At 41.3% G+C, this 576,716-nt stretch overlaps 4 protein-coding genes and 1 long non-coding RNA gene across 12 annotated transcripts in view; 2 read left to right on the top strand and 3 right to left on the bottom strand.

The window, feature by feature from the left end:
• Positions 1 to 56,203, bottom strand: part of DNAJC13 (DnaJ heat shock protein family (Hsp40) member C13) — a 105,611-nt gene extending 49,408 nt beyond the window's left edge. For 2 of the 3 annotated variants that reach the window (XM_050937866.1, XM_050937869.1), the window contains exons 1-25: positions 55,979 to 56,203; positions 46,116 to 46,196; positions 31,218 to 31,293; positions 30,188 to 30,337; positions 28,857 to 28,898; positions 26,812 to 27,012; positions 25,547 to 25,753; positions 25,358 to 25,453; positions 24,874 to 24,965; positions 23,366 to 23,532; positions 23,174 to 23,253; positions 22,922 to 23,091; positions 20,095 to 20,194; positions 19,624 to 19,731; positions 18,489 to 18,644; positions 17,742 to 17,798; positions 16,105 to 16,226; positions 15,128 to 15,203; positions 7,210 to 7,305; positions 6,855 to 6,998; positions 5,104 to 5,118; positions 4,220 to 4,302; positions 3,069 to 3,222; positions 494 to 597; positions 247 to 406 (exon numbers count right to left, since the gene is read on the bottom strand). In XM_050937866.1, coding sequence (XP_050793823.1) covers positions 247 to 406; positions 494 to 597; positions 3,069 to 3,222; positions 4,220 to 4,302; positions 5,104 to 5,118; positions 6,855 to 6,998; positions 7,210 to 7,305; positions 15,128 to 15,203; positions 16,105 to 16,226; positions 17,742 to 17,798; positions 18,489 to 18,644; positions 19,624 to 19,731; positions 20,095 to 20,194; positions 22,922 to 23,091; positions 23,174 to 23,253; positions 23,366 to 23,532; positions 24,874 to 24,965; positions 25,358 to 25,453; positions 25,547 to 25,753; positions 26,812 to 27,012; positions 28,857 to 28,898; positions 30,188 to 30,337; positions 31,218 to 31,293; positions 46,116 to 46,183 — 2,724 coding nt within the window. In that variant the 5' untranslated portion in view covers positions 46,184 to 46,196; positions 55,979 to 56,203. The remainder of the gene's footprint in view (positions 1 to 246; positions 407 to 493; positions 598 to 3,068; positions 3,223 to 4,219; positions 4,303 to 5,103; positions 5,119 to 6,854; positions 6,999 to 7,209; positions 7,306 to 15,127; positions 15,204 to 16,104; positions 16,227 to 17,741; positions 17,799 to 18,488; positions 18,645 to 19,623; positions 19,732 to 20,094; positions 20,195 to 22,921; positions 23,092 to 23,173; positions 23,254 to 23,365; positions 23,533 to 24,873; positions 24,966 to 25,357; positions 25,454 to 25,546; positions 25,754 to 26,811; positions 27,013 to 28,856; positions 28,899 to 30,187; positions 30,338 to 31,217; positions 31,294 to 46,115; positions 46,197 to 55,978) is intronic. The other variant, XM_050937868.1, reaches the window with a different exon arrangement.
• A 35,527-nt stretch (positions 56,204 to 91,730) lies between these two features.
• LOC127044624 (prostatic acid phosphatase-like) lies at positions 91,731 to 116,157 on the bottom strand. Its single transcript, XM_050939715.1, has 10 exons — positions 116,044 to 116,157; positions 107,930 to 108,025; positions 106,696 to 106,782; positions 105,480 to 105,632; positions 101,867 to 101,965; positions 98,984 to 99,088; positions 98,017 to 98,149; positions 93,966 to 94,048; positions 92,539 to 92,645; positions 91,731 to 91,911 (listed from the first exon to the last, which is right to left on the bottom strand). Exons 1-10 carry the CDS (start codon positions 116,155 to 116,157, stop codon positions 91,731 to 91,733), a joined length of 1,158 nt encoding a protein of 385 aa, XP_050795672.1.
• Positions 116,158 to 131,306: 15,149 nt separating this feature from the next.
• On the bottom strand, positions 131,307 to 150,398 carry LOC127044066 (prostatic acid phosphatase-like). The gene is made up of 10 exons (XM_050938502.1): positions 150,285 to 150,398; positions 148,721 to 148,816; positions 146,440 to 146,526; positions 145,416 to 145,568; positions 140,436 to 140,534; positions 137,219 to 137,314; positions 134,594 to 134,726; positions 133,994 to 134,076; positions 132,737 to 132,843; positions 131,307 to 131,463 (listed from the first exon to the last, which is right to left on the bottom strand). Exons 1-10 carry the CDS (start codon positions 150,396 to 150,398, stop codon positions 131,307 to 131,309), a joined length of 1,125 nt encoding a protein of 374 aa, XP_050794459.1.
• Positions 140,482 to 574,394, top strand: CPNE4 (copine 4). 6 transcript variants are annotated; one of them, XM_050938442.1, is made up of 17 exons: positions 238,423 to 238,510; positions 238,957 to 239,515; positions 311,127 to 311,314; positions 417,806 to 417,985; positions 431,887 to 431,958; positions 434,580 to 434,654; positions 444,587 to 444,670; positions 448,923 to 449,012; positions 497,083 to 497,181; positions 507,145 to 507,231; positions 511,619 to 511,678; positions 517,960 to 518,093; positions 545,602 to 545,656; positions 558,429 to 558,480; positions 562,746 to 562,879; positions 566,314 to 566,550; positions 573,835 to 574,394. In XM_050938442.1, exons 3-17 carry the CDS (start codon positions 311,135 to 311,137, stop codon positions 573,964 to 573,966), a joined length of 1,671 nt encoding a protein of 556 aa, XP_050794399.1. In that variant the 5' UTR covers positions 238,423 to 238,510; positions 238,957 to 239,515; positions 311,127 to 311,134; the 3' UTR covers positions 573,967 to 574,394. The 6 variants fall into 6 exon arrangements, with proteins under 6 accessions (XP_050794403.1, XP_050794399.1, XP_050794398.1 ...); XM_050938443.1 differs by lacking the exon at positions 238,423 to 238,510 and adding an exon at positions 238,829 to 238,846; XM_050938446.1 differs by lacking the exons at positions 238,423 to 238,510; positions 238,957 to 239,515 and adding an exon at positions 140,482 to 140,521.
• Positions 411,782 to 412,250, top strand: LOC127044095 (uncharacterized). Its single transcript, XR_007772393.1, has 3 exons — positions 411,782 to 411,852; positions 411,903 to 411,951; positions 412,099 to 412,250. It is a non-coding gene; the product is annotated as an uncharacterized LOC127044095 (long non-coding RNA).
• Positions 574,395 to 576,716: the final 2,322 nt, after the last annotated feature.

The raw sequence follows: 576,716 nt of genomic DNA, 5'->3' as shown, positions 1-576,716 counted from the left end.
GTAATGGGACTAAAAATGCAACCATCATAGACTTCCATCAGCAGAACGTATTCATTAAGAATGAGTTAGAAGACAGAAACTGACTAAAAATGACTCAGTCCAGCAGTAACTTCCCAATGAAACTTCAAGCTAAGTCTGCAATACCAAAATCAAAACTGGACAGCAGCATATCAATGACTAAGCTATTCCTAGCCACCATATTAACATTTATTTTTATCTAAATAACACCATCCAAACAAAACTCACCCTTTCCAACATCCCAACAATATATTTAGTGTCACTAAATTGTCCTATTTCTTCATGACATCGTCCATAAACAATTGCCAGTGCTTGTAGACATAAACATTTCATGTTCACTTTAGGGGTGAGCAAGAACCGGTGATAAAGTTCATTGAAAAATTCATACCTGCAAAAACAGAAGAAAGTTCACAGTGGAGGAAATATGCATTAAACCTCGTAAAAAATAAGGAAGGCAAGCTGAACTGTGACTCACGATTTTTTGATTGCTCCACTCTCTTCAGTTTCATCTTCCTCCAACAATAATCTCAGGTAATAATCCCCTATTTTTATTTCCTCTGAAAGGCACTCATACTTAACCTATAAATGAAACATAGGTATGCAAACCATGTGTTATTTCAGATTATGCACGTAAAATTGAGCTTTTAGCAAGCTGCCACATGCAATCTATATTTTACTTGATTTCATAGTTTAACATGCTCAGTAAATATTTTTCTCTTTTCTTTTTGGAGGAGCCTCTCTCCTGCAATAAGCAGTAAGGTTTAATAAGCAATATTAATGAAACATGGATTTGTATTAATTGCTATTCTAAAGGAGAATTTAATTTTCATTTTACTAACCTAGACATTTGAAGCTGAAAAATTACTTTTTTTACACATGGATGAAGACTAGAAACTAACATTCTAAAGAACAGTTGATATCCAACTTGCTCCCAGACAGCCACAATACTCTAAGTGGCACAAAGCCTCTGGAAATCCATAGGGAATTTTAATATTCTAATACACTATGTATTTTAAGACAAAGTGTTTACCTAAAACTGAAGCATTGTATAACACACCTTTTAAGTCATAGTTTAAACAATCTAGCATAGGGATCTCTACAATAATGGATACAGTACACCATTGTAACAGATAACATTTAACAAGTCGAACAGGTGTTGCAAAGCCTAGAGGCAACAGTTCAATAGCAGGAGTACAAATAAAATCATAATTACATGAGTTAATAGGGTTCCAAGATGAAGTTAACTCTGTACCCTTCACCCATCCTCAATTAAAAACCACTAATATAAAGAATGCTTACATGTAAAGATACCCGCAAGAATACAAAAGTAAGTTTAAACATTTTAAAGTGTGGCATTATACACCAATGTCTGTTTCTTGCAGGTTATGAGAAGTTCACTGACAGAATGCCAACAGCCCTCAAACCAGTCTTGGACCAATCTGAAGCATAATACGTTGCCTCTGTTTAGTCTCACTGTGCCTGTAGATTTCCTCTTGTGACATATACTGCTGTGATACAGTCAAGCTTTGTAGATTTGGGAGGGGATCTCAGAATCTATGCTTTTTCTAAAGCTATATATGTTTGTTACAAGTTTTCTGTAAGCTTTTCGTATGTGACCAAAATATCAGTGAACAACTGCAGAAAGTGTTTAAGATGTACTGTCCAGAGTTTGAGGTTGTTTGATTGCATTTATTGGAGACTGATGTAAAAGCTGGATTTAGTTACTTCTAGTGACTTCCTATTGATGAGATGGTGATTTGCCATCTTCAACAGCACTCAAGTTCTGCTTCCTGTTTTTGTTTTCTATTCAATCCATTCTGTTGTGGAGACAATGTCAAAATTAGAAATCTACAATCTGCTATCTGAAGGCTTTATTATTGAATGATTTAAAAACAAAACAAAAAAACCCACCATACCTGAAATAGACCTAGGCAAGTCAGTTTATTCTGTTCCCACCTAGTTATGGCGTCTTTGCTTATGCGACACCTTAGAGAAATGCTACTTATTTCCAAAATAATAGTTTTGATATATGGAATTCCATTTTACCCTGGGTGTGCCACAGATAGTTGTTTCAATGATGTTTTGAAGGGCTTATTCATCCCAGAAGCATCAATGTTCTGCATGCTATTTGATATCCAATCTATTCAGGACTTTAGATCAGCTGCCTAATATTTAGTAAGCTTTCTGAAAGCCAGCCCCTCCAAGTGTTTTGGTACCATACTGATTTTTGCACTTGTTTATTATTCATTCACTTTTAATTGAACATGGGAACGTACAATAAATTATCAGAACAAGTATGTTGATACATACTGTAAAAAGAAAGTAGAATACTGCATGGACCTTACATTTTAATGGCTCTCACTCACTGTAAACCTTGCTAGAATTAATGCTTGAAATTAATAGAACAGTTTCTATTGGGAATTTATACATAGGTGCTTTTTTCTAGTGTGTCAGAAGCCCTCTTTGTTATGTTTATGGGACTGGCCCAGATAACCAATTCTGGTTGTCATAATGACAACTCCTCTAAGCTGAATTAATCTTTGAATCCATGTGTTAAATACACTTGTCTGCAGTGCTTCATGTGTATATTTTGTCATATCTAAATATCTCCGTCACTTTCACTGTTAAGACAAATGGCTATTTATATAGTTTGTGTTTTTAGTGAATATATTTAGACTCCCTCTTGGCTGACCAGAGATCTGTCTTGCCTGCATAAAAGTCATTTAATCTGGGTATATGAGGTAGTTCATAGAGTTTCCTTTGAAAAAGGACTATGCAGCCTGTCGGGAGGGGAAATAGTTTGCATAGCCTGCATACAGTCAGTCAGTCAGTCAGTCAGTCAGTCAATCTAAAAAAAAAAAAGTCAGTACTATACAGAGGAGGTGCCTGCTTTCTCCTTCATAGCTTTGAGTTTATATACTCTGCCCAATCATTTATTGACAAAGGTTGTGTACAACACTCATTTAGAATGTTACAGAAAAAAGCTGATGAGTAAGGACACTAGGACTACAATATTAGTGATTTAAGTAAAACATATTAGAAAAGTTTACCTCAAACTCATGATGATTCCATGAGATAACATTAGCACTGCCAAGTTCTCTGTCAATATTGAATGCCCGCATTTCAGATTCAAGGGTATCTCTCAACTCTTCCCGTGTTTTGAAGTTCCAAATCAAATTTGACCTAGCATGATCTTGAAGAAATCTAGGAGAAAGCACGGCTAGTAAAAAAAAAAGTTTTCTACTCTTTTAATGTTAATAAAGATAGTTTAAAATGCATATAAACCTGCCATGCACATCAGAGCATATTGTACTTCAGTGAATTAGTACAGAAGGGAATATGCTTTGCCATTTTATTCTTGATTTGTATAATACAAAGTCTCACTTGTGTTTAAATCATTTTGATATTACAGTAGTGACTTGCTCAATATGCCTACTTTGTTATTAGTCTAAGGATCTGTCTACACACAGCAAAGAAAAACCTGCAGCTGGATAGTGCCAGCTGACTCAGGTTCACAAGGCTCAGGCTGTGGGGCTGTTTCATTGCTGGGTAGGCTTCCAGGCTTGGGATAGAGACTGAGCTGTGGAACCCTCCCACTCTGCAGGGACCAGCCATGTTTTTTTATCTGCTGTGTAGCCATATCTTTAGTGTCTATGAGCATCAGACAAGACATCCACTCTACCTTAAAATAAAGCCAGAAGCCACTTTATCAACAAAAATAAGGTTCTTGAAATAGCAATACCCTACTTTTCAAAAGCATTAACGCTATTAGTTCTCTGAAATGCAATTTACCTCCTGGGACTTGGCTGTACAAGTGACAGCATAAATGGTAAAAGCGAAACACGTTACAGTTGTGTCTTACAAAAATTTCATATACAGCCTTGTTAAATGTATCTGAGCATGTAAGGTCAAAAGCAAGAGACTGAGGTTAGGGCTAGCCATGTGCATTTCAGAAGCAGACTAAACAATTTACCTAGTGCATTTGAGTATTTTTTGCTCCATACATTATATTTGTGGTTAAAGTTCATGCCAAATATTTCAGGTTGTACTTTCAGGTTAAACTATCTTTATAGCTGTAGCTTTGAGTTAGGGCTTCTGCATCTGTCAAGTGAACGGCCATGATTTATTAACTTCAATTCATCTGTTATAGTTAACACATGGCTATTTTATAAAGCCTAGTACATTTATTCTAGATATCTACCTGTAATAGAAAAGATCCCAGTTTGCTTCTATTTTTATTCTTTGCCTTCGTTTCCGTAGTATTACTGGCTTTTGATTAATGTTCTGCAAATAGAAAAAGATGCCAAATTCAGGGCTAGGACAATTAGCAGTAGCAGATACCTGGATAACTTCACTTCAGCGCATGTTCTTATAAAAGTGGGTTTCTAGTGTTACTTGAAACATGAAAATTAAGCTGTTTTCTCACTGGCTGTTCCTGAGAGATCTCTGCTTTCAAGAGAACACTTACTACTACTGATGCAGTTTTCTAATCAGTGATTTCAAAGGCAGTGACAACAGAACAGCACAACTGAAATCTTTAGCTAGTGACTTGCACCATATTAATACTAAATTACCAACAAAAGTCATCAAATCATGCCAGAGAAACTTGCAGCCATGTACTTTTATCATACGCATTTATCATTACCCCTTATCTTGTATAAAAAACACCCAAATCCCATCACCATATGTACACTAAAATAGAGAATCAGCAAAAACTGCTGGGTAATCCTGTATTTAAAATATACTGTGTTACATGCATATATTAACCATGCAGGAAAAAAAAATCTTTTCCACCAAGCCAAAAAGAGTGACTGGGGAGCAGAACCAGACCCATCTTTCAGGAGACAACACCCACAGTAAGACTGGAAGCCACAAAGCTGGAGAACACAAAAGGCTACTTTATTGTTCAGAAGTAAAGGATCTATGAGCAGCACAAGGGGGGTGGGGGGGTGGTCACAGACCCAGCTTGGAAACTGAAAGATTGTTTGATTAACAACAACATCTAAAATGCACTGCTAGACAAGACATCACATGCCAGGCAGAGTTTAATGAAACATAAGCCATGAAAGTAGTAAACAAACTCACCATATTGTTTCTGTCCTGAATGTGATTGGAAAGTAGAAAGAAAAAAGGAATATTTAAACAAAGTAAGATACAGCCACTAAAAATATTGTATATGGTAACATGGAGTTATAAAATGTTACCAAAAACAAATACTTTCAATGTAATTTGATTGATAAGAATCACAATCAAAAAAGTGAAGACAGTTCAGAATTTTGTTTTGCAGAACTATGTCTGTTACCCATTGTGCATTAATGGTTTATCCTTCCCAAGTAAACAAGACATCAAGGAAAAAGCGTAAGTGTTCATACTTGGAGAGTTTATAATATGCAGTTTGTGGAAACAGATTTTTACTGAGAAATTCAGCTAAAATAAAAACAGCAATACATCTGATTTATTTTGGACTGAATTTTCACTCTGTCCCACGAAGAACGTTTGGCCTATTTCTTCTGTGTAAAATTTGTTAAAGCTAAATAAGAGTAAACCTGCCTCAGGATCCAAATAATTTCTTACTTTTCTAAGTTGTGTCATTTGTGTTTTACTTTAAGACTTTATTTATATCAGAAAGGAGAAAGTGTTGAAAATCAGATGTGACATGTTGCATTTCCCTACTTTTCCATCTTTCCTATGTATGGGCAGCAAACCGAAAATGACAAACTTCTAAATGAAGAACTGAAACGTCAGAGATCAGGCAAATTTCACTCAGAGGAAGCTAATTGACTAGAATGCCAAGTTTAGTATTGAGAAAACCAAAAAGGTCAAAAAAGTTGGAATTATAACAGCAAGAAAAAAGGGGTAAGTCATATCAGCTGACCCGTACAATCACAAACAAACCACCACACAGAAGGGATAGGGGAAGAGGAGGAATAAGAGCATAAAATAAATGCATAGAAAAGTCAAGAGCAAGTCTCACAGCACCCTCCAGTTTCCTCAACAAGGAAAATAGGGTGACCTCTTGGCTATTAAGACAATATAGCTGCTGAACACACAGACCTACACCATCTTAAAATAATTTAAGTACTGAGGAGGAGGCACAGACTGAACAACAAGAGCCAGGTGACCTTAAGGTAAAAAGCTGACATTACTATCAAGAAATTCCAATACTGAAAGTTTAAGCCCAAGTCTATTCATTCAAGGCAATGTTCTATTCTTCCAAACACAAAGTCGGATGAAGTACAGTGATACTAATGAATAAATATACCAAATGAATGTACACCTCAAATACACATTGAAAATCCTTGAATATTTTCCTACCACATTGTTTAAAAGACTGTTTCTAGAGCAGCCTCTTAAAGGATTTCAGCTGCTCTAACTTCTGTAAGATGCTTATAACCACAAAGGTGCAAAAGAATCCAGTTGCAGTCTAGTTTCCTAGGTAATTAGTTTAAGCAAAAATAAGGTGGTTATGCAAGTTGGAAATGTGTGCATGACAAATGACATGTCTGCAAGTTACTAATATACTCTTCTCCTACCGCAACTGATTCACTACAATCACTCAAATTTCTAGCTAAAAATGAAAAAAGGGAAGAGGCAAAAATTTGTAAACTTAGAAACAAAGAACTAACGTTTTGTAACAGTATTTTAAATAGCAGATTCACAGTGAAAGCCAAGAATCAGTATTTTCACCACACTCCTTGAAAATCAACCATGGCTAAAACCTACCAGTTATACCGCATTAGTTGTGGAAAAAGCCCAGTGTTTACACAGCATGGTAACTATGAGTTAAGAGAAATTTGAGATGAAAAACAAAGGTATAAACTTCTCTGTATTTTTACCTCTTTTTGAGCAATGCCCATTCTGTCCCTCCAGTGCATCAAAACCAGATCTACTTTCTCTTTGGCAAATTTTTCTACTTCTTTAGCAGCTTTTCCAGCCAGTCTCTGCCACTCTGGCACTTTACTAAGCTTGCCATACTGGTCCTGTGGAATAAAAGCCTATCAGTAACTTAACAGAAGTTTAATCACAAGTGTATTTTGGAGACAATCAGCATCAACATTTTACAACAATTTCTTCCCTCCCTCTCCCATTTAGATACCAGGTATGGTATATGGAACAAGTTACACAGCTGAAAAGAGAATTAGTCATTAGTCACCATTCTTTTAGATAAATACATACAATTTTTCTACTTACTGTTGCAATTTTTAAATTATCTCTAATATGCATCCGGTCAGCATCCCTCTCAGGAACAGGGTCAGCACTGTCCAGGTATGCCAGCAAACCTGACGGCTAAAGCCACAAAATAAATTTGTATTCCATAACAGATCTCTGAATTCAAGAGTAAGTTATACTGGTTTAAGTGCCTAGTGTAGGTAAGTAGTCTATCATATACAAAAACCCTACATCAAAAGAATGGAAATATTGCCACATACTTGTCAAACACTTGCAAGTTAGGAAATATTACCATTAAGGTTGCACAGGCAACCTGGTCCCCCCTGTGCATATACATTCAGATAGTATGTAATTACACACTATTTCCCCCCCCCACACAGGACCCTGCTTCACTCAGTACACAGGACGGACTGTACTCAAGAGGTTAATCAGGGTTGCATAGTGGACAGAATGTTGTATGTAGGACCACTGCCCCATTTGTTGGGGAAGCTGGAAGTTGTGTACTGAATGAAGCAGGGGAATGCAGGAAGAGATAGGATGGTCTTATGTTTAATGCAGTTAATCCGAGGCACCTGGCATTGGCTTCTGTCTGAAGATAGGATACTGGGCTAGATGGATCTTTAGTCTGACCCAGTATGGCCATTCTGATGTAAAAGCCAATCTGGAGCACTGGATTCTCTCTCTACTCATACCACAGAGTTCCAATGAGATTTTTCCAGAGGTTTAACATGTGCCAATTTTCACTGACACAGCAAATTTGGCCAAGAGACTGGCCTGGTATCAGGGCAATCCCCATGCCCAATTTGAGCCCCTTTCCAAAAGCATAGAGATGCTAGAACTTGCCAGTGATGGTTGAAAGTATTTAACAGTTTTTGCCCATGTATATATTTGCCTTGTTTAACTGAATTTTGTTTTTTTTCCCTGTTTTTTTTTTTTTTTTTTTTTTTTTTTTAAAAAGTTCAGCCTGAAACAGAGACCCAGCATGGCAAATATCAGCCAGAAGGGTTGAAATTCAAAATTACAAGCAACTGAAAACCGAGTCCAATAATGGAAAAGGTAAGGCAACCTTAAACTATTTAATAGAAGTTCTTAGATACTACACTGCTAAGGGATTATAAGTACCTTCCAGCAGTTCTTTAATCTATGGGTAACAGCACAGCTACTAAATCCATCCAGAACCCAAGATTTTGGCAAGTTTCCCTTGGACTAGGATATTAGCCAAATGAACATTGAGTGCATCACAACTTTCCCTCAACCCAAAAGCCAAACTCTTCAACGTAAAGCAATAAAGTTGGCTGTTTGGCAATGCTTCCATCAAACTTACTTAATCTTTTAAAAAGAATCACTTACTCTATCTCCTGTGCCCTTGGTAGAGCTTGCCCCCTTACTGGCTTCACTCCATTCTCTTTCCTGTTCTAGTTCACTGTCTTTTTCCAACTTGTTTTGAGTGTTTTTATTCTCTCCATCTACTCCTTATCTCTACTTTGTTCCATTTTCTATCTCAATCTTTTAAAAAAAATAGTTTTATCCAGAGTCTTCGCCCCATACACACAACTACAGTCTCATTTCTGCCTCCCACACCCCGTAGTGAAGATAGTTACAATGACTAGGTTGCTCTGTTCTCTGATTTGTCCCCTTACCTCAAGAGAAGGAGCCAGCTGCTCCAGTTAGCTCATCTGTCAGTTCAAGTTACTTCTTCCCCCATGTGGCTGTGTTTCCCATTGCCCTATCCCCAGCAAAATCTTTACTTGTGTATTAATGACAATAGGTGTTACAGGCTTTAAATTGTATGTTCTATAAAGTTATCCCATCCCTTCCCACTCTTCAACCTAATCTCCTGCACTGCATGTCAAACTTAACATTGACACTAAACAAAAGGTGCCCAGATATTAAAAAACCCTAAGCTATTCAGTATATTTAGCTGAAAATTTGTACACCTAAAAGAACAACATTTGAGGACACATGAACTGACAAAATAATAAAAAAAAACTGTTACCTTTGTAACTGTTGCTCTTCGAGATGTGTTGCTCATATCCATTCCAATTGTGTGTGCGTGCGCCGCGTGCATGTTCGTCGGAAGATTTTTACCCTAGCAACACTCGGCGGGTCGGCTGGGTTGCCCCCTAGAGTGGTGCCAGATATATACCCCTGCCAACCCAACGGCCCTTCAGTTCCTTCTTGCCAGCTACTCTGACAGAGGGGAAGGAGGGTGGGTTTGGAATGGATATGAGCAACACATCTGTCAAAGAACAACAGTTACAAAAGGCGAGTAACCTTCTTTTCTTCTTCGAGTGCTTGCTCATATCGATTCCAATTAGGTGACTCCCAAGCCTTACCTAGGTGGTGGAGTCGAAGTGAGATGTCGCAGAATGTAGAACTGCTGATCCAAATGCCGTTTCATCTCTGGACTGTTGAACCAATGCGTAATGTGTCGCAAAGGTGTGGACCGAGGACCAGGTAGCTGCATGACATATTTCCTGGACGGGTACATGAGCCAGGAAAGCTGCAGATGAAGCCTGGGCCCTGCTAGAATGGGCGGTAAGGTGGCTCATCAGAACATGAGCCAAGTCATAACAGGTGCGGATGCACGATGTCACCCAGGATGAAATCCTCTGGGAGGAGACAGGTAGGCCCTTCATCCGGTCTGCCACCACGACGAAGAGTTGTGGTGTTTTACAGAAGGGCTTTGTTCTCTTGATATAAAATGCGAGCACCCTACAGACGTCTAGGGAGTGCAGTTGCTGCTCCTGGCGTGACGAGCGTGGCTTCGGGAAGAAGAACGGAAGGAAGATATCCTGGTTGAGATGAAAGGCCGATACCACTTTAGGGAGGAAGGCCGGATGTGGTCGCAACTGTACTTTGTCCTTATGAAACACCGTATATTGGGGGGGGGGGGGGCGGGGGAATCCACCGTGAGAGCCTGAAGCTCGGAAACTCGTCTTGCCGATGTAATGGCTACGAGGAAGACTGTCTTCCAGAACAGGTACAGCAGCGAGCAGGTTGCTAGCAGCTCAAAGGGAGCAGTCATAAGTTTGGCTAGAACTAGGTTGAGGCCCCAAGTTGGGGCAGGGTGACATACTTGTGGGTATAATCGCTCCAAGCCCTTGAGGAACCTCGAAACCATGGGGTGAGAGAACACTGAGTGGCTGCTCTCCCCTGGGTGGAAGGTAGAGATGGCCGCCAAGTGCACCTTCAATGAAGATACTGCTAAGCCACGCTGTTTTAGAGACCAGAGGTGGTCCAAGATGGTAGGGACTGGAATCTCAGTGGGAATAACATCATGTTGGTGGCAACAGCAAGAGAAGCGCTTCCACTTGGCCAGATATGTTAACCTAGTGGAAGGTTTCCTACTACCCAGGAGCACTTGTTGCACCAAGGCAGAGCAACATAACTCGGACTGGCTTAAACACGCAGTAACCATGCTGTGAGGTGAAGAGACTGCAGGTCTGGGTGAAGTCTGCCGTGGTCCTGAGTTATCAGGTCTGGGTAAAGAGGTAGAGGGATTGGGTTGGCTATTGAGAGGTCGAGCAACATGGTGTACCAGTGTTGCCTCGGCCAGGCTGGAGCGATCATGATGGAGGTGGGCTCTATCTCTGCGGAGCTTGACCAGGACCCTGTGAACCAGCGGGAATGGTGGGAAGGTGTAAAGCAGATGGCTCGTCCATAGTATCAGAACTGCATCTGAGATCGAGCCCCGGGAGAGACCTTGGAAGGAGTGGAACATCTGGCATTTCCTGTTCTCGCGGGAGGTGAAGAGGTCTATGCGGGGAAAGCCCCACTTCTGGAAAACAGAATGGATAACTTTCGGATGAATCAACCACCCGTGAGACAGGAAGGATCTGCTGAGTTGATCCGCCAGAGTGTTTCGAACCCCTGGGAGAAAAGACGCTATCAGGTCTATCGAGTGGGCTATGCAGAAGTCCCAGAGTTGAATAGCTTCCTGACAAAGGGAGGAGGAATGTGCTCCTCCCTGCTTGTTTATGTAAAACATGGACGTTGTGTTGTCTGTGAACACTGAGACACAACGGCCTTGTGGACTGCTCTCAGCTCCCGGACATCAATGTGCAAGGCCAGTTCCTGAGTTGACCAAAGGCCTCGAGTGCAGAGATGTTCGAGGTGGGCACCCTAGCCGAGAGATGATGCGTCCCTTGTCAGGGTCATTGAAGGCTGAGGCAGATGGAATGGCATCCTTGCACAGACCAGGGAGGGCATCAACCACCCGTCCAGGGAGCCTAGGATGTCCGAGGGGGATCGTGAGGATTGTGTCTATACTGTTTCTGCCCGGGTGGTATATTGAGGAGAGCCAAGTTTGAAGGGGACGGAGATATAGTCTGGAGTTGTTTGGTCACGAACACGCAGGCAGCCACGTGACCCAGGAGGCCGAGACAAGTGCGAGCCAAAATTGTCGGGAAGTCCTGTAGACCTTGTATAATTGATACCATCACCTGAAACCGAGGCTGTGGTAAGCAGGCCCTGGCGAGACTGGAGTCCAGAATGGCCCCAATGAATTCAATTCTGTGTGTGGGAACCAGAGTGGATTTCTCTATGTTTGTCAGCAGGCCTAGTCGCTTGAATAGGTCCTTGACGATGCCCATATGACAGGTGACATGAGTCTAGGAGGCCCCTGGAATGAGCCAATCATTGAGATACGGGAAGACATGTATCTGACGATGATGGAGGGAGGTGATGACTACAGCTATGCGTTTTGTGAATACCCGTGGGGCTGTAGAGAGGTCAAACAGAAGGACCGTAAATTGGAAATGCTGACGGTCGACCACAAATCGGAGGTACCGTCTGTGTGGAGGGTAAATGGTAATGTGAAAATACATGTCCTTCATATCGAGGGCGGCATACCAGTCTCCAGGATCCAAGGATGGGATGATGGCCCCCAGGGATACCATGCAGAACTTCAACTTTATTATGAACTTGTTGAGTCCTCGCAGGTCTAGGATAGGCCTGAGACCTCCCTTTGCCTTGGGGATTAGGAAATAGCGGGAATAGAACCCCTTGCCCCTGGAGTCCTTTGGTACCTCCTCTATAGCTCCCATGGCAAGGAGCGTCCGTACCTCTTGCAAGAGGAATTGCTCGTGAGAGGGGTCCCTGAAGAGGGACAAGGATGGAGGGGGGAGGGGGAAAAATAAACTGGAGATGGTATCTGAATTCTACCATGTGTAGGACCCAACAATCCGAAGGTAGTTGAGTCCACGCAGGGAGGAAAAGGGAGAGGCGGTTGTAAAAAGGAGGGGAAGGATCCTGGGAAACAACTGGTAAGACGTCCTCGGGCGTGCCTTCAAAAGTTAGGTTTGGATCCCGTGGGTGGTTTGGAGGGATCCTGATTCTGACCCCCTTGAGGTCCCAACTGCTGTCTGCAATTGCCTCAGCCACGCCTTCTGCCGAAGTCCTGTCATGGCCTAGGCAGGGGATAAGGGCGGTGAGGTTGGGGATGGAAGGATTTGCGCTGAGTCACCCGTGTGTGCATCCCGAGGGAGCGCATGATCGCCCTGTTGTCCTTTAGGCTTTGCAGCCTAGGGTCAGTCTTTTCAGAAAATAGGCATTGGCCATCGAAGGACAAGTCCTGTATTGTGTGTTGCAGTTCAGGTGGAAGGCCTGACACCTGAAGCCATGATATTCGCCTCATGGCAATACCTGAGGCCAGAGTTCTGGCTGCGGAGTCTGCTGCGTCCAGTGAGGCCTGGAGAGAAATTCTCGCCACCTTCTTTCCTTCCTCCAAAAGGGCAGCAAACTCTTGACAGGAGTCTTGAGGGACTAACTCTGAATTTTCCAACCGCCGTCCAGGTGTTGTTGTACTGGCTAAGTAGGGCTTGCTGGTTTGCCACCCTGAGTTGGAGGGCCCCCACAGAGTATACCTTGCAGCCCAACAAGTCCATGCATCTAGACTCCTTTGATTTTGGAGCTGGAGCTTGCTGGTCATGGCGCCCCTTTCGTTGACTGACTGCACGACAAGGGAGCAGGGTGCACGTACAGGGTCAACCGCCCACGGCCAGGGGAGAATAGAGGCTGGAGACTGCCAGATGATATCAGCATTTGCCTGGATCGTACGAATGAATGGCAAGGCCACTCTTGTGGGAGTGTCAGCTGACAAAATATCCACCACTGGGTCCTCTATCTCTGGGACCTCCTTCACCTGAAGATTCATATTCAGGGCCACGCGTCTCAGGAGGTCCTGATGTGCCCTCAGGTCAATTGTAGGAGGGCCCGAGGAGGATGTCCCCGCCTCTGCTTCATCAGGAGAGGAGGAAGAGGAAAGGCCAGGGACAAGATGGTCCTGCGCGGGCTACGTCAGGCTCAGGTGGAACCTGAGAGTCTGTTGACTGCACAGGAGCTTCCTTCGTACCCACAGGAGGGGGTGGCTGACCGTCACCTCTGGCACCCGGTGTTCCAATGGTACAGCGCGTGATGGCACTGGAGGCACACCTTGGGCTTGGTGATATGCCCAAGGTGTCCAAAATGACCACTGATGAGGTCCTGGTTCTTGGGCCTGGGTCTCCTGGAAGACTCAGCTGGGCACATCTGAATCACGATCCTGTGCATAGGAAGCACTGTCCACGCGAGATGACACCAATGTGTGTCGAGATGGCTACGGAGGAGCTGAAAAGCCCTGGGAAGGGTCCCCATCTCTAAAGGATCTCTCTCTCTCTCTCTCTCTGCGGCACTGGAGAGCAGTACCGGGCGGCATACCGGTACCAGGAATGAGACCGGGACCTGTGACCAGAGCGATGCCGGGAGGTCGACTGAGATTGAGATGCTTGACGTCTGGAGCAGCTGCAAGAGTCGCGGTGCTGGAAGCTGGATCGGTGCTGAGTCAGAGATGCTGAACGATGCCTCTCGGCGGTGCCGACCGAGGATGGTCTCAGCAGGGCAGGCTTGCCAAATCGATTGTATAACCCGCACCGGCGGCTGAGGCAGCGCAGACTCCGTCAGTGCGATCAGCTCCCTCGCCATGGAGAAAGTCTCCGGCATGGAGGGAATAGTGAACTCAACCACGGCGTGCGCCGCAGAGCTTTCAGGTATCAGACTCGACAGCCCTTGCAAGACCGGAATAGACGGTGCCGAAGCTGGCGATGCCACAGCAGGTGTCGATGCCAGATGGTCCGACTTAGGTGGGTGCTCCGACTCTGGTGCGGGCAGCACGGAAGCAGGAGGAGTCTTATGTTTCTTAACCCGCGGGGAGAGGGAACAGTGCCGAGCAGACATCTGTGCCGGCGACGGTTGGTGCCGAGGGGCCTTAGCGGTACAGTGCGATCCGGTGCCGAAGAAGCGCTTCTCCCTGGTGCGGACTGTCCGGCGCTTGGTGCTGAGGGCGGAGGAGTAAGAGCTGCCTCCATCAGGAACCATTTGAGACGAAAGTCCCGCTCCTCCTTCGTCCTCGGCTTAAAGACCTTACAGATCCGGCACTTATCTGAGAGATGGGATTCCTCGAGTCACTTAAGACAAGAGGAGTGGGAATCTCCCATTGGCATTGGCTTGTGGCAGGCCGAGCACGATTTGAAGCCTGGTAAACCGGACATGGGCCCCAGTACTGGGTGCAGGGAAGGGGCTAAACCCCAATCCCCCCCCCTAAACTATATACACTAATTACAGAACGAATAAAAACTAACTACAACTATAGAAATTATAACTATATACACAAGAATCAGTAATAGAACTACGAGTAGCTAGGGAAGTGGAGATCAGCTAAGCTGCATTCCACTGTTCCAACAACCGACATGGGCGGTAAGAAGGGACTGAAGGGCCGTTGGGTCAGCAGGGGTATATATCCGGCGCCACTCTAGGGGGCGACCCAGCCGACCCACCGAGTGTTGCTAGGGTAAAAATCTTCCGACGAACGTGCACACACCCCTAATTGGAATCTATATGAGCAAGCACTTGAAGAATCAATTTACAAGTGGTGTTTAAGAAGAGTAGATCACTCACTTACCAAAATACGTTTCAGCAAGCTCATAGCAGTTGCATTTTCAGCTGTCCAAAGGCCCACTAAATGTCTACTTAGCTGTCTGAAAAATGAAGATAGAGAAATTTTTTCATGTTGTGTTGGCCAGAACAGTAGTTTAATTATTGTGAATTCAGTACTACCTTACAAAAAAAAAGTTTTATGTTGTCAGCACATCCAACGCTCAGATGCCCTTTGTTCACAAGAGCAAGAATAAAAAAAAAAAAAAAGTTAATGCCAACTAGGTACCTTTTTGTAAAGCACTTCAGCATGCTGCTCTGTAACTTCCTCATGCAGACCCTGCTGGCACGTTCTAAAAAAAGGTACGTTAATATGAACTAGGTACCTTTTAGAGTGTGCTAGCAGTGTCTACACAGAGCAGTTAAAGACCACCACACTGGAAAGCTTTACAAATTGCACTTCTCTGGTGCATTTTGCCAGCGCCATGTAGATAAGCCTAAAGTTATACTTTGTGAAAATTATACTTTTATCATTCTCAAACAGATCATGGATCTAAACAAATAGAGAAAGGCACTTCAAAAAGCAGAGTACTAGGGAAATAGTAGCCTCTCTCCATACATTCCCATAAGAAAGTTTCAGCATCCAGCTTGCATAGTAAGCAAAGAAATGTATGCCATCTTGATCATTAAGGCCACATTAAAACTGGACTGTATGAGGAACTTAAGAGAAGAGAGTTGTGAAATCTTGTTTATGAAATTGTATATTTTGTACTGTCACATTTGAAGTGCTACTAGACAAAGCAGTTAAAATGCAAAGAAAATGTCTAAACTACACCCAGTCATAATAGAGTAATTCATCTGTAGTATTTAAATATGCAAATTAAGCTTAAAATGAAAAATGATTCTTCTAGAATAAGAATGGAAGCTTCCCACATTTCAGCTTTCCCACATATGAATAATGCAAATATTAACCATCACATTAATATCAAATAAAACTTGACATACCTATTTGTAAGCATCCTTTGATCTGCACTTATTGTAAACATCGCAGTACGTAAATGACGAGGTAAGGCACCTTCACTGAGGGCAAGATCTTGCATTTTGGTAGCAATCTCTTTATCTCCTTCCTTTGGAAACAGGACAAGTTTACTATGGAGAGAATCTTAACTAAGCTGTTCTATCTTTAGTTTACAATATTCATTACAAACTATTTTGACTATTTGACTCATTTAAGTATATGCATTTTGGGTAATTCTGAATGGTTAATTTCGCATTTCTATTCAGGGCACCCTCCTACTTAGCTTTAAAAAATGAAATCTCAGCAGCAAGGATCAGAGGTTCTAACTGAAGTGAAGTCACAAGAACAGAAGCTTTCCAATTGGCTTTAAGACATTAGTTCAAATAGCCATTACAACCTAAAAAAATGGCATGTTTATAGTAACATCAAATTTGATCATTTTAGAATTAGTGATGTTTTGCTCCCCAGCACCTAGCCCCACAAATTCAACCTGGGATCTGAAAGACAAGCTGGATTCTTTTACTTGTGTACTACCATCAGTTACAGAGTGTGCAACTTGAACTTAGTTAACAGTGCTGTGTTTCACAGTTCAGGACAATTGCACTTGTATTTTCCACAGTAGTCCAGAGGAGGGAACATACTCTCAGGCTTCCACCAACTCTCAGACTTACAGCTCCCCAGCAATTGCCTTTCTTGGGTGAAGACCTGCCTCTCACTCCTTTCTGACTAGGCTATTTCCAGACTACACAGGTCCCTGCCTTCACTGTGTTATTCCCAGCAGGGCAGGCTTCCCAAGCCCACCTGCTTACTTTCAGAGACTAACAGAGTGAGTGATTGTCAATGGATGTAAGTTATCAAAGGCCTCTTCTTAAGCAAGCCCATTTCATTCCTAATGGAAAAGCACCACAGAGGACATAAAAATAAAAAACCTACTTACATGCTAATAAACTTCCCAGAGATTACCCCAGCCCTAACATGGGCTCTGACTGGAGCAGTCCCTCAAACAGCTGACCCAAAGGGTTTCCTTTTAGTTTTAAATACATCACAGCTTCAACTCAGAACACCTGGTCTTATAGATCTCAGTAGGCCCAGTCCTTCCTTCCAACCCTCTTCTAAGGACTTTGGCAGGACCTCTGTCTCAGGGTCCATTTGGTGAATCAGGAAGAAGGCCTTGAGCCAGTTTAAAGCCAGTCTATTTATCCAAAAAATCCTTTGTCCAGGAGCCCATAGAGAATTCAGTTTGAACTAGTATATGCATACCTCTCCCTGGGGGCAGCTTCAATGGGCTGATAATGGAGAAAGTACATTAGCATCCTTCTCCTACTAGAGAAGGTATATCCAACCAGCTCAACACAATTGCATTTTTACTACAATGGACCTCAAAAGTTATTAAATATAGTTCAATTCAAGAAAATTCAGTCAGTCACATTATATATGTGCAAGCCAGAACAGACTGCCTCATTCTCCTATAGTCTGAGGATATCTACCACTGAAAAGTTGGAACTGGTTTTTACTACTGACAAGCTGCAGATTCCATTTTCCTATTCAGAAAAGAAATAAAGCCACATTCAACACTTCTCAGCATGCTATCCCAAAGTAATTGTTATTTAAAAAATAATCTCACCTCTATTATTGCCTTCATAACCAAACCAGCTCCTTTTACAATTGCCATTGAAGGATGCTGAAAAAAGTTAGCTACAATTTAGCAACAGAACAAACTTAAATTTTTATGGGAAAACAGACAGTTCAAGGGATAGGAAACTGAACTTCATCTAGGATGCAATCCTGAATTCAGTTCTGGTCAAAAATTACCAAATTTTTATAGTTCTTGGGGAGCATAGTCTCAGGATCCCTGAAATAAATTAAGAGTTCTGACTTGTTCCTATGAACAAGAGTCCGTATTACAGTCATGCAAATAGCACTACTGGAAGTTTTCTGGGTACTTTCAAAGACTGAAATGATCAAATGGACATGGAAACAATTCTTCTTGGCCTGATCCGCACTACAAAGTTTTACAGGCAAAACTTACCATTTGCTAAAACAGCCTTATATGCATACACGCTCAATTTTATATCTTGCTGACAAAACCCTGAGCTTCTGTTGGTCAAAATAAAAGCAGTTCCCAGAGCAGCACAAACCCATCTACCAGCACTCTTCTACTGGCAAAATGCCTGTGTGGATGCTGAATTACTTATACTGGTACAGACAGAGTCCTCCAGCAACAATCCCACAAGGCCATTGTCCCCACAGACTTTTTGAACTCTGCAATCAGAGGTCACAGCGACTGGAAGCCCATGCCCTTTTGAAATGCCTCTCTTCCTGCTAGCATATAGGTAGGGCTTGAGGTACTAAGAGAACAAAAAGGTCTCACCTGAAAGAGCTTAAAGAGGGTTCTCCCATTAGATGCTACCATCTCTAACAACATATCAAACTGCTGCCCTTCAGTTGTCTCACTATACGGAGCACAGAGGGCAAATGTAAGGAAGTCCAGAAGTGAACTAATAACAAGGGCACCTGTCCCATGATCCTGAAATTTAAATGAAGCATGTAAGAATTTTAATCATAGCAGCTGGTTTTAAAATCTTTACTTAAGATTTTTGATTATTGTCCTTGAGCTACAAAAGGAGCACAGGTCATTTCCCCCACCACTCTTACCTGCATCCCATTTGTAGCTAATAAATAGCAGTATTTCAAATACATAAAGATAAAAACCATTGCCATTATTTCAGTGTGGCAAAACAAAAAAGTTTACAGAGCATCCCACAAAGGATTCATTATATCATGCTTCACAGCAGCAGCGAGTCCTCTGAACAGAGTTGAAAGGAAGTTGTTTTTTTTTTGGGAAACCCAAAAGAGCTCAAATAAAATCAGAGTGCTACAGATCAGAGGATTTACAGTTTTTAAGTCATCCTTTTAGAGTCCTTGCACAAGGTTGTTCTGTTGGAAAGGACTGGTTTAACAGGAATGCTTTTCTGCCTATATTAGGCTGAACACATCAGGTTTTTTTAATGAGAGCCCTCTTATGGCATGTCTACACTGCCCTGCATTTTGCACAAGGGGGGGGTCTGGATAGCACCAAAGTGCTGCACTGTGACTCCTCTGCATGGATGCTGCAGGTACAAACTTAAAGGTTCTGAGTTATCAATAAATTTAGTCCTCTTTGGTAACTCAGGACCTTTAAATTCACACCTTCAGCATCCACACAGGGGAGTTACAGCATAGCACTTTGGTGCATACTGCTATTCATATGCCCTTAGGGCAGTGCAGACTTGCTCTCAGAGTCTGTGGAAAGAGCAGTTTCACTCTGATTTCCCCAGATAAAAACTGACTGAACACCAGTCTCAATTAGATATATTTTTGCATTTGAGCCATGAGTGCAAACTTCTCTTATGGCAAAGATGTGCACAAGCTTACTTTAAAGGACTTGCTATATATGACCTGTCAAACCCTCAACCTTTAATATTTCAGTACTTTTTCCATGAACTACGCCTTAATCTATGACTTACCACATGAGAATTAAATTTCTCTAATAAGTTTTCCAGAAACTTCTTTGAAGAAAGAAGGGAAGCTTTGTTCAGCTGCTCTTGCCTCAAGTCGTAATCATCATGCATAGGCTATGTGATAAAGAAAGCATTCACAAATGCAGTCATAGTTCAGCCTTCGAACTAAACTTAAAGATCTGCACAAGTCTTTTGATGTAGCTGAATGAAGCTACAGTCTACCAAAATTTAATACTAACAGTGGACTCGTGACAAAAGGAAAACAAGCTAGTTATGAGTGAATCCTGTTTTTACTTCTAAATAACCATGACAGAGTCTACTCATGTGATACTACTGGATATCCTATGTACACTGCAAGATAGGCATGCACTACACTTTCCACACAAACCCCCATTTTCAGCACCTTGCAATTCACATATTTAATCATTTCAAAATAGGAAATATCCTACTCTGTAACATAATGAGTTAAACACTTACACACATGAGAGCACACAGCATGTCAATAGAAGCATGTGTTACTCCATCATTGTTTCTTTTAAGAGCTTTCACCACCTTTACTCCTAGACGTTCCCGAAATCTGTCATGAGAAAAAAAGGTCATTTAAAATGGATATTGCAAGTGCACTTACCTAAAAAGTAAGTGTACAAAGATTTCTTTTTAAAAAGCCTTTGATATCAAGAACCTTTGAGCAGCTAACTCAGAATTTAGGGCTTGTCTATATGACCTGTTAGTATGTGGCAAGCTGGAGTATAAGTCTACCCAGGGCCGGTTCTAGGCACCAGCACTCCAAGCATGTGCTTGGGGCAGCACTTTCCAAGGGGCGGCACACTGGCTCCTTTGTTTTTTTTTTTGCGCACTTGGGGCACAAAAAGCCAGGAGCTGGCCCTGAGTGGAAGTGAGCTGCAGCAGTGGGGAGTACGGAGAGGGCCGCAGGAAGTAACCGGGGGGGGGGGGGTGGGTGGGAAACAGAGGAACAACCCCTGACCCAGCTCACCTCCGCTCCACTGCCACCTGCTCCCCCAAGCACGCTGCCGCTTTGTTTCTCTCCACTCCCTCCCAGGCTTGTGGCGCAAATCAGCTGTTATGGTGGGGTGGGGTGGGGGTGGGGGGTTAGGGAGGGCCGCAGGAAGTAACCAGGGGGAGGAGGGAGTGTGGAGGAACCGCTCCCCCCAGCTCACCTCTGCCTCCTCCCTCCCAGACAAGCCTGGGGAGGGAGGGAGGGATAATGCAGCACGCCCGGGGGAGGAGGCAGAGCTGGGGATTTGGTGAAGGGGTTGGAATGAGAAAGGGTGGAGTTGGGGTGGGGGGAATTTTTTTGCTTGGGGCAGCAAAAAAAACTTGGAGCTGGCCCCGAGTCTACCTCACACTAGCCCGCTGCATACTAATGGCTTGATTTTTCACTACCACGTGACATTGAAACCGTTGCACAGCATCAGGTGAAGACGCATTGCACCAATGGGAGAGCACTCTCCTGTCGACGTAATTATTCCAGCTCAATGAGAGACAGAAGCTATGTCAGCAGGACAGCATCTCCACCAATGAAGTGGTGTCTACACCACACTAAATTGATACAGCTTACATTGTTCAGAGTGTGGTTTTCACATCCCTGAACGACATCATTTACACTGACTTAAGCCATACTATATACAAGGCCTAAGCATCTGCATGGAACCTTCTGCTGCACACTAAAAAGATTATGCAGTACACTTTTATTTACTCTGATTTGAAATGGGAGTAGATCAAAGTGCACTACATAATCTTTAGCGTGCAACAGCAGGATCTACATAGACCGTTAGGATATGTCTACGCAGCAAAGAGATAACTGCAACTAGCCCATGCCAGCCAACTCTGGCTCATGTTGCAGGGCTGTTTCACAGCTGTGTAGACTTCTGGCTGGAGCCCAAGCTCTGGGACCCTCCTATGCTGCAGGGTCCTAGCGCCCAAGCTCCAACACAAGCCCAGAAGTCTACACAGCAGTGAAACAGCACTGAAGCCTGAGCCCCATGAGCCTGAGTCAGCTAACACCAGCCAGTCGTGGGTGACCAGCTGCTGTGCAAACATACTCTTAGAGCCCAGCAGGATGGTGTGGGGTAAATTTAGTGTGGAGCAGCCTGGGGTGTAACTCCTCATATATACACAAGTCTTTAGAGGACCTCTCCCTACATATTTTCATTTTTTCTCATTACAACTAAACAATGTACATTATGGCCAAAAGAAAGCTGAGTCCAAAAGCCCAAAGTCAGAGGTTAAAGTCTGACATAATGGTAGTTATAATAAGGACAGACTTACTAAACGCACAACAAAGGAAATAACTTTACATGACCAGTGAAAAGTTTACAACAGACTGATTTTTTTTGGGCATTAGAGAATCCAGTTCAAGAAAAAAAAAGTATAGCTAATTTAATTTGCCCAATTTTTTTTATTTATAAAATTTCTTCACAATAATCTTCTAAACGCCACACATACAATGAAGGCTGAACTGACTTCATTTTTACAAAAGTAGCCTAATTGTGAAAGTGAACAAGACATGCACAATTTCTTCAGAAAGTCAGTCAAAAGGTTTCCAGATTGCATCTTTAAGCCAATTATGAGTATGTACCGTGAGTTCTACAAATTGGCAATGAGCAACATCGCAAAACCTACTTCCTTCACATCTTACTTTTTGCTTCTCTAATGCATGTGATTTAAGGTGTAACTGACTGTACATTAAGCTTGGTGCCCACTGCACCTTTTATCCCCTGTGGAATGTATGGAATTTGTAGCTGATGTGTCACCAGAAAGATTAAACCAGAGGTAGTCTATTTTTTCGTCAAGGTCCAAATTTCTTGGTGAACATATAGTCAAGGTCCAGACTCCAGCGAAACAAACAAAACAATAATGAAAAATAGTAAATAAAGATTTTGGAGTTCGTTCAATAGCATCTGGCGTTCCATTGACTACCCCTAGATTAAACCACCGCATTTGTTCTTTCAATGAAAAAAGATCAATTCTGAGTGTTTTAACATATACTATAACACTATAACTTAAAAGCAGAACTAAATAGCTGGGAACGCTAAAGATAAAATCTTAGTGCTGAGAACCCCTAATTCAGAAACCGTCAGCAAGATGCAGTTTACACGATCAGGTGATCCAGTACCATCAACCTTATAGTCTTACATACATGAAACTGCTACTTTATAAAAGTTTTTCCCCGATGCCTCAACAATTATGGATGATCCCAACCTCAACTCAGACTCAACGTTTCAAGGAGACTGGTGAATACAAGTCTTTAGAACAGTTTCCCGCTATCAGCTTAAATACTTACTTCGGAAGCTGAGTAAAGGCAAGGAAGCCAGCTTTTGAAGCAACTAGTCGTCTCACAGCTTGGAACTGGCTTTCAAGTTCTGCATTAGATGCTACAATGTCCCCCTCTTGAGACAGTAATGCTGTTATGGCATTATTAATCAGTTTCTCCTTGTTTTCAGAGAACAGACCCTGGTTAAGGAGGAAGAACCATTAATACTTGTATAAAGTAACAAAAAAACTGTAAGAGGTTGGGCAGAGAATTAATTCTTACATCTTGTGTTACTGCATGCAGAACTCCACTGTATGAGATGTTAGCATTGAACCTGAACACAGCATCTGCAAAATTACCATCTGCAATGAGAAATAAAATGTAGTTGGAAGTTATAGATTTTAAATGGCTTAGAGATCTGTTGTGCTATATAAAAAAACATTTTCTTTGAACTGCAGTAGAAGCTGAACTTACTTGGAGGAGCAGCTAAAAACCGGAGGTGAAGGCTCTCTACTTCCTCATCTACAGGCATGCTCAGCAATCCCCAGCGCTGGCCTTTGTGTGTTGGGGTCATTTTCACACACACATCTCTATTGCCAGAGGCTCTTACTCCATCCAGCAAGCTAGCTAACAGGGAATCTCTGAGAAGACAGAAACATGTTTAGACACTTATTACCCTGTGAATTTATTTAGGCCCTTAACTGGAAAATTATGATTGTTATAAGAAAAAAGTTGAGCACACTAACTGAACCGTACATACGTGTGCCCAAGATTTCTACTTGAATTCACATAGATCAATGTTTTCCACATTTTTAAAGTTTGCAATGTTACCAAATATAAACTGCATGAACCCAATAACATGACAAACTATAGCGGAACTCTTCCACTAACAATAAGCAGATATGTAAAGTGATAGTGGATGAGTGTAGTATGATAGGGAAAGTAGTATTTCAGCTAAATTACATTTGTCTGGCCTTCCCCCCGCCCTTGCATGTGCTACTTTTGTTTTTATTTTCTGCATACAAGCACCTTGCTCTACAATCAGAGGACCATTCACAGCCCACCAGAGCATTTCATAAGGCCCACAGCCTGCTTCCACACAATATACTAGCAACTCACTCAGCATTCTGCTGTCATGCTTACATCATTTTAGTTTACACAAGAGTGAAAATAGGCTGTTTCTATGTACAAGTATTGTCTAACTTAAAATATAAAATCAATACACATTACTTTAAATCTTAATATGTAGAATCTCTTTGGCCCACGCAAGGATGTACTTAGGTTTATGACCCTCTTGTATAATAAGGTTGACACCACTACTCTACAGGATACCCTCAGCCACATTTAATCCATACAGGTATGATGGACAGACAAAGAGGAGAAAGGGGGAGGGGGGAGAGAAGAGGAAAATCAACTCAGTCCAGACACTAAAAACAGTTTAGCACATGGATACCAGCTAAACATCTAGATTTAATATATTAGCTTTCAATCAATACAAGTTTCTCAAGCTAGAGCCTGTTAATATGGTCTCTCTCCTCTAATCGACCTAGTTCCTAACACTCCAGTTTGTTTAATCAGCATGTCTAACTACAAAACTTTTCAAAAACCTGACACCGAGTGGACAAAAATGTATATTTCTAATTGACCCTCTATAACTATTCACCTGTATGGGATAATATAAGTGTAGTGTAATTTTTAGTTTCTTCCACGATCCCATTTACTGAAAGCAGGTAGATATGGAACACCAAGGAGTTCACAAATTTAAGTGAGAAGCAGATGACATATGGGAAGATGTCACGTGGTATCTGTCTGAGGTAGTACAGGCATCTTCAGGGGGCAAGCCACAGAGTTGAAGGCAGGCTTTGAATGAAGTGAGTCTGAATTTGGTCCTTGAAGGTGTTATTTTTAACTTCACACAGCTTACATAATATTTTTGTCATTCAACTGATTTCCCATTAATCAATAAAACTTTTAAAAAATACCTCTCTGTTGAAGAATATTTTCGGATTTGTCCCTTGATAAATTCAATAGTAAAAAGCTGTGGATTTTCACAATCACATACTAGTGCAAATACCTAAAAAGAAGAAGCCATGTAATAAGAGACCACCATACTTATAGGAAGCATTTAATGCAATTCTCATGTACTCAGGAGGTGAACTGTTGAGCCAAATGCTCAATCTTACAATATAAACTCAAGTTTAAAGGAAGTGACACACCCAACCCCTCTTCCCCCCCCCCCCCCAAAAAAGAAGAAGAAATGCAAGTGTAATCAGAACTTCCTAGAATTTGTTTTGTTGGCTTTTTGGTTTGTGTTTTTTCAAAATGAATCCCAAGAATGGTTTCTGTATCTTTAAAAAATGGGTCTGACAGAATGAACCTCAGTTTTAATTGTCATGTTGCAGTAGCACTATACAATACTGCATTTTAATAGTCAAATTTATTATTCTAAACAGGATTGTCACCTACCTCTCCTAGAGGTTTCAGTGTCACAATATTATAAGTAGCAGGATCCCGCTCTACTAAGCAAGTTTCTGTAAGGGCTAATACTCTTTTCACAGGTTCCTTAAAGAAAGAACATGTTAGAAAAGGGGACCTCTTTTTTAGCCACCTAATAAATCAAGCAAATAAGATGTAGTCTAAGTTTGTAGACCTTACCAAATGTCTAGGTGTTATTTTTTGAACAACAAATTCTGCTAAAGATGTGACAGACTCATCAGTGCTGTATTTCCCAAAGCGAAGGCTCAAGTATTGCTCAAATTCTAAAGGTTCTTTCCTTATTCGGAGGGAGATGCCTATGTAATTGCCAGCATGTTCTATTGCACTTCTGATAATTTCTTCCCTTTGTTCAGATGCAAACATGTGCTGCAAATTTTAGGAAGAGATATTTAGGTAAGTTTAACACAAAAAATTAGAAAAACTGATCAGGTGTAATCAGCTCACAGACTTAAAGTTTCTTAATAGTTTTAAAAAAGTTGACTTGTTTACATTGCATGGTAGTCTGATTTATTTTTTATTAGTATCATTTACTAGTAAATGTTGTTAACTTGACAAATGGCATACTTTCCCCCACTCCACACAACTGGAAATACTATGACAATAAAGAATTCACATTTCTCCACAGCAGTTTGTAACCTGACTTCACTAGTTAAAATGGTTATAAAAATATTTTAAGTGAAGGCATTTTCCTAAAATAATCAGAAATAAAGTATTATATAGAAGTTGCTAACAATAGCCATTGTAATTTTTTTGTAAACAAGAAATAAGACACTAAGTGTGTCTCGAATAGCTTAACTCATGTTTCTCTCTTTAATAAATAGAAAATTACAACATTTAATTGCGGCAGCACTGATGTAGAGGTATCTAAGTTTAAGAGAATTCCTACTGCAGAGCTATCTTGTTTTGCTGCAGACCATTCAGCTGCTTGCAGTGTAGTTCACAATGAGTGGCTTAGGATTTTTATTTTAATTGTGCATAGCTGCATGGGTTCTCTGCTCCCTCATTTTAACTTGTTCCACTCAAGTTTATACACAGGCAAACAACCACCAGTCTCCTGGTTAGTACTCAAGGAGACTTGGGCAGAATTCCATATTAAATGTTTTATTGAACCAACTTCTGTTGATGAAAGCAGCTTCCAAAGTCTGTGGAGATCAAAAGCTTGTCTCTTTCACCCACGGAAGTTGGCCCAATGTCACTCTCATATCCTAGGCCCAACATGACTACAACACTACCAATATTAAATGTTGTATAATTGGCCCTGTTGAACTTATCCAACTACTCAATCTACAAGCTATTTAGTATCTGCCATAGTAGTGATTTGAACTTCCAGGAAAGAGAATGAGACAGCCTCACATTTCTTATTCAGTTTATGTAAAACTTCTCACAACTTTATATGCATATGCATAAAATGTTATAATACTCACCAATCTACTAAATCCTCCATAAAGTATAGCGAAACCTCCCTGATAGTCAGAGAGATCAGCAAAGCCTTCAATATTTCTGTAGTCATAGGAACACAGGACTTTATTAGTTGCAGGATTAATCTGATCAAACCCTCCAGGAGTCACTTCCAGAATCACAGGTTTTCTCGTCTCACTCCAATGATGCTTATAGCAGTTGTATCTCTATGGAAGAAGAAACTGCTGTTAAGTCTGGAGACAACCAAAAAGACTTCTTCACCTTGTGAGGACTACATCTACACATGAACAATTCTTTAATTTGAGATGGTTTTATATGATCAAGCAAGTTTTCCCAAATAAATCTGAAAGCCATGACAGCACAGCATGGTTTGACCTATCTTTACCTCCTGACCTTCAAGTTTATTGATTACATTGTAATTGATATAAGCTTAACTCAGTTCTGACACACAGTTCACTTACCGGATATTCACACTACAAGACCTGAACCTGGGCTCATGTATCTGCCATCCCCTCCAGCCCCCATTTACACTGAAATAGTGCTAACCCAGTGTTCGGACCCAGGGTCCCGAGATCCTGCAGGGCAGAACCACCCATACTAGAGTCCAGATGGAACCTGGGGTCCAAGCACTATTGCCCTGCAGTGTCGCCACAGCCCTGCTTGACTCTGGTCCTGGGAGTCATCCAGAATTATGACAATTCCATGGAGACAACTATCCTAACAATCTGCAATCCACTTGGAGAACTGAAGTTACTCCCCTTGGTGAACAGGAGCAGCTCAGGTCAGTGTTATTTTGATCACTGCTCTGCAAGTACACTATCAGAGAGCCTCCTGGGTTGGGTGATCTGTTCAAGCTTCCTGTAAAGTGCAGGATAGGCAATAAAGTTTTCCCACAGTGCACCACGGTGGTAGGGCTAGAGAGGCCACATTCTGCATGGGACACTAGAGATTCTGGCATATGGTTACCTTGACTTGGGTCTGCACACTGCCAGATGCCAGAGCCCTAGGTTTTAGCATGGATTAGAAGTCTTAAATGTAGGGTTTAAATACTATGTAGACACAAGCCCAGGGTTCCCCATCATGGGTCAGTTGACTCAAGTCCCACGAACCCTGGGCTTACAATACAGCGTAGACAGCCTTAGATTGGGAATCCCCAACACATTTCAGTCATTAGAATCTTGACTGTTCTATAACAGTGCTATGGAATTCTTGTTTAATAAAGTATCACTTCAAAAAAGTCCTTCGTGGTATAGCCCTAGAATGGTAATAGACTTCTAGACACTCAAATGGATATAAATGAACAAAGCCATGAAGACAGAAGATATATTTAGATGCATTCCAGGGAGACCAGTGGATGTGAAACCAAGTGTCAAGGTGTGGGTGTTAAATGCATAAATCTCATAAAACTGACTTACTACAGAGATTCAGTAGTAGTTTCCAGGAAGCTCTTTCATGCTCTCTGCATAAGTGTCTGAGAAAATATGCCTGGAAGTCTTCCCCTACTCCCACTATACACCAAGAATTATATCTTTTTCCCCCCATTTCACAGTGACTAGCAGTGAAGTCCTCCCAAAAGTGCTACTACTCATTTACTTTCAAACACAAGACTTTGCTGAACAGTGTTCTGATAAGTTCACTTTAAATTCAACTATTTCTAATTAATAATATTCAATCTCCTTTTAAAGTGATTTTTGAAATAGATCCACACTTCTGTAGTCTGTCTATTATGGCTACGCCACATAAGTAACTTGGTAGCAACCCTTGAAGTGACATAAGTATATTTTTTCCAGTTTGTGCAGTTACCTATTACCTCTTTGCTCTATATGGAGAGAGTTCTCCCATATTGTTCATCTCACAACACTTAAAAAAAAGAAAAAAATTGCAAAGCCACAAAATTGGCAGGAAATTCAGATTTAGGTGTAGGAGGTAGCCATAACTATTTAAAATATAAAGGGACATGGTCAACTAGAAATTAAAGTCTGTTTTTACAGTGTTTGTAAATATGAAATGACTATATTTGTAATCCAATACAGACAGGCCAGATACTTGCCCTTCCTGTGATTTTTCCTTCTGAAAAGTCTGTTCTGAATCTCTGTAAAAAGGAGAATGAAAAACAAGTTGTTACTGTGATTTCAGTGAGAAAATAATTCATTGTTCTAATTATTCCAGAGTGACTCGAGTAAGTTTTAGACTATCCCAAAAGTAAAGATTTAAAGAGTTGTATATTTAAAGTGCACCATTTGTTTTATATAAAAACATATGTTCATTGGTAGTGAACAATGCAGCGAAATGCAGATGGAGGCTCACAAGCCACAAGTACCTCTTTAATGCTTCTCCTACAGCATGTGATATTAAAACACTATGCAATTTAATTATTAATCACTACAAATGCTCTTACTGTGTTATTAACAGAGGTGAAAGTAAGCTAGTACCGTGTACCTGTAAGAAAGCGGCCTCTGGTACAGGCTGCTACACAGCTGATGTTAAACTGCTGCTGCGGCAGGGGCAAAAGGGGCATCTGCCCTGGGGCCAGGTGATTTAAAAGGGCCCAGGCATCCTGGCCACTGTGACAATAGCTGGAGCCCCAGATAATGCAGGCTGGGCAATGCTGAAGGGCTGGCTGGGGGGAGGCTGGCCACCAGCCCCACCCATAGGTGTGGGAAGTATGGGTGCAGAGGATACTGCATCACCCCCTCAGGCTTTGCACCCAGTGTGGCCCCTCACCGAGGGTGCCAGCTCCTCACCCACCAACCCCTCTGCTGCCATCCAGGGTCCCAGCCCCCTTTCCTGACCCCGGCCTGGAGCTCCACAACCACCTCCAGCTGCAATCCCAGCCTGGGGCGATGAGGGGTGTGGACAGGGGAAGGAGCAGGCACAGCTCAGCACTCCCACCCTAAAAATTGTTCCAGCACCACTGGCCCCGCGCCCCTTCCACCTGAGGGCCGCCCCTTTGGGGACCCAGAACCAGGCCTCTCCCACCATGCCCATGGCCTTGGCAGCACTGCATACCAATAAGAGATTTAAGTTACTTTCACCCCTGGTTATTAACCAATTAAGTTATCAACTTGCATTAATATTTAGGACTATAGTAAATGAAACATGCACACTACTGTGGCCCTTTTGGGTAATACTGGTCACTAATTTGGCTCCTAAACCACTGAGGTCTGAGTATCACCGGTCTAACACATTCAGTAAATTGGAGTCTTACATACAAGTTATTTCAATGAACACTGTAGGCCAAGTATATGAATATATATTTTAATATATAAGCATAGCAGCTTTCCTTCTAATCACACAAAATACAAAGTGAAATCTAATAATAGTGTAACAATACAGTAATGTATCTTAAACTGGTTGAACAGCCAAACAACTAGTTCTTACCAGTGCTTCCGTAATGAGTTCTGTCCTATGGTCTGTAGAAAACTTAAGAGTTTCAGACTTCTTTCCACTCCCCTTACGAAAGGTGAGGCTGAATTCTGTTCCTTGTCCCTTTCCAACAGGGCCGATACTACAAATATCTCCATAAGGCCACTAAGGTAAACAAATTAATAGAAATTTATCAAATTACCTTAATGTAAGAAATAAAATCTTATATCCAAATGTAGTGAGACAGGTATTGAAGGGTATATTTGTACTTTAGGTCTCTTTATAAGAGGTCTTAAATTGTTAAACACAATTAAGGTTATAAAACCCACTCTAGTTTGTGACTAATATAAACGTACACTGTAACTAAATAGGGGCATTAACAAGCAGCATACACATTTGTTTTATGTGTAATTCAAATTTGATGAGGAAGCTCAATGCAGTCACTCTCTGCTGAAAGTGGTAGCTAGGAATTCAAAAGTTTAAAAAAAAAAAGCTAACAATTCAACTAACGAGAAAGCACAAGGATCCAAGCAAAGAAGGATGGAGGAATAGAGCAAAGTTTGGTAAAATTTGTGACCCTGCAGATCTCTGCTCTGCAGTGATTCTTTTCAGGGACACGAACTGTCCAATAGTCCTGAGATAGGAGACACACAAGAAAAAAAGGGAAGTTGAAAGAGATTGTTTTACTAAGTAACTATTTTCGTTCTGTTGTGTAACAGAACTAAGAGGACTATACAAGCTTCTAAAGCCACCAAATCACAGTTTAAACTATTAGCTATTGCATCAGCTACTTTTCTTTAGCATGTAAAAGGACAATTTGACTGAGCAAGCCTACGCACTGCAGTGCCCAATCATGAAATTAGTGTTACTGATACCCCTTTTGGTTATGTTTAGTGTTTACACAAGAGAGAACCCTCTGTAAAATATAGCAGACCACACTCAATATTAAGGAGAGGACAAGAAAAAGAAGAGTATTAACATGAACTCAGATTGCATTAGGATATCTTAAGGTATCCAAGAAGGCTATAACTACATTTATCATTACCTGATTTGTAACTTCTAGTGTGTTCGGATTATATGTAGTGATGGCATGGGTTCCAACTGAGAAGACTCTCTTATACCTAAAACATACCAAAAAAGTATTTAGTTTAAAAGTATTTTCCTGAAATCTCATAAAAAAATATGTGTATTTATAGTAGAATATCTGTACAATCTCCCATTAGGAAAGAACCAACATAGGCCTAATCATAGTCACTAACCATTACAATGAATATGGCCAGACTTAAGTGAGTATGCAATTTGCTCAATATAAAGGATTAAGTTTGCTAGAGTACTCTTTTATCCCTTCATGTTTGCCTCTTTTTTCAATGTGCCTGGTGAACAGAAGGAAAGGTTTAAAAATATTTAAATTGTTGCAGCAGTCTCTCCCTCCCTGCCAAACACAAGAAGAGCTAAGCCCAAAAACTTAAATAATGTGCATTGACATGTTAGGATAATGGGAAACTTGCAATGGATATTTTCACCAACATGACTATATGTAGAAAGACAAAAAACATTTAGGGAGAAAACTGATGTTTACAAATTCAAAATAGCTTAAGCTGAGACAATTCTGAATGGAGAACACAGCTTCCAAATAAAAGTCACTACGTGAATACTTTTCTCCAAGGAACTATATTGATCTAATTTAACAACAACAAAGTATACAAAAGCTGCATCAGAAGTTTGATGGTTTGTGTGGTTCAAAGAAAAGCCAACTGGTCCAAATCTACCAACTGCTAGTTTGCAGCAAGCACATGAGTATATAGCATCTATACAAATCTTATTTAAAAATAAACTTAAGACCTCTAACTTCAAGATCAATGTCTGTGTCTGTATTTTAACATTTAGGCAAATACAAGAGCTAGAAATCTGGAATTAGAGTTCTACAAATTTCTTTAAATCACACCCTGTTTCTCTGCCCATTTATAATTCACCAAAATTAGTAATTATTGTAACTAGGTCTATTTTACATATAGACTTCAGAAATATTAAAGACATTCACATTCCTCAGCATGTTTCAGCTATCAAGAGCCCTCTAATCAATGTGACTAAAAACGGTATGGCAGGAGTGCATTTCATGGCTGATCATTAACTATGGATAAAGGCAGACAGTGGGATTTTTCATCAGCAGAGGATGTATTAAGGAGACACTTTTCTATGGATCATGGTGAAAGGGTAAACAGTAAAGATTTCCTTTGAATCGCAGAGGCAAGCAGGCAGATACATTTTTCAGTGAATGGACAAGTGAACTGGAGGAGGATCTCAAAGTGAAGTTGTTCTTTACAGCTGTCAAACAGATAGTTAAGGGTTAATGTCTCTTTTACCTGTAAAGGGTTAACAAACAGTGACCTGCAACACCTGACCAGAGGACCAATCAGGAAACAAGATACTTTCAAATCTCGGTGGAGGGAAGCCTTTGTTTGTGTTTTTTGGGTTTTGCTTTGTTCTCTCTGGGCTCAGAGTGACCACACGTACCTACAGGCTCTCTAATCTTCTATTCCAATGTTGTAAGTATAAAGGCGGTATAGTCTTTTTATTTGTTTTCCTTTATGTGCAAGTGTGTATTTGGCTGGAAGTATTTTAAATTGTATTTCTATTGGAGGAGGCTTATTTCTCCAATTTCTTAAGCTGACAGACCCTGTAACTTTTTACCATCTAAATTGCAGAGATAGACCTTTTACTTTTTTCTTTCTTTTTATTAAAAGTTTTGCTTTTAAGACCTGTGTGATTTTTCCCCCTTGTTGAGGGAATTGAGTCTGTACTTAACAGGGAAGGAGAAGGGAGGGGAAAGGTGGGATCCCTTTGTTTTAGATTCACGGAGTGAATCTGTCTCTCTCCAGGAGACCTAATTTCTCTGTGTTGTGATTCAAAGGGTTTGGATCACAGTAATCTTCCAGGGTAACCCAGGGAGGGGAAGGCTGACAAAGGCAACGGTGAGGAAAGGGGTTTACTTTCCTTGTGTTAAGATCCAGGGGGTCTGGGTCTTGGGGGTCCCCAGGGAAGGCTTTGAGGGGACCAGAGTGTATCAGACACTGGAATTCCTGATTGGTGGCAGCTTATCAGATCTAAGCAGGTAATTAAGCTTAGGGGAATTCATGCTAGTACCCATATTTTGGACGCTAAGGTTCAAAATTGGGAAAGATACTATGACAACAGCATATGTATTCTGTGTGACACAACGATCTTCAGTCTCTATTCAAGTGATGAGGTGCCTGGAAGTAAGAGGCTTTGGGTGAACAGAAAGTTAAATGACAAGTGAAAGAGGTAGTTTCCAGAAGCACCTTCAATTAGTATTTCACACACAGGTCAGTTTAAGATTTCTAAAAGGTGACAAGTCAGTAAGTAGTTAAGGTCTGGCAGCACTCAGTTTTACTACTTGAAAGATATTCCTCAATTAGTTACGAGTATCTTCAGAAACAAGCAACCCTAGGAGGAGAAATTATAGACAGTTACCTTCATTCAAGGTTTCATTTCAATATTGCCTAATGTTTAGTCACCATGTTAGAAATAACTTTCCCTTCCCCCCACCCCGAGACTAGTTTTACAAGTTACTTTTAATTATATTTCCTTGCTTTTGTCAGTTACACCATTATATCCTTTTGAAATATTAGTATTTAATGCCTGAATGTAAATCAAATCCATTTAGTCTGAGGAAGGATTTACAGACTTCCCATTTGCTCACAGTCTTTTTTGCATGCTATGAATTTCGCACATTAAACTATATTTTCAAATGACAGTACTGAACATTTAGAAGCTATAATTTGAGGGATGATGGAAAGCAAGAAACTAGATGCGATTTTGAGCAAGTTAAACGAACTTCTACTATACTTGGTATACAATATAAATCATGGTTTAAAAATAAAATAAGGTGCAAATACAGAAAGTTGACAATTCAAATACTTGGAGTACCCAGAAAGAGCTTTTCAACAGAAACTGTTTATCCTATAAAAACTTGAGACCCATGAATGCAAATTCTCATGGCATCTATTCTATCTTTACAGGAAAATTGTCAAAACTACCATTCTGTTCTTCTCGCTGCTTAGTTCTGTTAGCAGTCAGGGATGTCGAAATACAAGAATTCTGCTTTATGTTCTAGAATTAGATAAAATATTTACTTTGTATAATCACAGGGAGGTGAACAAAATGGTAACTTACATTTACATCTTTCAAACATGAGTTAGGTGTATGGCTGTCAAGAATGCCATAGCATGGACATCATCCTATATATCCGAGGTCCCACATAACCCTACATTTTGTGGCTGCATGGACCCCCTTCTCCTCCTCTGCAATCAAATTTTCATACACCATGGAAGAACAATTTTCTTAGGATATAGATATTCAGACCTGTCTGCAAAGGCCTATACTTTAAGAATTTAGGTGTATTCTTATCACTTAGCTAGTTGTACAGGTATAAAAGAAAGAATCAAAAATCACTGTCTGTCTGTGTAATGGCCTTCTTTTACTGTGACAATCTGAGGCCTGGTTCTTTGGCTAAGCAGCAAAGGCAGCCATAAGCTGGGAAGTGTATGGTCACATCCTCACATTCCAAACTAGACACACTGAAATAAGGTGCTATTAGGAACACAATCCTGTCCTGATATACCTCTCACCTCCAGAGAAAAGGAAGAGCCTAGAAGACGTAAAAGGAAACTTAGTTTGATAGCATCCTGTCTGGCAAGAACTAACTTATCAATAGACACAGTTGGAAAACCCTTATGGCTGTATAGATGCAGTTGTGAAATCCTCACTTCTGTATTGTTTTATATGTTTATTTGCATGGTCTCTGTCTGGTTCTGTAATTGTTTGTCTGTTGTATAATTAATTTTGTTAGGTGTAACCCAATGAAGGTGGTGGAATATAATTGGTTAAATAACCATGTTACAATATGTTATGATTGGTTAGTTAAATTTCAGTACAATGATTGGTTAAGGAATAGCTAAGCAAAACTCAGGTTTTACTATATAGTCTGCATTCAATCAGGAAGTAAACAGGGACTGGGGATGGGGGAACTGGGATCATGTTTTGCTAAAGGGGGAAAATGGGAACAGGGGATGGGCACAGAAACAGGGACACAGACAAGGCTCTGTGGTGTCAGAGCTGGGAAGGGGGACACTAAGGCCTTGGCTACACTCACACTTTACAGAGCTGCAACTGGGGTGTGAAAAAACACCCCCCTGAGCACTGCAAGATACAGTGCTGTAAAAGCAACAAAGAATCCTGTGGCACCTTATAGACTAACAGACGTTTTGGAGCATGAGCTTTCGTGGGTGAATACCCACTTCCTCAGATGCATGTAATGGAAATATCCAGGGGCAGGTACATATATGTGTGCTAGCAAGCAAGCTAGAGATAACGAGGTCAGTTCAATCAGGGAGGATGAGGCCCTGTTCTAGCAGTTGAGGTGTGAAAACCAAGAGAGGAGAAACTGGTTCTGTAATTGGCAAGCCATTCACAGTCTTTGTTCAATCCTGAGCTGATGGTGTCAAATTTGCAAATTTGCTGTAAAGCGTCAGCGTAATCAGGGCAGCAGCGCAGGGAGCGCGGCTCCCAGCGCTGCACGCTACACCCGTAAGGGGTGTGGTTTACATGCAGCGCTGGGAGAGCTCTCTCCCAGCGCTGCCGCTCTGACTACACTCACACTTCAAAGCGCTGCCGGGGCAGCGCTTTGAAATTCCAAATGTAGCCATACCCTAAGGAGGGAAACTAAACCTCATGCTTGCTGGATGGAAGTTCACCCCAATAAACATTGAATTGTTTGCACCTTTGGACTCTGGGTATTGTTTCTCTCTGTTCATGCGAGAAGGACCAGGGAAGTAAGAGGGTAAAGGAATAAGCCCCCTAACAAATTTGAAGAGCTGTTTTGGTTTCAGGGGGTGAGGGGGAGGGATAGGGACTCCTGCCTGTAGTGTGATGTGTCTCTCACCCTCTTATGGAGTTGCACCTAAGCTGCTTCCTTTACAGTTTAGCTACTTTTACAAAACCTTCAATCCTCTGGTTTGCAATGATACATACAGACACAATCTGAATTTACAAAAACTTCTGAACAGACCATAGCAATATCACCAGAAGTAGCTAACTGTCAATTAAACTGAAGAGTAGGTTGCAACAAATAGTAAATAAAGTGAACTAGGTCTGGAAAAGCATTAATTGTTTTAGTAGTAGGAGAAAAAAAAACTAAACTAACTGGTGGTAGATCAGTACCTTAACTATATTTGGAAGAATTATAGTTAAGGCCCCTCTACACAAAGCAAGTTTTTTTGAGAAATGAAGAGCTCACTTATGTCACACAGGCTTAGTCTACACTTCAAAGTTTTGCCGGCATTGCTATGTTGGCTAGGAGCATGAAAACAAAACACACTCCCCCCCACAGCTATGCCAGCAAAAACCCTGCTGTAGACAGCTATGCTCACACAAAAGAGTGCGTCTGTCTGTTTAGCTAGCATTGCTGGTTGAAGAACTCTGTCAGCTTACACTGAATCTCTAAGCCGACAAAGACTATTGGCAGGCAAGCCCATCTCTACTTTTGCAGTGAAGATGAGGCCTAAAATCAGTGGATAGCCTGAAAGTTTCACAGTATGTGGCCACTCATTTGAGCTACCTATTGCAGTGAAGAAAAAAAAATATTACACAAGCCAAAAGTAAAAATGCATCTTTAATGGTGAAGATAAGGTCTTGCTTGCCAATAGAATGACTGGATTAGCAGCTGATGACTTGTGCTAACTTGAGCTGGGTATCTGAATCCCCACTACTGAACTGGATTGTCAGCAACACTGCAGATTTAACCCAGACTCCAACAGGCCAGCTAACTTGAATTTAAGGTCCCACCTAATTCCAGCTAGAGAATGTGGACATGAGCTGGAATAGGGCCAACACTCAAGTTATACCATGACTTAAACACAGCAGTGAAGACAATCCTGGAAAAGGAGAATCACAGGATTCCACTGCAGAACAGGCTATGGCACAAGGCCATTATCTATGAGAGTGTATTCAGAGACCAAAGAAGGGTCAGAGGTCATAGGGAGATGACTAGCAACTTGAATGAGGACTTTAAAAATTAAGTCACTTAACCTGATGACTACTCCCTTTCTGGACAAGATCCATAGCAAAGGCAATAAACTTAAATCAAAAATCTGGAAAAGGAATGAGACTACAGCTTATACCGAAATGTCCTTTCTGGGCTCAGATCCACTAATCCAGGCTCCTGAAAGTTCAGGAACAGAAAAATAAGATCTATTAATAGAAATGGGGAAGGAATGGTTCATGTTTGTAAGCCAGGAGCACAGTACCTTGCAATACCATTCTACATCAACAGCAGTGGGGACAGAAGTGCCAGACAGTGAACTATTAGTTATTTGCCATGTCTGAGGCTCCTAGATACTATGCAGAGGACCCCTATTGTACTAGGTGCTGTACAAAACAGAACAAAACCACTAAGCTGCTCCTTTATTTCCAGCTTTTACATGAAGATCTATGGCAACATCAGTATCAAGTTTTCTCAACATGGAAGCCTCTATGCATCCTCCTAATCAATTCCCTCTATTTATGCCAATGCAAGCAGCAAGATGGCTTAGTTGAACCATCTTACCAGCAACATTAATGCATGCTCTTTAAGAAATGCCTATGAATGTTCCTCCATATTCAACATCCATTAATGCTAAAAGCTGTCTAGTCCAAAAGGTCTCATGTTCATTATTAGCATAATAGTCACAGAATGGTACAACCACTCCAGTTAAGGCTCTAATACAGCAGAAGATCTGCCTTTCCTAAGGATAGCTAGTTAAGATCTCACTCAAAGCCTCCAGTAATTTTATGTTTTAAGTCAAAAACATTAACCCCTTTACAAAAATGTAACCAATTAGAAATTGATAACCTACCTCTTCATGAACCACAGATAAGGGATTATCTATTCACTTGGCTGATATACACATAATGTTATTAGCGTCATAAAAATCTACAGAATGCCAGTCAGCCAAATCAGAAATACCTATTTCTTATATAAGGCTCTTCATCAGTAGATCTCAAAACATGGCAATCTTCACAACATCCTGTGAGATAGGGGAGCATTAACCCCATTTTACAGATGGGGAACGGAGGTACTAAGAGGTTAAATGAGTTGCCCAAAGTTACATGGAAGTTAATGGCAGGGTAGGGAAACTGAATCCCTACCCTGGGAACTACAGTGGCTAGTGCTGTGGGAGGCTCTCTTTCCCGCTCTAACAGCTTCTCAACAACTTTAGTGGACTGAGTAATTATGTCTCCACTTTGATAACTGATTTGTCGCCTTTTTAAAAAGGCAAGCTGTAATTTCTTTTTAACATACAAGTTATTTGTGTAGTCCACGTACAGGTTTGGAAGTATTGCAAAGTACTGGAACATCCTTGTCTAACGAGGTTCCATAGAAAGCCACAAAAAGAATGTGTCTCCCCTATCCAAGGTGTGTTAATACCTAACAGCCCTGTGTGTTACAGTGTTTAAGAGGGACAATGAAACAGTAAAATATTATATTTAAAAAGTAGTTCTCAGAAGTCAGACCCATTTCTATTGATTTTTTAAAGGTGTAAATGGAAAGTTTGCCTAAGAACTAGAAAATAACTCAATTTAACTTATTTCTAAAAAGCCTTTTCATTTTTTAAAAATTCTATGTTACTCATTTACAAATATATTTGAAAGTTTGATTTGAGAAAATCTCCAAAAATCTGAAAGATTTACTTATTCTAACAAAGTGAGGGAATGGAGTTCAATATTTTTATGTTTTAGGAAATATTATATAATGTTCTAGAAAACTGAGAAGGAGAATGGGTGCAATTATTGGTCACTAGAGCAATATGGCTATTGGATGTAATCAAATGCATGCTGCAGAAAGGTGAATGGATGGAGTTGTGAATTACAGGGGACTTGCTCTGCTAAAGTCTAGAAGCTTCTGGACAGATGGGCAAAGCATTTGATAACATGGTTCTATCCGAGTCTGATTTAACTCGTTTTTATTGTTCAATGTGTTCATTCACTTGGTGGTTTCTTGTTCTAACAGTAAAAAAATAGGAAAAACTGAACCAATACTACTAACCAGTGAATAGTAAAGATTACCAAGAGTTAGTACGAAATTCTGACTCATTATGCCTTGGAATCAAGGTGGAATGATTTAAATTCAGCAAGCAGAACCCCGATTTAATTTTGTTTTGCATCTATACTTTATTCACTACTTAGAAGAATTACTCTCTCAAGATCAGGTGTCCCACTGAATTAAATGGCATATTGTATGTCACAACGCAGATGATCCTGCAGGCTGGACATTTTATATGCTGACCACAACAATGGAATAAGGTCCCTATTCTAGGCTTTTCAGCAGCATTTCAATATACACTTAATTCAGCAAGAGTCCACTAGTATTATATAGCAAAAGATGGTGTAGATGAACTTGATTATTCCACAAAACAAAAAAGCAGAATAAGGAAGTTTTAACTTTATAGGCTAGCATGACCTTTGTTGCAGCAGTTTGTTCATCTGCAGAACTGTAAAAAGGTGCTGGCTCCAATTTCAGAGTCTGTCATACATTTTACAGATTGTGAGCAAATGTTTTATGAATTACAGTTGGAGAACTACTACCTCATATAGCTTAGGGTCTAGTTACCAGAAAGACCATTTCTCACCAAGACGATCATGGCAGTCAAGGTTCAACACCAGTTAGCAATACTGGAACCTTGGTAGGATGGTGGGAGGGTATTTTCAACAGAGAGATCTTGATTCTGGATTTCACTTGCCCCATTGGTCAGAAAGAACCAGAGTCTGTTGGCATTTAGGGCATGGAACAAAACCCCTGTTCACTCAGACTTTTTAACCATATAAGGCTGGTGAAGAAGAGGATTTTGTATTTAAAGATAGCCTTTGTTTCCTTCTCCCCCCCTCCCCCCGCAACATTGCCACAGAATTTAAAATGGAATAGTTGTAAAGTTCAGGAGTGTCCTTTCATGCAGACAATAATTTGCAGTATGTTAATCAAGATTAACAAACTGTTTTAATTATTGAAGATGTGCCTATAGGCTTAGGAACAAGATGTGTGTTTTGTAATTTAACTATAAAAATGCAGACTACATCACAGAAAATCCAATTTTCTTCCTTGAGGCTGTTCAAACTTGAATCCCAACAGTGTTCTATTGTTAGGGATGCAAGACAGAATTTTGGCTATCCAAAAGTCTCTTCACTGCACTCCAGGAGAAAAGCCTGGAGCACAGTCTTTTCTAAAAACTGCCATGATCGTATCCCACCCTTTCATTTCAGGAAGCTGAAACCCTATTTATCACAGAAATTCGGGTGTCTAAGATCTTCAGATAGATTTCTACTGCTGTCACATCTGCACACACAGTATGAGAAGAGGCTGGTGTGTGCCAGTTTTAGATTCTGGTGATTTTATGAAGTTAGTTTTCATATTTATCATCTAGTATGTAACAGCACTGTAGGATAAACTCCAGTACCAGTTGAAGCCAGCACTTTGTTTCAGATACAGCCTGTACCATAAAACTGCCTACAAAAAAGTTTAAATAGACATGTAGCTAAATTGCTATATGAAAACAGCTTTTTATAGAAGATATTAACTCTGCTGCTCAAATCTTCACACTGACATAAAGCAAAAAATTAAAAACTATGTTTTTAAAAGCTACCACTTCATCAGAATGGCTTTAACTGACCCATTGCTAGTTAATGATATTCTAAGGCCTGGTCTACACTACGCTGTTAAACAGATTTTAACAGCGTTAAATCGATTTAACGCTGCACCCGTCCACACTACACTGCTCTTTATATCCATTTAAAGGGCTCTTTAAATCTATTTCTGTACTCCTACAAAACGAGAGGAGTAACGCTAAAATCGATATTACTATATCGGATTAGGGTGAGTGTGGACGCAAATCGACTTTATGGCCTCATTATTTTACAGTAGCTACCCAGAGTGCACCGCTCCAGAAATCGACACTAGCCTCGGACCATGGACGCACACCACCGAATTAATGTGCCTAGTGTGGACGCGCACAATTGACTTTATAATATCTGTTTTATAAAATCGGTTTAAGCTAATTCGAATTTATCCTGTAGTGCAGACGTAGCCTAAGTTTAAAATGCCTCTTCCGGGAAATCAAGAACTTTTAGTTTATTCATTCAAAATGTTGAATATTTGTTTTGCCGCTAAGAAAATTCACCTCTTTTTTTTCTGAGCACATTGAATCTGGGGAAAATTTTAGAACTAGAAGTCTGTATCAATGCACATCTGGCCCTGTGCAGCAAAATCTTTAGCCATCCAGACAGCTCCTGTTTCACATTATACATTCCATACATAATTTTTTTTTTAAAAAAAGGCCTCCAAACACAAGGTCAACCACGTTTAAGTAGGTACCATTTTCCCTTGAACTCCAATAGAACACACAATTTGGTGTGCATATATTTTAAGAATACAGTGTCTCACATTCATAAGTTGTCCTGCCTGTAAAGTTTGATAGGATATGCTCTAGACAGACATTATACACTTATTTGTAAGCAAAGATTCAAGTTAAGAACAGTTATCACAAAATCCTGACAGTTGCTAACAGTCAAAAATGTGTGCACTACAACAGTACCCTGAACAAGTCCAATTAATTGTAATAAGTGATGCTTTAGGGAAAAAATTGCTTTAGGAAAAGTTTAAACACAATTTGGGGCCTAGTATAGATTTGGTGACACATATGACTGGGTTTTAATTTAATTGAAGCATATATATTTCTCCTTTACACTTATACACACAGAAGAGCTTATATTAAAAGAGCATTAAAGTTGCAAACTCAAGAGTTAGAAAATGTCAGAACGAAGGGCTCCTGTGCAACCTTAATTCAGTCCTCATGTGCACATGCCATAAGATACAGTCTAATGACATTATCGCATGCTATTTTCCTAATATTTGAATGCTTGACTCTGTAACCCTATTATTTTTAATCACAGGTCTGGGGGGTTTTAAATGCAGCTTCCTGACTGGAAAAAAAAATTCTGTGCACCTGCAGCTTGGGTCAGCAGCAACAGGACCTTTAGCAAAGACCTGTACTGCTTGAGTTAGAGTAACATGCAGCAGTAGTAGGCTGTTTTTCTCTGTGACCAGTCACTAACAGAGTGAAACAAACTTCATCAGGGTGCTTCATAGCTATTAGCAGAGGACTTAGACTCAGGACTGCTGGGTTCAATTTCAGGTTCTATGGGGGAGAGAGTTCTACAGTGATTATAGACTCTTCTGTGCCATATCCCAGCTCCTGACCAACCACATGCCCACAATGCCCCAGCACCTTCCACTTTCCTACTAAATACACCTAGCCCCATACGCTCTGGCTCCTGCAACACCCCTGACTCTGCCCAAATTCCTCACTCTTCTGCATTCAAGTCAAGTGGCACTTCCTTTTCTGTATGGCCTGGAAGCCAGCAGTGGAGCACTGAATGCAAGGGAGATATTCCTTGATTTCAGTTCTGGTACACTGCACCACAGCAGCCACAGGAGCAGTTAGCAAAACACCTGCTCAATCCCTTCAGCCCTGAGATCAATGATGTTCAGCACAGACAGAAACTTTAGAGACTTCAGCTGCCAAATTCTTACAAGTGGGCCCATGTGTTCTGAGGCTCATGACTTGGCCAGATTTGGGTGATTTTTCAGAGGTACATCAAAAGGCACATCTCTGGCACTAGTGTGCTTTTCCCCCCTCCCACCGTTGCCAAACTTCAAATCCCTGTTTCAAAGCATAGTGGTACTAGGGTTTCCTCAATGAAGCAGCTAGAAGAATTTTTAACATGAACAAGACAATGTATTTGCACGTCCTGGTTCTTGGAGCCAGCTGAACCATTTTTGCTAGAACTTAAAAAGAAAAAAGAAGTCAGCCTGATGCACACACCCACCATGGAAAATTTTATCCCCAACTTAAAACTTTGGCAAAAAGGTATAAACAACTGAAAGCCGAGCATTATGGGAAATGTTAGGCAACCTTAGCTATAGGCAGCACTACCAGCTCTTTATATAAAAAGTGGCACAATTTGCAAAGGTATTGATCCCTGCAGTTCTCATTTGTGTCCTTGATGTCATTGACATCAACAGGAATGACAAAATGATCAGCACCATTGGAAAAAAAAATTTTTTTAAAAAATATTTGTCCATACAAGACATCACAGCAATCCAATACATATTTACATATAAATTTGTGGTTGCAGCAGCATGTATGTCCATTTGCCCATTTAATTACACAGATTTGTTTTAATAGTGTGTTTTTAATTAGGCTCAGCATTGTTTCTGTTCTTATTACCCTGAGGCAACATATGCACCTTTTAAAAGATGTCTGAGTAATTTTTCCATGATGATTTTAATTGAGAGTTTACCTGCTAGCAATAATCATGATTTCAGAGATAAGTCACCACTGTAAAGCGGCCTAAAGGCAGAGCTTTGTCCTTGCATCAAGGCAGTAATAATGTAGCCCAGAGCAGACTGAGTGGAACTGCCAGGCCTTAGAGTTTTGTTGTTGGACAGAGAACTGTCAGATATTGACAAGTTTTATTTCAAGATTTCTTGGCCATCAGTCCTTCCTTTGGCCTCTTCCAAGAATTCATGATGCTACTTCAGTCAAGCAGTGGTGGGTCACTTTTGTCCCAGTGCTCCTAGCCTTTGCTGAGGAATGAGCTGACACTGATCCTGAATTCTCGAGTACTACTAAAAGTGATCAGATTTCAACCTCAATTCATTGTTCAAGAACGTGTCTACAGGCTAACCCTGTATCTGTCCCCAACAAGGAGGAATGCATTGTACTCTTAAGAATTCAGAAAGCAGCAGTATGAAAGTGATGCTACCCTACAGTTTTACAGTGAATGCTACTAACAGTTGAGTGCTGGATCAATTCAAGGAGTCCCCACACAAACACACTAAAGAACTTCTATCGCACTATGAAACAGTCAAACTGTGCAGGAAGATTTGCTGCCAGTAAGAATGCTGTTTAGTTTCATTCCCATTCTAAGATCAGGTAGAGCAGAATTTCAGAAATTTTTATACTGCAAACATTGAATTGAAAAATATGCCAGCAATATTGCAGATAACGTCAGGAAATACGAAGGGAGGTAACTTCACTATACAGTCTACTTCACAGCACTGCCAAGTTGAAGGTCAGTCAGTCGTCATCATAGTAGGAGGGAACCCAGGATTTGAGTTTTATTTTTGTGTAGGCCTCCAAATTTAAGTTTATCATGCAAGGAGACAGATGGGGCAATGAATAAATAAAAGCTATTTTCATGTCCATCCGTCCGTCCCCCTCCCCCTTACACTTCAATTGTATGCTCTAAATGCATCATGTCACCTCAGTTCAGGTTTGGATTGAAAGTTGGGAAGAAGGAAAAACAAAAAACAAAAACAAAAAACCACATGCACTTGCCTGAGGCTTATGTCCCTCTCCATGTCACCACTGAAGTGATACTTCTGGATGCCACCCTCTCTCAGATAATATGTAACCATTGTATGTTCAACACAAGTGACAGCTTGGCCCCCTAGTCTTATGGAATTTTTAGAATGATAATCTTAAAAAGCTTTAGCTTAGTGTATGGTAGTTTGTTTTTAGGCTGAAGTACCAGAAAGCAAACACTTAAAGTCCCTCTGTAGCATTCTAAGAAGCACACTTAACTGGATAATTATTTGCTTTTAAAAATAGACAAGGCAATTTATATGCCAAAGACTGAGGTAAAGTTAGGTTTCATTTTAAAACTAGAATCAGTAAACAAAGTTAATGACTATTGTACTTTGAATTGTGACTTATATTTGCAAAAACCTCAAATACAACAACATAACATTTTGCTTTAGTATCCAAAACAGTCACAGCATAATGGCATGTGGAAATTATACACTGAAAATTTGCCATGTCTCTGCTTGGCTCATGAACAGTAAGCCTCATCTATACTACGGATTTTTTACAAAGATCTGCCACTACTACCAACACTACTTTAGCTGCATCGATGCCTAAAACACTGATATGCTGCTCTCGAGCTCCAGCAACAGTACCCAACTCAGACTTACTTATATTTAAACTTATGGTACTGAAGACAAATGCTGGAGCAACACGTATGGTAAGGCTCCCACCGTCACTAAGACCAGTTCAGATCCACTATTGTGTCAGCAGTAGTGGAAGGTTTTTTACATTACCTAGTGAAAAAGATTTAAAAATTGTCTACACTAAATTAGAATAGGTGTTCCCAAAATAATCTCCATTAGTAGTTCAGCAGTTAACCCATAACAATACAGTCCAAATAGAAGTACAGACTAGTGATCTCGTCCATTAAAATGGAAATGAGAAGGAAAAGACACTCATGAAAAAGCAGTTTCTAAATAATCAGGTACTAGTTTGAAAATGTATTACATCTCTGTTTATGTATATAATTTAAAATACTTTGACTAGTCACTTTAATTTCACCAGTGCAACAGAAACCAAGACAATCAGACAGCATAGCCCAGAGATGCTCTCTTAAAAACTAGGAAACCTACAGCAGAGAGAAGAGAACTGGAACAGAAGTGGATGAAGGCAGGCTGAGCAGATGGTTAAACAGTAGGAGTTCTGGCTTCTGAGGAGGCAGAGTAGGGTGACTAGATGTCCCATTTTTAAAGGGACAGTCCCATTTTGGGGGACTTCTTATATATATATATATATATATGTGTCTATTACCCTCCACCACCTGTCCCATTTTTTCCCCACAGTTGCTATCTGGTCACTCTAAGTCAGAGCACTTGACACCACACGAGCTTTCAGCTCCACAACATTTTAAAACACTTGAGAGTACACAATTGGAGATTAGAAACAGGATGAGATAGCTATTTTGACTATACATGACAGTATTTTGTATGGACATGAGACAAAGTAATAGATTTTAAACTACTTACTTTCCCCTCCACGAATGTTTTGTTGTGTAGAAACAAGCAAGATCTTTATTTTCCCTGATTATATTCATTTTGTGCCCAGACCTGAAACAAAATAGATCTCATGTTAATACTTATGATCTTAATTAAGACCAAATACAACCACTAATCACCAATATGCTCTAAAATACATGTGATACAAGGATTCAATTCATTTATCTTTCACTTGGGTCTGTTTGCAATATAAGATCTCCCGAGATACTTGACCACTGCCCAGATTTAGCTACTTGAAGGAATATGGTTTTCAGCTATTCACTGGATGCAGAACACTTAGTATTCATTTCTTCTCCTCCCTATTACCAGCATATAATGATCTAAGAGTAGCCAATATTGCGTTACTCCTATCTGCTTAAAAGACACTGGTATTACTGTACACACACTGACAGTGCACAGAAAACAACCCCTACTTTAATAACTTCCCAAAGAAGGAAGTCAATTTAGTTTTATTGTCTGATATGATTTTTGTGTACTCTGAATCAAGTATGTGTGTTTTCTTAACTGCATAAGGTAATTTCACTCCGGTTACCTTTATACACTATAGCTGTGGGAGTGTAAGCAGCTCCTCTTCATCAATACAATTTAGTCAAGTTCCAGATTATTATTAGTAAGGCTGTCAATTAATTGCAGTTAACTCACACAATTAACTCAAAAAATTAATGATTAATTGTTGTTTTAATCAAATGAAATTCATTAAATATTTTTGGATGGTCTATGTTTTCAGATATTAATTTTAATTACAACACAAAGTGTACATTATTCACTTTATATTTTGATAACAAATATTTGCACTGTAAAGATTAAATAAAATAGTATTTTTCAATTCACCACATACAAGTACAGCACTGCAATCTCTATTGTGAAAGTGCAACTTACAAATGTAGATTGTGTGTTATATAACTGTGCTCAAAACAATGCAAGGCTTTAGAGCTTACAAGTTCCCTCAGTCCTACTTCTTGCTCAGCCAGTCGCTAAGACAAACAAGTTTGTTTGCATTTACAGGAGATAAGTTTATTGCTTTTTATTTACAAGGTCACCAGGAAGTGAGAATAGACATTCACATGGGACTTCTGTAGCTGGCATTGCAAGGTATTTACATGCCAGATATGCTAAACATTCATATGCCCCGTCGTGCTTTGGCCACCATTCTAGAGGACATGCTTCCATCTGATGATGCTTGTTTCAGGAAAAAAAAAGTGTTAAGTAAATTAGTGACTCCTTGGGGGGAGAATTGTATGTCTCCAGCTCTGTTTTACCTGCAGTCTGCCATATATTTCATGTTATAGTAGTCTCGGACGACTACTCTGCACATGATGTTCTTTTTAAGAACACTTTCACTGCAGATTTGACAAAATGCAAACAAGATACCGATGTGAGATTTCTAAAGATATCGAACAGCACTCAACCCAAGGCTTAAGAATCTGAAGTGCCTTCCAAAATCTCAGTGGGACGAGGTGTTGAGAATGCTTTCGAAAGTCTTAAAAGAACACTTAGATGCAGAAACTATAGAACCTGAACCATCAAAAAAAGAAAAAAAATCAACCTTCTGCTGGTTGCATCTGACTCAGATGATGAAAATGAACATGTGTCGGTCCCCACTGCTTTGGAGGAGAACCCATAATCAGCATGGATGCATGTCCTCTGGAATGGTGGTTGAAGCATGAAGGGACATACGAATCTTTACCGCATCTGGCATGTAAATATCTTGTGACACCAGCTACAACAGTGCCATGAGGACACCTGTTCTCACTTTCAGCATTATCTCCTGCAAATGTAAACAAACTTGTTTGAGTGATTGGCTGAACAAGAAATAGGACTGAATGGACTGGTAGGCTTTAAAGTTTTACATTGTTTTATTCTTGAATGCAGGGTTTTTTTGGTACATTATTCTACATTTGTAAATTCAACTTTCATGATAAAGACTGCACTACAGTGCTCGTATTAGGTGAACTGGGAAAATATTATCTTTTGTTTTTTACAGTGCAAATATTTGTAATAAAAATATAAAGTGAGCACCATACTCTTTGCATTCTGTGTTGTAATTGAAATCAACACATTTGAAAAATTAGAACACACTCAGAACTATTTAAATGATATTCTATTATTTACATTGCAATTAATCGCATGATTAATCACATTTTTAATTGCTTGACAGCCCTAATTTAGTGATGACAGAACTACAAGGGAGGGAACAGCTTTATTTTCCAATTCTAGGATGAGTCTAGATCAAAGATGACAGCATTTTTACTTGTTAACTGAGCACATTTGATGGAAAAAACTGAGGAAGGAAGACTCTCTCAAGATCAGACAAACCTAATTATCAACTAATCCTATATAGTATCTAATTACGTAGCATTTACAACATTTAGTTTATATTGAGTATTTAAAAGTAAGCTCTAAAAGTAGGTTACCACAACTAACTAGACTTCTGGTTTCCTATGCCACCTATCATAGCAGTTAAACACTAGAAGATACTAGACACACTAAGGCCATGTCTTCACTGCTGAAAGAGGTGTATATTTTACCTGGAGGTTACCAACATGCATGAGCTATTTCAAGCTAAAAATACAATGAAGACAAAGCACTTTAGTTTTACTGCCATGTAAAGTAGGTGAAGTCAGCACAACAATCCCCCAATCATAGGTGGCATTAGAAGACAGCTAAAAAGTTTAATATCAGGAAGGAATTTTTTTTCTGTGGAAGCAATTATTACAAGGATGTTACACAATCACAAAAGGAAGGACAGGCCATCCTAAATTAAACAAGGTTCTCTCTCCATAAGCATGGTCCACACTGGGAAAGTTTTAGAACTCCTGAATGGAAAAAAGGCACAACATTACTAGATATGCAGAACCAAACCTGATGAGGAATTTGGGGCACTGTCCTTAAAAAAAAAAAAAAGCACTTAAGTGACTCAGATGCTTAAATCCCATTTTTAAAAGTGACTTCAGCACTTAATTCATTGAAAGTCAATGGGACTTAGGAGCCCAGGTCACTTTTGAAAGTGTTACACCTTACTTTTCATGACTCTAAATTCTTTTTGTAATACATGCCCTATTTATGGGTAAGCACAGAAAAATAAATGCACCTGAATTGAAGTGCCAGTATATGAGGTCTGATTTGCCAGTATTTTTTATGCATGTATATATTAGTATAAATTAGTGATAAGATTAAGTACTGCAGATTGTGAATGTCTTGCAAATTCTTAGGGCCACTTTTCAGAGAACAAGGTATTCTCTATTCTGTCCAAATGGATAGAATCAAGGTATTAGCCTTCACATTTCCCTTCCCACACCTTCACAAATTTTCTTGCCATCACTCAGTGTTATTGACCATTTAGGTTGTAAGAGCCTCAGGGCAGGGGCAAGGGAGACAAAATCCTATTCCTATAAGCCTACATGCATACCTATGAACACGTATCTATATACTTGCTTGTCTAAGGTAAATTAGAAATGTAAATAACATCAAGTACTTAAAATCAAGAGCAGAATCAAGACTAAACTGTGGGAAATATTTCACTAAATCTGAGATGCAACACCATGAAGTAGTCTAATATCAGCTCTATCAAACAGTATCCAAGGGCTGAACAGTATCTATGCTGGAATATTATTTTAGGGAACAATCTCAAATCTCTGGAGTTCTTCACGGCTCCCACTGATATTAAAGCAGTTCAGTGTCATTCATCAAACTGATATATTCCTAACCATGGATTAGCTCAAGAGAAGATGAATCATTTGTTTAATATCCCTCTGGCTACATACATCCATTCTTTCAATCTTACCAAACAGCACATTTTAAGAGAAATATTCAGGTTACATGGCCCCTGGGCAACTTACTCCAGAAATGTTTAGTTATTTATTCAAGCATCTATTAACACAAGCCAATAAAAGTTAGGATAATGAGAACTGAGTTAGTGAATGGAAGACTGAGTTATAAATCATTTTGATTTTCTTGGCTTTTGTCTTAGCATGTTACAACTTTGATGTTACTCTTTTTAATTATTTTAATGAAAATATCAAACACAGCCATAAATTGCTTTCACAAATGTTTGCTACTGGGATGCTTAGCAGTTTTACTAAGGTTTTCTGCACATAAATACTAGAACAGTCTTTTGGAGCCATCCAATAACCATCCACAGCAACTGTTTTCTGAATGTAAAAAGGTAAACGTACTTCAGGAAAAAACCTCCAACATAAGTTTGCTTGTCAGTAGTCTGCAGCAAGGAGATTTAGAAACAGTTAATTCTTCCTAATATCTAACCTACAGATAGTTAAGCACTTGAGCAGGTTTCCAAGGTGGTTATGGAATCCCCACCACTGGAGGTTTTGAACACATGCCAGGGATGGTCTAAATATACCTGTCACTGCCTCAGCAGAAGGATATGGATTAGATGACAGCTCAAGGTCCCTTCCAACTCTACTCTTCTATGATTCTTTGACAAAACCAGAATTAATTTCCCAGTTTTAAGCTTCCTACCAACTCGCAAGAATTGAGAGGGGAACTGTAACTCCTGTCACTAGACAAAGTTCTCTGGAAAGGAGACTCTCCGTGCCCCTCAGATCTCATCAAGTGAGAATATGGAATAATTGCAGCCATACCTTCCCTAACTGCAAGGCTAAGGCACTCTAAAGATTGTGAGTTGCTCAGATTCTATGGGCTAAATCTGAGAGGTGGAAGGTAAGTCAGCAGGAGAGTGCCTCCCCTTAACACAGCATGGTGTAGACTTCAGTTTTGTAAGTTACGTAACTGAAGTAGCATAACTTAGGTCAACTTACAGCTTTAGTGTAGACCAGTCCTATAATAATGGGGGCAATACAAGTGCATGACAGACTAATTTACCAAAGCATAGGTATGTCACACTGCATTATATACACCCATAATAGGACACTAGAACTAAATTAGCCTAACCAGGTGATAAGAGCTAAGTAGGGGTGCACTATATCGCATACACAGTCACTGCAAGATCATGCTCATCTTATTAACCCTCTCCTGCATCCAGCAGTTACATTCACCTGTTGCATCTTGTCAGTTACAAAAAAAAGGTTTTAATCTGACATGAGATTCTCTTTACCAGAAATGTTCAGCCTTTTTGTCTAAAAGCAAAGCTTCATTGTTGCCAGTCCTTAACACTTTCTTTCAGTGGGTTTCTACAGTGTCTAAGGTAGAACTGGGATCTGATCGGGACAGGTGCTTTTAGGGACCACTGTAATCCATACAATTCTCCACCACAGTTTGAGGCCAGAAAAAAGTACTGAAACCTAGCACTACTATTACATGCAGCTGAGCTATCACCTATACCATCTTCAACTTGGCATCTAGTTGTTTTATTTTTGTTAAAGTGAAGTATGGAATACTCCACTTGTTTCCACAGGCACTTTCTAATGCACTCTCCAGGTTTTATAAAACTACTGTATGGAAGTTAAACAAGCTTCCCACAAGACCAAGAAAATTTATTTAGCAATATTTTGCAGTTACAGTATTGTAAGAATTAATGAAATACTGGGAAAGTGAGCTTTGCATTTTCCTTGCACTGCATACAGTACTGAGTTAAAAAGATACTAGTGTCATGTACCTATTACAAAGGGTTCAATAGAGTTTAAAAGCTGTGTGTTCCCTGCCTTAAGATTTTTACATAAAACACTCACCAGAGGGGTTGCACCTATACAAGCCATCACTAATTTTAACCCTTCTGTTCCATTTTAATTTTGCAATACCGGACACCATCAGGTGTTGGCTAAGAGTGGAAAGGGATCTTTGTTGAGGTTTTTGTTTTAGACAGGGAAGTCTGCTGATAACTCATGGTTAGAAATTAGGGCCCTGATCCTCCAAACACTCAAATATAAGTACTTCACATCCGTGAGCAGTTCCACTGAATTCAATGGAAGAGTTCTCAAGCATAAGTTACTCATGCACTTGGACTGGAACCTAAATTTGAACCATGAGTGAAACTTTTTTTTTTTTTTTTAAAACTCCCCAAAAGCCTATATCTATGCTATTTCAATCTTTTGTATTTCAAAGTGACATATTTAGTATTTGCATTACAGTAGCAAGTAGGGGCCTACTAAGATTGTACAGTGCCTACCACTGCAGGACCCGAAAGAGTAAAATGGCGCTCTACAAAAAGAGTATACAATCTATACAAGCCAGACACAGGGTGGGGAAAGGGCAACATACAACCAAAGCCAACGCTGATGGTTTGCAGGTATCATACCTGTGTATGGATTTTTTATTATGTAATACTGGGGTGAAATTAATGAAGTGTACTGTAAGGCATCAGTTGGAGACAAGGGAAGATAGGAAGGGATTACCTAAAAGGAGTAACAAAAGAAGGGAGCAAGACTGAGCAGAGGATGGAGTAGACAATGGAGACCAGCTGGAAAGAAGCTTAACTGAAGAGACTGAGGGAGGGGATAGGAATAGGTTTTCTAAAACAGTCTGTATACTTAATCCTTGACTCAGTTTTAAATTAGGAGAGTCAAAATACAGATAGACCGACTTCATTCCAGATAAACAGATGTTTGTCAATTGACATGGGCTGGAACCTCCTAAGCCTATCCTCTACAAGGATTATTAAAGATCTAAAACCAAACAAACAGTTTACAGCACCTCTGAAAGATACTGCTTAAAGCTATCTCTAAGTCATAAACAAAGTGCTTTTTGTACAGCGCATTCTGCTTTTTAATGGTGTTGGTTCCCTCTATACAATTATAAGAGATAAGACTTTGAAAAGTAACAATTTCCTTTTCACAGAGTCTCTTAAAAAGTACCAGAAAATTTCAACCGTTTTGTCTAAAAGCAAGCTTCATTTCAGCCAAGTCTCTTAAGTATCATCCTAGCTAACACTCCCCTTTGTGCAACACTCCTTTCTCCCACTACTGTATTGACATATTTACTTTCAAAAGTAAAACAAACCAATACTCTCACGGCACCTCTCAGGCAAGACTTTACCACTTCATGTTTTTAAAACAGCAGCCTGTTTCATTCAGGAGTCGATGTTTAAAAAGAAATAAACCCAAATATTTGAAAATCCAATTGCTTGTTTCTTACTATGTACCAGGGGTCGGCAACCTTTTAGAAGTGGTGTGCTGAGTCTTCATTTATTCACTCTAATTTAATGTTTTGTGTGCCATTTTTACATTTTTAGAAGGTCTCTTTCTACAAGTCTGTAATATATAACTAACTTATTGTTGTATGTAAAGTAAATTAGGTTTTTCAAATGTTTAAGAAGCTTCATTTAAAATTGAATTAAAATGCAGAGCCCCCCCCGAACCAGTGGTCAGGACCCAGGTAGTTTGAGTGCCACTGAAAATCAGCTTGCATGCCACCTTCGGCATGCTTCCCATAGATTGCCTACCCCTGCTATATACGGTGGATTTTAAAAGTTACTGGTGCAGCCCAAAATTCTTTCACAAAAAATTCGTGAAACAAGATCAAAATATTTTGGGGTATAATTCATGTGTGGGAAAAAGGAAGACTACACATAAAATGGCAAGACTATCAAACAACCAAAATATGATCTTAAATAGATATTTTTCAATAATTAATATTACAGATTTACTTGCCTGGGGCAGGATGAAGACTACAGTTTGGATTTTTTTATTTTGATTTAAGAGGAGGTATAGAGTTGCAAACTTTCCATTATCAAATTAAGTTGTAGTGATACGTTCCAAAGTTTGTTTAAATGATGTTTCAGATCTTTTAACTAAGATCTATGTAGGCCACATAAATTAAACCTTTGTTACTATGAAGTTACCCCTTTACACATAGTTGAAGTTAAGGTTTATAGATGAGTATTGATTAAGATTTATGGATGAAGTTATTAAAAGTAAGATCTGAGTTTTTTTTTAAAAGTGATACTCATCAGATCTCCTTAGTTTGATACCATTTATGTCAAATCTGAAATTTTGACCATTAAGAAGAACTGTTCCTGAAATGCCAAGAGTTTGAACATTCAGAAAATATTCAATGATTCAATCCCTGAGACAAGTAAGCACATGGAAAGTATTATCCTAGACCATTCAAAGAAACAGTCAAACATACATACAGAATTTATTGTTTTTTAAAACTAAGCTGCTTTATGGAGATAAGGAGAATGAGAGCAGCAGCAAACAGAAGAAAATAATTTGGAAAAATGTTCATAGGTTATGTAGGGAAAATGTTTAGTTTATGAATCTTTAAGCATTATCCTTCCATTTGCAGCAAGTTGTTGAATATGGTTTATCGAAGAAGTTTAAATATTCACCCAAATGTATTACTGATATTATGGTTTAGAATTTGGCCCCGTACCACTAATACAGATCAGACCAAGCTTCAAGTTAATGAAATCATCTGGGCTAAAACCCAGTATAATTTAGCATTTAAATAGTTGTTTTTATTATTATTATTTTTAGAAATGAGCACTGGCAAAATGCTGCTACTAAATAAAGTAGTGGTTTAACAGATAGTGAGAAGAGTAGCTCCTCACATCCCCTCAACTTGAAAATTCATGGATGAAACCAGAATCACTCATGCTCCTACCCCCTAGACTTCATATTGAGCATAGATACCACCACCAACAGAAACAAATAATTCATTCCCAAAACTTAAATTTTTCCTAAAAATAAACTGAAGCAGAGGCTCACTATTTACAAGACTGAAGAAGGGAAACAGGAAGAGAGACTTCCTGAGATAATCATTAACACCAGAAATGAAACTAAATAACGGTAAAGAGAGAAACATTTACTCAATTTTATCTTCTCAGCCCTTCTGGCAAAAAAGTCTAACTTGTGTGCAAGGAAGAGGGGAGGGGCACAATGGAGATGTCTTTCAGATTAATCTTCAAGCAGTGTTTTCAGTTCCCCCAAACAGTGGAGAATTTAATTGTGTATGAAGATTTTATTAGTCTCAATTACCATCATTTCACATCCCCTAACTCAAATCTTTCCCTGAAGTTGAGAGCAACAGTTCCTAATAGCAAAAGCAGGTTCTCCCCCTCCAATATCATCTACAGTTCACAATGGAAAAGCTGAACAAACTTAAGTCACATTTGAAGGCAGATGACCTGGAACATTTGATGTAGGACGGGATGCAAACTCATCAGGATTGAATAGAGAATGCACTTTACTGGTTAGATCATATGGACTAAAATACATTTATCTAGCTTGTTCTCTTCAGAGCTACTGCTGAAGCCTGAAGTCCAATTTCCTGTTGAGGACAGAGAGCCACCTCACCAATAAGTGACCCACCCTCAAGTTATTTCTAGAGTGCACCATGGTGTCCAAAGACTTGGATCTTGCAGTGGTGGAAGGGGGAAAACAGGTGAAGGGTAAAAAAAAAAAACACTAATTGGGGTTACTAGTCTCCCCCGAAGATGATGCAGATTTTGCCAGACATCCACTAACTCCTCTCCTCGGGGGATAAAACTGATTCAGCCAACACAGGGAGGAGCAGATTCTGCTGTGTGTGTTACCGTCTCTCCTGATGTCGGGGAAAAGGAAAGTTGGGGAGGAGTTTTTGGCAAGTGTCACAGCCTCTTTCAGAAAGGGGGGGGGGGCTGAGGAAGAAAGAGGGGATTTCGCTGGATGTATGACAGCCTCCCCGGTGCCATCCTCCTCCAGGTGAGGCAAGAGGTGTATATGAGCCTCCTCTACCCCAGCCCCTAAAATGGGGCAGGAGGGGGTGAGGTGCTGAGGCGAGGAGGGGGTATGACAGCCTCCCCCGGGGCAGGAAGGGGTGGACGCCTGGTGAGTGTGTGACAAGCGGAAGTCACACACGCTCCGAGCGAGCCAGGCGCGGGCCGGACACCCCGGGATTCCGCTACTCACGCAGGCGCTGAGCCCCGAGGGATTTACCTGGCCGAAGAGCTGCGCTGCCCGGACTCCCCCAGCCTGGCTGCCCCCCGGCCGCAGCCGCCGCTGAAGATAAGGGCGGCGGACAGACCCAGACGCTGCTGCCGTCACCAAGCGCAGCGCCCACCCTGCAGCTGCTGCGCCCCGTTTCTCTGAACCGCTCAGACTCTGGCGCTGGAGGCCGCCATTTTCACTCCGGCAGCGAAACGCCTTCTATGCGCAAGCACAGTCGGTTCCCACACTGTCACGAGACCCTGTCAGCTGACTCTCCCCGTCCCGAAACCGCCCCTCCCTTACCGAGCAGCAGCCTACATGCGCATGCGCAAATCGGAGAGCAGCAGCGAGTTGGCACGGCACAGAGGGGCTGCGGGAGGGCTCAGTGAGTGGGCGGGGCACAGGAGGGTGGGTGGAGAGGGGTCAGTGAGAGGACGGGGCACAGGCGGAGAGACTGGGCAGGGCTTAGTGAGGGGGCGGGGCACCGAGGGGAGGGGCTTGAGAGGGCTCACTGAGTAGGCGGGGTACCGAGGGGAGGGGCTGGAGAGGGCTCAGTGAGGGGGCGGGGCATCGAGTGGGGGGCTGCAGAGGCTCAGTTGGGGCGGGGCACCGAAGAGAGGGGGCTGGAGAGGTCTCAGGGAGTGGGTGGGGCACTGAGGGGAGGAGCTGAAGAGGGCGGGACACAGGGGAGGGGTTGGAGAAGTGGGGAGGTTCTGTGGCAGGGAGCAGAGCTGGACAGGGTCAGAGAAGGAGGCTCCGAGGACTGGAAGGGGTCATGGTTATTAGGGTGACCAGTCAGCAAGCGTGAAAGATCAGGATGGGAGTGGAGGGTAATAGGAGCCTATAAAAGACAAAGACCCAAAAATTGGGACTGTCCCTATAAAATCGGGACATCTGGTCACCCTAATGGTTATGGGTGGACTCAGAAGGACCTTTGGGGGTAAGGATGGTGTGAGTGGGTGGAAGGTGGGTTGGGCCTGTAAGACATAGTTACACGGAAGCTGAATGGAGGATGTCCACATCCATTATTTCTTAGATCGTCATGTGTTTTAAGCCAACCTTATGATTTTTGGGAGTGTGATTGTTGAACTGTGACAACTTGCGGGGGCGAGGCCTCAAGCATTGACATGCCCACAATAATCATGGCTCCCTCCATTTTTCACACCATGTCTTCTACTACATTTCAGTCTATGGGCCTGACCTAGCAATCTGTATTTCTGTTGAGTTCAGTTTATGTTTTTCGTAAATAAGCGCTGCAGTGTTGTGTCATAGTTACGTACACCACCATCAAAATGCAGACACCTGAGAAGTGGTAAATTGCACCCAACCAGTGAAAGGCACGCTGCATAATCAACAATCTATCACACCGAAGCAACTTTTTAATGATGTCAGTTTTATTAGTAAGATGGAGTAGAAAGTAATAAAAATATGAACATAATTAACCTTAAAATGGTGGGGAGGCATAGCTCAGTGGTTTGAGCGTTAGGCTGCTTAAACCCAATGTTGTAAGTTCAATCTTCAAGGGGGCCATTTAGGGATCAGAGGCAAAAAATATGTCTGGGGATTGGGCCTGCTTTGAGTAGGGGGTTGGACTAGGTGACCTGCTGAGATCCCTTCTAACACTGATATTCTAGTCTAATGTTAATCAACCCTGAGGGCTCATTTAAATTATACAGGCTACCAGCTGACGTTGGAGGGCGGGTATAGCAGCCAAGGATGGTTGTAGTATAAGGCTGCAACAGACCTGCCTTCCTCCATCATCTGCTTTCTGCATGCTGTCCCTGGAATGCAGTGATGCTGGAACAGAGTGGGGGTGCTGAGCTGCACCAGCCCTTACCCTCTCCACATCCCTCAGTGGCCCCTAGAGCTGAGGCCAGGAGCATGGCCATGGCTTCGGGGGAATGACACATGGACAGGGGTAAGGGCCAAGGCTGGGGCCACAGCTAGGGGTAGGTGTGGGGCCAGAAGCAGAGCCCTGGGTATGGGGCCAACAACCAGGACCCTGCGTGTGGGCACAGAGCTGGCAGGCAAGTCCTGGAACTGGCAGGGGGGACCCTGACCACAGGGCCTACAGCTGGGACCCTGGACAGCAGGCAGGCACAGGGCTGGCAGCCAGCACCCTGTGCAAAACCTGGGGATGCTGCAGTATCCCCTTCACCCCTACTTCCCATGCCTATATTGGAATATGATGTAGGAGCTCTGTGGAGCCTGCTGTATGAATCAGACGATTCCTCTGTGATGAGATTATTTCCCCATAGTCATCTACAGTAGCTTTAGGGCAGCATTGCAGTAGTATCCCTAATATAACTGAGGACAGAGGTAAATGTTTTTGAAACAACTGTGAATTGGCATGTTTGTCCTTATATTGCATTCCTTAGTAACATTTTTTAAAGCAGCTGATGAAAAGTGTTATATAAGAGCTAGGTTTATTTATTGAATGTTCTCAAATAGGCTTTGGATGTATTAGTCTAGTTAACATTGATACCCCCCCCTAAAATAGTGGGATCTAGTTTCCATTTTCTACTATCCTTGTCCTATACAGTACTCAGCATGTCCCATAATTCATGGAATATCAGGGTTAGAAAGGACCTCAGGAGGTCATCTAGTCCAACCCCCTACTTGAAGCAGGACCAATCCCCAGACAGATTTTTGCCCCAGATCCCTAAATGGCCCCTTCAAGGATTGAACTCACAACCCTGGGTTTAGCAGGCCAATGTGCAAACCACGGAGTTATCCCTCCCCACTTCAGGTAAAACATTTTACATGACTGAATAGTCTTAGAGTAGTAGTCAGAAGAATGTGGACCACCATTATAAAATAGTGCTAATGGGAAGCTAGTATCACTGGTGAAATTGATGTATAACTTGTAGTCACAGAAGTTTGAAAAAGTTAAAATAAGACTCACTGTTCTGTTATTACATTAGGAATTCCAAGGGTCTAATTGCAGGAAGAAATAGTGAGGTCCGGAGAAGTTGTACATTCTAATACATATTACTCATGACACAACAGACTTTTGTTTTTGACCCCGTAGTATTTGCTGTTTATGTATAGAAAGTGAAAACACAGTAAATCAGGAGTTGTTTTGTAAAATATTTATTGCTAGACACCAAAGACTGACTAATAAGTAATACAATTACATTAATAAATTGTTGTAAACATTAAAACTAGGAGGTCATTCCAGAAACCAAGTTTTTGTTTCCTACAGGTTTTATCAAGCAGGATTGATAAACATATCTATTCAGATCAAACTAATATTTCAGTATTAAAAAGCTAGGTGACCTTCCAATATTAAAGTTTGTGGTTTAAGTAATTAAAAATATAAGCCAATAAAGAAAACATCAGGGTTAATTCCTGGTTCCACTGTAGTCAATGAGAGTTTTGCTCTTGACTTCAAGTGTGGCCAGATTTTCCTACAGTCAGAAACAGTATGAAACTATTTTTAATTTACGCGAAAATTAAAAGCAGTAAAATGTCTTTTGGGTCTTTTTCAATGCTAAAATTCTTGGTAACCTCAATCTGCTTAGGAGAAATACACCTGTCTTCATTACTTCCAGATCTTTCATCTGAAGAATTATTTCAAATGTCAATCTGACCTTGTCAGATCAAATACTATCATTTCCACAAGAGTCAGGCTACCTCTAGTCTAGTAAACAAGGTCTCTCCTTACCATCCAATTACTGGAATCCAGAAGGAATGAAGATCTCCAATCTACTACTAAATAGTTAACACTACAGTACATCAAACTATTTCTGTGATCAGCACCTCATCTAAAGTGTTGTGTGGGTTTTTTTTTTTTTTTGGTATGACAAAATTCTTCAGATATGTTACAGTACCTTGATACAATAGAGAACCAATGCACTGTATATATGCAACAAGAACAATAAGGTATCTTGACCATTCAAATACAATCCTTAATAGCAGGGTTCTGTATTTGTAAAGCACATTTACTGAGATTCACAGCAATCACAAAAGACCAGATTCTGCCTAGCATGGGTACAAGTGTTCAGGGTGAAGTGGGCAAAAAGAGCTTCTAGCCCTTGCACTATCTGTGAAGGCTGGGAAAAATTACACTCCAGTACTGTGGGGTGGCAGAGTCTCTCCAGCTTGTCTTGTGGGCTCAGTGTGCCTTGAATAAAGCTGAGAGGAGGTGGAGCCATGGTTTCACCTCCCTCTTCACTGCACAGCAAAGTCAACCAACAGGGTGGGGGATAGCTGCACCCTACAAAGACGTATAGTAGTGGGGAGCAGAAGCTACACACTGAGATAGAATGTCATTGTTCTGCATGTTCTGAGGGGTTCTGAGGCTCTGCATTAGCCCATAATATGGGTTGTGCCTAAATGGCACAATCTAGCCTAGTATTAGTAATGCTAAAATAACTATATAGGGCCTTGCTTTTAAAAATGGCCTCCATTTTTATCCCTGTATTTGAATATTTAGGCATCTAACTACAGTATCTGATTGATCCCACAATAAAATAGATGGTTAAGGGGAGATATTCAAAGGCACAAAGTGGAGGTAAGTGTAAAATGCCTAATGAGAGTCAACAGGAAGTTGCATGCCTAACTCCCCCCTTTGATAATCTCCCTCCTAAATCCTCTCAGTTGTGCCCACAGAATGCAGATACAGATCTGTAGATACAAAAATAGAGATTGGGTAGGGAACCCCTTAAATATCCATCTCATGAGGGAGTGGGGGAATTCTCTTGTAAAGAACAGAACCTACTGATTCTCTCCCTGTTAAAGGAGAATACAGCTAAGAGAGAATGGAGTGTATATTCTAGTCTTATTTAGCTTATTGATATATTGGTTGCCTTTGATCATGCTCAGAGTGGGAGTACTATGTGCCCTGCAAGGACTATTGCATGGAGCTAAAAAAAAAGAAAACTGCATGCAATATGAGGTTTTTACCTAAAATAAAATGTTTTAATGCATCACTCTTTCTGGCCTCCTCTGAAGTCATGATCCAGTCAATATAGTACTTCAGAATAAATTCAGTCTTACCAATCCTCATATTTATACCAAATTGTCTCAAATTACTTATATACCATCCCGGCTGAACTACATAAGAAATCTTTTTAGTATGGTTAGCTATCTAGCCATCATATTTTGAGGGTATATTCTAGAAGTACTCCATCCATATTACAGAACAAATGTTTTATTAGCCCTGTTACATTATATGTTTTCCTTCAGATTTTCCTAATTTTAGTAATATTCATATGCTCGTGTTCTCCTGATTTCTATATATAAATTTATCAGTTTAAAATGTTGCCCGCATTTCAGTTTAGTATTTGGTAGCAAGTTTGCTTTGATGCCGTGACTGAGAAGTTTTCACAGATTGTATCCAGTGCAAGTGCTGCTGCTAAACTTATTTCATTATGTGCTCTTTCCTTTTTGTTCTATATGAGCCATTCCATTAGCACGCAAAGTATGAGCTAGCAGCTTCTGACTAGAAATGGAGACTGACTTATGGTCTAAGCCTCAGAGGTAGTTCTTCCGACGAGGGTTGAGTCACCAGTGGGGGAAGCTAGAAAAGCATCCACTGTGGCTGTGTATACTAATCTCCTTCTGTGTATAAGCAGAGGACCCCTCACTAACAGTTACTGTCAGATGGGCACCTTCCCTGGCTGTTAAATTAACACACAACATTAACGTAAAATACTAAAAACAAATTAAATCCCTTTGCCTTAGGTTTTCATAATGGCATTTGCTGAACAGTAGCTGCTATGAGTGTCATTAGCTCTGATTCTACAAGTGGACCATTGGAGGTGCAATGGATGAAAGCCATAGGGCTCCATGCAGGGGTAAAAGTTCACTCACACTGATATTACTTTATAATTATAGCCTTAGTTTGGAATACTCAGAATCCACGTGCCAAATTCTTCCTTCATGTAAACCTAGTGTCTTAGACCCAAATTCAGCCTATCTGGATGGTAGAATTTGGTGGTACAATGGTCTGGGTTTTCTGGAAGGATCACAGAATGCTTTATGGCCAGCAAAGAAGCCATTAGCACTGTGTGATCAGGTAACCTGAATCAACAGGACAAAAGCCTGAAAGTTTGATTGGAAGTCATTAAACCGATAGCTAACTATAAGAGTTTTGAGAGAAGGAGAAAAAACACAAAGAGGAGGCTTAATGACCCTCAGAGGTTTTGAAAAATGCTTAAATCAACCCCAAAGGGTATGTCTACACTGCAGTAAAACACCCATGGGTGGCTCACAGGCCTCAGGGGTATAAAACTTTCGTGTAGACATTTGGGCTTGGGAATCCTCTCTCCTTGTGGGGTCCCAGGCTCCAGCCCAACCATCTACATTGCAAATGTATAGCCCCACAGCCTGAGCCCTGCGAATCTGAGTCAGCTGACATGGGCCTGGCACAAGTGTTTTATTGCAATGTAGGCATATCCAAACTGACCAGTAAGGTGGCCATATGAGTCACCCTGTGGACACAGGGGTCCATTGCTATGGATACTAGGGAAGCCATGAGACTTTCTACTGAGTGGGACCAAGCAGATTCAGTCCTGAAAATGAAACAGGGAGATTGCTAACCTCACGATGAAAGAGTCTTTGATTTTTACTTAATCTGTATTTTAAGAGCCTTACTGCTTACCATGTGATGTTTATTTTAATGTTAGATATTAAATTCTATGTTTTAATTTTATTTCCATCAATTCTCTGACTCTCTTCCCTATTTTTTAAGTTAAACCAGTATTGGTCTGTTCTGGAGTTATTGAGGTGATCTGGCCCATGGAGGGTGTGATGATATGTTCACCCCCCACACTAGCACTGAAGAAGTTAATGTAGGCTGAGAAGAGAGCTAATTAACCAGACAGGTCAGCTTAAATAATCACCTGACTGAATAATGAGGGAGCCCAGATGAGGAGGCACAGCTGAGCTGAGTTTATAAAGACAGGATTGGGTGCAGGGAAGTAGTCTGCTGTTACTTTCTGGGAGAAGGGAGGTCTGATTGGGGTTCTTGGGCCAAAGTAGCCTACAGTTATTCCCTGGGAGGAGAGTTTTGGGGCTAGCAAACCCAGAGAAGTGGGGGAGCTTGCTGCTCGGTAAGGCAGCTAAGGTTCAGAATGCAAAAGAGCTTGGCTGCTGATTTAGAGGGTCCCTGGGTAGAGGGTAGGCCAGGTTCCCTTACTAGCCAGTGGGGAAGTGGCACTAGCTGGGCAGTGAATAGGAAGAAGATACTTTGATACCCTGAAAGGGAAGGACACGTGTGACTTGGCAGGAGGGCTAAGACATGAACACAAAGCAGCTTGCCTTGCTCACAGCCAGGAAGAGGAAACAGGGCAGATGGTGAGAGGCGGAAAAGAGGTGCCTGACCTGGAATCAGCTAGTCTGCAGAGCGACCAGGAGAAAGCACACTAGAGGTGAGCAGACCCCATGACAGAAGGATTGTCTAAGCTTAGGTTCTTGATTAACAACATAAAGTAGGCTGTCAGCATTCTGCCTGTGGTACAGTGATTAGAGCAAGGGAAAAGACCAAGGAAGAGAGCTGAGTTCTGAGCAGCAAAGGTGATCAGTTATTTGGGTCAGTTTGGGCAACATACCCTCTGATCCCTGTATCTAAATGATCCATGTGCCAAATTGACAGAGACCTCAAATGACATGTGATGTCAATTTTATCCGGTTTCATACTTTATTAAACTTTCAGATGCAACTGAACAGGCTACATGTACATAGTTAAACCCTATATTCTGTTCACAATTGCATTGTATATCCCAGAGTAGAGCACTGAATGGCAAGAGTTTGCACAGAAAGTAGAACTGCTCTGTATAGCAGTGACGTTATTAGTTACAAAAACACCTTCCAATTAAAAGTACTGTACTTTACACAGTTGTAACCAGCCTACCTCTCTACTAGCAGATGGAACAAGTGTATAATGTTATACTGTACAACATTCACCCCCCCATCCGCTACTACAAGTTACTGGCACAAAGAAGAAAATAGCTTGGTTTTGCTGTCCAGGGGCATTTACAGAATGCAGAAGCAGACAGTACAAATTCTAAAATGAGCACCAGTGAGTATCATTTAGAGACTTTCCCCCTTTCAATAACCAGAGGATGTACAGCTACACACACTCCTATATTCTTGCAGTTTGGCATAGCAAAGATCCTTTCCTTGTTCTCTATAGTCTCACCTCCATTCTCCTCCCGCTGCATTTCTGCAGCCCACGCTCTAGGACCCTGTGAGGTAGGAGGGTCTACATCGCAATTAAACAGCCCCCTAGTCTGAGCCAGAGTCAGCTGGCACAGGCCAGCTGTGGGTGTCTAACTGCAGTGTAGACATGTCTGAATCTTATGTCTGAATCTTTGAGCTCCTCCTGGTCAATTTCACTGTGTTGCAGATATGCAAGCATATTAAACTCTTATGTATCCACTCTGTTGGAAAATGTCTTCATCTCAATTGTTTTTATCAAGTGACTGGCCCATGGACTCACATTTCACAGAAACAGTTTGCAATGCATGACTGTGAAAGAGCACAACTAGCAGTAATAATCATGTGAAATGCACTAAGTAAGTTAACCTTGCATCCATCATCCATTTCAGGCAGCGGATCTCCATGTGTATTCCCTCGCTCACTTTGCTTTGCAAAAAGTGAACGGAAAGGTTTAAGAATGCTTGCACTGAACCCCAGTGTAAGGGATGTTCCTGGCTTTTTTCCATATGTGGAAAGAAGCAATGTTTTTGACTGGCAAATAACAGGCACAACACTTTTATCTTTCAAAACTGAAATCTGTATTACATCTTAAGCCAGTAAAACCCAGCTGCAGCCATCCAGACATTTCCATTGCCTTTGTATTCAACAGGTACAGTAGGTTATGAATTCCATGAAAACAATGGAGGTAATGGAGATTTTCCCATAGCAAAAGTATATCTTTTCCACTGTAGCCTGGCAATTATTTTTTCTTTCTTCCATCAGCTCCTCAGGTCAGGAAAGTCTTTTAAAGTTAGCATCCCCTTTCTGATACAGCCCAGTCCCATCATCACTCTAGGTGTGTTCTTTATTATGCTCCCACAGATGGAGAGGTAAAAATCTAAGTTTTGCAGGCCCTGAATGCACTGAAGTCTGTGTCCTTTTCCTTGTCATTAAGTTGTTTGGTTGCTCTGCACAGGGGCGGCTCCAGGCACAGCACACCAAGTGCGGGGGGTGGCCTGCCGGTTGCTGTGAGGGCATCAGTCAGGCTGCCTTCGGCGGCATACCTGCGAGAGGTCCGCCGGTCCTACTGTTTTGGCGGCAATTTGGCTGAAGGTGTGGGACTGGCGGACCTCCTGCAGGCATGCCGCCGAATCTTCATTACCAGCGGATCTCCTGCAGGCATGCTGCTGAAAGCCGCCTGACTGCCGTGCTTAGGGCGGCAAAATAAATAGAGCCACCCCTGGCTCTGCAGACTAATTTATCCCTTTCTGCTACAGGATTACTAGTTCCCTGGATCAGCAGCAGACTACATAGAGATATGGCTGCTCAATTTAATATCATCTGATCTTCTATCTCCTTATCTTGTTTCTGCTTGTAGTCTAAATTCCAACAGGGCAACGTGTCACTAAGTAGTTTTCTTCCTTTTCAGGAGATTTGAGAGTATACACTGAGGAACTTTGAACTATTCACTCAGTTGCCCTGGCTTCTTGTTAGCATTTTTTCCAATACACCACAAGATTTCTACCTTGTTGTACTGAACATAGTCGAGCTGAATATTTTAGCATGAGAAGAGAGAGTGAGAGAACCACATTGGCCTTGCTGACTTAGCTACTTAGAGTGTAATCCTTATGACCTGAGGCCAGCTGATCCTTACCAGTAAAGCTTTATATGCATAAGCAGCAGGATTGGATTTACAGAAATGTACTCGCAAACTGTGATGACTGAATCTGAATTTCTTTGTAGATGTATAAAATTAGATATTTTCATACATCTTGTAAAGAAATTGCAGAGCCTTGTGCTTATTTTCCCTCTTCTCTTATATAGAGATTGACAGCTATTAGATTTCTGAATATACTTTATTTTTCCTGGGTCCAGCTCCAGCATATTTTTTTTTTCAAATGGCCATGTAGGCTAATGGATGTTACAGAAGCTTAAAGTGATGAATCAGCACCTGGCAGGAGAATAACAAATTGTTCAGTCATAGCTCTAAACTTCTTTCAGCTCAACCAGCAAAGAATGGCAAAATACAGACACTGCTGATGAACAGTAAAACTATAAAAACTGAAGCTGATGGTCCAGTTTCCAACCAGCTGATCACATGTAGTCCCATTTTCTCTTACAGTCAGCTTCTGGTGGCAGTCTGCCTCAGGCAGCCCAATGCAGAATATCGTCAATCTTTCTATTTCAGAAGAAATTATTGTCCTTTACTCTTCGCTCCACTGTGGCTGCGCATGTAGCATCTTAAGCATCAGGCTGCTGTTAGTAACATCCTATCTTTTAAATAACCAGAGGTAACAGCAAATATTCAACTTGGCCAAAATTAGGCTCATTACATACGTGTTATAGGTTGTCTTTGTTTCCCTGCTTATGCTGCTCTGCATCTTCACTAGCCAGAAAGACTGCAGCAAGGGCCTGACCCTGCAAACCTTTACTTATGCAAATACTCTTATTAAAGTCATCCAAGTCAATGAGAATATTTGCATAGGTGAGGATGACTCCTTAGTGAAGATTTGCTGGATAAGGCTTCAATTTTGTTCTGTAGCTATATGTCCCACAGGCTATTTTTATCTAATCTGCATTATAATGCTCTTCTCACTACAGTATCTGAATGCATGCTAAACAGCATTGTCCTGTGCCACAAAAAATTACTGGAAATCAGTAAACAATTCCTGAATATTAGCATCAGCTAGTTATCAGTTTCCCCAAGAAATGCCCCCTTTGCCACTGTAATTTGCTAAACAAAAAATAAATGTACTGTGGCAGTCTACTTGTTTGTATGTTGTTGTTCTTCTGCAACTCTGAACAATAATTTGATTGTACAACAGGATTAAGGGAACCATTAAGACACATCCTTCCCTGTTTACATCAATAGAGAAAAGGTCAAACTATTCTTGTTTACATTTTATATACATTCAAATACACAGACTGTCTTCTTTCCAAATTGTTACACTGGCACATTTTAATGGAAGAAGCTATTGTGTTACAAGCTGCTTTAGAGCTTATGCTTCGTTCCTAAGGTTTGTAGTAAAATTGATTTGGATCTAAAATCAAATAGTTAATAGTAAGGGACAATTCTAAAGAATAAAAACTAATTTTTGAACGATTGTTTGTGTTGGTTAAAATCAAAATTATTAGTTTGGTCTAACCTCATGATTGGGCTTCAGTAGGGGAAGAATTGGTGTCTCATGGGCGCATTTTCCAAGGTTACACTTAGGGTACGTCTTCACTACCGGCCGTATCGGCGGGTAGCAATCAATTTCTTGGGGATCGATATATTGGGTCTCATCTAGACGCAATATATCGATCCCTGAACGCGCACCTGTTGACTCCGGAACTCCACCAATGCGAACGGCGGTAGCGGAGTCAACAGGGGGAGCCACAGACATCGATCCCGCACCATGAGGACAGTAGATAACGCGATCTAAGATACTTCAACTTCAGCTACGTGATTCACGTAGCTGAAGTTGCGTATCTTAGATCGATCCCTTCCCCTAGTGTAGACCAGCCCTTACACTTACAGATCTCACTGGATGCAGCATGAGGGTATAAGCCCTTTGAGGGGAACCCTGGAGATGGGGCTGCTTTATCCCTGGAGACTCCTCCGCCACAGCCACATGCTTATTCATTAACAGCCTGACTTTTCGAAAAGGGAGATTCTCTTTTACATTTGTAGTCTACCCCCACCCACAAAATTGGAGGCTTTGGGAGCCTTTAGTGTCCAGCTTGGTTTGCAAGACACACACAATTTCCATCAACTTCAGGACAGAAAGTCAGGGCCATCAAGTGACAAAAGCATGTTACATCAACAGACAAAAAGGTCAGAGTACTTTCCAGATAAGCCCCACTTGAAAAGACCCATTGAAATGCCAATTGACAGAATCAGTAGCCAGGTGCCATGGCATGGATTTATGGCTATGAAAAGGAAAAAAGAAGTAAGCATATGCTGTGAGAGAGTCTGTGGAACAGCATGCACGCTGAATGTGTGTAATACATCTTTAGCCTGTGATCAACAGGCTCTGAGCAAGGAGATTTCTATTCATATTCTTCCATCTCTGGCTTTTGTTTTGTTTCATCAGTTTTCTGTCAGTAAAGAGTTGTGTAACTCAAGGCATTTAGTTTGTTTTGCTAGCACATAAATTAGCATGCAATGAACATGAAGCTCTTTACAATGCTGACTAGAAATCATCTTACAATTGCCCAAACGCTGGAACTGCCAGACATGCTCTCTAATTGTGTTTTAAAAATAACACAACGAGCCAATTGCTGGTGTCATTAGTTTCAGTGGAAACAACATTGGGCCTAATACTTGTCATGTTGTTGAACAGAACTATTATAAGATTTTAAGAGATGCAAGCACAAGGTGCACTATAGTGCAGCTGGTAGGGAGAAGGAGTCATAAGTAAGGTAGAAACGTGGGAACCAACACAGAAATACTGACAGACGACATTATTCCCTTCCCTCTGAGAGGGTCACACACAGACCAAATGAAGCTCAGAAGGCCTGGTCAACACAAAGCTCTAACCTTTGAATGTAATTGAGTAGTCGTTTCCATCTATCCCAAAGTGTACTGATTAATCCTGAATAAGTACAGCTTTTTTTCTTTTTTTTTAAACCTGAATGTGTGGTGATTTTTTCTGTAATGTGAAAGAAGAATTCCTTCATTTGGCAGTAATATCTCTCAAACCTCCTGGCACACTCTCTCAGAGGAAAAATATTGTGCTGTTAATAATCCATTCTCTTGAACACCAAAAAGAGAGGCTGCTGTGATAAGGGAAATCAGTGTTGTTACTCCCAAGATGAATTTTACCCAAAATCTTGCAACTTCTAAGATGACAGATGATGCATTTAAAACTAAGTTTCCAAACACAATGGGCAGAAATCTGAAAGCACAGGCAATATTTATTGTCAGTAGATGGCAGACGCCTCACACTAATCAGTAGGAAATGGAAGGAGAGGACACTATACACTGTGAGCCTGCAGGCAAAGGGGATGGAGGGAGAATGGGTCTGCTGCTTTCAGAACTTTGGCATATGGGCTACACTCATTGATGGAACATCAAAACAGTCTTATTGGAAGAGTCAGTCATGCTATGCCTGTGTCAAGACATGTGCCCAAACCATTGCAAATTGTGTAATGTAAAAAGCAATCCAAACCAGAGTGGCTGTGGCAAGAAAAATAGTTTGTCAAATGAAACATTTTGGTTGACCCAAAGTGAAAAGTCTCCTTTCGTTTGAGCTTTTTTAACCTTCAATTTTAACATAAAATTGAAGTAAATTTCTACACAAAATGTAATTTCAAATAAAAAAAATATTCAGTTTTGAAAATGTCAACATTTGATATTTTGTAATTTTTATTTCTTTTCCCTCTAGCAAAACCATTTGACGTGAATTTGCAAAAAATTTTGGTCAACTGAAAAAAGTTTTGTTTGAACAATTTTACCCATTTCTAGTAGTCAAACCTTTGCTGTATAACCTCTGTCTCTAATTGCCAATGCATCTCCTTCTTTGATAGACTCCTATTTAAAGGTATTACTGTGCCTTTACACTAATTTATCTAAAAACCCCTCTACTGTTTCTTTCTGCAATACTAACTTTGCAACTGCCTGGTGAATAAGTGAGGCTGAATTCATGTGAGTAGCTTCTGTTGCAAGTTCCATTTCCTAATGGCTCTCAGCTTTGCTAGGAGTTGATTCACACTGTACTGCTTCCCTTTTCCATAGCTCAATTTCCTTGCTTTCTGAAATAGAGAGACGAGTATTGAATAAACACACAGACTGTGATCTTCCTTCCGCTAGGAGAGGGCGATGACTTCTGGGCTATGTCATAACCTATTCCCAGATTTGGACCTTAGCGTCCAAAATATGGGGGTTAGCATAAAAACCTCCAAGCTTAGTTACCAGCTTGAACCTGGTAAAGCTGCCACCACCCAAAAAATTAGTGTTTTGGGGCACTCTGGTCCCCCCCAAAACCTTCCCTGGGGACCCCAAGACCCAAATTCCTTGAGTCTCACAACAAAGGGGAATAAACCATTTCCCTTCCGCCCTGCAGGTGTTCCCTCCCTATTTCCAGTCCTGGAAACAGAAGTACTTCCCTCTTCACCCAGAGGGAATGCAAAGTCAGGCTAGTAAATCTAACACACACAGATTTCCCCCTGACTTCTTCCTCCCACCAATTCCCTGGTGAGCACAGACTCAATTCCCTGGAGTTCCCCACTAAAGAAAAACTCCAACAAGTCTTAAAAGAAAGCTTTATATAAAAAAAGAGAAAAAGTACATAAAAATGGTCTCTCTGTATTAAAGTGACAAATACAGGGTCAATTGCTTAAAAGAAATATGAATAAACAGCCTTATTCAAAAAGAATACAATTCAAAACATTCCAGCAACTACACACATGTAAATACAAAAAACAAACTTATCTCTGTACTCACAACTTGGAAACAGAAGATTAGAAAGCAAGAGACAGAAATCCTCTCATAGCCGAGAGAGAGAGAGGCACAAGACAAAGAACTTAGACACAAACTTCCCTCCACCCAGATTTGAAAAAGTCTGGTTTCCTGATTGGTCCTCTGGTCAGGTGTTTCAGGTTACTTCTTTCCAGGTGTAAGAGACATTAACCCTTAGCTATCTGTTTATGACAGGATACCTCTACACTACAGCATAAAATCGAAATTACTAAAACCGGTTTTATAAAACTGATATTATAAAATCGATTTTATGCTTCCACACTAGGGCACATTAATTCGGTGGTGTGCTTCCATGGTCCTAGGCTACCATCAATTTCCGGAGCGGTGCACTCTGGGTAGCTACATTAAAGGAATGAGACCAATAACTTCGATTTCCGTCCACACTAACCCTAAATCGATATAGTAATATCGATTTTTAGGGTTACTTCTCTCGTTGGGGAGGAGTACAGAAATCGATTTTAAGAGCCCTTAAAATCGATTTAAAGTGCCTTGTAGTGTGGACGGGTACAGAGTTAAATCGATTTAATGCTGTTTAAATCGATTTAACTGTGTAGTGTGGACCAGGACCTGGTCAGTATTAGGGAAGCAGATTTGGAGCAGAGGAGCTCCAGCCCCAGAGTGAAAAGTCATGCAGGCTCAACTTCCCTATTCAGTTTAATCTTATCTAGCACTAACCTAATTGATGCTTCATCCTAATTTATCCAGATTTATTTCTATTAAAAAATCAAATCTCTTTTCCATTTGTATCTAGTTATATTAGTCTTTATCCTAAAGAATCTAAAATCTTAGATTTATTCAGAAATACTTGTTTTTGAGCAGGTATTAACATTGGTATTGAGATGCTAATCTAGATACTTGCCTCTCCATGTCCCGGCTAACATTTACCAGGGGATCAATGAGCGAAGAAATCCTATACTGGTAATTAATTTTGAGCACTTTAGCAGAAAGGAAGTCACTTCCATGCATCACAGCTGGATTTATTACTTTTGGAGGTATTTAATTTAGCCTATGCAAAAACTGATGCAATGCTTAGCACCTATGGTATGCTTTTCAATTTAGATTTGTTTTGTGCCCAATGACTTTCTATTTTCACAAATTAGGAGGCAAAGACAATGTTGTTTCAATTCTAATCTGTCCTGTATGACTCTTATCTCACTGATTTTGTACTTACCAAGTTGTATGGTCACATGTTTGCTTTTATTTGACTGTTTTCTGACTTGGACAGTCAAGGTCTGTCATCTCCAGGAATCAGTGTTTCCTCTGATAACAGGTATTTTTAGAATTACACTTTAAGACAGTGCTGTTTGCAGTAAGATAAACTGCCACACAGAATACATGCTCAAGGATAATCAGCCTTTGAATCCCTTAAGGCCAGGGCTGGCTTTAGGAAGCGCGGGGCCCAATTTGAAAATTTTCGGCGAAGCCCTGGCAGAGATGACTTAAAAAAAAAAAAGTGGGGAAAAAAAAAAAGCCTTTCATATCTTTGCAACCGGTTCTCTATAAAAAGTTCTGATTTAAGGGATGTGCCACAGTATGTATTTTTTGTACCAATAGGGTTACCATACGTCCGTATTTTCCGGATAGCAATTTAAGAACCAAAAAGCCTGACATGTCCGGGAAAATACGGATGTATGATAACTCTACCTAAAGTTCTTTTTTAAACAGATGGGCCTGAACTAGAAATGAGCTCTGTTTCACATGTGTGGGTCCCCGCCACTCCCTGGGGGTATGCTAGGGTGACCATATGTCCTGATTTTATAGGGACAGTCCCGATTTTTGGGTCTTTTTCTTATATAGGATCCTATTACCCCCCCACCCTCTGTCCTGATTATTCACACTTGCTGTCTGGTCACCCTAAGGTGTGCACATGTCTGGGTCCCAGCTGCTCCCTGTCCTCCTCATTGAAGCAGGTGTGCAAGGTTACTGCCCTGGGAACTGCAGGGCACCAGTGGACATGGGGCTGGCTGGAGGCAGGGCAGGGGCTGACTGGAGGTAGGGGCTGGCTGGAGGCAGAGCAAGGGGTGCAGGGGTTGGCTGGAGACAGGGGCTGGAGGCAGGGCAGGGGGTGCAGGGCTGGCTGGAGACAGGGACTGGTGTGGGCAGGGGCTGGCTGCGGGCAGGGGGTGCGGGTACAGCCCACTCTGTATGGTGAGTGCCCCTCCTCCTCCCCCGACTGGGGTAGCAACAGCAGCCCAGGGCTCGGGGGCTATTTAAAGGGCCCAGGGCTCCCCTGCTTCCACCGCCCCGGCCCTTTAAATAGCTGAGAGAGCCCTGAGGAAGTGGCGGGGCTCCTGCAGCTATTTAAATGACTGGGGCAGCAGAGAAGCTGAAGCCCTGGCCCTTTGAATAGCCCCCGGAGCCCCCCGCTACCCCAGGGCTCCCACGGCTATTTAAAGAGCCTGGGGCTCCCCTGCTTCTACTGCCCTGGCCTTTAAATAGCTGTGGGAGCCCTGGGGAAGGGCCGGGGCGGTAGAAGCAATGGAAGCCCCAGACTTTTTAAATAGCCCCCAGAGCCCCAAGGGCTCCAGCACTGGGGCTCTGGTGGCAATTTAAGGGGCCTGGGGCTCCAGCTGCCTCTGCCGCCCCGGTCATTTAAATAGCTGTAGGAGTCCCACCGCTTCCCCAGGGCTCCCTTGGGTATTTAAAGGGCCGGGGCGGTGGAAGGAGGGGAGCCCCAGGCCCTTTAAATTGCCCCCTGGGGAAGCCGGGCCACCCCAGTACAGCGCATCGGCTCTTGCTGGTACACCATACTGGGGCTTGGGCGCGGGGCCCGATTCAGGGGAATTGGTTGAATTGGCCTAAAGCCGGCCCTGTTTAAGGCAGCAATTACTTCATTCCAAGGTTAAAAAGATCTGTTTTGAATAACAAACACATTGCAGTTATGAATGTCTCATGGCATTTTTCGCTAACGATAGTTGTTAACTCCAGTGGCTTGAAGGGCTGAGAAATAACAGACCAAGTACTCTGCTGTTTTAGTTCTGCCTGCAGTAAGTGGGATTCTCCTTAAATTCTCATCCCAGACTGGGCATATGTTCTTGGTCATTCACAACTGCATTTTATGGTGGAAGTGAATCACTAATTAGGCATGTAAAGCCGTTGTCACACAAGCTACTGTAATTCAACCCACAGCTTGCTATAAGGCCAGAAGTACCGCTGGGCTCTGCCCTTGCAGGAAAATGGAGGCCTTAATTCACTTTTTCACAGATAAGAGCATGCTGAAGTGCACAGGCTTCATTAGAACTGCGGTTAGAAAAGGGAAACTGTTAGTCAGTAGTGCTGGGCTGATTTCTGGCTCTGAACTGGAGTGCAGCCTTATAGCTAGAATCAGGGCTTAAATTCTTATAGAATATTATCTGGAGCCTACCATGTGCCCCACTAGTATGCTATAAAAACTCCAGGGGGGGGTCAAAATATTTACTGGAGCTCAGCTCCAGCTGAATTTATGCTCTGGCTAGAATGAAGGGGTTAGAGCAGGGGTTCTCAAACTGGGGGCTGGGGCCCCTCAGGGAGTCACGAGGTTATTACATGGGGGTTGTGAGCTCTCAGCCTCCATCCCAAGCCCTGCTTTGCGTCCAGCATTTATAATGGTGTTAAATATATAAAAAAGTACTTTTAATGTGTAAGGGGGGGTTGCACTCAGAGGCTTGCTATGTGAAAAGTGTCACCAGTAAAAAAAGTTTGAGAGCCACTGGTTTAGAGCAGTGGTGGGCAACCTGTGGCCCATCAGGGTAATCCGCTGGCGGGCTGTGACACAGTTTGTTTACATTTGCACAGCCACTTCCTGCAGTCCCCAGTGGCTGTGGTTCACTGTTCCAGGCCAGTGGGAGCTGTGGGCGGCCGTGCAAATGTAAACAAACTGTCTGCTGGCCGGCCAGCGGATTACCCTGACGGGCTGCAGGTTGCCCACCACTGGTTTAGAGAAATAGGACTTCTGTTATATTTCGAGCTACAATGAAGTTAGTTTCAGTGATATGAGCAAGCAGGGTGGGAAGAAAAACAACTCAATAGCTGTGCTACAGATTGTGTGGTTTCAGGCCACTCGCTACAGCTTCATCCATTCTTTCTCCTCCATGAAGTGAGAATAAAGCTTGCCTATATGTCAGGGTGAGTGTGTTGCCATTTGGGGGAAAAAAAATCAGAAGAGCACTTATTTGGAGGGTATAAAGTTGCACAGCATCCTTAGTAAAAGGGTATTTTTTAGCTCACATCTTCCTTTAGTGAGAGAAAAGGTCCTCACTTTTGTTTACTGTACACAAACGGATTGCCACAGCAGTTTCTTACATGGATATTAGAGATGTCTCATATGATTCAGATGAAGGGCTGCTTGTGTGTTTGTGGCTAATGTTTTCTCTTCGTGCACTAGAATGCAGCATTGTGTGCTTGAGTTGTTCACTTGGCTGCTACCTTATACTCCAGAGGAGGTAGCTTTTCCAAAGGCGATATATTAATTCCACAAATGAAAAAATGACTGTAGTACATGTAGCTTTTCTTGGGCACTGGAATATGATGGTACAAAACTGCATTAGAAATTGAGGCGTTCCCAGAATTTAGGATTTATTTATGGGGAGAGATGGAAGTGTCTGAGGTTGTGATATTTTGACTCTCTTAATTTAAGTAAAGCCTTGCTCAAGAACAGCCCCAGTTGCAACCCTATTACTCTCCCAAGAACTACAGTACAAACCCCTTTCTGCTGATGGATAAATAACATTGGCCAGATTAACCCATCACTGGCCTGGAATAACAGGGTCAATACCAAGGTGCATTGGCAGCTCTGCGTTGTCTGTTCCAGGCAGTAACTGTTATTATTAATACTTCATTTTCATGAGAAACATGGGAATACAAATAAATAATTGCAAATATCAACCAGATATTGATGGAAGTGTACAAGGTGTGCTTTCCCACAGTAGTTTGTTGATGGATGTGAGGTCCTGCTGCATGAACTAACCATACTCACCTCTCCTGTGAGAGTACATAGTGTACACAGTGGCCTCTAGTGGCTGTTCTATTTCTCACAGTCATCTCATCAGACACTGTAACATTATACAGCTACCATTGTTAATGTTTCTGTCCACATAGTGTTGATAGTACAGCCAAGTGTAGAATTTTATTGCTGTCCATTTGCATGTAAAATCCCAACGAGTGGACCTTCCCTCTGTGCCTGATTTTGTGGCTTATTTTCATTTTCATGATTATTATTAACTGTGTTACTCACTCGCACAATTTATCACAGATTCATAGATTATCAGAGTTGGAAGGGACCTCAGGAGATCTAGTCCAACCCCCTGCTCAAAGCAGGACCAATCCCCAATGACACTTGTTTTCTTAAAGCCCCAGTTTTTGAAGCCAAGTGATCACGTTAGAATGTTTTCTATTTCTTTTCATCTTTCTTTTTGTTAAAGAAGTAAGGTGTTAGTTCTCTTGGTTATGGAGAAAAGCTTGAAAATGTGATTGTAGTGTACACGAAAAAGTCAGAAACCAGAAAACACAAAAAGGAACCAAAATGTGTATGTAAAAAATCTCATGGTTTTTAAACCAGTATCATGATTGTTGAGGCCTGATTCCTGTTTTTTTAATATTTGGGGTTGGCAATACTGTTTGCTTTATACTAGCACCTACAGGCCCCTACAAACATTGGGGCCCCACTGGGTTAGGTGTGGTACAAACCCATAGACAGTCTACCAAAAGCTTATAATATAAATAGATGAGACAGACAACAGGTATGAGGGGAAACTGAGGCACATACAGGAGAAGTGACTAGCTCAAGGTCACACAATAAATCAGCGACTGAACTTGGAATATAACCCAACTTGCCCGAGTCCCAGGGGTTCCATCCACTGCACTATATTGTTCCAGCAGATTTAATTGTCAATGTGCGCCAAGGTTTCTCCTGAAAACTACAGCTGTAAATCATATTTGCAGAGCCTTCCACTTGTGGTAATCAATATGTTCTTACCCAGTGCAGCTAGGTAGTAAATTATGCCTGTGTTGCGGCCTCTGTCTGAAATGAATTTGGGGTTTTCAGTCCATTCCTAATGAGACAAGTATTCACATCTCATCAAACTCTATCTTCTGTCTGTTATCTCTATCAAATAGTCTATCTAGACAGTTCAGATAAGAGAAGAAGACAGAGATTAGATACAAATAGATGAGAGAGGTTACATGATAAATAGATCGGCTCTTTTAGACCTACTGCAAATTATGCATGGTATAGATGCATCATACAACTCTGTTCTGTTCATAATAAATTGATGATTCAGTGTAGTGTTATAACAGAGACAAGGTAGGTGAGGCAACAGCTTTTATTGGGCCAACAGCTTTTATTGGGCTAACTTTTATGAATGGAAGGGACAAACATTGGAGCTTCACTGAGCTCTTTCAGGGCTGGCTCGGGAAGGTAACCAGAGCCTCTGAGCTAAATACAAATTGGGACAGATTGTTAAGCATATGAGTTTCACACATGCGGTAAGAAGCGGGTCTCAACCTTTCCAGACTACTGTACCCTTTTCAGGAGTCTGATTTGTCTTGCATACCCAAGTTTCACCTCACTTAAAAATGACTTGCCTACACAATCAGACATCAAAATGCAAAAGTGTCACAGCACATTACAGAAAAATTGCTATTTTCTCATTTTTACCATATAATTATAAAAAATCATTTGCAATATAAATATTGTATGTATATTTCAGTGTATAGCATATAGAGCAGTATAAAAAAGTCACTGTATGAAATTTTAGTTTGTACTGACTCTGCTAGTGCATTTTATGTAGCCTGTTGTAAAACTAGGCAAATATCTAGAAGAGTTGATGTACCCCCCTGAAAGACCTCTGTGTATCATCAGGGGTACAGATTGAGAACTACTGCTGTAAGAGACCACTTAAAATTAAGTGTGCAGTTAAGGGTTAGCAAGCAGTAAGGTGTGTTTATAATGAGCATAAAACCACTTTGTTTTTCAGTATTTAGCAGAGTTATGAATTTGAGTTCCTGGCTTGTCTTTTGAAGGTGTTGTGCAGGTTTCCTTTGAGGATGAGGGCTGAGAGATCAGATATGGAGTAATCGTTTTGTGAAGAGTTTTTGCCCACAGCTGATGGAGTGTTTGTTTTTTACCATTTTTCTGTGTGAGTTCTTTGGAGAACATAGTGTTTGTCTGGTTTCATCCACATAGTTGTTGTTGAGACATTAGATGCACTGAACGAGGTATACTGCATGTTGTGATAGGCATGTATAGGATCCATGTATCTTGAAAGGTGTGTTGTGGAGATTATTGATCATCATAAACAGTGGAGTTATGTCTTCAGGTTTTCCATCTGTTCTGATAAGGTCTGGTGTCGCTTTGAGTTGGTGTGTCGTAGTGTGTGGGGAGCTTGCTTCTTGGTTAGGTTGTGGGGTTGTTTGAAGGGCAGAATAGTGGAGGTTGGGAAAGATTTCTTTCAGAATGGGATCCCCATCAAATCTGGGATATAGTGGTTTGATATCCTTTAGGGGTTCCATTGTGGAGTGGTAGGTGACAACTAAGGGTGTGTGGTTAGTGAGGTTTTTTTCCTCTTATATCGAAGCAGGTTTTCCAGGGGTATTTCGGCGATCCTTTCCATGATGTGATCTGTTTCTCTGCTTGAGTGTCCATGCTTTTCAGTGTGCTTAGGTTTGTGTCCTGACTTTATCCTCAGAGCGTATTCTATAATATCTGAGTGCCTAGCTGTAGATAACTGATTTCTTGATGTGTCTGGGGTGGTTGCTGGATCTGTTGTCTGGTGATTTGTGGGTTTCTTGTCTATGGTTGTCTGCGAGTTCCATTGTTGGAAGCTCATCATAGTGTCCAGAAAATTGATGCTGTTGTGGGAGTGTTCTAGACAGAGTTTGGATGGGTGGTGGTGGTTGCTGAAGTTGTGGTGGAAATCTATGAGGGAGTTTAGGTTGTCTGTCCAGAGGATGAAAGTATCATTGATGTATCTCAATCTGTCCCAACTTGTATTTAGCTCAGACACTCTGGTTACCTTTCCTAGACATAAAGAAGACCTTTGTGAAGCTCAAAAACTTGTACCTTTCTATGACATTCCCCACGGTACAATCTGGAGTAGTTGAACAGTTGTGTCCTCTCTACCCTCCAGGCTTGGGGTGCCTTTCACACTACTTTGCTGTGAGAACAACTACTCCTGTCCTGTTCTCATACATCTTCAGGCATGCACAATCACTCCCAGATGAATTGTATGAGTGCGTCTGGACAGCCATTCCTGAATTACGTTGCAGAATGACACCAGCAAATTCTTAGTCCCAGACTTGTCCCCAGAAATGTGCATCTTCTACTGCTCAGGTCTTTCCTTCTGTGCAGTACAAGGTCAAAGAAAGCCTGTTATTTCATTAATAGAAAATGATGTGCACAAACCCTGTTATCTCAAATGGAGGTTTCAAACACTTCAATCCAAAAACACTGGTTTAGATAATAAAACACATTTATTAACTACAGAAAGATTTTAAGTGATTACAATGAAGCATAAAAGTCAGAATTGGTTTCAAAGAAATAAAAGCTAAAAACACAAACTAAAATCTAATTTAACAAGCTAAATGAATTCAAAGCAAAGGTTTTTCTTACCACATGTTACTGGCTGAACTCCTTCAATCAGGACCATCTCCTCCCCCCACCCCCCAGTTCACTGATGCTTCTTTTGTCTTTCAAGTGCTGTTGATGCCGTGAATAGGGAGGAAGGGAGAGATGATGTGTCCTCTGTTTTCCCTTCTTAAAGCATTTCCATTCTTTGAGAATCATTTCCAGCTCAGGTTCAGACAACAGCATATAATTGTAAACCCCTGTTGCAAAGGGGCATAGTATTTGCAGAGACTCAGAGTGCAGACTGGGAGAGGTGGTCTGCAATAAGATTGGGGAATCTGCACAGATCAGGCTGAGTCAAGTGCTAACGCTGTGTGATCATTACAGCAGATGCTTGTACCCGGGCTTGCAAGACACAAGAAATTTGAATCGAGTTGGTTGTTTTTACTCTTTATTAGAGATAACAATAATGCCACAGAACTCCATGCCAGAAACAGAACACAAAATACATCAGAATTAGAGGTGGTCCAGAACTAAATCCCTAGATCTGAACATTGCCCCAAGTTTTGTATGTTCTGAATATCACAACCTGGGTCCATTTGTGTTCAGACTCCTCCAGCACTGGAAATTAACTGTGAACGTATGTGTCTTGAATAGTAACATTTCAAGTTTTTCAAATGGAACCAGATCTACATATTATATACAGATCAAATTGTACTCTCAACGAGACCTGTGGAAGATCCTTTATAATTAAAGGGAATTTTGGGTATTTTTCTGAGAACAGGTTGCACCTGATAACTTGATACAAGAATAAAATTTAGACCTTTTGAGTAAGGAATGTTCCCACCCTGCCCTAAAACACAACTAACACTTGAGACTTTATTCCTCATTGCCTTGTATCTTTGTGACTTTACCCAGGATACAATCTGGACTGTTGAACAACTGTGTCCCCTTAATTCGCTAGTTTGGGGTGCCTTTTACATTGCTTTGTTATCAAAACAGTCACTTTTGGCCTGCTCACAGAGCCCTCAGCAGACAAATTCACTCCAAACTAAATACATGAGCACTTTGACCAGTCACTCATGAATTATAATAGAGGATGACACCTGCAAATTCTAGTCCCAGCCTTGTCCCCAGAAATGTGCATCTTGTACTGCTCAGCACCTTTCTGAATAGTACAGTCTCATAGGAAGTCTGTCATTTCATCAAAGGAAAATGATAACGCACCAGCCTTGTTATCCCAAATGGAGTTTCTCACACACTTTAATCCATACACAATGGTTAAGATAAAACAATAAAATAAGTTTATTAATTACAAAAAGATAGTTTTAAGTGATTACAGGTGATGATGCATAAAAAGCCAGGATTGGTTACAAAAAGAAAATAAGAGTAAAATGCAAACTAAGACCTAACTTAGCAAACCAAGTGAACTTAAAAGCAAAATGTTTTCTCTCACCATACGCTGCAGTAAATCTCACAGGCTGAGTCTCCTTTCAGTCTGGGATCCCTCCCCCTTATTTCAGTTCTTTGAAAGTCATTGATGTCATGAGCAGGAATGGAGGCCACTAACCCTCATTCTTATACCACCCTTCCCTCTTTGAGGATTGCCCCCAACTGGGGTGTAGGTGACAAGTAATCTCTTGTGAATGTGAGGTCTGACTAGGGTTGCCAACCCTCCTGGTTTGGCTGGGAGGATCCTGGAATTCAGCTCAATCTCCCAGAGGCTACTGAAGCCAATCTGGGAGAAACAGCCAGCAGAGGGGTCTCTGCATGCTGACCTCACCCTGAGTGCCAACTCCACAGCTTTCATTGGCCAGAAACAGGAAACCACGGCCAATGGGAGCTGCGGAGGTGGTGCTGTGGGCGGGGACAGCGTGCAGTGCTGCCATGCCATCTCTGAGCTAGAAGCTGCTGCTGGACATGCTGTAATTTTCAGGAGCCACCCGAGGTAAGAGTCCTGAGCCCTGTCTCGCACCCCAGCCCTCATCCCCCCTCCCAAATCCAAACTGCCTCCCAGAGCCTGCACCTAGCACCCCCTCCAATGCCCCTTCCCCAGATCAGCCTGGAGCCCCTTCCCACACTCTGAGCCCCTCGACCCCAGCCCCCAGAGCTTGTCCCCCAATGCATTGCCCCAGCCTGGTGAAAGTGAGTGAGGGTGGGGTCTGGAGTGAGCAGGCACATGGCCTCAGAGAAGGGGTGGGGTAGGGGCATAGCCATGGGGATGAGGAAGGGGTGGGGCCATAACAGTTGACAACCCTAGGTCGGACCCATCCTATGATGGAATATAAATTTCTTATTCACACTTTCCTGTTGCTGGAGAATGGCTGCTTAAGCAGGTGACAGCTGTTTAATACCTGGCAGGGGTGTCAATGTGGTGTTGTCTCTGAAAAACTAGTCTAAGCCTGCTTTTCTTAACCTTGGAGCATGTTATAACAGTGTTATACACCAGAATCTTTTAAATTCACACACAATGTTGATACACATATTTTACCAGGACAATAATGTTCAGTAGCTTATGAGTTTTCAAATGATATCTCACAAGGCATACTTATCCTAGTCTTATGAAAGTGGTGAGCATAATAATATAGACCACGGGCAGGCAAACTTTTTGGCCTGAGGGCCGCATTGGGTTCCAAAATTGTATGGAGGGACGGTTAGCGGAGGCTGTGCCTCCCCAAACAGCCAGGCATGGCCTAGCCCCGCCTCCCATCTGACTCCTCCTGCTTCTTGCCCCCTGATTTTCCCCCTGGGACTCCTGCCCCATCCAAACGCCCCATACCCTGACCACCCCCAGAACCTCTGCCCCTGACTGATCCCTGCCCCCATTCAGCCCCCCTGTTTCCTGCCCTCTGACCACCTCAATCCCATTCACACCCCCACCCCCTGACCACTACCCTAACTCCCCTGCCCCCTTACTGCGCTGCCTGGAGCACGAGTAGCTGGTGGCGCTACAGCCGTGCTGCCCAGAGCACCAGGACAGGCAGCCGTGCTGCCCAGCTGGAGCCAGCCATGCTATCGCACAGCACAGAACACTGGGTCAGGCCCCGGCTCTGCAACTGCACTGCCCCAAGAGCTTGCAGCCTCACTCCCCAGAGCATTGTGCTGACGGGGGAGTGAGCTGAGGTTGCGGGGGAGAGGGACAGCAGGGGAGGTGCCGAGGGCTAGCCTCTCGGGGCAGGAGCTCAGGTGCCGGGCAGGAGGGTCCCGCGGGCCATAGTTTGCCCACCTCTGATATAGACTATCACAATCTTACATTGTCATTTATGTTGGTGCAAAGTGGGTATAAAACTCTATTATTCCTGCCTGTTCCTTAGCTTTGCCTCCTCTTGCCCTTGTTATTATTCCTCTCATGAAATGCTGGCAGAGAGGAATCTGTGAGTTGTCAGGGAGCAAGCATGCAGAAAGGCTGCTGCTCCATATCTTTGACTCTCCTTGGCCCTTTTTTTTTTTTTTTTTTGCTTGCTTTTGCTTTCTCCTCCTGCATAGGTGAAGGAAGCATTGGCCCATACATTTAAAATATTGTACGCAACTAAAGTTATGGGCCAGATCTCTGGTTGGTGCAAATCAGTGCAGCTCCACTGATGTCAGTGAAGCTATGTCAATTAACACCAGTTACGGATTTGGCCCAAAATTTTAAAAAGTAACCTTGAAATGAAAGAAGGCTCAGTTTGGTTTTCTAACTCTGAGCACCTTTACATATGTAAAACAGAAATGGAAGACTCTAACAGATTATCTTTAATGCACGAAATGGTGATTTTGTTTCTCATAAATAATGAATACTGATCCAGTGCTTTATGTGAAGTAAGGTGAGAAGTTTTCTCTCTAGGGATGGAACGAATATGCAATTGAATTGGATTTATACATGAATCAAGTTCTAAACATAACGGATGGTCTTATGATATCATCATGATGATGTGTCACCTTATGTATCAAGACTGATGATTGCTCATTCATATTTACAGCAGCCAATCAGGTAGGCTGTGGTACTTGTTTCCACTTTGACTTTGGGACCTAACAAGTGATGTGATGTGCACTATGATCTGGGAGATTTTCTATTTGGTTCTTGTCCTGCAAAAGTTGACTGTAAAGTGTGCAAAGTCTCAGCCACTCCAACTCAGTGCAACACGTCAGGCTGTTCTCCATCATCTGTCTATAAACATGCAGATGTCGAGTTAGTATGACAGGAGCCAGGGTTCAGTCAGCTCTGGATGTTACAGCCATCAAATCTCAGCCATGTGGAGTTCAGAGAACTGCAGAAGAATGTGCACCTCAGAAGAGACTGTAGAAAATCAAATCTCTAGAGACAATTCACACTGTGGTGTTGTCAAGCAATAGTAGGATGGCATGTGACTAAAGTCATCCAACAGGAATGAAGACTTGGGATCTTTCAGGAAGTGAAAAGGCAAAGTCAAGAAAGCCACACAGGATAGCACATAGGTCTGTCTCATGTAATAGTTCCACCTTAAAAATACAGTAGAACAGCAGAAATCCTAACATACACACTGGGGCTCCAGCCACATTTATGCATGAGGATTAGTGAGCACTGGAGTGGAACCAATGTGTATGAGCATTCTTCTGGTGAGCCAGTGTGAGAATACCTTGCCACCTCTGCTGGCTCCTGGGTGCACTGGCAAACCCTGCAACAGAGCTGTATACCCAACTGCTGTCACTGCTTCCATGACTGTACTGTGGGCAGACCCACAGGGTTATGTGGAGCTCTTCCATTTGTCCTTGGGGACTAAGCTGCCATCAGCATCAGCCCTACCCTTGACAATACATTAGTGTTTTTCTGTTCCCTGGTTCAGAGAACAGAAAACTAGAAAATTCAATTTTGTTGTGGATTTACAGATCACTAAGTGCACATTAGTAGGGTTCTACTGTGTTCATTCAAATATAAATGCACACACCTTTTTCTTTAATATTTTTTTATTGCAGTTTCACAAAATTGTGGGCAGTATAGTATGTCTCAAATGATCTAATGAGTCACCAGTGAGAAAAAAGTTAACTTTTTTAAGGCTTTTGGTTTTTTCATTTCACTTTTAAAAGCCAACAAGCCTGATTCTTATTTACACTAAGGTCACTTTATATTGCTTTGGCATTGCAAAGAGACCTTAAAATGGTGTGACTTTAATTTAATCTGTCAGAGCAGTGTAAAGGGGCCTTGGTATAAATGAGAATCAGGTCCTACATCACAGTGAGAATTTTGAATGTGCAGATTTGGATCAATCCATTATATTCTATTATGTGTTTACTGTATCCTTATTAAGGGCACTTGGATTTTCTCAAGTATCATTTGTAATAATTTTTATGCCATTAACAGAAATGAATCTCAGAAATAAAACTCCTTCATGCCAGCAGTCAATATAGTTAGGATGGCCACCTGAAATTGTGAGTAATGGCGTCAACTTTAGAAATGTAATCCATACAAAGGTTTCCAAATGCCCTCAAAACCCCTGTATTTCCCTGTCTGAATATAATCTTTTGTAGTAAGCCATCTCCATGCTCCATTCCACCTCAGTTGGAATGCCACTGTCTTTCCAGTGCCGCAAAATGGCTGTCTTTGCTGCCACTTATTTACCAAGTTGTTTTCTTTGCAGGTAGCTACCCTATATCAGAAGTAACAAATCTATGAAGCTGGTGCAGCCAAAACATCTGATTTAAGGATACATTTATTCTTTTCAACAGCATTTCCCCAAAACATTGTGCAATACAGCACCCTCAACACCGATGAATTAAATCCATCATTTGATTGTGACATCCCCAACATAAATATGGCAGTCTTAATGTCAGAGATGTAAATGCGGTGTTATCGCCGATTGAAAAGCATCACTTCAAAAAGCTGGTCACCTGACTGGCTGAAGTTACTGTAGGCAAAAAAGAGAGGTACTTGGGAAACTTCTTATTCCCACAAGTCTGTGCTATCCCACTCTTCTGTTTATGCCATTCGGTATCTATCTAATCTGTGTCTCACGCTTCTAATGTGTCCATAGTTGTAGCATCTAGGTACTAGATCTATATCATTTTGTACTGTTAGGGACAGATTGTGTACAACTCATCTGTGGCTGTGGAGAGGTGTTGTATTATCCCTTTAGAAGGAATATATGGGTCCAAAGAGTTTTAAGTGTTAACTTGACCATGAAACTGTCCAACATTAAACAGTTTTAAGTCAGGTTCAGGGTTTGGTATTGTGATACAGGAGGGCCAGGGAGCAGTGGCAGAGTGGTCAAGGGAAAATATGTAAGCCCTAGGCCAACTAAGGTGTGGTTCCCTGTAGACTAGGGCAGGTGGCTACAGGTTAATTGGAGCACCTGCAGTCAATTAAGGCCCTGTCAGGAACCTAATAAAACCCCCTGATTCAGGCAGTCAGGGAAGAGGAGGAAGGAGAGAGGACTGGAGCTTTGAGGTATGTTGTGAGATTTGAAAGACCAGAGAACTGAAGTAAGGGAGAACCTGCCCCAGTGGGGGAGGGAGACTCCCTCCCCCAGGGTCTAAGGACTGAAGGTACTCCACCCAACGGGGAAGAGGGTAAGAACCCGCAGTGATTGAGAGGGGCTGGGGCTCAGAGTGAGGAACAAACCCAGACCCCTCCCACACTTCCCTTCTCTACCATCTTCCCGGGCCACTAGCAGGGCCCTTGGTGCCTCAAGAGCAGGGGCAAGGGGTGTCATTTTAGTCCCCGTCCCCCCGGGCCAAAAAAAGTACAGGACCCACCATACTAACATCAGCCATCTTGTCACACTATACAGAGACCTCAGCCTCCTTAGTACCATGGCACAAACACCATTAAAATCCTTTTAACCTATTATTAAAGATACATTTAAAACATAAAATTAAGACTTTTATTTTAACAAGATTTCATATTCATTTCACAAAAGGGGAAAGAAAAGAATAGCAAAGATTAAAAAATGGAGCATCTGTCTCTGGCATTGACTTTCACTTGTAACATCACTGCTGGAAAAACACAGGCAGAGCACACAGTCTTATCTATTACTCCAAGAACTGGCAACCTTGTACCAGTGTTGTGCTGGTTTGGATGTTGCATTTAGCTGCCTTTCTGGTCACAGCCTTACAGCAGTGTTGCAAAATATGCAGTGTTGTGCAGCTAAGCCAGACTCTTACTCAACAGAAGGAAAAGGAAAGAGAAGAAATAAGGTGGGGGAGGAAAAGGACACGTGGCAGAGACTTGTTTACTAGTCATGATCTTAACGCAATCCTTGAATTATAGCTGTAAGCCTCTTTGTTTGGACTAGTTCAGTCATTGTCTGGGTTTTTTGTACCTTTTCCCTTCAGCATTTGTTGTTTATAGGTAGGTGGTTATGACATTTTATAAACTTTCACTCGCATTTCATAGTTGAGTTCACAATTAGAGTAACTCTTTGGGTCCAGTTATTGCAACAGGGGACACCAAGAAATTTCTCCTCAGTGTGTCAGCACAAGGATGATAGAGGGAATGCTTGCTCACCGCTGGATAACAGGAGTCTGAAACTGAGGCACAGCCAAGGGCTGCCTCCTCTCCACAGCCAGGAAGTGGGGCTGTTGCATTGAGGGGAACAATTTCCTCCATTCTAATTGTTCATCTTCCCAGGGCAATGATGGCGATTGTGCATGGAGCAGCACTGAAAGAAATTGATTCATGATGTTTCTGCTGGGGCAATGTGGCCCACATCATCCCCTATACAGCTGTGGCAGAAAAGGTACAAACTAACCCTTAAATTACTATTAATAATCATATCTTATATGACACCATCATTGTGTATGACATGTTACAGACATGGAAGGAGGCAAGTTCTTTGCCCAAAGAATTTACAATCTAAATAGATTAAATGCAGTTCAGGAAAGAGATGCAACATAAAAAACAAAGCAACTGATTAGTTTCTTTCAATACATGTCATCTTAGTTCCAAGGATTTTTAGAGAGGCCAGGGAGCAGAGCTGGTGCTAGGCATAAGCAGACCAAGCAATTGCTTAGGGCTCCGAGCAGCTCAAGGGAGCCCCTTATTCACTTTTTATTATTATAATAAATGTGGACTTTTATTAGTATGAAGGGGAGGCAAAATATTCCTGCTTAGCAACCCCAGTGGGCAGGCACTGCTTCTGCAGGGAGTGAACATGCAATATGAATTCAAATAAAAGATAAGGTGAGGCCTGAGATCAGGTATATGGAGGGTTAGTGTTTAAAAGCTGACTGAAAGGAATGGTGTTTATGGAGGGACTTGAAGGAAGAGTGGGAGGTGGGTAGTGTACTGAAGGAGGTATGCTACTCTAGATATAGGAGTAGGACCAGGGGCAGAGAAAACAAAGGCGAGTGGAGAACCATGGCTTGGAGGAGGTCCAAGGGTGCAAAGAGTGGTGAGAGAGGGGAGTGAAGTAGTAGATGATAAACACAATATTGGCTTCTGGCCTGATTTTCAGAAGTGCTAGTGAGTGTCCACAGTTCCAGCTGAATTCAGTGACAGTGTGAGAATATAGCACCTTTGCAAGTCAGGTTGCAGGTGGAAGCTGAGGTCAGCACTTAGGCATGGTTTGCATGAATAAATGTGGTAATTGTGGACACAAATGCTGGTATAAACATTTTTCACACAGTAATTGCAGTTTCCATCTGCTGAATATATGTTCCTCTGTGTTGACAGAATAATCACACGTAAGAAGTAAGGAAAACAGTATAGACACTGATTTTCAACAAAGATTACTTTGAAGGAGGTGAGAGATGGTAATAACTTCTATCAAAGTTGAACAATATATCACTGCTTTCTCTGGTGGTTACATTAATAATTGGTGTAAATACCACAGATAAAGATTTGACTTTGAAAAGATCTGAGTGAACAGCATAAATGATGATCAGCTGTAAAAGCTGTCAGTCATATGTAGTAAAGAGATGGTTTAGATAATTTTAAGCGCTGTTTTCCTAAACAAAATTACAAAGGTAGATTCTAAACATGAGCTTATTTCAGTGATGTTCCAATGATTTATGAATTAGGTTGCAGAGTCTCATCATTCAATGTACTTTGTGGAAACATTTGATCAGAGATAATCGTAGATTGTAAAACATTGAGGGCAACTTAACAATAACAACAGATATCTAGCTGGTCTTGAAGTTTTGCAGTTTCTACCTATTCATTCTTTTACCTTTAAAAGTTTTGATAAGTGTTTTTACGCCTGCAACTTCCATATTCATAGAGGAGGTACAACAGCAGAGCATCAGAAATGAACAACAGGCCAACAGCAAAGTCAAACCTAGGAATGTATCTTTGGAAAAAATAGTAAAGGAAAAATATGCATGTTAGGAAGAGGTTTCAATATATGTCAGCTTAGAGTTCCAGACCATAGTCTGAACTTCTAATATTTTGCATTAAAGTATTTTGTAGCTGAATTTTGTTTATTTTTCTGGTAAGTTTATATATCTGTCAGTACATTAATACATATGCTACACCTATATAAATACATATACCCCAATCCTGGAAACACTGATGTACATAACATCATTCATGTGAGTAGTTCTTGTTCATGGCCATAAGTGTTCACAAGGTCAGAGCTATGTACCACATGCCAGTGGGAGGGGGTCAGCAAAACCCAATATGGGTGGGAAGAGGGTTTGGCCAGGAGTGTTGGAAGATGTTTTGATTCAGTTAATCTCCCTTAGGAGTCTCAATGGTCTTATATGGGCCTTATAGAGTTGTGGCTATGTACGAAAGCTGCTGCCCCACATCAGAAACACAGGAGAAAAGTGCTGGGAATAACACTGCCTTCACTCCTTTTGGGTGAATTTCCCCTTTGCATGCAAGAGAGCTCACTTGCACAAGGCAATGTAATTTATACCACCCTTCCCCATCAGTGATGAATATGGTCCATAGCCTTTAGCTGAAGGTCAGTCTACTACTTTAAAGAATCATGGGACATAGAAGGTTTGAAGCCATTCCTGCAGTTACTGCTTAAATGCTATGTGCAGACAAGATGCAATACTATTGCATTGCCTTTCATTTTGTTTCTCTTTAGTGGGCTTGGGGAAAGAGTCCCTTCCACATCCCCCAAAACCCATGACTCTGCACAAACCTGATTGGCTGGGGGTGGGGAGTGCCACTCCAAAACAAGGACACAGAATTAACTACAGACCACTTGGAAGGCTTTAAATCAATGGTGGTTAGGGAAGAGAATAAGATTTGGAGAGAGAACAAAGAAAGAGCAGAAGAAGCAGCAGCCCTGAGTTGGGGCAGAGACAGAGTCTGAACCAGGAAGCTTCTTGAAGAAGAGCCAGCTGCAGCACTGGTGCTTTCAAAAGGGAATTCTTACTGGAGCCAACAGGACAGCTAAGACCACCCAGCAAGGCCCAACAGTTTGTGCTCATAGTGCATGCCTGCACCTAATGAGCAGGTAGATTGGGTCTGCACCAGCAGAAGGAACCCTGGAATGGAGGACAGAGGCCATTATGCCCTTGACGTTGGTAGCACAGGACCATTTGAAAGTAGAGCCAAGCCAGAGTGGTGCATCCTACATCCTGACTAGGGTGAATCACTGTACCAAATTTCTGGTTGCCGCACCCCTCAGGGAGATCATAGCCAGAGCAATCACAGAAGCTTTCTGGTGTTACTTTGTCCAGCCCTCTGGCTACCCCACCAAGCTGTTCACAGAGCAAGGCTTGCACTTTGAATCACAGTTGTTCAAGAAATTGTGCTCCCTATGTGGCAGCCACAAGCTAAGGATAACAGCCTACCACCACCAAGGCTGTGGCCTCTGTGAGTGAGTCAACTAGATGCTCCTAGCAGGGATGTGGTGGAGACAGTGGACTTCTTGCCTGCCAGAGCTGACCTATCTGTATAACAATATGCTGCACACATCCATGGTGTACCCTCCCTACTTTGTGATGTTCGGCAGGAATGGGCAGCTGCCAATATACATGACCTTGGACATCCAACCAGGGGCCTCAGAATGAACATCACCAAAACCCCTGTGAGGCAGGTTGGCTTGTAGCCACTAACCTGGACCAAGCATGAAACGGGCAGAGATGGAGCTGTAACAAACATGTTGCTGGACCATTGGCAGGTCCTATTCACACAGCAGAGGCTCTCCAAACTGGATGCAGCCTGGTGCCCCAAACAGCATCTGTGGGATCCCATACTCCAAATGGCCCCAGTATAGAAGATCCAAGCAGTCTGCAGAGAGGCTGGAGAAGGTGGTCCACTGGAATATGGTCAGGCCTTGACACTTTTAGCCCAAGCCACCAAACAGAGTAGGGAGAGCAGATCTTAGTCCTAGTAGCCAAGAGGCAGGGATGGAAGGAGTCACTGTGTTCGCATTAGTAGGGTGGCTCACATGGGGGGATCCCCAGTGGAAGCACCCAACCCTTCTCCTGGCTCTGAGGCAGGGGTAAGTAGAATTGGATTGTGTGTCCCAGGGAAGAGCCTAGTAGTGCTGGAATAATTTTTACAGTGGGGGTGCTGAAGGCATCATGTATTTGAGTTATTACTATTCAAGCACCCCTAGTTCCAGCACCTGTGGAAGAGGCACACAAATCTGGCCCCATTGCAGGCGAGGAGCAGAACAGGGAGGTGGGAGAATTGCAACGCTTTGACATTATCAAAGATTGAATGCGGGGGGTTCAACGTCCTACCCTACTGATACAGTAATGCCAAGGGTGGCCAAGCCACGAGGCATGCCTGGTACCTGGGGACAGGTGTGTTTATGTGATGACTAGTGTCGGACTGGGTAAAGAGCCCTTTCCCTTTCCTTTATCCCCTCTTCCCCCCTCCCTACTACTCTGCACAAACCTGTATGGCTAGGGGGGCGGGCTGCCACTCCAAAATAAGGACACCACAGACAGGGGCGGCGCCAGGCACCAGCACGCCAAGCTCATGCCTGGGGCGGCAAGCCACGGGGGGCACTCTGCTGGTCGTTGCGAGGGCAGCAGGCAGGTTGCCTTCAGCGACATGCCTGCGGAGGGTCCGCTGGTTCCGTGGCTTCAGCGGACCTCCTACATGCAAGCCGCCGAAGGCAGCCTGCTGCCATGCTTGGGGCGGCAAAATACCTAGAGCTGCCCCTGACTACAGACCACCTGGAAGGACTTAAACTAATGAGTTGATGATGAGGGGATGGGGAGAAATAAGCTGGGGAAGATTTACAGAGAGAACAAAGAAAGAGCAGAAGCAGTAAGCCTGAGCTGGGGCAGAGACAGAGTCTGAACCAGAGAGCTGCTTGGAGGACAGTTAGTACTGCTGCATTGGTTCTTGCACAGGGGGACTCTTACAAACACAGCCTGGATCTGACAGATCAGCTGAGACCACACAGCAACACCCACCAGTCTGAGCTCACAACGCATACCAGCACCAGCATGGAGAGAGGTTGGACTGACCTGGGGGTAGGAGTGGGGTTGCATGGGCATGGGGCAGAGTCTGTGTGTGTTAGCCAGATATGGGAACAGGGGCTCTGTGCTGTATCCAGGTTGGAAGGTCTGTTTTCTCTAACCAGTCACCATGCCTTGTGTCTACTCCTGGCTTTGCCTGGGTTAGATAAATGTTGTTCTGTTGTTAAGCATGGTGCTTGATCCAGACATGAACTCTGACCCCCTTGGCAGCAGGGGATTGGTGTTTGTGCAGAAGTGTGTGTCTGGGATCTGCTTCATCAACCCAGGGAATCCCTCACCTGACACTTTCCACATTCTTTTGACCAGTCTTCCACTATGACAGAAGAGACCAACTTAGCAAACTTCTCAAGCGGACAAGGAGACGTGCAGCCTGGCAGCCTGAGTGGATAAGGATCCGTCAAGGAGTCATTCCGATAGTACATTTCAATGCTGTAGTGCCTGATTTCCAGCACCCGGAAGAAAAAGAAAGATTAGATCTTTATATCTGAGATTTCCTCTTCACAGAGACAGCCTTTTGCAAATTACAGCCTTTGTTAATGGAAGTTATTGTAGAACAAATTCTTCAAGAACAGAGACCTTGGCAAAGACATTCAAAGCTCAGTGCTCCTTAGAACAGTCATATCACTGCTAAAGTCACAGGTCATGTCAGCAGGCCCTTTTGAAATATTTAATTAAATGAAAACAGAACTAGACCCCACATAAGGATGTTTGATTGTGATAAGCTTTAAGGGGTAGCTTGAAAACTACCACTACCATTTAGGGAAGCAGTCACATTTATCCATTCACTTAAATCCCACCACTAAACTTAAGTGTGTTCTGTGTGTGTGTGTGTGGTGTGTGTGTGGTGTGTGTGTGTCTCTCTCTCTCTCTCTCATATATTTCAGTTAATTATTAATTTTGAATGCATTTAATGCAACATTGTGAATAGGACTGCTCAGTAAAATTCATTTAAACTATAATTATTTCATGAGGATGCTTTTCTCTCAAAAATAATCTAAGGCATCAATGAATTGGTATCTGAAAGCAAAACACATTTGCTTTCTGCAGATGTGTCAAGATACTTGCCCACTGTTTTCTTGGTAGAGTTCAAAAAACTGACAAGCACTGTACGGTGGCAGTTTTCCATTGAAAATATTGAGCGCCATCTGTAGGGCGCCAATTGTGGTGTCATGCTATAAAAAAGAAAAAGAATGCTCCCATGTAATACAGTAGTTGCTTTTAAGTGGGGTTTTGCTGCCCCTACTTCCAAAAACTTTTTTTTAGTTCTAGGAAGGGATATTAAAGTAAAACTCCAGTTGTGGTCTTTGTTTTTTATTTTTGAAAAACCCATTGCCCCTTTTGCAGGAAAACCCATGGTAGGGTGTTGAAGGAGGGAGGAAGGAATCCAAATCTTTCCCTAGAGCAGGGATAGGCAACCTATGGCACAGGTGCCAAAGTGGCACGTGAGCTGATTTTCAATGGCACTCACACTGCCTGGGTCCTGGCCACTGGTCTAGGGGGCTCTGCATTTTAATTTAGTTTTAAATGAAGCTTCTTAAACATTTTAAAAACTTTGTTTACTTTACATACAACAATAGTTTAGTTATATATTATAGACTTATAAAAAAAGACCTTCTAAAAATGTTAAAATGTATTACTGGCACGTGAAACCTTAAATCAGAGTGAATAAAGGAAGACTCGGCACACCACTTCTGAAAGGTTGCCAACCCCTGCCCTAGAGTAAGTCTCTTGTTTGTATGTTTACTGAGCTTGTTTATATACCACTCTAATTGTTGTATTTTAATCATTATACAGGGTCTAGAACTATAGATACTTTATAAATTGCAACAGATAGATAAATTGAGTTACACCAAGCATGAATTTGGTTACAATATGTTAAAATGAAAAATATAGATCTCATACAGCCCGTTTGCACCAAGCCAGCAGCACAAAGTGGCTGTAAAGATGGCTTAAGCTAGGGGAATCTCCAGGTGACATATAACTGGCATAGCCAGCTCAAGTATAGATTATGTGTGGGAGGTGTGGTTGAAGTGCTGCTATATTCCAGTGATCCCCTGCTAGTAGAACAGCACCTTGGTGGTTTGTTGCATCAGGATGCCTCTTAGAGAAGCCCTGAAGTTGCTCTATGTTGCACTGGGGGCCAAGTCTTAGAATTGGGGTTAGTGGGGAGTAAAGCTGCCTTTGCCGAGCACGGGTTGGCTGAAGATGAGTAGTAAATTCTATGTTTTTGTTTGTCGCACATGTTGCAAAAATACATAATTCCATTCAATGTGTTGAGTCCAATTGCATCATCTCATTGCTTTTCTTAGCTTGTAGCAGGAATGTAACCTTTTTCTTTTAACACTGGAAAGTTGTTGCATCAAAATACATTGGTAACATTGCTTATAATTTCCCCCCTGCATTTGCTCCTAGTACAAGTCAAATGAAGCCCATTCTGTTGAATTCCCACTAGTAAACATATCAATCCAATGTTAGGAAAAATAGTTACTCACTGCGGAAAAGATCTGAATTTTTCTCTTGTTTGATCGTTGAGTGGCTTTTTTGATGCTTTTTAGAATAGCATTCACCAGGACGCCTTAAAGAAGATGGAGAAGAGCAATGAGGATGTTGATGAATAAAGTGTATTCAGCTGGAAGCCCAAACTTAAATATCCCAGGTATTAAACAGGAAGATCTGTTCATGACTGTACAACAGTAATTCATTTTTAGTTCACATGGAATTTAGAGCTTGACAGTGGACATTACAGAAATGAAAAAAATATTTTTAACCCAGGGTAGTTTGAGAAACAGGAGCATTAGAACCAGACTAGAATGCAGCTGAAAATCAGGGTTACAATGCCTGCCCCTTAAGTTAGGCTGTGCTGCCGTCTCCTCGATGACATTTCCTTCCATTAATAGCTGCAGGTCACAGAAATATTTCAACCATTCACTTGCCATAACTTCTGACTGTTGCCTTTTCCCTCAAGGCTTGGTTCTTGAGTTTTTTTAGCCTAGAGAACTTTTGTGCTCTTCTCCCAGTACAAAAGTGTCCTAAAGCTGTCAGAACCAGCCAATGGAGGAATCCTTCTAGTGGCACCTCCACCATTCCCTTCCCTGCTCCCAGCATAGGCGCTTGGCCAGGAAGAAGGGATGTGATTGAGGTGTCCCTGCAGTTTGCCAATCCATGCCTGCTAAAATAGCTCTGGGGGCCAGCTGTCAGGCAGTAGAGTTTAGAGCTGACTTGAGGCTCTTCTAATTTACTCTATGGTGGGAACCAGTGTAGAACCAGACCCAAGATGAGAGGGCTACCAAGGACTCCGAATCTCCTATCATCAGCTGCCCAGAGCTGCTTGGGGGCAGGTTTATATCTGGGCCTCAGTGAGGTCACCATGAAGGTGTTTCCAAGGTTAACATTAAATGAGAGAAAATAAATCAAAGCTCAATAAACAATTAGATTTAATATTGGAGAAATAGAACCTAAATCTGGTTTAGGCTGCTGTCATTCATTTAAATACTAGTAAATAAATAAACACAGCTATGACATAATTGGCATCACAGAGACCTGGTGGGGTAATACACATGACTGGAATATTGGTATAAAAGGGCACAGCTTGCTCAGGAAGGACAGGCAGGGGAAAAAAGGGAGGAGGTGTTGCCTTATATATTAAAAAAGTATACGCTTGGACTGAGGTGGAGATGGAAATAAAAGAGAGGTTTGCTAAAAGTCTCTGGGTAAGCATAAAAGGGGTAAAAACTAAGGTGATGTCATGGTAGGGGTCTACTACAGACCACCTAAACAGGAAGAACAGGTGGATGAGGCTTTTTTTAAACAACTAACAAAATAATCCAAAGCACAGGACTTGGTGGTGATGGGATACTTCAATTACTCAGACATTTGTTGGGAAAATAACACAGCAGGGCACAGATTATTCAATACATTCTTGGAATGTGTTGGAGACAATTTTTTATTTCAGATGGTGGAGAAAGCTACTAGGGGAAAGGTTGTTCCAGATGTGATTTTGACAAATAGGGAGGAACTGTATGAGAATTTGAAAGTGGAAGGCAGCTTGGGTGAAAGTGATCATGAAATGATAGAGTTCATGATTCTAAGGAATGGTAGGAGGGAGAACAGCAAAATAAAGACAATGGATTTCAAGAAGGCAGACTTTAGCAAACTCAGAGAGTTGGTAGGTAAGATCCCATGGGAAGAAAGTTTAAGGGGAAAAACAATTGAAGATTTTCAAAGGGACACTATTGAGGGCACCAGAGCAAACTATCCCACTGGTAGGAAAGATAGGAAGTATGTCAAGAGACCACCCTGGCTTAACCAGGAGATCATCAATGATCTAAAAATCAAAACAAGAGTTCTACAAAAAATGAAAACTAGGTCAAATTACGGAGGATGAATACAAACAAATAACACAAGTATGTAGGGACAAAATTAGGCCAATGCACAAAACGAGATCAAACTAACTAGAGACGTAAAGGGAACAAGAAAACATTCTACAAATACATTAGAAGCAAAAGGAAGACCAAGGAGAGTGTTGGCCCATTGCTCAGAGAGAGGGGGAAAATAACAGAAAATGTGGAAATGAAAAAGGTGCTTAATAACTTCTTTGTTTCAGTTTTCACCGAGAAGGTTGGTGGTGATTGGACATCTAACATAGTGAATACCTGTGAAAAATGAGGTAGAATCATAAGAGGCTAAAATAAGGAAAGAACAAGTTAAAAATTAGATAAATTAGATGTCTTCAAGTCACCAGCGCCTGATGAAATGCATCCTAGAATACTCCAGGAGCTGACTGAGGAGATATTGGAGCCGTTAGCAATTATCTTTGAAAAACGATGGAAGATGGGAGAGATTCCAGGAGACTGGAAAAGGGCAAATGTAGTGCCAATCTATAAAAAGGGAAATAAGGAGAACCTGGGGAATTAAAGACCAGTCAGCTTCACTTCTGTACCCCAAAAGATAATGGAGCAAATAATTTAGCTATCAAATTGCAAACATCTAGAAGATAATAAGGTGATAAGTAACAATCAGCATGGATTTTTCAAGAACAAATGCTGTCAAACCAACCTGATAGCTTTCTTTGACAGAGTAACAAGCCTTGTGGATAGGGGGGAAGTGGTAGATGTGGTATATCTTGACTTTAGTAAAGCTTTTGATACTGTCTTGCATGACCTTCTCATAATCAAACTAGGGAAATGCAACCTCGATGGAGCTACTATAAGGTGGGTGAAAAAATGGCTGGAAAACCGTTCGCAGAGAGTAGTTATCAGTGATTCACAGTCATTCTGGAAGGGCATAACAAGTAGAGTCCCATAGGGATCAGTTCTGGATCTGGTTCTGTTCAATATCTTCATCAATGATTTAGATAATGGCATAGAGAGTACGCTTAAAACATTTGCAGATGATATCAAACTGGGAGGGTTTGCAAGCGCTTTGGAGGATAGGATTAAAATTCAAAATGAACTGGAGAAATGGTCTGAAGTAAAGAGGATGAAATTCAATAAGGACAAATGCAAAGTACTCCATTAGGAAGGAACAATCAGTTGCACACATACAAAATGGGAAATGACTGCCTAGGATGGAGTACTGTAGAAAAGGATCTGGGGGTTATAGTGGACCAGAAGCTAAATATGAGCCAACAATGTAACCCTGTTGCAAAAAAAGTGAACATCATTCTGGGATGTATTAGCAGGAGTGTTGTAAGCAAGACATGAGAAATAATTCTTCTGCTCTGCGCTGATTAGGTCTCAACTGGTGGATTGTGTTCAGTTCTGAGAGTCACATTTCAGCAAAGACGTGGACAAATTGGAGAAAGTCAAGAGAAGAGAGACAAAAATGATTAAAGGTCTAGAAAACATGACCTATGGGGGAAGACTGAAAAAATTGGGTTTGTTTAGTCTGGAAAAGAGAAGACTGAGAGGGGACATAATGATTTTCAAGTATGTAAAAGATGATTACAAGAAGGAGGGAGAAAATTATTTTTCTTAACCTCTGAGTATAGGAGAAGAAGCAATGGGCTTAAATTGCATCAAGGGAGGTTTAAGTTGGACATCAGAAAAAACTTCCTGTCAGGGTGATTAAGCACTGGAATAAATTGTCTAGGGAAGTTGTGGAATCTCCATCATTGGAGATTTTTAAGAGCAGGTTAGACAAACACCTGTCAGGGATGGTCTAGATAATACTTAGTTCTGCCATGAGTCAGAGGACTGGATTAGATGACCTTTCAAAGTTCCTTCCCGTCCTATGATTCTATGTCAGGCTCAAGTCAGAATGGCCTTGAATCTTCTCCTAGGATTTCTGCAACCATCTCTTAAATTTGGTCTAGGGTAACTAAAGGCATTTCTACATTTAGGAAAAGTACATTTAGGACATCCCAGGGATCATGAAAATACCAGTGTTCAAAATATGTTTTTAAACGTTTATTACTGTGTGCAGGTATATTTAGAAACACATTGTAGTGCCATTTTAACAAGGAGCTTTGCATGAGTAAAGAGACTTGATTTGTTATATAGTATCAGCTCCTCCCTTTTCATTGCTGTGTAATATTTTATTTACCTCCCTGTAGTCGTGCTTTGTCTTTTGTTTTGTATATCCCAAAGATTGACTGTAAGGACAATGCTGCCAGCTCCTTCATCTTCTTCATTACATCTCGGGAAGCCCATTCAGGGAGAGTATAATTGTGAATACTCTATAGTAAAAAAGGAAAATGAACATTATTTTTCTCCCATTAATTTTCTTTTCCCCCAGCCCACCCTTACACTGTTGCCTTTGGACTCCCTGAGGCTGTCTCCCAGTTCCTTCGTCATGTGGCTTCATTTCCTGGCATCTTCCCCAGAACACCCTTTTAGGGAGGTTCCATTGGGGCCCCAATGGAAATTTAATTCTTTCTCTTACTGCAGTTGCTTTCCAACTTGGTTTCTGCTAGTGTGCGGGTTTGGAGAGGAAGATGCAAGTCCCACATGGCCAACTCACTCTGCCCCTTCTCTAACACTGGATCTGCAAAGCATAATCTAGCTCACAGTGGGGAACTCTCATCTCCTGAGTCCCAGTTCCCTGTTCTAACCACTAGACAATGATACTACTGCTTATTTTCAACGTCCCGCTAAGTATTCTATAGTTATAAGGAGTTGTTCTAAAGAAAATACTTCACTTTTTCTATCAGCAAAAATCATGATGAGCTTCTCAGCATGCTTGAGTAACTACAGTAACACACTGGGTTGTACAGAAAGGGAAATAATATAAGGAGATGGATTTTAGTGTCCTGTTTTAGAGGGATGATAAATAACAGGGATGAATGAAGATTAGTTTTCTAAACTGTAAACTATGCTTTGAGAAGTCCTTTTCTAATACACTAAATTATGGTTCATTATCATTCACCATTCTTCAAATGGTGCTGAAAAGAAACCAAGCTCAGGACAGAACAGAAGATCAGTCATGACTGTGTTTAGTTGAAACAAATTGCTGAGTTCAGCTGAATCAGATCTTCTGGATTAGTCTCCCTCTCGCTTTCTCTTTTAAATACCTCACAAAGCAGAGTATCGTATGTATTCCAGGCTTTGAACTTATTCAGTTGTTTGAGAGTGTCCACGTCATATCCTGTGTTAGCTGCCATAATTTTTAGAACACCCTGAAAGACAAGAACAAAAGGAAACATACACAACGAATACCTCAGTACACTCAGATACATGTTCATGTGGACTTACAGGCCTTGATCTTGCAAACTCTTACAGGCGTGCTTAACTTTACACATGTGAATAGTCCCAATGAGGGTTTTTTGTTGTTGCAGTTCTCACTCGTGGCTCCTAGATGCTACAGCTTTTAGTTTCTGTGCCTGCCTTTTGCTCATCCTTGCTATTCTTCTTTGGAAGGCTCCACTTGCTGGCTTCTTCTCTCCCTGCCCTGAGTACTTCAACCCAAGGAGAGGGTGCAACCTCACTCACCTCTTCAAGTGAACCTTCCAAAATGAGAGCTCCCTTGGGGAAGTGGATAAAGAGAGAGAAGGCACTGGGGGGAAGGGGAAGAGGAAGAGAGGAACAAGGGAAAAAGGAACTGGAAACCCCAAGGCAGGAGGGAGGTGGAGAACCTACGGGATGGAATGGGAACAAAGCCCAGAGGAAGAATTAAGGAAAGAAGGAAGAGAGAAAAACAAATTATGTAGGGACAGGAAGAAGGAGACTGCCTGGATGACTGGAAAAGGGCAATGATGGGATGGGAGAAATGTCTCACAAAGATGCCAAAAAAGGAACCAGGATTGCCAACTGCCCCATGAAGATGGTGGTGAGGAGAGGAGACAAGACCTGCTATCTGTTCCCAGTCACTCTGGTGAGGATAGCAGACCACCAGCCTTCTCTCTCCCACAGAAAACAATAGTTTGCGGGGGCTGAGGCCTCTTAATGGGGGAGGGTTGGTTGTATATGAGCAGTTGAGCAGTTTGGTGAGGTTGCATAAGCATCCAAAGGTTAAGTTGCTTCTTGAAAACTCAGGATTCTCCCATCACTGTTTAATATGTGTATTTTACAATATTGGTTCATGCATTTGCAGCTTGTGTCCTTGTGACAAAACATCATTACATATTGCTGTAAGGGTGCAATGTATGGGGCAAAGAATGTAGCGAATGAGAGATTTTCAATCTAGGAGGAGGATCAGTTCTTTGAAACAGCCTGAAAAACTATATCAGCTTTGGGGTTCTGATAATTAAATGAATCATACGAGATGCCATCGAAATGTCACCAGGATGTGTACACTCTAGCTGGCAGCCAGGTGACCTCTACACCTCTAGGACTGACTTTGGAAAAATCTTTCAAAACTGAGCAATCCTGCCCCTTGCCTCTGGACTACCAGAATGGCAACTAGTTTGAGAACCACAGTCCTTGACTACCAGTCCTGTGAAAAGTAAGCAGAATTACCTTGGAGTAAAATGAACATGAAATATGGAAGCCCCACTATATCCCTTGCTTCTTGTGAATGATTTATATCAATTTGACTTTATTAAAAAAAATACCTGAAATGTAATGTTTGTAAGAGTTGTCTTTCCTTCTAACCCCAAGGGGCCTGAAACTGTCTGAGGTTATGCAGAGCTCTGCCTTTCTTATCTTTTTTGCAATAATCTATTTATGTATCATTTCCAGAGACCATTTGTGAAGCCCTGGCTCATGGTAGGCCTGGTCTATATATCTCTCAGGCATGTGAAAAATCCAATCCACCAGAGACCTAACTATACTGATCCTAACACTTGGTATAGCCAGCACTAGGTTGATGGAAGAATTCTTCTGTCAACCTAGCGCTGGTCTACACCAGTGGTTAGGTTGGTATAGCTGGGGTTATGTGTGTGGGGAGCAGGCTTTGTCTCATCCATGAGAGATGTAGCCATACAAAAGTAAATTCCTATTTTAGACCAGGCCTTACTGTGCACTTATTTGTGTGAGTAAGCGTTTCACAACTGGTTCCACAGGGACCGTCGCTCTGTCTCCTGCAGAGGGTGTAAGGGGACTCTAAGCCACTTTATGCCCATGTGTTCTCTACCTGAACCATGGGAGAGGGGTAGTGGTGTCAGCTATTACTTCCCCTCCCATGCAGCTGGCTGTGGGAATGGGTGAAGCTGGCCAGCACAGCAGTTGGTGCAGAGTGGGAAGTAAGCTGCACAAGGAAAAAGTCGGGCACAGCTTGCTTTCCCCCATAAAACAAGGAAGAAGCAGGAACTGACTAGTGACACTGAGGCAGCACAACTAGGCACTGCTTCAGCAGTCTACCTAATGTAGCAGTGGCTAATCCACAGACTGTGCAGTGTTGTTCAAGGCCTGTTCACCCTATCTACTTATTGCCTGCTACAGCCTCTGTAGCAGGAAAAGTTGTGGGGTATTTGGGTGAAGATGTGTGTCAAGGCCAAAGCAGAAACACTGCTCAACTTTGGGTGAGAGGATGCAAAAAAATAACGTTGTAATGAAACTTGCACAAGGAGAAATGCTTGAGTTGTTTTTACATTGGTTTTGCATTGCAGCAGTCACATCCTGAGGTCTTTATTTCTCCTCAGTTTCAGCAGGATAATCACATCTGTATGATTGGTTTTGTGCTATACTGTAGTGCAGGAAATTGCTGCCTCTGGAATATTTTCAGTCTCATTAGACTATTTAGCACAAATTAAATATAACTCAAAATAGCCTGAGCTAGTTAGTGATATATTCACATCTAAAAATTAAAATTAAAATAAAACTCAAGTTAAAATATATATTTGAGACTTGTTCAGTGTACAAGTATATTAATATTTTATAGTAATATTAGCCTGTCTTGTGGTAATTTTATTTTTAAGAGGCTGTTGTTCCTCGGGAGACAGTAACAGCATTTCAGTAAATGGAAACAATCCAATGTTACAATCCCTTAAGTTTATATTCTTTCCTTTTTGTTTTACCATATAGGGTTGCAACTTGTTTTGAAATTGCCATGATGCCTGGGTTTCATTCTGAAGTTCATCAAAACGTGGACAGTTAGGAGAAGGAAAGTGCAGCATCTAAATAAAAAAAGAAAGTTAAACTTGTCAAGTAGTCAGCGGGGGCAGCTCTAGGTATTTTGCCACCCCAAGCACGGCAGGCAGGTTGCCTTCGGTGGCTTGCCTGCGGGAGGTCCTGGATCCCATGGATTCGGCGGCACACCTGTGGAAGGTCCGCCGAAGCCGCGGGACCAGCGGACCCTCTGCAGGCATGCTGCCGAAGGCAACCTGCCTGCCGCCCTCGCGGCGACCGGCAGAGCGCGCCCTGCGGCTTGCCGCCCCAGGCACGCGCTTGGCGTGCTGGTGCCTGGAGCTGCCCCTGATGGTCAGGCACTTTGAATGGGATCCACACAGGAACTTAGGTGTTGCAAAGCCGAGCATCACAGCGCCTAACTTTTAGGTGCCTAGAAAATAACAGGAACAACACTGGGATGCACAAAGCCTAAGAAAGGGGTCTAAGCTCCCTATCCAATGAAGGGGAGAGGTAGGCTCCTTAGACTGTGATCCACAAAAGCCAGCATTACTAGGTGGGGAGCTGCCCAAGCTAACCAATGGCAGTTGCTAAGCACTGCCCATCTCTCTCAGAGTTAGGTACCTAAGTCCAGGCTGAAAGGAGGCGCGTATCTTTGCTTAGCAATCCATAAATGGGAATCAGCCACATGGAGTCAGGCAGCTGAAGTACCTAAGCTACTTCTTGAGACACTGAGTTAGGTGCCTGCCTTGCTCCATACACAACAGCCAGAGGAGAGGGTGGTGGGGGTGCCCACCTTATAGCTTTTTGCCCAGTGGTTAGAGCACTCACCTGGGATCTGTAAGACCCAGGTTCAACTCCCCCCTCTCTGCCAGAGAGGGAGAAAAAATATGATCTGGTGTCTCTACCTTCTCAGGCACATTGTCCAACCCCTGAGCTATGGGATATTCTGATTTAGGGCTTCTTCAGTCTCTCCTGTGGAAGCTGTTGCACTATGGCTAAATAATGAAAGAGTGATTGTAGCAGGGGGACTGGACCTGGAGTTTCCCACCTCCTACGTGGTGCCCTAACCACTGACTTACAGCATCTCTCTCTCTCTCTTTCGCCCAGTGAGTGTTCCATTGTGGATAAGTGCTTAAACAGTCTGGGGTTTAGGTACCTAAATACCTTGCTGGATCTGGACCATTGTGACTATCTGTTTAACCCACCTTAGCTTCATCTATCATTGTGGTGTCTAACTGTTGTGGATCAGATTCATGGACATGCTGCAACTGCTTTGTGCCAATCCATTGGTGCAAGTTGTTCATATACTTGGTGAATTTGGGCAGTGGAAGATTTTGCTGGCATGTCCAGGAAGCTGTTATTGTAGGTGACCCCTGGCTGTCAGAATGATCCTCTTAAGCAGCTGTGTATATCTTAGAACTGCTCTGAGAACTGGCCCAGTTCCCTGGATCCAATGTGTAAAGGTGGTTGAAACTACTTTCCCCCTACTTCTCAACTCCTAAGTCACATCAAATACAGCCCAGCACTGGAACCTGCATATTAGACTGCTGAAATTTTGATTTCTTTGTCCAAATCCTGCTCTTAGATTTGTGTGTAAAATATGGCATTGTTTCAGTGGAACCACAATAACATGGTACCTGTTTTGCCATTGAGTATTCTTGGGAATAAACAAGAAACAGAAGTGAATTGTGCTCCCAAATATTGAAAGGGTGCCTATGTAATAGCTTCATTACTGCTTAATACGCCATGTGTGAAATTCATCCTTATTCAGAGAATCTACCCAACCCATGCATCACTTAACTCCTACTTAAGCCCAACTTTGATAGCTTAAGAGGAACTTAAGTGTCGCATGTCTTGTATTGGCCTTCTCTGACCTAATGTGAATTTCACTCTGGGTAAATTGGGCAGAATGCACCTCCAGTGCATCCCCCTGTAATGGTCCTTCCTCACTGAAGTGTCAGTATAGAGGCTGGAGCAGATGTTAGCAGAGAGGAGTTAATATTTTAAATAGGAAATATTGCATGACCTCCAGAGTGTGTGTTCTTCTGCAATAGCCGCACACCTTGCAGGTTCAAGTCTACATTGGGAGGCTTTGGAATTGCAATAATAACAAATACTCCTTTTGCTTAATTACCACCCTTTGGGTGTTATTACTTAAGCCACTCCCTTTGGTTTCATTAAGTAGTACACAGTGCTGCTAACTGTCAGTTCTGAATGGGTCACATTCACAATAGGCTAAGAAAATAATCTGTGACCAGGTTTATTACTATATGATACTTTGCCTTGATTTCCCAGTCTGTGTTGTTTGGGGCTTGAAAATACCCACAGACATCTGGACCTGGAAGGTCCAGGAAGACAGAGTTCCTGGTTTATAGGTGGTTGGCCTATTCAGCAGAAACTTCAAGTTGTTCCAGGAAGTCATTGTAATTAAACTTTAATTCCCCAACCTGGGAAAGTTGCAGACCTGGCAGGGAAGAAGAGCACTCCTGCAAATGACCAGAGTCCCTTTCCCTTTAAAGTGGTGACTCAGAGAGTTTGGAGGTTTGGTTTGGATAAACATCTGATAGGTCTGATGCTTATCAAAACCTCTTTCAAGCCCTTCCCAACTGCAAACCTCCCTTCCTCTTGCTTCACTGGAGGACAGAGTGAAGATTCAAGCTGGATCACATTGTGTCTGATCTAGTTTGCTTGAAGCACATCTCACTTTCACACATGGCTTTAGAATGGAGTAATGCTCATGAACATCTCTGGAGTAGACAGGCATGATGGCCTAATGACCGTGGCCCATCCTCTGATGACCTTGATGATATAGTGTGTGGTGGTTTTATTGTTTCTTGTTTCTATTTCCTCCAAGTACTGTAGGTAGCACAAGGAATGAAGCCCTTTCTGTTCCTGCTCTCCGCAGCTTTTGTTCTTGTTAAATCTTTGGCCTGCACAGTGCCTCGTTGCAGCATCACCCCAGGCCGACAGATCTATACCTGCCCTGTCATTTCTTAGATACATTCACTTGGGCTGTATGCTTCTCAGGGTTGGGTCTGTCTTGCAATTATGTGTTTATACAGCACCTAGCACAATGGGGCTCCAATCTATGACTGAGGCCCCTGGGTGCTACTGCAATATAAATTAGTAATAACCACAGAGAGAGTGTTACAGTTTTGATGTAAACGTCTCTCCTTGCCTGACCTCAGGAGCCAACCTGTCAGGGAGCAAAGAATACAAAGCACATTTCAACTTGAAATCACCTTAGAGGTCTGTCTGTCTGAAAGAACCTGCCCCCATGAAAAGATTTTAGTGGAACTTCCTCAGCTTCATTCCTGACAGGATAACGTCAGAGCTTTCCTGTGGAGGAGATGGTGATGAGGAATGCATGTCAGCTGTTCAGCCCCTGTAAACTTTCATGCAACAGTTTTGGTTGGGCCTGCATGACTGCATGTATTTATAGACCAGCTATGGAAGGTGTTGGATTGAACATGTTGAAGGGAATGATATTTTTTCATCTCCTTATTTGTGTGCCTACTGAAAAATCTGATCAGAGGTGGAAAGTTCCCAATTGGTACTCACATGGTCTTCCGATACTGGCACAGTATGAACTGGGATGGGTTGCCAAAGGATCTGGGGATTCCAGATCTGGTTGCCCACTGGGGGAAAGAGTCCAGCGAGATATACCTGAGTGCTCATAATGGTTCGATCATAATCTGTGCTTTGAATGAAAATCTGAAAGCAAAATGACAAATATTTTTTCCTAATAATTAACAAGAGGGCAATTTTATCCAAATTCCCATTCCATGCTTCCTTCTTTTCCTTTCTCCTGTTTTCCATAAATCACAAAAGGTGAAATTCACGCTTGTGCAGAGGACTAGCAGTAGATTTGTGCACCACTTAAGTCACATTTAAGTCCTCTTTCTAGGAATCTACTTCATCAGTCTAAATGCAATTTCTCTAAGGCACCTTTCACCTTGGAATCTAAACACTGAAAAAATTATGAAGAAGCATTAAAATCTAGATTAAAAAAACCATGTATCCATTCCTCTGAGATTCAAGCATGTATCGTCATAGGAGCTGGAACTAGGGGTGCGGGGGGTACTGCAGCACCCCCTGGCTTGAAGTGGTTTCTATTATATATAGGGTGTTCAGTTTGGTTCAATGGCTCTCAGCGCCCCCACTATAAAAATTGTTCCAGCACCCCTGTGTATAGGTTTGTATGTTTAAGATGTGTTTTAAAGTACTTGTGTGTGCCACTTCTGGGGCAAAGTTGACAGTTTACACATGGTGTTTGCTGGTGCTGCCTTCATTCCCCTGCCAATCATAGTTCACAGTATACCATATTACTTCCATTATATACATTTTTTGCAATAAGAATTTTCTCAGATAACAGGACCCTGATTAGGATATCATCCGAGTAACAGCCTTTTCAGCCATGCTTAGAGCATTTCTCATTTCATCCATTAGCCCAGTGGGGCAGGGTTTTAGGGAAATGTGGGACTGTAATGCAGTTTCCCTCCCTCTCTTGTGACTTTCTGAAATTCTGTTAACCCTTTATATGATATGCTTTATGGCCAGAATTTTCAAATTTAGGTGCTTAACGTTAGGCTCCTTAATTTATATTTATGCATCTAATTAAGTGGCCTGATTTTCAAAAATGCTGAAATGTTGTTAACCTTATCTCTTGCTTTAATATGATGGGTTTGGGTTGTTTTTTTTTTTTTGACCCAGTAGTGCAAGTCTTGCAGTCCAATGGTGCAAGAGAAATTTCCTTCACACAAATTCTGATGCTTACCTCATGCCGGTTGTATGTGGCATTCAAGAAGTTTGAGTATCTTTTCCGCGTATACTGTCCAAGCTCATATTGCTGCTGCATTCCAATCTGTATGGACAGCAGTACAGGTGAGTGTCAGTTTTAGGTAGCTGTGAAACTTTATTACAGCTTTTCTTTCCACTCTTCCTTCTGTCTTCAGTGAATTTTTCAGGTGATCATTAACCATTTTAATGCCATAATGTATGCTTTGTGCATGTTTACATATTGTTTTTCAACAGGAAAGTTCACTTTTATCCATAAACTAGTATCACTATACTAGGACACTACATTTTCTAAGATATTGATGGTGTTAATAGTAAGTCATAGGTCATCTCCTGCTGGGAGAGATGTTGGGCCTGATTCTACTCTCCCTTAGAGCTTTCACACTGATGTAGCTCCACTGACTTCAGCAGAGTTATTCCTGATTTACACGGTGAGGTGTGTGTGAGGAGAATCATGCCCATTAAGTTATGTGGTCAGTTAGTGCCAAATGAGTGTGTCTGTTTACTTGATACAAATACTTATGAAGAAAATGACTGGCTTATTCATAGTAACTCATTGTGACTAAATTATTGGTCTGACTGCTGCGTTTGTAGCTTGAGTCTCATTCCTTTAATTACATTCTGCCAACTTGTTTTGGTGTAACAGCAGCTGTTAACATGTCTTGGAATGGTATTCTATCTGTTCTATTAGATCTCTCCGAGGCTGTGGGTAGGATTCCTTAACCTTTAGCAACCAAAAAAGCACTTTTATTGAACTGGAGTCTCAGAGATCCACAAAAGAATTTCACATACTTAGAATAAAAAATAATTAACGAAACATTGAAAAATTATTAATTAAAATAAATTAGAGCAGCTTTCTACAAGCTAAGACAAAGAAGTTTTTTCTTATCTTAAATGGATTGCCAACACAAATACAGGTCTAACCAGCATGATTATGTTTTTGTTTTGTTTTTTTTAAATTAAATTGCCTCTTATCTGAATACAATCACATCATCAGGAAGGTGTGCAATACCTTCCCCCAGGCTGAGTCACATCTCTACCTATAAAGAGCCAGATGGAATTTAACACTTACTGGTGAAATATCACTGCACTAAAGGTTTAATTTATGAATTACACCTCCCTGGTTAGTTGCTAATATTTTGTCAGTCACAGATCAGACACCTGCATAATTTTTATTGCATTAATGTTCTCATTTCTGTGAAAAGCCAACAAACCTTGGTAAGCTGTCCAAATCCTTGTGGCCATTCACTTTCTTTATGTAGACCAGTTGGAAAGTTTTCAACTGGGGTTCGGTCACCATGTCGAAAAACCTAGTGAGATGAATCAAAGACTGAATTAATTCCCTTTGGGTTTTCTTTTTACTTGTCTGGAAGACTAGCATATCATTTTAGTCCTAGCCCCTCTTGGGCAATCCAAAGAACTGGAGAGTCTGCAGAAACACAGGTCAACCCATCAAGTCTGACTGAAGTATATATTAAGGTATTGAGGTATCATTGTGATGCCCACTGAACTGTGAGTGGGAACAGTCTGATGATTTTTCCCACATAGAACATAAAAGTATATTGGCCAAAATGTTGAAACCCAAATGCAAGAGGTAGGCATCCAAAGCCATATTTAGGCACTTAAACAAGTGGCCTGATTGATTTGTGAATGTTCACCTCTGAAAACCAGACCACTGATTCAGGGGCCTAAATATGGATTTAGGTTCTTAGCTTTGACTAAGTAAATAGTAAATATCTACTGATATTAGTAAGTATCTACTGACTGCTATCCTCTCCACTCCACACACAAGGGCAAGGCACAATCTGGCTCCATTGGATGTAGATACTAATATATGTTATCTCTATGTTACCTCTTGTTTTGGTCACCTCAGATGATGGGACTATTTTTAAAAGTTTAAATTCAAGAATTTGTTTCCATTAACCCTGAAAACAGGGGGTATTAATTTTTTTGCCCTTACATATATCTGAAATGACTGGTATGGCATGTAAATCTGATTGATTTAAGAAGGTATCTACCTAGATTTTGGGTGGACTTGGAGTAAAATCCTGGCCCTTTGAAGTCGTTGGGAGTTTTGCTATTAACTTCAATGGGACCAGGATTTTACCTTGAGAGTTTGGTCCCTCAGATCAGCAGAACACCTGAGCTGCTGTGCATGTACATGCAAGGCAAGTGGAGACATGAGTCATGCGTCAGAGAGCATATATGGTTGCTTTTGTGATCTTTTTATTCCAGTGTACAAAGAAAGTTTCAGCCTTCCGTATTCTGTTTTGAATAACTCTGAATTTTCCTTGAAAACTCGCTCATATTGTCGGGTCACAAAAATGTCATCCCCCAAAAAACCCCAACCCACCCTGTACCCCATTTAAAATAATCTCAGATTCATTCCCTGACTTCCACAAAGCAATCTGATTTTGCAAACAGCTTCATTATAAATAATGCTTTGCACTGCCACTGCATCTTTCATCCCAGAAGCTCACAAAAATGAACAAATATTAAGTCCCCCAGTACCTGCTGTGAGGTGTATTATTATTATTTATATTCACTTTACAGGTGGTAACCTAAAGCATGCAGCTTTTAACCACTCCCCTAAAAGTGCCAGTTACCATGCCCACCCTTCCTGGTAGCCCTCAATACCAATATCCACAAACACCAGGTGGTAAGGTGAGTGTTAAAAGTAAAGAAAAGCTGCCAGTCCTTTAAGGTGAATGTAACTGTTTTTTTACCAATTCAGAGTTCATCTTGCTAGAGTAGATGTCCCAACTAACACCTAAAATAGCATAAGGAAGCTTTCTGTAAGGTGCTAATGTTGTGAATAAATGTTGTAGAAGAAAAACAGAGTCCTAAATTCCTGAACTCTGGTGTTGGGATGTAAGCAAAGGAAAATCTGATTTTCAATATAAAGTTTCATATTTATATGTAATTTTTAATTCCACACTTTTTTGTTACTTATTTAAACTCTTAAAACAGTGCTTTTAATCCCATCTCAGGGTACCTCTAATGAACAAGATAATTAAGTAAAGAGCTGTGTTCCCTGATGATTGAATCAAGTGGACAGGGTGGGAAGGAATGTGGGACACTTGCATCTCTGCTGGGGGGATGGGGAAGAAAAGTCGCTTGTTTCTTTGGCCAACTATTTGTCATGCTGACATACCACAGGTCTCTTGTGGGATTAATTTGCTCTTTTGGAGAAGCTGATGCCTTTTCTAAGAATGAAAATTAAATTCCCAGTTAAAAGGCAGCTATGTAATTTGCATGCAACTGAAAATATAACTTCATAGCAAGACATTTTTTTCTAATTTTAAGTACATGGAAGTTGCCCAGACCAACTCCCATTGAAGTCAGTAGAAAGACTTCTGTAGACTTGAACGACTGTTGGCTCGAGCCCTTGCTACAGAAGCGTGCCTTATTTATTAACTAGTAGAAAGTCACTAAAATCATGGTAAATTTGTAATAGTAGCACTCAGCATCCTGTACTCTGTATGCAACATAACTTCTTGCACACTCTTCAGTTCCAGTTCTCTCCTTCAAGAGCATTTATAGTGCTGAGTAAGACAGCATTGTAGCTCTGTCTGGGTGGGTAAAGAGTGGGAACGTGCATGGGAGTTTTTAAGATGAAAACATATAAACCAGTGTCCTTTCTGTTCGGTCTAGATTAAAGAAACCTTTTTCAGAAGGGGAGGGATTTGCCCTCTTCTGAAAAGTGCTGTGGCTTCTTTAAGTCCACAAAGAGCAGAAAAGACCTTGTTTTGTATGTCTTCATCTAAAGATCACTGCATAGCATAAACTTTATGTAACTCCATTTCTCTGTATAGGAAGGGTGAAGAGCTGAATAAAGACTACTGAGGCCTAAGCCCATGCTTCTTGGAAATATATGTGACTGAGCTTCCCAAGCATCTGAGGTCTGCTTAAGTTCAAGCCCCAGATGTGTTGTGCTACTTTTGAAACTTACCCTGGTCAGGCTGGGAGTGGAGATTGAAGTTGAGACCTTTCGTTCTAAAGGCATGAATTCCTATTGATGGATCTAAAGGACTAACTACCTTAAGTAGGCAGCTATAACCAACTCATAAACCTCATATGTGGTCCAACACCCTCAACTGTGGTCCAAGATCCAGGTGCTCCTTGTGCTATAAATGTGTATTTCAAAGTTTATACTTAGGCCTTTTACCTCTAGTTAAAATGGAGCTGTTACTTCCAGTTAAGTTTAAAACACACCCATGTTGTAGTGACTTGGAGCTTTCCTGGCCTCACTTGGCAATTCAGCAGAGAATGGCAGGATGAAAAGGGAAAAAAGAGAGAAGGGATTGTGTGAAGGCAAGGGTAGATTTTTATACTTGTGACATTGGGAAACAGAAAAAGGCAGGGCAGGAAGGAGATATGGAGATGGGACAAAATGAGAGCAGTTTCCTTTGATAAATGTGTTCATTTCAGCATCATTAATTCAAATATTTCACTCAACTCAATCCTCAGGGAGGGAGGGAGGGTTTTATAAAAACATACATTAGTGTTCTTTCATTTATGTCATATGCTATGTTCATTGGCTGCATAAAAGTATTAAACCAAATCTGAAGGAAACCAGAGACCATATCATCTCTTCTCCTCCTGTGAGTGGAGCAGACTGAGATCCCTGGATCTCTCCTGAAAACACAAAAGGGGGTTTAAGCCATGGCAAAGGTGATCATTGTGGTTTTGTTTTCATCCAGCTTCAGTTTAATGCCTTTATGCAACTCAGAATTTGGTTTGTGTATTTTGCTGCTTCTGAGCTTTGCAGGTATTGGGAGTGGGTGGTGGGTGGGAGAGAGATTTCTAAAGGCACAAATGGCAGTTAGACATCTAGCACCCATTGGAAGTCCATGGATGTTAAGTGCCTAACTGCCATTTAGGCCTTTGGACATCTCCCCCCATGATTTAGACTATAGACCCCAATGTCCTCTTCTGATCTTGGGTTCATAGTGAGTTACTCCAGTCATCTCTGAGTTACGTTTTCTTGAGTTTCAAACAGGTTGAACCTGAAATGTGTCTGTAACACCATCCAGAACATATTGCCAATCAGCAAGTTTCTGGCAATTAAGATAGCCCATGTCACAACAGAGGTGGAGGTTGAATTTATAGGTTTAACAAAAACAAATTGCCTCCCAAAATTGAAATGTTTGAACAATATTTATAAGTGGGCGTTCCTTCCCTTTTGTCCTTTTCCTATCTCTTCCTTGCCTGTTTTTTCCTTATCTTGTTTCCATCTCTCCAGAGATGGGCCCAAGCCAAAAAGCTGCATTCGAATGACTCCCCGCAAGTTTGTAGAAGTTTGAATCTGAACTTCACAGCTAGGATCCATCTCTCCTTGCATAACTCAGAGCAAAGAAGATGGCAAGTGTGGGCAGAACCATAATTCACAAAAAAAGATGGGAAGGGGAAATTGAGTGGGTGGGGAACATCTGGTATTGTCCACTGGAAAACATAGTAAATTATGCTGAAATATATGGCTCTGGGTAATTTTGAGCCCCTGACGCTCACTCTGTGCCATACTAACCCCAATAGAGAGATCATAGAGAGAGTGGGGAGGCAAAAGCAGTATGGCAATGAAACCAGCCATGCTACCAGTGCCAGGAAATCCACAGAGGCTGGGAAGCTGAGCAGGTTTTCTCAAAGTTCCAAAGTGTTTGAACTATCATTGTTCCTGGATTCTTTGCCTGTGTGCCACGCCCCTCTGCCTCTTCTCCAATGCTGCCTATCCTGTATTACAACAGGGAGGATGTGGCACAACTGCAGTTTCTGAGAAACGACTCACCTTTTGGGTGAGTGACGTCGTTCCTAGATCCGTGGGTGGGGACTATATGGCTCTATGAATCTGTGATTTATAGATGCAATGTCTTAGAACAGGAGTAGGCAACCTATGGCACGTGTGCCAAAGGCGGCACGCAAGCTGATTTTCAGTGTCACTCACACTGCCCAGGTCCTGACCGCTGGTCCAGGGAGCTCTGCATTTTAATTTAATTTTAAATGAAACTTCTTAAACATTTTTAAAACCTTATTTACTTTACATACAACAATAGTTTAATTATATATAATAGACTTGTAGAAAGAGACATTTTAACATTTTTAGAAGCTATTACTGCACTCAAAACTTTAAATTTGAGTGAATAAATGAAAACTCGGCACACCACTTCTGAAACGCTGCCGACCCCTGTCTTAGAAGTTCATTTCTACCTAATGGGATTCTGCTAGATATTTCCCATTTTTTCTATCAGATCGCATTTGACATTCAGCATCGGGGCCCTGCACAACAGCTTCAGTGGAGGTTTACACATCAGAAGGAAAGTCAAAATAGCATTTTGATAAAATGGCTTAAATTATTCCTGTTCAGTGAAAAGAACTAGTGGTCTGTAAAGCACAAAGTGCAGACTCAGCGCAAAGGTGAAAGTCAGCTGGAGAAAGCTTGGCAGCTTTTCAGAATGTGCCAAAGTCCTGAAAGTAAGAAAGGGAAACATTTGTCTTGTTTACTCCTGCAGTTGTGCTTTATGCTGTGAGTTGCTGCTAGGAGGGAAAAGTAATAAGAAAAAGAAAGAGGTGAAAATGGTTTCCATTTTGGCACATCATTTCAGTAATCATTCAAACTCAAATCAGTGAGCCCAGGAGACAACACTTACAAGATAAGAATTCAACCCAGTGACGTGCCAGGGAAAGGGAAATACACTCTGATGTTAAGACCAGTTCTATAGGAATTATATAGCTGATTGCTCAACCAGCTAAAGAGTAACTGGAATAGTAGAATAATTTAGACTTTATCTGAAAAGGAGGAGAATTTATATGAAAATTCTCTGGAACAGCAATTATTATAAATAAGGAAATAAATAAATAAAATGGTGTATGCTATCCTAGAAATAAATGAAATACTATGTTCTTTTTAGTGGGTGGGAGAAAGTGAATGGAATAGAGGTAAAGAGGTGGTTCTTAGATATTAAGGACTTGTTTCTCCAAACAAGTGAACACTTCCTATGAATGGCTCTGCAGAACTCTCAGTTAATAACTTGGGTCAGGACATCAATTTGTAGAACATACTTACACCTATTCAGCTCAAGCCTAAATTGCTTTAAAGTAGTGGTTCTCAAACTATGGGGCAGGCCTCCCAAGGTATGAGAAAGTGTCAAGGGAGGTGTGAGCTGTATCCTTTTTCTTGGGGGGATGTTAGGGGCAAGAGCGCTGGCTGTGAGTCACGATTAGTTGGGGCTTGTGCAGAAGGGCCATGCACATCCATGAGGTGGGGATAAAGGGGACAGCTGGAGTCCCAGCAGCCTGGGGCTGCCAGAGTCGGGGTAGCAGCAGCAGCACAAAAATAAGGGTGGCAACGGGACCCTAAGTCTGCTGTGAAAAGTGATATTGATGAATATCATTTTTCACATTGCCACCCAGTGGCTCTGGAACAGTTTTTAGAGTGGGGGCAGGGCCAATCAGAGGCGGGGGGCCAGGAGCGCCATTTGGCCTGGGCCTCAAGCTTAAAGGGTGCCTCAAAGGAATTGCTTCAAGAAATACTTAAACTTGGACTCTAGAGTGTTTCCTAATATCACAATTGCATTGCGAATTTTTGTCAGTTTGCCTGGATCAGTGGCTTCAGGTGAAAGCACCTTCAACGTGTTAAAGCAGGTAAAGAACTAGCACCATTCAACTATGTGGTAAGAGCATTTGAATGGGCTCGCCATGCTTAATATCAACTGTGACATTGCACAAAAGAGAGATTTTTCCTCAATCATTAGTGCATTTGCACAGACAAAGGCTAGAAAAGCATTTGTTAAATAAAAAATATTCATATTATGTCTCACTCTGTTTTTGGTGCCTTATTTTATTTTCACGTCATCATTTTTGGACATGGGGGCGGCAGCCAGGACCCTGCATACGCAAAACCTAGGGGTGCTGCAGCACCCCTACTTCCCACACCTATGTCGCCACCCTTCTGTGTTGCTGCTGTTGGTGGTGCAGTGCTGCCTTCAGACCTGGATGCCTGGCCAGCAGCCGCTGCTCTCCACTCTGCCTTCAGAGCTGGGTGGCACTATATGTACGGGGGAAGAGGGACATAAACAATTACAGACACAAAGAAGAGTGGCCCAATCAATACATTTGAGAACCACTGCTTTAGAGAGTTCCATTCTCCAGATGTGCCATCTGCCTGATGCCACCTATGCATTCAGTGCTCTTTCATCACTTTAATACGCTTAAGATATTCCTATATATATGCACTAATGAATGGGACAGATTTTGAACATGTTGCTGAAAACAGAACTTGGGTGTCTTCTTTGCCTGGTGCCTGATCCAACTCCTTTTGAGATTCCCACTGAAGTCAATGGGAGTAGGATAAGACATTCTGGCCCACGAGCCAAATGGTACTTCTACTAACGTCAGCCAATAGAGACATAAGAAATATCACAGGTTTTCTTTCTTTGGCACAGACAGTAGAGTATGCACACAATAAGTCATAGTGTTTTCTCTACATGGATCAGTAAGTGCTCATTGGGAACTGTTGAAGGTATGAGAATGTTTGGGTAACAGAGTTCTTTGTTACAAACAATAATTCCAGTGCCTAGGATTCTATATTGGAAACAACAATTTAAACCAAATCTTCTTTATCACTGCCACACGTATATATATCTAAAAAGAAAAATATAAAGGGCTAGCTTCAAAACATACTGTTGAAATTCCAGATCAATGGGGGAAAGCCTCTCCAAATCTGATGAGGGGAAATGGATGTTATATTGTCATTCTATAGACTTTAGAACTAGAAATGAGCCATGAAAAATTGTTGCAGCCAGTTTCCAAATTCATCCTAGTTAATGCAGCATGTACATCACAACACTATATAAATGAGGCTTCATATGCCTCTGCATGCTTCTAGGCCAATTCAGCTGTCATAAGAAATAAAACACATGCATTTCTAGCATGCCTTCCATTTAAATTTACCTTTGCAACACCTATGAGCTAGGTAAGTATCCTCAGTTCTACAGATGGGAACACTGAGGCACATAGAGATTGACATGGGCTCACAAAGGATGAGAGGGACAGACAAGGATAGACCCCCAATCTCTTGACTGCCATTTATGTGCTTTAACCACACATCTGGAGGATTCTTTTATCTTGTAAAAAATCTTTACAATTTGACTTATTTTATCTTCATTAAAATGAGCCTTTAAAGGCTTGATTATCCACTGTACATGGAAAAGCCTACATTTCTTTCCTTGTGGAATCTGTACAAAGAGAGGTTGAAATCTTACATTTTTATCAAATCAAGGAACACCACACTAAAATCATTACCAGCGACTAAATGAAGAGGCCATCTACTTACGACAATCACAAATTTCAGCTTGCTTTCTGCAGCAGTTTGGTGAAGCAGAATGAGGAAAAGACTAAAAGCGAAGCAAAAACTCCTGGACCTGCATGGAAGCCGTGTCCTTCCCATCCTGGCAGCAGCTGAATAAGCTTTGTAGCTACAGTAGCTCTTCAGGTTTATCAACCTGAAGTGAAGCTGTACTTTGAAAAGGACAAAGGGGGTGGATCTGCTTCCTGTGCATTTCAAATGCAGGAGAAACTTGGGGGTGATTATGTAACACATCTATCCTTTTAAATCATTTTCTTTCCAGGTTGCTGTTTACATTCTTTTCAACCTAATTCAGTGTTGCCAACTCTCATGATTTTTCTGATGAGTCTCACCATAATTATTTTCCTTCCAGCCCCAGCTCCTGAAGTCAAGTGGATATGTGATGATTCCAGCCTTCATTCTTAAAGAAAAAGTAAGTTCCTAGCCCTCGTGGCTGTGGAGAAAGCTTCAAAGTGTGACACCAGTGCACCCTAAAGGTTCCAAAAGCAGAAGGCAAGTAAAAAGAATGCCAAATCTATTATTTTCACTAACTCTCGTGATATTAAGACCAATCTCGTGATTTTTGGTGAGCCTGCCTCATAGATTTTTGGTCATTTGGGGTTGACAATAGTGCGGTTTTGTTTTTTCCCATGTGATTTGAAGGGGGAGGGGTTAAAATAAGGGGGTCATCATTCCATAAATAACCAGATTTTCAGATTTTTGCATCTCTGCTTTGTCTATATTTTTCAGTTCTTGGACACTTTACAGGAGGCAGTATGGCCTGAAGGAATAAGCATTGGACTAGGAGAAGGGCAATCCTCAGTTTCCCTTTGTTCCCTCCCAGTCACCTCTCCTTCCCCTTCACCATTATTTTAAGCCCTTCTTCCATTCCTCCATCATTCTCCTCCTACACTCTAACTCAACGTCCCATGACCATGTCAAGCTACTTTTAAAAAATAATATAAACAAAAACTAAAATATTAAAACTACCCTGTTCCAAACAACTGTAAAATAACTCCCCTAGATGCATGTACAGCTCTCTGAGCAACAGTACAGTAGAACCTCAGAGTTATGAACACCAGAGTTACGAACTGAACGGTCAACTACAAACCTCATTTTGAACTGGAAATACACAATCACTCAGCAGCAGAGACAAAAAACCAAACCAAAAAAACAAATACAACGTTAAATGTAAACTACTAAAAAAATAAAGGGAAAGCTTAAAAAAGATTTGACAAGGTAAGGAAACTCTTTCCGTGCTTATTTTATTTAAATCAAGATGGTTAAAAGCGACATTTTTCTTCTGCATAGTAAAGTTTCAAAGCTGTATAATGTCAATGTCCAGTTGGGAAATTTTGAAAGACCAAGCATAATATTTTGTTCAGAGTTACGAACGCTTCAGAGTTACGAACAATCTTCATTCCCGAGGTGTTCCTAACTCTGAGGTTCTACTGTCTGATTTTGTACTTGTACCTACTGGCCTCACTTTCTGTTGCAAGCCTATTTTACCCCTTTGGATCTGTTTGTGTTCCGTCTTATTTAGGCCCCAATCCTGCAATGAATGCTGTGTGCGTGGATCCCTGAGCTCACACTGAGCCCAATGCAGAATTGGCTATAGATTGTGATCGATTGGGTGCAGACTGTGCCTGTAAAGTGCCAAGTACGTTTTAGACACGATACAAACAGCAAACAATAATTATAGTTCTGGTTCTGAAATTGAATCACTGGCTGTGAGCAGGTTGCATAACCTTCCTGCCTCGGCTTTCCCCTCTATAAAATGGGGACAATGATGCTTTCACACTCACCTCCCGAGGGCTGTGTGCAGACTAATTAGTTAGTGCTGGCAAAGGGCTAAAAAAGCACTAAGTATTATTATCGGTAATGATTTCTTGGGAATTGTCCAAAGTGCCCCATTCCTATCACTCCTCAGTGTCCTCCACTGAGGTCCTGCAGTAGTGATCTCAGGATGGGGTACAAAGCACATCTTACCACTTTAATTTTAGCTTAAAATATATCAAGAGGCATCTGACATCCTGTAAATCACAAGGCCTTCAGAGCTCCATCTGATGATGGGGTGCGGGAGGGGTTTCAGGGTGCAGGCTCTGGGCAACGCTTACCTCCGGTGGCTCCTGGGAAGCAGCGACATCCCCTTCTGACTCCTAAGTGGAGGCCTGACCATTTGGCTCTGCGCACTGCCTGCGCCTATGGGCACCACCCCCTCAGTTCCAATTTGCCACAGTTCCTGGCCAATGGGAGCTGCTGGGCTGGTGCTGGGGGCAGCGTGCAGAGCCCTCGTTGCTATCCCTCTGCCTAGGAGGCAGAGGGAGATGCTGGCAGCTTCCTGGGAATCACGCAGAGCCGGGTAAGGTGCCTACCTGTGCAGCCAATCAGTGGTGATGACCGGAGCCACCAGGGTCCCTTTTCGACCAGGTGTTCCAGTCGAAAACTGGACACCTGGCAACCCTATGCAGGGCAGACCTAGTGTTATTCTCATGTTATATACTGACCTAGTCTTCTGTAAAATTCCTTCCAAATTTAACATAATCTGATCACCTTCCTCTAGTTTTTTAAATCAGCCTGTAGAATGTAATAGAGAATAATATTGTGGCTCTAGAATTCTGTTGGATAGTTCTAAAGTCAATAGAGAGGATACTATTCTCTATTAAAGCTACACATACACTATGAACTAGGGGTGTGATTCTCTTGCTCCTGTACATGTACTTGCACTACCCTCATCAAGCTAGTGTGAATATAAATAGCAGTGTAACCAGGGCAGCATGGATAGGGCAGCACAGCACGGCTTAGCCAGGCTGAGTACAAACTCACCTGAACGCTGCTGTTTTCTTAGCAGCTACCAACTCCAGTCACCATATTTGACAACCTAAGACCATATCCATATTAGGAATGTTGCTCCAGTGTAGTGAAATTAGTTTAAAATGAATCTAGTCACACCGCTGCAAACCCCATGGTATAGATGGACGTAAACCATTGTAAATCACCTTTAAACCCATTTAGTTTAATGAGATATGTTATGTTTAGTAAATTGCTGCATTAAGCTAAATTGTTGTAAACACAATTTAAGCCAGTTTAAATGCATCTGTCTATATCAGTGGGTTTGCACCAATGTAACTAGAGTAGTTTTAAATTGATCTAGTTACACAGTTCCTGTTCTCTAATGTACATAAGATGTACTTTAGATGGTGCAGGGGTATCCACGTAACATGGAAGGGGAGAGGTGAGGATGTCTATTGCAGCTGGCAGGGCCAGCTCCAGGCCCCAGCACGCCAAGCGCATGCTTGGGGCAGCATGCCGCTGGGGGCACTCTGCCGGTTGCCGGGAGGGCGGCAGGTAGCTCTGGTGGACCTCCCGCAGGCATGCCTGCAGAGGGTCTGCCGGTCCCGCGGCTCCGGTGGAGCATCCGCAGGCACGCCTGTGGGAGGTTCACCAGAGGCGCGGGACCAGCAGACCCTCCGCAGCCACGTCTGCGGGAGATCCACCAGAGCCGTGGGACTGGCGAGCAGCAAAGCGCCCCCCTGCGGCGTGCCGCCGTGCTTGGGGCGGTGAAATGGCTAGAGCCGGCCCTGGCACCTGGAAATGTAAGTGCTGATGTCTGTTTGCTCTGATGGAAACAGTCTGCTTGTGAGGGAATAACCCAAAAAGTGGTGCCTGTTCGATCTGCACATGTGCTCCAGACAACTTTGTGCCCCATCCTGAGGACATACAGAGCTGCATGAGTGAACCACCCTCAGTTCCTTCTCAACTGCCCTATAACCTGAGGCATAGCACCTTGTGCGCCTGCTTTCAGCTTATCTGTAGCCATTCTACTCTAGTTCTGGTATAGTTCACTTTACTTACTTAACCTCTATTTGGACAGAACAAAAGCCAAACTGTTTGGAAAGTCTCCCAAACTGATTGTTTTCATTTGCAGACAGAACCAAAGGACTCACAATTTCCACTCAAAGACTCGGCACTTGTGGGTATGTTCTCTTTTGTTATGACACCACCAGTGTTTAGCTACTGCAAGATGTTCCAAGTTGTTGAAAGTTGCAGAGCTGCAAACTGGGCCTCAATTTTCACACTTCCAGATCAGCTGTGGTTGGCAATGCAGTTCTGTCTTCAGTGTTAGATCGGACTTAGAAGCCCCTTTCTCCTTTTGGGGACACTGCTTGGGAGTCACCTGAAGTGGGGCACCCTGATGGACACTGCTTGAAGGAGGAGGAGAGATTACTTAATTGTGCAGTAGCTGTTTTTTTCAATATATGTGTCCCTATGGGTGTTGCACTACCCACCCTCCTTCGCCTCTGCTTCAGAGTTTTGTCTCACAGGACTCCATGGTAGAAAAGAAACTGAAGGTGGTTCACCTGCACAGTCCTGTATATCCTCACTATGGGGCATGAGGGTGTCTGGAGCGCATGCACGGGGAGAACAGGCACTGCTTCCAGAAATCTCTGATCAAAGGTGCCATGGAGCACCTGAAATGGAGCATCCATAGGGATACCACTCGAAGAACCATAGTTACTTCACATGGTGATTGATCTCTCCTGCTATAAATCTTCATTAAAATAGTTTTCTTGATGAAATCTGGGTTTAGATTTATTAGGAACTGGGGAAACTTTTGTGAAAGGGGGAGCCTATACAGGAAGGATGGGCTCCACCTAAACCAAAATGTAACCAGATTGCTGGCACTTAACATTAAAAAGGTTATACAGCAGTTTTTAAACTAAGGGCTGGGGGAAAGCCAACAGATGTGGAGGAGGACATGGTTCAGACATCCCTTAGGGGAGGATCTATTAATAGACAATCTCTATGTCCTAGTGAGGATGAGAGGATGGAAAATGATAAAATACAGACAGGGTCCGATCAGAAACAATCAAATAAAAAAAAGTCTCTTTCAATTACATTGTGTAATGGCAGACAGCTAAAAGGAGACAGGTTTTTAAAGTGCTTATATACCAATGCTAGAAGTCTAAATAATAAAATGGGTGAACTAGAGTGCCTCATATTAAATGAGGCTATTGATATAATAGGCATCACAGAAACTTGGTGGAATGAGGATAATCAATGGGATACAGTAATACCAGGCTACAAAATATATCGGAAGGACAGAGCAGGTTGTGCTGGTGGGGGAGTGGCACTGTATGTAATAGAAAGTGTAGAATCAAATGAAGTAGAATCTCTGTGGATAGAAATTCAATGCTCTAATCATAATATAGTGCTAGGTATATATTACCGACCACCTGACCAGGATGGTGATAGTAACTGTGAAATGCTCAGGGAGATTAGAGGGGCTATTAAAATAAAAACTCAATAATAATAATAATGAGAGATTTCAATTATCCCCATATTGATTGAGTACATGTCACCTCATGACAGGATGCGGAGATAAAGTTTCTTGACACCTTAAATTATTGCTTCTTGGAGCAGCTGGTCCTGGAAGCCACAAGAGGAGAGGCAATTCTTGATTTAGTCCAAAGTGGAGCATGGGATCTGGTCCCAGAGGTGAATATAGCTGGATCGCTTGGTAATAGTGACCATAATATAATTAAATTAATATCCCCGTGGCAGGAAAAACACCACAGTGGCCCAACACTGTAGCATTTAATTCCAGAAAGAGGAACTACATAAAAATAAGGAGGTTAGTTAAACAGAAATTAAAGGGTACAGTGCCAAAAGTGAAATCTCTGCAAGCGGCGTGGAAACTTTTTAAAGACACCATAATAGAGGCTCAACTTAAATGTATCCTCCAAATTTAAAAACATAATAAGAGAACCAAAAAAGAGCAACCGTGGCTAAACAATAAAGTAAAAGAAGCAGTGAGAGGCAAAAAGGCATCCTTTAAAAAGTGGAAGTTAAATCCTAATGAGGAAAATAGAAAGGAGCATAAACTCTGGCAAATGAAATATAAAAATACAATTAGGAAGGCCAAAAAAGAATTTGAGGAACAGTTAGCCAAAGGCTTAAAAAGTAATAGCAATTTTTTTTAAGTACATCAGGGAGGAGGGATAGCTCAGTGGTTTGAGCATTGGCCTGCTAAACCCAGGGTTGTAAGCTCAATCCATTCAGAAATGAGCTGCCAAAATCTTAGGAACCGGTTCCCTACCAGGTCTTCGGTGGCATGGCTCCAGTGGGTGAAGGACCCGCTGCCGAAGCCCCAGTAGGGAACCGCCCGGTGATTACACCTCCCACCTATGTCCTGCCCCCAACGGCCCCCGTCAGAAACCACAATCCATAACACCCCCCCCCCGCTCCTTGTTCCCTCACCACTCCTACCCGAGACCCCCCACCCTAACTGCCCCCCAGGACCCAACCCCCTGCCCAACTCACCCTGCTCCCTGTCCCTTGACTGCCCCGACCCCATCCACTAACACCTTGACAGACCCCCAGAACTCCCACGCAGTGCCTACCCAACCCCCCTTTCCCCATCCCCTGACCGCCCCGCCCAGAACCTCTGCCTGATCCAACCCCACCCCGCCCACTCCCTGTCCCCGCCTTATCCAACTCCCCCGGCCTCTTACCCCTGCCAGGGCTGACCCGGTCTGGAGCTACACGGCTGGAGTCGGGGTCAGGGCCGGGGCCCGGCCCGGAGCTGGAGTCGGGGCCTGGGCTGAGGCCCGGCCCAGAGCTGTGCTGCGCGGCCAGAGTCAGACTGGGCTGCATGGCGCCTGGAGCCCCCCTCACACCCTGTCCCTGCCCCAGCTCACCTGCAGGAAGCTCTGCTTCCCGCGAATCAGTTGATTCATGGGAAGCAGGGGATGGGGAGGAGAAGCCAAGGGGAGCATCAGGAGAGGAGGTGGAGCTAGGTGAGCTGGGCCAGGAGCAGGGCAGGGAGCTGCCACAGATTTTGTTAAATTTAAAAGCCCTTGAAACAACCTGTTCTAAATTTAACAACCGATTCCTGCAAACAGGTGGGAACCGGCTCCAGCTCACCACTGGGGCCATTTAGGGATTTGGGGATTGGTCCTCCTTTGAGCAGGGGGTTGGACTAGATGACCTCCTGAGGTCCCTTCCAACCCTGATATTCTACAGGAAGCCTGCTAAACAGCCAGTGGATAATTGAGATGCTAAAGGAGCACTCAAGAATGATAAGGCCATTGCAGAGAAACTACATGAATTCTTTGCATCAGTCTTCACGGCTGAGGATGTGAGGGAGATTCCCAACCTGAGCAATTCTTTTTAGGTGACTGATCTGAGGAATTGTCCCAAATTGTAGTAGCATTAGAGAAGGTTTTGGAACAAATTGATAAATTAAACAGCAGTAAGTCACCAGGACCAGATGGTATTTACCCAAGAGTTCAGAAGGAACTCAAATGTGAAATTACAGAATTACTAACTGTAGTCTGTAACCTATCTTTTAAATCAGCTTCTGTGCCAGATGACTGGAGGATAGCTAATGTGACACCAATTTTTGAAAAGGGCTCCAGAGGTGATCCTGGCAATTACAGGCCTATAAGCCTGACTTCAGTACTGGGCAAACTGATTGAAACTATAATAAAGAACAATATTGTCAGACTTATAGATGAACATAATTTGAGGAAGAGTCAACATGGTTTTAGTAAGGGGAAATCATGCCTCACCAATCTACTAGAATTCTTTGAGGGGGTCAACATGCATGTGGACCAAGGGGATCCAGTGGATATAGCAGGGGTTCTCAAACTGGGGGTTGGGATCCCGCAGAGGGTCACAAGGTTATTACATGGGGTGGGGGTCACAAGCTGTCAACCTCTACCCCAAACTCTGCTTTACCTCCAGCATTTATAATGGTGTTAAACATATAAAAAGTGTTTTTAATTTTTAAGGGGGGTTTGCACTCAGAGGATTGCTATGTGAAAGGGGTCATCAGTAAAAAATGTTTGAGAGCCACTGCGCTATAGTGCACTTAGATTTTCAGAAAGCCTTTGACAAGGTCCCTCACTAAAGGCTCTTAAGCAAAGTAATCTGCCACGGGATAAGAGGGAAGATGCTCTCATGAATCGGTAACTGGTTAAAAGACAGGAAACAAAGAGTAGGTATAAATGGCCAGTTTTCTGAATTGAGAGAGGTAAATAGTGGTGTCCCTCAGGGGTCTGTGCTGGGATCAGTCCTATGCAACATATTCTTAAATGATCTGGAAAAAGGGATAAACAGTGAGGTGGCAAAATTTGCAGATGATACATAATTACTAAAGATTGTTAAGACCCAGGCAGACTGCAAAGAGCTGCAAAAGGATCTCTCAAAACTGGGTGACTGGGCAACAAAATGGCAGATGAAATTTAATGTTGATAAATACAAAGTAATGCACATTGGAAAACATAATCCCAACTATACATATACAATGATGGGGATCTAAATTAGCTGTTACCACTCAAGAAAGAGATCTTGGAATCATTGTGGATAGTTCTCTGAAAACATTCACTCAATGTGCAGTGGCAGTCAAAAAAGCTAACAGAATGCTTGGAATAATTAAGAAGGGGATAGAAAATAGGACAGAAAATATCTTGTTGCCTCTATATAAATCCATGGTATGTCCACATCTTGAATACTGCGTGCAGATGTGGTCGCCCCATCTCAAAAAAGATATACTGGAACCGGAAAAGGTTCAGAAAAGGGCAACAAAAATGATTAGGGATATGGAACAGCTTCCATATGAGGAGTGATTAATAAGACTGGGACTTAAAAGAGATGGCTAAGGGGAGATATGATAGAGGTCTATAAAATCATGGCTGGTGTTGAGAAAGTAGATAAGGAGTGTTGTTTACTGTTTCTCATAACACAAGACCTAGGGGTCACCAAATGAAATTAATAGGCAGCAGGTTTAAAACAAATAAAAGGAAGTATTTCTTCATACAACACACAGTCTACCTGTGGAACTCCTTGCGGGAGGATGTTGTGAAGGCCAAGACCATAACTGGGTTCAAAAAAGAACTAGATAAATTCATGGAGGATAGAGCCGTCAATGACTATTAGCCAGGATGAGCAGAAATGGTGTCCCAAGACTGTGTTTGCCAGAAGCTGGGAATTAGCGACAGGAGATGGATCACTTGATGATTACCTGTTCTGTTCATTCCCTCTGGGGCACCTGGCCACTCTCAGAAGACAAGATACTGGGCTAGATGGACCTTTGGTCTGACCCAGTAGGGTCATTCATTCTTACGTTCTTAAACATGTTTTGTTTGTACGTTTTGTGAAAGATGAGGGTCCCTTGTGTCATTGTGATACAGGTATTATTACATGGTCCATTGTACCATTGTTTCTGTGCAGTTGTAAATACCTAAATAGCACTAAAGCTGAGCTGTATTTGTTTGAGGGTTTTTTTTAAAAGAAAAGACCAAATCCACATTCGTTTCCATTTTAAATGTCCAGTTATAAACAAGAGCTGAAGATCTGGATCCTGTGTTTCTACTTTCACAAAAGCTGATATTAATATTCTCTAAAACAGAGCAGGAAGTATGCAAAGTATTTCCTGCTGTGCTTCTGCAGTTTTGCTGGTAGAAGGGAAAAGTGCCTGATGGCTTGTGGTTAGACAGAGAAGAGATTAAAAGTAAGATTTGCTTTTTACTTGTTTTTTGATGCGCAAAAGATAAATTTCCTCTCAGGAAAAGGAGACATGATTGACTGACTTTGTGTTTTTGTGCTTGAACAGCTTCACTGGCTTACACTGTAAAGCAGGGGTGGGCAAACTATGGCTCATGGGCTGGATCCAGCTCACGGGATTGCCACCTCCATAAGTGGCTAGCACAATGTCCCTGCAGGGGCAGAGGGCTCCAAGTGCTGCCCTCACCTACAGGCACTGCCCCCTGCAGCTCCCATTGGCAGGAACAGGGAACTGCAGCCAATGGGAGCTTTAGGGGAGGTACCTGCAGGCAATGGCAGCACATAGCCCTCTGGTCCCCCCACCCCCAGGGGCCACAGTGCTGGCTGCTTCTGGGAATGACGCAGGGCCAGGGCAGGCAGGGAGCTTGTCTTAGTCCTGCTGCTACCCTGCAGATGTTCCAGGTAAGTGGTGCTGGGCCAGAGACTGTACCCCTCCTGCAACCCACAGCCACACTCCTCACCCCTCCTACTGCACCCCAACCCACTGCTCGGAGCCTTCTCATGCATCCCACACCCCTCCTGCACTCCAAACCCCTGAACCCCCATATGCCCTGCACCACTCCTCCACCTCAACCCCTTGCCCTGAGCCCCTTTCTGCACACCACACCCCCTCTCATACCCCACAGTCTCTCCTGCACCTCAACCCTAAATTCATAGAATATCAGGGTTGGAAGGGACCTCAGGAGGTCATCTAGTTCATCCCCTGCTCAAAGCAGGACCAATCCTGAGACAGATATTTACCCCAGTACCCTAAATGGCCCCCTCAAGGATTGAGTTCACAACCCTGGGTTTAGCAGGCCAATGCTCAACCCCTTGAGCTATCTCTCCCCCCAGTTCATGGCCCTGCATGCAATTTCCACACCCAGATGTGGCCCTCAGGCCAAAAGTTTGCCCACTCCTGCTGTAAAGTCTGCATGCACAGCTAGGCCTGGAAAGGCCTTTAGCTGTAGCTTATTAAAAGGATTGGGATTATACTGGAAATAAAGGCTTGTGGGAGGGAGAACCTGCTCTCTTGATCAGGAACGACCTGGAATTGGCTGCCCTTAAGCTAAGGAGAAAAGACATTTTTTATCTTTGTTTTGCTGCTATGCCAAAGCAGGAAGGTTTTTTGGCTATATATGCTTCCAAGAGGGAATCCTTTGTTTATTTTCTCACTCCTCTTTGCCACAAAGCAGACCCAGGGCTGTTCTTTCTTGAGCATGCCATTTGGGAGCTTCTTTGTAGCTCCCTACCACTACTGAAGAAAGATAAGTGGCTATTTGGCCCCAGCTGAGGAGAGAATGGGCCTGCCTGCTAAGAGGAGAATCCCGAACCCGTGTTACCTGCCTGAAGGAAGAAAAGAATTTGTATGTTCTAAACAGGTTTATTTTTGGTATTTTTTTCTTCTGTTGTGTAGGGAACCCTTATTCCAGGTGTGTGGTGGTGACCCAGTCACACTTTGGCTAATGGAGACAGGCAGATACATTAAAAGGCTCTATCTCCTGTGATGCGCTTCACTCTTCAAAACAGTGGAAAGGAAGCTGGAATGTCAAAAAGGCTCCCTTTCTCACATATAACCACAGTTTTTCTACTTAAGGACTTGATTCTGCACCCACTGAGGGCAATGGCAGCAGTATGAGGCCCCTTTTAAAAGAAGAGTCTATCTTGAGTGTCAAGAAACTCCCTCTGTTTCCAGAGGTTAGCAACCTCAGCCCGAGTCAACTTCCATGGGAGCTACAGAAATTACATGTGTAAAAGTGAGATTAGAAAAACCAAGTAGGTTTTTTTAATAAGAATTTGTTTGACATGCAAAAAAGCAATTTTCCTGATTTCTTTATTTTCTACTGGGGAAGAGGGGTGGGTATAGACTCAGCATGGGGCAGAATTTGCAAAGGCATGAAGGACCATTAGGTGCTCAGGTCCCATTTAAATTCAGGTTCACTTAAGCTACTTTGAAAATTCCAGCTAAAATTCTTTTCTTGGTTTAAAGCAAAATAGGACTATCAATACCCTGTATACGTGGAAATCAGACATGAGTGAAGTGGAGAGGATTATTATAAATATATAGATATACATAAACTCAGAAATTCCATCAGGTGGAATCTAGTGACACCTATATGGTTCATCAGCAGGGCTGGAACATTTAGGTCCACAATACAGATCTCTGCCACTTGAGCAATAGTATATTGTCATCCTTTGTGCAGCCCAGCCACTAGAGGAAGTTGATACACTTTGCCTGTTAGCATCACAGAGATTCGCTTTGGAAAGGGGAGACTCAGGAATCTTGGATTCCATTCCCAGTTCTGGAAGGGAGTGTTCTCTAATGGTCACTTTTCTGCCCCTGTTCCCCCACACCTGACTCCTCCTACTCCTGTTTCCTCTAGCCTAACCTGTCCCTTCCTAGTCTTAACCTTGTCTATAACTCCTCCTTCCCCCAGCTCCTCATACAGATCTCTTCACCTAGCCAGTCCCCACTTTTGGGTTCCCCATCTGAGTCTCAGCTTTCCCCCAAAGACTCTTAGTTCCAGTCTCTTTTTCTGGCTTCTTGCTCAGCCTCCTTGGTTCCCAATCCCAGATTCCCTTCTGGGGTTCCTCATCCCAGTCTCCCACAACCCAAAGTTCCTCTTCTGATCCCACTCTTCCCTCCCAACTCCCAGTGTCCATCCCCCATCTTCTTGCTCAGCCAATCCCAGTATAAAGGCTATACATCACTAACACTCAGGTCTGAAGAGGTGCTGAAGCCTTGTATGGGTTCTCTGTACAGGAGTGAATTCCTCTCATATATGCAAATTGGCATGTTGTAATTTCCTAGGTTAGGTTGCTGAAATGGTGGTAATTGCATGTGAAAATGACCAGATATATGTTTGATTTGCCAACTGCGTGCAATCATGCTAGTTGCTTCCACAAATTATACTCACAGTTGTGCACTTGCAGACTTGTCAAGTTCTAGCTCTGTAAGTCAACTAGCCTGTTTTCCAATTAATGGAGGATTGCTCCCTACAGCATATTCTGCTGTGTTTTATCTAGCACTTAAGAGCTTGTGGCTTTTTTCTCCACTTTTTGGAAGACCTTCATTTTTTGTTGTTAGACTCAGACTTTGCACTGACCCAGGGAGTTTTCTGAAGCAGGGACTTTACTGTGATCAGAGTTTTTACAATTATATCCAAAAGCAAGGTACATTTTCTATGTGAAAGGATGACATACAAAGCAACAAGTGATTTCTCTTTCACCCATGACAACCGAGACTTGCAGCCTCCTCAAAAAGAGGGGAATGGCTTGAGGCCCCTTTATCTTGTCACTCTAGCTCACTGTCTACACTGCTTTTACAGCAGATGTGCTGGCTGGGAATTTTTTTTTTCAGTTGCAGGCCAGCAGTCCATTTTGCCCCATCCCTCTTTCTTTTTCTCTGCTCATAAGTTGGTATTTTTGTGTCTCACCCCTTCACTTAGTAAACAACAATTTTCCTTGTTTCTTAGGATTTCTGGATCTTTGTACAAAATGTTTAACTGTTCCTGGAATAGATGGAAGTGGAAGCAGACTGGATTAACGCTTCTATTTGCATGCATCTTTCCTTCTGATTTTGCTTTCCATACCTGACCATTGACCTCAAGGAGCTTGTTGTTTCTTAAAGAGGCAGCAGCACTCAATGGGCAATATCATGTCTTTGCTGAAAGTTAAACTTATAACGCCCCCAAAAAATTAGCATCAAAAGTATATCCATAAAGTTTAAAGTAATGCCACTGAACTAAGGTCAATCAACTAAACAGTCATAAATCTTGGTAAATTACTATGGCTTTGTAAAGTCAATATTTCATTTAAGATACATGATTTGATTAAAGCAGAAGTAACTGTATTTTCTCTTGACAGGTACAATGCACGCTCTGGTCACACTGATGGAAGTTAATGCTGAAATATCGGAAAGGTTGATGTCACTTCACTTAGTCTCCTGAAGATCTTAGCGCATGCATCTGAAGGTAAATGAATTACAGCTTTTAGCAAGCGAGTTGTTCTCACAAAACATGATGAACATGAAGCAGAGGAGTAGGGGACCGTTTCAGCTACTAGCTCAATTGACAGTATCGGAATATGGGGACTGGTGTAACTCGACACAGAAGAGGCTGACACATGCCCCTGCTGTCCTCATCAGAATGAGAGAATGAAGATTACTTAGAAGAATGGGGGTGGGTGATTAAAAGCTTGTAGCAATGGTGACTCAGCCCATTTTGAAAGGCATAATGCTCCCTGAGCATCAAGGAGAGTGTGAGGAAGGGGTTCTCTTCCTACATGCATATAAAGTGAACTCTCTGTCCTAGGGTGACCAGATGCCCTGATTTTATAGGGACAGTCCCCATTTTTGGGTGTTTTTCTTATATAGGCTCCTATTACCCCTCACCCCCTTCCCGATTTTTCACATTTGCTGTCTGGTCACCCTACTCTGCCCCCCAGCATAGTTGTCCTAATGTTCAGGTGAAAAGACATGGCCCTTGCCTAGAAACACTCCTCTGGCTCTCTACAGTTGCCAGGAGTGTTAATGGTTTCCTAATGCTATACGTTCTCCTGTGTGGTGGACATGACTCATCCCCAATAAGCTTACGGTGATGAGGGGAAGGGCCCTCTGCACCTTCTCCCCATGTAGCATACTCATGCAGAGGGACACATAATTTGGTCCGAATGATATTTCTACACTTTACTCGAGATAAACATGTTATGGGTTTCTATTCAATGGATGCTCACTCATAAATACATCATTATTCAAAGCATCAACACAAAATGCATATGCAGCACTAGGGGACAATGTTAAAGATGATTTTGACAAAGTTGGAGGTGAAATTAAATAGAATTGCAACCATTTACACTAGGACTGAAGTTTGCCCAGAATCTGTGTGTGGTTCTTGTGAATTTGCCTTATGCTGAACCTCTTAACAGAGATGTACTTTAAGTCTGAATACTCAAATTGTTACCAAAAGCAAATTTCAATTACGTATTTGGTAGTAATTTGTCACTTGTTTCTTTGTTGGTTAGTTTACATAATTTATCCAATCAGGGAGCAGATTGGACATGACTTAGGTAGCTAAACAGCACAGTGCAGGTGTTGGATATTTACAACACACTCTTCTTGATCATGTTTGTCAAAAAAATACAGGAATCATATTCAATAGTGAATAATTTTGATGATTTCTTGATCTGCTTACTGACAGTCTGTGAAATTCCCCGAGTAAATTATTAATTGCTGATTATTCACTCACTCCAGCAAAAACATCTTCCTTCTGTTCATGGATTTGGAAGAGTTTAGTAAGAAAATACGTACAGCCAAGTGAATTGGCTCATTATGCTCATCTAATATCTGCAGGTCCAAATTCCTCTTGATACCAGTGATTCAGAAAGCCATATGGGATTTCCAAGCATGACATACAACAGCTGCAAGTTACACCCTTGGTTTCAAGGTAGATGTAACCTGAATTTTTCTTCCACCAGAAGAGCAGTTTAGATTTGGGGTTGGCTGGGCATATGCATCAATGGAGAGGTAGGAGGAAAATTATCTAAATGGATCTGGAATGCCATTCTTTTTCGATCAAACCTGTACAAAAATATTGCTGTTTCAAAGTTATGTCTAGTCAGGGTTGTATCTGCCCTTGCCACACATTTAGGATGACACATGCACACACAATATTTAACAGCACCATGTTTACCTTGTGTATGCCCTATATCCTGCATTCTTTTGTCCAGTGATGCACTAAAACTGATGAAAGTATCTGATTAAATTGCTCGAGTGGACAGCGAAATTTGCAGCCTGGCAGAGTGAGCGGGTGGGGATCTTTCAAAGAGTGATTCCGATAGTACATTTCAATGGTGTATTGCCTGAGTCACAGCACACAAATAAAAGTAAAATTAGGTACACCTTCTTTGAAGTTGCAGTGTTTGGACCCTATTAAATGCAGTTACACCAAGGACAAGTTTGACACACTTTTTCTAACTCTTTATAAAAAGTGCCAAATGGAATGAATTAAAATAAACAATGCTTTATTATCAGAGACAGGAACTTACAGTCCATGTGCCCTCCTGTTAGTAAGGGTGTCATGGGTAGACTAGAGAGATATTTTTCACCAATTTAACAAGGTCCAAATGAAATATTGATACATAAATGTCTGTAAAACATTATGGATCAACTTCACCTCTGCTGTAACACAGAATGAGTATAAGTTAACATTTAAATCTGCCTTTGTATGTAGATATTGAGAATCAAAAAGATTTACTGGCATTAGTTCATCTAAGCTGATCTTCCTGCGCTGACATGACTGGTTTTCCTGTACATTCTCAAAGTGTTTTGTTCAGTCTAATTTTAACAACTTATTTTGAAACATCACCATCTTTCCTTGGAAGACTTGTATGTTCTCTACTTGAACTTATTGTAAGGGCATTGTTCATGGGGGTGGGATTTTCAAAGGACCCAAGGGAGTTAGACGCCCAACTCCTGTTGACTTTCAGTAGGACTTGTCCTTCTAAATCCTGTTAGAATCCCACCTAGTATCCAGCCATTTTGTATGGCACCTAGTATCCCTGAACTAGCACTAGTCATGTGTCTGGAAAAAGCTGTTCCTCCAGCCATGATTCTAGAGGGCCCTGAGGCACCAGAATTGTGTGATTTCACAGTGGAAAGGGTTTTGTGAGTCAGGGGAGGGTGTTATGTTGCTCTGTTCCACGAGGGTTCCCTGTGTCCCCAGCATGGAGGGGGAATTTGGGAGCTGAAGGGACCTGGGGATCCTCAACTCTACAGATCCACTCTCAGTGGAGAGTTAGAGGACTGAGTAGCAGTGGGAGCTGAGTAAAACCTCTCACCACTGGAGGTGGTCCTAGAACAGGGCTGAAATTCACTGGTGGGGAAGCTTACACTGTAGGGAGAGACTTCAGGCTCCAGGGCTGTGAACCTGGTGCCTTTCACAAGCACTAAAGTCACTCAGATTATAATAAGTAAGCTAATACCATGATCCCTATTATTATTTAAGGCCCCATGTGTCCAGGCAGCTTAATATTGGCCATCAAAACCAGTTTTATTTATAAAATATTCTGGGGCTTCAGTAAATTGGTTTTTAAAAAGTACATTTTAGTAATATAGCTTTATCCAGATACTTACCCATCCTTTTCCTGGTAAAGTTCAAAAAAATGGCAGGCACTGTATGGAGGGAGTTTTCCATTGAAAACATTGAGTGCCATCTGTAAGGCAACAATGGTAGCAGCGTGCTGTAAACAGAAGGAACATTCCCATTAAAGAATTCCTGAGAATGATGTGGTCACTACTGAGCAAACATTCAATAATTTCTCTCCCAGTTAAACTGCATAGTTCACTTTACTTGCACAACTCCATGAATAAGTACTTGGTCTCTGATCTCTGTATCCTTGATTATTCTTATTTTAAGATAGCTTTGAAAAAAGTTTGCTTTTTTTCCTGGTGTGGAGATACCTATGTGATAAAATGCATTTATATCAGCCTTCCGGGACTACTACTCATATTCCAAATCTCAGAGTGGGTTCAAACAGTTGCCATTAAAAATAACAATAACAACCTGCCAGAGAAATGTTTCCTTCTTTTTCATCCCAAATATATATTAATTTACCCAGAATTATTCTGACCTCAGGCCCAGGACTGGCAATTATCAGTTCCAGTCCAATGGTAGACTTAGGCCTGAAGGTTAAAAGTGGCCTTCAGTTTTGAGTACGTCAGTTGTTAGGCCAAACCCTTTCAAATGTGACCTCCAATTCTGGATGCCCAGCCTGAGACAACTCACGTCTGATTTTCAGAAGACCTGAGCATTTGCAACTCTAGTGAAAGTGAACGGGAGTTGGGAGTATTCCGTTCATCTTACAGACAGGCCCAAGCTTTCTCCAGTTGGGCATCCAGAATTAGATGAGATTTGGAATTTGACCCTAAGGTCCAACATCTGACAACCTAACTGGGCTATAAATAGTTTTTGCCAAGTAATCCAGGACTCTCCCTGCCCACTGGGAGAAGGTGCATGTTCTGTGCAAAATTAGAAAACCTCAGTATCTAAGTCCAGCACCTTTTAAAATCACTACATTTAATTAAAAATAAAAAGTAGCAGTTGGCAGGTTTCTAGATCAAGGATGTCCTATTGGATCAGTGCAAGACCGTGGACCAAGCCTTTTGATTTCTTTACTAAACAATCAAAACAGCTTAAGAATGAAGTAAGCCACTAGGTTGGACTGGGAAATGTGATGCTGTATGTATCTGAGCTAAATTTTCCTAAGTAAATCATGATGAAATGGTTAAAGCTAGCCACAAAAGAAAAAAAACCCAGTGTAACTGTTGTTAGATGCAGGAAATGAAGTTGACAACTTCAAAAATCCAACATAAAAGATAAAGATGACTCACTCCAGAATAGATAATTATCCTTCTCCGGTTGGAAGGCTTTCTGGCAGTCGAGAGATGTTTGAGAATATCTTTTAAAAGAACACCTGGAAGAAAATTAGGAAAATAGTGACAATAATGGTATAGGGAGCTTGTATTAATGTTGATATTCTTAACATAAGGGAGTGCTTAAACACATAGTAGATTTGTTAACATGTGTTTATAGCTACTTTTTGAAGTTCACTGATGGATCTGACCCAATCTTTGTATAAATAATGGGCCTGATTTTGTTCACACATGCACCTATTTTAGGGACAGATTAATTGGTAGATCCCAGTGGCTGAAAGCAGCCAGAAACTGGTTTAACAGGCTGGTTCACAAGAGTAGTGCAAAGAAGCCAGAGTGTATTGGTGAGTCTGGCCCTCTCTTTAGTGTAACTCCATTGTAGCTTCCTGATTTCCATGGATTCAAGTAAGAATAGATGGTGATCACCTTGTAATATATGTATATAGCAGCTTCCATAGTTCTAAATACGATATGAATTACAGTGTTGACTATACACCCTTTCCACTCTGTTTTCCCATCACACTTTCACTCCACTTAGAATTATGTATTTTTGCCTACCTCCCTGGAGTCGGGACTTCTGTTTTTGTTTGTGGAGCCCAAATTCTGCCTGTAGCAGCAGTTCTGTGAGCTTTAGAAGCTTGGTCCTGACACCATGCGTGGCCCATGATGGTAAAGTGTAATTGTTGATCTCCTACAGCAGAGAGGGAAAACAATGATTTTCTCTCTGATTTCTACCAGGTTGTGTTGCTTCCTTTTGTATTGTTACAATGCTCTGGTACATTCAGGTACAAATCCTGAATATTTTGACCAAATTAAAGATTTCTCTTTATTTTATATTAAACTAAGGACCAGACACTGCACTTGAGTGGTGGTGGAACTCTCATTTGTATCAATATATTGCTCAATGACAGCAACTTTTAAAGGGTAAGAAGAGATGACAGTATTCATGAAGACCAGCAGGCGGCACCACACTAATTGGGAGGGATATGCAAGATGGCTGCATGTATAGTGGATGATCATCATCAAATTATTAAGGATGAATTTTGTGTCTTAGTGAAAATTTTCTGTTATCAGCGAGTTCCTGAGCCACATCCAGAAACCCTTATTCAAGCAAAACCTACATGGCACTCAAGACTGTTGGGCTTGGCAGCTCTGAGAAATCAGTGAGCTAGAGAACGGCTCAAAGTGCGACATTTATATCTGCATTTTGAACAACCTTACGTCTGGTGAGGGTTGGGGATCTGGAGATGAGTTCTGGCCCATTTTACACCACCTCTTACAGATGTTGCCTCAGTTCCCAAAACAAAGTGGAATGAGGCTATGGTTGCCTCTGGGGCTGGAGTCAGATATGTTAAAGGCTGCCACTGTGAAAAGGTAGGAAATGCGCACAATGCTCCAGATTTGTACTGAACTGAATTCCTGTGTAACAAACCCAGTCTATTTTGTCATAACATAGTGTACCCTTATCAAAGTGTGACAATTTAAGTGAGCTAAACAGTGGAAGTGTTCTTAGAACTACCTGCTTTCATTCTACCTGTTATGTCCTGACAAGGACTTGCTAATTAATGATAGGATTTGTTTAAACAGGGGAAACAATGGATCATGTCAGGTTAAATCAGCTTGGGTCACAATGTATTATTTATTTCTTTAACAAACATGATTTGTTTCGAAGGAAGAGGCCATGCTAAGTGAATCCTGTTTCATACCATTGCTGCAGGCAAACAAGTACCCTGTGCCTTTGGACAAAGAGTCCAATGTTTCTGTTAGTCTATAAGGTGCCACAGGACTCTTTGTCACTTTTTAGAGACCCAGACTAACATGGCTACCCCTCTGATACTTGTGCCTTTGGAGTTACCTAGAAGTCAAATGGCATGTGACCATAATAAATAATATGGTGAGGTGACTTCTACCGTGGCTGCATGAAAACAGCTAACAACAAGACTCTTTTTGCACAGCTGATAGAGTTGTTGCTTTTGTGGCAGGAGTCCCAACTAGAGTCCCAGTTGAGCAACGTGAAGGACCCATACTCAGAGTCCAACACTGGAGGAAGTACTCTACTAATTAGTTAAATTCTCTCTGGCATAAGGGCCCCTGATGACAGACAGGGATGGGCAATTTTGTAAGTTTACCTGGATGGAATAAACTCCTGCATCAGGACACCATGACTTTTGCAATACAGCATTGTGGCCTTGCATTGGTACATCTCTGTCTGGTATGTGGTGATGACTTGCTGCAACATGCTCAAGTTGCAGTTTCCCATTACGCTGACATTTCATGGGTCATTGAACTAATGTAGAGATCTGGGAAATGTCCCAGGTGGGATTGCCTTGGCAAAACTGGGACTATCGTGGAATATACAGGATAGATGGAAACTTATTGCAAAATGTGATACAATTGGGTAGTTTGCATCCACAATGTAATCTACTTTAAAACTGCTTAAGTCTTCTAGGTAATATGCCAAACAGTTATTTAAATAAAAGAAAACAAACAAGCAAAACAACAAACAGCAACTTGCGTTGCAAGACCTTGCAATTTTTGTTCTCTCCTGCACTGGAAGACATAGTCCCTCTGCTTAGAACAGTCTCCCAAACAATATTCACCAATAGCCTTCTGCCTTCTTCAAATTACTGCTATAATCCTGCTTGTTCAATGAATCTTACAGGTTTTTCCATTCACACGCTGCTCCATTTGCTACTACCTAATTATTACTGTACCTGCATGCACCATTTGACTCTAAAAATCTTTTGAGGAGGAAGATTGCATTTCCTGGTCCAATCCATGTATTTTTACTACTATAAACACTGTGAATCTTTATGGTGCTGTATAAATAATACAGCAAGCAGGGGGTCTAAAAGTTACCTCATCCTTTCCCTTCCAGAACTGTGGTGATAATATGATTGATAGACTTTCTCAGTGGTACTTAGGGCAACAAGGAATTTAACACACACACACAGAAAAGCTATGTTGGCATAGAACTGGATGAAGGATATGTATGCCAATTATTTGAGGCAACTGGTCTGGTAAGAATCCCTAGCTCTGGACATTCTCAAACACCTATTCCTTGCAAATGTACAGCTTTTTTCTAACCACTAAGGAGCAGAGGATGACGTTTGTAAATCAATCCTCCTTGTACTGTAGCATGTTTGAATTGTATCTTAGGGGAATTTTCTTATGTACTTTTACCTCACATAGTAAGGTGTCATATATTTTTATAATTCTTTCAGTGTTCAGCCTCTTCAGTGGATATCCTGTGTGAACGGCTAAAAATCTCAGAAATGGCTGGAAGACAAAAACAACAAACATGTAAATATGATGAAAGGCTTCTGTTTTGTCCATTTATGACATTCCTATATAACGCCTTAGTGGTATATGCCATTGTTACAGAAAGAATAAAGACAGTCCCTGTTGCAGTGAACCTACAGGTCAGGGAGAGATGACAACAGCAAGAGGAAAGGAAGTTTACACACAACATGGTTGATGGATATATACATCACTAATTCTCATTCTAAAAAAGTTAATTTTTTCTTCTTCTTAGACTGTTGTGGGAACATGGGACACTGTAAGAGAAAAAGGGATTTTGAGATGGGATCTGAAGGAGCAGAGGGAGACTGCATGACCTACTGTATCAGGGAGGAGATTGCAGACATCTGAAGAAACATGGGGAAAAGCACCAAGGCACTTTGTGGGAAAGGGGTAAACAGTACCATGTGGAGAAGCAGAACTAGTGCAAAGTATGTATCAAGCAGGAGAGTGGCAGGAGACAAAAGTGAACAGTAAGCAGAGGCAGAACTGTGTAAAATATGAGTAGACTGAATGTGGTGCTAAGTTGCAGAGCCAGTGAAGAGCCTGAGAAGCGATGATGTGGTCAAAGCAGTGGAAGATGATAGTTTGGCAGCAATGTTTTGGATAAACTTGAGGGTTAGAAAGTGGAAGTCAGATAGGCCAGAGAGCAGGAGATTGCAGTGGAGCTGACAGATTACCCCAGTCACAGTAAGGATTTTGATAGTTGAGATGTGGAGGAAGGGAGAGGCATTTGAGATGTTGTGGTGAAAGAAGTGAAACACTTGAGCAACAACCTGAATGTGAGATGTGAAGGGGAGAGGGAGGTGTTCAAGACTGTAGTGAAGTTGTGGGAATTTTCTAACATGAAAATGAGAAAAATTAGTGAGGAGATTTTTGTGGAGGAGAAGTCATCTGAACTAGCAGAGGAGCATTTGGGGAGAGATGTCAGAGGAGGTGTTGTGGATGTGAGACTGAGCAGAGAGAGGTGAGTTTGTAGCTGAGCTGAGTTTTGTTTTTAGATTTCCACTAATCTGGTGGCCAAGAGTTTATCTTCACTAAAATTGCACCTGTCAATTGGTGTGGACAGGCCAGCCTAGCAAGTTTTACAATTTCATAATCAGTTAATGGGTATAATCGCCTTCCAATATGTGGTAGTTAGGCCTGTTAATGTTAGTAGGAATGAAATACCTGCATTAAAAGGAGAATGTGATGTTCTGGAGACCTCGTGGGAACACACTACATGCCCATATTCATCCTTATAATATAATTGTGTGGTATCCAATACAAAGTTTGTCATATAGTGTGTCTTCGGAAGGCTCATGATGTATTGACAATTGTTGTTAGAGTAATGTTATAGGTTGTAATTTCATGTATATAGTTATGAGGCTGAAAATGTGACCTCATGGCTTAAAATAAGCCTAGGCAAAAACTCCCCAAGAGCAGAGGGGCAGTTCACACCTCATCAGGGCAGGTATGGGACAAACCCAGCCCAGTCTCACAGAAACAAAGGAAACTGGCCTGGGCAACAACAAAGGATCTCCTGGACTCTTGAGTGAGTCACCCCCCGTTCCTTTGGTCAGTTTGGGACTGCAATGAGGTAATGCTCACTTCACTCTGAAGCTGGAGAGGGGCAAAGCCAAGACAGAAGAAAGGACACGATAAAAGGGAGAGACATTTGCCATGCTCTTCCTCTCTTTTCCACCTATAACTACAGACACCACACCAAGCGAGTGAAGCGCTGATCTAAGGGAGAGCCTGGCTGAAGTGCAACCAGCCAGCCTGTGGTGAGAAGCATCTAAGTTTGTAAGGGCATTGAAAGTGTTAAGATCAGCTTAGAATGTGTTTTGCTTTTATTTCATTTGACCAAATATGATTTGTTATACTTTGACATATAATCACTTAAAATCTATCTTTGTAGTTAATAAATTTGTTAGTTCATTCTACCTGAAGCAGTGCATTTGGTTTAAAGTGAGTCAGAGGCTCCTTTTGGGATAACAAGCCTGATACATATCAATTTCTTTGTTAAACTGAGAAACTCCTATAAGCTTGCAGCATCCAGTAGGCATAAGTGGACACTGCAAGATGGAGGTTCCTAGGGTTGTGTCTGGGACTAGAGTGTCATTGGCTAGTGTCATTCAGCTGCACAATTCAAGGAGCAGCTTACATGCTAGAGGCTGTGCATGAACAGCCCAGAAGTGGGGGTTCTCACAGCAGAGCAGGGTCAGGCTGGCTCCCAGAGTCAAGGATTGGAGTGACCTAGAGGATCACCAGTCCAGATAACACCAGAGGAGAATGTCACAACGAGGTCTCTTGATTTCCATTCTGGTGACCTACCATTGGCTAATGCTGTCATGAGTGACAATGTGATGGAGTGTAGTCTGCAAACTGGCCCTGCAAGAGTTGAATTGGGACAGGTGAGGCCAATAAGTTAATTTGGCTGCAAATAGGGGAGTTTTAGGCTCGAGGCAGCTAATTAGAGAGAAGATCACCTGTGAGGGACATGTAGGGCTTCTACAAAAGACAGGAAATTGGAAGCAGAGGGGTCTACTGGGCAAGTATTTGCAGTTATTCCTGGGGAGAAGGGAGGTGTGTTTGAGGGGGCTGCAGCAATGAATTTGCCTAAAATTACTCCCTGGGATGAGGGAGTAAAGAGAGTGGCAAACCCAGAGAAGTGGGAAAGGCCAGGAGATATGGCAGCAGCACAGGGAAAGGTAGAAAGGGGCAGAGGATGGACCTTGGCTGCTCTGTAGAGGGTCCCTGAGTTGCAACCCAGAGTAGAGGGTGGGCCTGGATTCCCCTGCCTGCCATTGCAGAAGTGGCACCGTGAAGCGGAAGACTGCCTGAGACTGCTTGATATATTTCTCTCAGAAGGGAAAACCATGCTGGTGACCTAGCCAGACGGCTGAGTCATAAAGAGGATGCTGGGGTTTCTGGAGTGAGACAAGGTTTGCCTAGGAGAAACTGACTGGGTGTTACCATGGGAAGGGGCATCAGCCTGACTGAGCTAAAACCCAGAACCACCAAGAGGCCTCCCTGTCCAGTGGTGAGTTGAGCAACACCTTACTGACAGTTTTTAATTAGACTTTTTCCACAATTGAAAACATGTTGTGTTCTTTACCCTGTAGTGCTTGAAATGTCTTCGAAATGTCCTTGATGCAAAGGTTTCTTTCTGAAGTTCGTTGTATCGTGGGCAGTTTGGATAAGGTAAGTGTAGCAACTAAAACAAAACATTCAATGGATTAGTTAGGCAGGGTGTTTCCCATTTGGCTATTTAATGTTCTTTCATGAGATTCCATTTTTCGTGTATGTTAGCTGAGCCAATCTGTACCAGGGGTTTGGTTTGTTTTCCAGTGGCTTTTGTCCTAGGTAAAGTATAATAGCCCTATGGACTCACTTCTGTAGTAGAACTATTAAACCTTTATGGAAGTCCCTGCTTAAAGATGCTGTGGTTGAAAATTAGAACATAATCAGTCAAGGTGAAATGCACACCTGTGCAGAGGGCTATTGCAAGCTCATGTTCTGCTTAAGCCTTCAAAATAGGGCTTAAGTGTTGCATATGCCTTTTGCTGGCCTTCTACATGGGTGATTTCACCCATAATGTTCGCTCTTAGAGATTTTTGAAAACTTTGTTTACTTTCACCACAAGCTAAAGACTGTTTAAATTATATGGGCTAAGAATTTTTATTTGTGTAATCTGATAATTTTTATTTGAAAATATCTGCATTAAATGTAAATAGTAAGAAAAACAAAATTACAGCCAACCTGAAATGAAGTGGCATGTATCTTTCCTACTAATGTGTTTTGTTCTCTCTCACAATATAATTAATAAAGCTGTTTGTAGCCACACAATTAAAACAAGAGCTTTAAATAAAACCTTGGAGAATTGAAGAGATAATTAGCCTGAAAATATGCACACCTAAGTTTTTACAGCTTAAAAATCTACTTGTTTGAACCATGTCATCCTGAAATCTAACCACATGTTTATAAATAGGTATGGTTTTTCTTGATGTAATTGGACACTAGCTTTGATTAGAAAGACACTTCTGGAGTCAAGTCTGCTGTATATTCATAGTAATGTAAAATGTAAGAAATAATAGTGTGTGTGTGTGTGTGTGTCATAAACAGATAGCTAAGGGTTAATGTCTCTTTCACCTGAAGCACCTGACCAGAGGACCAATCAGGAAGCCCTTGCTAGAGAGAACCTAAAGGATGCTCAGGAAGAGCAAAAGGCCTGGTATGACAGACATGCCAGAGAACGTTCCTTCAAGGTAGGAGACCAGGTTATGGTTTTGAAGGCGCAACAGGCCCATAAGATGGAAGCATCATGGGAAGGGCCATTCACGGTCCAAGAGCGCCTGGGAACTGTAAACTACCTCATAGCATTTCCCAATTCCTCACTAAAGCCTAAAGTGTACCATGTTAATTCTCTCAAGCCTTTCTATTCCAGAGATTTACAGGTTTGTCAGTTTACAGTCCAGGGAGATGATGCTGAGTGGCCTGACGGTGTCTACTACGACGGGAAAAAAGACGGTGGCGTGGAAGAGGTGAACCTCTCAACCACCCTGGAATGTCTGCAGCGGCGACAAATCAAGGAGCTGTGCACTAGCTTCGCCCCATTGTTCTCAGCCACCCCAGGATGGACTGAACGGGCATACCACTCCATTGATACAGGTAATGCTCACCCAATCAGAACCCCACCCTACCGAGTGTCTCCTCATGCCCAAGCTGCTATAGAACGGGAGATCCAGAACATGCTACAGATGGGTATAATCCGCTCATCTACCAGTGCATGGGCATCTCCAGTGATTCTGGTACCCAAACCAGATGGGGAAATACGCTTTTGCATGGACTACCGTAAGCTAAATGCGGTAACTCGTCCGGACAACTATCCAATGCCACGCACCGATGAGCTATTGGAGAAGTTGGGACGTGCCCAGTTCATCTCTACAATAGACTTAACCAAGGGGTACTGGCAAGTACCGCTAGATGAACCTGCCAAGGAGAGGTCGGCATTCGTCACCTATGCGGGGGTGTATGAATTCAATGTCCTTCCTTTCGGCCTTCGAAATGCACCCGCCACCTTCCAGAGGCTGGTTGATGGTCTACTAGCTGGACTGGGAGAATTTGCAGTTGCCTACCCCGATGATGTGGCCATTTTTTCAGACTCCTGGCCCGAACACCTACTACACCTGGAAAAGGTCTTTAAGCGCATCAGGCAGGCCGGACTAACTGTTAAGGCCAAAAAGTGTCAAATAGGCCAAAACAGAGTGACTTACCTGGGGCACCAGGTGGGTCGAGGAACCATAAACCCCCTACAGGCCAAGGTGGATGCTATCCAAAAGTGGCCTGTCCCACGGTCCAAGAAGCAGGTCCAATCCTTCTTAGGCTTGGCCGGATACTACAGGCGATTTGTACCACACTACAGCCAAATCGCTGCCCCACTGACCGACCTGACCAAAAAGACCCAGCCAAATGCAGTTAAGTGGACTGATGAGTGTCAAAAGGCCTTTACCCAGCTTAAGGCGATGCTCATGTCTGACCCTGTGCTCAGGGCCCCGGACTTTGACAAGCCATTCCTAGTAACCACAGATGCATCTGAGCGTGGTATAGGAGCAGTGCTCATGCAGGAAGCAACAGATCACAACTTCCATCCTGTCGTGTTTCTCAGCAAGAAACTGTCTGAGAGGGAAAGTCACTGGTCAGTCAGTGAAAAGGAATGCTATGCCATTGTGTACGCCCTGGAAAAGCTACGCCCATATGTTTGGGGACGGCGGTTCCAACTACAAACTGACCATGCTGCACTAAAGTGGCTTAATACTGCCAAGGGGAACAACAAGAAACTTCTTCGTTGGAGTTTAGCTCTCCAAGATTTTGATTTTGAAATTCAGCACATCACAGGAGCTTCTAACAAAGTAGCTGATGCTCTCTCCTGTGAGAGTTTCCCAGAATTCAGTAGTTAAACAGTGTTCTTAAAATGTAAAAGTCTGTTAGTTATATACTTAGTGGTATATGTAAAGGTACATGTGTTGTAGTAATCTGTTTATTTTAAAGTTCTAGATGGAAATCGCCGCCAGTGAGCTTCCCCACTGTCTGCAATTTGGGGGGCGTGTCATAAACAGATAGCTAAGGGTTAATGTCTCTTGCACCTGACCAGAGGACCAATCAGGAAACTGGATTTTTTCAACTCTGGGTGGAGGGAAGTTTGTGTCTGGGTCTTTGTTTTCTGTCTGCCTGCTTTCTCTGAGCTTTGGAGAAGTAGTTTCTGCTTTCTAATCTTCTGTTTCTAAGTGTAAGGACAAAGAGATCAGATAGTAAGTTATATGGTTTCTTTTCTTTGGTATTTGCATGAATATAAGTGCTGGAGTGCTTTGATTTGTATTCTTTTTGAATAAGGCTGTTTATTCAATATTCTTTTAAGCAATTGACCCTGTATTTTGTCACCTTAATACAGAGAGACCATTTGTATGTATTTTTCTTTCTTTTTATATAAAGCTTTCTTTTAAGACCTGTTGGAGTTTTTCTTTACTTCAGGGAAATTGAGTCTGTACTCACCAGGGAATTGGTGGGAGGAAGAAATCAGGGGGAGATCTGTGTGTGTTGGATTTGCTAGCCTGATTTTGCATTCCCTCTGGGTGAAGAGGAAAGTGCTTTTGTTTCCAGGACTGGGAACGGAGAGGGGGAGTCACTCTGTTTGGATTCACAGAGCTTGTGTCTGTGTATCTCTCTAGGAGCACCTGGAGGGGGGAAGGGAAAAAGGATTATTTCCCTTTGTTGTGAGACTCAAGGGATTTGGGTCTTGGGGTCCCCAGGGAAGGTTTTTCAGGGGGACCAGAGTGCCCCAAAACACTCTAATTTTTTGGGTGGTGGCAGCAAGTACCAGGTCCAAGCTGGTAACTAAGCTTGGAGGTTTTCATGCTAACCCCCATATTTTGGACGCTAAGCTCCAAATCTGGGACTAGAGTTATGACCGTGTGAATCACATCTACATTTGTTTTCCTATTCATGAGAATTTTTTTATTAACTTAGTTTCTAGTAACTGCAGTACAGCACTTACAATGGGCATCAGACCAGGGCAGCATTCAGTGGTCAGGATAAATAAGGGCTACAGCAATGTTTTACAGTCATTTGATTCACTTGTGTATGTTATATGGCCCAGGGAATGGCTGTCTGATCACCTGGCTAAAAATGTGTGAGACATTTTGCTGAGTTTGATACCAGTGCTCTAGGCCACCTATTCTCAACCAGTGGGGCACACCTCCACTGAAAGCTGCAAAATTCTTAGGTGTGTAGGACTCAGTGGGAGCCTGAGAAAGGGAAGGAAGGAACAGCTCACTCTCTTCTCCCGACTCCTGCTGCCATTCCTGCCTTGCTCCCTTCCAGGCATATCTTCCCCTTCCCTGCCCAAGTCCCAGCTCTGGGGCAGGGGAAGCAGCACGTCAAGTGGATGTGTAGCTGGCTTGACACATCCCCTTGGAAAAGTGTTCCCCACTCCCCAGAGCGGAGTACTGTGTGGGTCCAGAGAAGAGAGTGAAAGGAGTGGTCGATTTACCTCACAAGCCTCAGCCCCACTAGCACGAACCCCAACTCTTTTTTAAAACTAGCAATTGACAAAATAACCAAAACGTTATTCCACAATCCAAATCTCACTGAGATATGGAGAGACATGGGACAATTTTTTTGTCTATTTTGTGGGTCATGGATCAGAAGAGATTGAAGACCACAGCCCTAAAGAGTTGGGAAGGGGGGAAGTACTTTCCTCTCAGCTCTCAAATGGAGCAAGCTATTTTTAGTGTCTATGTGAGCCAAGAGAGTGAGTTAATCTGTTACCAGCTCTGAGCTGTGTTCTCATACAGTGTGGGCAAACTCACTTCCTTAGATTTTAGACTTAGATCTTTCTATTTTCATTAAGCACAAGGCCATGTAGTGGAATCCTCCTCTTGAGGGATCTCAACATAACGATGCTGCCCACGCTATTAGTTCTTAGTGCACGATGCCTTAGCTTAGTGTCACTTTCATCCACTTCATTCACTCTTTGTCACATATTTTGGCTTTCTGATCAAGCCAAATGGGAAGCAGAGAGTCCCCAGTTTGTACTCACCTTGTCATGTGACACTGGCACAGTGTGAACAGGGATTGGCTGCCAAAGGATTTTGGGGTTCCAGACCTGATTCCCAGCCAGTGGATACAGTCCAGCAAGACTTGCCTGGGCACTCATAAGAGTTGGATCAGCATCTGTGCTTTGAACATAAATCTGGAGCAAAGATATAAAGAATTATTTCTTAGCATTCACTAACAGAACCCTACTCCTGTTAATTGTCTGACTTTTAGGGGGAAAGGAGGGAACTGGAAATGGGAAGGGAGGGTTGGCATCCAAAGGGACTGAGGCCTAAAAGGAAACTGGGATAGAAAGGAAGCAGTGAGCTGGAGCAGGAGCAAGCACTGGAGGGGATAGTGAGCTGGAATGTGATACCAACCCCATTAGAAATTCTAGTGGAAAAAATTCAACCGGCTCCAGTTGGCCAGCTAGCTTTTGGGATGAAGCAATGGATACGATGAGCTACTGGACCCCCAAATGAAATGCAGATATCAAATAATGAACAGCCAAGAGATTCTAATAGCGTCTTATGGAATTTCCGGTTGAGGTTCTCATGAGCACGAGAGAGGTGGACACGTATTGTTAGTGGCTGAGGTCCACGGTAAGGAAGATGTGGGGTCTACACAGGAGGGCTTATTGCATCACTGAAGTGAGGCTGCTATTAGTGAGGCCCTAATGCAATGATCTCAGTATTCACAGGATTCCAAATACAACACCAATATTTTTCAGGTGTTTTCAGGCTTACCCAAATTCCACAACTTTCTGTGTAATTTGATTTCTTGCCAAACCTGATATACCGCTGAAGTGAAGATCTTTCTGCACTAACTCTTCAGTTATCTTTCTATAATGAGTAAACTTGAACAAAATTTGGGCCACAACCTCAGGGAGTCTGAGAACCCTCAACTGTTTTTGACTTCAGTGCAAGTTAAAGGTGCTCAGCACCGGGCAGGATCAGACCCCTCATGTCTTAAGGAAGGCCCATTAGTATGTAGAAAAAGGTGTCCTTCATGCTAATTCGGATACTTGCCTCAAACTGGTTATATACGGTACTCAGGAAATGTTTATATCTCTTCCGCATGTATTGCCCAAGCTCATATTGCCGCTGTATTCCAAGCTGTGGAAGCAACAATATTGATTAGTGCCAATGTAAGGTAGTGTGGCTGAGTAATTCAGGTTTAGCTGATCTTTAAAAAGAGGAAGGAGCAGTAGATAAAATAAATCCTATAGGTTATTTTCTTTCTTTTTGATCTGGCCAAACAGGATGCCTTGGGATATTTTTTAAATAAAACCAAGAAAGCCCACCCTGAAACACTTTATCTCTGCTGTATGTACAAGAACCTTAGCTAGGCACTCATGCTTCCCCTGTCCACATCTCTTTCCATCTGATTTATTTTAAATCTTTATCCATTAGGTATCTCAACATTTATGCTGCATAGAATCCGAGCTATCCAAGAGAAGCAATAGCTCCTCCATATGTGGTAATGAAATACAGTACATCTATAGTCCTACAATTTGAAGATACATAGTCATAAGCACAAAAATCAGGAAATGCAACAGTTTTGAACCTCAGCATGGTATTATACATTTTAATAATATTGAAATTAGTGGATGAAAGCAGCTAAATAAATCCATTATCTTATTTATTATTACTACCTTGGGTCCTGCAACCAGGCAACTCACATGAGTAAGCACTATTCACGCCTAATTAAGAAAATTTCTTAAAATATTTGTATAAGGGGGGTAGGGATGGAGGAAGGGGGGAAATACTGCAAAGTTAACATTGATGTTACAACCTTAGCTTTTGCATTTCCTCACTTTGACTGTAATTGTGAAACATTAGTGTTGCACAAACATAGTCCTTTCAACATTTAATTTCTTTGCCATTTAAAAAAATGGCGGGGGGGGATTGTTTGGGATTAATCTACATTGCATACAAATACAATTTACATCATTGTAGCTAGCTTTTGAAATTTATATCTTATTAAACTGACCAGGATGAGGTAGGGATGAGTTCCCATATTTCTTGATATTTAGTTAGATGAGGGGTTCTCAAACTGGGGGTCGGGACCCCTCAGGGGGTCGCAAGGTTATTACATAGAGGGTCACAAGCTGTCAGCTTCCACTCTAAGCCCCGCTTTGCCTCCAGCATTTATAATGGTGTTAAATATATTAAGAAGTGTTTTTAATTGATAAGGGGGGTTGCCTTCAGAGGCTTGCTTTGTGAAAGGGGTCACCAGTACAAAAGCTTGAGAACCACTGAGTTAGATGCAGTTTTCTGTAAATTGTATTAAAAAGGCAGCAGTGCATCTGCTTGTATTGTGATGTTTGCATTGTCATAACAGACAAAGATAGAAATTTAAGACCTGATCCTGGAAGGTGCTGAGCACCTGAACACCTATTCAATGAATGGAGGCTGAGGATGCTCAGTACCCAGTTGGGTAGAGCGCTTCCTTTGTTTCAAATGAAATATTAGCACCTGTAGATTTCAGAGACCATCTGCACAAAAGACTGTACTGCAAATGTGACTCCAACTTTCACAGATTTTAAGGGCAGAAGGCACCATTATGATTCAGTCTGACTTATATAACAAAGGCCATAGAATTTCACCCCATGGTTCCTGAATTAAGTACATATCTTCTGGGTGAGCTAAAGCATCTGTTTTGAGAAGACATGCACTCCTGATTTAAGACTTTAGGTGAGGAAGAATTTGTCACATCTGTATGTAAGATATCCCAATGGTTTGTTTACCCTCCGTATAAACAGCTCACTCCTTATTTGTTGTCTGAATTTGTCTAGCATCAGTTTCCAACCACGGGGTCTTGTTATACTTTTGTCTCCTAGATTAAGGAGCCCCATGCCATCAGAAATGTTCTCCTTTGATCAAGACACTTAACCTCCTCTTTGTTAAGCTAACTAGCCTGAGCTTCTTTAGTTTGTCACTGTAAGGCATTTTTTTCAGACACTGAACTGTTCTTGTAGCTCTTCCTATCAAAATTATCAACAGTCTTTTAAAAATGGATGCCAGAACTGCACACAATATTCAAGAAATGGTCTCACTAATGCTATGTACCATGTTAATACCACGTCTTTATTTCTACTTAATATTCCCCTGCTCATATATTCAAGGATTGCATTTGCTCTCTTACCACTGAATCAAACTTGGAGCTCATGTTCAGTTAGTTATTCACCATGACCTCTAAGTCCTTTTCTGAGTCATTGCTTGCCAAAATACAGTTCCACCACCTTAAAACTTTAGCATGTGAAAGATAATTTCTGTTTCAATATGGACCCCTGTAAAGCCCACAAACCTTGGTAAGTTGTCCAGATCCCTGTGGCCATGCATTTTTCTTGTGTTTATCAGTTGGAAAAGATTCACATGGGGTATGGTCACCATGGCGAAACACCTGACAAAATAGATTGAATTCCATTCACATAATTCTCTTTTTATTAGAAGTAATTATTCTTCTTCATTAATAGTGTCTTCATTAATAGTTAGTTCTGTATATGCTATGTAATAATACATCTATCGTGTTTATTGTCTATAATATCTACTACTAATAAAGAATTATTTGTATTATGATTGTGCCTAGGAGCCCTAGTCTAAGACCTATAGTAACTTACTTTTTTAGATTGTGAACTTTACATAGAATCATAGAATATCAGGGTTGGAAGGGACCACAGGAGGTCATCTAGTCCATCCCCCTGCTCAAAGCAGGACCAACCCCAACTAAATCATCCCAGACAGGGCTTTGTCAAGCCTGATCTTAAAAACCTCTAAGGATGGACATTCCACCACCTCCCTAGGGAACCATGACATAGGGACGTTACTCTTCTGCATTTGAAAAGTAGCTAGCTCAGGGTTTCATTTGCAATCTGTATAAATGTGTATAATGGCCTTACGTATCATATGCCAGATCTATTCTGGAGAGGCTAGGATAACATAGGAGGTATAGGTCACACTACATTAAGCAGGCAGGACAATATATGAAAAAAAACTACCAGTCATATTTTTCTTGCTTAAAAAGTTACTAAGACAGTAGTGTGTAGGCAGGCAGATATCAAATATTGCAAGTTTCATCATCTAAAATCTAAACTCAGGGAAGATAGTTGTGAAAACTCTGAATCTATCCTTAAGTACCTTTTCATTCCATTCCATGTTATAATCCTATATAATTCACTTGACTCCACATACCTATTAGTCACATCACTTTAAAACTATATATTACACATTAATTCTTCCCCAAATCATCAAAGTAGAAATAAAATGTAAGATTGCATCTAAAAAAATATTTAGTGATTTAAATGCATATGCTATGTCTAGCATAGACCATATTCAGACCTCCTGTAACCAGGGCAACTTGCAAATCAATGCAAGTTGTGCCAACTTGCAACAGGCCTGCATCTGGGCTGTTTGAATGAATAAATACATAAACAAAGCAGCACACATCTATTTTTGATTACACATAAGGGAGACATTGCTTTCCCTTGAGCTAATAAATTAGTTCCAAGGCAAAGAAAAATTCTCCACTAAGTAAACATTAGTTATGGCATCTCATCTATTTCACAGCTTTAAATGATCATTACAGAATGCCTCTTTTGATGTCACCAATAAGGCACTCACTGCAAATCTTCAGTGTCTCCTGAGATTGCAAAAAGGAAGCAAAGTTACAAAATGTTCTTTAAAGTTTGGGACTTTGTTTATTTTTCTGTGGGAAGCAATAATACAGCTTGACTATTCAGGAAATATTGAAATGTCTACAAAACATTTCCCTCCTGGGGAACACTTTCTAACTCAAGAAGAACAATAAACAGCAGGTGCTGTAAGAAATTACTTCCATTCACATAGTGAAATTAACACTGCCATCTACTTACTACAGACACAAACTTCAGTTTTCTTTTTGCTGTTGTTTGATGAAGCAAAATGAAGAAAAGACTCAACAAGAAGCATAAACTCCAGACTCCACATAGCAGCCGTCTCACTCTCATCCTTGCAATAGCTTAAGAATGTTTTGTACACCAAGTGCTTGGGATGGACAGAGCCCTACTGAAGATTTGAGATACAGTTAGATGAATAAGAGGGGAGGAGTAAGTCTTATGCATTATGAATTCTAGAAATGGAACATAGCCCTGCCTCCTGCTCACCTTATTCCCCTTTTGGGTTACTTGCACCCCAGGGGACTTGTGAAGGGAGCAGGGCACTCTGCTGCTACCCAGGATGCATGTGATAGAGGGGCTTCTTTGGCCCCATGCACCCTGACAGTGCAGCTGGGCACAAGCTGACCATGAGTGCTTATGCTGTTTAAACTAAAGCCTAGTAACACCATCATAGATTTATTTATGAGTGTTGCATCTTTATAAATGAAAACATTGCAAGTATATACTGGTGTAGTTTTAATATGCCATATACAAAAGTCTCTCCCAAGATAACTCCCACCACCCCAACCACTGAGGAGCAAACTCATTTTGTCTCAGTACTTTGTATTGGAACGTATGCAGCAGCAACAGCAGCGCCAATAACCAGTTTTCCATTATTGGATCCCTTTGGGCATTTCTAGATTTGGCTGTGGGTGTTAGGAGAAATAAAATACCAGGTATTTTTTATTTATTAGCTCGAAATTAGCTGGCAAGAATAAAAATGTGTCCAACAACTTCCCACCTCACGCAATGGATTGATAATATCTCCAATGGCAATGGTTATGAATTTCCTCTAAAGGACTTTTCCCTCAAGTGCCATAAATCTTGGTAAATCTTTCTTTGCTTGTTAACTTTTCTTGGAGCAGATGTAATTAGTGCCTCAACATATGTAAGTCAGAAGATGTTTCTTTAATCATCCTGCTATTTGTTAAATTTAAAGAAAAAGGATCTGGTTTACAACCAGGGTCAGCTGCGACACCACAGATCTGATCAATTTATTGATCTTCCTCTGGTGCAATCACATCTTTGTCAGTGACTTTTGATCTTAGTAAATTTTAACACACAAGTCTTGAGATTTAATCAGTTGAAAGTTTGTCCTCTTTACATTATATAATACCTGTCTTCATAAGTAAGTTAAGACCCATTTAATACGTTAAAATTGGGAGCAATTTGTTGGTGATGGAAAATTGCCAGCAAATAGTAGTGTTAAGGGAAATAGCTGACAAAATGTCATAGATATCATGCTGCAGCCTAAAACAAGTGTATAAAATTCACAGGATATAATTTTAAGCAAGAATTAATAAAAACTGCCTTAATAATTGCTAGATCTGGAGTTTGCTCACTTCTGATTCCGGAAATAAAAAAATTCACATTGTGCACGTTCGTCAGAACTGAAGAGATGCCTCTCAGAAGCATTCAAATTCAAAGGGAAAAAATCCTGTTGTAAGATGGTTTTCCTACTGTTTCTGCTTTTATGAGCACTTGAGTCTAGTAATGGAACAACAGGAGCTGCCTCAGTCTGTTGGGAGGAAGACTTCTTTTTAAACGGTAGACACTGGCACAGCAAGGTCAACTGATGCACGGCATCGATGCTCTGTATAACTTGCCCTCTCCAGTGGCAGGCATGCTTATACATTGCTTTGAGGAAAATGTGTTATCTTCCATTTCCAAGGGACACAATAAATACATCATATACACATAAGAACAGCCATATCGGTTCAGATCAAAGGTCCATCCAGCCCAGCATCCTGTCCTCCGACAGTGGCCAATGCCAGGTGCCCCAGAGGGAATGAATAGAACAGGCAATCATCAAGTGTCCATTCCCAGTTGCTCATTCCCAGCCTCTGGCAAACCTACACCTACCCTGTGTAGATCTAGCTGGAAAAACATATCCATACCAAGAGTGCCAGCCCTCAAATGTCATTTAATTCCAAGCACTCTCGGTCTCCTGCTTTATTCTAGGAATCTAGCAATAGGGCTGAAAATATTCTGGCTTTGTAGGCCATCAAATGGCATTGTAAAAGCTAACATTATTTTCTGTTTTGTCTTATATACTTCTGTTGCTAGCTCTAACAAGAGAGAGGCTCTAAGGGAGGAATTTTCAAAATGTGTTCACTGAATGCTGCTCTGGTTGAAGGTAGCTGAATTAGGAGAACATGTAGTGCTTTTGAAAATCCCATCCTACCCATGTAGGTGCCTTCCTTCCCTTGTGGGGGCATTCTCCCTCATCAGTTACGTTCCACAGAAGCTATGAAGCCATCAACACGGAGGGTGACTCTCCTGAGAGCAGTGCTTTCTTGGCAGCCAGTCCAAATCTTGGAAACTCCCTTTTGACTTTAATGAGAATCATCAAAATTTAACCCCATGCAGAGAAAAATGTCAAATTTGCTTCTTTAATTCAGTTTGCACACAGCCTCAGCCAAAGCAACTGACAAGACGAGAAGACAACCAAAAAACTGCAAATAAATAAATGACATGACTCCCTTGGGAAAGTAGGAAGAAAATTAGATCATGTGATATCAGATTGTGCTAAACATGGTAGGATTCTTGTGAGCATGGTATAAATACTCAGATATAGGTATACCTCTACAGCATATACCATATGGTGGTATCTTAAAAAAACCTCACAGGATATATTTATCATTTGTATCTCTATAGTGCCTAGGAGCCCTTGTTATGGACCAGGATCCCATGCTCCTGGGCACTGCAGAGACACTGAATAAAAAGACAGTTCCTGCCCCAAAGAGCTTACAGTATAAGTATCAGAGAACAGATGGGTACAGACAGCCTGACAGGGGAGGAGAAGGAAACCATGAGACAACAGCAGTCAGCTGGATCTTTGCAGTAGCATCTAGGAAATTTAGGGTTTGTTTAGTATTCAGAGTGCACATGCCTAAAAGCGACACTATTGTGTCACTGCACATTTTTAAAATTCACCAGGCCAAACTGGATCAAATTGTGCTGTGAATGATGCCAGTTACAATACTCAAGGGCAGCCAACCTTCACACAGTCTTCGCTAACGCTTTCTAATGCACACTAAAAGACCAGCTTCACAGCTGGAGGTGTAACTTCTTTCTCTTTGTGAAGTTATACAACAGATGAATTTGATCTAGTCAAAGTTACACTGCTAATTCTCACACACACCTATGAAAGAATAGACTTCTTCATGAGCCTATATCCTCATCCAAGCTGCGTACCTGCCTCCCTTTTGCTTATGTATCATGGGGAGTGGGGAGAAGAAAAGAGAGATTGTCAGCTCAACGAACATTTCCAGCTGAAGTAATCAGCTAATTGCAGTAAAAACACTTCTGCAATATTTAAATAGTTGGGCATCACTGAATCTGATAAAGGCTGGTGCTTACACTAGGTTTCTTCATCTATTTTTGTCAGGAGAAAAACAATAGCATAGCTTGTCATAATGCCCATGTCACAGTGACACAGTGTCCCCCACCCAGGGGTGGCTCCAGGCACCAGCACGCCAAGCGCTTGCATGGGGCGGCAAGCCTCAGGGGGCACTCTGCCGGTCGCCGCGAGAGTGGCAGACAGGCTGCCTTCGGTGGCATGCCTGCGGAGGGTCTGATGGTCCCGCTGCTTCGACGGACCTCCTGCAGGCTGCCGCCGAATTCGCAGGACCGGGGACCTCCCACAGGCAAACTGCCGAAGGCAGCCTGCCTGCCGTGCTTGGGGCGGCAAAATGCTTAGAGCCGCCCCTGCCCCCATCTCCACAAAAATGGATTCTGCCAAGCCAATGTACTGTTTTTATTAAAGATTTTTACACTGGCATATAATATTTTTCAACCTTTTTCAGCACAGAGTTAAAGTATGTTTAAATAGTTTTAAACTTTTCCTTGTAACATAAATCTGAAACTATTAAAAGTGCTTTTGTATTCAGTGGGTTAGACTGTACTCTGTTAAACTGGTTTAAAGTTAGACACAGAAGTGAATGTACTTACTTCAGATTTATCTGTCATAAGGTTTGCATAGAATCCATCGCTGTATCTAATTGTTACACAGGTGAATTAGATCCATGATCTAAAGGCCATTGTGCAATTCCTAGAACTTTCTGCTCATATCCCTTTCCTGGATATAGGGAGCTGTGTGGGGGATATGTGTAAATATAGTGCCAGGTCCTCATTTTGATGTAGGATGGCAGAGCTCCATTAACTTTGATGGAGCTATGTCTATTTACAGCAGATGAGGATCACCTCTTACTCATGAGCACAGCTGACTTGGGTAAGGGGCAGGGGGCACGGACAGATGTAGTTGCTGATGTAGCTATTCCGTTACTGATTTATGACGGTAAAATCAGGACAAAGGTCTTGAATTGGTAATGGAAGCCAGGGCTGGCTCCAGGGTTTTTGCCACCCCAAGCGGCGAGGGGAAAAAAAAAAAAGTCGCGATCGGCGGCAGCTCCACTGCATCGCTTTCTTCTTCAGCAGCAATTCGGCAGCCGGTCTTTCCCTCCAAGAGGGAGTGAGGGACCTGCCACTAAATTGCCACCGAAGAGCCTGACGTGCCGCCTTTTCCCTTGGCCGCCCCAAGCACCTGCTTGCTGAACTGGCGCCTGGAGCCGGCCCTGATGGAAGCAGAATGGTAGCTAATAGAGGTATCACACACAACGGGGGGTAGTCGCTCTGGCTTTGGTTCATAGAGGAGGCAGACTGATGAATTCTGCACAATATGGCGCCCTTCCTCTGTTTGCACCTTCAGCCTCAAATACAGCAAGTTCCAGTAACCTTATCTGGAGTGTGGCTTACTGAGCCAGATTACCATCTGGGAGGAAGGAATTAGAGTCACAGAGTTTAAGGGCAGAGAGGACCCCCAGATCATCTAGTCTGAACTCCTATGTTTCATCAGCCACCCGCACTATGTAGCACCCCACCCTAAACCCAACATTTAAAATTAGACAGAAGTATTACAGCCCATGGGGGATGAACCTATTACATGCCACAGGCAGAGAATAGGAGGGACCAAGGTGCACCAGTGCCTGAGGCCCCTGCAATGGTAGGGAAATAATTAAGTGAGAAATAATCAGATGATCCTGGCAAATGACCATCACCGCAGGATGCAGAGGAAGGAGACACCCCTCCAAGATCACTACCAATCTGGCCTGAGGGAAAATTCCTTCCCCACCCCACCTATGGTGGTCAGTTAGATCCTGACATGTGAGCAAGAATCTAAACACATGAGGGAGTGAATGCTTAGTATCACCTCAGAGCCCGGGCCCACCCCATTCCATGGCCCACCTCCTTTAAAAGGAAAACAATGGCATAGTATGTCAAAATGCCCATGTCACAGTGACACATTGTCCTCCGCGCCAACCAAAATGATTATATGCTTTATATAGGTGCTATTTCCCTAGCAAACCTGATGTGGAAAAAGAGTATTTTCACTCCTTACTCTACCTGATCATTTAGACTTATTGATGAGTTGTGCAGGTCTCTGAGACTTCACATGATTTTGACAAAAAGGGTCAAATATCTTTGATGTTAGAGGAGAACAACATTTCTTCTATCCAACCATCATCACAGCAGTCTACCTTAGCTTTAAGCCAGCAGTTTTTCCTCCAGGTGCTGGCATACAGGAGCCACAAAACAATTTGTGTGTGTAATCAGGCATCCAACTATTGTTCTTGTGCACCTTAGAATAATTTCTTTTGCATTTTAATAATTGTACTTAACTTTGATGTGAACTACAATAACTGTGATTAACGCAATTGTTCTGTTCAGCTGGAATGCTTTCTGGTACTGTGCTAGCACAATGCAGCAATATTTAAAATGCAAACGCTATAGGGGGACGAATATTTGCTTTAAATAAAATTGTTTCCATTGGGATTAAAAAAACCAACAATTTTTACAAACATAAAATCTGGATGAAATTTGAGCCAGCAACTTTTCTTTAATAATGGACATGAATGATGATGAGTACAGTAAGAACACCAATATGGATAGATAGCTCTCCATCTCCAGTGTTTATATTCTGAACTGGATGTGAAGGATTAACAGATGCATAATATGTTTCTGAAATGCTATTTGTTCTCTATTACTATTTTCTTCCATTTTTCTTATATTTTCTTGCTCTCTTCTGACTTTTTTTTTTAAATCATACTATCATTTCATTCCGGGGCACACTTCTACCATAGTTACACAGTTGTATTTAGTAATATATTTTTGATTCATTTTGGAGTGGGATGATATCAATGCTTGTGTAGGCAGTTTCCATATTTTTTCTATATTTTGTATATTCCACAGTGACGCCATTTTCATTTATGTCCATTACAGGCTACATGCCATTCCTGCCTTTTAGTATCACAGAAACCACTCCAGCTCCACTGGTTGTGTAACGACACCATAATGCTTGCTTATGTTCCTTGCACAGTCCTGTGCAGCAGTGCTGTTCACAGTGTCCCCTGTGGTTTCAGCCCTTCCCCAGGGCCTGAGAGGAGAAGAGGTTTCCCTTCTCTGTGAGACTGAGCTCAGTTAGCCCTGTTTTTCTCTCTCACTATTGCCTTCCTGTGCCTCAGCTGATGAGCTAATTAGTCCTTTAGCTCATCCAGCCTGATTAGCTAATTCTATTCCATAGCCTAGTCAGATCTGTCTGGTGAAGCTAATCAATGCCAGAGTGATCAGAGTGCTGGCTCACCTGGTAGCTCCCAGCACTCCGTCACAATGTCACTGTAGGAATTGCTACCCCAGAAACTGTAATTTTCTGGGAGTCAATGCACTGTGTCTAACAATGCTGATTGGCTTATCTAGTGATTTCACTAAGAAGTACACATTGGAGTTTTCTAATGTTCCTTTTAGCTGAGGGATTCTCATTAAAATGTCTCTGTTGTTGCTAGGACTAAATTGTGGGTTATATATCTAGAATCCTTCACCTAAAGCCAAAGTCAGTCTAGAGTAAGCTGGGTACATCAAGGCCATGGAAATAGGTGTTTTGGAGACTGTAACAATTATCTAGTTTGGACTTTGGAAATAACTTTGGGTTTGATCCTGCAACCGCTTACATGTTTTGCTGAATCAGTTCCAGAGTGTTCAGCACCTTGCAGGACTGAACTAGTTGCGTTTGACTTGAAAGCCTTGTCTACACTTTAAATACACTCTGCTTTTTAAACTAGTTTGTGTCTTTCATCTGATCTGACTACAACAAGCACAGTTAATGGGTGCCAAGGCAGCAGCTTTACTCTTAACCCAATCCTGTGCATCCACACCTCCTATGCTCACTAACCATGTTTGTGTCTGTGCCTTCTCTGAAATTCTGGGCCGGCATCCCATAGTGCTTCAGTAATGGCTAAAGTGATGAGCTGAGTGGCACCAGAAGCTCATCTGCTGTTTCATTCAGGGATATCTTACCTCATGGAGTTGGGAGCAAAGATGATTGGCAGGGTTCTCAGTCATCATCAAGAAGTCCTTTCTTTGCTGCAAAAAAAGTGTGCCAGCAACAACCAGCCATGAAGCAGAACAGAGCACTGGCAAAGGCAAACTGCTGTGAACTGCCACAGTTACTTAGTATGCATCATGCCACTAACGAGTTACAAACTCAGTTTAAAGTTACAATGTGGACAAGACCTTGTACTGTTCTAGTGTGCTACATTGTGGTTTTGGGTGATATTGTACTTATTCCCAAGACTTTATAAAACACTACATAAAAAGAAAACAGGGCAAAATTTCTTTCTCCAGACTCTGCTATGATCTTTGTTGTCTATTCTGTACTTTACACGCAGACTTCAGTTGGTGTTCTGTGCAGCGCATGAGAGCAAAATAAAGAACTAAGATCAGTATTGCAACTAAGAGAGATCCAGTGCAGATCAGAGATGGGAATGTTACCCTCAAGACCCCAGTGGTACTCTAATTGAAGTCAATGGTGAAACTCCAAATGACGTCAGTAAGTGCAAGTTTGGGCTGCTAGAACCAGCTCTGTCTTCATGTACATTCCACTGACTTCAAATGAGTTCTTTATGAGGTGACAGTAGAATTCGGCCTTTACGGTTTTCCATGCACTACCACCAGTCTGTTCTTCCTAGAATGACCTTAAAAGGTAAGATACAAATCTACAAGAGGCATTATTTGCCCTTACCCAGGCAAATATAATGTAAACATCTTTAAAATCTAAAGCTTTAATAATTTGGCCCTGACTACACTAATACTGGAGCAGTTGCATCCCTCTAATGCTCATCAACTCAAAGACCACTCCTGGTATAAAAAGAATGGGATGGTGGCAGGACATTTTTAATAATGGGTGAGTCCTTGGTTCTGGAATGCACTTCCTTCCCTGATTCATCACATCCTAGATTTGATGACACCTGGGAAGAAAGACTTGGTTTCCCAGGCCTTATTTGGCAAGGGGATGGGGGCAGCTGAGAAGGAACCACGATGGGGACGGAAAGGAGGGTGAATGTACTGTGCCTAGAGTGGAGCAAGTTGACTTGCTCATTCTGTATGGATTATCTAACAAATGTAGCACTCGTGTTTTCTTCACAACCCCTTTACAAGCCAACCCTGATACAGACAAAAGTATTTGTCAAATAAAGTAATATGTGTACAAATTTCAGCCCACTCTATTGAATCTCAGTGTACAGTTCACTTTGATTAGCTGCTATTCATTGTTTGTATGAGTGGTCACCTAAGTCACATTGTGTTGTTCCTGATTGAATGACTTCAACTTTTAAAACAGGAAACTGACAAGTGATGAATAGTGTCTAACATACTTTGGATTAAAATTATAAATCACTTTTTCTATTTTGACCATCTCTAGACTAGAGCATGGTAAGGTGTAATTCTAAATTAAAAAGAAAGAAATGAAAAAAACTAAGTTTATTTTTTAAAGACCCAGGTCAACATATATCTGTATCTACAGCAGTAAATAGGTAGTATAATATTTAGCAAAATTAAATGTGTAAATATCTGTGTCCTAGAAGAATTCTTTTACAAAGGTACATTGCCATCTAGTGCTAGCTTCTGTCCTAAGTCATTCTCTGGTCTAACTGTAACATATTCTTGATTGTCAATTATTTCTCTTTCATAATTGTGTTTGGAGTTCTAGTTGTATGCTGGGAAGTTTTGACTAGTAACTTTTCAGCCAGAAATCGAGAATGCATGTCCAAAGCCATTTTACAAACTTACATAACTGATGGGGATTAGTTCAATATCTTTTACAAAGATAGGAGTTGTTCACAACATAAAATAAATTTTAATTACTCTCCAGAGAGGACCTTTGCAGAGGTCAAAACAGAAGTCTGTTTTGAAAAGCTGCAGTTGGCTGTGATACCCTTCTAGTCTGTAATCAATGCAACAATGAACTTTGTGTATTTCAGGTTCTGTTAGTGAAACTTCAGGTTCAGGGGAACCGGGACAAGGTCTTCTTAAGTAGTTTTTTCCCCCTCTCTGGCTTCTCTCTGGGGAATAGAGGTGGAAGGGAGGGTGTTAGATGTAGCACTTGAGTTTTACCTGTTTCATTGCCTCTCTTGAGAGGTTTCCTGTAAGGGTTGGAGAAAAATTACCAGTTCATTTTTATAGCAGTGTTGTACTGAGGCTGTGGTGGAAGTTAGGAAGATGACAACTATGGAAAACTCTTCCAGAAGCAGACTTACGGGTGTTACTCTAGGGGGGAAAATGGGTCCAGAAGGAGAGGAGGTATTTTGATTTAGTTGGAGATTGGCCCCATGCTGAGACAACATACTCCAATTTGCGATTAATTGGAAGAGTTTGTGTGGGAAGAATTTGGGCTTCCTGGGAAATGGAGCTCATAGAGGAGGATTTATGCAATTATAGGAGCTTTTTGAGTCTCATTTCCAATGGGAACAGGCCAGGGAAGAAACTGTTCAGGATTTAAACTGGGGAAAAAAAGTGGTGGCACATTTTCAGGATCTGCCCACAAAATAAGCTTCACCAAAATGAGATACAGCTCACAGTAGATTGTGCAGATAACCAAAATATGATCATGTGTATGCCTGGCTCTACTAGGCTTCTTGATCTTGGATTTCCCATGGAAGGGCTTGAATGTGCCAATGGACTCTATTAGAATCTTTGGGCTTGGCTTCTAGATTGGTTAAAAAAAAGTGTAGTATCTGCCATGCACTACCCATGTGTTGCACCAACATGAGATGTTACTGAGAATAAAATCTGTATATTTGTGCATTCCCCTCTTTTCTCAGTTGAAGAATGAAATAATTAACAATGTTGACATTTAAATCATCATCACTGGGGCATCTGAGTTCAAACCTCCCAAAGTTTTTGTTCTATGCTCTCTGGAGACCAGGGGCCGGCTCCAGGTTTTCTACAGTCCCAAGCAGCAAAAGGAAAAAAAAAAAAAAAAAAGGCAGCCACAGCAGTGTGATCATGCTCCTCCACTCTTAGGCAGCAATTCAGCAGCAGGTCCTTCGCTCCGAGAGGGACCTGCCACCGAATTGCCATCGAAGACCCAGATGTGCCACCCCTTCCCATTGGCCGCCCCAAGCACCTGCTTCCTTAGCTGGTGCCTGCAGCTGGCCCTGCTAGAGACTCATCTCTGCACTGGTTACACTTTGTTCACATGGTTGGGCTTTCTTCTCAACTATAACATTTATTTTTGTCCGTAATTGAGATGAAAGGTTGAAATATCAAAACTTTTCATGGAATGAAACGTTCTGAAAAATTTCAGTGCAGAAATATTGAAACATTCCATTTTGGACTGGTCCAAACTTAAATTGCATCTTTCTGGGCTACTGTGGTGTCTCCTGGGAGTTGTAGTTCAGCTGCTTGATGCCTCTATTCTTCCCTATGGGCTGAGCCATATTACATCTCTGATGATGCAGCATGGTCCTGGGACTCCCATAATGCATCATGCTGCCTCAGCTAAAGGGAAGATCATGGTGCAACATTGGAAGATATAGCCCAGCCTATAGAGTAGAATGTGTACATGAAGCACCTAAACTACAACTTCCATGAGGCACCACAATAGGTCAGATGAATGTAGCTTAATGTTGAAACTGAAATGAAAAAACTAAACTTTTCAGCAAAATTGACATTTACCTATAGAGAATTTTGTTTTTGCAGAAAACTCATTTTCTATAAACCCCCTTCCCACCACATTTTGAGGGAAAATTCCTTGAGACTTATTTTATGATGTTGATAATAATGATAGCTGAGATTCTGGAAAGACAGGTAATAGCTTCATAGAAGTGTCAGTATGGCATATGGGCATATACCAGCTGTTTCTGAGCCCTGAAACTCTTATTCCAGTAGCTTCTTTGTCAAACTTCTGGGAATTGGACACCAGATAGTAGAGAACAATCAGTGGAGGGCGAGGTGGGGTGAGGAGCAGAGAATCCTTTGAATGGAAAATAATCTTGTGTCCAGTAATTGTTTCCATAGCACTGGTGAAAAGTTTTATGCATTTTCTTATCATAACTCTTTAATTAGCTTTCTCCTTTGGACTCTTTCATTGTTGCTGGCATATGGATCCAGTATACTCACTGAGAAGACTAATATTTTGGATTCATTGTGCACAGTGTAGTCATTAAGATCAGTCTGGACTAACAACTTATTCTCTTCATCCTCTCACACGTTTTTCTTTGTCTTATTTCTACATGTCTTAAGCCTGACCTCCACACTCTCACTTGTTCTTACAAAATTTCTCTGTCATCTCACATTGTCTTTGGTAAAATATATATTTTCACTAAAGAAAATCAGCATTTCCATCTATTTTCATTTGTTCTGAAGGGAAAAATAATTGTTTCAGTGCACTGATACTGCAATGTACATTTGTTTACACTACAAGTTGCTTCCACGTGTAATGAGACTGTTTGAGCCATGTCATCCATGATCCAACACAATCACAGATTTATGCAGCATCAAAGAACAGGCATGCCCCAAATAAATTCAGGATTCTTTAATTGTCCTCCACACTTATCTTAGCTGCTGGGATGTGAGAAAGACCTATGAAAAACTGATATGGTCCTATAGATTTTGAAGATGTGTGACAACTCTTATTTGAAAAGTTCAGGGTTTAAGCCAAATGACCTGTACATTTCCAGCAAGGAACAAATGTACCTAAAATTCATCTCCACCTCCATACAAAAAAATAATCAAGGGACTAATAATTATCAACAAATTTATGAATAGCTCTCAATTAACAGTTGCATGAGACCAGTTTTTGCTGGTCTCATGCAATTAAAACATGAGTCTCATACCTCCCTCCTGTTAGAACATCTTCCTGCATTACGACCTAATTATGAATCAGATTGATCCAAATTTATGCTTTTTAAATGATAGAACATGGTACAATTTTTATATATTAGAGGCAGGGCTGGTTGCACCGCCTATTATGAAGGTTGCATGACACACTCATTATAAAACTCTGTTAAATTTTGACAGTTCAGGATATATTTCCCATGCCACATATCTGTCCCAGGCTGAATTATTGGAAAGATTCAGTCAAATGGTTCAAGCATTTACAAGAATGAGGTTCGGGAATAATATTTTGTTTTGCCTATGTTAAGCACTCTCAACTTCCCTAGTAAGCTTTCATGAAAGAGGGGAGGCAACAGTTTTTTACCTCTTAGCTCCAAAGAATTTCCAGAGAGCATTTTCTCAAACTTAGGGCAGCATCATTGTCTTTACATACATCAAAAGTTACACACACTTTCTAAACATGTATAAGAAAAGGTTGATCAAATGTTGCATATGTAGAGCAGAGAAGAGCAACAAGAATGATTAAAGGTCTTGAGAACATGACCTACGAAGGAAGGCTGAAGGAATTGGGTTTGTTTAGTTTGGAAAAGAGAAGACTGAGAGGGGACATGATAGCAGTTTTCAGGTATCTAAAAGGGTGTCATCAGGAGGAGGGAGAAAACTTGTTCACCTTAGCCTCCAATGATAGAACAAGAAGCAATGGGCTTAAACTGCAGCAAGGGAGATTTAGGTTGGACATTAGGAAAAAGTTCCTAACTGTCAGGGTAGTTAAACACTGGAATAGATTGCCCAGGGAAGTTGTGGAATCTCCATCTCTGGAGATATTTAAGAGTAGGTTAGATAAATGTCTATTAGGGATGGTCTAGACAGTATTTGGTCCTGCCATGAGGGCAGGGGACTGGACTCGATGACCTCTCGAGGTCCCTTCCAGTCCTAGAGTCTATGAGTCTATGAGTCTATGTATGGCAGGAGCACAGCTGGCTCCCAGCCTGGTTGTTAGGCTCAGCAAGCTCAGCTTGGGCCCAAAGAACCCTCTGTAAAGGATGATGCCTCCTGATGGGGCAAGGGAGCAAGTTGCCTTCTACTTCAGCCTTGTTTTGGCAGCAACATAGAAACTGCTCAACATGTACCATGCCTATACTTGCAGTTGCCATGGTCCTGCCTCCAGCCCCCTGCTTCAGCCTGGTTCCAGTCTTATTCTAGCCTTGACTCCTGTGAGTTCCAATCTAGTCTTGTCTACTTGCCTTACTCCTAATTCTGACTTTTGTTCTGACCTTTGGTTTGGCTCCTCAACCCTGGCTCCTACTTCACTCTTGGCTTGGACTTGACTCCTGGGTCTGAGCTCATTATTACTCTGAACTGCCACCATAACCACCATGCATAGTCCTGTTCCACCCCCTAGGTAAGTCATCCATGCCCTGGGAGTTTACACTGTACCAAATATGGCCCCCATCGTTGTGACAAGAGAAGATTGTGGGTTAAGGTTAGTGCATCTCCATCATTTACCATGGTTAGCTAAACTTTCTTTAGGAAGATGCTTTGGTGTCAGAACCTGTATAAAATTTTGTTTCAGAAAATTGTAGCTATAATAAATGGATACATTTCTGACACTCTTCCCATATTTCTTCCCAGACTACTTCTGTCACTGAGAAATGTAACTCAGCTTCCTGCTTCAAAAAAACAGTTTTTGCTGGTCTCTTGAATTGTCATTTCAGACAGATTGCATTGTATTTTCTTCACCCTCTGTCAGCATTACTTAAAATAATGAATTTCAAGACACTGGTTTTTTTGTTGTTGTTTTCATTATCCCCTGGTGAGGAAAAGGGTATCTGAACACATATAAGGGCACAGACATTTTAATTTCCTGCAAGCAATATTTCATATTGGTCTGGCAGGCTAAATGTTGTTTGCTCTCTTTTGAAACTTTTATTAATACACTGCTAGAATTTGATATCTAACTGCACTCATTCTATTAAGAAGCATATTGCTGTAATGACATATCTAGCCTGGGAGTTTCTGGAAATATTGCTTGTGTGGGTGAGTGTGGTTGGGGTGGGGGTGGGGGAGGAATAGAGGGACAGAGAAGAAGGAAAAGGAGAAAACTTGCTGACTACTATGTATATAAATATCAAAATGTTATTCTGAAATGGTTAGCTGAGGCTTGCCCTCCATCTCCAAAATCCTGAGGCAGACCCAACTTTTGTATGCCTGCTCTGTGTCCCACAGAAGTTCCAGATTTATTTTTGAGGTTGCAATACCATCAACACAGCATCACCCTGTGACATTGGCAGTGTTGTAATGTAGTGTCACAGCCTCATGACATGATTATTTTGTCATGCTGGATGGTTTTGCTTCTTCTGAACAGAATCATTGTCTTTTTCCACAGTCTGTAAAGATAAACAAAAAAAAATCTTTTGACCATCCTTGTCAGATAAAAGCTATTGGCTATCATCCACTCACTCCTTCCAAAGAGCAGGAAGATGTGATTCAAAGCATATCAATGCAAGAGATTGTGTGGTCAAGAGAGGCACTAGTCATAGCACAGCTGAGGTTCAGATAACTATTCAGAAAGAATTTTGGGAATGGACCAAAACCCATTATCCAGCTACTACTACCCCATCCCAGGGGAGACTCAGATGAAATGGAACCCAACCTAAATTCATCCTGGGTTTATTTTTTTGAAACTCCAGCTTCCATGGTCCATCTTTATAGGTTTCCTTTGCTCCTCTTCCATGTTGCATTTATATTATTCCTTAAATACTTTTCTTTAAGTCAATGTATTTAACAGAATACAGTATAAGAAGCATGTTACATATATTTATATTGCGGGTACCTTCACTTCTATCTTGTAGAGACATTAAATACCAAGAGATTCATGTTGTCTGATCTTATTTTAGGAGGTATGGAGGGTTCCCCACTGTCTTGATGATCTTAAGTCTGAATACCTAGAATATTGTTTAAGCCATACAGTGTACAGTAAGACTATTCTTATAGGCTGAGTTACATCCGTTTCATGCTCATCTTTATTAAAGCAAGAGGCCTCATGCAAAACCATCACGAACTGACGACTTCAGATCATGTTGCCTATCAACAGATGTTAACACAATCAGGGCCAATAGTATCCTGACTGAAGGACCCAGGCCACGAATATATATAAGTAGTAGAAGAGGAGTTACATAGGTCACAATGTGTATTTTTTTTGCACTTTAACACCTGATGGAGGAGGGAGAAGCAAAAGAAATGAAGGAAATGGGGAAATATATTGTAAAATAATGGGTCCAAATAACCAGAAAGCAAGAAAAGGCGTGTGAATGAACATGAAATTAAATAGGTTCCAGAGAAATAAAATCCTGTTTTGGGGGTATGTGTGTAAGACATTGTAATTCCTAACCAGGTCATCTTTAATGAGCTTCAGACATTATAGTCTCATATTAAAAAGGAATAAGGGACTCCTGCTGATTCATTTCCCCGCCGGGTCTAATTAAAAGAACAAGAAAATATTACCTAATTTTTTAGTCTCTTGAAATAACAATGATTGTAACAGGGAATCCTCTTGAAATAGTGTGGCGTCTGGCTTGCAGCCATGCCCAGACAATTATTTATTTTAGTATTTCCATTTTGTTACTAAAAATTAAGGGCTGTATTAAGCAAGCAGAGTTTCTGCCTCTTATCTGTACATATCAAATATAAAGTTTTATAGCAAATGTGCTAACAATGTGAAAAAATAAATGAAATGCTATTTGACAGACAATGAAAGTTCAAAACCTACGTACCATTTGCAGTGCTCTAGGAATCTGGGATAAAGGACATTGCTTAGTCGTTTAGGTGAACCACAACTCTATTGTGACATATCAGTTGCTGATATGTATTTTGGGCCACATTCAGTTTGCAGAATGTATGGTGCCTGTGATGCTGTGTATAAAATAACCATTTGTATCATTGCTATTACCACTGTTATACAATTGCAATAAATCTTGTACAAAGTATATAATGTAAGTAAGGCATCAATGGGAAAGTTATGATTTGCTATATATAATTATCCTGTTTATATGAATGTATTGTCTTTGTATATGAAGTTATGAATACTCGCTATGTACTTGTATCTTAAACCTTTGTCGTATTCCCGGATGACACCCATAGATAGACTTTACATTAGTGCTAGACAGCTATGCTGTTGACCTGTCAAGGACACTCCACTCTCACTATGGGCCATTGAAGAAACTCAGCCTGCCCAGATAACTCTTCCTGAGGATGCCTCAGACAGCAAGGAGCCAGTGGCCATCCCTTGTGATTCAGCAAAACATGTAGGGGCATGTAATATGCTCACATGACCCTGGACTCCATCTTGGCCAGTTAACTTTCCACAGACAGGGGCTGTGGGTTTTGTTTGGGACAGTAAATTTCCATGCATGTGTAGGATTGCCAATTCTCATTGGATGTATTCTGGAGGTTTCATCACATGACATAATATTTAATTGAATATTAATCTTGAATTCCTGGAGACTCCAGGACAATCCTGGAGGGTTGGCAACTCTAAGCACATGGCGGAGGACATAAAGAGATACCTGAGACATCCCCTGGTTGCCTCTTTTCCTGCTCTAATTCTCTGGATTGTGGATTTACAACTAAAAGGAGCATCTTGAACTATGGACTGAGAATCTTCCAGTTACCAGAGAGACTTTACAAGCCAGCAGTCTAATCCATCACTGCTGCAAACCTGATATAGGACTTTGCAATCATTTGCGTGTATAAGATCAATTAACCATTTATAACTCTCTTTTCTTCTATTATTAAATCTTTAGTTAGTTTACTAAGGGTTGGCTGACAGCACGATGTTTGTGGTAAGAGCTGAGATTCATATTCACCTGGGGATGTGTGTCTGGTCCTTTGAGTTTAGAAAGAACCTCATATATGGTGAAATAGGGTTTCAGTAACCTCTCACTATATTAGATTGGGTTGCCTGGATGGGAGCCAAGGGCTGGAATGCCTAAAGTGGACTGTGTTTGGCTTCTGGTTAACCATGTGGTATTGCAGAGGCTCTTTTATTACTAGTTTGGTGAATCTAATTATAGAATAAACCACAAGCTCTGGGAATTGTCTGCTCAATTTCTTGCGGTGTGCCCTGAGCAGGGCATTTTCAGTGTGGCCCACCCCAGGCACCTAGCCACAGTGACTTCTTTTGACAGAGGCCTGCAGCAGTGGAAAGTCCACTGTGCATGGCAGAAAGTGGTTGCAATCTCCCCTTCTTACAGAGGCTGCTCATGGCCTGTTGGTTAGTTTGAGTTTCTATATATTAAAAATAATTCCTGAATAATTTAGCTTTTAATTAATGAAGCTGATTGTAAAAAAAATCTAATTCATTTACATCTACTTAGATATTTACATCCATTCTGCAGCAGCTCTATTGAATATTTTAGTCTCTAATAATATTTAGCCAGGAAGACATGAATGTGACTAAATTCAAAATAAAAAAAAGTTTATTAAATGTGCCTAGAGCGTACAGGTAAGATAATATTCTGTATGGATGATTTCTTTTGAGTTTTATTAGTGAATCACATTGTAAGAAATACTGTTGAATTGTACTTCATCGTTAAACCCTCTACCAGTTTCCCTTTAATAGGATTTTGCCAAGCACTCTAAATGCTTTCCATAGCCAAGGCTTTTACAGTTAAATTGTAAAAGACAGCAGCATGATGGCAAGAAGTCAAAATAAATGAAGAGCAGCTGGCACATGAAATTGATGGGCATTAAATCTCTCAAATGCACAGAAGCATGACTGCTTTTGATGCCCACTTGTTGTTGACTTTGATACATTTGGGCTGCTGCTACATGAAAAGATGCTTAAGCTTCTGGGTCACATAAACAACAGAAGCTGAATATGGTGCTTACTGAGTAGGTCATAATATCCAGGAGAAAATATGCCTTGTAGTTAAGCAGTGAACTGTGTGATCTGTGCCTGCATGGCTTTGTTGCCTACTCATGAATTGGGTTTTAGGAAACCTAGGTTCAAATTCGAGTTCTGCCACACACTTCCTATGTGAACTTCAGAGAGTTGCTTATATCTCTGTGTGTCAACTTCCCACCTGTAAAAAGTTGTTTGCTTGCCTCACAGAAGGGCTGTGAGGAGGAGAGATCCATCAAATTTTGAAAGGCACTCAGGGCTAGGTGGACAATGGCAGCCATATAAGTTACCTACTGCTGTTGACTGGGATGTAGGCAATCAGGCCTTGTGGTCAGAACAGTGCTGGTCAGGCCTAGTGGTCAGAGCCAGGAGTCAAGCCAATGGTCAGAACTAAGTCAGTAGCCAGGGATGGGCATGATCACTGGAATGAGGCAGGAATAAGGCAGGGCTCAGGAGTCAGGCAAGAATGCAGGATCCCATGTAGCAGCCAACCAGGGATTCACTTAGTTGCTCAGTCAACTTCCTGTACCTCCTGCTGACTTAAATAGTGAGTCTGAGACAATCCGAGAGTTGTGGGCAGAGCCTATGGTGAGTTAGGGTTCACCAACCCACAATTCCGATGGTACCTGCTGAGTGGTGGCTGCTGTTTGGGGACTGCCTGGGGACCCATAGACCAGGGTTGAGACCCATGATTCCTTTTGTTGGTGCCCTCCAGCTATCAGTGGGCTGGGTTTTCCAGGATGGTTCTTGTGGAAGGCCTTTACCACTTTGGGGGCATGGGCATTTTCTGCAGGCTCCCGGGAGCATCCTTTGGGACTATAATCTTCCCAGTCAAATATCATAGTTTGCTCAATCTCATTCTGGTGTCAAGTATCCCCTGGATGACATATACATTTTGACCTTAAACACGGAATGGAAAGGAAATGCATCCTATGTATGGGGCTTTAGAAGTGATATACAAAACACTGGATGGATTGGGGCAGGAGGTTTGGGACAGGAGGAGTTCAAAGGTAACTTTGGTGGTGAATTTGGTATGGATCCAGAAACTGGTAATCCAGTTTTCAAGATGGCTTGTGTGTGCAGATGTTTCAGTAGAGCCATACCATCTGGCCTAAGGAAAAAATGGTCTCTTGTCATTGGTGAGCCACATATTGGTTGTAACTTCCCTTGTCTTCTTCTAGGTCGGTTTTCAGATCATCTTGGGTTTGATGGATTTGTTGCACTAGGTCTAAGGCTGCAGGAGTGGGGGAGGTTTTGGGGAGGTCTGAGTTAAAAAAAATCAAGGGTGGAACCCATATTTTGGTTTAAAAAGGAACTTTGTTTACAATGGAATGTTCCATGTTATTGTATGCAAACTCCAGGTGGGATACTAGCGAAGACTACTACTTTCTTTCTGCCGTTCATGCAGCCAATTGTAGTTCCTGCTGAGTGTCTCCAGATCCACTGGGGACTCAGCTTTAGCCATCTCATCCATGATTTCACCCCATGGGCCCCACCAGACCTGTAACAGGCTGGACTGCCTCATTCCACTTTGTGATGTGGTGGAAATGTGTGGCATAGGAGGCAGCTGTGCCTGACCCTTCTTGGAGTTTTCACATTGTGGCATCAGCAGAGCAAGCATGGTTGGCATCACCAAAGACTGTTTATATTGCCTACTAGAAGGTGTCGCAGATAGACAGCAGGGAGCAGGCCCAGTCCAACAGCAGGCCGACTAGCAGGCCTACCTTGGATGAGTATGTTTGAATGCAAAATAAGAACAAGAGATGGCACTGGTTCATTAAGCCTTGAAATTTGGAACAATCCCTGATGAAGCACTCCAAGACAGAGGATGACAGGTGTTGGCTCAGGTGGTGATGTGGGCAGTTGGGCCCAGAGCACAGAGTTGGTGGACATGTCCCTGCTGTGTGGGATTCTTGGTGACCAGCTGTGTGATCTGTGCCTGCATGGCTTGGTTGCCTACTCATGGAGTGCCAATGCTCCTGGGGGTAAGGGCAGCTCCCCTGGGTCTATATATGGCTGGACTCCACTTGGGAGTTAATGGTCCAAGCAAATGTCAGGCCCAGGACTCAGGTCAGACCTAGTAGTCAGAACAGTAGTGGTCAGGTTTAGTGGTCAGAGCAGGAGTCAGGAGCCAAGAACTGGAGGTCAGCGATAGAGACAGTCAGGAGTCAAGTCATGGACCAGTGTCAGAATCAGGAATCAAGCCATGGTTTGGAGCCAAAGCCAGTAGCCCGGATGGGGCAAAGAAGCAGGAACAAGACAAGGCTCTGGAGTCAGGCGAGAAGAGAGGGTCCAATGTAGCAGCCAGCCAGGGACTCATCTGTTCAGACAACTTCCTGTGCCACCTCCTGGCTTAAATAGTGACTCTAAGCCAACTGTAGAAGCTGATGTTGCCTGAACTGTTGGTCGTGTATTAATTTTATTGGTTAATTAAGAATCCCCAGTCAGCACCCTGTGGTTTGGCAGGGACTTCTCCCACAACCTGACCCAGAGTTATTAGTTACTATTAATTTGGAAACCCCCTAATGTGCACGGGAGCAACACTCACACATAGGGAAATCCTTTTGAATTTGCAGTTGTTTTAACACAATTAACAAAAGCAAAAATACTCCAACCCAAACAAGCAGCTAAAGATAATACAGAATTGTCCATATGTCCAGCATCAGAGAATCATATACTCCCACCATCCTTGTGTAGATCTAGACTTGGTCAGACAAGTGGTGGTGTATGAAGGATTCTATCCTCTCTCTGGAGTGACAGAAGTTCCCAATGGCTTAGGCCATGGTTAGTCTGTCATGGTGTTCAATGGCTGCCAGGAATATTCATAAGGATATCCAGCCGTGTCCGTGAATAACTAAACTTTCTCACCGTAATAATGTTGGGGTGTTCTCCTCTTATAGGTTAGTATAATCATTACCTCAAACTTAGTAGCATACACATCAATTGGTTACTATGGCAATTTTGTGGTTGAACTCTTGCTGATGTTCCTGTCCTAAAATACCCGAACTGGCATCAAATGAGACTCTGTGTTTACCTGTCAGCAGTTGAATCATACTTGTTTATCACAGCATTCTATCATATGCGATCTTGTTACTTAAGGTCACTTTTGTTTAGCTATTTTAGCTTTTTGAGGCCTTATGTCCTTTTGCTAAGCTTTTGTCTTACAGGCTACGGTCTGTAGATCTCTTGCTCTACTTCTTCCGACCTATTTTTTATCTTATATCTAAATCTCATCTAACAAATACCTATAGCTACACTGGATCTCTCCTCCAATTGGGAGCTTCATGGGAGGGGTTTATAGTGAGCAAAGGTCCATCAGTCCACAATCTCTACTGGTACTAGTTAGCTGCTGGGTAGTGGCTGCAGTCTGAGGACTCCAGGGGACCTCGCACCTAGACTGCGTAGATAAGGAAGATCTTCTTGCTGTACATAGTAAATAAATAAACTCTTCCACAACAGGGAAGTATAAGAAGATGAGAGAGTGGAAGGGAGACTCGTGTAAATAAGCGTTCCAGCACGCTCAGACCATGTAACCCAAGAGAATTATAACACTGGGTAAATACCCTGTGCAAGTGCCTACACTCACATCATAGTGAGGAAGGGAAACTTCAGACCCTGTTAGATTCCTGCAAGAATTTTGGGGCTTACCTCTAATTGAAGGAATATGACAGGGAACATTCCTGTTTCTCCAACACTTCCAGCCCCTTGAATCATGAACATATGGAAGAGTGTATTTAACCTCTTTGTGTTCTTAACTCATTTCTGTTCTAGAGCTGGCAGCTGTGAAGAGGTTACTTCAGGTAGCCACTGGACAAGTCTGTCCCCCTGCATGCTAAGCATGCTTGGCTGGTGAGTGGTGCGCTTTGGGATGGCAAAGATGGTAGACATCCTTCCTCAGGGTGGTGCTGACAACCTCAGTTAGCAAAGGTGGTAAATACTTTAAACTTTTTCACTAGCCGAGAAGGGAATTGCTCAGAGTCACAGGTGGTGCCTCAGTTTTCTTGTCCAGGAAAACATATCTGTTCCTCATAGTCGTCTATACACATGATCATATATGAAAATTTAAACCAATTCTAAATATAGTGGTTTCATAGTAAACCTATTGACACCCGTTCTCTCTCTAAAGATCTAAAGGGTTACTTTCCTGACTAGGATCTGTTTTAGTACTGATCAGTAAACTTTCTCTCTTTTAGCAATGAATTAGTCATCCAGACTTCAGAGCCTAAACTGATCACCAACTGAGATCAGAAAGGAATGGTTGTCAATGGTATAATATTGCATGATTAGATGCTGTTTTATGTCTTCCAATTTGTTTCAGTTGAGACCATTTTAATTTTGCTGTGCAATCTATTACCAGAAGGTACTGAATTTCCAGTTATGTCGTACTGTCTGGTGCTGCTTTTACTGCCAAAACCTCTCTTATCATGAGAATGATCACTACTAATCATGTGGGCAACATTCAGATCAAGGCTACAGGAAGTAGCAACATTGTAACAGCAACTGAATTGAACTCAGCGAACTGCTGTGTTTAAAGTCCCCAACGCATTTCTCAGGCAAACAAAAGTCGTGTTAAAAAGGAGTAGGTCAGACCCATAAAGATGTGATATCCATAAAAGCACATTAGGAAAGGTAAGTCATTATAATGGCAAAGTTTAAAAAAACTCACACAATTAGGGCTAACTTAACTTCCCAACAGTTCTAAGATGTCTTGTGTAGATTTATGGGACCTGATTTACAGAAAGTGCACTCTGTCTCCCCTTTTGTGCACATTCATTCACACACTTTTCAAGCAATAGTAAAGGTGATGGACCAGGCCTGTCACATATATATGTTGGAATCGATCATCCATGCACACGAGTGTCATGCTGGACCGGTACACACACACATCTTTGCATTCTCAAAAATGGACACTTGCTTGATGCCTCTTTGAATTTCAGGTCCATGAACTTGGTGATGGGAACCAAGTCACAATATAGAAGGTTTCTTTGCAATACACGTTCTAGAAATGCTTGTACTTCTATATTTATTATTCAGGTTTTCGTTTGGTTTGTTTCTTTTTATTTAGTAACCTTTGGTCATCTGCTTTCCTTTTTGCTAGTGAATATATGATCATGAAAATGTAGAGCTGGAAAGGACCTTGAGAGGTCATCTAGTCCAGCCCCTGTACTGGGTAAATCTAGAATATCCTTGACAGGGGTTTGTCTAACCTCCCTTGGAAGCCTATTCCAGTGCTTAACTATCTTTATAGTTAGAAACACTTTATAGTTAGAAAGCTTTTCCTACTATCAGAGGGGTAGCCACGTTAGTTTGGATCTGTAAAAAGCGACAAAGAATCCTGTGGCACCTTATAGACTAACAGACGTATTAGAGTATAAACTTTTGTGGGTGAATACCCACCAGGCGAAGTGGGTATTCACCTACGAAAGCTTATGCTCCAATATGTCTGTTAGTCTATAAGGTGCTACAGGACTGTCTGTCGCTTTTTACTTTTCCTACTATGTAACCTAAATGTCCCTTGCTGCAATTATTTCTTGTCTTACCTTCAGTGGATAAGGAGAACAATCGATCACTGTCCTCTTAATAACAGCCCTTAACATATTTGAAGGCTATCAGGTCCAGTCTCCCCTGCCACTTAGTCTTCTTTTCTCAAGATTAAACATGTCAATTTTTTTAACCTTTCCTCATAGGTCAAGTTTTCTAAAGCTTTTATCATTTTTGTTGCTCTCCTCGGGAATCTCTCTCTCTTTCCAAAAGATGAGCTAAGGCCTCACCAGTGCTGTGTACAGCTGGACAATATACTCCAGAATGTTTAGCCTATTTCACAACTGCATCACACTGATTCCTATTCAATTTGTGATCTACTATAACTCTCAGATATTCAGCAGTACCACTACCTAGCCAGTTACTCCCCATTTCGTAACTGTGCATTTGATTTATTCTCTTTAAGCATAGTACTTTGCACTTGTCCTTATTGAACTTCATCTTGTTGATATCAGGCCAGTTCTCCAATTTGTGAATTTGAATCCTGTTCTCCAAAGGCATAGCAGCCCCACACAGCTTGATGCCATCTGCAGTCTTTATAAGCATATTCTTCATTCCATTGTCCAAGACATTAATGAAAATATTGACTAGTACTAGGCCCAGAACAGCCCCCTGTGGGATGCCACTAGATATGTTCCTCCCCCCCTCCCCCCGATTGACAGTGAGCCATTGATAACTGCTCTGAGTATATAGTCTTTCAACCAGTTTTGCACCTACCTTATAGTATGCTGAGTTCCAAGGAGAAAGGGGGATTGGTACGATCCTTTGGCCAAGCAATTTTCCTTTGAGTGAATATGTTCCTTCTTCACTAAGGAATGACACTCATGGGAAGTGCAGAGTGAAAATAAATCCAGACTCACGAAACTGCCATTGAGCCCAAGTTTCCAGTTGAGGAGGGAATGTAGTTAAAATAAATGACTGTAATAATAGTCAAGGATTACAATGAAAGAACACTATTGTTTTTTAGACTGGCAGCAAATGAATGGTTAAGAAGGCATATTGTATGGATCAGCTTGGGAAAATGTAAGTAGTAATAGCACTTTAGTAAGGAACCAGGACCTTCCCACTTTCTTGGCAGGAGCCTCCCGCTAAAAGGTAGAAAAGGAGACACCATGGAAGATATCTGTCTATCCATCCAAACAGCCCCAGTGTGGAGGAGCTGGTCCAAAATGCTCATGGAAAATGTGTCTCCTGAGAAATTGCTAATTTTAAAAGCAATTTGTGAGGTTCCTGAAACTTGTCCTCTATGTGTCTCTCAAAGAATCATAAAGACCTGGCCTGGGGCAGTCACTAATGCTCCTGATCTAAGTGTTGAGTGAAATACTTACAGGATGCATGTCTTGAATCTATCAGGAAGCTAGTGAGATGATGTAAGTACTCAAGGGGTTGGAGTAATGGGTTAGGCAGTGATTAATACATGCATAGAAACAGGAAAGGAAGCCCCCCCCAATTTAAGTATTAGAAACAAGTTGGCTGCCCCCATGTGCCCTCTCTTGGCAGGGGTGTCTCTGTAGTGCCCGCCTTTTATTCTCCCTATTCCAGGCCCTTTTACAGAGACTCCACACACTTGCTCATCCAATCACCATGCTTACTGGGGTCTGGGTTTATTCAGACATAACTCATAAGTGAAACTCAAAGTCCCAAAGATTTGTCCAAAGGCCTGGCTCTTACCTCAGAGCTCGCATGAGCAAAAGTGTTTCTTCATAGAGTTCTTTCTGTATGAATTTTTAAGGGTGCAACCTGGATTGTGGGACCGCTGAGCCCTCTGTCCTACCAACCCAGGCTGCCTCTCACACTTTGATGCTGTTGGCAAGCTATAAACCTCTGGCAGGTGCTGCACTTGCACAGATGTCCACAGGCAGTGACACACCCAGCTGAGTTCCATAAATGCTTTCCCCAGTCATGAACCAATAATAGAGAGGCTCCAGCCAATTGCCCCAAGCTCCTGAGCCTTGTACCCCAGAGCTCTATTGTCCTGCCCTGGTCAGAAGCCTGACCAGTATAAATTCATTACCCAGTCTGTCCCTCCCTTGGTGTAGAGAGAACACACACTAGCCTATGTAAACTGAGCTGAGATTTCCCAAGCACCTCTGTTTTAGGTAAAACTTCAGTCACACACCATTTTAGGTAAAGTATAAACAGATTTATTAACTACAGAAAGATAGATTTTAAGTGTTTATAAGCAGTAAGCATAGAGCTCAAAGTTGGTTACCTAAGAAATAAAAGTAAATTCGCAGTCTGAGTTCTATAAACAAAACAGGATTTGAATCAAGCAGTGTCTCATATTGATAGATGGTACAAAGAGGTCACAGATCTTCAATACATAGGCTGGAACTGACTTCCAACCCGGCACCACCGTCCCCTAGTTCAGAGTCTTTGTGCTCCAGGCATGTTTCCATGTGTTGAGTTGTAAAGGGAGTGAGGCCAAGTCATGATGTCACTTCCCCCTTTTATAGTTTCTTGCAGCTTGCTGGAAAGATCTATGCTTGTGACATGGGAAGTCCACCCCCAGTAGTCAAGCAGCCTCCATTATCTGTGTGCTGTCCCAAGAAGTCTTCTGGGATGGTTGTTGGGAGTGTGGATTCCCTTTAATGGGCCATCAGTGCATCTGGCTACTCCATGGTTGTACCTGAAAGACTAGTTCCCAACCTCACAGCATGTTTCAGTAACACACACATATCACAACTTCACATACAATGATAGCACATGCAATCCAATGGGATATTAATGTTCAACAGATCAAGACTTTTAAAATGATACCTCACAAGGCATACTTTGTACAAAACATATAATTCTACAACAGTAGTGAATATGAACATTCCAAGGTGCTGCTTTGAGATAGTGACGCACTCTGGGGTTTGGCTTGCATCTGTCCTACTCGGTGCTGACTTCCCTGTAGACTTCCCAGAGTGATCCCTCTCATACACTCCTTTAGCTTTCTTACGAGGAACCAGCCGCTTGAGGTTCCCTTCTCACACCAGGTGTGTCTGGTTCACTCATTTAGCAAGTCTGCTCCTGACAGCAAGTCTCCTGCAGGCAGTTCCCTCACTCCCTCTCATTTCCTTTGCTCTCTCTCAGGCACCATAGTGGAAGAAAAGCCTTGATAGATTGATGTAATTAGTAAGACGACATGACGATAGTCTCTGCAGAGTCTGATTAAAGGAAGATGTCTTTGTAAATAAGAAAATAAGAGTGGCCAGACAAGGAGTTCAGCATTCACAGAAATGTGACTGGACAAAGGAGCTGAGAACAAAGGTAACAGAACGTCATTTGTTCACCATTAGCCATCCACTGGTCATCTTCTCAGGCATACATGGGTTCCAATTTCCTTGGGAATTCCTGAGGACAGGTCACACTGGGGATACTGGGAATGGATTTTCCTCTTTATCTGCAACACAGGTGTTTAAGCAGCATGAATATCGTCACGGCTAGGCTTACATTTAGGATGGTGGTCTCTGAGTGAAATCCATGCTTAAATGCTTTGCTGAATCAGAGCCTCAGTTTGTATTACTGGTGAGTATTGTATGGATGTGTCATGGAAGCATCATCCAGGAGAGTCCAGGTCCAATGAAGGGAGCTTAGGGTGTAGAAAACCCTACTCTGGATACTCATGAGGACACGGGTGCTAGAACTAGGGATGCTGCCATACCCCCTGGCTTGAAGTGGTTCCTATCCTATACAGGGTTTACAGTTTGGTTCAATGGTTTTCAGCACCCCCACTATACAAATTGTTCCAGTCCCCTTGCATGAACAACCCTGGGGAGATAAGGAGTGCTAGCAGATAAGGAATGCTGGCAGAAAAATGTTAACTGTAAATAAACAGTTGAGTTCCCCTATGCTTAGCAATTGTTTCTCGCAGAATCTGTGATTCAACGATAATCCTCCTCTCCCTCCAACACGCAAGGTATCAGTCAAGAAAAGTTTCTGAAAGTGCCAGGGCCCAGCATCTCAGGGAGTTATACGTGGTTTTGTTGCAATGTACAGAAAGCAGACTCACATCTAACACTTGCTTCTATTGCCTTATGAAATGTAAAACATGTCGCCTCCCATTGGGTTTGTCATTCTGGGAACAAGGGACTTCCTTTAACATTCCATTGCTGGATAAACAAAGCCAGCTGCTCAGATCCGTGCAAACCTTGAACCCCAAGTGCAAGGGAGACTTTTGAATATCAAACATGAATTCTCTGTTTCATAATAGTACCTTGTGTAGTCCAAAAATTAACATTCTCCTTATGCCTTTTGTGAGAAATACAAATTAATTACCAGATGTATAATTAAGCAAGCATTCTTGACTCCTTGCCCTCTGAGCCTAATTGTACCCTTGTTGGTTCTCAGATGTAATTTACCCTGAAAAGAAGGTTGAATCTAGCTTCAGACAAACAGAAGTCTAATGCAGGAACACTGTGTACTCATATAAAGGCACCTTCTTCTAATATTTTGGAATAATAGCTGAGAGAGAACCTCTTTTTTCCCAGCTTTTCTCTGCTGTCCCATTTGGCAAACATTGTTCCTATTCTGATCTCAGTTACAGCAGTGAAAATCCAGAGTAACTCTGTTGACTTCACTGAATATTGAAGCCATACTGTCAGGGAATGCCCTGCTCCCGGGAACACACTTTAAGGTGTTTTCCCCTACAGCACAGTTAAGGCCAAAGAAGACTTAATACAGCCTTAGAATGCATTAATGCTGCTGGCTTTTTACAGGCCACATTAGGGAAGAGGCTCTTTTCTCCAGGAATTGGAATGGAGGGTAGGATTCTGCAATGGAGGAAGCTGACTTCTCTCTCCCATGGGAAGAAAGGCTCTATACATAGGGAACTCTCTTCACAGCTAATATCAGTCAAACAATTTAGCACCCTGATTCATATGAATTACAAATTACCATGGCTTTTATATTTGTTTGTGCATTGTGGTAACTATGGCAGCTTTTAGTTATATCATGTGTAGTGCTCAACAATTTTATATCTGATACATCCTCTTGGTAGAGACGATATCATTCTGCACCTTTCATTATTAATTATTATTCATATAACATTGTACCCAAAGGTCCCAGTCAGAATCAGGGCCTTGTTGTCAGGGCCACCCAGAGGATTTGGGGGCCTGGGGTCCTCAGCGGCTGGGGGGGCCCCCACTTCGGTGGTAATTCGGCGGCGGGGCATCCTTCCGCTCTGGGGCCCGCCGCCGAAGTGCCTCGAAGACCCACGGCGGGGCCCCTCTCCTCTGAATTGCTGCTGGGTCTGCGATAGGGGGCCCCCGCCATGGGTCTTTGAGGCACTTTGGTGGCGGGGGGTCCTGGAGTGGAAGGACCTCCCGCCACTGAATTACTGCTAAAGACCTGGCTGCTCTTTGGTGGTGGGTCTCACTTCGGCGGTAATTTGGCGGTGGGGGGACCCCCAGACGCTGAAGACCTGGAGCGGAAGAAGCTCCGGGGGCCCGGGCCCCGTGAGAGTTTTCCGGGGCCCCTGGAGCAAGTGAAGGATCCCACTCCAGAGGCCCCGAAAAACTCTTGTGGGGGCCCCTGCAGGGCCTGGGGCCTGAGGCAAATTGCCCCTCTTGCCCCGCCCTGCTTGTTGTGTTAGGTACTGTACAAACAGAGGTAGATATGGTCCCTGCCCTGAGGAGTTTACAAGCTAGATTCCCTGTTAGGGCTTTTCAATTTGTCATTCTATTATTTTCATTAATTCAGTGTTAAGACAAGTATTAGTTAGCTAACTTCTTCTCTCTCTGCAACATGATAGCAAAAATGTACAAGCACATAAACTGCACCTGTTTTTCAGATGGTTTCTGAATAGAGTGGGGATTTAAAAATTAAAATCAAAACCAGTAATCCTTTTGGTATTTAAACTATAGCAAATATTCTGAACCAGATTATAAAATTTGGTTACATTTAAACCTCCTCTACTAGATAGTGTCCTTTAAAATTCATGCTGTTTTTACTAACAGTTGGTCCAAAGGAATAGTCCTTTAATGAATATTTAAGAAGATGTATATTAGGCCTGATTCCTATTTGTTCCAAAGATTTGTGCTGAATACAAATGGCAAGATATGCCATAAGTACCATTCTTCCTATGGGCTTTCCAGCACAAACCAGTAGTATTTCCAGCATAAGCATGTACGAGATACCACAAATTCTTGCAGTATTTTGTATTGTGAAACTGCAATGACCTGATTTTACAGCTTCATTTCTTGACTGGCGCTATGGAAGGCTGAAGACTCTGTGGCTGTGACTGAAGAAGAGGGAATCAGAAATGAGATAGATTTATATACTACACACCTAATAACCAAGTGAGACAAAGAAAGGAGGGTGAGAGGAGATAGAGAAGAAACACAGTTCCCAATATAGAATGCAGTGTTCATTTAAAATAATAAGACTTAGCTCTTGTATAGCACTTTTCATCAGTAGGTGTCCCTAGCCTCCGTTTGCCAGAAGCTGGGAATGAGCTACCGGATGGATCACTTGATGATTACTTGTTCTGTTCATTCCTTCTGGGGCATCTGGCACTGGCCACTGTCAGAAGGCAGGATAATGGGCTAGATGGACCCTTGGTCTGACCCAGTAGGGCCATTCTTATGTTCTAGGTTTCAATGTGCTTTACAAAGGAAAGAAATATAATTTTACAGATGGGGAAACTGAGACAAAGAGCAGGGACTTGACTTGCCCCAGGTCATCCGGCAGATCAGTAGCTGTAGATCTCCTGAGACCCATTCTGGTGTTCTAGCCATTAGATTACAGGGTATTATTAAGATGGCCTATTTTGTTGTTCAAAGGCCATGCACTGATGTTCCTTTACGTCTACAGCCTTTGTTTTTTAAAAAAACCCTAAACAAGTGCTTCCATGTTGATTTGTTTCATTTTTTTCAAAGGGAAATGTCCATTGTCATTATGTAATGATAGCCGCCCTCCAGTGAGAGGGCCCTCTCATTGCAGGATTTGCTAGGGTAGACTGCTTACAGTGACAACAGCCCTACACATGGTCATCACTGTAGCATTTCTTGGGTGAGCTCATCAAAATGGTGGCACCCCTCCACTCATGGACAAGCCCCATCAATACCTTGAGGAAGTACTGCTGGCTGAAAGAGACAGGTATTCTTTGTGTACAGGGTATCACTGTTACTGTGGCTGAAAAGACTGCAGCTATGTTGACTCTACACATTTCTTCCCCTGAGAGTTGCAAGCTCGTGAGAAAAAGTGGAGAGGGTGAGCAGGACCTAAGATCCTCTTTACTCCAGATGGCAAAGGGCACACTGTTATGTCACAATAAATCCCAGCAGGACTGACAAACTCACTACACTCAACCTACGGTAGCCAGAATACTTACCTTACAAGACACTGTTTGGATATCATATGAAAACTAGTGGCGTGCTGGTCATTAATATCATTGCATAATATATGTACAGGTTGTGTACACAGATTTATGTAGGTGTGCTGGAAATGTGTTCTGAAAAGGTTTTGGAGACAACTGAGAAATTAACTGGCGCTAGATAAAGGAATGTGGATTTATCTGTCTGCATAGACCAGGCCAATAGGCAGATGAAAAACGGCATGGCTTGATTACAAACAAAGGACAATTAAATTATATTTGCATCTAAGGTAAACAACATGATCAAACATAATGAAAAAGCAAATTCAGCACAGGATGAAGATGGTGATTGGTGCCTGCACCCCAAAGAACAAATAGCAGGAGAGAAGACCTTTGTTTGGGGTTACTTTTTAAAGAATACATTTCAAAGGTTTTCTGGATATAAAAGGGAAGAAAGGGGACTCCTTTGTTATCCATCTCTTAGGGAACAAAAGAGGCCAGCGCTTTTGAAATATGTGAAAGGTGGATCCCCACAACCTTGTGGGTTGTGTACTCTGAGAACTCACTGTGGGTGAAAAGTTGCCTCAGACTAGGATTGTAATATGTGTGAGGGGACTGTTATCTCCCTACTAACATTCAGTGCGGGTGTTTTGGTTGGCTAGCTCCCAGTACCAAAAGGGGAAGGGTTGATGGGAAATCAGGACCCTGAGACTGACAGTCCCCAGGGGCAATGGGGAAAGGCCAATGCTCCAGGTCAGCCTGATTGACAGAGTGGGCAGGCTAATCAAGGAGTCAGGAGGCCATGAGGGGGAGGTCCCATCCTCTATATGAGCTGGAATTGCCTGGGTCAGACAGAGTGGGGCTGAGTTAAGGAGAGAGTGGGGGTCCAAGCTAAACTGCTGGGAGGAGAGCTGCAGCCCCAAAGCCAGAGCACAGCCCAAGTAGAGCAGACCTGCCCCGGGAGCAGAGCTGCAGCAGCCAGAGCCAGAGGGGCCAGAAAAGCAGCCCAGGAAGCAGGTCAGATTCTGGGAGCAGGGTCACAGAAGCAGCCTTGTTGGGGTTACAAGGGGAGTCCTTGAGGGAAGGGAGGCCTCTGGGTAAAGGAAGTGGGAGTGAGGACTCAGATCCTTCCGCTAGCCCACTTCACTGGGGTAGTGCAGAAGCCAGGAAAGTTCCCCACAATAGCGGGACCATTCCCTTGCATACATACGTTAAATTTTAGAAATTCTAGAAAGCATGTTTCATTTTGGTTTTTGAAACCATCTTCTCTTCAATAGGGGCAATTAAACATACTAGCTCAACCCTCTTGTCTTTTCTAAGCTATGTTACCATATTCTAGATATCTCTGAAAATGCTTCCTCTTGTGCAGAAAATTGTATATAAATATCAAGTGGATGCCATTTGGATCCATGATATATTATTTGAGGTAATTAACTTTTTAGTTACTAAACTAATGTAACACTATGCAAATCACACATCTAAGATATCCTTTGTTCCTGCACCTCCCAGCTTTCCAAATCTACCAAACACCCTATGACAACCCCCTGCTCACTTCCCAGGTATTAAGCCTCCAGATCCTCATAACAAGCCCTGACATTCCCAGCTGCCCCTCAGAATACTCCATAGGGCCAAATCAACCCTAGGAGCATGTGAGGATCAGGAAGTTTTGTATAATTCTTTGGGGAGGGAAAGTAGGTCACAGATTTGTTGGTAGAGAATATGTCACAAGAACAGGCCTTCCCCCACTCCTGGCATGCTCTGCAGTAGAAAACTTGCTGCACTGGCAATTCTGATTCTTGGCTTGAGCAACACAGCTGATGCTCTCAGCAGGTTTCTCCAGCTTTTGAGTCAACCTTTATAATGAGCTGACACTGACCAATATAAAACATTGCAATGTAATTTCTTGCAAGGAAACTACAGATCAAGCTCTGTTTCTTCAGTCTCATTCTGTTTGAGAGTAAAAGGCATGGTATCATGATAACCAATTGATAGTTCATCAGCAATATACTCTCCATAAACGGGCCAGCCCATAGGGAATCAAAAGGGAGCTGAATGTTGTGCCATTTTAAATGAACATTTGTTGGAACACTAGGAAGTTGAAGATGATGTTTTATTGCTAGTCACTGAGTAGGTGAAGAAATGCTCAGGAAATCATGGATAAAATAGTGGACACTGTTTTTCTTCAGACTCCTAGCAAAAGGATCATGAATGTATCCAGGCAAGTAATGAACAATCTGAGCCAAAAGACAGGGCCATACCACTATGCATAATCTGGTCAAAAGGCAGAGCAGGGCAGCCAACATATCTTGTGTTTGAAGTGTCAAAACGTTAAACAGTTAGTAATTGTAAACTAAACAAGAGTGTACAGGTAATAACGCCTTTCATGGAAACTTGAAGAAAAAGAAAAGATGGTGATACAATTATTTATAAGTAGGGAATATGGGTAAGGTAAGGACTGAAGGGAGGATATACACAGATTGATAGGGTGTGGTAACATACTTTTTCCTACTGGCCATTTTGATGGATAGGTATGAGAGAGAATGAATGTAGAGGATATATCCCTCATTTATGAAAGGGAGAGTGAAGCTGACAGCTCTAGCGCTTAACTGTTGGTTGCTCTGTGCCTCAGTTTCCCCATCTGTAAAATGATATTTCTCGCCTTTGTAAAGGAGCAAAAAACATAGAACATATCTAAGATATTCTGTGCTTCTTCCCTACCCTCATGTTCTATGTTTTTTGCTCTGGTAAGTAGAAAGCTAATTATCTCACATGTACATATGCGGTTAGATAAGAACCACATGAAATGGACCCCTGGTTTTTGTCTTCTGAAGGGAGAGCATCCTGAGCTGTTTAGAAGATGGTAAAATAGCTAGCTATTTAGAAACCTAATACTGATTGACAATCTGATCTTGTTTTAGTGAAAGATACTCATTGTTTAAAAAAAATCTGAGTGGGATAAGAGCAGAATTTGCCTCACATTCTTTAACTAGATTTGAACTTTTATCCCTGTGTCCAGCTTTAAATTGTACCTTTTGGGCATTTTTGAGTATTCAGTGAAATGATTGCAATATTTATTAACTCTGATTTCTTTGGTACTTGGACATTTCTTTGCTTCACTGGTCTATTTTATCTGTATTCATCATTGTTTCAAAGTCTTTTTCTCTTTGTTTACTGTTCCTATTAGCATATTTTTACAGCTGAAAATCATCAGACAATTACTTTGTGTAGTACAGGGTATAATTACCATGCTTTAGAAATTCCTTACTTAGTGAATTTCAATAACTTTTTCATCCTGGGTTTTGAAACATTAGCCAATTTGTAGTTTGTGCTATACTTCTGATCCTGATAGTCTGAGTACAGTACACAGTTTTTGTGTTCCAATAATATGATGCTTCAGGTTTCTCAACTACCATTAAAACTATATTGTCTTATGCAGTTAAGGGAGTGATTTGAAAACAGAGAATGCTAAACCAGGTCCCCAGTAAACATCAGTGTTATTTCTATTAAAGTAATGAAGAGACAAGGTGGATGAGATAACATCTTTTATTAGACCAGTATCTGTTGAGCTTACCTAGAGGTCGTCCTCTTTTTCTTCAGGTCCTCTTTCGCCAATAGAAGTTGGTCCAATAAAAGATATTGCTTAGTTTGCCTTGTCTCTCTAATATCCTGGGACCAACACAGCTACAACAATTCTGGAAACGTAAATTAATAGTCAGTTATAGAAGACCTTTCCTCTCTCCACAAATACATGAATGAAAATCCAGGAATAGATTATAACAAAAAATAATTTGCGCTTCCATAACACTCTAACCTGAGAATTTCAATAGCTCTCCAAACCATAATTAATTTAGCCTCACAACACCACTACCATGCAGGCATTAGCCCTGAATTAATGACGGGGAAACAAAGACAGAGAGAAGATAAATGACTTGCCCAAGATAACAAGCCATCAGTGGAAGAGTGGGGAATATAACTAGGTCTGTTGATTCCTAGCTCTGGACCGTAACCACAAGGTCCATCTTTATCCCATGAAAACATATGCCTACACATTTTTTTTCCTTTTGAAGTTACCCCAGCTGGCAATTTATGTGAATTTAACCATCCTGTACTTTTTACATTGGTTGCCTATGAAGAGGCAGAATGGTGTTTCTGTTTAACATACTCTTGGTGGGTTTTATGGCCCTGTACAACAGAAGTGGTAGCTATATTTGATAATTCCCTCTTATTTGTTTGAGGCACTCTGTTACTATGGGTGCTAGAGCTATAAAAGTATCTAGATAGATGCACTCTAACACCATCTGCCATGTAGGGGAAACTCAGGAAACAGGACATTGTGTAGAGCTTGGGCTGATGGAAGGAGAAGCCATAAGGAGCAAGTATGGCTCCTGCAGAGCCCTCGTCAGATAAAACAAAGCCTGTGAGTGGGAGTTAGAAAGGGAGGATGAGCTGAAAAACTTTGTTTTGAACTTTTGAATTCACTCTGTTGCCAGCCTGAGAAGAACTGGTGAAGAGCAAATGAAAGGATTCAGCTTAGAAGGTCAGTGGAGACTTGAGTGAGTTCTTAAAGGGGGCCTGGATGAAATGGAAATAGAGGTAAGATGGCCACAGATACAAACCTGGGCACAAGGCGATGCTTGGGAGGCCGTCAGTGGCCATGGTACAAAAAGCACTACACATTAATAGTGACTATTAGAACATCCCCAGTTACAGGAAATACAATAAACATAAGTGATTAAAAATCCCTGGGAATCATAAACTAACCTCTATCTGATAGGGGTTAGGAAGAGGCTTTCTCTGGGGGCAGGCTGCCTCCTCCATAACTATCCACTGGTTTCTTGAACTTCTTTCCTGCCATTGTTGGAAACAGGATATGTCCACTAGTCTGCTTTGCCGTGGCAGTCCCTCTCTTTCTAGTAGAAAGGTAGGGTACATTGAGGTCTGTGTGTTGCAATCTTTATAGTTCAAACCAGCCATTTAATTTCTGAAGCAACTTTATATTTAGGGTTTCAAAGCTTCTCTCTTCTTACAGCTTTGGCTTTTGCTGTCTCTACTCTAATACCAGTCAGTGATAGCAAGAGCCACAGAGGTCGGTTGCCTGCTTAGCTTCAATAACATTCAGCAGTGGCAAGTGCTGCTCACCAGTCTTATGAAAACATCAAGAAGAGGATGCCTGAAGGAGGAGGAAAAAAATAAAAGGATTAGTGTTATTAAGGGCTGAAGTGGTATTAAGTATTTATGGATGACATTTTGTGCTCTCTTAATTAAGGGAGAACTTTGCTTGCCTTTGTCAGCGCTCATTCAGAAATACACTGTGCTTCATCAAACTGGATCATCTCAGGACAGACGAGACAGTACAAGCTGATCATCTGGACGCTGGCTGGAGCTGCTTCCTTTGTCACTGATCTCCTGAGCACTGCTATGGAAAACACTAACCAAGCTTGGCACAGTTCTGTCCCTCACCTCAGTAATAGTGTGGATGCTGTCAATTAAGTCTGCCTTTTTACCCACTTATATAGCCTGGTATGCAATTAGTCCATCCTTTCACTGGAAGTCCATCGATGGTGATATATTGATGTGGTCTCTCAAGAAGCTTGTATATGAACAGATAATTCCAGTATTCTTATGTTGCCAGCAAGGATTAATATACAGGGATGTATGGGGTAACACAGCTACACCTTTTCTGTTAAATGCAGAGAACTCCCCCTCTTCTCCTCCTCTTCTTCCTGATTTGGAGAAATTAATTTTTTTTGTCAAATCTTCTGCTCCTCCTTGGCTGCTATGGTGAGGACTCACCAAGTAGAGAAATCTGAGAGTGGAGCAGCTGGTGCCTAGCTGAGGAATCATGAGGCTACCAATGGTTCTGATAGTAGGTAGAGCAACAGCACCTGACAGAAGGAGGAGAAGGGTCTTAGTTTGAGCATCTTCTTTCTTGACAGCTCCTATCCCACTCCCGAGAGAGAAAGGAGAAGGGAGAACTCCCAGTGCTGACTTCTCCACTGCAGTGGCAAAAAAGGAGGAGGCCCCCTCCCACCACCAGCTATGTCTCCCCTTTTGGGGAGCGGTGGGGAAGCCATAAATATCACACTGGTTTTGGCATTAAATTTTTTGAAATGTCTTAATCTTAGGAAATGCAGAGAATTGCCCTAGATATGTAAACGTTTCCTCTGCCCCACCCAATTTAATTGGGTATTACATCAGTACAGATTCTCCGCCCTGGCCATGTCTAAGGATTGATTTGTATAGGACGGTGCTGCTGCCAATGAGAGTGTTGCTGAATCCGAGCTGGGCCCTTCTGCAGTATCCTGGTAAGATCTATCTGGAGCAGAGCAGGTCTCTGTAAACCATAGAACTGATCTGACATTTTCACATGTTGAAATTTTGAGGAGGGGATGGGAGGAATTTCAACACAATTTTCACCATTTTAATATAGATTCATAGAGTTTAAGGCCAGAAGGCCTTTAGATCATCTAGTCTGATCACCTGTACATCACAGAACATTAATTTGCACCTGGTTTCCCTTGTGTTGAGCCCAGTAACTTGTTTGTTTGTGTAGCTCCTTTCCCCTCACTCCCTACCCCCTCTAGTTTTGTGTCATTAATATCTGTCTTTTTCTTCTGGTGTTTTTGGCTTTAGTTTTTTCCCCTCTGTGTATTTTTTTTAAAATTTTAATTTAATTTTTCCCCTCTGTGTGTTTTTTTTTGTCACCAGTAAACTGGTAGTGTCAGGAACCAACTGTCTTTTTCTTTTTTTGTTCTTTACTAGAAGGGCTTATGGAATGGAAAAAGAGTGCAAAATGCCCAACCTGGCCATTTTGTAAAGAGCTAGACTGCAACAAATGTTTACCATAATCAATGTGTATCTTCTACAGGTTTAGAGGGTGGGTTTTCCAGATAGGCCCATGCAGGGTTGAGGGTCAGCCAGCACAATCCCTTTCCTGATGCTTGGTGCACAGGTGGAGTCTGTGTCCTAACATCCATTGGTTGGGCCAAATTCTGACTTGTCCTCAGTAGCGTTTCACCCACTTACACCAGGTCTGAATGTGGCCCATTGTGTGTTGCAGTTGTCTCTCCTCAAGAAGTAGCAGGAGGAAGACTCTATTTCTTTGTTCTTCTGCAACTGTTCTACATTTTGACACTAAAACACTAAGGCAAGATGTTTAATTTGAATATCTATGGTATAAATTACCAGTGTTGTTCTTCCCTAACATTTGCTTGACAAATTAATTACCAGTACAATTTTCTGCAGCATGTGCGTTTGCAGGCTGTATGAGACGGCGGCTGAGGGTTCAATTTGTGTAAATTAATTATAGGTACAATTGACTGTGTGTGAAAGTGGTTGTGGCACATATAAGATTAAGAGCCATTGTGTTAAGTTGGCATTATGGAGCATTAGCTCTCTGTACTGCTGAGCAGTAAATGTAATGAGCCAGATTGTGTGATTAGCAAACTGATTCTCACTGCGGGGGGAGGTGAGCATATAGATTCCACCCCAGAGGAGTCCTGGGATGGTTTGTACATTAGGACTCCACTGGCTGGTACAGAATTAGGGATGGAGCCATGGCTCTGCTTCCTCCCCATCCTGTTTAGGGTAGAGTGTGCCATGGAGGTGCTAGGAAGGAGTAGTTCTTGTTCTTCCCAGTGCTGATGCAGGGAAAGGATGCAATGTAGCTCAGTATTGGACTCAATTCAGCAAAGCACTAAAGCACCTGCTTGACTTTAACCCAGCAGGACTACTTACATGCTTAAAGTGAAGCAAGTGCTTTGCTTAATTGGGACCCTAGTTTGTTTAAAACCCCATCTACGAAGACAATTTCATCTTCTGTTTGAACAGTCTATCCCATAATTACCATATGCTGGAGTAAAAGGTATAGTACTCCTATTTAGGGTCAGATCATGAGCTCCTGACTCATTAAGGCACAGCCCTATATGTGGTATTATGCAAAACCAGCTCACTTCAGGGGCGCACACAAAGAGAGAGAACGCCTCTCTCACCTGGCATGATGCATGCTGTGCTCCCTGTGGTACACTAATCTCACTTTGGGAGCCAGGGGAATGGGGGCTGGGCCATGGCTCCAACACCCCCACGACTTTAGGGAACTGTGTGCCTTGCCATTTCCTGAGCACAGGGATTACAGTTCAGCCTGACCCTTATGTAGGCTATGCAAGAATGAAGGCTCCTTGTGCCCTCCCCACACAGCAGAGACCAATGTAAGGGCCAGACACCTAGTCAGTCCTCACTTGGAGGTAAATGGCAGTTGTACTGAGTATGGAGTAGGGACTTCAGGCATTGGCCCCCGGGGCATAGATCTCTATTCAGTTTTCTAGAACAATTAATGAAAATACAGAATCTCCAGAGCTAATGTAATGTCACCACGCTGATCTTGAGTGGGGGAAAAGCATGAGCGTCTCCAGCTCGAGCTGAAGATCTAAACCCTATAGCTGTAACAGACTCCTGTTCTCTGCAGACTAGAACAGACAGGGGCATTAATCAGTGCCCCTGCCTATTTATCTTCTCCTAGTATAACCACTGCTCCTGGTGTGTTATACTCTGCTAAATTCTGTATCTTTAGTGATCTATTTATCTCCTCCTGCTTTCAACTTTGGCACTTTTTTCATGCTGGCATATGTCCTTGACCATACCTGGCTGTGATATCAGAACAAACTGTAGTCACTAACTATAATATATTTTCCTTTTTAAAATTTAAGTGAATGTAAAGGGTAAAAGGCACTAGGTTGATGTGCCCAAATATTGAACTCTCTTCGCTCTGTCGACTGAATTGGTATAGTAGAAGTAGTGGGTGAACTTTCCCTAAGTCACCCTGCCCATTTACCAGAATGCTGATATGAAGGATTAAATCAAGTTCTCAGATGCTACTTCATTCTCCTGCTCATTCCATCTTTGACTTCTTTCTGATTTTACCAACAAAGGAGTCCATTAATATCTATCTTGTGCTTTGGGCTCATGTCTATTGGGAAGCAAACAGAGACCACAACCTCATTTCACATAGGTCAGCCAAAAAAAACTACCAGCCAAAAGGAGAAAGAATTCATCTGCTATTACCAATCCGTGTGGGTTGCCATATTAGGCACAATCCTGACTCGTTAAAAGTCAATGGGTTTTAAATTAGGACTATAGAAGGCAACAGGAGTTCTGCTGTTGATTTCAATTGGAAAAGAATTGGGCACTCGCATTTCACAAAACTGGCCTTAGTAGGAGAGTGACAATTTAAGAGTTAACCAGATCAAGGACAGTTTAATCTACCATGGGGCTGCAGAGAAGATCAAATGGCATTCAACAGGAAAAAAAAAAAAAAGCTCATGAAAAACAAAAGGAAAGGAAAAATGTTATAGGTCTCAGAAATTCAGTGCAAGATAAAAGAAAGAAAGAACCATGAAAAGATTCTGGAGTAGTTCAGGATTGTGTGAGCAGTACATTGTGCCTAGCTTTTCCTATAGGAGGTTTTTCATTAAACGTGTCCTTCAGAATTAATTTAAATTCTAGAAGGTCAAACATCCACATTTCAACTCCAGTTTAACTTAGCAACACCTCTATTATCTTTATTGCCCTTCAACTCCTGAATGGTTACATGCAAATGAAATATGAGAGAAGGAATAGCTTCATTTTTGTTGTACAAAATGTGGTTAAATACAGTTTGTTCAAGAACCTTAGTAAAATGTCTGCACATATTTTTATTCAGTGCATCATTTCTAGAGATAATAAGGGCAATAAATGTTTTCCACCAGGTACAAATAATTAAACGTACAGTACTTGAAGCAAATATTTTGCACATCCAATTTGGCATTTCCTGGCCATCTGCTGGCAGACGCTATATTGCTGAAGTGGGTTGTCATTAGCAACAATGGAGCCACCTTTAAAAATTTGCCCTCTGGGACAAACTCATTGGGTTATATTGTCATGTTTGCTTCTTGACTTTGCACTGGCCTTGAAGATATTGTGGGATGCATGCAATGTTTTTGCAAGCCTACATTGATGGATGTCTGACAGCCCTGTGAAAACCAGGCTTGTCCTGTGAAAATTGAGATGGGCAAAAGCTACCTGAATTGGAAGTTTTGGATTCCAGTGGCAGAGTCTGTTAAACAATTTCATTATGCTTCAATACTATTTTTTATAATAGGAAGAGCTCCACTGTTATATGTTTATTGCAAAAGATTACAGTTTAACCCAGAAGCCTGCACTGATGATGGCTCACAAATGCCACTTTTAATCATAAACTTAATTTCAAGTAGAATTGACAGTTTTAACTTGCAGACAGCTCTGCAAATCACAAGTGTCTGGCTCAGCAGGGCCACACTCATAGAGCTGTGCCATGATTCATGTCTCCTAGTATTGAGGTCAATATACCATAGATCAGTGGTTCTCAACCAGGTGTCCGGGGCCCACTGGGGGGCCGTGAACAGGTTTCAGAGGGTCTGCCAAGTAAGGCTGGCATTTTACTCGCTGGGGCCCAGGGCAGAAAGCTGAAGCCACACCGCATGGGGCTGAAGCCCAGAACTCCAAGCTCCGCCACCTGGAGCTGAAGCCAAAGCCTAAGAAACTTAGCTTCACAGGGCCCTCAGTGGCATGGGGCCTCAGGCCCTGGCTTTTATATGCAGAAGAACAATTATTGTGGCACAGGTGAGCCATGGAATTTTTATAGCATGCTGGGGGGAGGGGTCAACGGGAGGAGGGGCTCTCAAAAAGAAAAAGATTGAGAACCCCTGCCCTAGATGGACTCCTGACCCCAATGAAGTGAATGGCAAAACCCCTGTTGACTCCAGTGGGATCAGAATCTTATCCCCCACATTTAAGTATATGTAGTGTGGAATATGCAGCTAGTTGCTATGGTGATAAGTGCTTAAGATATTATTTTAGATAGAAAAATAAGATGCAGGTCAAGTGCTGTGATGCTGGAAGACTCAGCAACTGGTACTGTGGGGCAAGGAGGAAGTTACTGAGTGAGAGGAAGGATGGTCCAGTTGTTAGGGTACTAGTCTAGCACTTGGGAGACCTGGATCTGAGTCTTTGTTCTATCACAGGCTTCTTTGTATAAGTTTAGGAAATTCACTTAGTTCCTCACTGTCTCAGTTCCCCACCTATAAAACTGGTATAACTTTAATTCCCCACCTTGCAGGGGTGTTGTGAGGGTAACTATGTTAAGATTGTGAGGCACTCAGATACTATGGTGATGGCGAACCATATAAAAATCGAACATAGAAGTTCCAAGTGACACAGACCACTGTAAAGGTTCATGTCTTAATCAGAGCTGGACTGACTGTAGTGAATAATTTATTTACCAACTTTAGCCCCTTTGTTTCTGAACAGGAATTATCTGTGAACAGAATCTGATTTTTCTGAATGTATTTGTTAACAGTCATTGGGTGAGTACAGTATGTGAATACATTTCATTTCAGGATTATCTATGAACTATTCTCTTACACTGTCTTCTACTCCTTGCAATTGGCGGCATTTGCGTGGTCACCAAAATTATGTTGTTTCACTTTTGCTCCCTGATTAGAGGGCTGCAAGGGTTATGAATAAGAAGAACCAAGTCAGATCTCAAGCCCTCAATGAGAACACTTCTGGGTTGAACTTTAACCCAAACTCAGACACATAACTATTCCTGAGATTCTCTTTTTCTATTAACATTCTTATACACAGCAAATCACTTACACGTATATTCGCAGAAAACAAATGAATAAGATCGCAAATACCTCAAACAAAAACCACATCATGCATTACATCCTATGATATGAGACCAAAAGATTATTTTCAGTGACATATTTTATCAGAGTAACACCTGCAGTCTGCTGATTGAGGCATTAGCTGCAGTAAATTCTGCAGTAAATTTTGACCAGTATGGGGTGGATCAGAATGTAGATACTAAAGTCAGATTTTAAGGGGCTGGATGTTAGTTGTTTCCATTGAATTTGACTGGAGTTGAGGATGCTCAGCATTTCTGAAAATCAACTTATAATTTTATATTGATTATTCATTCGGGACCATGTGGCACACAGCGTTTTTGCAGTTCTAGCTCCTTTCTGATTGAGCTGTTAATTCAGGATTTGTGGCTTTCCAACATGTGGAAGGCCAGGGACAGGCCGGCTCCAGGCACCAGTGAAAAGGGGGAGCACGTCCAGATCTTCAGCGGCAATTCGGTGGCAGGTCCCTCTCTTCCTCTTTGAGCTGCCGCCGAAGTACTACTGAAGAGGAAGAGAGGGAGCGAAGGACCCACCGCCAAATTTCTCCTGAAGAATGAAATGGCACGATTGAGCTGTCACTAACATGCCACCAATCGGCTTTATCTTTTATTTTATTTTACTTTTTTTCCCGATTCGCCGCTTGGGGCGGCAAAAAAGCTGGAGACGGCCCTGGCCAGGGATATTTTCCCAACGTTGAGAACTCCAAAGTTTTTTAGTGAAATCTATCCATGGCCAAACAGCAGCTGTGCAGTGATATTTTACAGCATCTGTTTTGAGTGAAATTCCATCTAAACAAATGTATATATCATGAACAAAAAGTACAGGATTAAAATTTCCACAATGCCAGTAGGTGGCAGTGTGTTAATAACATTATCTGAGCAATGAAGACAAAGCTATCATTTTGGAAACGATTGGAGGTTAGATTTTGTGTGTGTGTGTGCATGCACATCTAGATTTTCTTATGAACTGAACATTAGATTTAAGAAATATGAAATACCTCTGATTCAGTCTTTCATGTGGAGGATCATTACTTCTGCCCCCAGTCCTGGCACCAGCAGCTTTTCAATAGCCATATATGTTCAATGTTGTGAATAACGATGACATGCAATGATTTCATAACTTATGTATTTGTATGTGGACTGTTCAAATTCCTGCTGTGTCTATGGGGAGACAAGGCATGAGGTGACTGATGTCCAGGTCATTTGGTTGACTGCCATTATCTGCCCCATTAATGTTGTGTGGGGTCTCTCATTTCAGGAACACAAAGCAATAGCTAGTAGTTATCCTAACGTGTGGAACACACTGTTCAGTGCAATGCTGGTGGCTAATAATCACTACACTTGTGCGTTCAATATTGATATGCCATCCTTGGCTTTGCTTGTAGTACCAAGACCTGGCTAGATGATTCAGCTGGCCTGTGTAGCTGGGTTTTTAAATTTGATTTTAAGTGGAATGTAGCCCTAAACTTTTTAATCTTAGTACTAAAGTTCATTTGTAATTGTCCATGTAACTATAACTCTGGGGAGATGAGATACCCAGGAAGCAGGTGAGGTTGGAGCGAAGGGACTGACTGCATGCTGAAGTGACTCGCAATGTTATCAGTAAACTAGCAGCTGAAAGCCTGTGATTCATAAAGTTGTATGTTTATGGTTTTAAAAAAACTGGAAATGTCAGAGAACTTTTGGACAGTAACAGACAGCAAATCCTAGCTATATTCTCAACAAAAACAGCACTCAGCCATGTTTCTAGCTGTTTCTATAATTTCACACTGACTCAACACACATTCTAAGCTTCAGAGTCATGGTTAGCATTATTGTGTGTGCTGACGGTGTTGTAGTGTGGGTGGTTGTCACATTCCGGGGTGCACTCCAGACCAATGAGGGGCTGTCTCACCACCTGCTCTGTAACACTGGGTATCTCACAATGCTTTCCTGTTGTATCTCCCAAGATGGGCCACTCACAAACAGCCTACCAGCATGCAGGGCACATCTCGAGTGTCTGTGTGTAGCTGCAGTCCTGGTCCAGCAACTCTGACCCCAGCAGCCTGCCAGCAACACACAAGCCACACTCTGACTTCCAGCAGCCTAGGTTAACACATGCCAGTGACCCCAACACACTCCCAGATGCGAATTTTCCCCATAATGTATGTTTTGCACTGTCTAATATCTCAACTGCCCAGGAGAGGGCTAAAGGTCTGTTGCCCCTGCAAAGAGTCTATATTCAACAGTTTGCTACTTTAACTGAAGTTACCAAACAGTTCTGTTTAAACACAGCTCTGGATTGATTTAGATTAAAAAATAAAACAAATGTATCAACAAACCAAGATAGGATTTTATGTGAATTCAAGTATTGGGTATTAAAGTCAGAAATGGTTACAATACAAATAAAGTTATAACACTTACTAGTAGCTAAAACTTAACAAGCAAAAATCCTTTCCACGTGTTCCCATCAGAAGGATGACCAAATACTCAGGTCAGGATCTCCCACCAAAATGAAAGGGTTGGTTCCTTTGTCATCTTTCTTTTCTAGTCCAGTTAACCTTTGAAGTGGATTCTTCTAAGAGTTACCCCTCAAAGCAGTTTATTCAAACAGTAAAGATAGTAACATGGAGTCTGCAACATGTTCTTTCTTCTCATCTGTGTTTGCTGAAATGCAAATTTGCTGTCTCCTGCCATCTCCTCTGCCTGCTGTCTTGACCCAATATAACACAAATTCGGATATAACGCGGTAAAGCAGTGCTCCGGTGGGGGAGGGGGGGGACGGACTGCGCACTCCGGTGGATCGAAGCAAGTTCAATATAACACAGTTTCACCTATAAAGCGGTAAGATTTTTTGGCTCCTGAGGACAGTTTTATATCGAGGTAGAGATGTATGTAAATTGAGATTAACACACAGTTCTTCATTCAGGATACATCTGCCAAGGCAGAGCTCTGTGTCTTTGAACTTGTGCTAAGAGCATCATATAGGGGAATTTCATAACTTTACATATGATGTTGCGACATACATTTCACCATGATATTATTGACCAATGAGTTATTAGTTTTCAAATGATACCCCAGAAGGCATATTTTCTACAAAGATTATTACAGTGGTGTGTAGGGTGTGACTGCTAGGTGCTGTTGATAATAGTGGTTGTGTTGAATTGTGTGTAGAGAGGATTGAGCTGGAAGATATGTTAATTTGTGTGGGTGGCAGTTGGGCACATAGGTGTAGCAACTGGACCAAGTTATCCACCACATGTGAAGTCTCCCTCATACAACTAATGAAATTGTTGTATACAAATTAGATGTACAGTAAGCATCATGATTGGTTGAGTTACCTCTGATATTACAATGGTCTAGGACTCTTGGCATGCCATCGATATGTATCTTCTTATATGTACAGAGGACAGATGTATTTTGTAAAATAAAAATGTCTGAACTAAAAAACTGAATGATAAAAGACCACAGAACCCGGTGATGATTCAACTGGGTAATATTCTGAACAAAAAGAGCCTTAACCATGCTTTGTTCCATCTCTTCACACTGACTCTACAGACATTATAGGCTTCAGAGTGACATTCAGAGTGATGTTCCTGGAATCTTCTTATATAGATACAAGACTTGGTTCAAAAATCCAGAAGTAACTTGGTGACAATTTTTAAACATTTTTTTCATTTTGAAGTGTACAAATGGAGCCTTTTTTCATTTTTTACAAGATTTTAAAATATTGTCTCAACTTATTTTATTGAAAATATCATTAAAATCTTATTAGGATGGTTATTGGCCATTTGCGCTCATCAAAATATCTGATTTTCAATAAACAAAAGATTGTAATAACCATTTTCATAAACATTGTTGAAATGTTATTAAAAAATTCCAAATAAAGAGTGAAACTTTTCACAAAACTGAAAAAAAACCTCATAATTTTTTGTAAATAATTTGATTTTTTTTAAAAGCTATTTGTTGGGAACTCCCCTCCCGCCCCACAACTTTTTGTTAAGAAAAATCTGACCTGTTCTGATAAACCCTTTAAAAGGCTTAAGGGTGGCTTTGCCCCAAATTGTTGCCCTGCCCCTAGAGCAACTTGTAGTCACAATCTGTCCCTTGCATCTCTTCTTTCTGTATAGGGGAAATAATCTGCTTCAGCCCTGTACCTGGTACAGACTGCTTCCCACTCTGTGTCCACTCAGCTGCCTCAAGCCCCCACTCTCCCCTGCCCAGGTGCATATTCAGGGACACAACTGTTCCTGGACAAAGTAAGCGAGTCTATACAACATTTACATAAAGTATGTTTTGACTCCCTGAACTTTCTCTGTCAGGATGTTCCTTTCTTCTTTTCCAGGTGATAATTATGTTAGTACTGATTGGCCAGGAGTATGGTACAACTGCAGTAACGTTAGCCCTTGCAGACAGGTTCTCTGTACTTGCTGAATATACCTGGACTCAGGGGTGCTTGAACAATTTTTATATTGGGGGTGCTGTTGATGGAAACCATGTATTCGGTGTTTGTTATTACCACTTCAAGCCAGCAGGTATGGCAGGACCCCCAACACCCCTTGTTCCAGCACCACTTCCTGGAGTATGAACTTGGTTTGACTCATAGCCCTCGTCCAGACTAACCCGCGGCATCGGCGGGTTAAAATCGATTGCTCGGGGATCGATATATCGCGTCTAGTCTGGACGCGGTGTATCGATCCCCGAGCGCGCTTACATCGATTCCGGAACTCCATCAATCCGAACGGAGTTCCGGAATCGACGCGGAGAGCCGCGGACATCGATGGCGCCCCGTCCAGACTGGTGAGTATCTCGATTTTAGAAATTCGACTTCAGCTACGTTATTCACGTAGCTGAAGTTGCGTATCTAAAATCGATTTTAATTTCTAGTCTGGACGTGGCCTATTTTGTGAAGGGTGAATAGAGATATTAGTCTTCTCTCTCTTAATTCAGTCATGGCCTTTATAGAAGGGAAGACTCCAAGCTGTGCGAAGCATATGATGCTTTCCTAATATGATCTATAATCCACTGAGAGCTATGTCAAAACTATCAAACTCAATTCTCTGAGGATCTCCTAGAGCCATCTCATCAGCAGGCTATATATTAATTATAATCAGGTGTGCACTGTGTGCTGAATTATCATATTTAAATTACTTACATTACCCGTGCATAAAAGAGGTTTTCTTGGTGGAGGGGAGAGAATGAAAACTCAAATTATACATCAAGATTCCTGAATATTTAAGTGTTCAAGCTACTGAACTGGCCTGTGTTCTAGGTGTACAACTGTCACTCTATCATAAGCAAGGCAAACAGCATTATTGTGATATCAGAGGACATCTATACAATTAAAAGAACATTTTTAAAAATAGCAAAATAGCATCCCTTTGAAAGATGATTGTATTTGTCCTTCCATTTTAATGCTATTAATCTAAAAACCCTTAATACAACTCTTATTCTCTTGCTCCTAATATTTCAGGATGAAATCCTGGCCCCACTGAAGTCAATGGCAAAAATGACATTGACTTCAATGAAGCCAGGATTTCACCGCCAGCCTTCAATTAATCCCATTTATTTAAATGAGGCTTTTCTTGGAGTAAGATATCACTCCACATGAAAAAGGATGACACTTTCTGATCATTAGTGAATAATCTATATGTGTAGTTTGGCAAATTATGCTCTTTTTCTGTTAGTTAATTTTTCACAAGCAACTTTTTGATTAGTCACTCTTCTGAATTATTCACCAGGTAGTTTTTGGCGAAAAATTGTTGGCTATAGTTTATTCAAAATAGTTTGTTCCATATTCAAACTTGAGCTGTGCAAGAAAGTTTTGATTGGATGCTTCGCACATTTGGTGATGTTTCTGTTCCTTGATTGGATGTGTGTAACTCTTAGAACCATCCCTCTGGTAAAAATATATTTTCAAATTCAAAATTTGCTTTCTGGGACTAACTCACTGTTATTGTGACTCTTCCTTCCAATAAATTTGTGTGCTGAAATACACATGGAAAGCCAACACAAAAGGGATATGAAAACAGTCAAGTTAACATAGTTTTGCAGCGAAGCAAATATTAGTGGAGAATTGTTGAAAGTATTTGTCCAACTTTGTCTTTGTACTGGCTGATCTCCAGGGAATAATCTCTTGTTGAAGCATGCCAAGTGAGCACGATGCTGAGTGTGCCTATCTGTTATTAGCCATTGTCCTCTATATTGTTATTAGAATGGGAACAGATTAAGTTCCAAGAAGAGCAGCTGCGCTAGGTTCTGACCTCCCACCACTGCATCTTTCATGAATATACCAGACAAGTAGTTGCCTGTTAGAACAACTCTTTTTGAGCCTGGCCATCAGTTTAGACTGTAAGGTCTGTGGGGCAGGGACAGCCATCTATGATATTGGTACGGTGCCTAGCACAATGGGGCCTTGACCTGGCTGAGGCCTCTTGATCAGGAGTTCTCAAACATCATTGCACCACAACCACCTTTTGACAACAAAAATTGCTACATGACCCCAGGAGGGGGGATGGAAGCCTGAGCCCGCGCAAGCCCCCATAGCCCTGGGAGGAAAAGCCGAAGCCCCAGAGCTTCAGCCCCAGGCAGGTGGTCTGCTGCTCAGGGCTGAAGCCCTGAGGCTTTGGCTTCAGCACTGGTCAATGAGGCTTGGGCTTCAGCTTTGGCCCCGGGCCCCTGCAAGTCTAAGCCAGCCTTGGCGATCCCATTAAAACAGGGTCATGACCCACTTTGGTGTCTCAACCCCCACAGTTTGAGAACCCCTGCTCTACATGGCACTGCAGTGTGAATGTATAACATCATTTAATAAATAATAGAATTAGGCTTAGCAGAGTTTGATTTTGTTTTAAATAATTTCAACAGATAACATCTGTTTATTTTAAGCATTTAAAAATTGATTTTTAAACTGTCACAGTTGCACAAAATTAAGGCTTTTTCCAATTTTTATCATTTAAATTTTCCACAGTTGTGGGAAATTATGGGGTTTGTGTCATACAATACAGGGACCAGACAATAATTTAATGACAGTAGATCAGCGTTTCTCAAATTGGGGTCACCGCTTGTGTAGGGAAAGCCCCTGGCGGGCTGGGCGAGTTTGTTTACCTGCCCCGTCTGCAGATCCGGCAGATCACAGCTCCTATTGGCTGCGGATCGCTGCTCCAGGCCAATGGGAGCTGCTGGAAGCAGCATGGGCCCAGGGACTTACTGGCTGCTGCTTCCAGCCGCTCCCATTGGCCTGCAGTGGTGAACCGCGGCCAGTGGGAGCTGTGATCGGCCAGACCTGCAGACGGGCCAGGTAAACAAACCGGCCCGGCCCGCCAATGGCTTTCTGTACACAAGCAGTGACTCCACTTTGAGAAACACTGCAGTAGATGTTGAGATTCAACATTAAAGCTTTATAACCAATAAAACACAAATTGTCAATATCACATGTTAAAATATACAAAATAACTATCCTTATATTCAACTCTAAATCCTCAAGCAGCATTTTTCTTACTTTGCCTATCAGTAAATTTTGACTATAATCAATGGAAATATTTTTTGTTTGTATGTGTATGGTGAAATCAATGTTTACTGATATTTACCCATTAAAAATCTAATCCTGCAAAGTGTAAATAGCACATCGTTTTTCTGTTAGATGTGAATTGAGAATCAGGAGGCAAAATCTCTTGCCAAGCTGCATTTTGTGACAGTTTCCTACACAAATTGTGCATTTGGTGCAGAACTAGTCTCCAGGGTTTTCTTTTTAAGCCTTATTGTATATATACTGTTGTGTATATTTGTTTTTATTTAAACCTTATATTTTTACTATTAGCTTTATCTGTGTGTTTTTTTAATATAATTGTATTACTTCCTATAATTTCTCATATGTGGCTTTTCTAAATTATATAATCTATGCAATTATATTTGCTTTTGAGGTTTTCTGGCCTTATCTACAAAATGTCTTTTTGAATTATTGAATTAAATGTTGGCTAGTGCTTAATTTTTTTTTCTGTTTCTGAATTCTCATTAGCAATTTTAAAACTGAAGTTTCTGGTGACATAATTGATGTAATTATATTTAGAGTGTCTTCCGCACAGAATTTTTCCTATTTTATACCTTTGTTATACAGAATATACCAGAGGTGAAAGTGGGCTGTTACAGGCTGGTACGGGGTACTGGTAAGAACTAGCCGCTGGTACCGGCCCATACACAGCTCATGTTAAATGCCATGGCAGCACTTTAACATCGCTGCCTTTTTTGCCTCCCCTAGGGCTGCCGATGGGGCGGGGGCAAAAGCGGCAGCTGCCCTAAGGCCCAGTGATTTAAAAGGGCCCAGGTCTCCCAGCCACCGCTGCTGCTACTGCAGCAGCGGCTGGAGAACCCGGGCCCTTAAATCCCCTCTGGAGCCCAGGATAGCGCAAGCCAGGCAGCATGGAAGGGCTGGCTGGGGGAGGCTGACTCCCCGCAGCCCCGCCCCTTCTGCCCGAGGCCCCACCCATTCTGGGGGCCCAGAGCCGGGCCCCTATATCAGTAAGTATTTTATCTTTCTTTCACCCCTGAATATACCTATATTGAATTGAAATATGGGACAGTTTGTCAGTGCGTATGCTTCCAGTTCTATATTGAACTAGAAGTACACAAAGTTATGGAAATCACAAATAAAGTTGAGGGCAGGGAAAGGAAATTAATAGAACTTATTTTGAATCTCCAAGTTACTTGGGAGAAAGTATGAGTTGGTTCTCATTTTATCCAAACTAGGAACTTCTTCCACCCCTTCAAAGAATGCTGCCAATTCCATTTTCTTCTTCCTTTAGGTTCACTTTCATTTTTAATTTTTCACTCAGGCATGCAGAAATCAATTAAATCTATTTTAAAGATAATTCTTGGAATTCTGATGTCATAACTTCCTCTTAGCATAGGAGAAGAATAGATAATAGTGAAGATATATTATAAGATTCAAAAGATGACCAGATTGGAGAGTTCAACATGTGCTTTCAAATATTTCCATAACCACAAACGATTGATTTTCTGCTCTTTAATATCATTCCCATAAATACTAACAGCAGAAGGCAGGGCTTGCTGTATGCATGTCACATTATATTGGTACCTACAAAGATGATGTTGAGAGAAGATGAAGTTTGCTGAGGATGTACCTGTGAGGAAGAGATGTGCTGGCAGGGATGATGGTGGAGACCATAAGGTTGCCATAAGTCTTAGCAGTAGAAGTGGTAGCAGTAGCAAACCGCTTTCTTTATTCTTGGGTTGTGGGGGTGTCTTAAACTCTATATGGCACCTGGGTATGTGCCATATCCCTAGTACATTGATAAGTTTATCACAAGTGACTTAAAAATGTCACAAAACCCTGCCATTTTAGTCAATAAAGCAACCTTGTTATGGCTTGTAGTTTAGGCTGATAACTTGTCGTGGTTCAGAGATTTGGTTCAAATATACATTTAGAACTTTGGATGCTTCTCTGAAACTTATTCAAACTTCACTGGTCTAAAAATCAGGCTGGAAATCTTAGAACAGGCACAGTGTCTAAAGGCAGCTGACACCTCCAGGCTGCTGCTTACCACCTACATAACCCAGTCACCATCTGTCCCTGGGCTACAGAGCGGGCAGGACCCAGAGCGGGGAAGGGATGGGTGAAGAGGGTGCTAAGTCCCAGCCTGGGGGACTGCTGTGGAGCCTGCAGGGTCAGGGTGCGAACAGGTTGGAAATCGCTTTCCCCCCACTCCAGCTCCAGAGCGTAGCTGAGGGGCAGAGAGGCTTCCCTGTGCCAGCACTGTGCGGGGCTTTAGTACATGCAGGGCTCAACTCCTGGCCAGCGCCCCAGGCCGGAGAGTCTTGGGCTTTCCTGGGGCACCGGCCCAGCCAGAGGCAGTGGAGGAAGGAAGGAGCCTGTCGGCCAGGCTGTTGGTGAGCTGGGTGCTGCGACCAGGGACTGGTTTTCTGCACAATGCTGAGAGCAGGATGCGCCCTGCTGAGGGGAGGATATGGAGGGCTGGGGGTGGTGGTTTGGCAAAGGGGCAAAGCAGGGAGAGGACGAGAGGGGGCTGATGGCAGCAGAGGCGACACGTAGCTGGCTGCTGCCTGGTGCCTGCCCACACGCACCAGCCTCTGCAGCTTGCTGTGTGCAGTCAGCACCCTCTGGAAACGGGATGGGGAATGGGGCCCTGTTGGCTGAGAGCCAACACTCAGTCGGGATGGCACTGACGGACCAGCCAGGGGAGCAGCTGGCCCCGCATGCTGCATCTTTGCTCCACCACCAGCCTTGTACACCCATCCCCATTGGCAGCCACTGGACCCCCACTCACACGTGGTGGGTGGGCGGCTAGTGAGCAGTGATCTGGCCAGCAGCAGGACCTGCCAGTACTAATGGAGGGAGCAGGGAGAGACAGAAAATATGGGACAATTTGCTCGCTTTTAAGAAAAAGTTGGGACACCTGCAGGATGGCTTAAATATGGGACTTTCCCTTTAAAAATGGGGCATCTGGTCACCCTATTAATCTAACATCCAAAAGTAGCAATCTTAACATACCTGGGTCCTGTAAAATGTGCACATCATTTAAGAAAAGCTTACTTCATACATTTTATTCATTTGCTGTCCTCCAAAAATATTTAGTGTATGGAGATAGCAACACAGAGAGAACTTCTGCCTACTGATGGAGAACTGAAATGCCTGCATCATAACACTGTCCTGTTTGGATACACTGGGTGAATAAGTATCAATAAAATAAGAACTCCCCTGTTGTAGCCAATGCTAACTGAACAGAACCACAGTGCAATAAATGCATCACACTTATGAAATACTTCTATTGGATAGTTCAGAAATCCTATATAGGGGATATAATTTTCTATTACGTTCAGTGGTTTTTTAGAGTAACTTCTTCAGAACTCCATTGGTTTAATCTCTGTCAATCTTATAGGACTTTCCACAAGAGCAGGGGCAGGTAGGAAAGAAATAGAAAAAAGAATGTGATAGAGCTTATGTTCCAGGATCCAATTTATCCCTGGTGTAATCAGATGTAACTCTACTTAAATCCACGGAGTTAAACCTGATTATGACAAGGCTGACTTTGGGTGTGTGTGCTGCCTTAATAAAGAAGCCTGTTGGAGTCTACTGACAGCTTGTTAACTTTGGTCAAAATAAAACACTCCCAAAGCATTCTTTAAACACAAAGTTTTTGCAGGTTGTAACATGCTGATTCTATTCATTTGATTTTATCCAGAATCTGAAGTGTGTCCATTACATGAGAATCACCAGAATGGTTGTGAACTAGAAATGCAAAAATAAATACTAGCAGGTCTGTTCTTGCAGTATTTCTGCTTGCGTCCAGCTTGAATGGGGAGAAGACTTGGCAGGAGGGGAAGGTCTGTAAGGACTCCTTCAAAGATTTGGCTAAGCATCTGAATTTCTGGTTGTTTTTTATCCAGCCCCAGCCTTGAACTTTTGGAGTCTACCCATCACTAATTATCACCTGAAAAGGACCAAGGAGACACCACATTTCTTTTCCTTGTCATCACTCAGCATAACCTCAACAGCTATGGAAAAAATGCTGCTCAAATTGTGAGGTGAAATTTCCTTCTGTCCAGAATGGGCTTTTCTACCCAACCCAGCATAAATCAAATACCATGTGATATGTCCTGTAGATGGCTTATCAGTGGTAAGCATACAGTACAGCTGTCCATATCAGGCATACAGATTCAGGCATACAACACCCAGTTTCAGATTCTGGATAGTCAGTTAACAGGGACATTCTTGGTTGTTTATGGCTGTACAGTTTTATGGAAAGAGAGTGACCAAGTCTATTGTCACTCAGAAAGAATAGTCCTCTCTCCAACAAAGTTTGATGCTGGATTCAGAACCCTAGTGGGGTGTGTGTGTATGTTTCATATGCTCATCTCCTAAGTGTGGTAAAACAGAAATCCCTCTTCTGAGGTGCAAATGGTAGGTGCTGAAAACTGTGTATGTGTAGAAGACTGTGGGCCAGATCCTCAGCCGGTGCAGATCAGCAGAGCACCATTGAAGTGATGGTATTAGCATCAGCAAGGAAGGAGTTGCCCTAGGGGAAATGTTGAATCCTAAACTTGTACAAATGGCTACAATTGCACTGGAGGATTAGAATTGTCTCTCTTACCTTCACGAACAAAGTTACTGAGTAATGAGACTGGAAACAGAACCCTTCCAATGTGAGACTGGACTGGGGCATGACTGCGTCAGAGAGAACGGGAACTGGGCTAAAAGGTGCTAAAACATACCTTACACATGAAGCAGGAAGAATATTCTTAATTATTATTCTGGCAGGTATTAAGTGTGTACAGTAGACTATTAATGTACAATTAGAATTATAGAGCTGGCCTTTCACCTCAATTAATGGGAAGCCAGTATGAACAATGCAATAAAGAAGAAAATGGTTCTCTTGTCTCCATTAATTTTACCAAGTACTGCTGCTTCTCTGTTATCACTGACTACTCTTGACAGTTTTCCTTTGGCTTTTCGTTGACATGTTCATTCCTTCTGCCTTTCCTTCCAGAAAATCTATGCTTAACAAGAGTGAGAAAAGAGGTAGAGTCAGAGCCCAGTGAAGAAACTTTAGAAAAAAGGAAAGTCTGAATTACATTTTCAGTTGGTATAAACTGGCATAGCTCCACTGACTTCAATGGAGCTCTGGCAACTCACACCGAACTAAGGATTAGTTGTCCCTTTTGACTGTGCTGAATGTGGTCATGATTCTGTTTTCTGTGCACGACTCCTTTGAAATTGCTGAGATCTACTGGCCTGTCTGTTAGGTCTTTGAGCTGGAAGATCATAGAGCATGAAAAACACACTCTGGAGATTTTATGGGCCTGATAATATATATTTTAGTCCAGCCTGAGGGCTGCTCTAAGTAACATTGGCAGTAAGGGTCCCCTAAGGACCAATCTGCTGGAGGACAAGTGCTCTGGCTATGCTCCCTAGGCTGGGATGCTGTGGTAGAATAAGGTTGTATAGAGATGGCTGTGTAGGCTTTATCCCCTCTCAAAAGTTCCCCTCTGCTAGGAGAATCCAGAGCTGTCCTTCCAGGGCAGGTCTTTGGCTTCTTTGTGCTGGAAACGTCTGGATGAGAGACTGAGGAACTGACCTATAGATCATAAGGCAGAAGCATTTTAAGGGATTTGTTGATTTTGAAGGAAGTAATAATAATTGGCACTTATAAAGTAACTGTCATCCAAGATCTTGGTGTGCTCACTGTCATATGATCAGTATTTCTATCCCTGATGGCAGGGGCGGCTCTAGACATTTCGCCGCCCCAAGCACGGCGGCATGCTGCGGGGGGTGCTCTACCGGTCACCAGGAAGGCTGCAGGCGGCTCCGGTGGACCTCCCGCAGGTGTGCCTGTGGCGGCTCCTCTGGTCCTGCTGTTCGCTGGTCCCTCAGCTTTGGTGGACCTGGTGCTTTGGTGGCACGCCTGTGGGAGGTCCACCAAAGCCACCTGCCGCCTTCCCAGCAACTGGCAGAGCGCCCCCCGTGGCATGTCGCCCCACGCATGTGCTTGGCGTGCTGGGGCCTGGAGCCGCCCCTTCCTGATGGGTAACTAAGGCACAAAGATTGTGATTTCTCAAAGCTTCATGGTGAGTCAGTGGCAGAATTAAAAACAGTACCCAGGTCTCTCAAACTAGCCTATGTTCTCCGCCATGCTCTTTGGTGTGTAACAACAATATATTCCCTCTTCAAGCTCCTGAAATCCTGCTCCTGTATTTCCCAGAAAAATCCTGTTTAAAGGGCAACTACAGACATAGGTAGGGATCCACACAGAGTTAATAAAAACACTTAAGATGTGTACAATTGCTTCCTCCCACCAATTCCCCTAGACATATGGAACTCTATTATTTGTGTAACGTGCTCTTATTATTCTGAATGCAGAGAACAAAGCCAGGTAGATCTTGTCAATTTATATGCCTACTCTAATATTATCAAACGACATTTCCTCTTAGTGAGTTCCTGACAGGAAGGGTGGAGGAAGGGCGGTTACTAGAAACACCATTGAACCAATGCTGAAAATTGAAGAGATGAAAGATTCTCAAGAATCCTTGCTCTATTAAGTTGAATGATTCAATTGACTTCTCATTTAGGAGTTGACTGGTATTTGACAGTGAAAGAGTGGTTTGCAATAGTGCTTTGAGTAAGCATGAATTAGTAGATGCCTCTGGCCGTGTATTGACACAACAAATGACATTTTGCCAATTACTGACTCTTGGAAGCCTTAGATAAATTAAATGTGGTTCCCAGAGGCACAGTAATTCCAGTTACTGCTACTCACGTATTAATTTATCATTTCATGTATCTGTAGATCTTGCACCTCATTTTTGTGCTGGGTTATTTCTTTTGTCTTCCTGTTGGATTTATCCATTGTTTATCCATTTAACAACTCTAATATAGGCATAAATATTGCATCTGGTGAGTCTGTGTCAGGACCACATTGTAGTCCAATCACTAGATCAGTAGTTCTCAAACTGTGGGATGGGAACCCAAAGTGGATCCCAACCCCATTTTAATGGAGTCACCAGGGCTGGCTTAGACTTGCTGGGGCCCAGGGCCAAAGCCCAACCCCAACCCCGAGGGCTTCAGTCCTGGGCAGGGTGGGGGCTAAGGTTACAGGCCCCCTGGCTTGGGGCAGTGGGGCTTTGGCTTTGCCCCCCATCCCTCCCGGGGTGTCAGGACTTGGGTGAGCTCAGGCTTCAGTCCCCTCTGCTGGGGTCCTGTAGCAATTTTTGTTGTCAGAAGGGGGTCACAGTGCAAAGACTTTTGAGAACCTCTGCACTAGATCTTTGTACAAGGCTGATTTAATCTTATTAGGAGAGAAGCTTTTTGTGTGCTATAATATGAACTATGATATACGATATATACAAGACCACAAACATTTCTGCTAATAGGCTTGTTTGCTTATTTCTAGCACACAGGCTGTGTAACTGGGTTGGATGCTGTGCATCTCTGATGGGCGGGAGGGAGGGAGGGCGAGGGAGCAGAAACCTCTGCTTTGGTCCCCATGAAGAAGTGGGTCTGTTCCGCCAGCTCCAAGGCTGGAGTAGGCTCCATGGCCCTATTGCCACTGGTCCTCAGGGCGTCATAGCTGGCGTAGCTACACAGTGCAGAGTGTCATCCCTAGCCTGTCCCCAAAGAAATGCTGCACACAGCGGCACTGAGGGTATGTCTAGACTGCAGTTAAACACCTGCAGCTGGCCCTGTCAGCTCACTTGGGCTTGTTGGGCTCAGGCTATGGCCTGGGGCTCTTTCATTGTGGTGTAGAAGTTCAGGCTCAAGCTGGAGCCCGGGCCCAGGCTGGAGCCAGGCTCTGGGGCTTTCCCTCCTGTGAGCCAAGACTGAACATCTATACTGTAGTTAAACAACCCCGTAGCCTGAGCCATTGGTGTTGGAACAATTTTTGTAGTGGGCGTGCTGAAGGCAGAAACCACATATTTAGGTTGTTATTACTGCTTCAGGAGGTATGACAGAACCCCTAGTTCCAGCACCTAGGGCCCAAGCCCTTCAAGCCTTGGTCAGCTGACAGATGCCAGCTGTGATGGGTGTTTAATTGCAATGTAGACATACTCCGAGAGCCTTCAGGGAGCTGCAGTCTGTAGTGTGCAGGGGGCCACCGTGCTGCAGACTCAGATATTCTGCTCCCTCCTTGCACAGCAAAACCATATCAGTTCAGCAGCATCTAGGAGCCTTCCTCTCCATGGAGGTAATGTAGCATTTTCCTATAACAAAAATTGATATTGCATATTTTGGCAAGTCAAAGTCAAGTCTGTGCTAGATTTTTATTTCAGTTACACCACTGTCAATCCATAGTTAAATCATAATGCTCTTGTTCTTTCAAATCCACTTATGTGGAAAACTTTTTTGCATCTTAAAATTTTGTGACCTTATTTGGAAACTAATCTATCCACTCTGGATACAAACCACATTGGCTAGATGTCTTTATTAACATGATCAGCTACCTCTCTGCAGACTCAGGAAGATATCACTGTTGATTTTTATTTGGATTATCAAGCAGACTAGAACTGGTAAATATTTTTTACTAAAATCTTAAATTCCACAGAAGGCATTTGACCATCATAAAATCTATGCTACAGAGACAAATTTCAGTTGCACATAATTCAATTGGCCATACTAATAATCTTTTTAATTAACAAATATAGGTCTTTTGTGATAGAGTGTCTAATGGAGAACTGCAAATGCGCACACATTTTGTCAGGGTGGATTAAAAAGATGAATTCCTCTGACAGGAACTTTTCTATGCATATGGATTTCAGATAAATTGATATTGTATCAAGTTGCTAATGAGTTATGCTATATACTTATTAAACATCCATGGTTGATAAGTAGTTGCATAGTATGTATTTTCGGTCTGAAGGATATAAGTTAAGGACTGTGAGAGAATTTCTTGACTCAGGATTTATGTTTTGACAACCGAGAGCTGTTTCAGTTTAAGGAAACTTGGAGGGGACCATTAAACAGACAAGTAATTTTATCAGGTAACAAAATAAATCCTGTTAGGATAAATCTCCTTACATTAAATCTTTGACTTTTACCTAGCTGTTCCTGCCAGGACAGACTGACTAAGTGTCCATACATAAACATAGATGTGACTTTTCAATCATGCTGGCAGACAGGAGATATATCTATGAGATGGAATCCTACATTTTGTTCTTTCACTGGAAAGATTTCAGATTGGGGTTTTCAGAAAAATCTAAGGGAGGTAGGTGCCTAATTCCCACTGCAGTCCAATAGGATTTGGGCATTTTAACTCCCTTAAGATCCCCTGAAAATCCCAATTTTTGTTTCTTTGGATGATAGGGAGGTACTGTTTTTTAGAGATCACTGAGTTTCCACCTTCAAGGACCTAGTTTGAATTCTTTTTGTGATGTTATTTGACCTGTTCAGCTGAGTTACAATGATTAGTAAGACCACATGCAAAATACTGTACTGCCTGACAAAAGTCGTCTTTCCACAGAGCAGATATGGCAAAAGGAAAATCAGTGGAGCTTTCCCATGCCCATAATGCAGTTCATCCTGGCTATATTGGAACACTTCCGGGGTAAAAGTAGTTTGGTCTCCATAGCACCTTCAGTCCTTAATATGTCTGTGGAAACTGCTAAGAAGATTCTGCTGATGTTTTCATATTGAGGTCCAAACTCTTCTTGCTAGCTTGAAACTCTGACTGAAACATTTCAGCAGTGGCTAGCTACATCTAATTTTTCTGATGGAGCTTTTTCACCACTTGTTTGCACTAAATGCATCCTTATAGAAATGTAATACAAGAACCTTTCTCCTTCAGGACTGAATCAAGAGCTGGTCTGGACTGCGATCGTCAGAAACTACTTATTTGTTTTCCAGACTTGTGGGAAACTGTATACAGGCCCTCATAAGTAGTTGGAATACCTAGACAAGACTCATCTTGACATAAATCAAGGGTGGTTATTTCCAGATGCAGATGGCACTGACTATAGCAATTGGATTCTTTTACTTTTTAATCAATTAGCACCAGACCCACAACTTTTGGAACAAAAACAGCTTGTTTTCTTTACCTCTGATCGTACATTCTTCCATTCCCTTGACACAATACTGCCTCTTCTAATGGAATATGTTGAGGAGATAGATGTCACTGTCGGAGTCCATCTTTTGGGTTTTTTTCAGGTCTGATTGGGATGGGATTAATTTTTCACACTAGGAATTATTACAGTATCATGGATTGTTCCATCTGCAAATGTACTATGTACTACTTCTCCTAAAGAATCCTTCTTTCAATGTACAAGCAAAAACTCTCTAGCTGATACACATAAGCCTGAATGTTGTGCGGTAAGTACATTGATGCCTCTAGCATGGCTATGCAATTAAATACCATAGTCCAGGCATTCCAATGAGGTATACTCTCTATTGCTTTGTAGTATATAAACAATAAATAAGTGCTAGGCTTGATTATAGGGTTCATATTTGGTTTGGCTCCTCAGTGGAGCACAAGAGGTGCAATTGTGGCTGGCCTATGTGTGTACATGTCTATTTAGGGATGTGGAGTCTTCTTGCACACTGTACAGACACTGACTACAATCAAGCCCGAAGAGAATTCCTGGCCTCTAGCAGAGCTGCTTGTGTTTTGATTAAAATGGCACATGGGTTTACTTTTAAACGATCACTTTTGCTGAGTGTCTTGTGAAAGATGCATCACAGAAAGAGGGCTGCTTATCTGAACTGACAGCACTCATATGCTGAATTTTCTTTTGTAACCAGTTTAGCCACTTTCATATTCCATTTCTCTGACTCTAGCATGCTATGGGGCAAAAAGCAGGGGAGAGCAGGACTTTGATAGCATTAACTATACTCCTTTGATGGTACAGTCTGGAAGCTGCCATTATTGCTGAGCTGGAGCTGGGCATGGGAATTACTCGTAGCACAGTACTCCACAATCCCTCTGTGCAGCCAGTGTAGCAGGCATCACCATGGCTTCTCTGTGTGTCACAGTGATCTCCAGCTGTCCCAACAACCCTTCAGACCATTAGTAGCTGCCATAATTTAGAACAGCCATCAAGCTGTTTTAACTTTTGGTGAGTGATGGGCTCACTACAAAGTTGGCTGAAGATCAAGAAAGAAGAGATGGTGCTATGGAGGTGGCTAATACCCAGAATTCTCATGGGTCAGTGTGTCTGAGTGGAGGTCTGCTTATATGGTTCCCTCCCATGGAGCAGATATTGGGGAATGTTTGCCCCCGCCCTCCCGAGAATTGCAATATTTGGTACACTGCAGCCAGTCACACAGCTATAATGACCCTCACGAGGCTTAAAACAAATTCAAGACTCTAAATTTAGTATGAGACAGCATGCAAAATGTTGTATCTCATCAGTTCAGGAATGGCTGGCAATGTTAGTTACATGGGTAGGGACAGGATCAGCCCTGTGTGTTTTGCCAGCAAGGACAAAAACATTTTTGGCCATCCCCTGAGTAGCAACCTCCCCCACCCACCCCAAAACCCCCCACAAAAAACAAAAAACAATCCTGGCACCCTCCGTGTTGATTTGGTGCCCCCAGAAATTGGTGCCCAGGGCAACCACCCTGATCACCTACCTCTAATGCCTGCCCTGGAAAGGGGAAATGTCACATCTGATGTAATTCAACTGACTTCAGTGAATTGTATTAGAGATGAATTGGGCCCAATATGTCAGGGTGGTTATCACTGCTTATCACATCAACTTTCTTGAAATTTTACACTTGTTGCCAAACAAAAGCAGATAATTTCATCTGCTCTATTCATGACCTGTTACAAATAAATTTGTTCTTTGGGCCCAGTCTTCTTACACTGAAACTGAAAAATGAATATGGAAATTCACCCACATTGAGTTCATAGAGAGTGAATTAGCTGTTTATACTATGCAATGATCCTGAAGTGTAAGAATTGCGTAGAGGATAGAAATGTGTTCAGTGAGCCAGAACTCCCTGAAATGCATTACATAATATTAATGTTCTGCAGAACACATCATAAAAGTTCGAGTCCAGTAAATACTGAAATGGATGTACAATTACAAACAAACTGAGTGCAGGGGGTATCACACTTTTCAGTAACAGAAAGGTTAAGTGTGGCTTTTCAAATGAGTGGTGCCAGATTACACAGACAAGGTAAACTTTTTGTGTCGTCTTAAATGGGAAGGGACTTGGAAATGAGAAGAATAAGTACAGTGGTCCTTATAATGATGCTGTGCTGATTATTCCCTGGCATAAAAAGAAGCAGTAAAGCACATCTGAGCTAGATGGTGGCTGTGGGTTTAGAACTTTGGGAAGAAGTAGTTGTTGGGGACCTCATTACTACTCAACACTCTGCTTTTGACTTCAATGAGAAATGAACTTAGTTTGCCTTCTGTTAGTGATTTGAACTATACACAAGAGTTCTAGGTAGGGTTGCCAACCCACCATGATTTCCCTGGAGTCTCCAGGAATTAAAAATTAATCTTTTATTAAAGATTGTTATGTGATGAAACCTCCAGGAATATGTCTAACCAAAATTGGCCACCCTAGCTCCAAATCCAATGCAGTATATCTTCCTGCTTGCTGCCTACTTACATAAATGTACAATAGTTTGAATGTATGGCTCATTTAGACATTGTAACTTCAATCACACATTCCTTCTTCTCTACTAATAAATGCCCATTGAAATTAATGGAAAAACTCAATATCTGAGATTAATACAGCAAAGCAGCTTAAATGGCATGTTGCCTATTGAAGAATCAGATGTGCTCACTTGGCTCTCCCATCCCTCTTCTTTCCAAGGGCTATCAGATCTTCTTTCTTATCCTCAAAATAATTTTATCTAGGGCAGATCTGAGGTAAGCAACATTCAAAAACAAGTTTGTTAAAAGGCATAGAGTATACACAGAAAGCAATTACAATCTCAACATTTGCAACTTGGCAGGGATTGATATATCATTTTATCTCCTGTTCTAAGTTCTGAAAGATACCATCGTTATAGGGTATACCTAGGGCAGTGAATGTTGAATTTTTAATGGTTCCCACTACACTATACGTGTTGAAATAAGCTGGAAGTCACATACAACTATAAAAGAATTATATATGTGCAGAACCATTTGAAATACAAGCACATTGTATATATACAGGACATACTTTATATTTATCAAAGGTATTGTGCAAACCAAAATACAGTATGAATTCAAAGGCAAAAGGATACTGAGGGTTAAAAAAAGAAGACAGTTTTTTAAAATTTGTCATGGCATCAGGGATTTGGTCAATGTTGGTGTTTATCATACACACATTTGAGTGCCCCCTTCTGTGGTGAGAAACTGCATATTGAAAACATGGAGGCCTTGGAACTCTGTGGATTTTTAGCTCTGCCATTTAGAGTTTTGATGACACGATCAAAGGTCTATGGCAATATGGTGGGGGATATTGATTCTCTGGAAACCTGGAGTTTTTATACAACTTCCTATACTTTTTGACCATTTCTGAGTAGAAGGGAGAGTGGGTAACTTTCTTCCATTTGTGAGCTGTGAGGTTAATAGTAGCCATTGTAGGCACTGAAGTGGGGGTGGTCAGACCTAACAGTTAGAATCAGGAGCCTGGAACTGGATCCAGGGTCAGAGTCAGATGCCAAGCTGATGGCCAGAGCCGGGGCCTTAGTCAGGTACCAAGTTAGTGGTCAAAGCCAGAGTTGGTATAGGAAGAAGGATCAAGACCTGGAGTGAGGCAGGAAAGCAGGAACTGGGAGCAGACAGGGGTCTAGGATAAGGAGGACAGGAACTAGGAGCAGGAGGGAAGGCAGGGCTCAAGCAAGAAGACAGGGTCAGTAGTGTATGTGTGCCTGCCTGCCAGGGATTCACCTAGTTGCTCAGACAACCGAACTTCCTGTGCCTCTTTCTGGTTTAAGTAGAGTGTCCTGGCCAATTGATGTCTCCCCCAATCAAAAACTTTATGGATGAGGCCCTTTGTGAGCTGGAGCTTCACTGGCCCCCTTCCTCACAGGTTCAGTGAGCTGCTTGGTGGCAGCCACAGTCTGAGCATGGCCTGTAGGCCTGGGATTGAGGCCTATAATCCCTCAACGTCATGGGTAAGTGTCAATAAAAGACTGCTAGTTTTCCCTCATACATCTAATTCTAGACTGTGTCTTAAGCTGGGGACACTGACAGGCTGACAAAGTTTTACACAGTGTTACTTAATTAATAATCATTAAGAGGAATCTGTCCAAATTCAAGCCATCCTTAACAGAGAAGCAGATTCTGATAGGGTGCAGAGGCATCAGCAATATCTTACTTTAGACTGTAAGGTCTACAGGGCAGGAACTGTTATCTATGCTGTATTTGTACATTACCCATGATCTTGACTGGGGTCTCTGGTCGTCACTGCAAAGCAAATAAGTACAATACTGAGTTAACATCCTGCTTAGATTTCGAACAGGGTATACTTGGTGGAGGAATTAAATAGGGCTGACTTAATAAGGTAGCCTGGGGAAGGTGGCATCATTCGATCAGGTCAGCTTCCTGGGTGTCAGACAGGAGGCCTGAGCCCCACAGATAGTTTCTAGAGGGACTCTGCTGTAGCATGAGTTTGTTTACATGAGATCCTGTGCAACATGAACTTCAAGAATAAATACTTGTGGGGGGGGGTGGAACTTGATTGGCTGAAAGACTTTTTTGCTGCTGCTGTTGGATGAAGTTAGTTGCTGTAGTACCTTGAGACTACATGCCTACCTGAAATTGCTCCCCATTAGGCACAGCTCCTTCCTAGTCCGGCATAACTGTGTTTTGGATTATATAAAATTCATTGTTACAGGACTCCATTCTCTATAGACTCTATCACCCCTTGGCGGTACATTGAATCAATAACCCTATATATTTTTACCTCTGAGGTTATGCACGGTCAGGTTCTTGGTTATCGTTCTGACTTATCATGCTGTGCATTGCCAGAAAATCTATGATATGGATGCCAGACATTTTCAAAGTGAGCAGGAATTCACAGGAACTGGGCACCAGCGTTATTTGTTTGTGTCCACGAGAACTCTGAGACAAAACTTCTTTTTTTGATTTAGTAAAATTAGAGTTTTATTCCTCCTTGTGCCTTGTTTACACCACTGCTTGTATAAAGTGTCATGAAATCTATGTGCTCTGGTCCTAATGCCCTGGGCCCTTGGACCTCAGGGCTGTTGTATGAGGGTGATGATATGTTTGAGTTTTAGCACTGTGTGTGACTGTTGATGTATGCTACATGAGCTCTTTCTGGATACTGATTCTTCACTTGCCACCAAGATAGACAGATTCTTCTCTGGCTACTGATTCATTTCTTGTTTCCTGATTGGGCCAAATTCATCCCCATTCTAAATCTGTTGAAGTCAGTGGCATTTCAGCAGGGGTGAATTTGGAGCAGTACTGAATTTCAACCATCAGAACAGGAACAGTTTGTTTTTGTACAATCAAAGATGTCAGGGCTTTTTCTTGAACTACCAAAGCTCCTTCACCATGCCAGTCTCTCTCAGACCTGACCTGCTGGGATCAGATGGTAATTTGGTCTCCATGGCCTAGTCACCCATTAACATCTTTGCTGAGACTTCCAACAGGTGTGTGATGTGAACACTTTCCCCTAGGAGTGGGACAGATAGCGCTTTCTCACTTTGCCCAGGCCACCAAACAGCCATTAACCTTGTACTTGCTGCAGCCTGCATTGCACTTTACTGATGCTCTTGGAACAGTTGTGTGGATGCTTCAGCATATGTCACTTATAGTGTATGTCTTGTGTTGGAGTTGTTTGGGGATTTCTTTGGGAATTTTTTCCATTTAATTTTTAAAAATTAAAATACTAACCTCTTGAACTCAGTTATATCTCTAAGAAGCATTCTGGCTTAAGTAGCAAAAGCAGAACATCTGCTAACACACTCTTCATGGCACGTTGCTTACTCTATTAGCTGATGTACTGATGGTATGAGTGGGTACCTAGGGGGAAAGAGCCCTAGCTCAGACTCTTTCCTGTCCTCTCTTTTGGGACAGTAGTGGGAGAGAGGAGGGTAGGGACTGGAATTGTGTCTGGCCCGTAGGCTGTCCATGCAAGAAGGAGGTTCCTTCTCCCACTGGCTACCCCTGTGGCCCCACATAAGGGACAGGCACACTCTATCCCTTAATAAATATTTTCCTTCTTAGTTTATATTGAGATCTTCAGTACATATGATAACATAGTCCTTGTGCTTGTATTATACTCCTACTCCATACACCTACAGCCATTTAATGACAATCTAGCTCTCACATTACCGCTTCTCTGTGCTACTTTACCACACTGATACTGATATTACAGAGACAACTTATGAGAACCCCATTCTCTCTCATCCTAAGAGCACATAAGCACTACCCAGGGGAATACTCTCACTCCGACTAAAAACATTGGGGATTTGCCATTCGTTTCGATGGGAGCAGGATTAGGATTCAGGTCAATGAAAAGTTAGTTGTCCTGATAATAAAAATCATGAAATATTTGGCTATTATTTTTCTTTTGATTAAAAGCAAAGCTTATATAAGGGACTGTTAAACTGTGTAATTCTATTGTGTATTCTCACTCCTCCTCCCATCCTCTGGGGTACGTCATGTTAACGCCAGCGTAACTCTCGTCCTAGTGTTGGGGGGAAAGGCATGTTGTATCACCAAAAAAATAACATTGCCTGACATCCTCTAAAAATATACATCACACATTGCTTGTTATTTTTAATTAGTCAGCTGAAAGGAGAAATATATTTAAACATCTCTCCAACATATTTCAATTATAAAGTATTGACATGCTAGCATTCTACAGGAAAACAACAGCCTCTCAACAGAAGGAAGGCATAAAAAGGAGGCAGCTTTTCTTAGCCATTTTAAACAATTGAATTGGGAGATACAATTAGGATGCTCAGATCTTATGAGAATGCAGGAGCTGGAAATGCCTAGAAATAACTTACATGAATAAATAAATTAGATATTGACTCCCTCTTCCAGGGGATTAAGCCTATGGGTACACTCTTTAACCTCAAATCTTCCATTAATACCCCATGATTAGAGCTGTATCAAGCAAAAATCATGGGGCAAATGAAAGGAAGACAGCTGGATGTCTAGCACCTAATTCTGCTGTCTGGTTTTATTCTGGTGTCTCTCCTGTAGTTTTTCCTCATGTAACTCCTTTCAATCCAACGGAACTAGTTGTAATTTACCCTGGTGTAAGTGATAGTAGAATCAGACCCACTAAGGGCTAGGTTGTGCTCTCCTAAGACTTACCTGCACCTTGGGTCCTGCTCTGAAGTGCAATCGCCCCAGGTCTTCCCATGGGCAAACAAGATGATGGGTATAGGTGAGGGTGTAGGTTGAGTCTTGGCTTTATTTACTCTACTTATTTGTCCCAGGAGCTGGCTATGTCTGAAGGGTGAAATAAAATACACCCTTTCCAAGAGCTGCACTAATTTACTCTTCCTACCTCACCCACCAACCCCAGAGATTCCTCCCCAGAGCAGAGAAGGAACTGTGGCTTAGAGATGCCTCCTGGGATGTTCATTTTACACCCCCCTTTGGTCAGGGATGTACCTATAGGCACAGTCTAGCCTTAAAATAAGCCCAAGGCAAAATATTTATACATTTGCTGAAATTCTTGCATTCGAAAATCTTCTCCTTAAATATATTGCACTCGCATTCGTGCAGATTACTAGTCTATTGGTATTGGCATTAGCATTTTGCTATGACTAATTTTGGGCAAGGGATTATATGCATCCAGCTATCATCCACAACCCACCTTCTACAGAACAGTTGTGGCAACATGTCAGGACGGTTATGAAACCAGTTTATTATCAGTTGCAGCAAACCCCTTGGTTAGAATATCCCTCAGCTAGGATCTGAATCAGTAAATATTTTGGAAGCTCTTCTCTGCTTTTCATTGTTCAAAAGATTGGAACAAGTTATTAGTGTGTGTCCCGGAGCAATCACTCCAGATCTCCATTTCTTAAAGCTTTGAAGTTTAGTCCTTAACAAAATCCCCAAATGCTGATTGACTTCTAAATCTGATACTAAATCTGAGGTTTTTCCAATTCCTCCTAAGATCCCTAAATCACAGTATGTGTTCACCTGCAGAGAGATAATGACCAAAATGATTAGGGCCTTCTTTTTCTTGTGCACAATAAGGCTTCCTTGAGAGGAATATCTCCCCTCATGCCATTTGTTCATAGCAACTAGCTCTTCTGCATTGGTGGCAATGTGGTCTAGTGGCTAGAGTACTGAACTGGGAACTAGGAAACCTGACATCTATTGCTGATTCTGACCTGCTGTGTGTCTTTGGCGAGTCACGTCACATCTTGGTGCCTCTATTTCCCTTCTCAGCTTCTATCTGTCCTCTGTTTAGTTTGCAAGCTCTTCAGGGCAGGGGCTATTTCTCAGTATGTGTTTATATAGTGCCTGGTAGAAGGCGGCCTCAATCTTAGGGCATCTAGACATAACTGTAATAATACTGCTACTACCATTAATAATCTAAGCCAACAGATAAAAAGTATGTGAGCTGCCAAATAATAATCCTGAAAATCCTGGAGCACTAACCAAACCCCTCATTCCCATTCCCCAGCATGTGCAATTTTCAGTCTTCTAGCCTATGCAGGTTGCACTATCTAATCTCGAGGCATTAAAAATTCATGTTCACGAGGAACCATAAAAAGTTTTTTTCCTGTTGGACCTGCCAACCCTAAATAGCTGAAGCAGAATTTGATCAAATTCTAATTAAATTTTATATGCAATATACTGAATAAGGAAGCCTTAAATATTCCAGATATCCATTCTATAATAGTAATTGGCAGACAGGACACAACTGCATCTTTGTTATAACTATTATCAGATTTTCCTGCTCTGGTATATGCATCTGAAACTGGATTAATTAAAATAATAAAATACTTAATAATTTACCTAAACATCATTAGCCTGTTTTACTAGGCAAATCAATACCTTACATTTCCTAGATAATGGGGAAAACAAAACAAAAAATGTGTTTTTAAAATATGCACTTCTGGAGTAATTAATAATTAATCAAAACTCGTTAAGTTGCTGAAATTAAACAGAGCATTGTTAATTGAGGGAAAACCCATCTCCTATAAATGCCCCTCTGGGACAAATGCTTCTTCAGGATTAGCAGAATTCTTCACTAGCTTCTTGTTATTATCCAGAGAGTGTACATGAAGGTCAAGGTCTCAGTATTTAAAGCTTACTAGTGAACAGCAAAGCAGACAAAAGCATAATTGTGCTTTAATACTGATCTTTTATGACTCAAAAAGTGTTGTTGTTTTGGGTTTTCTCTCCATCATAAAAGTGACTTTGTTTATGGACTGTACTGTGTCCTTACTCCCTGCCCCTTTTGGGAGGGAGGTGAGAAGAATTTTGGAGAACTGGATAGTGAAATCCAGAGGAGGCTCAACCCAGAAGAGACAGCTCTTCCAGCTCCTGTTAGAAAGGGAAAGGTTTGAATATGACTAGGACAAACACCAACCAAATGCAGCCCTCCTTTAACCAGTATAGACTCAAGGGAATGGCCCTTTACAACATTTAAGTTCTCCATCAAGAGTCTCTGACTCTGAAATGTTCTCCTCTTGAATATATGCCAGTCCATTTGTGTCGTCCTTCTGGGCAAGATTCTCATCATTTTGGTTTCCTTTTTAGATGTGTGTTGCATATGGAGTGGGAAGTATTTTGTTGTGCGTAGCTGGGGTGTGATGTGTGGTATGTATGTGAAAGGGTGAGATATTATTTATTGTATATTTGAGCACTTGTTTTGGTGTTGTCTTATGTTGGAGCTTGATTGTATCTTTTTGATTTTGTAGAGACTCTGTTAGACACTTTAAAGTTTTCGGGCATGGAGTGCCATAGAAGTAAACATACATTACTTAACTATTTGCTTGCAAATGAAATGGCTACCTACATGGGGGAAGGGAAACACCAATATTATCCGATAAAGTGTCAGACTGTAAAGAAAGAATGTAGCAAAAATGAGAGCGGTGTAGACTAGTGGTCTGAGCACAGGACTGGAAGTCAGGAGCTTCTAAAATCAAATCATGGCTTTGATACTAATTTCTTCCATGGCAGTGTTTATAGTGTCTTCCTTAGTTTCCCCATTTGTGCTGATAACCTCTTCCCTACCTCACAGGGCTGTTGTGGGGATCAATGTGTTAATATATGGAAAATACTTTAGAGATGGAAAGTGTTCTGTAAATGCTGCTATCATTGTTACTACAGTGACAACACTTGAGTCAAGGGAGTCTGTTGGACCTTGGAAATGCTGTGGGTAACAGAGATAATAAAATGCAAACTTGCCATGTCTCATATAATTGGAGTTAGGGTTACTCATCATCTTTGACCTTAATCTTCCACAGCAATTTTTGGGTGTCATGCTTCATATATGAAGGACTTCAGAATGCAGAATATTTGAATAGATTACTGAAAATAGACATGTGCAGGTGGCAGTGTATGTAGATTGTGAACTGTTCACGGATAATGAATTACACTTTCCCTTAATATTCAATTTGTGCAGTTTCCAGGAAAAAAATTAGATTGGATAGCTGCTAATTATTTTGTCATTCTCCAAAGAATGCTTTTGGCAAGGTATCAACAGGAATTAATCATTAATAAAACTTAAAAGTAGCAGCTAAAAATATTTGATTCAGAAGTGGTCTGTACCTGGCTTTCACTACTCTAATTGATGTAAGAACTCTAAGTGTAAGGGAAGATATACTGGTAGGAGAGCCCACCTGGACAGAAAACATTGGGAAACGGCATTCATTTTGAACATGAAAGGATCACCTTCCACAGTATACAGTGTAATACAAACTGGAAATAAATTCCCTTAGCAGAGCAGCAGAAAAGGGATCAGAAAGAAATTCAAAAGCTGAACCTGCAAATGGGCCTGTTTGGTAAATAGAGATTGTGAAGATTAAGATGATAAAATATAAGAAGCCCTGTAACTCCACTCTCTTGGGAAAAATCACCAGCTAAGAGGTAGAAGAGAAACAGACACCATGAAGAACTGAACTCCAGCTGAGGAAGGGAGAGATTATGCTTTTCTTTTCATAAGGTCCTAGACAGACACTTGGAAATCCAGGGAAATCTCTAGTTGTGATTGGTCAGTTGGATCCCAGTTTCTGCAGTCTTTTAGGAGTGCCTTCAACTCCAGTTGTAGTCAAAGGGACTGAGGGCACTTGGCACCTCACAGGAGGTGCTCAGCAGTGTCACGGTTTAGGGCTGTCCAGAAAGGATAGCAGCAGGTGCAATGCATCCGCAACCTCCGTTTCACCTGCTGCTATCCTTTTCTAGACAGACATCCTGTGCTTTCTGCCAGAGTAAATTCATGGTGAATCAAAACGGATAATCTATATCAGTGGCTCTCAAACTGTGGGTTACCAGGGCCAGCATTAGACTTGCTGGGATCCACGACTGAAGAAGCTGAAGTCAGAGCTTCAATCCCACCCAGGGTGGTGGGGCTCAGACTGCAATCCCATTTCTCCCGACCTGGGGCGGTGAGGCTCTGGCTCTAACCCCCTCCTGGGGTCCTGTAGTAACTTTGTTGTCAGAAGGGGGTCACTGTGCATTGAAGTTTGAGAACCCCTGACCTAGATTATGTAACGTATATAAAGATACAAGTGGGTGAGGTAATTTTTTTTTATTGGACCAACTTCTGTTGGTGAAAAAGATAAGTTTTGGGTAGAATTTCTGCACCACAAAACCTTGTTCTGTGCACTAAATGCCCCAACAACTATTATGTGGGTGAAACCACACAATCACTATGCTTTCAAATGAACTCACTCAGAAACATGATAAAAGACAAAAACAGCATATCATACGTGGGCAAACACTTTTCACAAAACAATCACTCTATATCTGACCTCTCAGTCCTTGTTCTCAAAGGAAATCTGTACAACACTCGAAGCTTACATTCATAACTTTGCTAAACACTGAAAATCATGGTCTTAATAAAGACACTGGATGTATGGATTATTACAACAATCTGTAACACACTAATCCCCCCCTTTTTTGGTCCCATAATTGTGGAAGTGTTAATGACCCACTTCATTTTGAATGCTTTCTTACAATATGTGTTAACTATTTATGCCAAAGAATCTGTTCCACCATGTATTTAGTTGTGACACTCTGAGTATCTTTCCTAGACTGAAGAAGATCTCGGAAACTTGTATCTCTCACCAACAGGAGCTGGTCCAATAACCGATATTACCTCACCCACTTGTCTCTCTAATAGCCTTGCACCAACACAGCTACAATGACACAGAAGACAAATATAAAGAGAGGCATTTAAATAACAAATTGTACAAACACTAAATTATGCACAGTTTGATTACTTTTGACCTGGAATGGCTCTTAAACAGAAATCATTGGGACTAGTCATGCTCCTGTCAAAGTTAATAAGGAATGGGAGAAGTATTTGAGCATGCCACCTTTGGACTGAATTGAGGAGGGAAATGGGGGCTCTGTGGCTAGAGTTGGTGGCTGTCGTTCCTTTAGGTGTGGGGTGATTCTATCATGTTTCCTCCTGTTTTTTCTTCCCAATAACCTATATTTATTTTTCACAAAAGCTGTGTTGGATAATTTGCTTACTCTCTCCATACAGGATGGAGAAGCCTTGTTTCCCACCTCTTAAAAATGACACTTCTGCTGGAACAGGATTGAGTAGCTAAAATATCATTTCTAGGGAGTGTTTTTAACTCCTGGAGTAGCCCTGGCGCACACAGATTTTTGGTGATGGTGGTTAGCTTAGAACTTGGGGAGGTCTGTGAAGATATTGTTCCAGCAGCTGAATAGTTTATGACTATATTATAGTATATACAAAATAGCTACTCCTTTTCTTTTGTTCATCTATAGCTATTGTTGACCCATTAGAGGAATTTATGGATAACAGATGATGTAGGACTCCATCCAATAACCATGTGCAAATCTTTCAGTGGGAACTGCTGGCTCCAGTGATTCATCAATGATAATATAATATTTGCTATGGAAAAAGAAAGCTGTTGCATACTAAGGGCTTGCTAAATAGGTAGATAGTATTCAGACTAGTGCATGGTGAACGCGAATATTTAGTGAGAACTCTTCCTGGGAACACCTGTCTTCTGGAGTCAAGCCAACTTGCTGTTCTCTCACAAAGAGGTAATTATTTTCATAATCGACTTCAACAGTGCAGCAGATGCATAATAAAAGGTTCCTAATAGAATGAGAGAATATGTGATTAGCAATATCTTTTGTAGGCCTGGATCTTTACTGGGCAAAACAAAAAAAAAATAGAACCAGGTTAGAGAGACAGGAAAGGAAAAGATGAGTTAGCTGAGCATATGGAAAGAAAAACAGTTGAAAGAGAAGGAGGGAAGGAGTACATGAGACATAATGTGCTAAAAGGGTCAGGATACATGCAGAGAAGACAAAAAGGGATCAAAAGAGATTAAACCACCTGGTTTCTGATTTCTCAGTTTCAGGCTTCCTATGTGGAACAACAGAACTGACTTAAGGCACAGAAGCAGACATCCTAGGATGTCATGCCAGTTATAAGTTAATAAGTTATCTTGAGTAATGTTTTATTTAGATAGGCTGTTTTCTAAATTGCTTTTAGCAAATGATTTAATGCCTTGTGCAGAAGTAACCAGGCATTTAATGTACAGCAGGGTAGCCTCTTCTAAATGTTTTGTTAACTTGCAAAAAAGTGGAAAAGGGCACACTGGGCGATAACCCTTTCTCATTAAAAATGGGTAGAAAATTACAGTGACCTTGAAGTTTGTCTCTCGTTACCTTCAGCAGCTATACAGAAAAATATGAGCTCAGCAGTGTTAGACATAGATGGTTAGGAGTACAAAGGAAAGGCCTTCCTGTGGGAAATTTAAGGGCTCCTTTGTCCTTTTATTTATGACACATAATGTCTGAAAAATGGAACCATCACAGATCCCATTTTTGGAAAGATGACTCCATTATGTGTTGGAAAAACTACATGAACAGTGATGCTTCTAAGAAAGACATTGTCATCTTTTTTTTTTTGCTCAACGAACAATTCTTTACTTTTTTCATTTCTTAGAACTACAGCTATATCGTGTAAAAGGCAGCACTGCTGGGCAAATCTTAAATAGGGGAACACGGCACTTGCCAAAGCAGATGAGATCAGTGTTCCATGTTATTCAATGATCTCGTCTAGGAGAGTGATTAGGATCAGATACTTCAGATGGTGGATGGTTGTGAAATAACATACCCAATGGCAAAGTTTCTTCCTACCTCCCATCATTTAGTGGTTGGCTTATACCCTGAAACATGAGAGTTTATATTCCTTCTAAAACCTTTGATTTTTAAAATTACATAGTCAAAAAAGTGTTGTCATAAACACATTATAATAGAACCTCAGAGTTATGAACACCAGAGTTAAGAACTGACCCGTCAACAAAGCACCTCATTTGGGACCAGAATTATGCAATCAGGCAGCAGCAGAGGGGAAAAAAGCAAATACTATACAGTACTGTGTTAAACGTAAACTACTAAAAAAAAAAAGGCAAAGTAGCATTTTTCTTCTGAATAGTAAAGTTTCAAATCTATATTAAGTATCAGAGGGGTAGCCGTGTTAGTCTGGATCTGTAAAAGCAGCAAAGAATCCTGTGGCACCTTATAGACTAACAGACGTTTTGGAGCATGAGCTTTCGTGGGTGACATGCATCTGAGGAAGTGGGTATTCACCCACGAAAACTCATGCTCCAAAATGTCTGTGAGTCTATAAGGTGCCACAGGATTCTTTGCTGCTTTTACAAATCTATATTAAGTCAATGTTCACTTAGAAACTTTTGAAAGAACAACTGTAACCTTTTGTTCAGAGTTACGAATATTTTAAATTTATGAACAACCTCCATTCCTGAGGTATTCGTAACTCTGAGTTGTACTGTACTTTCTTCAGGCCCTTGTCCTGCAATGGACATAAGGACATAAGACTGGAAATAAGGCGTACATTTATAATGATGAGAGTGAGTTACCACTGGAACAATTTACCAAAGGTCATGCTGGATTCTCCATCACAGACAATTTTAAAATCCAGATTGGATGTTTTTCTAAAAGATCTGCCTTAGGAATTCTTTTTGGGCAGATCTGTGCCTTGTGTTGTACAAGAAGTCGGTGGTCTCTGTGGGTTGACGCCCATCTGCCTGCATAACCCCATTAACATGACAGTGCAGGATGTCTGTCCACAAAGATCACGTTACAGAATCAGTCCTTTCTCGTCAGATTGCATCTGTTCCCTGGGTGTCTTTGAGTCATACCTGTTTACTGCTCAGAAAAAGTTTCAACCATTGATAAGACTGCAGAATCAATAGAAAAGCAAACTGGAAAATCTGCTGCTTTGTAAGTCACCAGCTAAATTCTCATTTCACAGGCTTGATTTCATGTCTTTTTTTTTTTCATACACAAGTGTGGGATTTTGCAAATCCAGCATGTGCACACACATTTTTATGGGTACTCCTGTTGCACCCACTTTTGAAAATTTGCATCTATTTCTGATCAGTTAATATGTAAATATGGTTACTTTAAAAAGAGGGTTATTATAGCCTTCATATTTTAAAACTTCTTATTGTTTGAATGAGAAGCAGGTGATTAGGGATAAACCTTCTGTCTACTTTACAGCCCTAGGCAAAATCTGAATGATTGAGTCTTTTGAGGAGGCAGTGTGATCTAGTGGGTGGGCACTGGACGAGGAGTCAAGAGATCTGGGCTCCCTTCTCTCAGCTCTGACACTGATCAGCTGTGTGATAAGCCACGTGGGCATGTCATGGCTATCTCTGTGCCTTTGTTTCCCCTCTCACCCTTTGTGTGTTTGGGACTGTCTCAGACCACCTGCCTGTACAGTGCCTAGCACAATGTGGCTCCAATCTCAGTGGGAATCTCTATGTACTATTGTAATGCCACTGTTACTAAGGGTATGTCTACACTACCGGATTATTCCGATTTTACATAAACCGGTTTTGTAAAACAGATTGTATAAAGTCTAGAGCACGCGACCACACTAAGCACATTAATTCGGTGGTGTGCGTCCATGTACCAAGGCTAGCATTGATTTCTGGGGCATTGCACTGTGGTTGGCTAGCCCGTAGCTATCCCATAGTTCCCGCAGTCTCCCCCGCCCATTGGAATTCTGGGTTGAGCTCCCAATGCATGATGGTGCAAAAACAGCTTCGTGGGTGATTCTGGGTAAATGTCATCACTCATTCCTTCCTCCATGAAAGCAGCGACAGACAATCATTTCGTGCCCTTTTTCCCTAGATTGCCCTGGCAGACGCCATAGCATGGCAGCCATGAAGACTGTTTTGCCTTTTGTCATTGTCACCGTATGTGTACTGGATGCCACTGACAGAGGCGGTACTGCAGTGCTACACAGCAGCATTCATTTGCCTTTGCAAGGTAGCAGAGACGGTTACCAGTCGTTCTGTACCGTCCTCTGTGCCATTGTAAATTGGCGATGAGATGATGGTTATCAGTCGTTCTGTACTGTCTGCTGCTGTCATGGGTGCTCCTGCCTGACCTTCGCTGAGGTCGGCTGGGGGTGCAAAGACAAAAATGGGAATGACTCCCCGAGTCAATCCCTCCTTTATGGTTTATCTAAAAATAGAGTCAATCCTGCTTAGAATATGGGGCAAGTGTACTAGAGAACCAGTGTACCAGAGAACCAGAGAGCACAGCTGCTCCATGTCAGATCCCGCAGAAATGATGTGCTGCATGCCATTTTAGGGGGTGCCCCTGCAACAACCCCACTCGTTGCTTCCCTTCTCCCCCAACCATCCTGGGCTACTGTGGCAGTGTCCCCCCATGTGTGTGATGAAGTAATAAAGAATGCAGGTATAAGAAACACTGAGTTTTTAGTGAGATAAAATGAGGGGGAGGCAGCCTCCAGCTGCTATGATAGTCCAGGTAGGACATTAAACGGTAGGGGGGAGAGGAGCCCAGCATCCCGCTGCTGTGATAGTCCAGGCAGTACAGAATCTTTTCTTTAGACATGAAAGCGGGGGGGCTGATGGAGCTCAGCCCCCAGTTGCTATGATGAGGACGGTTACCAGCCATTCTGTACCATCTGCTGGGAATAACCGGGAGTCATTCCTATTTTTACCCAGGGGCCCCGGCCGACCTCACCTGAGGCCAGCCAGGAGCACTCACGGGATGATGAAGAGGACGGCTATCAGTCCTTTTGCACTGTACTGTCTGCCACCTGGGAGGGGATAGGAGGGGAGAAGATGCTGCTGTTCAGTGCCGCAGCACCCCGTCTACCAGCAGCATGCAGTAGATATGTGGTGACACTGAAAAAAGTCAAGAAATGATTTTTTCCCCTTTTCTTTCATGGGGGGAAGTGGTGGTAAATTGACGAGATATACCCTGAACCACCCCGGACAATGTCTTTGACCCTACACTCACTGGGAGCTCAGCCAAGAATGCAAATACTTTTTGGAGACTGCGGGGACTGTGGGATAGCTGGAGTCCTCAGTCCCCCCTCCCTTCCTTCATGAGCGTCCATTTGGTTGTTTGGCTTTCTGTTACGCTTGTCACACAGCACTGTGCTGTGGACTCTGTATCATAGCCTGGAGATTTTTTTCAAATGCTTTGGCATTTTGTCTTCTGTAATGGAGCTCAGATAGAACAGATTTGTCTCCCCATACAGTGATCAGATCCAGTATCTCCCGTACGGTCCATGCTGGAGCTCTTTTTGGATTTGGGACTGCATCGCCACCCGTGCTGATCAGAGCTCCACGCTGGGCAAACAGGAAATGCAATTCAAAAGTTCGCGGGGCTTTTCCTGTCTACCTGGCCAGTGCGTCCGAGTTCAGATTGCTTTCCAGAGTGGTCACAGTGGTGCACTGTGGGATACCACCCAGAGGCCAATACCGTCGATTTGCAGCCACACTAATCCTAATCCGACATGGCAATACCGATTTCAGCGCTACTCCTCTTGTCGGGGAGGAGTACAGAAACCGATTTAAAGAGCCCTTTATATCGATATTAAGGGCCTCGTTGTGTGGACGCGTGCAGGGTTAAATCGGTTTAACGCTGCTAAATTTGGTTTAAACGTGTAGTGTAGACGAGGCCTAATAGTGAATCTAATAGCCTGCAGGGCACTTGCAACAGTAAGGATTTATTTTGCGTTTTAGCCTGATCCTATATTTTAAGAAATCAGAGGAATTCCCCTCCCATGAGTAATGAATTTCTCTTGTATTTGTTCCTCTTTATCTGAAAGCTTCTCAAGCTACCTAACAGCTCTTCCTATTCCCAGTCATCCTCTGGGAATCAGTCTCCTGTTATCTGCTCCAAGTCAACCTGTGGTGTCATTGAAGAGTGATGGGTAAGAAGCAGCAACAGTAATGTTCCAGGTGAATTTGTTGATACTACTGCAAAATACAGAAATTAAACCCAAACCATGCTTCTGTGTCAATTACTGAGGAAGTGAAATAAAGCAGCTGTCATGCTGCTAACTGCTCTGTGTACACACTATCTGACATAAGCAGGCCTAGTCCTGATTCTTTAATTGCTTCACAAGTGTAATTGACAGAATTAAGTTCTTCTTTCATGTCTCTCCCAGATGCATTGTAGAGAACCTCAGTGGTTTTCAAGTTTCACTCACGAAGAGGAGAAAATAGCCCAGGTTATTCTTCCCTCTCCCACACAAACTTAGAAACAGACCCATAGTAGTGGAGGAAGCAATCACCTGTTTAATATCTAACCTTCACAGTCTTCTGCCTACCAGGGCCATCACTACTAGTACTTAAAACAAAGATGAGGAGGAGGCCATGGTCTTCACAAGAATTACAGTCAGACACAGAGCATGACTTAATAGCACAATCGCTGGAATGTTACACCAGGGATGACTTTGGCCCACTGAAGAAGTAAAAAATAAGGTATCTAATGCTGGAACAAATCACAATCATGTATTTTCCAGTGGTACATGCACATCATACAAAAGAACCTCCCTCAGTCAGGATGGGTACATTAGCAAAATTGTGCTCAGAGAAAATCTCCTGTCCTTATTTAAAACATTGGCCTCAATAATGAAGCCTAAAACTATATTATTTCTACAACCCATAGCTGGGAGATGAGACTTCCTCCCAAGTGACAGTTAAGAGGTAACCTTACCTCCTCGATTTCTGGCTGTTACAGAAGATGCTTACATTAAACTAGGCATCTAAATGATGAAAGTTCAAGCTATTTAAGGACAATGGATACCTCGTTATTAGTCAATGCTCATTAGTTCCAGTACCTTCCTTTGTATGCATACACTCATGAAAAGACCAGAAGAAATTATGGTATAAACTATAGGATACAGGAAATGTGAGATATTAAATATCCTATGAGATCTCAAGTCTATAGCTGCATTCAGAAACTCTGACACCTTGCAAGGAAACAGCTCTGACCCATCAGCAGAGTCTCTTTATTACTGATACACAGAGATACTTCCTGCTGTGTGTGAAACTTCAACACAAAGGGTTTGGGAGATTTTAAGCAAACTTTTTTAAATAAAAGATGCTTTTTCTCCCTCTCAGCCAATTTTGTTGGGAAAAAAAAGCACTATATCACTACTGTTAAACGAGCTTTATAGTTTTTCCCTCTCTAAGGAAAATAGCATGAGACTGGCATAATCAGGTGCTATATGACAAAAGTGCTAGAAATGCAAGCAGTGTGGAGTAGCTAAAAACCACTGAGTGGAGGAAAAAAGAGAGCAAATGTCAGTGGCTGAAATAACATAAGTTGCACTAAATTTCCTCTTTATACAGTTTAACCCATGGCTGAACAAATGGTGATTGCATTGAACCTTTATATACGTTTGTCAAGGTTCCTTCCCCACTCTGAACTTTAGGGTACAAATGTGGGTACCTGCATGGACACTTCTAAGTTTAATTACTAGCTTAGATCTGGTAACTCTGCCACCATCCAGAAATTAGTGTCTGGAGCACTTCCTGTCCCCCCAAAACTCTCCCCTCCCTGGGTGGCCTTGAGGGACTTCACCAATTCCCTGGTGAACACAGATCCAAACGCCTTGGATCTTAAAACAAGGAGAAATTAACCATCCCCCCTCCTTTCCCCCACCGATCCCTGGTGAGTCCACATCCAATCCCCTAAAACAAGGAAAAATCAATCAGGTTCTTAAAAAGAAAGCTTTTAATTAAAGAAAGAAAGGTAAAAATCATCTCTGTAAAATCAGGATAGAAAGTACTTTACAGGGTAATCAAATTCGTATAGCCCAGAGGAACCCCCTCTAGCCTTAGGTTCAAAGTTACAGCAAACAGAGGTAAAATCCTCTCAGCAAAAAAGGACATTTACAAGTTGAGAAAACAAAAATAAAACTAATCCGCCTTGCCTGGCTGTTACTTACCATTTTGAAACATGAGAGACTGGTTTAGAAAGATTTGGAGAGCCTGGATTGATGTCTGGTCCCTCTTAGTTCCAAGTGCGAACCACACCCAAAACAAAGAGCACAAACAAAGACTTCCCTCCACCAAGATTTGAAAGTATCTTGTCCCCTTATTGGTCCTCTGATCAGGTGTCTGCCAGGTTTACTGAGCTTCTTAACCCTTTACAGGTAAAAGAGGCATTAACTCTTAACTATCTGTTTATGACAATGTTCAAAATGTACCGGTATGTCAGGAAACCAGGCATAAGCTAGAGCAGTGCTTCTCAACCTTTTCAGTATCACTGACCCAATTTTTTTGTATCAGGATCCTCCTGGATCTCCTTCCCTCTAGCTGGAATCTAATCAGGGCCCACCTTCCTGTTTAGCAATATGGGAAGGGCAAGGTGGTTGTGACACACTGATACCTCTTTGCAACCCCCTTGTGGGTGACGCCCCAGAGTTGGGAAACCATGTGTTCGAGAAGCTACACTAGAGTGGCCAATAATTGGCCATCTCTGGGTCTTATTGACAAATTGACCTGAGCCTGAGGGCTGCACCTAATGGATTGTATCATTTGTACCTGTCTTCCACTTCATTATGGACTTGGAACCTGCAGAGACTACAGGTCCCAACCCGTCATGCTCCGTCTTGATCCAAGGAGTGCTAAATTTGAAAGCAGCTCTGGGCTTTCCTGTAGAACTCCATGGGAGGCCCTTGGCCTGCTAGCTACAATGGTCAAAACTGAGATACGCAGTGTGTTTTAATAAACTGGCTAGTAAAGATTTAATTTTTTGCTCATCTGTGATGTTCTTGCTCTCCTCCCTCTTGTGCCCATACTAGTCTCAGCCTCTGAGCTGCAGCTCTATAAAAGCAGCAGCATGTTTTAGCATCAGTGAGCACGACTGTCACCAAATCCCATCACAGAACTTCTCTGGGATTTCTGGGGCACCGGGCTGTCATTTCCTAAGTTCCAGGCAGTGACAGATTCTTTTTTTCAGATGGAGGCTAATTTTTATTCTCGTCCCTGTGGATGGCATATCTCTTCTATGAGGGAGGCTTTCTCTGTAAGGGAACACAATAGGTTTTGAGATACTGAGGGAATTGTAATGGTAGCATTTGGGGCAAAAAATGTGTTCCATGATCAGGCTTGATAGGCTGTACTGGAGCTATTTTTGTAGCTCAGGATCGCCAACTCTTCCCACTTCACTTTTTCATTATCTTTTTCTCACTTTCTCCACAGCAGGATTTTTTCTTAGGGCGTTAAGGATGCAATGCATCTTCTTGCCCCCTTTTTTGGCCTGACATCTCTTTACAGCCAGAGCTAAATTAAGGTTAATAATGAAAGAACAAACAATCTTGCCAAATAGGTGATGTTAATTTCCAAGGGTGGTTGTTGCTGTGATTGTCTTGCATCAGTAGGTGTGTGAGGTCATGGGTATTAGCTAGATTTTTTACTGTTGCTGATGTTATATGTGCAAGATTTCCTTCTAATGGACAGGCCTTTATTGACTCTTGAATATGGCATTATATTGCACAATGGATGGTACAATGCTGACTTTTTGTGTAGTATATTGATTAGCAACAAAAATAACCAGATATTTTACAAATCAAAGTCCAGGGTTGCTGCACCATGTCACCCCCGCAACAACTCCTCAGCTATCTCAATTTTTCAGCCTCGCTCTTTTTTTATTTTTTTTTCCAAAACATCATCAAAATTGATATTTTCCTGAAAATATCTAATTTTGACAAAATGGCATTTTCTGACAGAAAAATATTCCACTGGAATATTTTCAACCAGCTCCTCTAGAGACAAGGCACCTATAACGTTTACTACAAGATGGCTAAATGAGGTCAGTGCTATATCCCCAGCCCTGGCTGACTTTGCCTAGTTTACTTCAGGGTGAAACTACAGTGCCTTGTCTTTACCACGATTTTACAATGGAATAGCTAATGCACATTTGTTATCCCACAGTAAAAACACACCTTTATGCTGGCAGTGAAGACAAAGCTTAGGAAGTGTAGTCCTTGTGGAACACTATTGGTTTCATTTTCTTTAGGTGGAACTCCGCTTTCAAAAGTTTGGTAAGCACTGATGGAAAGAATAAATAACAGGTAAGACTTGAGTTCTGGGGCTGTAATCCAAACCAAAGGGTCAGATGATGATACATAGCACAATAACAGAGGCTGGTTGATTTTTTATAATCACCAAGACCCCAAGATGTAATCACAGCTCCTTAATTCAAAAATCTCCTGTCTTTTTTATTTTCTATAATACATTCAGTTGATCCAAGGCAATGATGTTCTGACAGCAACTCTTGGGAGCTGCTCATTAAAATTCTATTGCCAAACTGAAGAGAGGGTTGGGATAATTTTCTGCATTGGGTGGAATTCAACTCCTCTCTGAATACTATTGTCTCTCTGCATGCATTTTTAACGTGCCTAACCCTGAAGTGTCTAGGCACCATATGCAAAACTGAGAGCAGCATCATATCTGTTAGAAAAAGCTCAGGTCTCCATGCCCTCCAGCAGGGATGACTTGTATCCATGGGGCTCATAATAATATGTCCGAGGCACAAATATTTTGTTTTTTGGAATGGACCACATTGCCCCATACAACAGGTTTCTGGGGTTGAGCTCCAGGACAGTCAATCGGGAAGCTTATACTTTCCTGCTGTAAATTGTAAATGTTGTGAATAAATAGGAATTGGGACCAAGATTTTTCAAAATAACTAATGCACTTGTGTGCCTCAACGTTGGGGTGCTCAGTTTGAGACACTATAAAAGAACCTGACTTTGAGAAGGTGAGTGCTCAGCACTTTCCAGATATCAGACCCCTTTAAGGTGTCTCACCTGGGCACCCAGAACCTGAGACTCCCCAAACCACTAGTCACTTTTGAAAAGCAGGATCTTGGTCTCTGTCCAGAAACTTTCACAAACTCTATGTTCACTTCCCAAAGTTTCAAACAGAAATATGCAAATATCTCCTGGGATAACAGGAGTAACAGACCAGTGGTCATGAAGACAATATCTACCACTTGCTTCTCTTCAAAATGCTTTTAAAGCAGTAAAAAGGGGGGAAAAAATCTGATCTGTTTTAGCATTTGCAGCTGGATGTGTCATTGAAATTAGGTCCTGTTATGACGGCTGGTTCAGGGAGGCTGCATAACCTGATATTATGGCTTAATGGTACAGGGCATTTCACTACAGAGAAAGAATTCTAAAAATAGGATAGAATCATGTTTTGTGTTAGCACCTTTCATATTCAAAGTATCCCAAGAAAGCTACAAATCAATGAGCTAAATAATGATGAGGCAGTGACTGTGTCAGTCATTGATCACTCAGCAGTAGCACACATGCAGCCTTGGACTCTGGAACTCTCTGCTGAAGAGAGAACACTGACTGAAAATCACTGTTTTTTTACAAGTGCCATGACATCTTCACATTTCACCTATATAGAATATCAGGGTTGGAAGGGGCCTCAGGAGGTCATCGAGCCCAACCCCCTGCTCAAAGCAGGACCAATCCCCAGACAGATTTTTGCCCCGATCCCTAAATGGTCCTCTCAAGGATTGGGCTCACAACCCTGGGTTTAGGAGGCTAATGCTCAAACCACTGAGCTATCCCTTATATAGAAAGCCACCTGAGTGTGTCATCTTCAGCACTCTCTGAGAGCACAGCATGCTCCTGCAGCATCAGCACTGAATATGCGCTGAAGCCCCGGCTTGCAGTCTGAACCTATGGCCTTTAAAGTACTGGCTTGTGTCAGATCTGCTCATGTTTATGGTTTTGTGACTGTCTCAGTCTCTAGTGGTTGGCCTGAACACAGGGATATAACCCTACTGCCAATGAAACTAATGGAGGGTCTCATTTGACTCAAGCTGAAGAGGCCTGTGATTTTTGGCCATGCATTCCCATCCTCATGTCTGATGTGTGGCTAGCTGATGATTGAGGTGCTTGCCCAAAATGTGGCCAAAGCTTCTTATACCCTGCTGGGTCAGAGATAGGAATGTTACCAAGTGAATGATACTAATACTAAATATTTTAAATAATTAATTTAATTTAAATAACTATTTGAAGTCATTAGCACAAACAGCTGTTTTCACCATAATTATATTAAACGGGACACAATCTTCTCTCTCTTTTAAAGAGATCGTTGTATACTGAAGATATATTGATGCCACCCACAAGAGGAAGCAGGTATATTTGGTATCCATGTCTTTCTCCTTTTCAACAATTAATTGTCCCATTTGTAAGCTTCAACAACTGAGGTTTCTTCAGCAACACTAGCTGGAGAGGTAGCAGTTAATGCCAGCAAGGAGACAAAATGGTGAGGAGCATACTTGTGAGGTGTAAATAATCACAGGGTGATATTCAAGTGCTTATTATATACATATCTGTGAGAGGGAAAAAAGAGGCTGCTTTGAACAGTGGAGTATAAGATGAAAACAAAAGAAAGCAAAAATCTAATTGAAAACTGTTCATCCTGAATCAACCAAATACGGATCCCAAACTCAGCATACAGTACATGAATTCTTTATGTGGTCCTGCCTGTCATTAACCCCTATGGTTTCTCTGGAATAACGTACCTTCCTTTAGTAAATCTTCATTTCTTTCTTTTTCATTCCTTGGCCATATGCCAGTGCTTTCCTCCTCTGTGATATGAGAGGCTCCATCGGTACTGGCATAGGACAATGTGATGCTACTGCCCCTTATGTTATTAAACTCAAGACTCGTGATCAAAATGAAACTAAGATGGGGATGTCTTGGTTTTCTTGAGAACTCGAGTAGTTACATGGCCATGCTGTTATGCATTAATGATCTAAATAAGGAATAAGGCAGACAACACAGTTTTACACTGACAGAAATAGTTACAGGGAAGACGTAAGTGGAAAAGACAAGGAAATCACTGATTATAACAACAGATTATGATTTGATGAATTTTATGTAAATCTGACTCTATGCTATAGAAGTAAATTAAGTTTATTTTTGTGAGTGCATAAATACAATGATTCATCTTTGATTTTTATATTGGGAATGAATTCCAGGTCACTGTATTTTACATAACGTGCACAGTAAAATGCTGCTTTTAATTTGCACTGTATCTGCACTGAGAAAAATCAAGGTTTACAGTGTATGTTTTAACGTCTTCTACAGACACTGACAATGTTATGTTAGTGCCTCTAATTAGAGAGCTGAGGCTTGTTGGCAGAGGAATTCATCTCCATTACAAGTTGTTGTTGTTTTTTTGTTTTTAACATGCAAGGCCTGTGCCGAGTGTTCTAGGTTTTGGCTACTGAATATGATTACATTGCTTGCTTTCTGTACTTCACACCTCATAGTGCTTAGGAGCAGCATGACTGGCTTTGTCAGCTCTGCAAACACTTGACGTGAGTAGGTTCAGGGCACAGAAATGACTGTCTCTGTTTCAGGTCCCCTTTCATTGGAGAATTGCATAACTGGAGAAATTTATTTTCAAATGGTCTTTGTAGATATCTTGATATTTACTCTTCATATTGGGGGAAAATCACTGCAGTGTCTGTCTCTGTATTTATAGGGTCTCCGTCAGTAGTAGTATCAAAGTACCCCACAAGAGGCTTATGAATTTATCTTCCCAGTACCTGTGATGTAAGGGGTATAACTTAGATTTTACAGATGAGGAACTGAGGCCTCAAATGCCCAGATTTGTAAAGATATTTAGGTGTTACTCTGCTCAGTGTTACAATACCTAACTGACTTGGAAGCCTGTCATGGTATAATTCCCCACTCTGAACCTTAGCGTCCAAAAGATTGGGTATCAGCATGAATTCCTCTAAGCTCAATTACCAGCTTTGTACTTGTAGTGCTGCCACCAACCAGGAATTCCAGTGCCTGGTACACTCCAGTCCCCCCCACAAACCTTGCCCGGGGACCCCCAAGACCCAGTCCCTCTGGATCTTAACACAAGGAACGTAAACCCTTTCCCTCACCATTGCCTCTCCCAGACTTCCCCTCCCTGGGTTACCCTGGAAGATCACTGTGATTCAAACTCCTTGAATCTTGAAACAGAGAGGAAAATCCACCTTCCTCCCTCCTTCTCTCTCCCCCTCCCAGACTCTCCCTGAGAGAGAAAGTAATCCTAACACAGAGAGAAATTAACCTTTCTCTCCCCCTTCCCTCCTTTCTCCCCATCAATTCCCTGGTGGATCCAGACCCAGTCCCCTGGGGTCTCACCAGAATAAAAAAACAATCAGGTTCTTAAACAAGAAAAGCTTTTAATTAAAGAAGGAAAAACAGTAAAAATTATCTTTGTAAATTTAAGATGGAATATGTTACAAGGTCTTTCAGCTATAGACACTGGGAATACCCTCCCAGCCTAAGTATACAAGTACAAATTAAAATCCTTTTAGCAAAATACAAATTTGAACTCCTTCCAGCCAAATACACATTTGCAAATAAAGAAAACAAACATAAGCCTAACTCGCCTTTCCTACCTAGTACTTACTATTCTGAGTATATAAGAGCCTGTATCAGAGAGATGGGAGAGAAACCTGGTTGCACGTCTGGTCATTCTCAGAACCCAGAGAGAACCACCACCATAAACTAACAGCACACACAAAAACTTCCCTCCCTCAAGATTTGAAAGTATCCTGTCCCCTGATTGGTCCTCTGGTCAGGTGACAGCCAGGCTCACTGAACTTAATCCTTTACAGGCAAAGAGATATGAAGTACTTCTGTTCTATTAACCCTTGACTATCTGTTTGTGACAAAGCCTCATTTTCAAAAGTGACTTTAGGCACTTGGGAACCAATGTTTCAAAGGAATCTAAGGTCCTAAATCAGCTAGGCCTAAAAACCTTTACATATCTGTGCCAGAGATACTAAGAGCCTGATCCTGCAAACACTTAAGCACATGCTTTACGGACAGATACAAATCTAGTTACATGTGTGCTTAAGTGTTTGCAGGATCAGGACCTAAGTGACTGGTCACCCAAGGACACACAGGCAGTCTGTGGCAGAGCCAGGAACCAAACCTCCATCGTGCAATGCCTCGTCTCTGACCTTGGCCATAAGACCATCCTTCCTTCATTTAGAGGTCTTCCTCCTACCCAATTTTAGGGCGATATATGGAAATTATAGCCCCAGATTAGCAAACTAATTAAGTATGTGCCTAATTTAAGCACGTGAATAGTTTCATTGAGACTACTCATATATGCTTTAAGTGAGGTATGTTCTTTAAGGACCTTGCCAAGTTGGGGCCTTTGCCACCCTAGGCTTTGCTTTCCTTTTTAGAGGTGTGAGTGGGATTTTTGTTTGGCCCAAATTTAAACCCAGATCTGAACACTCCAGTGCTTTGAAAAAGTTCAGCTGGAGATCCGAACACCATGCTTCAGATTCATCTGTAATTGTTCATACAGCGCAGCATGTGTACATAGAGCTGCAGAAAGTGGGTGGGGAAAAACATGTATAATAAAAGGTTGTTATTCCTCCCCGTCCTGTCCCCACCAAGTTATTGCAGGTTGAAAGTATCCACCCTTCCCTAACCCCTGGTGTTGCTAGTGCAGTGCCATCATTTTAAGTGAGCAGCGTCTTTTGTTCCCTCTGGCATTTAGACTGTCTCATCTGTGTCAGGATTCTCAGTCTGTGCATCTGGAGGCATTAACATACACAGACTCTGTCTTGAATTCCACTGCTTTTGATAGGCTACTGGGAGATTATGTACAGTGAGTTTTGTGTGTTTGCTTTTCAAACCGTTCTAGCTGAATTAGTCCTTTGGAAAGATGCGGGTAGGGTTAGGGTGGTTAATTTCTTCCTCCACTGAGCGTCAGGGAGAACGTGCTGAAGCTGCAGATACCTTAAAATTTCCAACACAGCTGTCAGTTTTAGGGGTGGAGGAGACCCTAACACCCTCACCGTATCTTTCTTTTAAGGGGGAAGGTTTGTTTTTTCTGAATTTGTCCAGCAGCAGCCGGCTAGTTTTGCACAACCTATTGAACTCTGGAAATAGAGGTTCTCTGTGTAGGTGCAAACTGTGCATCCGGATTCTAGTGCTGAAGGAGGTGGGAGTTTGTATCGTATGCAAAAGCTAACTAACTAAAGCTGTGACTGGCACTGATATTTGATCGATCTTTGTTAGGGACTTGAATGTTCACTCATTTTTTCTTTCCAGGTGTAACTGCACTTAGACTGTGGCGATTTAGAGGCTGCTCTTGGAAGAGCGTTAACTGAATGTACATATATTGCCAAATGCGCCGCTGGGAGCCGTGGGCTTTGTGGACTGAGAAGTTGCCGGAGGGAAAGGGAGAGCTTTAAATCGTGGGAAGGGAATTACCTTGCTTGGGGTGATGCTGTGCTAGCCAGAATCACCAGGGGGCGCTCGAGTAGGGTTCTCAGCCCAGCATCTTCCTCCGGAGCAAGACGCCCGGGCTGCTCAGAAGGTGGAAATCTCTCATTGTGTGAAGCTGCTGTTTCCCAGCGCCACACCTCCCACCTCGCCTCGCCGCGGCCATCGATGCTCCAGCCGCCAGCTTTCCCGATGCCCTGAGGATGGAGCCGGCTTTTCCGGAGGGATCAAGCTCCTGCCCTCAGAGCAGCACTTCCACAAGCTCCTCTCTCTAAACCAGCCAAGCCCAGGAGCCAGAATTTCAAGAACAAACAGGGGACACCCTCACCCCGCTCCACAAGAATCTGGGACCAGCCCTTTGCTCCCGTCCCGATCACTTGCACAGGTAGGTGATGCGCTGGCTGCTGAGAAAAGCGTCTGTTCCAGTGGCTGTGGGGCTCTAACTTTCTCCAAAATATGTAGTTACACTTAAGGAAAAGAAACTTTTTAGTTAATTTCTTCTCCCTTTCTCCCCAGCTGGGGATAACTGCTGAGTGGTGCTAACTAGCAATCCATGACCTGAGCTTGTAAATGACCTACGCGCTGGCTTTTCCAGGTGGGACCTCTTGGCACTCTGATTTCCCATGCAGTGTTACTGTTGTGGATCTCCTAGGCATCGCCTTTCCAGCATATATTCTATTTGCTAGCTTGATCTGAAGAGAAATGAACGTAATTTGATCCATCGTGCTGAAGTGCACGATGCTAACTTGGCTCTCACTGTTATTTTTACAGTTGAGTACAGATTAATATTTCAGCGAGTGTTCTCGTTTCTATGATGAACTGGATCGATATTCTCTGTGTGCTCGTGTGTGTTTATCCCCAACTCCTCCTTTGCAGCCGGCTGGATGGCAAGTGCCTAAAACGAAGCAGAAAGGGGGCTCCCCAGAGACCAACCCAGCAGCAGTTTGTTAAATAATATTGAAGAGTCACTCTACAAATGCTGGAAGTATTTGGAGAGCAATAATAATGTGTCTTGGGTTGGAAAATTAAACCAGATGATATTACAGGGCAAAACACACAAGGACTTTTGGGTCCTAAGGCAAAAGTTTATTGCTGTTCATGAAGAATGTCAATATTTGTTTGATTATCCTCTCAGTTCCCACCCACCTTTATTTAGCTAGGTACGTTTCATAGAGAAGCGGTGTCTGTTTCATTCTTTATTTCTGTTTGTGGGTCTTTGGTGCCTCTCTTACCTGCCTGAACTGATGCTAGAGTTCCTGATGAGGTACAGCTCAAATGTCTCAGCATGCAGAATGATGGCTCATAATAGAATAAAATAGTGCTACCAGAAATGGCTCATACATAGGTAATGAGTTGCATAGAATACATGGTGCGTGCTTAATAGCAGCAGCACTGGTACAGCAGGGTGATCAACACACAGGTACTATCCTCCATCTTTATATGAGCTTGGAAATCAGAATTATGAAAAGTGTCAGCTGAATTTTTCTTGCTGTTAGTACAAGCAACTCCACATCATTGCCTGTTAACTTGAAAATATTAATTTGAGTATTTTTGAATAACAAAATATTTAGTATCAGCTAATCAGAATTCTTTATTTCCTTAGTGCAAACTTTTCCTTCACTTTGGGCAATTTGATTAAACTTACCAAAGTAACTGAGGGGGGAGAACTTGGTCCTTCAATGTTTTTGTTCACTAGATTTGTTTCTTTATTCTTGTAGTTTTAGCTCATACAACTTCCTTTTGGATTAGTTTCTGTAATTGGAAGCTGGGTGCTGAGTTGCAGTGGTGTGAGTGCTGTTTTCAAAGTCAACTTCAAGAAAGAAAAGAGTTAAGGGAGTTTTCTCTTTAATCTTCTAAAAGCCCCTGCTAGATATACAAGTGTGAGATCAATTCAGTATATTTGAAGGGCCATACATCTTCCACTGTCAATTCCACATTTGCTTTAAAACTTTCAACTGGAGAACACACGTTATTTGTTAAATCTTTCCAGGCAAAATTTAATTATTTATTTGGTATTCTACATAAGGGAGAGCACTAATGTGATTAATTTTTGTGTATGGTAGATTAAGCATGAAGCAAAGTTCAGTTCTCATTACAGTGTGAGTTTTGGATTTACTTAGTTCATATAATCTGATGTTTTCAGAGCTCAAAATAAACCTTTTCATTAAAAGAGAAGGAAATGGGACATGATCTTGAAGCCCTTAATCAACCTTGTTGACTTCAATAGGGAGTTTTGGCTGATTAAGGACTGCAGAATAGTGCCTCTTTGTTACACAATTGGTTTTGTGTGTGCAATTGATTTAGATAACTTTGCATCTGGTCCTCTTTTCATGTTTCCAGCTGAGCTGCTGCAAAGTAGAATTCATTTAGGTGCTCACTTCTTAAAGAATCAGACAAATAAATCAGAGATGTAAATGTAGTAGCGACTGTCAGAGAGACCACAGAAGTTTGTTAGTTGAGTGAAGGAAGAGATGGTGTTGGTGGGGATATTGATTGAGAGAGACATGCTCAGCTAAAACAGCGAAGAGTAGCAGTATAAAAGCCAAAGAAAAAGGCACTGGTTCAGATATTGAAATGTATATTATTATTCTTGTCATTATTTGTATTGCAGTTGTGCCTAGGTGTCCCAGTTGTGAACCAGGATTTTACTTTGCTAGGCACCGTACAAACACAGGACCAAAAGATGGCCCATGTCCCAAAGAGCTTTGTGAATGTTTAGACAGACACCTTACAAAGGACCGATGTTACTTACATTGCTGTACTATTGCCAGAACGTTACTTCGTAGTGTAGAAAAGCCTTCACGCTAGCACATAGCCAAGAAACGCTCTGTCAGTTTACGACTTCATCTTTTCTGGTGCTATTGCTAGAATACCTGACAGTGAACATACACAGATGGAGTCCAACCAGCTTCACAGCCCATCAGAGCCACTTGCCCAGCTTCAAAGCCTGTGGCTGTAAAAATAGTTTGGTTTTGCTTTTAAAATTCTGAAAAAATAAAATAAATAACTAAAGCTTGCCCATGTTTAGCATAGTAGCTGCACAGCAGCAACCTTCGCTTGAAGAGATACTTTCAATGTAAGCCCCTTTACTATAGAACTCACTTTTGGGGGAAGGGGCACATCTTTTGGACTGACATTTCTCAATTTTGATATTGGCTCATGGGAATTTGGGGGGGAAAGTCTGGGTAAATTCAATTTAGCCTCTCCAAGTGTGAAAAGGCCCTTATACCCCACACCATGAAACCCAAAGCCCGTTTATTATAAAACAAAAAGACAATAATGTTGCCTGAAGGCTGGAGTCTTTGAAAAGTGAGAAGCAATTTCCATTAAGAAATAGTGGAGTAGATACTGCATCTGAGCTGGTACATGTTGGTGTAGCTCCATGAACTCCAATGGAGCAATCTGATTTACGCTAGCTGAGAATCTGGTCCAATAAAGGTATTCACATTTGAAAATTGCATCATGCACACACACATGTGGTTTGAGATCTTCAGAGCAATGGGGGGTGAGGGGGAGATTTGGATGCTGGAGTCCTTTTACTATTGTGCTGAATAGAGATGGCTCTATGGTAAGTGCTTTCCTGAATCGGGGCCGTAGAGGGCAATGTGTTTATTAACTAAATTCAAACTCAACTATCTAATTTATTTAGGAAAAGAGACATGCAAAATTCCAAAAAGAGATGATTAATATGAACATAAATAGCATTTGCAATTCAATTAGCTGGTATAAAATTACAAAGGCTATCAATCTGCATGATTGAGGGCAGAAATTGGTCTGAAGTAGGAGGTCAAATTTACCACATTGTATAATACACCTATTTTCAAGATTACTGCCATTAATGACAACCAGGCATCCAAATGCCTCTGAAAGAAAATCATAGCCTAGACATACAACTTTTAACAGTTTTCCAAGGTGTGGCACTCCAGATATATACAGGCAAATGTAAATCTCATTGATTGCATCACACATCTGTAACTACATCTTGGGTATCCCACAATAAAATAAACATGACCCTATGCATTTCCAGGTATAGTACATAATAGTTAGCACACAATGTTAAGGTTCCATTATATACCATTGTCTTGTATTTGACTGCTCTCTCTGACAGACATATACATTTGTGTCTGTATTTGAGTGTCTCATATCCAATAAAAATACGTGCAATTATTTGAATGGGCTGTCACAATTTTCCTTTATCTAGTTCTTTTTACACTTCAAGCAACAAGCAGATGCAGAAGAGAAAGTCCACTATATTAATGCAATGGTAGGGTTGAGAATTTGAATGCATAAAAATCAGAGTATTCCAAGTTATGGTTTCCAAGGCAACCATTACTCAGTAATACTTCACATAAATATGAAGGCATAGAATTTAACAGCGTATAATCTGATACACTGCCCCACCTAGGCAGCTCCAAGCAAATATGAAGTTTAAAAACACAAAGAAGAGGGATAACATATGTACAAAGAACTATGTTATGGTTGCTGTGGGAACCATAACTGTGATTTTCTTAATTTTGTGTCTTAACACTCTCAACTATATTGTTACTATATTTTTTGCACTGAAAAATGTAATGCACAGCTTTAAAATGTGAATTAAAATAAATATAATTCTTGACAGGCTTGTCTTCGCTATGAAACTTACCCATTGCTGACAACGGGTGCAGCTCTGAGAAGGTTTTAACTACTGTTACTCAAATGGTGCCGTGTGCAGTGCATCCTTGTCTACACTTACCGCTAAGATGTTCAGTATCAATTCAGCTGCATCCATTCCTGACACCAGTAGTCAACAATGGGTTATTTTTGCAGTATAGACTAGGCTTTAGGTGACCTGATACATTAACTACTAGCTCTCCCTCTAGTCTGTCACTCAAGAGTCACATGCCTATCACAAACTGGTAAAATAAATAGTGCTATTCTACAATTGTACAAACATTATTGAGCATAGTGCTTTCCTTTTTAGCCCTGATTCAGGAAAGTACCCCAGTTCAGGACAGCAGTTAAGCAGGTGCTCAAATCTGACTTTCAGTGGGAGGTAGGTGCCTTTGAAAATCTACAATGACTTTAGTGAGTGTTAAGCACATGCTTTAAATCAAGCACATGCTCAAGTGCTGTCCTGATGAGGGATGCGCTCCAGCCTAACTGCATGGTTGAATCAGAGTCATAGGCGCCCTTGCATTATATGTGTGTGTGTATAGACTAGACTTTATAAAAAATATATATGGCATTAAAGTCAACTGTACCATAAGGCTGGAAAGTATTTTATATGGGGATTTTGGTGACAAACTAAACCAGTAGCTTCCAACCTTTTCATACTACTGTACCCATTTCAGGGGTCTGATTTGCCTTGCGTAACTCAAGTTTCACTCCACTTAAAAACTACTTGTTTACAAAATCAGACATAAAAATACAAAACTGTCACAGAACATTACTGAAAAATTGCTTACTTTCTCATTTTTACTATATAATTATAAATTAAATCAATTGGAATATAAATATTGTACTTATTTTTCAATGTATAGTATATAGAGCAGTATAAACAAGTCACTGTCTTTATAAAATTTTAGTTTTATAAATTTTATAAATTTTACTTTGAACTGACTAAACTGCTTCTTATGTAGCCTGTTGTAAAACTAGGTATCTATCTAGATGAGTTGATGTATCCCCATGGGGTGTGTGTACCAAGGGTTGAGAACCACTGACCTAAACCACAAAAATGGAATGTGAATAGTGTATACGTATTACCAGAACACAGAAACACAATTCAGTCAGTGACCACATTCAAATTTTACAGCATAAAATCTAACCACAATTTCTCACTTTCTCTGCGTGAGGTAATCTATTGGGTGAAATCCTGGCCTGAGTGAAGTCAGTGACAAAACTCCCATTGACTTCAGTAGGGAAAAGATTTCATCCTATATATTTGAAAGTTCACACACAAGCAAGTGAACCTGATTTAGGGGGCTATAGTTTATTGCTTGTTGAAGGAATTGTTTCCGTTTAGTTGGAATTTATACTTTTTGTTACAATGCATGCTGTTGGTTTGGTTATAGACATCACCTTAAAATAATTATGATGAATCAGATAAAAAATTTATTGTATAATTGTGTGACCTGTCAACTTGTTGATTCATTCTATTCACATTTATATAATGGAACAGTGATTCTGCACATGCTATGAGCTTTGAAAGGTTAGCTACATCTACCTCTGACAGGGTTGTTTAAATAATGTGTGTGTATACATAAAAGTGCCCCAAAATAATAACCGGTCTTTTTTACAGTCTCACAAAGGAAGGTCAAGCAGGTAAAAATAAGTAAAAGACCCTGTAATTATCAAGCTGGAACTTAGATGAAGTTTCACCTAAAACTCCCCCCTTTGAACAGGCTGTTCTGCTGGAAGGGCTGAGTGCAGCCAGGAGCAAACTGCTGTAGCAGGACATAGAGGGGTAATGACATATGGAAGGGGCGTTGTCTGTCGGACTCGAGTACCAGGAAGAGGAGTAAGGCAGAGAGCAGAATCCAGGTGGGCACGCAGGCTGGGGGCATCAATAGACGCCGCTACCCAGGCTGGTCGCTAGAGGGCGTCGGAGCATCAGCTGACCTAGAGCCGGAGCGTGTCAGCAGCTGTGATGGGGATTCCCCCCGCGAGGCGATCGCCTCTGCCCGGGCAGGGAGGCTCCAGGGACGCCCCTTCTGCTGCGGTCTCGGCTGGACCTGGCCCCAGCTGCTGCAGCAGCTGCGAACCCCGCTGTGAGTTGCAGCCGGTCCCGAGGGATCCCTGGGACCGGCCCCACAGGGAGGAGGCTGCTGGGTGTGGTTGGCAGGGACGTTGCTCCCAGTTCTGCTGAGCTATAGCTGCACCTTCTGCACGCGTGTGTGTTGACTAGAGCTGGGGCCAAACCACACCTCTGGATCCAAACACCCCTGAGCTTTGAGGAGCGGGGGCGGGATGTACAAGCCCCCCTCGCCTATGAAGTTTGGAGAATCCCAGCACCCCCCAGTCCAGGCCACTATAGAAGGGTGTGAAAGCCAGCTCTGGCTCTGCGAGCCCATCTCTAGTGTTGCAGATGCTTAGCTAGTTCAGGTGTCAGGGGAGCAAAAGCACCGTTCCCTTGGATTGGGCCTTGTGACGGCTTTGCCAGTAGTGCCCAGGGAATATTAATGAAATACAGTCCAGCCCAGCGCCCATGCCTCTGCTCCTAGGTGTGAACGGGGGGCTGGGCCTCCTAGGAGGGGTCAAGTGTTGTGCAGCCCCAGTCAGTTGACTGACCTCCTCAGGGCTGGATGTGCTCTAAAGGCAGGATGCACTGTTACCTGGCCGGTACATATTGTTTGTTTTGTATGGGTCTCTGCAGACAGAGCTACTTTCCAGTTCATCTGGGGCAGCGGAACCCATGGATCTGGCTCTGCTCCTGCAGCCTGGCCAGACAAAACAGACTTTGGCCAGGAAATGAGACTATCTGCTACTTTCTCCCTCGACCTTCCTTCTTTTTTCCTCCCCAACTTTCTGTCCTGTCCCTTTACCTCTTACTTTGTCATCCTCCCTGTGTCCAGCACAGGTCCTCCAATGTAATGAAATGTTATGTCTGCCAAGCTCCTGCGATGACACTGTTGGATGTTATGGTAGATCACCAAGACATGGAAATCACAATGGTGCTCTGGCTGATGAGTCAGAAATGTATGCAATGCAGGGCCCTTTAAGAGGCTGCCTGGGGCTAAGGCAGCCACTGATGGCAGCAGCACCAAAGAAGAGGTCCAGGTGAGCGTAAAATAAAGTGCCCTTTACTTGAATACTGGATGGATAGAGACCTAGTATGTTCCATATGAGAAAGTTTCCTCGATGTTTAGCTCTGCTATGCCACTAGCTTCCCCACCTTACTGTGTACTGTGATTTCTTTTATGTGAATTATCTCTTAATAATTACTAAGACTGAAGTATTCAGCCAGCAAAGCAAAATGCCTTCCCTGCACCTCTAGAGAATACAAACATCTCTCTCCTGGATTGACCATTGTGACTCTGAGCTTATTGCCTTTATGATGCTTGAAATGTATTAGTTTATAGTGTATTTATCATATTTTAATTTGGTTCTGTGAGCTTCTCTCTCATTTTCTGCAAATTATCAAAATTGTAGTGGGAAGCTCATTTTCTTTTATACTGATTTTAGCTTTTGCTCATTTCCCTGTAAGGAAGAATGAGAGTTAATATGTCAGTCACAGTCCAGAGGGACTCTGTTGATGGACAACTGGGACATATTGCTGCAGAACTGCACAGTAATGTTAAAAGACTATTTTGCTTCTATGCACTTACACAGTGGCTGTAAATCGTTGGGGTTGCCTTACCTGGGATATTAACTACAGAGAATTTCCCTGGAAACTAAGAGACAAGAGAAATCGTAAAGATGCAAAATATTTTACAGCTTTATTCTAATATAAATAATTGTGCAAATCTGTAACTAACAAGCTTTTAAATAACCTAGGCAGCTGTTTCTGGTTTGGTCTTCTGTTAATTACTATGAAAAACTGCTGTTTATTGCTGTTGTGTTTGCTAGTTGATGGGGGCACGCATCATTTGCTGACTCCTGGTACAAATTTTCCTCGGTACATCATGTGTTATAATAAACATTTAGCAGATGCTTGGATGAGATTGTTTAATTTACAGTGGAAGCTTTATGGGATCATTAAGTTTCAGTGAAGAAGATAAAAGTAACAGAATTCTTGCCAAGCATATTGGCCAACAGGGTTTGGCTTTACATGATGATCAAAGACATGAAAAATACTTTGTTTTATAAGGTCTAGAATATAGTACAAATGAAGTATGGTTAAAAGAAGAGAGAGAAACAGGATTAGCGTAACTAGGATGCAGTTCACTATGGGGGAGCGTTATTAGGAAGAATAAGTGTCTGCAAAATCTGTCATGTTTTTAAGATTGGTATTGACATTCTGGGTTCAGTTTCACATCTATGGAAGCAGCTGTAGTCAGTTTGCGGCCGCTGTGCTACAACTTATTTTTATGCAATTTTTCACATGTACAAAATACATGTATAGTGTTTGGAAATAACTGTACACATGGGAATTGGCACCACAGAGCGCTGTTTGAATGAGCAGATACCTTGTAGAAGGTACTGTAGCTTCCCTTTTCTGCCTTTAGGAATAGATGGGGTACACTGGAGGGTGCCTCTGGCTTTTCTTTTAAGTTAATTGCCACTTACTTAGCTGCCATTAAATTTCAATTCCACTTGTGGGCATGCTGACTTTAATGGCCATCCTAACGTTCAGATCTTTTAAGAGGTTCAAAGGAAAATAATTTTCCATTGTAAATTTTGCTTTATTGTTATAAAGGCTCACGCACAATTTACCTGTTTTTTAAAACCTTGCTGTCTTCAAGACGAAAGAATTGAAACCCACAACTGTATTGTGAATTAGCATCCTGGTTTCCGAACAGTGGGGGCCGGTGTGATGGAAATCACTTCAGTCAAAGCCACCTTCTCTGGCAAAAATGAGGCACGTTGTGTTCCTCAGTTACAAGGATAATGTACGAAGCTGGTGTCTTTTTATTTGTGACTTTTGTCTTTGTTATAACTGCAATTTAAAATGTCCGGTGTAGCTTATAATTAGAAATGAGAGGCTAAAATCTCATCTCTTTGCTTTAAACAAACCATTCATTACAAATCCAAAGTGTCCATGTAAAGACAGGAGAGAGACATTTAAAATACAGTTTTTAGTGTGATTCATGCATTAAATATTGACCATTATGGGCCATTTCTGAAATGGTGTACAGTGCATCAAGTAAAGCCAAGTGCCCCTACAGGGAAACCACTTTGGGTGGGATTTATGAATACTATGTGTTAGTAGACCACATTCAGCTGTCTCTCTAAAAGAGATGACACACTGCTAGATGGGCCAGAGTTAGCTAAAACAATACCTTAATTTCTCACTCTAAATACTTCAGACACATATCAAATCTCAAAGCTAAAAATAAAGTGGAAACCCAAGTTGAAATCCAAATGCTTGGTAATGTTGACTGCAGTGGAAATTTTGCCCAAGAAAGGATTGCACCCTATGTGATCAGTCATTGAACATCCCCAACGGACGTGCCCTCACCCCGCTGCCCATATCTGATTCGTGCGTGAGATTAAATCATTGCACTGGCTAATGGCTTGTCGTGATCGAAGTCTTTGATTTATCTGTATTATGATTCTTGGTTTCTGTATTTGTAAAGGAGAATAGTTAAGGTTTCTTGTTGTTAAGGGCTAACACATTCGGTACTTCCTGATTTGGTAAAAAAATCATTCAACACTCAGAAGTGTAACGACTCAGCAGAATGCCATTTATGCTTCAAGATCCTGTTTTACCAACACGACTTAGTAACCAAGGGAAGCTAATGAGCTTTCTATGGCTTAGACGTTAAGGTCATGACTAAACTGGACTTTTACCCATGAGTATAGATCTGTTAGTGCATATCCCTAGCATAGGGGTAAGCTACAAACTGCCCTCCAGCAGTGTAAATTATGTCTACCTTTAGGGGGGTTTGCTGATTCAGTTAAACTAGTGGATAAAAGCCCACTGTAGAAAATGTAGCACCATAATCCAAAGCCATCAAGGTATGTGCTCAAGGTACTGGCAGGGAATGTAGGACAGAACTCAGTGGTATGGGGAAGGACATGAGTTATTTTGTTCAGTACTTCGTATGGGTTTGCTACAAAATATACAAATGGAGGGGGTTGGGAGGAGAAGGAGAGGTTCATACAATAATTGCACAGAGGCTTTGCGATAAGAGAGAGACAGAAACCAGTTTCAGAGCTACTGGAGCTTTGTAGGAAATGTCTGAACACCAAGTATGGGAGGGGAGAAAATAAATGTGTTTTAATGAAAAGTCAGAGGGTGAAATTCTGTCACCGTTGAAGTCAATGACAAAAATCCCATTGTCTTCACAGGGACTAGAATTTCTCCCAGAATGAATATAGAAAAAGAGAAGTCAACCCATTTTGTATTTACAAACCTTCCAAGAGAATTAACTGATCGTCTTAGACCCTCTGTATGCTGACATATTTGCCCTCATCAGGGTGTCACATGCAGTGCGAGAGAGCAGAGACGCTAATAATCTTTTTGGACAAGATCAGGAGAGATAACAGACAACCTTAGGAAAAGTCAGTTTAGTCTTTACTATTGAAGCTGAGATTTATGCTTGTGTGCAGCAGCTTTGCAATTGTACTTTTCAATATGCTTCTATTGTTGTAGTTTAGCTAATGGAAAGTAGTTTTTGACTATCAAAAGTGAGCCCCTGTAGATGATTCGTATGCGTGAGAATGCCATCTGACGTCCTCAGAGAGAGAGCTACCTCCTGTCATCTGCTGGAGATAGGTAAAATGTGATGTGAGTGGCATCCTCCTTACTTCTCAAGAATAAGGAGAGACACTGTGGGCTCGACTCCTAAGAGGTGTCACTGAAAAGGCAGTGGGCACATCTGCTGTAAAAACCATCAGATAACAGTAATCATCAAGGTGGATGAAACATCGGGCATCTTCTAATTATTTCTAGAATAAAATGTAAGTAATCTGATCAGAGACTGTACTATCTCGAGGCCTTAAACTATTTATTGAAAGTAACTCAAGTGTGGTGCATCTAGTGCTGTCTTTTTGTAGGACTATTATTTCCCATTTCATTCTTGGGAGCAATTTATTTACTGGAGACCCTGGCTGAATAATTTCCAAAATCTTTCAGTTCTGTCATAATGTGGTACAAGAGGCTTTATTTTCCCATCTATGATCTTTAGTTCATACTGCAGAAAAACAACATACTGTGCTTGTTCTTATGTCAAGTCACAATTTCTTATGGCAAGTTTCTTTGAAAATATTTTCCTGATCTCAATCAGATTTGCTGCCTACTTTTCAGATGTTATTTTTGTACAAAAATATTTACTCCTCTCTAGAGTGACAGAGACCTGTTGATAATACTATTTGAGTACCTTTTAAGAAATACAAATTAAAAAAAAGCTAAATGACTCGAGATGCATTTTTAAATTACAGATGAACGGTGAATGTGAGGAATGTAGATATAAAAATTTGTAAAGAGAGCTTTTGAGTTTGCAGTGGAAAACTCCTTGGCTTGAGTGCTCCAGCATTACTATTATTTGCCTGTGTTGCTTTTAGTGTTCTAGGTTATGCTGGGTTCGTAAAACAAACCTTTGTTTGTATGTGTTGCTACTGGCAGCGTTATCAATGTATCCACTCATTTTCCAGTTCCTCATCTTTATATTCTTTAACTTTCTAGTGACACGATATAGTCAGGTCTTGCCAGCCTTGTTCACTTCTGTTTATCTCAAGAAGAGTATTTGCAGAGCAAGGCACTACTCAACCTCTGTCAGACTGGCGAAGTCTGTGCCAAAGTCTGTTCAAAGAGAAAGCATGATTGATACAGGAGACAATGATGCCATTGCAATATGCGCACTGTAGCAAACAACTTTATAGGTTGCCTAAAATACTGGTTCGTATTGACTTGGTTTTTTATTACCTTCTTAGGTATAACACATATCATTGTACATAAACAGTTACTGGACAGTCTATTTAATAAGCCTCTGTTGGAATGAAATTACATTGCACTTTAATATGCCTTGGTAATGCTTTATTGTGGAGGTAGTTGTACTTAGTAACCCATTTAGCAGTTGAATAACTCTTTAATGCTGCTTTATACACTCCTAACTCCTGGCTATCACACTATCAGGCATGAGTATTAATTCTGTGAAAGGTACTAGTTCTGTTTCTGTGGTTGGATTGGAGTTTTGAGTGAAACGGCTAGGAGAGAATTTTCAGGATTTGATCCGCTGGAAATGCATTCACTGGTCTTGCAGGTAAAGCAAGACAGAAAGAAAATGGGTGCAGTGAAAGCTTCATATTAATTCCACCACAAAATATCTGAGCTACACTTTTAAAACACAGCGTGTCACAATGTGTGTTTACAGAATAACCAAAGGATTTGTTAAGTCTTCTGCAGGATCAGTGTCCAGTGGCTTTAGAAAGATGTGAGAACATTAAGGAGAGAGTTGCCCTAAAATTGTCCCAGAAGCTGTTGCCAGGAAAGTTGAGTATAAAAGAATCCTTTTATCGATCATGGTTTTCTTGGCTCAGGGATGGTATAAGTTAGACCAGAAATTAAATGGCTGTAAGCTGATTATTATGTGACCTGGTAATGAAGAACTATAATGGTTTTTAAAGCAGATATAATTACTGTAAGTGGGCAAATATATCTGTACTAATAACGATAACCAACTCAGATTTCAGTGAGAACAAATAAGATGGAAATTAGATCACATGCCTCTATTTGGAGGCACAGTTAGTGTACACCTAAAGGCTTTTTGCTAAGTTAAGGGTCAAGTCACACCCTTCTTAAGACCTTATGCTGCCATATATGGGTTAAAATATAGGAGCTGACCTCCGTGAAAAGTGATGTAGTAGGTATTGCTGTGATCTGCATGCAGGGCAGTTAGAGTTACACTCACTTTGTTTCTCACAACAAAATCCTTCACTGACAGCCACAAGCTGCAGGTATCTTGACGTGCCAGCTACATAGCTGCCTACACATAGTAAAGGCCCTCTAATGCAAAGGGGTGAAAGGGCATATGCAAGTTTACAGCAGAGGCAGCTGAGCCCCTTGCAGTGAGAGACAAGCACACACCCACTGGTAAGGGTTGGGCTCTGTGCTCCTCGGGGCACTTCCAGATGGAGGTGCTAAGCATCAGTTAGGGCTGTCTAAGGCAGCTCCAGCAGTACAGTCTGTGATGTATTACGATATGGTGTGTGGCTAGAGTGTCCTACTGTACGTTCCCCTATGCTCACTGTTCACATCATCTACTCCACACTTTATTGCTTGTTACTAAATAGCATGTAGATAATTTCCCTCCCCCTGGTTATATTTTGCAGGGAAGTCTTAGGCCCTGATCCAGCAAAACACAGTCACGTGCATGACTTTAAGCACCTGAACAGTCCCATTGACTTCAAAGTGCTTTATGTTTACTAATTAGTGAATTCCCTTCCCTTTCTTAATGGATACATGGCTGGGAAGTTCAGAACATTTTTCTGTTCTAATATGGGTTCATGGTATGAAAAAGATTGAAAGCCACTGGTATAAAGGAAAGATTAAGACTAGGGGTAAAATCCTGCCTTCATTTAAGTCAATGGTAAAACTTCCGTAGACTTTACTGGGATCCAGATTTCACTCTAGGAGCCTACAACTCCATAATCACAAACTCCTAAAATTGACATTGACTCTCTGAATGCCTTGGGCAAATCTCTTTGCCCCTGTTTCTTTATTTGTAAGAGGCTCCTGATAATTCATCTCACTTAAAAGGGTGAGGATCAAGTAGTTAAAGGAATGTATGTAGAGCACTTTGCCGATGGTAAGTGCTACAGAAATAATGCCATCTTATACTCTGCATATATCTCCCTAGTTTCATATGTAGACTGAGTTTAGTATGTACGTTTGTTACTGCTGTTTCCTATTTAGCACCAGATATCCAGTTGGTATAAACGGATTGCTCCACTGAAGTCACTGGAGTTAAACCAGTTTACACCTGCTGAACTATGCAGCACATAGAGGTTGAAACCAACACAGACATTCTCTGAAAGAGGTATTCGTTCCCAGGTGTCTGGCTGCAGGTCTCGCCCACATGCTCAGCATCTAGGTGATCTCCATATTTGGGGTTGAGAAGGAATTTTCTCCCAGCTCAGATTTGGCAGAGACCTTGGAGGTTTTTTTGGCTTCCTCTGCATCATGGGGAATGGGTTACTTGCAGGTTTGAACTAGAGTAAATGGTGAATTTTCTATAACTTGAAGTAGTTAAATCAAGAATTGAGGACTTTAGTTACTCAGCCAGAAGTTACGGGTCTATTACAGGAGTGGGTGGTGAGATTCTGTGGCCTGCGATGTGCAGGAGGTCAGACTAGATGATCATAATGGTCCCTTCTGGCCTTAAAGTCTGAAAGTCTATGGCATCACATTTAGGATCTGATTCTGTATTCCTTGTGCATTGAAAACTCCTACTGAAGTTCATGGATATTTTGGGTGCTGAAGGGGTGCAAGATCTGGCATATGCCATAATAATTCTGCCAAGACTGGTATGTTGTGCACAAACAATGAGAAAGGACAGGAAGGGAAGAAGATGAATAGAAAGCTATTCTATATGACCTAGTTTCAGGTGATAATGTGAGTTGTGCTATACCATTTATTTCTTGTTAAGTGTGAAAATAAAAAATGAGGAGAGTGTTATGAAATTAAGGTTAAAAGCATTTCAAAACTCAAAGTTTTTGTGTTCTTTGTAAGTGGATTTATTTTGTTTATAAAGATCAGTAACTGCTTTTTTATTATTCGTATTGCTTTTCATGAAGAGAGAAAAGGATCTGATTTCTAGCATTCATTAAATGGCTAGTTCTGCAAAACTCTTGCTCTAATAATTTTTAAAAAATGGAACAGTTTAATTTTTTTCCTTACCTGTGTTACCGATGATATTCTAGATTAAGACTGAAAGAATTTTTAAGTCTCTCTCATTATTTTTTATGTTTTTTTTATTATTAATTGATCCGGTCTGAATCAAGCTCACTCTCTGGCCTGTATGCAGTAGGAAACTGCTGTTGTGTTTGGGTTGGAAATGTAACTAAGCTGTGTCCACTTGGTATGGCACACTGTCTCACTCTAGTGTGGCTGGATTATTTGTAGAGGTGGTTGAACCTGCTACAGGTGTGGCTGACTGAGCTGAGGCTGGGTCTACACTATAAATGTACGTTTGTACTATGTTGCTCGGGGGTGTGGATTTTCCACACCACTGAGTGACGCAGTTATACTGACCTAACTTCTGGTGTAGAGAGCACTATGTCGATGGGAGGGCTTCTCCCACCAACATAGCTACCACCTCTCACGGAGGTGGATTAACTACGCCAACAGGAGAAGCCCTCCCATTGGTATAGTAGTGTTACAGCGGGGCAGCTGCACCTGTGCAGTATTTTAAATGTAGATTTGCCCTGAGTCTTTTAGCTCAGGCAATAGAGGCTCCAAGGGTGAATCCCTGATGCCCACTCAGAGACATGGCATTGCACAAAGATTGCAAGGTGAGACTCGAAGCATTTACAAGACATGTACTAGCTAGAGGACTAAACCTTTAGCTGAAGGCTGATTGAAAATATTAGGGAAAAGTGGGGCCTCAGTGGAATGCAAGGGAAAATACCCTCTTCATCAAGGCCTAAGGGCAGCATCTGGTGAGAATCTAAGTGACATCTCCCTTCAGCTGTTCGGGGGGCTGCTGTCCTTGTGTCCTGATAGAGATTTCCATTTGTTATGATGTCTTGATTAAACTAGATTCTCTCCCTGCTCCTTGACTCATGGCTGTTGGGAGGAGGAAGCTCTCCATCCTTTGTTTGGCTGCTGTAGGGAATGAACTTCTCTGGCCTTGACTTCTGCTGGGGTCGAGACACTCTCTCCCTTTTCCCCATCCCCACCTGACTGCTAGAAAAGGGGGAAGCTTCTCCTCTCTCTAAGTTTACATGCCCATCACCTTGGTGTATTTATTGGTCTGTTCCCATCCTCTTCGTGGAGGTTTTTAGAAGCAACAGCTGAGGGAAAGTGAGAAGATGTGTCTTGGTTTTCTTGCTCCCCCATAGTTCTGGGAAGTACATGTGAAAATGGCAAAGAGTCGTTCACTGCTGCTGGAAGTGCTCTGTGGAGGATGGCCAGGGAGTGAAGCGGTGGAGAGAGACTTTGTGGTCTAGCTCCCCATTCTGCAGCTGAACAATACAAAACTCCAAGCATTTGCACCAGTCGCTATTTGGCATCAGTGAAACCAATGAGAATCTTTTCAGTTTTTCTCTGCTGCTCTTGCTGCTCATTCCTGTCTAGAGCAAGAGAAGCACCAAGGCGTCCCAGGGTAGGGGAGGCTCTGAGGCTGCGGAATTGTTGCGGAGTGGCTCCAGCGCAGTAGTTTGGCTCCTGCAGGACTCCTACCCCCTCTATGGCTTATTTATGTGGGCTGCATACTAGGGGCTCATTTTAGCCCTACGGAAGTAAAGGGCCATTTGCAAGGGTTGAAGCAGAAAGAAAAGTGAGGAAGGTTGAAAAGGAGGAATCTCCTTTGTCAGAATCCCACCAACTTTTATTTGTCACAGACACCCTATAGGTGTTGTTCCTGTCTCTAGAGTTATAACCCTCCTGCGAGGTGGTGCTGGCAGCAAAAAGGCTTGGGTTCAATATCTCCGGGTTCCTCTTCACTGTACAAAACAGAACGAGTTCGAGCCCCGACCCAGGAATCTGGGAAGATTTAACCACCACCTCTAAAAGGCAGTACCTCCCCACTTGCAAGCACTGAGTCTGTGTATAACAAAAGAAAACCTTTATTAAAAAGGAAAAGGAACCCAGCATTAATTTGGGAAAACACCACTACCACAACGCAAAGCAAGTGACTAAGCAAACACTCATTCCATAGGACGCTGCGTGGTGTCTTTTGCCTCGTCCAATGAATGTCCTTATAACACACCACTCCCCTTTCCATTCCTTACACCCCTTGGTTGTCCCTTGGTCAGTGAAGACCCAGAGTTCAGAGATGCGTTCACATGGGTTCACCTCCCACCCCTGACAGTCAGGGAGTAGGCAGGCCATTGAGCAACTTCGCTGCTGCTGCCACTGCCACCTCTGGAACTGGCTCGCTGCTGCTGCTGTTTTCTCTGCTACCACTTTCTGCTCACTGCCACCTCTGGCATGGTTATCTCTGCCACCAGTCAGCTGTGCTACTGTCACTGCTGCTGCTTGCCACTCACTGCCATGTCCGCAATGTCGTGTTCTGGATTTCCACCTCTTAGCCCAGCGCTTAGCGATTTCACTGGGTAGTGGGGTACCTCACTGCTAGTGCTGTCTCTGTGTTGTTTTTTACTTCAGCACTGTTTCTGCACCTGTTCTAAGGCTTAGCCCATAGATTTGCTCATCAGTGATTTCAGCTCTAATAATCACTGAACAGAAACCAGGACTTTCAATTGAGTCCAATCAGCCCTGTCTTTAAACACTGGGAAAGGGAAATGGTGTCTGTGACTCTTTTTAAGCAGGACCTATGCACCCTCTCACTTTCACTGGGATTTGGCATCTGTACCCCCTGCTTACCAAGTGGGATTTGGTTACGGTGACCTCGTAAATCAAGGCAAGTGAAATACAGTTCTGCTGCCCTTTACTCATACAGTAACGATAACATTTCATTACCCCAGCACTCAATGCTTAAGTGAATTGTAACCCAACACCAGCCAAAATTGATCACTTTGGCAGAGTATCTCCATCTGCTGAACACAAGCAGAGTAGATATGTTTATGCAGATATGGTTTGGTCCTGAAGTCTTTTCCCCAGTTCGTCACTAGATGTCAGATGAGAGCTCATTCAGACTCTGCTTACATAGGCGTGTCTGTGGCCCGCAGCACCAGTGTATTTGAATGACTCAAACATTAACATAGTTACCCTGACAGAACCCTTGTGAAGTAGAGCAGTGCTATTATCCTTATTTTACTGATGGGAAACTGAGGCACAGAGTGGTTCAGTAACTTGCCCAAGGCCGCACAGAGTATGTGGCAGAGCCAGGAACTGGAATTCAGGTCTGTGGCCCACTCCAGGTCCAACACCACAAGACATCCTTTCATCTTAAAAACTTTGAATTATATTTTTAATTATTTAAAAAAAGCTGAAAGTTTGGGCTTACGCCGTCTGGTAATGTCCCTTTTTAATTTCTGTTTTGGAGAAGCTGCGTGCTGGGAAGGAATGATGGCTACCAATATTTCATAGCAATGAGGACACACTTTCAGGATATATAGTAGCTGCTGTGGAAATAATCTACTATTTATGAAGAGATTTAAAGCCATTTGTCTCACACACATTATTTACTTTCAGTCCTGATCTCAGATGTATTAAACATCCGTTCTGAGTACAATACTCTAAAGAACTATAAGAAGACAGTCAATTTAGGTAAATAGCAGTGCCTCTTTCTCGACTAAAAAATGGTTCTGTATTATATCACTGGCAAAGCCCAATAACTTAATTTCTCTTTCTCTTTCATTTTTCTTTTGTTGTGAGTTTTTTTTTTTCCTCCTTGCAGGGAGGGGGTGAGAAAGGTGATTCTTTTGTTAATAGCACAAAGGGTCAGTCAGGTCTTTTGTGTGGGATTTGTTTTTCAGTTTTTAATCATGTCCTCATTTTCCTCCTTTTTAGAATTGAATTTGTTATTGTGACTGCAAACTTCCCCCCTTACATTGTAATCCACCATAAATTCTTAATAACCTTGAGAACCTTGGCATTTTCCAGACTGCCATCCAAATGGATGCAGGATGTTTAGGATGGCAGTTTAAATCATGTAATGTGCACATTTAGTCTGTCCTTCTTAAAGTACAGTATGCTTTTTCTAGCTGACAGTAAAGCCATGTGCCCATAGTGGTAAACAACATTTGAGGTTAGGAAGCATCCTTGCTTATTGTTTGAAAAGGCAGATTTCTGGATGGAGTAGAGGGGGGAAAGCCAAGCTACTGCTGAGCATCATTGCTTTCAGACTAGGAGAGGGCATGATTATTATTATTATTTGTATTCACGTAGTGCCCAGGGGCCCTAGTCATGGACTAGGGTGGGGCAAGGAATAGAACACACAGGCAGAATGAACAGCATGATGGCAGCAAAGGTCGTGTTATTTCCATGATTATTTGGGGGTGAGTGACAGGGAGGGTTCCTTAGGAGGAGGATCTGCGGAATGGAAAGAAAAGGGAAGGGAGGAGAGGGGAGAAGAACGGAGCAGGGCGGGGGTGACACTCGTGGGGGAAGTATAGAAGAAGCGGAGAACTGCAGCAAACAGCCCATCAATGCAGGACAGAAAAAGTCACAGAACAGTCTGTAGTCTTGACTGGAATGTCCAGAGGTCTCTGCTTTGGCTGCTTCTGTTCTGACAGGTTAGGAAGAACTGTTTGTGTTCAATCCTATCCATCTGGATTCAAATGTTACATTATTTAAAGTGGGGGTAAGGTCACTTTCACCAGTAAATTGGTGTTTTAAAATGGCATTTAAAAGAAAGTATATAACAAAGAACCTTGAATTGGGGTTTTCTTAATGACTTTGGGATCTGATCCAAAGCCCACTGAAGTCAAAGGGAGTCTTTCCATACACTCTAGTGAGCTATGCATCAGCCCTTGGTGGTGACCTTATGTAGTTGTTACAACAAACCAGAAAGTTTATATACACAGTATAGACAGCTTGGTTTTAATTGGATGATTTGATGGGGCAAGGGTAGGGCTACCACTATGGCCAAAAGGACTAATGAGATCTTTGGATGCATAAACAAGAAGACTCTCGAGTAGGAGTAGACAGATTGTTTTGTCTCTGTATTTGGCACTGGTGAGACTGCTGCTGGAATACTGTGTCCACAATTCAAGAAGGACATGGCCGGTGCTACCATTTAGGCCAACTAGGCAGTTGCCTGGGGCGCTAAAAAGTGACGCCCCTAATTTTTTTTAAAGCCTTTCAGCGGCCGCTGCGCTGGGAGGGAGAGGGAGTCTGAGCTGCCGGAGGCAGCCCAGGGGTTCCCCTGGGTCAGCGCGCCGCCGCCGGCAGCCAGCCCAGGGGTTCCCCTGGGTCAGCGCGCTGCCGGCAGCCCAGGGTTTTGGGCTGCTGGCGGCGCGCTGACCCAAGGGAACCTGTGGGCTGCCTGCCAGCAGCTCAGATTCCCTCTCCCTCCCGGCACAGTGGGCGCTCCATCCCAGGCGATTCTTCTTATTGCCGGTGGTGGCGCCAGCGGCTGTGTATAGCTCCGCAGCTCTGCTTAGCACACCTGGCATGAGCCTGGTGACAGGCATGACAGCAGGGCTTCTGGAGCAGAGGTGAGCAGGGGTGGGGAGGTGCCGCATGGCTCCCCGGGGGGGGGAGCTGCCATGGGAGGGTGCCTCGGGGAGGGGAGCTGCCACAGGGGGGCGCCTCAGGGCAGAGCTGCCGCAGGGCTTGGGGTGGGGGGGTGCATGGTGGCAGTTTCGCCTGGGGCGTGAAACTTCCTTGCACCAGTCCTGAAGAAGGATGTTGATAATTTGGAAAGGGTTCAGAGACGAGCCACAAGGGTAACTGAAAGATTAGAAAACATGCCTCATAGTGCCAGACTCAAGAAGCTTGATCTATTTAGTTTAACAGAGAGAAGGTTAAGGGGTGACTTGATGACAGCCTATAAGTACCTATCAGGGAACAAATATTTGATAATGGGCTTTTCTATCTAGCAGAAAAAGATATAACGATCCAATGGCTGGAAGTTGAACACAGACAAAATCAGACTGGAGATAAGGGGGGCATTTTTAACAGTGAGGGTAATTAACCATTGGAACAATTTACCAAAGGGTCATGGTGGATTCTCCATCACTAGCACTTTTAAAATCAAGATGGATCCCTAGGAATTATTTTGGAGGAGTCCTATGGCCTGTGTTATGCAGGAGGGCAAAGTAGATGGTCACAGATTACAAGGCCAGAAGGGACCGCTATCAGTCTATCCCTTTGGACGTGGAGTTTTTTTAAAGGCTCTCTGGGCAACTTTAAACAGCTCAGCATGGCACGATACTGAATCATCAGTATCACATTAGTGAGCATTGACACTGCTGTCACTGCTACTAGCAGCACAGTAACCTGCTAGCACCCCAGAATTTACCATCTCCTCTTTAAACCTTTTTCCTGATTCTAAAAAGATGTTTTGACGTACTCGGAAAAGGAAAAGAAATTAAGCCTCATTACCAACCTCTATAGCTGTGTCCTTAGCGCCTTTTGAGATGGGAACTTCTCCATCAACCCTTGCTGCCACCCATGTGCAGGCCATTTTAACACTTATAGTGATGTTGGTTAAGGGTGTGATTTAAAAAAAAAAAATTTTTTTTATGGACACAGCTTTTCTGGTGTCTGAAAAGTGGTAGCATCTTGTTGCCTTCCTCTTCTTATAAAGAGAACTCTGATCAATTCTCTTCCATGACCACTGGGAATAGGACAAGTAGTAATTGGCTTAATCTGCCTCAAGGGAGATTTAGGCTTAGATATTGGGAAAAACTTTCTAACTATACGGGGAGTTAAATTCTGGAATAGGCTTCAAAAGGAAGTTGTGGAATCCCCATCAGTGGATGAATTTAAGAACAGGTTGGACAAACACCTGTCAGGGATGATCTAAGTTTACTTTGTTCTGCTTCAGTGCAGAGGGCTGGATTTGATGAATTTCCAAGGTCCCTTCCATCCCAACATTTCTATGATTTTGACACGGCTCCTATTTCTGGCTACATCCCCGCTCAGAGCAACATAGTGGGGAGCTGGAGATTGGAACCAACAAGGATGCAAGGAAAGTGACAGAGGAGAGTGGTACTGATCAGGGACCTGTGAATGAGGGGATAAGTTTGCTGCTGAAACCCCAACTTCAGGAGGGAAGAAGAATATCCACTCTCTCAAACTCTGGGATGGGAAAGAAGAGAATCAGTTGGTGCAAGAATCCTGGGCCTGTTGAACCAGGCCTGATGAAGGGGAGAAGAACGTTACCATCAAGTCCTTTGTGTTAAATTACTCTTTGGAGTCTGGACTGTGGAAGGATGGGATTGGTGTACAGAGTTGGGAGGCTGGCATGAGATCCAGAATGGAGAAATGGGGTGGGGGGGGGTGCAGGAAGTAGTAGCTAAGTCCTCTCCACCTCTCTGCTATCAAGTCAGGCCATCCCTGATGACTGAGCACCTATATTATATAAATCAGGAATGGACCATAGCTGCTACATTAATTCATCTTGCTGTGCTTGGCAGCTGTTGGAACAAATCTCGGAGCCTTTATTTCTAGTTTCTACCTAATCTGTTGCTGTGTCTGCAGTAAATTGGATAATAAAACTTGAAAAAAGGCCTCCCCTAAAGACTTTTTGTTTGTAAAGTGACAAGAGCTGTTTTTCCTCTCCCTCTTGTCCTGACATTTCATTCCGCAAGTGTATTTCTGAAGATCTGTTATTCAGTCTCCGAACTTTGCTGGTTAATAGAAAGTCAAGTCAGTTTTCTTCCAAATCAACGTTTTCTTTACACAACAGTTTACTCTGGAGAGCTGCAAATTATGAGGGAAAGATAAAAACCCATGAAGGACCTCAGGGTGTATAGCACTTGGATTCTTTTGAAACTTCACAGAACTCATAAGTTTATAAGCCCTGCCCTTAAGGGTGGGATTCCTGTGTTGAATTAACATCCACATGGGTATTGTTGTTGTGCTATACACAATAATAACGCTGTGACTGTGTCCATTTGTTTAGGCTTTCTCTGACAGAAATCTTTCTTTCTGTAACAGAAGGATGTGTTAAGGACTGTAGTGCCCTAATCATGTGTAATGTTAACAGACACCAGTCATCAGCAAGCAGGATTGAATCTGAGGCCTCTGGAACTAAGTGCATGAGCCTCTATTGTGTGAACTAAAAGCCACCTGGCTTTTAACCAAGGCTGTAGCAGACTCATCAATCTCTAGATGGTCTAGGTGCCCCTAAAGACAGAGCACCACCCCAAGCAGACATGGGTTATGTATTTCCCCAGCTTAAGGAAGCATATCCCAAGCTTCAGAGACTTCCCAGTCCATATTCCGGATAAGTCCCTACTTGTAACACTGACAGACCCTGGTTGTCAGCAGGCAGGATCTAGCCTGAGACCGCTGGAGCTACATGCATCAGCCTCTACTGCAGGGGTTGGCAACCTTTCAGAAGTGGTGTGCCAAGTCTTCTTTTATTCACTCTAATTTAAGGTTTTGTGTGCCAGTAATACATTTTAACATTTTTTAGAAGATCTCTTTCTATGTCATAATATGTAACTAAACTATTGTATGTGTAACCCTTCTGCTCCTCTGAGTTGGCAGCAACAAGGGCCGGGTTCAGTATCCAAGGGTTCCGTTTCAATAACCCAATGCCAAACCAGCTCGAGCCCCCACCCAGTGACCTGGGAAAATCTTACACACACCCCTACGCGCCTCAAAGAGGCAATGCTTCCCCTCGCGCAAGCACAGAGTCTCAGTGTAGCAGAAAAGGTTTAATACATGAGATAAACAACAAACACAAAATTGGGAAAACACCTCAACTGGAGTTCCTAGACCAAACCGTGAGCAAAGACCCACCCCAGGAAATTGGGCTGTGTCCTCTTTCCTGGGCTCTTGAGTCCAGCAACCCCCAAATCACCCACAGTCCCAAAAGTCCCACAATCCAAAAGTATCTGTCCTGGGTCAGTGCAGCCCCAAAGTTTGAGAGTCTATCTGCAGACGTCCCTCCCCCCAGCCTGGGTAGAAAGGGGCACCTTACGTGGTCCGGGGCCAAATGACCTGCCTCTCCGTGGGTTCTGCTCCTGCCTTCTCCACGAACTGCTCCACTTTACAAGCCGCTCCACTCTGCTCCTCCAGCCGTCCTCACAAACTGCTCCGCTCCACCAGCTGGTCTGCTCCACCAGCTGTCCTATGAGCTGCTCCAGTTGTCCCTGCAAACTGCTCGGCTCCGCTCGCTTTGTGGGCTGCTCCAGCCGTCCCACAGCTACTCCGCTCTGCCAGCCACTCTGCTCCACCAGCTGTCCCGTGATCCGCTCCAGCCGTCCTCACAAACTGCTCCACTCCGCCAGCTGCTCTGTTCCACAGTATAGCTTCAGGCTCCCCCACTAGTTAGCACAGTACTCAGTGCTCTCAGCTCTTTAGTGATTTCAGCTCTTTAGTGATTTTAGCTCATAGTAGGGAAGCCCCAGTGCTAGTGCACCATTAGCCAAAAGTGAGTTCAGCTCAGTAACCTGTATCTGGATTCTTAAGGGAATAAAAAAAATCAACTCTGACATTCCACAGTGGAGAGAGGAGGATGTGCAATTGGTGTTCCAGGCCCTCACAAGGGGCCCATACCATCAGGTACACACACCAGTCCCCAACCTCTCTACCTTCATGGGGTTTTGGAACCCATGTCCCATGTTTAGCAAGTACCACCCAACTGAGGTTGAGTCATCTCTGTCACAAAGCAGTCCCACAGCTCCCCATTCACACAATCAAGGTGACAAACTTTTTTTTTTCTGCTCCAATAACAAAGAAATTGGGGATCCCAGAGCTGTTAAAATAACCATCCCAGTCTGTTGTGGGCTTATGCTAAGTGGAGGGTGGATGCCAATGCAAGTCTTTCCCCATTCTTTGAAATTCTTGGAATTCTTTCCACATTCCCTACAATTCACCACCAGATGTCAGGGTAGCGCTCATCCTGACTCTGCTTACATATGTAAAGTAAATAAGGTTTTAAAAATGTTTAAGAAGCTTCATTTAAAATTAAATGAAAATGCAAAGCCCCTCAGACTGGTGGTGGGGACCCGGGTGGCATGAGTGCCACTGAAAATTAGCTCGTGTGCCACCTTCGGCACCCGTGCCATAGGTGGCCTACCCCTGCTCTACTGCATGAGCTTCCATGACTGTAGCAGACTCATTGATCTCTAGGTGCCACTAGAGGGGGATAGAGAGCCACGCCAAGCAGGCATGGGTTACAGGGTTGTGGCAACAAGCTCCTGTAAGTTGTGGAACAAAAAGCTCTTTACATTAACTAAAGTAAATAAAATGTCAAATGTTATGTGGACTATAGCACTGGGGACATGCTACAGCCAGGCGTATTTTTAAAAAAGTGATCATTCTCAGGAGGGATAGTGCTTCTATATAAAGATAATAATCTGCCAGTCCTTGTAAATAGTATGACCCAGCCAGACTGTTGCTCCTTTGTCAAAGAACAAGGAGGTGAAGAGGAGTGGAAAAGCCCAGCTTTAAAATGTTGGGTACATGGATTATATCCCATTAAAATAAATTTTGAATGGACAAACAGTTGTATTTTGTGGTTCTGGTGATTAGGCAGGACCTCAGTAGTGTCGCTCAATGGAATGAATTCCCAAGTGCCTGTTCTTTGTTTTTTATGGATTTACTTGGACATCAGAAGACTTGGCTCAGCTTCTGGGGTAACTCTCAATATATATTGTAGGGTGAGTTCGTGAATGTCTTTGCTGAGCCTTTTAGGCGTGCATGTATGTGTTTGGGGAGAGGTGGTGGCTTAGGAAATGGAGTGTTGCTGCTGTGCACTAAATACATCTTGAAGCTATAGGACAGGGCACAGAAGAGGAGGGAAAAAGGTGTGGTGGTAGGTGTACTGGGTCTAGATCAGCAGTGGGAGAATAGCTTAAAATTCACTTGTTAGCCAGGTCCTCATCTTGGTGCCATTGCATCTGTATTTATTTATTTTTCAGTAATCATTGGCTTTATTTCATGGCATAGAATATTTTGGGTTGATGTCGAGCCTTTTCACTGAAGCTCTTCTCATGTAAACTACTAAAATAGTTTTGAAAGTGGGGAGTATATATTGGCCATCAGTGTGTAGTCTTGTTCATGGAATATATACGCTAACCAGAGAGGCTTGACCACACCCTTTTGCCAGAAAACTATGCCTCCTTTATACTGTGGAGTATCCAGATAGCATAGCCAGATCACCCTCCTATCCCTTTCTTGAATGCTAAATGCCCGCCCTGGTGGAAACACCTGATGGGCTCCTTCGTTTGGTTTCAGTTGGCTTCACCTGAAAATCCGGTAACCTAAGCAACTGGTTACCCTGTTATCATTTCATCTCTGTTCCTATTTTCCAGTTGGAACCAGTAGGGAGCTGTTGAACATTTTCTGCTGTGATTTCCACTAGGACTGCTGCGGGTGGGTGGTTTTGGGAAATGGAAGCAAGAGGTTCCATAAATCCTCTCTTCCCTCCTCTTGGCTGTTAATGGCATTCCAATGTGCACTTTGTTTTTGGTGATATGTCCATGCCTTTTGGTGTTAACTAAGGAGCTCCAATTTAAGGGTGAATACAGTGGGCCATATTCATTGGTAGTATAATTCCACTGAAGTTAACTGAATTACACCTGAACTGTATTTGACCCAGGCTGTACTGAGAATTTTAGGTAATTCTCCAGTGTTGGTCTAGCACCCCAGTGCAGTACTGCTCGGTATGGATTACCAACAATGGTTTAGACTAGTGAGGATTGGACACAGGCATTTTTATTACAGCACCCTTGAAGCAGATTTAGATGACATGGTGGTAGCAATGTCTGAGGCCAGTTTGTGATGCAGTTGGTATAATTGCACTGGGACTAGACCAGCAAAGGGAGAATTGCTCAAAAATTGCTTTGTAGCCAGGTCCTCATTTTGGGCCATTGCATCTGTATTTATTTTTCAGTCATTGCTGGCTTTATTTCATGATATAGAATAGTTTGGGTTAAGCATTTTCTTTGAAGCTTTCCTCATGTAAACCACTGAAATAGTTTTGAAGATGGGGAGGATATGTTGGACATCATTTCTGTTTTTCTTAAATAAACACTCTCACCTTAATTAGGTTAGCCATCTCTAGCCCAACTCTGCACTTCATTTTGATCAGTTAATTCACAATCCTTATTGAATGCTGTCTTGAAGTTAAAGGGCTAGCACATGAAAGCTTCAATATAAGATCTTTGGTGCCCCTATTTGTCAGCAGTCTAGTCTTTTTAATCAAGTAACTGAATTGCTCAATTCCATCAAGCAAATTTCTGCTTTCCTGAGTCCCAAAGAACTTGATTGCAGGGAGAGGAAATGTTAATCTCATTCTAATTTAATAATCTCTTTTCAGAAAAGAGAAAAATTGCTTTTTAAAAAGTGAAAGAACAAGAAAGCAAGTTTTAAGAGTTTGAGGAATTGCTCAGAAAGCGAATGTGCAGTTGTGATTTTCACAGTTTATCCCAGTATTTGCATAATACAGTTTTCAAGGTTCTCGTTTATATTGCTAATTACAATTCAGCATGTTTCATATTGTGCAAAAACTATACAGTAGAGTCTTGATTATGAGGTAGTTGGAAACTGCACTGTGAGCCTGGTGTACTCTAAGGGAGGCAATGTATCTGGTTTTTGAACTGGGGAATAGTATCTGCTTATTGCTGTGAACCTATTGCCTGTGAAATATGGAGGAAATCTCTTGCTGAGACTCCTAGGTGAGGTGAAGTTTAGAATGGATGACAAGGATTTAAAAAGATATAAGAATATAAACCAGACACAATGAAAGAGCAGCAGAAAACACTGAGGCTTCTTGAGTCACTGTTTGTGGTAGAGCTCTTTCACAGATGAAGATGGAAAATCGACTGGAAAATTGCATGTTGTGACTATGTTTATTGCTGCATTTCAATAGTGGCTTGAAAATACTGTTTCACTGGAGAAAATCCAAGCTATAAATCTGGGAGGAGGGAATACCAACATAGAGAGGCTTACAGGTAGTTTGTAAAGCTCAGCAACATTTCTCTGCCTCACTCCTTCAACGTGGCTTTTTTGGAGCATCCTCTTCCTCCCACTTCCAATTTTCTATGTAGTTTCCATGGGGCTCTATCCTTGATCTCTCTGGTGTGGTGTACTATCCCTTTAGGGAACAGTATGGAGCTTACAGTCCAAGTAAACCAGCACTTAGTCAAGCATCCAGCTCCACCCTGGGACTAGCTAATAAACAGGAAGAGCAAACTGAGCAGGAAAGGGAACATGAAGCCATGCAGGCTGCTATGGGCTGTGGTCTGTCTCAGGCTCCAGGGAATTATCCTGACCACAGGTTGGCTTTGTTTGCTGACTCCAGGTTTGGGGGGAGGAGATCCAAGAGAAGGGCCTTCTGAACTTTTAAAAGGAGAGAGAGAGATTTGTTTTGTTAGTTTGTTTTGGCTTCCCCTTCCTCAAATCCTTTATAGGTCCCTTTTTTCTCCCTTTACATTCTGTCTCCAGGTAATCTCGTCCACAAACCCAAATTCACCTACTGTCTGTACGACTTTGTCTTCACTGCTTTAAAAAAAGGTGAGTTGTTTTTTATTACTGCAGAATAACTGCTGCGTGTTAGCTATCCTTCTGTAAAGTCCTATAGCAGACAAAGGACTGTAATTTTACCATGGGTGGGAGCTACAGTGTTGTCTTTACCTATCTATCTTTCAGTAAAGACTATAGGGAGCTTGTTTGCACTAAGATATTGATGACACTCAGATCTGCCTCTCTGTTCCAGACCAAACCAAATCTCAGCCTGTCTCTCTGGCATCCCCTTATGGATGACCAGGTGTACGCTCAGCATGGCCAAAACACAGTGCTTAATGGCTTTTCTCCTGTGATGGGTTGGATCACATAAACACCCTTGGGAGCTGCCAACTGATGTGCCAAGACTACCTCTGCTCCTGTTTTCCCTGCCAGCTCAGGACTCCAGCACCCTGTCTTGCTGAGCCAGACACTCCCATCTGCTCCAACAAAGACCCAGGGTCTGAATTACTTGCCCCAAAGCTGCAGGTTTCCCTGAAAACAGCTCACAAAAATGTACTTGTCTTTAGCACTCAGATGCCCAACTCCCAATGGGGTCTAAAGCCAAATAAATTTTTATAAAGCTTTTGCAGGGTAAACTCATAAATTGTTCACCTTATGACACTAATAGAGAGATATGTACAGTTGTTTGCTCCCCCTGGTATTAATATATACTCTGAGTTAATAAGTAAAAAGTGTTTTATTAAATACAGAAAGTAGAATTTAAGTGGTTCCAAGTAGTAACAGAACAAAGTAAGACACGAAGCAAAATAAAATAAAATGCGCAAATCTATGTCTAATCAATTTAAATACAGATAATGTCACCCTCAGAGATGCTTCAGTAAGTTTTTTCCTCAGACTGGACACCTTCCAGGCCTGGGCACAATTCTTTCCCCTGGTACAGCTCTTGTTCCAGCTTAGGTGGTAGCTAGGGAATTCTTCATGATGGCTCCTCTCCTCCCTTTGTTCTGTTCCACCCCTTTATATATCTTTTGCATAAGGCGGGAATCCTTTTGTCCCTCTCTGAGTTCTCACCTCCTCCTTCTCAATGGAAAGACACCAAGCTAAAGATGGATTCCAGTTCAGGTGACATGATCACATGTCGATGCAAGACTTCACTGCCCACTTGCCAGCACACACCTATACAGGAAGACTTACAGGTAAACACAGCCATTTGCAGACAGTGGTCCTAGTTAATGGGAGTCATCAAGATTCCAAACCACCATTAATGGCCCACACTTTACATAATCACAATAGGCCCTCAGTGTTATATTTCATATTTCTAGTTTCAGATACAAGAGTGATACATTTATTCAAATAGGATGAGCACACTCAGTAGATTATAAGCTTTGTAATGATATTTTACAAGAGACCTTTTGCATGGAGCATATTCCAGTTACATTATATTCACTCATTATTAATTTTTTATAAAACCATATGTCACGGAGTTACCGGGTGTTGCTCTGGAATTGCTCCCCACCAAGCCAGTCAGGACTTTGGGGAGCCTCCTCTCCCTTGGAGCAGACTTGTTCAAGGCAAGAAGCTCACACGTCTTCACCTCCTGGGTCTCTCCTTGGAGCATTCGACATCCTCTGCCCCTCCGTGCGCTTCCCACAGCGAGCCCGCCCCAGCGGGGTCCTGGGGAAGCCTCAGGGTCCTGCACCCCCACTTTGCAGTCAGACGTGACTCTCAGCCAGCCAGTAACACAGATGTTTATTCGATGACAGGAGCAGGGTCTAAAACAGAGCTTGTAGGTACAGCGAACGGGACCCCTCGGCCAGGTCCATTCTGGGGGGCAGTGAGCCAGACCCCCACATCTGCACTTCACTCCTCGTCCCCAGCCAGCTCCAGACTAACAACCCCCTCCAGCCCCTCCTCTCTGCTCAGTTCCTTTCCCTGGCCAGGAGGTCACCTGATCTCTTTGTCTCCAAAACCTTCAGTTGGCACCTTTGCAGAGGAGAGGCCCAGGCCATCAGTTGCTAGGAGACAGAGTGCCAGGCATTTAAGTGCAATGGCCCCTTCCTCTGCAGCAATCACACACCCTTATTCCACCACCTAGATATTAAGAACTGCGTAGGGGACACTGAGGCACCAACACAGTATTCAGAGCAAATATTAAGAACATTCCCAGTTTGTCACACCATATAGACTGCACAACGTCACATTTCCCTCTTTCCTTTTTCAATCACTGTGGACAACTTCACTATTCTCCCTGCCAATGTGGCCTGTAACTAGGGTTGCCAACCCTCCAGTATTGGCCTGGAGTCTCCCAAAATCGGCATTGATTTCCTGGTGACCATTGAAAGCAATCCAGGAGATTTTAATAGAATATTTTAAGAAAATGATATTACATCGTATGGGGGGAGGGGAAAATCTCCAAGAATAGCTTCAGTCAGAGTTGGCAACCCTACCTATAACGTGCCCATCATCTTCAACTCAGCCCTCCCTCCTGATCGTCATATAGTCTAAATCTTGCCAGTTGTTTCTATGTAACATCTCGAAGATCCAGCCTTTGTTATCCATCCACACAGCTAAAATTCCTGCCTAGGCTCTCATCATCACCTGGATTACTGCAACTCCTCTTCCCTGGCCCTGCTAATACAGTCTTGCTATGACACTGCCTGTCATGCTGACTAACATGGTCTCATTGTTTCCTTGTGCTCCCCCATTTGTCTGTCTCTATCCTTCTCTTGTCTCCTGTCTTGTACTTAGATGGTAAGCTCTTTGGGGGAGGGACTGTCCTTTTGTTATAGTGTTTAGTACAGCACCTAAAACAATATTGTCCTAGTCTGTGACTGGGATTCCTGCCACAATATCATAGAATATCAGGGTCTGAAGGGATCTCAGGAGGTCATATAGTCCAACCCCCTGCTCAAAGTAGGGCCAGTTGCCAGATCCCTAAATGGCCCCCTCCGGATTGAACTCACAACCCTGGGTTTAGCAGGCCAATCCTCAAACCACTGAGCTATTCCCCCTGATAAACCACTGAGTTATCCCTCCCCCCATAATAATAATAATTTATTATTAATAATCACTCATATCAAACACACACCCCAAAATATATTTTAAGCATAAGTGCGCTGATCAACATATCTGTATACTTACATGAAGCTTGTCACCATACCATGTGACCACATTGCATTTGGTACTGAATTTTAATCTCTTATCATTCCTGTACGTACTGAAGTACCATACTCATGTTACAAGTGGAGAACTAAGGCACATAGTAGATCTAGTGACTTGACCAGGGTCACTCAGGAAGTCAGTGGCTGGGCCCAGAATTGAACCAAGGTCTCCTGAATCCCAATGGCATTGGACAAGACCAGCCTTCCTTGACTTACACTAATGAAATGCAAAGATACTAACTCCCTGCTTAATCATTTTTGCACCAAAGTCACCCTGACCTGTATGAGGTGTACGAATATTATAATGAAAGCATAACTGCAGTATGTATCTCTACTTTCATGCTATACACTTTGACACAAGGTGTATTTTAGATGTAGGTGTAATGCAATTGCACTGTAATTGTGGTATCTTCTAATATGAAGTAGGTAGACCTGGGCTAAGGGTTTAGTAAGGAGGTATAATAGGGGATCAGTTGTAGGTAAGACAGCTTGGTTCTGTAGATGTCTTGCATGTTTCCATGGTTGCTGCAACAGCTGAGCCTACATTTAGACATCTGTAACAACCTTCTTTGAGGTGTAATGGCATTGGGACCTTTAAAAAGGGAAAAGCTTGGAAACACTGTAGGACTTGCATAAGTTTAACAGAAAAAAAACCATGACCAGCAAAGGCAAATTAATTTCTTGCTTGGATCAGGAGACGTGTTGGGATAGTGAGCAGAAAAAATCCATTTTGTGATTTCTAATCCTCAAATGACTGTGTGTCAGTGGATACCACTGGAGGAGCTTTGCTTGAACATACTGTGGAGCCTTCACAGTTAAAGCTGGTTTTCTGCAATATAGCCAAAGTGGTGTGCATGCACACATAACTGGATGATAGTTCAGATGAGGACAATATACAGGAAACCTCACCATATGTCCCCATGCAGTGCAAACACAGTAATAGCTTTACTATAGACGTCATGCAGGATCATCTCCTGGCTACTTATGCTACACGTAGCGCAAGAGTGTGAAATTCACAGAACCAATTAAAGACATAGGCTTCCCTTAAAGCTATATGGAGCAATGCCCTTATTCTTTTAAAGGTGTACCTTAAACATGGCTCTAAAGTTAAAGAGACCTTTCTGCAGTAGTGTCTGCATGTTGCCAGCTTGTGATGATTGAGTTCATAAATTCCACTCATTGATATTAATATAGTTAGTGGAATGGATCATTTATACTTGTAATGCCCTGTGTTAACCTAAACATATAACGGCTATAAACATTACAACCTATAGCTTTTCATGGCTTGCTATGTTCGTTAGTACTGTATAGTGTGCCAGTCCCCATCTCTACAGAAGGAACCTGATGCATATGTGTCTTCTTAGTAAATTTAAATGAAAAAGCTTAAAAATCAATACAACTTTCCAACTTACCTTGTGAATTTTAAAAAAGCTATGGGAATACTGTCTGAGGGTTTAGAGTATATGCAGTTTAGCAGGAACATAAGAAATATTCTTGTATGAAAAGAGCTATTGATCCCATTGAAGCTTTGTCCATTTCTAGAATGCCCCTATCCCCAACACAATATTGAATGATGTGTACACATGTGTGTGTGATTTTTATTTTTTAAACCTCCTTCCCTGTCATGTGGGTATAGTATCGGATTTAAAGTCCCTGTGATGGTAGTCTGAGATTAAAGCACCCTCAGGTGTCAATCTGGGTGGGGCCACTTGATCAAATGGCAGTGGCTAATGGTGACTATGAATGAGAGGTACAGAGGGTGTGCATCAAGAGACATTTTTTCCTGCTGAAAAAGCAGTGCAGATACTGAATGTTATACTCATAAATTAAGACAAGATTAACTTTATGGGGCTATAGTCATAGTTGGTATCAGGGAGTGTGACTCCACTTGCAGTCAGTGGAAATTACACTGTATTTGGTCCCCTGTTTCTAGGCTATGAGTTTGGTTACCTGACAGAGTGGACAAATAAATTATCTCCCAAGTATAACAGTAGTGCTTTACATTTGTGAGAGAATTGTTTTTACACAGTACAGTTACAATTTAATCTCCCTGGTTTTATCATTCATTTCGCAATGAATAAAGTAACCCCACTGTTGATATATAATTAAGGTTTCTGCACACGTGGTTTGATTCCCCCTGGCATTTCCTTTAGTTTGGAAGACAGCATAAATTAAACTTTTATAATGGTTCCTGATAGCACCAATTCTGTAGTCTTGGGATCAGTCTTGCTGCCCTACTTCATATCTTATCAAGAGCGATAATGCCTTATGTCAGCAATGAGGCATCTGGAATTGAATTCATTTTCTAAGGCCAGTGCAGTTTGCACACTTAAGGGTGAACCCTGGTCACAGTTACAATGGCATGTTTTGTTCCACATCATGTAAAATGAACTGCTAGCAAACATACCCACACACTCTAACGATTGGGCACAGGGGGACCTGTAAAAACACTTACCAGTGGGTTACATGAACAACATGCCAAGCAAGAAATCTGACAAATTTAAAAACTTACAGGGATACTGGTGAGTTATCCAGACCCAAACCACCCTAATATTACGTTTCTGATTGGGCACCTCCACACATCTTTTCCTTTTTATAAAGAGACCTAATTGTCCAACTGATTATTGTTTTTTAAAAAATCACAACTTGGTGGAGTTCTGCCGTGATTGCAAAAGGTTTAGTTACTTCCTGTCATCATCATTCTGTTTGATAAAATTCACGTATATGCCCTGTCAGAACAATTTGATGGTATCAACGCTTCATTGTGGATAAGTGTGCAAACTAGGCTGAAAGGTACTGATTGAGCTGCCAGGTTTCATTCCAACATTAGGGGGATCATTCTTGTGTTTTTTCTAAAATGTGATTGCCTGAGATTTTTTTTAAATTTTTTTTGGTTTTGTGCCTGAATATACTTTACACTTCGCCCAGACAGTATTGAGTTTTTCCTGGAAAAAAAAGAAAAAAAAGTGAGTGACTTTTGTCCCGTTCTCTGATTCTACATCTATAAATAACTCCAGACCTGCAACCTTCTGCTTTCATGGATAAATGAATAATTAAAAAACCCACAGGAAGACATGTGGATTAAATTAGGCACTTAATTTCTTCAGAATATAGAGAGCATTTCATAGAGTCCTGTGCAAATTGATGAGTCACAGACAATTATTTCAGGCAGGAAGACAGGAAAAGTTTTATTTTGAAAGATGATAAAAGTTAGTTCAAAATGTTATTTAAAAAAAGCTGAAAGTGCTAATGAATTTCAGGTACGTTTGGGTATGTTCTTGAGGTGAGTTGAGAGCAGGAGAAGGAAACACCTGTGCTAACCAGGCACTATTTACAATTAATGTGTTATGGAGTGACAATCAAATTTTAAATAATTGCAGCCTTAAAAATCTTTCTTGCATACATTGCTTTTCTTGCTCTCTGCATCATGATGCAGATGGAGCGTTTTAAATTTCAGTGATCCTAGGAAAGCTATCTCCTTTGCATATCAATTTACTTCCCATGGGGATATGATAGACAGGGCAAGTGATGCTGCTTATTATTAAAATTGTCCAACACACTTTTCATTGTAAGACCTTGTTCTTAGTTGCTTATACCTTTGCCAAACTTTAACCAGATGATCACAATGGTCCCTTCTGACCTTAAAGTTTGAGTCATCTGGGCTGAAATTTTGAATGCCAGGTGTCTGCGTCAAGCTAAACATTTCTGAAAAATTTCAGTCAAAATTGTTCAGTTGTTTCCAAGAACAAGACTAGAGTGTGCGTGTGTGTGTGTGTGTGTGTGTGTGTGTGTGTGTGTGTGTATGTATGTATGTATATTATATATATAGTTTTGTTTTGCCCATATAATAAGATTTTGGCAAACTCAGGGGCTGTGCCAGCCTCTTCCCAGTGGGGGAGCTGAGTTGGCCCAGAGCCCCCTCCTTCCCATGAGGCATCTCCCCGCTCTGTGGCCCCAGCCCCTGCTCCTCTGCTCCTTCTCAGGCCCCACGCCCTGGCACCATTGGATGCCAGAAGCTGGAGCCAGATGGTGTGGGCAGTGCTTTCACCTGGTAAGAATCATCCAGGCTGGGGGGACCCAGCTTCGGGGCTGGCAGAGCCCTTGGGGAACAGCAACCACAGGGGGCGAGGCCCAGGAGCCTGGCCTGAAACGGGTCAGTCTGAACCACTGTGGGGAGCCCCAGACCCTCCACCTGCCCTGGGCAGCTTACTGATGGGCAGCGACATGGGCTTGGGGCTGCTCTCAGGCATCCCTGCCATCCACCTGGGTTTACTTCTCTCCTGTTGCTGGAGCTGGGCGCCTGGCCCACAGCTGCCACTCTCTCTGCCTTCAGAGCTCAGTTGCTGGAGAGTGGCAGCTGCTATGAGGAGATGAGGGTGCGCTAAAGCAAATTTTGGGGTGGCGATACTCCCAAATGCCCCCCCAGCGCTGGCCCTGGGCAAACTTTTCTTTGAACAACACTAGCACATCCATGCTGCAGAGCACTGATTTGGCAGGGAATGACCTTTGTGTCAGAGGTGTGCCTTTTGCCATCCTGGTGAAAATCTGTCCAAATTTGGCTGTTTTATAAGCCTTTGAAAAATTGCAGTTTTCCCATGCTAAGTAGAGATTTCAACTTTAGCAGCTAAAATCTCTGAAGCTTCTGTCCCCACTGCAATGGGTTTGTCTCTTCTGTGCTTTCAGTGACCCACTACTGGAACTTACGCAGGGTGGGAGAGGAAGAAAAGCAGTCTGATTTGACCACAAGCCAGACCAGAGAGGAGGGAAAGGAATAGATGGGGACCAGGAATCTGGCAAGTCTGGGACTGGATGGAGGGAAGAAAGAAATTGTGCCTGGGTTTGGCTGGGCAAAGACACTGAGCCTGAGAGTGAGGAGAGGAGGCTGGAACTGGATAGGCAAGGAGACTTGGGAGCTGGGGTTGGGAGGTGAGGCTGGAAATAGTTGGGTAGGGAGATAAAGACAGAACTGGGAACTGGTGGGGGAAATGGGGATATTGGGAGCCAGGGGTGGGGTGGGGTGGGGTGAGCACTGAGACCAGATGAGGAGCTAGGAGACTAGGAATGGCGGGACAAAGAGACTTGGATTAGGAACCAGTCACAGGGAAATGAGTGTGGGGGGGAGGAGAAACAGATTGGACAAGGAGTGGGGGTGCAGGGTGAGAACTATGACTGGTTGGGCAAAGACACTGGGATAAGGAACCAGAGAGAGGGAAGAATAGTTTTGTATCATCTGCAAATTTTGCCACCTCACTGTTTACCCCTTTTTCCAGATCATTTATGAATATGTTGAATAGGAGTGGGCCCAGTATAGACCCCTGGGGCCACCACTATTTACCTCTCTCCATTCTGAAAACTAACCATTTATTCCTACCCTTTGTTTCCCATCTTTTAACCAGTTACCAGTCCATGAGAGGACCTTTCCATTTATCCCATGACAGCTTACTTTGCTTTAGAGCCTTTGATGAGGACCTTATCAAAGGCTTTCTGAAAATCTAAGTACACTATATCCACTGGATCCCCCTTGTCCCCATGCTTGTTGACTCCTTCAAAGAAATTGGTGAGGCATGATTTCCCTTTACAAAAACCATGTTGACTCTTCCCCAAGAAATTACATTCATCTATGTGTTTGACAGTTTTGTTCTTTACTATAGTATCGATCAGTTTGCCTGATACTGAAGTCAGGTTTACTAGCTTGAGGTTGCCGGGATCGCCTCTGGAGCCCTTTTTAAAAATCAATGTCACATTAGCTATCCTCCAGTCATTTGGTACAGAAGCTGATTTAAATGATAGGTTACAGACTACAGTTAGTAGTTGTCCAATTTCACATTTGAGTTCCTTCAGAACTCTTGGGTGAATACCATTTGGCCTTGGTGACTTATTACTGTTTAGCTTATCAATTTGTTCCAAACTCTCCTCAATCTGGGACAGTTCCTCAGATTTGTCACCTAAAAAAAATGGCTAGGTTTGGGAATCTCCCTCACGTCCTTCAGCCATGAAGACCGATGCAAAGAATTCATTTAGTTTCTGCGCAGTGGCCTTATTGTCCTTGAGTGCTCCTTTAGCATCTCGATTGTCCAGTGGCCCCACTGGTTGTTTAGCAGGCTTCCTGAGTTTGATGTACTTAAAAAGTAATAGCAAAAAAAATGTTTGAGTTTTTGGCTAGCTGTTCTTCAAATGCTCTTTTGGCCTTCCTAATTATATTTTTACACTTCATTTGCCAGAGTTTATGCTCCTTTCTATTTTCCTTTAGGATTTAACTTGCACTTTTTAAAGGATGCCTTTCTGCCTCTCACTGCTTCTTTTGATTAGCAACTTAATCTATGGGTTTTCAGTGTTTTAAGATTTTGTTGTTGTTTAAATGTAAACCTGAATGCAGTTTATTAGGCTTTTCCTTAGGTGGAAAATATTCTGAACATTTTAATACAGCAAAGTTTTTTATATATCAATCTACTAATGCAATTTAAAATGTTGAAAAGTATCTAAAATTATGTAAAACATCAACCAGGTCAATCAGTCAAGCATCATGTAGCATTCACCTTGTGTAACTGCAGTGGACTATTTATGATACTTTAAATCTTAAGAGCGCCTTTGAAAGGTTTTCAGTAGTTTTTAAACCTGCAGAGCTATACCAACAGCACCTCAGATCAGGGAATGGATGATGTAAATTATAATAAATATTTTATTTCAGGAAAAGGAGGAGCTAGTAGAAAAAATCATTTTATCGAGTTAGAAAATCAACTGAGTGGCAAAGTCTGCCATCAGATACATGGGTACAACTCTCATTTATCAATTGCATCTTCCAAGGGCAGAATTTGATTGTAAGGGCCTGATTTTTCCTCTCACTTACACTGATGTAATTCCATTTAATTCAATGGGGTGCTCCTGACTTTTATGTCAATGGAACGCCTATGTAAATAAGAGGAGACTCAAGGCCCAAGGATATGTCTAACTGCAATGAAACACCCGTGGCAGACCTGTGTTGGCTGACTCGGGCTCTCAGAGATCACACTGCAGAGCTATAAAATTGCAGTGTAGGTGTTTGGGCTAACCCTCCCTCCTCGCAGGGCCTCAGAACCCATCCTCCAACCAGAGCCTGGGCTCCAGCCTGCGCCAGAATGTCTACACTGAGATTTTATAGCCCTGCAGCCTGAGCCCAAGTCAGCTGATGTGGCCCAGCCACCAGTGTCGTATTGCAGTGTAGGCCAGTGGTTCTCAAACTTTTGTACTGGTGACCCCTTTCACATAGCAAGCCTCTGATTGCGACCCCCCCTTTATAAATTAAAAACACTATTATATATATTTAACGCCATTATAAATGCTGGAGGCAAAGTGGGGTTTGGGGTGGAGGCTGACAGCTCATGACCCACCATGTAATAACCTGGAGACTCCCTGAGGGGTTCTGACCCCCCCCCCCGTTTGAGAACCACTGGTGTAGACATACACTAAGAGTCTTAACTCTTCAGGAGAGGGACCCTTCCTCATCTTTAACATGCTTATAACTGAACAAGTAGTTCAGTGCAATTGTAAGCGGGGGAATGGTCCTGCTGTTGTGGCAAACTTTCCTGGCTTCTTCACTACCCTGGGCTGTAGCCGTTACCTTCACTGGATGTCAGTGACTCAGCAGCGCAAACCATCCCACTTCTCTTTCTGGCTACCTTAATGAATCACATCACATGGGAAATAGCACCTATTCTTGTTAGAGATGGAGAACGTTAGGGCCACTTTGTGTCCTCTGAATGCTCATTTCTTATCTGCTGAATCTAATTCCAGAGCAGCAATTCATCTGTCAAAAACTGGCAATGTGAGTTGTGAGTATTGCCATAAGGAAAGGTCAGGAACCTGGCCAATGTGTAGAAGGGACGGGAAAGGTCTCTGAGTGTTAGTCTAGTTAAACAAACTGTACACAAAGGAAGCAGAACAGACATGGAAGTTTACAGTCACGAGAAGGTGTTTTGTGAGAGAAATTCTTTCCCTCCATTTTTTTTGGTTTCAATCCTGCCAGATGCTGCACACCTGTGACTCCCACTGAAGTGATTTGAGGGCCCAGAACACCTTGCTTGGTTCACACTCAAACCCTTTAAATCAAAGCCCCTTTTACCCTGTGATTGCTTGTGGCATCTCCACTTACCTAGTGTTGTCATGGTGACAGTAGTGGTGTCAAAGAACTCATTTGAACAGTTGGGACAAATGAATTGAAAGGTATAGGGTCGGTTCCTGTGCTTTCCTCATTCAAAATACATTGGGCAAAACTGCCCTTTTCTGATCCAAACATCTGTTTGGCTCTGGGTGGGCCTGGGGATACACTGTAGGGTCTGCTTTGCTGCCACTCTAAAGGAAAAAAATGACAGGGTGGGATGTGGGACCTGCCGCATGTATTTTATCAGCCACACAAGGATAAGGTGGGGGCGTACAGCCACCATATTGGCAGGAGGAGACATAACTCAGATCACTCCTGTAGGGCGAGATTCTTGACCGAGTTTGATGTACTGTTGTAAATGAGAGCAATGTGTGGAACTTTGCTAATTTACACTGAATGAGCAACTGACCCATGATATCTGCACTAGTGCCCTGGGTAGTTTCTAAAGTAAAATGTGGGATCTAGCCTCCCTTTCTACAGACAGGGGAAATACTGGCGTGTGTATGTCTGGCTCTCTTTACCTCATCCTGTGGAGATTGTCTTAGAGGAGTCCTACAGGCATAGCTCAGGGTGTATATACCTCCCCCAGTCCTGAGTTTCACAAGACTGTCCTGTTGTGACCCCTCCCACCCCTGGTCTCAGGCTCCTTGTCCCAGTTGAAATAGGACATTTGCCACATTCAGTGTTGTGAACAGCTGTACGCACATTTTGCAGGGTGTGTATCGTTGGCTGGAACAGAGCTAAGGAGAGCAGTGGCTTCAGCTGTTCCCTGGCATGCTCAGTGGCTGCCTGGGGGCTCAGAGATGGAGGCAGTGACACTACACTAGGGTGGGCTGGGCTGGAAGGCGAGGGTGCTAGGGCCAGTGACTACAGTGGGGATGGCTCCCCAGGGATTGGTGGGGACCAGTTGTGTCCCACTGTAGCCACTTGAAGAGTTGGGAGGTATGTGAATAGGCCCCATCCATTATCAAAGTACCAGTTCAGTTTTTGAGAACACAGGAGGAGCAGTTGCATCCATGGAGCCAGTATAGTCATTTGCAGTCATTGTAGTTTTGTAAGGAACCTGTTGATTTAAAATGAGCTCAGTGCAGTATGGGAGATCCGAGATCAACCAGTGACTATTATTTGGTTGAAGCTGAACCCAGGCAAGATGGGAGTGCAGTGCTGGTGGTGAGAAGGAAATGCTTTGAAAAGTTTGCTTCCTACACAGAGGGTATCTGACCTCCAGTAGCCAAGATGATCCACAGCCTAGGCATCCTTCTTAACTCCTCACTACTACTGGCAATACAGCTAGCTAAAAGCGCTGCTTTCTATCTGTGGCTGACCAAAACACTGTGCCCATTTGATCAGATTTAGCCATGGTGATCCATGCATTTGTGACTTTTAGGCACATTTATTGCAATTGCTCTAAAGAATGAACCCACCAATCACGAGAAAGCTCTGATTGGTTTAGAATGCAGTAAATTGCTTATTTGACAACATAAGATACCAAGAGCACATGACTCCTGAGCTCCATTCACTAGCGTCCCCCCATTGACTATGTAGCCAAGTTCAAGGTTTCAGCTCTGACATTTAGAGAACTTAATGGTATTGTACTAGGCCGTGTCAGGGACTCACTCCCTCTGCAGCCATGACTTCCCACGACTTCCAATGGAACAAAACAGGTGAGTATGGGAGAGGGAACTTTGTGGCGGAGGTTAAAATGGCCGATAAACTCACCGGTAAAAAATGCATATGTCTCTTTACTGACCTAGCCTTTCCACAACAGCAAACCAACTTCCATCCTCAAACGATCATCAGCAACAACAAAATCAAGCAAAACAAATGGATTCTGATCAATAGGAGAGAGAAGGAAGGAAGGAAAGAAAAATGGAATATTTGGTACTGAATCGTGTGAGGGGCTTGGATACAATGGTGATGGATGGTAGAAATGTCTAGATAAAGCCATTGTCCTGTTTATGACAGTTTAAATCAGCCTGCATTTTGGGCAGTTATGTTTTCTCTGTTTCATCCTTGATCAAAATGTGTCACTCTTATTTAATACCAAAAGAGGCAGCCAGTGACTGATCCTGATGGTGACGATGTAGTGATAGGTCTTTGGCAAGTACCAGAGTTTTAATTGGGCGCCAGGTTGTTCATGGTCATGCAACCAACCGAGCCATTCTGAAATATAAACGTTTCTTGCTTTTCTTTAAATATTTTGTTTCATTCTCATGTGAATTGCTTCACGGGCTGAACTGCAGGTTGCATAACAGCAATTTCATGGATTCAGTTGGGCGATTCAGTTCAGTTTATATGAAGAAAATGCAAGATCACAACTGACACAGTCAGATAATTCCTTTACCAGAAGTCTTTCAGTAAGAAAATTTCACCAATCACTGTTCTTTTGTGATTTTAAATCTCTCTTACTTGTAATAGATTTACAAAATTCCTGGGCTGGGTCCTAGATCCTGGATTTGACCTTAACTGAATAACCATTAGCACTGTTATAGTGGCAAGGGGCACATACTTAAATAATTCATTGTGTAAACCACATAGTAAAGACTAAGGATTACTTAGTGAACATTAATAGAGAAATATCCTGGACTCATCTTGGTCCAGGAGATGAGAGCTGACCAAATAGGGCAGCTGAGGATTCCCTTGATGTATTCTGCTCTAAGTTATGCCAGCGCCTAAAGGGGTTGTGGGAATGGAAAGGTGGCTTTGGGGCACCGCCTTCCTCAGTCCCGAGTTCCTCTGTCAAGAACAACTTGGCCAGACGTGAGGATTGAGCTCATTGTCTCCACTTCTTTAACTTATGGTACTTTAGCATCAATAAATAACTTGCAAAAATGCAAAACTGCTATAGAGAACATAAGAGCAGCCATACTGGGTCAGACCAATGGTCCATCTAGCCCAGTATCCTGTCTTCCGACAGTGGCCAATGCCAGGTGCCCCAGAGGGTATGAATAGAACAGGCAATCATCAAGTGATCCATCTCCTGTCGCTCATTCCCAGCTTCTGGAAAACAGGCTAGGGACACCATCCTTGCCCATCCTGACCAAAAGCCATTGATGGACCTATCCTCCATTAACTTATCTAGTTCTTCTTTTAACCTTGTTGTAGTTTTGGCCTTCACAGCATTTAGTTTTGTAACTCTGATTTCTCTGCTCTCTGCACTAAGTAATTGCAAGATTCCCTGAAGATTTGGTTTAGTCCTCTCAGTCTGAAATACTTGTCAGGCAAGACTGCTTCAGAGATGCAGGCTGAGAGTTGAATTGCTTTTTACTCAGGTCTCTGCTCTATCAGCTTTATATCTTGCAGCATGATAGAGTATGCTAGAATCATTCATATGTAGGTTCCCTGCCTTTAGGTTTCTATTTGTGTTAAGTGAGATTAATTTTTCTTGAGTATAATAATACCATCAGAGCTGGTCAAAAAGTCATCTTTTTTCCACTGAAAAATGTTTTTTTTAAATTCAAATTTGATTTGAATAGTCAGAAATTGTTGATGAAAACTTCACTATATTTGAGCAAAATATATCCGTTTTCAGGCATTCATTTTTTGTTGAAAAATCAAAATTGTCTTTGGAAAGTGGATACTTTGCTTACAAAGAGTTAGTTTATTCAAAAATGCAATTTTCCATTGAAAAATGGTTTTGATAGAAAATTTTTGACGAGCTCTAAATGCTATGTCTTCCTTTCTAGTACTTTGCAATACTCAGATGTTGCAATGCTGAAGTTCTTGCAGAAGAAAAAGTCCTTGAAATATGAAGGGTGGTGTTCCCATGGTTTTATTGCTAACTCATTGCCAAGATTTGGGATCATTTACTGAAGGTGAAAGTGTTGTTGTTTTTTATTTTCGTTTCCGCAATAATAATGATTGTTTCTGTTGATCTATAATTACCTTTATTCAACCCCCAGCTATCTTTTGAAGTTAATCTCTGGGCAGGTAGGAGTTGAGGGGCAATGTCTGTGTGCCTCTCAACCTCAGTGTTTGCAGGCATGAATATTAGGACACAACATTGTGAAATACAATGGCCTTGCTGCTTCTCTTGATTGTTGAGTCCATGTAGTGTGGTCATTTTACTGCCAGACTGATTGTTTGTATATCGGCAATATATTTATGGTAGGATTCTCAAATCCCATATCTCTATCAATATATATTTAAATATATATGCGGTATCTCGTGTGTATGTGCATACATGCATAGTGAACAACCTACATCTATCTATATCTCTCTGAAGCTCTGAGTCATGAAGTCTTGTGTGTTGAAAAATGGCTGTATTGGAGCCAACATAGGATAAGTTATTAATGAAACTCCTTCACAATTCCATTACATGGTTAGGTGTTGTCTAGGGGTTTTGTGTCAAGTTATTGCTGGTGTACCCTTACTGTATAACCACTATTTAAAAATCTTTAAAATCTGTAATTGAAAACACAGGAAAAGAAGGCAAAACAGTTAAGGCACTTTGAAATGTAAAGTAATAAATAAGGCTTTCATTTTATCAGTATCCCCATTTCCCTGTAGCTGTAGAGAGGTTTTTCTAGGAAAGCCCCCTGTTGACAGTCTTTTGGATGATATTAACCGTCCTTTTATGGGAAATAGAGAAAATGTTAGTCTAAGGTCACCTGAAGCTGTTGTTGCTATTTTCCTGTTTTCTTGAAGATGATCTAAGACAAATCCGTACAGAATGGGAAAGAAAAGAATAGCAAAACTAGGAAATGTATTTTCTGTCTCTGCTGTTCTTGCTGCCACAGAAACATGGGCCCAGCATACAGTCTGATCAGTCACTCTAAAACCTGGCAAACCTGTGCCAGCATTGAGCTAGTGAAGGTATAGCTTTTAGCTGCCTCTCTGGGCAACAGAGTTGCACAAGAGGGAGTTGTTTTGGCTCTTGGCTGGCTAAGCCAGACTCTTTTTGGATAAAGGACAAAAGGAGAAGGATAGATAGAAAAGAAAAGAAATAAGGCAGGAAAGGGAAAATGACAAAAGCAAAATGAAGTGACAATAGCTGAAATTGTTAGAGGTGAGAATATCATCTGATTACCTCTCTCCGGTCAGGATATCTTTCAGGATCAGGACGGTGAATGCCTGGTGGTATAGTGGTAGATCGTGAAGGGAAATAGCAGAGTAGCAACTATGATGGTAAATCTTGCTTCTTTCAGTTCCCACCTGTGTCATTAGTCCCCTTCTTCCCCTTCCCATGCAGGATCCTCAGCTGTGGCAATCTCATCCCATTAAAATTAACCAATCAAAACACATTCCAGCAATTTTGACTATAAACATTTCATCCCATTTCTGATACTTTTCAGCATATTGTCATAGAAACCTGTGACATTACCAGGAGCCTTGAAGTCCTCTTATCACAGTTTTTAACCTAAAAAAATCCAGTTTGTACCATCTTTGTCCCCATTTTTTTGCTAACTTTCATAAAAAAGTTTATGTAACAGGCTGAGCTGGACTTTTGTTACCTTGGACAACTGAACAGTACTGGCCTCTGCACAATGGTTCTAAACTGAAACGCTGACTCTAATAAGAGAGTGCAAAATTCCCCAAATAGTCTGGTCACCACTGTAGAAAATACTAATTGCAAAAAGCAGCAGATCTAGACAGATGAGCAGGAGCAACATAGGAAAGATTAAGACCTTTACAACTAAACAGCATTTTTAATTAAAATTTTAATTTTAAAATATTGCAGAGATAAATTATAATCCATCTTGAGCACTTGAAAGATAAGAGCAAGTTAAATATTTCATTTGCCAATGTGATCTTTGACTGAACAAAATTCTAAGGGGGAGAAAAAATCACCAGAAACCATATGTCTGAGTAAATGCTCTCAGGCTGCAGTGAATTACTCAAGAATCAAAAAATACAAATGAGAGGAAGCATGTATTCTTGCCAGCAAGTTGAAGTATGGATTGGATGAATGGACTATAAGGTGTATAGAGAGCTGGTTAGATCAGGGCCAGCGCTTCCATTTAGGTGACCTAGGCGGTCGTCTAGGGTGCCAGGATTTGGGGGGGTGGCATTTTGCCGCCTTTGGCGGCGAGGGGTCCTTCCGTGTTCTGGGTCTTGGGCGCCAATTCTGTGGCGGGTCCTTCACTCACTCCGGGACCCGCCGCTGAAGTGCCCCGAAGACCAGGAGTGCGGAAGGACCCCCCCCACCGCTGAATTGCCACCGACCAGAAGCACGGAAGGACCCCCGCCTAGGGCACCAAAAACCCTGGCGCCACTCCTGGGTTAGATTGTTGGGCTGAACAGGTAGTGATCAACAGCTCGATGTTTAGTTTGTAGGCGATGTCAAGTGGAGTGCCCCAGGGGTTGGTCCTGGGGCCGGTTTTGTTCAACATCTTTATTAATGATCTGGATGATAGGATGAATTGCACCCTCAACAAGTTCACAGATGACACTAACGTGGGGGGGAGAGATAGATACGCTGGAGGGTAGAGAGAGGCTCCAGAGTGACCTAGACAAATTGGAGGATTGGTCCAAAAGAAATCTGATGAGGTTCAACAAGGACAAGTGCAGAGTCCTGCACTTAGGACAGAAGAATCCCAAGCACCGTTACAGGCTGGGGACCAACTGGCTAAGCTGCAGTTCTGCAGAAAAGGACCTGGGGATTATAGTGGATGAGAAGCTGGATGAGTCAGCAGTGTGCCCTTGTTGCCAAGAAGGCAAATGGCATATTGGACTGTATTAGTAGGAGCATTGCCAGCAGATAAAGGGAAGTGATTATTCCCCTCCATTCGGCACTGGTGAGGCCACCCCTGGAGTATTGCATTCAGTTCTGGTCTCTCTCCCCCACCCCCCCAAGAAGGATGTGGACTAATTGGAGAGAGACCTGCGGAGGGCAATGAAAATGATTAGGGGGCTGGGGCACATGACTTACGAGGAGAGGCTGAGGGAGCTGGGGCTATTTAGTCTGCAGAAGAGAAGAATGTGGAGGGATTTGATAGCAGCCTTCAACCATCTGAAGGGTAGTTCCAAAGAGAATGGATCTAGGCTGTTCTCAGTGGTGGCAGATGATAGAACAAGAAGCAATGGTCTCAAGTTGCAGTGGGGGAGGTCTAGGCTGGATATTAGGAAACACTATTTCATTAGGAGGGTGGTGAAGCACTGGAATGGGTTACCTAGGGAGGTGGTGGAATCTCCATTCCCTACCGATTTTTAAGGCCTGGCTTGACAAAGCCCTGGCTGGGATGGTTTAGTTGGTGTTGGTCCTGCTTTGAGCAGGGGACTGGACTAGATGACCTACTGAGGTCTGTTCCAACCCTAATATTCTATGATTTTTTTCTTTAAACAAATTAAATATGATCCTTATTTTTCTTATCATAATAAGCTGCTTTTTCCTCCAAGATCTACACCAGGGAGCTTTCCAATGGCAGTTACATTACTTTAATTCCTGCAGCAGAAGGTTCACTAAGTCCAATGGTTGCAGGATGTGGAAAAATTCCATGTGATGCAAATTTGTGAAGGGGAAAAGCTCCCTAAAATGAGTTGGTAGGTGACTTGTCCTGATAAGTGAATCTTTGTGAAATAGGAAGAGGCAGAGGGGAAAGGTCCCCAGGGCATAGGTGCCGACTTTTACTGGCGCCGGTGGGTGCTTGACTCCCTTCTGCCCCCGGCCCTGATCAACCCCCGTTCCAACCCCTTCCCCAAAGTCCCTGCCCCAACTCCGCCCCCTCCCTGCTCTTCTCCTGAGTGTGCCATGTTTCCGCTCCTCCCCCCTCCCTCTCAGAGCTTACTACAGCTGTTTGGCGGCGGCAAGTGCTGGGAGGTAGGCAGAGGAGCGGGCATGCAGTGAGCTCAGGAGAGGAGGAGGAGGAGGTGAGATGAGGGGTGAGGGGGGCTTGGCTGCCAGTGGGTGCAGAGCACTCTTTAATTTTTCCCCGTGGGTGCTCCAGCCCCGGAGCACCCACAGAATCAGCACCTATGCCACTGGGGTACTTTCATACCAAAGAATGGAGTTTCTTTCCATATCCTTTTCTCTTGTGCAGAAGATGAGCTCCTGAAAAGGGAGGATGAGAATTCTATCCAAACCTTGCAGATATCCCTGCCTTCCCTGCCCTGCACACAATTTCTGATCAGTGCACATGTGGGTGTGATCAGAAGAATATGAATGGTTCTTAACAATGCATACGTGCCTCCCCAAATCACTGCAGTGTTGTCTCTTTTCATTCCTTCCCCAGACCATGAAAGAGAGAATCAGTTTCTTTAGCCTTCCGAGGGTGTAGACAAGGACACTCAGGAAGGTTAAGCTGAATAGGGTGTGAATAATTAAGCAAAATCAATCTAAGGCCACTTTAATTCTGAATGGGAGCATCCACACGAGGGTTTGATGTGCCTTAACTAATGCACACTAAATTCACATCTCTAATGAATTCACTTTAACTTTCCTGAGTGTCCCCATTTAGGTGTGCCTAGACTAGAGAATTTGTGGATTGTTACAAGAGTGCTTCATAGAAGAGATGCTGTATGCATGTTAATAGGCAATATGCTAGTAGATGGTACTCAAGAACATACAGCATTTGTGCAGGACCAGTCAAAGTTGTTTATGTGCACAATAACTGATCCCGTTTACAGATTTATATATGCAACTCTCAGCAGATACCTGAATGATGCATTCTGGCTGCAGCTTATCTAGAGGGGGGGAGTCTGGAGTCTTCCCCGGAAAGCTAAATCTCTCTCTTCTGGCCATATTATCAACCCATAGTTGAGAAAATGGCAGTGATGTCTTTTCGGTTAATCCAGAATCTGTTTAACAGATCAAACCAGCCACTCCCTTATAACAGCTTCTATTAGGTAGCAGGTAGGGTAACTAGATAGCAAGTGTGAAAAATTGGGATGGGGTAATAGGTGCCTGTATAAGACAAAACCCTGAATATCAGAACAATTCCTATAAAATTGAGACATCTGGTCACCCTAGTAGCAGCCAGTCCTGCAATGGCTAATTTAAAGAGTCACAGATAAGCATTCAACAGGAACTGAGGCAGTGGGCCTGACTCAGCCATATAAAAGGCCTAAAGCAGTAGCTTGCATTTTACTTCTGCTAGGACGTCCAGGGTGGTAGGACAGCATCAGAACATGATGCCCTCAGAACCTGAATTAACAGGTTTTAATGTAGGTTGAGATTTCAGGAGCCCATTTTATGTTACATTTCTTTTGTGACAGTCAGATTTTATGCAACTTACATGAAGTTGATCTAAGTCATATCTTCGTAAGCCTATCCCAGCTGGTGATACTATTATGTCTATGAAAGACTAATAAGGAGAAGAAGATACTAAGTCTGGTGAAACGAGCCTTTTCAGGTGTAATTGCAGATGGAGAGAACATAAATTGCATAGAAATGGGTGGGGGAGCAGGAGGAAGGGAAAATGCGAGTTGAAAGTGCATATTCGAGGCAATCACCACATAAGAAATTCTGTGCAATAGCCAATTTCTCAAAAGTGACAAGTTCCTCAGCTTTTTGGGAGCCATTATCAGTGTTCATCCTATTCAGAAATGCCCACGTCCCTGGACAGGGTCAAACTCAGAAACCGAGGCACTGGAAATATTGTCAGAAAATTTACTGTAGTCTCACCCTTTTCACCTGGTGCCAAGAAGGTGTCTTGCAGTATGCCATGTGTGTGTGCTGGGTTTCATCCTGTAATGACTGAATCTGCACCTGGATTCTTTCTCCCTTGAATTAAGCTAACTTCTGAGGTATCCATCATTGTCGTGTCTCACTTTAATAACGTGTTACACAAATGCATCATTAGAACAACAATTCTCTCCTGATATATAGAAATAATTTTAGTGTAATGCATCATCCAAGCAACAGCTTACTTTGATGTATGAATCTGACTTAATATTCCTGTTCAGTCATCTGCTGATGTATTTTCTCTAATGTTGGGACAGTTTTGAAAACTAACCACTCTGCATATGGATTCAACATAATTATAGAATCAGTGCTTCAGCACATGATCAGCAGGATGTTCATATAACCAAATCTTTGCACTAGGCAAAAATATATATAATTTGCATCCTTGCTGCGGGACAGAGGACATTTCATACATCAATTGTCAGGCTAATACTGAATTGTTGTTCTGTGTGGCAAACATAATTTATGGCTAACAAAATGACAGGGCGGTATATGGGGGCTAGATATTTTCAGAATGATTGAGGAGTTTTGCAATACTTTCCTCAAGAGTCTCTGGAGCTCGGTTTGATGGCTCATAATATATCTGGAGCAGAAAGGGAGAGATTTGTCTCCCTTTTTGATGCCTTCAGTTGCTTTGAGGTCCTGTTATTGAGAATGCACCTCTAAATATTGTGGGAAAACACACTTTTCTATTAATTATATTGCTGTTGTTTAAGTCTTTTTTAAAAAAAAAAAAAAAAAAAAAAAGCTAAAGTATGTTTGTACCAGTCTGAGGTTTAGGCCTTTACCTAGAAAGGAGATGGGCAGTGAGGCCTTGGGTTCCAGACTCAGAGGAACCTTTCAGTTCTATTCCCACCTAACATTTTATATAAGAGACCTTGTGTAGGTTCGTGTGACCCTTATGTAAACCAAGGACCTTTCATACATAGCATAAGCAGTTATATGAATTAATATGTTTTTAAAGCCACCAATCCACTTGATATCATTGCAGTTGGAAACGTGCTCAGGATTAGTAAACAGGGAAAGAGATCTAATGCGTTTTTGAAGTTCCTATGTATTGCAGATACTCTAGAATCTGAGTACTGATTGTTGATGTGGTGGCATTTGCGTGAAGTATTTGTGCATATAGATTATTTGTTAATTACAGATATAAAACATGCTTGTTTGCTAGTTTAAAATTAAAATCCAGACATAAATATCTGTATAGGGAGCAGATTGCTTTGAGCGCTTATTTTCTATTCTGTACGCTGTTCTTGGTTTTTTAGTGCTGTGTAGTTCTTCTGTATATTTGGAGCTCAGCTTACTTATCAGTGGTGCTCTTCATGAGAGAGGCTAGCATGATTACTCCTGGAACACATACACTGAGTCTTCTCCGCCTTGTTTTTGGAAATAACATCCTTTTTATATGAGTGTAAGGATTCTGAGCATCACCATGTTGGTGTTTCTGTTCTAGAGAGAGGGGACGTGAATGTGGTGTTACAAGCTCTTTTCAGTCTAGTGCCAAATGTCTGTTGAGCATTGAGAGGAGAATGGTAATTGTGAGAAGGCCCTATGGTCTCATTTACAGGAGGTGTCTGGTTTTGCACCTTTATTTTCACTTTAAAGGAATGATTTGAATTTCTGTAAAGTACTGAAATTATCTTTCCTCAGGGTTTATAAAATCTTCCTTTGTATTTTTTTTTACTCAACGGTTTGTATGTGTGTATATATACATATATATATGTATATTTTATATTTCAAACCAATAGGTAACATGTCTGTATACATGGGATAGGCGGGTCAGGTAGTGCATTCATGTTTCCCTTACTTTATTTTCTTATTCCTGTGTAATTTGCTCTTTTGGGAAAGACCTGTCTCCCTTCTAAGTTTGCCCAACACCCAGCATAATTTAAGTATTTACCACTACACCACTGTGGTCTATTTTGACTTTTGTTATCCAAATAGTCATCCTGTGGGAGGCCTACCATTTTATTTTCGGTTTAATCTAGCTGATAGAGCCCCATTTGCTTATCAGTCAAATTCCGTACTTTTCTCTGGCTACATTCTATATTTTCCAGGAAAGTCCCACTTTTTATTCTGATGTCCTGGTGTTCCACCACCCGTATTTAGGATACCTGTAATGTCCTGTTTTTTCAATCAGTCAAAGCTTTATTTAACTCAAGAATTGTTTGTTCAAGACCATTGCTCTTGCTGTCTGAAGTAAAGTTTGTTCTATTTACCAGGAATAAACAGTCCCATGGAAGGAGCGTTCAGTTAAAAGTTGAAAGAACGTCTTATGTTATTAAGGCTGACCTTTTGCTCAGTGTGAGCATTGATGGCATTTGTACAGTGTTTAATGTAAACTCAATCAGACAAGAGGATATTTTAAAAAGTGCTTTTAAAAAAATATGTAAGTGTTGCTGTTGAGTCTGAAGTTCACAGTAGTGATGCTAGCATACTTTTTTTAAGAGTGAACTTTTTGTCTCTGGCACGAGTAATTTGCTACACTAAAAATGTTGCTGCAAAAAGTGCCCCAGCTTTTGATTCTGAAAATAAGGTCACTGGAGAGTTAATCAACTTTGTGTTGACTCTGTGGCTGGCACTAGTGGTGGTAGTTGCATAGCTGTGAATTTGTCAGCTCCTTCTTATGCTATTCTGATCTGATGTATGGTTCTCATCTCATCCTCCCCCTCTCATTCCAAAAAGAAAAAAAAAACTACATTGCATAGCAGTCGTCTTAGGAAAAATTGAGTTTTTTTGGGGAAAAAGTCTAACCAAGGGAGGAGTCCCTTCTCCCACTGGCTACTTGGAAGTAATATTCCTTTTTGAATTACATTTTCATCCACTGCAAGGCCTCTTTTCCCTACCAGAGTGGTGGTGGAAAGGAATCTTTTTCTACAAATGAGAATCAGGCCCTTAAAGCTGGCTACATATAGGTTTTTCTCTCTTCAGTAAGCATTGTTTCTGGTGCATCAAATACCTTAAACCAGTGGTCCCCAACATGGTGCCCATGCCTGCTGGGGACAGATCTTGTCTGTCCCCAGCAGGCACGGGGCCGCAGCTTCTCTCCAGCTTCTCTCTCCGCTGCCCAGTGCAAACTGGTCTCATTTTCGTTCTCTGGAATGACCTACCAGGTTTAGTAGTATCATGGTAGTGCAGATGTAGGCTGTCTCATGCACGTGCTGTTGATTCCAACCTCTCATCATTCGTGTATCGCCGCTCTTTTTTTTCTGCTTGCACCTGTGCACACAGTGGGATGTCAGTGACCCATGTTTCCGTATATTATGTGAGTATTCTTCTGCTTCACTGATACTGCTGTTTTCTTGTGCTTTGCGATTTACTATTTTTTTAACATTTTGCCCCAAAATGAGTGGTTCAAATAAAAGACGACATACGTATTATTTCAATGCAGAGTGGGAAGAATCCTATTGTTTTATTGAAAATAAAGAGAAATGTGTTTGCTTATTGTGCAGTAGTACTATTGCAGTGCCGAAAAAACATAATGTCAAACGCCATTTCCAAACTAATCATGACTTTTTTGACATTAGCCATCCCTTTAAATCTGAGTTGAGAAAGGTTTGATATGAGTTGATTAATTTTCTTCTATCTGCCCAGCAATCTCTTTTCACTAGACACGTGGTAAAGTCTAAAAGCGCTACTATTGCTTCCTTTAAAATTGCTCATCTACTCACAAAGAAGAAAAAACCCTTTCAAGATGGTGAATTGTTGAAGGAAGCATTTTTGACTGGTGCTGATTGCCTGTTTCGAGAATTTTCTAACAAGCGTGAGATTTTGTCGGCAATACGAGGCTTGCAGTTATCAGACAACAGTTATGAGGAGGATACATGCAATTTCAAGCGACATGCAAACTCAGCTAAAGGATGACTTGGAAATATGTGATTGAATACAGCACAGTTGGCAGTTATGGTGAGGATGGTATTTAGTGACTTCACCATAAAGAAGAGTTACTAAAAGTATTGCCTATGAAAGGGCGAACAAAGGGTGAGGACATCTATAATTTATTCAAATCATACACAACATCAATTAGTATGCCACTACACAAGCTGTCTGCAATCACCACTGATGGGGCACCAGCAATCCTGGGCAATGCCAATGGATTCATTGCACTCTGCAAGAAGAATGAATCCTTTCCGAACTTTGTCTTATCATTGCGTTATCCATCAAGAAGCTTTGTGCGTCAGTTATTTCTTTTCAACACGTCATGAATGTTGTTATTAAAATAATTAACTCTATTTGAGCGAAACCTTTGCAACACTGACTTTTTAAGACCCTGTTGGAATATGTTGATAATAAACGATCTGATCTTATCTTGCACACACAAGTAAGATGGCTGAGCAAAGGTAAAGTTCTTGCACGTTTTTTAAGCCTAATTGAAGAGATCAAAGAATGTCTGAAGTCCACACATCAGAACTTTGGGCAACTAGAAGACTCCAGCTGGTTAAGGGACTTGGCTTTTCTTGCTGACATCACTGACAAACTGATCATTTTAAATCTTGAGCTCCAGGGAAAAGACAAACATGTGGCTCAAATTGTAGGTTCTGTAAAATCATTCAAAGCAAAACTGATCTTGTGGATGTCACATATGAAGACGAAGTCTCTTGTACATTTCCCAAGTATGAAGAAAATGGTATGTGACAGTGATTTTAACCTATCACCATTTGTTATCCACATTCAAACACTTCTGGAACAATTTGAAAAGAGATTTCAATAGTTCACCATCATTGAGCCTGTAGATGCCTTTCTTGTGAATCCTTTTACTTGCCAAATAGAGTAACAGAAATGGCTACATCAATTGTGAGTCTCATTCAAGTAAGTGGAACTGGAAATTTTGGACCTTCAAAATGATATTGTTCTAAAATCCTGCGCAACAGATGAAAACTTTTGGAATCTGGTTGACTGAAAAAAGTTTCGTGCCTTAAAAAATGTAGCATACAAAATTGAAATCTTATTTCAGTTCCACTTATCTATGCAAGTTCTGTTTTCAACAATGAACATCATAAAATCAAAATACAGATCTCGGCTTACAGATGCCCATCTTGATGATTGCTTACGAACGGGAATATCATCCTGCTCTCCCAAGTATGAAAAATTGGCTCAAGAAATGCGGTGCCAAAAATCACACTGACTTTATTAGAAAAACCATGTAAATTAATGATACCTATTTTTCATTAAGTGCTGATGAGCACGTATGATTAAGTTCTGTTTAACTTTTTTCATATTTGTTTGCTTATTGAAATCCAGATACAAGTAACAATGCAAAGAATATTTTTAATTAACCATAACTGGCTATCTGTGTTAAAGTAAGAATAATAAATATATTTGGACCAGCAGTTCAACAATGTTTTACTTTTTAAAAAATATTAAATAAGATGAAAACTGTTTATGATGTTTATTTTGTAAGAACTCCTTAATTTTTCTTACAGGTAGATAAATTAGGGCAAATTCACATATTAAGGTGAAAGAGTAATTGCTGAATAATCTAATTAATACCTTTTACATGTAAAATGATCTTTTTTATCTTATGCATTCATATATTATGTAATATTAAATATGATTTTTTTTGTATTATTTAAGGTACAAATGCAAAATAAGCCCTGAAAAATTGTTGGCGCCTGCCACACTCTTCTGAAAACATGAATGCGCTATTGGCCACAAAAAGGTTGGGAACCGCTAGTGTATAGCATTAAGGGCTTAAAGCTAAGCAACTTCCTAAGACAGCATCACATGTTCCCATTTAAAATAAGACACCTGATTTCCAAAGATGAAACGTACGATGAACAGGGAAGGATCTTTTGATGGAATTTGCCTTCTTGTCTTTGATATTAAAACAACATTTCGAAGAACTGAAAACGTGCAGTCAGGTGATATTTTCTATTTTTATACTTCCTTCAAAGGCCGATGATTTTCTATGAAGCAGCTGGGAGGGGTAGGGGGAAAATCACTTTGACGGTGATTACAGGATCTGAGAGAAAGCTCAGGACTGCTTTTAAAATCTAAATTCATGGAGATCTTGCACTATTAGTTACCTTGATCAAGCCTACTGCAGTGACTGGTTCATTTAGCTTTTGATGATTTATTTCTATTTGTCTTTTAAGTGCTGATCAAAATAGCAGAGATACAAGGTGCAAAGGTGTTATCTGCTTGGAGCCTATGGCCACTGATTATTCAACGAATTTTCATGTTCTGCTCCCCTACCAAGTAGCGTTGTGTTTAATGTCAAGATCAACGATACCTAGAGCCCTTTCTGTGCAATAATTTGTGTGGCTGTCAGCAATGGAACTTCTTCCAATAACATGGTGTGTCTCCTTATTGGATTTTACTTAATTTCAGGTGCATTATTTAGTCACTGCACAAAACAGCAGAGCTGAATTCTTTTACCCTTTTGTTGTTGGTAGCTGCTAACAAAGATTGATGGTGACATTCAGATTTCACAGGAAGAACACATCTACTGTATAGGTTCATCAGTTCCCTTTTAAAAAAAAGTTTTAGGGACAATCCAATTATGGAAATGTTCCAAAAGGCTCAGAGGTATCTCTCTTTCCCAGCAGTGTCTCTATTATGAGATTGACAACAATAACACTTTATCTTCCTAGAAATACAGAGGGTAAAATGTTCAAAAAGCACCTAAGACTCCTAGTTCCCATTTTCAAAAGTGACTTAGGCACTTGAGAGACTAAATCTTGTTGACTTTTAATGACTTTCACTTTTGAAAATGGGACTTAGGCTTTTTTGAAATTTTGAAAATTTCTTCTATTCAGAATCTTTAAGTGCACTTCAGCCATTTTTTAAAAAAAATTCTCTGCCAGGGGAAAGGCAAGAAAGGATGGTGGCATTGGGGCAACTTTAAATTAGTAGTATACCATGTATGTAAAATAGTGGCGTGCATGTGATAGGTTATCATGCTATTATTCCATATAAACAAACAGAATGGCTGCAGTAAATAACCATCCTATTGTAAATCCAAATCTAGAAGCCAGAATATAACTGGGAGGATCTCACCCAGCATAATTATTGACATCCCTTTTTTAGGATTAGTAGCAGAAGCCATCTTCTGTTGTAGGATTGGTTCTAAACTGAAGGCAACAGTCCCATGACCATCTGTCAGGTAAAACTAGCAGTTTGCAATACCAATAAAAGAGGAACTTCCAATCTGTTACTTTATTATGCTGAATTATGATATGGAACTTCATTCTCTGCTTGCCTTGCTCTTTTTTAGCCATTTATACCTTTGCAAAGTGGGTATAAAATACTATCCTTCTAATCTGGTAGCATTTTATTCCCAGGTTGTATCAGTATATGGAGTGAAGAATCAGATCCTTCATCTTTTCCCATTGTTGAGATTATTTTTTAAAATTGTTTTGTATCAGATTTTTGTGAAGGCTCCCAACTTGGTCTGTTAGGTAGCAGAGTTTTGGGGTCTTTGGTTTCTTTACAGGTTTCAGGTTCATCTCTATATACTATGGTAGGGTAACTGTAACTGTGTGAGACTCACCGCTTGTGGCGCCTCCTGCTGGTCCCTCAGGGAATTAGCTTCCAGCCTCTGGAGCGCCCTCTGTCAGCCAGTGTCTCACTGCCACTGGGCCCCCGTGTCCTTCATGGACCCAGGGGCCCCTTTCCACTGGGGTGCTGCCCCCTGGCAGTAACCCCACAGTCTCAGGGTCTCCACCTTCTGGGGGAACACCCTCCCTTATCCCCACTTTGCCTCAGTCTTTGGCTACTGCCCCGTCTCCATCTAGCCCCCGTTCACTGAGGCAGACTGCAGTATATAAGCCATTTATCACCGGCAAGGGGGGTTTGGACCTGCTGCCTCTGCCTACTCATGGGCTGCCCCCGTGACCCCAGTACCCAGTTGGCCTTCCACTAGGCCTGCAGCCTGGGGGTTTCCAGGCCAGAGCCCCCCAGCTCCTCGTGCCTTCCCCCAGCCCTGCTCCACCTTACGTACCCAGGTATACTCTCCAGCAGCCAGTTCCTTTTCCCTCTAAAGGCAGAGGGAGAGTGAGCATTTGGGCTTCTGGCCCATAGCCTCTTATAGAGATCAGCTGGGCCTGATTGGGGCATGGCCCAGATGTTCCTGCCTTCCTCAATCAGCCTAAGCTTTGCTTCACAGCCCAGCCCTCTCCCAGGGCTGGCCTTTAACCCTTCCAGGGCTGGAGTAGGCGACCACCCTGCTACAGTAACTCATCCCTTATTTATTTCACGTACCTTCAGATGAAGAACTATTCTGCCAGACTTCTAGGCCTCACTTATTGGGACAAAGACCATTTTTCCCTAAACATAATTTTTTAATTAAAAAAGCTGTGATTGCCACTTCATTTCCATGCTTTCTTCTATAATCAATCAGCACAGACATTGGGCTAAAGTGGAAAGCTTGAGAGAAAAAGATAAAATCAAATCTCAATGCCATTAGTAACAAGCACTAAAAATATATATCACATGTCAAGACAACTGAGGATATAGATTTCTAATTTCATGCTAGTAGATTACTGAATTCATATATCACATTGTTTATATATATTCAGGTGGAGTTTCCACCCTTTTCCAAAAAGACTATACAAGCACTGGGTAAAGTCCAAGGTCAACCTTCCATGGATTTGCCTTTAATGATAATATCAACAAAACAGAAATCTCTCAGCCTCAGCTTTCTTCTGAGTTTTGTGCTTCCTAAAGTTTTCTCTGCAGGAACTCTCTGATCCTGCCCTAATATTCTCTCTGCCTCAGGAAGAAGCTTGAAAAGGCAATGTAGCAGACTCTCAAGAGATCTTGACTCAGTCAAGGAGGTATGTGATTTTCAGCATTGCCAGCTCCCATGATTTTATCAGGACTTTTGTGATACTAGTGTTGGGCTTAAAGCTCCAGCTCCTGGATTCATGTTATGTGAAAATCTTAGTTTTCATTTTTTTGAAAAGTTAATTTCTAGCTCTCATTGTTGGAGAGAAAAGTGAATACTAAAGGCTCAGAAATCAGAAGGCAAATCAAAAGAGCACCAACTTTTTTTTTTTTTTTTTTTTTTTTTTTTTTTTTTTTTTACAAATCTCATGGGTTTTGGGAGCCTGACTCATGATTTTTGAATGCTTGGGGTTGGCAATACTGGACTTTAAATGAAGATTTTGCATAACCAGAGTCAGGGAAGCAAGACTGAACTTGAAGACATAATGGTGGTTATTGGTGGTGGCTATTGTTCTTGTGTGCCAGCAGACGAGTCAACCTTTTTTCAACCAGAATCCTACAACATTCCCAAAAAGATGCACTCAACTATCATGTTATAACACCACAGTGATGATGTGGTATGAGAACCTAGGTAGAAACAATACTGAGAAGCTATACACTGACTACTAGAGGAATAGCAGTAATAATATGAACAGCACTAAAATACCCTCCCTACATGTAAAGTATGCTGTAAATCAGCTTGCCCCAGGAAAGGTGAGTATAAATCTAGTAACTAATATAAATGCAATCAATGTAAATCAGAGTTTCACTGTTTACCCGTAAAATCCAAGCCTGTGGAGGACCAGACCCTGTGACCCTCTGTCTCCTCTGACTCCACCAGCTGAAAGTGTGTTCATACATTTCCAAACCTCTACCTGCTATTGTCTTCCTACAGAGAATGACCAGTTTGTCTGCATTTATCTCTGTAAAAGATGTTCAGATTTTTCTGACCTATTTGAAATATAATTTTCTCCTGCCTCTAGATTTTAATACATTCCAGTTTTCTGAACTTCTACAGATTACTACAGCATAGGGTCAAATCAACTGTTGCATTAGTTCAGAAGAGAGAGAGAGACCACAGTGGTGTCTACTACACATTTTGGTAACAAGGTGAAATCTTAAGCTCGCATCTGTAATGGAAAGTACATCATTAGGCCCTGATCTTGAAATGACTTAAACACACTCGACATTACACACTGAGAGTAAATCTGTTGATTTCCATGGGACAAATTACACCATATAAAATTAAGTATGTGCGCAAGTCTTTGCAGGATCAGTGCCTTAGCTGGTTATGCGGTTTTCTCTCATTTAGGTGAAACAAAGTATTAGGTAGATGAGATACATTCTTATGCCTTATTTTGTCATATATCAGATGTCTTAATTTCCTTCCAGTGGCTTTCTTTTATACCCTTGTAATTGAACCAGCTGTTTCTGTGATGAGTCCTTTTGAATTGTCAGTGTGCGTATATTTCCATTTACACTGTCAGCATTTTGTTCTGAGACCTTCTACCCTTCTGCCAGACTAAATTACCTATGGTGTGAGAGCTGTCTGATGTTTGCAATAACACAATCAAGGATTCTCCTGATCCTCCTTGTTTACCGAATTTATTTCTGTTGCTCATTTTGTGAAGAGATTCTGCAGTTTTTCAGTAACTGTCACTTGAAATAATCTTTTTGGATTGTTGCTTGAGTCACAAAGAATCAAAAGAGGGATAAAAAATATTTTCACAGCATTTTCTCTCCTTTGGAAGGATCCACTTAACCTATTAACTTCTCTCATTAAATATTAATTTATATTCAACTTGGTGTCGACACTTTGCATTTTGCCATTGTTAACTCTCATTTCAATTTTTGTAGCAATTTATATGACTGTAGAAGTTGATCAGAGCTGGGATGTAATGGGTAAATTATCTGCTACTTTTAGGAAATAGCCTTGTGCGGTGGTTAGAGAAGGGAGTCTTTGGCTCGGTTCCCAACATCTCAAAAACCTAATTCCTCCCCAGCCCACAAAATAAAATAATGAATAGAATAGTGTGCTGATTAGCCAAACAGTTGAAGTCTGTGCTGCTACGGCAAATCACAAATAACACGCATGTAAAAAGTAAGCCCTTCCACGCCAAATATTCTCTCTTTACATGGCATTTTTGAAAAGCATTTCTAATATTCATATATTACATAAAACTTCAGTCCAGGTGTGAGCTTCTGTCAGAGCCTGATGCCAAACACACACACAAATTATCTTTATGTATATATGAGAGAGTAGACTTGCTTTCCCATTATAACCAATAAAAAAAGCACCATGAGAGGGAATGAACAAATAAATCTCTTAACTTCTCTTCTTCTCTGGTTCTGTTATATGGACATCACAGAGGTATGTTTTAAAATGAATCACTTTCAGATCTTCTGGAAAAGAGTTGCAGTGCAAAGTACTGTTGTGCTATACTTACAGTGAGAGCTAACATGTGCAGTGAGGGGAGACTTTGTTTCTGTGGTTTGTTAGTGATTCCTAATCACTGGCACGCATTAGTAGCACTCAGTGCCGGTGCCAGCCCATTGGTAGCCCTAAGCAGAACTATTTGTGCCCCCCCTCCTGCCCACAACACATACGAATAATTAATAGGAGGCCTCCTTGAGCCGCTCGGGGCCCTAAGCAATTGCTTAGTCTACTTATGCCTAGCACTGGCTCTGATTGTACTGGTTATTCTTTTCAGCAGGACTAGTACTCTGGCCTCCCTCCTTCCTGCCTACCATGGGCCCAGATTCAACAAGGTACTTAAGCAGGTGCCTAACAAAGCATGTGCTCAAAATTTGGCACTTGCTTAATTATCTTGGTAAATCAGGGCCTTAATGAGCCAGTGTGCTGGTGGATCATCTCTTCCTCAACTACAAATACTCTAAGATGCAGAGGAGCCTGGGTACACAAAAACCTGGCTTGAAATAGCTCATGCTTCCCTATAGAACAGAAGCCAGGCAGTTGAACAGGAGGTGATGGGCACTGACTTTTAATACTGAGGCCTTAATCTGGGCAACTGGTGTAGCTACTTACAAGGCTGAGAACTAGTAGTCTGTGTAATATTTGCCAAACTTATTTTTTTTAAAAAAAGATAACTAACTTGAGCCATATTAACCCACTAAGCATGCTGGAGTTTACCCATTAGCAGATTGGAGCAACTTCTTGAATTGCTTTTCCTTTATGTCCAACATGGTCACATCTTTTCTTATGTATCTTCCAGTTATTCTACTTTATGCCACTTGGCCTCATGGTAGTGGAAAGTTCAGTAGGAGCCTGGAAGGATCCAAGAACGTGATACAAAACCCATTGAAGCCAATGGGAAGTTTCAATAGGGTTTGGATCAGGCCCCAAATTACCAACATTGAAGTGTTTGCTAACTGCACTTTGAAGACTTCCATGTCCCAATGTTCCTGTCATTATCATGAGGACCAGGTGATTATGTGGTATACTAATTATAGTACCTAAGACAAAGGATCTGATCTTATTGGGTGCTATATAAAAGGACGTATGTTTCTATTTTTTTGTTGGCTACAACTTGTCCTAATATCACTTCTAGTGGAGACACCTAGGGCTTGATTCAAAACCCACAGAGGTCAATGGGTGTCTTTCCATTGACATGGATGAACTTTGGATCAGGCTGAGTAGGAAGATTGCCTGTATTAATTCAGTATAAATAAATTATGTTGTAGAAACTAAATTTTATTGGTTGAGTTGCTTCTTGCAAACTAGTAAAAGTTATCAAATCTACACCAAAAAGGATTGCCTGTATATTACTTATTTGGAGGGCTTTATTGTGTTGAAGCTGTAACTCAAATCTGTGACCTTCCTTTTCCATACATTGTCTCTATCTTTCTACTGATATATGAGCTTCAACTCCTAATCAAAGTTCAACTGCTCATACGCTCTGAATGCTAAGCTTCTCTACTGCATATGAGTTATAAATATATATAAATGGGAAAAGTTACCACGGCAACTTTTAGAGCTTTTAGCTCTTGTGCTAATTTGAAGGATTTTCATCAACAGGCCTCATTTTATTCAGCCCCATGATTAGTATTCCCCACTGCTACATAGCCTGGACATGTCATTTAGCTCTTTTTGAAACACAGCCTTGTGTTTACTAATGCAGAAGCAGACAGCTGCTACCTGCTCCCTCTGATTCCTCTTCTTCACTTCCAGAATGCCAGTAAAACAAATGATTCAGAATACAACCCTCAACATATGGTGGCAGGAAACATCAAAACTCTATATCCCTCTGCTTGGCTTTGGTCTGGAGTATAGGTTTCTAAATATCAAACCCAGTTTCAAAACGCAGGATGCATCAGTGAGCGCCTTTTATCTCTGTATCTTTCCCATTCTCCACCCACCTGTTAGCTTACGTTCAGTACATCCATGGAACTGAACTAAAGGCAGACTATGTATATTTCTCTGCTTACTTTATGCCAAGATACTGTTGGGAAGCAGTCCCTCTGCACTTAGCCCAGACAGCTGCAGATACAAGTTCCCACTTGTTTTGCATGTGTAGGAGGGCAGAATGAGGCAGAAAGGGCAGAGGAAAATATAAAGATTGGCTTCAGATAAACATTTTGGACTTATTTCATGATAAACTGAAAAAGTCCTGTTATAATTTTATGGTACACTATACACATAGCTTTGAATTGAGTGCATGACACATCACTAGATATTTTAATCTACCTTGCAAGCCATTTTCTGGAATGTTAAATGGTGTCATTTCGGTTGCTAGCATAGCACACTAATCAACTTTCTCTCTGTCCCACCTCTAATGACTAAACCACATAAAGTTTATTATTGACTTAAAACGTATAGATCTGGCCCTTTACTCCAAGCAATAAGGCTCATGCATTTAGATCCATAGCTCCCAGGTTCAATCACTGAAGCTCCAGCAATTGACCTGGTCAGGTGCTCTATGGGGATCTAAAGGCATGAGCAGCTTTTACTTGAGCTTTATCTTGAAGGCATTAGTAGATTCATAGACCTCTTTAGGTTATCCAGATGCTAGAGGGGGACAAAGACACATTTAGTGTCGAACTAGTTTTCATTGTCCTCCAGGTATATAGCCAGGCCAATGTTTTTAAACTTGGATGCTTAACCTTACGCAGCTTAATAGATAATAAGGCACCTAAATCAATGGCCTGATCTTTGGAAGTGCTGAGCACCTGCAGTTCTCATGTATTTCAATACAGATTTAGCTACCTAAATTAACTCTGGACTCCCAAGTAAAATATTTTGCCCATATTACTTTGATGTATTCCTTTGTCATTTAAGTCAGTGGGATTAGATGACCTGGTGGTAAAAGCACCCAAGTTTGCGAACACTACAGTCTCTGCCATTAATATCACTGATGGAACTGCAGGGATGTGATTTACAGGTCCTAAATCTGCTAGTTCACATACAGTTAGAAAGAGAATGTGGTTGAAGATTGGTCCTCATTTTGGGTAAAAATTTGAATTGATTATTTATTTTTAACCTAACTACTTTATTAATCTTTAAAACCAAGATAAAAGGAGCCATTATTCCATATAAATGGCTACTTCATGGTGATATTAAGCTGTGCAATAGTATAAAGAGACCCATTTTCTCTCCTGTACAGCACACATTTCCCATCAAATTCAGTGACCTGTCCATACATAGCTGAGAACAGAACTTGACCCAAGGCCAATAATTCATCTTGTCGTATGGTGTATATTTAAGAATGGATGTATGTGTTAATATTCAGAATATGAGCACAACCTTATTTACTGTGATATAAAAGCATCTAAAGACCACTGATTTGCAGCAAGGTGGTATGTCTCTCAAAATCCAGATGGTCAATATTGCCTTTTAATTTAACTACAGTGGCTCTAGGTGGATAAAATTAACCACAAAAAACAATGTAACAGTGGAAACAATGTAACCCAGGGCTTGATTAAAAGCCCATTTAAGTCAATGAAAAGACTGCTGTGGCCTTCACATCAGGACTACAGTCAGAGGGCCCTTTGCCTAGAAGCTATATCAGCCCCACTTTTTGAGATTCAGCATCCAACCAATTCCAGCTGCAGCTGCCAAGCTTGTCTGAACTCTACATCCAGAATAGTTACAGCACCTTTAAAACTGGAGTATACACAATTGCTGCACTACCTGAAGCTGCATACACCAGAAAGAGGATTCTTGGAAGTCCCACATAAAAAATGTCCCCACACAGTTGAAGGAAGGGTTGGGATGATCTGATAAGAGTTCACTTCCTCTCTATTATTATCTGTCACCGTAGCACCTAGCCACTCTAGTCATAGACCAGACCCATTGAGCTTGGTGCTGTACAAACACAGAAGAAAAAGAGCTTTCAATCTAAGCAGTTGGAGTGAGACCCACAAAGATACTTAGGTGTTGCAACACTGAGCATCATGGCACCTAACTTAAGTGCCTAGAAAATCATAGGAACAATATGGTGATCCTCCAAGGTGAGTTAGGATCTTAGGCTCCCTAGACAGTTAATGGGGAGAGAGAGGCACCATAGAATGCCATCCAGAAATGCCAGCATAATAGGTGTGGAGCTGCCTTAGCTATCCAATGGAAGAAGCCAAACAGAGGGGTGTGTGTTAATCCCCACCCTTCTCTTGGAGATAGGCACCTTCCTGTAGCCCAAATGACAAAGGAATTCTTAAGTGTCTGTCTCTGTTAGAGATCGACGAATGGGAACCAGCTGCCTGGAGTCAGGCAGCTTAGGCACCTAGGCCACTTTGTGAGGGAATGAGTTAGGCAGCTGCCTTGCTCCATGCAAAACGGCTGGAGGAGGAAGTGCTGCTCACCTTATAACTTTTAGCCTAGTGGTAAGAGTGCTCACCTGGTTTGTGGAAGACCCAGCGTCCATTCTCTGCTTTCTGCCACAGAGGGAGAAAGCATTTGAACAGGGGTGTCCCATCTCTCCGGGGAGTGCTCAAGCCTCTGAGCTATGGGATATTCTGATGTGGGGCTCCCTCAAGCTATCCTGTTTTAAGCTGTTCCACTTTGGATAAATACTGAAAGAGTGATTGGAGCTGGGATATTGGACCTGGTGACTCCCACCTCCCAGGTGTGTACTCTAACTACTGGCTACAGAGTATCTGTCTCTTTCTGGCCCAATGACTATTTAAGCATTTATCTACAGTGGAACAGTCATCGGGCAGATCCCAGGCCAGTGCTCTAAGTGCTAGGCTAAAAGTTATAAGGTGGGCAGTACTACCACCACATTCCCCTCCCTGGATTTTGAATGGGACATGATGTGGTCAGAGTGTTCAGAGACCACCTACCAGATTGGGCCATGCGTTTGAGTTAGGAGTCTGAACATCAGTCTTCCCCAGGCTCATGAATTGCTTTGGGGTTTAGCTGGGAGATAGGTGTCCAGACACTTGGGGAAAGGCAGCAGTACACATGCCCAGAGTCTGAAACAGAGGTGCCTGGGAAACCTTTACTCTAAAAACTTAAGTGCTGAGTGAGTTTAGATATCTATAGGGTTTGGTAGGAGTTTTTATGGATCTGATGGAGACAAAACTGGAATTTAAGCACCTAAACACAAGACTTAGGCACTTAAGTCTGGAATTTAGGAACCTAAATTCCTTTGTGGATCTGGACCTGATTGCTTAATCATCCCTGCCAGTGATGACTTATCCCCAGTGCTCATTAACCTATTTCTAAATAACAAATTGTTGTCTCCTAGAATGCATTTGATTGTACCAGATGTTGGGTATTTTCAAAATAATTCTTGAGGGAGAAACTTAACCCATACTCCAAGATCCTCACTATCTCCCCTGCTTTCAAATTGAACAAGCTAAACCTTGTGCTATGCTATCAATATACTCAGGATATTTTTGGAACATGTAAAGTGTAAACATTTCTAGTATAATACAGTTTTATATACTGGTAAATATATCAGTACGTTTGTTTACCAGCTGGTATTGACTTTTTCCTTAGAGGCAGAAATTATGTTTACATAGAAAAACTTATAAAAAATTCTCCACGCTCTTCACCTGCATTTCCCCTCTACTGGGTCCATGTGGTTTATCAGTGGCTAATGAGGAAAATCCATATGGATGTCCTGGGTTGAAATATTGCAACATATCACTGACTAAGGCACCATTTTACTCTTCTTCAGAGGAATGAAATAGAACGAATATGACAGTGAACAAAAAAAAATTCAGCATGATGTGACCCTAAAGGGTAGTTTCACATCCCACTTAGTCCACTTGTCTTTTGTATCCACTCCAGCTCTCCCCCTCAAAGGTTGCTGTTCATCAGTGAACAAAGACCATATAAACTTTGAAGGAATAATGAAGTACTAATGAAGCAAAGAGAGAAGATTGTATAGCAAGCAAAAATGAATACTCTTAATTTATTCCTCTATCAAGAATATATCTGTATAATTGACTATCAGATTGCATAACAGGCTAACTTCTAAGTGAACCATAAAAATAATACTTTTTTTAGCCACATATTGTAGGCTCAAAATCTATTTTATGAGTCCCCTGTTTCCTGGTAACATGACATCAGTAGAGCAACCCAAACTGGTGATTATATAAAGAGAAGAATATAATGGAACAAAAGAATAAGGCTGCAACTTGATCTTTTTCGTTGATAAATTTAGTGCTTGTAAGAACTGAAGAAAAGGAATTAAAAAGGGATATAACTTTATAGTTACTCACCATTCATAAAAAACAGCCTATGATTGCTGGAGGAGGAGGAAAAATACATCTTTTGCTCTCAGGATTTTTATCTCGCTGGTTTTGAAGTCATCTGTTTTAAGTTAATCATTAATCATCATCAATCGATTACTGAAATTTCATCCTTTGTGCAGTAGTGATGTAAAATGTGTATGATGTAAAATTAACCTGGTTTTCAAACCAATTTAAATACTGGAGTAGCAGAGGAATAAAAATATCTTGAAATCTAGTGGATGAGGTTGTTGCAGAACTTCCTGAATGAGTTTGGGTTACAGAGGCGCACAGAGATTTTCAAAGGCACAAGTGGCAGTTCGCTGGCAAACTCCACTTGATTTTTAGTGGGAGTTTGCCAGCAAACTGCCACTTGTGCCTTTGAAAATCTCCCCCTCAGTCTTCTCTCAGCGATAGGTGACTAAACCTTGTATGAGATAGAACAAGGATACATAAGAAATAGAGAGAGAGTCCCGGAAGTCAGTGACAAAATGCCAGTTGACTTCACTGTGGCCATGATTTCTCATGTAATTTTTAGCCATATGATAGATTTTACCGATTCTGTTAGTTACTTCCAGCCTTAATATCTTTTTAAAAGTCACAGAATGTTTTGGATTTTTGGTTTTGGTAGCACTTGTTCCAAGTGTCTGATGGGGTGTTTAGTTGACTTACCAGTCCTCAACAACATGCTGTCTAGAGATCTTCTTGCCTTCAAAGCAGTAGTTCACAAATTTTGGGCTTGTTTGAATGCTTCAGAGTAGGGGTGATTGTGTGTGTCTCTGGTCCACCCTTCTCTTGTTTTCAAACCACAGCTGTCCAAGTCAGCTTGTGATATGCCTTTCACTTAACTGAGAAGCATCCCACACACTGACACAATCCACTTGGCAATAAATTGCAGAGTATATTGGTTACATTTATACTATTTCTGGTGTACTTGTAATTTGTGATTACAACCAGTTTAGGGTATCTGCACTAGTCAGAGTTACGTATATAACATTCCAGGAGGGGTCAAAATTAGTCACACTTTAATAAGCCCATCCATACTCCAAATTTTTGGGTGCTATCCAAACCAAACTCTTAAAATGTCACCTATAGTTCACCGTCAAAGGTCAGCTATATGCATTTGTTTAGATCCCTATTCACAACAGCATTTAAACATGTGCTGTTCTCAGACCCTGTCTAAGATGGTTGCAATGACAAATTATAGAGCAGAAGATGCTATGCATTTGAATAATGTGTTCTGCTGTATTTTGCAGTTTGGGTTGTAGTATTTTGTGGCATGCTGGTTGACTTAAAAATGCAGTTCTTGAATAGGGAGAGACTTAAGCACATATTTAAGACTTTCCTGAACTAGAGCTTTAATTACTCATATTGTCACATGTCACAGTCCCCCCTTCCCCTTAATCATGACTTTGGGATATGTGTGTATCAAATTGTGAACTCCATTTTGGATTAGGAACTTCATTTTGGATTATGTGCTGAACACAGGTCTTAATTTACCCAAGGCACTTTATTGAAGTGCATTCTAGGCAGCTGCCCTGCCCAGGAAAGGCGTTTAATCCCTTTTTGAGGGGACTACCACAGAGAAGCTATCAAGGCAGCAATCTGGCATTAATAGCCTTGAATGATTCTCATCTACTGGCAGAGCCCTATGGAACTATGAGTTTTCTATATAGTGTGGCAAGCCTGACTGGGGTAAGGGATTAGAGATTGCCAGCTAAGCACATGGCAAAAGAAGACAGAAACTACTTAAGAAGGGGTGCCACGCTAAGCAGTCAGTGGGGAGCCGAGTATTGCCACATGCAGGATATTCAGGAGAGAATGGGAAGGCTGGATTCCATCAGGCCTGAAATGTTGACCAACCTGACACACAGATGAGGTGAGATCAGACCAGGGAAAAGCGCTCAGGACTTCTGTTGTTTTTCAAAGAGCTGTAACATTAAAGTGATTTTTAAGAGGAAAGTTATTGGGTTAAAATATTCCTTCACTAAGACTCCGTTCCTACCACATTTGGCTTCTCAAAGGAACCGAGTGCTCACAGTGAAAGAGGGACTCTGAGGGAGCCTTTGAAGTGACTCAGAGTCCCAAACCCTGATTTTGGAGTCTAGTGTAGCTGTTCTGGCACCCATGTTCCAAGGAAGGGTATCAGGCAAGAAGTCTAAGGCTAGGAGTGTGCATTAAAGACCCAGAGCTAGAAACAGTGACTAGATTCTACTCAGACTCAGTTGACTTAGAAGCACATAGGACCCAGAGACTCACAAAAGACTGGTAACCATTTACTAGGTTATTGGGTCATTGGGTTGTAACTAGAGCTGGGTGAATTTTTTTCAACAAAATATGTAGTTTCAGTTGACCCAAAACTATTCAGATATTTGACACAAATTAGCCAAATAGTTTCAGTAAAACAAACACAATAAACAAACGCATTTCATAGTCATTCATAACAAAAAGGAGTAATCACTGGGCCAGGGAAAGATGGTGTGAAATCACTCTTTAGCCCGGGTGGTTAGAGTACTCACCTAGAGTGTGGGAGTTCAAAATTCAACTCCCTGCTTCAATGGCTATTTATACAAAGAGGAACAGCTTCAACACCAGAGACAGAGACACCTGTCAGAGTATTGTCTTGCAAGGTGGGAGCTCCAACTTCAAATCTGTTCACGTCCTCAGACAGAAGGGGAAATTGAATCTAGGTCTCCCACATCCCTGGTGAATGCTCTAACCATTGGGCTAAGGCTTTTAGGGGAGACCACTGCTGCTATCTAGCTCTTTACAAATGCAAAAAAAAAAAAGAATCCATTTAGGGTCCAATTAAACATGTTTTGTTTGACCTGAAATAGATTTTTTTTGACTCCATTGGAGTTTTTCAGTTTTTGAATTTCAGTTTGACCTAAACTGAATTCCACCCCTCACCCCCAATATTTTGCAACAGCCAGTGAAATGAAAAATTAGTTATTTGCCCATGACGAGGATAGAAAATAATGATTTGAGGAATTTGTTGTAGACAGACAACACGTCTGTCATTAGTGAGAGAGATAGTTCTGCTTCATCACGTAGACACGTGTTCCTTAAATTTAATTTGCGTTCTTTCAAAGTTCTGTATTGGCTTGTCATTGTCCTCTCCTCATTCTGAATGTTGAAAGATTCTGAACTAATAGTGCCTTTTAGATTAATGGCGGTGCTGTGGATGTGCTCAGATTGTTTTTGAAGTGAATGAAAGGACAATTTTAATTTCCTTCTGAAATTACCAAATGTTAGCTTTTATCAAAACAATTCTCTGCAGACATGAACCTCTGAAAATAGGGGTGTTGCATGGAGGGCAGCGAGGAGGATTTAAACAGAGCACAGAAAACAGACTGATAATCTGGTAATATTAATCCGGCTCTCCAGGAGAGTGTGAAATTACTCGTTTACAGCTCTTATCTTGGGGAAAAAACCCTAAACAATAGCAAGCCGCATATTAGAGGAATCAGATTTGAGAGGTCAAATTAACTTGTGAAGTTCAGACATGACTGAGCTAAAGTGGTGCAATATTCCTTATTGTCCCAATAGATCACGTCACAGTTTTGATGCCACTGCTTCATTATTATACTGTTGGCAACAAAAGCTTGAGCTGCAATATGGGTGATGATAGTTGTTTAATTGTTTTTATTAAGCTAGTGCCCTTAGACCCCATTTTTTCAGGCACTGCCACAAGCTCTTAAGACATGGTTCCCGACCTGAAGAGCGTACAATCCATAAAGATGAGATTTACCCATGTACATTCTTTTGCTCTGCTGCCTGTGCCATGAATATAACACTGACCTGTGGAGGTTATGCTCTGTAGCTAGGAGAATGGGAAATAGAGGGTAAATATAATTCAGGCTTTATGTGTACTATCGCATCTTTATAGTAGGGGCTTTGCTTTTGTAGGGTTATGTGGAAGTACTAAAGTGAATACGCACCTTTTGTTAAGCGGCGTACAGCCAAATGGAGACTGAGCTAAGGTCGGCTAAACTCATTTAATTAAAATGTTGTATTGGTTTGAACAGAGGGATTCTGAGGGCATGTTCAGAATTATATCCAATGAGAGCTTCAGCCTGGGAAAATGTGCTGCTATGTATTATAAAGGGCAGAAATACAGCTGTAAATAGAGATGGTTGAAAATTGTGAAGTTAAGTTTCAGATCCGAAGCTTCCCAAAGTTCTGGGGTGAGGGTGATGGATTTCAGTTTGGCTCCATTTGATTTATGTTTTGACTGGACTGTCTCTGCCCTGTACTGACTGACTATTTACTTCAACCCTCCCCATTCCCCTTCTTCACAGTCTCTTCACAACAGTTTCATTCCATACATGCACCTCCATCACTCTGTCCCTTCACACTCCTATCCTTCACTTTTCTTTCCATTTAGCTAAAACCCATCCAACCAAACACCTACACTCCAAAATAAACTCTGGAACTAATATGCTGTTTGATGCCACCATGTTGTACAGTCTGATTGTATGTCCTCCCTCTTTCCCTCACCCTATGTCTGTCTTGTCTATTTAGACTATAAGCTCTTCAGCACAGGACCATCTGTGTTTGCACAGTGCCTAGCACAGTAGGGCCACGTTCTTGGTTGTCCTTTAGGCACTACCATAATAATCATGCCTAATAATTTATAAATGTGAAAGTTTTGATAGTTTTGTGGATTATTTATTATTTTATATTTTAGACATCTTCCAGGGTTTAGAGAAACTCTAGAAATTTTCATTTGACTTTGCTATGAATCTCACGCATGATAAAATAGGGAGTCTTTTTTTGTTTTTTCTGCATAGCACAGAATTGGATCGGCTTCCATGTGAACAGAAGGATTGCACTATGGATAAATTGGTTTTGATCAACCCATTTCTCTCTTCACAGAACAGAGAATGCAGAAAATGAGCAACATCTATGAATCTGCAGCAAATACCCTGGGAATCTTTAGCAGCCCATGCCTGACTAAAGTGGAGCTGCGAGTTGCATGCAAAGGCATATCAGACCGGGACGCCCTTTCCAAGCCAGATCCCTGTGTCATCCTGAAAATGCAGTCACATGGGCAGTGGTTTGAGGTAAGTGGCCAATAAAATGCATATGAACTTGATGCTCCGGGGTGCTACAGTAGAGCTCAGGTTAAGTACTATGGTGATGAATGCACTAGATAGATGTAAGAGCAACAGGATGGGTGAGGTAATATCTTTTATTGGACCAACTTCTGTTGGTTAGAGAGACAAAGCTTGCAAGCTTACACAGAGCTCTCTCTCACCAACAAAAGTTGGTCCAATAAAAGATATTACCTCACTCACCTGTTCTCTCTAATATCCTTGGCTCAACACAGCTACAACAATACTACATGCAACAATACTAGATAGATGTAATCATTTAAGCCTGATGCAAAGCCCACTGAAGTCAATGGGAGTTTTTTCACGGACTTTATCAGGCCCTTCAAGAATTGTTTGGATTTTCCCTGTCTGGAGCCTAGATAAGAAGTCAGGATCGTATAACTAGCCAAAAAAAACCACAACAAAAACAAACTTGTTTTTTTAAGATGAAAAGTGTTTCAATGGAGGCCACATAATAACCTAAAATTATACTTTCTTTCAAAATTCTGCATCTTTATTTAAAAAAAAAGACAGAAAAGCCCCAACAAACATTAAACAGTCTGTAAATTAATAGCTTAGGAATCCAGCCAATTCCCAAATAATTCTTCATTACTCACTGTTTCCACTGCTTCATAATAAGTCTGTGGGATGCCTCCCTGCCATTTGTGCCTCAGAAAATCTCCCACGTAAGTGATATTTATAATGAAATATCAGAGATTTTATTTTTAAAAAGTACTCCCTCTTGTGCCTGCTTGAGGATTCCTCTTTGAATCTCCTGATCCTTCATGGTAACATAGATTAAAATGATTTAAACATGAGAAAATTCTTATAATAAGATTATGCATGAGGTTTTGAAGCCTTAGTCTATTTGTCATTTTTAATAACAGGTGGAGGTTATACAACAAATAATTAGTCAACACAATTAAAATGTTAAAGCTGAATATTACAAATGAGTTCTTTTTTCACAAGATCTTCTCTTCATATTGCTGACTTGCAGTGTTGTAGCTAACATGAGGCCTGATAGATGGCTAAAAAAACCAACAGCTCTCTTTGTTATAAATGAAGTTACCGAGTTACTTTCTGTGTGTGCATGACATATATAAAATTATTTTTCCTTGTCTTTTACTGCATTAAAATCCAGCTCTGTGCCATTTTATGGAAATGAAAAATGATTGACAAAATGCATGAAGCTTTTTCTCTATGCAGCGTAAGAATGATACCCATGTTAGAAGGGGCCGATCTTCAATCAGGAGGCAATCTCAAAAGTTGCAAGCTGATTTTTTAAATTAAACCTCTGTCTGCCCCCACCCAAATCTGTAATCTTAATTGCATAAATGGTGTAATGTGATTGATAATTCAGAATAAGACACGTTTTGCAAATAAGAAATGGAAACGTATACTAGAAGTTTAATTATTTAGCAAAATCTCCTGATCCACTGCTAAAAATTAGTATGTAGTGTTTAATGGAGCTAAGCTAATAGATTGCAACAAATAATTTGGCAAACTTCACTTTTTCTTTCTGATTTGTATTGTCTGTGAACAGAATGTGAAATTCTTGAATGTATTTGTTGTCAAATATTTGTGAATTTCCAAAAGGAAAAATTCTTGGTGTAGAGATTGTTTGAGTTGTAAACTTGGACTACAGTTTATGTAGTAATTTTAAATAAATGAATTTAACTAACCCACACAGCATTGTGTATATTTAGTTGTAATCCCAATTCATGCTATGTTGGTTAGGACATAAATCATCCAAGCAAGAAACAAAAATAAATGTGACTTATGCAAATTGTGAATTTCACAACTGAATGTACCATTTAAAATTCAACTATGTGATTATTTGAGCTTAAAGCATTTATCTTTCATGAGTATTTGTGTTCGTAAAGTTCAAATATGTGAGTCTTTATGGAAAGCAAATGCAAGAGAGTTGTGAACATGGTAAAATGGTAAGACTTTTGATACTGTCTCACACAACCTTCTCATAAACAAACTAGGGAAATACAATCTAGATGAAGCTACTATAAGGTGGATGCAAAACTGGTTGGAAAACCATTCCCAGAGAGTAGTTAATTATCAGTGGTTCACAGTCAAACTGGAAGGGCATATCGAATGGGTTCCCAGAGCGATCGGTTCTGGTTCTGTTCAATATCTTCATCAATGATTTGGATAATGGCATAGAGAGCACACTTCTAAAAGTTTGTGGGCGATACCAAACTGGGAGGGGTTTTAAGTGCTTTGGAGGATAGGATTAAAATTCAAAATGATCTGGACAAATTGGAGAAATGGTCTGAAGTAAACAGGATGAAGTTCAATAAAGACAAATGCAAAGTACTCCACTTAGGAAGGAACAATTAGTTGCACACATACAAAAAGGGGAAATGACTGCCTAGGAAGGAGTACTGCAGAAAGGGATCTGGGGGTCATAGTTGATCACAAGCGAAATATGAGTCAACAGTGTAATATTGCTTTTAAATTACTATTATTATTTTATTATATTAATTTATTTTGCAACAAACATTTTTCTGGGATGTATTAGCAGGAGTGTTGCAAGCAAGACACAAGAAGTAATTCTTCCACTCTACTCCGTGCTGTTTAGTTCCCAGCTGTAGTATTATGTCCCATTCTGGGTGCCTCATTTCAGCAAAGATGTGGACAAGTTGGAGAAAGTCCAAAGAAGAGCAATAAAAATGATTAAAGGTCTAGAACACATGACCTATGAGGGAAGATTGAAAAAATGGGTTTGTTTAGTCTGGATAAGAGAAGACTGAGGGGGGACATAATAGTTTTCAAGTACATAAAAAGTTGTTACAAGGAAGTTCTCCTTAACCTCTGAGAATAGGGGAAGAAGCAATAGGCTTACATTTCAGCAAGGGTCATTCAGGTTGGACATTAGGAAAAACTTCCTAACTGTCAAGGTAGTTAAGCACTGGAATAAATTGCATAGGGAGGTTGTGGAATCTCCATCATTGAAGATTTTTAAGAGCAGGTTAGACAAACACATGTCAGGGATGGTCTAGATCAGTGGTTCCCAAACTCGTTCTGCCTCTTATGCAGGGAAAGCCCCTGGTGGGCCAGGCCGGTTTGTGTACCTGTCACGTCTGCAGGTTCGGCCGATCGCGGCTCCCAGTGGCTGCAGTTCTCTGCTCCAGGCCAATGGGAGCTGCTGGAAGCGGCGGGCCGGTATGTCCCTCAGCCCATGTCGCTTCCAGCAGCTCCCATTGGCCTGGAACAGTGAACAGCGGCCAGTGGGAGCCATGATGGACCAAACCTGTGGATGTGGCAGGTGCACAAACCGGCCCGGCCCGCCAGGGGCTTTCCTTGCTCAAGTGGCGGAACAAGTTTTGGAACCACTGGTCTAGATAATGTTTAGTCCTGCCATGAGTGCAGGGAACTGGACTGGATGACTTCTCAAGGTCCTTTCCAGTTCTACGATTGTGTTCCTGTCAGTGCTGCAGAGACAACATAGCTTTGATAGGACAAGCTGTTTTCTATTCTGGCTCATACATAATTAACAAAACTGTTAATTAAGTTCCAGTTGCTGGGGTCAGTTGAACGGAATCACATAGGTATAACTGAAGACAGAATTTGGCTGGGAGAATCTTCCACTCATTGTGATGAACAATCCAAGAAAAGCAAGGATGATTTTTAGATTGCAGAGGACTGATAGTATTTCTAATTATCTTTTTATGGGTAAAATCATCATATTTGATCCAGAAACCCTTCAGAGGTAAGAAACATGAAACTCTATCATGCCATTTTTACAGTCAGTTTTTGGAGTACCTCAAAGTATCTGCTAGGACCTCCACTGTAAATCTAAAGTAAGTTTATAAGGGGCGATATAAATATTTACATATAGAGTGATACTTGGCACACAGTGCAATGGCCATGAATAAGGTATGCAGATGATGAACTGGGCGTCAAGAGACTTGGTGTTTATTCCCAGTTCTGTTTCTGACTTGCCCTATAATCTTGGGCACGTCACTTCACTTCTCTGCACCTCTGTTTCCCTTCCTACCTGTTGTCTGCCTTGTCTCTTTCGGTTGTAGTCCCTACACTGGAAAGCTTCTCTCGTATGATGTGTACGTCTTCACTGGGGGAAAAAAGTATGTTCTTATCTCATCTTACCTAACTTGGGTTAAACTAGTATTGAAGGCTTGGCTGGTCATTTGGGTTAGCAGCTCAAGTTAAAGCCTATAGGGAGCTGGGAAGCCTGTATCTTTGCTGCTGTTTTTTAATTCCTAGTACCTAACCCAGGTTAAGAGCACACCTTTTTCTGCAGTGAAGATACACTCTATGTGATTGAACAGTGCCTAGCACAATGGGATTCCAATCATAGCTGGAGCCTATAGACGCTATTCTAATACAAATAACGATGATGATGCCCAAACGCTTCAGGCCACATTACATTATGATACATCTGTTTATGCTAAATATGCTATAGAAAAACAATTTTGAAGAGTTTTTTAAAATGGGTTTTTAATGGGACCATTCTTTTTGCATCCCTCTGCCTGTTAGACTAAGTGCCTTCCTTACTATTAGTCCAACTGTTCAGGGACTCATGTACATGACCTGAATATCTTTTTGGTACCATGTCACAACATTAAAAATCTGAAACCTCAACATGGTCTCAGACTGGACTTGAGCATTGCATGGAATAGCTGGGAATCTCCTGTTTCCTATGTTATGAAGATGTGACAGAACAAATTTAAACTCATGATACTTTTATGCACAGAACAGCTGTGTTCTGTTCCAAGACTGATTTTTGCCTCTCCTTGGCTTTGGGCAAGTATAATTTGATTGGAAATATTCTCAGTTTAAAATGGGAGAGAAGGAAGAACATTTTAATGGTAAGTTGTAGGCTTTTATTTTTTTAATGGCAGTTATCTGAACATGTTTGAGGGGTTAAATTATTGGAATAAGTTCAAGGGGGATGGATTGATGGACCAAGAGGAGAAGAAGCAGTCAAAGATGTATATGATAAGTTCATTTATCACATAAGTATTACCACCACAGATGGGGTATGTGTGCACATACATTACAGTCTTGCTCTGAGGTGTGCGGATATTGAAATTGTTGTAGCGGGTAACCAGAAAGATAGTCTTTGTCCTGTTTGAGGTTATTATCTACACATAGAAAGTAGGCATGTTACTTTGAAAGCTTGATAGGTTGCAACACTCTGTCTTGTCATATTAGGTTAAATGAGATCAGGAGGTGTAATATTACGTGAAGCAGCCAGATGGAAAAGATAACACATGCCCAATAAATTATACCAAATAAACATATAAAGAGAACATAGAAGAATACAAGGTGTATATATAAATGAAACTATTCAGTCAATAGAATATTAGCAAGCTCAGGGCCAGCCTTACTGCACAGACAGACCACGTGTCAGTCTAAGGCAGTGCACTAGAAAGGTGGCAAAAAATGGAGCCATTCTTCCCCCACCTATACTCTTCCTTGCTCCTGTGCATTCCTTTTCCTTCACCTCAGAATTGGATCCCATTGTCTTCCCTGCAACCGTCTCTCTCCTTCCTTGGGCTAAGTCTTAGAATCCCCCTATTACCAGCAGGGTTTGGGGTTTTAGGGAGAGCGGTGTTGACTTGGGAGGGTGAATGGACTGCTTTAGATGGTCTTTAGTTTGCCCTAGAACTTTATTCTGGTACCTACCTACCTATATCTGTTTGAAGGCCACTTGAGAAGGTTGAAAAACTGCTGTGTGCTGGGGACATGGAGGTATGAAGGTGGGGGGATTAGCTGTGAAGGTTTGGTTTCCTTGGCTTCTGTGGTAGAGGGCAGTTAAGACCCCCTTTCCCACCCATCCCCCCCCGCACATCCATCCACCCTGATACAGTACAAACAAAGATGGAGATGTTAATCTGGGTTCCATGGGAGCTGTCTACTGTCAGTTCTCAAGAAGCTGGAATGTCCATGGACAAAGAAGCCAGTCTTCAGTTCATGCTACTAACTGCAAGATCGATATTGAATAAAGTTTCATCTGTCCATTATTTAATGGTGAAGCCCATAATCTTGCATGTATTACTGAAATCTGTTTGGCTGGATGATACTGCTGCGCTGGTTTTGTTGTAGCTGGTTCTGGCTAGATATTGAGTACTAAGGTAGCTAAGAAGAATCAGCGAGCGTGTGGTATGGCTGTGCTTTTTGCAAGCAAGATTCTGGAGATCTCCTACTCTGAAACTGTATCAAGTATCACTTGTATATGAGCCCTGGGATGGAGTTTGTTGGATGTGGTTTTGGTTTACTGATTGTCCCGTAGCACTGGAAAGTTCCTGTGTGAGCTAATAGAATTCCTTGCTGCAATGGTATTGAAGGGGTCCAGGCTAATAGTGCTCAGTGCCTTCAACACCCGCTTGGATGATGCATGCTTGGAATCATCTCAGGATTTCATGGTCATGATGAATATGTGACTATCCCTCTCAACTCATATAGGTGAACCTAGTCTTGATCAAGTGTCTGTGATAGAATTGGGAGTTTATACAATTAAAAATCAGGCCTGTGTCATGGACCAATTACTATCGCCTTTGTTTTCAAGGTTAGGCACATCGCTCATGAAGGACTTGGTTTGGATGGTCTTCCCTGAACAGTTATTTGAACCAGAGTTCTTCCACAAGGTCTCAGAAGGTAGCACAGCACTCCAACAGGCCATTCTGTTAAGGGTTTGGCATTATTTTCTAATAATCTTTTATCCTCAGCCATTGATTGGATGACCCCTGGATGCACAGGTGTTGCCTTTTGTTTTTGCCAGTGGGTGCTCCTCTCTGCCCCTTCCCTCCCATGTGAGCTGCAGGGGGGGCCTCATGGGGAAGAGGCTGAGCAGGGGTGGGGCCTCAAGGTGGAGCATGGGCAGGGCTTTGGGGAGAAGAGGCTGAGTGGGGGTGTGTCCAGGGTCCGGACACTGGGGCCCATAAAAGTTTAATCCGGCCCTGCAGGTGCTCAGCACCTCCTATTTTTTTTCAGTGGGTACTTTAGCCCTGGAGCACCCGTGGAGTCAATGCCTATGCCTTGGTGTTCTTCTCTTAAGGCTTTACCCTCAGAGATCATCTTGGTTTATGGATAACTTGCAAAAGGTGAACTAGGAGGCAAGGCAGCTAGGGGACAAGAGGCAGATGTCGTGCAATTAAGCTGATTGCAAAATACAGATATTTTTCAAAGACGTGGTTGCGTAGGAGGTGACGGAGATTCTTTGACTCCCACATAGTGTCTGGAAAGTCTTGATTAGTAGATTTGTTTCATACAGTAGATGGCCTGGCTAACCTGAGCTGCTGTTATTCAGTGACTGACTTGAGATAAGTTCCTCCCATTGTGTAGAAATTTCTGGTTCATGTGCAGATAAAACCAAATGGGTTTAGGCCAGGCTTTCTCCTTCTACAGGGGCAGGACAGGAAAAAAGCTACCTACATCTTCTATGCCTGAGCTCAGGACAGTGAAGCTCAATAAAGAAGTGGATACTGGAGCCACCTTTCTTCTTGGTTGATGGAGGCCAGTGGGGAAGCACTGAATAGATCTGGGCAAAATTGTTTTGGATGAAACTATTTTTCACTGAAAGATGCAGATTCATGTTGACCTAATAATTTAGCAAATTCATGTGGAATTTGCTGAATTGTTTAAGTCAAAAAACAAAAACAAAAAAAATCCGATAAACCAAAACCTCTCATTTTAACATTTTCGAAATTAAACATTTATTTTTTTCTATTTGAAGCAATTTTTTGTTTTATCTAGTGTACGAAACAAGTGTACTAAATCAAGACATTGCAGACACTACGTGGGAGACAAATGAAATTCTTTTCAACTTTTTTGGTACAACACATTTTTTTAAAAAGTTGTTTTGTGTCAACCCGAAACAATTTAATCCCCACCTCCCCTAGTTTTGGCCAGCAAACCAAAAAATGAGTTATCTGAACTGCTCTAGCACTAGATCCATTATTTGTTGTGATTGTCAAACACCTCCTGCAAGATGGCCAGGTTCCTTAAGCCATTGCGTGGCCTTTGCTGTAGAAATCATTACTTGACACTACTAATCTAATCTACTGCCCTCTGGTGCCTGAATGCCATGAGTCTTCTAGACTGTTATTGTTCTGGATACAGACGTCGATCCAGCGCAGTGACTGCTCTGCTGCTGTTGGTGGAGAATGATCTCCTAGTTTAGGTTTTGCTGACTCCAATGTTGGAGTGGGGTTGGGGTTCTTGGATGTTTGTTTCCTCATTGTTGAGTGTTCCTGGAGGGCAGTGATAGGCACTTGACTCATCAGGTAAAACGGTACTGTCATGTGGCATCAAAATGAGGCTTAAAATGGAAAGCTATGGTTAAAACCTTAGCTGTGCAGTTGCTAATGTGGCTTCATAATCTATTTCCTCCTAATGGAAGGTGGGATGGACTGAGGGATCTTTTGTATTAATTATTTCTTTTGCCTTTAATCAGATGTTGCCATTGATGAATGTTAGCAACTGCTCTTCTCAAGAGTATCTGATAATTGGTCTTGTTGCCAAGATTTCACTTTTAGTTTGTATTTTCTTCTGCTGATAAATGCCCCTAAAGTCTTGCTGTGCAGTGAAGGGACTGACAAAGGCATCTCTCCTTTTTCAGAACCACTGGAAGTTTACAGAGTCAGACTACAGGCCTATTGAATATCCAAAAAGCCTGTATTCATATAGTTGGTTGCTGTGCTTTCAAAGACTTGGTATTTTGGGGGTGTTCTCTATTCCAAAAGTTGGTTCCAGTAAGGAGTTATTTCTCCTTGACTATTAAGACAATTTCTGACTAGAATTGTGCTATTTTACATGAGTTCATATCAGAGGAGGAGTCAAGACACTAAATGGGAATGATCATGGGGGATTTTCTGTCTTTCCAAAAAAATGACTGATATTTTTGGTGAAGGTTTTTTTAAAACTTTCTCTATATTACAGTCTTCAATCTTGCAGTAGCACACATCCACAATAAGTAATACATTTAATTACAGTCAAATCAGGTGTTTATTTAGCCTGGGATTTTTTTTCTTTCAACCTCCCCAAAATGTTTCTGATAACAATCTGTTGACCTCTCTTTTCTTATAATATGTTGTAGCTTTTTCTTTAGACTACTTCCCCGAGCTACCTGTTTTAGCATTGCATTTTCTACTCACTCCCAATTTAAACAAACCCAAAAAACAAAACCAACCTTACCCAAATGTTCTATGTGTCACACAGGGCTATTTATATTAAAGTTTGGTCATTAATCTTCAGCCCGAACTCCTTTTAACACCTCCGCAACTTTTTAAAATAGGTAGAGGCATCTTGTTTTAATAGCCAGTCTCATTGCACAATATTAAAAATTGCAAAGTAAAAGCATTCTCACGTCTCCTGAAGGAAAAATATTGTGACCATCTTTGTAATGGAATTTGTGTTATTCACTCATATTGGAGATCAGGGAGAATTATCGGGAAATGAGTGTGGAGAAGAATATGCTGCTTGATTTTAGGTGAGCTTCAGCTTATGTGTGCACATGTTTGCAGATATATATACATAAACACAGCTCTGTCTTTGCGTTTGCTTTTCCAGGACTATTGACTCTCACATTGAGGTGATGGAATCTCTTTGGGAAAACCCATTACCTGCATGTGCAGATGTTATTGCTGAAACATCGTGCGCACACACAATGTGTGTACCTGCAAATTTGTGCATGCACCAGTGGAAGAAGAGATCTGAAAAATTAAGGCCTTAAATCTTTTTGTGCTACAACATATCTGACCAGGAGCTTCTGATTGTTATGTTCATGGCATACACACAGAGAAGTTAGATAAAAGCATACATACTTTTCTGGAAGGTTTCAACGTAATGCTACTTTATTTCTTAGAATTTAGAATGATAAGATGTGACAAGAACCCCAAAACACAGAGAGACAAAGCAGGCTGCTCCATAAAACAGAGAGGCACAACTCACCACACCTTGCTCTAGATGGGATGTCACAAGCAGTCAGTCAGTAAACAGGCTGGGTTGCCCCCCTAAAGACTGGAGGCATGATTGCTAAGAGGCATGCATCGGTTGAATCAGGGGAGTACTTATAAAGAGCAGCAGGAAGCTGCAGGCCACAGGGCTGAGGTCCAGCCAGAAAAGGCTGGGAGGAGTGGCTTCAGTTGGAGCAGACTGGGACAGATGAAAAGCTCCATGTTTGGCAGGACTGAGTATGAATTTTTTTGTTATGGTAATAGATTTGATTTTGGCACTTGAACCATTTGTTATTAGACCAGCTCTGGTAAGGGATGCTGTTATCCAGAGGAAAGGCTAGTAAGTTCTTAAGGGGCCCATAAGCAGGAGGTAACAAGGACAGGATGCCTATGAAGTGATTCCTGGCCAAGAGGGGGTGCTCAGGAGATGGGTAACACTTCCCTATAAAGCCCCCTAACCCACAAGCACGACCCTATAAAGCCCCCTAACCCACAAGCACGACCAGGAGAAACCTCTTTGAATTTCAGATGATCACAGTTATAACACAGTTTTCAATACACCACACTGAGGAGTAATTTTTCACATAATCCCAATTCAGAGACAAGTTGCTCACATATTCATTAGCTCCTAGTCAGATTTCTCCTACATCAAAAAATATTAAGAGATTCTTCTCTGCAATAATATTTTGATAATTCTCCTTGCCCCAATCCCCTCTGTCGCCATTCTTCTTTCGTATGGATCACAAGTCGCTATCTAGATTGTTCGGCCGCTTACCTGCTGCATCGTTGAGAGTAGCAAGGTGTTCCAGTCAACTCTCCAGTCCACTCCTTCGCCACGTGTTTGACCATCTGCATTGCTGTCCCGCAGTGTAGATTGAGCTCAGCCAAAGATCTGCACTGAGGCAGCCACTCTGGCCATTCCAGTCAGCAGCCTGTTCAGTCTGGTCCAGGATTTATATCTCAGTTTGCAAACAGGGGGCTGTAAGTTAGGGCTTCTGATATTCATCAGCATGCTTCTGTCTCCATCCCAGAGTCGCTGCCAATCTGTGAGGACATAGCTATTGGCCCTGACATGCCTTTGTTCACCTGAGATTGGCACTGAGCTGGCAGCACTGGACATGACTGCATGAGTCTGCAAAAGGATCTCTCAAAGTCAGTCATGGCAAGTCAGCAGGAACTACAGATGTAGTAGTTTTCCTCTGGAGACGGGCAGATCTTCTGATGGGACGTGTGTGTTGCTTATTTGTACGTACTGGTACCATTGTCAGCCTTGTATGCAGCAAGTAGTTTTTATCCGTCCTAGCCCTCCATGTAGTTTTAAGGGTAATGGCATCTCGTCAAAGTTTTGGTGAAGCAATATGAGCCAACACATACAAATTAGATGTTAATGTGTGGCTAAGGTGGCCACTAACGATACAGGTGGCTGTGTTCAGCTCTGAATCAACAAGATGCATATGCCGACTTCTGACCCAAACTGCATCACGATATTCCACTGGAGTGAAAACTAGCATCAGGACTGAGGTTTGTAAAACATTTGCCTCTGCTCCGCAGGCAATTCCTGCTGGCTTCTGGATCAAGGGAGTGTGGAAGGTAATCTTTTTCTTTAAGTGTTCTACATGGGACTGGAATGTTAGACTACAGTCCAGTTTGGCTCCTAAATAACTGACAACTGGCTGGAAAGGGAGTAGACGATCCTCAACACAGACAGTAAGGGATTGATTGGCCATAGCTGGCCATATGGAGGGTTGTGGCCATAGTTTTAGACTAACATAATGTAAGTCTCCACTGATGAAGATAAGAGGCCAGAGCATTCATGTCCTAGCTGAGTGACCTTTTGATATAGGGTCAATCATTACTCACATCAGCAAAACAGATGTCATCTGCATGTACCTACTTCTTGGTCTTAGTTGTTGGTACGTCATAGGTATATATGTTGAAAAGAAGAGGAGCTAGAACGGATCATTGAGGGAGTCCATTATGGAGATGCCAAGTCAGCTGACTTTGTTTCCAGGTCACAAGATGACACTCTGAATCACTATAATTACCATGATGAACAGTGTAATGGGCTTACAGGGAATATTCTGCAACAATTTATCACGCAGGCCCACATGCCATGGCTGATAACTCACCTTATCCCCCATCCACTCCATCATGAGTGAAGAATACGAACTCCAAGAGACAAGGTATAGGGCCGCTAACCTAGTCCCTGGTACACGAAGGTTAACTCCAGTTTCACTTTCCCCTCACCCGCCTAGATGCTGAAGGGAATGTCTATAAGAAAGGTTGCTGGGAAACAGAAGGGGAGCATGCATGTGAAAAAGAAGGATTCTGCACATGGGGTCTGATGGCTGGGTTGATGCGCAGGTCAGGGAAGATTTTTTGCTTGCTTTTTCTTATGTAACATTGTTTTATTTGATGGGGGTAAATATTGGCTGCTGTGGGACAGATCTTGCTGCCTTTTGTTACTGTTTTGCCTCTGCTTAGTCATCGCACAGGCTTATGCTGCGTAAGTGCACGTAGACGTTGGACCTAAGACACAGTGAATGTGGATCCAAATTTCCCCAAAGTTCAAGAGCACTCACCTTTGAGGTTGTGACCTAGTATAGACCAGGAGCCATCCAAATCTCAAGGAGATGGTATCTGGATCTTGAAGTTTTATTTTGGGGTCCATCTTTATTAAAAAGTTTTCTTTGGAAACATGCAAAGGCTTTTTTGTAACATTTACTAACCTGTTGCATCAGGTTATTAATAACATCCCCTCTCTAATTAGAAGTAATAGAAGTTAATCTGCAGCAAGGGAGACTTAGGTTAGATTACAGGAAAAAACTTTCTAACTATAAGGGAAGTTATGTTCTGTAATAGACTTTCAAGGCAGGTTGTGGAATCTCCATCCCTGGAGGTGTTTTGAACAGATTTGGTAAACATTTGTCAGAGATGGTCTAGGTTTACTTGGTCCTGCTTCAACACAGGGGGCTGGACTAAACAATCTCTTGTGATCCCTTCTAGTCAGACATGTCTGATTCTAGAGGGCTACATTTAAACAGCTCTGTCCCCACAGCCCAACTGCATAGTGTTTCTTTCTCTCTGCCTTTAAAAAGACTGACTTGGGAAATCTGAGGTCATCTGAACCAGACAGGTTATTCTGAACTGAATTCAAACGCTGGCAGTTTGACTCAAATATCTTTGCCTTAGGACCTAAGTTTCATCACGCTGCACCACTAGCCCAGCCACAGCCCATTCCCACAGGAGGGGGGGGGTACATGGGGGAGCAGAGAGAGCTAGACATCCATTTCAGGAGCCTGTTTTCAGACTGTGGGTGGGCAAGACTGAGCTGGCTGCTTCCCTTCATGTTCAGAGGTTACCTCTCTCAAGTATGGGAGGGAGGAGGCTGGATTAAGGCTTTTAAGTTTGGCAAACTATGTGTCCATTAGCGGAACCTTCCCTTTTCCAGATTTCCTGACATAGTGTCATGGTACAGCATAATGCACATACATTTTTTTTTCTATTAGTTTAAATAAATAAATGAAAGCAAGCACACTTTTATAGGGTAATAGAAGTTAGAGAAAACAAAGAGATAACAGGTCATTTTAATCCATTCCTTTGCCAGGGCAGTCCCCTAATTAGATACCAAATTGATACTACGCTATCTGAGCCAAAATCTATATTATTGCTATTTGTTTACTTTATTCATTATGGTGACCAGAGTTTGTGCAAATTATCATGGAATGCTCAGTTTTGTGGGGACAATATTTATATACAACAGAGGCCATATTTTCAGCTGCCATCTTCAATCTAGTTTGTGCATTCTGGTGTTTGTGCCAGTAATGTTGCAGGTGCACCCATGAATTTGCACATGAAAATCAGGTAGCTAGACTGGGTACCTGATTTGTGCGCACCATTGCAAGTGCTTATGTGTTCTTGCAGGTGCAAAATTCGGGACTGGTTTTAGACTGTCTGAAAATGTAGCCCCAATCTTGAATATTAACTAATATTTGTGAGGTGCAGTGCATGAAATGTTGAGAAGCAATAAAGAAAAATCACCACTGTTTTGTATGTATTATATTGAGTTAAAATACTGTGGGAGACCAAATATATGACTAATTAATAAACTTTGTCGTCTCAGGAAAATGGCACTTGAATTACATTTTTATTACTAATACTGTTTTGGTGCTACTGCATTTCCATCAGTCTTGTTAAGCATCCTAAGATACACTTACAAATATTGCCTGCAGCAGTGCTGTCTAATCAGTGGCTCTCACTGCATGCTTCATTAGGTTCTGCAAGTTTTTCTCTGAGCCACTCAAATTAGCTTATTGTGAAAGCCATGAATTTAAACAGTTTAACAGTAATCATAAAAATGGCTAAGAATTTTATAATATTAATTTTTCAAACCAGGCCAAGCAAGTATCAAGTGTACTAGCTGCATGTTGTTTTTACTGAATGCAAGTAAAAATACATCACCTAAAACATTTTTTCCACAGTTTTACAAGTCAAAATTCCCAAGACAAGATTATTGGCTGGTAATATCTGGAATGGTCAGGAAGACTCCTCCATTCTGTTTCTGACTCTGCCACAAACTGTCTGTCTGGTCTTGAGCATAATTAACCTGTTGTAATTTACCCATCTGAAAAATGGGTTTGATAATATCTACAGTACCTATACTACTTAAGAGTGGCATGGGGCTCAGATGTTAGTATTATTTGTATTAGAGTATCCCCTAGAACAGGTGGTGAAGTCTGGGGGCACAAATGGATTCAAGGGGGTTGCCAACACCCTTCTTTTCTTTATGGCTACATGTGAGGGGCATCCTGAAACTTTTTTTCTCCTGTCACGTGAAATCATAATATGGAAAAGTTAGGGTCTCAGTGGTTCACAAACTGGGAGCTGGTTTCCATTGTGCTAGGTGCTTTATAAACACATAGTAAGAGACAGTACACTGCTCCGAAGAGCTTACAACATAAACCCCCTATCAGGCAAAGACTTGCACTCATGCTTAACGTTGTGTATGGTGAGTAAAGTTAAGCATGTATAGTCTATGCAGGATCAGGCTCTGAGCAGACAAAACAGATGAAGGGAGGGAGAAAGGAAATAGTAACTTTGTTTTACAAACATGGAACTGAGGCACAGGCAGATTAAGTGGTCTGCCCAAGGTCACATAGTCTGGGGACAATGACATAACTACACCAAGTGAGGATCTCCCCCAGGAAATCTGGGCCAGAGGCAGGCACTGAAGTCCTAGTCTAGTGCCGTAGCTATTTAGTCCATCACTCTTGTAATTAATCGTTTGGATAGTGCTTTGTGATCTTCAGATGAAAGGTTCAAAGAATAATTTTTATTTATTATACAAGGCACTAGTTATATTTTTGGGGTTGTACACATTGTACACATTTTATTTTCATAATTTAAGGTATATTTTCATTCACAAGATAGAGCTAGTTACTTGGTATATTGCATCACCCCGGCAATTGGTATATATTACTAATGCATCTATCCTCCACACAGGAGCGATACAAATGTACTCAGGTGAAAGCATGTGACCTCACTATTCAGGTCCTCCAGAGACTTGCCTTAGGGCATCGAGTGAAGTCGGGGAAGTGAGGAGCTGATATTTCTAATCTGAAAAACAAGGGGGAAATATGTTGTTGTTGTTTCTTAAAAATGGGGAAAGTCTTTGTGTGTCATAAGGTAGGAGTAAAGAACAAAAGCAAGTGTTTTGACTTTACCTTTCACTTTAAAGGAAGATTTCATCTGAAAGTTCAATCTCAGTCTTTGAAGAGGGAGAATGTGTTATCACTGTGCTTAGAAATGAAAGTACATTATTTGGTTCCTTTGGGAATTCCCTTTGACTGGCATCAGTTAGAAAGACAAATGGTATCTTTCTGCAGGAAAGGAGCTATCTTGCTGTAGTCATGCTGACCCCAAACTCATAAAAATACATTTAAGTCTACTTTTGATCCCTCTTCCATTCTTTCCTGAACTTCAGCGATCCACCCATTTAATATTTTAAACTTTGGTGAAGATGAATGTGACACTTTTTTATCACAGAGATTAAATGTAACTTAAATTACAACAGAGATACCTGTCTCCGAATTGCCGCCAAAGAGTGGAGCTGTGTGATCATGCTGCCACGGCTTTTGATTTATTTATTTATTTATTTTTGGCAGCTTGGGGCGGCAGAAAACCTGGAGTCGGCCCTGTACACATGGCAGTGAAAGGCTCTGGTGGGGGAAGGCAGCAGTGTAGATGTGGGAAGCACTGCTTGGGCATGTAGAAAGCCATGTAGTGTATGTGTTGTAGGGTTCAGGCATGTAGGGCACTCGGTCCACTCTACTCACTCATGTGCCTTACTAATTACGCTGCTCTTTATACCCATGTGAGCTGGGCATGTAGTGTCTGTACTCTACACTCTGCCATAAGTATAGACATAACTTTTGGTGCTTGTATGATTTCACCAGCCTACTAACTGGAGTAGTTTCAGTAGCCCTAATTCCCCCTACTTCCTCTTCAGTTTGTATCCCATTCATCATCTGAACAGTTCTCATTTACTGACACTGCTATTTACTAATTTTAAATCACATTTTAGTAGCTTTCCCCTCTATACCATGCTTATTTGCTTTGTAGATACATATTTCATAGTCTTCAGGGACTATATATACTTGGAACTTTTTGTCAACCTAGATAGTAAATATTCAAGGAATAGGTAAGCAGACTTGTACTGTGTTGTATCATCTTTCATTTGTTTATCCACGGTCATTGTCCTTATCGTAAATCCCAATGCTGCATTATACTGCATAATGCCCTTCCCACATTTAGTCTTGTTCATGGCTCTGTAGTTGCCTGGTTCCTTCCTTGATACTTTTATTAAACCAGTTATTCTACCATTCTTTGTATTGGTCTTAATGCTTTCTCTTTATACAGCTATCAATGCGTGTGTCAAGAGCTTTCCTATTTTCCTGTTGGGGTTTACTTGATCTTCTCCCTGTGATTATCCTTACCTAATTCAGACTAATCTATATAGATTTCTGCATGGAACACATGGTATCGGAGCATATTGCCAAACTGAAAAAACAAACACACAAACATCTACTTATCTCTTTCTTCCCTGCAGCCAGCAGGGGCTGGACTTTGTTTTTATTTGATAATTATTTTTTTCATGTTTTCTTGAGACGGTTATGTCAGAGAAGAGGGTTTTACATTTTATTCTGAGAAGTGATTTCCAGATTTGTGGGCCAGTAGCTATGAAAGCTCTGTCTTCTTCCCATACAAATCTGACTCTTGGGGCAGACAATTCCATTATTCTAGTGGGAGGTCAAAATAAGGCAGAGTGAAGTGGTCCTGGCTCCAAGTTACTTGGGCCAAGGGAAGGCTTTGAAAATTCGGTCTGAAATTTTGGCATTCCACAGGGAGTCACTAAAGAGAGCAGAGCACCAGAGTATTGTGCTCTTGGTGGCCTGTATTGCTGAACAGATGGGCTGCTGTGCTCTGAACCAAGTGGAGCTGGGTGTTTTTTTAGATCACTGGTTTCATTTGTAGGCAAAGATAATTAATCTTGCAACCTGTGGTTCATGAGTGTATGAATCACCATGACTAATCAGAATCTAACAGAAGGAATCAGTCTTCTTGTCAACCACAGGAAAGCATCTTTTTTGTGTGTCTAGAAGCAGTGAAGAATACAGGTGACCGCTAAGGTTTAATGATTTGAGGGCAGATACCCTCAACAGAAGGTGGCAGTTTTTCGTTTTGTTTTGTTTTGTTTCTTTAGTCTTCAGGATTCTGCCAGCTGCTTTCCATCTAGAAGCTGATCTCAGCCAGGCTCTTGGCTAGGGGGAGAAGGCAATATTTGCATCTGATCTGAAGGTGACAAAGAGCTGGGTGCCAGCCTGCCTATGGCTGATAGAGCGGTCAATGTGGCCTAGTGAATAGGGTACTGGACTAGGACTTAGAAAACCTGGGTTCTGTTCCTGGCTCTACCGCTGGTTTGCTGCGTGACCTTGTGTTAGTCATGTCACCCACTGTGTGAATAATGTTTAATTTGTAAGGCACCATGGGGTAGACAGATGAAAGGCACGCTATAAAAGACAGGTATTGTTAGTCTAACTCTATGCCATTTCACAATCTCTCCCTTTAAAGCCTTCCTAATGGTGGGAAAAAAGATGGATCTCTGTGGAAATCCACAGATGAGGTAGAGTATCAGGTGCACATCACTCCTGCAAGCAGTCTGACTGGAACAAGTGAAATTATCTCAGGCAAGTCTTGCTAACCCCTTTGTCACTTTAGCTTTTGTTGCTCAGCTTTTGTGTTGCTGCTTTTCAAAGCAGCATTTTGGTGTTATCCTCCAAACTCTTTGCACACAGAGGGACAATGCAGCCCGGTCTCTAAGGAGATGGGACTTTTTGCTTTCTCAGTGAATAGTGAGGCAGCAAATTCAGTACAGGTGCTTGGTAATCTCAACTTCGTATTTTTTCTCTCATGCCTTTATAAACAGGCTTGCTGACTGGTTGACTAGGTGTTTATTCCATGTTCACTTTATGTAATACACATATGTAAGATACTGTAGTAATTTCTTACTGTTTTATCTTTTTATTTACTGCATTAGCCTTCCGTATATTTTTACATCGGGAAGGCTGTAATAGTCTCTGCAGTGTTACTGCTCTCCATTTCAATAGTAAAGGTTGAGACTTGCTATCTGTTGAAAGCCCAATTTTGCCACCAGCCCGTAAATCCTCTTTAAAAAAAAAAATTCAATTCAAATTATGTGTAGTGCTGGTGAGCAGCAAACAGTCTCCCCCTACCCCCACCTGCCGCAAAATCTGTCTTGATTCGGGATTTGCTTCGTGCCAACCAAGTGAGTCTTTGCAACAGCTGGAATCATCTCAGGTGTTTCTGACTCTGGACCCATGTTCATTACTCTTGATCATGCTGACAACGCATGCTAACTCTGGTGGGGGTTTTTTAATTTCTGTCTGTAACTCCTAAGTAGAGCTGATTGAAAAACTGGAACTTTTTTCACATCAAATTTATCTCCCTTTTTCAGAGAAAAATGTCAGGTGACAATGTTTGACCAGGTCTGCTCCTAAGCAATTTCCGTCCTGCATTATCAGTCTCCTCATTTACTGCCCAATTTTGTTTTGCTTATGTCATGCTACTTTTCTTTGTGTACACATTCTTCCATCACTAAATAGTTTCTTTGCTTATTTGGTTGCATTCATGAGTGCAATTATGTAACAAAAAAAACCCCTACTTTGTAAATTACACTTTCATGATAAAGAGATTGCGTTACTATTTCTTTTGCTTATCATTTTTACCATACATATATTTGAAATAAAAAATAATAAAAAATAATATCAAGTGAGCTCTGTACACTTTGTATTCTGTGTTGTAATAGAAATCAATATCTTTGAAAATGTAGAAAAACATCCAAAATATTCAACAAATTTCAATTGGTATTCTATTGTTTAGCAGTGCGATTAATCACGATTAATTTTTTGAGTTAATCAGGTGAGTTAACTGTGATTAATCGATAACCCTAATTTTAATCATCAGAGGCTGTATTGTAATGCACACACAACAGTGGGTTGAGTTAGGGTTGTGTGTAATCTTAATACAGTGATTACCTGACTTTCTAAGGCAGTTTTTCCCCCTGAATACTACAGTATGCATATAAAGGAGCTTTATGGATGGATTCAGTCATAAAAAGCCATTCACATTTGGCTCTGGTTATTACCTTGCCATCCAAATGGAGGCATGCCAAGTGTAACCATTACAAATATCAACACAATAACCTGTCTAACTGAAATATTTAAAATGAAGCACATTCACCCACAGGCCACATAAATATAAATATGCTGAAGATTTTACATTTTAGAAATCATCAGTGATGATGTTGATATGAAGCAACTATGGTCTGTTCCCATTGTTTTCAATTGTATGACAGACAGTGGTTAGTCTGTTTGGCCTCACAGTCACAAAGTACAGTTGCATCAATTATGTGAGTTTATTAAAATGGAGAACTTTTTCTTTCACCTACTCTGGAGTTATAGAAACATTGTTCTAGGAGACTTTAATGTTGGCAACCAAAAGGCACACTCATAAGAAAAGAAAAATATTTCCCACTTCATGGTTTCAGAGAGCTGTCAGTATTTTCTGTTGGTTGAGAGTCAACAGTTAATTTGTGGGTAGTCATGAGTTTATTGTCTGGAAGACAAAGCTGAGAACCAGAGAAATTGTCATGTTGATTAACTGATAATTTTACATGTAGAAAAGTTTTGTAAATTAAATATTATTGCTGTGCTAAAATCCCAAAAGTCTGCATAGAATTGTTCCATAGATATATTTGTGTATCCTCTATTCGTTTATGAACAACCATGTGCTCTTCTTCACATAACTGGGTTACAGCTGAAGTAGGTTGATTTTATTTTGTTTCATTGTGTCATTGTTCGTTTTATGAAGATTCCAGGTAGAGCTGGATGTGCAGCTGTGCCTACAGAGCAGTGTACTTTTGTGTTGAAGTCTTCTGTGAACTGCAGATTAATTGGGCTACAGCTGTTGATTATACGCGAAGGGAGCAGAGAATTTACTGTACGCCTTCATATTTTTTAAAGTTGTGCCTGCCTTTCATTTTAAGTTTTTGTACGGGGTTATGGAACTGAGACACTGCAAATGCCTATATGAAGAGCAATCTGATGACTTTCAAGGAGAAGATGATTTGGTGGTTTGCTGACACCAGAAGATTTCCAATGGTCATAGTTACATACAGTGACCACCATTAAAAATTCAACAGTTTGTGTCAATAGTTGCTATCGCTATTTCCCCCTCTCCATATAAGGGACTGTGGTATCTCAGATGCCAATGAATGGCAAATATTGGTGATGGTTGACAAATGGTCATAACTGTTGCTGAAGACAGGCAATTGAGCACTTGAAGAATGTGATTGTTAATATAGTAAATGAAATTGCCACACTGTGGAACATACTGAAGAATAAAAAGTTCACAGATAGACATATAGAGAGAGAAATATGCTATGAGAGTAGTAGGTGTGAAGTTTATGGTACAGAAGGGCATGTGAAGAGATGTTGGAAAGTGTGGTCACTTAAGACAAGTTAATATAATCAAACCTGCTCACACTTGTTCTGAGAGGGCAAAAAATGCGCTGTGGGAAGCTAAAGTCATGTAGCTTAAAGGAAAGGCATCAGAAGGTACATCACCACCACCAAGAAAGGAATGAGAGCTCGGTAGGAAGTGTAGGAGTTAGGTGTGGCAAATGCTGTGCTGTGTTCTCTATAGTCACTTATATGCAAAACTTTCAAACCTCAGCCTAAAGTGAGGTTCCTAAATCCATATTCAGGCACTTAACTATGAATTGCAGAATTGGAGGTTTATTCTAAAAAATTTTTCATATAAGGTCATACTTAAAACTTTCCTTTCCCTAGGGTGACTTTTGTTCAAAGTAGTGTGTGTTTTATAACATTCTTAAGACATGCATCCGAGAAAGTGTGTATTCACCCATGAAAGCTCGTGCTCCAATACGTCTGTTAGTCTATAAGGTGCCACAGGACTCTTTGCTATTCTTAAGACTGTAAGCTCGTTGGGACAAGAAACATGTTTTCTTTGCTGTGTCTGTGTTCAGTGCCTAGCACAATGGGACCCTGATCCCTGAAGGTGCCATTGCAATATAAATAATTATAAGCCAATAAATAATAATAATGCTGATAACATGGAGACAAAAATACAGTACCTTTTGTCAAAGGAAGTTTCACACCAACAGCCCCGTAATTGGTATAAAGGGTACTACTGTACTTGTTTTACTTTTTTGGTGTGTAGTTTCTATAGAAAGAGAAGGAAAGAGAGCTTCTTTTGATACAGATGTGTGTGTGCGCGTGCACATTTTTTTTTAACTCATGAAAACATTAAATGTGATTTGCTGGCAGTGGTATGACTGTCATGTTATAGAGGTTCCTCCAATAATTCTGCAATAAAATGTACATGTAGTGAAGAGCAATTTAAAATTAACGACTGCTTCAGATTTTTAAGAGCACCTGAATCTTTTTTTAGAAGCTATTGGATCCTGGGCCTGCACTGAGTATGGCAATTTCAAATGATTAAGGCGCTTTGCATTTTTTGAGTGCTTCAGTGAGGGACTGATTCAAACAGGGCTTTGTGAAGCACTTCAGGTTTTAAAGCACTAAATTACTAATCATGTACAGCTGTAGAAAACAACTAAGAGGCACAGATGAAAATCCTCTCTTACATTTATAGGGCAAATCATTTAACAAGATCTGCAGAGGGAAAAAAAACCCATGCTTTGTTCAAAATATTTATTTTTCTGTTATTTATTTAATCTCAGGGTCTGTATAAAAGAAAATAGATTATTTAGACCACTAATAAAGAATAAAGATTTAAAAAAAAATGAAGTGAACTTAGTGCATGTGAATGGTGCCTAGGACTCGTCGTATAGTTTTGGCTTAGATTAAACCTTTTTGAAACGAGGTCATTTAACCACCATTATTTAAGAAAGGCATAAGAAGCCATTAAGTTCCTTTATGGAACCAGGTAGCTGAAACTACAGGGGCTTCAAACCAAAATACAAGCCCATATTGCCCAGACCAAAGGCACATGTGAGGCCACTCAGGAATTTGAAATGTGTGGGTGGAGAAGTTTCACTGGGTATTGTTGCAGCCTGAACATGCACTGAGAGCATGATCCTGAGAAAGGTCTAGCGAGAGAGCTTTTGGGGCCGAGTGCTGGCTGAAAGTGACGTGAAGCTGTGATAAAAGACATCATCTCTTGTTGTCTGATTCCTGCTGCGTTCCTGGAAACAGGACTTTGTACATCAGGGCCAACCTAAGAGGTGGTTGACGTGAGCAACTGCCCAGGGTTCCAGGGTCAGGGGTGCGCCATCAAGAGAATACCAAGCCATTGATAAGGTAAAATCAAGAGAGTATCTAGCGTGGGATACAGACAGTGATCTACTCTCCCCTGCCAAAGTAATCAAGAATTACCCTAATATCTCTCCTCTGGATTCTAGGAAGCAGAGCGAGATGAGGGCCTTTACTCAAAACCAGTCTTGTCGCTGTTAAAAGGGAGCCTCTTTTTCAGTTATGTTAATTTTCTCCAGCCCTCTTGCCCTTGTCAAGCCTCATGAGCCTGAGTCAGCTGGTATGAGTCAGCTGTGCGTTTTTAATTGCTGTGTAGACATATCCTAACTCATTAGAAATTCGTCACATATTGAGCTACCAACAAACACTTATCTAATATAACTGATATGTAATGAGGAGTTGTACATAGCTGGTGATGGATACATTCTTTCAATAACACTCACAGATTTTGCTGGGAAACGTATGGTAATATGGAAATGTTATGTAAATAAGAGTTGTCCAACAGCTATTGCTGTGTAGAAATGCATCAACGTCCCACAACATTGAGTGGGCATGTCACAGGAGCCTAGGAGGAATTCATAATATTTTGTTTTTGAAACAGAATGTCTCAGCATATTTTGTCTTCAGGGTGATATAAATAAAACTTCCGAGTGGCAAGAAGCAAGAAGAATTCAATGGAAGGCCAAGAATTTGAGGTTTTGTTTTTTTGAGTTAGTCACTTATACATTACAATTCAACAGTTTTATTAGAATGATTCATCATAAAATATATATCTGAATCCTCTGGGAGGTGTTTTGTGTAGGTGTGTAATTGTTAGGTCCTGATCCTGCAAACACTTATCCGTGTGCTTAACTTAAGCATGTGAGAAATCCCATTGACTTCAGTGGAAAAAACAATTTTTCTGTTTAGAAAAGCTGCTGTGTCACATTGAGAATATTTGATGGCCTGTGCTTTTGTGACCTTGGGGTATAACTATTCTTTTGTTACAAAGGTGACCTCAGTGGAAGTACTCACGTGCTTAAAGCTAAATCTCTTTTGTTAGTGTGTGCATGTTTTCACGGATTAAATTTCCTGTGTGTTCCCAACTAGAATTTGGTGGAAAATGGTTTTCCTGCCTTGGAAATTTTTTTTAACATTTATTTTTTTTCCCTCTTTTGCATCAGGACAAAACTCAGATCATTTGATTATTATTTTTTTTTAAAGACTAAACACAAAGCAAAACCCCGCTAATAGCTCGGTGGTTAGGGTATTCACCTGGGATATAGGAGAGCTAGGTTCAAGTCCTTGCCCTTAGTGACTCTGGCTTGTTCTTGCAAAACTGTTTTAGTTTTGATAAACTGACATCTTCTGACCATAAAAATGTTTCATCAAAAAATTTCTGACCAGTGTTCCTAGTACCTTCCAGGTATGGGCACTAATTACATATTTGCCTTTTTTGTGCAGTTCTTACTGTATTCCAGAACTGGCTAGAAAATAGAAATTTTCATGGAAAAATCCCCATTTTGAATTTTTCCTCATGGGAAATAATTTTTCCTCATGGGGGAGGGTAAGAAAAATTAAGAATGTGGAGGGCGTGGGGAACCTACTTTCTAGACTGTGACGCTTTCCTAACTTTTGTCAATTGGAAAACAATAAAAAAGTGAAAGACTTCTCAGTGAAAGCAACATTTTCATTGTGTTAACACTTTTAAAAGTAAAAAGTAACACTTTTAAAATAAATAAAAATGTTACCTTTTCTGACTTTTTACCTTTTCCCACCAACTCACACTTTTCTATGGGAGCAAGGAGGGTATTAGACAAACTGGGCATTCTCTCAAAATTTCAAAATGATTTTTTTTGAAAATACTGAAATATTTGTGTTTTTTTTTGTTGTTTTTTGCAAAAAATTGTTTAGAAGTTGTTTTGCAAAAAATTTTGTTGGGATATATATATATAATATTTGACCAAATACTCATTTTCTTAATTTTTTTTGACCAGCTCTTTTGTATTCTTATGATCGTGTGATTCCACTGTGATCACAACATATTTGTGACTCTCTGAAAAGAATGTGCAGTTGATATATTCCTTTTTATACTAATGTTTCTTTCTGATTATATCAATAAAGCATCTTCATATTCATTATGACCCTGCTCCTGTAAGTACTTATGTACTAAATCAACTTTACTACAGTGAGCAGTCCCATTGAAGTCAATGGTCACTCATGGTAGTAAAGTTAAGCATGTGCCTAAGTGTTTGCAGGATCAGGGCCTATATTAGATTACTATCAACTCAAAGGAAGGGTTCTATATAGCAAGTCTTGCTCCTATACTCCCTAGCTATTGGGGGTCTTTCTAAATTCTGCTAGCCAGAGCTCTCTCATGAGGTCTCAGACCTCTCGGTACCAAATTAGATGATCCCACACAAATCTCTTAAATGCAAAAGACCTTTTGGCCCAGAAGCACATGTACTCTCAACTCATCCTTTCTCCATCATATAATGGTCTGACCAAATCTTTTGTAGATTCTTCTGACTCCAAAAGGAAATAATTTTCCAAAGTGTGCTCTCCTTACCTGTGGATCCAAGAAATTAGTTTTCATTTCTATTAATGTATATTTATCACAAACAAACAAAAAATTTCAAATGGAGAAGCCTATTAAGTCATCTAAGCCATCCTTCTGTGTATGTAGGATTTTTTCCTGTGCTATATTCCGGAGCGCTTTACCTTGTCTGGTTGATGACAGTATAATTGACTATAAACGCAGATACTGTACACCTACTGTATAAGAAAACCTATAGTTTTCATTAACTCTGATCACAAAGAACAAATGAATGCATGTGTATTTTCAGTTGTTTACAGTGCTTCAAGTAATTCCATTTCTCTATTCTGGCATAAACACATAGTTCAGTGAAGATTGTTCAAGGATTCCTTTTATTACAGTATACAGTAGAGCGGTGCATTGTAAAATGGATCACATTGATTTATGGCAAATTACCATGAAACAAATAGCAAAAGTTATGTTTTTTTCTGCAGGGTAGGATTTTTGTAGCGTACATATGCTTCCATCAGGTTTAACTGTTGAAAAGGTTTAACATAGTTTAGCTACTGCTCTATAAATATGTAAGATTAAACAGAAAAGTGAGAATTTCCATATTCAGATATTCTGTTTCTCACATTTGACTGTGTTCTTTTATATGGCCTATGTTAGATGGATTTGAAATTGTATTAGAGAGACAATAAATATCAGTCCAAAATTAATCCAGAATGGGTAATTTTATGTTATGATGGGTCTCAAACCATGCTCCGAAGAAACCGTTCTATGTGGGTTCAGAGAAACCTTTCAGATTTTTGCTTGTATAATCCAAGAAATGTTCCACACAAAGGCAATTTAAAGAAGAGGAATTATATGCCTTAAGAATTAAAAAAGGGGAAATGTAGGATGCCACTCAATAACTCTAATTATCAATCCCCCAAAACTAAGCATGATTAAAAAAACCTTCTTCTTTCTGCAAGGAACCAGACATTTCAGGTTCTGAATTCCATGTACCTCTTTCTTCTCAGAAATTATTTTTTGAAATATTCCTTAAAATAACTGAAAAAAATACTTCCTAATATTGTTTGTCCAGCACTGTGCATTTGCATCTTATCATTTAATAATATTGTATTCATTAGTCTGTCAACTCGAGACTGTTAGATGAGTGCATTATGGCTTCAATTATAGCATTTCCCTGAAAATTTAGTATAAACTACAAGGTAGGTTAAACCACTTAACTTCCTGTTTCCTACCAAAGAGAGCTGGAATTCTCCAAACATTTAAGACAGCTATCTCTGACCGCCACTAGCATCAGTAGCCCATTCCACTCCCCTCCACCCCAGCCTTTCACTCGAACCCATAATCCTCATACCAATCCAACCCATGACCTACCAGTCTCTGACCCTGCTCTCTCAGTAGTTGATACCCACCATCTCTACAACAGTAGCCCTATCCCATCTCACCCAGCACCCAAAATTCACCTATAGTTTCTAGCAGTGACCCCAGTTCCACAATCATTTTGGGTGGGTTTGAGCTGATCTTGGGGTCCTGAGTGGGAGAAATAAGATTACAAACCAATGGTTTAGAGAATACTTTAGCCATGGTCATGCTCAGAGATTACATGAAAAGCCAAAGTACTTTTAAATATTTTTTTAAAAAAACTTGAATATACAGTAAAATTTCACCTAAGAAAATATTACCCCAGTTCATCAGCGATAGTCCATATAGTCTGACCAGGTAGAAAACCTGTTAGTCTACTTCCTGTTTTCCATGGCTGCCAGCCAAATGGATGCTTAGGTGAACCAAGACTGTATGTGATATGTTATGACGGGCATAACCAAATGGTGCTGCTGCGTATAGTCTTACAAGTTCTTTTTTCTTAGCATGAGAGCAGTGTATAGTCTTGGAAGTGTGCTCGGTTATTGTTAGGTTTGTGATAAAGGCTCTAGGTGGAAGCAGTTGGAATTAGCAGGAGAGTTTGCTGTCAGGCTTAATATCTTGAACTGGAGCCAATTCTTGGAATAGAGTTGCTTCTTGGGAACTGGATAATGGGATTGTGTGTGCCCCACTTGTGACCACCTCTTTTCAAGGACTGATGCTTATAGCATAAATAAACAGATTACATTAAGAAATTACCCTGATACCACATTATTACTTCCTCTTCCAATGGGAAAGTGACATGCAAGGCCCTGATATCTGCTGCTGGTCAGCAGAAGCATGACTATATATGATAAGTGAAATCCTGTCTACTGAATTCAGTGACAAAATTCCCATTCACTTTCACAGAGCCAGCATTCCATACAAAGTGTGTGTAAATATTATTATTTGTATTGCAGTAGGGCCTAGGAGCCCTAGTCACAGACCAGGGCAAAAAAAAAAAAAAATTGCCCTTGCCCATGGAGCTTAAAAATTATGTCTGCACTTTAGTTCTTACTCATGTGAGTAGACCTATTGACTTCAATTACAGGTGCTATTCATTGTTTTACTGGGACCAGTCATATGAGGAGAGAACTTTTGGGTCCTGTGAGAATGATAATAAATATACATACCTATATGTTTAATGTTGGTTCTTTGTTTACATAATCTTTCTAAATATAAAGCACTTCAGATTTTTTTTGGAGGGGGGGCATGGGGGAATGGCCAGTTGAGGGTCTCAATCATCTTTAACAAATATCTGACTGCTAGTGTCACTGCTTTTCAAGCTTTGGCCTGTGCCTGGCAAACTCAAACAAATGTACTTTAAAAACTGTGGAGAGAATGAAATAAGGAACTGGTCATTCGGAGCTGCATTCTCCATCTTATTTTAAGGTTACATTTGTAGTCTTGATTTTGAGTCTGCAGAAAAGTGAAATTTCCATTGACTCAGTAGCATGGCACCACCTTTGTTGGTTGGCTTTTCCTGCTGGATAATGAGTTTAACAAGCAAACATCAGTGACTCTGTGCGGAATTACAACCAGAAGAGTTCTCTGTAGCTTCAGTGATGGTTACAAGAACCAGAAGTGCAATTGTTTTTAAGAAAGAGTAGGATGAGCATGAAATCAAGGGCAGAGGAGGGGACTCTGTATATTTGATGATACAACATTTCTCTGTTTGCTGATAGAAAGGTTAAATAATTCAAATCTATGTTTTGCCTTTGTTCCAGCCAGCTGAATACTATGGGCCTATCTGTACATATACAGTGCTCCAAACTACTCATCCAATGAATGCTATTTTCAAAATTCTCAAAGTATGTCTGTAACAGAAGGCTGTGCACTAGGGGTTTGTTGCACTTATAGATAATGTCCTGCTTATTTCTTTAGAAAATTAGCATGGGAAATTTGGGGGAAGGCCATAGCTGAGACAAACATGAAGAGGCCTCTTTTTAATAGTTCTTTATAACAATGATTGTCTTAAACGTTTGTGACCTGATTATCAGAGTTTCTGAGTACCCACACGGTTTCTGTTGGAGTGCTGGGCAATGAGCGGTCTGTGTTAATTCTATTTTCTCTTGGCAATCAACTAAAACTAATCTGCCACTGAGGCTTGGAAGAGTCTAAGTAAACAGCATCATAGGCAAGCTTAGTGTTTAGAGATGATCTGGGACAAAAGTAGCCAATGAGCTAGATCCTTAGCTGGTGTAAATCGATGTTGCTCTGTTAACTTCGGTGTACTTACACTTGCTGAGGGTTGGCCCTGGATTTATATGAGACCATGTCTTGGCTTTTGGATTCTGAGCAGGAAATCAAACTGAGAAAACAGTTATCTTTTAAAAATGGTATTAACACAATATGTATATTACACGGCAGAAAACCCTACACTTCTTTACTGTGAAAACTTTTGCCCTTCTCTTGCTCCAACTGTCCTGCAACCTAATTTTCACTAGTCCTTTTTTATATCCTAACTTAGATGGTAAATGTCTTGGGGCAAGAACCTTACATGTTTGTAAGGCACCCTGGAAATCTATGATGAAAATTCCCAAACTGTAAATTTTAAAAATTTCTGCGCTGAAAACCACAATGTTTTGGCGGAAAATAAAAAAATATTCCATTTTCCTTTTTTCGATGAAAGCCTGAAAAATTTAGTTGAAAATGAACATTTTCTATAGTTATTTTCCATTGTGACAAAAAGCCACTTTCTATCTAAGTTTTTGGTCAGCAGTCCTCATCAACACTAATGAGTTTATCTTCAGACATCTCTCAGGGGGAGGTGAGTATTGTTATCTCCTTTTTTACAGATGAAGAACTGAAAATTTAGACCATGGTCACATAGGTAGTGTCTGGCAAAGCCAGATCCCAAACCCAGATCTCCTGAATCCCAATTTAGTGGGTTGACCACAAGACCATCCTTCCTATCTAGATGTAGTTTATCCATCTAGCTGAAGTATTTATATGATCCCCATTACCCTAGCATCCAGGCACCTCACACTTATGCCCTGTGAAGCAGGGAAGTGCTATTATTTACATTATAGAGGTTGGGAACTGAGGTACAGAGTCATAGATTCCAAGGCCAGGAGGGACCGCTGTGATCATCTAGTCTAACCTCCTGTACAGCACCAGCTATGGAACGTCCCTAAAATAATTCCAGAGAAACTAAATGACTTGCCCAAGGTTACATAGGAAATCCATTGCAGAGAAAGGACTTGAACACAGATCTCGCATGTCTAAGGTTAATGCCGTAATCACTTGGCTACTCTTTTTCTTTCTTCATCTTTCTGAGAAGATGATGGAGGAAACGAAGGCATGAGATGGAGATTCTCTTCTTTCACCATTTGACTCCTTTCTCCTTGCCATCCTTACTGCTCAGACTTGAGATTGGAGGGGAACTCTCCAAACTTAAAAGATAAGGTTACAAGCAGATAAGAAAGGGAGAGAAGAAAGAGTAAAAAGTAAAGAGATGAAGAAAAAGAGATGATGTGTCCCTCTTCTTTCATCTATAAGTGCTGTAGTTTCCCCTCATGTCTCAGTGATAAAAACCAGGATAGTGCACCCAGTGAAATGGGTGGGGTCTCTGGTTCTTTCTGAGATACTGACTGTGCATTCAGTTAGCGTGCTACCTTCATGATGTTCAGCAAGCAGAGAACAAATAAACATTCTAGCAATAAGCTTGTCAAAACAAACTACTCTGTAAAAATGCATCTGAAATGTGTTGTCTGTTAATAAATATTCAGACAGCAAATGTAAATACCACCCTCTCTTATGTACACTGTATAAGTTTGCCTTCTTTATTTGAATCGTGCATCCTGTGGTATGTGAATAAGAGATGACAACTTGGGTAATATGTATAGGAGGAAAAAAGTGATTTAATGAATAAAAAAATGCATAATTTACACAGAAAACTCTGCCAGTGTTTCTGCATAAATTTATTTGTAAATCTTGATTTGTGCCTTTTTAAGCAATAGCCTTTTAGTAGCATAAAAGGTAGGATTTCTCAGAGGATGCTTGCTGGATACACTGTACAGCAGGTTCCTGTTACATTGAATTTTCTTAAATGTCACAGTTTCTTTCCACTTCCAAGGTCAGAACAGACCTAATAGACCCAGGAAAAACACAGAGATACACAGCATGAGTAAATGTAAATAACTTAGCATATAGAGCCAGTTTTTCAGCCAGGATGTACTCAAAGACTTTTTTATCTTCACACCCACAGATTGCAGGTGCAAATAATTATAGGGACAGTTTAGATCACCTGGACATCTAAGTGCCTTATTTGTGGACCCAAATTAATACTTAAATGTGCAAGTTACCTAAACTGGGTGTACAAAATTACATCAGTCATTATTTGCACTTGCGATTTGGTGGCACAAAACCAGCTTCTGATAATCCCATGGCACATATTTTAATCATGTTTATTACAGGTTTAGGGACCAAACAAGAAATGGGGCTCCATTGTGCTCGCCTCCCTCTCTCCCTTTAGTGAATTAATTACTGGTGGTGTTTTTTGGGGTTCCCCCAAGATCTCTTCCACTTGGTGCCCCAAGAACTCAGTTCAACTCCATGTTCCCCAAGGATAACTGCACCGAGTTATACTGCCATAACTGGGTTTTATTATTAAACCAAATGTTCTTTTTTTAAATACTTTTTAAATGCTTTATTACTTTTAATACCTCTGACTATTTAGTCCCTTCTGAGCTTTGCAGTGTTAAGTTGTGCAAGTTTTTTTTTTTTAACTGGATGTACCTTTTTAAGATTACCTACGTTAGTGTTTCGTTGTTGAATAAGACACTTTTAAAGACCTTACTAGCTACTGACTTTGGGAACTGTAACTTTATTTTATTTTTCAGAAAAACACATTTTTAGCCCACCTTTTTTTTTGGTAGCTTTATACTAATTTTTTTATGGGTTTTGCACTTATTTTTAAGTGTAGATAAGTTGCCTGAAAAGCTGTACTCGCTAATTGCAGTCCTTAAAGGATGGCTGCTTTTTACTTTGGATTTATGCAAACAGGTAACAGTCATTGTTTTCTTTTCAACATTACAGGAATTTGTTTCGTTGTTTTTTTCCCCTACAACTTTGATTTTCTTTTTGTGCTTTTTGCATTCATTCCTTAAAGTGGCACATTCTGTTTGTAACATTTCCACCACCAGAAATAATTCTTCTGAAACTGCTGCCATGATTTGGGCTTTCTTTGCCCTCGGATAAAAATAGATACTATTTTTTTCATGGCTGCCAATGGGTCCTGTTTTTTTTAAACTTCAGTGGCATTTAACAGATATTTGCTGTGCTCTGCCAGTAATTTATTTATTTATGGCATTTAACAGACTTTTGCCTTGCTTTGCAAAGCAATCTTTTTTTTAAAATCTAATATCACTCGTTGGAGTTCCTTCTTTACCTACTCCCAATCTCCCCTAATACTTCCATAGGGTTCACCCTGAGGTTTAACCCATTTCTCCATCATGGTGTTAACTTTCTCATAGTTAAACTCTTAAATCTTTCCAGTGCCATTCCCCTTACTGTTAGGTAGCTGCCCTCATACTCAAAGGATGCACACTTTACCTGCTCCAGATGAGTGGTTCCTGAGTTTACTCTGGGCTTGTCACTGAGTTTACTGTACCTGCTCCAGATGAATGGCAACTGAGTCACGGCACTGTTATGCTGGGATGCCCCCAAGACCTCTTCCACTCTGTTCCCCAAGAACTCAATTCAACTCCAGTCTTGGCACTCGTGTTCCTTTATCTATCTGTAACGATACTGCCTCTGGCAAGACGCAACTGAGAGTATCAATTCAGGACAAATTGCTTAGAGCAGGGTAGTTACAGCCCAAAGCTGGGTTTCCTTTACCATTAAGGCAAACCAAACCAACCAAACAGAGAGGACTTTGGTCTCACCCTACTGGCTAACCATACAAGCAATTTCCTTAGACACTCCAGTTTCCCAACATCACCACCAGTGCCACTCGTTATGGGGACAGATGGTTATGAAAATCAATACCCCAGTAAAAGAAAAAAGGTTCTCCCAATCCCAAAGGACCAAGCCCCAGACCCAGGTCAATACACAAGTCAAATTTCACCCACAAATCACGCTGTTGCCAATCTTTTAGAATCTAAAACCTAAAGGTTTATTTATAAAAAGAAAGAAATATAGATGAGAGTTAAAACTGGTTAACTGAAACCAATTACATACAGTAATGGCAAAGTTCTTGGTTCAGGCTTGTGGCTGTGATGGAATAAACTTCAGGTTCAAATCAAGTCTCTGGAGTACATCCACAGCTTGGATGGGTCATTCAGTCCTTTGTTCAGAGCTTCAGTTGTAGCAAGGTCCCTCCAGAAGTAAGAATCAAGATTGAAGACAAAATGGAGGGGTTTCCAGGGCTTTTATATTTTTTCTCTTGTGGGAGGAAACCCCTTTGTTCTCCTGTGCAAAATCACAGGAACAAGATGGAGTTTGTAGCCACCTGGGCAAGTCACATATCCATGCATGATTCAGTTTGCAGGTGGCCGCCATTGCACACATGCTACCTTGAACATTTCCCAAGGTCCATTGTCAGTTAAATGTTTCTTGATTGGGCACTTAATCGGCAAATTTCTTTCTCAAGAAGCTGACCAAATGCTTCACTAATGCTACTTAGAATCAAACACGTTGAGATACAAGTTAATAGCCAATATTCATAACTTCAGCTACAAAAATGATATACACATACAGATAGCATAAATATAACCAGCAAATCATAACCTTTTCATAGACACCTCACACGGCAGCCTTTGTACAATATTTGCTGCAAATATATAACAGTGGTTGCAATAATGATCTGTATGGTCACAGTTTCTGTCAGTAATGTCACACTGTCCAAAATTACACAGCAGACCTCTTCCTTTATATAAATGTACACATTGCATTTACTATATGCTGCATCACTTGTTCTGGGAACCAATCTCCGTACAGAATGCTCTGCCCTTGCATGGCTTACTCTTTGCCTCATCTTACATTTCAGGCTTTTCTCCATTGCTATCTTGTCCATTGTAAATGGGTCCCTGGATGTTCCTCCTTATCTTAGCTGGTACAGACATTCTGTGTCCAGCCTGCTGATTCATTTACCTCCCTAATCCTGCATCCCAAAAAATGAGACCTCATCCTTATCCAGTTACATGTCAAGCCAGGCCTACAGTTTTAGAGATGTGCACACAGCTGAGTATTTATGAAGATCACAAAAAAATTAACAAGGTACAAAAAAGAGCCATGAGTCATACCCACTCACTCTGAGAAGAGCTCAGTACTCGTATTGTGTAGTCTTTTAGGCTCAAATTATTCAGCAAGACCCCTTTCATCTTCCTCATCCCTATCCCCCATTTATGTAGCAGAGCTGTGCTGGATTATTTGACAAGTAGGGGATGATGCAGCGTTAGCTGATTATGAAATCATTTAAGATCTTCTGTGGTACTGAAATAATTGTAAAGATCCCATCACAATGTGAGTCCATTTCCCCATGACTGTGGTCTGCTGTCAATGGATAGCTCTTAACTAGGGGCAACGGAAGCAAGAAGTGAGAGAAGAGACAATGTCTTCAGGGAAGATGGGGGAAAGAAATCTGCTAGAGGAAGCTACTGCATGGCACTTCATAAGTCCATCCAAAACTTCCCTCCTGAAGGCATGATCAGTGGATCATTTGCTTGTTGGATGAGCAGGGTAGAAAGTGTATGAAGCTGCAGAAGGAGCTGAAGGACCGTCTGAGCCTTTGAGGAGTGTTGGCTCTGTTTTTAAGGAAACTCACTAATTGACAGTTTCAGAGGGAAACACAGCGGGGGAACACAGAAAAGGAAACCATAATGGTTGACAGTCCACTTCTTATCATGCTGACCAATCTTGTCTCATTGTTTCTTTGCGCTCTCCCATCTGTCTGTTGATCTTAGATTGTAAGCTTTTTGGGGCAGAGACCATTTCTTTGTTCTGTGTTTGTACAGAACCTAGCACAATGGGGGTCTCAGCCCATGACTGGGCTCCTAAGCACTATGATAATATAAATAATAAATAATGGTAATACGGGGATGGGGCTGGGAGAGGCCATTTTGTGGGATTTATAAGGTACACACAGAGATTTGTGCAGCAATGTGAAAAATGGTAAATGCTTGTGACTGTTTGAGTAGCTGCATGTGGCTTTTTGTTTATAGTAGCATACGGATGCCCCGTTGTACTGGGTGCTGTAAAAATCATATGAAGAGACTGTCTCTGCCCTAATGACATTACAGCATAAGATGAGACACAGTGAGTAGCTTTCACAAACAGGTAAAGAAGGAACAAGAATAGGGTAACCGTGATAAGAACATGGGGTTACATACTCTACAACTCTACGGACAGATAGTTTTAAGTCATTTGTGTTTAAATGGTAAAATCTAAACAAACAAATATGATAGATATCTGTAATCTCTACTGGGTGTCTACCTAGCCGTTATCGCATTATACACGAGGCCCTGACTGTCATTATGATGATGTGTGGACTGAATAGGAGCCATTTTATGTGTTAACAAATACCCCTCTTTATGGAATTTCATTATTTGCGCTAGATGCAAGAAGTAACTAGAGCAAGCTGTGTAAAGGCCCCGTTCAGTCCATAGCAGGTCCCTTGCGACAAATAACTAAACTGTCTCGCGACCCCTCCCAGAAAACTGGGAAACTAAATGTATCCTCCCTGGGTGCCCTAGAACTTCCTACTTGCAAGTACTCTGCGAATGTGTACAAACAAGGAAAGTCTTTATTAGGGATAAGGGAACACAGTCATGACCTTGGGAAAAGACAGCAGCACCTCGGGAAAAGACAGCAGCACTGTGTGTATGTGTGTGTGTGTGTGTGTGTGTGTGTGTGTGTGTGTGTGTGTGTGTGTGTATGTATGTATATATATATATATATATATATATATATATATACATATAAAAATAAAATGCACATGAAGGACAAAAGACTACCTGCACCCCCAGTAACTTTGGCAACAGTCCATCTAACTCCCTCCTTACATTCCAGTGACAGTGACCCATGGGTAGCAGTCCCTTGGTAACACTGACTGTTTGGATTGGTGAGTAGCAGGGTTTCTTTGCAGGTCTGCCTCCAGTCCCAAGGGAGCTGCTTACTTGGTCCTGCCAGGTGAGGTGGCATAACTTAATCCAGTTTAGTGATTCAGCATTCTTAAGGTGAGTGGTAGGTAGGGCCTCACCAGAGCCCCCTCAGCTCTGCTGCTGCCCCTCTTTCTTCACAAACCGCCTATATTTCCAAACGGAATCTAATTGGCTCACACAGGATCATGTGACCTAAATAGTTTTATATTAATGCTATGATAGATCGTCAATGCAATTTTGAATTAGCAACATTTAAGCAATGCTGCCATGCTAATCAATATTTTTGCCAAGATCTGACAAAACTTTTAATTGATTTCAATGAGAATTTTACTTAATTACTTCAGGATTTGGACCCAAATCATAGTTTAATTAGAAGATGAGGTATCTATCTATAAAGGTGGGACAGAGCTGCAGAGTTTGAAACTGATTCTGAATCCAGGCTTCCCCATAGTGCATATCTAGAGTTTTGATTTTCTTCATCTCTAATCATCTGTGGAATCTCACTCCCTTCCTCTGCATACGTTAATATTATTTCAGGGAAACACTAAATCAAAAAATACCATCCAGACATACAGAGATTACACTGAAGTCACATCTTAGATTCATTTTAAATTACCTGGATCACTTACCTGCATCTCTCACTGTGTTGCTGATGGGAAAATAAACAGAGACATACATAGTAGAGCAGAAGAATAGCTGCATTTGATGTAAAAATCTAAAGAGAGAAGTGCACCTTGATAAGCCACTCTCTTACATCAGAGGGTGAAATTCTGGCTTCATTAAAGTCATTGACAAAACTCCAATTGACTTTATTGGCACCAGGATTTCACCCCAAGATACACTTCTATGGTACTGCAGGGCTCATTCCTTACATTCTTGTTCCCACCAAAGACCTAAGAAGGCCCCCGGGGAACCGCTGCCATGTGTAGCCTGGGAGAGATGGAAGGAAATAGCTGAACTGGAGAGAGACGCCTGGCCAAGCATCGGTCAATCTCTGGATCCCAGACAAAGGCACAAAAGAAGGAAGAAAAACATTAAATCCTATTATGTGTCTGGCCTGAGGCTGCAGTTCCCACCCCAGCTCTATCTTGGGCCCAAGCATGTAATGCAGGCACGAGCGCCCAACAACTGAAAGAGTAAAATATTAAATATTTTAAAAGTAAAAATTGAGGGGCCTGTCCCCTCTCAGTTTCTGCCTAATTTGGACCTGAGCAGCTTCACCCATCATCCATTGGAAGATTGCTCGGAGCCCTTCTCCACACCGGCCTTCCCAAGCCACGCCTGCCATCTTGGTTCTCTGTAGCTCTTTTGGTTACCAAAGTAGTAGTCTTTGCCGATTCTTAAGGCCGTGCTCTCTGCCCTGCTTGTTTGTATATGTCCATCTTTCCATTCAAATCTGCTCTGCATGTCACCCTTCAAAAATTGAGTGTGCATGCATCTCCTGCTTGCAGGATTTGCACCTCCATATGCTTTTGAAAATCCGGCTCCTGGAGTAGAGGCATGAAAAACAGAAAAGTCTAAGACACCATTCTACTGAAAAAAGCTTAGGAAATAATTAGGTTTGGCAGAATTTGATTTTGATTTTTTTAATATAATTTTGGTGTGTAATATTACCATTTTTAAAATTTGTATTAATTTTAAAATTTTCACACTTGTGAAAAATTATGGCTTTTAAGTGGTTTTTTTATTCTAAATTTTCAGAGTAGTGGGAAACTGTCGGGTGGCTCAGACACTTATTTAATGACAAAATACGTTGAGATTCAAAAAGTTAAAACTTTATAACTGTTAAAACACAAATTGTCAACATCATATGTCAAAATATACAGAGTAAATATCCTTATATCACACTGTAAGTCTTGTTAAACTGAGCAGGATCCATTCTTTACTTTGTCTCCCCACACACTCATAAATTTATTTTGTCCACCAGTTGTTTTAGTATATGAGGAGCAGCTCTTTGGAGCACGGACTCTTTATTATATTTGTGTACAGTGCCTAGCACAATGGAGGCCTGATCCTCTGTTGGGGCCTCTAAGCACAACTGTAATAGAAATAATAAGTATAACAAAATAATAAGAGATCCCAATTTTCTCCTTGCCCCAAATTATCCTTCCCACAGACATTAAATAAAATAAGCAAGCAAGAAAGAAGCTGTCCTATAAAAATGAAGCTGTTATTTCCTGAAGGCTATTAATAAGCAAATAAATGCTGGGAAAGGTAAATTTAGTTTTCTAAATTGTAGAAAGGAGTTCAAAGCAAAAAGCTGATGCTTGTCTCTGTGGATTTTTCATCAGTCTTTGTCTAAAAATATGAAACATATGAATATTTATTGGAATTTTATCTTTTTTTAAAATGTGGAATTAAAATTGGTGGTGTTTTTTGTGAATGCAAAGTAATAAAGTAATTGGGTCTTTATCAGTTTGTCGACTTCTCTTGTTTTCCCCATTTTAATGCTTTGTACTATTCAAATATCCTAATTATCCGTTTGAATAGATAAAAATGTATGTTGGACAAATACAAAAAGTATTAGTTCTTTAGCCCACTAGTTCCCCCAACAGTAGAAGAAAAGTAATCAAATGCCAAATTCCTATTACTACAATGTATTGCTCTCTCAATGGAAACTGGGTTATAATGAGGGAAGGAGAAGGCATAAAGTGATATTGAAAGCTTGCTATAGTTAATTGTTAGCAATTTGTGACCTGGGATGGCTTTTGGCATAAACGAATCAGGATGCTGTTCTTCATCACCACCTCTGCCATTCGGATGGCTTTTTTTACTCACCCCAGTAGGAAGGAAACATAATTGCCAAGTGTCACACCATGTCACCTCAAATAACCCTCAAATCTGCAGTTCTGCCCCTATCTCCTCATTCCCATTGGATTCTCAGTTATTTTGCTAGGACTACAGGAATCATGGATTCAGAGGTTTTTGAGGTCAACAGGGACCTTTATGATCATCTAGTCTGGATACCACAGGCCATAGAATTTTCACCAAATGATTCCTGCAGTAAGCCCATAACATCTGTCTGAGCTATACCATATCATTTAGAAAGACATCCAGTCATGATTTAAAGCAGGGGTTCTCAAACTGGGGGTTGGGACCCCTCAGGGGGTCACAAGGTTATTACATGGGGGGTCGTGAGCTGTCAACCTTCACCCCAAACCCCGTTTTGCCTCCAGCATTTATAATGGTGTTAAATATATTAAAAAGTGTTTTTAATTTATAAGGAGGGGGTTGCACTCAGAGGCTTGCTATGTGAAAGGGGTCACCAGTAAAAAAGAGTTAAAGAGCCACTGATTTAAAGACTTCACATGATGGAGAGTCTGCCATGCCTTCAAATGAGTTGTTCCAGTAATAAATTACATCACTGTTAAAAAATATGCACTTTATTTGCAGGCTGAATTTGTCTAGCTCCTACTTCTAAGCTTGTTTATGCCTTTGTCTGCTACATTAAAGAGTCAGAAATCCTTATCCCATGTGTAGGTATTTGTAAACCATGATGAATTCACCTCTTAACCTTCTTTGGATAAATTAAGGAGTTGTTGGAGGTTCTTTAATGTCTCATTGTAAGGAAGCTTTTCCAGACCTTGCTTCATTCTTGTACCTGTTTTCTGAACCCTCTCCAATTTGTTAATAGCCTTTTCGAAGTGGACACAGTATTCAAGTAATGATCTCAGTACTACTGTATACAGAGGTAATTACACCTCCCTACTTGATATTTATACAGCAAGGCTTCTGTTGCAATGTCTCTTATTGTCACTGCAGGGCCACTGTATCAGGCGCCTCTCCTCCTCTGCTCTCTCCGTTCCCCTCACTGTCTTCCAGCCAGCATGCAGCAGTTCTCAGCAAAGGAGAGAGTGCACAGAGTTTCAAGGTGATGGTTATCACTTTATTTCCTATACAGACTTCATGGAAAATTCCTAACAGCAAAGGAAGCTAATAAGTAACTGAAAATAAAAGGAAGAAACAAGATATCTGATGAAGTGGGTATTCACCCACGAAAGCTCATGCTCCAATATGTTTGTTAGTCTATAAGGTGCCACAGAACTCTTTGCCACTTTTACAGATCCAGACTAACATGGCTACCCCTCTGATACTAGGATATCATAGGATATCATAGTGATTGAACCAGAAGGAAAACACCAGAGCTGGTCAATGAGTTCAGGTGAAACAGCTGATTACAGATAGTTTGAGGATTCTGTGGTTTTCTAAAAATTCAAATGAATACAAAATAAAGTACCTATATAAACATAAAACGTCCTGTGCACTGGGTGCCTGTCCTGTAAATTAAACACACACAAAGTAATATAAAACCTCTGCCCACAGGGCAATTTTCAGCCCACAGCCCTCTCACTTCTCAATAGTTTGAGAAAAAAAGAGACTCTTCCGTAGATATGCTAACAAACCTGTGCTTTGGCAAGCCAAGGATGGAGTGAGTTCCAATGATGAGGATGCCTGCAGCTGCTGCTGCTGCTTCATATTGAGCGAGCTCAGAATGAACGCCCCCTACTGATCACACCACTGGCATACGGAATGGGTGAAGAGGCAATCTCTCATATAACCAGGTTCCAAAACAAACACAGTCATATTTTTAAGAGCCCATCAAGTACAGTCAAGCTCAGGTTTTCAAAACAGCTCATCTTCAAATTTGTTAAGGGCTGTTATAAAAAGGACAGTGATCAATTGTTCTCCATGTCCACTGAAGGTAGGACTAGAAGTAGTGGCTTTAATCTACAGCCAGGGAAATTTAGGTTAGAAATTAGGGATAACTTTCTAACTACCAGGATAGTTAAGCACCGGAACAGGCTTCCAATGGAGATTATGCAATCTCCATCATTGGAGGTTTTTAAGGCTAGACAGCTGGGGGCTGCACTGGATGACTTCTCTAGGTCCCCTCCAGCCCGACATTTCTGTGATTCCACAATGATTTACATTTGCATTGCTGTCTGGGTATTTGTCAATTGGATTCCAGTTTGGCTTTCAAATCCCTAATTTGGGTTTTATAGTTGGTTATTATTAAAAGTTATTTTATCACCCTAGCAACTCTGCCAACTTGAAATTTCGCTTGTCTTCCTCCCAGTGACATGGAAATGTCAATTCACTGCTCTATTTATCATTCCTGTTTGGATGGTCTCCCAGGATGTGTTCTCTGGAAGCCAGCCAGGTCATTGTAAGATGCTATATCTGTTAACATCGAAATGGATACTAAATACAGTTCTCTTGCACTATACTGGTCTTACAGAAGATCCATTCTGTGGGCTTAATTCTAAACTCTTAGGGATGAAATCTACCCGTGTTGCTGGCTTTATGCACCAGAGGCGACATGGCTCAGCAGGGGAACATTTGCATCCCCTGTATGCAGTACGAAGGGTTTCTGCCCCATCCCTGTATAATGCTAGCACACAGGCTATGGTTACAATAGACCAGGCACAAGGCAGGGGAGGGCTTACTGGGTTCATGTGTCCACAGATCTCTTGGCCCCTAAGACCCATGTAAGTGAACCAGAGGGATTGCAGCTGCTGCAGTAGTAGCTCCAGGAGGTAACTGGACATGTAGCAGTCCTGCTCACTGGTCCATCATGGTGAATCATGGATCTCACAAAATATGTTGCTTTTCCTAAAGCCCCAGATCTTGGAGTCATGTGAATCTCTGGTGTTCATTAAAAATGTAAGTGTGTAGTCTTCATGGTTGTGGAGAAAAATGAACCCTAAAGATACAGATATCGGAAAGCAAATAAAAAGAACTCTTAATTTAATATTTATAAAATATCTTATGTTTTTAAACCTAATATCTTGATTTGGGTGTGTGTGTGTGAGGGGATAGAAGTTACTCAACCAAACTTATAATAACAGATGTTATTAATTGTGTGTTCCTCATTTTCTGGGTGCCCAGCTTAAGATATTGGAGTCTGATCTGCAGAAGTGCTGAGCGCTCACAGCTGCAATTGAAGTCAATGGGAATTGTGCTTTGATGGTATACGTAATGCCAAGTACTCTGAAAAATCAGGTTTCAGGTGTCTCCAGATTAGTGGATACTTCTGACCTTCATCTCTTTATGTCTCAGTTCCCCTTCTGTAAAATGGGGATAATAGCTTTCATCTCACAGGCATGTTGTGAAAATAAATTCATGAATATTTGTGAAGTGTTCAGATACCCTAGCGATGAGCACCATAGAAAAGCCCAAGAGGAAATTAATAATTCTGTCTTCAGAACAGGGTTTGAATAGTGTGCAGTAAATAAGGCGTGGGACCACACATAGAACAACGAGGATAAAATAAAATAGCAAATAGCGGCTCAGTCAGCGAGCACCCCCGTCCATTCTGTGCACTGAATGAGGCGAAAGTCCTCATGTAATTAAAGACTATCGTAATACATACGCACCAGGAAGCCAAATTAAGGTTGCACAGGCGACTGTAATTCTTAACTTAGCACCCTTAATAATGTTCTTTTACTGTAGTTTTCTCTGTGTGTGTGTGTGTGTGTGTGTGTGTGTGTGTGTGTGTGTGTGTGTGTGTGTGTGTAATATAAAATATGTATGGCAGTGATACGTAATCATAGTTTCCAATAACACAATCAAACCCTTTTGGTTATGACTGTTATATGTAGTATGCTCCTATCTTATTTCCCTTTGGATGAGGAAAATGTTAAATTGACATCGTATAAAATAGAAAACCTGTGTTATGAAAATAACAGGAAATTTGCAGCCTTAACTATCTTGGCCCTTGAGAAAGAGGACAAGGGAGATAATATTGCCATTCATTACAAATCAGGGCATAACGAACACCACAGATCTCCTGACAAAACCCTGTGCTTTCTGTAAAAAAGTGCGGACATTGGAAAGCCTGGACGCTTATGTATTTGTGGAGGCAATATGAGGATTAAGTTCTCTACTTTGCCTACTGGTATTAGATGTCTCAAATTTCCAAACGCAAAAGTAAAGGGAAGCAGGACAGGCAGTAGAGCGCCTCCTAATTCCACAACTTCCAGTTTGTATTGGGAGCTGCCTTTTCTTATCAGGGAGCAGAATGTCACTTTTAATTTTCTTCCTCCTGAACCCAGGCAAAACTTGTAAGGTTTAAAAATATCCACCCCCTATTTAAAATGTTTTTGTTCTGAGTCAAAGGGATTTTTGAAGTTAATTTCAGATGAATTTGAATACATTATAGCAAGTGTTTTCAAAATGTTTCGTAGTATGGGCTATATCTTAATAGACAATTGACTTGTCTGCCCTCTTATTCATGAATCTGCTGATCTTTTCGTTTCACACTTGTGCTACTTCACATCCCTGTGACAAGTACAGCAACTGCGTAAAAGGAAAAGTAATATGAGGAAAGCATATGTATATTTTAAACGTGATTTAGTAGCTGGAAAGTGAGCTCTTGGGGCAGAGGTGGGCAAACTATGGCCCGCAGGCCACATCTGGCCTACACGGGACTGTTCTGCTTGCCCCTGAGCTCCTGGCTAGCCCCCGGCCCCTCCCCTGCTGTTCCCCTTTCAGCCTCAGCTCACTGTGCTGTGAGCGCAATGCTCTGGGCAGCGGGGCTGCGAGCTCCTGGGGTATCGCAGCTGCAGAGCTCGGCCTGACCCAGTGATCTGTGCTGCATGGTGCGTGGCTGGCTCCAGCCGAGTGGAGTGGCAGCCTGTCCCGGTGCAGCCGCGCTGCCAGCCACTGGTGCTCCAGGCAGAGCGATAAGGGGGCAGGGAACGGTGGAGGGGGATTGGATAGAGGACAAGGGGGTGGTCAGGGGCCGGGGGTATGGAGAGGGGTGGGGGCCATCAGAGGGTGGGGAACAGGGGGGGCTGAATGGGAGGTGGAGGTTCCAGAGGCAGTCAGGGAGAAGGGGTGGTTGGATGGGGCAGGGGTCCGAGGGGGGTTGGATGGGGCACCAGGGGGCAGTCGGGGCCACATCCGCAGGTTCGGCCAATCATGGCTCCCACTGGCCGCTCCAGGCCAATGGGGGCTGTGGGAAGCAGTGGCCAGCACATCCCAGCCTTGCGGGCTGCGCTCCTAAGGTTGCTGATCCCTACTCTAGAGTCTGCATAAAGATTTATGTTACTTTTATTGTTACCTATGTAATGATGTGCAAAGTGTGTGTGTGTGCCTCTTGTGACCCTCCCCTATGTTGTATGTCATGGGTCTCTACTGGATGGAATGCCATATCTGCACAAGTATGTGTAATTGTCACTCTGTGGTGGCTGAAGTCTACAGAGGAAATAAGCCCTCATAATACTGCACATTGGATACTGCAAGTAGTTACTGAGGTTTTCTTGAAGCTGCTTCTCTCTGCCCAGAGCCATGTTTTAATTTTTTTTATACTTAATTTTGAAAAGGGTAAAAGCTTCCTTATGTGTTGCCTTGTCTTTCTAAATACAGTAGAACCCTAGGGTGCCGGAACAAATTGTATGATGGGGGTGCTGAGAGCCATTGAACCAAACGGTAAACCCTATATATAATGGAAGCTGGGGGGTGTGGCGGCATCCCCCACACCTGTAATTCCAGGACCTATGATAGAACCTCAGAGTTTCAGTCACTTTGGGAATGGGGGCTGTTCGTAACTCTGAACAAAATATTATGGTGGTTCTTTCAAAAGTTTACCTCTGAATATTGACTTAATACAGCTTTGAAATGTTACTATGCAGAAGAAAAATGCAACTTTTAGCTATTTTATTTAAATAAGACAAACACAGAAACAGTTTCCTTTCTTTGTCAAATTTTTTTTTTTTAAACTTTCCCTTTATTTTTTTTGGTAGTTTAGGTTTAACACAGTACTATGCTGTATTTGCTTCTTTTTTTTTAATCTCTCTGCCAATGCCTGATTGCGTACTTCCAGTTCCAAATGAGGTGCTTGGTTGACTGGTCAGTCTGTAACTCTAGTGTTCATAACTCTGAGGTTCTACTGTACTGACTTTTATGCAGGTATGCTGCAGGCTGCTACCAACTTTTGCATCTCACGAGGTCATAAAACCCCACAGTAAACCAGATGAGGAAGTGGTTAATGTTCTGCCCTGGAGACTGGGACCAAAGCCAGGCCTGCCCAGTAATGTGGAATGAAGGGAATGAAAGAGGAGGAAACAGGCTTCTGAGTCTGCTGCCCTGACCAAACATTCTGGGGTGTGAAGGGGGGAGGATCTAGATTGTGGGCTGAGCAGTGTAAGGAGGAAACACAAATCTGGAGACAGAAATTTGTTTTGAACTTTATTCAAAAATATTTTTTTTGTTTAAAAAGCCAAATCCCAGAAAAAGGATGAATTTTGGCACTCCATACTGTCTGGACTGTGATTTGGAGCAGGACAGGGGAAGTCATCTGCTCACATTAAGTCATGTGTGTAAATTTTGAAAAATAAATACCATTGAACATTTTGAAAGATGTACTTGCACATATAATAACCCACTCCCATTAAATACTGAGTATTTTAATTCAATCATTAAAATACTGCTTTGTAAGCAAACCAACATCCTTTCGGCTGAGTTCCATATCACATCCACCCCTTTCCACATGACAGCTTTCAGTCAAATGCCCCCAAGGTATTCTTATCTGTACAGGACCCCACATTCTGGTTTGTGTGCTGCTACTAAGGTTCGCTATACTGCACATTCATAACAATACTGGGTTAGGGGTCATGCTCTTTTGACTAATGGTGGTATCCTTCCAAGATCCACATGTGGATCTCTCCCCCCACTCTGGCGTTTTATTTATTTACACTGCATTTGTAGTGCCTAGGAACTCCAGTCATAGTCCAGAACCTCATTGTGTTAGGCACAGTGCAAACACAGGACAGAAAAACCTCTGCCTGGTGGAGCTTACAATCTAAAGTATTGTCTGCCCCCCTCCATGGCACTATTTCTTTCTTTCTCCCCTACCCCTTTCTCCAGATCTAATGGATGGAGCAGAGATTCCCCAGGCAAAGGGATTCAACCCCATTTCCTTACAGAAGCATGTGAGATGGAAAGCTGCAAGGGGATCATTGTGTAGTTTTTCTCTCTCAGAGGTTCCTCTCATGGGTTTTACCACAGGAGAGAAGTAATATGCCCCAAACTCCATACACTGCAGAATAATGTACCTACATATATACATCTCACATGTCATAGTAGAACGGTGCTATGTGCTGATACCCCATCGGCAACTGCCCAGAATGACACGTGTCCAGCCTGTGCTTCAGTACAATATATCTTGAAGCTATCTAATCCTTTGGTCCTCTGCTCTAAAAGCCCATATTAAAAATGTCTATACCACAAAGCACTCAGCCTGTCTTGAATTCAGCAATACAATGCATAGGCCATCGACTGTGCAATCAAATCCCAACAAACTTGTTTAAGACTCCTTGCTAGTGCACCCTATTATGTATAGCTTTGTGCTCCTACACTAAGGTGAACGTCTGGGTAAAATGTGTAGCTGCTGTAAGTATGAATCACTGCCTTTTTCTCTGAAATGAAAAAGCAAAATCACTTGTAGGTATTTACAAGAATAGAGGTTGGGATTTGTGCTACATAACTTTAAATATCCAACTGTTATTTATTTGCATTGGTATGCACATAGAGGCCCCCAAGCAGGATTAAGGTCCTATTGTGAAAGGTGCTGCGCAAACATGATCTCTACTCCCAATATCTTACAGTGTAATTTACGGAGCTGGCTTATTTTGTGAAAAACTTGGCAGTTTTATTTTTGCTATGAAGTTTTAAAATGTTTGGTATTTTCAATATTTTTGTGAATTATAAAATGTTGAAAATTTAATTAATTTTTTTCTTTTACTGAAAACCTAGTTTCAATCAATGGAAAAGTTTGAAAACATTTTTTTTTAAAAAAGACATGAATTTTGTGTAGCAAAATAAAATAAAAAATTTCAACCATGTTGACTAATTTTCATGAAATTTTTTAAGTCATTTGTTGAAGAAAATCCTTTTTATCTGAATTTTTTTTGACCACCTTTGAAACAAAACACACGTGTGTGTGTGTGACAAACGGAAAGGGAATGGAAGAACAAAGCTAATGATGACAAGATAGCAGTTTGTCTGTTTGACCACCTTGTGCTTCAAAATAATCAAAGTGTTTGTTTTTAAAAATAAATAAATTAAATCAATTTTTCCAGACTTCTGGCTGACCTAGCCATTATTTGGTTAGCTGATTTTTTATTTTGTTTTGTTGGCATGACAGCAGAACTAGGCCCTGCAAGGGAGAGTAGTGGCTTCACACTTTAACTTCTTGTGAGTGTTCTGTGGATAAGGAGCAGAGTGGGAGTAGTTTAGAAATGGCTTTTCAAATCTAGCATTTTTCTCAGATGAAGGAGGGCTGGGGAGTGCAATCAAAAATTGCACACAGATAAGTAGGGAGGGGCGGAATTGTGTGAGTGAGGACATAAACCTTGAAGGTTGGGGACAAGATGTAATAGAAAATGGAAAGCTAGTGGAGGGATTCATGGAGGAACAGTCAGAGCAATGGGCCAGGAAAATAATCCTTCCCTGTCAGGGGCGGCTCTAGGTATTTTGCTGCCCCAAGCACAGCAGGCAGGCTGCCTTTGGCGGCTTGCGTGCGGGAGGTCCCCGGTTCCGCGAATTCGGCGGCAGCCTCTGGGAGATCCGCCGAAGCTGCAGTACCAGCGGACCCTCCGCAGGCATGCCGCTGAAGGCAACCTGCCTTCCTCCCTCGCGATGACCGGCAGAGCACCCCCTGTGGCTTGCCGCCCCAGGCACGCGCTTGGCGTGCTGGTGCCTGGAGCCACCTCTGTTCCCTGTGTTTGGTCTGTTCTCCCTCCCCAACGCCCAGTAAGGAAGTTACTTATCATTCTTTCTGTGGTTTAGTATTTTTGTCTTTTTTCCCCTTTGTAAGATTCACCCAAAGTCACATTTCAGAGTCACTGATTTATGCATCAATACTTTAAGGTGCCACCAGACTGATCGTTGGTTTTATGTATCAATACTAAATCATCCAAACTTTGAAATACATGCTGTTCTTTTTAAGGAGATGATCTATATTTCTTCAACCCTTATCTCAAATCTGTATAGCATTGTATGTCAGAATGAAGGGAAAGAATGTGAAGACTTTATGTAAAAATATTGATGATACTCTATTACATATCTCATCCCATGAGTGAATAGCTTCTATTTAATGGAGAACACTAAAACTTAATCTAGTTTTTATTTCTCATCCCATGAGAGTATCCCTTGAGAAAGTTCAAATAACTTCTTTTTTGCTGACTTCAAAAGTGGCTTATTGCTTCAGGCACTCTTGCTAAATTACAAATAGATCTCTAAACAGCAGTGGAGGTTTCAAATTAACCTTTAAAGCAAAAGCCTTCAAACTTATTTAGGAAATCTGGGACCCCTTAGGGCAGAGGCATTAAAATGTAGGACCCTTGTGATTAATGGAATGAAATAATATTTAGCGCAAAACATCTGTTTTTGTTAATTTAAAAAAGGATATTTAAGGATTTTTACTCTTCAAATCTTGTCCTGTCCTTACCCTACACATGTGTCATAACTCCATAAACTATTTTCACTCAGATTATCTGGGGCCACTTCCTCAGGATAGAGGAAAAGGAATAAATGGAACAGAAAGAGAGGGAGTTGCAGGCTGCAGGACTCATAAAATGTGACCACCTTAAGACTCCGATGGTCTCTCTTCAAGGCTCAACTATCAGGAGATCATGTTTGCAAAGGTCTTATGAAAGGGGTAAACACAAATTGCAGAGATTGGTGATGGCCAAGCAGACAGAGACAAGCTTTTGGGGAAAAGAGAGTTGAACTCCCAGCTTTCTGAAAGCCAGGGATCTGAGTCACTTGATGGCTATTGATTGTGTATTTGAACTAATTATGTCCTACATTTGGTTTTCCATGGCATTGTTTTGTTATATTTTCTTAAAGATTATTGCTACCATACCCACTCATTACTAATGAAACAGGGCTGGGCATATTGTACCATAATACACATGCAAATCTCTATCTGAAAGAGAGGAAGAATCTATTTATTAAAGAAGTGATTGTCATAGACCTGGTAGTGTCTCATACTATTAATCAAACACGTTGCTCATAAATCACAGCTGTATCAACACATGGGCCATGAGAAAACACATGTAACAGGGTGACATTATGAACTTATCATGTTCATCCCATCATGCACTAGCACATCAGTTATGTAGTTGGGAATTTCTTACTAGAAATTAGGAGGAGACACAGGTGAGCATTGATATCTAACTGATCACAAGTGTGGAATTATTAACAAGGGAGACATTAAAGTAGTTGAGCATTAGCATCACCATGTCTGAACCCATGTACTGGAGTAAGAGCAGGAGGCAGCAGGTCCCTGGTTGCAGCGGGCTTGCCCTAGATGGCCCTTGCAGAGCTGCTACTTCTCCATCGCTTCTTCCCCTGCCCTAGTTCCTGGCGCTAGCAGAGCCACCTCCTCTCAGGCTCAGATTTGGGTGGGCCTGGGTGCTAACGGGGTGGTCTGTGACCCACCCAGGCCCGTCTGTGGCTATACTTGTAGTTGGCGGGTCAAATAAAATGATCTGGCAAGCTGGATGCGGCCCCCAGCTGCCCATCCCTGTTATACAGCATCCATCGCTGCAGTATCTGAGCACATTTTAAAAGAGGAGGGCCCAGATTTTTAAAGGCATTTAGGCATAGCTGAGCTCAGCTTTGCAGCACCTAAGACTCATTTTCAAAAGTGATTTAGGCACTCAGGAGTCAAAATCTCATTGACGGTCAATGGGATTTAGGCTGCCAAGTGCCTAAATCAGTTAGAAGTTGCAACGCTGAGTGTAGCTAATACCGTTAAAAGTCTGGGCTGAGAAGTTTATCTCCATCTGTTTACTCTCTGAAAGACACTGGAGAATTCTTTGCCATCGAGCCTATGCAGGAACCAATTGTCATAGCACCATGGAGGTCAATAATATCAGTGTCTGATAGTATCAGCAAAGTTACAGAACAGTATGACCAATTATTGCATTAGACCATAAAGTAGCTAAGTTCTAACCCAATTTTCTTGAACTGCCTCTCATCAGAAAAAGGAATTCTGATAAACCTTTGCTGATGGGACTTGTTTATAAAGTCTCACTTTTAAATTGAATGCAAATAAGTGGCTAATTGCAGCAACTCCTGTTATTCTTAGATCTGCTTGAAAGGCAAGTTGACAGAAACCTCAGCTAGCCCCACACTTCCTCATCACATCCAGTATCCTGCTGGGGAACCTCAGTCACTTGTCTTCATAAGAATGGGCCAATTAATGTCTGATCTCTTTCCTTTCTCAGAGAAAATGGCTGACGCAGGCAGGGGGAAATTTAACATGTAAGCCTTCTCAGATGAAAAGTTACAAAAAAGAACAGAAAAACAATATTAACTTGCCTCAAAATCTCAAAAAATTACTGTTTTGGGGCATGATGGATTTTTTTTTGGTATACTAATATATTCAGATTGTTATAGAGTCATGGTGCAATTTTCATTACACAACACTCTTGTAGAAAGCAGAATCTCTAGTTCAGTGGTCGCTGGTGGCTGAACATTTGGTTCATTCAGATACTCAGTATGTCAGAGGAAGCTTTTCTACCCGAACATGTTTTACCTTTAATTACACCCTAATGTGGCAAACCCTGAGTGCACCCAACAACTGGATAATTAGCCTAATTTTGGTGATTAATTGATCTTTGACTATTAGCGGTAAATATGCCCAATGGCCTGTGATTGGATGTTAGATGGGGTGGGATCTGAGTTACTACAGAGAATTCTTTCCTGGGTGTCTGGCTGGTGAGTCTTGCCCACATGCTCAGAGTTTAGCTGATCGCCATATTTGGGAAGGAATTTTCCTCCAGGGCAGATTGGCAGAGGCCCTGGGGGTTTTTCACCTTCCTCTGCAGCGTGGGGCACAGGTCACTTGCTGGAGGATTCTCTGCACCTTGAAGTCTTTAAACCATGATTTGAGGACTTCAATAGCTCAGACATAGGTTAGGGGTTTATGACAGGAGTGATTGGGTGAGATTCTGTGGCCTGCGTTGTGCAGGAGATCAGACTAGATTATCATGATGGTCTCTTCTGACCTTAAAGTCTATGACTCTAACTATTGACTTCACAAGGCTTTACAAAGGCACATGGATTGCTGGATCAGGCCTCAGCTCTGCAAAAAAGATAAGCACTTTCTCTCACCGTGTGCTTGTATCAGGCTGTGATAAAGAAAGCACTCAGACATGTACTTAAATTGCACTAAGTGCTTTCCTGAATTAGGGCCCAGTTGAGTTCTCCAGTCTAAAGAAAGAGAATTTTGGTGTGTTTATTAAATGTACTAGAACTTAGATTCTTAGTAGAAAGCACTTTTCCTTCAAGGGAAATTGCTCAGCAGGCAGTGAATACAGTTCACATCTTGAGGCATAAAATGTCTCTGATTTATAAGGTGGTGTAAAAGCTACTACAGTATTTTGGACAATGACAGTGGAATACTGTGAGGCTTTTTGTTGTTTAATACGGGCCTCTTGTCTGAACAGATCACCCAGAGTTGATTGTGACAGAAATGCTTTGTGGCTCTGCAGCTGAGCATGTCTCTTTCTGTTTTTCTTTCCTTGCAGAGGACCATTTCACTGTACCAGCCCCAGCTCTGTTGGGTCTTTCTCATCTGGCAGACACCCCAATCAGTTCCTTGATCCTGTACTCATTTTAAGGCCATTACTCCTCTGCTCACGCCTTTCCTTCCTATTTCAAGCAGTCTCTTCATCTCCAGGCCCCTGTCTTTTCTCTGGATCATCTCTCCATAGCTGTAATCACCACTCTTCATTAATTCCCACCCTACTGCCTCATACTGCTACTGCCTCTCAAAAATGCAACCTGCTAGTAGGATTCCTGCTGCTTACTCCTTACTGATGCTCTGTTCCCTTCTTCACATTTTCACTCAGCCTGTGTGCTTAATATAACTGGCTACTGGACAGGGTGAGCGATGTCACTCAAATAACCTCAGCCTTCTTGCATCCAGCCATAAAACGCACTGCAGTAACTGGATCTCATATCTGAAAAGGTTTGGTTGCATCTTTAAGGCTTGAAATAATTCAGAGTTTCCCCGACGCATCATTTCTACTTTACTGTTTACTTGTCTCTTCTATTATGACAACTTCTTGGCTTCCAAGTATAAGTCTTTAAGATGATAGCAACATTATAATAATTGTCTTTAGAAGTGAAGTTATTTTTGCATTTGCTATACAACATAGTGATTCTGTTGCTCAGCCTGAATTGTGACTGTTTTCCGTGCAAAAGAGAGGGCTAAATTCTGATCCCATATACACTGATATTAAATGTGGAGTAAGTCCATTGACTTCAGTGCCCTAACTCCGGACTTACATCTGACCCTTACTATTTCTAAAAAATTAATTGCCTACCGCTCAGTGTTAATAAAAACTTACAGGGAGGATTCGACCATTTCAGAGTTATGAATTGAATAGTAGTTTTCAACTTAAAGGGTTACTTTGGAATTCTTTGCAGGGTTAACCAATGTTTCTTGGTTCCCAAGACCAGCACTGCAAACAATACACAAAAATATTTGTACCCAACTATTACTTGAGGAAGTTATATCCTGAAAGAGAGTATGACATTGTGGCTGTGTTAATTCCCCTGAATGTCATGTATTTGTTTTTTGCAGTGTTGTTGTAGCCCTGTTGGTCCCAGGATATTAGCAAGACAAGGTGGGTGAGGTCACATTTTTTATTGAACCCACTTCTGTTGGTGAGAGAGACAAGCTTTTGAGCTTACGTAGAGCTCTTCTTCAGGTCTGGGAAAGGTACTCAGTGTCACAGCTAAATATAAGGTAGAACAGATTGTTTAGCATAAGTAGTGATTTGTTTCTTCTTTATGCTGAAGGTTTCCCTAATGTAATTATTTTCTTTGGTAGGTCTAATGTAACATAGACCAGCTATATTTTTTATGGTATAAAAACTTACTCAGATAAACGCTCAGAATTTTGTAATGAGAAGTACGGGAGAAAATATGCCTTCTTGGTGTGGGGTAGAGTAGCCTGGAATCTTTGTGGAGCTTATGTTCTATCCTCCTGTTGCTCTAGGAACATCTGCATGGGGTGGGGGCCTCTGTGGGACTCTCTATGGTGCACCCTTAGACTCCCATGCTGCAGCAGGGTTTTGTCACCTACCTCTTTGAGGGGGATAGTAGGCGTGGAGCTTGGAACAACATTAAGTTTCAAGTGGATTCCACTAGGTCTTTAGGGGATCCTGCCATGAAGAGCGGCTTCACTTTCCCCAGTATGCCTTAACTCCATTGTAATCCTGTGAAAGGGCTTCTTTTGTTGGCTCTAGGGAGAGATGGAGAATGTAGCAGAGATTCAGTACCTTGCCCGGTTTTTGCTTGACTCTGCCCTTATAGAGGGAAGCATAGAGCCCCCGCTTACTACATATTAAGAGAACCAAAATAGTCTTGCAACCTCAGTATTGTCAAAGAGTAGCCCACAGCTTTCTTGTGAAGATAGAGACACAATAGGGTTTTAGTCTTTGATCACTGCATGGATTAACAATAGTGGGAGCAGTCCACATAAATCCTACTGCGTTATCAAGATAACAGACTCCCTTTGAGTTTGTTTATCTAGGAATCAGATGCAAATAATTAATTTTCATATTCCATGAAAAATAAGGTTATGTCAGTTCTGAACATCCCTGAACCAAAGTCAGTTCAAAATCTGTATCAACATTCTACAGCTTGCACCTGTCCTTAATGATGTGCAGTGAAAGTAACATTTCCACATATTGTTTTGAGTCTGGATCGGTACCAGATGATACAGAGGGAAAAAATCATTAACCAAACTATTAAAATGAAGAATTTCAGAATGTTCTGTGGTGGTCCAGTCGCATCTAAAAGCCAGTGATAGTTATGTGGTTGAAACCATGAGGAATATTTTGAAAATATGCTCCTCAGAGTGCTTTGCCTATCACATTGAGACAACTGTGCATATCAGTCACCTTTTCTCTTATATTTTCAGTTCTGTACCTTTAAAAAAAAAACTCAATCTCATAGAAGTATTAGTTTGCCTGCCATCAAGTCATTCTTTTGAGTCAAAAAAATTATAACCTCCCTCATTAATGAGCTTAGTCCTTAGCACTTGAAAAATTTATCTTCTATTGTCTTTGTCTAAAAATAGTGCAAGCCTGCTCTGAAATTTTGGAAAATGTATAAATGTAATAATTTAAAAATAGGCTTTGAAAATTCATTTTCTCTTTTGGCAATGTTGGTTGCCATGGAGTTCAAGTAATAGGTTGTGATGTTTAACACTGAATTAATTACTACTTCTCACTCACAGAGAACATCTAATTATACATATTCATGAAGAACAGTGTTTGGCATTCCTGAGGGAGAAAATATCCCTTTTTTTAATACTGTCTATACATACATTTGGGACTAGAATGGGTCTGATGCATGCATATCTTTTTATAGCACCTTTTTAGGTGTTAAATTGTTTTCATCGTGTTTTTAACAAAGTGCGTAGTTTTAAAATTAATCTTACTTAGCTGAACTGGTTTGTGTTATAGTCACTTACATTTAACAGAACTGAAATTGTCCATCCTTTTAAAATATTTCTGTATATGTATATGTGTGTAACCCGTCTGCCAGGTGGAGCCAGCAGCAACAAGGGCCAGATTCAGTGTCTAGGGGTTCCTTTTCAACAATACAACACAAAACTGACTTGAGCCCCCACCCAGTGACCTGGGACAATTACACACCACTCCCTGGGTGCCTCTAAGAGGCAATACTTCCCCTCTCACAAGCACAGAGTCTGAGTGTAGCAAAAACTTCTAATAAAAGGAGGGAAGTAACTCGTCATTCATTTGGGAAAACACTGCAGCTAGGGTTTATAAACATAAACCAAGAACAAAAGACCCACCCCCAAATAAGTTGGGAAGTGTCCTTTTCTCAACAATCTACAGTCCACTCTGTTGAAAATGGAAGCCTCTCTCCACCGCATCCGAGCTGGCAAACAGCAGCAGCTCAGGTCAGTATTAACCCATTCTTTTCCAATCACTGATCTGCAAATAGCCTTTGGGTTTGCAGTGGAGAGGGAACCGATCAACCTGTTTGCAAAACGAGCTGCTTCTTGGTATTGTGCAGGACAAGCAGAAAAGTTTTTCCACAGTGCACCACATTCCTAAGGCTAGAATGGCCACATTTCAGCAGCAGGAGGGGGGATCTAGGGGCTCTGGGGTATGGTTACTTTGAGTCGAATCTGTGGGCTGAAGTATGGACACCAGAGCCATAGGTTGAAGGATGGGTCAGTAAATTCTTAACCTAGGATTAAAATACAATGTAGACGCTCAAGTCCGGGGTTCCCTAATATGAGTCAGCTGACTTGAGTCCCACTAACCCTGGGCTTACGTTGCACGATCAGGCTCTTAATCTTTCTCTGTGAAACTATCCCAGAAGATACAGCCAAAATAGTCCTGAATAGTAGTAATTGCTTTCATTTTAGTTTTGTTTTGAAACATAATCCTAAATTAAGGTGAAGATTTTAACAAAAGTCCTGATGATTGCAGTACTTTTGCACATAATTGTCTTATGCAAATAGGATCTGATTTTCTGCCACTGAAGTTTATAGCAAAGTGCCTATTGACCTCAATGGTAGAAGAGCAAGTCTATGATGAGTCTGTTTTCCCTTCAATATACGTACAGTTGTCTCCCATTGGTGGTAATGGGACTTACACATGTATGTCAAGAGAAGAATGTGGTTCCTTACCCTTTTTATATCAGCTGATAAGACATTTTTAGTTTTTTATTGAAAAGAAAATGGTTGTTTTAGAAGCTATTCTTTCTTTGATTGCCATGTACTATCTCTATAACATTCTACTGGTAATGTTAATATCAAATTCATCTTGGGATTTGGTGGAGATAAGCTGGGAATAGTTCTAGACAAAACTGAAGTAAATTATTTGAATCCATTTGATAAACATTGCCCCTGGAGAGATTTTGTGAGAACCAAAGGGATAGAATATTACTGTAATTAACTAGAAATGATGAGATTTGAAGTCTTTGGTGAATTTTCTGCCGTTGACAGTGTGTTCCATTTCCTAATAATGATAAGCTGTACTATCTTTTTTATATTAAAAGTCATAATAGTGAATAAATAAAGGCAGGGATTTCACGAGTGTCTGAACTTTTTCTATCTATCCACCCTCAGTCTTTCAAAATCTGTCCACTGATGTGTATCTCTTCAAGTTAATGCGATCTACATTGCCTATGCCTATACATCCAAGGACAAAATTTGGACAGTCTTTTCCTCTTTCTTTATCTTCCTGCACCCTCAGGTGCATAGGGCGTCCACCAGTTTCTGCCATTTATTTTAGTCTTGTACTGGTCTGTTCAGGCTTCTGAGTGTCATGTCAATGAATTTGACTTATTTCTCTGTTGTTCTGCATAATGTTTCTCTGTTTTCCCTCTTTTTCTTTTTCTAGGTAGTGTCACTTGCTATGGAAGTCAACTTGGTAACATCCTTAAAGCATGTCCTAAATATGTTCACCATCATCTTCTTATTATGTTTGATGCATTAGGTTGTTTTGCTCTCCTTAGAATTTCTGATATTGCAAGAAATTATTTCAGATGAATTCAGGAGATCATTTGCAGGCATTTACTTCAGAATGAGTTCATTGTCTTATCAATTTCATTTGTAGATTTCCATGACACTGCTCCATAAAGGACAGACATGATGCTGGTGTAAGATATTGATGTTTTAGTATCAGTGCCAGTCATGCTGCTTTTCTAAATCTTTTCAAGTTTATGGAAGTTGTTTGGTTGTTACCATCTCTGATGGCACATTTGGCATTAGCATATAGATCCTTGATGATTCTAATTATTTTTCTTGGTATTCCAGAGTATGCCGTAATTTTCAAAAGGCTGTTTCTGCATACTCTGTCAAAAGCCTTCTGGAAATCAATAAAATTTATCATAATTGGCTCTTGCCACTCCATGCTTTGTTCTGTAATATGTCTGAGAACAGCAGTATGGTTTGCACATAATCTCAGTGGTCTAAAACCCTCCTTGTTCCTCTATTAGTTGGAAATCTATTTTTTTCTTGATACATTCTGGGATAATGTTGTGCATGATGCTTCCAGGCATTGAGAGTAATGTAATTTCTTTCCAGTTATTGCAGTTGGCAAGGTCACCCTCTTTTCCCCTAGGTTGGAAATTTAGACAATAGCATGTCTGGATTATTCTAATTTTCCTGTGATTTAATATTTGAATATAAAATTAGTGTGTTTAAAATATAGGGCAAGATCATCCTTTAACTTTGCCACTTTTAAAATTAATAGATCAGATAATTAGGCGCTCAGAAGCTAAGGTGATGGAGACTACAGATTTTAGATAGATCAATTGTTTTTGGTCAGAAAGAGAACTAAAGTTGCCAATGGGATTTGGAAATCTAAACTTTTCAGTTACCAATCATGTTAAAGGCGTGAGAAAGGTTGCTAAGCAAAAGCAAACTAAACAATTGTTTAGGGCCCAAAGCATCTCAAGGGTCCCCTGATTTAGTATTACCCCCACCCAAATACTGTTCATCTTATTTAATGTGGACATTTTAACAAGTGTATTAGTATGTAGTGTTAATAACTTGAATATGTCTGGCTGGAGATAGCCCTTCCATGTTTTTTACAAGCGTTGAGCCTGAAGGTCGGGAAAAATTATAGGAATAAAGAGGAATCTCGCCTGGTGAGTGTGACATCTGTTGAAAGTTCATTAATTCATGTAATCTTTACCTCCTGGTCCTATACCAGTTTGTACAATGGAGGAGGTGATACAGATAGTGAGGCTTTGCTCTTTTGCTGCCATGGCTATAGCACTATCACCAATTTTCTTTAGCTGTAACAAGCTGCGCTAACACACTGTTACCTTTCAGTCCCTATTGGTTTCCTGTGGCACTGGACATGGCAGTAGAAATAACAGCAAGAAAAAGACAAAATAATTTCAGGAAAGAATGCTTCATTAACATGAACGAAAGCCTCTGTTTGTGCTTTGATTCATGGTAACGCTCTGGTAGGAGTTAGAAGAATAGCAGCATGACCATTAAATTTCCCCCTTGTGGGTTTTATCTGTTTTGTTATAACACCTGTCAAAATGTCTGATAGCTTTCTCCTAGGCTGTGCAAGTGTGCTAGGGAGATGAAACTTCAGGAAGTTATTGTACATATATCAAACACAGGTGTGACAAGAGGCAATGGTAAGGTTTTGTTGGTAGCTGTTGATGCAGTGCAACAATTGTTTTGGAGTGCTCAAACAATAGTCGCAACTATTGTGCTCTATCCATAACTATAGGAAGGATCACTGATGCCTTCAACAGTCTGAAGAGATGAAACCATTAATGCTCCATCCACATTACAACTTTTCTAGGAGTTTGTAACTAGTTAATTTCACGATTGCTTCCAGACATAATTGTATCCCCACAATACAAAGTTAAAATACTCACTAGCTAACTGTATTTTGCCCCTGGCAGAAACTCAGGCTTCCAGTTCAGCTGTCGCTACCCCCTGCCCTCTGCATTGGAGCTGCTCCCGGGAGCCTACTGCTTGCTATGTAAGGGGGAGAAGGGGTGCTAATGTCAGGGTATGCCCCGTCCCCCTGCTTAGCCCATCTCCATAGAGCAAGGTGGGAAATGGGAGGGAGCTTTCTGGCAGCATCACCTGTCTCAGCTTGCTGATCTACTTAAAAAGGCAATGTACTTAGAGTGGGGTCACCGTACTTAAAGGGGCAATGCACATCTCTCTCTCTCTCTCTCTCTCTCTCTCATACAGGGTGTGTGTCTCTGTCTGCCATGCTATCTCCCCTTCCTCAATTTGTGCTGCCTTACAGAGTGTGAGGTTACATTAACAACAATGTGTTAACCCTTGAGGGATCAGCTGAGTGCTAGTTCATCAATTTGCAGTACAGCATTCCCTGGGAAATATCCCACCTTCTTCCACCCTCTGACTTCACCACCTCAACGAAGCTTCACAATCATCATTGCTGTGAACAGTATTAAATTGTTTTTTTTAAACTTATTGTGTGTGTGTGTGTGTATTTTTCTGGTAAACCTACCCCCCCCCCCCCCATTTACATTAATTTTTAATGGGGAAATTGGATTTGCATTTTTCAGGAATATAACTACAACATTAAGCGAGGGGTCACTGTATGTCCACCAGAGGTTTACCTCAACCCTTTCATTGAAAATATGTAATATAATATCGAAATGAAGCACTTCAATAGAGTCATTTTGATAGTAACATAAGAACGGGCTTACCGGGTCAGACCAAAGGCCCATCAAGCCAGTATCTGTCTACCGACAGTGGCCAATGCCAGGTGCCCCAGAGGGAGTGAACCTAATAGGCAATGATCAAGTGATCTCTCTCCTGCCATCCATCTCCATCCTCTGACAAACAGAGGCTAGGGACACCATTCCTTACCCATCCTGGCTAATAGCCATTTATGGACTTATCCACCATGAATTTATCCAGTTCTCTTTTAAACGCTGTTATAGTCCTAGCCTTCACAACCTCCTCAGGTAAGGAGTTCCACAAGTTGACTGTGTGCTGCGTGAAGAAGAACTTCCTTTTATTTGTTTTAAACCTGCTGCCTATTAATTTCATTTGGTGACCCCTAGTTCTTTTATTATGGGAATAAGTAAATAACTTTTGCTTATCCACTTTCTCCACATCACTCATGATTTTATATACCTCTATCATATCCCCCCTTAGTCTCCTCTTTTCCAAGCTGAAGAGTCCTAGCCTCTTTAATCTTTCCTCATATGAGACCCTCTCCAAACCCCTAATCATTTTAGTTGCTCCCTTCTGAATCTTTTCCAGTGCCATATTTTTTTTTCGGAACTTTCTACAGAACATAAATTCAACCAGTGCTATTGATTATAAAACACTTTAAATGATTCAGTGTCTCTACCATCTTTCCTTTTGTGAGCGGAGATACTTAATCTTCTGAGGTGGTGGTGGTGGGAGGGTGTGTGGGGGAGGTGTCCCTAATTCTCCAACAGCTGTGTGCATGGACCCCCAATTGAAGTCAGTGGCAGTTCTGCATGTGTGGAGACATGCAGGGTCAAGCTCTTGGTTTAGAAAGCAGTTGCATCTGTGCTCTTTTATTGGGGAACCCCATGCTGTGGATTAGATAGCTCTAGAGCATGCCCTGCTAGACACCCACTAGGACTACTGTGAAGGGAATCCAAGCCTCTGCTCTCTGGATTGCCGGGGTTCCAGAGCTCCCAGATTTCAAGCTCCTGCAGCCTGAACGGAGTCCAGTCGCAGCCCTAATCTCTATGTCCTGAGGCACACGCTCAGAGCTCAGGCCTTCTATCAGTACCCCCTTCCAAGTGTTGGAACCCACTGTTCCACTGCCTCGCTCCTCTGGGTGCAGCACTGATCCGTCAGGTTCACCACACTTAAACACATCTGTCTCCCCCATCTCCACCCAAAAAGTGTGTGAAGTTTCTGGTTTACAATTTAACTCTCACGGGGGCATGCAGTAGTTATGAAGCATATGCAGATCTGCTCTTCCTACAGTTTTTTCAGCTTTAATCATGTGAAGCATGGGATAGTGCAGATCACCCAAGACAATAAAACATTCTAAATGCAATGTCCCTTACTAGCTCACTCTTCCCATGGGAATCCTTGAAGGACCATCTATGTCCCCTCAGTCTGGTAGGCAAGGTCCTCCAACCCCTTGCTAGCCTGCCACTGCAGCAGTTTCCCTCATCTTAATCGGGTGCAAAATGTCTCTCTTCTCCCAGTTTCCTCCTGTAAGTCTCTTTGTCAACTTCTGCTGGGGTCACCTGCTTCTTTTGTTCTACCTTTTGGTAATTGTCCGCTGCTCTCAAGTTTCCCCTCCCCCTTCAGACAAGAGGAGGAAGTGTCTTCTCCCAGCTAGAGTTAACCCATTTTCAAAAGATGTTTTACTTTGGATAGATGATCCTTCAGTGCTGCTCCCTTGCAGTGGTCTTTGGCCTGGCACAAACATAACTGAACCCTGCTAACTTATAGTGGATTCACATACATATAGGCTTTCCATGACAGAGTAATTTAATGATACAATTTCATAAAATCATCCACAGTTCAGAAGTGGTACAGACAGAACTCTCAATTTATCAGAGCCAGAATATCTTGTTTTATTTTTTAGTTAGCTTTTTAGCTTTAATTTAACTCCTTGATTTAATTAACCTTGGTATTGTTTTCCATTAGTATGGTGATGATTTAGAATGTATCAGCATGTTGATATGATTTTGACTCATCATTATTTTTCAGCTAACTCTGGCCCGTTTTTGTACAAGCTCACTTCAGTCACTTGGCTGAAGATAAACTGTAAAACCACTGTGTTCTGATTTAATATTTTAAAGTGATGTCGGATTTCAAATTAAATCCCACTTGTCTGTATTCAAGAGAATGAAATCCAGCCAACTTTAAAGTTGCCATTAGTTTCTGACATGCTTTCAGGAAGACAAATGTATGGAGGAAATTAAAATATGTAAACACACTAGCAGCTTTAATGAGGATAGTTATAGTTAATATTTAAACCAGTGAGTATCTGTGTAGCACTTTCTGCCAAAAACATGCTTTTTATTGTATATCGATGCAATTAAAATCATATCAGAATTTCCTCATTTCTTACCAATTCTGTTCATGTAAACGCAAAAATAAATCCGGTTTTAACTGATTAATATTTTTAAAGGGCTTTGAGATCCTTGGGTGAAAGGTGTTGTAGGAGTGCTAGGTATTATAATGGGCTTGATTTCTTCATCCCTCCCCCCCCCACCCGCCCCATAGGTGTGCTTCTAAGTTGGGGTCCTGGCTTATTAACATAGTAATTGATATAAAATATACTACGGATAATGAGAGAGCTCCTTCCCAAGGGGGAAACATGGCTTTGTGTGGCTTTCATGTGTCTTCAACAAGAGTCTGAATTTACCAATAAAGGAAGATCTTTGGGCGGCTCCTAGTATAGTCTAACTCGTGAGACGATAGCACAGTGTTCAATATAATCCAGTCAAGACAGGAGTCTGTGTTCCAGAATGGCCCATAACTTTACCTTACAGCCAAAGCTTGGGGGAGAAAAGTAAATCCATTTTGCAGAGGATTTCCACATTTTGAAATTTGGTTTCATTCTGATTCAGAATGACACTCCCTGCCCCCAGTTCTGTGTGAAAGGGAATGGAGCCCTGGCTCTGGCACAGTCTGCTTGGTGGGCTGCCCCAGGACCACTGGCCTGAAGCCCAGGCTGCTGGGAATCTTGGGCTCTCAGGTTCTTGGCTCCCCATCAGCCCACCAGAGCTGCCAAGCAGATAAGCAGTCAATCTGGCAAGAAACTTTATTGTAATCAAACAGCTCCTACAGAACATTTCTGTTCAGATGAATCAGCAAATTTTGACCAAAAAAATGTTCTGTCCAGCTCTACTTACACTCAATTCCTGTCTTGGGTTCCACTGTGGGGTCCAGAGACATTCCCTCACTCCTTGCCACTAGTTCATCCGCACAGGACCTTCCATTCTTCTCTGGGTTGCTTCCTTCCTTTTGGTCTGTTGTGTTTTCTCTGGCCTCACAAGGACACTGGTGTCAGCCTTGCATTTCTTTAAGTCCCTAGCCACTTCAAGCTTCTCCCTGTGCTCCTTAACGCCACTTATCTTATGGGTGACCTCTAACCCCCCTCAGACTTACCTGTCAACTCCCCTAGACATCTCCATGTCCTCCCCAAGCACAAAGTGATGCCCCAGAAAAGCTGGTCACCTTGCATTAGTTATCTATAATTAAATATGATGGTATCCAGTAGGATGTGTAGTCCAGTAGATAGGGCACAGGACTGGGAGTCAGGAGACCTGGATTCTAGTACTGGCTCTGCCACTAGCCTGCTCTGTGGCCTTGAGCAAGTCTCTTCTTCCGTCTGTGCATCTGTTTCCCCTTCCACTTTTTCTCTGTTTTGAGTGTAAGCTCTTCTGAGTGGGGGCTGTCTCTTACTATGTGTTGGTACAATACCTAGCACTTCTGGGCACTGATCCCAATAGGGCTGCTATTCTAATACAAACAATAGGAATCTAGGAATTTCATCTCATGGACATCAAAATACATTGTCTTTTAACAATAAAGAAATGAAAACTGATAATTGGTAGAAATCATAATCATTATGATCATCTCCTCAAAAGCCCAAATCTGGCTTCAACAGTAGATATTATATTAGAGCTAATCACTGGAGCTTGATTTAACTGGCATTTAGAGATACATTCTGATGTTGTAGTGGGTCTGTATCTAAGGATTACTGCTGTTCTCCAATATACGTCATGAGACATGAGTGTTATTCAAGAAGCTAAATGTGTACTGAGTTTGACAGTGAGGAAAAAATACAACTACTTGTGTCCAGTTGGCATATGAAAGTCTCACCCTTCTATATAGACAATTGTTTCTGACCGACAGCCACAAGTGGTACATTTGAAATTCCACCCATAAATCAAGTTCTACCCATGAATCAAGTTCCACCTTCTTGAGATGCAAAAAAGAAACTCGGACTGCTCAGAGGTCTAGAGTGTAATTGTGGGTGCAACGCTGGACTTCTTGGGATGGGATTGAACTTCATGGGATTCAGATATACTCTTGGGATCTGCAGAGCTACCTGGGCTCAGTTCCCTCTTGCTGGGTCTCAGCTGCCCCATAAACTCTGCTGCTTGACTCTCCTTGGTGGGCCATGAATGCCTCCCAGGCTTCTTTATTCCTCTTTGGTTTGTCAATTTTATGGGTAATAATGGTAAAAAAAAATTGATAACCTGCCAAGCTCTGCTCACAGGCCAAGCTGCAGCTAAATGTAATGCCTAAATGAGATATTGCAGTAGATTGTGCAGATCTTCATATGATGTCTGGGTCTCTTCTTCCTGGTGTGCTTTGATAAGCAGTGAAAGAATTTAACAGTACTGATATTTAAATTAGCATTGTTAGATTTCTGTTTTAAAACCCCAGTGGGATTAATGGGGCAGTTCATAGCTCTCAAGGCTATTATTGCAGGAGGTCTTTAGACTCAGGAAGACAGCACAGCACTGGTGGTTCATATTTTAAAGGTAATATTTGCAACCCAAAGGCTGGAGGTTTAATTTTTAAAAATGAATACTTCAGATTATTGAGCACAAAAGAAAGTACCAGCTTGCTGAGCTTCTGTGAACTGGCCCAGCTTGACCCCTGAAGACAGTGGCAGATATCACACAGGGTAATGCATGCAATAGATTTGCCTTTTGTATGAAACATTGTTCTTACAGTGTTATTTTTCGGCTATTTCACTGGACTGTAATTTCTGCAGCTCCACATCTCTTCCTTATTTTCTCAGGTCTAAGAAATGTAGCATAGTATGTTATAAACATCTCAGTGAGTTTCAGGTCATACAGCGGGTATCCTCTGCAATCAACAGCCCTAGGAAAAGTCTGAATAAATATTTCATCTTTCATTTATTAAAAAGTAATGTGCTTTATAACACTGTTCTTGGAAGCATTCACCTGTGCCTGAGTCAAATTGGCAGTATCACATAAAGGTTTGGGGGGTTTTTTTGGGTTTTTTTGAGTGCCTCAGACAAAAGCTTAAACATCTGTTCTGCACATCTGGCCAAAATTCAAGCACAGGAGATATTTCAGAGTTTTTTATTTATAATCATGGATATCTTCTAATGTATGTATTTTCTGAAACGACCCTGTTCTAACCTTGGACTGCCATTGATTTATGTTGTTTACATGAGAATATATTTTAACATGCTCTAAAGTTTGGGGTTTTTCGAAGGAAAGATGCTGCAAGATAGAAAATAATTGAACTTTAATCTGAATTCATCTAATTTTAATCTAATCCAGGCATTGCCTGAACAGTAACTAGTTTGCCTGCTCTTGATAATGATAGTAACTACTGTGTATGGAGTGGGCTGCCTCTGAATAACATAGAGGTGAAAATATGTTCATTTCCAACTAAAGTCCAATTCAGCAGACAATAGTCATTTTTGAAAATGTTGAGTATAAGCAAAGATATCTGTTCCTGCCATGTGGAGTTTATAATCTGCAGAGAAAGGTATAATATGATCCAGTGGCTGGAAGTTGAAGCTAGACAAGTTGACACTGGAAGTAAGGTGTACATTGTTAACAGTGAGATTAATTATCCACTAGAACAATTTACCACAGGTCATGGTGGACTCTTCATCACTGACAATTTCTAAATCAAGATTGGATGTTTTTCTAAAAGAGCTGCTCTAGGAATTATTTTGGGGAAGTTCTATGGCCCATGTTATACAGGAGGTCAGACTAGATGACCGCAATGGTCCCTTTGGGTCTTGGAATCAATGAATTTTGTTCTTGGACACAATAGAGGGACAAAACCAGTGAAAGAGTGAAGAAGAATGGTGAGGTAAAACAATACTTGTTTCTTTTATTACACTGTCCACTTCTTGTGAGTCCATGATTGAGTTATGAGCTGAGCTGTTTGACCCCAAGTTCCCACTTTAATTTGTAGAAACTAGTGCCAGTATTGGCACTAACCTGGAATAGTCCTAACATTTCTGTGAGGTCTGGGATTGATCTAACACCTGAATAGGGATGCAAAGGAAAGGCTCTTTTCCCTTGCAAACTCATACAGGGATAGACACGATCTGTCCCATTATCAACTGGTGCCGTTTTGTTCTCTGAAGTTTTAGAGAAATTGTCCGAATTTAAAATTGATTAGTAAATCAAAACCTTGAGTAGGCTCAAGGTTACTCACTGAGAATTCTGTGAATGATAGATATAGATTAAGGTATACAGATGTAACCTTGTTTATTCTTTTAAGATAAAAATACATACTGTTGATGTACATGTGCTGTCTTGAAACCCATTGACAATGAATGGATCCAATCAGTTGAAATGGGACAGGTACAATTACAATATAGCTAATATATGGCTGATTAGATTGCTCTATTTATATGACCAGTTTTAGGAAATTCCTATATACTGTAGTGTTTTACTTATAATGAAAACAATGGCAGACAATCAGTAGGTCAAGGTTTCAGTCATTATCTTCAAGGCCCTCCATGGAATCAGCCCAGCTACCAGCAACCACGTTCTGTGCATCTATGGCCTCTACTGATTACTTACAGTATGCTTCAGAGGAACAGTGGCATTCTTAACCCTGTCAGGCATATGACAGTGTTTTCTCAGGAGTTGGCCTGTTCCTCAGAGATGATCAGTGCCATTTCTACTCTTGCTGCCTTCAAATTGAAATGTGAAACCTATTCTTCCCGCAGCAAAACACAACATCCCAAAACAGCAACCGGAAGAAGCAAACATAAATACCTGTGCTGGCTGGGCAGCAATTTTTGGGGTGGAGGGGTGCATTCATGGGAAAGCTAGAGATTTTTTATTGTGTTTACAAATTTTGTGAATAAGGTGCATAAGGGAAGAGTGTGGGATAAAAGCCTAGTAGATAGATTAGACAGAATAAAAGCTATGACTGAGCGTCCGCTAAAAATGCAAATATTAAAATGCCAGAGCAAATAAATGCATATGAAATCTTTTGGACATATGAGGATAGCTTGGAGGCAATTACTATAAAACACTGAACAAGCAAGATCAATTTAAATTCAAAATGTAACCTAGGTGAACTTAATATAGTTTTATCTAATTTTTTCTTCAATGGCTATTTGAGAGAGAAAAAGACCAAACTCTATCTCCCTCCCTAAAGTATTAATTCCTACTTTCATTATGTGATTTAGAATAGGACCAAATGTAAATGAACAGGCCATTCACTTTGAAACCGAAGAGCTGATTTTATCTCTTCTTCTTTTGATAGTTTTTTTTTTAAAGAGTTGACTATAGTATCTCCGTGATCGACAGATATTTCTCCTTTCCTATTTGAAAGGTTGACTTGAGAGATAGTAAAACTCAATTACATGATACACTAAGGATAATTCATTTTAGGTTTAAATAATACTTGTTCCATAGGCTCCAATTCAGCAAACTATTTATGCACATGCTTAGCTTTAAGCATGTGCTTAAATCCACGTCTTCAGTAAAGCACTGTGAGCACACATTTAAATCTCATTGATTTCATTAGGGTTTAAGCATGTGCTTTTTTGAATAGGGATGGACTTAAGCATGTGTTTAAATCTGAGCACATGTGTAAAGCTAAGCTTGGTTTAAATGCTTTGCTTGAATCAAGGCCTCACGTGTTCCCATTTTACATATTTTATTATTAAACACTTATGTTCTGGTAGCACACAAATGTCCCATTAGGCATGTGGGCCTATTATGCTAAACTCAGGGGTGACCTAACTGTGATTTTAGACACTTTATACACAGACATACAAATACAAAAAGAGAGAAACACCAAGAAGCTTATCTTTTCTATGCTTTGGTGGGCTGTTACAGAAAGTGTGTGTGTGGGAGGAGGGGTTGAGGGGAATGCAGTGTCTTTTAATGCAATGTCCTTTCCCATCATGGCAACGGTTTTGAATCCACGTAGTAGTAGAGAAGCCGCCATATGAAACTCATGAGTTGCAGGTTTCCTTGTCTTGGGTTATGTGAAGGTCTTTTCACTCTGTATATTCATGCCTACTCATTCGGCTGGCATTGTGCCTTTTCACAGCTAACCTGACTGCTGTGGATGCCATCTGATGATGGATTTAGACATGCCACCTGCCTAGTGCTGCAAGTGCCATTACTACAGCATATGCCTGCTCTCCACTCCTAAGAAAAGCCATTTCAAGGCAAAGCAGCATCACCGGGGAACAAACTCAGTCACAAATGAGTGAATCCAGGAAACAAGGGCCAAGATTTTCAGAAGTGACTAGACCTCATGTCTTAAAGTGGCCTGATTTTCAGAAAGTGCTGAGCATCTGCCCTCTGACAATCAGGCACCTCCGACGTGTTTCACATTAATTACCCAAAAATGAGGCACCTAGATTAGTCACTTTTGAAAACCTTGGCCAAGTTGTTCACTGGCCCAGGAAAGTTTACAGCAAAACAAAGGTCTGCAGCATCTACTGGCTGCAATCAAAAATGTTTTGCCACTGTATGTGGTCCCCAGGGCCAGTGCAAGGATGTTTCCATCTTGCGCCCTCCACCCCCCTGTGCCCCTGCCCTGAGGCGCCCCCCCCAGGTAGCTTCCGACTCCCCACCCTCCGCCCTGAGGCACCCCTCCCCCTCCCTTACTTGCTGTAGGCGGCCCTCCCCGCGCTCTCCTGCCCGAGCTCCCTCCACCTAAATGCTGGAGGCGATCGGGGCGGCCGAAGATCCAGTCGCTGCCGAAGAATATGGTGCCCCCCAAATCCTAGTGTCCTAGGCGACTGCTTAGGTCACCTAAATGGTTGCACCGGCCCTGGTGGTCACCCAAAGGCATGAATGTATGCAAGCAGGGTCTTCCTGCAAAATGATGTGCAGGGTATAGGTGATGGAAAAAATCGCTTATGATAGTGCAGCTGGCAGCTGCTCAGTCAGCCCTTTAGAAATGAGCAGATTTATGCATCTGGATGTGACTATATGGAGACAAAATTGGAATGTCATTTAGCATAATGCAGATATGCATGAGTAAGAAACAACTTATTCAGTTGTGGAGGTGTTGTCTGCATAGGTTGAACGTATTCATCAGCGCTGTTCTCATGAGATGTGCTGTGTTCAAAACATTATGTCTGAGATTTTCAAAGCCACCCAGAGATCTGGACACCCACTTACCATTAATATGAATAGAAATGGTGCATCCATATCTCTTAGGTGGCCTTGAAATTCACAGCCTACAAGTGTGAGACAAATGTCCTTGTATAGGGATTATGTGGTGTGTGTGTGTGCGCACGCACCGATGACTGTGGCTTTGTGCTTTTAAATAATCTGAGGGAAAGGGAAGGGGGTGTGCTGAGTCAGGGGCCTGATGTGGGGACACTTGCTGCCCCTGAATTACACGTTCCATGCTCACACAAACTCTGATATTTGAGATTATGTGATCTCAGGAAAGAGCTCAGATATACTGCACACTCCCAACTATGCTGAGACTAGACCTGGGTGAAAGTTTTTGGATGAATAGTTTATTCAATGAAAAATGCAGTTTCAGATTGACCCAAACTCTTTGCAAATATGTGTGGAATTCACCAAATAGTTTTGGTCCAAAAAATAGGGATAGAGTCGCAAAAAGTAACTTAAGTACCATTTGCAAAAGCCTGGGCAGTGGTACCATTAGCACCCTTATGCCTGATATCCCTGTGGTCAGAGCAGTCCCCTGGGATGTGGAAGACCCGAAGTTCAAGACCCCATTCTGACTGATTCAGAGCAGGGATTTGAATTTTGGGCGCTCTCACATAGCAGGTGAATGTCCTAACCACTGGGCAATAGGTTATTCTGGAGCAACTTCCTCTCAATCTCTCCTGTTGAAGCTGTTCACAGGATATATATATTTGCTGGAATAGGGAGTGGAACAAAGGTGTCTTCCCCCCTCAAGTGAGTCCACTAATCACTTTGCTATATATAGAGTCATTCACTCTGGCCCAATGACTATTGTAGTTCAAGTCCTCACTGCAGCTCAGGCTGAGTGGGGACTTGAACCCAGGTTTCCTATACCCTAGGCGAGTGCTCTGACCATGGGACTACAAGAGCAGTGACAGCACCACCTTCTCTACCTCCAGTTTTGTGAATGGGCATTTCCAAATTTCCTTTTCTTTTGATGAAAATGCAAGCCAAGCCAAGCCAAAACAAAACAAAACAACATTTTCGGTTCATTTGACCTGAACCAAAATTTGGTGAGGGAGGGGTTGTTTGTTTCACCAACAGCTGAAAAAACCTCTCATTTCAGGTCTGTCTGAAGTGATTTTTGTTTTCTGTTTTTATTTTGGTGTAGGCAGTGAGCCAAAAAAATGATTATTGGCACAGCTCTAGCTGAGACAAAGTGCATTTTGTTATTGGATAGGCTCACAGGTAAATCGAACATTCAGCTACCACTGACTGTCACAAGGAATAGAAAAACAACCCACAGAAACAGAATTCAGGAGTTGTTCCCTGAATGAAACATGTATGTCCAAGGTTAGGCAAGGAGCTGCTTCATTTCCCAAAGCCAACTGCACCTAATATAATTAATAGAAAAATAATATGATTTTAACAATAACGCATTAGCTGTGAAAGGAAGAAACCGGCAGTCCACTGCTTTTACTGGTGGCTACATTGAAGCTCTTTGAGTGGGAGATTTCTGTTCATTTGTAAATGTGGTGACATTTTGAGCTTTTGTATAGCAAACGGAAGCTCCCTAGGAAGCTCATGGCTGAACGATTTCTTCCTAGAGAGCACTAAATGAGGTTAAATCAATTTTCTTCTGTAGGGGGGAAAAGAGTTATTCTAGTTTCCTAGAGAAAAATTGTTGTATTTACATAGCTTTTCTTCATATTTTATTTTGTCATTTACTGCAGGTTTTTTTTTTCATATCTCCAAGAACAGCAGAGGGGGAACCCTGGTACAGGTGCAAAATCCAATTAAAATATAGAGTTGTAGCAAGAAATACAATTGGACAGAATTTAACTGACCTCTGACCCACACACAATACAGTATGGCAAGCTTTATTCCACTGGAAACTGAATTGTGAGCTGAATTTCTAACCCTTTAAACCCCAGTAACGTGTGGGTTTTTTTACATCAGGCAAACAGTAAATAACTTTGAAGATCAGTAAAACACTGACATTTAGCATTTATTACAGCTGTCGGGGATTTGTGGTAACTCTGACAAGTGGGTGGAAACACTGCGGGAGTCAGGTAACACTGTTGCTAGATTAAATAACTGAGAGGAATCCTCCTCCCTATGTCCCTGTCACTCTGGGTCTGATTCCTTGAAGATAATAGGAACTAAGAGCACTTTGACACCTGATAAGATTGGGATGTCTCTGCATTAGAATTTAGACTGGGGATGAAATTGTGGGTCTATTGTGGGAACCTGGATTGTGTGTGTGTGTGTGTGTGTGTGTGTGTGTGTGTGTGTGTGTGTGTGTGTGTGTGAATCATATTCTGTAAAGGGTCTGGGATTAGCTCCCTTCACAGGTGGGAAGAAGAATATGAATTTGGATGGCATAAAGAATTCTATAGAAGAAAAGAATTATGTGTTTAGGGTCTGATTATTTTCAGAAGAAAACCTACTACTGTAATTGTATTGAATAGGTGCTGTAAGTGTTTAGCATCTCTGAAAATGTGGACCATGATGTATATTTCCCCTTTTAAGAGGTTATAAGGTAAAAAGGTTCAACTCTGGCTGGATAGAGATGGATCAGAAAATAGAATTGTCAACTTCACTAGCTCCATAGCTGAAGTGATCCCGTGTCCCAGGGTTACTCATGCAGTCCTGTCTTTTCATGTAATGGTCCAGTATCCCTAGAATTCTTTGAGATATTCTGGTTTTTCATTCCATCAATCAAAACATTTGCGGGATTTTTTTTTAATAATTACAGACTTCTTGTTTAATACATATTGGTATATTGAACAGAATTTGCTCGGTGTTTACGATGGCCAAACAGTACAGTAGAATGAGTGTTCATTGTGATAAACAGTGTTTGGAGTAAACAGAAAAGTCAAATAAGGATAGATACTGCTGGAGTTCTTCTTTAGCTTAAAGTGAATTTTAATGACTCTTTTCAGTGTTGCACGATAGATTTGTTCAGTACACTACGTTACTGGGAAAAAAATTCTCCACACTCAGAGAAATATGCCCATGTTGCTGTTGAGTCTGAAGTTCACAGTAGGAGGGCCAACACACATTTTTTAAAAAACTATCACCACAGATGTGCCCCTCTTTTTGATTTTTGTAAACACAGTCACCTCATCTGTAGCCAAAGCCCCCACGTCGTTACAGATTGACGTGAGCAACAAAAGTTAGCTCAGGATCCAGGTATGAATTTTCACAATGTTCTAGGGTGTTCAGATCCATTTCTGTTTTTATCTAATGATACATATCTTCCGCAAGGGTTTACCCGGATACGGTTGATGACCAAAACATTTGCACTATCCACGCTGAGTCTCTGGGGGGCTTTGTTTTTGGACGTTGTAGACAGTTTTATGATTGCATAATTCATTTCTAATTTCTTTAATATTGGTTTCTGGTAACCCTAATATCCTTTTCAAAAATTGCAATTCTTGCTATGGTTTAAATGTAATGGATTAAACAAATGAAACACTTATGGCTGGATTCTAATCTCTATGGCACTGAAATGACTCCATTGAAGTTTCTGAAATTATTTTAGATTTACCAGTGCCACTGAGATCAGAATCTGGCCAATTGTATTTAAATGTCCCAGAGAAAGGTGAAATCCTGCTGTCATAGTAAAATAACTGTACCACAACAATATGTAGGATTTAACCACAAAAAAATCGAACAAAAGAAAACCAAGCAAAGCAAAGCAAAACAAAACAAAACAAACAAATAAAAAACTAGCAAGAAAATGAATATGGCAACAAAAAACACAGAATGTATTGGAAATCAACATACAGCTCTACCCCGATATAACGCTGTCCTCAGGAGCCAAAAAATCTTACCGCGTTATAGGTGAAACTGCATTATATCGAACCTGCTCTGATCTGCTGGAGTGCACAGCTGCCCCCTTCGCCCCCCCCCCCCACCGAGCGCTGCTTTAGTGCGTTATATCCGAATTCGTGTTATATCGGGGTAGAGGTGTATTTTATCTTGTTAACCTTCTGGAGATGTAGATCATCTTTAAAAGTCATCATTTGAGTTTTCTGTTTGTTGTACAGACAGAGCTGATATTTCATGTATTCACAATGGACTTCTCTCTCTTTTTTCCCTTGGTGAAACAGACACTCTGAAAGCAGGGAAACTTGTAAAGGGAATGAAAACCTGATTAAAAGGGTCGACACTCCTGATTTTGAATCTAAAATAGAAGCTCTGGGATTGAGGCTATGGGAGATAATTTACAATAATAAGGAAAAGATAGCAATTCTTTTGTAAAAGGATGACATTTTTGCATATGAGTTGACTACACATGCAGCACAAATGAGCAAATATATTAATGGACTACAAAGTTTACCCCCACTCCTTTTGGATGAACTTCATAACTCACTTGTGACTCTTCTTCTGACCAGTAATGTGCCTGTGTCAAATTAATTTTCATAATTTTCACATCACACCACATCATGGAAGGAAATTAGACATATGACCCTTGCAGTCCCTTCTAACCCTATGATTCTATGTAGCCCCCCCCCCCCGGTATTACCTGAACACTGTACAGAGCACACATTGTATCCAGGGGATAGCATGCTCCAGTTACAAAGAAAAACAAACAGTAGGGGGAGAGTTCGAACATTTTGGATGTCTGCGAAAAAGAGGGCAAGCCAGAGTCTCTTCCAGCAATCTCTAGCTGCAGGAGTGCCACGTACAGATCTGTCCATGCTCGGAGAGTCTTCAAGTGGCCATGTAAGCTGGCTGTAGGGCAAACATAAATTTGCCACATTATGGCCAAAGATCTGGGTCTCTCTCTAATATGAATCTCCTTGGTTACTTATATGCAGTAGAGATTTAAGGGGCACAGAGGGACATACTAGAGTGTCTATACAGTTTGGAATGTGATATGAATTAAAAATGTGTGAAGTTGTAAATAGAGGTGGTGAAGTTTAAGGTTGGCAATGACAGATGTATTTAACAGACGGTGTGGGTAACTGTTTGATAGTCAGGAGGAGGGTGTTCAGGCTCCCAACTTTTCAGAAGTTTTATGAAACACTGTCAACCCCAATGTGCATTTGAAAAGAACCTTCTTTCTTGAACCAACAAGATTTTATTTAATTGAAATATATGTTAGATTGGATATCTGTTCACTCTGCTAATTCTATCTTAAATTTACATCTGGTATGAATGTGTGAATGCTGTATGTCAGGTTGTGATAGCCTATTTCTCTGCTTGTCAAAGCCCACAAGATACAGCTAATTCCAGTTCCAACAAGTCTTTTCTGTGACTAAACAACATAACATAACTTCCGTAATATGGAGATATCTTCTTGTGTCATCAGACGCACACTTCCCAGGTTCCTTTTTAGAGACACCTAGCAGGTAGACTCTCTCAGTACACAGCGGAAATTCTTCATATGAAATTTCCTAAATGGAATCTCAATCTTTATGTGGCCTTTTGTATAACCATAAAATATCTCTTATTTCTCATAAGGAGATCCTTTACTAGGGAATAATTTAGAACACAGTATTTCACCAGCTTTCACACCATCTTATGAGATGGAATGGTTGCTAGAACAATGCTGTTACAGAAGATTTGGATTTTCAAATTGTTACCAGAGTAGCGGGTAAGTAATTTTTCTCCCTTACAAAATAGTGACATGTTCTGATCTTTGCCCCCCAATATCTCCCCACATTTTCCCCCTGCATTTGACTTTGTTTGCAGCATCACTGTCTTGATGTGTAACCAAAGGTGGTGTTATGATAAAGCAGCAAAAAATATCCTAGCAAGTGCCAGTCAGTATCCTTTGGGAACCATATTAATTTCTCATTTACATTGCTGCAGCACTATTGCCTGAATCAGCATAAAAAGGATCAAAATATGACGCTGAAGTTTCAAATATCTGTATGATTATTGGAATCAATTATGTGCACGATTTTCTTTTCTAGAAATTTAGGATTTAGAATACAGTCTTAAGGTAAAAGTTGAAACCCTGAGCCTGAAGACCCTGTGGATTTCCCTGATGTATATAGTGCATCTTCCAAGATTTACCACTATAGTTTTGAAATTCATTTTTAATATAAGGACAACTCTCATTCTTCCCCACCAACATAGGTTTGCATGGAAGTGTCATTCTCTGTAATAAAATAGTAGATGAGAGTCACCATGTAAACTTCACTTTCATCTGGAGCTTTTTGCATGAATAATCTTATAACGTGTAACGCGATGTAGGTCTTCCAAATCCTCTTTTGAGACTGACTGCTGACACATTTCCTAGCAATTATAGCATATGATGCAAAGTTTAGTGACACATTAAGAGTTAAGGTGTGTGTACTTATGTTTTCATATGACAAGAAGAAAATGCAAGGCAATGAACTATGCAATTTGGAATTCGATCTTTTTTGCATCTGCTTTGTATTAATGAAATGTCATGTTACAATTCAAAAATCACATGTAAAAATTAGTGTTCCTTGCAGCAGTAAAGGGACAAAACTCAGTGACCCATTCCACTGAGCTTCTTTGATAAAGACAGATGATGGTTACTCTGCATAATACCATTTACCTGTAGAGTATTAGTAATATTTAAAAAATACAGATGAGAGATAAAATGAGATAAGGATTATAATACTGTTCCCCCTCTGCCAAGCATCATCGGCTGTCAAGTGCCTCGCATGTTGGTTTCCCACTGAGGAATAAATCAGTGATACACTGTTTGGGTATTTTCTTAGTGTAACTTGCATTAATTACTAATCTTTGAACAGAGGAAATCTTTCCTTTCAGGAGTTTCCACTAAAATACTAGTGCTCCATTCCCAGGAAGCTATTTGCCCTAAGAATTTAGTCTAGTTAGGGAGATTAAGGCAGAGACAAACTCTGCAACTGTTTGCAAAAGCCTCCTCTTCTCCTCGTCCTCCCCCCCCCAAAAAAAAACCAAACATGCATCACAAAACTAACAACAACACAGTGTAACTTCAAAGAGTGAGTAATGCTCACACACTAAGATAAAAGAACTTGTCAAATTATGAGTAACAGGGCCACCTGGCGACCCCACTATGACAATACAGATCAAAATAAACCTGATTTGAAGATCCTCATTTAACTTGAAGAGATCGTTGTTATGTATTTATTATGTAGGAGACATTTTAATAAAGCATGTGCTGCCCAGTTTATTGAAGAGAAAGTTATCTGTTTACATAACAATGATCTCTGCAGTTTAAATCAAGATCGTCAGATAAAGTTTATTTTAATCTATATTGTTATGGTGAGGTCATCGGTTGGCCCTGCTACACCTAATTTTACAAGTTCTTTTTCTTAGTGTGTGAGTGTTGTCCAGTCTTTGAGGAAATGTTGTGTTGTTGTTAGTGTTGTGATGCAGTTTCTTTTTTGGAGGGCTGTTCCAAACAAAACAGACAAAGGGTGGAGGTTGGGGATACAACATACAAACGGATTGGTCAGGGTCATGATTGAGATGCCAACTGGTAAAGCTGTAAGAAAATCTCAGGCTGCAGTTGTGTTGTGGAAACTGCAACTTTCAACACACACACTGAGACTTTTAAAACATACTGCAAATATGAGTGGCAGCTCCGTGTGTCAAATCGCAATGCCATTCACTTAAATTTGGTCCAGTCACCCCGTTGTCATGCGGCATCTCTTCTGTGTTTGGAAAGTAGGCCGGGGGCCTTGGAAGAAGGTGTTGGATCTTTATGTGTGGGTGCACACCCAGGGTTGGTGCTCATTGTAAGGGAACCCAAGGGGTCTTCATGCCAAATTAGGAAACAGGTTGAGGCTAGACCCCCCAGGAGCATGTTTGCCTGATGCCATGCTGACATCCTAATGTATGACTGCACCAAAATTGCATCTTTAACAATCTCTGGCCACAACTTTTGAACCAAAAAGTCACAACTTTCTTACAGCTTTACACACTGGTTGTTTTTATGGTTTTAGAGTTAATTTAAAAACAATCTCTCTCTACCTTCGGGGCTTGATTCTGTGCAAGGTGCTAAGCACTATGGCCCCAATCCAGCAAAGAAGCCAACACAAATACTCGTGTGCTTAAAGTTAAGCACATCTTCAAGTGCTCTGCTGGAACAGTGCCAGAGTGCCCCCAATTTGCAGGATCAGTCCCTAAATACTCATTTCTCAGCTGTCGCCGCCAATATTCATGAAGTATCCCTTCAAACATATCATAAAAGTATTTAGTGCTTCCAGTTTCACACTGGATTTACAAATAAGACTTTGTACAATATCTTAGAGCTAATGGAGCCAACTGTCTCTTTCTAATGCCAAAATGGATTAGCAGCAGAATTTTGCCTTTCCTAAACTGATTCTGAAATTCAAATAAATGAGCTGTTTGCCAAAAAGGGCATTAAATTTCGAACGTCTATAAATTAAGTAACTAAAAATTACAATCCAGATGATTGTACAATATTTGCAGAGAATTGGCTGTTAATGAGTATTCGATCCATTTGAATGGTAATAGGTATTAATGTATAAAAATCTCTTTTCAGTGGATGTCTGCAAGTGTTATAAATCATCAACTTTATGTCTTAATTCTGACTAAGTGTGTCATCTTAATCCTGGATATCATCATTGACATAGTCAAATGTAATGATACTTCTAGATGGATCATTTGGAGAGATGGAAGCCAAGACCTTTGGATCTAAAAGCATGGAGTCCTGAGTTCACTCCCCACAGATGGACCATCCAATAATGTTACACATGCTACTGTGAAGGGAAGTACTGCCAACTTAAAACATTGAGATATAGAGAAGCCCCCAAATTCATGGGATTGATTTAAAAATCATGAAGTTTTTTTAAAAAAAATAAATGGGTTATCTTTCGCTACTTTATGGTTTTTGAGTCTTCATGGTGCACTTGTTTCATATTGTCAAGCTTTTCTCCGTAAACTTTAGGGCTAGAAACTTACAGGTCGGTGGGTATGAAGGATATTTTGTTTTGGTAATGAAAGTGAGAATCTTGGGTAACCTCTTGATTCCATGAGAGGTTGGGGCTTTAAGGAAAACGCCAAAAGTCATGAGACTTCTAATAAAATTGTGATCTTCGGCAACATTGAAAAGGACAGAAAAATATGTAGCATCCATTTGTTGCTTCTTTAAAAAACCTCCATAACAAACTTTTACAAATCCAAGGCAAAAGTTACAGATAACTCTACACGAAACCTGTAACTCCAGTCTATGGACCCTCAGACATGGAAGGAGTGAGTTCCCTTGTAGGGAAAAGCTAGAAGTGTAGGTTGCTAGTTTTCAGCATCTTCTTTTAGATGCCTCCGGCTTGACCTTTGGAAGTGCTGAGCTCTTACAATTCCAGCTGGAATCAATGGGAGCTTTGGATGCTCAGCATCTCTGAAAATCAGATGTTGGGTATCAGAAGTTGTGTGTTCCAAAAGTGTCATCCAAAATACGAGGCCATTTCTGAAAATCTGACTGCAAGTGTTTTGCCTAGGGTTAACACAGGAAGCTGATGGTAAAGCCAGGAATAGAACCCTGTTCTGAATCCCAGCTCTGGGCTGTGAACTATGAGACCTGCAACATAAACCTTCTAGTGTCAATAAATAAAAGCAAAGGTAGAAGACTGAAGATAAATATAATGGTAAAAGACTGTATATGACTCATGATCTCAGTGGGTGATTTAATTGCATTTATTTTTTTCCTCCTGATTTTCAGCATTATGGATAAATACATTTTCTCTGAGCTGCTTGATCATGTGCACTACCTTCTACTGATAAACAAAAAGGTTGTCCTCTCAAGAAGTTATTAAAGAAGCTATTAGAAAAGACAGCTATTTTGTTACCAACTCCTATGTAAAATGGGTTGGCTTTCTGAAGATGCTGATTATTTGAAGCCCAGATGCTTCTGTATTGTGTTTTTCTCTGTATTAACACATGTTTAATCTGTGGTGGTATCTGCTTCACTTGGTTTCTATCCATTTGACGTGGATAGAGTAGTTTTTGTCTGTGGTAATTATTCTGTCGCAGTGCTGTCTTTTTATCCTGCATGAATGGCAATAAGATCCTGGGCTGAACAATGTACTTCTACAGATTCTATCACACAGATTCTCCTCTCACTGTCATCAGTCTTCCCCAGTCTTTGTTCTTCTGCAGCCATGGCAGTCGGTACTCTCTTCTCCTCACTGCTTGTAATGTCACGCCACAAGATAATGAATACCATCACCTGAACCTCGCAGTGAGCACGTAGATTGTTTCAAAGGTATCAGAAATGTCAGTCTGCCTGGAGAGAGAGTTGAATATCCCTATCAGAAATGTTGCTTTGGTCTGAATAGTTTGTGGGTAGATTTAAGGATGTCTCAGTCCTCAGACCAGTGCTCTGACCCTGCAGTTGATAGACCCCAGGTGGACTCTAACCACTGGAGCGCCTCACAGTTGAAGCAATATGCCCAGGCGTTATCATTTACAGGGATCAAGGCTCAAGTTATGCTAGCTAAGTATAAGCAATTCTGTGGCCACAATATGGTCAATTGAAGAAGTGCCAGCAATAATTGCTGCTAAGAGAGCTGCCAGTGGTGGTGCTGGTTCCCAGTACAGTGGGCTCTGAGATCATGGCTTCTTTTTGTTTGCCGAACAGTGCACATTTGTTCACTGTTTATTGTTTTGAACGATGATTGGGGTTTGCTAAACATATTCTGTATTATGCAAGAAGGTATTGCTTTGTTTCTTTCCGATTGTCTACTCTTCCTACAACACGTGGTTCCTTTTTAAACTACTGTTACTGTGTAAGAGTGCCTGGTAGTGGGCCAAAAGGGCATTCTTGTTCCGTCTGTCTGGTATGTGCCGCAGGAGTACGTTCGGGTAATTTTAATCACCACCAATAATTATGTTCATTTTCACTAATTCTTGTTTTGCAATGGCTGTCTAGAAGCCTTAACCAAATTCGAGGCCCCTTTGTACTAAGAGCTGTATATGCATATACTGAAGAGACAGTCTCTTCCCCCAAAGAGCTTACAATCTACATGGACAAGACAAAGACTAATAAAAGGGAAATATTATTTTTTTCCATTTTTACAGATGAAGAACGAAGGCACAGAGAGATTAAGTGACCAGTTTAGGGTCACACGGGAAATCTGTGGCAAAGCCTGGAATTGAACTTGGATATACTGTGTCCCAGTTCAGTGTCTTCCCTACTTAGACTATTCTGCCTCTCATCACCCCGTAACTCTTAATTTGGATCTTGGTCTGTAAGATAAATAAAACACGAGTGGCAAGTCCTGTAGCTCTTTCAAGTTGGAACAGCATTTGGAAACTTGTTTTCTGTTGTACGCAAGTTTTTGTACAGCATCACAACAGGAATATTTCTTCGTAGTAATCTGGGTCTAAAGATTCATTTTCTTCAGGCACTATTTACATTTCTCATTTTCACCTGTGTCTCAGTTTGCTAATTTAAAGCACCATGACACTCAGAACAGCCCTTGGAAAAGAAGCCCTGCAAGAGGAATTTTAGAGGAGATATGTAAAGGGCAGATATTAAAATGACTCGCTTGAGCAAAAGCCTTTGATAAACTTGCTGAACGTGATATTAGAAACCCGCCAGGTCTAAAATATATTAATCTTATTAGTGCAAAGTAAAAATTACAGGGCAGAAAACATCTTAAACATGATGCAAAAAACACTAACACATTTGGAAACAACAATATTCCCAAGTTTATATCAATATCTTCCGAGATATTTACATGTCCCCAGTTCAGTAAGTCCCTAAAGCACAAACAAACTACTTTGGAAATAAATGCAAAATCCACAGGGATGACAAGTTAATTATAATCACAGGAGAGCAAATGAAGTCTAGAAAGATTTATTGTGAGGAAGCACTTTGAAATTATTGCCAAATAATGTCTGGACCTTTTCCCTTGGATCAAAACTAATAAAACATCGTGTGTAAAGCAGTTACAATTGAAGATTTATTTATTTAATTGATGTAATAATTAGATCCTAGTTGCTGCAAGCATAAGCTCATATCATTTTTAATAAGCAACAAATCAATTTTTAAGATGTTGTACATTGACTACTCTGAATTTGACATATAGGCTGCTATAACATGTTGCCATTGATCAGGTCACTGACACCTCTCAAGTCAGGTAGTGAGGAGTGTGTGTCAGATCTGAAAGATTAAGCAACTTGCTTGTTGAGCGCAGAGGCTTGCTCTGATGCACTTTTGGCTTATCTGATGCACATACATAGTGTCAGTTCTTGCCCTTTGGATTGTGATCCCATAAATCTGTGGGCTGAGCTTTCCAAAGGGGCCTAAGGGAGTTAGGCACCCATTTGCCATAGGCTACTTTAATGTATGATACTTAACATATTTATGTACTGTATAAAATGTGCCATTTATAAAATTATCACTCTGCCACTGAACATTAGAACGATGGCATACTGTAGTGGGACATTTGCGGTGGTGTTTGGGCTGCTTCAGTTAATAAAGCTCCAAAAACTGCCCTTAGGATCAACTACTGTGGTCTTCATTTAGAAAGTCAACATGTAGCAAAAGTTCCCAGTATGTGGCGTGTGACTGACCACAGTTGTCACCTGTTCTGAGTATAAAGCAACACTGTCGTAACTTAGATAACTACCATGTGGAAATGCTTAGTAAATATTGACTTTTTAATGTCAAAAAGCCATCATTTGTGAGACACGATTTCAAGGCTTTGCATGCACAAACTTGGTTTTCAAAAGAAAAAAAATGGTCAGTTACATATGGTGTTGATAATTTCATGATTTTCAATCCAAAACCAATACACAATCAACAACCACAGGGTTGACATGCAGGATGATTTTCTGGGCAAGATACTGGTATTTTCTATTACTACTCAGTGAGCTACACACATTGACGGCACCATATGTGATCTGTTGGCATGGGTCACTGGGCTGAAGTAAAATACTGCCCATAGGGTCCGGCTCTAACTGCCACTGTAGTCAGTGGAAAGGGTCACTCGCCTTTCATTGGGAACTGCATCAGGTCTTTATGCTGCTGTTGTGTAAGCAAATGAGGCCTAATTGGTGGTCTTGTTAGGATGTTAGTTTCAATGTGAAACAGAAAAAAAGTGGGTTTTTCTGGACAGTCATTTCAGGGCCTGACCCAAAGCTCATTGAAGGCAGTGGAAAGACTCCCATTGACTTGTCAGTGGAATGGGAGTTTGGGGAACCATGGTATCGTACAGTATGTGCTGCATAATGGTGTACTTTGTTTCCTTGTTTTTAATGCATCAGTGACATAATTGATTTAACATTTGAATTATGACATTAGAAGTGAATTAATAAATCTTTAATTATGAGCGTATCATTAGCAGAAGAATTTCTTAAGCTGACAGCCTGACTGGGCCTGTATCAATTGACATGATTCATAAACCCGTATGAGAATCCATATTAGTTACGCTCCAGGTCCCCTAGTGTCTAAATTAGAAAATCTTTATCAGTATAAATAAATTACTGAATCACTATTTATAGTCAATTAATTAATCGGTCACTGACCTAGCGTGATTGCCTCATGCAGTGTAATGTAATCACACTAATGTCCAGTCAGTCAAGGACCTTCTAACAACTTCACTCTTTCTTATTAAGCTTTTTTTCCAAAACCCTGTGACTTTGTCAGGTACATATTTTTACCCAGCAGTAGGTGCTCAGAATGGTACAATATACACTCAGTTACAAGCAGCTCCTGCATCTAGAACAGTTGTGTACTACTGAGCCAAATGATTGCAGAGAGCTATTTTAGAAAATACAATACAGACGTAAGCATTGTTGTAGACTAGGAATCCTCAGACAGCCCCCAAACTCCTGTCAGACTAGCAGGCCACTTTCTGTAAAGTAGATGTAAAGCAATCAGAGAGGTGACACCTCTTCACTGCATTGCCATGACAGTGTCACTGCCAATGTGAATGGATTAACTAGAACTCAACTACAGCTAATAGTGATACTAAGAATTGATTCTGAAATATACCTGTTAAATAGCAGAAGCAGGAAATGGGTGAAGATATACCCTTGGGCTCTCTGATATTCACTTTGGAATAGTTTAACTGGCCTCTTTGTACTCCATTGTTCCAGTGCAATATGGGGTATGTCTTCACTGCAGATTTAACTCCAGGTTTTACTCGGGTTTTGCCCTTAACCTGCTTCCCATCCACACACAAACCACCTCACCTGATCTTGGTGCTTTAAATCCAGGCTAGTTAGCCCAGTAGGGGTACAGGTTAGAGCCCAGGTGTTGCTTTCACTTGGACTGATAACCTGCCTGCTTTGTAGCTGAGATGCCGGGTAAATCCCTGGAATGCTAGTAAAAAGAACAAGAGCGCTTGTGGCATCTTAGAGACTAACAAATTTATTTGAACGTAAGTTTTCATGGGCTACAACCCACTTCATCGGATGCATAGAATGGAACATATAGTAAGCAGATATATATATACACATACAGAGAACATGAAAAGGTGGGAGTTAGCCTCTTAGAGTTGGTAGGGCAATTAATTAAGATGAGCAATTATCAACAGGAGGAAAAAAACTTTTGTGATGATAATCAAGATAGCCCATTTCAGACAGTTTGACAAGAAGGTGTGAGGACTCCAACGAGAAACTGCTGAACTTGAATTAATATGCAAAACTATATACCATCAATTTAGGTTTGAATGGAGACTGGGAATGGCTAAGCCATTACACACATTGAATCTGTTTACCCATGTTAAGTATCCTCACACCTTCTTGTCAAGCTGTCTGAAATGGGCTTCTTGATTATCACTACAAAAGCTTTTTTTCTCCTGCTGATAATTGCTCATCTTAATTAATTAGCCTCTTAGAGTTGGTAGGGCAACTTCCACCAACTCTAAGAGGCTAATTAATTAAGATGAGCAATTATCAGCAGGAGAAAAAAAACTTTTGTAGTGATAATCAAGATAGCCCATTTCAGACAGCTTGACAAGAAGGTGTGAGGATACTTAACATGGGTAAATAGATTCAATGTGTGTAATGGCTTAGCCATTCCCAGTCTCCATTCAAGCCTAAATTGATAGTATATAGTTTTGCATATTAATTCAAGTTCAACAGTTTCTCGTTGGAGTCCTCACACCTTTTTGTCAAACTGTCTGAAATGGGCTATCTTGATTATCACCACAAAAGTTTTTTTCCTCCTGTTGATAATTGCTCATCTTAATTAATTAGCCTCTTAGAGTTGGTAGGGCAACTCCCACCTTTTCATGTTCTCTGTATGTGTATATATATATCTCCTTACTATATGTTCCATTCTATGCATCCGATGAAGTGGGCTGTAGCCCACGAAAACTTACGTTCAGATAAATTTGTTAGTCTCTAAGGTACCACAAGTAGTCCTGTTCTTTTTGCAGATACAGACTAACACGGCTGCTACTGAACCCTGTTGAATGCTAGTATTACTCTAATGCCTTCCCATAACATCCTCCTTGTGCCCAGAAGGATGGACAAATTCTCCCAAACTCACTAATAAAGAATCACAGAGTGGCTCAACTTACTGCAGTGCTAAGAACCATGGGATAGTCCCCCAGAAGTCCTAGCAACACACACAGGGGAGTGCAGCACCAGGCAGGACACAGCAGTTCAGGTAGAGGGTTGTAGTGTACTGGCTCACACCTGACATAGGCTAACTTGGGTGCCAATCACCTGAGGTAACTCTGCAATGAAGACATACCCTTAACTGCAAGTTATCATAACCTTAGTCCCAGATTTGGACCTTAGCATCCAAAATATGGGGGTTAGCATGAAAACCTCCAAGCTTAGTTACCAGCTTGGACCTGGTACTTGCTGCCACCACCCAAAAAATTAGAGTGTTTTGGGGCACTCTGGTCCCCCTGAAAAACCTTCCCTGGGGACCCCAAGACCCAAATCCCTTGAGTCTCACAACAAAGGGAAATAATCCTTTTTCCCTTCCCCCCTCCAGGTGCTCCTGGAGAGATACACAGACACAAGCTCTGTGAATCCAAACAGAGTGACTCCCCCTCTCCGTTCCCAGTCCTGGAAACAAAAAGCACTTTCCTCTTCACCCAGAGGGAATGCAAAATCAGGCTAGCAAATTCAACACACACAGATTTCCCCCTGATTTCTTCCTCCCACCAATTCCCTGGTGAGTACAGACTCAATTTCCCTGAAATTTCCCAGAAAAGAAAACTCCAACAGGTCTTAAAAGAAAGCTTTATATAAAAAAGAAAGAAAAAATACATACAAATGGTCTCTCTGTATTAAGGTGACAAAATACAGGGTCAATTGCTTAAAAGAATATTGAATAAACAGCCTTATTCAAAAAGAATACAAATTAAAGCACTCCAGCACTTATATTTATGCAAATACCAAAGAAAAGAAACCATATAACTTACTATCTGATCTCTTTGTCCTTACACTTAGAAACAGAAGACTAGAAAGTAGAAACTACTTCTCCAAAGCTCAGAGAAAACAGGCTGACAGAAAACAAAGACTCAGACACAAACTTCCCTCCACCCAAAGTTGAAAAAATCTGGTTTCCTGATTGGTCCTCTGGTCAGGTGCTTCAGGTGAAAGAGACATTAACCCTTAGCTATCTGTTTATGACACAAGTGCATTACTCTGGCTGTACAACTGAGATTCCTTGATGATAGACTCTGGAAAAGAGACACTTCCAAGCATCTGGCACACTTCTAATCCTGTTTCTAAGACCGGCTGGGTGACAGTGTTTTCTTGTTTCAGTAGGAATATGGATTATGTAGTGAATCAACAAATAACAAGGTGAAAGTAGAATTTAAAAAACAGTAAAAAAATCAAGCCAAACCCTGGAGAGTCCAACTGGAGCAGGTCTACATCTGAGCTGGAATTTTCTTCCCCTTAAACAGCTTAATGCTGGGTACACAAAGTATCCTGTGACTTTTTCATTTTGACATTAGCGTGCCTCTGTGTTTAAACTCATGTATTAAAATATTCAGCTTGTCAGAAAATAGTAAATTGATAATATGTTGGTGAAAAAAAATTAGTCTGTGTAGTTATTCATTGATTAAAAATCTGCCCCCTTTGGCACAGAAATAAACAGCAAAATGGTCTCTCTCCTACCATTGGCTGCAAGTATTATAATGTGCCACCAAATAAAAATGAAATTGAAAGCTCTGTCAATCAAGAACTGCAGCCCCAGGGAGCATTCTTAAGTCTTGGGAAAGACTACAGATTAAAATACCCTATTTAAAAAAGAACCCACAAACGTCTTCCTAGGATAGCGCTGTGCCCTGGATTGCAAATCCTGTCAATGACTGTGCTGTTAATTTGTTATTGTGGCTAATAGAACATGAAGCTATGCAGTGCAATGCATTATACCTCCATATCACCATCTGGAAGGATGCCACACTTGTCCCCTGCAAAGAATCAATGCATCATAAAGACAAGCAGGGTGGAGGGTGAAGAGAGAATATACACTGAGGGAATATTGGATTGAAGCCCGACACATTAAATTGTCAAAAATAAGCAATACTAAGTGTTGTGTTTGAACATATGATTTTCCTTTAAAATATTGTTATGTGTATAAAGACTAATATCAAGCCTAAGCACTTGGTTTTGGGATTGTATAATTCATGCAACCTGAGGGGGACGTCCAAGAGTATTAGATGAAAGACAGACAGACAGCTGAAGAAATTACAGGCAGGGGGTCAGAAAACTTTATCCTGCAAGTTGATGAGCATCCTTGGGTTTCATTGGTGTCCCAGTGATTGTGCAAATGAAATGATGTAATTTCAGCATGGAAGTGCCTTTGGTAAAGCCTGTGTGAGGTTTCTAAGCATACCCAGTGTGAGCTAGACATTTCCAGAAGCCTAATCAGACTCCATCTGAGGAGAGTGGTCATGCAGCTAATAAAACTAGTGCACTTTCCATCATTCTGCCTTCTGAGAGCTCGTTACTTATAAAGTAGCATTTTTTGACATTCCTGCCATAGAGTGATTGTGTTTATACCAGACGTATAGAGGGATCAAAATTCATTAACAAGCTTTGGAAAGGCTTTCTCTAAACCACGCTGAAAAAAATGTGTTGCTCATGGCATCAATCAGATTCAATGTAGACTTTTTATGAGAGCACTATGGGCCCAATCCTGTGATGTGCACCCACAATTGACACTGATATCAATTTTATAATTTTAGACATTTACTTAAGTATATTACTAAAGTTCATTAAGGCACTTTGACACAATTACTAGTCCCGTATGAACACTCTATGGCATGGTATCATAACCATTGCTCCTCTCCTGCAGTGTATAATGAGCACCCAGGAGGTCGGTTGGTGAAAAAGAAAGTACGGTACTTTTATTACTGGCACCAACACTCAGCTCAGTCTTTTTGAAACATCTATTTCACCCCTGGCCTGCTCATCAATTTAACACAGGTACTAACGCAGAGGGACAGGCCCACAGCTGGGGTAAGTTGTAGTTGTCAGAGAAATCAGTGGAGCGGGGACAGTTTACAACAGTTGCGGATGGAGAAGGAAGAGATTTTCAAAGGTACAAAGGGCAGTTAGGTGTCCTTACACACCTTTGAAAATTCCCCCCACCAAGACTGAAATCACAGCATGTAACTGTCATAGAAATGCCCACTGATCCTTATTCTTACACACTCTGTCAGCTCACAATGGCTTCACTCACAGAGAACTAATATAAGTTTTAAATGACACTCCAATTGAACTATAATCCATTCAAGCAGGCACCATTCACACATCACATGCCAGTTGCATTGTTGAGTTTTCTATAGTTTACTCAATTCATCTTAACCATTCAAGATAGGAACCAGGGATAATTTACAGTATATACCATGAACAAATTCTCTGGGATGTGCAGGCTACCAGAGAGATTTGCCCGGTATGCCCTTAGTTTTAAAAAGATATTTTTTGTGGTGGAGGGAGGGGTTCAGAAGGATTTGATACAATATATTTCACCTGACTCAAAAACAAAGTAATGCATAATTACAACAACAATTGTGCTGAAAGGCACTTTAAGCGTTACTGCTATGTAGCTTCCAAGACTGCATAAGAAGTCAGAAGTTTCTCTGCTGATGTAACCCACACACCTGAGTGTGGTGTTCTGTCCCATCTAGTGGCACCGAGACCACATAGAGAGATTAATGAGTCTGCTCTACAACCTTAGCTAAGAGCCATATGGCTTTTAGCTCATGCAGTAGAGGCTCATGCATTTAGCTGCAAAGTTCCCAGGTTCAATCCTGCTTGCCAACAACTGAGATCTGTCGGTGTTACACTGAGTCGCTCTAATCTAAGTCCTCCAGTGCTAGAATAACTGCATAAAGGTGCAAAATAAATACTGCTGACTCACACTAACAGACAGATCCTGTGAGCGTCAGTGAGTACCAAAGTGGATTTGGATCCTCTCTCTGGAGCAGAGGGAACTAAGGGCTAGCACGAGGAAGGGCCACTGGGAAAGCCAAAGGAATATCCAAATTCGGGGGGAGAATTTAGACTTAGGTTTATATTTTTGTTATTGGCATTATGAAGAAAACCCTGGGAAGTGGCTAAGTTTGGATTTGTTGGGGTTTGTTTGGACTCTTCAAAGCAGGGTGGGAACCCCACCTACTAATACCATCACTGTAGAAACTTAGAAGAAGACAAAATGAGCATTAAATTAACACATTTATGTATACACACATCTAATCTGCATGCACCAGCTATTTTCTTTAGTTTTCATCTTCTCTTACAAGGAATGCCTTCGTTTTATTCAAATACTCCTGGGATTTAGAGGCCTCTATCTACCAACACAAACCCCTGCTTTGGCTGAATTGATAACTTTTAGCCACTGAATGGACTGGAATAAAAGCAAGCAGATTAAAATCTTTGCTGTATTTGAAGAACTGTTCCACAATCTCCTTGATTCTCGGGTCATTTCCTTGATCATGTTATTGATGAGATTTTATCTGCATCTGTCTGTGCTGGAGGCATAACACACTGGGACATATTCTGCCCTTAGTAACACTTGGACAGGTCCAGTGGGATTGCACGAGTGTAACTGTGGGCATTATTTTCTGCCCCTCACCCCTTTTTTGTTTGTTTGTTTGTTTATAGATGCCTGGGAGGTATTTTGTTAGCTGTAAGTATTGAAAGATAGTGGCCCCAGGATCACAGTGCCTAATACAGACATTTTATTGGAAACTACTTCAACAAAATACATCTTCAGGTGCCAAGTGAGCTTGATGCACGAATCAATATTCCATCCTGCATCAAATGCTGCTCCAGCAAGAAAAGATAGTCAAGGTTAAAAAGAAAGATATCTCTGAATTATCCAGTGTACTATGGCCAAGATTTCAAAAGTGACTAGTTATTTGGGGTGCCCAGATTGAGATACCTTTAAAGGGCTCTGATTTCTGAAAGTGCTGAGCACCTTCCCTCTGAAGGTCAGACCTCTTTAAAGTGTCAAGGTCACTACCCAAACTTTTGTAACCCTTCTGTCCATCTGAGTTGGCAGCAACAAGGGCCAGGTTCAATATCTAGTGGTTCCGTTTCAATAACACAATGCAAAACTGGCTCGAACCTCCACCCAGTGACCTGGGACAATTACATGCCACCCCCCGGGCGCCTCTGAGAGGCAATACTTCCCCTCTCACAGGCACGGAGTCTGAGTGTAACAAAATCCTTTTAATAAAGGAGGGAAACAATGCAGCATTATGTTGGGGAAACACCACAAACAGGATTCATAACATGAGCAAAATACCCACCCCCAAGTAAGTTTGGCAGTATCCTTTTCCCCTCAGGGTCTTAAGTCCAACAACCTAAAAGATCACCCCAAAGTCCCAAAAGTATCTTGAGTCCAGCAACCCAAAAATCACCCAAAAGTCCAACAACCCAAAAGTCTCTGTCCCAGGTCAGTGCAGCCCCAGACTTCAAAAGTTTATCTGCAGAGTTTTGTTCTCCCTGCCCCACAGCCTGGGTGGAAATGGGGGGAAGGGGCATGCAGGGTGTTAAGGGGCACCTTACGTGGTACAAGGCCAACTGCCCCATCTCTCCATGGGGTTCTGCTGCAGCCTTTACCATGAGCTGCTCTGCTCCACCAGCCATCCTGTGAGCTGCTCTAGCTGTCCCATGAACTACTCCGCCCTGTCCTGCTCCACTCCACTCGCCATCCCGTGGGCCCCTCTAACCATCGCTCAAACTGCTCTGCTCCGCTTCACTCCATGGGCTGCTCCAACCGCTGCCCCACTAGTTAACACAACAGTCAGTAATCTCAGCTCTTTAGCGATTTCAGCTTGCAGAAGGGGAGCCTCAGTGCTGGTGAACCATTGTCCCAAAGTGAATTCAGCACAGTAGCCTGTAACTAGACTCTTAATGGAATCAAAATTAACTCTGCTATTCAACACTGGCGAAAGGAGGATGTATAATTGGTGTTTCAGGCCCTCAAAAGGAGGCCCATACCATCAGGTATAAATACTTGTCCCCAGCCTCTCTCAATTCACTGGTGTTTGGAACTCATGTCCCTTGTCTAGTGAGTGCTCTTTAGTTGATGGTAAGTCCCTCTGTCATAAAACAGTTCCACTGGCCTTGATTCACATAATTAGGATAACAACACTTTATTCTTCCTGCCCGAATAACAGAAAAACAGGGGATCCCACAGCAGCCAACGTGACCATTTGGGCGGCTGTGGGCTCATGCTAGGTGGGGTGGATGTGCCTATGTAAACAAGACCAGCCCCTGAAGTTCTTTTCCACAACTCGCCAAAATTCACCACCAGATGTCAGAGTAGAGCTCATCCTGACTCTGCTTACACTCTCATAGACCCTTTAAAAAAATCTTTACTTATACAATTTTGGAATCCAGTTATAAGATGAGCTGTGTGTGTTTACTGAGTTTGACATGGAACCAGCTCTCCTCTTAGCCACTGATGCTAAGAAGCAACTAAAGAGCCAGCTAGACCTTGGGGATGAATCAGAGTGACAAAAGGTTTATATTAGCTCCCTCAGTCTAGGGAGCTAATATAAACTTCACTATTATCTCCATCCTAGCAACACTATCTCTTTGTCATCGGTACTGGCCATGTGATAGTCAATACAGAAAGGATGCACAAGCTCTGATCCAAGCATGATCATACACATTGATCTATATAGCTACATACATAATCCCCATAGTATTAGTAGCTTTTTTTACGTATGTTTTACACAATGGGGATCTGATCTCAGTTATGGCTTCTAACTGCTATCATTATATAATAATTATTAAATATTTAATAATAAAAACAATTTCTGGAAGGTAGTTGAAAGCCTGCTCTTGTTCTGTATTTGGTTTTCTGATTAAGTGGATTTGATAAGGTGCTCGTAACTTGCTAGGAGTATTCCATAGCCCAAGGTACTTATAAATGTGAGACAAGGCCTTGACTGTAAGAACAGGGTCTACGAAGTAGATCTTTTGTTCTAGCAAGATGTTAAAAAGGAAATCTGTGGCATTTTCATTGAACAGCAAACTTGCAAAAATATTGACAAGGCTGTAGAAACATCTAAGTTGAGTTAGACTCACAACAATAGTGGCAAGTCAATAGAAACGTCTGTGCTAACTGTGAAGAATGGAGATATCAGCATAACAATAAAAAAATCCAAAATGTTGTTTCTGAGCAAGGCAAAAGGCACAAAAAAATGGTTTTTCATGTCTTCATTTCAGATTCTTCACTTCATATTAGAACTACATAAAGCCAGATTTTTTCCCCATCTATTGTTCTTATGTTATATTGAAGTGTAATGCTTCTTACAGCAGCTGCAATACCTTGGATATTCCAGCCAGCTATGATGAGATAGGTACAGAACAGTTGAATACACTTGAAAGGCACTACTTCTCTTGAGATTATCAGGCAACTAATGATTATGCTAGAGCATCAGCTCAGCATAAATTCAGGTCTTCTCAGCAGAGGCTGATTAAATGGACTGCAGAGTGAAAAGTATGTGTGTTTTTTTTCTTTGTGAGATAATAGTAATAGCCTCTTTCTAGAAATGTGTACGTGTAATGTGGGAATGTATGTAATATTTTATTGTTACATTTAACATTCTGAACTCTGCTGGAGAAGAGATGGTGAAAACATGGACTGGACAGAAGAGAGGTTTATGCTCAGATCATGAATGTGGTAATTATTTCTCTTTAACTGAGTGATTGAGCAGTTTGTCAAGTGAGACCAAGTTCCCATATATCCTAGTATCTACAGTAGAGTCTCAGGACAGGGTTGTCCACGGACTTGATTACAAAGATATAGGGTAAATGCAGTCTAACCATCCTCATATCCAAGTTGAAAACTTAGGCCTACATTTTCAAGCAACTAGCCATTTTGGTGCCTCAATTTTTGGGTGCCTAACTTGAGGCACCATAAAGATTTTCAGATGGTAGCTGCTCAGAACTGTCTGTAAATCAAGACCCCATTTCAGGCACTCAGAAAGTGAAAGAATAATAATCTTTACTCTCACTCCACTGTCTGTCTTGTATATTTGAGGCATGGACTGTGTTCTTCCATGTGTTTGTACAATGCTTAGTACAGTGAGGTGTCCTTATTCTGACTTGTTTCTTTGGGTGGTACTTAGTATAAATATTAAATAAATAAAAGAAATTACCTGTAGATATTTTGAGGTCATTCACGGTGAATGGTTCATTTCCAGCCTGTCTACAGTCCAAAGCTTTTGTAGTAATAACAAGCTTGTTATGTGCTGCTTTGCAATCTTTAGGCTACGGAAGAGTTAAAGACATATTGGCTCCTCTTCACTGTTTCCAAATATCAGTTAACATGAAAACAAGAGCTATACAGTAGGATAACCTTTTCAATGACTCTTCATTTGTGGAATAGAGATGAGGTTGTGTGAAAGCACTGTTAATAAAAAAAACATACTCGTGAGTCACCAAGCGATGTGTAAATTGCTTTACACTTGTATCAGAATTTTGCGTAAGGTACTGTATCAGGAAAAGTTGCAGTCTTGTTAAAATTCAAATCACCAAAAAATAATACCCGCCCTTCATCCCCAGACATTTTATCACCCCCCCTGACAAATGTGATTTGCGTGATTGAATCAATATTTTTAGAATGGCTTTCAGTGAAAATTTAGCCCTTTATTTTATCTCGTCTATAAAATATATTGAGAAAAAAGTGCTTAACGAATGGACTGCATCTTGTTGAAAAGATACAGGCTGATAAAGTTTCCAAAGAGCCCACTACAGGGCCCGTGCTCACATTCTTAATGGGATTTGCACGTTTACAACTCCCTCCTGCCACTGGTGTTATTTTTTAAATCTATAAGTAAATGCAAGGCTCTTACAAGGTGCCAGTATTTCAGTCCTGCAGACCAAAGCTTTCTCCTTGTTCATGAGACAGGTACAAACCTTAGAGAGACAAACTGGGTGAGGTAATATCTTTTATTGGACCAACTTCTGTTGGTGAGAGAGACAAGTTTTCAAGCTTACACAGAACTCTTCTTCAGGTCTGGAAACAACAATGGAAAGTATAAACCTTATCAGCCAAGGGCAAGTTTCTCCACACTATCCTGCCAATGTGATTTAAATTTAACCTGGAAGACTCTTTCATAGGGGTAAGAAGGCAGTTCAAATACTACAGACATTCATCTCTTGGCCTCTCCGCTGAGACTACCAACAAAGGTGCCAGTTAGTGCCCGTTGAGATAATGGTGAGTTTGTTAGTGACATGCATACATGTTTACTAGGGACTGAATGGAAAACACACAGGCCATCAAACAGCTGTCCCTAGTGTCCCTAGTCCCAGTTACCTGCAACTACCTGTGTGAAATTTTAATGCATGACCTACAGGTGAAAAGCTTCACATCTTAAGTAATCGCCTCAGCTATCCAGCTCCCCAAGCCCAAGGGCACTTAGAAAAAGCTGTATCTATAGTCATATTAGGGTTTGGGATGTTAGTCATCAGTGCCAGCTGTCTGAACTAGGTCTTGTTGTTTTCTCTTGCTTGAATTGGCTTTCATTTCCAGCTGTTAATTGTAGGGGATATGAAAGATCCCCCTCTAACAACTCTTTCACCCTGCCTTTTCTGCTTCTGGCTGAGAGCAGTGAGTGCAAAGCTATATAAGCAAAATTATGGAAAGAAAAAAATATATTAAAAAAATCATTTTAAATTTTAAAGCAAAGTACAAATTTAAAGGGAAATCTGTCTCTAGCAGAAACCAACAGCACAGCATTCTTTCCCCATTGAACTGATCCAATTCTTATCACAACAATTCTATCTCATATGCTTGCTACTTCTTAGAATTTCATATGGAGTGTATGAAGGATATTGGGGGGTGTCTGTATTGTTTTACTAATATTGTTCATCTGTCTGTTTTATTGTGATTGTGTTGGTTGCTATATGATTACATAGAGGTTAATTCCTCCAGGACTGGTTTGCAGGTAGACAGGAAAGTGGACAAATGCTTCTGATAGCTGCATGTGCGCTGATAATTAAAGAACAATGCAGAGAGAACTGTTTGGAAGTCCATCCCTGTGCAGACCTGGTTAGGGTGCTCAAAGGAACTTTGAGTGGATTAGAAATGTGTCAGCAGTTGAAGAGCTAGGGAGAGAGGGAGACAGAGACTGCAGGTTATCCCCCCACAAGGTTGGGGTACATGGGATAAAGTAGGCCTATCTAAATTTTAGGTAAAATAGAAGTGCATAAGGATGTCTTGCAGGGCTGCCTAATTCAGTTGGGCTTGCTGAGCAATCAGGGTTCATACACACAGTGCTGTACCCCAGGACCCGGTCAACTAGTGGGATTGCACTAATCCCAAACATGTGATGGACTAGCTTTAGTGATTGTGCTAGCAGCTGTAGCATTGTTTTCTTAGAGATAAATTTTAGCAACAGGCAGAGCAGGCATATAGCTGCCGTGAATTTCTTTTGAAAATTCATCCCACCCTTATACATTGTTCATGCAATGTCTTGTTTGATAGTAGCCCAAAATAGCAGGTGGCACAAGTGTTCTGGTCCAACAAATCTTAAGGCCACAGGCATGACCCTATTATTAGTGTCTTTAAGAAGTAGGGTTGTCAGGTGTACAGTTTGCGACTGAAACACCCGGGCTCAAGAGGACCCTGGCGGCTCCAGTCAGCACCGCTGACTGGGCTGTTAAGTCCGGATGGCAGCACAGCAGGGTAGGCAGGCTCCCTGCCCAGCTCTGCGCAGTTCCCAGCAAGTGGCCAGCATGTCCAGCTCCTAGGCAAAGGGGCATCCAGGGGGGCTCTGAGCACTGCCCCCGTCCTTAGGCGCTGCCCCAAGTGCCAGTTCCACAACTTTCATTGACTGGGAACCTCAGCCAATGAGAGCTGAGGGGGTGGCACCAGCAAAGCCCCCCGGCCACCCCTCCGCCTAGGAGCCAGAGGGACATGTCGCCACTTCCCAGGAGCCCTCTGAGGTCAGCACCACCCAGAGTCCACACCCTGGCCCCCCTCTCACAGCCCCTGCCCCAGATCTGAGTTCCATCCTGCACCCAAACTCCCTTCCAGAGTGTGTTGCCAAATGTCCCAGCACCTGAATTCAGCAGGGCCTACAGGTATTGAGGTGAGCTGTTGCAGACTGAAATAAGTAAACCTTACCCTGAGTCTCCTGCTGGACACTGCCATGTTGCAGGAAAATGGCCTCTTTAGTGTTACCAGCTAAAAGTTGGAACACCTATGAGAGCCTGTAAACTAGTTTCCCTCATCTTTTCCTACTGGTTGAGCAATCATTAAAAGAACTTCCATATTTTGAAATTAAACCTAGCCACTAGGATACTTCACTTGGAAAATAATAGATTCCCCAAAGGCTATAGTTAATGACAATCTTGCATTTATATAGCACCTTTCATGCCAAAGGATCCCAAAATGATTGGAATATGTATACTTGAATCACTTTGCCCATCACTGTTTCTCTAGCGTGGAACGCAGCTGCTGTCTAATGGTGTACAGCTACACTATACAACAGTCAAAGCCAGGAAGTGATGAAGAATGCTGCTTCTGACCTGAGGGACGCTGCGGGCCTTTCCAAACCAGGCGCAGCATAATTGTGAAATATGCTGACAAAGTTAAACCAGAGACAAGTTAGACTAATGGGGTTGATGCTATTGTAAAGTGCTGACTGCTGAGAGGAGCTGGCAGCTCATGAAGAATTATATAGCTTGTGGTGTTATTGACATTGCTTCTCTCCATATAGATTTCTTGCATAATGCACTGTTCTGACATGCTGGCATGATGTATCATCTCAATAACATGGAAAGTCTGGGAAATTCAGAAAAATGGGCTTTATTATAATATAATATATGTGAAGGGAAGGATTTCAGTCAACCACAGGCCTGAAAAAGCAGATATTTTCCTTTCGCAATTGACACTCGGATTCTTATTGTCTCTGTGTCCAACCACATCCCTCCATTTGCATGTAGTGCACTCCCTTGAACAGTCTCTCTTTAGCTCTGCCCTTGAACACTTAGGCCTAAATCCTTCTGCTTTCTGCACTGACACAAGGAAAGAGGAAAGGGAACTATTTCCCCACATCCTTGTGGCAGCATAATAGAGCTGATGAGACAGAGCCAGGGAAGATTTCTTAGGCCTTGTCTACACTAAAGGGAAAAGTCAATCTAAGCTGTGCAATTTGAGTTACATGAATAGCGTAACTCAAATCAATGTAGGTTAGTTCTACTTACTGCGGGGTCCACGCTACGCAATGTCGACAGGAGAGGCTCGCCAGTCAACTCCCCTTACTCTTCTCAATCAGGTGGAGTACAGGAGTCCACGGGAGAGCGATTGGTGGTCGATTTAGCGGGGTCTTCATAGACCCGCTAAATTGACCATTGATGCATTGATCGCCACAGCCTCAATCCTCCAGTAAGTGTAGACAAGCCAGTTTAGATACTAGCAGCAGAGGTCTTACATACTCGTGAGAGAGTCCCTTTGAAATGGATAGTTTGCGGGTAAGCAGTGTGTTTGCCATTAACTTGACGGATAATTTATACATTTACAAGGAATTGGTTTAGTAGATTAAATTCAAGAAAACGTTGGGTGGTTGAAAGGGTTTAAAGATATTTTGGATGTTTTCACTCAGTTGGTGCACGGTTGTGCGAAAGGACCACTCATCTGCAAGTGGATCAGATCACTTTCAGTTCAGAAGAAACTCAGGTGCTTGGTCATGAGTAGAGAATAGTTTATTCACCAAAAAAAATCAGTTTTGGTCTACCCAAAACTATGTGCAAATGTAACACAAATTCACCTAGTTTTGACCAATTTTTTTTTCTTCGGGATTTAGGCACCATTTACCAAATGCAGAGTGTAGGATGTTGTCTCTCCCTTTATAGCCTTTAGCCCAATGGTTAGTGCACTCATCTTTTTCAATCCCATTGGTAGGGATTTGAACTTAGATCTCTCTTAGATGGTAGAAGAGTATTGCACAACCCCTGGGGCGGCTTTTTCTCACTCTCTCCTGTACAAGGTGTTTCCCTTAGTGTAAAACACTTGAGTACTCATTGGGCCAGAGAGAGAGAATTAGAATGACTCTATAACCCAGTGGTTAGGGCACTCCCCTTAGAGGTGAGAGACACAAATCTTTTCATGTCACTGCTCCAAGGGCTATTTAATTATTTATACATGGTGGAAGAGCTTTAGCAGGAGAGACTGAAAGAGCCCTACACTTGGATATCCCATAACCCCATGGCTAGGACCCTCTCCTGCATTATGGGACTCCTGTCTTCAGATTCCTTGTCCATGTCAGGCAAAGGGTGGGGCAGTTGAACCTGGGTCTCCCACATCCTGGGGGATTAGTCCTGCTTTGAGCAGGGAGTTGGACTAGATGACCTCAGGAGGCCCTTCCAACCCTGATATTCTATGAAAAAAAATGCCCGACCAACTGGGCAAAAGGTAATAAGGAAGGCTTCTCTAGCTCTTCCTCCTTTCACTGCTACCATTTTGTGAATCAATGCCCTTCATTTACTTTGCTTTCATGTTAAAAACTGGCCATAAACTAAATAATTTGACATTTTTTTTCAAATTGCTGAGTTTTTAATTTTTATTTTATTTTATTTTGAATTTTTGGATTAGGTTTGGGTCAAACCAGTTGTGTTTTTTCAGAACTGCCAGTGAATAAAAAAAAAATCAGTTGTTTGCCCAGCTCTAGTTGTGAGTTTGTTGTACCAATTATATTAGACCAGTAAAAACCAGCAGGATCTTATTAAAGGGGACAAGGCAAAGATGCCACATTTATTATTATAACAATTTATGACTAATAACTAATATCTTAATTCTTATACACACACATTATACCTATTACCTATACACACACACACACTCACATTATAATACCTACACACACACACACACACACACACATATTCATCAGGTGTTCTGCAGCTGCTGCATAGTTACCAGTCCTGAAGATAGCTTAATTTCATAGCTTGATTTTGCAGCTTGGGTTCGTAGCTTGTGGCAGCTAACTGGCCAGGAAAGCTGGGCACAAGGACAAGCTGGATCTTTTTTGGGCAGGCACTGATGTCCTTCCATGTTGGCAGCAGAATGTTACCCAGAGTTTCTCATCTCACCCTTTTTTTTTTTTTATAGGCTTTTAGTTTGGATTCAAAGTCTATAGGTCTTGCTGTGTCACGCTGCCTTTGGGTTTAGATTGATCACCCATCAATTGCAGGCGTGACTTTCAGCCTTGGACCTGGCTTTGATCTTCCTTCTGTTGTTCTGTTGTCCTTTTCTCTTTAGGGTGGATGCTTCTTACTTTGTTTAGGGCTGTTGTCTAGGTCCTCAGCCGTTGGTATTTGAACTTTATGTCATCAGGACAGGCTGGGGCTGGAGGTTGATTTCATCATTCATACATACCTCATTCACACATCTAAACTAAACTAATAAGATTACAGCAGAGTTTGCAAAAATGAAGGTTGGAGGAAGCTTTTACAAAATGGAGTGAGTGTTTTAAAATGGAGTTTGAATTACAATATGGAACAGAAGTTACAGTATAGGCAAGTGTAGTGAATGGTGAACAGAAGTTACATTAATAAAGTGAACAATTGAAAACAATTTCATTTATCAGTTCTACATTGTCCCCCTTTTGACCCTTCAATCCAGGGGCATTGAATGGGTCACACTTATGTAATTGTTTTAAAGCAGAACCAACATAACAGTTAGGATTACTAATAGGACAATGAGGGGATGAAAAATTATATTTAGAACTGCTGACCAGGTGGGCTGCTTCTACAACACTTTGCCCCTTGATTTATGACCATTACAGTAGTTGTTGACATTGTAGGGCAAGGTGATATGTTGCAAACAAACCAAATAATTATAACTAGGTGAATATAACTAAACCTATTACAATTGACTAAACACCAGATATAACCTACACATAAATGAAAACAATTATAGTTATAATAATTGGGAATACAATAAAACCATTACAATCATTGGGTACATTGACAAATAAAATGAGGACCAAGTTTGATGCAGCAATAGCCATCAAACAATAAAAGTTACTGAAGTCAGGACCTTTTTAAGCACACACAGCAAATAAGATTTTGTAGGAGGACCACAGTTGTCATGCAAGGTTAAGCTGATTTGGACTTAAACTAACATTTTGTTGCTGAAATGTTGCAGAATCCCCTATTTTTAACAGTCGTTTTCAAGAGGTTTCTGGGGACCTGAAAGATGGGGCCTTACAATTATGGGCCAAGGTCTTACAGGTTATGGGGGCCCAAGAACTACCCTTTAGGGCTTGGGGGAGTAGAACCAGAGTGTATAGAGGAAAGTGTGGAATTAACAATATAAGCAAATGTAACTAACAATACAAATGTATCAATAACAAAAATTAACAGCAAAATGAATATTAGATAACCTAACAAAAAATAAACCTGATGCACTGGGGACCAAATTTTTTGTTTTGGACACAAGTGGTGATTGCTAAGTTGGATGGACTTGGGGGAAGTAGAGAGAGGAAAAGACATTTGTCCTGTCTAGTGTAGTATTTCTTTTTCTTTTCTGGACCCAATGCTAGCACAGGACACCACTAGAGACAGACACAGAACATGCAACACAGAACACTGAACACACACCACTAGAGACAGACACAGAACTTGCAACACAGAACACTGAACACAGACTTTGTCGCGACACTATAACCATGGTATTTTATAACTCTTCAGCTGGTACCAGCTCTCCTGATGTTCTGGTTCAGAGCCTGAAAAATAGAAGCTTAGAAACAAATTAGCACAGTGCTCCCACATGGCAGACCCTGCTCAGTCTTTGCCACAGTGTGTTTGGTACCTGGGGCTGCACAAATGCTAATTAGGTGGTTCATTTCTTTGTGACTTAAAATTTTTTATTTTAAAATCCCCAGCCACTTTGCCATGGCCTGGAGGTTTGAGGCAGAAGCAGGCACTGTTGTTACTGTTGCAATGGCATTTTGGCTGTGGGAGGAGGAATCTACCCAAATATTCCCCTTTCCACTTTCCAGAGGGGTCCCAAAAGTCTACCCCTTCTGGGGTCTCATATGTTCCTTTTTCTGACATTACTGCTGCTGTAAGATGTGAGAGTGCTGTTTTAACTCTCTGTACTCGACCTTAAGAGCATCTAACTAGGTTTGAGTACGACATACATTTTTATTTCTCTGCTTTTGCAGCAGGGGTTTGTAAATCTTGGTGCAGTTTTTCATTTTTAGAGGCTGTTAGGTGGAGGTAGCTGTCATTACAAGCCTCCCACAGCAGCCAGATCCCTGCAGCATCTCTTTTTGTTGCATTTGGGGGTTTACATGAGGATATATTGGGCCAACCTATCCTCTAGGTCCGAAATGGTGCAGATATCTGCAAGGGCTTGTTCAGTCCAAGGACTGTGCCCATATCTTTGAAGGATTTGTTGAAAAGGCGTTATCTCTTTTATAAAAGGTGAGGTAGAACCTACTTTTGACTTCATTTCTTCCTCTAGGACTGTTTTCCCTTGCCTTTTCTTAAACATTTTTAATTTTGTTCAGCAAGCAGCACTGTCTGGTCCCTGAGACCCTCTTGTTGCCCCTGATTTGATTTTTTTTTTCTTTCTGCTACCTCTTCGGAGGCCAGCAGATTTTGTTAACAATTTTATGTTTTCTGCTACCTACGCGGAGGCCAGCAGGTTTTGTTAACAATTTTATGTTTTTCTGCTACCTATGCGGAGGCCAGCAGGTTTTGTTAACAATTTTAAGTTTTCTGCTACCTACGCGGAGGCCAGCAGGTTTTGTTAACAATTTTAAGTTTTCTACTACCTCTTCGGAGGCCAGCAGGTTTTGTTAACAATTTCAAGTTTTCTACTACCTCTTCAGAGGCCAGCAGGTTTTGTTAACAATTTCAAGTTTTCTACTACCTCTTCGGAGGCCAGCAGGTTTTGTTAACAATTTTAAGAGCTCTTTATTTTCCTGCTACCCACACGGGGGCCAGCAGGTTTTGGTTAACCAAGAATAGAACCGTGCTCTGTAGAGCCGGTTGTGTGCACACAGATTGGTTTACAATAAGTGAGGCAAAAATACCAATAATCCCCCTTTCGCTATTCTCCGCCAAAATGTTGTACCAATTATATTAGACCAGTAAAAACCAGCAGGATCTTATTAAAGGGGACAAGGCAAAGATGCCACATTTATTATTATAACAATTTATGACTAATAACTAATATCTTAATTCTTATACACACACATTATACCTATTACCTATACGCACACACACACACACTCACATTATAATACCTAATACCTGTACACACACACATACACACATTCACACACACACACACACACACACACACACACATTCATCAGGTGTTCTGCAGCTGCTGCATAGTTACCAGTCCTGAAGATAGCTTAAGTTCATGGCTTGATTTTGCAGCTTGGGTTCGTAGCTTGTGGCAGCTAACTGGCCAGGAAAGCTGGGCACAAGGACAAGCTGGATCTCTGTTGGGCAGGCACTGATTTCCTTCCATGTTGGCAGCAGAATGTTACCCAGAGTTTCTCATCTCACCCTTTTTTTTTTTTATAGGCTTTTAGTTTGGATTCAAAGTCTATAGGTCTTGCTGTGTCACGCTGCCTCTGGGTTTAGACTGATCACCCATCAATTGCAGGCGTGACTTTCAGCCTTGGACCTGGCTTTGATCTTCCTTCTGTTGTTCTGTTGTCCTTTTCTTTTTAGGGTGGATGCTTCTTACTTTGTTTAGGGCTGTTGTCTAGGTCTTCAGCCGTTGGTATTTGAACTTTATGTCATCAGGACAGGCTGGGGCTGGAGGTTGATTTCATCATTCATACATACCTCATTCACACATCTAAACTAAACTAATAAGATTACAGCAGGGTTTGCAAAAATGAAGGTTGGAGGAAGCTTTTACAAAATGGAGTGAGTGTTTTAAAATGGGGTTTGAATTACGATATGGAACAGAAGTTACAGTATAGGCAAGTGTAGTGAATGGTGAACAGAAGTTACATTAATAAAGTGAACAATTGAAAACAATTTCATTTATCAGTTCTACAAGTTTCTCTACTTCAAACATTAAGTCAAATTCATGTCATTGAACTGACTGACAGCCTCAGAGATGGAGCCTTTTATGGCTATGTGAGTCAGTTGAATTCAGATCCCTTTGGCAGTGAGTTGAGGCTGAAAGTTATTGCAATCTAAAGTCTGCTTGATAGCCTGTATGAAGATATTTGGTGGTCTCTCTCTCTGTTCAGTGATTAGGGGACAGTGTGCATGAAACGGTTTGCACCATCATTCTTTGGCAAACTAAGCCAGTGGTTCTCAACCAGGTGTATGTGTACCCTGGTGGTACACACAGGTCTTCCAGGGGGTACATCAACTCTTCCAGATATTTTTCTAGTTTTACAACAGGTTCCATAAAAAGCACTAGTGAAGTCAGTACAAACTAAAATTTCATACAGACAATGACTTGTTTATATTGCTTTATATACTATACACTGAAATGTAAATACAATATTTATTGTCCAATTGATTTATTTTATAATTATATTGTGAAAATAAGCAATTTTTCTCTAATAGTGGCTGAGATACTTTTGTATTTTTATGTCTGATATTGTAAGCAAGTAGTTCTTAATTGTGGTGAAACTTGGGGATACACAAGGCAAATCCGACTTCTTAAAGGGGGACAGTAGTCTGGAAAGATTGAGAGCCACTGGTCTAAGCAAAGAGATCAAGAATGGAATGGATGAGGAGACTGAGCCTGTCTCCTCTCGTGGTGGTAGTACACCACTGTACTCTCTGTAGTACTGCAAGGTACATGGGCAGGGCCATGCGAGGATATTGCGGTGGTATTAGTAATGGTGCAACTGTTTGATAAATATATTAATTAACTGAAAGATTTCTGTCTCCAGAGCTGTTACTCTGGCACCTTTCATGAGCACAAATAATTCAGAGCATTAAAATAAATCTGTGTTGCCATAGGCTCCTTGTCATGGTTCAAGGCACCTGCACTTGTTTTGCTCCTCTGGGGTCCGGAAAGGGCACTGACTCTTAGGCTTCTGGCTCCCAGCTATCACCTCTCTTGGATAGAGACACACAGCTCTCTTCCTCCTGACTGGGATATTTCCAAGCTGCACAGCTCCCTGCCTACCCTGAATTCTCTAGCAAGGCAGACTGCCTAAACGGGCCTGCTTTGCTTTCTCCTCAGAAGCTACGAACAACATAATTTCCCACAGGGTAAGGTACCATACAGCTTTTTCCTAAGCAAGCACATGTATCCATAAGGTGAAAGCATTACAGAGAAAACAGATTAAAGCAATACAAGACCCCACACTCATGCTAATAAGCATACCAAAGATAACCCAAACCCTAAAGGTTTTTTTCTGTGTCGACAAATTCATAACATCGTTTGCTCAGAACCAGAACTCCCAGCTGCTGCTTTATACGGTTTGGGCCTTCGATCTTGGGAACGGATGATCAGCAATCAATGGGTTTCTCCTCGGGGAGGAGCTTCAAAAGGTTGGGTCTAGAGATGAGAATTTGCATTCCCCTCCTCCCACGTATTTCCTAGGAAACACTCAACTACAAGTTCACTTTTATCTGGCATATCATTTAAAAGAGTCCTTAGAAACTCATACCATTTCCCAGGATTTACATTAGTCAGGTCTCCTCCCTACACACGTTACACACAATCCCTCAATCATACATAAACATTTGCATTTTTAATACAATGAACTCCTAAAATACTTAAACTTAATTCAGCAAGGTTTGTCCAGGATATTGCAAGAAATTGCCATATCTGTCATACTCCTCACTGTTTTTATTCTTCATGCTTTTGATTTACTTTACTCTTTTCATGTTTTTATTGATTGCCACTTCAGCTAATATGCAATTTTCTCTCTGGGAGCTTAAGCAAGCATTTGCCTTTTTGCCCATTACAGATGTTGTTCACCAAGGATTAGACAAAGGAAGCCATCACTCTTCCCTAAGAGAGAGAATTTGTCACTTCTGTTGTCTAATGAGTGACTGACATGCCCATGTCTACCTCATTTTCGAACTGGTTTCTTTAATCTTACAGAATTATTAGTTCTTTTCAAGACTAGGCCAAAGTGTGTGGAAAATATAAATTGTTCCGTTGCTTGCTGCATAACCAATAATGCAGCAGAATGAAAAGCAGCAAAAACTACTTCTAAGATTAGAAACCAGCTACTGTATTTGTAGGTGTGTGTAAAGTACTTTTTGAGCAGTCTTATGGAAACATAGCAATACGTTTTGGTCTGATAGTTTCTTGCACAATTTTAGGGAATGGGGCAGGGGCATGAGCATCCCTCAGACACTCTCGGTATGTGATTTACTAGTCAGAAAAACAGGGATACGTTTTATATTTTACTTTCCAAGAGCCTGATTCTCCCAGCCCTTACTCATGCAAGTAATTCCAAGTGAATATCTTTAAAAGCTTTCCTCTTTTCCCCACCCATTTAATTTTTCTGTGTAACTTTGTTGCTTTGAAAATGCTAAACTGATAGCACTGGAGACTGAAATCCTTTAACTGTCTACAGAACAGTTGGTCTAGGTAGCAGCAGTGTATGTTACTTCATACTTCACCACTATTCTCAGCGTGGTCTGAAGGGACTAGTACTGGGATGCCCAGTCTCTAGGTTTCATCATGCTCTACAAGTATGAATTTTATTGTGTATCTTTACAGACCATGGCCTCTCTGCTGAAATCAGGTGTTTAATTTTGCCAATTTGTGTGTGTGTGTGTGTGTGTGTGTGTGTGTGTGTGTGTGTGTGTGTGTGTGTGTGTGTGTGTGTGAGAGAGAGTGTTAAAAGTTACATTGTGGTTGGAGAAGAGCAGCAGTCAGTATTATTCTTGTTATCTTTGTTACATGAAAGCACAAAGTTAGGAAGAAATGGGCAAAGGTGATAACATACTCATTAGACTAAGTCCCCCTTCCTTTTATTGTTTAAAAGAGCCTATGGATATAAAGCCACCTAGTGAAGTAACAAATTTCAAAGTTAAAGGAACACTGCAAAGATAAAAATGAGAGCTTCTAGAAAGTGCTGACCAGTGGATAGAAAAGCCAACTTCATCCTGGGTGTAACTTCATTAACGACAATGGAGTTGCAGTGAGATGTATATAGAGCATTGTTTCCCAAACCTGGGATGCCACATGTGTAGGGAAAGCCCCTGGTGGGCCAGGCCGGTTTGTTTACCTGCCCCGTCCGCAGGTTTGGCCAATCGCAGCTCCCACTGGCCGTGGTTCGCTGCTCCAGGCCAATCGGAGCAGCTGGAAGTGGCGCGTGCCGAGGGACGTACTGGCTACCGCTTCCAGCAGCTCCCATTGGCCTGGAGCAGCGAACCGCGGCCAGTGGGAGCTGCGATTGGCCGAACCTGCAGACGCAGCAGGTAAACAAACTGGCCTGGCCCGCGAAGGGCATTCCCTACACAAGCGGCGTCCCAAGTTTGGGAAACATTGATATAGCGTATAGACCCTAATTTACTTTTCACTGTGCTGTTTGTTAATTCATTGCATTTGATTCAGCATGCACTGCTCTCTTTCACTCACTGTGTCTGGTCAATTTCATGTCCTCATGCATTTCTGAGTTTGACTACTGAGAGCACTGTGGCTCCTCACAGATGCACTGCATCTCTCTACCATTACCTTTCCTTTATCTGTTTATTCACTCATTGAGTATTGCCTAGAACTTAAACTGTGAGATCTCTGGTACCGGCTTAGCGTTATTTCTTACAACTACACCTAGCTCAGCAGGGCCCTAATTCTTTTTTGGAAACTGTCTTATAAAAACAGAAACTACAAATACTAATGTGTCATTGTCTTTGGGTTTTCAAGAGTATAGGAAATTTCTTAAATCTGCCTCCCTCCTGTTTTCACATGAGAACACTGCTATTAACATTAGGGGGGTCACACACTTGGTAGCTTGTATAGGCTGAGCTTATTGCACTCGCCAAGGGCTCCTTGCATCCCTTCATTCCACTGCAGAAGCTCCCTGTGTGTCACACTCCCATCCCCCTCTAGATAAGGGACTCCATGCAGCCCCAGTCTCCCTGTGGCAGGGAATCCTGTGTGCCCTCCATTCTCCCTGTCTCCCATTCCTGGGACCTCCATTCTCTTCCTCGTGCCAGTGGCTCTTTGTGCACTCTCATTCCCACTTCCACTTATGCCCTACAGTACACTCATCTGCCCCAATGGTAGGGGCTCTGTGTATCCCCATTCCAGGGTCCCCCAGTGTCCCCCCCACTGGGGTTCCATGTGCTCCCAGTCCGCTCATACCAGGATTTGATTGGATGTGACATTCAAAAGTTATGTTAAAAAAGACAGATAATCTGACAGACAGACAAACAGAGAAATGCCATTGAGTTGCATGTAAAGGCTCACCAGCTCAGCCAATTCGCTTATTAAACGTTTTTTTTTAATAAAAGACAACCAGATTTTGTAGCTAAACTACTGTCTCTGTAAAGATTCTTCATTCATGTTATAGGAGTGTAATTTTGTTTTTTAATTTCACTTTCAATTTGATTCACATTGGAGCCCATTCCTGACAGAGTAAGAAGTCACTGAGGCAAATTCCCACAGCTTTTTTTTTTCTTTCTTTTTTTTTTTTTGGCAGGTTGACAGGACAGAAGTGATTCGAACCTGTATCAATCCAATCTTCTCCAAGTTATTCACAGTGGACTTCTACTTTGAAGAGGTTCAGCGGCTACGGTTTGAAGTCCATGACATTAGCAGCAACCACAATGGATTGAAAGATGCAGATTTTCTTGGTGGCATGGAATGCACTCTCGGACAAGTAGGTGTCTCTCCCCCACCCCCACTTCTGTTAGTATTGATACTAAATATATTGCTTTGCTGAAAGACCCATTGAGCGAAATTCATCAGATGTGATAAAATCGTTCTCCTTCACCACTTTGGTGCTTAATATGGGAATAATACACAGAGAGGTGTTGTTGATTTAAACTTTCTTCAGGTGCACCTGGGACATACGAGACTGTGACACATACTCCACCAACAATTTGCCTTTTAAGTTAAGGGCCCAGTTCTGCCTCACTTAACGTTGAGCAGTACTGCATTGCTCAAGTAGCCTCATTAAAATTAGTGAAACTACTTTTGGAATAAGCTATTACTCATATGATTACATGGTACATACAGCAAAGACTTAGGAACCTACTTAACTTTGCTCACATGGGTGAGTAAATGGGACTGTTAGCTTGCTTATAGTAAAGCAGGTGAATAAACGTCAGAATTGGGGCTCATATGAGTCAGGGTGGCAGAATCAGGTCCTAAATGAGCAATACATATTGTGCCAGTGCCTGCTTATGTAAAAGGAGACACAAGCAGCTTCTGGCAGGGTTTATTTCTAAATGGCAGGCTTTTTGCTCTGAAGGGTTGAGGTATATTGGATCCCAGCTTTATTCCTGATAACAGTACTAAGGACTGCCTTAGGGTATGTCTACATCTACAATTTTGCAGCGCTGGTTGTTACAGCTGTATTAGTACAGCTGTATAGGGCCAGCGCTGCAGAGTGGCCACACTTACAGCAACCAGTGCTGCAAGTGGTGTTAGATGTGGTCACACTGCAGTGCTGTTGGGCGGCTTCAAGGGGGGTTCGGGGAACGCGAGAGCAAACCGGGGAAGGAGACCAGCTTCGCCGCGGTTTGCTCTCGCGTTCTCCGAACCACCCTGCAAACCGCAGGGAAGGAGACCTGCCTGCACGGGGGTTCGGGGAACGCGAGAGCAAACCGGGGAAGGAGACCAGCTTCGCCGCGGTTTGCTCTCGCGTTCCCGGAACCACCCAGCAAACCGCAGGGAAGGAGACCTGCTTGCTCGGGTTCGGGGAACGCGAGAGCAAACCGGGGAAGGAGACCAGCTTCGCCGCGGTTTGCTCTCGCGTTCCCGGAACCACCCAGCAAACCGCAGGGAAGGAGACCTGCTTGCTTGGGGTTCGGGGAACGCGAGAGCAAACCGGGGAAGGAGACCAGCTTGATTACCAGAGGCTTCCTCAGGTATGCTGGGATACCTGCTTATTCCACGGAGGTCAAGAAAAGCGCTGGTAAGTGTCTACACTTGATTACCAGCGCTGGATCACCAGCGCTGGATCCTCTACACCCGAGACAAAACGGGAGTACGGCCAGCGCTGCAAACAGGGAGTTGCAGCGCTGGTGATGCCCTGCAGATGTGTACACCTCCTAAGTTGCAGCGCTGTAACCCCCTCACCAGCGCTGCAACTTTGTGATGTAGACAAGCCCTGAGTCTTGTTAAGTCATCATGCACCAGCTAAACTGAATGTAAATGAACATTTTGTGGTTAGGAGTAACATATCCTACGGTGAGAGCTGGCAAAGAGCTTTGTGAATGCTTCCACTTAAACTTGTAACAGGACCATTATTGCTTTCCACAGAAGAAGCAACTGCTTTCACTACCCTCCCACCCCAGGAATTCCTGCCTATCCTCCTTATTGTTGTTCAGGAAAAGCAATTGAAGATTACTCTCAAGAAGCTTGAATCAGAGGCATCCTTTGACTCTCAAGGAGACTAGAAGGAATGATTTGTCAGCAAAATCCAAATGATTATCTGAAGAAGAGCTCTGTGTAAGCGCCAAGGCTTCTCTCTTTCCCCAACAGAAGTTGGTCAAATAAAAGATATGACCTCACCCACCTTGTCTGTAATTACAGGCAGTTTTATCACAGAAGTCATGGAATCCATGACTTCCAAAGACTTCTGTGTCTTCAGCCCCGGCAGCTGGGAGCTGCAGGGTCCTGCCACCTCCCGCAGTGACAGGGAGATGTAGGGTACCCCTGCCCCCTGAGGCAGCAGGCCCCCAAACTCCGAGCCACCATGGGCATTGGGGGTACTTTGCAGCTTTCAGCCACCGTGGGCTGGGGGGATCCCTGCAGCTCCCCAACTGTGGCGGTGGGGCAGGGAGACCCTTGCAGCTCCTCATGTCGGGGGGAGGGGGCGGAAGGGGGACCCTGGAGCTCTGAGCCTCCTTAGGTGGTGGGGGCCCCGGAGCTCCAGCCACCTGGCAGCTGCCCAGGCCCTTTCCATTATATCATGGATGTTTTTAGTAAAAGTCAGGGACACATCATGGGCTTCTGTGAATTTTTTTTTATTACCCATGACCTATCCATGACTTTTACTAAAAATATCCATGACAAAATCTTAGCCTTAACCATCAGCAATGTGCTGGAGGCGGCTCTCGGGAGCCCCTTGTTAAAAATCTATCACCAAACTCTAAGGAGGATTGGGTTGATTTCCCTGCGTGGGATACTGCTATATCATCCCTGCCAAACATGACTTCTTTTGGGGGGGTCATAAAAATACTTCTGAGAGAGCAAATGTGTTTCTTTTTGAACGGTCCAGACTATATCAAGTGGAAGGAACTTTCAAAATGGGCCCAATGGGACATCTAAACCTGTTATAATTTACAATAGCCTTGTGAATGCTCTAAATTATACCGGGGTTGTTTTGGTCCCAGGATCAGGAAAGAGGAGCCCCTCCCTCCCTTCTTCCCCCCTTCTCCTCAGCTGCACAGCACAGCTGAGTATTTGGCCCTATAGATGTGCGGTAAGATAAAAAGGAAAGGTTCCATAGGAAGGAAAAGTTTCTCATTGGTTTTATAAAACACAAATGTATAGATCTGTAGTTTTGGTAGATTAACAGAGATAGATGGGTAATTAGGATCTTTAAAATGCACAATAAACCATGTTCTTTTTGGCAGTGCTCTTGAGGGCATTTTGTGGCCTCAGTCAAAGAAACTGAGCTGTTTATAGAGAGGAAAGAGAAATATAGAAAATAATGTATTAAATGTTTTTTCTTAATTGGTTTTAAAATGCAAAAACCTCATTGCTGCTGCCATTCCCCAAAACATGCCGTTATAATGATTATGCCTCTATAAATAACACACAGCTGGCTTGGCTGTGGTGTAATTCTACTGTTAATGGTAAACAAGAAAAAATAACAACAACATGGAATCTGACCCCAGAAATGTAGCCTTGAAGTTTTTGATAACATAGCTAGGCTGTTTATGTTTTTAAATTTTGCATAATTCATCAACTCTTTTAAAAATATAATATTAGCAGTGGAATTGTCACCCAAATGCCGCTAAATATGAGACCAGGATTGAATATCTTGCAACAGAGATTCTGCATACGGTACTTACTCCAACACTTAGCAGTTTTCTGTAATTACTGTATTTTGTAGGATGATAATGGGATGGCTGCTGTTCTTCAGCTAACTTTGACATGAATTTGTTGCTACACTTCAATTTAATGGATGCATAAAACATTATGACTTTTTGTGCCTGTCTATCAGTTCAGTTTCTTTCCCATCAAAAACAGGAGATGTTATATGAAACATAGGATAGACTTTGGGTTCTTATACATAATCTAAAAGACTGAGGGTTTTTTCATAAATATGCCATGTTTCCTCCTTTTGTTCCAGGTAGAGGTTGACGAAAAAGAAATAAACCATTACCTGAATCTGTGTTTAGATTATCTTTTACATGTGCACTAAACATGCACTTTGAGATTAATCCCTGTAATACTCCCTTCCAAATACAAGATCTATAGGAATCATGTTAGTCAAAGATGATAGATGATGATTTAGCTCATTTGGGAAGGCAGTGGTATGGACACACGTTACTTGCTCTAACCAGACAAAAGTGGGTATCTCTTTCTTCAGAGATACTCAGATCTTTGTGAGGGACCTCTCTTTATGGCACACAGCCTGCAACCAGGGCTTAATTTGTAATGAAAGGTGCCAGGGCACAAGCAATTAGGTGTTGGGATATTTTTTTTACATTCATAACTGATACAGCAAGCCTAAACGTGCCAGAGCTATGAACTCCCACGCCTAGCACTGCTGGGGATCAGCCCTGGCAAGCCACGGCACAAATTAAGCGCTGCCTGCAACCATATTACCGACAGATGTGATCTTATCAGATGTTATAGACCAAAACTGATGTTGGACCTTGGATGGAAGACTTGGAAAATCCAAGTACTTCAGGAAGTGAGACTGGTAGCATTGTTCTCCGTGATTCAGCGGTGAACCAATATCCCCACACAGTGATGAGGGCAATGAGATGCAGCCTGTTAAGCTCCAACCATTTAGAATGATGAATGGTCCCACTGAACTTTTAACAAAAGTAGGAGTGTTAGTTCCAATGTCCTGACAAGAGTCAGCCTCTTGTAATTCTGCCTGCCTACATGTGAATCTCTCAAGTAGCGGCGTATTGGCATGGAATCATTATTTGAAGCTGGAAAGCTAAATGTAGATACATTCAGCATACCTTTCAGATTGCTAGGCTATTTGTACACATGTGTAACAAAGAGCCACACATTGCTATGTGCAATTAGGAAAAAGTCAATATGCTAAATAGAGAAATTTACCTCAAAGTTATTTTTTTCTCCCCACTCTTAATAGTAGCCCTTTCAAATAAAACAGCAGCAGTCTTCCTGATTGTTACAGTTTTAAAAAACATAATATTTAAAATCTTTTCTTCCTTCAAAGGCAGCAGCATGACTGAACTGAGCTGTTGAGCCAGGCTCTCCACTCTGAAATGGCCTTTCAATGTCATGTTTTTCTTAACTTCCCCTGAAGTGTCCTTGCAATGTAATATGTTAATACATATATTCCATGCAAAAATTAGTGGCACATTAATACAATGCTACATTGAGAGATTAAGCTTTAAAAGTTAGGAAATTCTAAGGGGTAATGTTAAAAGGTCAAGTTTAATTCTGCCTTCTTGTTAACACTTCCTTAAAATTATGCTCTCTCTTTAGATCCCATAATATCACATAAAAGATTATACAAAGTGAAATTTCTTATACAGCTTACATATGTGGGATGTACTGTGCTGTACTACACCAGTTAAAACAACGAGGAGTCCTTGTAGCATCTTAGAGACTAATACATTTATTTGGGCATAAGCTTTCATGGGCTAAAACCCACTTCATCAGATGCGTGGAGTGGAAAATACAGTAGCAGCTATATATACACAGTACATGAAAAGATGAGAGTTGCCTTACCAAGTGAGGGGACAGTGCTAATGAGACAATTCAATTAACAGTAGAATACCAAGGGAGGAAAAATCACTTTTGTAGTGATAATGAGGGTGGCCCATTTCAAAGAGTTGACAAGAAGGTGTGAGTAACAGTAGGGGGATATTAGTATGGGGAAATTATGGGGAAATACACCAGTTAAGTTTTCCACCAAATATTACTTAATTTCTAAGGGCTTGTCTACAAGGCAAGTTACTGCATGGCAAGCTACAGCACAGTAGCTTGCTGTCTAGTAACATCCCATGTGGGTGCTGATACAGTAAAAATCCCAGAGTGTGGCTTAGCACTGCTGCTTTGAAGTAGCAGTTGTATGCTGAGCCACATTCTGGAACTGTGCTGTAGCAGAGCCCTCACAGGAACTTACTGCATGGAAAACTGGTGTGCTGTAGTTTCACACCCTTCGCTTGCCATGTAGACAAGCCCTAAATTTAATGTGCAAAACTAACATTTAATAATAGAACTCTCACTCAGTTGCAGAAGTCACTACCGACAAACAGATGCGAATGCCTGTCAAGATTTTACACTGTGCTGCAGTGAGAATCCCAAGATATTTTCAATAAATGTATCTTGAAGTTGAAACATATTCATAACTTTTATAGGGTGCTTTTTGCAGCAATGCACAAACCCTGAAGCATGAAAGAATGAAAGTTCCTTGATTTAGAGCCATATTGGACTGGGTATTTTTGAGCTTCTTTAAGAATAGAACCCATAACACCAAACAAGCAAAATTTGATGTTTCTTGCTCCAGTCTGAGTTTTAGTTATCTGAGTGCAAAATTTCTAATTGGAATGTATTTCTAATCAGAATGTAAACATATAGCTGAACTTTTTTGACTGAAGCTTTCCAGAATAATTCAGGGTTGGGAGGAGACCAAGTCTGGAAAATTTCATCCCCAGAGGAATTTACTTTGAGGTAGATATAAGTATATTAAAAAAATGGAGGGAGGATTGGTATGGTGGTTGAAACTAAACCAAAATAAGTGTATTTATACTCACTCTAATCCGGGGCTCGAATGGTCCCCCTCTCTTCTCTTTTCACTTGAGAAGTCAGTCACAGTTGGCTGGGTTCCTCAAGCTTGGCTTCCCTTCAGTAGGGTTCAGATATACCCATGGGCTGGCCTGGATTAAGATATAGGCACACCAGGCTCTGGTTTCCAGTGTCAAATTTTGACATCAAAATCTCAGCTTTCATTTAAAAAAAATTATGTTTCTAACCCTCATGGTTGCAAAGAAAAGCTTGAAAATGTGAAATGAGGGCAACCAATGCAGCAAGTTCTGCAGTTAACCCCTAGTGAGGGAGGAACAGTGCTGCTAGAGCTAGAGAGGAAGTAATCTGGCGCCCTAGTTGTCACCAGAGCAGAACAGGGTCCTACTGGTCAGGACAAGGGGCAAAACTTGGGGGCTCTGCTGGGTTCTGCTTCTACCCTCTGGTATTTCTGTCTGACTGAGGTGAAAGAAACTGGTTCTACTTTCCCAGTCACCACTCACCAAAATGACCAGAATGAAACATCAGTCTCAATAGATGTTCATATGATTGTCTTTCTCCTGTCTCACTGCTTCATTAAGCAGTGAAATGGTTAGTAATGTTAACATTTAAATTATCATCTTCGGGCATCTGTGTTAACTCTCCAGTTGAGCAGGGCACATCTCTCAGTTTCAGGCAATTGTTTCAGGCTTTCTGTTAACTCAGGCAGACATCTCTGCATCAGTTACACTTGGTTCAGATTGTGAAAGTATTCCTCATCACCATAAGGACAACATATATTTTTTTTCAAATGAGATACCAGAGAAAGATTTCAAGCTTTAAAAAAAAGTGCCACTTCACTCAGCAGTGCCTGTATTTTTTACATATCTACCATTTGGTTGCTCAAAGAAACTATGCTTATTTGTGTATGTTATGTGCTTAATGAGAGATCGGTGAATGATGGAGTTTTCAGTTCTCTGGCCATTCTGAAAAATTTGGTGGTGGTGGGGAGAAATCATACAGAGATTAACAGAAACTGAGTTTTTTCAGAATGTATGGCAAATAAAAAAGTTTAAAAAAAAATTGTTTCAGGCCAAACCAAACATTTTATTCTCCCCAAACCAAAATGTTTTGTTTTGATTTTGAGCATTTTTAAACATTTTTTAAATTTTAAAAGATGAAAATGAAGGAATTTTGAATTAAAAAATTTCATTTTGGAAAAAAAAGCTTTTGCCGAAGTAATTTGGCATGGTTGATATGAATTAATGAAATGTTTTGGAGTCACCAAATCTGCATTTTTTGCCAAAACATTTCCGTCAAAACATTTGCCCAGCTCTATTCTTAATACTTATGAACTAATGAAGTTGTTGTAGAAAAGCTCCCAGAACAGCAGCAGTGTGATAGCTCTCTGGTTTCTTGACAATTCACAACCAGTCCCCCATATGCATAACTGTTTTCAGGATTAGGCCCTAAACTAGTCCCAAAAAACTGGGTAGTTTAAGTACAGAAATGCTAAAGAAAGAAAGAGAAAGAAAGAAAGAAAGAAAGAAAATAAACTGTTGCAATGTATCACTTTGCCTTTTGTTGTAGCGAGCAGCATCCCTGGAGAACACCTGCAGCCGATGTCAAACAGATGCTTGCACCCCTCTATGCCATGAATCTGAGCAGATATTATTTTGAGATTTAAAGTACTCCTCCACCCCCACCCCGCACACATTTTATTAAGGATCTTATTTCTTGATAATAATTGTCACTACTTCACATATACTCTTAATACTATATGTCATTAACGGGATTATGCACTTGAAGCTAATTAATCCACTTTCAGTCACTGCTCTCAAGTTGGGAAAAGGCTAAAAGACCCCTGATTAGACCTGAATTAATTTAAATTCTATTTAATAGAAATATTCTGTGTAAGAGTAGTGGACCAATAGACTGAAGACTATTCATATGCTGAAAAAGACATACGACCAGATTTTGAAAGGCATCTGAAAATGAAGATAGGCACCTAGCTTGCACTAGGTACCTGTCTTTATATTTAGGCTTCTAAATACCATTAAAAATCTGGCCCCTGCTCTTCTCAGAATGCAGTAACTGAATTCATTAATGGGCTGAATAATGTACTTTGTGGGACATGAATGCCATTTTATTCCTGCTGGCTCAGAGTGCTGTCAAATTATCCCATGCAGAACTCTTATTAGTTTTCTTCTACTAACTGTTTAAAATCCCTTTGTAATCCTTAGGGGGCCTAGTTTAGTCATTCTTTTGTATCAGAGTGTTCCACGTGATCTTTGAGGTCATATCGTTTCCATTATGGCATGAAACTCAAAGACTTATGTTATCGGAACACTTTTCACAGTTCTTAATGCTTTGTTTTACATATTGCATCTTTTATATGAATTACGGCATTGATCCATGAAAAATTAATGAATTAAAACAATTTTTCCCAAAGAGCTAGAGGCTCCACACACTAATTTAATTTCAAATCATTTTATATCGATAAACCCTTTCCAACAATGTCATTGAGTCCTATTATATTATAGTTGTGAACACTGACTTTTTCCCCCAGTATCCTGTTCTGACTGGCTGGCAGGCTGCTGTCATTGTTTAAAATCACTAGCAAATAAGAAAAAGCCTTAATTCAACTCTAAACATGCTGCGGACTGATCAGTACAATAGGATTCAAATCCAGTCTTGAAGTGTGTTGCATGTGTTATGAAGAACATAATCCATAAAGTGGGGTTGGATACAGCAGAAGTGGAGAGAGAGGAATAATAGATGGAGATATACCTATCTCCTAGAACTGGAAGGGACTCTGAAAGGTCATTGAGTCCAGCCCCCTGTCTTCACTAGCAGGGCCAAGTACTGATTTTGCCCCAAATGGCCCCCTCAAGGATTGAACTCACAATCCTGAGTTTAGCAGGCCAGTGCTTAAACCACTAAGCTATTCCTGTCCCTCCTGAATGACATTGCCTCAGACAAAAGAATTTAATGGGGAGAGGTCTTCAGAGTGTGACTGAGTAGATCAGTTCTTTTAATCTTGCCTTAATGAACCATTGTTTCAAATATGGGTGAAACATCAACAACCCTCAGCATTTTAATGGGGATGGGGGTGGGAGGGCGAGGGCATTGTGTGTGTCTACAATAAGATTAAATGTGGGGAGGGGTGAAATAGTGAAATTATGCTATTAATTTAACTGCTAAGCAGGACGTGTGCATGAACACACCCACTCACCCACCAGTGTAGACAAAGTATATAAGGTTAGAGATAAGTCAGGGGTCTTGACATTCCACAGCTACTAAATTCTTTTCTCTTTTAACTATGGTTATCTCATGAGCTTTAGCTGACACACTAGATTACCAGTCTAGCCTTTCAACCTCCAAATACCAGAGTTCATATCCTGGCATATGTCACAAATGAAAATGATCTTGGACATTTATCCTAGTCAATTTTGTGCACATCTTAAAACCACTTCTGCCACTACACGGCTTGGCAGCTTGACATGCTTGGTAATTGCTTGTCAAAAAAGGACCAAAGCTTAAGTAACAGATATTGTAGGTTAATTCTGATGTATGTTGCCAGAGCTTTTTGTGGGAAGTTGGCGCTATTCACATCATTGCCAATGCCATAGATCTTCACTGTCATAACTTCTATAATCCCCACAGTTTAAAACAAAACAAAACCCAGGCAGAGCAGCTTTCATACCATTTTAAAACTAGAGCTGGGATCAAAGTGCAAAATATGGATCCAGATTTAATCACCCCAAGATCCAGAGTTTGTTTGGGTGCCTCTCTCTCCCAAATACATTGGGCCAGATTTTGAGCTCAGTTACAGCAGTGTAAACCCAGAAGGCCCTTAAAGGAGTTTTTTCAGTGGAACTGATCTTAGAATTTGACCCTAATGTTGAAGATCTGGAAATTTGGATGAATCTACTTTCTAATTTTCATATATTTGAATATGTATAACATCATTATATATCTGGTGTTTTTTCTTTAAATGGAACATTTGTATTTTTCTACTCCTATTTCCAGTTCTCAGTACAATATCAGGGACCTCAGGAAAATGTATTTAAAATCTGTTGGGGGAAAAAAGGGTCCAATCTGCCCTCCGATATCTGTTTTGTAGAAAGAGAAGATTTTTCACTTTCTGTACCACTTCTTCACATCGCTATTGCAGAAACACCTTTCCCCCTAAAGTTTTCAGTTGTGAATTGCTGAAGTAGGAGTCAAACCAAAGACGTCTAACAAACAAAAGACTTTTGATAAATGCCTTGCCTTTGGCCGTATTGCAAGTTCAACCATCTCTTTGTAACTCTGAACTTAAACAGCTGCTTCCTATGTTCATGTGTTCCAGTTGGCTGAAACTTGCTTACTGGCAGCCAGAATAGCTAATGCTCTTTATGGTTCTGCTGGGGAAGTAATGTTACATCTATAGATAAGCAATAAATGTGATTCATAATTGATGGCAGCTTCCAAAAAAAAAAAAAAAAGCCATTCCAGCCACTAACGGGTACTTTTTTAGCATGCAGACAAAAAGGGCAATTTACTGCTTGTAAAAATTGATTTTTTGTCAATTATTTAAATGACAGCCTGCAAATCTTAATTGTTAATTACTATTTGAGGCGATGATGCAGGCGTAGAGCTGCCAGATGGATCTATTCTACTGGCCACTTGATTAACAACGTGTGGGTGTTCACACACGAATACACATATTTACATATGCAGACTGTTTGCCGCGGCAAAATGACACTAATAGTTTAGAGAGCGGGTCTCATTAAAATGAGCTAATAATAGGAACGTCAAAATAAATTCCATTCACTGTATTTTGATGCATGTAGCTGCCACACAAGTGGAAACCCCAGAGTTTCAAGCTACTTTATGTGCAGTGCATCTTGGTACTTTGAACAACTCGCAAAGGTGTGAAGGGAGGGCTAGAATTGAAATGGGGTGAATAGTTCAGGACAAAAATGCTGGAATTATTAAAGAGGCTGGGTAAGGATAACTTAGCAACTTCAGGTGAGTAAGTAAAGGGTTCTATCATAGACTAGAGATTAATGTAGCACATCTAAGGGACTACAAAGCATATTGGAAGGAGGAATTATTCTGACTAATTGTGTTTTGCTCTCCTGCTTCAGAAGATACTTTCCCTTTGTTCCATTATGCACAGAGCCCATAACTTTATAATACTTTGGACGTCTGTAGTGCTTAACGTCTGAGGATCTCTCACGGGTCTTTGAAAAAAGTTAATTGAACTCATAGAACTCATGGGAGATCGGTGATTTTTCCTTGAACCCATTTGACTGATGGATAGGCTGAGACGCAGATGTGTGTCGATTGAATAATCTTTGGAAGAGTCAAGAGTAGATCAAAGGAGTCCTAGGCTACGTCTACACTACAGCATAAAATCGAAATTACTAAAACCGGTTTTATAAAACCGATATTATAAAATCGATTTTATGCGTCCACACTAGGGCACATTAATTCGGTGGTGTGCGTCCATGGTCCTAGGCTACCATCGATTTTCGGAGCGGTGCACTCTGGGTAGCTACATTAAAGGAATGAGACCAATAACTTCGATTTCCGTCCACACTAACCCTAAATCGATATAGTAATATCGATTTTAGGGTTACTCCTCTCGTTGGGGAGGAGTACAGAAATCGATTTTAAGAGCCCTTAAAATCGATTTAAAGTGCCTTGTAGTGTGGATGGGTACAGAGTTAAATCGATTTAACACTGTTTAAATCGATTTAACTGTGTAGTGTGGACCAGGCCCTAGTGCACTACCTAATTCCTGCCTCCACACAGCAGTCTCATCTGCAGTATTTGTGGCCATTGAACAAAACTCTTAATGCAATGAATTAATTAAACTACATATATATATATATATATATATTTAAAAAAGAGTTAATGGCAGCAGCTTCTTCTATGGATCCCACTTCTTAAAGTGAAACTAAGCATGCTCTGGCTGCGCCCATACCAAATGCTGTTGTTATCACTGTTAAAGTAGTTGCGTTACCTTGGCTATGTGCCACATCACTGGGGCACTGTCCAGCAAGTTGCATCTGAAAGAACAGCATTGTCTTAGTGCTAGTTGCCTGTGAGAGACTGAGATATGTGATTCTGCAAAGCAAAATGTGGGTGCCATTCTTCACTCCTCCTTCTCCACTGCAAAGCCTGCTCAAAGTCCGCCTCCCACTGAGATAATGAAAAACAGTATCAAACTTGTGCAGGTTGCCATTGTGCTTTGCAGTATGTAATTCTTTAAGTTAGTATGCTGTGTGCTAGTTAAAGCTGTTATGATAATTGCGGTTACCAATTTAGCATGTTGTTCAAATCCATACAAATTCCCAGAACATCAGCTGAGCAGGCATAAACCACTCCCTTTCCTTTATGGTCTCTTCAGTGGGTAATTGTTGTTTTTTGCATGCTTTGCATAAGAGTGACTTTTGTCTCCATTTCTAGGTTACTGCACTTTAAAGGTCATGGAGTGTGCATCTGGGCCATAATGTCTTAAAAATGTGTTGTACAAAATGGGAAAGGATTATTTTTAATACCAAAACCATGCTCTATTTTGCATGTTTTCTGCATATTTGATAGTAGGTTGTAAGTTCTTTGGGACAGGAACCTTCTCTATGTCTTGTGTTTGTACAGCACCTAACACAATGGGTTCTGAACAAATAATGGGGCTCCTAGGAACCACTGCAATGCAAATAATTGATAACGCTTTCTCTTAATTAGTGTTATCTAGTATATATCTAGGATTTCATAATTTTTTACTTGTTTCTAATGAAAATCATTTTAATAGAATCATATAATGGAAATGACCTAATACACTAGGTCATTTACTAGTCTATCACCGCATCTTTTGCTTATTGCGGGCTAGTGTAGGAATTTTCCCTACAATATATTTTTTCTCCTACTTTTATTAGCCTAGTTTAATGCTCAAGGTTCTGGAAATCTACTGGTTGTTGTAATGGAAAACATACAATTCATCATTATGCCTGGACTAATGTTTACGTGATGTACATTAGTCACCCACTAGAAGTGTCGGTGTGCTGTATTGAGCTCCAGACAAAGTATGGTCCCTGTGGAGACAAAGTTGGAACTCAGATTGTGATGCAGCCTGTTTATGTCTGAATTTAAAGTTATTTGTTTTTAAATAATGAGTGTCCTGTGTAAAACAGACTGTGAAACCTCGAAGAAAGAGACTCAATGTTATTGTAATTTTTGGTAGCTTATTTGTGTAGAATTATTTTTCCCGTACAGCCCCCCAAGGATCAGAAACACTCCCTGGCAGTCTTAAGCTGCCACCTTGTCTCTTAAACCTTTTAAAAAACCTACTTCTGCCCTGATGCCTTCCATCTGTCATTAGTTAAGCAAATGATTAACTGCAGCTTCTGCTTTTCTGCTTAACTGTGTTAATTCTAACCTGTCCTCCCACCCTTCCCTATCCCACTTGTCCTCTGGTTGCATCCTGCCTGTCATGTCACGACTGTAAACTCTGGGTCAGGGACTATTTCCCTTGCTACCTGTCTGTGTAGAGCCTTGCCCAGTGGGATTAGGGTTCCCAGGTGTAAATACAAATAATTGCAATATCATAAAAATCAAATCACAGTCCATGTATTTACTACAGTTTCTAATTTTTTTCATTTGTTTTTGGTGTTGGCACAGATTGTTTCACAGAGGAAACTTTCCAAATCCTTACTGAAACATGGGAACACAGCAGGGAAATCATCCATAACAGTAAGACAGACTTAAATATATTTTCCCCATGCTTAAAGATATCTGATGTGACTACTTCTTCATAAAAATTTCCTATTGAGTTGTTAGCATGATCCCTAACAGAAAACATATTTTGAGCCTTCTGATTTATTTGAATGTTTCTGGGGACATACCTGTAATCCACAAATGGCAAGAAAGTTGTTTTTTTTTTTAAGTGTCATAAAGTGCATTATTCAGATAAAGATACAGAGCAAGAAAGCTATACTGTTTGATTATTTCTAATTCATGTTTTACAGTCTTAAAAATGTACTTAGGCCTGATTTTTCTAACACTTATACATCTTCTTAATTTTGTACATCTGAGTAGCCCCATTGACTTCATTGTGCTGTGGGGTGAGTGTAGAGAAGCCATACCCCCCAGGAGCAGGACCCTAACTCCCCTAGGGCCTCCCACCCCCTCCAGGGGCAGGGCACAACTTTTCTCCAACCCCAGCTTATTTACTTGGTCATGATAGGCCATCAACATTAACAAATGGGTCTTGAGCCCAAAAAGGGTGAGACCACTGATGTAATATTGACTGCATCTCCGTGAAATAGGGAATTTACTAATGTTAATGTTGCAACTTATTTTTAACACACGACTCCTATTGAGTTACGTATTCTTCAGTGAATTGGAAAGGCTCACATCCCAGATAGGTGTACTATTATCTTTAGTATGGCGCTACCATTAAAATTGTCTAATCAATATATTATTATTACATGGCTATGGAATAAAATAATACAGCAGTGCTTTTTCAGTCACTCAAAGAGAGTTCTGTCAGTGCTCATAGGTAGGGATTTGTAACTCAATGATAAAATATTGCTGAAGCTTAAAATTTGGTATACAAATCCTTATGTGCTAATGAGGTGATGTGTCCTACATGATTCTTCCAGCCAGTAGTCTACCTGGAACAGAAATATCATCTAATACATTACAGGGCAAATTTTCAGCAACTCAGGTCTGACTTACACATATAAAATGAATGGGTGTGTGCACTGTGATTGTGTTTTCATGCACAATTAGGGATTTGTGCTCACACATCCCTGCATGTGAATATTTTGCATGACCAAATACCAGTTTTATATGACACACATTTTGTAGGTTAAAGTCAGCCTCCAGTTTTGTTCTTTTTTTTTTTTAAATTTGTCCCGAAAAGTCCCAGTAGATGCTGCTGAAACAGTGTGAGACTCCAAGCAGCGCTGTTGACTCCTGAGAATTGTATAGTAGAATAATAGAAGCGTCATGCTGTAGTACACTGATTATCACTCTGACCCAGGCAATACCTAGCTGGTTTGAACGATGTCATTGGTCACCCTACTAGTCCTCCAAGGTTTTGGAGTCTATTGGTTTAATCCTGAGTGAGAAACGGATCTGGCTGGCGAATATGTGGGCAATGGGCATGAATCTCTGTTTTGTGTACTCCTTTGGGGAATGACTTGTGGGAACGTTTTTGTGGGCAGGAAATTATTTTTCAATTGGAAAAAAATTGAAATGTCGTTTTGGTTTTGGTGGCATTTCCAATTACGACGCCCTAGCTCTACATTTAAAAGTTTTACCAGCCTACCTATGTCAGGCATATGAGTTTTTCCTGACATAACAATACTAGTAGAAGCGCAAGGCCATATTTACACCACAGACTTCTGCTGGTGTGATTGTGTCAGTCAGGGATGTGATTTATCAGTGTAGCTTCTTTCAGGAGGGCTGGAATAAATCATACCAGTGAAAGTGCAGTTTTGCCAGTATGAGCTACTAGAGTATACCACTATAGCTATACCAGCAAAGCACTCTTAGTGTAGACATTGCACTAATATAGATGAAGTTACATCAGAGTAACTCTGCTTATACTGCCATACCTTATGTCAGCCAGGGGAATTGGCATAAGCTATACCAGACTAGGTCTACACTGCAAAGTTTTGCTGCCCATAGCTACATTGGTTAGGAATGTGAAAATATCACACACTTCTAGCTGATATGTTGATATGGGTCAAAGAGCTCCTCCTCACCCCCCTTCCCCTCCCACTCCTTTGCAGATGCTGTTTATACCAACCAAAAGAGTCATTTTGCTAATAGAGTTTATGCTGTTTGGGGAGATGATTTAACTAAACTGGTTTAAACTGCATCTCCAGTATGGATTTTGCTGGAATAGCTGTACCAGCAAAGCCTTCGTAGTATAGTTTAGCCTCCAGTGTCTTTATGCTGATATAACTGCATCTCCATAATCGTGCTATACGGTTATACTATACTATACTAGCAAAACCCTCCTGCTGTAGACATGGCCTGAATTTCATGGTAATTAATTACAGGTAATTTCATTCTTAGTTTTTCTATTTATCATGGCAGGTTGCACAGAAATATCTTAAAAATTAACAACTTGTTTTATGAACATCTTCCACTCAGTTAGAGGCAAAATACTTTGCCAGAGGAAAGTGTTTTGTTTTGACCTATTTTGATATCTCTGCTTAGCTAGGTGTCTGGTTTCTTGGAAGGTGACTGTCAGTTTCCAGCTGATAGGGTCTATAGTGCACATGTTGGTAAATGGCATCTTTCCTAATTTTATTTTCTTTCATTATACATGCAAAACTCATATGTAGCTTCTCATTTAGGTGATTGCTGAAGAATTATCTGGCAATGATGACTATGTTGAACTTTCATTCAGCGCACGGAAATTAGATGACAAGGTAAGCTGTTTGGTATTAACCTTATTGAAAGATATAAGAATGCCTTCAAATATGATTTAATAAGATTTTCCCCCACAGCTATTTTTGTTCCTTGATGTTATTAAACACATCAGAGATTTCAGATCAATTCTCCCAATGAGGCTTTCCTCAAGTTGCAAAGTAATTAAAAAAACTCAAGGGAACGTAATTAAAACCAAGACAATTTAATTATGCTGAGACCTCATTTATTTAAAATGCCACAGATCAAAAGTGCTAAGATAAGTGAGCTTTTTACAAGGAATCAAGATGTAATACTCAAAGTAGGCATCTTAACATAATCTTGAATACTTCACATCATCTTATATATATATTTACTCAGCAAAATGTATTTGAAATGTGAGAGAAAGATTCCTTCTTATGTGTTTGCCAAAGCCATCTCCAGTTCAATCAGGAATCTGTGCATAGACTAAAACCTCCCTCTTCACTCATCTTTATCTGGCAGTATTGCCCATTGTTATTAATTATATTTATATAATACTGTACCTCGATATGGCACCTTTCACCTCAAGAACTTTGCTTATAAGTCACAACCTTGAATATCCAAATGTAATAGGAGGCATTTTAATTATTTAATGTAGTAGAGGGAACATCATTGGATGTCATGGGGCCATGACCCTGTTTTGGATAACAGGGAATTTCAGATAATTGAAGGTCAGATAATCACTGTTGCACTGAATCCCTGTAACCACCATTAGAATGCAGACCCTTCTTGGCTGGTATGCTGTTCCTAATTAGTAACGTATGGTAATACCGCATAGTAGTTTGAGACTCAGAGAGTCTGATCCTGAAAATGCTTATGTGCACATTTAAGTTTGTGTGGGTGGGTGGCACAGTGTTTGGAAGCTCAAACCGTAAGTGAGGAATAATAGCATATTAACCAAAAATTTAGGTAGGCAGAATATAATCAGCAGTGCTGGAATTTTATTAGGACACGGGGGTTAATAGCATGCCTGTATTTAGCATCTTTAATTACCATAAATGATGAATCCCATCTGGAAGATGAATTATCCACTCATTGGGAGTTGCTGGATCCTCAGTGAAAATCAGATAATTTATTTAGGTAGATTTGAGAAACTAACTTTAGTAACTGCTTTTTAAAATCATTGTTTAAAATTGTAACATTCACTTCAGCTGTCATTCATGCTATTATGTCCACAAAGAAAAAGGAAAGGTACAGCATAGCAGCTGTTTCAACTGTCCATTTCCTTCCCATAAGTGTACCACATAATCTGCTGAAAATATCATTGAGAGGGTTGTGATTGTGGCTGTTATGAGTCCAGTTTAAAGGATTAATCCAAGCTATGCTTCAGCATCTGAGCTATATTCACTTCATGGTAATTTTAGAGAGTCTTTTAAGCACAGGGCATCTGTTTATGGGGCATATCTAAATTAGCAAAGGGCTTATCTTCACTCCTGGGGTAAGTCGACCTAAGTTACGCTACTCCAGCTATGTGAATAACGTAGCTGGAGTCTACATAGCTTTGGTTGACTTACCCCGGTGTCTTCACTGCACTGCGTCAGTGGGAGATGCTCTCCGGTCGACTTACCTTACTCTTCTCGGAGTGGTGGAGTACCGAGGTCGACCGGAGAGCACTCTGCCATCGATTTAGTGGGTCTTCACTAAACCTGCCTGTGACGGGTTGGATCACAGAAACCCCATTAAGACTGTCAACTGATCTGCTGAGACGACCTCTGAGTCTGTTTTTCCTGTCAACTTGGAACTCCAGAACCTTGCCTTGTTTGAGTCAGACACGCTTGCCTGCTGCAAACACAGCCCCAGGTCTGAACCATGTCCCCTAAAAGCTGCAGGCTTAACTGAAAACAGCTTAAGAAGTGTTCCTGTCTCCAACACTCAGATGCCCAGCTCCCAGTGGGGTCCAAACCCCAAATAAATCCATTATACCCTGTATAAAGCTTACACAGGGTAAACTCATAAATTGTTCGCCCTCCATAACACTGAGAGAGAGATGCATAGCTGTGCCTCGCCCCCAGGTATTTATACATACTCTGGGTTAATTAATAAGTAAAAAGTGATTTTATTAAGTGCAAAAAGTAGGATTTCAGTGGTTCCAAGTAATAACAGACAGAACAAAGTGAATTACCAAGCAAAATAAAATAAAACATGCAATTCTAAACCTATTACAGTAAGAAAGTGATTACAGATGAAATCTCACCCTCAGAGATGTTGCAATAAGTTTCTTTTACAGAATAGCCTCCTTCTAGTCTGGGTCCAGCAATCACTCACAGTCCTGAGGTTACTGCCCTTTGTTCCAGTTTCTTTCACGTATCTTTTGATGGTGGAGAGGCTATCTCTTGAGCTAGCTAAAGACAAAATGGAGGGTCTCCCAGGGGCTTAAATAGACTTTCTCTTGTGGGTGGAGACCCTCTTCTATCCAGAATCCAGCTCCAAGATGGAGTTTTGGAGTCACATGTCCATGAATGACTGAGTTCCTTACCAGCCAGGCCACATTCCTGGGAAAGCTCAGGTGTGGATTGGCATCTCCAAGTTCATTGCTAGTTTAAGTGTTTCTTGATTGGGTACTTACTGAGAATAGTCTTTTCTCAGGAAGCTGACCAGTTGCTTCACTGAAGCTACTTAAAATTAAACAAGTACATAGCCAGTATTCATAACTTCGAATACAACAATGACACATGCCTACAAATAGGATGAATGTATCCAGTAGATCATAACCTTTGCAGAGATATGCTACATGGCATATCTAGAATAAAACATATTCCAATTATGTCATATTTACTTTCATAAGCATATTTCCATAAAGCATTATGGGGTACAACGTTACACCGCTGATTGCAGCAGTGTTGATCTCCCAGTACTGAAGACAAGTCCAAAGGGTCCTTATGTAGCACCTGCTCTTTTTGTTATCTTATGCCTGATCTGATGGATCTGTTGAGTAATAATCTTTTAATTAATAAAGTTGCCTTGTGGACTGAATGGTCTAATCAAGGCTACCACAAAATTATTTTAGCATATATTTCTGTATCAATAAGTCAGGGATTTTGTTATTTAAAAGTCAAACAGTTTTAGAAAATGTTACTTACTGGTTTGTTTGGAGGGACCTCACTTAATTTGAACCATTCTTTAGGAGGTGGAGGCTTTATATGACCAAGATGATTTAGTCAATATTCTGTAATGGCACCTTCCTAGCTGTAGCAAACTGTTATATAATATGCAACTATAGATATACTTGATCTGATAGTTCATGAAGGTTCAACTCATTGAGGTTCAGTTAGAGGCCTCTAAAGTACCAGATCACTGACCAGATGGACTGATGTAACCTACATCAGTTCACCTAGCACTGCAATGGGTTACCTAGGGAGGTGGTGGAATCTCCTTCCTTAGAGGTTTTTAAGGTCAGGCTTGACAAAGCCCTGGCTGGGATGATTTAGTTGGGAATTGGTCCTGCTTTGAGCAGGGGGTTGGACTAGATGACCTCCTGAGGTCCCTTCCAACCCTGATATTCTTTGATTCTATACAGAATACAGTAGTTATATTTACATTCATAGATTCATAGACTCTAGGACTGGAAGGGACCTCAAGAGGTCATCGAGTCCAGTCCCCTGCCCTCATGGCAGGACCAAATCCTGTCTAGACCATCCCGGATATACATTTATCTAACCTACTCTTAAATATCTCCAGAGATGAAGATTCCACAACCTCCCTAGGCAGTTTATTCCAGTATTTAACCACCCTGACAATTAGGAACTTTTTCCTAATGTCCAACCTAAACCTCCCTTGCTGCAGATTAAGCCCATTGCTTCTTGCTCTATCCTTAGAGGCTAAGGCGAACAAGTTTTCCCCACCTCCCTATAACACCCTTTTAGATACCTGAAAACTGCTATCCTGTCCCCTCTCAGTCTTCTCTTTTCCAAACTAAACAAACCCAGTTCTTTCAGCCTTCCTTCATAGGTCACGTTCTCAAGACCTTTAATCATTCTTGTTGCTCTTCTCTGGACCCTCTCCAGTTTCTCCACATCTTTCTTGAAATGTGTTGCCCAGAACTGGACACAATACTCCAGTTGAGGCCTAACCAGTGCAGAGTAGAGTGGAAGAATGACTTCTCGTGTCTTGCTCACAACACACCTGTTAATGCATCCCAGAATCACATTTTGCTTTTTTTGCAACAGCATCATGCTGTTGACTCATATTTAGCTTGTGGTCCACTATAACCCCTAGATCCCTTTCTGCCGTACTCCTTCCTAGACAGTCTCTTCTCATTCTGTATGTGTGAAACACATTGTTCCTTCCTAAGTGGAGCACTTTGCATTTGTCTTTATTAAACTTCATCCTGTTTACCTCAGACCATTTCTCCAATTTGTCCAGCTCATTTTGAATTTTGACCCTATCCTCCAAAGCAGTTGCAATCCCTCCCAGTTTGGTATCATCTGCAAACTTAATAAGCATACTTTTATGCCAATATCTAAGTTGTTGATGAAGATATTGAACAGAGCCTGTCCCAAAACAGACCCCTGCAGAACCCCACTCATTATACCTTTCCAGCAGGATTGGGAACCATTAATAACTACTCTCTGAGTTATCCGAACAGTTATGCACCCACCTTATAGTAGCCCTATCTAAGTTGTATTTGCCTAGTTTATCGATAAGAGTATCATGCGAGACCATATCAAATGCCTTACTAAAGTTCAGGTATATCACATCCACCGCTTCTCCTTTATCCACAAGACTCGTTATCCTATCAAAGAAAGCTATAAGATTGGTTTCACATGATTTGTTCTTCACAAATCCATGCTGGCTATTCCCTATCACCTTACCACCTTCCAAGTGTTTGCAGATTATTTCCTTAATTACTTGCTCCATTGTCTTCCCTGGCATGGAAGTTAAACTAACTGGTCTGTAGTTTCCTGGGCTGTTTTTATTTCCCTTTTTGTAGATGGGCACTATGTTTGCCCCTTTCCAGTCTTCTGGAATCTCGCCTGTCTCCCATGATTTTGCAAAAATAATAGCTAGAGGCTCAGATACCTCCTCTGTTAGCTCCTTGAGTATTCTAGGATGCATTTCATCAGGCCCTGGTGACGTGCAGGCATCTAACTTTTCTGAGAGATTTTTAACTTGTTCTTTTTTCATTTTATCTTCTAAACCTACCCCCTTCCCATTAGCATTCACTATGTTAGGCATTCCTTCAGATTTCTCAGTGAAGACCGAAACAAAGCAGTCATTAAGCATCTCTGCCATTTCCAAGTTTCCTGTTACTGTTTCTCCCTCCTCACTGAGCAGTGGACCTACCCTGTCTTTGGTCTTCCTCTTGCTTCTTGCTTGTCAAGCTCTGTTTTAGGGCCAGATCATCTCTTCTCCTCCAGTCATGGGGATGGAGTTTTCCCCTCATGAAAAATGTTTGGAACCTACCCGAGAAACCTGGTGGAGCCCCTAGAATCCACAAGAGACCGGTGCTATCCTCACAGAGGCGCTGTCCCTCCAAACAGCTATGGCCACAGGCAGCCTCCTCATCTCTCAGCAAGGAAGCCTCCTGGCCCTAATAGACCCTGGAACCCTTGAAGAGAATGGGCCCCGTGGAAATAACAACAGTGTCCCAAGCTTCATTACTTATTCACGCTAAGCTTTACGGGGCTTGGAAGGGGATGATATGTGTGTCCCGACCACAGGCCTGCCCCAGCCCACTCACTTCTCATCTGACCTGTCCAGTCCCCATTCCCTTCTCCCATGTGGTACATCCTCAGCTAGGTATGAGGGTAGGTGCAAAAATAGTGCCATGGAGATGGCTGGGCCCCTCTTTGCCATGAGAGAGGAAAAGCTCCACATATGAGAGCTTCCTTCCTCAAGAGGACAATCCAGGACTCAGAGACATATTACTGGCCTACAACATCCTATTCAAAATCAGACTGATGTGTTGGTTCAGTGATCCAGGTTCTGCTTGCTGGTAATAAGCCCACAACTACAAATACATGTGACACAACTGATTAAGATAAAACTCAACAAATAATACATTGGCCTCATTTTGCAAGTGTGATGGGAACCCATGCCTTCTGCAAGAGCCCTAAATAGTAAGGAACAACAAGGCCATTCATAGAGCTATTCACAAGATGGTGGTGTTGGTCCAAATGGGAAAACACCACTGCTAGTTTGGCTATTGCTCATTTATGGTATAAGTATTTCATAGAAGCATAGAATATCAGGGTTGGAAGGGACCTCAGGAGGTCATCTAGTCCAACCCCCTGCTCAAAGCAGGGCCAATTCCCAACCAAATCATCTCAGCCAGGGCTTTGTCAAGCCTGACCTTAAAAACCTCTAAGGAAGGAGATTCCACCACCTCCCTAGGTAACCCATTCCAGTGCTTCACCACTCTCTGAGTGAAAAGTATTTCCTAATATCCAACCTAAACCTTCCCCACTGCAACTTGAGACCACTACTCCTTGTTCTGTCATCAGATATGACTGAGAACAGTCTAGATTCACCCTCTTTGTAACCCCCTTTCAGGTAGTTGAAAGCAGCTATCAAATCCCCCCTCATTCTTCTCTTCTGCAGACTAAACAATCCTAGTTCCCTCAGCTGCTCCTCATAAGTCATGTGATCCAGCCCCCTAATCATTTTTGTTGCCATCCGCTGGACTCTTTCCAATTTTTCCACATTCTTCTTGTAGTGTGGGGCCCAAAACTGGACATAGTACTCCAGATGAGGCCTCACCAATGTTGAATAGAGGGGAATGATCACGTCCCTCAACCTGCTGGCAATGTCCCTACTTATACAGCCCAAAATGCCGTTAGCCTTCCTGGCAACAAGGGCACACTGTTGACTCATATCCAGCTTCTCGTCCACTGTAACCCCTAGGTCCTTTTCTGCAGAACTGCTTCCTAGCCATTCGGTCTCTAGTCTATAACAGTGAATGGAATTCTTCCATCCTAAGTGCAGAACTCTGCACTTGTCCTTGTTGAACCTATCAGGTTTCTTTTGGCCCAGTCCTCTAATTTGTCTAGTCTCTCTGTATCCTATCCCTGCCCTCCAGCGTATCTACCACTCCTCCAAGTTTAGTGTCATCTGCAAACTTGCTGAGAGTGCAGTCCACGCCATCCTCCAGATTTACTGCCCTTTTTAAAATGCCAAGGGTTGTTTTTTAAAAACAATCTACCTAGTTTATAATAGAAATTCAAGGTGTAAACAGCACAGGTTTGGCAGATTAAAAGGGTCTGTTGCTAGTTTAATCATTGATGAAGATTTTTTCATAAAGCTTCGGTGGAGATTGAGGATAATCGAATAAGTGAAACAAACTATCAGTTTCTCTTCAGGGGAATGGCTGTAGCATCTCATGCAAAACTATAAAAACCCCACAGCTATCAAAGCTTGCCCTAATTGAGCCAATAAAGGTTATATTTTTATAGTACCACACATTTGTAAGGTACAGCTACAGTTTAATATTTTACTGAAATCCACATAGCTCAGATGGCAGATCTTTGTTTCAAGAGATCTAATGGAAACTCTTCACAGTAGAACAGTAACTTCCAGAATGCTTATATTACATTATTAGCTACCTTACAACTACCCTAACAAGCAGGTACATTTATTGAATGCTGTAATCACTTTTGAGCACTCAGGCAGACAAACTATCATTTTCCCATTCTGGGGAAGTTAACTTGAGAAAAAAGATTCTCGAACAGAGTTATGTATTAAATAAAAGACAATTTCACTTTTAGTTTTATGTTGTTCAAGGATATTTTTAGGACTGCATTTTGTTAGCAATGCAGTTATAAACCTAATTTCCAAAAGTGGCTAGTGATTTTTGGTATTTTGGTGCTCAATTAAAGACACCTCAAAGGTGCCTAATTTTTCAGAAAGCATTCAGCACCCACAATCTGAAAATTAAGCTGTCTGAAGACATTTCAAGTTGGGTACTCAAAATTTGAGCTAACAAAATTTGTTAGTTGCTTTTGAAACTGTAAGTCATGTGCTTGTGTTAAAATTATGTAACTGCTTTTTGTATCAAAAGAACATTGTGCATTATATCACTGGCACACATTTAATGAATCATTTAACGTTGTTAAAACACTTAGACATTAAACCTTTATTGCATGATACATCTTCCAGAAAGAGGACTGCTCCAATATTACTGTGAAATAAAATAAAGCTGAACATGCTCAGAGACATACTGTAACAACTGAAATGGTTTGAAAACATTAATAACTATGAAACAAAATTTGATAAAACTCTTAGCAGATAAGTGTTTCTTCAGCATAGACTTTTTCTGAGTTGTTACTAAGGAACTTTAATGTTAAGTGATGTTTACTGCATAGGTTCAGAAAGAATTAGACTTTTCTTATGTATTTAAGGAGACACCATAAGCTAAAATTCATAATTAAAAATCCTTCCTTTCCTAGCTTATTAAACAGCATAGTTTTAACAATAATGTATTTAGGGCACTCCACTTAAGTCAGTTCTTTAGTTTTTTTCATGACACTGAACTCGAGTGACGCTGTATTCATTCTATTTACTTGTTTTAATCTGTTTCCAGTTTTCTTTTTCTCTTGTAATCACATGTTGTTATTCTTTTTGAATTTTCAGTACTGCAGAGGAATTTTTAGGGGATGGGAGGGTGGATGGTTTGCCTTGAAATTACTTTTATCAAAGATCCATAAATGCTTTTGTGTTCATAAAACCTGCATGGTTACTGCTTGATCCTGCAGACTCTTACTACCATTTACTGTATGTTTATGACTATTCCCATTAACTACAATGAGATTACTCAGGTGCATAAGGTTACTCACATGCCTACGTTTTTGCAGGATCAGGGCCTACACTGAGTTTGTGCATTTCAAATAATAGGCCACATCCTTGCCCATGCTCCAGCTGCTTTCTGCTGCATTTAGAAAGCTGGTTTAACTATCTACCTGGGGGGCCAGTAGGAGGTTGTGATTGAGAGAAAAGGGGCCATGGTCAGAATATTGCTGTGCTCCAACAGTCGGCAGCTTTACTAGCAGCCCCATAGGGCTATAGACAGCAGCACAGTTTAGCGCAGTCCCAAAGTTGCGTAATACTGCATCAGAATCCAGGATTGGGGTCCAGTAAACACTTTGCAGCCCTCCCCTACAATCAGCTGCATGCAGTGCATATTTTGGATTTGCCCATAGTTAAGGGCATCTAGCAGCTTCCCTTTCCCCATTCTGTTTACTGTTTAAACACAAGTCATGTCTTTAATATACCCCGATATAACACGAATTCAGATATAACGTGGTAAAGCAGCAGCTCCGGGGGAGCGGGGCTACGCACTCTGCCAGATCAAAGCAAGTTCGATATAATGCGGTTTCACCTATAACACGGTAAGATTTTTTGGCTCCCGAGGATGGCGTTATATCGGGGTAGAGATGTGTTTAGGAGAACTCTTTTCTCTAAGAATACATCACCAAGCCTCCATCATAGCTTGCCTGTGCTAATGTTTGTTGACAATAGCATTATATCCCAGCCATTGAACTTTGTTTGGGTTATCTAAATAGGACTAAATTCATCCATTGTGTCACTCCTTTGAAATCTGGTCCAGCTTCCCAAATATAATAAAACTGATGATAAATCATCAAACTCATATTTAGGACAGAAATAAATCAGGTAGATAGGCTGCACTCAGCAGGAATCAGGTTGTGTACAAGTGGGGAAGTTATCGTTAAAGGAGAAAGCAGGCCACAATATTACTGTAAACAATGCCTATTGCCATGATTGAATAGCCAAACTAAGACCAGCGGAAGCATTGTGTAAACCCTGGTGGAACAAGTAAGGATAAAAGATAGTTCTGGGATACCTAATTGTCTCACTGAAACAGAATTAGCATTTCTTTTTCATTAGCAGGGAAGCAGAGGAATGCTGTGGATACACTCCAATGGATCTCAAGAGTAAAGTGCTCTGATTTTTATTCTAGGATTTTTTCAGCAAATCTGATCCATTTCTGGAGATTTTCCGAATGAATGATGACGCCACCCAGCAGCTCGTTCACAGGACTGAGGTGAGTAGTGGGCTGGTTTTATTCTCCAGGGGCACAGCTGGTCTGTAATAAGGAATAGTTTTATCTCTGCCATTTCAAAGGACACACTTCCAAGCACCCACGCTGACTCACTGAGGTCCTACTTACTCCTTCCCCCCCCAGTTTCACACTAGGGTAACTATTGACTTCAGTACAACTACTCCTGATGTGTGCTGCTAGGAGTGAGAAGAGGAGAGTGTCCTTGGAACCTAAAATGCAGACTTAATTTAATTTACAGCATATAATTGTGTTTGATGGGGTGACACTTTCTCAGGGCACCCAGAACTATAAGTCAGTGGTTCTCAATCAGGGGACTGGGGCCCCCTGGAGGGGCACCAGCAGGTTTCAGGGGGTCTGTCAAAGAGGGCCAGTCTTAGACTTGCTGGGGCCCAGGGCAGAAAGCTGAAGCCCCACTGCATCGGGCTGACGTCTGAGTCCCACTTTGACTGAAGCCGAAGCCTGAGCAACTTAGCTTTGTTGGGGCCCCTGTGGCATGAAGTTCCAGGCAATTGCCCTGCTTGCTACCCTGTAATGCTGGTTGTAGCTTTTATATGCAGAAAACTAGTTGTTGTGGCACAGGTGGGCTGTGGAGTTTTTATAGCATGTTGGGGCAGTGGGCTCAGAAAAAACAAGGATGAGAACCCCTGCTGTAGGTGACCTCATTACTCCTGTGCGTTAGCAAAAGAGACACGTGCTGGTGTTAAACGGGGTGACCGCTCTCTGTCACCCTCAGCTGTTAGCCACACCCGACAAACTTCTCAGAATTCTGCCAGCCTTTACTTTGCATGGCAGGTAACACTTGCTGCACTCCAGTCCCTGAGCCCCGTTAAAGAGTGTTCAGCCTCTGTCACAGAACACACAGTAATTACCAAGCCTATTGCCTCTAAAGAGACAGTGTGCACACCCGCTTACTGGTTTCAACTAACAATTCACCCTTATGTTAAAACACAGAGAGGTTTATTAACAGAAAGAATGAAGTGATACTGAGTAAGGGTAGTAGAAACAGATATAGTTACAAATAAAACAAAAACAGAACAGGCTTCTAGGAGACTAAACATAACTGTGGCAGGATGAAATCTTTGTCTAAGTCAAATTTCTCACCTAAAGCAACCTCCCAGTGTCTCCAGGCCCCTGGACCAGCTTTCATGTCCTTTTTGCTCCATCATTGATGGCTTATCACAGGGTTCCCTTTCCTCTTCCTTATAGTAGCCCAGAAAACTTTTGAAGTGTATCCCAAGACAAAGTTCTTCTCCCCTGCTGTTTGTTCTTTCTTGTTCTCCTGTTAACTTGCTTTTTTCCTGTTGACTTAATATGCAAATGAAGCTAGCTTTGTGTTGACTTACAAAATGCTTGGTTTATATCAGCGACCTAGGCAGACAGTTAAATCAACATTCCTTTGCCTGGGAAAAACGTTTTGATCTACCCTGCCTGCTTACCTAGTTGAAAGATGTTTGTAATGCATTCATACAACTTCTTGAATAACACCCGTACATATATCTGAAAATGCTTATCATGACCAGTATGATATAAGCTTTCATTTCTCACCCTATACAACATTCTTCATAGATAAATACTATGACAGCAGTATGTTAGACGTAGTGAGTTTGTCAGGCCTGACAAGAGTTGCTGACAGAGTAGTGAACCCCCAATGGACTTATGTGTCACAAATGGTCAGTATTTTTAAAGAGCTGCTATGACAATGAGACAAACTGTAGACAATATCATGTTTTCCCCCCATCCCCATTAAGCCCCCATAGGATCCATTCTGCCTCTTCTTTCTCCCATATGGCTGATTATCATGTGATTTGATGTGAACTGATGTTTTCCTCATTTGTTATTCAGCTGCTTCTTCTGCCTGTTTGATTTGATTTCTATGTTATAATGTCAGTATTGCTTCCATGGCAATGAACTGTGGAACCACAAATAATGGCTCAGATTGAGGCTCTTAGATTTATAGACAGGTCACATCATCAGCCAGCTGTTCCTTGATGTAATGGATCCAACAATCATTCTGCTAGGAAGTTGGGGTGGGAGATGGGGACCACCAGGGCCCAAAATTGATACATAGGCACAAGTGTCCTATGCCACCTTCTTTATGCATTGTGAATAGTTCCATTGACGTCAGTCAATGAGTAAGGCCTTGTCTACACTATGGGCTAAATCAGTGCCGCTGCGATTGATGCAGTGGGCATCGTTTTAACGGGTCTGGTAAAGTCATAAATTGATGGGAGAGTGCTCTCCCATCTACTTAATTAATCCACCTCAACGAGAGGTGGAAGCTAAGTTGACTGGAGAGCATGTCCCATTGATATAGTGCAGTGTAGACCCCACAATTAAGTCAATGTAAGTTATGTAGTTAGTTATGTAACTTAACTAGCATAACTTACATCATTATGTAGACAAAGAGTTGGTCTTTGCATGACTCTGGCCTCAGACCGTACAGGGCTGAAGTGGTAATATGGAACTGGGTTTCCATTTCTCTTTTCTGGCAGTATAAGACCAGATTGTTTTAGCATGTATCTATGACACTAAGCTAAGACCGCCACTACGTCCACACTTGGAGCTGGGGTGTGATTCCTGGATTACAGACATACTCATCTGAGCTAGCATGCTAAAAATTGTATCTGGGGTAGCACGGACAACCCTGGTGCAGGCTAACCATGCCAAGTACATATCCACAGGGGTAAGGCAGGTTTGTACTCAGTGCCACTGTTGCTGCCCATACTACCCTGGCTACACAACTATTTTAAACGCACTGGCTCAGATGAAATCAAGCCCGTATTTACACAAGCTGGGAGTCACTCCCTTAGGTCACAGGGTAGATGTGGTCTTAGAAAGTTACAGAGAAAACATTGGTGTCTGTCTGCCTGAAAAGAGAGCTGTCATTTTATGAGGCAGAATGCAGGCAGCATGTTACAGAGAAGGCATATACTGTGCTCTGTAATGAAGACTACTTCTGTTCATTCTTGTTTGGCTATTTTCCCTTATGCTTAAATAAGGCTGCTCCATGTACATTCCAAGACCTTCAGGAAATAGATGTCTAGCCTTCAAGACTGTTTTGTTTCATTCTGACTGGTTCTCCACATGGACCACTCTGCCCGCTTATACCCATCTTTTTTTTCATGATGTCACATATGTGGCTCTTGCCCTTTTCAGTGCCTTTGGGATTGACCTCACTGTCCGTGCTCCATGACCATGTTCAATGGGAGTTTTACCAATGTAAGAACTAAAGGATCAGATCCTTCATAGATTCCAAAGGGGAGAATCACTATTCTGTGAAAAATTAGACATAGAATCAGATTTTGACTTCAGACATGTATGCCTGTTGCTATCTGTGGGAGCCAGAGGCAAGAATCTGAATCAGGAATTCAGACCATATCATTAACTTTCTAATTGCATGGCACTGATACTTAACATCATGGTAAATAACCTGATACAGCACATACCATGGGCCATATCCTCTTCCTAACAAAAACCTGGGAAAATGGGCTGTGCATGGGAAAGGTCCAGGGAGCCAGAGTGACCAAGATGGAGTAGATGGAATCCTACCCCAAAACCACACCTACATACACTGGGCTTCAGTACGCTGCTGCTAGTGCAGACCACAGTCACTTCCACCACAGGTGCTTCGACTGGAACACAGTTCTGTGGCATGCAGGGGTCTGGGTCCTTGAGCTAGCTCCCTGCACCTTTTCACAGTAGATCCACAAAGACTTGGCTATGTTCAGGGCTTGTTCTATCTGTTGGAGGGGCAGGGCCAGGATTTACTCCCAGGTAACTATTTGGTCAGCAGTCACTATGTCAGTAAAGCATGTCTCATGTATAAACACTTTAAACTTCAAACATTTTCAAAGGCTTTAACGCACTGGGCTTTTAGTTAGCTCAGGCTGTTGCTTTTTAAGAGCCTCATCCAAAGCCCACTGCAGTCAGCAGGAGGACTCCTGTGGTCTTCACTGGGCTTTAGATCAGGACCTAATCTGTATTAATTCTCTCTTGTTGCCGTACACATAGAAAAGATTTCATTAAGCATAACAGTTTTTGCTTGTCCCGTGGATTGCTACAGAAACATTGCCAACAATATGGTGCACTTAATTTGATGGATTAAAGGTTTACTCTCTACACATTTTTCCCTTTCTTATTAACATACTGTGTTGAAAATCATAGTTATTGTTTAGCGTTCTATTTTGAAACATGCAAATGTCAAGTATTTTCCTTTTTTTCTTTTCATTCTCAGGTTGTGATGAATAACTTAAATCCAGCCTGGAAATCATTTAAAGTGTCTGTAAATTCTCTGTGCAGTGGAGATGAGGATCGCAGACTAAAGGTCAGAGGCTTGTCTATACCATGGAACAGTGTTCCTTTTAGAAAACCAAACTTTGTTTCCAGTTTTCAGTGAAAGATTGCAACTTCACAATGCCTTTGACACCAATGCTGATCTCACAGCCAGATTATGATTAGTCAAATCAAATTAGAGATGGGCAGCAATGGTAATCCAAGTTGTTTCGCTAATGACCATTTCTGACAATGTGAGTTCTCCCAGGGAAACTCCACTTAAGTCAATTGAATTGCAGTGGTTCTTATAGTAACCTGGAAAATAAGGTGGATATACATGCCAAGCAGTTTATACATGCTGCTGGAGAATTTATAACTAGAATTATTCATCTAGTGGACGTATATTCAGATAAGGAAGCTACCATCTAGCCACTGCTTCCCCACTCCCACATATGAACAACCTTTGCATACCAGGGGAACTTCTATAATAATACAGTTGTCAATATGTGCAAACTGAAATGATCAAAAAGGAATATGTGATGTTGTAGCAACACACTTATAGACCATCAGACAGCCTGGTGGTGAGAGCCTTGCATGCTGGTGGTGAGGAAGCTCATTTGTGTCTTGATGCTTCTGGTGAAATCAAGGCAGGGGCCATGTTTCCATGTCTTCTAATTGGGTTGCTCTTAGAGTCCTGCAAATCATGAGAGGAATTCCAAGATTATGAAGGGCACCAGTAAACAACCAGCCCCATTTACTTCACTAATGAAATCTGTAGATCTGTTAAGAATGGTGCATACAACGAGTGAGTGATTGGAGTTTGGAAAGGGTTTGCGAAGATGTTAGGACCATCCTTATGCTTGAGACATTACACTTGAGAAGAAAGTTCCCTTCTCTCTCTTTCTTTTCCTGTGTTGTTCTTGTTAGCCTAACAGTTTGCTTGATGCTATCTTCAGTTAAGGATTCAAATTTGTTTTCAGAGGACATGTAGAATCACATTGTGATTTCTTTGAGCAGTGTCACACATTCATCTCTTAGAAATCTATGTTTAGCCATTTAAATGCCAAGGTAGAGTCACAGCATCTCTTGAATTTTCTGAGAGCTGTTGGATACTACTGATATTTTTCTTTCTAGCTAAAATATAAGAAGCCTGGTTCTCTGTGGTCTTGCACCTTGTACAGTATAACCAGGGCCAGCTCTAGCAATTTCGCCACCCCAAGCACGGCAGCACGCCGCGGGGGGCGCTCTGCCGCTCGCTGGTCCCGCGGCTCCCGTGGACCTCCCGCAGGTGTGCCTGCGGATGCTCCACCGGAGCCACGGGACCAGCAGACCCTCCGCAGGCACGCCTGCAGGAGCTCCACCGGAGCCGCCTGCCGGCCTCCTGGCAACTGGCAGAGCGCCCCCTGCGGCATGCCGCCCCAAGCACGTGCTTGGCGCGCTGTGGCCTGGAGCTGGCCCTGAGTATAACCATTTACCCTCATGGAAGGTGAGAATAAAATTCTACCATTCTCATTGTTACTTTTAATACCCAATTTGCGCTCACACTGCATAAATGCATATGACTATGCAAGATACAAGGCAGGCTAGAATCAATATGTAGCAGTTCAGTAATGGCCTCTCTCATGGTGCTAAATGAGATCTTCTCCAGAAACGCAGTGGCAACCAGCTGCTTTTGTGATGTTGTAAGTTGCTCAGCATTTTGGTCCCAATCCAGAAAATGCTTCAGAGCACATGTAACTTTGTCTGTGAGTAGTCCCATTAAACTCAATGGAGCTGCATTAGTTTACGCCAGCAGAGAACTTGTCCCCAGTACTAGGATACAAAACTTTGCAATATTTCTTTTATAATACAGAAGTAATATGTTTCCCTACAGACCTGTTTTGATTTTAATATTGTTAAAGAATGTTCCTTTTTTCCTAATGCTATTTATAGATAGATACACACCCCCACACCCGCATATAAGAAATGTTAAAAATCTATAAAATCTTCCCTGTATCCAAAATGATGTATGTTCATATTTTTAATTGGGTTTATTTGTTTGAGCTGCATTTTCTCCACTATGAATTAAGGTCTAACAATGGTAAAAATGAGTTTCTGTTCATCTCTTGACGTTCATCTCCTTGTCTGCCCTTGACCCCCAATCTCATAGCCTTCTGCTATTTTGGTATCAGTATCAGAAGCTGGGTATTCCCCAGAGAAAGTTGACTTTTATTGTTATTAATTTACTGGGCATTCCCAAAGACCTTACAATCTGAGCATTCAGGAGACAGATGGGTAGGGGGAAAGGTTAAGGTTAAGGAAAAAAGAGGACAAAGAATCATATGGTGGCTTAGGTTTGTGTATTTATTATCGTGATTGTGACTTATTGTCTTAATAATAGCGATGGTGTTAAAGAATTGTGATGTGGGTATGATGATGATGATGGCCATATCAATAGGTAGGTAAATGCTAGTGGTTGCTTCATGGGTTTTTGTTTGTTATTTGGGGTAGGCATGCTGGGCAGCAGCGAAAAGTTGGAGGGATGAGTTCTGGGGCAGAAGGAGGGTCAAAGGAGCAGGGACAGTGGGGACGAAAATGACAGAGGGTAGCAAAGAAGAGGAGAGGATGAGGTGGATGGAGGAAGGGGAAAGTGAGGAGGTCAGGGGGGTGAGGGCATATGTGATAGCCAGATGTTAGATGGTGAAAAGGAGAAAAATTCAAAAGAGTGACTGGGCAGTGTCAGGAAGCTGGGGTCACACAGAATCTTTCTCTCTGCTCCCAAGTTCTTCAGAGGTCAAACCAGTTGTGTTTTAGCAAATACTTATGGGAGTGCTTTGGGACTGTAGCAGCTGTAGGGGTGAAAGAGAATAAGCAGTGGACATGAACTGCCTCTGTTTTAAACTACATATAAGAAAAAAGGTATTGGCTAAAGAGCCTTTTTAATGCAAATGAAGAAATATGTGGAGGAGTTATTTACTGTAGCTTGTGTGGGATGGCCGTCATGTGAGGTGTCAGAACAATTACTCTATTATCTTTCTAGGCTGCATTTTATATAAATTCCTTGAATAAATTAAATATCCATGAGTTAGTTACCTGAACACCAAAAAATCTGATTTTTCAAACTCAGGCCAGAGGAGCAAGTATTCTCTATTATATCACAATGTAGAGCTTCAAAAGGAAAAAGCAGAGGCTATCCAGGGGTGGCCCAAAGGTGACTTGAAAGACAATTAAAGTCAATGGGAATTGCAAGAGCTCAGCACCTGTGAAAATGAGAGTACTTATTTAGGTTCCAGATTTAGACTTAGATTTAAATATTGCATCCAGATAAGAAAATTATAACCTAGATGTTTTGCCTTTTTGTACGAAGATATAATGGAACATGCATCCCTGCCCCCAGGCCTTGATTCAGAAAGCATATAAATACTTGCTTAACTCCAAATAACTATAATAGAGGTGCTTTTATACACAAGCTTAAAGTTTGACATCTTTAAGTGCTTTGCTGAATTGGTGCCCTAATTTTGAAACATTAGAGAGGTTCTGATCTGTAAATCTTGGGAGACGGTTCAGGACATCCTCTCTCCAGAGAGGCCCACTTGAGGGTCATTTTAAGACTTCTTGTTCTGCTAAAGCCGCATGTGGTGTTCTGCCCACCCCACTCCCAGTCCCAGTCCCACTCAGTGATGCACATTCCATTCTAATACTTTTAATCCCCCTCCACCCTCTTTCCTTCCCATAGTTCTCAAGTCAATCGATGGGATAATATGAACTTGTATGTGAATGGTTTAAGCATCTACTGATATAACAATCTTATTTTGAAGATTTATTTTATAGACCTCATGATTTATAGACCTCTATCGTATCCCTCGTTACTTTGTCTCTTTTTTAGTCCCAGTCTTATTAATCTCTCCTCATATGGAAGCTGTTCTGTACTCCTAATAATTTTTGTTGCCCTTTTCTGAACCTTTTCTAATTTCAATATATCTTTTTTGAGATGAGGCGACCCCATCTGCACTCAATATTCAAGATGTGGCAGTACCAGGGATTTCTACAGAGGCAATATGATATTTTCTGTCTTATTAACAATCCCTTTCCTAATGATTCCCAACATTCTATTAGTGTTTTTGACTGCCACTGCACAATGAGTGGATGCTTTCAGAGAACTATCCACAATGACTCCAAGATCTCTTTGAGCTAATTTAGAACCCATCATTTTATATGAATAGTTGGCATTATGTTTTCCAATGTGCATTACTTTGCATTTATCAACGCTGAATTTCATCTGCCATTCAGGGCTGCCCAGAGGATTCAGGGGGCCTGGGGCAAAGCAATTTTGGGGACTCCTTCCATAAAAGAAAAGTTGCAATACTATAGAATACTATATTCTCGTGGGAGCCCCTGTGGGGCCCCCCACTTGCCCCCCTCCCGGGCAGCCCTGCTGCCATTTTGTTCCCCAGTCACCCAGTTTTGTGAGATCCCTTTGTAACTCTTCGCAGTCTGCTTTGGACTTAACTATCTTGAGTAGTTTTGTATCATCTTCAAATTTTGCCTCGTGACTGTTTACCCCTTTTCCCAGATCATTTATGAATATGTTAAACAGCACTGGTCCCAATACAGACCCCTGGGGGACAACACTATTTTCTTCTCCATTCTGAAAACTGACCGTTTATTCCTACCCTTTGTTTACTATCTTCTAACCAGTTACTGATCCATGAGAAAACCTTCCCTCTTATCCCATGACAGCTTACTTTGCTTAAGAGCCTTTGGTAAGGGACCTTGTCAAAGGCTTTCTGAAAATCTAAGACACTCTATCCACTGGATCCTCCTTGTCCACATGCTTGTTGACCCCCTTAAAGAATTCTAGTAGATTGGTGAGGCATGATTTCCCTATACAAAAACCATGTTGACTCTTCCTCAACAAATGGTGTTCATCTATGTGTCTGATCATTTTGTTCTTTACAGTAGTTTCAACCAATTTGCCTGGTACTGAAGTTAGGCTTACCAGCCTGTAATTGCCGGGATCTCCTCTGGAGACTATTTTTAAAATTGGCATCATATTAGCTATCCTTCAGTCTGGCACAGAAGCTAATTTAAATGATAGGTTACATACCATAATTAGAACTCATGAGTGAATACCATCTGGTCTTGGTGACTTATTACTCATTAATTTATCATTTTTCCCTAAAACCTCCTCTAATGATACCTCAATCTGGGACAGTTCCTCAGATTTGTCACCTAAAAAGAATTGCTCAGGTTTGGGAATATCCCTCACATCCTCAGGCATGAAGACCGATGCAAAGAATTCATTTAGTTTCTCTGCAATGTCCTTATCTTCCTTGAGTGCTCTTGTAGCATCTTGATCATCCAGTGGCCCCACTGGTTGTTTAGCAGGCTTGCTGCTTCTGATGTATTTACAAAAAATTTTGCTGTTACTTTTTGAGTTTTTGGCTAACTATTCTTCAAATTCTTTTTTGGACTTCCTAATTATATTTTTACACTTGACTTGCCAGATTTGATGCTCCTATTTTCCTCTATCAGATTTAACTTCCACTTCTTAAATGATGCCTTTTCACCTCTTACTGCTTCTTTTAGTTTGTTGTTTAGCCATGATGGCACTTTTTTGGTCCTCTTACTGTGTGTTTTAATTTGAGGTATACATTTAAGTTGAGCCTCTATTATGGTGTCTTGAAAAAGTTTCCATGCAGCTTTCAGGATTTTCACTTTTTGCTCTGTACCTTTTAATTTCTGTCTAACTCATTTCCTCACTTTTGTACAGTTCCCCTTTCTGAAATTAAATGCTACCATTTAATGCTGCTTTGTTGTGTCATTCCCCCCTCCCCCTCCCAGGGATTTTGAATTTTAGTATTACTATTACCCAGGGCCGGTGCAACCATTTAGGCAAACTAGGTGGTCGCCTAGGGCGCCTAGTGGTTGGGGGCGCCTAAAAGTCCCCTCAGGTGAGGAGGTGGAGCGGAGGTGAGCTGGGTGGGGGGGCGCGCGGAGAGGGTTGCCCGCAGTAATGGGGGGAGGCGCACAGGGGAACAGCTTCCCGCCCCAGCTCTCTTCCACTCTGCCTCCTCTGCTGAGCACACAGCCCCCACTCCAAATCTCCTCCAATCGCCGCCGCAATCCTGGGCGGGGAGGAGAATTAGAGCAGCACCGGCATGCTCAGTGGAGGAGGCAGAGCTGAGGTGAGCTGGGGCAAGCTACCCAAACAGGGTTAGCTTCCGTGGGGGGTGGGGGGGTGATCTCCCCAGGTAGGGTTAGGTTCCACGGGGGGGGGGGGTCTCCCCAGGCAGGGTTAGCTGCCGTGGCGGTGGGGGAAGAGGCGGGAAGTCTCCCCAGGCAGGTTTAGCTGCCGTGCTGGGAGGGAGGGGGAAGTCTCTCCAGGCAGGGTTAGCTGCCATGAGGGGATGGGGGAGAGTCTCCCCGGGGTGGGGTTAGCTGCCGTGGGGGGATGGAGAGGAGAGGGGTTAGCTGTCGTGGGGGAGGGGTAGCTGCTGCGGGGGAGGCTCCCCTGGTGGAGGTCTGAGTTAGCTGCCGTGGGGGACGCAGGGTTAGCTGGGTGAGGGGTGCAAGGTGGAAGTTTCGCCTAGGGCGCAAAACTTCCTTGCACCGTCCCTGCTGTTACCAAACAGTTCAGTTATAGTCACCTTTCCCCACCAGCACGATCTGTTCTGTCCTTCTGATATATTTTGATCCTGGAAGATCCACCCCAGTCTTCCATGTCTCCCTCCTGAAGCCTTTCCTTGACAATCCATTCCCCAGCCAGATATCCCACCTCCACTCCTTGGTTCAAGTTCAAGACTAAGACCATGAGGAGTGACTGGTCCACGACATCCTGGATTCCCAAATGTGCAGCGTGGTCCTGTACTATCTGATTGATTTTGGAGGATTGTGGGCTCAAAGAACACTCTTGGGAGCCAGTTCATCATGTATATGTCCCTGCAAAACCACAGGCCTTCCACAGGAATCACCCTGAGAAGAGTGGCATTGTGGTGCCCAGGCAGTAGGGGTTTGGCACTGATGGTCTCAAACCCAGGCATATGTGGCTGCTGAGCGGGAGCCTTATTCTCTGTCCCACTGAGCTGCAAAGGGAACTGCTGCTAATTCCCCACCACCAGAAGCTACATCTGCTGACTCAGTGAGGTCCGATGACAAACAGCAAACTTTTGATTATACCTGGTGGTGTCCAAAGCTTCCTGTTCCTGTCACTACTTTTGTCTGAGCAACTAGTCTCTCAGTGACCCCTGTGACCAAGTCCCTGCTTCCTGGCCTGGTTTCTGCTCCTCATTCTTGCTCTCTCTCCTTGTCCCTATTCCTGTTACCATCCCTTGTCCCTGTTCCTGTTTCCACGCTTCCTCATCCTGCTTCCTCGTCCTGACCCCAGTTGCTGACTCTGGCTTGGACCGTTGACGTGACCCCTGAGCCTGACCCTATTCCTGGCTTTAACCTCCAGACAGCCCACGTTACAGGCCCTAACAAATAGCTTTTGTTTTTTCTGTATTTTTGTGTATGTAAATAATTGCAGGCACAGATCCAAAGATTCAGATGTCTAAGTACTTGCCTATGCCCCCAATCAGGTATTTACAATAGATACCTAAGTGGTAGCAATTTATCACAAATATTGTTACCATTAATTGTGAGTGCAAAATCGTACTTCCCTAGTAAGAATCCAGGCTGGAGCTTCTTTAAAATTCAGGCCCTTAAGCCTCTTGGATAGGTAGGACTGCAAGAGTACGTTAATGTGGTACAGAGGTTTCTAAAAATGAGTTATCTGCCCCCCAGAGCTGTATTACGATACTTCTAAAATTATCATTCCATTTGCTTTCCATTTGGACCATAACTTTGGACCTATAACAGCAAAGAGGAAACAGAGGGAGGAGTTTTGAGAGTCTGTAGTATAGTGTACATTTCTCTGGTGCAGTATAAATTATCTAAGCATTCTACTTTTCAGCATAAAGTTTCTGTGCTGGAATACTTATAGACTAGAGCATTTATTAAACAAAACAAAACTGACTTTCTATTTTCTAAATTGAAACAAAACATTGAAAGTAATATATTTCTGAGATGTGCTGGAAAAAAAATCCTTCACAGTATTAAATATGGAGGCTTTTAGTATATTCTCACTGAGTCACAGCCACTTGCCAGGATAGTCTGAACACTAGGCACAGAAATAATTTAAAGCTGGATAATTTGCATGTGTACTAGCTGTTTCATTCTGAAGTTACTTTGAAAGGCATTTCTAAATGGAGTTTTTGGGGAAACAGAAAAGCTTAGGGGAAGATATAGGCTTGTGCAACATTTGCAAATTATTTGCCCAGTAATGGACACATTGCAGTGACTCGTTGGAACCTCTTTCCTTTGAATCCCCGAGGAAAGAAGAGTTAACAATAGCCTGTGCACCTCACCATGCAAGGCTCTGGACATGTCAATTGGGGCAGAACCTTGCATGCCCTGGCCTTTCATCTCTGCCATTGAAATCATATGGGTATTTAGATTAGCGCTTTCACTCCCATTCTGAGGAACAGGGATTAACATCACAAAAACACATTAAAACAATACAGCTCATTTTCAAAATTTGCCTTTAATAGGTCTCAGATTCACAACAGCTTTAGAACACTTCAGGCATTTGAAACATTCTTGCACAAAAGATGTGTTGTGTTAAAAACGATAAGACACGCAAGGTCAATAAGATTAAAGCAGCCAGCAAATAGACTCCCTCAAAACTCTTTCATCAGTTTCTTTTACAGAATCTGTTAATTTTGGATTCCTTGTGGAGGATTTTTATTATCTTCCTATTTAGCTGTGGCACAGATAAGATTTTTTTTTATTCCTCTCAGGATGGTTTGTAAAGCTTTAGTTCATTTTACTGAGTCACAATTACTATTCCTGAAGGTATTATTATGTTAATGAAGTATTAGATTTATGAACTACTCAGCTTTTCTTCACAGACATTGACACCATTCTGGGGGTCTAGTCACCCCTCAGTGATGATCTGTAACTCCTTTTGGTATTGCACACTTGTATGGACATTGAGGGGGAGGACAGAGTCCTTTGGGCTAAAGTTGACATGTTTTCTTCCTAATTTATAAAGACCAGGGATCAGTTTAGATGAATATCTATTTACAAGGCTCAAGGAGAACATGATCCCTTTGAGAGCAATTTTATTTACCTCTTACACATTATTAAGCAGTTACACTGAAGGTCATTAGTTGTGGAATGTTGGCACCTAAAATGTGGTCCATCTTTCACTTTAAATAAAGGGGCATTTTGAACCCAGTATTGCATATTAAGGCGTTTCTGTCTGTCTTCCGTCTATTCATCCTAATAGTTCCAGGTTTCTCTCATTCTAGAGGCTCTTTGGTTACATAAGCTAGAAACTGCCTCCTTTACATTAAGTGCTGTAGTAAATAAACACTCGGGAAGGCACAGAAGAGAGTACACTGCGCAAATAGTGGCGAACACGTGCTGTACAGTACAAAAAGTACCATGTACACTGCAGGGAATCCAAACTGTAGAGAATGCACTGAGAGCAGTCTGAAAGGACACGCATGTAAACTGGGAGGAAACCAGGACAAAAAGGTAGATACAAGTAAAGTACTAAAAGCAGGAGAGAAAAAAATCAGAGAAATATCTGCACAGAGTACAATAAGGATAAACCTTCCTAGTTTCCCTGCTTTAAATAGAGGGGAGGAATTTTTCAAAAGCACCAATAGCAGTTAGCCATCTTCCTGCCATTTGTGCATTTGAAAATCTCCTCCATATTGTGAAGCATAGGCAGCATTATTATTTTGAGTAGCTCCACTGATGGGCTTCTCACACAGAACAGACCTCACATTATTACATAGAAAAGATTATTACCTTATTCATAATTGAAAGTCTTGCCCTTTCTTTGATGTTGGCTAGGATTGTCCACTTTCTACTCGCACAAAACTCAACACCCTTGCCCTGCCCCTCCTGTGAGGCTCTGCCTCTTCTCTGAGGTCCCACCCCTGCTCACTCTATTCCCCCCTCCCGCCCCGTCACTCGCTATTCCCACCCTCCCTCACTCGCTCATTTTCACCAGGCTGGCTCAGGGGGATGGGGTGTGGGAGGGAGTGAGGGCTCCAGCTGGGGGTGCGAGCTTTGGAGTAGGGCCAGAAATGAGGGCTTCAGGGTGTGAGAGCGGGCTCCCAACTTGGGCAGGGGATTGCGGTAGGGGAGGGTGAGGGCTCCAGCTGGGGGTGCGGGCTCTGATGTGGGGCTGGAGATGAGGGCTATGGGGTACAGAAGGGTGCTCTGGGCTGGCACTGAGGGGTTTGGAGGGTGGGAGGGGGATCAGGGGTGGTGCAGGGGGTTGGGGCATGGGAAGAGTGAAGGCTTCGGCTCAGGGTGCAGGCTCTGGGGTGAGGAACCTTTCTTCTGTGACAGGCCTATGACCCACAGAAAAAAATCAATCGTGGGCCACTCACCCGCCCAGGGGGGCGCAGAGGCTCAGGGCTTCTCTCGCTTGTGTGTGGCTCTAGCCCCACGGCAGAGTGGAGGCTCAGGGCTTCCCCCACACTACCACCAATGGGGTGAGCCAGCGCTCATGGCTCCTGCCCCACTGGGGGGTGCCATGGGCCAGATGAAATTAACCATGGGACCGGATCCAGCTCTAGGTTTCCCACCCCTGCCCTCTGCATAGAAGCCGGAGGAGGAACATGCCGGCTGCTTCCCAGGGAGCCTACCAGCCCTGCTGTGCCACGAACCAGACAGTCAGTGGCCCTGCTGACCGGAGCTGCCAGGATCCCTTTTCAACTGAGTGTTCTGATTGAAAACCGAACACCTGGTCACCCTAAGCCCATAAGTGATCTTGGGGCCTGATTCTGCCATTGTTTCTTGTGCTGAGTAGCAATTTGTCACACAAGTAGTCCCTGATTTGTCAATCTGTAGTTGAGTTCTCACATGTGTAGTCCCGTTGACCTCATTGGGTCTGTTTATGGAATTAAGTACTATTCTTCAGCATAAAGATTATAGAATCAGATCTTTTGAGTGATAGACTCTCCTTGGCAGGGACTCCATCTGTCTCTGTTTTGTAGAGCATCATTAACATTTATGATACTAGGACATCAAAGAGATGTGTTGTACATGCATAGGTTTTCGCAGGATTGGAGACTGTATAAATAATAATAATGCACTATATTTTTCAATCTAACAGTCTCTATTAAAGCTGCTAAAACTGAATTTTCATGCTAAGATGAGATGGTTGATTGATTTGTTATTAACACTGTCTTCTTAAGACAGATTTACATTGTGTTTAAATAAACAATATACACAATAACCTCTTTGGTATGACTGACACCATTATATGTGTGCGTCGGGTTGGATCACAGAAACCCGCTTGGAAACTGCCAACTGATGTGCCAAGACTACTTCTGCCCCTGCTTTCCCTGCCAGCTCGGGATTCCAGCACCCTATCTCGCTGAGCCAGACACACCCATCTGCTCCAACACACTCAGAATCTGAACCACGTGCCCCAAAGCTGCAGACCTAACCCGAAAGCAGCTTACAGAAGTGTTCCTGTCTTTAACACTCAGATGTCCACTCCCAATGGGGTCCAAACCCCAAATAAATCTGTTTTACTCTGTATAAAGCTTGTGCAGGGTAAAATCATAAATTGTTCACCTTCTATAACACTGATAGAGAGATATGCACAGCTGTTTGCCCCACCCTCCAGGTATTAATACATACTCTAGGTTAATTAATAAGTAAAAAGTGATTTTATTAAATACAGAAAGGATTTAAGCGGTTCCAGATAGTAACAGACAGAACAAAGTGAATTACCAAGTAAAATAAAATAAAACACAAATCTAAGAGTAATACAGTAATCCAGCTGAATACAGATAAAATCTCACCCTCAGAGATGTTTCAATAAGTTTCTTTCACAGACTGGATGCCTTCCTAGTCTGGGCACAATCCTTTCCCTGATACAGCCCTTGTTCCCGCTCAGGTGGTAGCTAGGGGATTTCTCATGATGGCTGCCCCTTTGTTCTGTTCCATCCACTTATATATCTTTTTCATAAGGCGGGAATCCTTTGTCCCTCTGGGTTCCCACCCCTCCTTCTCAATGGAAAAACACCAGGTTAAAGATGGATTCCAGTTCAGGTGACATGATCACACGTAAGACCCCAAGCCTTCATTCCTCCCAGCCTGATTCACAGAAAGGCCTGCCTGCAAACAGAGCCGTCCACAGTCAATTGTCCTGGTTGATGGGAGCCATCAAGGTTCCAAACCACCATTAATGGCGCCCGCTTTGCATAATTATAGTAGGCCCTCAGAATTATATTTCATATTTCTAGTTTCAGATACAAGATGATACATTTATACAAATAGGATGACCACATTCAATAGATTATAAGCTTTGTAATGATACCTTATAAGATATCTTTTGCATGAAGCATATTCCAGTTACATTATATTCATACTCATTAGCATATTTTCATAAAATCATGTAGAGTGCAACATCACAATGTGGTTCATGCCTTATAATATTATAGATGATGTTCTACAGTTAGTTTTTTCTTAGAAATGTAGATTTTATCATACAGGATTCATGTATTAGTATTAGCCTTCTAATACCACTTCATTACTTTAACCTGAATCCTGTTTCCAAGATGCTCTTTCTAGTCAAATTTTAGCCTATGTTGTGTTGTGGATTTCAGGACATTTCCTTTGTGTGTCTTTGTTTAGTAGTAGTTGTACCTGAGTTTCTTCCAGGCTGCTCAAAAGTACTGAATCTCATGGATTTCTTTGAATCATTAGCAATTCTTTTTTGAAAGGCCCGTAAATGTATTGGATGCACTAGCCCATGTGAAGCAACATTGAACAGCAGTGATTATTTTGATATTTGTCTATGTTATCCCTGGAATGTTTTCTAGAGCAATAAGCTTACATTGACCATCAGTACCTTACTACAATCTTGCTAAATGTAGGTATTTTGTACACTGTAATCCTTCAATAAGCACTCAAAATCTCTGATAGCAGCCGGTGGTGAAGTTAACCTAGTGGAACCTCTGAAGAAGAATAAAGAGTAAAGCTTAAGTGACAAGCAATAAGTAATACATTCTGACAAATCCATTAGTGCTTTTACTCTTTTGTGTTTTATCTGTCATGCATGATTCTAAGTGCTAATGCAACAAGACATGGTGTATGGTCAACAGCAATAATTTTTGTGCAGGGTTTTAAATGCCAGACCGAAGAAAGAAAAATGCAAGCAAGCTGAAAAGGCAATTTAAAAAAATCTAGGGATTTCATGTTTTTCCTGGGAAGAATGTACATTTGTTCTTTTGTTTTGTTCTTTTAATTCCACGTATAACCAAACGGACAGCCAGAACCAAAGCTAGAAGATAGTCTAAAAGTAACTTCCTAGCAGAGGTTCATAGTTTCATTTACCCATCAGTATGCTATCAGTCAAACCTGATTCAGGATCATTTCTGCAACTTGTACTCTTGTTGAGAAATACTTACATATAGATAATCTCACTGAATCAATTATTTCCTTCTCATTTATACTGGTCTAAATAAGGATTTACTTCATTGACTCAGTGGAGTCATTCTGGTGGTAAACTATTGAAAAATAAGTGAGAGGAGAATCAAGCCTTATGACTTTTCTACATGAGGCCTGAAGATGCCTCATGCAGTTTTTACAGTAAATCTGTTCTTTTGTTAGATGAGATTGAAGTTCTTGAAATAACTAAGTCATTCTCAGAGGTTTGATTCTTTATTGACTGGTGTAAGTGGTATTTACTTTACTGGCAGTCCCAATGAAGTAATTTTGTTGTGAGTTTTCAGTGAAGTTTCTTTGTGACATAGGATGTGCTGCTTGATCATTTTAGCTAAGATTCCCTCAGACTGGTCAAAATGAAAATGTGGATTTCTTTGGATCATTGTGGAGTGGAATCCTTACATGTATTTGATGCAACAGAAACCTGACAAAAAGTCAGTGGGACTATTCATGTAAATAAGTACCACTCAACAAGAGCAAGAGTTTCAGAACTGATCCCTCAGAGAATGATCTAGTTATTTTGAGGAAAATGAAAGGGAAAAAACATGCCACAAAATCCATATCTTTTGCAGGTATCTTCAGGCTTCCTTGTACAAAAGCTTTGGTCCTGATTCTCCTGTATATGACTATGCTAACATTCTAAACTTCTAAATGTTTATCTTTCTTTTCACATTTTCCCATTCCCTGTCCACATGCCAGTGGTTACAGGAGAACAATTATATGGGCTATGCATTTTAAAAACCCATTGGTTCTTCCTCATGAGTCTACAGTGGTTTTGGGCAATTAGTTGCAGCTACTCTTCCCATTTTGTCAGATCTGGTTAATCTATAACTCAGCAATTTTTTTTAATGATTGTAATCTTGATTAATTAATCTCAGCAGTGCATTTTGATCACAGATGTGTATGCAGAAGTTGAGGACTGATCAAATATTCTCCATAACCTCTAAGCAGGGTAGATCCAGGAATTAAGGTGCCAGTAGTCTAGAAAACTGCACGAAGTTAACAAGTTACTCTACAGCATATATACAGCCAACTGTATCCTATAGTTGAAGAGTACCATGTATTCAGGATTAGATAAAAATTGATGAGCCCAGGGCCTGCACCAAAAGTTTGCCCATGCCATGTCCCCAGATAGCATAATTTCACTGATGTCCTTGATGTCCAGAAGATCTTTTCTCTTCTCTTAGGTCAGTGATTTTAACTTAGCAGCAGGGGCGGGCACTAGGTCCTTGGGGGAGAAGGAAATGCATCTGAGCAGGGAGTAGATGGTGGCAATCAGTAGTTTGCTGTGCTCTCTCTGCTCCCTGAGTATCCACAGTGCAGGACTGCCCAGAGGGCAGGGGGAAGTGGGGCTTCTTCCACTCCGGGTCTTCGGCGGCGAGGGCTTCTTCCACTCCAGGTCTTCAGCGATGGGGGCTCCTTCCACTCCAGGACCCTCCGCCGAAGTGCCCCAAAGACCTGGAGCAGAATGACCCCCACCGCCGAAGACTCCAGGCCCCCTGAATCCTCTGGGTGGCCCTGCCACAGTGTTCTAGCCTCCTTCACCACAGGACACCTATCACAGAGATCCAGGTCTCTCCCTATCTCTTCCCATCTAGCCTATATTTATAAAAAAGAAATTAGGCTACAGGGAAGAAATTCTAGAATGTATTGAAGAGGCTGCTTCCTGATAATTCTCCTCATACAGCGGATCTGATCCAACTCTCACTGAAGTCAAGCAGTCTTTCTGTTGACCTCTATAGGAGTCGCATCAGGCTCTATCACTCTTACAACTGTCACATGTATAGCAAATTAGTTGTCAGATTAATTAGTAACCTAGATTTGGTTTAATTGATGTTTGTAAAGTGCTTTGAAGATGAAAGGACTCTATAAGTGGCAAGAGTTGTTATAATAACAACTTGGGGTGCATGTGTTATTACACAAGGGAGAGTCTATCTGAGATGCAACAGTTAGAAGGAAACTGCCTGATTTTCAAATCTCCAAGGACCCAAAATTGCTCATCAAGTTGGCAGTGGGGGATGGAGGAAGTAATTGCTACACATAGCAGAATCTGAGTTGCTGACAGAGCAGTAAGAGCCAGCATCTTTCTCTCGCCTGGGATGACTCTGACAGGCCTAAACTCAGTGTTTGCCTGAGATGAGCTTTCAGTTCTCGGCGAGAGCCCCACTGCTTCACAAGCTCTGAGAAAAGAGGGAAGAATCCTCTTCCTGACATTGCAGATACTGTTGAGTCTGAGAAACAAGGGCATAGAGATTGCAATAAGTAAATGAAAATTGAATGCAGGATGATAATGTCTTGTGATTTTTCTGCTTGTAGACTAGGGGCTCCAAAAAGTGTTTCTGCATTTGTTCCTTTGTGGACAAATGGAAAGAAGCTTCCAATAGTTTGTGCCTCATTCTTATTATGAACTCCTACTTTCTTCTTGCATTGGAGTGCATGGTTTTTTCCTGTGGTGAATAAATACAGGTTTTCTTCTTCCCCAGCTTCACAATGAAGAGCACTGATACAGGAATTTTTCTTGAGAAATTCTCGCTACTGTTTCCCTCCTCCACCCCTTTCAAAGTGAACATTAGCCAGCACATCCCTGAAATGGAATAAAGAAACTTCCCATAAATGTTGCTGACTCTGATACAAATCAGAGATGTCTGGTTCTTTGTGAGCTCAGTAGCAGAGGAATTAGTAAGTCTCATCTCTAGGAACATTTTAAAATGAAACTGGACAAAGCACTAGAAATGAGATTCTGAGGACTTGTTCCGCACTGGCTGGAAAATGGACTATATGACCTAAACATGCTTCTTGATCTGTATTTGCTATGTTTCTTATATCCATAACATACAGTAGACCCTACCATAACTGTACAGCAGTTTAGTATTGATGTTTAGAAATGTTATAACAAATGTTATCATCATAGATAAAAAATATTAAATACAACTCCTCTCCCACCAAAATAAAGTAACAGTTAGACAGACACAGGCATAAACCCACAAAACCGGTTAAATGGTTTGGCAGAACAATCCTAACTAAAAGTTTCTTTGCTTTTATGAATTCATGTCTAAGTCTTCAAGGGAATCTGTTAGTTTAAAATCCTATATCATCCATAATTTTTTCATACCAGTTGCAACATAGATCTTCTAAAGTCTTACATTTGTCTGTGTGGATGATGTTGAAGTGGTTTTTCATTTCCACCATGCTATCTGCAGAGTCTCACTCAGCAGAATAACTCAGGATGGTTGATAACTTGAAATTGGTGCCACTGATTTATAGAGTCAATTTTTCTCCATGTGAAACATTTTCTTGTTACTTTGTGAGAGAGGTCACATGTTACTATGGGGGTAGGTCAGCATCTTCAAAGGCAGCTATTTAATTTGCTTTGCTTGAGTTGAAGCAAGTGATGGTGCTTCAAACCACAGTCTGTGTGTTGTATCTATGTTCTTCCTAGCTGGTGAAGAACAAAAAGGACGTATGAGCCAATTGTTGGTAGAACTTGGCCATGTCTCCTTGTTGGGGTGGAGGAGAAGCCAGTTTATTTTAAAGAAACTATTATGAGGGTTTGTTTTCTCAAGAAATCATCTCTTAAGTTAACTATCTTGATAACTGTTTACTTATTTCTAATCCTCACTTTTAGGAACGGTCTTAGAGAAGGTTGTGGTTGATCATCATGGTTTTTCCTGGAATCCTCAGATTTCCTTGGACTTAGCTTCCAGACATTGGAGTGGGACAGAAACAACATTGATGGTTGATCTTTATGGAACAATGGATGACAGTCAGATGTCTATTATTTTTCTAGCTGCCTTTCATACCGTTGGCTATAAGATTTTATTGACACAGCTGGTGTAGACAGAGTTGTTCTTGAGTGTCTTCATTATTTTCTTTCTGAGAATTTGCAGAGTGGTGATGGTTAATTGCTCCAGTGTCCTGAAATATCTGTCCTTTTGAGATACTAAAAGTGTCTAATTTGTCACCTCTGCCCACTATTTAGCAGTCTTTTGGAAGTATTAGTAAAGAGATATGCACTGTGGTGTTGTGAAAATACCAGAAGCACCCACCTCTCTTTCTTAATCACTTCTGACCTGGCAGGTACAATTGAATGAATAAACCAGTGTCTGTCTGAGATTAGAATCTGGATAGAGGTTAGTGTACTGTCTTCCAGTTTTGATAAGGTAGGGATAATGGGACAGAGCATCCGTGGAACTATGGCAATTTACACTGGATGTCCCAGTGTTGCTAGGTTGCTAGATTGAAAGAAGCAGCTGGAAGGGTTGATGAAGAATATCTCAAGAAATTTGAAATAATGCATCTGCCATTCAAAATTCTAATTGCGAATGTGATAGCTGTTGGAAACTGGATCACTTCTGGCTGTTAAGGTAGCCACAGTAGCCAAGTATGCATTTGACTAGAAAAATATGACCTTTAATTTTGGATGGCAACCTGGACACAACTGTTCATGCCTTGACCACTTCAGAACTAGACTGTTGTAATATGCTCTGAATAGGGCTACACACTGTACCATTCAGAAGCTTGTACAGATTGGAGCTGTTGCCTATTGAGTGGTGTATCAAAGAAATCACATGACATCAATACTGCCAATAGGTTTCTGGGTGGAATTCAAAGTGTTGATTTTAATTTGTAAAGCCCTGAATTATTAGGACCTGATCATCTGAGAGACCACATATACTGATGGTAATTGCTCATATATATTACCAGTTGGAATATGTTGTTGTGTCTTTGGATTTTAGCAAAAAAATTAGGACTATGAAGAAACTGTGGATGCAGCTCAGTTCAAAATAATTGTGTTTACTGTTTGGAATATAAATCTACAGACCTGGCTACGTACATACACAGCTGCTGTGTATTCTAGTTAGCTTCTGGGGCCTTCTGTGGGGAACACAGGGAGGTCTACTAGAAGGCTCCCAAACTATTTGTAAGGACACTACCCAGTACTTGTACACTACAAACATGCATGGCTGTTTGTTGCATACAGTTTGAATGCACTGTGGTTGACATATTTTCCAGAAAATCTGGATTTTCAAGTAATTCCCTCATTAAACTTAAGCGGTTTATTTTTTAAACTAATCCATTTTTCAGTTTAAAGCAAAAGCATCTGAACCCCTTATAATTCTATGCCTGGATGAGAGGAGCGAGTATCATACAGGTGTAAGATCAGTTTTACAGCATAATTATTTCCTTGAAATATATTTATTTGGGGGCAAACATGATTTTTGTTTAAATTGACAACTTAAACACATAAGTATGTGTCAGTCTGATGCAGTTTGAAATGATAAAGGCAGCGAAATTTCAATACTGGAATTAATAATGAAAATATTTTGCTAGGCCCATATGGATCCCCATTTCAGTGCAAGGCTTTAATTTGATCAGAAAGGATTTACTGTTGTCAGATTTTACCACTGTTGTTGTAATACTACAAAAAGCATTCATGCATAACGGGGAATTCAGCATAAAGCCCCAAGCCATGGCTGAATAAATCATATTGATGGCAAACTTCATTAATAGGACAGTTAATGCAAGGTTACACAGATTCTAGTATGTTGCTGTGCAAAAGTTGGCTTGCAATGCGGGGAAATAACACTACTCATCAGAATGCACTATGTGCCCCTTTGAGCAGGCTCATGAATATGTAAAACGTGCCCAAAATAATCACAAATTCATGTTTTAATTGCCTTTTGCACATTTTAAATTTTAGAATTGTCATATTAGGTGTTTACTGTTTGTTCACAGCATTTGAAACCTTAATCTCTTTAAGATTATTAAATCCTTTATACTGCATAGTGTTAAGGTGACCTGCAAAGGTAAAGTACAAAATCCCAGTAACATAATATGTGCTGAATGCCCCCACTAGTAACAGCAATGAGTTCAATTGCCTCTCTTTGCCCGGCTATTTGGGGCATTTAGTACATAGTAGTATTCAGTAAAGTTACTGGACTTTGGTTCTTTGCTTTGTCAGATCCTCTTTAAATGTTTATGGAATAAGGGCCGGAACCCACTCCTCCTCAGAACCAATCCACACCTTCTGGTCTGCTCCAAGGGCCCAGATTTCCTCATTTATTCATCTCATGCTTCCCCCAGGGGAAATAACAACATCATACGTTGACTGGTGCATATCTGTTGATGTTTCGATTTGGAAAGACTAGATTTCTTTATAGGTAAATGTTGATTTTTCCGTACATACACAGACTGATGAAAAAACATTTCCATTGCTAATAATTGAAATGTACATATAAGCAAAGTAAGAAAAATGCTTCTTGAGAATTTATTGGCATTTGATTGAAGAGTATATATTTAGTATATTTTGACATGTGATGTTGACAATTTGTGTTTGAATGGTGAATATCAATGTCTACTGTCATTAAATAATTATTGCAAGACCCCTTTCCCCCATTGTCTGGCCTCCCCATAATTTCCTGCAACTGTGAAAATTTAAATTGATAAAAATAGAAGAAAAAGCTTTAAAATAAACATCAATATTATCCATCAAAATGATTTAAAAAATTGAATTCTGCCCAGCTTATTGATATTGCTGTGGTCAAAGATAAATGTTTTCATTATGGAGCAACTGGAGGGAATATGCATTGTTTTGTACATGGTGGAGGTGTTTGGGAAAGATTTTCAGAGGGGTAGATAAAGTGGTGAATGTGAGGTTTGGGGTGGTTAAGATGTGATAGCTAGCTATTTCTGTGTTTTTAAGCATTTGTGTGGCTGGGTGTTCCTCCTAAGTAATCTTAGTGTTTTGGTTTGTTTTGGTTTGGTTGTTTAGATTTTTCTTTGTAGGATACACTTTAAGCAAAGATCATTTTTAAAAGTTATTCAAAACTCTTTTCATGATATAAAATGTTTTAAATTCACATTGTAGGCTCTTTGTACCAGACATCAATGTGAGTTGGTACCGTAACCAGCCCCTCTGCAGGGAGTCGCTCTGAGTACCCTGGTACACAAGTCCCTTCTAGATGTCTAGTAGCATGCTCTGAGTACCACAAACTCAGTGCTGTAGGTGCTCCAAGCTCTAAAGAGCTCTGTACAGCTCAAACGCTTGTCTCTTTCACCAACAGAAGTTGGCCCAACAAAAGATATTACTTCACTCACCTTGTCTCTCTAATATCCTGGGACCAATGCGGCTACAACAATGCTGCAAACAATAAATACTCACCCATTTTCAGTAAGAAAGGGTTGCCAGAAATTAAAAGATACAAATGTCTTTGGCATAATTCCTTTAATGTTTCAGTGAAAGATCAAGCCAAGAGTTCCTAACTCAGCCCATTGGGGCACTCCACTAGAGGGGCTTAAAAGTAACAGAGTCTTGTTGGGGTCCCCTCCATGCTGTCCTCTTGCTGTGCACGTGCAGCTGCCCCCATGACTCCTGATTACATGTCACTGTGCTGTAGCTTTATGCTACACCACTTCTTGTCCCTTGCCAGTGAAAGTCTGGTCCCGTGTCCAGCTCTCAGCTTCCAGTTCCTGCCCTCAGATTGCCTGCTGCCTGATCTTTCCTCCTAGGTTGCTACCAGGGGTGCCGGAAGGACTGCAAAGGCAGGGGGGCAAGCTCCCCCTCCTGCAACCCTGCTTCCTCTCTCATCCCTCTCCACTCCTTACCTGAGCCTCCCCATTGATGAGTATGAGGCCCTGGGGTGATGGAGCCAGGAGCTTCCCAGACCTGCCAGTCCCTAGTGTAAAGTGGAGCCACCAACACGGTTTCAGCAGCTGATAGGTGAGGATCTGGTCACATGGGGCCATTTAAAGGGCAGGAGTAGAACCCTGTCTCGGGTGCCTATGGTTGCTACCCTCAGCCTGCTGTTCCTATTCACACACAGCCTCTGGTTCTCTCTTGAGCCTGCTACCTTTTGACATACAGATTACTTCCCTTTCCTATTCTTTCTCTCTCTTAGTCTATTGTGCTTATATGCCCCCCCTTCTTTAATTGTTGAATCACCCAGAATTTGGGGCACCCCAATCATTAAATCACTTTTGAAAATGTTGGCCTATTTCTTTAATGTAAATGCATTAAGTCACAGTATCCCATGTGGTGTGATCCTGTGATTAAAGGCCTCGAGCTGTATGCTTCCGTCTGATACTCTGTGCAGAGGGAAGACGGCTGTAGCAATCTGCTATAAATCCCTACAGAATGATGCAGTGGCAGCAGCAGCTCTCCAGAGCAGGCAAGGCCGGGTGTAGCCATTTCACTGCCCCAAGCAGGGCGGCACGCCGTGGGGGGCGCTCTGCCGCATGCCAGTCCCGCGGCTCCGGTGGACCTCTCGCAGACGTGGCTGTGGAAGGTCCGCAGGAACACCTATGGGAGGTCCACCAGAGCTGCCTGCCTCCCTCCCATTAACCAGCAGAGTGCCCCCTGCGGCATGCTGCCCCAAGCACGTGCTTGGCGCGCTGGGGTCTGGAGCCGGCCCTCAGAGCAGTAACTATACTGCACTTTGCTCAGTATATTACTGTAGCATATCACAAATGGAAGTGGTTCCAGGATCCCAGTGACATTGCTAGTCTACTCTGCCCAAAACTGACAGCCAACTACAGAGGGAAAACCAATGTTTGGCTAATGCTAGTAGAATAACAACCATAAATTTGCTCCTTGTGGCCTCAGAAACCCAGTGGATAGATTAGTCAAATGTGCACAGCTGCAGGCATAGAGCAAATGACCCATAGGGTTTCTGATGCCTCTATCTGTAGTAGTGCAGCTAATGTGTTTTTGTTTGTTTTGGAGGCCAGGCCCAAAACTCCTTCCAATAAGTGACTGGGCAACAGACAGTTCAGGATAATGTAGTTTGGCTTCTGATTCTTTGTTACTGGGGTCTCTCTTTTAGAAGAGCCTACTTTACACATGTATGGCCTGTAGAGCACATGATGCCATGTGCCCTGCAGAAATGCATATATGTGAGGAGGCAGACCTAGTCGCAGTGTCTGCACGTCCTAGCTTCTGTGGGTCTAAGGTGAGTGCCAAACACTAATGTTTGTTTTTCTGCTGATTTCTGTTTCATAGATTAAATACCTCATTTTCTGTATTTGGGGAATCTTAAAGCAGCTTGTTAATTTGCAAGTGTACTGGATATGCTTATCTTGCCCAGAGTGGACTGATTTAAATCAAAGCAATTTAAAGCACAATTTAAATCAGCAGGCAGGAAACCTTGATTTAAATCATCAATTTTAATCTTGTTTTTCATTTGTACCGGTTTGTTATTTTCCTAAAGAAAACTTGATTCTTATTGGTTAGTAACCATTAAAATATGTTGATTTGCAATTAAATATAGACTTCACAGTAAATTTGGTGTTTCTGTTTGCTAACCTGGAGGATTTCTTGTATCGACACATGTTTGTTTAAGCAGTTATACAGCTTAATTTGCATTTATTCAGATTCCTAGTTTACATTTTTATTATATTAGAAAAGGGTACATGATGCATTTTTGCTAACTAGATGAGGATTAATTTTTTACTTGTGACTTGTATCAAGTTCTATTTGAATGGAAATTTGAGTTCAGTTAATAATGCACAAAAACAGCATTGAAAGTATTTTATTAGCTACATGAAATTGCGGTAGATATGGTACATCAAAAAGTTCATCAAAACATAGTTTGCCTTTAAAACTAGTTTATTAAACAAAGGAAGTATTATCTGTAGTTGGGCAATTTAACTGTTACAGAACACCTTGTTTTTCAAGATTTTAGAACTAGGAGATCTCATCCTCTCATTCCTGTTTCTTAAAGAACAATTTTTCCTGCTTTTTCAATTCCCAATCACTTTCTTAACTGTGAATGAACTAGTCATTGAACTGAACCAACTGAGTAAAATGAAGAAAATATTCTCACAGCACCTGCAGAAAAAGTTATTGCTGTCAAAAGCTGATTTAGCATTTCGACAAACTCTGGTTCCAGGTTTTTGACCATTGGCTTCCATCAGTTCTGTGGTTTGACTTTCCTTAAAATTTGGCAGCAAACATGTGCTGCTTAATATTTTTAATGTAACCTAAATTATTTTAATCAATTATCATAAGTTTACACCTTAACATAGGTTGTCATAATTTCAAATAGATATACTTTTAAAAATAAATCTGCATTTAATTTAAATGTTCAAAAATCATTGATTTTTATCTACTCTGTTAATGCCATTAGCACTGTACTAAAATGCTATCTTCACCATGAAGGTACTTCATGGCATAAATAAATATTATTGCACCATGGAGAACAATTATATATTCTGTTTGTTGTTTTTTACAATGGAAAAGACTACATAGTGTAAATCTACCAATGGTCATAAATAAGGCTGGCTGGAAAACAAGTTTTCCATGTCATGAAAAATTTTGAGGTTTTAACTTTTGTTTTCATTCCAAATCAAGGCCTTTCAAAATTCTTTTTTTGGCGGGATGGGGGAGGGGGGAGGGAGGAGAGGGGCAGGAAGGAGTGGGGGAGAGAGAGAGAGAGGGAGGGAGGGAGTCATACCAGGATAGCCAATAACCTGCTTGTTAGAGGAGTCAGCTGGGCTGGGAGATATCCAAGTTCAAGTCCTTTGCTGAATCAGCCAGAGCAGTGATTTAAACGTTAATCTCCCACATTCTAGGATTCTCAGTGGGTGCCGTAACCACGTGGCTTTAGCATCTCTCTCTGTGGCCCAATGAATGTTTACTTATGCAGAGTGAAATAGCTCCAATAGGAGAGATTGAAGAAATGCTTCAAAATCCTTGGTTGAAATGCTCTGAAAAAGTGCAGAATATTATAATTCACCAAGCATTAAGCTTTAACACTAGTTCCTCTGTCAGAGTGTGACCAGTTAATTGTACTGTTAGTCAATGTATTTTAGGCATAGCATACACCAGATTACTGGTTATTATGTGCGTGGTGTTAATATAATATACACTATAAATACGGGTTTTGGGAAGTTATGTTAACTGAATTTATTATACTCTTCCCACAATTCTGTATACCCATATCAAGAATCCAACAACACTTTGCAGTCCAGAAGTCAGCCTGAGCATTAGAAAATAGGAAATTTGTCAGAGCAAAGATCCATGAATACTTTGTACGAGGTACAGTTAGGGAGTACTTTCATGGCTCATCAACACTTGGAATGTAGTATTCAAAACAAGATATGGACAAGTAGAGGGAGGTAGCAAGGACAACGCTGGTACAAACTAATGGATTAAATTAAACTTTAAGTAATGTGTAAAGAGTTTTGTAACTTGTAAAATCATACTATAAATACTACTCTCTGAAATGTACATCTTTGAAGCACACTTTCTATGTAAGGGGAATATACTGCAAGATTAGAATTGCTTCCTGGGAGGAAGGTATATGTTTCCTTTTCATATTGTGCTGCTTTGTCTTTAGATAATATATTTGGCTGGGTTATTTTGTCTCTTGAACATTTTTAAGAACAAACCACTAGTGTAGTCAAACAATTGGCTGCGCCTTTTGGTCAATAGTACAGATGACCCAAAGGGTCAATACTTAGATCATGATTAGCTTTAAACTAGCATTCAGGATTGATGCAAAATCAGGGGTAGGGTTAGAAACAAATTCAGAGCCAGGAATTCAAACACAAATCCCCCCCTGACAGCTTCTGTGTTTTGACCCATCTCTAACTTCCTGTTCACTGATTACTATGCAAAAAACCTCAATGACTCCGGTGAGCTAGAAGTAAAGTAGAAAGAGAGAAGAATGGGACAAAGAGTTCCTAGTTTTATTTGAGAACAGATTTTAATCAGGAACAAAGACCCACTAGCATTTAAGTCAGTGTGTTCTTTGCAGCCACTATTCTTCCCTCTCTGTATTTAAAGGTTAAATCATTGATATCTGAATTAGGAAACAGCACTAAGGAGGGACTGCTAGGTTAGCAATGCCACATGACAAATTGAGTCACACGAAGGAGAAGTTTTAGGGAGCTTGTTCAGCTTTTAGGAAATGGAAGTGGAGAGAGGAGACTCTTATCAACTTGCTTCTGTAAACTTAAGCCACATTAATTTCAAAATGCCAAACTGCTTGAGATCTTTGAATCAAAGTGTTTCAAAGAGCTGGTCAGGAATTTTTCAGTGAACTGTGTCTCATTGGATATTGCTGATTTGTTGAAACAGAAACTCTTTGCAGGAATGGGTCTGTTTTGACAAAATTTTAGCTGGGATGGTTTCTCAGGATAGAATCTCTGGTTTTGAAGAGAGAGTCAGGCACCCCAAATAGCCAGGGTACTCACCTGGCATGTGGCAGACCCAGGTTCAAGTCTTTGTTCTGAATCAGGCAGAAGAGAGGCTTCACTTGGATCTCTCACATCTGAGGTAAGTGTCCTACCCAGTGGGGTAGAGAGTCAATCTCCTGCCTTCAAGCCCAATGAATATTTAATTATTTATAGAGAGTGGAACAGCTTCAACAAGACAGATTGAGATAGACTTTATAGCTCTGGAGTGGAATGTGTGACACCTTGCTCCAAATCAGGCCAAGCACTCCTCTATCAGTTTTGAGGAAAGTTTCAGTGCAAACTGCGGGTGAAAAGCTGAGGGTTGGTCTACGTTACGCGTTTAAACCGATTTTAGCAGCGTTAAACCGATTTAACGCTGTACCCGTCCACACTAGGAGGCCCTTTATTTCGATATAAAGTGCTCTTTAAACCGATTTCTGTACTCCTCCCCGACGAGAGAAGTAGCGCTAAAATCAGTATTACCATATCGGATTAGAGTTAGTGTGGCCGCAAATCGACGGTATTGGCCTCCGGGCGGTATCCCACAGTGCACCACTGTGACCGCTCTGGACAGCAATCTGAGCTCAGATGCAGTGGCCAGGTGTACAGGAAAAGCCCTGCGAAATTTTGATTTTCATTTCCTGTTTGCCCAGCTGGAGCTCTGATCAACACGGGTGGCAATGCAGTCCCAAATCCAAAAAGAGCTCCAACATGGACCGTACGGGAGATACTGGATCTGATCGCTGTATGGGGAGACAAATCTGTTCTATCAAAGCTCCGTTACAGAAGACGAAATGCCAAAGCATTTGAAAAAAAAATCTCCAGGCTACACAGTGCTGCGTGACAAGCGTAACGGGAAGCCAGAGACTCAAATGGATGCTCATGGAGAGAGGGAGGGGGTACTGAGGACTCCAGCTATCCCACAGTCCACGGCAGTCTCCGAAAAGTATTTGTATTCTTAACTGAGCTCCCAATGCCTGTAGGTTCAAACACATTGTCCAGCGTAGTTCAGGGAATAGATCGTCAATTCACTCCCCCACCCACCACACGTGAAAGAAAAGGGAAAGAAATCGTTTCTTGACTTCTTTCAATATCACCCTGTGTCTACTGAATGCTGCTGGTAGACGCGATGCTGCAGCAGTGAAAAGCAGTATCCACTCCTCTCCCCTGCCCGGTGGCAGACGGTGCAGTAGGACTGGTAATCGTCCTTATTATCAACCCATGAGTGCTTCTGGCTGGCTTCAGATGAGGCTGGCCGGGGGCGCCTGGGTGAAAATAGGAATGATTCTTGGTCATTCCCAGTAGATGGGACAGAACGGCTGGTAACCTTCCTCATCATAGCAACTGGGGGCTGAGCTCCTTCAGCCCCCTCTCTTTCCTGTGTAAAGAAAAGATTCTGTCCTGCCTGGACTATCATAGCAGCGGCATGCTGGGCTACTCTCCTCCGCACCGCTTAATGTCCTGCCTGGACTGTCATAGCAACGGGAGGCTGCCTCCCCCTCATTTTATCTCACTAACAAGTCATTGTTTCTTATTCCTGCATTCTTTATAACTTCATGACACAAATGGGGGGGACACTGCCATGGTAGCCCAGGAAGTTTGGGGGAGGAGGGAAGCAACGGGTGGGGTTGTTGCAGAGGCACCCCCCATGAATGGCATGTAGCTCATCATTTCTGTGGGATCTGACATGGAGCAGCTGTGCTCTTTGATACACTGGTTCTCTAGTACACTTGCCCCATATTCTAGGCAGGACTGACTCTGTTTTTAGAAACCATAAAGGAGGGATTGACTCGGGGAGTCATTCCCAGTTTTGCCTTTGCGCCCCCGGCCGATCTCAGCCAGGGGCATCCATGATAGCAGCAGACAGCACAGAAGGACAGATAACCGTCATCTCATTGCCAGTTTACACTGGCAGCAGACAGTACAGAACGACTGATAACCATCTCTGCTATCATGCAAAAGCAAATGAATGCTGCTGTGTAGCGCTGGAGTATTGCCTCTGTCCGCGGCATCCAGTACACATATGGTGACTGTAAAAAAAAACAAAAAAACAAAAAAGGCTGAACGGGCTCCATGGTTGCCGTGCTATGGCATCTGCCAGGGCAATCCAGGGAAAAAGGGCGCAAAATGATTGTCTGCCTTTGCTTTCCCGGAGGAAGGAATGACTGACGACATTTACCCAGAACCACCCACGACAATGATTTTTGCCCCATCAGCCACTGGGCTCTCAACCCAAAGTTCTAAGGGGCGGGGGAGACTGTGGGAACTATGGGATAGCTATGGAATAGCTACCCACAGTGCAACGCTCCGGAAATCGGCGCTAGCCTCGGACCATGGACGCACACTGCCGAATTAATGTGCTCAGTGTGGCCGCATGCACTTGACTGTATACAATCTGTTTTAAAAAACAGGTTTATGTAAAATTGGAATAATCCCGTAGTGTAGACGTACCCTGAGACAATGAGCCTAAGTTCAAGTTCATGGTCTGAATCAGCCAAAGCAGGGACTTGAACCTTGGTGTTCCACATCTGTGAAGTAGTCAATTTATAGATAGGGTGAGACATGGAAAAATTAAGATCTATACTGACACATTATTCATACAGTATTGCTAAACCCAAACACTCAGCAATCACAAGTCAGTTCTCAACAAATCATGAGACTGGCTTAAGAACTGTGATATTTAAAAAAAATACTAAATTGAGGGTTCTTTTTATTTGTCTTTTGAACCTCTAGGACATGTGTTTTCCAACTTTTCTCCACAACCAAAAAGGACAGACACTTACTTTTATTTTTCAATGAAAAATTGAGATGTTCACATAATCACATGACTCCAGGAGCTAGAGCTTTAAGAAAAACACCAAATATCAAGAGACTCATGATAAAATCATGAGAATTGGCAACATTGTTTGTAATCTATAGTTAGGAGCAGAATGTAGCTGTGCCACCTAAGCTGCAGTCCAGGAAAGGAAACATGCACCTTTATACCCCCTTATTTCCCTCTATTAATGCAAAGGGAAGTATACTTGATTGTATAGGGGGGTTGGAGGATGGGTTGAGGAGGTAGTCATCATAAATGGAGCAATCATTCCCTTTAAGGAATTTTATATGGGGGAGAAGAACTCTTTCTTGTTAGGGGAACTATAAGGTACATGGTAATTTAAGTATCAAGATCTCCATTTTACAGATTGGGAAACTGAGGCACAGATGTTCACTCACTTGCCCCAATTCAGGAATTCTGGGCTGTAAATCCTCTGGTCAGATAACTAGAGTACACTTCCTGCTGTACAGCACTATTGATCTATGTTTTGTGTGTATACAACTTCATTTTTCTCCCCAATAAAAATAAAAATCTTGAAAGTTCATTAAAACATGGCTAAAACAGTCACATTTTCTGAAAAATTCCCTATTGGTTCCAATTAACTCTTGAGTGCTTTAATGCTGTAATGAAATTCAGCTGCCAGAATGAGGGATCCACTTTCCGTTGGGGTCCGTTTTCAGTTAGCCCAGTCTCCCTTTACATGGTAGGCTGCCGCTCCATAAACCATTGGGACTGACCCCTGACATTTCAAACATTGTTTGATGGACAGTAGGAAAGCAGAGTGTGCGATAAACATTGTAGATGAGAAAAGGGTGATACTGTACAAAATACTCACTGGTTTCCTTGAGCAATGTACTCTAGTGTCCATTCATATGAAGCGTTACTCGCCAATTCTCTCATATTTTCTGGGAAACTTTCCTCTGGATTCCATCCTTCTTTTTGGAGTTATTCTGACTCTCTCACCGCCTCGCCTTTCCCTCTCCTCACCCCACCCCTCCAGTATTTACCAACCATTTGTTTGTTTAGCCACAACTTTTCCACAGTACCACAGAGAGGTCTCTCTGGGATAGCTTGCGTTGCTCTGGAATAATTGATCAGACTAGATTGAAACAGTGCTGGGAACCAGCCTTGAAGGCAATTGACAGTTATTACTGACATCTAAAGAAGCTCCAGATGATACTGCAGAGCACTGAAGGATGGTGAAGCAAACTGCTGACATAGTGGCACACTCCCAATGAGAGAGAATACTGTTGTGTACTAGTATTCTTGCTTGCAAAAGCCACTTCTCCTGAATGCTCAATAGAAGCCAAAAGTCATCTGCAAACCAGTGTGTTCTGTTTCTTCACGCAATGGGAGGCATCATAAATTGAATACTTTTTTCTGTGTGGGTCGAGAATGAGTAAACGTCTACGCTGCTCTCAAGGTTGCCAAGCTTAGTGTTCCTAGAAACAGAGTGTGATGTGACAGAAGTCTAATGTGCATGTCAAAGAACAAAACAAAATGTGCAATATTAGTATTCCCTCTTTTTATGGGCGTCTCTCTTAAATGGTAATAGACATCTATCATTCTCTGCCTCCTCCATTCCAAGCATCCCCTGTATTGCTCAGCCTAGTACAGAGTCAGAATTTGGGGGTTTCCTTTGCAATATATTTGTGATAAATATTAAATATTGCTTGGTATTTTTTGTAAATTTAATGTCCAGTCCCTCTGTTTCTCTATGTTCATCACTATGTTATAAACTGTGACTTTTTGTAATATTTGACAACATGTGCTGTTGTCCCAGCATGAGTTTTTCTGGTAATAAACCACCTTTTCATTTTGGCAAAATCAGCTGTAGTGACAAAGTATCATCTGCTCTATCTTCTACCAACTGCTTTAAAGACAGAGATGTCAGTTCACTCTACTCGCAGCTCTTGTATGCCAGGCTTCGTATAAGGGACGGATCCAAAGCCCATTAAAGTCAATGGTTCAGATCCTCAGCTAGTCGAAAAGGGTCAGTGGCATTTATGACAATTTACATCTGCTGAGTATCTACCCTAATCTTTCCATTGATATCACAGGGCTTTGAATCAGGCCTAGATGCTTTCTGTGGTACATGTCATGGAAAAATACTTTGTTTTCAAAAGCTATCTGAGAGAATTGTATTTCCCACATTTGATTTACATGAGATTGGGTACTATACATAAACAAGAATTGCAGTCTATAAAATAGATTTCTGAGCAAGTTAGTCATCATCAGGAAACTCATGCTGTCTGCTAAGTACTGTATAATGAAGACTTAACTGAGCTTGGGAATAATGTGGTTTTATTTCATATGACATAATGGTGCCACCTGCAGTCCAGATCTCTGCAGCATCACTAATGGTTTCTTATAAAGTAGTTTATAAGAGTAAAGCCTTTAATCAGTAAAGTGAAGAAAAGCACAATAATCAATCATTTGGAGTAATTGCTGAATTTCATGGTGGGGTTTCATTGATTTTTTTATTAGCAGGATCAAAGCTTCCTTTTCCTTATGACTTCTCTTAAAAATTAAGACAATGAGACCCCAAAATCTATTCCTTTGAATTGGTGACTGGTTAGTGACACCAGATAAGGTACAATAACATTAAGCACTGTTGTTCTCTTTGCTACCACATAACCACAGATTTTAGTTCCCATTCGTGAGTGGGCATGTCACAAATCAAGAAAACTGTGCTCTGACTAACAATAGTCTTGTGTTCTAAGCTAACAGAGTAATAGGAACGCCAAAGAATCTGAACATTCTTGTGCCTTTCTTCAAAATATTATTGTTTTCAATTAAATGAATGCAATTAGAATAAGTAATACAGTTTTGCTCTGTCCTCTTAGCCCTAGCTAGTCCAATGCTTTTCTATGTTTTTTTAAATCTGATTCCCAGTACCAAAGAACTATTAATCTGTTTTACAATAGAATATTCATACTAGCAATTCTTATGCTATTTTTTAAGATTTGTGGCATGCTTTTGACATGTGATTCCTGGTACTATTACTTCTTTCTCTTTCTGATTATTATTGTTGTTGTTGGTATAATAGCATCAGTGTGCTAGTGTCTTTACAGAAAGATATGAAAGTAACATCCCTGTCCTGAAGAGAGAGCAGTCTAAATAGGAACAACATATAAACACAGGAGAGGGATGGAGAAGCAAAAAAAATAAAACCAACAGCAGGACTGAATGGAGAAGATGTGCACAAGTCTTGATGGCTTCACAATTTTATTTATTTTGTTCAATATGGTGAGGTGCTCGTGATTTTGAAGGGAAGTGTTAACGAAGATTGATCGAAATCTTAGTGTTGACATTCTTTTATCATTCTGGTACATTAATTGAGACACTATCATTAGAATAATTGTCAATGGAAGAAGCAAGAGTATCAACTAGCCAGTTAGACTAATCATTTTATTCTGCATGGATGTTTCAAAGTATCTGTGCCAAGTACTGTTTCTCATTGAAGTGTGGTTATTTGAATTTAACTACTAACCAAGTTAATATACGCACACATTTTACATAAGTGTTCCTTACTTCCTGCAATCATTGTGAGATAAATCACCAGCATTAAAAGGAAACAGTTTGTGGTCATAATTACATTGAATTAAATGTTTGATTCCTCTTGCTTCTTCCATTGACAATTATTCTAATGATAGTGTTTCAATTAATGTACCAGAATGATAAAAGAATGACAACACCTACATCGTTTTCCTAAATGCAGAGGAAATTGTATGTTAAGCTGACAAAATGTTGACATTAAGGGATGAATAGTCAACTCATCTTTAACCAGTCCTCTCTTTCTGATTGCCAATTATTTGTGGCATAATTAAGGCAATTTACACAATCCTGAAGTACCTTATTGCACATTTAAACCAGGTACTTAGATATCTAACATGGACTGATGGACACCTCTTTCAGTTACTTGCTACCATAAATCGTGGGTACAAAGGCAGATGTCAGTGGTTGAAAATCTGGCCCTAAAAGCATAACTATACTTTCAGTAGTGAAGGAAACACTTTTCCAAGACACTATCTTTCTTTTCAGTATTATTTCTTTAAATCCTCCAAGCAATGAGAGTATTTTTGTGTATTAAAAACGCTGATGCTTTGTCTTTCTGCTTTGCCCCCAAATCCCTTTACTTCTCTGTTATGCACCTTGCATTACAAAAATAATTCCCAACATGGTAACTATAATATTATTTTCTCATGGTAACCTGCATTATTCTGCAGCCGGCACAGTATGTGTAGCTGGACAGCATCATCCTGATAAGCAACTTATTTTTACAGAGACATCACAGGTAGTCATCTGTTCCCTTTCTTTGAATCCCAGTGGCTCTTATTTATACTGCTAAATGTACTAAGTTCAAATACAGTAAAGGACTGTGCAGAGTCATAAAAAGACTTTCTTTCACTTGAAAGTTGCTTTTATTAACTTCCTCTGTGATGCAGGTTTTGGCATGGAGACATAATGATTTTTAATCTCTCTCAAGAGCCAAGTCATCAAGAGCAACAAAAAGAGCCTGGGCTTGATTTCTGTTCAACTGAAAGGAGATCGTGTTAAAATAATAAACTATAATATCTTCCATTTTATATTGGCTTTCAACCAAATAATCCCCAAGTAACCTAAGGAAACCCAACAAATGGACAAGCCAAATACACACGGGGCTTGCTTCATCCAGTACTGAAATGCACCCACCTCTGAGGTGAGACATGGCTACTGTTCAAAAGCTCACAAGAACATTACATGACAGTTCAAGGTAGAAAGCAAAGACTAATACGGTAACCAGTTAGAATAGCGGGGACAGGTTGAATAGGAAGAATTTAATTGCCTGTGCTGGACTCAGTCCAATACACGGGGTCATCACCCTTGTCCATTTGAAAAGTACTTTGACATCTTTAATGTCACAGCAGCACTTTATGTTGCAGTAGTAACTATTTGCAGCAAATTTGGATCCAGATCTGAATCTCATGGGGCTGGCCCCCAATAATTCATTATGCCAAAACTGTGGCTCCAGCCCTCTCGCCTTTTAACTAGGGGTAAATCCAAAACTGAACTTCGGTTTAGTTCCCTCTCTACCTTTTTCAGAACAATGATAATTATTTTTGTTTTTCATCAAAGGCTCAGCATTTCTGTCCTGTCCTGATTCATCCACAACCTATTGCTAATCGTTCTTCTGTTTCCCTTTGTGTAGTTTAATTTCTTTAAAGGCAGGAGGTAGTTGATAATGGACAAATTTTCAAAGCTGCAACTTGGAAAGAAAAATGTAGAACTACAGGGCAGCTTGAGGAATTTGCAGGATTAATTATTTGGTCATTCTTAGTTAACACTTCTCTGCAGGAGATCTTCAAAGAGTACCTACTGGACAGTTAGACTAATCGTTTTAGTCTGTCTAGATATTCCAAAACATCTGTTTAGATCCTATGTTTCACTGTTATGCACAGTTTTAGCTTATTCTTCTGTTTTGTGCTAGGGGTTCAAAATGGAAACAGAGGAATCCCAAGACTGGCTTTATCAGAGCACTTGGTGTTGTGCTTACCACTAGAAAACAGAACAATATTGACCTTGATAATCTCTGGAAATGAACCAGTGGTCCTTTTCTGAAAATCCTAAATTTGAGCCTGTCAGTGCTGTTTCCTGCCGCTGAGGACTCTCTTGTTTGAGTATAATATTTAAACATTAGAGTTTTGCTCACACTGTTCAGTGGGGAATTTCGAATTTCACATATCGAGTACTTGCAATGGAGTGCTCATAAGTGAGCAACATGCTATTCACAGGAAATATTCATAATATATAAATATATAATTTCAAGGAACCCATCATCTGTTCATGGACAACCCAAGAAGAGAGACAAAATTCATCAAATAAATTACTGTTTACACATTACATGCTTTGCTTGACTGCAGTGTTTGGTACAGATTTGTCACAATAGTTACTCAAAACCATTAGGCCTGAACATATTTTCCACAGCATTCAGTCTGTGTGTAGCAACAGCTGATAATTTCTCTCTTAGAAATACTGTTTCTTTCACTGAAAATTGACATTTTCCCTGTATCATATCAATCTATGTGGCCGAATTCCGTATGAGTTTTCATTAATCTAGCATCATGTGTCTTGGTTGCTGTACTCCCAACTAATATTAATGCACACTTACATTTGAAGATTTAACATACTCACCAAGTGTCCTGTTGTGGGGAAAGTCATGGGGTGAAATCCAGGCCTCACTGAATTCCTACTGACTTCATGGCAGCCAGAATTTCACCTCAGGTCTTTAAATTCTCTTGTAGACGTAGGACCTTCATTGGGATCATTTTTCACTTCCCACTTTTGGTTTATATTGCTCCCATCCTCACTCTCCCGTCCACCCATATTCAGATCTTTACAAGATCCTCTTTCAAAATGAATAAATTAAAAAAAGAAGTCTGCTGTTTTCAGCCCGTCTGTGTAGCCTGGTACCTTCAGGTCTGTGAGGTGCCCCTAAATAACCTGCGACAGCGGCTTCCAGCACACTCCTTTTGAAGTGCAGCACATTTAGCAATCTGATTTTCCGTACATGTAGCAGATAGCTCTGAATGGAAAAGTTAAGGGTTCAGATTTATATGTAAACTTTCCCAGGGTGCTCAGGTCCAAGTTTATGATTGATCTTATGGTGTGTATGCACACACGAGCGCGCGCACACACACAATTTGCTGCTCTAAAACAAATCCCCAATATATCTTGCACATAATGCATTTCATATCTGTGAAGAGGTGCATCTGTGGTTCCCCTTTAACCCTGCTCTTAAGTTAGTTTTCAATGCAGCATCTTATTTTGCCTCCTACCTTTTTAATTTAGCCATTCATCTCCCTTAACAACCTTTGTGGACATTAACAACAGCTCTGTGGAACTCTAAATATACCTCACCCATTGAATTTCCATTATCCATCTTGGCAGTAATATCTTTAATGATTTCCAGTAAGAGTTAAATTAAAATCATGGAATGATATTCAGAGCTTTCAGAAATGATTACATATCAATTAAATAATGGATATTGTCTCATTTCTTGAAAACCTCTGAACAAAGTTCATGTGTGGAACAATTGATTACCTTATTGACATATTTGTAATATCCAGGTATTATTTTTTGTAATATCATTTTTGTATAATATTCTAGTTTCTGGTTGTTGTTTATTTAAATATTTTAAATGCTTTTAACGGACAGAAAAAGGATGTCAATAATATGTTAAACTGCCTGCCTAAATCTATGCTGGTTTTTTTTAAACAAAATACGATTTCCCATGTCTTTTCCTCTTACATCCCTTAAGAGGTTTTTCACATATATTTCACAACCTGGTTTTTTCACTAATTAGTTACTAACCTATATTTTCTAATCTATAATTTACTACTTTTTAGCATAAGAAGTGAACCACTTTCCAATGCTCAGAAATCTCTCCTAATTCTAGCAATGTTTTATCTGGCTGCAGCTTCAAGAAAATGTACCTTTGTGGACTGACAAATTGGTAACTGCATTTACATTGGTACTGCCAGTTTGCTAAAGAAATTACTCAAGTTCACACACAAATGCTGTTATGTGTACTTTTACCTTGGTGTACTTGTGCATATGGTTTTGGTTCTGTAGGTGCAGTTAGAGCCCAAGTTTTGAAAGTTTGATGCATTGAGCTTTATAAGTGTTCAAACATAAACCGTCAGCATTGTATATGGAGATATACCTATCTCATAGAACTGGAAGGGACCTTGAAAGGTCATCGAGTCCAGTCTGCTGCCTTCACTAGCAGGACTAAGTATTGCTTGTCATTGGTGCAGCACTGAACCCATCCTGGGTCTGAGGCCAATCTCATTCTCACATTTTTTCCCTTACTTCCATTTCTTTCATATTCCTTGTCTCCTTCCCTTCTATGTATCCGCTCAGTCAGTCTTCTCCTCTGGCTTACCCCTCTTCTGGCCTCTTCCTCTGACTTCCATTTCCAGGGCTGCCCAGAGGGGGAGCAAGAGGGGCAATTTGCCCCAGTTCCCCATGAGAGTTTTTTGGGGGCCCTGGAGTGGGGTCCTTCACTTGCTCCGAAGGCCCCCGGAGCTTCTTCCACTCCAGGTCGTTGTTGGCAATTCGGCGGCAGGGGATCCTTCCGCTCTGGGACATGCCGCCGAAGTGCCCCGAAGACCCGCCGTGGGGAGTCCTTCCAGCACTTCAGTGGCGAGTCCTGGGGCTGGTCTTTAGTGGCAATTCGGTGGCAGGGGGTCCTTCCACCCCGGGACCCGCCGCTGAAGTGCCGGGCCTTCAGCGGCAATTTGGCGGCAGGGGCCCCTCGCCACCGAAGACCCCTGCTCCCGGAATCCTCTGGGCGGCCCTATCCATTTATACATTCCTCCATTTCCCTCACTCTCCTTGTGTTGTCCATCTCCCTACAGTTTTTTTCCCCCTCCTTCTCTGCTATGCCTCAGTCACACTTACACTCTCACACATGCACATGTATAAATCGGCATCCTTTGTGTACTTCATCCAAGTCATGAGACCATTTGGTCAGGTTTGATATCAATGGAAGTTGTAAGAACTGCAGGATTGGGCCCTTTCAGAGTAAGCAGCTTCTCTTGTTATCAGTGGGAGTTCCACCTATGAAACAAGTGTAGAACGCAGAGTCAACATTTAAAAATTTACCCTGCAGATGGGAGATGGGACTTTTGTCCTGAATATGCTGGTTGATATCTTAGTTTAACCAAGTCTGTATGCTCCAGTTATACTGCATGCCTCGTTCAACACACACTGATTGCCTCTAGTATAGAAATCTAAAATCTTCCACTCTTGTGTTCCATAATGACAGATGGTTTGGAGTCTTAAAATATTTTTTAACTTTAAAGCTGTTTAATATTTGTGAACTGATTTATTGTCCATATTGCCCTATGACAAAACCCGACCAGCATAAGTTCTTACTCTTACTTACAGAAATTACTCATAACCAAGAAGGTCCAGCATCATCAATACTGATACAGTGGTGTCATCCATTTAATAAATGGGCAAGTTATGGGCCATTAAACCTAGTACTTTGTGCCAGACCATATTTTATAGTGGTGCCCCAGAGTAATACATAATTAACGCCTCACTGATTGACAAAATAAATTACAATGTAATCAATCACTTTATACAAAAACTTGTCGTTACTGCAAGTGGAATGTGGAGACATTTGCAATGCTCTAGTGCTGCTACTACTGATAGAGAGTGGATTGCACCATTTTCCCAAGAGTCCACTACCTTGCTATTCATTTCTAGGTGTCATTCAAAGGGTTGAGTTTTATCAGATGACTTTCATAGTTTCTGTAGTTACTCAAGCTTTTGTCTGGAATTGAAGGTGGCTAGTGGGAAATGAATGAAGTTTTGTTCTGGGTTGAGAGTTTTAGTTGCTATGTTCCTGAATTATATTATTAGTTTTCATCAAAGTGCCCACAGTTCAGTCTGATGAATCTCTCAATAAATAATGCCTCCTGTGGTGTTTAAGGTATTACCCAACTAGAGTTGCACACATTTTGTCCCACTTATCTGTTGACAGTAAACGTGACAAATAATGGGGGAGGGGGCTCAGCGAGGACTGATTGATCAGTTCTCACAAAAATATTGTACAAAGGCCTGGAACAGAATGAGAGAGAGAGGGGGACTATTTATTGAAAAAACTAAATGAGACACATTGATAGTCTTCCCACTTAAACAAGAAGGAATCTGAATGAAGTGTTTTCAAAAGTAGCCATCATGCATATGTCTGTTACGTTATGATTTAGAAACAGTCGCATGTTATGTAATGAGGTAGAAGGTGGGGAAAGTGGATTAATAGGGCCAGACCCTCAGCTAGGTAAATGTAGCTATGCTAATTTACACCAATTGAGGATGTAGCCCATAATGTGTTTGTTATGCATTAGACACTGAATTCTTTATCAATACAAACAGGATATTTAAAAATGATTCCACTTCTGTTTCTCCATCCAACGTTGCTTGGGTCATTTTTGCTGAGGGCACAGGGAGATGGGAATGTGTAGTTAACGTGGAGCTCTTTGTTGTAAATGTATTGAGAGCCTCATATTCAATAAATGTGTAGGTATGCGCATTATGAGTACACAACTATGTACCTACTTTGGGTATGTGCTACCAGAAGTGTGCATACAAATCTGTTTTGGATGTGTGTGGAACTTGATAGGCACCCCAGTCCTTCAAACTGGGGATTTGCATGCACAGTGCCAATAGGTATGCATTTCACATTCACCACAGCACCCTGTCCAAGTGACTGAAAATCAGGTCCTAGGCCGCAAAGTGCTATTGTACGTGATTTTATTTCAAGGAACTGTCTTTTTGTTCTGTTTGCACAGTACCTAGCATGGTGGGGTCCTGGTCCATGAGTAAAGCTCCTAGGTGCTGTGGTAATACAAAGTAAAAATAATAAAATGACAAAAGTAAATAACAACAATAATAAGTAATAAAAATAATAAGCCATTGGTTAAAGCAGTCTGTTTTGAAAGTACCTAATGGTCTCTGCCTGCTGTGAGTTGTCAGTAAAAGGCGGCTTCCAGCTGTGAGGTTTCCCCAGCTGACTCACTGCTGATGTGTTCAACATTTTCAGACAGTGGTTTTGAGAATTTAGTTCGGTGCTGAAGATTCCGTAGAATGTCCCTTTTACAATGAAGGATTTTCTGCAAGGGCCGAAGTGAGGAAGTAAATGTAGTTCAGCCCAGTATCATGTAACAGTAATCAATAAAATACTAACTGAATCTCTGATCTTGAAAGAGAGGAACTGCCATTTGTGGTAGAAAACAGAACAAGAATTCTCCTCCCTCCCCTACTTTTCATTCAGGTCAGTAATTTTAAAGCACTGCATTCTGCATTTTTGGAGCCGCAGAAAAGATTATTATTAAAAATTCTCATTTGTATTGCAGCCATGCCCAGGAACTATGCTGGTCACTGGTTAGGACGTGCCATAAAGACTGATGAATCACTTACCCATTAGCTAAGTGTAACCCACCATTGTGTGTGTGTGTGTGTGTGTGTGTGTGTGTGTGTGTGTGTGTGTGTTACAGCAGTAGTTCTTGACCAGGACTCCCTAGGGAGCCTGGAGCAGGTTTCAGGGGGGCCTCCAGGCAGGGCCAGCATTAGACTTTCTGGGGCTCATGGCAGAAAGCTAAAGTCCTCCCACTGCCTGGGGCTGAAGCCCAGATCCCTGAGCCCCATCAGCAAGGGCTGAAACTGAAGCCTGAGCAATGTAGCTTTGTCGGAGCCCCAGGCAATTGCCCTGCTTGCTACCCCCTAACTCTGGCCTTGGCTTTTATATGCAGAAAACCAGTTACTGTGGCACAAGTGGGCCATGAAGTTTTTATAGCATGTTGCAGGGGCCTCCAAGAGAAAAAGATTGAGAACCTCTGTGTTACAGGTCCCTCTTTGTGTTTGATCTGCAGATATCTGAGTCTGTTATGGCCCCAGCCCCTTTAAATATCATGCAAACGTAGCACAGAGGTATCAGACATGAGCGGTGAAATCATGCCTCCATTGAAATCAGTGGTAAAAGTCCCATTGTCTTCAGTGGGGCCAGGATTACGCCATGGGCAGATCTAGCTCTCTTGCTGAGCTATGAGACATATTAAGATTTTGCAGAGTATAAACTTTCACTAAAAGAAAAAAATTCTAGGCTGCAAGAAACCAAGTGCAAACTGTTGTCAGGTTGTCTTCCCAAGTCTGCACACAGGCTGCTAGAGTAATTCTGAAACACATGAACTCTCCTGCTCCCATTCATTTCATTTTCTGAGTAGTTCAGAATAGTGCAGCTGCTCCCTTTGAGAAAACATCAGATTATGTTCTGCTGACTCTGATGAGTTCGGGGCATGGTGGGGTTTAGCCAGTCAGGGATCCAGAAAAAATATCAGGTGACTTCAGCCATTTGATTGCCACCAAGTAACCAGTCCCAGCAAAAATTTGAAATGAGGGGAAAAAAAATTCAGACACCCAAATAGTGAAGAGAAGGGGGGAAATCATGCCTGACTTTGATGAAAATTTCACTTGTGAAATATTTCACTCAAAACACCCCAGACTAATTTCTGGACCAAGTTTCTGTCAGTTACACTTGTGTAATCTGGAGTTATCCCTCTGTCGTATGTTGAGTCAACCAGATTTAGACCTGTGTAACTGGGAACTGAATTTGTCCTTGCAACTTTGTAGAAACTCCATAAATTTGAAAATAGGAAAATTTCAAGTTCTTTCAATTTTGCTTTGAATATATTGCTCAGCTGTTGTCATAGCAAAAAACTCCTGAGGTATTAGACAAAGGATTTCCTATAAGAACATGCAAATGAGATTGGGCCAAGTGTAGAGTAGGAGGTTTACTGCAAATATTCAATGGGAGACTTCATCACTGTATCCCAACTGGAGGTCATTGCAGAGTAGTAAAAACCCTGATGAGTGACAAACTGTTGCAGTCTGATGATCGAGCCACCTGTTTCTGGGAATTATTTTTATTCATAGTGTTGACTTTAAAAAACTTTTTGCTTTAATGTTACTATTGCTGCTGGAAGGGTGACTACATCTCTCCCCTCTATAACGTGACCTGATATAACACAGGTTTGCGTATAGCGCTGTAGCAACGGGGCTCTGGCAGCGCTTTAAAGGGTCCGGGGCTCCAGCTGCTGCGGGGAGCCTCAGGCCCTTTCAACCCCGCTGAAGGCCTCCCACCCCTACCTTGGGGCTATGGCAGTGGGGCTCGCCGGCGATTTAAACGGCCCAGGCTCCCCACAGTGGCTGGAGCCCAGAGCTCTTTAAATCACTGCTGGAGCCCTGCCTCCCCCTCCCTGGGGCTGTGGCGGTGTGGCTCCACCAGCGATTTAAAGGGCCTGGGGCTTCCCGCAGCAGCTGGAGCCCGAAGCTCTTTAAATCACCACCAGAGCCCTGCCACCCCTACCCCGATATAATGGGGTTTCAGCTATAACACGGTAGGGATTTTTGGCTCCCCACAACCGTGTTATAGCGAGGTAGAGGTGTATTTATATCCTTACATTACCATTTAGTATCCGTCAACTCAGTTTTGTTACAAAAATGGGGCATATCTGGCTCAGTCCATTGTCTCTGAGAAATGGTAAGTGCCATCTAAATTCTTAAACCAAAGCCTGCAATGGGAACATGTTTGTTTAAACTTGATTGGTCAAAATAAATTATATTGATTAGGGCTGCACCCTGTATTTGGGTCCAAAAATGAACACTCACCTACCTACCTACCTACCTACCTACCCACCAAAGGCCACAGTCTACAACCTTTTAAGGAAACAAATATCTGAACCAATTTTGATCCAGACCTGAATTTGGTTATTGGGACCCTTGTCCAAAACTATGTCTGGGGAAAACCTGAAGGCCCTTGTGAGATAAATTATCCTTCCGATGACAGTCATGATGCCAAAGCTTCCCACAACTCCTGGGAGTGGAAAAAAATTACTTTTACTGTACAGACAGCATGGCTGAATATTAATAGTGTCTGGAGTTGTAGGCTGCTTAGTAAAATCCATGTGATATTTTTGTGGAATATATTAGAGTTCAAGAAGGGATGTTGGGGTGAGCTTGGTGGTCACACAAAGGAAGTGCGATTAGGGTTGCCGACTTTCCAATTTCTTAAAACCGGACACTGCAGCCCCGTCCCCCATGCTCACTCTCCTCTTCCCCTGGAACTCACCTGCCACCTGCAAAGCTGGGCTGGGAGCTGAAGCAGGGGCTGTCCATGAGATGCAGGTGGGAGTTGATCCTGGTTGAGAACAGGCTGGGGCAGACTGATGACCCAGCATCTCCGGTCCCTATGCCCTGGGCCAAGCTGGAAGTGGGATTTGCAGGCAGCGATCACAGGAGGGGCGAGGAGTGTTGTAAATCTGCGTGTCCGAGCGAGATGGGCTGGGGCAGGAGAAATGCCCTTCCCTCCCTGTGCTGTGTGAGAGAGCTGGAGGCCAGGCTGTGCAATGAGCCAGGCCCTCACCTTTAAGAACACTGCTCCCACACCCTTCCGGGCTGGGCTGGGCTGAGCCAAGCCCCCATCCGAGTGGCATGGAGAGGGAGGTGAAGTGAGAGCTGGTGCTGCAAAGTCATCTCTGCCCCGGGGAGAAGGAGCTGCCCCATATGGGATCCCCAGCTCAGATTGCAGCTCTGGTGTGTGTGCTTGATCTAGCTGTCAAGTATTGACTGCCGTAAAGCAAATGCAGATGGAGAGCCCCATGCTGCTCCAGTACAAGTGTGCCAGTATACTGTGTTTCCTTGTAAACTATCCCTGGTGTATCCCTTCAGCTGCTGAGGTTGTGCCAAATAGTACGTGGCTTCCTAAACACTAAAGTTAGACCACCTCTGGAATGAAACAAGCAAGCATCTTGATCCCTATTTTGTTAAATGTGTTAAACATAATTTGACTTGGACGTGGCCTTAGATAATCTCCAATTAAAATTCTAACCTCCCTAATAGTCCTTCCCTCTTCTTAACCTCTGCTCAGAATCCTAATGAAAAGCAGATAATAGATGAGTCACTAAAGCAACATGATTCTTTGCTCATTTTCTATTCCAGTAACCTGTGGAAAGCGGATCCAGCAATTCAACAGTGACTAGAGCAAGATCACACAGGGCCACCTTGGAGGTAGAACTTGGAGGACATAACTGGAATTAAAATATTATGCTTAAGGGCTACTGAAAAACTAATGTTGGTTGGTCCTTCTCCTCCAAACTTTAGTGGCCACATAATACTGAGAGCAAAGAAACACATTATTTTTGTTGTCTATGAACCTGTCTCCCTTCATTGGATTTTTCTTTTTCCATTTGTCAGATAGAGGCTTGCAGCTGCAGAAGAAGATTAGTCCTGTGCTCTCGTACTGAATCCCTTTACCTGCAGCTAACTGAAATTGATGGGTATTGCATGAGCATTCAGCAGCATTTGCCACCAGTTCAGTACTTCTGTTCAGGAGCATGGGGTCACTAGCATTTGTCCTCCTTAACTACAACTGCTGACTAACTGGTATATGTCAGATGAGAGGAGGGAAAGCAGGTAAGCTGCTTGCCAGTCAAGGTGAGCAGCCAGACCTTGAAATGTTTCACTTCTCTGTTTTTAAAAACTTTAATTATTTTTGAAGTGCATAACAAATACTCATACAGTATAGTGCTGCCATCAGATTATAGGACATACTGAGTGTGATTTCCACACCCTGTCCCATTATCTAGTCATATTCATTCTGCAAAGTAGGTGTAAAACACTATCATGCTGATTTGATAGAATGTCACATTCACTTTGCCTGTGCAACCTTTATTCAGCCCCCTTGTGCATATGCATTATGATAGTCTTTAATTACATGAGCACATACTATTTTTTCACAGGACCCCTGCCTCATTGGATGGGCACTCAGAGGAGAAGAATTAAGGTTACACTGGCAACTTTAAACTGGCATTTCCAACTTCTAAGTGTTGAATATGAAACCTAAACACCATTATTTTAACATAGGTTTTTTGGTATGTAATATACAAATAAGGGGTATGCTCTGGCTGCTTTGTGCCTCTCCGTTGATGCAAAGCAGCCAAACACTCAGTTGCTTTGTTTCACCAGAATGATGCAAAGCATCTGGCACATTCTTGTGAATGTGGTCTACAAGTTTTGTCCTACATACAAGACAGCAGCATCAATTGAGCAGAATTGATATATAATATAAACAATAATAAAAACTCCTAACGTAGAATAGTATAACGTGAATTTCAGACTCTGTTACACATCTTTTCACTAAGTAAATAAAGATACACTATCCTCATTATTGTGGTGCAATTGGCCACAAATCGGCGAAATAAATATTCAGGAACCTTTTAATACGATTCAGGAAATTACTCCAAACCGCATAGTACTCAGTTTGTTTTTTGCTATATCAATTAATCTCACTGAGTCAATTATCACACATTTAACAGCAGTTCTGAGTTGTTTAATAACTGAGTCCCATTTTTGCAACAATAACCATTTTGTATACTGTAGGACTATCACACTGGGCATTTCATTATATTCTGTAGGTGAAGAGCTCTAACACTTAGTTTTCTTATACAGAAACTGATTTTATTTTTATTGTTTCAAAGCTTCTCATTTGCTCATGGTGGAGATCAGAGGTAACTTTGTGTCTGATCCTATGTTCATCATCTAGTGGAGCTTAATCGCACACTGAAAACTAGAGCTTGTTGAAGTTTTTCACGTGGAAACTTTTTTTCATTGAAAATTTGCCCTTTTGCAAAAAACATGTCAATATTTGTGAAATTTTCCATTTTCACTACATTTTCCAAGATTTATTTTACCAATATCCTCACCAATGTTCTTTTTAATTATAAAAATAATTTTCAGTCATTAGAATTTTAATTTATAAACTTATTTCACCAGAAACAGTGTTTTCTTTCTGAAATCTGTGTTTTCAGCAAATAAACAAATTGGAAAAACATTTTAAATACCTTTTGAAAATTATTTTAGTAAAACACATTAACAGACCATTCCACAGAAAACAGAAAGTGGATCCATTTCAAACTATGTGGAACAGAAAAAAATTCAAAATTTCAAAAATGTTGGCAAAATTGTTTTTGTGGATTTTTTGACCAGTCTCTCTAACAGCTGTAGTTAAGAATGTACGTGCACCAGAGTTTTTTGCTATGACGATTTCATTATAAAGGGTTCATCTGCATTGTTAGCAGGGCTGGCGCCAGGCACCAGCCGAGCAAGCTCATGCTTGGGGCGGCAGATTCTAAGGGGTGGCATTCCGTCCAATCCTAGGGTGGCACAGCCACCCCTTTTTTTTCCTTTTTTTTTTTTGGTTTGCTGCTCTGGCCGCCCTGTAGGGGGCAGTGGCATGGAGGAGGGGAGCGCCCTGCTGGAAGCGGGCTGCACGCTCCGTCTGCCCCAGCCAGTGCCAGGTCTCGAGCAAGTCTGGCAGCCTGCATCCTTTCCTCCCCATCAACCTTCAATTCACCTGCAGTCGGGAGTGGCGTGGAGCCCTCCTGGCAGGCGGCGCGGCGGGAGGTGCCAAGTGGCAAGCACCCCAGCTGAAGGAAGTCCTGGCCACCCCCTTTCTCTCTCTCCCATGCACTCTCTCCCCCTTCCTCCCGCTAGCTGGGGCACACACTCTGCTGCTCAGGGCACGTCTGCAGCACAGGGAGTCCCACTAGCCAGCGCGGCCAGGGGAGGCAGCCGCGAGCCACCAAGTAAGTGGCACTGAAAGTTTGCAACCTGGCTCTGGCCGCCCTAAAGGTTGTTTTTTTTTGCTTCGCCACTCCGGCCGCCCCGCACGTGTTTTTTTGTTTTTGTTTTTGTTTTTGTTTTTTGCTTGGGGCTGCAAAAAAGCCAGAGCCGGCCCTTACTGTTAGTGATGGAAATGCTGTTTCAAGTTATATTTCAAGAGACATTCCTGGTATCAGAACAGGGAACCCAATTCTATACTATTGTTGCTGAGTAAAACGAAATATAGAAACATGCACACAGAGGAACATATCCCTTCCATCTCTGTCAAAACTGTCATCAAACAATTCTGTGTTTTATATAGAGAGAAATATTTTTACTTGTTTGTTTTGAAGATTTTCCATCCCTTTGGGACCCTTGCATAGAAAGGTTAAAAAAAAATGCACCTGATGTGGTGGTAATGACACAACGCTCAAGAGAGGGAGGTGTCTAATTCGTGAACCATTCCCACTGATTAGAGTCTGGAAGAGCACAGATACTGCAGTCTTCCTTGTGTGACTGCTACATATTGCTTGTTTGTGAATCAAAGAAACTTGACTGCAGTAGACCATGTCATTTATGAGGCATTCTAAATGGGAAAGAGTCTGAAAGGTCAAACTACAATAAAGTCTTTGAAAGAAAGGAAGTTAAGTGATAAGTGAGCAGTGACATACTCACCTGTGAAGTCTCAGTTATGAATGTAGTTACCTCCCTGCCCTGTCTCCACAAAACAGACTAAGGTACCTGGCTTCATGAATTTAAGAACCTGGCTGAGATATAGAGATTAAAAATAACACTTCACACCTACATTTGAAGCCAGGTTCCTGGCTTGCCAAGCTGGTCCCCCAGACCTAGAGTCTATTTTTATTGACCTTCCAGGCATACTGCAAGACCTGTCCAAGTACACAAACTTTTGCCTGAAAGAACCTAGGGAGCAATGTATATTGGAATATTTGCTGACAATGTGCCAATTTTAAAATCTGTTGTTTAACCATTACATTGTTCTATGAGTGTTAAGCTGCTTGCCAGTCAAAGTGGGCAGCTGGACCATAAAATGTTTCACTCCTCTATGGGTTTTTTTTGCATATTTTTGTAATCAAAATCAATAAATAACTTTTCTAAAGTTCAAGGTGATGGTGTATTCTCTTATAAGTTAGCAAGACTGACTATATTTACAAATGAAAGTTATGAATGGCTAAAAACAAGCAGTTAAACTGGAAATCGCCTGCAATTATGGCCAGCTCTGCTGCTGGTGCTAAAATACGTACGTATTAATAGGCAGAGTGATCTACTCTTTAGAGCCAGGAACTCTTGGATTCAAACTCCAGTTCTTCCTCTGATTTGTTTTCTTGCTTTGGGCAAATCATTCAGGTGAACGTTTACAAAGTGTCATCTGATTTTGGGCACCTCCATTTTTGTGTGCCAACCTGGGACACTTTGGGTCTGATTTTCAGAAGTGCCGAGTCCCCACAATTCTAGTGGAAGGCAACTGGAACAGCAGATGATGAGCACCAGGTATCTCAAGATGGGCACCTAAGGCCTGGTCTACACTACGCTGTTAAACCGATTTTAACAGCGTTAAATCGATTTAACGCTGCACCCGTCCACACTACACTGCTCTTTATATCAATTTAAAGGGCTCTTTAAATCGATTTCTGTACTCCTACAAAACGAGAAGAGTAATGCTAAAATCTATATTACTATATCGGATTAGGGTTAGTGTGGACGCAAATCGAAGTTATTGGCCTCATTATTTTACAGTAGCTACCCACAGTGCACCGCTCCAGAAATCAACGCTAGCCTTGGACCATGGACGCACACCACCGAATTAATGTGCCTAGTGTGGACGCGCACAATCGACTTTATAATATCTGTTTTATAAAATTGGTTTAAGCTAATTCGAATTTATCCTGTAGTGTAGACGTAGCCTAACAAAGAAGCACACAGGCAGAAAGGCCACTGTAGAAACTGTTCAGTGTAACTTTTGTTTCTCTTTCATTAAATGTAAAATGGGAATAATAATGTTTACCTACCGCTCAGGGGTGTTATAAAGATGAATTAGTCTTTGTAAAGCACTTTGCAGAGCAAAGTATTCAGTATTATTATAACTCAGAACATTGTGTGAACACTAATATCCAATTATACCTAACATGCTTTTGTATACTTGGATATAAGATCTGTTCAATCAATTCTTTCATTAAACATGCAATTTCATTTTCTTCAGCCATTAATACAATAAACACTCCACCCTTCTGGTAAGCTATGTTTCATTCTGATCTTGACAAGAATGTGTTTTTACTGCTTAATTTTGTTTCCATAGTAACATTTCATCAAATAAATACTGTAATTGCTCCTCAGTTACAAAATTGTTACCTAAAGAAAACAATGTTTTCCTCTCTTCTTTCCTCTCCCTCACCAGTGCATAGTTTGGGACTGGGACTCCAATGGCAAACATGACTTCATTGGAGAATTTAGTTCGACATTCAAGGAAATGCGAGGAGCAATGGAAGGGAGACAGGTAGGTGCAAACCCTGTAAAACATCTGAATTTCCTGACCAGATTTCAAGTTGTCTTGCCCTTTATGCAGTTCCATTGACTTAAATGGAGTGTAGGTTAGTATAAAATTTAAGCCCTCTTATTTATTAGATGTATCAGGAGAGTTTCATTACAGTTCATTGTTGAGTCCAAAATTTGACCTGGAGTACAGTGCTGGGTGCCCCTTGAAAGACGAGGTGCATTTTGGTAGTTTACCCAAACCTGTTTGGTTTCATGAAGGATGGGTCCATTCAAGGAGAATAGGTCCATCAATGGTTAATTAGCCAGGATGGGCAGGGATGGTGTCCTAGTCTCTGTTTGCCAGATGCTGGGAATGAGTGACAGGGAATGGATCACTTGATGATCATCTCTTCTGTTCATTCCCTCTGGGGCACCTGGCATTGGCCACCATCAGAAGATAGGATACTAGACTAGATGGACCTTTGGTCTGACCCAGTGTGGCTGTTCTTATGTTCTGAAATTGATCTGGAAGTTTATGAAAATATTGATCTTACTTCTCACAAGATTTCAAGGGTTTCTTGGTTATATTTGGAGGGGGAAGTGCAGTAAGAGTAGCTTCTCCATCCTCCTGCTTTTGGTCTTGACCAAACCCAAGAAGTGTAGAGAAACTCAAGAGTGAACACAAAACAGAAGGTTTGCTGAATGGATGGATAAAAAAGTTCTGATTTTGTCTGAACCATTTCATTTCTACTAAATAGGTAATCTGTGTAAGCTAACTATTTTCATAGGAAGTGTCATGAGAGCTCATAAGAGTTGCCATGAAATCTCTTGATAATTCACTAGTATAAAATATATATATTATGTGCTATCTGTAAAATCCCTGCACTGTTGCTTTGTTGAGAAGTGGTTAACCCACAGAAATGGGAGCCAGGATTCTTTCATTCCTTTCTCTGCTCTGTGCTTGAATCTGTTACTTTGAGCAAATCTTCTGATAAGGATCTTCTTTTCATAGATGCTGGGTGCCTGCAGCTCCCATGGAAGTCAGTAGAAATGCAAGTGCTCAGCACTTTTGCAAACCAGAATATAAATAGTCTTTCTGTAGTTTAATTTATGTAGTTGCATAATGGGGATAATGACATTAATTTACTGGGAAGTTGAGTGGCTTAATTAATCGATATTTGTAAATCCACTGAGATCCAGGGCTGGTGCCAGAGGGAGAAGAAGACAAAGCAGTGATGAAGTGTGACATCACTGGCAGAGCAATGGTGGGGCTTGATTTAGTTAGTAGATCTTATGCATAGGGTGAGATTAAATGGGGAAGGACAAGATTAGCTTGTATTTAATGCTGTAGAAGAAGAAGAGCTAGTGGTGGGATACAAATAGAGGGGAAATTTGTTTGTAATTATGAGCCTGGAAAATGATCCTAGCAACAGCATTTTTAATGGACTGGAGGGAAGCAATGTAGCTGGCACTGGGGCCAGACAGGAAGGGATTACCGTAGTTGAAGAACAAGACTATGAGAACCTAGGCCAATAGCTTTGGCAGTCTAGACAGACAAGAGAAGAAAGAATCTTTGACATATTATATTGGTAGAAGCTGCAAGACTAAGATACAGTCTGGATTTGTAGGCCAAAGAAAATGGACCTAAGAGACTGTGAAGATGGCAATGTAATCCACAGTAATAGAGGTATGAAGGAGAGCGGAAAGTTGACCTGGGTTTTGTGTTCAATTTTGACTCTGTCGAGCTTATGTTACCATCTTGATTTCTCTGAGGAAATGCCAGACAAGCTGAGATGTGGGTTGCATGGTGGGAAGCAGTAGATAGCTAGCTTAGTGGGTTGTTGTTGAAGGTATTAATTGATGCTTGTGGATAAGAGCATCTACAGATGGGGTCTAGCGAGACAAAAGCAGGAGACCAAGGGCACAACCTTGGGGAACATCCAATGAAGAGGCAGTTGGAAGATCCACCCAACAAGACACTGAAGTAGCCACTGGAGAAGTAGGAGGAGACTCATGAGAGGACAGAGCTGCAGAAACTGATGGAGGACAGAGTTTTAAGAATCAGAGAGTGGTCAGTGGTGTACAAAACAACTTGAGAGATTAGGGAAGATGAAAAGGGACAGCCCTGAGATTTGGCCAGGATTGAGTCATTAGAGATTTTACTAAGAGCAAATACAATGAAATGTGAAAACTGTGTTTGGAGCAGGAACAGGGTAGAATCAAGGATGGTCTAGGACCAGTGGAACTCAGTGCATCAGTGTATAAAGCACAGTCTATAATCTTGAAGGCAATGTTGTTTCCTTTAATATTAGAGTATTTATAAACATATAGAAAACACCCTTGAAATTCCATTTTTTTATTTTCATTTAAGGTAAAATTCTGACCCTCATGAAATCCATTGGATATTTTCCATGTGGGAGTAATTGGTTCTTTAATTTCCATTTTAAATGTTTTGTTGTGTTCTTATTGCACGCTGTTAAGATGCCTAACAATGGGTACATTAAAACATTGAGTTATTTCCCAGCCATGTTCCTCAGCAGGCATTACACTAAATTAAAAAATCACTAATGGTTTCAGCAGAAACTGGAGATGAGTTAAAGTTAATTGGAATTTCTGAGCAAGTTTCTTATCCCTCCCAGGGCAGCTGACCTTCCCATCACAAGACTGACTTATTAGCAACACTCAGATCCAGAAAGTTGCCAGTCTGCTTCTGGGAAGGATATTTGAACTAACTGACCGATCCTGCAGTGCCACTGCATATCCTATTATTATCTGGACAAGATGTTCTGAAAATGAAAGCAGCAAAAAGGGGAGGTGCCACTGTTACTGTAATTACGTACCCAATACAACTCGTCTCTCCTTCTAATTCTATTTCCAGGCAAATTTCTTTCTCTTATTTATATTCATGCAAGTCTAATCATATAAGTTCTATCAGCTGCTGGAATGCAACTGCAAACCAATCTCACAGCCTGGGAAGAGAGAGAACACTCACCTGATGGCCAAAGACCTTTTACTGGTTGAGTGTCATTTTTCTCTCTTTCCCTGCACCTTTCCCCATTGCTTGCCCTGCCTTTGCTGCCAACAGCTCTGATTGGAAATCATCACGATGTAACTAACCAGTTTCTTATGAATTACAGTTCCTAAGAGAAAATTTAATTATTACCTCATTAATAATTCCACTTCTTTATGTCTGTGGGAGCCTCACAAATTGGGGTTGATGGCAGTTATTGAAAATGATAAATGATTTGGCATATCTAATTTGAGAAGTTGTCATTTCCTATTATTATTTAATCCTAGAGCCATTAGTGTTGATAAATTATCTGTGTGGGAATTAATAATGTTGGACCCCTAGACTGCTGGCCGTGTTTTAGTGACTGCTCTAATGGAAATTTCGGAATCAAGCTGAAAGTGCGAAACAAACTTGTTTCACACTTTATATTAAGGTTCTATTTATAAATAAGGTTAATAAATGGCTAACCAGTTGGTACAGAGTCTAACAAGAGAGTAGGTTGCTTATAACATCTGCAGATGTGTTTATAGCATCTGTGCTATAACACGTGACTCATGTTTGCAGTATGCTTCTAACATCAATCAGCCATTTACTAACCCTTTATAAATCATTTAAATGGAGCCTTAATATGGAGCCTGATCCAAATGTCCTTACAGGGCCAAATTGAGTCAGTGGAGCTAGATCCACTTACACCAGGGTTGAATTGGCCTCATACGTTTTAGAGCAATTACTAGATTGCATTGGTGCATGTCGAAAATTAATCATAAAGTGAGTTTGAGTGGAATGAGAGCTTTCACAAAGAGGGGGCAGGTACCAAGCTGAATAATATTAGCAAGGCCAGCCTGGTGAAAAAACAGCAGCTTTAAGTAAATGTCTATGAGCAGGAGAAGGAGCACATAATATTGGCCAAATGTGTGCATCCCTGATGGAAATTTCTTCAAAAGAGAGATGCTCTGTCACCAGAAATGACACATACAAGAATTATCAGAGACAGTCTGAACCATAAAGCTTATGGGAAGGCATCAGAGACATGGGATCCATAACATCCAGGCTGACCCAGACGGATTAATGTAGTATTCTGTGCTATGAGGGGAGAAACAACAAAGAGCAATTTTACGAAGTTCATTTTAATCCCCAGCATGGTACGGGGAGAGTTGTACTGTCACAGGCTTATGAAGTTATTAAAATCATTTCCCAAATCTCATTCCCCTTATATGACAGGCAGACATCTCACATCTCAAAACAACACCTCTACTTTAAAGAGAAAGACTCCTGTTTTTACAGCAGATGCTAAACATTATTTAGGAGAACGCATATCAGGGTTGTTTTAAAAAAACTGAACCTCTAACAAACATCTGCAAAACATATCCTGTCCCTCTATTTCACCTTTCCTTGAGTCTTATCATTCCAAAACTGTCCCTTCACAATTTAACCATAGCTTTCATCTCAATGGCCCCAATTCAGGACAGGCACTTAAACACATACTTAACTCTACCCTTATCCAGGACAGCATTGATTTCAGTGAGATGTTAAGTACATGCTTAAAGTTTAGCATGTGCTTAAGTGCTGTTCTGAATAAAGATGCTTTCCTGAATTGGGGCCTATATTGTGCAGTTGTTTTATAACATTTATTAATGCATTAAATAACCGAGCCACTTAAAAAGCAGAATGGAAAAGAATGATAAAGATTAATTGGCAGAACTGTTCACAGTTGAACTGGGGGAAATCCTCCTCTAATTAAAAATAAAACAAAAATCACACAATTTTGAAAATAGAGGCAATAGCACCAGATGGATTGGAAAAAAGCCATAGAAACATAAACCACCTGGACCCTAATGCAGTGGGAGAAATTATGTAATAGAAAAATCTGTCTCTGTATTTACAAAGAAAAAATTAGGGAAGGGAGAAACCTTCCTACATCTACTATCTCCTCTGGCATTTCCACAAGATTATTTAACTCCCCCATAGAATTTCCATTGTATGTGCCTCATTCATTAGAATGTTCTGTCAGACAAAACCCTGCCCTCTCTCTCTGGAAATTCCAATACATGAGGTTCTAAGGTGGTGTAGGAGGGGGCCTCAAAGCCCGCTCAAACGTCCCCCCTCTATCCAAACTCCTGAATGTTGTCCCAAACCCTTCAGATGGTCAGGGTTCTACTGCACTTGCATAAGTGGGCATGTGTAAGACAGTAAAGCAGTTAGTGACTTTAGTAATGTACCAAGGCAAGTCTCAATTTGCCCAGTTTTAGTAGACAGCTCCACTTCTCTTTTTAACATCAGAAGGTCAAATCCACTCAATGGTCTGCACTGTCAGAAGCCAGGCCCTTGGTAGCAGAAAAAGGGGGCTGCAAAAGCACAGTGCATCAGTAATCTTCAGGCAGCCAGCACAGCTCCAGAAGTGCTGGCTACGCTTTAGCGTCTTGGTCAAGAAAACAGAGGATGCACTGATATTTACTGCAGTCTGCACCTGCGAGTCTCCTGTGGAGCCCTGGCAGAGATTAAAAGCAGCCAGCCTACCCATGGTGGGCACCCCCAGCAGATAGCAGTGTGCAAACACCACCTGTCCTCCTGAGGGGAGGCGGGGAATGTAATGACCCTTACTGGCACAGAGAGGTGCAATTTGAACCTTGGGCACCAGCAGGAATGAATCTGCCCTGAAAGCAAATTGCTCACCTGGAGTCAACAGGATGACATATTAAATAGGACATTGACATAATAAAGGGTTATTTTTTGTCTCGGCAGCAATTCACTAAAAGAAAGAGGAAATTAAAAATAAAGAAATAAAAAGGGAATTATTTGGAGAAAATACACATTGATGATGGTCCATTTTGGATGAGTGTCACTTACTCTGGCTTCATACTTCATATTCCTCACATGCGTTTTCCTGGGGTATATCTGATGTGAGCAGAGGCCCTAAGTGAAAACAAAAGCTCTGTGTCACAGTTTCTCTTGCCTCAGGGTACATGGAACCCCTTCAGTCTGGTACCTTTATTGATTTGATATATTGGCCAATGCCATTTCTGGAAGTATGCTGCTCAAAAATTCTATTCTTTAAATGTGTACATTTAGGAAGTTTTCTTGACGCATGGGCCAAATGTAGACACTGTCTCTCTCCTTTACATGTGTATGGGAAGAAGTGTCTCAGTGGGACCCATAATTTTTCACCCCACTTCTGAGGGGTTGGTAGGGTAAGAGAAGGAACATTTGAGAAAGCAAACAATGTCCTTTATTTCAGGGAGTAGTGTCCCTTGTTGTGGTGAGCTGGGTCTCACATTTCAGAGAATGGAAGTTTAGAAATATGACTACCTTACAGGTGTCAGCATTATTTTGCCAAATTTCATGGAGGGCAGGGGGCAAAAAAGGGGGGAAAAATCCAAAAACACAATCTGGTTCAAGTTTTCTTAAAACAGCTCAGGTTCACTTAGTTGTTTCCCTCAACCTGGATTGCCGCTGAGGTTTCTAAAGAAACCTCAAACCAGGCTACATTTGGGTTTTCATTATAAAATCTTTTGCGCCGCTCTTGTAATAAACTAGCAGGAAGCAGTGAAGTCATATTGCCTCCTGTTTCATGACAAGAAAAGAGTTCACAGAGCTGTCAGGCATATGGCAGAAATGTTAACTGGCACACTATTAGAATGATGAATCTAAGTTTTACAATGGTTAACAATAATGTCAGAGTATAGACTCTCGTATTAGTTACCTCTCAGCTGAAAGGTTAATTTAAATGATGAAAATGAATCATTAACAAATGTGACAGATACCATATCAATAGCAGAATGTAGGAGTACATTAAAAAAACAAACTTGTCTTAGCAGTGAAAGCAAAATATTCAAAACAATTTGCATCATTTCTTACCTGTCAAAACCTGTGCTGAGGATTCTGTTCCTCCAAGAAGAGCTGATGATACGGCAAGGATTAAATAGGAATTTTAGAAAATGGTGCTTGTCATATAATCAGCTCCTGCTGTGTAAATGTGGAGCTCTGGGATCAGATCTTGGCAGGTAGGTAAAGGAGAAAGTGAGTTTTATTTTAAAATTGTCATTTTTAAGTCGACCCACGATCTGGGAGCTTAAACATTTTTTATTTTACAAAAGCTTTTCAGTTCACCAAAACATCATTTAGTGTATTTACCTGATGAAAATGTATTCTTCCCTTTTGTTTGTTCACTTGACAGGAATTTCCTAAGATGATTATTTATTTGGCTTGTGAGACCAACTGATCAGTTAGGTTTTCATTGCCTGTACATTTCATATTTTAATAATACTTCAGAATTATGTAGAATATCATCCATAGATCTCAAAGTGCTTTACAAAGCTGGGTAAGCATTATTATCCACATTTTACTGCTGCACAGAAAAGTTAAGTGACTTACCCAAGGGCACACTACTATTCTATTCTGTATGTTCTTCTACCACCCAAACCGTCATAGAAGCTGAACACCTTCCTGAAGGGCATTAAGCACTGAAATGCCTTAAGTGACTAACGTCTATTATGTGTGGTTCATCCTCTCCCCAAGGGAGAATTGTATGTACACTGTACTGTTATTTTTTTAAAATGCATATACTGCTATGAGTTTATCCTGGAGAAGGCAAAGTCAAAGAAGTACATCTTGCACTTGGAGTGGAAGGTGGTGAGGTTTGTGATGATCTGTTTGGTGAAATTCAGTATCAGAGTTGGGATTAGAACTCCTAGCTCCTATATTTTGCCCTCTCCACTAGACACCACTGCCTCCATTGCAATTGGTAAACTAAGCAATTTCTTTTTATAAATGCATCCAATAAGTTTATAGGATAGCTGCTACCAGTGAAGATAGTTTAATGTAAAATATACTCAGAGACGAGTGATCAATGTTTTTGCATTGCAATTACATTTCTTCCCTCTACTTTGCTGCCATCTCCTGTCAGGGAGAATTCTGTTAGATTTTTTTGGGAGCCTGAACTATCCTCCTGAGAACAGAAAAGCAGTTGCTGGAGAATTTCCCAGGAACATGTGGTCCTGTGTCTGCCTGTTACCTCAGTTGGAAAATTCATTTCACAAGACAAATAATTGAGGTGTAGGGCAAACTAGGGTGTAGGCAGCTGTACTTCATACAGCTTGGAAATATTTTTCTTGTTAAACTTTTTCTCTTTCTGTTATCAGCTAGGTCACCTGTTTCCAGGAGCCACAAGGTTAGGAGTGCAGTACAGGGAGCACAGTTAGCCCTTGGTGAAGAGAAGGTCTCACATTGCTCTAAAGCAATATCCTTCCCTTCCCCATTAGATATTCTGAGAGAAATCCTGATTTTGAAATGCTGAATATTCAAAGTAATTGTGTAATTCACCAGTGAGTGTGTGTTACAAGGCCTCCGCTGTGCTGATCCACAGAGAATATGAGTTGTTACAGTCCCTCAGTGCAGCAGCTTGGATCTTTAGCTCAAAATAAAGCCACTTATGCTTTTAGTTCTGGAAGTCCTGAGTTCAATCTTCACTGTGTTGGCTAAGATGGTGGCTGTCACAATTGCTCTTAGGGTTTTGCCTAAAGACTGTTGAAGTCAAGGGGACTATCTACATGCTTAAAATGCATCACATCCTTAAGTATGGATGTGCAGAGTATGCAGAGTCAGGACCTAATTAATTATTTCTTCCACAAATGCACAAAATACAGTAACTTCAAGCCAATCTCATTCAATTTAAAAAATGGCCCCTTTTGTGGATGGATTTTTCATCTTGCCTGGCGCCATGTCAGTACACACTCATTTCCTTGAGTGTTTCCCCCCATTTTAAAAAAAACGCTCCTCAAATAACATTAAAGACAATATTTTTTCAAAGCTCAGACCCTAAGTGTGCATATGTAATAGCTCATGCAAAATGGGACATATGCAGACAGGTATTTGCACATGCAAATGTGTGTTATGCTTGTGCAGAGGCATGTATGCATAATTTTGAAGGTACTACTTAGAGTTCAAAGTTTGAACATTTGGTCTGTCTTAAACTAGCAAAACCAAGTAACTTTTAAGTTGAAATTGATGTTTCTGCTGCAAAACATTTCAGCTTCAACAAAGCAACATATTTCAACAAAAACAATTTAGTTGAAAACATTCCAGCTAGCACTATGTGGCAGTGGTTATTTAATCTCCTTCTTTTACGTACTTAGATTAGCTTCTTATTTTTAACTTCTTATTTTCTCATGCTATCTACAGCATTTAATATTGCACTTTCAAGGATCTATTTACAACAAAAGGGGTTGAGGAAAGTACTTCAATCTCAGGTCTGAATTGCTGTGTTCTTAGTCGTTTAATGCAAACCCTCAAGGTTATATTAATACAGGGGTCGGCAGCCTTTCAGAAGTGGTGTGCCGAGTCTTCATTTATTCACTCTAATTTAAGGTTTCACGTGCCAGTAATACATTTTAATGTTTTCAGAAGGTATCTTTCTATAAGTCTATAATGTATAACCATCTATTGTTGTATGTAAAGTAAATAAAGTTTTTTAAATGTTCAAGAAGCTTCATTTAAAATTAAATTAAAATGCAGAGCCCCCGGACCGGTGGCCAGGACCTGGGCAGTGTGAGTGACACTGAAAATCAGCCTGCGTGCCGCAGGTTGCCTGCCCCTGTATTACTACGTAGGGGTAATGTATTTAATGTCGAGTATCAGACAATTTCCCCCAATCATTTTTATTTATATGTGGAGCCACTTTTTCTGAAATGATCTCTTTTTAAAAACCTTCACATGTAAAACCTGCATGTGTGTACACAGATCTGGGTAGTTAGATGTCTGTCTGAGTACTATGCATATATTTGCATACCAGAAAGTAGGTGTTTGCTCATGGCCTGGGACTAGGTTAAGATCACTCCTTGTACAGTTAATGTTTAGCCGTCTTTGTCTTTGGACCATTTGATGGGGCTTAATCAACTATAGAGAACATACCATGCAACCTTAATTAATTCAGTTTGTTTACATGAATTTTCTTTCATGCAGTGATTGGTGTTTTCACAGGTACAGTGGGAGTGCATAAACCCCAAGTACAGAGCAAAGAAGAAGAGTTACAAGAATTCAGGCATTGTCATTCTTAACCAGTGCAAGGTACCGGCATTTGGAAGAATACTTTATCTATTCCTCCCCCAGTTATTAATACTGTATCTATAAAGATTTTTTGGAAATGGAGCCAACAAAGAAAATCTAAAGTGTGGAGCTAAAAATTGTAACCTGGGAAGGGCAAAGGGAAGCTATTTGGGTTCTGGCAGTCTGTCCTTTCTTAGGCATATCGTATAAAAAATACAACAAAACTGTCATCAGAAGCTGAAGAAGGAAGCTTGAGTCAGAACCTAGGTTGAGTTTGAGGGGCTGAAAGCTGTAAAAACATATTTTACCTGTAAACTGAGTGCAACTGATATGGAAATCACCAATTTTCTAATGCCATATTTATAGATTCACTGTTCAAAGGAGAGCATTACTATGGAGAAGCTGGTATTTACCCCATAAAAAAATATTGCACTGAAAGGAGAGGTTCAACCACTTTGTTACATCGTACTCTCCCCAAAATTACATCTCTTTCTTTTAGAGTTTAGAGTGACTTTTCTGAGAGCTTACAGTAAATAGGTTAATTACATTAAGTTAAAATTAATTTTAAAGTGGTTCCTTTCAGAAATGCTGCACCCTGTGGTCATTTCCATTACTAGATGGAAATGGTAGAACTATCGGTAATAATGCAGAAGAAGCAGAAGGGTTCAATAAATATTTCTGTTACGTATTTGGTGTAGCCCTATCATGTGATGAGATCACTCTTTTCAATCCACTAGAATGTAAAGAGGATGTTAAACAGATACTGCTAAAGTTAGACATTTTCAAATCAGCAAGTTCAGATAGTTTGTGTTGAAGAGTTTTAAGAGAGCTAGCTGAGAAGCTCACTGCACTGTAAATGTGATTTTTCAATACATCTTGGAACACGGGAAGTTCCAGAAGACTACAGGAAACCTCATGTTGTGCCAGTATTTTAAAAGGGGAAATAGGATAAGCAAGGTAATTATAGGTCTGTCCGTTTGACACTGATCCCATGCAAATATGTAGCTGATACATGACTCGATCAATAAAGAATTAAAGGAGGGCAATATTATTGATGACAATCAACATGGTATTATGAAAAATTGATCCTGTCAAACTAAATTGATACCTTTTTTTGATAAGATAACATTTGGTTGATAAAAGTTAATAGTGTTGATGTACTTCCATAATGTGTTGAACTTGGTACTGCATTACATTTCAATTTAAAAACTAGAATGAAATAAAATTAATATGGCACATATTAGCTAGATTAAAATTTGTCTAACTGATAGGTCTCAAAATGTAATTTTAAATCAGGAGTCCTTGTTAAGCAGGTGTGTTTCTAGTAGGGTTCCGTAGGAATCTGTTCTTGACCCTTCACTATTTAACATTTTTATCAATAACCTGGAAGAAAACATGAAATCATTGCTGACAAAGTTTGCAGGTGACACAAAAATTGGGGGAGTGGTAAATAATGAAGAGGACAGGTCTATAACACAGAACGATCTGGGTTGCTTGGTAAACTGAGTGCAAGCAAAAAATATGCATTTCAGTACATGTATATGTATAATGTACTGTACATGTATACATCTAGGAGCAAAGAATGAAGGCCGTACTGAGGACTGGGGACTCTATCCTGCAAAGTGGTGACCCTGAAAAGACTTGAGAGTCATGGTGGATAATTAGCTGAACATAAGCTCCCAGCATAGGTGCTGGAACTCAGGGTGCTGCAACCCCCCTGCCTTGAAGTAGTTTCCATCATACACAGGGTTTACTGTTTGGCTCAGTGGCTCTCAGCACCCACACTATAGAAATAGTTTCAGCACCCGTGGCTCCCAGTGTGATGCTGTGGCTAAAAGGGCTAATGCAATCCTTGGTTACTTACACGGGAATCTTGAGTAGGAGTAGAGAAGTTATTTTACCTTTGTATTTGGCACTGGTGACACTGGCGTCCACAATTCAAGAAGGATGTTGAAAAATTGGCGAAGATTCAGAGAAGAGCTACAAGAATTATTAAAAGATTAGAAAACTTGCTGAATAAGTGATAGACTCAAGGAGCTCAATTTATTCAGCTTCACAAAAAGTAGGTTAAGGAGTGACTTAATTACAGTCTGTAAGTACCTACACAGGGAGCAAATATTTAATAATAGGTTCTTCAGTCTAGTGAAGAAGGTATATCACTATCCAATGACTGTAAATTGAAGCTAGATACATTCAGACTGAAAAGAAGGAATACATTCTTAACAGTGAGATGAATTAACCATTGGAAAAATTTACCAAGGGTAGTGTTGGCTTCTACATCACAGACAATTTTTAAAATCAGAGTTGAATATTTTTCTAAAAAATCTGCTCTAGGAATTATTTTGGGGAAGTTCTCTGGCCTGTGTTATACAAGGAGGTCAGACCAGATGATCACAAGGGCCCCTGATCTTGGAATCCATGAATGTCTGTCACACCTGCCCCACTCCCCCGCCTCTCCTCCCCTCCTCCACCCGCCCCTGTCCAAATGATCTTAAGAATGAAGTAACTCAGACACTTAAAACTTCCCATACACTAACAAGTCACTGAAATCTTGTGCCAAGGCTATCTCTGAAGAAAATGTTTTAGGATTAATTGTCATTTGTTGCCATTAATCTTCATAATGGAAAGTTTCTCTTTTAGCAGAGGCTGACAGATAATGTTCTTTTTCAGAGAATTCTGTGAAAAACTACCTTCCTTCAACATTTTCTTAACCTTAAGTGTCCTGCATAGTGACACTATTGGGCGAGGGAAGGGAATTAAAAAATCAATTGAATCTCACTGGGATTAGACACTAAAATGTTGTAACCATAAACATGTGACTATTACACAGTGTTCCTGTTAAGCAGAGTTAAGGTTGTTTGGGTGCCCTAAATATCCATACCTTAACATATTGGGATTTCTTTTAAATGTACCCTTACCGATGAATTCTCTGATTTATGATGTTTGTTTTGGGGATAATTAACACATTCCTGTAATGTGTTATACCCTAAATTGCTCTCAGTGTTAACTCCACCTTAACATAGTTTTTTTCTGGGAACTTTAAGGTAAGTTTGCCGATTGAGGGGACTTTAGAACTTATTTCATTCTAGTGTTTAACAATGTCTTTGTCAAATAACCAATGAAGATTGCATAAAACCAAGTATTTCGGGGAATAAAGGAGTAATAGAAATGGAGCCCCTCAATAAAGGAAAAATACTACAGCTGTTACCTGGGGTTCTTTCAACTCAAAGCTCTTGGTAACTTTACTCTGTGCAAGGAGGTGTCAAGAAATAAATCAGGGGAGACACGGCTGTCCGACTGATAGATAGCTGGCACAAACAGGACAACACAAGAGTGCTTTCACTTACAGCTAAACTTTACTAGTCTCAAGCACTTACACATGTCCACAACAAGTTAGTAAAACACCCCCAACCCTTGATAATTACCAAAGTTGAGTGTGGCTTTCGAGTGATAACAGTGGCAGCCCGTCTGCCGCTGGGGAACACAAGATGCATCCAGAGGGAGAGGCCAGTCCTGAAACAAGTCCCACCTGTCTCAAGCTTTTTTCCCTTATTTATACATTAGTAATTAAAGAAACCTTGTTAAGTAAGCAGTTTCAAGTAAGAGGTTCCTTCTGATTATTGATTAACCAGGTGTGGGTCTTTCAAGAACTTGCAGCCTTAAGACCTCAATAGACATTCCTGGGGCATATCCTACTCTTTGAAAATGCATGTATCAGCAATTTTAACTCAGTTCTGTTCAGGAAGGACGTGGAGTCAAGCTGCCCTTTTGGTGGCACCCTAAATCCTCCTCCTCTCCTGCCTTGGTCAAGCTGAGACTTGCTTGTAACAGCTTGCTGACTAGGCTGTCTTTAACAATAAGCCATAGTGGTTTCAGGCACTTTACTGGTTTTCCATAGTCTCCCCGTACACAGCCTTGTAGAAGAACTAGTGTGCACACAATCAACATTCCCCAATCCCTCCTTCCTGTTGTTGTATAATACCAGTAAGCAATCAAATATGCCATACAATGCAATTATGCATCCATACATCAAAGTTCACCAGGATGACCATATATGTGATATGTTTCCCTTCCCATTCTTTCAAAGTCATATCTCTGAATTCAAAAAAATGCCTGCTCCTCTCTCTTAAATCAATGGCAAAATACCCATTGACTTCAGGCAGAGGAGTGCTGTTCTGTTTTCTCCTTGATGTGCGTAAATAATTTTGGTGGTTTCAGAATGGTTTGTGATGCTTTCTCATCTTTCTTTGTTCCTCTCTTAACTTAGCTTTAAATCTCTCCCTCTATCTCTGATTTCTCCCATGCCATTCCCACCGATGTTTTATTTTTCCTTAAACAAGCTATCTCAAAGTCTGGATCTTTTAGCAATACACAGTTCATCTGAATGTCTTTGCTTTCTTATTTCCAGATCCACAAGATGCATTCTTTCTTAGATTACATCATGGGTGGATGCCAAATACAGTTTACAGTAAGTGTTTTCCTACTGTAATTTCGTTTACCTTAATGAAAAGAACTCTTTTTAAACACTAAATTCATCACTTTCACGGTGAAAAAATGATCTGACCTGCCATTTTGTAAATGTATTAACAAATTGCTAAACTCTTCTTGTAAAATATTTTGTGACTATAAAATAAACTATGATCACAGCATGATTTTTCAAACATGTAACATTTTCATTTTGCATGTTACAGCAATACCAGTCAGACCACAGCAACTAAAGTCCGTAATATATATAGGGTCAGATCCTCAGTTGGTGTAAATCAGTATAGTTTGAGTGACATGAATTGTTCCTACACTGTTGTATGAGAGCTGAAGATCTGGTCTAGAGTCTGGGTCAATAGCTGTATGTGTGGGTCATCACTGAGAATGTCATATGATCATTCTTGTTGTGTCCAGGCTTAAGTCAGTTCCGATTCAGTATGACCTCCTGGCCAAATTTCTGGTTGAAAAGCTCTTGGGACTCCATGCTTTCAGTGAAATGGTTGGAAGAATATGCATAAATGTATGAGGACATAAATGCTAGCTCTGCTGAGGTTGCTCTGGTACTGGGGAAAAAAAAGTCAAAATGAAAAACAATCCCTCAGCCAGAAGTGAAAGTATCATAAAAGACTTACCTATATGGGGCAAGGCCTTGGGCGAAAGGGGTGGGTGGCCTCAGGCAGAGGGGGCAGGGCTGGAGGCCTCCCCCAGCCAGCCCATCCATGCTGCCTGGCCCGTACCAGTCTACTTGCACCTCTCAGCCAAATATTACATACCCACCTACACCCAACCACATCTAATTCTTGGACCTTTCAGGCCTTCCACTTCCAACCTACTATCCTTGTCCCCAGGTACTATTTATCTAAGTATCCAGTACAATGATTATCATAATTTTTGCTACATCACCATTTTTAAAAGGGACTCAACCTTGCTCCAATTTGTTCATGTGAAATTTTTTCACCCGCTGTCACTTCTGTACACAAATTATTTAATTTTCTCGCACCAAAAATGTCATTTTTTCACCGTGCAATTCATTCACATGCAAATGGATTCATCGTGTGTACGTTTTATCATTTGCACTCTCAAGTGCATAGAAACTGTACACAAGTAAGGGGACAGATACTAAGACTATGCCATGCCATTTAGTTTTGGAATTCATGTCAGTGATTTATTTGTAATCAGTGCATAAACACATGCCTTTTTTAATGATCTAGCAGCTTGCAGTTAAGATGTGCAGAGATGTTTGACTCTGCATTAATTACTTAGGCTCCTACACTCGCACTTGTCAAAGATGGCTTGCTGAAACACTATAGATTTATGAAATCCATAATCCTGTAATCAGAAAGTTGACTGGGTTTTCTGAATTCTTGTACACCATTATGGAATGTTAATGTCAACATAGAAATGAGTTCTGATAAACCACAGTGATATATTGCTCTCTTCTTTGCTAAGACAGAAGCAAAGTTCACAGACTCGTAGTAATTCATCCAACCCTCTTTTTGTTTTAGGATTAATTACGTTTCCTTTGAGTTCATGCAGTGTACAGATAATACAATGCAGCTGTGATCTGAAAGGGCATTTCATGGGGGGAGGGAAGCTAGGATGCTAAGCATAGGTTTGGGAACAAAAAGCTATCATATAGTGTTCCTGCTAATTTAAAGCACTAATGAGAGCTTTTGTAACATCATGCTGTGTGCTCTTGGGATACGTTGTTCATCCATTGGGGTTACATAGTTCATGGTTAGAATGAACATCTTAGAGAATCAAGAGTAAACTTTTTTTGTTGTGTTTTTTAGAATGACTTGTTGAGAAACGTTCTTCTAGGGAATTTTGTGATCAATAGCGCAGATTCCACTTGGTTACTTCTGTGAGGCTTTTATTGCAGAAGTCTGTATCAGTGAGCTGACAGAGTTCCCTCCTAGGTGTGAGAAATAGTCAGTAGAAGTTGGCAAAATGAATGGGTTTTCAGAAGAAATTCTCTTCACTTTAGGAAGTATGGCAGAAAGGATGTGTAACACCCATGTTAAGAGCTGGAACTGAAAGAGTGTACAGGACTGCTTCTGGGTCAGATAGGTCAAGACAATAGGACAAGCTGATAATTTGCTGACTGACCTGGTAGAAGGTTAAGCAGGAAATTATCAGTGCATTAAAAACACTTTTACATAGATTATGAAAATCTTCCTAAGAATGTATAATCTTTTGCTGTGGGATACCCATATTGAACAGTGGGGGTGATGGAAGTGCCAACACCTGGGACATTTTAAGATGCACTGGACCAAACACAAGCAAATATGCTGTAGGGAAAAAATCCTGCCTTGGCAGGGGGTTTAGACTAGCAAATTCCAGCCGTAATTTCTGTTTCTTTCATTTAGAATCAGAAAGATTCCCCACATGCATGCAGGCTTGGTCCTGCCATGCAAGACTGAGTGCCTTATATTGTCAGACAGGAACATGAGGAAACTAGAGCTGCTACATGCTGCTGTTTTGGAACTGTTGCAAAAATCATTTCGGCTTTCTGTAGAAATCTTTCTCTCAGCAAGAGGCACGGTCAAAACTGAACCTTGGCAACAGAATGCATCAGCATATGAGTGGCATTGTTGTTGCTTGTGGAAGGTTATTAGTAGCGCAAGAAAAGAGAACTCATCACTCATTCCCCCCATATCCCCAGAGGTGCATTTTTTAAAGCTTAAAAGCTTTTAAAGACCTTACTGTGTTCAGAGAAAACAGCTGATGTTATGCTTTGCACATTTGTGGGTGGAGCTGTAATTGTAGTTAATGATGGAAGAAAGAGAGAGTATCCCTCTTCTACCCAGAATACAGTGTATGGGGCATGTGTCTCTTTTGCTGATACCTGCTGAGAAGATTGTATCATGCAGCAAAACCATAAGTTTAATAAAAGCATCATAATAGGAAGTGAGAGTATTCACAGTCTGTAAATACACAGGCATTAAGTGAATCTGTACTACAAGGACAATTTCCAGTAAAGAAAAGTGTTTCAATCGAGTTCCTGCCTTTCCTCCCCCAAAACCACTGACCACAGGCCTGCGTTGCTCACTAAGCCTGCTGCTCATTCTGACATCCTGCAATCACTTCTGGTTAAAAAGCACCACATGACCTTGGCAAATAGTCATTGCAAGAAAAAGGATTTGTCCAATTCCCTCTGGTGCATGTCACTCCAACCTCATTAAGAGTCTCTTTTGGGGTTGTCAGTGAAAAGGCCAACTTCTATAGCATGTTTATAGCATCTCTTCCTTCTTAATCTGGTACATCAGAAAATGTTTGTGTAAGGAGTAGAACAGCAATCATGTTTTTGTAATCTGTGCAACATCTTTAAGTTAATTTTGTTTCAGAGAAAATATAAATGTTTTACTAAATAATCATATGCATACATAGGCCAAGATTTTCAAAAGCAGATGCCTTGTTGTCTTTGAAAATCAGCAGTTGAGAGCTGCTTGGTGCTTAGCATTTTTGAAAATCAGACCACTGATTTAAGTGCCTAAATATGAATCAGACTCCTACTTTTAGACACGTGCTTTTGAAAATATTGGCCCACAGGCCTTGGTCTAGTATATTTTGCAAGGAACACAAGGTTGTTGGGATTCATACAAATGTGAGAGACCATGTATGGACACAGGTAAGATTAAACAATAGGCATAGTCACCGTGTAGCGTCTCTACTCCCTTTCATACCTACATCCTACTAAGGTATAAGAAGCCCTGGTATTGGGTGGAGAATCTAGAGCTGATTGGGAATTTTCTATCAAAAAGTTTCAACATTTCTGAATATAATTTTTTAAACATTCTATTCTGTGAAAACAAGACCATAAATTCATGTCCTGCTTTGTAAGGGCTCTTCTTTCTTCCCCCACACCATACCTGTTTTCTCTTTTTCTTTCAGTGGGTCCGACCTTAAGTTGGTGTAAACCAGGGTAGCTCCATTGACATCAATGGAAGTATGCCAGTTTACACTAGATGAGAATCTGGCTCAATGTGTACAATGTGAACAGCTGCTCAAAATGTTCTGAGTGTGTCTCCTGCTATTATTCTTGTTGTGCTTATCAACTTGCTGTCAACAGCCCAATCTCCAATAGCTGTGGCACTGAAGATTTTAATAGGATCATTATTCAAAGGTGTGACTAGCTGGCAGCTTGCTTCTTGATGGTATACGTTCAAAATGTTATGCATATACGGTAAAAAGTGGTGAATTTTCTCTTTATTACCTTAGTTCACAAGGGGAAACTTGTGGGGAAAAAATCAGGACTAACAAAATCTCTGGCAGGACAGCTGCATAGGTTTACATAGGGAAGTGGGGCTGAAAGGTAATCCCATTTCCCACTAAATTATATTCATTTCTCGTAATAGATATGTTAGTCATAGAGGTGACTGCAGTTGGTCATGGCAGCAGAGATGTTCCTAGGCTGATCAAACAAAGGACTGATTGGTAGCATGACAAAACATATATTCTTCCAGTCAGCTATCAAGCGGCCAGTTCTTAAAGATTTAAAGAGGAGGAGATACCGAACATGAAACAGAATCTGCAAACAACATTCTGGACCACAGAGTGGAAACTGAGCATCAGTGGTGTGAGGATTAAAAGTTCTGATTGGCTCTCACAACTTTTAATGACAAAGACTGAGATTTTCAAAGCCATAGATTGGGATGCCCCAAAGCTATTAAAATTAATAAGAACTGGGTATCAAAAGCTCTTGTTGTCTTTGAAAATCTCTGCCAAAATTTCTACAAATTCCTCCATTAAAATTCAAGACAGAGGCCATCATTTTCAAAACTAGGTGCCTAAAGGTAGTCCTTTTGACTTGTGCTACCAAATCACTTAGACCTTTTGAAAATCCACCCTTAGACAAATACCCCAACACAGAATGGATGCCTGTGATAGAGCTCTTCAGGGAAGCTACATGTTGCTAAAGGGAAATATCATCTAGTGGTCTGAGCACAGGATTGGAAGCCAGACTTTCTGGATTCTAGTTCCAAGTATGACACAACTCCCTTTGTCACCTTGGGCAAGTCACTTAAAAGTGAATTGTGAAGCAAAACTGAAAACTGAGTTAAGCACAGATTTCTCTGCTGAATACCACCGCTTACTATGTGTTGTTAAAAAAAATATATTTCCCTCTGTGAAATCCTTTGGTTCCTATTGGTTCACTGAAGAGATCCCAAAATGCAACGTTGCAAATGTCAGAAATGTCAGTCCAGCTCACGCTGTCTTTGATTGTGATGTCACAGAATGATTCATCTGGAATGTCATTAGCATCCAAGAAGTACAAAGAGAATTTCAAAAAGGAAAACCAGAATTTTTAAAAGGTTAATCAAAACATAATTCAGTGCTGGATGCCTCCTGCAACCCACAATGAGCACAAAATCCTGCAACCCACAATGAGCATAAAAATCTGTGCTTAACTTGATTTTTCTTTTTCTTTTTCTTTTTTTTTTTTTTTTTGCCTTGGAGCCCACCATTATGCTTTCTGCCATCTGCAAAATGAGGAGGGTTAATTAAGTTAATGATTATGAAATGCTTTGAAGATGAAAAGCACCGTACAAGGGCTACTTAGACTTTTTTTACTATGATAATAAAAACAATAAACAGTAACAAAGAAATGAAGAAAGGAATTTGACCCAGTTTAGAATATTTTTGTTTAGGGATTTTGACTCTGTACAGATTTTATACTAGAGACAGATTTATAGACCGGGAATCACCTGACTGGAAAGAATTTAATTAAACTCAGAGAACTTAGAGCTAATTAATTAGATAGGTTTATATTAGAATATAATTCACTAAATGGAAAAAATTATGTAATTCATTGTTTTTCCACTTGCATAATTTCAGACCTAAATCATAACACTATCATTTACTTATAAATGTAATAATAGTTTTGGTTTGGTTGAATTTATTTTATAACTTCCTTTGAAGGGTTAGCCAGAAAACAGGCATTCTTATCCAGGAAAGAACAGTATTATACTTACGTGTACAACCTAAACAGCTGTATTACAGGCATCCACATCACATATAGTTTCTTAGCTAGAAAAAAAATTGTAATATAGAATGTCCAGTCTAATGATGCTCTTTATGCTGATTTCTACACTGCATATGACAGTGCTACAAAAGGAATGTTATTGCAGAATTGATTAATTGGTTTCATTTTTGTTTAAAAACTGTGGTACCCAGCAACTTTATATGATAAAGAAATGTGGCAGATCTGGACATACCTATGCACCATAACATCTACATAGCGCAGCTGTTTCTTTTCTTTTCCAGGTAGCTATAGATTTCACGGCATCAAATGGAGATCCCAGGAACAGCTGCTCTCTGCACTACATCCACCCATATCAGCCTAATGAGTATTTGAAGGCGTTGGTTGCTGTTGGGGAGATTTGCCAAGACTATGACAGGTAATTAACCATGTTTGCTAATAGAATTGTCTCTAGAAGCTGTTTTAACAGTATGGCTTCAATAATTTAATGTTAGTCACATACCGGAATGCTTATGGGTAAAAAAAGTTTCAATTTACAAATACACTGACACCCAGCTGAGATTCATTCATTTTAAACTAGTGTTTCTGGATATTTAACAGAGAGCATCTGTCTCTAACATATATCATTGGTGTGTACAGAAAATGTCTTCACTGTCTGCTTCTACATGCTGAATGACATATTTAGGAGTGTGGTAATCCTTTTTACACCTGCATGACTGTTTTATATATGCAATATAGATATCTTTCCTGATATGCATGTGAATGTGTATCTGACTACTTGACCCTCTGAGAAAGTTGTGCACCTCTGTTGATTTGAAATAGCTCTCTTGCCTCTGTCAAATAGATTGGCCATTAGTAATCTAAATTACCCAGAAACCCCCTTTAAGTATTCTTTTGTGTGTGTGTGTGTGTGTGTGTGTGTGTGTGTGTGTGTGTGTGTGTGTGTGTGTGTGTGTGTGTGTGATGTGTGGCTGTATATAAAGTGATTTTATACAATGATTCTTTCCAAAAGCAACTGTTCCATGGAAAAATTTTGACCAGCTCTAGCAAGGATTTTTTCTTTGTACCTGCTTGTATTTCGTCCAGCATGCTGTGAGCACTTTATGAATTACAATAATAATTTTCTAAAGAAAAAATATTCTGTTTTTAAAGAGTAAGAAACCAGCCACCAGTTCACACAATAATCTATGTATTCCAATATAAGCTTATTATGGCAGGTGTAGCACTGTGTTGAACTGCAGCCTTGAATTATTTCACCCTTAATGTCTTTGAACTATTTCTTCAGTGGGGGACTGTGAGTATTTTCACTATTAAATTTAATGTGCAAAAATATATATTGAAAAAAAGACCTCAAACAGGTGAAAAGCCAAGAGAAAGAGATTGGACAGGGGGGAGAAAATGAAGGACAGAAAGGAACAGATATGGGAAGGGAAGATAGAGCAGTATCTCACATGTATCAGGCTGGAGTCCTTGTAGGTACAGAAGGGTCAGATTCCCCAACGGTGTGCCAAGGTGTGGGTGTCATGATAATTTGATGATTCTTGAGGCTCGCAAGCAAAGTACAGGGTCTCTACAGAGAGTCAGAGGCCTGTCTCCCTTTCCTCCTGGAATCTCCCAGGAATCCATTCTCCATTTGATCCCCAACCAAGTCTTTTTTTAAGAATCCCAAAAGGGGGAGATAGTTGAAATAGTGCATCCTATTATTATTTTGTCCACCATTATGCCTAGTTTCCAACACACTAATTTTGGTCCATTAATTTCCAGTCGCAGGCTCTTCTGGTGTATCAGACATGATCTCACCACAGTCCTTGGGTTGTTTCAGTAGACCTTTTTGATTGAACTAGTCCAGTCTGTCTGTCTTTGCTGACTTTTATAAACAATGTTATGTAACAGGTTGAGTTGAATTTTTGTTACTTTGGTCAAATTAGAGTACAGGCCTTCTGCCTAACAGATCTCGGGTGTTGTGAAATGAAACAGAAAATGTTCACTGAAACCACTGCAAAATGAAACCACTGAGTTTTTCATAGTTCTGGTCATTTGTAACATTTCCCCTTCTTGTATTCAAATAGCGCAAGTGAATCAGTATTCACTGAAAAAAGAATAGGAGTACTTGTGGCACCTTAGAGACGAACAAATTTATTTCAGCATAAGCTTTCATGGGCTACAGCTCACTTCTTCGGATGCTTAGAATGGAACACACAGACAGAAGATACTTATACATACAGAGAACATGAAAAGGTGGAAGTACGCATACCAAGTGTAAGAGTCCAATCAGTTGGCATGCGTACTTCCACTTTTTCATGTTCTCTGTATGTATAAATATCTCCTGTCTGTGTGTTCCATTCTATGCATCCGAAGAAGTGAGCTGTAGCCCACGAAAGCTTATGCCGAAATACATTTGTTAGTCTCTAAGGTGCCACAAGTACTCCTGTTCTTTTTGCGAATACAGACTAAGACGGCTGCTACTCTGAAAAGTATTCACTGAAGTGTTTCTTGTGCCTAATACTTAACAAAAAGTACTTTTTTGGGTGTGTAAAGACCATGGCAAGGTATGGATATTATTTACACCACCTTCATTGTTAGAAAAACTATAACAACTTTGCAATTTAGTAGAAAGCGTGGGGCAACTGGATGTCATTGCACCAATCATTAACAAGTGGCACGATTGTGTTTTTTATGCTGTGGTCAGCTTGGTTGATATTACAATCAGATCTTCTTTTAACTTAGACTTCTGTACAGGTCAGCCCAGTATAACAAACCCCTGAGTAACTAAAGCTTCCAATTAAGTGTTGTGGTATTGCTCTGCAGTATTCCCTGTTCATCCAAAAGTCCGTTTACCTATATGCTTCAGATGTCCCTGAAACAGTGTTACAGAAATAACCAAATATGATCAAATAGCCATTCATTTGTGTAGAATTTTTATTTTTTGGTAGTAATTGCTTCAAGTCATGTTATCATTTGCAATTGTCATAAGGGGAGGAAAAGATGAAGTTTATAGATGATATACTTAATGGCAAAGAAAAAATAGTAGTTGATAAGATATGAAAGTGCAGCCTTCATTAGAATAAAAATGAGACTCTAAAAAGTATTCAGAAATTACTGGAAGTAAAGAGAGTCACATTAAGTATTATCAATCAAGCTATCAGGTGAAACAAGTCTACAGATCCATGGAGGAAATGTTGCTTTAAGATAAACTGTTAGTGAAAATGGCACATTAGAAATTTAAAAATGGGTATACAAAAGCAATAAAATACAACTATATTTTCACTTGAAAATTTTCACAGGCCTTTCTTCCCTGGGAGAACTATTGATATAATCAAGTCATGTTAAAATTGGCCAGGTCCATGCATTCTTTTTTCCTAATGTGTCTGGCCAGTGAGAAAATGAAATAGAGAGACTTCATTCTCTGGCTATGGAAATGATAGATTTTTTTTAATGCATTAAGCATCTGTGGTTATGGTCACAACAGTAACTGTTCAAAACAAAAAAAGAAAGAAACGCATTGTGGTGTTCCATGCTTGTTCTCCCTCAGTGATTTCAGAATCCAATTCCCTAGGTGTACAAGTCAAACCCAGCACTTTCTGACGACCAGTATTACAAGCCCTTTCAAGATTCTGAAAGTCAAGCTCTATTCTACTTCCTAGATCACCATCAAACATTGACATTCTGGGCAATAACATAACTGATATCATGAGGCAGATCAAATTGCAACTTGTACTTTGTGCCGCCATAACAGGTTGTTTATTTTTAATCTAACACTAGTAAAAACTTGAACCAAGATTGTCAACAGTGACGAATGATTTTGGCTGCCTCAATCTTAGAATTCCTCAGCTTGATAAATCTTAAGGGGTTCTGTGTTTCAGAAGGTGGGTGCTGAACATTTTTGGAAATCAGGCCCCTTTAAGAGGTCTCAAGTTGGGCACCCAAATATTGAGAGGCAAAATAACTCATTGCTTTGAGAGTCTTAGCTTTGCTCTGTGGCCCTATACAGGTAAAACCCTAACTCAAAAAACCAAACAAACAGAAAGCTCGCTATATCCTGTCTGGGGCAGCTGGCCCCCAATCACTTTGCATCTCCTTGGACTATGCAGCTGCTCTCTAGTCATAATAGGAAACATCTCCTTGATACCTAACAAATATAACCGGTGCTTAGATGCCACCAAATAGGAACCTAGATAGATGGATTAGATATACTCATGTGAATACATATTTGCAAAACAGTTCCCAACATCTTTTTCTGCAAATGTATTTGTCAACAAAGTGAATCAGTGTTTGTAATAGAGTAGGTTTGGAAAATTTTCCACTAAATGTTTTTTCATCAAAAAATGCCAATTTGTCAAAACTCAAATTGTCTGTGGGATAAAGTTGGTTTTGATGAATGTCCTGAAAACATGTTGAAAAAAGGTTTTGAAATTGTCAAAAAATGTCCTGTTTTGACATTTTGGAAACAAAAAGTTTCTTTTTTTATTTTTTTTTTTGGTTCAAGACAACCTTTTGTTCCAAAGTCTTACTTAATTTATACTAGAAAAAAGATTAAAAGGAAAAAAGTCAAAATTTGAATGAAACATTTCATAATCATCAAATAAGTGTTTCGATACAATGTTGTGATACTTTTTTTCAATTTGTCAGTTCAGGAAAATTTTCAAGATTTTGACTTTTTGTCCCAATTTGGGACAGGGGAATTTTTTTTTATATATCTTGAAAAGTCTCATGGGATGGGAAAACCATTTCCCATCCAGCCATATGTTGTTTATAATTCAAAGAGATACTTTTCCTCAGGATTGGCCCAACTCTGTTGTGCTTTTGTTATATTAACAACTCTAGCTAGCATATCTGGTTAACACATAACAGTGCAATAATATAACAGATGTGTCCCTCATGGTGTTTTAGAGCGTCTCTCTTTGAAGGTCATAGCTGTAAGTCAGAGCAATACAGTATATCTCCACAAGCATATAGTATATTAAAATGTCTGGCCTGATGGCCTCAATGATTTGTTTTCCCAAAGACGGTGTTGGAAAATGACCAAACAACCATGAGTGTCACTTTATCATTACACAGAGATCACTGTCTCTGTGAGGGGAAGATGTGAATTGGAATCTGATTGAAAAGAGTCTGTTCATACAGTCTAAAATAAAGCTACATTGTTTAAAAATCCGCTCCACCTACACAGCTGAATTATGAGAAATTTTGTAAATGATTCCACATTAGTATAGTTTTTTTTTAATTACAGCAAGTGTGGAGCAAAGAAGTGGATTGGATTTGAAAATCTGGCCTTGTGTTTGAAATGTTGAAATTTGTATTTTGCAGCTTGTAAATTACATTTCTAATCTCCTGCCCCGCTTAATCAAATTCTCTATTCTAATTTAAACATTTATTGTATGACTCTCTTCCCTGATTCAACAAAATACTTGAGCTCATACGTAAACCCCAGTTACATCAATCAGACTGAAACACATACCTAAGTGCTTTGCTAAATATGGATGGAGTGAAGCATATGCTCAATCAAAGTTAAGCATATGCTTAATGGCTTTGCTCAACTGGAACCTTTATTCTTAATAGTGGATGCAACATACATCATCAGACTACTCAATATGGTCCTAGATTCCTTTTTATGACTAATTTTTACACAACATTTTACATTTATACCCACTTTCAGGCCCCGCTACACTGCCAGAGGAATATCAAGGGACCTTAGTGAAAAGGAAAAGAGGTTCCATATAATCAAATTAACATTTATAACTTTAAAAAAGATGAAGCGTAAATGTATTTACAATTTTTTTTAAATATTTGTCACATCACAAAATCATGGGACATCTCATGCTACCATTCTATTGTGTTCTCTCTCCCATAGTTTTGTAAATATTTCATACTAAACAGTATCCACTTTTCTCATTCTAAAAGTTCGAAATTTCAAAACTTGATACAAAATTATTTTTAGTTTATATTTCTGTGATTGTTCACTTTCAAAGATAATCATCTATTTTTACATTTCAAGACGTCCTTGAAACATATGGAAGCAGGGTTGTATCTTTCCCCAGATACCAACACCTTTTTTTCATTAATGCAAATAACCTCCTTAATTCTAAACCCACATATTGTTCCTGAATACTAAAGTACCAAATTGTAAAATGCAGGTGTCCAGTCACCTCCCTAATGGCTACCAATGAGCAGAGAGTAAATAATTCCAGCTAAGTGCAGGATTCGTGTCAAACTAATTTGATAGCGTTCTTTGATAGGATAACGAGCCTTGTGGATAAGGGAGAAGCGGTGGATGTGATATACCTAGACTTTAGTAAGGCATTTGATACGGTCTCGCATCATATTCTTATAGATAAACTAGGAAAGTACAATTTAGATGGGGCTACTATAAGGTGGGTGCATAACTGGCTGGATAACCGTATTCGGAGAGTAGTTGTTAATGGCTCCCAATCCTGCTGGAAAGGTATAACAAGTGGGGCTCCGCAGGGGTCTGTTTTGGGACCGGCTCTGTTCAATATCTTCATCAACGATTTAGATGTTGGCATAGAAAGTACGCTTATTAAGTTTGCGGACGATACCAAACTGGGAGGGATTGCAACTGCTTTGGAGGACAGGGTCAAAATTCAAAATGATCTGGACAAATTGGAGAAATGGTCTGAGGTAAACAGGATGAAGTTCAATAAAGATAAATGCAAAGTGCTCCACTTAGGAAGGAACAATCAGTTTCACACATACAGAATGGGAAGAGACTGTCTAGGAAGGAGTATGGCAGAAAGAGATCTAGGGGTCATAGTAGACCACAAGCTTAATATGAATCAACAGTGTGATACTGTTGCAAAAAAAGCAAACGTGATTCTGGGATGCATTAACAGGTTGTAAACAAGACACGAGAAGTCATTCTTCCGCTTTACTCTGCGCTGGTCAGGCCTCAGCTGGAGTATTGTGTCCAGTTCTGGGCACCGCATTTCAAGAAAGATGTGGAAAAATTGGAGAGGGTCCAGAGAAGAGCAACAAGAATGATTAAAGGTCTTGAGAACATGACCTATGAAGGAAGGCTGAAGGAATTGGGTTTGTTTAGTTTGGAAAAGAGAAGACTGAGAGGGGATATGATAGCAGTTTTCAGGTATCTAAAAGGGTGTCATCAGGAGGAGGGAGAAAACTTGTTCACCTTAGCCTCCAATGATAGAACAAGAAGCAATGGGCTTAAACTGCAGCAAGGGAGATTTAGGTTGGACATTAGGAAAAAGTTCCTAACTGTCAGGGTAGTTAAACACTGGAATAGATTGCCTAGGGAAGTTGTGGAATCTCCATCTCTGGAGATATTTAAGAGTAGGTTAGATAAATGTCTATTAGGGATGGTCTAGACAGTATTTGGTCCTGCCATGAGGGCAGGGGACTGGACTCGATGACCTCTTGAGGTCCCTTTCAGTCCTGGAGTCTATGAGTCTATGAATAATGTATGCTTAGAGCAGTGCAAAATGTTCGTAGTGAAAATCTAAAGCCCTTTACAAATCCAACATCTTGGCCAACATTCATAAAAAATTTGAAAGCCCTTTAGGGTTTGATCGTGCTCCCATTGCAATTGTGGTGAGTTTTGACATTAGCTTCTCATACTTGCAGAACATTGTTAGTGCTCAGTATATAATAATTCTTATTGATTATGTTCTGTTATTAATTAAAAACAATAATAATTATTGCCTCAATATTTTATGCCTGGATGACTCAAACTCCCCTACTCTGACTGAATACTAAATAATAAAAATGAAACTTGTCAGACCTAAAACCAACCTACCTCTTTTCTCCAAGGCACCTTGCAGTTTGTCATAGATGCAACCTTAAACACAAGTTAAGCAAGTTCCACTGGAGTTCCATTCATGAAGCTAAGCACTTGCTTAAGTGCTCTGCCTTTAGGAGGGAAATAATGTTTCTAGGCTTAGTTCATAAGATCTAGTTTTTAAACGGAATCCATTCCCATCCCAATATCTTAAAATCAACAGACAGCTCATTCTGTAGCTATTTTGTACCTGCACTGTGGATGAAGCAATACAATGAATACCTTTGCTGTAGCCATCTGAAGAAAATACATGAAAAGAATTTTGTCAGAGACAAGGAGGAGAGCAGAAGTTGGCTTTGGTTGTAATGTTAATACAATACTAATTACTTAAATCTGTGGCCAAAGGGTGCTGCTTTTAATTAGTCAGTTTTCACTGTATGCAACACTTACTTTTTCATAAATTCACCACTTAAAGCTATGTTAAAAAATTAATCTACCCATGCAGCTCAATAAATAAAAATATTGTTAATTATTGAACATATCTGTTTATCACTTTAATTACAGAGGCAGCCTTTCTGGAGGCTAGTAAGCAAAAAAGATAATCAGACTATCTAAATAAGGTTAGAAACCATTGTGGGAAAAGAATACTTTCATACTTCTTGAAGCATGTATTGCACCACTTTAATAAAATGGAAAGTGAACAAAGAAGTATAAAAACAATACTTTTAACCACCTCTGTTAAACAAAATCTTTAGCACATGCTTAGCGTTAAGCATTTGGCTTTAACTGGACTTAAGCATATGCTGACGTGCTATGGTGAGTCAGGATTAGAAACTGAATTGGAACAGATGGTATTTTTAAATAGTCATTGGATTATATACTAGGTACTATATTAAATCATCCTTGGACTAGATCCTCAAGATCTTGGCCATCACATATTGTGCATGCACACTCATACACATATATGGAGTGGTCACCATTACAAAGCCTTTATTGGCTGCCATCATCACAGTGTATCTCTGTAATTAGAACAGGAAATCTCTATGATAATTGTGTGGTCAACATTTGTTAAGATTGACTTTGTAATGGTTTCTCCGGTATATATTCAACTCCACTTCTGCCCTTTTCTTACTGCTCTCATCTTCACCCCTGTTCAGTGCTGGTCTCCTTGAAATTCCTTATCAGAGTCAGTTCTTCTTCAAAATTCACAAATGCTAGCTCATGTCAACAAAATGTACTACTTTCTCCATGGATAAAACAATAGAAGTGTTGGTCTAAGAGAGAAACTGCCTCTGAGGTCTCCAATTTGGTCTGTGTTATCTATCTATTCAGCCTGTTCTCCTCAGGGCTAGAACTTTGTCTTGTGTGATTCTTAGCACTCTGTCAGCATTAACAAATAAATAATAGTAGATGTAACTTGTCTGGAGGTGATTCCTTCCAAAGAAAGTCACCTGAAGAGCAGATCCTTATAACCCACAAATGCAGTAGAAAATAGTGTAGCATAGATAGTCCGATAGGTAATTTCATAAATCTTTATGGCTGGCAGTTCATTTTGGCTAAGGATAAGTATCGCAGCAGCTTTGTGTCTGATGCATCTTCCACCAGCATGAGACAAACTTAATGATCTAGTAGATCATCCCCATGTTCCTATTTACAAGGTATATGGAGCTTTCGGACTAGCGAATTTCTTCCCTGCATCTTTCAAATATATAGAAGTTGTTTATATTATAATCTGCCCTGTAGCTCCCCTCAGTTATACTAGCATTTAGCTGAGCTAGCATTTGTCCTGGTTGGAAACCCATCAGTTCACAGAGGAAAAGAATGTTCCAGTACTTTTCATGCAATTTTAATCAGTTACTGTAACAAGAGTGAACACCTTTTGTCACAGAATAGCATAGCAGAAAGATGTGGGGCCATATTGCCTGCTCAGTCACATCTTTATCACCTCTTTGGAGTCAGTGGGGTTACACAGGTATAACAGAAAGTGGTTTTTGTCCCTTTATTGCTTAGATTTGTCCTAGGAAGATGCAGTATTCCATCCCACAGACCTCTGAGGAGTAGTTTGTGTTTTGTTCACGTGGACACAACTGTCATTGATTGCTGGCTTTTGTTTGACTGAAATGATGAAGCCAAGGAAAATGTGTTTAAAGCGTCCAGAAATAAATATATGCTCTCAGTATAGTAAATGTGGATGATTCAGGAGTTCTATGGTGAGGATTTGACTTCAACAATAGGCAAATATATTGTAAAATTAATTTGATTTTGGATTCCAAATCAGTAGCTATGGAGAGGGATTTTTTCCTCGATATTGGATAGAGCATCTAGTTGAATACCTAATTATCAACATGTTTTATTTCTGATTTTGCTGCATCTGTTTTTATTATTTTCTTCAATCTGAATGTCACTGTGATTTCAATTGAATTACACCAGCGGAGAATTTGGTCCTCTTGGGTCACAGAAGGGTCACTACAAATACTTCTCTTCTGGTCATCCTTGAAAATTCATTCCCTTACAGGAGCAAATTTAAAATCTCTCTTGCACAAACTTATATGCCTAAATATGCTCCTACTTTCCCTAGCTCCCAGACACAATGAATTTTCCATCTGTTTAGTTCTGGTAGAAAACAAAATTAAAATGAATGAAAAACATTGTAGGGAAAAGTCATATCATGTCACTCACATCACTGAAACTCTAAAAATAATGTAATTCCACCCCTGCTTATCATGATGCAATGAAAAGGATAAAACCCAACATATACGTAGCAATGCTTTTGCTATGTGGTGCAGCATGATGTACAGTCTGGAACGTTAAAACTGCACTTGTCCTATTTACAGATTCTCACTGTTGTTCAGTGAAACTTACCCAAAGGGTAGGATATCCTCTGCAAGACAGGTGGAGTTCTAAGCCTCCAAGACAGAAGGGTTGTGAAACTGTCCTTTGTGTGGGCTTGGTATCAGTTTACTATGCAATTCCATTGATCTTCCAGTGCAATTTAGAGTTAACCCTTCAGAAACTACAGAGACCCATATACATCCTCCTAAGAACTCACTTGACTGGCAGTCTGGAAATTGCAATATTTTAAAGATTAGTAAGAGCCCTCCTATGGTCTCATGGAGCACTCCCAAACTCTTGCTAACAATGCAGTCCCATTTCTTCAACACAGAATGTTTACTAAATTAGGTCGTTTTACACCTGCAAGTATAAATCAGGTCACAGCCAATTTATTTATAAACTAACAAGGAAGTTTGCCATTTTGGTCTCACCTCTCCTATTATGCTATTTTACTAGGCTATAATCTAGCACCACAATCTTGTCTTTATACATTTTATCACCATAACCTTTCATTTCCCTTCACTCATTTTCCACCTCATTTGCAAAGGCTTCTTTTCAATAGATATTTACACTTTTTTTTGCTTAGCCTATGAATTTCAGAATTCACTTGGTATTTTTGCACAGCAGAGCTTTTTCAATCTCCTTTTAATGATAATTGGGGGAAGTTTAAGGCTACTGCATTTGTCAGATACTTCATTAGTAGATGTCGTTCAGTGACTAGCTTCAGGGAATTTGTATTCCCCTTATTCATTAGTTATGCCTCTTGTAGGTAAGACTGCCATTACCTTCGTGCTCTTGAAGCCCCATTTTATAAATTTATATTATTCAGCAGATTCCAGCTCCCTGAAGATGATTAAGAAGCATTTTGTAATTTGTTGCATTTCAAATACAACTATAACTAAAGCTGATGCTGTAATAACCTTAGTCCCAGATTTGGACCTTAGCGTCCAAAATATGGGGGTTAGCATGAAAACCTCCAAGCTTAGTTACCAGCTTGGACCTGGTACCTGCTGCCACCACCCAAAAAATTAGAGTGTTTTGGGGCACTCTGGTCCCTCTGAAAAACCTTCCCTGGGGACCCCAAGACCCAAATCCCTTGAGTCTCACAACAAAGGGAAATAATCCTTTTTCCCTTCCCCCCTCCAGGTGCTCCTGGAGAGATACACAGACACAAGCTCTGTGAATCCAAACAGAGTGAATCTCCCTCTCTGTTCCCAATCCTGGAAACAAAAAGTACTTTCCTATTCCCCCAGAGGGAATGCAAAAATCAGGCTAGCGATCCAACACACAAATCTCCCCTTGATTTCTTCCTCCCACCAATTCCCTGGTGAGTACAGACTCAATTTCCCTGAAGTAAAGAAAAACTCCAACAGGTCTTAAAAGAAAGCTTTATATAAAAAAGAAAGAAAAAATACAAATGGTCTCTCTGTATTAAGATGACACAATACAGGGCAATTTCTTAAAAGAATATTGAATAAACAGCCTTATTCAAAAAGAATACAAATCAAAGCACTCCAGCACTTATATTCATGCAAATACCAAAGAAAAGAAAACCATAGAACTTACTATCTGATCTCTTTGTCCTTACACTTAGAAACAGAAGACTAGAAAGTAGAGCTACTTCTCCAAAGCTCAGAGAAGGCAGGCAGGCAGACAAAGACAAAGACACTCAATTCCCTCCACCCAAAGTTGAAAAAATCCGGTTTCCTGATTGGTCCTCTGGTCAGGTGCTTCAGGTGAAAGAGACATTAACCCTTAGCTATCTGTTTATGACACGCCCCCCAAATTGCAGACAGTGGGGAAGCTCACTGGCGGCGATTTCCTTCTAGAACTTGAAAATAAACAGATTAATACAACACATACACCTTTACATATACTCCTAAGTATATAACTAACAGACTTCTACATTTTAAGAACACTTTTTAACGACTGAATCCTGGGAAACTCTCACGGGAGAGTGCATCAGCTACTTTGTTAGAAGCTCCTGTGATGTGTTGAATTTCAAAATCAAAATCTTGGAGAGCTAAACTCCAACGAAGAAGTTTCTTGTTGTTCCCCTTGGCAGTATGAAGCCACTTTAGTGCAGCATGGTCAGTTTGTAGTTGGAACCGCCGTCCCCAAACATATGGGCGTAGCTTTTCCAGGGCGTACACAATGGCATAGCATTCCTTTTCACTGACTGACCAGTGACTTTCCCTCTCAGACAGTTTCTTGCTGAGAAACACGACAGGATGGAAGTTGTGATCTGTTGCTTCCTGCATGAGCACTGCTCCTATACCACGCTCAGATGCATCTGTGGTTACTAGGAATGGCTTGTCAAAATCCGGGGCCCTGAGCACAGGGTCAGACATGAGCGTTGCCTTAAGTTGGGTAAAGGCCTTTTGACACTCATCAGTCCACTTAACTGCATTTGGCTGGGTCTTTTTGGTCAGGTCGGTCAGTGGGGCAGCGATTTGGCTGTAGTGGGGTACAAATCGCCTGTAGTATCCGGCCAAGCCTAAGAAGGATTGGACCTGCTTCTTTGACTTTGGGACAGGCCACTTTTGGATAGCATCCACCTTGGCCTGTAGGGGGTTTATGGTTCCTCGACCCACCTGGTGCCCCAGGTAAGTTACTCTGTTTTGGCCTATTTGACACTTTTTGGCCTTAACAGTTAGTCCTGCCTGCCTGATGCGCTCAAAGACCTTTTCCAGGTGTAGTAGGTGTTCGGGCCAGGAGTCTGAAAAAATGGCCACATCATCGAGGTAGGCAACTGCAAATTCTCCCAGTCCAGCTAGTAGACCATCTACCAGCCTCTGGAAGGTGGCGGGTGCATTTCGAAGGCCGAAAGGAAGGACATTGAATTCATACACCCCCGCATGGGTGACGAATGCTGACCTCTCCTTGGCAGGTTCATCTAGCGGTACTTGCCAGTACCCCTTGGTTAAGTCTATTGTAGAGATGAACTGGGCACGTCCCAACTTTTCCAATAGCTCATCGGTACGTGGCATTGGATAGTTGTCCGGACGAGTTACCGCATTTAGCTTACGGTAGTCCACGCAAAAGCGTATTTCCCCATCTGGTTTGGGTACCAGAACCACTGGAGATGCCCATGCACTGGTAGATGAGCGGATTATACCCATTTGTAGCATGTTTTGGATCTCCCGTTCTATAGCAGCTTGGGCATGAGGAGACACTCGGTAGGGTGGGGTTCTGATTGGGTGAGCATTACCTGTATCAATGGAGTGGTATGCCCGTTCAGTCCGTCCTGGGGTGGCTGAGAACAATGGGGCGAAGCTGGTGCACAGCTCCTTGATTTGCTGCCGCTGCAGACGTTCCAGAGTGGTTGAGAGGTTCACCTCTTCCACGCCACCGTCTTTTTTCCCATCGTAGTAGACACCGTCAGGCCACTCAGCATCCTCTCCCTGGACTGTAAACTGACAAACCTGTAAGTCTCTGGAATAGAAAGGCTTGAGAGAATTAACATGGTACACTTTAGGCTTTAGTGAGGAATTGGGAAATGCTATGAGGTAGTTTACAGCTCCCAGGCGCTCTTGGACCGTGAAGGGCCCTTCCCATGATGCTTCCATCTTATGGGCCTGTTGCGCCTTCAAGACCATAACCTGGTCTCCTACCTTGAAGGACCGATCTCTGGCATGTCTGTCATACCAGGCCTTTTGCTCTTCTTGAGCATCCTTTAGGTTCTCTTTAGCAAGGGCTAAAGAGTGTCGGAGGGTGTTTTGTAGGTTGCTTACAAAGTCCAGCATGTTAGTTCCTGGAGAAGGCGTAAACCCCTCCCATTGCTGCTTCACCAACTGTAATGGCCCCTTAACCTCGTGACCATACACAAGTTCAAATGGTGAAAACCCTAAACTGGGATGTGGTACAGCCCTGTAGGCAAACAGCAACTGCTGCAACACTAGGTCCCAATTATTGGAGAATTCGTTGATGAATTTTCGTATCATGGCCCCCAAAGTTCCATTGAACCTTTCCACCAGGCCATTGGTTTGATGGTGGTATGGGGTGGCAACCAAGTGATTCACCCCATGAGTTTCCCACAGTTTTTCCATGGTCCCTGCCAGGAAATTAGACCCTGAATCTGTAAGGATGTCGGAGGGCCAACCTACCCTGGCAAAGATGTCTGTTAGGGCCAGGCACACAGTGTTAGCCCTGGTGTTGCCTAGAGCTACTGCTTCCGGCCATCGGGTAGCAAAGTCCACTAAAGTCAGTACGTACTGCTTTCCTCTGGGCGTCTTTTTTGGGAAAGGGCCCAGAATATCCACAGCTACTCGCTGAAATGGGACCTCAATTATGGGGAGTGGCTGGAGAGGGGCCTTGACCTGGTCTTGAGGCTTTCCCACTCTTTGGCATACCTCACAAGACCGGACATAATTGGCAACATCCTTGCCCATCCCCTCCCAGTGGAAGGACTTCCCCAACCGGTCCTTGGTTTTGTTCACCCCAGCATGGCCACTGGGATGATCATGGGCTAAGCTTAAGAGCTTCTCCCGGTACTTAGTTGGAACCACCAACTGTTTTTGCGGCTGCCATTTTTCCCGGTGTCCACCAGAAAGAATTTTCTTGTATAAAAGTCCTTGGTCTATAACAAACCGGGATCGATTAGAAGAGCTGAGAGGCGGTGGGGTGCTCCGTGCCGCCGCCCAAGCTTTCTGAAGGCTGTCATCCGCTTCCTGCTCAGCCTGGAACTGTTCCCTTGAGGCTGGGGTCACCAGTTCTTCCTCAGACTGTGGACTTGGGCTTGGTCCCTCTGGAAGCGATGTAGGTGATGGGGTTGTTTCCGTTGTTGGTGAACCGCTCTCCGCTGGTGCACCTGAGGGTATTTCAGGCTCTGGCTGAGCCTTTTGGGTATGGCTGTCTGTTGCTTCTGCCAGTTTTGGCTCGCTGGCGCCCTCTGGCGTTGAGTTTGAAGATGTAGTTGCACTTGCTGGTGCTGGTTGCTGTTCCAGTTTCGGGCCTGGGACTGGAGATGCTGTGGCTGTTTCAGTGGTAGGCATGGAATCCGGGTCCACTACCTCTGTCTGGGTCTCTGGTAACACAGACGGGGCCTCTGTGGACGGCTCAGGAACAGGAATGGGTCTGGAAGCTTGCCTGGTTTGGCTACGTGTAACCATTCCCACTCTCTTGGCCCGCCTCACCTGGTTGGCCAAGTCTTCCCCCAGTAGCATGGGGATAGGATAATTGTCATAGACTGCAAAAGTCCACATTCCTGACCAGCCTTTGTACTGGACAGGCAGTTGAGCTGTAGGCAAATCTACAGCTTGTGACATGAAGGGGTAAATTGTAACTTTGGCCTTTGGGTTGATGAATTTGGGGTCAACGAAGGATTGGTGGATAGCTGACACTTGTGCCCCCGTGTCTCTCCACGCAGTAACCTTCTTTCCGCCCACTCTCAAATTTTCCCTTCGCTCCAAGGGTATTTGAGAGGTATCCGGGCCTGGGGATCTTTGGTGTGATGGTGGTGTAATGAATTGCACTCGCATGGTGTTCTTGGGACAGTTGGCCTTGATATGTCCCAGTTCATTACACTTAAAGCATCTTCCATCTGATGGGTCACTGGGCCGAGGTGAGTTACTGGAGACTGGTGAGGTTGAAGGGTAGGGTATCTGTGGCTTTACTTGGGTGGTATGTGGGGTCTTTGGCTGTCCTCGGTTGTAGGGTTTATGGTCTGTGTGCCCCCTGGGGTAATCGTTCCCCTTGACAGTAGCTTTCTTGCTTTCTGCCAGTTCCATCCATTTGGCTCCAATCTCCCCCGCCTCAGCGATATTCTTGGGATTTCCATCTTGTATGTACCGTGTGATGTCTTCAGGAACACCATCCAAGAACTGCTCCATTTGTATGAGGAGGTTCAGTTCTTCCAAGGTTTGAATGTTGTTTCCTGTTAGCCAGGCCTCATAGTTTTTTGCAATGTAGTAGGCGTGTTTGGGAAATGACACCTCTGGTTTCCACTTTTGGGTTCTGAAGCGCCGACGGGCATGATCTGGGGTTATCCCCATCCTGTATCTGGCCTTGGTTAGAAAAAGTTTATAGTCATTCATTTGGTGCTTAGGCATTTCAGCTGCCACCTCTGCTAAAGGTCCACTGAGCTGTGACCTCAATTCTACCATGTACTGGTCTTCGGGAATGCTGTACCCAAGACAGGCTCTTTCAAAATTTTCCAAGAAGGCCTCGGTGTCATCACCTGCCTTGTAGGTGGGAAATTTCCTGGGCTGTGGAGCTATATTTGGCGCCGGGTTGTTAGGGTTGGCTGGCACAGGCAGCCCAGCTTTTGCCAACTCCAGTTCATGTTTTCTCTGTTTTTCCTTCTCTTCATTCTCTTTTTGTTGTTTCTCCATTTCTCGACGGTGGGCCGCCTCTCTTTCTCTTTCTCTTATTTCCATCTCTGTTTGTTTTATTTCCAGTTGTCGCCTGTGTTCAGCTTCTCTGACTTGCTCTTGGGCCTCAATTTTTGCCTTAGAAGTCATGATTCCTGTTTTCTTGTGTTGGGGTGCCCTCCGGTGTTTATCTTCGGAACTGCAGGTTCTCTGTTGCCTCCTGAAGTCTGCCTAGCAACAGTGTTTTTTGTCTTTTTCTCTCTCTAGCTAATGTTCAATGAAGGGAAACCAGAAAAACCACTTTATTTGCATGCCTATAAGTGCTGGTCTTGCCTCCTAATGGGAGGGCTATTGCATGACAAAAGACCCTTAACAGGTTCTGAATGGCTTCTTGCTTAACATGCAAGCCACAAACTGCCAGAGAGAGCAGAAAAAAAAAAAATTCTCTCTGGTTCCCTTTTAAAACCAACTGCTTCTCTCTGCTAAAAAGCCCTTAGCAGAGAAAAGAAAAATATAATATTTCTACTGGCTTCTGGATTCTAGTCCCACCAGCTGCACATCATGTAATAACCTTAGTCCCAGATTTGGACCTTAGCGTCCAAAATATGGGGGTTAGCATGAAAACCTCCAAGCTTAGTTACCAGCTTGGACCTGGTACCTGCTGCCACCACCCAAAAAATTAGAGTGTTTTGGGGCACTCTGGTCCCTCTGAAAAACCTTCCCTGGGGACCCCAAGACCCAAATCCCTTGAGTCTCACAACAAAGGGAAATAATCCTTTTTCCCTTCCCCCCTCCAGGTGCTCCTGGAGAGATACACAGACACAAGCTCTGTGAATCCAAACAGAGTGAATCTCCCTCTCTGTTCCCAATCCTGGAAACAAAAAGTACTTTCCTATTCCCCCAGAGGGAATGCAAAAATCAGGCTAGCGATCCAACACACAAATCTCCCCTTGATTTCTTCCTCCCACCAATTCCCTGGTGAGTACAGACTCAATTTCCCTGAAGTAAAGAAAAACTCCAACAGGTCTTAAAAGAAAGCTTTATATAAAAAAGAAAGAAAAAATACAAATGGTCTCTCTGTATTAAGATGACACAATACAGGGCAATTTCTTAAAAGAATATTGAATAAACAGCCTTATTCAAAAAGAATACAAATCAAAGCACTCCAGCACTTATATTCATGCAAATACCAAAGAAAAGAAAACCATAGAACTTACTATCTGATCTCTTTGTCCTTACACTTAGAAACAGAAGACTAGAAAGTAGAGCTACTTCTCCAAAGCTCAGAGAAGGCAGGCAGGCAGACAAAGACAAAGACACTCAATTCCCTCCACCCAAAGTTGAAAAAAATCCGGTTTCCTGATTGGTCCTCTGGTCAGGTGCTTCAGGTGAAAGAGACATTAACCCTTAGCTATCTGTTTATGACAGATGCATGAATATTAATGTCTAGATTTTGAATATTTATGACAGGACCATGTAGAATTTCTGTCAGTGTCCAGCCAAACAGTGCAACAATAGCCTTAGTTTTAGGCTTTTAGGTCCTCGCAGCAGTTTTTATATTACAAGAACTAATGTCAACCCATTCCTGCTGCTCCACGGAAACCTACCATGCATTATGCACTAAATCTTCAGGTCCATTAACCTCAATGGAAGTTTGCTTAACCAAGGACTTACTAAAAACTGGGGGCTCAGTTGTACTTAATAAGTATTGTCCTGCACTGGGAGTGATTTGGCACCACACGGAGAAGAATACAGTCCCTCTGAGTGGAGAGGGACTGTTCCTGCTGCCACACTCCTCCACTTGTCCTCATCCAACCCTCAAGCCCTACATCTAGAAGCATTGATGGCTGGCAGAGACAGAGTATTGAGCCATGGCCCACCTCTTCCCCACCCTGTGGGAGCATAGATGCAGTTGTGCCAGTGGTTTCCCCAGGAATTGAAATTAGGGGGGGTGTTCAAATTTACGAGGTGGGGGATTGTCAGGGCCGATGAGATGTATAAAAGATATGAATAAAGTAAATGTTTTCTTAGGATAATGCAAATTTAACATAAGGATAATTCAAGTTACACCAAAATACATAACAGGTCTAGATTTCTAAAAAAATATAAATTTTAATTTAAAATTTAATTTAAATTGAATTTTGAAAAGTAAGCCATCGTGGGATAAGAGGGCAGTCCTCTCATGGATCAGTAACTGGTTAAAAGATGGAAAACAAAGGGTAGGAATAAATTATCAGTTTTCAGAATGGAGAGAGGTAAATAGTGGTATCCCTGAGGGGTCTGTACTGGGACCGGTACTGTTCAACATACTCATAAATGATCTAGAAAAATAGATAAACAGTGAGGTGGCAAAATTTGCAGATGATACAAAACTATTCAAGATAATTAAGTCCCAGGCAGACTGTGAAGAGTTACAAAGAGATCTCACAAAACTGGGTGACTGGACAACAAAATGGCAGATGAAATTCAATGTTGATAAATGCAAAGTAATGCACATTGGAAAACAATCTCAACTATACATATGAAATGAAGGCATCTGAATTAACTGTTAACGCTCAAGAAAGAGATCTTGGAGTCATTGTGGATAGTTCTCTGAAAACATCCACTCAATGTGCAGCAGCAGTCAAAAAAGCAAACAGATAATGTTGGGAATCATTAAGAAAGGGACAGATAATAAGACAGAAAATATCATATTGCCTCTATATAAATCCATGGTATGTGCACACCTTGAATACTGTGTGCAGATCTGATCAGTCCATCCCAAAAAAGATGTATTGGAATTGGAAAAGGTAGAGAGATGGACAACTAAAATGATAAGGGGTATGAAACAGGAGGAGAAATTAAAATGACTGGGAATTTTCAGGTTAGAAAAGAGATGACTAAGGGGAGATATGATAGAGGTCTATAAAATCTTGACTGATGTGAAGAAAGTGAATAAGGAAATGTTATTTAATCCTTCACATAACACAAGAACTAATAGTCACCCAATGAAATTACTAGGCAGCAGGTTTTAAAAAAACAAAAGAAAATATTTCTTCACACAACATAAAATCAACCTGTGGAACTCTTTGCCAGGGGATGCTGTGAAGACCAAAATTATAACAGGATTAAAAAAAGAACTAGATAAATTCCTGGAGAATAGGTCTATCAGTGGCTATTAGCCAGGATGGGGAGGGATGCAATACCATGCTCTGAGTGTCCCTAGCCTGTTTGCCAGAAGCTGGGAATGGGCAACAGGGGATGGATCACTCGATGATTACCTCTTCTGTTGATTCCCTCTGAAGCACCTGACCTTGACCACTGTCAGAAGACAGGGTACTGGGCTATATGGACCATTGGTCTGACTCAATATGACCATTCTTCTGTAAAAATTAATTATAATAATAAAAATGTTTAGTACAGAAACTCCCAATATAATGACCTCCCAAGGTAGCAACAATGTGAGATAACAACCTTGGCAGATAATGCATTTTAAAAATCTTGGCCTACTAGGAAACATATTTATATAAATTCCATTCCCAGTCACAAAGCTAGCACTCTGGAGCAAAGTCACTAAAATGCAGTCCAACAAACAAATGTTTATTTAACATGCCCCTCACTTTTCCCTCCACTGCACCCCACTAACCGGTATTGTCCTTGGTCAGTGGAGATTCACAGTTCAGAGGTGCTTCATGTGAGTACACCTCCCAGGTGGGAAGCAAGAAGGCACCTTGCTCTTTCCTCTAGCTGCTCACTGTTTGCTCTGGCCACTGCTGTTTGTTGTGCCACCGTTCACTCCACCACTCTGTTGCCAATGGCCCTGCACAGTCACCTTCTGCTGCCACCTGCCATGTGACCTCTGCGAGTTGGTCTCTTGAGGTTCTATCCAGCTCTCAGCGATTTCAGCTGAGCTCTCAGTCGGGGAACCTCGCTGCTAGTGCTATCTGGGCCATCTCTTCCTCAGAAATACTGTCACCACAGCAGGACTAAGCACTTAGACCTGATTATCAGTGATTTCAGCTTTAGTGGTCACTTAACAGAACAAAAGACTATCTATGGAGCCCAATCAGCTCTGTCTTTAAACAATGGAGAGGGACAGATCCCCACCCTCTCTCTTGATGCCCTCGGTCAGCATAGGCTAAGTACAGTTCTACTGCCCTTTACTCAAACAATAAGAACAACAACATGTCATTCCCTCCCCCGCCCCCCTGCATTCAAGTGCTTTGTAACCCAACCCCAGCCAAAATCTATCACTTGGGCAGCACACCTCTGTTTGCTGGATACCTAGGTAGATTAGATGTCAATGTAAATACAGTCTGGTCCTGAAGCCTTTCCCCCCAGCCCCAGCTCATCACTAGCTGTCAGGCAGAGCTCATTTAGACTTTGCTTACAAATCATCATTTGAAATTATTAGGTTGGCCAACATCACCAAAATGAAGGCACTGACATTGTCATAAAAAACAACAGCTGTATAAGGAAGCTAGTCTATGTTCATACTTTTCAAATCTATTATAGTTTTTCAGATACACATTTTTATCATACGCTGATGTGCTTTTAAACTATGTATTAATGTTTCAATTTCAATTCAAATTTCCAGTCACTAAATTGGCACATAACTAGTTCACAAAACTGGGGACGGGGATGTGGGGGAAATTCAGGGGGAGTGTAGGAAAATCACTGAATTATGCCCAGCTGCTGTGCAGGACCGTGAGAGGTGAAGAAGGCTGCATGTTCCTGCCACCAGCTGCAGATGCATGGAGCAATTGGACCCAACCTGACCCAAACCTATGTCATCATTATTTGGCCCTGTCAGATCATGCAGATCAGCCCTGGGTATCCTAACTCCAATTGTGATGAAGAACTGGAAATGTTAAAGTATTTCAAATAGCTGCTGTATCTTCTTTGGTGCTACAGCTAATCCCTTGTAAACTGTTGTGATTCTATATTTATTGGCATCAAGACCTTCTGAGATAAGTACTTAATAATACACTCAGGAACATGATTCACTCATATGGTTTAGAGATAAAATACTTAATTCAGCTCATTTTCTTCCAAGTCATGCCCTAAACATAAAAGATGACAGTTTTAATAGAGTTGAATGATGGTTCTCTCTTTTGCCTTTTTACTCTTTTTATTAGTTTTTTAAAAAATTAAATGTGTAATAGGCATTCAGCTTTTAATTTGGCAATTTGAGTTGTCTATTTAAGTGAGAACAGTATTTGATATTATCATGGGAAAATTTACTGTAACAGAGAGAGTTCAAACAACGGGGATCCCTTGTGGCACCTTAGAGACTAACAAATTTATTTGGGCATAAGCTTTCATGGGCTAGAGCCCACTTCATCAGATGCATGAAGTGAAAAATACAAGAGCAGGTATAAATACATGAAAGGATGGAGGTTGTTTTACCAAGTGTGAGATCAGTCTAACGAGATAAATCAATTAACAGCAGGCTACCAAGAGAGGAAAAATAACTTTTCCAGTGGTAAGAGAGTGGCCCATTACTGACAGTTGACAAGAAAGTGTGACTAACAGTAGGGAGAAATTAGTAATGGGGAAATTAAGTTTAGGTGAACACTTCAATCTCTCTGGTCACTCAATAACAGACCTAAAAGTGGCAATTCTTCAATGAAAAAACTTCAAAAACAGACTCCAACATGAAGCTGCAAAACTGGAATTAATTTGCAAACTGGATACCATCAGATTAGGCCTGAATAAAGACTGGGAGTGGATGGGTAATTACAAAACCTAAACTTAATTTCCCCATTACTAATTTTCCTGGAAGGGTCTCCTAAGCACATGTTTAACTAGAAGCAGTTGAAGTCAACGGAACTACCCATATATTTCAAGGTAGCAGGAGCGTAAGTTGCTGAATTTCAGCCAAAATACTTCCATTGATAAAAGTAAGCCAATAAAAACCAAATGAGCTGGATACGTATTAGCCTCAATTTACAGATCGGCAACATGACACAGACAGGTTAAAGGCAAAATTTCCCAATGTGGATGCCTTAAAATTAGGTACTTAAATCTGTATTTAGATATTTAATAAAAGTAGCCTGATTTTCAGAGATGCTGAGCACAGATAGCTCTCAGTGACTTCCTTGAATTTAGGAATGAAGGCATCACCAAACAAATGGTCCAGCTAATCCAATGTCTTAAGCAATGGCCAGTACCACTGATTTCAGAGGAGGGTACATGTGACTTACCCAGGGGAGAAGTTTTGTCCTATCTCCCTTCAGGTAGCATTTGACTTCTGCACTGAAGCATAAAGGTTTCTATATTTTGTAAGTTTTTTTCAGTTAAATAAAACTGTGGATATTCTCCATATAAATGATTAATCCGTGGCTTCAGTGATAGCTTTTGTAAGGGAGTCTCACAGGTTAATGATGTGTTGTTTAAAAATATAACTCCTTTTATAAGTTTTTATTGTGTTGCCATCTAATTTCATTGGATATTGTAGTTCGCTTTCTCTGTACCATTCACAAATTTACAGAATGCGTTCATTTCCTTTCATTAGTCTCTTGTCGAAACTAAACAGTCCAAATCATTTAAATATCTCTTCTCATTTTGGTCACCTGTCTCTGAATTCCCTCTAGTTTGTCTGTATTTTTTTTTTAATAAAGTGACAAGAATTGCATTCTGTGTTCAAGGTGAAGGTGTAGCATATTTTCAGGATTGTTTTTTATTTTGTCCTCTCTACAGCCTTATCTTTTGTTTGTTTGTTTTTTTAACCTCTGTTGTATATTACGCAGATTTTTTCATTGAGCTGTCTCAAGTCTTTTTTTCTGAATGGTTAGTTTAGAACCCAGCAATTTTTGAGTAATTCATGTGATTCCTTTCCGTGTGTGTTACCTTATATTTATCAACAACATTTCTGTTGGAACTGAGCCTTAACCCTGACTTTTCCTCTGACTCGAGACCAAGCCTAAACCTAATCTAGATCTACTTGGTCAGTCTATATAATCCCTTAAGTGTTATGCATCTGTTTAGCTGAATAAAATATCAATAGTCATATATCTGCACACAAATAAGAAGCAGCACAATTATGGCAACTATTTAACCTACCAGGACAGCTTTGTAGTTGTCACTGGCTTTTCTAGTTTCCTCTTTACATGGATTAGAGCTCAAAATTCTGACTATGTGAAATGCAGACTCTCAAGACATGTTTCCAAAATGTGTGATCCTTGTCGTAGCTGACCTTCATGTTGATTTTCTATTATACCTGGTAACATGTATTTTTTATAATATTTACCATCCCTGAAGTCAAATAATTCAGAATTTTGCAAATTATGCCTTGCTTTGAGTTTCAGGGGAGCTTTTCCTGCTATGTATAGACTGGAAAACTGCAAAAAATGTGAAGTGAACTTGGCAAGGTGTTCTTTCTTTGTAATTTTTTAAAATGGTTTTGTCCAAGGTAAGGTCTTAGTAGTAGTAGTAGTATTTATTTATCATTAACACTCCAGAGTCAACCTTAGGTTTTGTGTAGTACCACTGTCTTTCCCTGCCTTTGCTGTCTTCTCTGATGTATTTGGCAGTGCTGTCCGTCATGATGTGGCTGGCAGTTCACATGTGTATGCTGAAAGCTCTTTGTGACAGAATAGGGAGTACAAACAATAATACACTTCTGGCTGTATGTCTTCTTTTAGATGTGTTATTATGAAAAAGAAAAAATCATTACACCAGAGCCCACTCTTACCCAAACACTCTGCTGTAATGATTTTTCTTCTTTTTCTTTTTTAGATAAATACATTTGAAAGAAGATGTGTGAGAGAGCCAGAGGTGTATTCTTGGGGCTCAGTAACACTCGGGGCAGCCCACATCCTGCACTGTCCAGATGCCAAAACAACTCCTGACATAACGTAGAGCAGCTGCAGGCTTGTTCTAAATTACGTTACCAGCAGCTGCAGTGGTGGAATGCCATGCCCCACTGCCCTCTGTCATGTCTCCTCCCCAGCCCTAACCCATCCCCTGTACCTAAAGGAATTTTTTTGAAGCCAAGGGAGCTCTCGGCGACCCCTTGGCAGCCTTTCTCCTGCTACGTTTCAGCAGGGCAGAGTAGCAGAAATGGAGCTGAGGATCAAGCCCAGAGTTTCCATATTGCACACAAAGCCACAGGGGAAGGGATTAAAGGAAATGAGATGGTGATGAGATATAAAAGACAAGAGAAGTTTTTTTTAGCAATAATCATTTATCACCTTGATAAATTCCATTTCCCCTTTCATGTAGATATGCTGCATGTACACAATTGAAATACCTATTGTGGAGGGACACCACTGAAATCAAAGTTAGATTTCTTTCTAAAAGATGTTTTCTAGTTTCATCACAAGTTTTGGGGTCTGATGCAGTAATTGCAGGGTGAAATTTTATGACTTGTATTATGCAGGAAGCCAGACTAGATGATCACAATGCTCCCTTCTAGTCTTAAAATCTATTCAATCACAGCAATACAGGGTTTAATTTGATAAACCAGCCATGTTTAATCATTGATGTAACATAAAATTTTTCTCCCACTTTGCTGTCTCTTTGATTCTTATTTCTTAGCCTCTTAATGGGTAGTTGACTTCTAATTTGCATCTATTATAAACCTCCAGTAGTGTTTAATCAAAGGGAAGGCAATCAGGAGATGGTTGGCATAAATTTGCACTGCCCCCTTTGGTTATGACATCTCTTGGAATGAATATTTCATTACCATACAAATGATTCATTGTCATGTAGGATAGCATATGGGACACAATATTACAGTCCCCCAGATTCAAACAGCAAGTACATTTCATAGCAAGGCAGCAATTCATAAGAGCTTAGCCCTCAACTTAGCCCAACAACTTTTACTCACTACAGCCAAGCCATTGTTAGGCACCATTGATCTGGGCTTGGTGACTTATTTCCACACCCCATTGTCAATCCCCCAAGCCAGATAGTCCCCAACATCTAAGAGCTTTTAAAAAAAAATACTTCCATTTTGCTCCTGCTCCCAAATGATTGACCAGAAATACCATGACACTTTCCAGGCAGGATGCTGATATAGTGTAGTGGGTGCTGATATATTTCTGAGAGTATGTCTGCAGTCATGAGTTAGTCACTAGATAATGTCAAGGACTGACCACAGAGCCAATTAAAAGTTCTGCCCCAAACTGTGCATTTTTGGAGGTTCCCAAGATAGTAACAGAAACTCAGCCTCTTGGGCAACCCTCCTGACTAGTCAGTGCAGTCTTCAAGCAGAGGCAGCTGAATCCAAGTCAGCAAAGCACTGACGCATGTGTGTTAATGACTTCATTAGGACTTAAGACCTTGTTTAAAGTTAAACGTGTGTAAATGCTTTGCTGAATAGGGTGGATTTAAGAGCATTTTTAAGGCTAAACAGATGCCTAAGTGCTTTGCTGAAAGGAGGCCAAGATGTCATCACAGTTTGTCATTTTCCATATACTGTATGGAGAGAAAGGGGTCTATAGCATCTGCAAAGATGAGCTCTGTGAAGTAAGAAGGAAATCAGTGTCCATGTAGTCTCCTGGTCTCCTGAATCAGGATCTCTCTGCTGTCCATCCAGATGATCAAACTGGAATGAAGGAAAAGGTATCTCACTGTAACACTTGGAAGCAAATTTACCATGACTTTAAATATACCAGCTCATCACCCAGCCTATGTCTAATGTAAAATAAAATCTTTGAACAGATTTTAGTAAGCACCAGTCAGGTTACAAATGGAAACCCCCATGCAATCTGCAACTTGCTGTAGGTGAAATTTCTCCTTTTGTAATGTTGCTAGAAGACACTTCCCACCTGGACAGTTCTATGAATCCAAACACCTTTAATTACACAATCCTCCCTTCACTAGACTCTGTCATCGTGAGGAGGGTGATTTTGTCTCTTCTTATCTGGAAGAACTATGTTATAGATCTTACCTATATGAAATTTGTTTCTAAAATACTGGAAGGAACCCAAGCTACCCTCAATCAGAAAACAGAATAGGACTACACTTACCATGGTCTGTATCTGTTTCCCCACTTCTGGGATGCTCCAAGACAATTTTACTCCTCCAGTTAGTCTCAATCTCCAAAAACATTAGCTTTTTCACCTGACACTCCTCCCCTGTCTCTTTCTGCACTTCACGGTACACTGTCTTACTCCTCTCTTCTCTTGCCCTTCTCTGCTTCCTGTCTCCCATTTCTCTTGTCACAAACCTCTTTCATTTATACTTTCTCTCCATCACAGAGGTTGTGCTGTTTCTACTATGAAACAGATATTCCTACTAGTCTTAAATATAGTCATTACTGATCTATTCTGGGGTTTTTTCAATTGGTCTCACATGATGGAATCTCCATTTTTCTTTCTATAAGGTACGGGCTGTGTGATGGGGAAGTGCATTTTTATGTTATGCTAAATTTATTTCAGTGTGCTATGCTTCATGGAGGTGTCCTGCTGGATCTGGATCGGGGGCAGGGAGGAGAGAAAGAGAGAGCAATAACTAGCAGTTCATTACGGGTGGCAACAATGACCAGCAAAAGGCAGGCAGCCACCAGCTGCAGAAATAAGGGAGGAATTGCTAGAGTTGGGAGCATCTGAGAAGTTGTAGACTCCGTCCAGCAAAGATTTACTAACAGTATACATGGTGAATAGTGCCAGTAGAGTCAATGGGGCTATACGTAGTGCATAAGGTTAACCACATTCTGAAATCTTTCCAGGCTCAGGACCTTGATCAGCAACCTATTACAGTAGGCATATCAAATAACAGAACATAATCGGAAAAGAAAACCAAACGGCATGTCAGAATATAGAGTATAACAGTCCATCTCAGAGAAAAGTGTCAGGAATCTAGTAATGTCTGTGTTTCAGGATGCTCTGATAAATACAAACAGGAATCTAAATATGAGAGTAAAGAGTGACGTTTCTTGCAAACATAAACACTGGTGACCAAATGACATGTATGATCTAGCAGCCTTTTCTGGGCTCTTCTGCTTTGTCACCTTTTTCATGGACCAATATGAAGGAATAAATATTTAGTGGAACAATGTACATTTCTTGGTGAAAAAAAACACTTTTTTATTTTATTTTCAGTGATAAAATGTTCCCAGCCTTTGGTTTTGGAGCCAGGATACCACCGGAATATAAAGTAGGTGTACAGGTGAATCTTTCTAATTTCCATGGTTTGTATGGCACAACGTATTGCTGTTGGTGAGATGGTTTATCTTTGGGGGAAATAGTTCCCTCAGCTTGTTTCCTTCTGATGGCTTTCTGCTCAAGATAGTACCTCATTACATACACAATTCTAAGAGTCAGTTTAAAATTAATGATGTTACATCAAAAATAATGTAATGGCATTTACACACACACCTTTTTTTTTATGAGGTTGACATGCGGATGTCTCTGCCTTATCTTTCCAGGTTCAGATTAGGTTTTGAGGAATATTTGAGAGAAATATTTTGGAACCATTAAAAACTTCTTAAGGTCTGATATCACAGAACCAACATTTGGAAGATTCACTTTAACGTTGGGGCTGGTGCTGATGCTTTCAGAGGATGTGATTAAGCTGATGCTGTTGCCGAAAATAATGGTCTTAGTAATGCTCTAATTTGTGGAAATTTTGTGTGTCCAAGGGACTGTCATCAGTGCAAGGAATGGAATGCAAGAAAATATCCATGCTAGAAAGAAGTGGTACCCATGTGAAAAGAGTGAGGACTAGATTGATATTGAGGCTAGAAGAGGTGAACATGAGAAAATAAAATCTGCAGGGGGGATAATAGAGTCAGAAAGGTACCTGGAGAAGAGTGACATCTGAGAACAAAGAGACAGCAGTCCAACTTCTGTGTTACTTGTGTAAAGTGGTGTGGAGGGTAACTGAACGATGTTCCTGAGATGATAAAAAACACAAAACTACCTAATGATTCTGCACTGGTTTAAATCAGGTGCAATCTGGGAGGAACACACCTTGTGAAGCCAAAGCCTACACAGCAGATTTCTTCTCAGCATAGTATCATTGCATTGTACCCCACGCAGATGGAGGAAGGACAAATTGTGACAATGCCATTAGGACTCAGTTGTATAGAGCACAAACCAAAGGTCTGATTCACTATCCACTGAAGTCAGTGCGAGTACTTCCATTGGCTTCTGTGAGCTCTGGATCAAGCCCAAAGTGTGCAGTGCATTGGCAAACAGCAAAATGCATCACAAAAGGCATACTTATCTGAGAGGCTACTGTGTTACTCTGCTGGCTGCAATTCCTTGACAAGATGTCTGATGGTGATAGTACATTATAATTGACAGCATGAAGTTCTGCTCCTTTTCCAGCAGAAATAATCAGCCTGCAGATTTTGACGGTGGTGCCAGTCTGACCAGCGTATTGGCAACATAGTACTTCTGTTACCACTCAGTAACAGATTACCTGACTCTCAAAGGGGTCAGAGATGCTGTAGGAAAGATAGACACACCATCATAGAGTGATTTCCTAGCTAGGCAAAATTGTTTGTTTGCACACTCCTCTTGAAAACCATACAAGCAAACACATAATAAAGTTGTGGACTTGCACTGAACATCGCAACTCAGGGCACATAGGAAGTCTCAAATGCAGTAGCAAGAGCTGTCCTTGTGGTGGTGAGGAATTGGCCTCATGGGACTTAAGCAATGTGTGATGGAGTGTCCACCCTATACAGAGTTGAAAAGAGTAAAGGTGGCCAGGCAGGCCTATTAACTTCATGGAGTGCACCTGAAGGAGGAGCCAGGGAACATGTCACTAATTAGAAGGAGGCTCAGCTGGGCAGGAACAAGCTGGGGTCGGTATAAAGCCTAGGTCGAGTGAGCAGCAAGGTGGCTACAGGAAGGCAGGGAAGTATGCTGCAGTTAGTCCCTGAGTGGAGAGAGTTGGTAGGCTGGCAACCCTAAGGGGATGGGGTACAGAGGAAATGCAATGAGTGGAAAGAAGCCCAGGGAAACAGCAACAAGGGATCAGACCATGCAGAGACCTTAGCTGCTTGTTGTAGGGTCCCTGGGCTGAAACCCAGTGTAGAGCGTGGGTCTGGATTCCCTTACCAGCCACTGGGGAATGGCAAGGGTGCTGGAAACACCAGACAGACAGCAGGTCAGGGAGAACTGTGAATTCCTCGAAAGGGAAGGACCTTAGTGACCTGACCAGAAGAGACTGCAGATCTAGGATTTATCTATGGGGGCTACAGGCCAAGACAGGACACAGGAGGACACCGCCGGAGGGAGAGTGCAAGCCTGGCAGAGCTAATTCCCAGGACGGCCAGAAGGAGGTGCCTCTAGCAGTGAGAAGACCCTGTGGCACAATGACAGATAAGAACCGTCACAAAAAGGAGATGGAGATGGGTTCAGGAGACATCATTTTAAACCTGCAAATTCAATTACTTGTAAATTGAGTGTATGCCTGGGCAAAGGGGGCCACAAAGCACGCAGACTTTCAAATGAAAAAACAAAGGACCAAAGTAACATCTGCAATCTGTTGAATGGGAAAGTGTCATAGAGATGATGGAGCTACAATGGTGTGACCTCAAATAATCAAATGAAAACCCGAGGAAAAGAATAACCAGGCTACAGCAACAGATGGGGGACCTGCAGCCAACTTGGTTTGAGCTCCCACAAAAGAGATACCACCATCAACACTATGCTGAGCAAATAACTGGTCAGGAAGGAGGAAATCAGTTTAACTATGTGAGTATATGTCTGTAAATCTTAACTGGCACATGAATGTACAGCTGAAAATGATGTTAATAATCATCAACATGGCTGTTCAGTCCGTCCTACTGATTTTCTGCATGTCTGTATGCAATAGCTATGTTCTCACATAGACTATGTCATCTGCTGTTGCTCCCAACTTTGTTTTAACTCCTTTTCTAAATTAGTTAAAATCTGTGTCCCCTGGGAAGTAGGAAATAGGTCTCTCAATGGATACATTAATAAGGGTTATTGTGGGAAAAGGGACATATGTCTACACTGTAATTAGACACCTGTGGCCAGCCTGTGTCAGCTCACTCGGGCTAGGGGGCTTGAGCTAAGGGGCTGTTTAATTGCACTGCACACGTTCGCTGTGGAACCCTCCCACCTCACAGGGTCCTGGAGCCTCCTGCCCCAGCCAGAAAGTTTACACTGCAGTTAAACAGCCCCTTAGCCTATGCCTTATGAGCCCAAGTCAGCTGGCATGGGCAAGCCATGAGTTTTTAATTGCAGTGTAGACATATCCCAAGTTGCAAGATATTCCTCAGGAATTGTCTCACATGGGAAAATCCACATCAGTGGTAACTGTGAGACAACATGAGGTCCAAATAGGAGCCAACTAATCACTGTGCAGTTACAAGATGAGAAAGAACCAGAGCAATGTAGCTGTTAAAAGCAGTGAAGTAGATAAAAGAACAAAGTGCAGGTCTTATTTATGTAAAATAGAAAAACGTCCCATAGTTTACTATTAAGTGTGCATTAGGGTTTATAAAGTAGTCACTGAACATTTCCTTAATATTCATAATCAGTTGTATGCCATTTACATGCAACTTGGCCATAACCTGGAAAAACTCTGGTTCAGTGTCTCATGAGTGCACTGTATCGTTATATCAGAGGGGTAGCCATGTTAGTCTGGATCTGACATGCATCCGACGAAGTGGGTATTCACCCACGAAAGCTCATGCTCCAGTACGTCTGTTAGTCTATTAGGTGCTACAGGACTCTTCGCTGCTGTATCATTATAGTTTTCAGAAGAATTTATATAGCCCTAAGTGCTGGACAGTTCAGACTTTTTCAGTACATGTTGGGCTTCTCTTAGTAGTTAGGGATTGATGTAGGAAGGTAATAGTCTGTTGTTGGCTTCAATATATTCCATCCTATTCATCACCTCCTTACCTCTTCCTATAGGCTGCATTAAGTGCAATGCCTAACATGCTAACTATTGTTCTTTATTGGCAAAATGCATCTTCCACTTCCAGACCTGAGGAAGAGCTCTGTGTGGGATGGGAAGCATGTCTCTCTCACCAGCAGAAGTTGGTCCAATAAAGATATTCCCTCCCCCACCTTGTCTCTCTTCCACTTTAGATTGACAGTGTGGAGCAATGGCAATGTGCATCTCCACAGGCAGTTCAGAACCTGTTTGAGTGTGAGCTTTTTAAAAAACATGCTTCTGTACACAATGTCTACAGTATTTCCCTTGCGTGAACACCTCTGTTGTGCCACATTGACTGACTGACTGATATTTTTCCATATTTCAGCTCCAAATGAAAATGCTCAGATTTGATTCTTTTCCTGCTAGCAGCTAAAGAGTTTGAACGGCTGTTTCTGGGGTGGGACAAAAAATCCTTCAGAAAAGAAATAGTGACAAGTGACGCACACATCATTCCTCATAAGCTCCAGCAGTGCCATCTGATGTTTTGCTGTATGATAATTCTTCTCTGATAATTCTTCTCTTCATCAGTCTGCCCTCCAACACAAGTTAGCTAGCACTGTAACTGAGAGAACACCAGTTGCTCAGACTTGGACTAGAATAGGCCTGTCAGACACCCACTCTTTGAAAGTGACAGTTCTGTCAGACAATTCTGAAGTGTCAGACAATTCTGCTGTGTGACTGATAGATGAACCCCAAGATAGCAGTGATCTTTATCAAGCGGAGCTAGATATTGCTGCTACAGCTGAGCAAAAGCAGTCAGATCCCTCAGAGACTGAAGAAGCTTCATACCACCAGCCTAGAGCAGAACACACAAGCTGAAGCACATGCAAGTTATCCCAAGGCAATATGCTGTACTGATCACCCATGTCTTGAATAGTGCTTATATAGAGTAGTCATAAAAAAGAACAGGGAATGGCAAAAAGTATGGATTCAGAGGGTGAGGAGGAAAACCACAATGAGGAGGATGAGGAAGTGGGGAATACTGATCAAACTTGTCTTTCAGAAGACATGACACAGAGCAGTGGTCGCAAACCACACACCACCATAAAAGACATTGTTAAAATAGAAAAGGAGCAGTTAAAATTGCGTCAGCTCCCTGAGAAGAGAATTGCCAAAAGTTAGAGCACTTATTTAAAAAATAAATAGAGACAGATGCCTGAATAGCCATGTGTAAGGAGCTGTATATAGAATGCTGTGTATAGTTTTTTTAAAACTCTCCATTACTCCTGAGAGAGATACTAACTTCCCTAATGAAACATCCCAGCTATGTATGTTGTGAAGACTGTAAGAGAAAACTTTGCTGTAATCACAGGACCAAAAACATATTCAGGATTCTGCACCTTTAGGCTATGGTAAGCATGAACCTGACCATACTTCTCCTGTTAGTAGCCATCCATGACCTTGAAAAATGAGTACACCTATGGCATTTCCAACCTTTTAGAAGCTGGGACAAAATGTGCCCAAAACTACAAATAAAGCCTACTAAATGCAGACATGGCAGACCAATGAAGAAAGGAAGATCCTACCATCATGAGTCTAAATTCCTTTATCGTCTGGTTGCTGGCTATGGAAACTGTGCAAGATACTCTTTAGTAAACTATAAAATAATTTTTAAAAAATTGACAAGCTTTGCCAAGCAGAAATGCTCTTAGCCAGAGTTGCATGCAGTGCAACTGCCAGACTTTTATATTATTAAGCACACTGGAAATAATAACTTTTGATTGATGATTCCATGCATTTGACAATGTCTCAAGAGTTTGCAAAATATGATGCACTTCTGAAACTGAAATTTCATTTTCAGTCTGTCGGTGGTTTAATATTGTTCATTCATACATGAGTGTAAAACATTGTGCATCTCAGTATTTATGTTTATATGCACCCAGTACATTATTGTTCATGCACCCTTGACAAATTGTATTTGAATAAGTAATAAAGCATGTTCCTAACCTTCACTGAATTTGTCAAATCATTTTGTCAGGCAATCCAAGTACTATCAGCATTGATGTTGCAAGAAAATAGTGAAATGTTCAAAGTGCTGTATTCCTTGTGCAGAATCTGTGCAAAATGCTGTCTGTAGCTGTCAGGCCAAGTTGTACATCAGCAATTATTAGTCTTTAGTTCATTTATATGATATTGCTCTGGACTGTGCATCACATCTTGCTAGTGAAACCTGTGCTTAGCTACTGTCTTGCACAATTTGCAATGCTGAGTGAGTTACCCAATGGCTTGAGAAAGAAAATAGTTGGCAAATCAATACTTTATGATCAGTCCCTATGTTGTGCACTTGTCTTTTAAAAATGAGCCAAGGTCTTTTCAGTACTTTTGCAAGAGTACACATCTTTGACACAACCCATTGGCGTATGGGCTAAGGAGCTCCCCATTATGGTACAATGACTAGAGCTGGATAGGAATTTTTCAGTTAAATTTTTTTCATCTGAAAATGCCAGTTTGTCAAAACTGAAATTGTTCACTGGAAATGGTCAGTTTGACTAATTTCCTATTTCACAGAATTTTTGAAAAAAAGTTTCAAAATTGTCAAAATATTGCATTTTGACATTTTTAAAGGAAAAGCTCAATTTTGGGAGGTCAGAACAGCTTTTCATTTTGAAATTTAGGTTAATTTATTATTTTTAAAATGTTTTTAAAAAATGGAAAGGTCAAAATTGAAATAAAATATTTCAAAGATCTCAAAACAAAATGTTTCAGACCCAATCTGAAATTTTGGGAGGATTTTCAGTTCATAAAAATTTTCACAATTTTGACATTTCCCCCGATTCAGGACTGGAAAATATTTTGAAATCTGGAATTCTTGTGGGACAAAATCAGTTTCCCATCTAGTTCTAATAATGACATCATCTTGTAACCATCATGGCTATAGAGATGAATTTCAATTATCCCATGGCTAGGGACAGTCCTAGGCTCTTAGTATGCCAAAATCCATGTAATATTCCTGCGGTGAATGTTAAACTAGCCATAATGCAAGCCTCTAGGACAGAGTGGCCAACCTGAGCCTGGAAGGAGCCAGAATTTACCAGTGTACATTGCCAAAGAGCCACAATAATATGTCAGCAGCCCCCTATAAGTGCCTTGCCCTGCTCCCAGTGCCTCCCACCCACTGGCAGCCCTGCCAATCAGCGCCTCCCACTCCCTCCTGCACTTCCCGATCAGCTGTTTTGTGGCATGCAGGAGGCTCAGAGGAGGGAAGAAGGGAGGGTACAGCAGACTCAGGAGGGGGCGGGAAGGGGTGGAGTGGCGGCAAGGCCTGGGGCAGAGCCAGGGATTGAGCAGTGAGCAGCCCCCCACCCATTGGAATGTTGGGGCTGTAGCTCCAGCCCTGGAGTTGGTGTCTATACAAGAAGCCGCATATTAACTTCTGAAGAGCCGCATATGGCTCCAGAGCCACAGGTTGGCTACCCCTGCTCTAGGAGATATGGTTATAACCAAACTGTAAATAGTGGTCCTTTACCAGGTGCCTCAGAGAGTTTACTTTGTGCAGCAAACTAAGAAATACCAGGCTAATGTTACGTAACCATCACTGAGGCTCTGACGAAGTTCTCTCTCTGGGAGTAGAATTTATTTTCTGGAGCAGAAAGCCTTACAGGTGCTCATATGGTTGGAACTATTTATGCATTGTCAGCAATTATTCCGTGACACTCCTTGGGTACATTTAGTGCAGGTGGCATGTACCAGTGTGCTGCTTCTTTGCAGAGTTTAATGTACCACGTAGCCAATGTTTCACATGTAAGTAAACTAATACTGTACTCATCCTTTATGTGTCGGAGTTCGTGGCATTTAGGGTTACCTTGCTCTGTCACATTTTGACCCATTTGACCCCATTAGAGCAGATCACAATATCACGCCTACTTCTGAACAGCCAACTGGCATTACTGCTTTCCACAAGGTACAACTGCATGAAGCATTTCCCAAAGTGCATTGAACGTGCACTCCTGCCACCAGGTTACCAATTCAGAAGAGCTATTGAATGGTAGTGCATGACTATCCTGTTGTTCCATGTGGAACACCATCTAGTGCATCATTTCATGGAGCTCAAACATCAGAACCAGGTTTGCTGAGACCTTTCAGCCTGATAACCCAGCTCATGTTAAATTTAGAAAAAACCAACACTCATACTTATTGCAGTATGTTGAAAATAGGCGCAGCTGGGGCCTGATCCAGAGCCCATTGAAGTTAGTGGAAAGACATCGATTGACTTGAAGGTGCTTTAGATCAAGCCCCTGGTGTATTGCAGAGGGGTTTTCAACATACAGCAATCCTGCCTAATAGGAGTCCAAATCAAGATTTGCAAAACCTGTCACCTCTATAGAAGTCATAGCTAATCTGGTCCCTTTTGTGTCTTGCCCCCTCCCCTTAGGAGATGTTTCTAAAGCCAGTGTCTGTTCTTACATACACACCTCCTTCTCTTTCAATTCAGTAGAGTTGGACCTATGGAAAATTAAGAGCAGATATCGGCTGTGAAATCGCAATAGCAATTTGAGTGGTGAACAGTGATTATTCTGTCTTCCCTATGAAAACAATACGATATAGTTCTATATTACAGAGTATGGAATGTAAATAGTCTGTAACTTTGCATCACATGAAAAATATGAATCAGTTTAGTGATATCAGTGCAAAACGATAGTACTTCTACCTACCATAAACTGGTAAATCCTATATGCCCCTATGTTGTTTGAGCACATATGTCATACTTCACCTATCACATTTTTTGGTTGCTCGCTGTCATAAACAACTCTACGTTGACTATACCAGTTAGCCTTCAGATTAAATTACTCAAGATTTATTGATTTTCTCCCATTTTCTCACAGACACTCCTTGTTTCATGTAAAAAACTTGCTTAAATGTCACAGGACCTTCTCTTATCACTATTCTATTAGTATCTGTATTATTTTAATGCTGAAAAGCTCCAGGCAGGGATTTAGGCCCCACTGTGCTCAGTACACTACACACAAACAACAAAAAGATAGTCCCTCATCCAAAAAGCTTACAATCTAGGCTTACAGTCTAAGCCTATATGACGAAATGACAGGTGATACAACAAACAGACACAGGGGAACACAAGGTAACAGTCAAATTATGCAGTGAACAGAGGAGAAACAAACAGAGGGATTTTGCCTGGGGGGAGAGCCCACACAGTGTTTTGCCTTTCAGGCTTCTGCAAACAGTAAATACATCATCTAAGGAGGCATTACATTACAAGGTAGGAAATCTGGATAGTGAGGGATCGGCTGTCATGACTTGCTTGGGATGTGCCATGTTTGTCTTTCTCCTGGAGGATAGAAATGACTTTGCAGACTACGTGGCTCTGGGAAGAAGGATAAAAGAGTTTGGGAAGCAAGTTATGTTCTCTTCCATCCTCCCAGCTGAAGGAAAAGGCCCTGGCAGAGACAGTCAAATCATGGAAGTAAATGTGTGGCTACACAAGTGGTGTTGGCAAGAGAGCTTTGGCTTCTTTGACAATGAACTGATGTTCCAGGAAAGCGGATTCCAGTGCTGGGATGGCCTCCATTATCAACTACTGGGAAGAGCATCTCTGGACATCGTCTGGCCCACCTGATCAGGAGAGCTTTAAACTAGGTTCTATGGAGAATGGTGACAAAAATCAGGCTAATGCGCATCTATGCTCAAGTAATGAAGACAAGGAGAGGGGGCTAATTTCTGGAGAAGGGTCTAGAAATCACAGCTGCATTAAAAAGGCATCAAGAAAACCAAGATATCTTTGATGCCTGTATACAAATGCAAGGAGTGTGGGGAACAAGCAGGATGAACTGAAAGCCCTGGTATATGAAGAAAATCATAACTTAATTGGCATCACAGAGACCTGGTGGAACAAATCCCATAATTTGAGTGATGTGATCAGCGATCACATATCAGTGATGTGTGGGTTATCACTGGAGATGCTGATCCTGAGAGCAGCATTTCCCAAAGTGTCCTTGTAGGGGCAGAAAGGCCAAAACAGGGGGACATGGAATGTGTATACATTGGATGTGGGGACAACTGGTTTCCTTTTCCTGAAGGGGGCTCAGTTTTCAAAAGTTTGGGAAAAGCTACCTGAGAGACAACCATCACTGGCCTTCCATAGGTGGTGCCTTTCTTGCTAGAAACCAGGACTTGGCCATTAAAACAATCTCACACTTGTGCATTGTTCCTGATGGTCCATTGCTAAGAGAATTTGAAGAAGTGCCAAATGTTTGTATCTTCATCATATTTCCTGCCCCTTATTTAGGGTAGATTCTGCCACCCTTACTCACACTGAATAATCCCTTACTCCGCAAGTAGTCTCACTGAACAAAATGGGGCTGCTCTTGAAATAAAACACCTCAGTGTGAGTAAGAATGGCAGAATATAATATCTGTTGCACTGACAATATTCTTCCTCTAATTATCATGCACATTTGCTAGATTTGTGGTTTCCTCATTAGTCTAACCTAGTCAATAAGTATTTCTGAAATAAGCACATGGACCTTGGTGCTGCAGCACTGAACCAGATGAATGATGTTAATCACGATGATCTGTCAGCCACAAAGACCTATGCAGTGTCATGGAACTATTTGATTTGCAGTTATTTTGCTATACTTTCAGCTACATTAGGGATTAGGAAAATTAAGACTCAGAAACAGTGAATAGCCATAGCATTGAACAAACGAAACAGTAGTACGTGTCTGTTGTGATCCTTTTATCTTTTTGCAGAGACCTAGCTAGTAAAAAACCTAGCAGGCAGAGAAAGAGTGAATCTAGTGAACAGCAGCAAAATTATTACTGAATGAAAACTCACATAACAGTGCTTCGCAGTTGCAATTACCTTTGGCCTGCAACTAGCTGTGAGACTGGCAGATAGCAGCTGGTCTTCTGGTCAGATAGTGCCCTTAGGCATGTAGTTTGGCCAGCCAGAAATGTTCTGGAACACCTCCAAAGTGTATCTGACAATCTTGCAGTTTCATGTCTGCTGATATGGGAAAACGTGTGGTGACTTACTGCTTTTTCTTCTACAAAGCAAATGGGGCTGCATAAATGAGTGGTCATGTGATACCCCGTGAACATGACAACAAAAACCTGGTTTTAGCATACCAAACTTCAGGCTGGGCTTAGGATGAGTTCACAGACTCCTTGATGGACGCTGGCTTAATTCCTTTGTGAGACTGGTAGCTACTCAAGTTCTACTCCTGCTTAGTATCTTTTAAATAATGGCAAGCATTATCATAGTGAGTAAGTACAAGTAAGGGTATCATATTTTCTACCCATCCCCTTCTGCCCCCGATTACAGATCTGATTAAGAGTCATACATTTACAAAACAACCTACCCAACCTTTTTGATGTCTCTCTCCTGAAAATATTAAACATGTCTAAAGTAGCAAAAAACATGAGTTCCACTGGTGGAGATCATGCAAGGCCCATTCTAACGTGAGTTAGCAGCTCCTATTCAATGTTACAACAGTTACTGGCCTTGTCCCAGCCCATTTATGTAACCATTAAGTGGATGGAGCCCATCATGTTGCTTTTTGTGGACAGCAAACAGTGTACTGCTAGCACATAACCTTTGATCTCTAAGTAGGATAAAGTTACCTGATCCTATCTTTCAGAGCTATACCCTTGCAGATGACTGGTGTTACCATATTTCTTTGTCAACCAGTCTCCCTTTTATGCAAAACAAACCCTCTTTATGGCTTATGCTAGCCACTCCACACACTGTAGATGCACAGCCATATTTGGGCTAGCAGTCCAACACTGATAAGTCTCATAGATGCAGTTTCAAAGGGTTAGTCTCCCTTAATATGAACTTATCCCACCATTACAGTTGACATATACAGTTTATGGATAGTCAACATGACACAGAATTTGGTCCAGATGTTTGAAATGTGTATAGTAAGGAGAGGAATATGGACGATAAGTGACAGGGCAGTGGAGTTAAAGAGAGTAAAAAGGATGAGGACTACAATAGTGGAGGCAGATGGAGAAAAATGGAGTCTAGAACCAGAGAAAGATGTGGACCGGGGAGAAGGGACCAGCCTCAGAAATGGAGAGGTGCTTCAGAGGAGAACATCAGTCCCAACAGATAATCACTGCGAGGTCCAATGCTGAGAGTGCCAGAAAGCTGAAGGGGAAACTGATTTTTTAAATATCTAATACGTTTCCAGGTCACCACATTTCAAGTTTCCCTTTTAGTTAGAAAACCCACCCACTTTTTGCATTGTCAGTATTTTTTCTTAGACAAGGACCCAGGAGAAGGTGATATGTGTATATTTTATTATAGAACTAGTTTTGTGAGGATGGTGGGGCATTTGCAACTCTGTTGACATTTAGAAGAACTTCGGTGGTTGAGGGTTGGGGTTTTTTTAATTTTATTTTTATTTCCCTACCCCTGGTTCAAATTTAAGCACCAACCTATCTCAGCTTCATCAATGTATTTATTTGTATTTTTTCCGTCATCATAATAGGCCAGATTATGATTTTCTGATTCACACTGGGGAGCAGTTACTCCCTCCCCCAGCCCCCGCCCCCGTAATCCCATTGGTTTCATACAAGTAACTGCTCATCATTGTGAATGAGGGTTTACTGCACACCCAAAGTTATTTTAATAGTGATTCTACAGTGTAGCATAATTTTCCTTAACTCTCATCTTTCAACTGGAGAGAGCATGTCTCTCAATGTGTCCTGAAATCTAGGCCATTCTTTTGTGACAGATATTGGCAGTGCCGTTTCTGCAGTGTATTTACTGAAGTTCTCATGTGCTGAAGTGTTTTTTTATATTCTCTTCTTTTTTGTTTTTTTGTCAGCAGCTACTTCTTTGATTCCAGCAAATTTTCTTGTCCCTTCAGCTCTGCAGGGAGCTCCGACTCACTCTGCAATTCAAATTGATTGGCTCCAAGTTTAAAAGTTGCCTGTTGTTTAACACAGAAAGCATGTAATGGGTGTTTGGAAACTGAAAGACAACTTGGAATCATTTTTCTGAACTAAAGTCTGATTCTTTTTTCCTTTTTGTCAATGTGTAGGTCTCGCATGACTTTGCAATCAACTTTAATGAAGACAACCCAGAATGTGCAGGTAACACTCGCATTAAGGAAAGCAGATTGTTGTACTTCCGCCATATGCAAAGTGGTGAGTGATTTTAAGAGCTTCAACTTGTAGTGTCCAACATGAGATGCCTGATTTTTAAAAAGTGCTTAGCCTCTACACTCTGAAAATCAGATTGTTTTTAAAGTATGTCAAGTTGGACACCCAGCAACTGAGGCTCCCAAAATCACTCAACACTTTTGAAAACTGAGTTTCTAGTGTTTCCTTATTTTTGCCCAGATACTCAGTTCTGGTTAAGGGAAACACTGCACAGCTCAGGATGATGGGAGATGCAAAGTCAGTCTTTGCATTCCCTGGATCCAGGGCCATCTGTGTGCATGGCCAGTCCCCTGACATAATTTGACTGCTGTAAATCACACCAACTGCATGTGGTGTCAAGGGCTCTGAACAGCAGCTGTGGATCACTGTGGCATAAGACACTCCTGATCATATCCCCTTTCTCTTAGTTACTCCAGTGATGCAGCACAACTTAGTCCCAACACAGTGCGGAATTTGGGCCTTTGATTTTTAGCTAACAGCTGAAATTTAAAAATAGCACTTATTGCTAATCATCAATAGTTAAAGGATAAAATTGTTGATTAGATTTTGATAAATATGTTGTAGTTATAAGTGATGGGCAGTAATGATTGATGCTTTTACACTAATACGTAGTGATGTAACTCATTGCTTACTTTGTACAAAGTATTAGAGACAGCACACTAGAGATTTAGAATATTCTCTTTTTATCAGCAGAGGAGGGAGTATTGAGGGATCCCATGAAAACACATAAGAACATAAGAATGGCCATTCTGGGTCACACCAATGGTCCATCTAGCTCAGTATCCTGGCCAGTGAAAAGCAAAGGGACAGGAGAGATATTCTGTAGTTGTGGTTTGAACTTACCATTGGCTTGTTTATTTTGTTAGGTTTTTTGTTATTTGTTTTAATTTATCATGTTCTGTATTTAGGACTCTGTCATCTAATCAATATTTAGAATGCAGGGATATTTAAGACTGAGAGGTGTAGGAAGACATGATGCAGTGTGGAAATGTCTGAGAGAGAATTTTAAAACCACACTCAAAAAAACCTCCAAAAAATATCTCAGAAGGGCTTATCAAGTATAGCATAGTGGCTTACACTCTGATTTGAGATTCAGAACATGTGGGTTCTAGTCTGTCTTAGCCAACAACCTGGTGGGTGACCTTGGGCAAGCCCCTTCACTTCTCTTTATCTCATTTTCCCCATCTATAATACAACGATGTTTATCTCCTTTGTAAAGCACATTGAGATTTACTAATGGCAATTGCTATATAAGAGCTAGGTATTATTATTATTCAGTTCTCCTTGGTACCATTAAAAATAATTCCAGTTGGGTGAAAGTGAGAGAGAGACCACAAAGCATCCAGTTTAATCATTTGTTGCTACTCCTCATTGCCTGCCACTGACTCTTCATTAATTCCTGAACCAATTAGTCTGTGATCTCTCGTTCAGCTTCCTTAAATACCCTATATTTTAATTGTCAGAACCCCAATATATTCTGTAACAAGATGGTGCTCCTGGAAAAAAAAGGTGAAATAAAGAATGGAAGGGCCCCATTTTTTCTCATATAATTTATTTTATACTGACAAAAATCACAGAAAACACAGCTAGTGTGATAACAAGTTCTTGCCTAACACTTTTGGTGCAGACCAATAAATTGATGACTCCTATAGTGAAAAAGCATTCTTTTGATTCACTTAGAAGTAAAAAAGGAAATCCCATTTTGTATGTGAATAGCAAACTGTCACTGGCCACTAGGGTACATTGACATCAGGATAAAAGTTAAAGAGTCATTCTAGTCTGAATAGTGACTGGGTAAAGATTGCATCTCCTTACTCAGAAAATCAGCAGCTAAAATAATGTTTATTGATTTTTATTCCTATTGGCACTTTAAGCTAACACAGCTAAGGAAGTAGGAACTGGATTATTTTCTTAGTTGCACATGAGCAAAACTTCTTACTAAGTTCCAATCAGTTACACCTCTGCAAACCCATTAAAACCACTGAAGACTCTTATGGATGCACAGCTGTAACAGAGAGCCCCATTTGGCCTGCAGAACCTTTATTATTGATGGTCATGCATGAGATGGAAGGAAACCCAGCTTGATTCTCTAAGTGCACAGTAGGTTTGCAAGCTAGCATTTAAAAAAAACTTTATTTGTAAACCGAGCACATTTAATATGGAAATCGTTGGGGCAAACAATAAATATTGAACCCCATGATGCCATTTTGTACGGAGTCACTTTTTAGAGGAGAAGCAAGCTTTGAACACTCTAGGTATTTAAATTCAATTGTTTTTGTGCATGCTCACACACTATTTATTGTTTGAGAAAGAAAGGTAACTGAGAGATTGTAGAGCCTGCAATCCGAGCAATTATCTTTGCTTTCCTTTTGTATAGCTCCACACACACTCTCTTTGTATTTAAATAGCATACTTTATCCAAGGAACTCGAAGTGTATTACAAACCTTTATGAATTACACTGTGAAGTAAGTTGTATGTACGTTAATAGGGCAATCTGAAAAACAAAGGGATGTCCAAGGATGACAAACAATCCGAGAGGTGATAAACTTTAGACTAAAAGGGACATTTTATTATAATATGACAAGAGAGTAAATATTTTCTGATGGGTATTGCTTGAGGATATATGCAAAAAAAGGTATAGTTGGTATACTTTCCCCTTTCCTGGTTCAGAGAAACCCTTTGAAATATACCAGACTACATTGGATAGGATTTATTTTTGTGTATTTTAATATATTTTTATTAATAAATATAATATATGCACAAACTTTATGTTTTGTGTTTTTATCTTAATAAAGTTTGCAGGCCTTAGTGAAAGAGACAATATGTATATCTGGATCAGATCCTCACTGGGTTTAAAACTGGGTGTTAAGCAAAGGGACCCCCAAGACAAAGGACTTCTGCCCTGCTATGTGTTGTCCTATCTAATTTAACCTCTCTGGAGTTACTGGTGAAAAGTTTGTAACATATAGTAGTAGGCTTACAGTCTAACTAGTAATCACAGCCAGAATTAAAGATCATTCTTTTAACTCGTAGTGCTGTAAGTGGCAGGGAAAATAAGCTCAGTAGGTACATAACTGTAAAAATCAAGATGTTCTATTCTCCATAGTATTTGTTTAATGTAATTACAGCGTCCTTTGATTTGTTATAGTTCTTTATTGGATCACTTTCCACAAGTTCCATTGAGAGTTCCCCTTAGGAACAAGATCAGTTTAGGATCTTAGTGAAACAACATCACTGTTCAGCCTCCTTCTTCAAAGTTCTTTGGGCCTTCACTTTCTTACTAACTCTCTATCCTTGTGCTTTGGGAGTTCTAAATTTTGAAACTACTGCACTTTGCATTAACACACCAGGAAATTCCTATTCTCAAGGGCAAGGAGCTGAAAATACCAATACTTGAGCTCCAATCTTTACACGGTGTCTGCAAATATAATTTACCTTGATCTGCCTAAGTTCCCACTTCCCAGGGATGAAAAAAGGGTGACACCATGTCCAAAAATGGCTCCTTCTTCACCAAGACCTGGTGACTGAAGTACATTTTGCAATAGACAGCAAAGTGCCTTTCTGTTTCCTTTTAGCTTTTACACTTTTTGCTCAGATTGAGATTTAACTTGTGAGAACTATTATTCAAATTAACCCTGAAAAAATATTTTCCATAGCACCAGGGAAAAGTATTAACAAAGAGGGAGCCTGCTGATTGCTGCTTTGATGAAGCAGAAGTAAATCTTTCTCTAAAAAGAGAGAGAACTGTCAAAGGGGTATCATCTTTTCATCACTAAAGTCTATATTCCTTGAGTATACACATTGGTGCCCAAGTGATCACTTAGCGTCTATACTGAAGATGATGAGTCTAATGCATTTGCGAATTGTGCATGTTAACTCCAACACAGTACAGCTAATCCCTGCAAAATGTATACTAAGTGCTGTTAGTAAGAAGAGCAGGGTAATGAATTGTACATTACAAAACAGCTACAGCAGGTCAGGGCAGCTGGACACAGCTTCTTTGAAACCATCTTGCAAATTCACAACTGTACAGAATAAATTGACTGAGGCAGTTTATTCCTCATGTGTTAGAATTGCACCAACTCATTTAAAAATTGATCAAGAGTCTTTAATTTGCAACTTAAACATGGTACCAGATATGTGCTCCTTGTTACCTTCCTCCTTAACTTTCTCTGCTTGCTCATTTTTATCTAAGGGATACAAGGAGTTGTTGAAGCGTATCAGAGCTGCCTTCCTAAGCTACAGCTTTATGGGCCGACAAACATTGCTCCCATCATCCAGAAAGTGGCTCAATCAGCCTCGGAGGAGACTAACACCAAAGAGGCATCGGTAAGAATAGCAGCAAACTGCAAGCTATGCTAGGACCTGTTTGTCTTGCTATATATTGGATCTTTGCTTGGCAGTCATGATCTGGGTCATTTTAATAAACGAGATATGAATAATTTCTCAATGCTGCTATATCTTAGCAGCCTCCATAAATGTCTTCACGTAAGACAAATAGAATCAGGGTCACATAGGACCCTGTACTTGACATTTTCTCTGATAAATATTCCCAAGCTCAGTTCTAAAACCTGCTTTTTTCTCAATCCAATATAATATCAGTTGTGGCATGATGTCATATGAGGAAAGATTGGACCTGATCCTCAGCAGGGATAAACTGGTTTAGTTCCCTGGAAGTCAAACGGCTACCCTTAAAGCCAATAGAAGTATGTCCATTTACATCAGCATGGGATCCAACCCAGGAGTCTAAAAACTTTCTGTGACTAGCTCACATAACTGTGTGAGATGCTTGGACGGGAGGTGCTATAGACGTGCACAGTGTTGTTGTAATTGTTTTATACAAGGAGAGGCCAAATGATATGCTCAAGGCCCACAGTGTGTTGGTCGTGGCAACTGTGCCAGACCCTGACACAATGATCCTTGTGAGCTTACTCCAGAATTTTATGACAAACATGCACAGAAAAGACACAGAGCTCCATTCATTGACCGAGCTCTCAAAGGTAAACCCTGCTTGCCCACCATTCCTACTAATCATTTGTCATTTTTATACAGTGTGGGCATTTTCTTATATTGCCTGCCATTTTTTTCTGTTTTCATATTCTGTCTTCACCATGTTACAGCGCGATTTCTGCCAAACCACTTGATAGCCAGTAGATCATTGATGCGATTGCACTAGATGCTTAGATACTAGAGTGATGGGCGCTACAAATGATTAGGAGGCACAGCTTTTATTTAGAACTTACTGATCTGTAAGAACGAAAGAGCCATTTTGGAATGAAGTGGCCTGATTCTCCACTGCCTTTCACCTCAAGCAGCCATTTGTATCTGTGCAAAAGCAGTGCAAAATGCTACCAAATCAGGATGGCAGCATTTTGTGTTCACTTTGCACAGGTGTAAATGACAGCATAAAGTGCAAAGAAATTGGGGTAGGCCCTAAATACGTTTGATCTTAGGAGGCAAAGGGTTAAAAAAGATGGCCACGTCACAGAGCCCATGCTAGAAGCTCCTTTGTTTCCCTGAGATCATATTCAACTATGGCTGTAGAACTTTGTTTGCTTTTCCCATCATGAAGTGTTCCGTTGCTTTTAACAATAGTAAGAAAAGTCTGCACCTCTCCATTTGTGATAAGACCCATGACAGTTTCTTTCAGCTGAAAGGCCTAAGTACAGAATTTATTTTAAATGTGATTGAAATGCACTGTACTTATTCTCCCTCTGCCCAGCAGGACTCAAAATGAGGGAGGGAAAATGTGTTAGTGCTGTGAAGCATCATCTACAATTGGATCTGAAAAATGTGCCAGAATAGCATTGATGTTGGAGTCAGAGATGAAAGAAATCCTTGCATACCTCTGAGGGGAAGAGGACTGCACTATATATCATACCAGAACAGATCTGTAAAACGGCACCATTGTCATCACCACAGCTAGGGCTTTCCCAGAGTTTTCTTCTTTTGTCTGGTATATGGCTGCAGTGGTGTTCTCCACGCAACAGTTTTAAATAGAATTGTTTAATGCAGAAGAAGATGAATGAATTACGGCATAGTATAGTCCTTAGGGGCTAGACTTCTTAAAATAATCCACTTAGGGTGACCAGATAGCACGTGTGAAAAATTGGGACACTTCTTTTTTCGAAGAGGAAGGGGTGGTATAGTTGCATACATAAGACACAGCCTGTAATATCAGGACAGTCTCGATATTATTGGGACATCTGGTCACTCTAAATCCACCAGAGTCCATCTAGTCCCAGGACATTTCGCTGAGAGTCTGAAGACTGGGCTCTCTTCTCAATTGTCTCACTGAATTAGAGTGTGACATTAAGCAAGTTACTTCACACTCTCTGTACTTCAATTTCCTCGTCTATAAAATGAGGATATTAATGCTTAACCACCTTTGTTAAGGGGCTCTGGATGAAAAGTAGTGCATGTGTAATAAATAGTATTATTATATGGTATTCAATTTTCATTTAAAATGTAACTATAATCACTGCTCCATAGTTGAGCTGTCCAGATTGAGAGGATGGCTGCTGACCAAAATATAGAACACTGTGGGCTGTATTTCACACATTGGGGTCCAAGGATCTATTATATCCGTGTTTAGATAGAAAAGAAAAAAAATGCATTTATTTTACTTTGCAGCATGACTCTTCAGGAAATTTTTTTTTTTTGTGTATTTTGGTTTTCACAGACGAGAGGCAATGAATGTTTGTGTGTGTGCTCATTTTATATATGGATAATATTACAGCTCAACTTTAACTGTATGGAGTTTCTCTGCTTTGTTCCCACACGCACAGTGACTCAGTTCTACTACTTCCTATGCAGGAATCAGTTTCCTTGTAAAGTAGTCAGCCTTGTAAAGAATCAGTTGCCTTCATAAAGTGCACCCCGGCTGCCTCGCTGTCCAGAAAGGCCCAAGTGAGAGTCATTCTTCCTCACTTATCAAATGAATCCCATTGCATCTAGTTCAGTGTAACTCAGAGTAGAGAAAGGAACTGACAAATGCACTAAAATGCTTAATCTCTTTTAGAAACCTGAGAATGACTTAACCTCTCCTCAGGGTTTGACGGTAGATTTGAAAAAGTTTCTCATTCTCTCTCCACGCCCAAGTCCTGGAGGAGCCCCTGTCACACTTCTGGACAAACTAGGAACCTTCCCCATGCATTAGTCCTCCCCTGAGTGCCAAACCTCCATTGGGCAGAAAACTGTTCTCACCTTACCTACCTGACAGCAATGCTGGCTCCCTAAACAAAACTGTTGTGATCTCCATAACAGTTCTTCCCCAGCTTCAGATACTGGAATGCAGCATCTATCTCTGCCTCTTTTCTCCTTCCATTGGTCCTCAGCATAAGAGTGTGGTCAGAAACCATCAGCAGAGGAAAGTGAGACATGTAGGGATCACAAGCCAAGGGGGAGCGAGACCAGTCAAGCCTCCAAGCAAAAGTCCTGACAACTGCCATGTTCCTAGAAGCCAGGAATCCACCATTCTCCTCAACATAATATTCCTCTTGGCTTCCCCTACCTCCTGGAAATTAGCAAAACCCCAGGTAAAAAACACCTGAAGATAATCTAGGGGTCACCCCAATGGAGGTTGATTCCTGTGGGATGCAGTCCACCTCTGAGAACATTTCTTTTTTAAAAACAGACTTTGTCCAAAGCCATCGTTTATGATTGCCATAAACGTGCATTAGAAAAATGGAGGAAGCTTAAGATAAAGGTTTATATAACCAATGACATTTTCCCCTGCTCTTCTCTCCTTTCCCAACCTGCAGCAATATTTCATCTTGCTGATTCTGACAGACGGCGTGATCACAGACATGGCTGACACCCGGGAGGCCATCGTTCATGCCTCCCACCTGCCTATGTCAGTCATCATCGTTGGGATTGGAAACGCCGATTTCAGTGATATGCAGATGCTAGATGGCGACGACGGGATTCTGAGGTCCCCCAAGGGCGAGCCTGTTCTTCGAGACATCGTCCAATTTGTGCCATTTAGGAACTTCAAACATGTAAGACGGATTTTCAGTCTGTTCAGTCTAGAGGCTGCATTTCAGAGTTTGCTCTTAGCTTAGACTGAAACAAGAACTCAGCAAAATGGCAGCATTTTATTTTGAAAATGAAATGGAATAAAGCTAAGATGCATGAGAGAGAAGGAAAAAAGAGAGGGGAAAATAACTATATTTCAGTGAGACATTGAGGTGTCTCTTTTTTGGTTACAATATGAGCCCTCAGTTCTGTATTTCTCAATTTTTCTCCTCTCATTTGTATTTGTCCTGATGTATTTTAAACCTCTGTTTTTCTTCCTCCTCTGTTTGGCTCTCATCCCTGAGGTCTATAGTATAACCCAGACTGGTCGTTTCCACATAGAGACTGGAATCACTGTGAATTTGATCTCACACAGTTTATGCCAGATTTGTTTCCTTGTCAGAATTCAGCCCCCTAAACCAGCAGAGGCAGGACCATCCATGGAGAGGGCCAGTGATTCCTTGTTGCCTCCTCCCACCCCTGCTCTGTCTCCCCAAACTCTGTGTAAGCATGGCATCTTGAATCCACTGCCAACCACTATTCCCCAGAATGCACCCTTAGGGGATGTGAGGTGGGGGTGAGTGGGAGATACATTATGAAAAGGGTAAAGTGGACCAGCTTTAACTTGCCTGTTAAAACTGATGGGGGAACATGGCAATGGAGTGCAGCCATGTCCTGGCGCTGCACACTTCTGTCCCCAGTCACCACTTCCTACGTGGTAGCACCTGAAACTCTCGGCATCAGCCCTGACTTTCTTCAGGGTCAGGGAAACTCAGGCACCATGTCACAGAAGCAACTCTTCCACATACAATGATGCTTCACAGGATCCCATTTTCTTCCTTGTCAAAGTGGAGGGGATTTTGTGTGTGTGTGTGTGCGCGTGCGCGCGCGCACCAACTTTCTCTTATCTGTCTTCAACTCTCTCTCCTCTTTACCTCTTCTGTTCTTTCTCCGGCCTCTTTTCTCTCCCTTTCCCTCTTCTTTGTCTGTCTCTCCTCTTTTTCCTTCCTACCTTAGTAAATCTGCTTCCTGTCTTTTAGCAGCAAGGAGCCTTGGAACTATGTTTTCACTATTTAATTCTGATTAGTTCTTTCCACTGTACTGTATCCTATTAACTGAATTTCTTATTTTTTGTGGACTAGACCTTTCCATGCAGATCCTATGTACTAGTGAACCACAGTTCTGGATTTATCTACACCAAAGGTTATGTTGATTTTAGGATTGTTGAGGGCCTATTACATCTATGGGTTGTTCTGTGTCTTGAAATACGTGCCTTTTGCTTACATTTTGTTGCCCTCTGCTTTTTTATTACCAGAAGGAGATTCTCAGTTCATCTTCTCCTCTTCCAAATCTCATTTTGCCACATTTTAATTAAAAACACACATCCCTCCTACACTCACAAGGTCCCATTGTGACAATCGCTCCAATCTCACAAAATAACCTGGTTTCTCTCTTCTCTTCAGCTTTAGTTTGGGATAGACTAAGATTCCTGGGGGCAGATCCTCAGCCAGTCTAAAATTGTCATGCTTCCACTGAAGTCGTCAGCTGATGATCTTCCCCTGAAGGTGTAGTTGTATCCATTACTTGTCAGCGCTACTAAGCCTGCTATTAAATAGAAGCTTTAATAAGGTGTGATCATGACCTGCTCATAATTCAAAATTCCCCTGTACAGTGTGCAGCTTTTCACTCTAGATGCAGTGTATTGTGAAAGCACTGAAAGGTAAGTTATTTGAGTTGGTACTAGCCCTCCTTTTAGTTAGTTGAAAATATGTTTCCATGAGGAACTGGCAAAGCCAACTTCTTTTTCTGTTTTTAATGCCATATTGTGACTTTAGGACAAAGCTGAAATCATCCTTGATTGATCCTGACCATTGCAATTCTTTCTGAACACTGAATACATTGTGCTGCTGCTAACTTGTGAGAGAGTCTGTGATCTTCATTGCCAGTTGTGGGTAAACTACAAGTATCTGTTGTCTTTAGTAGTTTTAGGTTAACTTTCAGAAATTTGAAAGGATAGCAATCTTGGAAAGTTATTTTGCTCATTAAAAGAAGAGAAACTTGGTCTCTCTCTCTATCGATATACACAATATTCTCTCCATCTCAGAAGAACCCACGTAACTTATAAAGCATGGTATTCAGTCTCTTTATTGAGATCTTGAGTGTCTCAGCTTAACACTTTAAGTGCACAGATACCAGTGTAATAGGTGCAAAATAAATGCTTGAGATGATAACTACCTCTTGATGAATCTCTTTATTACAGGAAGTACCCAAGGTAATGTTTGTATTAGCAGGGTGCCTACATTTGGACAATACTAGCCTAACTGAAAATCTACCTCATGGGTCTAACATTAGAATAACTTGTTGGATCACTATAATTACAGGAGAAACAGATGAAGTCTGGAAAGGAGAGTCAGTAAAAATGAGCATATAAAATCCATCCCTTGGGGCAGGTCTTGTTCCAGAAACGCACTTAAGCATACTCATAACTTTCAGCACATAAGTATTCTCATTTAAGTGATTGAGATTACTCACAGGCTTAAAGTTAAGCATGTGCTTAAGTGATTTGTTGGATCAGGACTTCTATAGGAAGTGAGTATTGTCCTTTGGTAGTGTTCATAGTCATTTTAATACCAACTGTATAATTTCATTATGAAGGCCTAGTGCTACGAGTTGCTACGTTCTTCCTGCATGTTGTCACTTAGCACCTTGGAGGATAAGATTTTTATATATGTACGTTCTTCAGCGCAGGGACCTTGACTTTTAGACTAGTCTCTCCAGGGTAATGCACATCTTTGATGGTGTAGAAAGAATTATAATAGTGATGGTTCTTAGCAAATCCTAGAATCATGGGGCTTTGATAACAACCCAGGTAATCACTACAGTTAAAAACAATTGTCCACAAGTATTGTGCATCTTGACTAGATTCCACATTTAGCCTGACTGCTATGGAGTAACATGAAAATAAAAAGAGAAAATGTTTTCTCTGGACTGAACTGAATTTCTGTCCTCCAGAATTATCATCATCCAAACATTTATGTGTCATTCTCTAATAAAAGCAGAATAGTGATGCCCATGAACAATTGCCAAAATGTATAAGAGTATGAAAATCGTGTGTAACTGATGGCATTCTGCGATGGAGATTTTAAGCACTGAATTTTTCAGCCTTATGGACTCATGATAGATGTACCATGCACAAATCTGATGCAGCCTGTGGATCGTTTTTCATTTTCCATTGTGTTTAATCATAAAGCCTAACAACTGTGACTTAACAACACACATCATGGAAGAGTGTGGAAAGCCAAGCCCCTGCTTCTGCAAGGAGCAATGTTTTGTAGTATGCTTTGTAATTAAAGATTAAGCATGGTGAGCCTCTAGAACTGAATCAAAGCCATTTGTAATATATACCAATTATCATCAGAGGAAAGTATTTTCCCACTGCTGGCTGAGTTGATTGTTGTGTATTAACCATCCATTGAGAAGTATTCATCTTGAGTTGTTTGTTGCTACAGTGCTGTTCAAGCATATCATTAAATGCCAGAAAAATGTTATAGTGAAAATTAATTTATCATCTGTGTTTAATTCCTATGAAGAATAACTCTTTATTTTTTATCATTGATGAAGTGCCATTGCAGCTCATGTGATTTACCAACCAAGGACATAAATAAGGTGTTGTTCTCATTTATACAAAGGCCTCTTTACACCACTTTGGCCTTAAAGTGGGTGCACATTGCCAGAGCAAGGAGAATCAGGCCCATGATCCATACACTGACAAACTTACCAGCTAGGGCCCCGGTTCTGGAATGAGATCCACTAGAATGGACTCCTGTGTCCAGGCTTGCCCCACTGAAGTGAATGGGGCTCTGTAATGTGAACCCACAATAAAGGGTCCATTTACAGAGTTGATGCTTTCATTAAATAAAACTGACACTAACACAGAGAAGAGGTGATGATGTGGTGGGGCCAGGAGTATTGGTATGGAACTGATTTTCAGAAGTATTGAATGCCACCCTCACTCCACAGTGAAGTCAGTAGGAGCTGCTTTGAAAACTGAGCCATGTAAAGCCCTGTAGATTCTTGGTTTTGCATTGCACATGTTGTGTTAGTTCTTTTGCCTTTCTGTTCTTTATATGAGTCTATTTGTGTTAATTTAGCCTGGAGGTGGCGGTCAGTGTAGTAACAGCTCTTTTGTATTTGGGGCAAATTTTCCAAAATTCTCAGCCCTGGCCTAAATTTGCTGCTTTTCCACTAAAGTCAATAGGTGTTTTCTATTGATTTCAGTGGGAGCAGAGTTAGGCCATTGCTGAACACTTGTGAAAATGCCACATTTGTCCTTCGAAAGAGTTAATACTTAAGGGCTTTGTAACGTCTTATACCTGGAAAAAATATATGTACGTGTGCTGTCCCCAGAAGGGTTTGTTTTGCCTTGTCTGTTTGTTTATGCAGAAGTGTCTCGTGCAGATTTCAGTTCAAATGTCATAATGTGAAGCTATTTTCCTTTTATTTTTTTTACTGTTTTAATTTTTTTTTACATTACCAGTAAAGTACAAGAACTCAAAATGCAGATATTAGTTTTGCTTCCTCTAATTTATGCCAGGATTTCCTCATTATCGATATACTTTGTTACTATTAAATTAATCTAAATTAACTGCATTTTTTCTGTACCTTTGGATTGGCACGTTTATACGTATAAGTAAATGCATAGTATGCTTCCTGTATGAATGAAATTCTAAATATGCGGTGGGATAAGCGTCTGAACCAATGACAGAGAGGAGGAGAATAAATCAGGGGTTGTAATTTGTTCATTTCCATGCAGCTTATATCATGAACCTAAAATATTATCTAGAAAGAGTGATGAGGGGAGAATCTATTAGCCAAAGAAAAGAAGTTAAATATCCAAGGGCAACAGCCCTTGAATACTCCTTTGCAAGAGTTGCCTTGCTTAAGAAGAGGGAGTTAGGCACCTGTGCTTTACTGTTGCTGTTGCTGTCAGTTCAGTAATGTTTGCACCTGATTTACAGCCCACTCCAGTTCCACTGAAGTCTGTGGGAGCCTTTATGATGACATTAATGGGAGTTGGATCAGGCCCCTTAATTAGCATTCCTTATCAAAACTAGAGGAGTACTGGAAATAGGAATATTGAAAAGAAGGGCAGGGTTGGCCCCTTAATGCATGAGTAGTGGGACTCTGTTTGGGCACAAGGGTCTGTCCTCTGGTTCTAATTGCAGGATCGGGGCCTTGGTTTGTCAGCTTAATAACAACCCCACAATAGGCATGGAATTTCCTCTCTCAGCCATGATGTTTTAAGCTGTCCTTGGCAAAATCCTACTGTATTTACAATAAGGAATTGCGATCATGTATGCCAGTCTTTTCTCAATCTCTAATGACAGCGTGTGGCCTGTGCACATGCAGACGGTCATGGCTATGGAATCTCTCTGCATTTAAGGGTCTTTGAATGAAAATATGTAGCATGTGCAGAGACACTGCCACTAGGTTAGACCCAGTGATGAGCTGCCAAAATCTTAACCACCAGTTCCCTAAAAAAAGTTCTGATTTAAAGGGATGTTCATCCACAGTATGTATTTTTGTACCTTTCTCCATAAGAAATGGCAATGCATTGAATCATTGGGAGTCATACTTAACAATAAAAAGACATGTTTACATGTTTATTACAATAAACAAAGTATTGCTTTATTACACGAATTTAAAATACATTTGAAAAGAAGAAAATATAGGAGATGTTAGAGCAAGCAAACAATAATAAAGAATGAAATGCCTTTTCTTGTATTTTAAAATATTACATGTGAACTACTTATTAAAAAAGTAATATATTCATATTGAAGTATACAATGCAAGAACAAACAACATTTTAAAGAATATTTAAGTACATTTATTACTAATTAGGTAGTAATTTCCAAATGGCTTCCCAGCTGCCGCGGCTGGCCACTGTGGCTCTGCGGGGGAAGAGGGGGGGCATCCTCATTTGGCAGGGGGCCCCTGCAGGGCCCGGGGCAAATTGCCCCACTTGCCCCCCGGGTGGCCCTGGAGCTCCCAGTCCCACCTTACCTTGGCAGCCGCTAAAAGCATCAGGAGGAAGCTGCAGCAGGCCACGCTGCGGGTCTGCGGGGGCGGGCCAGGAGCAGGGAATCCTGGGAGCTCAGGTAGGGGACAGGGCAGCCCCGCGGACCAGACTTGTTCTCCTACCTGCCTGGCTCTTTAACATCTGGTTCTCTACCGGAGTCTAATTTTAGCAACCAGTTCTAGCAAACTGGTGTGAACCGTCTGCAGCTGACCACTGGTTAGACCTGTAATTTACATTTAGGTTGTTTTAAGGCTTCATGAAGCCTTTCAGTGAAATGTTTTTCACATTTGTTTTAATTTCAATAAAAACATTTTTATTTGAATTTAAAACTTCCCCCAGAACTTTAACAAAGGCTTCCCTTTCACATGGTTGACTTTGAACGCAGTGGAGTTGCTCACATGCTTAACATTAAGCTTGCACATAAGTCTTTGCACTCTGGAGCCTGAAAACTAAAGTGAACCTAACTCCTTGAGTTTTATTGTCTAGACTGTTTAGGAGCAAAGGATAAACAAACGTCAGGGATGGTGAAAAGTAAAGTACATGTCTGTCTCATCTTACGCTGGGGTTACATTCCGCAGTCAGCACCTAAAGTGAAAATCGCGGATACTCAAAATTACATAGAGTGTAATGGCGGTCGGAATCACCCGCACTACAGAAACAGTATTTAAATGGTTATTTTTCTCTTTTTTTTCCTTGTTTTTGCCAACCGCGTAAAACTGAAATCGCACATGTTAAGTGCGCCTAAGATGCGACAGACCTGTAGTCTTTTCACATTCTTTTAAATCCTCTTCAATTTGACAGTGTTATAGTTAGCACAGACAAGAGAGTTTTGACCAGGCAATCCCTTTAGTTCTGACTTGGCACTCTCATGAACAGCAGTCAAGCAAACACATGCAGTGGTACAGCAGCTGCAGGGTAACGTCTTCATCCCACACTGAGAACTGAGCAGGTGGCAGGCTGGGCAAAGCCTTGATGACTTTAGTGAGGCTTTGTGCAGGTGCAGGAGTCTGCCGACACAGAATCACTTGCAGTATTAGGCCCTGAAATAGTGTCATGTACTTTGATAGCTATCGGTCTGCTTTTATTCCATGCTTATGACCATGAACTCCCAGCGCCTCTGGTTATGAGAACAGTCGGCACCTTTTGCATAGCGACAGGTTAACACTGTGTTTTCTACCATTTCCTGCAGGCATCCCCAGCTGCACTAGCAAAAAGCGTTTTGGCCGAAGTTCCAAATCAAGTGGTGGACTATTACAATGGCAAAGGGATTAAACCAAAATGTATGTCAGAGTACGAGTCTTCCAGGACACTAGCGCCATGAACTTCCCCGCACACTTTTACAGAGCTCAAAACTGCTACTACTACAACTACTGTACTTTAAAACAAACAACAAAATAGCACGTTTTGGTGATTTTTAACTAAAATAATTTTTTTTGCATGTGTAGCCTAAAGGCTTAAATCTGTTAAGCAGTTGTTATTGTTGAAAACTTTTTATGAGAAGAAGGAAACTAACTCTTTACAGCATGTCGCCTTGAAATAAAAAGTTATCTGTATCTGGTTTTTATACAGGTTTGTTGAAATTTTGCTAAATTTCTTATTATCTTTCCACTGTAAAGCATTTTGAAACATTTGAGAGCGGATAGCCAAAATATCTTTGGTTTTATCTGCTGCGAAATGAAAGATTTTTCAAAATGGCAGATGCATGAACTGTATTTTGCATGTTTAAAATAAAAACAACACAGTTTTGCAGTTGTTGTCTTTATTTCTCTCATGCCACAAAGTTGCCTGCTCTAAACCCTGTACTCAGCACACTGTTCTTCAAGGAAAGAATGACCAAAGCATTCTAAGACACTTCTGAAAGAGTATGCCCCAAAGCATGGACAATTCTAATGACAGCATCTTATAACGGGGGTGCCCAAAGAAGCCCAGCCAGCCTATGGCTTCATTGGCAACTTGTCAAGAGCCCAAGGGCATATTGGATTAGTGTAACATGAGCAGACTATAGCTGCATTCATCTTTAATATGGAGATATGGTCCTCGAGGACTACATGTGCTTAAGTGCCATGTTCCATCTTGATCCACGCGACTTGACTGGCTGGTATGTTGGCAACATTTTGGCCACCTTTGATTTATAATCAGGCCTGTTTTTGAGCTTTTTGTTTGTATTTTTCATTTCACTCACAATACCGAATTTTTGTGTGGTGCACTATCCAAGACAGATGTTGCATGGCCTAATTTTGACAAAGAAAATAGCTTGAAGGCTTCCTTGGTACAGAGTTTGCCTGTATACAGTGAAAAAGCTGTTTTATATCAGAAGACTATTAGACTTACTTTTTTAATGGGGTGAGGGAGGAAAATAACAAATTGTATTTAGATTTAGAATCTCTCCATTTACAAAAAATCAGGTTATGATTTCTAGTGTCTGAGGTCTAACATCCGGTTTTGCAAAATACACAGCAGCTAAACACACAACCTGTTAAAAGATGATGGTGAAATTTTGGCCAAAAATAGCTGTTTAGGGTGAGACATTTTTCCTAAGCCCTCAGTATTGACCTAACTCTGCTCCCATTGAAGTCAATGAGAGTTTTGCCATTGACTGCAACAGAATCAGGCTAATGGTGAGTGCTTTGGAAAAATCCACCCTTACACTGTAGGTTTTTTTAAATGTGTTGAAAAGCATGGATTTCTCCATAATATATAGTTTTAGTTTTCTTGTTTTCATTTAAAAATACTTTCCAAAAAATCAGTTTTGATAGATGGTTTGGTACCATTCGATGAAGATAATGTATATCTGTAAAGTGTATCTAGCACATTTCACTTCTATTCCATCTGTGTCCTTGCAGAGTAATTTCTCTAACTGCCTATTAAGTATTCCTTCAGGTGATCTGATGTTGAACAGCAGAGATATCTGTTGGCAAATTTTACTTGGTCATAGGTATAAATTGTCTATAGCTGTCCCAGGCAATAGATCTCAAATCCACTTTTTCATTTAATGGTTGACTGTGCACTTAGGGTCTGTGTCAGCTGATATCAGCTAACACCAATGTGCAGCAGCTCTCTCCCTCTAGGGTTGTATTCTTGCAAGAAAATACAATGATTTCTCCTATCATAGACTACCCAGCTCTGCCAACGCATCTCATTACTGACCTATAACCCGCTGGCTTCCCCAGGCCTGATTTTCCTCTTATTTTGGTCTTTTTTTCTACTTCCAAAGGAAGGGGCTTGTCAGCTGAGTGGTTCAAGCACAGAACTGGAATTCAGTCGTTCTGTGTTTCTAGCTTTGCCACTGATTTATTGTGTGATCTAGGGCAAGTGGTTTAATTTCTTTCTGCTTTGGTGTCCTTATCTGCAAAGTGGGATGATAACTTGTAATGAGTTGAACCACAAAGGAGTGTTGGGTGACTTAATTCATTAATTTTTGGAAGATGCTTTGAATGGCAAGGTGCTATACTCAGTTAAAGAAAACATATTCTCATGACCTACAAATGTAATAGCCAATTTCTTTTTCTTATCAGGATCTTTCGTCAACTTATAGAGAAGAAACTAGATCAGAGCCCATTGACTGCATATAGCAATGCCTGCTGCTTAACTAAAAGGGTGAGAGATGGTAGCGGGACAATGAGTGAGGACCAAAAGAATAAATTCACTTTTTTTAAAGGAGGGGAGTTAGTAGTATCAAGTGCTAAAGCTTCTCTAAATAATGATCATTGATGTAGTATTTTGCTACCTAACTAACTCTGTCAGAATGACACAAAGACACAAAATTTGGAAGAGATGTAAACCAAGTGCATCAGGGCTTAAACCAATCTCTATTAGCAATCAGGATGGGACCCATGTGAAGAGCACATTGATCTACTGCGGGGCTCTTACACCTTCATCTGAGTATCTCTACGCAGCAACTGAGCAGGGTGATTTGCAGCAAGGGTAAAAATATGTATGCTAGCTCGGCCCGAGCCACTGCCTAAAAATAGCAGGGTGGCTGCAGCAGTATAGGCTGTGGCTCCGGCTAGCCAGTCTCGTCTGTATCCCAGGGATTGGACAGGATTGCAGCTAGCCCAAGTTGCCACCCAG

The sequence above is a fragment of the Gopherus flavomarginatus genome, chromosome 2 (assembly GCF_025201925.1).
Source record: "Gopherus flavomarginatus isolate rGopFla2 chromosome 2, rGopFla2.mat.asm, whole genome shotgun sequence".
NCBI lineage: Eukaryota > Metazoa > Chordata > Testudines > Testudinidae > Gopherus > Gopherus flavomarginatus.
Note: the sequence above shows the minus strand (reverse complement) of the source record. Positions and strands in the feature narration are given on the sequence as shown.

Excerpts from the sequence above, each read along its gene's own strand:
- LOC127044624 (XM_050939715.1), bottom strand. The coding sequence starts at position 116,157 with ATGGGAAGGACACGGCTTCCATGCAGGTCCAGGAGTTTTTGCTTCGCT. Across the intron at positions 101,966-105,479 it reads TGCCAGTATCGGAAGACCAT|ATGCTGCACTTTCCTTCTCC; the intron begins GTGAGTACCAAT and ends TTTTTTATTTAG. Across the intron at positions 94,049-98,016 it reads CAAAGCACGACTACAGGGAG|GCGTCCTGGTGAATGCTATT; the intron begins GTAAATAAAATA and ends ATCTTCTTTAAG.
- LOC127044066 (XM_050938502.1), bottom strand. The coding sequence starts at position 150,398 with ATGAGAGTGAGACGGCTGCTATGTGGAGTCTGGAGTTTATGCTTCTTG. Across the intron at positions 148,817-150,284 it reads AACTGAAGTTTGTGTCTGTA|GTGTTTCGCCATGGTGACCA; the intron begins GTAAGTAGATGG and ends CTATTTTGTCAG. Across the intron at positions 140,535-145,415 it reads TGCCAGTGTCACATGACAAG|TTGCTACACTTACCTTATCC; the intron begins GTGAGTACAAAC and ends GTTTTGTTTTAG.
- CPNE4 (XM_050938446.1), top strand. The coding sequence starts at position 311,135 with ATGCAGAAAATGAGCAACATCTATGAATCTGCAGCAAATACCCTGGGA. Across the intron at positions 434,655-444,586 it reads CACGGAAATTAGATGACAAG|GATTTTTTCAGCAAATCTGA; the intron begins GTAAGCTGTTTG and ends TTTTTATTCTAG. Across the intron at positions 497,182-507,144 it reads GAGCAATGGAAGGGAGACAG|GTACAGTGGGAGTGCATAAA; the intron begins GTAGGTGCAAAC and ends GTGTTTTCACAG.